Raw genomic sequence first — 549,703 nt, 5'->3', positions numbered from 1 at the left:
CCTTCCCTCCTAGTCCCCAGGAAGACACACATCCGTCTGGGCGTGGGGACCCGATGCCACAGGTGTTTTTCTGGCCAGTCGACTTTCTTGTCACAGGTGAGAGTTGAGCATTCTCTCTTTGAAACTCTATCCCTTGTTTTGTGGCCCTCCACTCTTTCCTGGTTTTCTTCCCATCGCTCTGGCTTAATCTCTTCCCCAAAAGGACTCTACCTCGTTTTTTAAAATGTAAAAAGGTACGTATTATCGGTCTGAAAAACAGCTTCTAAAAGGTAACTTTTCCAGGAGGCCCAGCTGTAACGCAGTCCTTGGCTCCTGTGACGTGAAAACATGCATTAGGCTCAGATACCAACACCCTAAAAAAAACCCCAAGTCCAGCTCGTGAAATGCCCCAGAGCAATATGGACAGACGCTCCGAAGAATGGGCTGCTGGCTTCAAACACTGGACAGAGCAGAGTTACTGAGGGTGAACCGACCCTCCGCGCCAAGAAGCCCAGCGTCTCGCCCGTCGTTTGTTTGGTCAAGTTCAGCATAAGAAGCAGGGACCGCTCCCAGCAGCGCCCTGCAGCAGGCAGTCGCCCCACGTCGGCCTCCTCTCCACCCATCGTCACAAACACTGGCAGGAACTTGGAAATGAGAAGCGCTACATTTTTTTTCCGGTTCAAATAAACAGCAAAGAAGCCGTAGTTCATTTCGCTTATGCACCAGCACTTTGTCAGGCGGGACGAGGATTTCTTGGCGCCCCCGGGCGACGGCCGCGGCGGTCGGGACGCCCCCACAGGTTTCTAACGGCCCGAGGAGCCGCCGCGTCGCCGTGGAGCTCAACTGGGCTTCTCCGCCAGGTGCCCAAGGACGCGGGGCCGGCGGGCAGGTGCGCGCGGCGGGCAGGTGCGCGCGGCGGGCAGGTGCGCGCGGCGGGCAGGTGCGCGCGGCGGGCAGGTGCGCGCGGCGGGCAGGTGCGCGCGGCGGGCAGGTGCGCGCGGCGGGCAGGTGCGCGCGGCGGGCAGGTGCGCGCGGCGGGATGCCCGGGGCCACAGTGGCGCTGCCGGGCACCGCCGCGAGGTCCCACAGCGCACCGCCACTCTCCATCTTCCAGGACACAACGGCTGCTCCTCCCCTAACCCAGTCCGTCAGCAGCAGCCGCGCTGCCGGCTCTTCCACTCCAGCCCTTCGACCTTCGAGGGGGCTGAGGGCTCAGGGGCGGCCGTCCCCGTCCCCCGGGCTTTGTTTCACGGCCCGGCCGACAGCGCGCAAAGACAGGCGCGTCTGCTCCGGAAAGGGCCCGTCACTTCTGTGCGGCGGCCCGGAGCCCCGGGCGGGCCTGGCGCGGCCCCTCCGGGTCCCTCCCTACAGACGGGCGCTCAGACTCGAGGGCCGCGTTCTGGGCCCAGAGATCCTTCCCGCAGCCCGTCCTCCAGCGCCGAGACGCGGGCGGCGCTGCTCTCGCTCCTCTGACGGCGGCCTCACCGTCCGCGCGCCCGGGGCGCACGCACCCCGCGGCCCGGAGCCCCGTCCGCACCACGTCCCGCCGCGCCCGCCGTCTCCGCCCTCTCGGCGCCGGCACCCCGCGCTCCGTGCTCGGCGGGCTCCGCGCTCCAGGCCGACCCGCCGCACCGCCCGCTCGGCTCCGAGCCCGGCCAGCTCGCCCAGGCGGCGCTCCCGTCCCGCCCAGAGCCGCCCGCCGGGGTGTTCTGCCTCAGTGGCAGCCCCGCGCCCCGCCGAGGACGTCCAGCCCGCTCCGCAGCTGGTGCACCGCGCAGGCGCGGCCGTGCGCTCGCGCCGCCTTCGCCGCGAGCCCGCCCGCTGAGCCCGGCCCCGCGCCCTTCCCCGGTCGCCCAGGAGCCCTTCCAGCCCGCGGGCCCCGCGGCGCGAGCACAGGCACGCTTTTAACTCACTGCAGTTGCTCTCCGAGGGCAGGCCCGTCTCCGCTCTCGCCTCGCGGAAGAGGAGCGAAGGCAGCTGCCGGTCCCCTCCGCCCTCCCCGCCGCGTGCGCAGGGCTGGGCCTCGGGCTCGGGCTCGGGCTCCGGCTCCGGGCGTTTCCTCCGCGGCTCCGGGCACAGACGGCGCCCCCCGCCCCGCCGCAGCGCCGTCCGCGCTCCCTCCGCCCGCAGGCTCCGCGGGGCTGCCCCGCCGTCGCGCATCCCTCACTTTCCAGAGACCTGTGCCCCCTACTTCCCGCCAGGACCCCGAGGGAGGGAGGGAGGACAGTCAGTCAACTCTTGAAGCAAATTACTACATGACTCTCGACAGAATAAATCAATACAGTACTGTGCAAAAACACCAGATACCGTTTTGTGATTAAAATATCCGTATTTATCCTTAAAAACAAAAAGAGGCAGGGAGAACAAGAAGAAAGACAAAACTCTAAAAGACATTAGGTAGTTAAGTTTTCCTCATGAATGATGCTGTGATGACATCTTCAGATATGTACATTAAACTGCATTATAGCAATTTACTGGGCTTTACAATAAACTTATCTGGATAATTTTAGATCTACAGAAAGGTTGCAAAGATAATACAGAGAGTTCCCAGATACCCCTCACCCCATCTGCCCTATGTTATCCTACATAACTGCGGGCCGTTTGTCAAACTGAGAAATTAACATTGGCACACTATATTAACTAGACACTGTTCAGACTTAACCAGTTTTTTCAGTAATGTTCCTTTTCTGTTCAGGGTACACTCCACAACACCATATTGCCTTTGGTCGGCGTGTCTCCTTAGTCTCCTGGTCTGTGACAGTGACTCAGCTTTGGCTTGTTTTTAGTGACCTTGACAGTTTCCTTCCTCGTTATGTTCCTTTTCCTTTAAAATTTTTAGCACATTGAACATAGTTATAATAGCTATTTTTAATACTGTTGTCTGCTAATTTTATCATCTTTTTCATTTCTGGGCCTGTTTAATTAAATGATTAATTGATCTTCTTCTGGTAACGGGTCACATTTCCTGCCTTTTCCATGTTTAGTAATTTTTATTGGATTCCAGAATTTGTGCTTTTCTGTTGAGTGCTGGATTGTGTTGTATTCCTTTTAAGTGTGTGAGACTTTATTCTGGCAGCAGTTAAGTTACTGCAAATCAGTTTCCTCTTTCTGAAGTTTGTTCTTTTTGCATTTTTAGGATGAGTCTAATTTAGCTCCACCACTGATGGCCCTTTGCGAGGCACATACCAGATGCCCGGGTTTTCAAGGACTCGTCTTCCTTTGGCTGGTGGTAGCTTGAATGATTCCTAGCCCTGTGTGGTCTCCGGGAGTTGTTCCGTTTACAGCTTCCCAGTGTTACTGAGCTATGGGCTGGCTGTGCTCGCTGCAATCTGACCCAATTAATCACAAGTTTGAGATCAAGAAAAGCACCTTTTAATTGATTAGCCAGCATAATCGGAAGACAGGAGACTAATGTAAAAAAAAAATCAAAGAATTACAGAATCTTGAGGCCATTATAAGGGAAAATACGCAGTGAGGAGGGGGTTAGAAACGGCCTTCAGGCATGAGCGGCTCCAGGGTCCCGCACTGTTCTGTTCTCCTATCAGGGATGATGAGCATCCCACAGGTGCTCCTTCTTCCTGGAGGCCTTCTTGCTCCTTGGGAAAACTGGTTAAGACTGTTAAGAGCAAAGCTATCAGAGTAGCTCGGCAGCGGGATGTGCACAGCATCAGGCCAGAAATCATGCAAGCGTGTAGTAATTTTTAATGATTTACATGCTAGGAAGGTTTTGACTAGGGACGGTCATTTAGTGTAAGATGGCCTCACTTGGGTTCACTCACACCAGTACTTGTTCTCGCCTTGGAACCTGTTCTTGGCCCAGCCTCATGGAGTCACACTTTACCTGTGGACAGATCGATAAACAGCCAGACTCAAGTGGAGACCCCTGTGCACATTTCTGGACCTTTCTATTTGGCTTCCCCCTCGCCTACACTCTGTGCTGCAAATTCTAGCCATGTTTGCCTCCCTGAACTCTGTTCTCCATCTCAACTCAGCAAGACCACCCAGCCTCTTTGTGGGTCTCCCCTCCCTGCAGGGCAGTCTGCACACTGTCTCTGGACAGAAAGCTGGGGTGAGTCTAGGCCGCCCTGTTTCTCAGGGTACCGTCCTGCCATCCCTGTGATCCCATGTCTGAAAAGAGTCGTTCCATGTATTTTGTTCTGCTTTTCTAGTTTACCCCACGATGACAAGCCCAGATCCTGTTACTCTCTTTTGGCCAGAAGCAGAACTGTTCTCATTTCTTTTTGACTTAAAAGTTTTTCCCTCTTGTCTAATTGTATTTCCTTTAAAAGCATTATTTATCATGTTTCTTCGCCACATGTTCCTTTTATCCTTCATTTCTGAATTTTTTTAAATTTCGATTTCTTGCTTGAGTTCTGTCACATTTCTGTTTTGAAATTCTGCTTTATGTTGTCACTTCATGTCACTGTCCTTTGGCTGGTTTTGAACATGTTATGGTTTTGATCAGTTCCGTGAGCATGTCTTTCTGGGGCGCTCCCATTCTTTCTTCCCCTACTTGGACCTGTACAAGGGCTGTAAACAGGGATGCTATTACGGATCCATGTTCGAAGACCAGCGGGTAAACTGATATTGTGATTTATAGTAAGAAATATGCATTTGGTCTCCGTCCCCATTTCTGGCACAGAGCTCCTAAAACTCTTGGAATTCCCTAAGTGAAGAGAGCGATAAAGGTATCTTCTGGGGGCCGGTCCTGTGGCCGAGTGGTTAAGTTCGCATGCTCCACTTTGGCGGCCCAGGGTTTCACCAGTTCAGATCCTGGGGTTTGACATGGCACCACTCATCAAGCCACACTGAGGCAGCGTCCCACATGCCACAACTAGAATATACAACTATGTATTGGGGGGGTTTGGGGAGGAGAAGAAAAAAAGAAGATTGGCAACAGTTGTTAGCTCAGGCGTCAATCTTTAAAGAAAAAATAAGGTATCTTCTGTTACATTAATGAAGTGACTTTTGGACCTCCCCCCAAGGATGGGGGCCGATTGCCAGAGGAGAAGCCAACCTGGTGATTGGAGGGTTGGAACTTTCAGTCCCACCCCTGACCTCTGCAGAATCAACTGCCACCAGCCAATGATTTAATCAATCATACCTACTAATGAGGCCTCCGTAAAAACCCAAAGGGGCTGGGCCCAGGGTGGTGGACACAAGGAGGTGCTGGGAGAGCGTCAGGCCCAGACAGGGCCTGGAAGCTCCCTAACACTTTCCACATACCTTGGCCTATTCACCTCTTCCATCCAGATGTGTGTGTGTGTCCTTTATCGTATCCTTTTATAATAAATCAGCAAACGAAAGGGAACTGTCTGAGCCTGTGAGCCGCTCTAGCAAACTAATCGAACCCAAGGAGGGAGTCGTGGGGACCTCCGATTTACAGCTGGTCAGTCAGCAGCACAGTTGGCAACCTGGACTTGCGACTGGCACCTGATGTGTGTGTGGGGGGCGGGGGGGGGGAAGGGGGCGTCTTATGCGCCTGAGCCCTTCACCTGTGGAATCTGATGCTCTCTCCCAGTAGAACTGAGTTGAACCGTAGGCCAGCCACCCAGTGTCACGGAGAATGGCTTGCTGTGGGGACCCCCCACCTGGTGACCAGAAGGTTGGAGTGTAGTGTTCCGCCTGAGTAGTAACGGACACACGGTAGGGAGGAGCTGGGTTGTTCCTCACACGGGAGACAGACCCAACCGGGTTTTCTAGTACAGCCTTTTCCCCTTACACTCACTGTAGGGATCTGCCCTTGAGCCTCTTCCGTTGCTCTTCTGATGAGACTGGTTTTCCTGGACTGCGAGGCAGCGGGCGAGGCCCGCCTCTCCGACCCCACAGAGCTGCCTCGTCCCCAGGTTCCGCGTGGTGTTGCTGTGGAGACTCCCTGGCTGTGCTGCCCTCCTCCGCTCAGCAAGTCTTAGCCCTCCTTTTTCCTACTATCCCCATCCTACTCAAGTTTTATTCTATTCCCAGAAGTTTCTCCTCAGTGTGGGGCCCTGACTTAGAAAGAAACCCTGGCAGTAAGTCTCAAGAGTTCAGAGGAACTGATGCCTCGGCCCTCGCTCCAGCCACCCCTCCGGGCGGGGAGGTCCGCCAGCTCAGCTGCTGTTCGGAGGCACCCACCCTGCTTCCGGTTAATGCCTGTTGCCAGCGCTGGGTTCTCGTCCTCTTGGATCCAGGAGACGCTCTGTTGTTCTTCTTCTGCTTCCTGCCACACGAGCGGCAGCAGCACACGGGTCTTCTGGCTGTGGGCCCCCCTGCCCACTGCGCCTAGAGATCGTGAGGCTCCCTTGTCACCTAGTTCCTTTGGAAATGTGACCCTTGGGTTTGGCTGTCTAGTTGCTGTCACTGTAATGGATATTAACTGGGGAGATCCAGAAGCGATGCCGCAACCACCTTCTCTGCCGTTTGCTCAGAATCCCTCATGTCCATCTTTTTTATTTTAGCCATTTTAATGGGTATGAAGTGGTATCTGTCACTTTAACTTGCATTTCCCTGATGACTGTGACACTGGACACCTCTATTCATAATGCGGACCCATTTACACATCTCTGGTGAAGGGTCTATTTGAGTATTTTGTCCATCTTGGAAACTGGGTTATCTCTTTCTTATTGAATTTTAAGCAGTGTTTATACACTCTAGATACTAGTCTGTGGCTTCTTCATTTTCTCAATGGTGTCTTGAGCAGAAGCCTTTAATTTTGGTTAAGTCCAATTCATTAATCTTTTATAACTAGTTCTTTTAATGAGTTAAGAAATCTTTGCCTACCCTAAAGTCATGAAGATATTCTCTTTCATTTTCCTCTGAAATCTTTATAGTTTGTGCTTCTGTTTCGATCTATGACCCACCTTGAAAGACACTGTATGGAATAAGGTAGTAGTCAAGTTTCATTTTTGTCCATAGGAATATGAAATTCTCCCAGCACCATTATAAAGACTTCTCTCCCAGTGAATTGTATCGGCTCCTTTGCTGAAAATCAACTGCCCACATATGTGTGGGTCTATTTTTGTTCCACCAATCAATTCATTATCCATAAGCTACTGCCAAAGTCAGTCTTGAATTGGTGCAGTCCTCCAACTTTTTCTTTTCAAAATTATTTTGGCCACTCTTGGTCCAATGCATTCTCATGCAAATTTGAAAATTAGACGGTCAACTTCTACAAAAAGTTACCGGGTTTTTGATGGAGGACAGCATCAAATCTGTAGACCAAATTGTGGAGAATTAACATCCTAACAGTACTGAGTTTTCTAATCCATGAACATAGTACGGTTCTCCACTTAGATTTTGTTTAATTTCTCTCAGCGGTGTTTTGCACTTTTTATTGTACAAGTCTTACACTTAGGTTTTCATATTTTGATGCTGTTGTAAGCTGCACTTACCATTATTTTCCATTTTGAACTGTTTGTTGCTACTATACAGAAGTACAGCTCATTTCTATATTGACCTTTTAACCTCGTGGTCTGGACAAATTCCCTTACTATATTTTGTAGTACTTTCAAAAACTCTGATTTTCTACACACTTGATCACAGTCTGCAAGTAAAGATGGTTTCACTTCTTCCTTCCCAATGTGCACGCCTTTCCTCTCTTTTCCTTGCCTATTGCACTGGCTACGGCCTTCACTACAACTCTTGAATGGAACAGGTAAGCACAGGCATCCTTGCCTTGTTCCTAATCAGTCCTTTTTTATGAGATTTCCTTTTTTCATGAGATTTTTATGAGTTTTTCACAGACGCCCTTCTTCACATTGAAGAATTTTCTTTCCATTCCTACTTTGCTGAGTTTTTGGTGTAAATGGCTGCTGAATTCTGTCAATGTTTTTCTGTAAGATCACATGCCTTTTTTCCTGTACTATTAACATAAGCTATGTTGATTCACTCTCTAATGCTACGGCAACTTTGCACTCCTGGGATAAAACTCCCTTGTTCACAATGTGTCATCCTTTTTATATGGTGCTGGATTTGATTTGCTAATGATTGTATAAGGGAGTTTTGATCCTACATTCACGAAGGATATTGGTCTACAGTTTTCTGGTGATTTACTAATGAATAGTTAAAACTTGCTCATAATACCAAAATTTCTCAGAAGTTTTCCAGAATAGATTGTGTATCTTTGGTAGAACTTTTTCCTCCAGTGTTTGAAAGAATTCATCAGTAAAACCATGTGTGCCTCAAGTTTTCTTTGTGGGAAGGCTTTTAAACTACAAATTCAATGTATTTAATAGGTATAGGGCTATTCAGGTTATCTATTTCTTCTTCTTCAAAGATGGGTAATTAGTTTCTTTTAAGGAATTTGTCCATTTCACTTAAGCTGTCGATTTATTGGCAAAGTTGGCCATAATAATCCCTTACCATTTTTTAAAATAAATTTTTTAAAGGAAGTTTTAGGTTCACAGCAAAATTGAGTGGAAAATATAGAACACACTCAGAGCTCCCCCACCATCAACATCCCACGTCAGACTGGTGCCTGTGTTACAACTGATAAACCTCCACTGACACGTCACCATCACCCAAAGTCCACGGTTTACATTAAGATTCACTCTTGGTTTTGCTCTTCTTTGGGTTTTGACTAACGTATGACATGTATCCACCACTGAAGTATCATACACAATAGTTTCACTCCCTAAGAAGTCTCCGTGCTCTGCCTATCCATCCCTCCCTCTCCCCACCCTGCCAACCACCGACCTTTTACTGTCTTCATGGTTTTGCCTGTTCCAGACTGTCATATAGTTGGAATCATACAGTATGTAGCTTTTTCAGATTGCCTTCTTTCACTGCGTAATTTGCATTTAAGATTCCTCCATGTCTTTTTGTGGCTTGATAGCTCACTTCTTTTCAGTGCTGAATAATATTCCATTATCTGGATGTACCAGTTTGTTTATCCAACCACCTACTGAAGGACATCTTAGTTGCTTCCAAGTTTTGGCAATTGTGAATAAAGCTGCTTATAAGCATCTGTGTGCAGCTGTTTGTGGGCGCATAAATTTAACTCCTTCAGGTAAATATCAAGAAATTTGATTGCTGGATCACATGATAAGACTAAGTTTAGTTTTGTAAGAAACCACCAAACTGCCTTCCAAAGTAGCTGGACCATTTTGCATTCCCCACCAGCAAGGAATGGGTGCTCCTGCTGCTGCTTATCCTTTTTAATACCTGTAGAATCTCTAATGAGGTTGCCAATTCATTCCTGATGTTAGTAATTTGTTTTTTGGGGTTTTTGGACAAGAGGTTTATCTGTTTTACTGATATTCTTATCCAGCTTTTGGTTTCATTAATTTTCTCTATTTTTGTTTTCTATCTTATTTGTTCTCATATTTAATATTTCTTCTGCTTCTTTGCTCTTCTAACTTGTTCTTCTTTTTCTATTAAGGTGGAAGCTTAAGTCATTGATTTTAAACTTTTATTTCTTTCTAATATAGGTGCTTAGCGCTATAAAATTTCCAAGTACTGAGTTAGCTGTATCCTACAATCTTTGATATGTTGTGTTTTCATTTCAGCCAGTTCAAATAGCCTTTTGATTTCTTCTTTGACGCAACCCACATGGTATTGGGAAGTGTGTTAGTGGTAGATTTTCAAATATTTGAATACTTTTCCAGGTATCTTTTTATTATTGATTTCCATTACTGTTATCACTGCTATTGATTTATAATATAATTTGCATGAGTTGAATTTATATAAATGTATTGAGACTTTAATATTCTGGAACATGATCTATCTTGGCAAATGTTTCACGTGTACTTGAGAAGAATGTGTATTCAGTTCTTGTTGGGTGGAGCGTTCCATAAATATTAATTATGTCAAGCTGGTTGATAGTATTGTTCAAGTTTTCCACATCCTACTGATTTTGGCTTTCTGTCTACAGTCATGCACCACATCACATTTCAGTGAATGATGGAGCGCATATACAACAGTGGTCCCATAAGATCAGTGCCACAGAGCCTAGGTGTGTAGGAGGCTGGCTATACCAGCTAGATTTGTGTAAGCGCATGCCATGATATTGGCATAACGACAAAATCACTACTAACAATGCATTTCTCAGAATGTACTCCTGTCATTAAGTGACACATGACTGTACTTGTCTTATCAACTATTGAGAGGTGTGTTGAAATCTCTATAATTGGAGATAATGTCTCTCAGCAGTTCTGATAGAACAGTTTTAGTGGCATGTACTTTGAAGTTCTGTTACGAGGTATATAAATGTTTGGGATTATTTCCTCTTAATGAATTGACCCCTTTATCATTATGAAACAACCCTCTTTCTCCTCAGTAATATTCTTTGCTCTGAAATCTCCTTTGTCAAATATTAATATAGGTACTCCAGATGTCTTTCAGTTAGTGTTCAACATGCATACATTTCCCATTTTTCACTTTTATTTTTGTTTTGCTGAGGAAGACTGGCCTTGAGCTAACATCCATGCCCATCTTCCTCTACTTTATATGTGGGATGCCTACCACAGCATGGTGTGCCAAGCGGTGCCATGTCCGCACCCGGGATCCGAACTGGCGAACCCCGGACCGCCAAAGTGGAACGTGTGAACTCAACTGCTGCACCACAAGGCTGGCCTTGTGTCTTCATATTTAAAGTAAGTTTCTTGTAGGCAGCATATAGTGGGGTCTGCATTTTTATCCAATCTAACAATCTCTGCCTTCTAACTGGGGCATTTAGACCCAGTTACATTTAATCAGATTCCATTTGTTGTGATTACTGATTTCGTTGGGTTTAAATCTCCCATCTTGCTGCTTCTTGTCTTCCGTATGTTCCACCTGGTCGTTGAAGTTGAATGACAGATAAAATGTTTAGGATATACTCTTCTCCAACAAGTTTCCAATATGGTGCTTAAAGTGTTTTGTGGTTCAAGATGAAATAACTGAGAAGGAACCCTATACCATGAGACTATGTCTCCTCTGAAATGTAATTTTGGTGGAAAAAAAACATTATATTTGGGCATTTACATTATATACAGATGATTCCTAAATTTCTCTCTCTGAGATGTATCTTCTGAGATCCTGACCTCTATATCCAAGTGACTAATTGACGACTCTAGCTGGATGTTTCACAGGCAACTTTAATGTAAACCATCCAAATTCACATGCCTTCAGCTTCAAACTCACAGAGTCCAAGCTAAGACACTATGAAATTTCCTTGAGTTCAGGGGCTGCTCCCTGTATTATCGGTTCAGCAGCCAAATCCAAATGTATTTCTTACTATGTATCACATATGTAGGACAACCCAGACCACAGGCCCCAACACAAAAGAGCAGACAAAAAAACCCTAGGTAAATAATCAAAAAGATCTTTTATTTTAAATGTAGATAATACCATAAATCATCAAAATAATTTATAATAGTTAACTGCCTCTTAAATATAATCTCATAAATGATGTCTTCTGAAGTTAAAAGTAATGTGGATTCAACCAGTTTAAAATTATCTATTTAGAACATGAAAATAGAAGTAAAAAAAAAAATTAACTGTCTCCTATGAAGTCTTCTAAGAAAGGAAATCACAAGTTCCTGATCAGATAAACACCATTCCATTATTAAAGGAAATTAAAAAGAAGCATAAATTAATTTGAATAGACACGTCAATTTCCAGGGTTTTGTCCTTTTGTACAAACCTGACTCTTTACAGAGTTAAAATTGCAATCTGGTTTCCTACCACGAGCAAGAAATTCCTTAACAGCAGCTCAGAAATGACCTCAGTGTCTTGGTGAAACACCCTTCTTCACCTGCTAACGGTCACTCGGTGCTCCCACCTTTAGCTATCTGCTGTCTCTCCACAGGATACGCATAACGAATCACCATTCTAGCCGTGGCGTCCACCTTAACCTTCCAAATGCCACTGCTGTGAGGAAGAGCCATCGCAGATTGCCATAGCGACATGGCCTTTGTGACTCAGTGGATCAACCACCCTCAGGCACTGTCCAACTGACACCTGGTACAGCCGATTCTTCTTCTGAAACAAAGAGGCAGCAAGAAAAAAATACCACCAGTTATTTGCTTTAACTTAAAAAACTTACAGCCAGAATATGGTAAAGAAGATACAGAAATCCAGAAGAGATGTGGAATATTTAAGATTACTTACTTAAGGGACACCACAGACTCAGAACTACCTTCTACCATTCGGGGTAGAGTAAGTCCCTCTGCCATGCTCCCTCACTCAGCCTTGCTGGGCTCCTCACATCCTCCCATCGTCACCAAGCTCCTCACCCCAAAGGTCCACTGCTGGGATCCTCCTGACCCATGGCACTTCATGAGTCGCGGCGGGTCTGAGGAGCGAGTTTCGGACATATCCAGGCAGAGGAGATTATTTAAAACCAATTCATGCTCTTCATTATAAATCCAGACCTAAGGAAGAAAACAAAAGATCAAAACCCCAAATTTTGCTTTAGACTTTGAAATTTAGACTGCACAACACTTCATACATTTGTGGGAGACGAATGGATTTATTCTCTATGATCTCATAAAGCGGGAGCAGATCAATGTACCAGAGTGACGTGGAGGCATTATGAGCTTAGTTATCTGAAAATGGAATGAACTAACGCAGGAGAAAGTGAGGTACAATTCCAGGAAGAAACTTAAGCAGTGGTTGAATTTTGTTAACTGAACTTAAATTGAGTGAATTTAATTGAGCACATGACTGCAGATCATTTCCAATGCTAGGATTCCACAATTATATAATGCTCTTAATTCCTAGACTGCATAAGAACTGGAGCGGCCCAATGAGCCTGCTGGTTTGCCTTCTGTGCACAGAGAACACACAAGGCCATCATTTTCATACTTCCCTCATGCACTGGGCAGTGCTGATGTGCACGGGCTGCTGCATCACATTCTCCTGTGGAGCATTATACTCGAATCCCATATCATAATAACATTCAGACACAGATTAGGATTTCGTCTTGATGGCCCAGAAGCAGGATTTTCCTGAGATTTACAAGTGATCTTTCAGGATAGTCTTCTTTATGGTCTCTCAGATTATTTTCAGGAACAAAGAGCTGAAGTTGACCGAAGTGGATGAGTGCAATGAATAACTTATTCTCCAACATGTGCCATCACTAAACCCAAAAGAAATACGTTGTCTTCTAGTCTATGAATTATTTTACTCATTGCTACTTCTACCTTCAGGCCCAAAATGTATGTGTGCTGTCTCCAGTAGCATGAAGAGACTCTCCATCGGTGCTATGATAGAACTGTCTGCGATGCTGCTAATGTTTCATAATCCATGTCCAACATGGGACCCACAGGCCACATGTGGCTACTGGGCATTGGAAATGTGGCAAGTGTGATTGAGGAAACGAATTGTTAATTTCATTTTAATTATTTAAAGATTTTATTTTTCCTTTTTCTCCCCAAAGCCCCCGGTACATAGTTGTGTATTTTCAGTTGTAGGTCCTTCTAGTTGTGGTATGTGGGATGATGCCTCAACGTGACGTGATGAGTGGTGCTACATCCGTGCCCAGGATCCGAACCAGCGAAACCCTGGGCCACTGAAGCAGAGCGCGTGGACTTCACCACTCGGCCACGAGGCTGGCCCCCATTTTAATTATTTAAAATTTAAACAGCCACATGTGGCTAGTGGCCAGAGTATTAGCATAACTCTGCTCAGTCACAACGTAGTACAGATAACAGAGTATAATCCACCTCCTCAAACTTCTCATTTTCTGGAACAAATTTCAGCCATCTCACCCCACTGGGATCTAAACCACCGAAATGTCACTACAATGTAACACTTCAGAGTCTACAACCTCACGCCTCTCATCCCCAGGTATGGCCCCAAAACCTTTTTAAACCATGTTTTTCAGAATGTATAACCTCTTGGATAGTGTGCATGAACTCTCCCAGAAATAAAATGTGTTCTATGAAATTTCAAAGGACACACTCTACGTTAAAAGCCCAAGTGTTCTCTTCGTTCTTGAATGACAGCATCCCACTGCTCAGATGGAAATGAAACTTACGACTTGTCTTGAGCACTGCAGTCCTGAGGCCCCATAGCTGGGAGCTGAGAGCGCTGTTATGCTATTTCATCAGATATAAATCAGTTTGAAACTGCAGTTCCAAACTAAAATAAGTTTTTGCTTATTTTTAAGTCCATTTAATATCATTGAAAAGACACATTCAAACAAATTAAATGAACGAAATGAATTGAAATTTTGTTGTGGTTTCCTCTAATGAACTGCTAAGAATCAGTCAGGAAAACCTGATTTCAGGGAAAACTCTACCAAAGATATTCCGATTCATCTCATGCAGGTTTAATGTTCTTGTCCAGAAAGAGGGTGCACTTTCTTTGCCATTTCTAATAAATTCATATAGCTTTCAATTCATTCTATATAATTCAAATTCATTCTATATAACTGGAATGTACAAATAATGCTCTTAAACAAAATGCTACCAAGACAAACAATAAGCAGAGGTAGGAAAAATATACAAAGGAGACAAAAACAGTTGTATTAGGTGATCTCTAAAATCATTCCCAAATTAAACCATATAATTTAAAAAAAGTCATATTAAAATCGTGATGTTTACTCCTCGCTTCTCAGGAGCAGCTGCTGGCAGCTCGCCTTCACTGAAGGACACCTTCCAAGGACTAGCTGTGAGCTCAGAGGCATCACTCACCTGATTTGGGTCACCGTAGTCACATGCCTTAAGCACTACTAGGCTTCCCTTTTGACTTGGGCGGCTCTGGGCCACTAGACACTTGTTGGTCTGGAGGTGATAGAGCTGCAAAAGAAGAGACTGTTCTTGACAACCCAGCAAGTGAAGAGAGAGACCAATGTGAGAAGATTCATTAGAATGCTAGAAAAGGATGTTTTGGATAAAATATGAAAATAGTATTCCAGAGGAATGAATTCCAAAGGTCATAAAAAGATAAGCATTTTTTAATTCCTAAACTCTAGCCTCAGAACATAGGAGCATCACAATAGAGACTTCAAGGTTATAGGTAATTTTAACAATATATGCAAGCAGTGTCAAATAGAAATTCTATCTAATTCTACCTACAAGTTTACTAATCTACTATAGGAGAGGAAAGAAATTAAAATATCACCTCTGTGCTAAAGGACTTTAAAACGAAATTGAGGAAATAAGAACAAAAGGTATAAACCAGACAGCACATAATTCAATGTAATATACAAGCTAGACTAGAGATAAATACCGATTATAAATGCCACAGGAATTCCGAAGGTGAGATCCATAAAAGAAGCAAAGCATCCAGTCTGGGCAAAAGGATTAGTTAAGTATTAAATGAGATCAGACTTGCAAGGCAAGAAGAATAATGGTAAAGGATTTCAACCGAGTGCACACAGACTGGTACCCATTTTCACTTAAAGAGAAAACAATAATAAACATCTTGATGATTTTTCTATATCTTACAAAGTAGAGAGAACAAGAAGGGGAAAGCTCCAGGCTGAATTCTAACCACTTAAGAATCGGTGGCATTGGGAAAGGACCCTGAGAGGAGTGCCTTCTTTGTAACACAAAAGCAGAGAAGACTGGGTAACAATCATAACATCCACACTGAACTTTCAGAAAGCAAACTCTAAGAAATGATTCATGAAAAAGGTACGATCTTACGGCTAGACCTCTATTACAAAACTGAGGAAATTCTATAAGAAACAAAAGGGAACATCTAAAGAAATGTGGTTGATCAAGGGGTTTTCTGCTAAGCTCAGATGATGGCTTGGAACATCGAGTGTGAAATTTCCCTCACACCACCACTCAGACCCTACCCATCTTCCACTTCCTGTCTGGAGTCAGTTCCCAGAGCTGCAGCCAAACGGTCTACAGCTGCCCCATTTCTCCTTTTGTTTTCCTCTTTGGACTGGCCTCTGCTCAAGGAATTTTATACTCACCTATATTGCCTTTATTTGTATATTCACATTGATATCTATCCTCTCGGAAGCTAGCATATAACTTAGAGAAGTCATGCTCTCTCTAACACTGGCAGGTAAAGGTTCTTAATATTAATAGTGAAGATATTAAAATTTCTAAGGTCTTACACCTGAGTAGGGAAATTCGCATAAAGTGAATATAATGGAAGACAAGCTGGAGTCTATCATTAAATATTTTGTTGTCTACAATGTCATTTATTATATCATACAACTTCTAATGATATCCTTTTGTAAAACCACTTTCTTACCCGTCCACGCTGAAGGACTTTGGGACGTTTTGGCCCTCTATTGATAAAAATGGGTTGCTGGGGTTTGGCATTGGGCCCAGAAATCTGCATCTCTGGGTAAATATTATCCAAATACCATTTAAATGATTTACAACCCAATTTCTTCCTCAATTCAACACGCTCGCTGATATTTCCATAGCTTTTGGTCCTCAGATCAGGTCTTAAGGAAAAATACTGCTCCTGAATGTAAAAAAGAAAAATGAAAAAGAAGAAATGGATTTTTGTTTAAAATAAATATTATCAATTATATCTGTGGTTTAAAAAACAACTGAAAAAATGGATTATGAGCAAAAATTTTCCACGCCAGTGTTTTCTTGATGTTGCCAGAAAATGTCATTGGAAAGTTTTCACACAATTAGGTCCATCATTAACAATACCAATAAGACATCTTAAATTGTAAGATACACCCCAATTTCAGAAATGGCAAAACACGTAAAAATGTGCATCTTAGAATCAATCAAACAGGCTACACATGAGATCAGCAGTTCTCAAACTGGAGTCTATCATTAAATATTTTGTTGTCTACAACGTCATTTATTATATCAAGGAAAAACATCTGTGCAGTTGAGTTGAGAGCTAAAGTAGTCGCTTTTCTTCATGTACAAGAATGATGCACACACCATGGTTGTCGAACCAACCGAGCCCCCACTTCAAGGAAAACAACTGATTGCACTGGGTGCAAATGATCAAATTCAGACGTTCCGGTGACAATTAGAATCTCGGGAAACTGGTATCTACCACCACAAGCTTGACAGCTTCCTAGTACTTGACAACTTTTCTGAAGAGCTCAGTTAGTGATATTTATGAGTCTGATGTTTTGGATATTGTATAGTGAAATTTGTCAGTATTTGGAAGAAGTTCACAACCCAGTGGACTATATTTTCCAAATACTAACGCATGATGTTATAAAAATCTGGCATAGGTGAAAGACCATTCAAAGAGCAAGACAGACCGGAAGATTTTAATACAGCAATTTGAAAAGCTCAGTGATAGGATTTCATATTCCACATTGGAACTGACCTTTAAAAGTTATTGAGTTTTGATGTAGTATCAAAAAAGAAGGGCCATAATTTTCTGGACAGCTATTAGAATATTTCTTCCATTTTAAATTACATATTCTCACGAAGTCGTATTTTTTAAAATATATTTAACCAAACAACTTACGGTAACAGGTTGAATGCAGAGATGAGAATGTGGCTGACTTCTTTTTAGCCAGTGGTGAAAAGATTTGCAAACATGCAAAGCTGTGTCACTAGTCTAAGTTTTTTGTTTTGTTAAAAACATGTTATTTATATTAATAGGTAATAAATTTGTTATTGTCTTTAATGAATTAACAAATGTTCACTTTTAACTTCTAACATAGTAGTTGTCAATAGATATAGCTCACACTAACAAACCGTCTCAGCGGTTAAGTTCACACGCTCTGCTTCATCAGCCCAGGGTTTTGCCGGTTTAGATCCTGGGTGTGGACACGGCACCACTCACCACACCATGCTGAGGCAGTGTCCCACATAGCACAACCAGAGGCACTCACAACTAGAATATACAACTATGTACTGGGGGGCTTTGGGGAGAAGAAGAACAAAATATTGGCAACAGATGTTAGCTTAGGTGCCAATCTTAAAAAATAATAATAAATAAATAAATAAAAATGATGTGTGAATTATACCTCAAAGCTGTTACAAAGAAAACATCATTGGGACAGGCCCTGTGGCGCAGGGGTTAAGCACACACGTTCCGCTTTGGCGGCCCGGGGTTTGCCGGTTCGGATCCCTGGTGCGGACATGGCACCACTTGGCAAAAGCCATGCTGTGGCAGGCATCCCGCATATAAAGTAGAGGAAGATGGGCACGGATGTTAGCTGAGGGCCAGTCTTCCTCAGCAAAAAGAGGAGGACTGGCAGATGTTAGCTCAGAGCTAATCTTCCTCAAAAAAAAAAGAAAGAAAACATCATTGAAAGTTGTGTATAGCAGAAGAGACAGAGGGAAGGAATACCACATGTGCAGAATCTAACAGAGGAAGCAGTGGGATTGGTCACAGTGAAGCCCAGTGAGCAAAGGAAAAGGGGCCAGGTTCTGTGGGAGTCACAGGAGAGGGACCAGAAGGAATAAAGAAACTAAAGAAAACAATTTCTTCTGATAGTCGCTGTATCACCTCTTAGAGAGTGGTCACTTGGAAAATTAAAAGAGAACAAAAAATGAGGGAAGCACTGGGTGAAGAGAGAGAAGCGAAATCTAGGGAGAGATGGCCCTAAAGTGAAGGTCACCCAGAGACGCGCAGACGGAAAAGCAACCAAAGCCACCGCACGGAAGGCCCAGCCCATCATTCCTCCTTCTCAGTCAGAAATTTCGCCTCACCTTGTATTCGTCCAACCAAACATATGCCAGCCTCAAGGAGTTGTGTGTCATGGTGTCCTGGCCTTCAGGAGAACCATATGGCCGCCTTTTCCGGAAAATATGTCCGACTCTAGAGCAAGGGATGATGAAGAGTTTACCTCCACACATCCAAATCTGGTCAGAAGCAAAATCTGTATTAATAGTTGCCTCGCAGTGCTGTGAAATCAACGTATGAATTCTCATGCAACTTATCTTTACTAAACAGGTGTCTGTGAAACTTCACGAGATGATTTATCCTATTAGATATCAACTCAAACAGAAGACAGTCAAAGGGTACGTTTTAAAAATTATGTCTTTATGATTTAAAAAAACCCTAAATTCCCAAACAATGTAATATTCTTTTATTACTATGTGTGTAAAATCACACTTACCATACATTGTTGTTTTAACGGATCAAGGAACTTGATCTTCAGGACTTAGGGACAAGGAAAGCCTACTAACTGGTCCTCTCATTTCAGTTTTACGGGTACTTTCTTATAAAATGTACATATACTTTTTTTTTTAGAAAAAAGTTTTTTATTAAATATATAGAATAACCCCAGATTAAGATTCAAAAGATCTTTGTTCTGGTCTAAATTTTGCCCTTGACTATTTGAGTTACTTTATATAGTTATTTCAATTTTTGTGGGACTCAATTACCTTACCTACTGAACTAACAATATCTATTATTCCTTTCAACTTTAAAGTTCTAAAGATTATGTAGGAAAAACTACCTTTTAAAAACACCATGGTTAATGCATTTGCAAAAATTCAAAGTAACCTATGCACAAGGTAGTGTGGTCTTATCTGAAGGGGAGTTCCGCATCTAGACCAGGAGATGGGAGGTGGGGAATGGGGGCGTCTGCTGGAAGGAGAAGGCTGAGTCCTTTCCCTCACTCTCCTCCTGCCTTTTCCAGACTGTCTCACCACCACCTCAGCTCCTTGAGCCACAGACCCCACCCATACTGTCATCTTTCCAATCTGAGAAACTGGAAAAGAGGAGAGATCTTGAAAGGCAAATTTCTTCCTTAGGGTGGAGGTACCTGTATATATAGAGAATTCAGTAAGCTATACATGGGGTGATGACATAATTTATATAAACTGGGCTACTTCTGAAAGTGAAATGGGGACCTATTAATGATTTCTCCAAGAGAGGACAAGCGAACCAGGATGGTCTTGGGTAATGAGGGAAATCTGATCACCCCAACTACACATATCCAGGGTCATCAAATAAGATCAATAAACTGACAGAGAAAGAATAAAACTCTACATTAAATGCACATCTAAATTTATACCCAACCATTCATTACAACCATCCCTTTTAAATGCTTATAAAACGAAGATAAAGCTTCTTATATGCTTTTGACACTTTGAATGGATAGTATCCATATCATAAATTATGGTAAAGTAGCATTCATTAAGGACAATTTGTTAATAAAGATAATCAAAGAGCATTTGCAGAAAATATGGGATGATGGATGAAAATTATATTCCAACACACACAAAGTTAGTAATTAAGCATACAAAAAGATAAAATTACCCGGAATGATATTTCTAAATTTTCTCCTCCCCAGATATCCATGCCACTGTCATACTGTCCAAGCTCACTGAAATACCGTCTGCTCATGGCGAACAGTCCTCCAGCCATGGTAGGCGACCTAGGGAAGGGAAGGATCACCGCACCGAGTCTGTGAGTCCGTTATCTTACCTGCTGTTTGTTTTAAGACATTCAGTGAAGCTCTGGAACATTACCAATAAAAACTAGTTAACCGTTAGGAAACATATTTTATCTAATATCAGGGAATGAACTGGGCCACAGAACTGAATTTTCTAGATTGCTAATGATATGCTAGATACCTGGCAAATGAAGGCTACTTTGTCTAAGTATCAAAAGTACTTTATTATTATGACCATTGTTGACAGAAAGCCACCTGAAATGAATTATTTAATTCCTTTTGACAGTATCATAGAGCCATTGGGATAAAAACTGGACTCCAGGGCCTGCCAATGGGAGACCAGACAAATCTCACACTTTAAATTGGACTCCAACATATTGGACCAGCGGCTCTCAAACAGGATGATTCTGCCCCCAAGCAAACACGTCTGAAGACATTTCCAGCCGTCACAGCTGGCTGACAGGTGCTACTGGCATCTGATGGGTTGAGGCCAGGTCTGCTGCTCACTATCCTAAAATGCACAAGAGAGCCCCCACAACAAAGGATTATCTGGCCCCAGAGGTCAATGCCGCCCAGGCTGAAGACCCTGTGCTGCTGAGAGGCTCTGAGGTAGACTGGCCCTCAGAGACTCAAGCCCAGCGTCCCGTCATCTCACTTCCTGACAGAGGATTAGGCGATCATGGATTCTAGCGTCCCAAGCTGCCTGCCAGAAATGAAGCAAAGTTTTCTCTGCAGAGAGAAAACATCATGCCAGGTATGAATGTATTTCTATAATTTTTCATATATAATATCTGGCACTAAACAAAAAAACCCAAGCAAACAAATAAATAACCAGGCAATCAGGAAGTAGATCACACGAAAGAAAAACCAGAGAAACAATCTACAACAGAAATAGACGTACCGGGTTTCAAACGATGCGGTGATTAGGCAGAGAGCTTAAATAACTGCTCAACGAGTTCAAGCATAAAAGATAAGACTGACAATTTGGCAGATAATTAGGTACTATCAAAAACGAAACCAAATTCATGCATATCTGAAAAACACTTCTGACAAAAAGAGAAAAAAAATGTAAGCAGCCAACGAACGAGAATCCTTTACAAAAATAAAACTGCTGCTGACTTTTCACCAGAGAAAGTGGAAGCCAGAAGGTTCTTGAATGATACCTTCAAAGTCCTGAAAAATATATCTTCCAATCTAGAACTAAAGATTGAGTAAAATTATTCTTCAAAATAAGGGTGAAATAAAAACATTTTCAGAAAAAGACAGAGAGGAATAATCACCAGAAGAAATACTAGATGTGTTCTTTAGTCAGAATGAAAATAATCACAGATGGAAGTTTGTGGAGGCAGAAAGAACACAGAATAACAGAAAAGGGGAAATAGGTGAGTAACCTAAATGAATAATCGTTACATAAAAAATGTCCTGTGGGGTTAAAAAATACATGCATACACACACACACACGTTCATATTTCAACACTATAACTTATGGGGGGATAACTGGAGTATGAACATTCTGAGATCCTTGCATTCTAGAGAAAGCACCAACTTATATTACACTTGGTAAGTCAAGGACGCATGCTGTGTGCTCTACGGTAACCACTGAAAGAAAAGAATGTTTAACATCTAATGACGGGTGGCAGCTGAGAACAGAATGATGATAAATCAGAACTCAGACTGAAAGAAGGCAAGAGAAAAAAGAACTTAAAACAAAGAGAACAAATAGAAAGCAAATAGTACTACTGTAATCATAAATGCAAAATATAAGTAATATCATTGAATGTAATCAGATAAATGCCCTAATTAAGACAATGGTTTTCACATTAGTTTAAAAACAAAACATAATCAAACAAGAGCGACTCCATGCTGCTTACAAGGGGCACATCTAAAGATAAGACCACGGAAAGACTGACAGCAAACACGAATCAGAACAGAGCCAGAACAGCCACATGAATGCCAGACTATAGAAAAAGTTTCACAATTCTAAAGGTATAGAATAAAACATAATTCATAAAGATAAATGGCTTCATTCACCAGAAGATTTAATAATTCTAACCTTTCATTAACACAGCCTCAAAATAGATGAAGAAAACATAAATTGTAGTGGGAAACTAACATACCATTTTCAAAAACTGATAGAACATGTGAATTAAAAATTAATGAAATATGGAGTATTCGAATAACGCCATAAATTTGACCAAACTCATGCAGATCTCATCTTTAACAAGCGCAGAAAATACAAATTTTCCAGGCACACAAGGAATATTTATAAAAATTAATCATATGCTAGACCATAAAGCAAATTTCACCAATTTCCCCAGAATTAAAATCACACAGAATGTTTTCTGACCAGTGTAGTTAAGCTGGGAATAAACAACAACTATAACATCTCCACATGTCTGGAAAACAATAAATGCACTGCTAAATAACGTACGGGTTATTAGAGAAGACGTCATAATGAAAAGATTTTGAAATAAATGATGATATAAAACGATATATCATACTTTGTGGGATGCAGCTAAAGCCATGATTAGAAGAAAATTTATCATCTTAAATACATGTATTAGAAAAGAAAAAAGGCTGAAAATTTAAAAAACCTAAACATTCAACTCAATGAGTTAGCAGCCATAATATTATAAAAGTGAAACAGCTTACAGAAGAAAGTGGAAAAAGAGTAGGAGGAGAAAGGGGCGTTAATATCCTCACTGTACAAGGAGGGGTGTCAAATGATGCTCTCAGAAGTCAACAGAAGAAGAAACGCACTTTTTAAAGTATCAAAAGGAACCAATACAATAACTAAAACTTACCATAAACACCAGGTGATAAGGAGTACAAGGGAGTGATATAAATGAGCTAAATCTTCATTTTTCCCAAAGAGAGGGTCTAAACTTGGTTTCAAGTTGAAAGGAAGACTATGCATATCATCTACAGTTAAGGAAGTAAGAAACAGAAGACCAAAAATAAAAACGATTAAAATGATTTGCCTTTGGGGAGGACTGAGGATAGGGAGGAAAGGAGTGGAGCCAGCCACTTTTCATCCTAAGTTCTTCTATACTATTTGATTTGTTAACAATGAAACAATGAAAAGCAAATATCCATGAAGATGATGAAATTGGCAACTGCGCTGAAGCTAAGAATGAGAATATATCTAACAGTCTGGGCTGCCTCCTTCTCGCACTGGCAATGGAAACCTTAAGAAATACTTTATTGGACTACACATATTTCATCTTCTAAAAAAAAAACATGCACAGTCATAAAGGAGATAGGGAAAAAACAGAGTCACTGCTAGTGTCTGCCTCCAACCACAGAACGCGAGGTCATAGAGAGCAGAACCACTGAGGGACAGTCCCCAGAGGCAGCCCTGCTCTCCTGAGAGATGCGCTCCAGCACCTAACTCCCATCTGCAGGGCTGGGCAGGGGACGGGGAGACTGACCACACTGAATCCCCTGGGAGGAATGCGAGAAGAGGAGCTGCAAGCATGTGAAGACAGGAAGACAACTGAGAGCCGGGGATGCTTTCTCAATGGACTTCAAAAAGAGCTGCAACAGATTCTCACACGAAGCCTGAGCGAATAGAAGACAAGCCGCCCCGCCAGCAGATCACATCAGGCACCTGGAACCAGCCAAGGTCTCTGTCAGCCTCCCCTCCACATCTGGTTCAGACGAAGGCAAGCTGGAAAGCACCCATAGGCCAACTGAGCAGCCAATGGCACTCTAGACACGTGAAGTGTTGGGAAAACATTATCTACTAAAGGTGAAGAGAGGCATACCCTGTGACCCAGCAATTTCACTCCTGTAAACTAGAACTCAAGCATAAGAATGTTGGTGACAGCATTGTTTGTAATGTAAAAAAAAAAAAAAACACTTAAAACAACCCAAGTGCCCCACCAACAGTAAACTGGATAAATTATGATATATTAACATAACAGAATATTATACAGCAATGAAAATGAGTCAACTACAGCTATACACTGCAAAACACATGAATTTTTAAAGCAATACTGAGTAAAAGAAGCAAAACAAAATAATGAGTCCCACGGCTTCATTTATCTGAAGTGCAAAAGCAGGCAAAACTAAGCTGTACTGTTTAGAGACGCACACTTAGGAGGCAAAACGCTACAGGAAAGCAAGAAAAAGACTACCAGGTCAGCGTTATGATGCCTCGAGGGACAAGGGCAAGGGCTGTGACCAGGAAGGGCTGTACAGGGGGCATCTAGGGGCTGTTTCTGGACCTGGGTGGTAGTTACATAGGTGTTCACATTATAACCATTTATTAAATTCTGTGCATATACACATATATACGTGTACTTTTTATGTATGCTATTTTTTACAGTAAAAAAATTAAAAAAAAGAAAGAGTAGGTCCAAGAACTTTAAAAAGTAGAAATATAGACAAACTTCTCTGAAATCTACGTGAGAAATTTAAAAGAAAACAAAAGAAAGAGAAATAACATATAAGGGATGTATAATACTAGAGAATATGGTTGAGAACTGAAAATAATTCACATACAACTTAGTAATTACACTAGTAGGAATCCATCCTACAAGTCCTAATCATAGAAAAAGCTTATCTATTCAATGTTCTTCACAGCACCATTTATACTAGCAAAGAAATGAAGATAGGCTAATGACCAGTGCCAGAAACCATGGCATTTGACATGAACAACACAGCACACGGGGTACTCCCATGCTATCCTACGCAACAATTATCCCAGGATATTGCTGACTTTGCCCTTCTCGCTAAGCTATAAATCTGAGGGCATGGACAATTTCTTATTCATCTATCCTTCCTTAGGACTGGGCAGAGTGCATAAAATTCAGTGAGCGCTCAAGATTTTTTAATGGACAAATTAAGCTAATGTTTTTCCTTCTTGCAACGAAGGAATTATCTTTAAAATATCTTTTTCTCTTCTGAAGGAGTGCTGGCAGGAATGCTTCACATATTCAGGAGAAACCTTACTTTATTGGTGCGGTAGCTCCTTCTGGTCCTCCGAGCTCGGAAAGGGGCACGAGGTCCCACTTGAAGTGCAGGCCCCAGTTGAATCCTCCCCGCACCACAGGGGAGGAGCTGTAGGCAAGCGTGTCAGCACTGATGATGTCGATCACCGGGCACACCACCATCCGCCGGTCCTCCTGGATGACAGCCAGCAAGGGCTGCAGCCACATCACATTCACTTCACAGTGGCTGTCCAGGAACACCAGGACTTCTCCTAAGGAGGCAGACAACACGGGCCTCAAGATGCCGCAGCACTCCATGTCCGTGCCGCTGCCAGCTCAACGGGATGAGACACAACTACCACCCTTCCAGCCCAAACAATTAAACCATCACTTTATTGCTAATCAGAAAGAGGGAAATCTTTTGGCCAACAATTCTGCCTGAAGTGTACTGCTATGGCTAAGGAAGTAATATGCACAACTCTTGAAAAAATTTACAGACAATTCAGATTCTCCTCAGTAAAAAGATTCAAAATCTCACAGGAACAATTCAGTTCCTTGGAAAGCCAGGTACAGAGCGGGATGCAATGATAGTGGCTAGTTGTGTGTTGATATTTTTATTACAATTATTGTAATCAAAATATTTCTAAATTTAGTATATGGTTCCCTGCCTTAGTAAACAGAGGATAGGGAACATAACTCCACTTTCAATGGCGACTCAGAAACATGACCGCCATTACAGATTATTGCTACAACGCAGCAATTCTCTCAGCAGTGAGAGACACACGTACCCGTCTCGTCATGTCACTGATGCAGCTCCCTCCCGCCTTGATTCACCACCAGACTGAGATGTGCTCACTCTCTTTTCTTCCATTTTCCACCTTTCCTTTCCAATTCCCCCAACCTTGTTGGCTGTAGTGGTTTACACTTTTTGGGATACACTTTTCTTCCAGTTATTAAAATAAAAATCATGAAGATTTTATCTTGCATTTTTAACTCCTCTTGATAAATGGTAGCAGGAATAAGGGTTTCTTTGATAATTCCAAATTTCTTTGATAACTTCATGGTTCTTCTGAGCAACTGAGAAACTTAGAATCTCATCATCAGATAGCATGCTCATTATTCTAAAGGTTTACCCATGAACGTATCAATATAGATTTACATGAATTACTTAAAGCACCAGAGGCACCCTATTTTTCAATTAATGACAGTAAAAATAGCTCAGGCAGGAAAGCTCTTTATGACGACAGTCAGTCAGTTGTGTCATGCAATGTCCGCCAACTATATTATGAGGATGTAAGGAGCAGAGCCCACCAGGTGCCACTTAATGCAGAAAGGCAAGATGCTCAACCTGCAAACTATTCAGTGTGAGGAAAAGGAAATTCAATCAAGGTTCCTGTGAGCAGAAAATGTACGCACAGCTTTTCTTAATTCTAAAAATGTTACTTTTTCCAATTAAAGCCAATTTAACTAAATAAAGAAAGATTATACATGGTCACATTGAACCCAGGACTGATTTCCCAAAAACTAGCTTGTTTCTGACAGATCCTAAACTACCTTTAAACATGGACCAGCAGATTATTAAAAAAAAAAACCTAAATGACTATTGTTATCTGAAAAATTAAACTCTCAGTAATATTATAACAGTACAATATTTCAAATGGCTTAATCTTGCCACTCCCCACAAATACCCCACAATTTTCTCTCTACCTCATTGCCTTCAGCAAGTCAGTCAGTCTTTGAGCAGAATTCTAAAGAAGAAGAGCCCTAAGCCTTGCATCCAACCTGCGTGTGACTGCAGACTGGAAGGAGCGGAGCTACTTCTCACTTTTTTTTAACTGCTTTAGTTCACTGTAGCTTTAAGAGAAAGGAGGAAAGAAGAAAGATTCTCAAAACGAAGTCCCAACTAAACCCAGCAAATGGGACAGTGGGTGCACAGGACAGGTGGAGGCAATGAGCAGTGCCAACCACCTTAAACCCCAGTGACTGGTTAGCTTGAGAAAAGCAGTGTACAGGAAGGTAGGAGATGTTGCCACTAGTAGAGAATGGCCCCCAAAGTTCTGGAATTCTCAATTTACCTTCATGTTTTTGGGGTTTTTTGGCCATATCCATGGACTATCTGCAGTGTTATATACCTAATTATTTTTAAACAAATTCATTTAACTTAAATATTTTTTAAAAGGAAAATTTCTTATCAAGATCTTAAATGAAAATCAGAATCATCAACCTTACATAGAAGGAACCATAAAAAGAAATACAATGGAATTGATAGAATGTAACTGAAAACTGTTAGTGTCATCGAGTCGATTCCGGCTCCTAGCACCCCTGTGCACAGCAGAGCAGAGCCCTCCCTGGTCTCTTTGTGCCACCCTGTCCCCTTCCAGCCTATATCAGACACGCTCCGCTGCTATTCATAGGGTTTTCATCACCAGTTTTCTTGGCAGTGGGTGGCCAGGTCCTTCTTCCTAATCTGTCCTAGTCTGGAAGCTCCGCTGAAACCTGTCCACCACGGGTGACCCTGCTGGTATTTGAAATACCGGTAGCACAGCTTTCAGCATCAGAGCCACCACACGTGGCGACAACCAACAGACAGGTGGTATGGTTCCCTGACCGGGAAAAACTGAAGACTAACCAGATATATTTTTCAGGAGAGGACTGTGAATTTGATACCTGTTCTTTCTTTTTAAAGGGGGAGATTAATGTATGCTGGAAAGATTTTAAAGATATATTAGTACCAACAAGACTTTCTTCTTGATGGAATCAGAAGGTGTGAAAGGAAATTTAAAAGAAAATAACTTTAAAGCTATGTAAGTCAGTTTTTTACATTACATCCATTTACCCAACTAAAATCATGGTACATATCACCACTGGTATGCATTTGCGCTTTAAGAATTACTCGCATAATTCAAATCAGTTCAGGTACATATATTTTAAATTTCCTATTAAAAACATTATGAAAGTTCAGGGGCCAGCCCGGGGATGCAGCAGTTAAGTTCGTGCACTCCACTTCAGCAGCCCAGGGTTCACAGGTTTGGATCCCAGGCACAGACCTAGTACTGCTCATCGAGCCATGCTGTGGTGGCATCCCACATAAAATAGAGGAGGATTGTTATAGATGTTAGCTCAGCAACAATCTTCCTCAAGCAAAAAGAGGAAGATTGGTAACAGATGTTAGCTCAGGGCCAATCTTCCTCACCAAAGAAAAAAAACCCACAAAAGTTCAGTTGTATTTTGGACTTTTCTGCTTATATAAGTGAACAATATATATACTTACTTGAGGGACAGTAAGTAACAATAAGGGCCACAATGAAAATACACCAGTGAGGACTCCAGAGCTTACCTCCCTGGAGTCTGTGCTTTGGGATAGCAAGGATAAAGTTATAAAAAGGCCTTTCCAAACTGAACAAGCCAACTCTCTCCTCCCAGCAATGCCCATTGAAGATGCCACTTTCACAGACATCTGCAGAATCAGGAAGGGCTCCAAGGACACAGCCCTCAGCACTCAACACCCACCAAGAAACGCCAATGGGAAGTCATACCTGTTGCGTGAGCTGCTCCGATCATTCTTCCTCGAATCAATCCCTCACGCTTTGTATTTCTTATTACTTTAATTTTTCCAGGGAGGTATTTTTGGACATATTCATCTAGTTCTCCTTTCAAATCATCTGAAAATAAACCACATGAGACACATATAAAGACATTTTATAGCTACTCTAAAGGTGTATCTGGTACTTGCAACAACAAATTATCAAGTAAATTATATAATCGTCTTCTGCTTTATTTTAAAAGATCATAGCTTCTTATCCTGAAAGGAAAAAAAGGAAAGACATGAAGGATGACAGTTGGACTGCTGGCCAAGAGAAACATTTACCTTAGTTATAGTCACATTTGCATTTCCATAGCGACTAGCACAATGCTTTGCATAATGTTAGAAATGAATGTCTTGAGTGAATAAATGTTCAACTGACTGCATATAAATCAGACTTAAAACAAAGAAAATGAGATGTAAATATCTTTTGTTTCAAAGTAATTTATTAAGTCTTACTCCATTTCAGAATAGTTGAGACAAACTCTATTGCCCCTTCCAAGACTTATATAATAGCAGCACTAAACATGTCCTTGTATTAATTTAGCGCCTGCCAAGGGCACTAATACTTTTTATAAATTCTAGCTCATTTACCTTTAAATTTCATGATAACTGCAAAGATCAGATAAGAAGTAGTAATTCTTTCCATAGTTAGTATATACACCATTGTAAATTTTCATGAACTTCCCCTTTTAGATAAAATACCAAATAAGTGAAAAGCAAAATACAGGTTGACTTAAAAAAAAAAAAATCCAACACCATAAATTCTAGAATTTAGTATTTAGCCAATCGTGTACTTGGTCCAGACTCAGATTCTTGGTTTTCTAATCATTCATTTTTGAAATTAAGTTTTGTTTTATATTAACCTTTCTAAATTTTCTCCTGTGAGGTTTCCATATTTACCAAGGTTTGAGCATTTTACTCCCAATGGTCTCGGCATCCATTTCCTCACTTTGTATATTTAAGTATACTGGTATACCAATTCGGTTGTAAACATAGAAGGCGCTTAATAAAGACTAGAGGTATGAAAAAATATGTGATTGGCATACAATTTATCAGTGTTATCTCTGCAACTTGCCATAAGGAAAAGAGCAGAAGGCTTGGAGCTAAGTGGACCAGGGGTCTAATTTGAACTACACCAATTAACTGCTATGGGATCTTGAGCAAGTTACTTACTATTTCCTCCTCTGTAAAATGGGGATACAACCTATGCCACGAGGTTGAGCTGAGCTGAATGAGGAGCATAAATAAAAAGCCCTCCAGCCTGCCACGTGTACATGAAACCATTCTTAGAAGAGTCTGGGGTGAATTAAAGAAAGGTGTCTAAAATACGTACTGAATCATAAAATACTGGCATTCAGAGATCTAAGAGCCATCAGAATGCAATCCACTTCTATCTGGGGGCAGTCGGCGTAAAAGACTGACTAGATAAACATAAGCCAAGGCATTATGCCAGTGAAAAAAGCCAATCTCAAGGGCACATACTGAACAATTTGGTTTATAACACTCTTGCAATGACAAAATGCACAGAGATTAGGGCTGGCAGGAATTCGGGATGGTTGGGGGAGGGAGGTGGGTGTGAATACAAAGGGGGAGCACAGGGGAGATCCATGCGGTGACGGAGTAGTCTGGATCTTGACTGCAGTGGTGGCTACAGGAGTCTATTCATGGATAAGATGACAGAAAACTGGACACACACATTGCACCAATGTCAAATTCTTGGTTTTGATATTGTGCTATTAATTATGTAAGATGTAACCAATGGAGGAAACTGGGTGAAGGGGTACACAGGACCTCTCTGTAACTTACTGTGAATCCACAGTTATTTAGCAATAAAAAGTTTTTTAAAAAAGCGTAAGCCAAGGGAAAAATTTAAAGGGCTAAATTTGGGTAGCACAGTTTGTAAAGAGGTTACAAAGGTACTGCAGTTCCTTGAAATCATCCTATAATCAACGGACGCGTGTGGGTGGCTCCATGGCAACTGCCCTACGCATTGAATGGTCAGCTCTGCTGATGTTGTCAATACTAGAGTGAATGACGGCCTCGATCCTACATGACCAGTTACACATTCCTTACCAAAGTCACTGTCATCATCCACAAGGATAACTTCATGAAGAAGCCGGGCTGGCGTGCGGTCTAGGACGCTGTGCACGGTCCGGAGCAAGGCAGACAAGGCTTCATTGTAGAAACAAATAACAACGCTAGCAACTGGCAGGTCTGTGGGGTAAGACTTGTCTTTACATCTGTGAAAACAAATATGAGAAAATTCCAACATTTTAACAGGCTCAAGGGTTTTAGGTTACTATTCACCAAACATTAACTGGCCTTGTTGTTCAGCCTCTTCCTTACATTATGGTAACAATAATTTTTTTTAAAAATGATTTAAGAAAACAATGTGGTTTTTTTCCTCAAGGTTTTTACATTTGTTAATTATTTCTCTTCCCAATACTTGCTACTCTGCTTATTTTTAGGTCAACATTTTAAATTTTTTTTTTGAGGAAGCTTAGCCCTGAGCTACAATATCTGCTGCCAATCCTCCTCTTTTTGCTGAGGAAGACTGGCCCTGAGCTAACATCTGTGCCAACCTTCCTCTACTTCATACGTAGGATGCCTGCCACAGCATGCTTGATAAGTGGCACGCTGGCCCGCAGCCGGGATCCGAATCTGTGAACCACGGGCCGTCAAAGCGGAGCTTGTGAACTTAACCACTAGCCACTGGGCTGAGCTCCAGTGCAGGTTTTGTTTTTTTTTAAGATTGGCACCCGAGCTAACATCCACTGCCAATCTTTCTTTTCCCCCTTCTTCGTCTCCCCAAAGCCCCCAGTACACAGCTGTATATTCTAGTTGTGCCCACCGCAAGCTTTTAATGCAGCACTCATAAGCTGATGTTCAGCCTCTCCTCAATGAGGTTTCAAAAGGAAATAACAGAAATATGAAACTCTATTTGAAAATTTGACTTTTTTTGTCCAATAATAGAAAAAGATTTGGGTAAATCATGATTTATATATCAAGATAATGGAAGAGCTTCCACATAAGCAACTATCATGATCAAATGGGTTAGGTGGCTCTAAGGAACGATTAAAAAACCACTAACCTAAAGAATCAAATCCGGAATTCCACGTTCTTTGCATGGCACACAAAGTCTTCCCATGTCTGGGCCCTGCCTACCTCCAGCCTCTTGCCATTCTCCCACTACAGCCAAAGTGAACTGTTTCAGTCCCTTTGACAAACCATAAACAGTCATGAGCCACCTAACAACGTTTTACTCACTGGACCACATGTGCAACAGTGGTCCCAGGAGATTAGTACCATAGAGCCTAGGTGTACAGTAGGCTATGCCATCTAGGTTTGTGTAAGTACATTCTCTGATACTCACACAACAACAAAATCACTTGACAATGCATCTGACACATTTCTCAGAACGTATCCGTTGTTAAGCGACACACGACTGCAGTTCTGTGCCATAATCTGTTCCCTATACAGTAGTCCCCCCTCATTCATGGTTTCACTTTCCACAGTTTCAGTTACCCATGGTCAACTGTGGTAGGGAAACATTAGATGCAAAATTGCAGAAATACACAATCCATAAGTTTTAAATTGAGCAGCATTCTGAGTATCGTGATGAAATCTCTCCCCACCTGGACGTGACTCAGCCCTTTGTCCAGCGTAGCCAGTGTATTCACCACCCGTTAGTCACTTAGCAGCCATCTCTTATCAGATCGATTGTCATGGTATCGTGCTTCTGTTCAGGTAACCCTTATTTTACTTACTAATGGCCCCAAAGTGCAAGAGCAGTGATGCTGGCAATTCAGATATGCCAAGGAGAAGCAGTAAAGTGCTTCCTTTAAGTGAAAAGGTGAAAGTTCTTAACACAAGGAAAGGAAAAAAACTGTATGCTGAGGTTGCTAAAATTTACGATAAGAACAAATATTCTACCCGTGAAACCGGGGAGAAGAAAAAAGAAATTCGTGCCAGTTTTGCTGTCACTCCTCAAATTACGCGTGTATAGGAAAATACACAGAATATATAGGGTTCGGTGCTTTCCGAGGTTTCAGGCATCCACTGGGGGTCTTGGAACATATGCCCCACAGATGGGGGGACTACTGTACATGGAGAAACCTCCCCTTGCATCACAGCTCAGTCATCACCCTCTGTGAAGCCTTTCCTGACCACTCTGGCTCGGAGGCCCCATTCCACTAATTCCTATCACAGCCCTTACTCTCATGCTACTGCAATTACTCGCTTCCTTATCTACCTCCCCTGCTGGACTCTAAGCCCTGCGAACCCAGGGACTATTTATTATTCTGTTTATTTCCAGGGCCTAATACAGTGTCTAGCAAACAGAAGGTGCTCAAAAAGGTCTGTCTGGGAGTGACTGACTGAGCCACCACATGAATGAAAAGCCTTTCAAGAAACAAAAGTAGTGGGGCCAGCCCCGTGGCAGAGTGGTTAAGTTCGTGCGCTCTGCTTCAGCGGCCCAGGGTTTCGCCAGTTCAGATCCTGGGCATGGACATGGCACCGCTCATCAAGCCACACTGAGGCGGCGTCACACATGCCACAACTAGGACCCACAACTAAAAATATACAACTATGTACGAGGGGGCTCTGGGGAGAAAAAGGAAAAATAAAATCTTCCAAAAAAAAAAAAGAAACAAAAATAACGAAAACAGAAAAGTGAGATGATGAGTAAATTCTCCACTGATTTTAATCCCTTTTTGCCCTGAATCCAATAAATAAACATTTAAAAACAAATTTATGCTCAGAAGCTTATTTAATTATATGCAGTTAGCACCTCCCTCCTTTTCCCCATGATTTTAAATTTCAAAAGAGACACAGCAAGCTCTAGAATTTTGTCAGCACAATCTCAGACTACGTGGCTGCAAGCAGTAAGAACGGAAATCTGTCTCAAGTTCTCTGGTGCCCAGAATAACGAAGCCTAACTGCAAAATACCAACACCGTCCTCACGACCTGTTACACCGGCACCAAAAGCACTGCTGTGGAAGGATTAGCAGAGGCTCATGAGGAACATACGCTGCATTCCTCGTATCTGGCACTTCTCGGTGGTAGCCCAAGCGGTTACTGATGAGCATATTGAAGGCATGCTTCTGATAGCCCAAGTCTCTCAACTCCTGATCACGCTCATTAAAAATCATACCTGCAAAAGAGGGAAGTTGCAGTCAGTGCATCCATCTGAAGGGACTACTATAATTATTATTAGGATACTACGATCTCAAGAAAATCTTGACTTTAACCTTTTATAACCAGATAATAGCCATGTTTCTCAAATCTAGATTGTCTTCATTTTCAAAATAGTAAATTAAGCTTAAAGTCAGATTTTTATCAATCTAGCTCAAAAAGCAAGTAAGCAAGTATACCTTAACCGTAAATGACATCTGCTTATTAGCCATAATCTTAAGAATATTTTCAAGAAAAAGCTTACCGATGACCAAGAAAAAAGAGACTTGATGATGATTCTTTTCCATAAAGGCAACAGATTATAGAACCCCTATGGATCTCAAGAGGCCCCAATTACAGGCAAGTTTTGTACGGACCCCTCCCCTAAAAAAAAGACTCTGGATAAATCTTTCTATAAAAAGTCTCTGGCTCTAAACTTTAATCAGTTTCGTAGTCAAGAAAGTCCCACACAGATCTAATCGAGATCACCGTAACTTAACATCCTTGCTCCCAAATTCTGTCAGAAATCTTACCTTTACCTAGAACAATAAAGTCTCCTTTTGCTTTCTCTTTCCTGTACCAAATCTTTAGCCTCTTCTCACAGAATGACTCCCTTGTAACAGCATTTCCCAAAGTCTGGTCATGGAAAACTAATTCCACTGGACATTAATAGATGTTAAAAAGAAAAAGAGGATTCCATGGTCAAATAATTCAGGGAAACGCTGGATGTTAGAAGTCGAGGAGATCTATTTTCTACAGCAGGATGACACCGGTCCTTTGATGTCTTATGGACACCCACGTGTGCGGGGAAGGAACACAGAAGGAGGCGTCTCCTCAATTTATTTGACCAGAGGTGACTAGAGCCCGCAAGTCCACTTTGGGAACTCACTTCTTAATACGCTTTCTCTCTGGAACTTTTAAAGCTGGAGGACATCCTTTTTTAAATACAAAAGAACAAAGCTCTATCAGCATTCTACACAAGAATGGAAACTCCATGAAAGCAGAGACTTTGGTTATGTTCAAAACATAAAAGAAATAAAATAAAAATTGCTAAATACCCAGAATCCAGAACAGTGCCTTGTACAAATTAGATTAGTAATAAATATTCCTTGATTGAACAAATATCAAACGGTGGACTGCCTCATACTGAATAATAAAAGAATTATTTTCTAATACAGACCTCTTGATGAAAAATTATTCCATATTAAAAGATCAGTTTATATCCATCAACAAATGAATAAGAAAATGTGGGGTATATATACAGTGGATTATTACTCAGTCATAAAAAGGAAGGGAATCCTGCCATTTCCAACAACATGGATGGACCTTGAGGGCATTAGGCTAAGTGACATAAGTCAGACAGAGAAAAACAAATACTGTAATACTGAATGATCTCACTTATATGTGGAATCTAAAAAAAGGAAACTCATAGAAACAGAGAACAGATTTGTGGTTGCCAGAGGCTGGCAGAGGTAGTAAGCAGCAGACTGGGTGAAGTTTGTCAAAAGGTATAAACTTCCAGTTAAAAAATAAATTAATTCTGGGAATGTGACGTAGAGCATGGTGACTACAGTTAACAATACTGTACTGTATATCTGGAAGTTGCTAAGAGAGCAGATCTTAAGAGTTCTCATCGCAAGAAAAAAACATCTGTAACTATGTGAGGTGATGGATGTTAACTAAATTTATTGTGGTAATCATTTTACAATATATACATATATGAAATCCTTATGTTGTACACCTTAAACTAATACAATGTTATATATGTCAATTATATATCAGTAAAACTGAGGAAAAAAGATCACGTTAGCTTACTTTTTCTCCCTCCCCTGCTCAAATAAAATTACAGCCAAATTTCAATTAAATGGTATCTCATTGTGGTTTTGCTTCGCATTTCTGTAAAAACTAATTATGTTTAACATCTTTTCATGTGACAGTTGGTCATCTGTATATCTTCTATGGACAAATGTCTATCAAATCCTTTGCTCATTTTTAAATTGGGCTATTTGTCTTTATTGTTGACTTCTAAGAGTTCTTTATATATTCTGGATAATGGACCCATTAAGAGAGATGATTTGCAAACATTTTCTTCCATTCTGTGGGTTGTCTCTTTTCACTTTCTTGATAGTGTTCTTTGATGTACAAAATTTTTAAATTTCAATGAGATCCAATTTATCTATTTTTTCTTTTGTTGCTTGTACTTTTGGTGTCATATCTGAGAAATCATTGCCAAATCCAAGGTCATGAAGATTTATCCCTATGATTTATCCTAAGGGTTTTATGATTTTAGCTCTTATATTTAGGTCTTTGAACCATTTTGAGTTCATTTTTACATATGATATGAGGTAAGGGTCCAACTTCATTTTTTTGCATGTGGGTATCTAGTTGTCCCAGCACCATTTGCTGAAAAGACTATTCTTTCCCCATTAAAGGGTCTTGCACCCTTTTTGAAAATCAATTGACCAGAGATGTCACTTGACAGTGGAGGTCATAGGGTTTATTTGTGAACTGTCAGTCTATCCACTGATCTATATGCCTGTCCTTATGCCAGTAACACACTGTTTTGATTACTGCAGCTTTGTAGGAAGTTCTGAAATTGGGAATCGAGAGTCCTCCAACTTTGCTCTTTTCCAAGATTGTGCTGGCTGTTCAGAGCCTCTCGCAATTACATATTAATTTTAAAATCAGCTTTTCCATCTTTTCAACAAGGGCCATTGGGATTTTGATAAGTTTTGCATTCAACCTGTGGATTGCTCTGCGTAAGTACTGACATCTTAATAGTATTTAGCTTCCAATCCATGAACCTAGGATGTCTCTCCATTTAGTTAAGTCTATTTTTATTTCTTTTAGCAGTGTTTTGTAGTTTTCAGTGTACAAATCTTACACTTCCTTGGTTAAATTGATTCCTAAGTATTTTATTCTTTTTGATGCTACTGTAAATGGAATTATTCTCTTAATCTTATTTTCTGACAGTTCACCACTAGTGTACAGAAATACAACTGACTTTTGAGTGTTGATCTTGTACCCTGCAACTTTGCTGAATTCATTTATTAGCTACAATAGTTTTTTCTGGGTATTCTTTAGGATCTTTTATAAAGAATTTAGTTTTTCAGTTAGGCAATTTGGGTTTGTCACTTCAAATACTTACAATTCTCTCATTACTACTTTAAAGGCAAATGCAAAGTTCATTCAAAATGGTAAACTCAATGTTATTTCCTTATAAAAGTTTTAGCAAAATAACTAGGAATAAATTAAAAAATGAGAAATTTTCCCATTAATGCTTTGTAAATGTCTAAATGGCTGTTTGGAAAAGACTGGAAGATGTGTTTTATAAAAATTGAAGCAAGTATTAGCTTCCATTTTTTCCTCATATAATTTTAAATACTTTTCACTTCATGTATTATAAAATGATTAAGTCCTAGAAATTGATTTTATTTTTTTGAAACTATGATCAAATTTCTTAAATGTTTTAACATTTTCTTTATATTCTGTGGCTCCTTCAATCTCTCAAAATCTTTTACTACACACTTTTACTCCTAAATTACTTACTTATGTTTTTATGACAAGATCAAAGTTCTTTTTTTAAGCTTTAAAGATAACCAAAATGGTTCATTTATCCTTTAAGATAAAATTTGCTAAAACCAGGACTCTAGTATTCAAAGTAATGAAAGACATATACAGTAGATTCTTGTTTCCAAATTGAACAGAATATATTTTTGAAGGAAAAAATTTCTATTTTATGCTAAGTATTTATAAGCTCCTATACTTAGTAAATATATTCCAATACCTTAATAATTCTTATAGGTAGAAATCTTACCAAATATAAGCAATCTCAGCTTACTTCTAAATCTGGTTTATGTTTTGTTTTAATTAACTCTGCCTTTCAAAATATGTTAAATATAGTCAAGTAACCTTTTGATCATTTCTTTCCCTTATTAAATAATGCTAGCAATTAAAAACTTCCCCCATAGGTTCCACCTTCTTTCCAGCCACTTAATTTTTCACTCTTTTCCTCATTCTGGACCTTATTAGTTTCTCCCAAGTCCATAAAATACTGAAGTCAGAATTGGACAAATTAGAATATAACTCCTGAGTGCAAAAATCATTGGACTTCAGCCAATTCACGAACAAAATACACCAGTAGGGGGAAAAATACATTTCTAATCCCCTGAGCAACACCTGATTTAAATAATTAAACTTCCAATGATTACATACTTTGACACGCTACAGCAAAAATCAAATACACTTACCCAATTCAGAAGAGAATTTCACGTTGTCTTTTTCTGAATCTTCAATATGATTATTATCTCTCATATCATCAATTTTGTTTACTTTGAACTGTGATTCTAATACTCGACTTGGACCTCGAGTGAAACGGGGATAGAACTTTTTGGGGAAAGGTCCATGGGGCCCAGACCCCTTGATGGGCACATTCCTAAGTGGCTGAGTCACTTCACTGAAGTTGAAATACACAAAAAGCAAAACCGTCCAGGTCGCAGATGTAAAAAGGCATCCGTAACAGAAATATCGAACTGTGACACTTCCCATTATAGACCTAGCATAGCTGAGGGGACATTTTCAATTTCCTGAAAGAGAAGGATAGATATATTAGACACTTTAGCACACTTGTAAATCATCCACCAAGTTCACATTCACTGTTTTCCAAACCACCAAGCACCACTTCTGAACTAGTTACTTAGGATCCCTATGCATACATACCGTTAATAAAGATTCAAATATAAGAAGACATATGGATAGCACCGAATAAAAAAATACAGGGATTCAACAATTAAAACCACAGACCAATGTGTTAATGCTCAGAAAACCAAGGGCTGCAAAACAGCTGACTTACTCATTTGTTCACGTTAATGAATAATTCTTCACCTTTGTTCTGGACTGCTTTCAGAAAGCTCGGTAATTTTTTTCAGGTTCTAACTTCTCATGAGGAAAACCTAAGTACTACATGTGTCACAATGGTACATCTAAGGTCCCTTCCAACTGCAAAGTTACAACTCTTTTAACTCAAGGATCTTAAAATCTGTTATTAAAAATAAACAACTTGAAAAAATAGTTCTACTTTCCAAAGATTAAACCTGCCCTAATGCCTACTCTTGATTCAACAATTACATTTCAGATTTATAACTGAAAGACTTCAAAATAGAATTCTATTTTCCCTCTCCTTATGATGCCCTGTAAACAAAATGGCCCTGAACAGCAATTCTTTCCGAAGCTTGTCTTCGGAGGCCTCACACAACTTGCTGAGGAATCTTTGTAAAGGGCCCAATGCACAACAAAAAACAGCCTCACTGAACAGTTTTGCAGAGAAACCCTGTATATATACACACAGAAGAAATCTACAAAGCAATACTGCTTCTACATTATTTATTTCCATACTACGAAATAATTAAAAAAATATTATCCCCTCAAAGTCAGGACAAAGCAAGTCAGCATCAGTAAGCCCCACTTCAAAAATTAAGGTGTTTTGTACAATGTTACGTAAGCCTAGAAGACAGTAAACAGCTCAATTTCTTGACTATCTGCCAACCAAGAACTATTATTTCTTTCACTACATGTCAATTCAAAAGCTTTAGAAACAAAAGAAACCACCACCACCACCAGCACCCAAACAGAAACTCCCACCACAGTAATACCAGAAGGGCAGCTGGAAATAACCGCAGCAGAAAAGGAAAGTCAGGCACCAATGAAAGTGCTGTCATGTCAGCTGTTAGCGCTTTTTTAATTAAAGACATGCACAAAAAAGCAACCACTTTATTTAGAAGTGGAAGAAAACGTTCTCTGAGCAAAGTGAATGGAGCCAACAAAGCAAATGAAAAGTCAAAGACAGCTGTAAATTTGCAACTTGCAACAAAAATGTTGCAAAGAATACAGAGTAGAGACATTTAGGTAAAACATTAGATTTCAACTAAAACAGACATTGAAACTTCCTAAAATATGTGCTTTGGGGACAGGCAAGAAACAAGCAAGCAAACATCAAAAATAAAAGTACTTCTTTCTCAAAAGGCCATGAAATCCTGAAGTTCAAGACTAAGTGTACAGGCTGCTCAATTCCATAAGGAGCTGTGCATCTAAGGAGGCGTCCCCTCTTCAACAGATGTACAATGACATTTCTATTTAGATTGTTTTCCTCAAACCACTCCAGGCCTTCCCATTTCCATCTTGGCCTCCTTAACTCGGAACACAGAAAGGAAAGGGACCAAGAGGGAAAGCCAGCCAATCCCTTCTTCAGTCACTGGGAAGTGAGAGGTCACGAATCAGGGGCTATTCCATCAAGCAGCTCGAACAACTGGCGGACACTCAGACATTCGGCTCACATCTTTTTCTTTATTCCAAATCCCACGAGCATGTCGGGCAATGTCCAGAACCCTTCAAAACTCTAGCTTCAACATCTGATGCATGTTCCTCTTATAACCTTCACGCATATTCTACTTAAGCAGCCCTGCCCCCACCCTTGACTTCATCATCACCAAGACCTGATTTAAGGACCTCTCAAACCTTAAAAACCTCCCTCTGACCACTACCCTCACTTTGCCACTCTGACCCACACTGCAACTACTCTTCAACCTCACTGCAGGCAAAGCCTGGACACTCCACTCCCCTTCTCTTACAGCTTACATTTCGTTTCTGTCCCCAGCCACACACCCCTTAAAGGCTTTACAGCCATGCACTGCTTAAGACTGGAATATGTTCTAAGAAATGTGTTAGGTGATTTAGGCCTTGTGCAAACTCATAAGAGTGTACTGAAAGAGAACAAAATTTACCACCCCAAAATATGTCTTATTTAACATGAAGATTATTTTAGGCTGATTATTTTTAAGAAATAAAACACAAAGTTTTTCTACTCCCCCTTTAACTGACTAAAAGAATTCAAATTAAAAAACCTCTCTCAGGAGGAGAGCTATCACCTTAGCATAACACAATCTGGGTGGTAGACAGGGAGGCACCCAGAAAAGCCTGTTTGTTGGCTCCCCCCTGTGCTCCTCTGTTTCTGTGTGGCCAAACACTTGTTTTCCAAATGTTTGCTCCTTTTCACCTTCCAGCGAATTCCTTCATTTCCTTTGAAGTCCCTGCCTCTCCCCAACCCAACATCTTTGGTCTTTAGCTGAAGATGGTATTTAAGGTGAGGGCTTCAGCCATTTTGCCAAGTTACTTGATTTTCGTGGGTTTCTCCCATGTACACATTGTTACACTTTTGTTTTTCTCCTGTTAATCTGCCTCATGTCAATTTAATTCTCAGACCAATGAGAAGAACATGGAAGGGTAGAGGAAAATTTCTTCCTCCCCTATAGCCCTTACACAAACCTAGATGGTATAGCCTACTGCACACCTAGGCCATACAGTACTAATCTCATGGGACACCATCATAAACGTGGTCCACTGTTGACCAAAATGTTATGTGGCACCTGACTATACTTCCTTCCTTATCTAGTTTGGAACTTGATGTTGGATAATACTAGAAAGTGGTAAGTGCTAAAGAGAAAAAATAACGTGCGGAAGAGTGATACGAAGTAGAAGAGGGTATGTGAGGTTTCCGGTAGGTGGCTAAGGAAGGCCTCACTGAGAAGGTGACAGCCAAGTTGAGGCCTAAACAAAATGAAGTTGTGCGCACTGCAAACACCCAGGGAAGACACATCCAGGAGTGGGCAGGGAGGGCCAAAGCAAAGGCCCTCAAGAAGCGGTGTACCTCGTGAGGCCAGAGAGCTTGCATCATATAGAACAAACGCTCTGATCACAAGACAATTAAGTTAAAAAATAATCAAAGGCAAAAAGATAACTAGAAAATCAGAGAACGTCTAAATGGAAATTAGAAATTATTTAGAACTAAATAGTGAAAATACTACTTTTCAAAACCTATGAGATACAGCAAAAGCCAAATTTTATAGCCTGAGATGCTAATGTTAAAAAAGACAGCCCAGAAATTATGAATTTAGAAAAATATAATTGAATAAATCCAACAAAAATGAAGAAAACAATAACTGTGTCAGGAATTAGCAGAAAATAAAGATGAAACGATAACAAAAGCCAAAGGCTGGTTCTTCAAAAAGGTCAATAAGGGCCAGTGCCATGGCCTAGTGGTTAAGTTCAGTGAACTGTTTCAGCAGCCCGGGTTTGGTTCCCAGGCTCAGACCTACACCACTTGTCGGTGGCCATGCTGTGGTGGAGAATCACATACAAAACAGAGGAAGACTGGCACAGATGTTAGCTCAGGGCAAATCTTCCTCAGCAAAAAAAAAAAAAAAAGATAACATTAACAAAGCACTGGCAAGACAAATCAAGAAAACAAAGGGGAAGTAGAAATAAACAACAACAAAAATGAAAAAGAGGGCACAAATAGATGCAGATTAAAAACAAAAGTGGTGTGGGGCCGGCTTGGTGGCGTAGTGGTTAAGTTCCTGTGCTCTGATTCAGCAGCCTGGGGTTTCCAGGTTCCAATCCCCCGCACAAGACCTACATACCACTTGCCAAGCCATGCTGTGGCAGGCGTCTCACATATAAAACAGAAGAAGATGGGCACAGATGTTAGCTCAGGGCCACTCTTCCTCAGCAAAAAGAGAAGGATCGGCGGCAGATGTTAGCTCAGAGTTAATCTTCCTCACCAAAAATAACTAACTAAATAAATAAATAAAAGTACTGTTCATAAGCCAAAAGTTGGTTCTTTAAAAGGATCAGTAAAATTAACTAAGCACTGGCAAGACTAATCAAGAAAAAAGAGAGAGAGCCAGCCCTGATGGTCTAGTGGCTAAAGTTCAGCGCTCTCACAGCTCCAGGGGCCCAGGTTCAGTTCGCAGGTGTGGAACCACACCACCTGTCCGTCAGTTGCCATGCCGTGGAGGTGGCTCACATGGAAGGATTAGAAGCACTTAGAACTAGGATATACAGCCACACACTGGGGTTTTAGGGAGGGGGAGAAAAGAAATGGAATTCCAGAATTTCTAAAGAAAAAACAAAGGAAAAAGAGAGAAAGGAGAAATAAAGCAAAAAATGAAAAAGAGGGCATAAATATAGATGAAGCTTAAAAATAAAAGTGTTGTTCATAAATTTAGGTAAAATGGATAAACTCCTAGAAAAACATAAATGCACAACACTGACTGGAAAATCAGGAAACTTGGATGGCTTTATAGTCCTTTCGAAGATTAAACCATTACAAAAACATTTCTAGACAGTTTTACAAGTGAGTTCTATCAAACATTTGAGGAACAAATGATTCTAGTCTTATATGACTGCCTCCAAAGAACAGAAAAAGAGGAAACATTCCCCATCTCATTTTCTGAGGCTATTATGACCCTGATATCAAAGCAAGGACAGTATAAGGAAGGAATATTAAAGACAATCTCAGAGAGATTATGAAGATCTTAAAGAAAACATTAAAACCGAAACCAACAATGTTTTTAAAAATGAACACATCATGAACAAGTTGTATGTACTTCAGGAATACAAGGCTGGTTCAGTATTTGAAAACCTATTACTATTATCCACTATCTTAAAAAATTTTTAAAAACATATGATTTGATCAGTGGAGATAAAGAGTTTATTAAAATTCAACACTTGGGGCCAGCTGGCTCTGTGGCCGAGTGGTTAAGTTTGCACGCTCGGCTGCGGCGGCCCAGGGTTCGGGTCCTGGGTGCGGACATGACACCACTCGTCAGGCCACGTTGAGGTGGTGTCGCACATCCCACAACTGGAAGGACCTGCAACTAAGATATACAACTATGTATGGGGGCGGGGTTGGGGAGATAAAGCAGAAAGAAAAAAAAAAGATTGGCAACAGTTGTTAGCCCAGGTGCCAATCCTTAAAATTCAACACTCAATTCTTAGCAAACTAGGAATACGGAAATCTTTAACCCAAAAAAGTGAATCTCCGAAAATCTTACAACAAAAATGATACTCAATGGTGAAACGATAAAATTATTTTCTTTAAAAACAGGAATAAGATAAGGATGCCGACATCACTATTTATATTACACTACCGTAAATATAATATTGGAAGCAACAGTTCCAAAACACAGGAATCCCTGGCGAGTTTATATTCCTGGAGCTCTGTGCCAAATATGCTAAAACCAGAATTTGCAGAGGTAGAGTTAAGCAGTCTGTAGCTTTAATAAGCTTCCTAGTTAACTCTGATATACAGCCAGATTTGGGAACCAACGGTATAATGAAAAGCCAAGATTAAGTTCTAATCCCATTCTCTCATATGCTATGTAACTTTGAAAAACTACCAAATTTCCTTGGCATTATTTTCATCAACTATATTATTGGATACTCAGATTTATTTATTTTTTTTTCCCCTGCTTTATCTCCCCAACCCCCCCGTACATAGTTGTATATCTTAGTTGCAGGTCCTTCTAGTTGTGGGATGTCGGACGCCGCCTCAACATGGCCTGACGAGTGGTGCCACGTCCGCGCCCAGGACCCGAACCCTGGGCCGCCACACCGGAGCGTGTGAGCTTAACCACTCGGCCACGGAGCCGGCCCCTGGATACTCAGATTTAAGTGAAATACTTAAAATTATATGAGATAATATATGTAAAGCATCAGGTACAATGATTAACACACAAACACAATGATCTGCACTAGACCAAGATAATCTCCACAAAGACCATGGCTGGCTTTTGTTGTTGTTTGCTTGTTCACTGTATTCCCTTCACTTAGCACAATAAGTGGCACATAGAAGATGCTGAAAAATATTTACAGAATGAAAGAATATAGTAGAAATTCAATGTTAACTTTTTCCTCCTCATTAGGTCTAAATTTAATATATGAATGGTATAGATGACCTTACAATGTAGGTCATTCCTTACAATGACCCATAAGTCCCTGCATAATCTGGCATTTACCTCTCTGACCATATCTCCCACTACTTCCCTCCTTATTCATTTCGTCCTAGACACAGGACTCCTTATGTGTCAATCATATTCCCACTCAGGGATTATAAGTGGGTTCTTCCCTCTGCCTAGAATACTTTTCATCCCAGCTGACTTCACCTCTGTTGACTCTTTGCTCAAATATCACTTTCTCAATAAGGCTCGATCTAAATTACCATAAGTAAAACTGCAACTCAACCACCAAACACTAGGACTTCTGATCTTCCCCACTGCATGCAACTTCCCACCTTCTTACACGCTACATAATTACTTACTCATTACATTTACTATTTATTGTCTATCTCTCCCCTACTAGAATGTAACCTTCATCAGAGCAAAACCTTTTGTCTGTTCTATTTCATGCAGTATCTTCTGAATTTATAACAAAATATGGCAATAGCAAACATTTAATAAATATTTGTTGAAATTAATGAAAAAATTACTGTAACAGAGTTATCAATATGCTTGCAAAATGCTGGGAATTTCTAAAATGTATTACTATTCTGTTTGAGCCAAGTAATACCTTAACGCTATGCATGGAGATCATGACTACCTTATTTCAACAGCAGTATGAAAACGAGGTAAGACAACAGCTGTATTTATTATTAGAAAAGGTACAAAAAACAACAGCCTCTCATTGTCCAATTTCACAAATTAAATATAGGTCTCTGTGACAGAAACAGGAAACTACTCTCCACTTTGTCACTGCATGATCTTAGGTTCTCTCTTGGCTGCCAGCACCTAAGGGCAAAATCAAAGTTTTCTCCTCAAGACTTTACCCATAGGATTTGGCAAACTGTTCAGATTCTTCACAGAGTACCCCTGGCTCAACCTCTCCCCAACAGCTCAACATCAAGAGTCCTTGTCTTCTGAAATGTAAAACGTATTAATTCTCAAGGTGGCAGGGGCAGGAAAGATATATTTTAAAAAGAATCGATGTGTCTCTACTTTAAAATCATAACATTTAGCTCTACAACACTCAGCAAAACTTAAAAATTCCAATTTTCAGATAGACTCTTATTTTATATTCGCAGAAATAGAAAGAACATTTTCATAAGTTCAGGAATTATTTGCAACTCTATCAGGTAAATATTATTTTCCTCAAGCCATACTATGATAATTCTTTAGAGACCATTTTTTATGTCGTGAATCAATATACTAAATTAAGGTACCTATAAAAATGAGAGAAATTTATGAAATCAGTCATTTCTTTTATATAATTAACCAAAATAGTCTTCAGAAGCAACAAAGATACTATCAGTTTTTAGACAAGGTCAAGAAGATAACACCCAAATATGAAGAAAGTGCAAAGAAATAAGATGCTTGTTAGTTAATAAAATAATAGGTTCTTAACTGCTTAAGAAATTAAAACATCCAAACAAAAATCAAGAGCTGAAATTTTCATCTAACCTATGCTAATGATTAATGAATCCAGCATCTATACAATAAAGTCTTTTTGCTTTTACTGTTTGCTATTCCTTCTATGGGCAATTACCACGGCTTCAAGATCCAAGGCTGAAAGCCTTCAAAAGGAGGGTCAAAGCAAACATTTAAAGTTAGTTAATACAAAACAACTAGTGAACAAATTCTTTCAATCATAAACTTGAATAGTTAATAAAACCTAAACTTCAGCACTTAGATATCAACATAACACATTTTTCAAAAGTTAAATGAATAAAAGGCTAACCAGCTGTGTACATGAGTTCTCACTGAGACAAGGCAGTATAGTTTCATGTTTTTCCCTAGTCACAGTCTAGTAATTGCTCAGGGACAGGTGCCCTGTAAGATGAAGAGTCAGGGTTTTGTCAGGGAGGTACAGAAGAATGGGGAGAGGTATATGCAACGTGCATATACCTGAACAAATAGAAAGATGTACCATACTCATGAATAGAAAGACCCCAAATCATAAATATGTCAGTTTTCCCTAAGTTAACTTATAAATGTTACACAATCATGTCAAAAATACAAGCAGATTTTTTTTTCTGGAGCTAGACAAGCTGATTATAGAGTTCACTTGGAAAAGAATGAACAAGCAGGGAATAGCCAAGCAAACCCTGAAGAAAAACAAGGAGAGGGTGAGCGGATGCTTGAAACCACAGACAGTATCAAACTCTATACATACTGTGTTTTTTCCTATACATACAAACCTATGATAAAGTTTAACTTGGAAATTAGGCACAGTAAGAAATTAACAACAATACCTAACGATAAAATAGAACAATTATAACAATATACTGTAAGAAAATTTATGTGAATGTGGTCTTTCTCTCTCTCAAAATATCTTATACTGTACTCACTCTTCTTCTTGTGATGATGTGAGATGATACAACGCCTACGTGATAATATGAAGTGAGGTGAATGATGCAGGCATTGGGAGGTAGCGTTATTTTGGACCACGGTTGACCTAGGGCAACTGAAATGGTGGAAAGTGAAACTGTTAGTAAGGGGGGACTACTATATAAATAAAGATAACATCACAAGCCAGTGAGGAAATGAACAACTTTTTGCTAAATGGTGTTGGGACAACTGTTTAGCCATATGGAAAAGGATACACTAGAGTCCCTTCCTCACACCATTCAACTGGATACATCTGATGTGACTTCGATATTTAAATATAAAAGATGAAACCACAAATACTAGAAGAAAACAAGGGTAAATTCCTGTACTATCTGGAAGTGGGCAAACTTTTCTAGCTATGACTGAAAATTCAGAAACAATATCGGAAAAGATAGATAAACTAGATTACATAAAAACAAAGCAAAAAAAAGAGAGAGCAAAAGATACTAAAAGAAAAGTAAAAAAGAAAAATGAGAAAATAGAAAAAATACTTGCAACCTGGCTCATAGACAAAAAGGCAGTATCTCCCTATTAGTTACCTATTGTGTACAACAGATTACCACAAACTTAGTGGCTTAAAGCAACACAAATGTGCTACCTCACAATTTCTGAGAATCAAGGGTCTGAGCACAGCTTAAACAGATCATCTGCTCAGGGTCTCACAAGGCTTCAAGCTAAGCATGAGTCAAGCTGCACTCTCATCTGGAGGCCTGACTGGGGAAGAACTGGTACCAAACTCAGCAAGGTTGTTGGCAGAATTCATTTCCTTGTGACCGTTTGACAGACAGGCCCTGGCTTTTTAATGGCTGTCTGCTGGAGGCTGCCCTTAGACCCTACAGGTTGCCTGCAGCTCCTTGCCACATGGGCTTCACCAACATGGTCCCTAACTTCATTAAGCTGACAATGAGGAGTCCCCTACTCCAGCCTGCTTAAGACGGATTCTTATATAACATAATATGGTCACAGGAGTGACATCCTATCATCTTTGCCATATAACCTAAACTTACTAAGAAACTGACATTCTATCACCCTCACCATATTCTGCTAGTTAAAAGCAAGTCCTGGGGCTGGCCCCGTGGCCAAGTGGTTAAGTTTGCACACTCAGCTTCAGCAGCCCAAGGTTCACCAGTTTGGACCCTGGGTGCAGACCTAGCACCACTCAAGCCATGGTGTGGCGGGTCCACACAGAGGAACTAGAACAACCTACAACCAGGATATACAATTACGCACTGGGGCTTTGGGGAGAGAAAAAAAAAAGCAAGTCCTAGGTCTCACCCTTACTCACAGGGAAGGAACAACACAAAGTGAGGGAACTAGGTGTCAGGAAATCATTGAGGATCACCTTAGGGTCTCATCAGTCTCGAATAAAAGATTCTAACAATAAAGAAAAGGACCAACCACCCTATAGACCATTCACAGAAAGAGAAACACAAACGGTTCCTAACCGTATGAAAAAATGATCAACCTTGCTCATAATAAGAGAAATGCAAATTAAAACCACACTGAGATACCATTTTGCACTTGTTTGATTTATAAAAATCCAAAAGCGTGACAACACATTCTGACAGCGGGGCTACAGAGAAACTCTTACATGTGGTATAGCTTTTACGCAGGGCAATTTGGCAACATCTAGTAAAACTACATATGCATTTAACCCTTTGACCTAGCCGTATCACTCCTCAGAGTTTATCCCACAAGGGTAAAAAAGGGAAACAATGTATGTACAAGGCTATTCACTACAGGACTATCTGTAATAGCAAGAGGCTGGAATCAATCCAATTGATTAGTCTGAATAGTTTGTTCAATTGGTTGAACAAACTAAGAAATATCCACACCACAGAATAACATGCAGCTGTAAAAAAGGAAAGAGAAATATCTCCAAATATTACTGTGGCTTAAATGCTAAGATACGTTGTCAGGTGAAAAAAGTAAGATAGAGAAGAGTATATATAGAATTCTATATATAAATATATCTACATACACACACTTAACTGCTTATATTATAAAACAAAGGAAGGATAAAGCAAAGGAAGGACAAGGCATAATATTGAGTTGGTTTCTAGCATTCCCCATAAACCATAAAAAAAAAAAGTTGATACCCATTAGGAGGGAGGAAAATAGAATAGAGAGGCAGGATTAAAAGCAAGACTTCATCTTTATAGGTGAAGGGCAGCCCTGCACTACAATGCAATCCAGGAAACCAGTAAAATGTGTATACAAAAATACGCAAATAACAATTTAAGCACATAGCTTTAGTCTGTTCAAAAACCAAACTTATTATCGCTACTGTTAGTATCTACTGTTGTTATATCAAAATGCTTTTCGGCAAACTACATAGGTCAGAGAGGTCTAAAATCTCACAAGATCTCACTCAATATAAATTCCATCATCATTATCAGATTAGAGTTGAGGGGTATTTCTCAATGGCACAACAGTTTGAGCGAGGAAGACCCATTCTGAGAAGCTTTTTTCAGAGTCATTTTCTATTAACAAAGAACAAAGTGCAAAGTACACACTAGCTTCTAAAGTATGCTCCATAAAGTAAATTACATAAAGCTGACTAAAACAATGCCTGTTATGCAATGTCACTCTAAAGATAATTTAAATCATTCCATGCATCTTCCACTCATAGATTATTAAATGTACTAAACAATCTCACATTTTTCTTCTAAAAATCATTAAATAATCCTAAAGATAAGGCTATTACTAGGAACACAGTAGGAGCTACATGCTAGATACCACACAAAGTGCCAGAAATTAATATTTTAAACTCTGTCATTATGCTAAAAAATCAGAAAATACAGATGAATAAAAAGTTAAAAATTAAAAACCACCTGAAATCTCACCACTATTAATGTTTTGCTGCAAATTCTGCTACTTATTTTTAATCTCTCTATACTATCTATATAAAATGTTATACTGCTATTGGAAATTACCAAAAACTAAATTAAATAGACTCAGATTATTGGCATAATGCATAATTTTCTGTTTACTTTTCTTCATTTAAAATATTTTTTACAAAGAATATGTATTTCTTTAATAATCAAGGTAAAAAAATTCTTAGGAAAAAATTTCCTAACTTAAAAATATAGGAAGAAATTTGGAGAGGATTACATATTTAAAGGCTTTGAATGAAGTATGATGGCCTCTTCTTTTAACCTCAGAAGCAAAGAGGATTTTAGCACACTAAAAGGAAGAAATATTTTAATTCTATTAATTTGTTAAAAATTTGAGAATAAAATTTGAACACTGAGCAAATATTCTAAAAGCACAAGTAAAAAACTGTTTTTCCTCTATGAACCATTATCTGGTCTGTAATTCATATGCCTCTTTTAACATCCATCTTATTTTACTAAAAGACTAAGACAATTCTGTTTAACTGAACAGAACAGCTGTCATTTTTCTTCACTACAAAATAATTTTCAAAATACTTAATGAAGTTTAAAACGTCTTTCTTTAAATGTTAAATATTTACCTTTCAGTAATTTCCAGCTATTTTCTCATCAGTATACTCTATATTCCAAACTGTCAGACAGCAAACTTTTTTAGCTTTTTCCATAAAAGAGACATATTCATTTTTTAACTCAGCTACAGCCATGTGAGTACAAATATTGATTTACAACAGTGTCCTTCCTACACACCCCGGTGAAATTACCAGGTGATGACAACACACAAATACAATTATTCCTTCTCATTCCTTATCCACCTTGGAAGACTAGAAGAAAACACTGCCACCAACATCTTTCATAATTACAAATAAGGAGATTATTGAATTAGGAAAGGTTCAGAGCAAATTCCAGACATCATATGCTCCCTGGGAATAATCCTTTGACATCCCTCAGATATTTATGAATCTCCTCTCTATAAGAAAATCAAGAACATAAACACACATAGTGTCTATATATTATATCTCAAACGCAGAGGAAAACCACATGGTAATGTCGATGGGAGAACGAAGCAAATTTAATACTAAAGAAAAGGAAACTGAAAGGACAGACAACATTACAAATGACAAAGCATCTAAAATAACCAAACTTGGGACACCTGGTTGACCAGTGAATAAGGGCTGGTAGAGGCTGGCCTTTATTCTTTAACACCCTCTCTGATCAAATGCCAAAGTAGAAAGTAGCAGCCCTCCCTGGTTAAGACCTGTAGAAAACAACAAGCAGAAAGCGACCACAGCCTCATAAAGGCCTGCACACCAAACATTTATTTCATGGGATCATTACATTCAATATCTTTCTAACTACATATTCTACTATATATATCAAACCTTTTTTATTATGATCTGTCATATTCTAATTCATTCATTTCTGAGCACAGCGTCCATTCAAGATTGCCAGGCATGCTCAGGAAAAGCCCTGACCGCAGCTGTCTTTTTTTCAGTTCCAACAGAAACAGCCCATATCATGTTAACACGGGGGTCATAAAATTAAATGTGGTCAGAAGCCAAGTAGATAAATGAGGAAAGAGAGAGGAAACACAAGAGTGGTGGGAAGTGGCAGGGCATGTCCCTCACCTAAAGAAATTCAAATTTAAAAACTCCAAGGGGCTGGCCTGGTGGCCGAGTGGTTAAGTTCACGCGCTCCACTTCAGTGGCCCGGGTTTCACCGGTTCAGATCCTGGGCGGGGACCTAGCAGTGCTCATCAGGCCACACTGAGGCAGCATCCCACATAGCACAACCAGAAGGACCTACAACTAGAGTATACAACTATGTCCTGGGGGGCTTTGGGGAGAAGAAGGGAAAAAAAAAGAAGACTGGCAACAGATGTTAGCTCACAAGTCAATCTTAAAAAAATAAATAATTAAAAAAATTAAAACTGCAAAAGTTCTGTTGATCAGCCTTCAGATTGCAACTCCTGAGAGAACTGCATGAACTGAACAGTACTAACCACTTATAACCCAAAAAACATGAAAACTATTATCTCTTGTTCCCCTTCTGCCCATAAAAAGGAAGGTTAAACTCTAAGTACATAAGATGAAGATGAAATAAACGAACAAGAAAAAAAGCTGAGATACCCACATAACTGAGCAAGTAAAATAGCTTTAAGCACAGCCAATATAAACAAGCATACGTACTTCCGTGGTCAACAAGGGCTTCTAGAGCCAGCTTGGTCCTAGGGCCCAAAGAAATACTGGTGGAGTTGACTACCCTTAAACAATAGCTGTTAAGCGTCTTGCTCTGCTAACACTTCATGAGTCTCTTGGGGTATACAGTGCTGACAAAGTGGCTTACATCAAATATGCACATAAGACTAACAAAAAAAGGACAAAATACTGGCCCAGGGTGTGAAATAGAAAGAACAGGCTTCTTACCTTCTTATCCTCTTGATCTTAGAGAAATTAAGTAACTTGCTTTAAAGACAGACAGCTAGGAAGTGGAGAAACTGAGATTTGAATCCCGGTCATCTGATGTCAAACCTACGTCCTTAATCACTTTTTGTTATACCACCTAGAAAGGAAGAGTCCAATGATTTCCTGTTTGCCATTCTTTAAAAAACGTAAGTCATCTAGCGATTTTTTTAAGATAAACTTATGTTTCCACATAAAGATATGGGTAACCTCCCCTTGGGGTTACCTAGAACAACCACACGTCCAGGTCCATAATTATCACTCATAATTATTACGTTTCCCCTTGTACTCTAAAAAGGGTCCTCATCTGCAACCTAAGCATACTGTCGTTCCTAAGGATGCCCTTCACCTGTGAGAGGCTCTCTGCCTATCCATCTGGGGCAGATGGAGTGGGGCTACCTGTGACCATGACTGAGGAGTGCTAGTGAGGGGCTCTGTCCCCTAAATATTCTGCCCAAAATTCCTTTAGGTCTGGAAAGCCTATCTTGTCTTTAGTATTTTTCTCTCAATGAATTTCAATTCAAATGGCAATTACATCCTATTTTCCAATCAAAATCTTTGGAACTCCAGTATATAAATTATATAAATGTGATAAAAGACTGTGTAAATCTTCATGTTAGAAAAACACTTATCCTCAGAATACTGAAAAACACTGCTAAAATTAGAAAGAAAGAGAAGGAGGGAGGGAAGAGGAAGGACGGAAAGTAGGCAGACAGGCAGCAAGCAAGGAACCAACCCACTGTAAAGAAAATGAGCCTCGGACTGTTATTTAGAAGTGGAAAACTTTTTCTAAAAAAATACTTTACCCTGCTTGGGATCCATTATTCTGTGGATTCATATCTTTCATCAGTTTTCAAAATCGTCAGCCATTACCTCTTCAAATATTCCTTCTATTGCATTCTCCCTTCTCTCCTTCTAGGATTCCAATTAAATATATGTTACACTTTCTCACTACATCCTCTAGATTTCTTACACACTCTTCAGTGTTTTCTATCCTTTTTCTCTCTCCTACTTCATTCAGGGAGGTACGATCTTTCTATTGATCTTTCAGTTCATTACTTTTCTAATCTGCTATTAATCCACTGAATTCTTAATTTCAGTCACAGTATTTTTTAAATCTAGTACTTAGTTGATTCTTTTTCAAAACTGCTCTGTCCCTTTACATAATTTCCAGTTCCTTGCTGAAATGTTTAAGTTCAGCTTTAATCTCCATGAACATAGTAAACAATGTTTTATGGTCTGTGCTTTTTCCATTGTGTAAAATGCTGTTTCTACCGTCTGTTATCTGTGTTGATTCTTGTTCAGCTCGTCTCCTGGCATGCCTGATTACATTGACTCGCTTGTGTGCTGGACACCGTATTTGAAAAGTCACTGCAGAAATAACTTGAGGCCTAAGATGACGTTATCTTCCTCTAGAGAGAAGTTTCATTTGCCTCTGTTAGGTGCCTGGGGTCACCAGTAATCTGAGATTATGTTAATCCAATTTCAGCAATTTCTCCTAAATGACTTAGTGGGGCTTCAAGGAAAGGCTAGCATACCCCCAGTCCACTTGTATTTCAGGCTGCAGCCTTTCAAGATTTCCACGTTAACCATGGTGGTTCACCAGGATTCTCACCTATAGCAAGTCCTAGACTGCAGCTTCTGTTCTCTCACCCTGTGAGTCAGTCAACTGCATGGCTCAGATCTCAGCTGCTTTTCCAGAACAGCAAATTCCAATGGCAAGAGTGGCCCCAGGCAAGATGTTCACCTCTCTGGATTTCTATCAGCTTTTAAATCTTAGCCCAAGTAATTCTTTACTATCCTGAAAATTCTCATGCTTTTCAGAAGCATCAACTGGTTTGAACCAGGTTACCCAGTCTGCCATTACCAGAAGTGCAAGGCCAGGGCGACATTCAACACTGTTGATTTTGTATTCCAAAGTGAACAGGCTAGTTATTGCCAAAAAGAGACCATCAGCAAATCGTAACGTGACAGAATCTTGGGCCTTTTTTAGAAAACTCCTTTCTGAATGCAATCTACCACCTCAAGAGGTTTAGAAAGCTGACAAATCTAATCTATCTAGCAAATGGCCAATTTCTATCCTAGCTCATTCAGTTGAATCAAGCTGCAGGAAATTAATATGGCAGACACTGTCATTTGCACATCTTCTTGAGCCTTACCTTCTTGCACAGGTCTGGCTTCCAAGTGCCAGTCCCCACATCTCTGGCCTCTGGAGTCCATCTGCCCATGTGCAGGGAAGGCCCACAAGTATGGGAGAACGTGTTCCTCCCTGGGGGCAGCCTCAACAGTGGACTAGTAAAAATACCCAGCTCCCTCACAACCTCTCCCTCAGGATAACTCTGGCACCTGTATTCTACACTGGCTCCCAGAGTACCCCCGAACGATTAAGCTGTATTTGCCCAGAGTGGAAACTGGCGTGACTTGTACCCTTTACTGGCTGACTTTCCTACCTCTCACTTCCTCATTCCCCTACTGGTGTGTCCTGGGACTACCTCACAAATAAACAATGTGGATTTGAATTTCTATCTCAGGATTTGCTTCTGGAGGAACCCAAACTAATAAAATCAGGTTTCAGCAGAAAAAGAGACAACTAGACAAATTCTTACACATCCTAATTTTTATTTCTAAATAGAAAATCTAATAAAGACAGAACTTTTATTGCCTAGAAAACACAAAATAATGCACACAAAAAGCTTTTCTGAAGAGTTACAAGATATTTTTACGCCTGCAAGAAAAGAACATTTCCAAGTGATGAGCTTTTCTAAGGAAAGCAAAAGCTATCATGCAATGTAGCTTGAAATCATTATTAATCAGATGATAAACATAAAATAGCAAATTTAGCCTACATGATCAAACCTAGTTACAACACCGCAGTCCTGGACCTCTGCATCTAGTTCACTCAAGATGATAACAAGTCATAAAATCTAAGTTAAAAAGAATGGGGGTGACTTCTGGTTTCAGCTCTAACATGAAAAGAGCTTAGAAGTTATCATTCCCATCTGTACAACAAGAAAAAGTTGGACAAACGGATGGGACTCATCAGAGAACTGAAGTTACATGGCAAAATGCCACCGAAAATCTGGAGACACACAGCTGAGATCTGCTTACCTGGAGCAGAGGCTGCTGGAGCCATAAACTGGTGCTGGAGGCTGGGCGTGAACTGGTGTGAGAGTGAGAAACTCCCGGGATGCAGTTTGGGGGTGGGGGGCGCACACAGTTCTGTGGTCCTCACCATGAAGGTGAAGATCCCAGAAAGACCCCCTCCTGACCCTAGTAGGGAAGGGGAAGAATAACCATTGTGAAATACACCCACGGCCGTCTCCACAACTAAGGCATATGCTCCAGGGGAAAAGATACTGTCAGAGCGCTCTCCTGGGTGAGAAGAGGCATTCCTCCCACTCCAGCCCCTTCTAGCCTTCCAGCCAGACCCAAGGGGGGAAAGATAATCAACAAAGGTCAAGGCTTCCAGGAAAGAGATTGGAAACACTGCAGCTAGGGAAGGGAGCAGGTTTTAGGGGAAAAAACTACACGTCTGGAGAACAGTTGTGCAGGTCATGGCCCTGAGACACAGGCTGAGATTCAATCAGAAGATGACAGAGCTCTTATCTCCCTGACACTTTACCACCACATCAACAGGGCTCCAAACAGATTAAAGGTGGGTTACAGCTGAAGGAGCTGCAAGACACGGACTCTCAGGAAGAGTACTTGGAAAACCCCAAAGTCAAGAGGGCAGATAAAAACAAGGAGACAAGAAGAATTTGAAGGCTCTGGCATCTGTAGTAGCTACAGCAAACATGAAGCACAGCCAAACCCCTATTAGTTCCTATTACTTGATACAACATGTCAGGCCTTCAAAAACAACACCACAAAAATATAAGGCATACCAAAAGGCAAGGGAAAAGACAGTCTGGGGAAACAAAGCAATCATTAGAGCAGACTCAGATGACACAGACTTTGGGATTATCAAACAGGGAACTTAAAATATCTGTAATTAATATGTTATGAGCTCTAACGGAAAAAAAAAGACAATATGTAAGCACAGATGGATATTGTAAAAACAGAGATGGAAACTCTAAGAATCAAAAGGAAATGCTAAAAATCAAGACCACTGTAACAGCAACGAAGAATGCCTGTCACGGGCTCATCAACAGACTCCACACAGCCGAAGAAAGAAACAGGGAGCTTGAATATAGGTCAATAAATACTTCTCAAACTGAAAACTGAAACACAAAGAGGGGAAAGAAAGAAAAAACCAGAACATCCAAGAACTGTGGATAATAAATTGTGTTGTTTTACATCACCAAATTTGTGTTATTGTTACTAATAGGAATAGGTAACTAATATACACTAAGAGAGGAGATTAAAGTTAAATCAAATAAAATGCCTAATTAAAAAGCAACAAAGGTGGGGCAGGCCCTGTAGCGTAGTGGTTGAGTTCAGTGCACTCTGCTTCGGTGGCCTGGGTTCAAGGGTTCGTATCCCAGGTGAGGACCTACACCACTCGTCAGCCATGCTCTGGCAGCAACCCATATATAAAAGCAGAGGAAGACTGGCACAGATGTTAGCTCAAGGCTAATCTTCCTCAGTGCAAACAAAACAAAGAAAGGGAAAACCAACGAATACAAAACACAAACATGGAAGGTATTAATCCAACTATATGAATAACCACTTCAAATGTGAATAGTCTAAATACACCAATCAAAAGATTGTCACAGTGGACAAAACAAAACATGATCCGCTATATGTTGTCTACAAGCAACTAACTTTAAAAACTTAGATATGTTAAAAGTAAGGTGATGGAAACATATACCAGTCTAATACTAATCAAAAGAAAGCTGAAGTAATTATATTAATTTGAGACAAAGCAAATTTTGTCTGATAATCATGGGTGAGGAGGGTTTATTTATATAAGAATAAAGAGGACAATTCTCCAAAAAGACTTAACAATCTTGAACATGTATGCACCTAACAAGAGGGTATGAAAACCCATGAAGCAGGGGCCAGCACAGTGGCCTAGTGGTTAAGTTTGTGTGCTCTACTTCAGCAGCCCAAGGTTCACAGGTTCGGATCCTGGGTGCAGACCTACAACCACTCATCAAGCCATGTGGTGGTGGTGGCCCACATACAAAATGATGTTAGCTCAAGGACAATGTCCTTCACCAAAAAAGGAAAAAAGAAACAAACAAAAACTGAGCAAAATGAAGAGAAAGAAAGAAATCCACTAGTATAGAGACTCCAACAACACTGTCAGCAATTGATGGATCAAGTCAATAGAAAATCAGTAAGGAAAGAGATGACCTGAATAGCCCTATCAACTTGATCTAATTGACATTTATAGAAAACTCTATCCAACACCCAAATACACACATTCTTTTCTGGCTCACAATGTAGACCAATGTAGACCACATTCTGGGCCATAAAACACCCTTTAACAGATTTAAAAAAATAGAAATCATACAAAGTATGTTCTTAAATACAATGGAATTAAACTAGAAATTAGTAACAGAAAGCTAAAAAATCCTCAGCTATCTGGAAATTAAACAGTCTCAAGAAAAATTAAAAATATTTTTGAACTGAAAATAAAAATACAATTATTAAAATTTGTGAGATGCAGCAAAAGCAGAGCTTAGAGGGAAATTTATAGCATTCAATGCATATATTAGAAAAGAAGAAAGATCTGAAATCAATAACCTAAGCTTCCACCTTAGAAAACCAGAGAAAGAGGAGCAATTTAAGCCTAAGTCTACCAGAAGAAAATAGATAACAAAAATTAGAGCAGAAACCAATGAAACTGAAAACAGAACAGTAAGAGAAAAATTAGTGAAACTGGTTCTTTAAAAAGAAAGCTGGGGGGGCCAGCCCCGTGGCCGAGTGGTTAAGTTCGCAGGCTCGGCTTTGGCAGCCCAGGGTTTCGCTGGTTCAGATCCTGGGCACGGACATGGCACCACTCATCAGGCCATGGTGGTGTCCCACATAGCACAACCAGAGGCGCTCACAACTACAATATAAAACTATGTACCAGGGGGCTTTGGGGAGAAGAAAAAGGAAAAAAAAGATTAGCCACAGATGTTAGCACAGGTGCCGATCTAAAAAATAAAAAAATAAAAAATAAATAAGAAGAAAGCTGGTTCTTTAAAAAGATCAATGAAATCGATAAACTTCTAGGCAGGCTACCAACATCAGAAATGAAGGAGGGAACATCACTACTGATCCCACGGACATTAAAAGGATAATAAAAAAATACTACAAACAACTCTATGCCTGCAAATACGATAAGTTAAAACGAAATAAACCAGGGCCGGACCTGTGGCTGAGTGGTTAGGTTCGTGTGCTCCGCTTTGGCAGCCCAGGGTTTCGCTGGTTCAGATCCTGGGTGTGGACATGGCACCGCTTGCCACAACTAGAAGGACCCACAACTAAAAAAAATATATACAACTATGTACCGGGGGGCTTTGGGGAGAAAAAGGAAAAATAAAATCTTTAAAAAAAAAAAATTCCTTGAAACTATCAAGACTGACACACAAAAAACTGCACACAAACGTTTATAGCAGCTTTATTCATAATTGCAAAAACTTGGAAGCAATCAAGATGTCCCTCAAAAGGTGAATGGAGAAACAAACTGTGGTACATCTGTACAATGGAATATTATTCTACAAAAAAAAAGAAAGAAAGAAAAACTATTAAGTCACACAAAGATATAGAAGAATCTTAAGTACATTTTATTAAGAAGTCAGCTTGGAAAGGCTACATACTGTATGATTCCAATTAGATGACATTCTCGAAAAGGTGAAATTACAGAGATGATAAACAGATTTGGTGGTTGCCAGAGGCTCAAAGGGTGAGGAGGGGAGGGCTGAGGAGGAGAAGCACAGGAGATTTTCTTTTAGGGTAGTTACACTAAGGAAGTTAAACTAAGCAAGGGCAGAAGGCTAGACTAATCCACGTGGTAATGAATTACAGTTCAAGACATCAGTATGAACACGTTTATCTTAACATGTGAGCTTTAGATACAGATGGTTACACATATAAATATTTACAGATATGTATATACAAGGATTAGTACGTACATATATATTTCCTTGCTTGTTAGCTGAGAGGGCCTAGAAGAATGACACCCAGTAACAAGAAGCACACCTAGTGCCCAAATCTTGGTTTCTAATAGCATTCTCCAATAAAAGGAATCAAGGCTCCCTGAAGAAAAGACCGATTCTAGGACTGGGGCAGGAAATATACAATATGAGCCTGGAGCGCCTTGTATTGCCAGAAAGTAAGGAAGTGCCACAAAAGGAAAAAAACCCACACAAACCCACAATGACGGAGGTATGTCAAAGGAACAGATGGAATCACTGAAAGAGTTCACAATGGCCACAGCTAGAGCAATCTGAGCAACAAAATAAAGTGGTATTGCATTATAATCCAAAGTATAAGACAAGTATTGGTAAGTTCATACTAATATACATCACGAATAAATAATAAATAGGGTAGGATAAAACATACCTCCCTGGAGAAGTCCAAGTAATTTATCTAGATAGTCTGTCCTCAAGAAAGTGGAACATAACTTCCATTCCTTAAGTGTGGGCTGTGCAAAGGGACTTCTCTTGAAAGAGTACAGTAGAAAAAGAGGAGAGAAAGGGTAACTTCACAGTGGAGAAACCTGGTAAACACTACCTCAGCCGAGTGAGCACGATGAACCATCTGACCACAGTATGTACCCTTGACACACTGTGATGAGAATGGCATTTTACCTTTGTGGTCTTCCTTCCCAAAATCCATATTCCCAATATAATTGTGAGAAAAACATGAGACAAATCCCAACTAACAGACATTCTACAAAATACCTGACCAAGATTCCTCAAAACTGTCAAGGTCATCAAAAATAAGGGAAGTCTGACAAACTGTCACAGCCAAGAAGAGTGTAAGAAGACATGATGACTAAATACAATGTGGTGTCCTGGACGGGACCCTTAGTTTTTACCTAACATGCTTACAAGAGAAAAAGGACATTAGGTAAAAGCTAAGAAAATCTGAATAAAGTATGGATGTTAGTTACTAACAATGTATCAATATTAGTTCATTAACCGTGCTAAGTGTGCTACACTAACCTAAGCTGGTACTAACGGGAAACAGTATGGGATATGTAAGAGCTCTCAGTACTATCTTCGCAGTTTTCTGTAAATCTAAAACTACTCTAAAATAAAAAGTTTATTAAAAAATAGATTAACAGTCAGAATGGAACTTGTTTTATACTACTAAAATCACCTAAGCCTATGAAACCTGAGATTTGCTTCTAATTAACCAATAGGAGGTAAGATAGGTGGGCTTATAGATGAAAAAAGATTGACTATTAATAGATTTTTAAAATCTATTAATTTTTAAATCTGAAATATTCCATAAAAGAACTTTTAAATATACACACATATATGACATATAGACATATATATATCCTCCATCTCATATATATATCACCCAACAAAGAAATGCTCCTGACTCTTATATTAAGGTATTGAACTCTGTATGTATGTTGGCTTCTAGGGGTTATAATATCCTTATACAATTTAGTCTCAACTAATTCCTTTCCATGGAGTCAAAGGCACAGGTTCTAGCAGTCTGTCCTTGTGGGTTTCGTGTGTATTTGTATATAACTACTTTCTCCTCACTTCTGCTTCCTCCTCATTATTTAATACAAGTTTCATTGGAGATTACAATTCAGTCTTTAGATAACAACGTTGACACGGGAATGCGTGTTGAAGGGTGTCAATAGATGCAGAGTAGCCAGAAGGGTAGATGGTGCCAGGGAAGTTAGAGTGTTGGCGCTCCAAGTTCATTCTCCGTACTCCACTCCAGTGGTTCTCAGCCAGGGGCTGAGATATTTGGCAGTGTCTGGGAAAATCTGGCAACTCCTGTGGTCTTTTGGCAATATTTGGAAATGTTTTTGGTTGTCACAACTGCAGGGATCCTACTAGCATCTGGTGAGTAGGGGCCAGGGATGCTGTTAAACGTAGTACAATGCAGAGGACAGCCCCCAGGAACAACAAATTATCTGACCCAAAATGTCAACAGTGCCAAGTTTGAGAAACCCTGCTCTATTCTGTGATGCCAGGGTTGGGACTCTACCCACGTAGAGTATTTTTCAAATGAAACAACTTGGACCAATTTTGGAAATACATATGGAAAAGTCTTCAGTCTCAAAAATTAGTAAAGACGTGCAAATAAGAAGATAATGTTTCCTAACTCTCAAATTAGCAACATTTTTAATACTCTCTGAAGTACAGGTAGTTAAATGATTTATTTTTCAGTGATGAAATTATAAATTGCAGAGCCTTTTAAAAAAGCAGTCTGACAACGGCAGAGGACCCTTAACCTTTATACCCTTTGGTCAGTAATCCCACTCTCTAAGAACAAAAATCCTAAAGAAATAACAAATCAGGTGAAAAACTCAGGCATATCCTAAAGCAAACTCTTAAAACTGCTATAATAACAACATAAACTATATAGAAACAAGTATTCCCCTTTTGTATGAAAAGCTTGAAGGTTTCTTATAGAAGTTGAGATTTAAGTTTAACTTTAAAGGGTAAGACTTCAATGGCCAAATACTGAAATATTTCAAGCAGAAAGCTCATGCCTTGGGACACTGCAACATGTATTTGTTTTTAGTTTTCCAAATAGAACAGCAAGTAGAATGGTTGGCTATAATGAATACACGTTTGCTGGATAAGGCTAGTGGAAGGTGATTAATTTCTTGAGGACAGGCTGGGGCTCTGACCTAGAGGATGAGGATTAACTTGTTCTGCATACAGAAGGAAGCTAACTAGCGTCTTTAAGCAAATGTGTCTTAGGAAGAAAATTCTAGGAGCAGTGTTTAAAATGGTTTAGGACAGGGAAAAAAAACCACCATCAGGAAGTCCAGTTAGGAAGACTCCAATAAGAGGCAATTGCAGCTTGATCTACAGCTATGGAAGTGAGTGGAAAGAGGATCAGAGGCAGAACTGTCTGTATTGATCAACTTGACTGGACCCGGGACCCTAACGGAGAAAGGGAAAATAAAACACCCAGCTTTCAAGTCTGAGTGACAGGGAGCAGCAGGGAGAGAAGAGGTTTGGGAGGATTAACAGATGGATTTTCTTTTGGACATGTTGCATTCAGAGAATACTGATATGGAGATGCCCACAGCTTGAAATTCAAATCTAAACTTCAGAGTTAAAAATAAACATCAAAATATGGTTTAAGCTACATGGAAATAATAGCAGAGGAGGGTTTAAGTAAAGAAGAGAGCAAAACAGATTAGGGAGCAAGCACTGAACCTCTGGCGGCATGCATCTTTAAAGATCGCATGGAGAAGGAAGAGTCTATAAAGGACCTGAGAAGGATCACAAAGTCGGAGAACCTCAAGACAGTGTACTGACCAGCAACATGAGGTGTCACAGACTTACAGAGAGCTCAAGCCAGCGGGAGTTGAGGTGGGACCATCAGATTTAGCAATCTGTAAGGCATGAGCGTCTTTAAGAAAGCAATTCTTAAAATGCAAAGAAGTATTTGTTAGTTCCTCAAAAAGTTCAATATACGTTTACCGTATGTCTCGGCAATTCCACTCATAGGTATATACCCCAAAGAATCCAAAACAGAGACTCAAACACACATTCACAGCAGCATTATTCACAGCAGCCAGAAGGTGGACACAACCTAGAGTCCATCAACGGATACACGGAAGGCGATGCGGCCATAAAACGGAATATTATTCAACCATGAAAAGGAGTGAAGGCTGATACATGCTACAACGTGGACGGACCTTGAAAACGTTAAGTAAAATAAGCCAGACACATTGTATGACTGCGCTTCCAAGAGGGATCCAGAACAGGCAAACTCACGGAGCGGAAGGGGCTGGACGGAGGGGACACGCGGATTAGTGCTTGACGGCTACAGGGTTTGTTTGGGGTGATGAAAACCTTTGGGAGATAGCGGCGACGGTGGCACAACATTGTGAATGTACTTAACGCCTCTGAATCGTATGCTTTAAAATGGTCAAAATTATAAACTTCGGGTTATCTATATCTTACCAGGATAAAAAAACATTTTTTTTAAGTTTAGAAGATACAACCCAAATTGCAAGGAACAGCCCAGAAATTATCAAGAGAAGACGTGAGAAGCGTGGACTACTACTACTGTTTAACTCGAAAACCTCAATCGATAGATGCTGAGGGTAGAGAGAGGTTTTGTTTTTCGATTTTTCTGAAGGCAGAGTAGATCTCAACACACGGTATTTCTAGGGAAAAAGAAAGAATTGAGTTAAAAGAAAAAAAGTCTGGCCTAAAACCGTGCACTGGGGGAGGAGCAGCTCTGCAAGGTTTTGCTGGTGCGTGGCAGTCGCATGAAAAACATATTCAAAGTTATAATTTCATTTTAAATCTGGAAAACCAAGCAACCACCGTGTTCAGCATACAAAGTAAAAAGGAACGCTGGACCAAACCTTCCCCGACGATAAAAATAAACGAAGCCAGCCTGGGGCTGGCCCCGTGGCCGAGTGGTTGGGTTCGCGCGCTCCGCTGCAGGCGGCCCAGTGTTTCGTCGGTTCGAGTCCTGGGCGCGGACATGGCACTGCTCATCGGACCACGCTGAGGCAGCGTCCCACATGCCACAACTAGAGGAGCCCACAACGGAGAATACACAACTATGTACCGGGGGGCTTTGGGGAGAAAAAGGAAAAAATAAAAAAAAAATCTTTAAAAAAAATAAACGAAGCCAGTCCCTGCCGAGCGCTCTGACGCCCCTCACAGGGCGAGGGCTATCAGAATCCGAGGGTGGGGACCCGGGACCTTTAATTTACCCAGACGGCACGCACTTCAAGAACGTGTGAAGACAACCCAATGTCTTCAACAAGTATATTGCAAAGAAAAGGGAAACCGAAAAGGCTCCACCACCGAATGCCACGTGTGGACCTGGTCAAAATCCTGACGGGCACGAACCAACCGTAAAAAAGCAACTTTTTTTGAGACTTTCACGGGAACGGCCGCCCCGGCCCCGACTCCCACCCCTCCCGCGGCCCCCGCCAGCCTCCGGGCACCCCGAGCCCAGGGCCGTTACTCGGGGCGGGGCCGCGGGCTGCGGCGTCTCGTCGCTCGGCACCGCCGCGCCCCGGGGACGGACGGCGGCCCGCCGGTCAGACCGCCCGGGGGCCGCGGGCGCAGCCTCCGGTCCTCGGGGCCCTCGGCGGGGCCGCGCGCCGGGGGCGCTGAGGGAACGGACGGAGGCCGCGCGGGCTCAGACATCGCCGGGCCGCGCGCTACTCACCGCGACGCCGGCAGCGCAGCAGCCCGGCTCTCCGGGACTCAGGCTGTGGCATCTTCCCTCCCGCCACAGCCCGGGTCCGAGCCGCATTAGCCGCAGGGGGCGGAGTCGCCCGGGGGTATACGCAGCACGGGGGGCGGAGGCGGCCGCGGGCTCGCCCAGGGCCCGCACCGCAGCTTCGACTCGAGCGCGCGTGCCCGCCGCGGCCACGTGACGGGAGGCCCCGCCCCGCGCGCGTGGGTGACGTCACCGCCCGCTGCTGGCTGGGCCGCGGCTCCAGGGTCGTCCGCCTCGTTCTGGGGTGCCCGTGCGTGGCTTTTGACCCTGGGGTTTGTCGCGGTTGGCCTTCGGGTTTTTTCTTAATGTAAAAAGTCTCCTTAAAGATAAATGCGCTTAAACATATTGAAAGATGTTCAGCCCCACTTATGATAGAAGGAATGCAGGTTAAGACGTACAGGTTTGGCGCTGTGCTCTTCAGAGAGGCTGGGAAAGCCCCGCACGTGGTGGCAGGAGCACAGCGCTCCTGGAGAGTGACAGCAGGTGAAGCCGCATCAGCCTCCTGGGGCTTGTTGGAAACGCTGACTCAGGCCCCGTGGCGGATGTGGCCGACGTCCTTAGTAACTGAACCTGCATTTTAGGAAGATCTCTAGGCGATTCGTATTGTCCACAAAATAACCAATAACCATTCTGTAGATAGAAGAAATAAGATTTTGCTTGGGCCTGTGGGGTTCAGGACAGGCCACCCCAAGATGCACCACTCTGGCGTGCAGGTTATTTTGAACTGAAGACAATAAAGACTCAGAAAGCACATGTGAGCTTACCCCAAACTGCCTAAAAGAATTTAACATAGAAGGCCTGTTCTAGGAAGGACTTGGTACCCTAAGATAGCTATAGTACAATGTCAAATAGGTGTCACCAACAAGCCTATTTTTGGCCCAGCAAAACTTAACAATTATTTGCATTTTCATCTCCTTGTAAATTGTCTTCCTCCCCTCTGAAATCCCAAACCACTACCCCCAACGTTCTCCTTTGCCTTTAGTTGAAGATAATATTTAGGCTGGCAGCTCAGCCATTTTGCTGAGTTACCCAGTTTCTCCCCCATGGGTCTCTCCCATGTATACATGTTATAAAGCTTTGTTTGATTTTCTCATGTTATTCTGTCTCATGTCAGTTTAATTCATAATCCAGCCAGAAGGATCTAGAGTGGGAAGGGATTTCTCTTCCTCCTCCACAAACCAGAGTGAGGAGTATAACTCCAGAGGGCCTTAGCCTTCAGAAGAAGCATGGTTTTCAGTGTGGTCTTACTGTCTTTTTAGAACAAAGAGCATGCGTTAAGCACACCCAGGATACATTTTCAAATGTAGCAGCAAATTAACAGGCCAACGCGACCCTGATGTTGGGAAAGGGACTAATCCAGTATGCATTCTTATCTTAAGAGGGTGCATTCTTTACCCTAATGGTTAAAGCAGATGTACAATGTATATTTGACAGGCCGTAAGTCAGGCTTCTTCAGTTCAAGCCTAATCAGTTTTGAACCCGAATAGTTACCCCATATACCTCAATATGTGAAAATCTCCTGTCAGTATAGAAATTAAAGTTTGAAATCAGTGTCCCAGGGTATAGTCAGTGCATGAGAACTTCCATTGCTCCACCTGAAAGTGGTAAACAGTTAGCCATTGATGGTTAGGTAGTGTGGGGGATCAGAATTGGCCACCCCAAAATGTGCCTCTTTGGCATAAGGATTATTCTGGACTGGTTACTTTTAAAAACTGCAGACATGGGAAAAGCTCTGAAAACCAAGTAGAAGTAGAAGTTACTCTTTGTAGGAGACATTCACGTTTGCAAGGGAAGTCTCCATTTGTAAACCTGTCTCCCTCTCCGTACCAGGAAATGTGCGGGGATGATCTTATCCCTAGAAACTCCTATCAACGTGGAAGGCAAGGACTTAAATCTGCATAATAACCTTACTCTTGTTTACTGTGCTTTTCTGGTAATCTCCTATAATCAGCTCCCCCAACACCCAACATCCTCCTTTGTCTTTAGCTTAAGATGGTATTTAAGAAAACAACCTCGGGCATTCTGAGTTACCTAGTTTTCCTGGGTCTCTCCCATGTATACATATTATAAAGCTTTGTTTGATTTTCTCCTGTTCTTCTGTCTTATGTTAATTTAATTTGCAGCCCAGCCAGAAGAACCTAGAGGGTAGAGGATTTGCCTTCCTTCCCTACGCTAGCTAGTAACTAAAGTTTTTTTTCCTTTCTTGCATTTACTGGTTGTAGCTTTTAGTTGTTCACCTGCCCACTGTTAACTGTGCTGCTTAGGCAATATACTCTCTGACTCCCACCAGGTTCCTATGGATAACGTCTCCCTGGCACCTGGGTCACTATGGTAATGGGTGTGTGAGCTATTTTTCAGGAACTAGGATGCCCTTGTTCAGTTCAGGCTGGTTGAATCCACCAGTCCATCAACTGAGCCTGTGCAGATGCCCATAAGTGACTTATGACTGCCAGGCATAATGGGGAAGGTGTACAAGGGACGCAATGCAGAGGGACGCCCCCATCGCCCCCTGCTATAGGAACCCCACAGGCAGAATGGGTAGGACGCTGCCCTAGGTTCAGGAGATTTTCAAGGTAATGGACTCTTTTCTTTCCACTCTCTTAAAGTGACAGTGACCATTTTGGGCTCCTTTTGAGCTTTGCAATTGAGAAACAAAGAAATCTTTAAAGTGTCAAAGACTCCACCTCTGGGAGCCCCCTCTCTGGTTTCCGGGCCTGATCACCCCAGCAACCAAGTGGGGTACCCTCTCTTGGCAATTGACTCATTAAGCATTTTAGGTGGCCTACTGAGTTGGTTATGAAGATAGGAGACCTGTGATTTATTCTGTGAGCTGTCCTGATGGTGTCGTGTGCCCCGGCATGGGAACTGCTGTGTGACCTCTATCTTGATAACCCTTGGGGAAAAGGCCATGAGGGTGAGGCCTGATCTCTTTTCCTTTGTTTGTCACCTTCTCTCTTGTCACCAAGTCAAGGTTAAGTTCAGGCTGGACCTGAGCAGAACCTAGACCTTCTGTAAAATCGAAAAATTGAAAACTTTTTGCCAGGGACTTAACTCTCAATCCTGGTGCTGGGAGCCCCAGCCTCCAGCGGGCTCCAGGCCTTTGCCTCCTGCTTTCCTGCCTGGCTCCCTTGTGCTGGCTCAGGGACTAAGTACCCTGGGCTAAGTGGGACTTGACTAGATCTTATAACTATGTTGATGCCTGCAGTCAGGCACCTTTGCACCCTTTCTCTGGCTGCTGTCAGTTGGACACCAGCTTTACCGCCATGAGGAATGCCTCAACTGAAGAGACTCACCCGCTGGGTGCATTTTAACTAGTTGGAAATGTTTTCAGTTGGATGGGTGATGCCCCAGAAACACCAGCTTGGAGAAAACTTGAGGAGTTTCTCTGTGCCTTTGTGATGTAGTTGGACAGGTAGGTCAATCTAGAATGTCATTAAGTTAAACCCAGTAACTTCCAACTGTCCTTGGAAAATCCTTGCAAGACTGGAAATACAGCTCTAGAGGCAGTTCAGATTCCACCCAGTTCTTTATCTCAAAAAGGATTATCACCTCCCCTCTCCAGGAACTACTACCTAGCCCGTCACTAATTCCTAAGACTAAAGAAAAAAAAAAAGAGGGGAAAGGTCATAAGTGTGCCCTTGCCGAGAAAAAAATCTAGCATCTTGAGTGTCTTCTCCACAAATATTAGTAAAACAGCTCAGAACAAAATTTGGATTCATAACTAGGGAGTTTTGTATTGTACCTGATTCATGGAGTGATTTTTAAAACAATAGCTGTGGAAATTCTGTGTCTGTGTGTCTATATGTGGATAGTTATATATGTGTGACTTTACTTCCGGATGGTATGGTCAAAACTAAGAGCTCTGTTTAATTGGATTAAAGTAAGCGCTTACATAAATTCTAAATGCAATGGAAATTAACCCAATGTCTTTTAAGTTAAGATGATATAGATTAATCTTTGGTTAATGAAAGTTTAAGTTTGTTGGTTTGATTGAAAAGGCATGTCCTAAAGAGTTGTCAGTATTTGGATATGATGCAAATATGCAGCCTGGGTTTACTAGTTTAAAAAGAAGAAAAGTAAAAGCTTATGTTATTCCTGTTACAAATTTGTCAGCATAATAGCTTTAAATGATAGCTAAAATTGTCTAATGGCTCAAAGTTTTTGTGGGTAATCTAAACATCATTATTGGGAACAAATGATTTAGAAATAAATGAAATAAGAGTTTATAGATAAACTTTTAGCAATAATTATAGTTTATGGTATGTGTATTTAAAATAACTTCCAAAATCTTTTTGGTAACTTGAAATTGTGAAGTTTTGCTAGGTTAATTTAAATGACAAAATTCGTTGAATAACTACATCATTTCCAAATAAGTGTGGACGAAAATAATCCATAACCAACTATAAATGAAAATTTGGGTGAGTTTATTCTGAGCTGAAATCTGAGGACCATGGCCCGGGGCCTTTCTTCCCGAAGGAAGAAAGGGCACAGAAGAAGTGGGGTGCACAGAGTGGTTCTGTACCCCCAAACAGGGTGTTTCACATATGATTGAAATGTCCCTCCCACAATAGTCACAAGATTGCCCTGTCTGCACAGCGCTTGATGGACACAGCAGGTAGTGGGTCTGCTATCGTAGCAGGAGGCAAGTCTATTGTCTCGAGCTAGGCGGTCACAGGTGAGTGCAGCAATCAGTTTCTAGCCTAAGGAAAGATGCTTAATCCTTAAGGAGACGCCAACGTTGGGAGGGGGAGGGAAGTTGCACCTTTATCTCAAGGGCCTTTGTTCTTGCCTTAGGGAATCTCTAAAGCAGATAGACAATGCATGCTCAATGGCTTCAGTCAGGCCCTTTTGGAAAGACAAGGTCAGGCCGAATTACGTTTATACCAAATGGCTTCCTCATATTCTCCAATATATCCCATTGCTTGCCATTTTTATTTGTCATAAGATATTAGACATTAATTATTAAATGTAAGTTTATCTACTTTTGGCTTCCTATTGCAAAGAGGCTAAAAGCGTTTGGGTCTATTGGAAAGTATGCCTCGTGTTTTATTGTAAAGTGGCATGTTTCTAGAAATTGTGAAAAGTGTTTAGAATGTTCATATAAAAGACAGTTCATAATTGCTTAGTTTTTAGTTTTTTACTAGAGTCTGTAAGGGTTAAAAGTTCTAATTAACATGTAATTAAAGCTACTGGAAATTAATAAGGAAAACAGCTCTGTATTCAAGGAAAGTAAAATGTATGTTTTCAGTAAAGAGGGTATAAAGAATTGAAGTATTTTTGTTTGATGGGTTAAGAAAGATAAATTTGTCCTAATGTACTGGAAAGGAAAAAAAGAAAGACTTTGGGACAAATTCTGAAGGCAAAAAGAAAGTTGTAGAAGGTTTGTGAAGGAGAAATTCAGAAAGGAGTTTTATACCTGGTCAAGTAGACTAAGATTAAAATAAACCCAATTAAGTGAATGAGTTTTAATGTTAAAAATAAGCTGGTGCAGAAATTAAAATTTGATTTTCTCTCTCAAAAAGATAAATTTCTTGAACTTTTGATCTGCTCTTGATAAAGAGGTTATAAAAGGTGTTTCTTTGAGTAAGTCTACCTAAAAGACAAATCTCTTTTGTTAATATAATGGCTGAGGTCACTCTTAGGATTTTTTGACTGTTTCTATTGGATGGATACCTGAGCATTGTTTCACAGTGAGCATTGTTTGAACAAGTGTTTTAAAGTCTTTTGGTATTTTTGACAAGCTTCTCGTCAAAGATATTCAAATCCTGAATGAAGGAAAATACTAAACTAATTAGGCTTATTTAGTCTATTAAACTACATGGGAAGCACTGTCAAATAAGTGATGATAAACTTTCTTAGGTGGTATTATGTGGGTAAATGTTATTAATATAGGTGTCTTAAAATTATACAACATTCCTAAAATTCTGATCTGTCCTGGCTATCAGCCATAATTCTAAATATTATTTTAAGGTGTCACAGAAATAATAAGTTTCTCTGTCAATTGTCATTTTTAAGTCTTTCGTTGTTTACAGTCAGTTGTTTTACTCTGATGCCTTTTGCTTTTGCAAATATGTGTCATCTTTGGAGGGATTCATGGAAAGGACTCTGACACTTACTCTGGAACACAGTTTTCTGATAAACTTTCAGATCTTAGAACAGAACTCTGGGTAAGAAATTACAGAAATCTAATGGAGAAACTGATGACCCCATAAAACTGCTAACAGATGATTAAGATCAAGAACTGATTATACAGGACTGAATGAACTGAGGATGATAATTTTTATGACTTTTATTTGAAATATTGTTGATTTTTTGATGTTTTGGTTTGTTTTCTCAGATTCAAGAAAATCTTTTTCTCTTTTCTCTTATGCTAACTATGGCTTACAACAATTTGGTGAAATTATACCTTTGTGAGCAAAACTGAAACATTTATCTTCTTCTCCCTACCTGATCCCTCTAGAGTTTGGAAACCTAGTAAGTGAGTGAGTATGGTTATTTCATGGCAATATAGTTATTTGCATAAGTTCAATAAGAATCTGTTCTCCTTATAACAGGACGCATTGCTTATCTTACCAAAGCTTTGACTGGAATGTCATATTTGAGAGAAACATACAGACTCGGATATGACAATACTGCCTTTGAGAAATAAGGTTGACTTTCTGAAATAAGCCACTTGGAAATATGGGCCTGGTACCTTGTTTACAGAGATTCTGGCAATCTTACCTGGTAAGTAAGGAAGCTTGCTTATCTGGCAGGTGCAAGGAACCTCGAAATATTTTGGGGAATCTCAAGAAAGGAGAGAAATCCACCCAAACCTGTAGGTATTGCAGGCAAGGCCTGATGGCACAAATCCTTGGCTTGGCTTTTCTGGCCTCAAGAGGCCTTTACAGTTCAATCTGAGATTCCTCATAAAAAAATTCCAGCAAAGCAGATTTAAGAGCCTATATGATCAGTTGCTATTCTTGCTGCACTTATGTAAATAATTGGGCCAAGTTTCTTGAAACTAAACTTATTTTGCAAACCAATTAGTCTTAATTTGTCTATCTTTGATAAAAATTAGGGTGATTTTAGAGAGAAGAACTATATTTCAGTGAAAAACTGTAATACACATTTGTGGATATTAGATCCTAGTTTTGTTAATTGTCTTTGAGGAGTTTTTTTTTGTACCTGTGAGCTGGACTGGATCCTGAATTCTTCTACTGAAATGCCTGGTTACAAATTTCCAAACTAATGGTTTCAATTTTTTTTTACCTCATTTTCATTTGGAATCATTGAGAATTGAACCTGCTCTTTTTCCTGAAGTCCTGCAAACTAAAGCTGAACAACTTGATAGAAACTTGAGAGATTCCTGTCTGTTGCTGTGTAAGCTGCAAGCCACCTGAATGCCCGATGACATCATCAGAGACGTTTCAAGCTGCTAAAGATGCTTTGACTCTGACATCTAGAAGTCGTCTTGACTGGCTGCCTCCTGGACTCAGGAACTAGTTTATAATTTGCTCCAACCATTAACCTTGTTTTTCTTTTATTTCCATAGAAATACTTATTAAATACCTGATTGCTTGCTTCCAAAATATAGGCCTAACTTTGGGAGCCCACCTGTATCGCTGCCTTCTAAAATGACTTTAACTGGACTGATCTATTACCAGGACTAAGAAATGTGTTCAGTGAGATGAAACAATCTACCACTCAGCTTCTGGACTGTGAAACTTCTTAAAGTTTCAAAGGTGGGACTGTGGGGACCTGGAATTGGCCACCCCAAGATGTGTCTCTGGACACATCAGGATTATTTGAGGCTGATTGCTTTTGATGAACTGGGACAGGGAAGGAGGCTCTGAGGAATGGAACTTGCCCTTTGTTAGGACACATTTACATTTGTAAGGTAAATCTCTATCTGTAAAAAGGTGCCTCCCTCTCTGTACCAGGAAGAAGAAAGGAGATGACCTTCTCTCTAGAAACTCTTGATCAATGCCAAAGGCAAGGACTGAAATCTGCATTTTATTGTGCTAGTCTGGTAACCTCCTGTAACTGACTTCCCTGCCCCTCCCAACATTGGCATTTCTTTAAGGATTAAGCATCTTTCCTTGGGCTGGGAACTGATTGCTGAGCTCACCTGACAATAGACTTGCCTCCTGCTGTGCCCACCGAGATAGTGGACCCACTACCTGCTGTGTCCATCAAGTGCTGTGCAGACAGGACAGTCTTGTGACTATTGTGGGAGGGACATTTCAATCACATGTGCAACACCCTGTTTGGGGGTATATAACCACTTTGTGCACCCCACTTCTTCGGTGCCCTTTCTTTCTTCGGGAAGAAAGTCTCCGGGCCATGGTTCCTCATAAAGCTTTGTTTAATTTTCTCTTGCTATTTTGTCTCATGTGAATTTAATTCGTTCTCCGGCCAGAAGAACCCACATTTGGGAAGAGGAAATGTCTTCCTCCCCTACATATACATGTTATAAAGCTTTGTCTGATTTTATCCTGTTATTCTGCCTCATGTCAATTTAATTCGTAGCCCAGCCAGAAGGACCTAGAGAGAGTAGAGAAAATGTTCTTCCTCCCCTACACAGAACAACCTTGTGGTTAAACCCAGGGTCTTTGAGCTTGGGCTGATCAGGCTAGTGTGGACTATGTTAGTTTGTTCCTAGAAACAGTTGCCAGATGAAATACAGGCCTAAAATTCAAACTTCAGATAAACAAAGAATAGTTGTGTGGTATAAGTATATCCTGTGGAATATACTTATACTAAAATATTATTGTTTATCCAAAATTCAAATTTAACTGGGCATCCTGTATTTTTATTTGCTAAATCTGGCAACCCCAACCCCAGGCAAATTCTAACCTCAGTTTTCTCACCTATGAAATGGGGATAATGAAAGGACCTATGTCGTAAAGTTGTGTGGATGAAATGAGATAATCCATGCAGACTACTTACCACAGGGTATGAAAGATGATGAGAGCTCAATAAGTGTTAGCTCTTAGCATTATTTTATACAGGTATGTCTTAGGATAAATTCCTAGAAGCATGCTTTAGTTACAGAACTTCCAGGCTTAATTTAAGACTTCTCTGAGCATTTGATCATACCCAAAACTGTGTTTTGTTAAAAGCCTTGGGCACGTTAGCAGACATTTCTCAATTAACTCCAGAATACAAATCACATTTTTAAATTTCCGTACAAAAACAAAAAATTGCCACCTAAAGGCAAGTAGGGATTTCTTTTCTATCACACCAAATACTTGGGTGTTGATTCTGACTTGTTTTCTATTCCAGAGTCACTGAAACAATATTCGAGAGGAAATGTTTAATCAATGTGGTACATAATTTCTAAGACTCACCCATGTTATCTAGTACCTGAACTAAATGACATTACAACACTAAGACAATATTGGGCCCATGGCTCTAAGAAAACGAACATTTCTGTCTTTTTCTTTTGACAAAACTGATGTTTACAACTTCCTCCTTATTGCTTATCAAAAAAAATTATTCTCAAATTTCAAAACTAGAAAAAGTTTTTACTTCAAGAAGATACTCCATATTTATGCAATTGTAATTCTCTTTTTTCTTTCTGCTGCAGAATTTCTATTTTACATTTTACTCTAGTTTCAATAGATTCATGGGTTTATTATAATCTTTTTTTATTACTTTCTAATAGTAGGTAAGGTATACATATGGGACAAGAGTATAATCATAATGTGGCGCTTATTTTGTGCTGTCATATTGACCTTTTAAAGGCCCAGTCAAATTATCCTGGCCATTGGCAATAGATGAGCACAGGTTTTCCCCATGTCTTTCTGGCAATAGATTTTAGAATATTTTGTTAGATACACACGTATAAAGAGATTATAAACTGATTCTTTTTTCGTTACATTGTATGTGTTCTCTCAAAGAACCATGAAGGGAGGGACATTTGCCTTCTCCATTGTCTGCTTCGTCCCAGCACCTAGAAGGATACAGGGCCTGGGATGACCACACAGTTGTTGACTGAGTGAGCATAACAGATGAGTCAAGTTGTTCCCTGCTGTAGAACACAGCTTATACTTTCTGCAGCACAGGCGATGTTTAATGATCTTATCCTAAGTGTCCCCACTCCTTTCAATGTGCTCCGTCCCTCATTTTCTAATTCTCTTTGTCTTTGTGAATTAAATATATTTCACTTTCCTAGCTATCTTCACCAGGGTGAACACAACAGCCATCCCTCTAACTTGACAGAAGTACTTTAGACATCTGGGAGTGTGTTTACAGAGGACAGATACAGAAGCTAGCTGCTTCTTGCCCTATCCCAGCTAAACAGTTCTCAAGTCAGAGCACAGAGTATCAACAAGGCGCATAATCCAAGAAGCAACAGGAGAGCTGTAGGCCAGAGTCATAGGAGGGAAAAGGCAAAATCAGAAGCAGGGAAGAAGGAGTGTCTCCAAGTGACAGAAAAGCCAAAAGGAACAAACGAGGAGGCTGGCCTGGAGAGCTGGCCCAGGACATCTAGGCAAGTGGACTGGACATCAGAAACTCAGGAACCCAACCAAGCAAGGTGTCAGTGCCAGGATCTACACTGGCAGCAAGAAAGGAGGTCAATACAGTTGATCCGCAGTTATTATGTATCATGTCCCAAGCAATGCCCTCTGTGGATGTCTTTCTGGGCATGCCACCAGGTCAGGTCATTTGTTCTGGAGTGACAATGGAGTTGGCAAAGACCCCAAGAGTGGAGCAGAGCCTATGGTCTACCAGGACCAACAGAATTTTTCAAATAATTGGAGATATTGCACCGTAGCTCAATTGAGTATATGATAGAGTCTCAACCGCGTGACAGCGCACATTTGTAATGTTCAAGGTCTTGCCACCCCATAAATTTATGGCAGACGAGTAAAACGAAGTATTACCAGCTATCATTAAAGGAGGAAATAAAAGGCACTCCTGTTGTAGACTGCTCTGGTTGTATTTCTTATTGCATTTCACATAATTTCATGAAGTTGCAAACTTGCATTCTTCTTTATGTTGAGGGACTAGGGGCTTTTTAACCCTTCATTAATGAAAATGATTTGTTCTCCTTTTATCGGTGGTCCCTAGATTCCTCCAATTCTGGGAAGATGTTGTCCAAATACCACTGAAATGACTTGCAACCCAGTCGTTTCCTTAATTCTACACGTTCACTAATGTTTCCATAGGCAACAGATTTCAGACTAGGTCTTCGTAAAAAAACCTGCTCCTAAAAGGAAATAAAAAGTCATTTCATTAAGTCAAATGAATTTTAGCAATTAAATCATGATATCTAACATAGCAATATATATTTTCATTATCTGAACTAAAAAACAAAAACCTTTGACATCCTCTGTGTAGAAAGGGCAGAGAAGCACGTAGGACCTGGGATTCACTCACCCCACACACATTCACAGTATGTGCTGTGACTGACCACAACAGAGGTGGCTGTCGTAGCAGGATCCAGGAACCTGCTTCTTGGGAGCTCAAGAATCACAGCCAGCTATTGTAGTATATCCCTTTTCTCCTACTCTCTCAATGATACTCAAGGACAAAAACTCTCACTCCCAAGTCCCAATCAACACTTCCATGGTTTCAGCAATGGGGATGGTGTGGCGGCTGAGGGCAAACTGACTCTGGAGAAAGACAGCCTGGGTTCACATTCTGGCCCTACTTTTATTAACTATGTGACCTTGGCCTCTACCCTCACGAGGTGGTTGTGAGGACTGAATGTTTTAATATGTGCAAAGCCCTTGGGAGACGAAGGCTGGCACCTAGTAAGTGTCGGGTCAATGTCAGTCATTATTGCCACACCTGGTTAGTCTTTTATACACTCTGATTTAAAGAAGCACCAAGTATGAGTGTCTAATGGACTCAATCTGCCCCATATTAGAATGGTATTCTAAGTAGACCGAAGCTTCCTTAAAAGCAGAACCCTTGTATTTTCATCTGTGTACTCCCAGTGCCTGGCATATAGTATAGTAACACTGCTGAATGAGAGAAGGAGCTTGCTTATCTAAATTAGCATATTCTGGGCATGCCATGTTGGATTCTCCCCAAGTATCCCTGACCGCTATAGGTCTTTGCCATCATTTCTTGCACTCCTAGTTCCCCAGGGTAGACTGGTGCAGAGGACGGGCCTGAGGTGGGGGAAGAGTGTCATCATTCTGGACTGAAGGCAAAGAAGACCTTAGACAACATCTCCAGCCCAAAGCCCTCTCTTGTCCAGTGTCACTCACTAGATTTCCCAATGTGCCCTGTCATACAATCCATGATTTAATGCCAAATGCTATTTGCTTTTTAAGTTAGGTAAAATTTTTTATCACTATATCTTCTGTGAAATTCAGTAAACTACTCAGTCTTAGCTGTGTTCAAGTCAACTATTTATTTACTTATTTATTTATTTTTCTTTTGAGGAAGATTAGCCCTGAGCTAACATCTGCCACCAATTCTCCTCTTTTTGCTGAGGAAGGCTGGCCCTGAGCCAACACCTGTGCCCATCTTCCTCCACTTTATATGTGGGATGCCTGCCACAGCATGGCTTGCCAAGTGATGCCATGTCCACACCTGGGATCCGAACCGGCGAACCCCGGACTGCCGAAGTGGAACGTGTGCACTTGACCCCTGCCCCACTGGGCCGGCCCCCTCAAGTCAACTATTTAAACTGTGACCAGAGTTCACAGGGAAAAAAATCAACAAACATAAAAATAAGCTCAATGTCTCCTATAATTAAATAAATGCAATTTTAAACAGTGAGATATCATTTTTAACCTGTTAGATCAGAAGAAATACAAAGTTTAAGACCAGGGTTGGAAAAGTTGTGAGGAGACAGGACCTTTGAAATACATTTGATGGCATTTAAGAACAGTTTGGACATTATTCATCAGGATTTAAGATGCACTAACTCGTGGCCTAGCAGGTCCATGTCTTGAGATTTATTCCAGAGATATATCTGCACACCTGCACCATAAGGTATGTGTAAAAGATGTCCATTTCAGGCGTGTTAACAAATCACTAAAAGCCTAGATGATCAGAATGTTTATCAGTGGGGGATTATGTATTAATAGGATCAATTTTAGTAGATCCATTCAAAGGAAGTGTTTAAAAGAATGATATACTTAAATGTTCTGATTTTGAAAGGCTTTGAAAGTATGGTTTTAGAGTATACTAACAGAAAAAATGCAGAACAAAATATTGTGCAAATCTAGTTATATAAAAGAAAAGGGCGTATACTTGTGTGTATTAACAAGAAACTATAAACAGTAATTTAGTGATTACTTCCGAGGGTGGAACTACGAGCTTAGAAAGTTTACTTTTGACTCCATAGTCTTCGCTATTTTCTGGCTTTTTAAAATGAGTATGTTTTACCTTTTTGAAAATCAAGAAATGTAATGAACATACAAAAAGCACATGAAACTTAAATGTGCAACTTAAGGAATTGTTGAAAAATCCACCCCAGTGACCCTGACTAGGTCAAGAAATAGAGCCTTACCAATGTCCCAGAAGCTGCCCGCCCTTCCCTTCCTGATCAGAACCCTTGCCTTTAGTTTTAAATGCTATCCTGATGATGTATTCATTCCTTTGCTTTTCTTTCTAGCTTTAATGTCTAATTATGCATGCGTAGATTATATAGTTTAATTGTACCCATTTTTAACTTTGTAGAAATGGAATAATACAGTATATACTCTATTGTGTTTGGTTGCTTTTGTTCACCATTATGTCTTTAAGATTTACCCTATTGGGGCCAGCGTGGTGGCTGAGTGCTTAAGTTCGCGCAGTCTGCTGCAGCGGCCCAGGGTTTTGCTGGTTCGAATCCTGGGCGCGGACATGGCACTGCTCATCAAGCTATGCTGAGGTGGCATCCCGCATGCCACAACTAGAAGGACCCACAACTAAAATATACAACTATGTACCAGGGAGCTTTGGGGAGAAAAAGGAAAAAATAAAATCTAAAAAAAAAAAAAAAGATTTACCCTACTGTTGTATGTATATCTATAGTTGGCTAATTTTCGTTGTTGTGTAGAATTATACTGATTAAATATATCATATTTGTCCATTCTACTCTTGATGAGCATTTGGGTTGTATTCAGTTTTGGCTAACACAAACAATGCTGCTCATAAACATTCTTGTTCACATGTTCTGGTGCACAAAAGCACGCACTTCTGTATTGTATATACAAAAATGGAATTGCTGGATCATGGGATATTTGTATGTTTTTCTTTACTTAATGTTGCCAAACTGTTTTCCCAAGTGAGTTTGCAATAATTAAGACTCCTTCCAGCAGTGTCTGAAAATTCCTGTGCTTGCCAACACTTGGTCCTATCAGACTTTACATTTTTTGTGAATCTAGCTGGCTATGTAGAAATACCTCATCAAGTTTTTAATTCACATTGCCCTCATTACTAAAGAAATTGAGTGTTATTATGTTTATAATTCAGAATAATTAAAAAAATATTAAATCAAGACCAGGGCATGTAATGTCGCAGAGAGATTCTTACATATTTCTACTCATGCGTCTGAAATGAGATCTTGCTGGGGTTACTGTCCATATTAGCTTGTGCGTAGATGGACAACTTTCAAGTTAAAATGGAGCTGCAGCTACATGTTCTCTCTATATGTACCCTTTTAAGTCCTGGCATAGGGTTTAATCCTAGGGGAGATGCACAAATGAAGGGGCATGACTTTGGTATAGAAATTTTGACTATTGGTAGAAAAGAGGTAGTGGAGGTTATTGCGTGGTCCCCAGATCAGCAGCAGCTGCATCACTTGGGAACTTGGCAGTGGAGAAAGAATCTAAAGAGTTGCCCGTGAGGACGGGAACAGAGAGAGGTGCTTGCTTCAGGGAGCAATCCTTGCGGGGAAAAATAGATCTAGGCAAAAAATATACAAAAAAAGGACTTCTTGTGTTGGTTGATTTGCTTCTGAGAAACTTGAGTATCCCTAGGAATTAAAGCAAAAATTAAGATGCAAATGTGGCAGCTTAGAATGAACTAATTGAGAAGAAGGTCTGGGGTTGGGGGCGTGAGTGGTTGAAAGGGTCCCGCTAATTTAAGGAAAACAGAGAGAAGAATGAAAATTAATATCTGGAAAGGTAGTAGAAAGCTTCTTTAGAGCAAGCCTGCGCTGTACTCTCACTCAGCTTTCCAAATCAGAGATGCATCCTTCACCTTGTGTTCATCCAGCCAAACATGCACCATTCTGAGATTGTTATATGTCATGGCTTTTAAATATTCCCGTTTATTTTCAATGCGTTGCTTATCAATATGTCCCACTCGAGAGCAGGGGAGTACAAAGAGCTGGCCTCCACACATCCAGATCTAGACGGGAGAAAAACAGAAAACATGTTAATGTACGTTTGCTAGGAACAGGCAACTGCTGAATTTTTTTTTTAAAGATTTTATTTTTTTCCTTTTTTCTCCCCAAAGGGCCCCAGTACATAGTTGTATATTCTTCGTTGTGGGTCCTTCCAGTTGTGGCATGTGGGACGCTGCCTCAGCATGGCTTGATGAGCAGTGCCATGTCCGTGCCCAGGATTTGAACCAACGAAACGCTGGGCCGCCTGCAGCAGAACTCGCGAACTTAACCACTCGGCCACGGGGCCAGCCCCTGAATTTTTTTTTTTTACAAACATAAGAAGAGCTAACATTTATTGCTTCTTATTTCACAACAACCCTATCATGTAGATACTGTGATTATTTCCATTTTACAGATGAAGAAATTAATACATAGATTGGTTAAGAAGCTTGCCCAGTGACAGAGAGCTGGTAAGTGGCTGGGTGCAGGGTTCAAATCTAGGAAATCTGGCACCATAGCCAGCATCTAAAGACAAAGAGATTCCGCCTCTCTCATACATGACCGATGCTGATGCTGATTATCTATGAAGAATGGCAAGATATTTTGTCTTAAAATATTCTCAAACAATATTCTGAGAGTAATGTTTTCTGAAGTAATTAGGTGTCACTGAATGTAAGCAAGTTAACAAGAGAAATGCCGACCGTGGCTGAATTCAATTATTCATCTTTTTGGTACTTAAAATACTTCATAACACTTATTTTTAATAACTTTTTTTATTACACTAAAGTAAAATATGATGATTGAAAAACTGGCAAATGTAGAAAAACACAGAAGAAAATAAAAATCACTTGACACTTTGTTAGTTGATATTAATCCAGGTATGTATGTCTATACACATATATACACAACATTAAGATAATTTGCTTTTTAAAATTTGATGTTATGTGAAGTTTTTTTTTAAAGATTGGCACCTGAGCTAACAACTCTTGCCAATCTTTTTTTTTTCCTGCTTTTTCTCCCCAAATCCCCCCAATGCATAGTTGTATATTCTAGTTGTGGGTCCTGCTAGTTGTGGCATGTGAGATGCCGCCTCAACGTGGCCTGATGAGCGGTGCCATGTCAGCGCCCAGGATCCGAACTGGCAAAACCCTAGGCTGCTGAAGCGGAGCGCACAAACTTAACCACTCGGCCACGGGCCTGGCCCCTGAAATTATTTTAAAAGTCTTATATTGTTTGGACATTTTGACAGTTTCCAATTTTTATCATTATAAATAATACCACGTATAATATATGTACTTATAAATCTTGTGCACACAATTTATACATCTTACAGTGTACTTGCCATGACTCTTTTTGTTCACTCTAATTTGGTGATTATTGCGTTACCCCCAGAGAAGCAGAATCAGAAAATCCTTGGGCTCACCCAGACCAACCGAACCAGGAACTCTGGGGCGAGGGCCAGCAATCTGTATTTTAACCAGCTGTTTAGGTGATTCTGATGCACGCTAAAGTTTGAGAACCACTGTTATAATTGATCAAGATCACATATCCCACTTTTATAGATATTTTATTAAGAAATCCACCTAAGCATTTGGGGAACAGTAATAGGAAATTAAGACTCATTGAAAACAACACTCAGAAGTACTATGGTGAAATACATCACTCAGACAGCCAGAGGGGATTATGTTAAAGAAAATGGAAAAGCAGAACTTCTGATATAGAAAAATGTTCATCTAAGTCCTTCTCTAAAATGGATGGCACAGTAGAAAAACACTGAGACCAGAAATCCAAAGAATTAAGTTCTTTTATCAGCTCTGCCACATGCTTCTGATCAGACATATCCTCTCTGGGTGTAATTTTCATCTGGAATTGAGAACTCAACAGTAGTTCGTCTAAGCTACTGTTCGGGGATGCTTTGTTATGTAGCAAATGCTAAGTGATACTAGCTATGTATAACGTCTTGTTCTCTTTTTTAAAAGTGATAACTTAAGGAAATTTGGAAAATTATTAATATCTGTTTAATAATTAGAACAGATACAGAAGTGTTTATTATTTTTGGTACATTCTTATATGTTTGAAATGTTTCTTAATTAAAAAAGAAACCCAGCTATGACTAAAGAATAGAAAACCAAAGCCAAGTAACCAAAGTGATAAAGGAGGACCAGAAGTAAAAATTTTATCAAAAAACTTTCTTAAAAATCCAACTGAGGGGAACGATGACAATTTAGCGCAGTCTCCACAGGGGCCGCGTGGCTGCTCTCTTCCTCTGAATCATTCTCCAAAGGCACTTGATCCATCCCGGCCTGCCTTTTACTCTGCTCATTGTCCAGGTTGGCGATGGTCAGATGTCTTCCTCAGATATACTACTGGAAGTAGTCTGTCCAGCCCCCAGTTTCTACTAATATTATTATTATTATTATTATTATTAGCAGCAGCAGCAGCAGCAACAGTAGTAGTAGTTTCCCACTGAGAGAGTATAATGCAGTAAAGAGCATGGACTCTGGGGCAGGTCAGCATGATTCAAATCCTCTGTGAACTCTGTGATCTGGGGCAAGTGACTGAAGTTACTCAACCTATTTGTGCCTCAGTTTCCTCCTCTGTAAAGTGAGAATAACCCACCTCATGGGACTGTTACTAGCATTAAATAATTTGATACTTGTAAGTGCTTAGAGGGTGTCTTTGTAACATACACATGCATCTCTGCTGTAGTGAAGTGTGGTAGATTGCAAGAGGGGCCACAAATTCTTTTCATTCCTGTATGCACACTTCTTTGCAATGTAACTTTGCACCCCGTTTCATCAAGAGGTGAAGCTCATTTCTCCATCCCTTGAATCTGGTCTTGGCCTCATGAGTTGCTTTGGCCAATGGGACGTTAACAAATATGATGCAAACAGGTGCTTGAAAAGCATTTGCAGCACGTTGAAACTTGCCTTCTCTTGCTATTCTTGGGAACCTTGTGACCACTTCAATGTGAGTGAGCCTGGGCTAGCCTGCCTGATGATGAGAGACAAATGGCCAAGTCATCCCCATTGCCCCAGCTATCACTGGGCCAGTGTCCATGTAAATGAGGCCAACCTAGGCTAGCCAGCACAGGCTGAGTCTCCAGATGAACATAGATGTATAATCAAGACCAGTGGAAATCAGCCATCCTGGTTATGTCCAGAAGAACCACTTTAGCAACACAATGAATTATGAGGAATAACAATTGTTTGTTGTTTTAAGCCACTGTGTTTTGGGATAGTTCGTTAGAGAGCAAAAGCTAACACAACACACATGAGGGAAAATGTTTCTCTTAACTCCAGGTTTACTCATCAAGTAAATAAGACATCCATCCATTTAGTTGCCCATTCCAGAAACTTGGTGTAATGGATTGAAATATTGTTCAGCAGATATAATCTCACTCCCCATCCCGCACCATGGGGCAGAGTATGCTTCTCTGACACACTGACTTTGGGCTTGTCCATTCAACATGCTCTGGACAATGGAATGTGAGCAGACATGATATGTACAGAGCTTTAAATATGCTGTGTGGGGGGCCGGCCCAGTGGCGCAGCGGTTAAATTCGCATGTTCCGCTTCTCCGCGGCCTGGGGTTTGCCAGTTCGGATCACGGGTGCGGACATGCCACCGCTTGGCAAGCTATGCTGTGGTGGGTGTCCCACATATAAAGCAGAGGAAGATGGGCATGGATGTTAGCTCAGGGCCAGTCTTCCTCAGCAAAAAGAGGAGGATTGGCAGCAGATGTTAGCTCGGGGCTAATCTTCCTCAAAAAAAAACAAAACAAAACTCTGTGTGGTTTGGCCTGAGTTTTGTATTTCTGCCCATCAACCTGAGAAGACTATGCCCTGAGTTGCTACTACTCTTAGAATGATGAGGAGACCCAAACCAAACTCAGAGACTAGAGCCCACCCCAGCCAATCTAAATTCTGAGGCAGAGACATCCTGGACAACCCACAGACATAAGAGAAAAGTAAATGCTTATGATTTTAAGCCACTCAGTTTTGAGCTGCATCATAACATAGCATCATCGTGGCAGTAGCTGACTGATGATTGGGTTGTCCACAACATCCCTTTTGCTCAAAATCCACGCCATCCGTCTCCAAGTTCTGTCCGTTCTATTTGTAAATATGCCTGGAATCTGTCCAGTTCTCTCCATCTCCATTGCCACTGCTCTAGTTGCATCCACTGTCACCCTCTTTTCAGATTTTTGCAAGAAACTACCAGTCCCCCTGCTTTTCCTCCACTATGTCAGTCTCCACAGCCACTGTCACTGCCTTGCTTAAAACATATCTGTGGCATTCCATTGCATGTAAGACACAACCTAAATCCTCGCAAGGTGCTGCAGAGTCCTTCCCCTGCCTCCCTCTCCAGCCCCATCTTGCCGTTGTCTCTTCACTCATTATGGTCCAGCCTCACTAGCCTTCTCCATTGACACATAGGGGTTGGAAGGCTGTCCACTTTCTGAGTCAGTGGGCAGAAATTGGGGCATTACTAAGCACCGTCTTACTCTTTTTCTGTAATCTGTATTTGTGAGGTGAAGTAAGGGTACATCATGTGCCAAAGCCGGGGGAGGATTTTCTCAGTCCTTCCATTGGTCTCACAGTCATGAGGGTGCCACCAGATTCAGGCTGCCCGTTAGTTTTAATTTCTAGTGGGATCTCATCTTTTCCTGTCTCAATAAACATCTTAGCAGAAAGCTAGGAAAGGCTGCTGGCCAGATACCATTTCAGTTAGAACTCTGGGACAGCTGTAGCATATAAAGAAGGGAACAAACACTGACTACGGGTGTGTGAGGTGGCAGACACTATATTAGACACTTTATGCACATTGTCTCAGTGCATACACACAATCACACTGTGAGGTGTGCATTATTCTGTTCATTTACACATGAGGCCCCTTAGACTCTGACTGGTTCAACCATTCAACAAATATGTCTTGACCACTTTTTAACATGATTGATGTACCAGGTGCTGAGGACAGTTTTTAACAAGTCAGACCTTGTTCCTGCCCTCGAGGAGCCGACAGCTGGGTGGAAACACACAGTTGGCAGGGACCAGTGCAAAATAAAAATGGAGTCTCTGGTTCAAAAATCATTAAAAATTTCAAGATGGCAACAGCAAAGCATTAAACCAAGTGTAGGGTCCTTATAAACACGGTACCATGTGCAACCACACGGATCACATGCCCACATAGCCTGCCTTGCTCACACAGTCAACAGACAACTGCAATATAGCACAATCAGTGCTATAATAGGTAGAGCGTGCAGAGGAGAATGGATCCCAGTCTTGGGTGTGTGTGTGTGTGTGTGTGTGTGTGTGTAGGGGGAGGGAGGACAAAGTCAAGAAAGCCTTCCTGAAGAAATTACATCTAAGCTGTAGCTATGGACTATGATGGTGGAGAAAGAAGAAGGTGGACAAAGACAAGCGATGATTTAGAGGAAGAATTGACCAGATATGGTGAGATGACATGGGGCATAAGAGGGAAAGCAGAGTCCAGAAAGGTACTCAGGGGTGTGTGTGTGTGTGTGCGTGTGTGTGTGAGGTGTGTGAGGTGTGTAGGTAAGGGGGTAGCATGTCAGCCACCCATAGAGGGACTATGGGAGGAGGAATGGGTTCGAGAGAGTAGAAAATAATTCGGTTCTTGAAAGGTTTAGGTTTAGCATACCTATGGGATGTCCAAATGAAGGTAACCTGTAGGTGATTGGACACACCAGCTTCTAACGCAGAAGGAACTGAGGAGGAGTTAGAATTGCTCTCATCAGCGTGAAGTTAGTCATCAGAGCATGAAATGGATGAGGTTATTGAGAAGGTTGAGGGAGAAGAGAAAGAGGGACTTGGGGAAACCCCTTAGGGATGGAAATTCTGAGCAGATGGACCACGGAAAGTAGCCCACTGAGGCACGAGCAGGAGCGGGGCTCCTGAGGAACTTGCCTAACCCGTTACGTCAGCGTCGGAGAGTGTGCTTCACCCTCTCTCTATGGCCAACATGGGATTTGTTTTCAAATCACAGCATCCAAAGGAGGTTAGCAAACTTGGATGAATCTAAGCTGGCACTGATATCTAAGAGGCTCAGTCTGAAGGGTGATGCAGAGAAACGGGCTTCTTGAGACAGGTGGCCCCTGAAGTGTGTGGCAGGGCCCCGATCCCTGGAGCAGTGTGCCTTGCCCACATCTGGGGACACCTGGATGGAACACAGGTCCTGAGGCGTTGGGGCTAGCCACGACGCAGGTTGTCAGGGACTGTTCGAGGCTGGCCTCCACTCTGCCAGGGAAGCTGAAGTGCCATAAACTGGGTATGAGAACCGCTCCGAGGTTGGGAGTGCAGCTGCAGGTCCGTGGGTCTGCAGCAGGCCACGACTGTCCGCAAGCAATGGGAGCCACTGAGCTCAGGGCAACTAAAGCAAATTCAGAGCGTTGGAGGCTGCCAATACATTGCCGGCCTCCGAGAGAAGTGACTTAGAAACAGGATAGAACCGAGCCGGTGGGATCTCAAGACTTGAAGTTGAGTAGACAGTACAAGGCAGGAAGTGATCGGTTTGGAGCAAACTACTTACATGTTCTGTGCATTTGGGCAAGTTAATCAACCTCTCTGTGCCTCAGTTTCTCCATTATAAATAGGAGATAACGACGGCACCTACCTCACAGGTTTATTATGAGGATTAAGTGAGTTAATATCTGTAAGATTTCAGAGCAGTGCATGCCACACATAATAAGAACTTGTTATATAAATAAAACACTTTCATATCCTTTATATCTTAAATGCCACTTCTTCGGGGAAGCCATCTAAGACACACCCAAGACAAGGCTAGGTTCCCCTTTTATGTGATTTCATAGTGCTCCGTACTAAGTGCTGGCACACAACAGATTCTCAATAAATATTGTTGAATGAATGAACGAATGAGGATTGCGTCGTCTTCTGAATGCCCAGCATGTGGCGCAGCCCGACACAGGAGGTGCTCCTTATGTGATGGCTACACTGAACTTAACTTGAACTCTAGAGAGAGCCCTAAACCGAAACTATAGATTTGGGTCTTGTCACCACACAGGTGTTCGTTACAGTCATGGGAGCCGATGCAGGTATGCTGTGAAAAATATTAACAAGGGTACGGCACAGACCCAGCTGATCAGAAGGGAGATGCCACAGCAGGTCCTGGTGGCCCCACCCCGCCAAGTGCCATCCCTTTAGTTTCTGGACCATGGGGAGCCTCAGAGATCCTGGAGAAGGGTGAGGCGCTTGGGCTGCAGGTGCGAAGTATTTGGTTGGCTCAGAGTAGAGGTTCTTTCCCACCAGGTGAGGAAATATTGCACTATATTAACAACAGCGTGGCTTCACAGGTGCAAAATGGCTGAGTGTCAGCCCTGGGCCCTGAAGAGAATGTGAGGTAGGAAGAGGTTGACAGGAAGAGCAATCCCGGGAGCACGGTGTTTAAGAGACTCGCACAAGAGGAAATTCCTGCGAAGGAAATTGGGAATGATTGAGCAATGGAAGGGGATTTTCTTGGATTTTGTCCTAAAATTCAAGAAGACTTCTGGAAAAGCTAGTCTATGGTGTCAAATGCTGTAGTAACCACAAGTCTATGGAAGAACAAAGGCTGTCGCTGGGGACATCTGTATTAAACTGGTGGCAGTTCCCAGAACGATGTCCCAGGATGCTGAGGGCCCCCAGGATGCTGATTTACTGGAACGAAGAGTAAGTGAGAAATGAAGACGGATCTGCAGGTATCTTCTCTCTGGAGAGACAAGGTTATTTGTCTTGGTTAGAGACGGCTGCTAGTGTCAAGAGAGTGCCTGGCTGTTTATTAATTTACATGTTTGTTTGTGAAAAGAGAGACCCAAGCATACTTAAAAGATATGAAAGGGCCGTTAGGAACGGAGTATCTGGAAATATTGAAGCAAGGATAATTAAGAGATTTTAATTATAAGATTGCTGTTTTTTGCTGTCTGGGGGAATGTAAAGCCAGGAAAAGGAATACACACATTTTCAAATATGCATGTATCATTCATGAAGTTGATTCTATTCTGAGACCCATGAAGGTGCTTATTAAGTTATTAGGTCCTGGAAGGGGGAAATTTCATATACCGTATTTCAGAGAGCAATGTAACAATGCCTGGTCAGAAGGGAACACGAGTGGGAAAAAATAAGCAATGAAAATAACAGACTTACAGGATACTGCCAAATAGGAGCTTGGAGGAAAAATAAATTGCTCTAGATATTACTGTATTCCTAATAAAGTATCTGAGGCATTATAAAGGACATCTGTACTTAAAATCACTCTTTAAAAATGCAGAAAGTAACCAGCCAATTAAGAAGGAAGAGGGAGATAAAATGGAAAAATGGAAAAAAAATGGAAATGGAAAAAAATGGAAAAAGAAAACACAAAAAGCAAATATGGTAAATGTTTTAACACACGCTAAGACAATATATGCAATTCATAGTACCGTCTCTGCAGATGACATCACAGAGCATAAAGAACAGATGGCAAAATTTAAAATAGGAGAAGAAGGGCTGTCACTTATTAGTCAGCTCCTATAAATTATCTCTTATCTTCATGACAACCTTGTAATAGAGATCATTTTTTTCCTTCATTTTACTTGTAAGGAAACTAAAGCTCAAAGAGAATATGAACTTAGTTATCAATAAAGCTGTTTTCTCTACACCAGGTTGTCCCTGTCGGGAAAAAGAGACAAACAAGGCAGAGAAACGTGAGGGGAAAATGTTAAGGGTGACAATGGTGAGCTCACAGCCCAGATTTTTATGCACCGTTCAAAGCGATCATTATAAAAAATGATTAGAATTTAGTCGAAAATAGAATTACCTATGATAGACATATTATTAACATTTGAATAGTATCTTAGTGTTTTCTTTGGATTTTCTCCAGGAGTGTCTACTGCGTGCTTTGTTTTTACCCCAATTATTTCATTAAATCTTCACAAAATTCTGAGAATGGCATTTGTATTTATTCCTATTTGACAGATGAGGAAAGTGAAGACTAGAAAAATTAATGACTTGCCAAGGATCATAGAGCAAGTCAATGATAGAGCTGGGACTCATTCTAATGTCTAATATCTGGTGTTCTCATACCACAGGATTTTTTTAAAGTTAAATCTATTTTTTTAATTGACCTATAATTCACATACCACAAGAAATTCACTCTTTTAAAACATACAATTCAATGATTTTCAGTATTTTCACAAGGTTGTGCAGCCATCACCACTATCTAATTCTGGAACATTTTCACAACCCCAAAAGAAATCTGGTACCCATTGGCAGTCACTCTCCTTTCCCCAGCCCCTGGCAGCCACTAATCTACTTTCTCTTTCTACGGATTTGCTCAGTCTGGGCATTTCATATGAACGGACTCATATAAATGTATGGCCTTTTGTGTCTGGCTTCTTCCACTCACCATGACGTTTTCAAGTTTCATTCACGTGGTAGCAAGTATCTCAGGATTTAAGAGTTAGGAGACAACTTCTACTGAATCCACTCACTCTACAGATGGAGAACTGAGACCTAGGGCAGCCCATATATTTAGTGGCATTCAAGTCTCCTACCCCCAGTTCTGTATTATCTCCTCCACATCAAGACCACCAAGACAGTCAGTATAATGAAGGGGAGATTCCACAAACAGCTTAACATATGATGTTAATTTGATACACATACATTAGAAATAACATATGGTAAGAAAACCTGATATTTTATTAAATATTTTCAATTTTTGTAAGGAGTCCCATAAATCACGTATTGCATGTGACACCAGAATGGTACCAGATGCTCGTGTAGGAAAACAGGGCATAACTGCCACAGCATGCTACATGAGGTCAAGTTAGATTTCACTCTCTATGTATAAAGGTAACTAATTAAAAACAAAGTGTGAATTACCCTCAGCGAAAGTTCCAAATTTTCTCCTCCCCAGAGATTCATGTCCTTGTCGTACCGTCCAATCTCATTAAAATACTGCCTATCTATAGCAAAAATTCCTCCAGCCATTGCAGGTGACCTAAAGAGGACACATAAATATTAAATTGATTCCACAGATTTAGTCATTCTGGACTTTTGCCAAAATTATATTGAATATTAGCAATAGCAATTAAAAACTAAAAAGCAATGATATTAACTAACATCAAAATTATCTTAATATAGCTTTAAGTATGTAAAATTACTAAATTACAACTATAACTACCTAAAAGTAGGCAATAACTTTTACTTAGCTCTCACCACATTATGTAAGTAATATATTCTACACATCGTCTTGGTGAGAGGGAAAATTATCTTTAGAATGTGAGTTCCCCATGGGAAGATGATTCAGTTGAGGAGTGGAGTTTAGAAATCTTTCTCCCCAAGGAATTAAGTGAATTGTAATATTTACTTCTGGGAAAACCATAATATTACAAAGCATCTTTTTTGGTCCACCAATAGGAGGGCCCAATAATACCAAACTAAGTAGTTTGAAAATAATTACATTTTCATTCCTTCATTTGTTCAAAAAAGCATATATTAAGCATCTATGATGTGTTAAGGATAAGTTAGTGAATCAACAGGCAAAGGTGGAATTAGGGCCCTCAATTTGAGGTTATTGCAGTGGTCTCAGAGAAAAACAATGGAATCTTGGATAAGGGTATAGCAATGAAGGTGGTGAGATGTGGCCGAAATCTTGATAGATTTTGAAGATGGAACCAGCAGATCTGCTTATGCGTGGGGTGTTCGATGTTCCAGGAAGAGGTGAGTCAAGGCTGACTTCAACGCTTTTGGCCTGGGTACCTGGAAGGTGGAGTTGCTGTGCACTGAGATGGGGAATGCTGTGGGCGGAACAGGTTTTTGGGGGAAGGTTGCATTTTGGACATGTTTGAGGTGTCTATTCAGCATGCAAGTGGAGATGCCAGTAGGCAGGTGGATAGATGAGTCTGGCATTCCGAGAGAGGTCAGGGCTGGAGGCATAAATACAGGGGTCATCAATCTAAGATCGATGAGAATCACTCTGTGAGTGAGAGGAGTGGAGAAGAGGACAAAGGACTGAGCCTTGGGCACTTGAACAATAAGAGGTCAGAGAGAAGAGGAGGGATCAGCAAAGGAGATGGGAAGGAGAACCAGAGAGACAGGAGGAAGACCAGGTGGTCTGGAGGCCAGGGGAAGACTGGGTGTGAAAGAGAAGGGAGAGGTCAGCAGCATGGAACACTGCTGACAGACCAAGTGAGACGAGGCCAGAGAACGGAATATTGGACTTAACAGTGTGAAGGCCATTAACAAGTTTCAGCTGGGGGCGAGGGGCAAAGCCTGAGTACAGTGCATTTAAGAGACAAGAGTAAAGAGTTTAAGAGAATTGGAGACAGTGACACAGACAACTCTTTCTGAGGGCTTTCTAGAGAAAAGGAAAAGAGAGGTAGCTGATAAAATAAGGTTATTTTACTTATTTAATTTTATTTTTTTTGAGGAAGATTAGCCCTGAGCTAACATCTGCTGCCAATCCTCCTGTTTTTGCTGAGGAAGACTGGCCCTGAGCTCACATCCGTGCCCATCTTCCTCTACTTTATATGTGGGATGCCTACCACAGCATGGCTCGTCAAGCGGTGCCATGTCCGCACCTGAGATCCGCATCGGCGAACTCCAGGCCTCTGACGCAGAACGTGCGCACTTAACCGCTGCGCCACTGGGCTGGCCCCTATTTTATTTTTTCAGTCGCAAGAAATAAGAGCATGTCTATATTCTGAAAGGAGTGATCCCGTCTGGTACACTGGATGATGTCACCCTGTCTGGTACGCTAGAAGACTGTGATTACACGCAGGCCAGAAAGCCTCGTGGAAAACTCTTGCTCCCCTGTCACAGCACTGTATTGCAATTATATTTTTACCTGCCTTCCTTCCCTTTAGAATACACACCTTTGAAGGCAGGGGTCACGTTTTCTATCATCAGTACGATGCCTCACACACAATAGGTACTCAGCAAATACCTATTAAATTTACACGTTAAGTAATTTCACAAAACAGTTCTTAAAGTTATGCCATTGGTCCCATTGAAAAAAGGGCAAAAATATGTGCCACTCAAAGAATTCAAATTCCGCCTTCCTCTCAAGGGAGAAAGCTTTTGTCCTAAAACTCTTGAAATCGCTGGGCAGTGTGTGTCTCTCAGTGGGAGCAGTGTTGCACGGTGGTGGTAGCTCAGCCGATGGTCTGAGACAGCAGCAGAAAGTGAAACGGGCCACGTTATGTCCTTAGGAAAGGCCCTGGGTGGAGCAGAGGAGCCGTCCCCGGGAATGCTGCTCCAGCACGTCCCTCCCTGGACCACCAGGTGACCGCAAGACCACCACCATCCTTGCCTGTTCTAAGTTTCCCAAAACTCATTGTCATTAGAACTATTGCAAGTGGGAGAAAAAAGTATCTTCAGATTTGAACACTAATTAACACCATGGCTAATATCTAAAATTTATTTTTTTTAACCCTTTAAAACAACCTATTTTTCTTACATATATTGTTATACCTTATAATTGATATATTAAAATTATAACACATATGATGTGTATAATATCTATTCTCTATATAAACATGCATACACATATATAATCACACAATTGGTATCATACTGATATAATTTGTTTATAGCCTGATTTTTTATTTAACATATTGTGAGAATTTTCATTTTTAGTTAATTAGCCTTCAAAAACTTTAACTATGTAGAATTCCACAAAACATGAATATACTTTGTTAACCATTTCAATATTGAACATTTTATGTTGTTTTGATTTTCTTACTGATACAAATATTGATACAATATACAAGTCTGTACTTATTTCTCATTAACTCCTTAAGGATAAATTCCAAGAAGTGGAATTATTGCATTAAAGAATAAGAACACTGGGGAGGCTGGCCCCGTGCCGAGTGGTTAAGTTCGCGCGTTCCGCTGCAGGCGGCCCAGTGTTTTTCGTTGGTTCGAATCCTGGGCGCGGACATGGCACTGCTCATCAAACCACGCTGAGGCAGCGTTCCACGTGCCACAACTAGAAGGACCCACAACGAAGAATATACAACTATGTACCTGGGGGCTTTGGGGAGAAAAAGGAAAAAAAAAAATAAAATCTTTAAAAAAAAAAAAGAATAAGAACACTGGGGCCGGCCCCGTGGTCTAGTGGTTAAGCTCATGCACTCTGCTTCGGCAGCCCAGGGTTTCACTGGTTTGGATCCTGGGTGCCGACATGGCACTACTCATCAGGCCATGCTGAGGCAGTGTCCCACATGCCACAACTAGAAGGACCCACAACTAAAATATACAACTATGTACTGGGGGGATTTGGGGAGAAAATGAAGCAGGAAAAAAAAAGATTGGCAACAGCTGTTAGCTCAGGTGCCAATCTGAAAAAAAAAAAGAATAACATTTATAAGGTTTTTAACTTATATTGCCAAGTGGTTTTCAAAAAGCATGTAAAATGTACATACACTAACAGCATATTAGAATTCCAAAACTGTTGCTTTTCAGTATTTAAATATTAAGAATACTATTTCCCTGTTGAAATTCTTAGAGCCTAAAAAATACTAGATATGAGAGATGTGGAAATATTATAAAAATTATAAGTTAATTTTTTTGTTAAGTGGAACACCACAGATACTTCTTGTTAAAAGTAACTTTATTTTAAATTATTTTGAGATGAACTCAAAAGATTTATGCTTTATTTTTTTTGAGTAAATGAAGATTTTTACATAATACATTTTATTTAAATGAGGTATATCTTCGTTCTTTTTCATTCTGAAGTCTGTAACATTAACAATAGCTACCATTTATACAGATCACTTCCTCTGTGTCAGGCCTTAAACTATGAGCTTTACAAGCATTGGCTCATTTAATCCCCTCAAAAATTCAGAGAGGTAGGAGGTAGGTATTATTATTATCATCACCATTTTACAGGTGAAGATACTGAAGCTGAGAGAGGTAACTGGCCCAGCTAAGGGATGCCTTCATACACAACCCCAGGGAAGCTAGTCACCTATAGCCTCTGTGAACAGTGCCTCCTGGAAATGTGCAGTGCACAGCCTGTGCAGTACATGGCAGCCCTAAACAGCTAACAAGTGATGGCTGAAGCAGAGGAAAGAGCAGTGGAAGATCTTTCACACACAGTGGAAGATGTGTGAAGGAATCTGCACATTATCCTTAAAAGCAATGGAAAGATAATAAGCAAGATTGGTGACGTGCAAAATAGGATTTAGAAAAAATTAATGTAGCAACAGAGAGATTGCAATGAGGGAGGCCAGGCCTGTAGGCCAGACTGTCCGTCATGGTGTAGAGTCTGAGCCTGGGGCAGTGAGGGCCTGGACCGCGGGGACAGGCAGAGGGATGGAGAGATGTGATGTAAAAGTCATCCCAAGGATGGTTCTTCTGGAGCTGGTTAATCCCTGGGCTAGAGCAGGCAGTGGGAGAGTTGAAGACGGCGATACAGCGTTCATATGTGGTCACACTTAACGGCTGCATAACATCCCATTCTGAAAGTGCGACATATCTCCTCCCAATTCTTAGGTGGTCTTTCTTTCATCCTTGAATGAGGAGGCCAGGTTGCTTACTAAGAGGAGGGAGTCGGGGCAGGGGCAGGCATTGGGACTAAGGGGAGCAATACAGGTTTGGCATACCCACTTCGGGGGACGCGTGGATAAAGGGATGGCAGAGCATGCAGGGCGCTAGTGGGGGATGCCGCAGCTGAAGGCACTGGCAAGAAGAGAAGTGAATTAAAGATCAGAAAGACTGGACAACAGAAGAAGAAAGAACACCGTGAGAAGTAAAAGGAGAAATCAAAGATCTGGAGATCTCGATGATGTCCAAAGGGAGGTGTGGGTGGAGCAGAGCAGGAAAAAGCTAGGAGGGTCCTGGGTTATGGCCAAAGAGAGGGATATCTGGTAATTTAGAAGATGGAAGGTGCAGGATACAGCTGGAGGAATAATAATAGCTAACAATTATAAAATAGCCAACATTTATACAGCACTTATTATGGACAGATGCTCTTCTAAGCTTGGATACGTCATTTACCTCTCAGAACAGCTCTGTTATTCTCCAGACTTTATGGACAAGGAAACAAGGCACAGAGAGGTTAAATAACTTGCACAAGATCATCCAGCTCTAGCTGAGTTAAAGTAGAGGTCAGTACGCGGGACTCGCTAGGCTATGGTATTGGAAAATTTACTCATGTGGTTTGCGAAATAAAGAGGTTAACAGCAAAAGAAGAGACATGAGCTTGGCGTCAAAGTTATCAGTTAATGTGAAGAGTGACCTGGAGGAAGTCTCTTCAGAAACAGCCTCACAAATGCAGTTAAGAGTCACAACATTCAAGCTGTTCTCTCATTCAGAAGTACATTACCTAAGACTGATAATCTAGGAAAATCACATTTATCTCAACCACAAAATCACAGGTGGAAGCACTTGGATAAATGTTTTATAAATGAATTTGACAAAGATAGCGATGTTTTCTGGGCTATCCACAGTGCTGATAGTTTGTTCATTGATCGACATACGACTTGCTCCTGAGAAGCAAGTCCACATTCCAAGATGGACATCCAGAATCAGAGGGATACCAGCCATGGTGGTGTTCTGAACCGGGGTGAGATGCTCACTTTCATTGGCAGAAACTCAAAACCTACCAAATTCTATTGTTATAGACTTTTAGAAACAAAATACATAACAAAGTATTTCTCTTTATTAAACTCAAGAAATCAAAGGAATAATCTCTGGAAGCTTCTTTCCCCACACCACCCCCCAACCAGTTCCCAACACATATGCACCCTGTCTCTATCACCAGAAGTCTTACCGGATGGGTGCAATGGGTCCTTCCGGTCCGTCCATCTCATAAGAGAAAACATTATCCCATTTAAATTGTAGATGCCAGTTGAAAGCTCCCCTTACAACAGGAGAGGGCTTGTATTTCAGTGTCATGTAATCAATGACATCTATCAGAGGACATACTACCATTTTGGGGTCTTTGGCAATGGCGAGCAACAAGGGTTCCAGCCACACTTTATTCACCTCGCAGTGGCTATCCAGGAACACCAGAACATCCCCTGGGGAGACAAGAACAGACTAGCGTTAGTGCCTATGGATGAAACATCTGACAACTGGAATCAAAGTTCAACACAGGGCCAGCCCCGTGGCCAAGTGGTTAAGTTCGCACGCTCCGCTTTGGCGGCCCAGGGTTTCACCAGTTCGGATCCTGGGTGCGCACATGGCACCTCTGGTCAGACCATGCTGAGGTGGCGTCCCACGTGCCACAGCTAGAAGGACACACAATTAAAATATATACAACTATGTACTGGGGGGCTTTGGAGAGAAAAAGGAAAAATAAAATCTTTAAAAAAAAAAAGTTCCGCACCGCGAGTCTTTGTGGAGCATTTACTATGTGTTTGGCTCTTTCAGTTTCATTGTGGGAAGACAAGAAACACATATTTTCCTTTGTACCAAAGATGTGGCACACCATGTGCCATAGATATTCAGAAGACGTTGGTGAACTGTGGGTTACAGAGCGGTTTGGGGAAGATTCTAAAGAGGCAGGTGGAACTGAGCAGGTCTTCAATTGAAAAATATCATTTGAACTTGGCCTTGATCAATCAACTCAATTTAGCAATGCTTACTGTCAGGATACCTTCTTAGGTATTTCATTTGGTGCTTGGGCTGCAGAGACGCATAATTATTTTTGCTCTTGAGGTCAAGCTTTAATGAGAGTCTATTCTGCTTAGAGAACACGGGAAAAATTGGCATGGCCAAATAAAGAACATATGTTGTTAAAGTACATTAGATGGGCTCAAATTGGAAGGGACCTCAAAATTCAGGCGCAGAGTTTAGACTTTTTCTCATAGCCAACATAAAATCATACGAAAGCACAAAAAACATCACATGTTTACATCAGAAGACAATATTGTTAAAATGGCAATAATCCCCAAACCGATCTACAGATTCAATGCAATCTTTATCAAAATCCCAGCTGGCTCCTTTTGCAGAAGTTGATCCTAAAATTCATACGGAAAGGCAAGGGACCTGAGTTAGCTAAAACAATCTTAAAAAGAAGAGAAAAGTTAAAGGAAGTTGAAGGACTTCCTGATTTCAACAGTTACTATGAAGCTATAATAATCAAAACAATATGATGCTGGTGTTAGTATAGACATATAGACCAAAGGAGTCGAATTAAGGGTGCAGGAATAAATCAAACATCTATGGTCAACTGATTCTTGACAAGGGTGCCAAGACAATTCAATGAGGAATAAATGGTCCTGAGACAATTGGATACCCACATGAAAAGGAATGAAGCTGGACCCCCTACCTCATGCCAAACACAAAAATTAGGTCAATTGGATCACAGACCTAAAAAGGTAAGAGCTAAAACTATACAACTTTTAGAAGAAAACATGGGCGTATGCTTTGTGACCTTGGGTTAGACAGCTTCTTAGATATGACGCCAAAACCACAAGCAACAAAAGAAAAATATAGATAAATTGGGCTTCATCAAAACAAAAACCTTTTGTGTATAAGTAAACATCACCAAAAAATAAGAGAGATTATTTGCAAATCACATATCTGATAAAGGACTTGTATTCAGAATATATAAACAACTCTTACAACTTAATAATAAAAAGACACCTTTGTTAAAAATGGGCAAAAGATTTGAATAGACATTTCTTCAAAGAAGATATACAAGTGGCCAATAAGGATGTGCTCAACATCGTTACTCAGTAGGGAAATGCTAATCAAAATTACAATGAGATATCACTTCACATTCACTAGGATGGCTGTAATCAAAAAGACAGGCAATAGCAAGACATGGAAGCAACCTAAGTGCCCAGCAACTGATGATTGGATAAAGAAGATATGGTGTATATATATACAATGGAATACTACTCAGCCATAAAAAAGGACAAAATCGTCCCATTCACAACATGGATGGACCTTGAGGGTATTGTGTTAAGTGAAATAAACCAGATAGAGAAAGACAAACTCTGTATGACTCCACTCATGGGTGGAAGTTAACATATAGACAAAGAGAACTGATTGGTGGTTACCAGGGGAAAGGGGGGGTGGGGGGGAGGGCACAAAGGGTGAAGTGGTGCACCTACAACGTGACTAATGATAACGTACAACTGAAATTTCACAAGATTGTAAACTATCATAATCTTAATTACAAAAAAATAAAAAGACAGGCAATAGCAAGTGTTGGTGAGATTGTGGAGAAATTGGACCCCTTGTCCTTGCTGAAGGGAATGTAAAATGTTGCAGCCACTTTCAAAAATTATTTGGCAGTGCCTGAAAAGTTAAACATAGAGTTACCATATAGCCCAACAATTCCACTCCTGGGGAGCATGCATACACCCAAGAGAAATTAAACTTAGTTTCACATGAAATCTTGTACATGAATGGTCAGAATAGCATTATTCCTAATAGTAAAAAAGTGATAACTCCAATGTCCATCAACGGATGGATAAACAAAACTTGGTGTATCCACACTGTGGAATATTATTTGGCCATAAAAAGGAATGGAGTACTGATACAAGCTACAACATGGATGACCCTCGAAAACATTACGCTAAGTGAAAGGAGCCAGTCACAAGAGACCACATATTGTATAATTCCACTAAGTGAAATGTCCAGACTAGGTAAATCTATACATATAGAAAGGAAATTAGGGGCTGGCCCTGTGGTGTAGCGGTTGAACCTGGCCCACTCTGCATCGGTGGCCTGGGTTCGTGGGTTCAGATCCCAGGCGTGGACCTCCACCACGTGTTAAGCCATGCTGTGGCAGTGACCCATGTACGAGGTGGAGGAAGATTGGCACAGATGTTAGTTCAGGGCTAATCTTCCTCAAGCAAAAAAAAAAAAAAAGAGAGAGGAAGATTGGCAACGGATGTGAGCTCAGAACGAAACTTCCTCACCAAAAAAAAAAGACAAATGAAAGTAAATTAATCATTATCTCCAGTTTGGTGAAGGGGAGGGGCAACAGGATGAAAGGGAATGGTGAGTGACTGCCAATGAGTATGAGGTTTCTTTGTAGTGGGACAAAAATGTTCTAAAATGAGGTTATGGTGATGGTTGTACAACCCCATGAACATACTGAAAAACATTGTATTGTATGCTTTAAATGGGTGAATGATATGGTATGTGAATTATATCTCAATAAAACTGTTAAAATCTTTAGGGAAGAAAGAGCCATATTGGAAAGAAAGAGTACATCCTCCAAATCTTACTATAAAATACAACTATTCTTCTATATGATTCGTAACAGAATTTTAAATCATTAAAAATGATAGAAACTTTATCCCTCAGCTCACATCACTGGTTTCTTAACTATCCATCCAAAATAGTGTCTACACAGACAAGCAAATGCTCATGTGTATTTATTCTACCAGCTCCTTGAATAAGCAGGACTCTTGGGAAAAGTGACTTGATTTTGTTCCTTTAAATGCACAGGGAGGAATGGTCCTTTCCTTGCCCTTGGTTACAGACCAGAGCAGGCTCCAAGTCTACTCCACTTGCTCTTGGGTTATGGAAAGTCTTAGACGGCAGTCACGTTCAGTTGAAAACACAGTCTCAGTCCCGCGATTAGAGTCTCCAGGCCCAGGCTACCATGCGACTTCCTTACCACACGTGGACCGCTCATCGTCCTCCCCCCACCACGAGGCAGCCCTGCAGGAAGGCCGCTTGCTTTTGGATTAGTCTTCTCATCTCTTCCTTGCTCTTCTCCTTCCCTAGCTGGCTGCCTGCGGTTTCTGACCTCACTAACAGCCTAAGGAGAGTGAGAGAGGAGAAGAAAATGGGGCAGGACAGTTCTTTCCTGGTAAGACAGCGGGGTGCTCTCGGAGCTGATGCCCTCCCTCTGGGTGTGGCCGGCAGGGTAATCTTGAGGAGCCCCTCCCTTCCCATCCCTGGTTGTCTCTTATCTGCAGTTTCCTTCAGCTGGGCAAATGCATTTTATTCGGGCGGTCCAGACGCCCTCCTCTGCAACTTAGGGTCCCGTGTTCGACCTCTAGCCTCTCCTCTGCTAGACCCTGTCCATCCTTCCAGAGAGTCCCATTGGGCACGCTCTAAGGTGATCTTTACTGCTCTCCCACTCAAACATCCATCGCCTGAGGATATTCTGCCGTTGATACAGACACTAACAGGGAAGCAAATGTCGTTGGTCCTGCAGCCAGCCACAGCTCTTCTTTTGCCCTTTTGACAAAAGGCAAGAAGCCAACGATAGTCTACTTCTCCTCACACGCATATATTTCTAATTTTGTTGTCTTGATGTCTGAGAATGCGCCGAATCCCCAGTACGGGAAATTCACATCGAGTCCCCTCGCCAGGCTTCGGCGAGCAGCTTTCTCCAAAAATCATCTCTAATTCTAACCATCTGACTCACCGTGGCTGAGTTATCTTATTGCTTCTCAAACATCTATTTTAAAATTTCTTCACGGTGGTGTGTCTGACAACTCACTCTGGAATATACGTCTGCTGTCTTCATGCCTCAATCAAAACTGAGCTAGAGTCCTATTTTGAACTTACGTAATTTTTCATACTATTGGCAGCACACACACTGTTCAACACTTTGCACTTTTCACTTAAAAATAGCTTCTATGCTATATAACGTTAACATTTAAAAATTATGTCTGCTAATTTGATAGGTGAAAAACAACATCTGGTTCTCCAAAAAAGATATACAAGTGGCCAACAAGTACATGAAAAGATGCTCAGCATCATCCGTCACTAAGGAAATGCAAATTAAAACCACAGTGAGGTACCACTTCATATCTACCAGGATGGCTAGAATTTAAAGAAAACAAACTCAGAAGACGGAAGATAAGGAGTGTTGGTGAGGATGTGGAAAAATTGGGACGCTCGTACATTGCTGGTGGGAATGTAAATGGTGCAGCTGCTATGAAAAACAATTTGGCAGCTCCCAAAAAGTTAAACAGAATTACCATATGACCCAGTAATTTCACTCCTAGGTACATATTCAAACGAATTCGGACAGACACATGTATGCACACGTTCATAGCAGTACTCTCTACAACAGCCCAAAGGGGAGACAGCCCAAATGGCCGCCAGCAGGTGGATGGAGAAACAAATTGCCGTATATCCATACAATGGAATGTTATTCAGCCATAAAAAGGAATGAAGCGCTGATACACGTACATGTAGATGAATCTCAAAACCATTATGCTCAGTGAAAGGGCCAGACACAAAAGGTATGACTCCATTTACATGAGATGTCCAGAAGAAGTAATCTTGAGACAGAATGCACACTGGCAGTTGCCAGGGGCTGGAGAAGGGCAAATGGGGAGAAACTGCTTAATGGGTGTGGGGTTTCTTTCGAGGTGATGAAAATGTTCTGGAACTCGATGGAAGTGGTGGTTGCACAACATTATAACTATCCAGAAGCAGGTGGACTGCCAGGAAGTCAGATAATTACTGCCCTCCAACTCAAGGTCAACCACCTACAGAGAGGTCTCTTTCTAGGTATTTTAGTGTTCTTTGCCACAAGTGTGGTGGCTTAAAACAACACAAACGGATTATCTTACAGCTCTGTAGGTCAGACGTCCAACACAGGTCTTCCTGGGCTCAAATCAAGGCGTCAGCGGGGGTAAATTCCTTCCTGGAGGCTCCAGGGGAGAATCTGTTTCTGTGCCTTTTCCAGTTTCTAGAAGCTGCCACCTTCCTTGATTCCCTTCCTCCATCTTCAAAGCCAGCCGCAGTGGATGGAGTCCTCGCGCACATCTCTCTGACCCTCTGACCAGAACCTGGGAGGTCCTCCAGTCTTAAGGGCTCGTGTGGTGAGAGTCGGCCACCTGGATAATCCAGGCAAATCTCCCACCTCCAGGCCCTTTTCTTTAATCACAGGTGCCACCTAGGAAACATATTGACAGTCCCAGGGATTGGGGCGACGTCCTTGGGGGAGGGCATTATTCTACCACACTAGACAACAGAACAGTCTCATTCCATGCGAACGTGAAGCAACAATGACGCCCTCAGCGCCAGCTTAGGTTTGGTTAACCTTTTTCTTCTAGGACACCAGTCTCTGCCTTCTTGGCCGCTTGCTGACCATCCGCGCCAGTTCAGTGAACAACCCACTCTTGTGTCTTCACTCCCCCGATTGCACCGCATTTATTCCCCCAAACGTTGTCCTCCGCTGTGGCCCACCCTCTACGCTTTCCACAGGGCCCTCGTTTGAAGTATATTTCCCTACACTGACTTTTTCCACAAAATTCTCCTACAGCCTTCTTGCCTCATGTGAACCCTGACTCTCCCCAGAAGATGCTGCTTCCCCAGCAATGTCACTGGTCAAAAGTTCCTCCTCCTCCTCAAACTCCATGAATCCTTGGGCCCTGGGCAACATCAGCATTTCCCGGCAACCCATGGCTGCCTCCAAACCATAGCGTGTCTGCTCCCATCCAAAAACATCCCCTTTCCTTTAGAGTCATGCCATCTGCTTATAGCTTTCTCTTCCTCACCTTTTCTCCATTTTGCAAAACCCCCGCCTTCTAACTCTCCCTAACGGAGTTATCTACCCAGTCAGTCGTTTTCCTTCCTTCCCTGGGGCACAGCACAGAGTTCGTCACAACACTCTGTCTCAGCTCCTGCAATTTATGGGCAGCTTCCGTAGTCACATGGGCAGCGCCACCGACACAGACAAGTTGACAGGAAGTAATAAATACTATGAGTAAAAGTCAATGAGATAAGGTTGATCGAGAGGGGTAGGCACTTGCTATCTCACATAGGGTGGTTTTGAAAGGCCTCTCGAATAAAGTGACATTTGAATAGAGAACTGAACAAAGTGAGGCAACAGGCTATGCAGACACCTGGAAGAACATTCCAGGGAAAACATCGTGTGCAAGGGCTCTGAGGTAGGGGTATACGTGGTGTGTTTGAGGAGCAGCGAGAAGGTCAGTGCATCTCGAGTAGAGTGAAGGGGAGGCGAATGAGTGAAGAGTGAGAGCAAAGGAACAGATCTGGGAGACTCTGCTAGAGATAAAGAGAGTCACTTCACGATAGTGCAAACGTCAGCTCCTCGGGTAGGTAACACAACTCTAAATGTGCATGCACACATTAATGGCATATGAAAATCCATGTCCGTGTTCAATGGGTACAGTTTATTTTATGTAAATTGTATCTCAATAGAGTTGATAAAAATGAAAAAAAGAATAAGCGGGCATGGACAGCCCCTAGTAGGTGCTACCTAAATCCTTGTTTGGATGAGAGAATACATGAATAAGTTAATGATGGGTCACCAGCTGCTGCCTCACCTGCTCGCACCACAGGGTGGCACAGCTGCTAACCTGGGAGCAGTGCCTGGACCAGGCAGCCCACAGCCCGGGGTGGTGGCAGGCAGCAGGCGAATATAGATTGACAGCTTGCAAGCACTGACAAAATTACAAGAAAAATGAATAGACAAATCCACAATCTTAGTTAAAGATTTTAATATAACCCTATCAGAAATTTATAAATCAAGTCAAATTAGATGAATAAAAATATAGAATATTTGAACAACAAAATTAGATATATACACAGAACCTACAACCAAAAAGAAAATTTACATTTTTAAAAAATACACATGGGAGTTTTGAAAAATTGGCCCAGCTTTAAGACACAAAGGAAATCTCAACAAAACAGACCACAAATTCTAACAATAATATAATTAACCTAGTAGTCAATAATTAAAAGACAATTTAAAAAATTTCTTATGTTTGGAAAGTTTAAAAGTCACTTCTTAAAAACTACCTAGGCTAAAGAGGAAACCAAAAAAGATACCAGTGCCTAGATAGCTTATAGGCCAATTTTATGCAACTTTCCAAACACTGATAATTTATTTTATGTAGATATTCATAAAAAAGGAAAAAGTAAAACCGTACGATTCATTCTATGATTGTAGTAAAGCAAAGTATAAGAAAACAGTACAAAAGAGGAAAATTATAAACCAACCTTACTTTTGAACACAGAGGCAATGTGTGTATATGTGTGTGAGAGAGAGAGAGAGAGAGAAAGGATGGTGGGGAGAGGGAGAGAGAGCATGCGCGTGTCCGAAGCGGGTGTTGTAAGACGTTAATATCTAGTGAATCTAGAGGAGGGTTTATATAACTGTTCCGTGGGTTTGAAAATTTTCAAAATAAAAAATTAATAAGACTCTACTTCTTCTCCCTAAAAAACCCACAAACTTTATGGTAGTATTATGGGTTGATTTTGTCCTTCAAAAAGATGTATTCAAGTCCTACCCCTAGGACCTCAGAATGTGACTTTATTTGGAACTGGGGTCATTGCAGATGTAATTAACTAGGATGAGGCCCTACTGGAGCAGAGTGGGCCCTTAACCCTACATGACTGGTGTCCTTATAAGGAGAGGGAGATCTGGACACAGACAGACACACAGGGAGGAGGCCGTGTGACCAGAGACGGGGACTGGAGTGACGCAGCTGCAGCCAAGGACTGACAGCCACCACCAGAAGCTGGGAAGAAACAAGGAAGCATTCTTTCCTACAGCTTTCAGAGGGGGCACAGCCCTGCCGACACCTTGATTTTGAACCTCCAGCCTCCAGAACTGGGAGACAATAGATTTCTGTCGTTTTAAGTCAGCTGGTTTGTGGTCCTTTGTTACGGCAGACCTAGGAAACTAATATTGGTAAACATAATATTTAAGTGAAAATTTAGAATTGTTCCCATTAAAGTCAGGAACAGGGAAGGGATGCCTACTGTCGCCACTTTTATTCAACGTTAGAGAGGAAGAGGGAAAATTGTCTATTTTCTGTTAGAAGATGCAAGAGATTCTATCAACTAGCCAATAACATTTACGAGAGTTTATGGAGGTTTCTGGTTATAAAATCAAATATGCAAAAGAATCTCATTCCTATATATCAATAATAATTTAAAAATGCAACAGAAAGGGGCCAGCCCCGTGGCTGAGCGGTTAAGTTCGCACGCTCTGCTTTGGTGGCCCAGGGTTTCGTCAGTTCAGATCCTGGGCGCAGACATGGCACCACTCATCAGGCTGTGCTGAGGCGGCATCCCACATGCCACAACTAAAAATATACAACTATGTGCCCAGGGGCTTTGGGGAGAAAAAGGAAAAATAAAATCTTAAAAAACAAAAAAGCAACAGAAAGATCCCAAATCATAATTTTAAAAAAAACACAAAAACTCAAGATAAACAGAAATAAATCTTTGCAAGTGATATCTATGGAGAAAATAATAAAACATTATTGAGAGAACATGAAAGCAGATCTGGATAAATGTCCATGGATGGGAAGACATCATTAAAAAGATGTAAATTCTTCTCTATTTTCATCTATAAACTCAATGCAATTCCAAGGAAGATCTCAATAGATTTTTTCATGGAACTTAATAAGATGATCCTAGTTAAGATGATTTTGCAGAATGAAGTGGAAATATTTGTCCTACCAGATATGAAAACTTCTTATCAAGCTATCCTAATCAAGAGAGGGTATGATTAGCCTAGAAATACGCAAATGCAATAATAGAGCAGAAGAGAGAAGCCAGAAATAAACGCAGGAATATACAGATATAAGTGATGGGAGTAGCATTGCAGTCCATGGAGAAAGAGTGGACTGTTTAATGAACAGTGTGGGGACAACTGGTTATCCATAAAGAAGAAATTAGATTAGATTCTCACCTTACACCGTTCCCAAAACAATGAATTCTAGGCAGATTAAACATGTAATGTAAAAAGCAAAAATTTTCAAAATGCAGAATATCATCATGATCTCAGAGCAAGGAAGGATTTCTTAAAGAGGACATAAAAATCATAAGGAAAAATATTGATAACTGATTATTTTATTATTTAAATTAAAGCTGGTTGCAATTATAATAATAAGTCTCCAAAGTACATAATGGCTCAAATTCAATAGAAACTCATTTCTGCTCTTTAGCAGTCCAAGGCGGGTGTTTCTGATGAGGGGGAGCCCTTCTCCATGGGGCCATTCGGGGACACAAGCTGAGGGAGGCTCTTCCATCTTCAACCATGGCCTCCAAAGTCACCTAGTCATCTCCACCCCCACCAGCTAGAAGGGGAGACAGTGAGGAGTGAGACAAGTCAACCTCTGAAAAGCCTTAGTGGAGAAATGACACGTATCACTTGCACTTAAATCCCGTGGTGAAAACATAGTCACAAGGCCATGCCTACTGCCAGAGAGGCTGGAAAGTTCAGTCTAGCTCTGCGCCCAGCAAGAGGGAATGGGTTTTTTTGTGAACTGAAAGACTTAAAAACTTCTGTTCAACATAAGACACCATCAACGAGGATGGAAAGACAAGCCGTAGACTGGGGAATGATAGTCTCAGTGTATATAACACATGATTTGTATCATAAAGGACACCTTGAGATCAATAACAACAATACAAACAACCCAGTCAAAAAGTTGACAAGGGATACAAACAGACAAAAGTCACAGAAAAATCTATAAACAACCTACAAAAATATTAAAAAATAGTCTACAATGCTAGTAATCAAGGAAATGCCAAGAAAATAAAGGATACCAATTTTTGACCAATTTTGGCAAACATTAGAATAACTGGTAATATCCAGTGCTCGCTAGGCTCCAGGGCAAGGGCCTTCCTGCACCCTGTGATGGGGCTGTTAATTGGTGCAATCCTTTTTAGGACAATTTGGCAGTATCCATCAAAATCTCAAATAAGAATTCCCTTTTGCTCAGCAATTTCACTTTCAGCAATATATCCCATAAGTACAAGCACACATTTGCAGAAGATATATGTACAAGAATTGCCAGTGCAGCATTTTTTTTGAGTAATGATATAAAATAAAAATGATCAATTGAAAAGTGGCTAAACAAATTATCACAATTCATTATGGAATCCATATGGAATGCCATACTATGCAGCAATTAAAAACTGAGGTAAGGGGCCAGCCCGGTGGTGCAGTGGTTAAGTTTGCATGCCCCACTTTGGCAGCTGGGGTTCACAGGTTCGGATCCTGGGCGTAGACCTAGCACCACTCATCAAGGCGTGCTGTGGCGGTGTCCCATATAAAAATAGAGAAAGATTGTAACAGACATTAGCTCAGCGACAATCTTCTTCAAGTAAAAAGAGGAGGATTGGTAAAAGATGTTAGCTCAGGGCCAATCTTCCTCACACACGAAAAACAAAAAAACCCCCAAAAACCTGAAGTAGGTCTTAGGCACCATCATGGAAAAAGTTCCAAAACATTAAAATTAAATTAAAAGAGTAAGTCTCAGGACAATATGTATAGTATGATCCCATATATTTAAAAATCCTTAAAGGTGTGTGTGTGTATACATACATACACACATATGTATATAAACACATGAAAACAAAGGTCTGAAAAAACATAGCCCATGCTGTGTTAGTGGTTTGTATTGTGTTCTGCACAATGAATATGTAGTATCTGTGTAGTTGAATAAGAGAATGTCTCAAATGATCATGCCAACATAGAAAAAGAGAATCAAATTTTGCTTTTATTTGCCCTTCCACTAAGTAAGAAGGTGCCTCTCTAAGGAACAGAGACATTTTGTCAGATTGCAACATGGGCTGATGAAATACCCCTGAATGTTACCCATCTCCTTTGGCTCTAGTTTAATATTCTGCAAACAACCCTCTGACCATTAAGTTTCCAGGACGCTTGACAGTTGGAATGCTCAGATCCCCCTCGGGACGCATCCCCCAGCATGCTGACTGCTCACGGCTCACAGTCGAGTCCCTTCTCAGGAACTGCCCTTGGTGGAGGATGGGGTCTGCCTTGTCCAACGTGATGCGCCTTCCCTGGGGGGCGGGGGTGTCCTCATCCATGCCTGGTCCCCTTACCTGGATGTGGGACCTCTCTGCACCGCTCTTGGTGGCTCAGGGGGCTCAGGTTTCCCTTTAAGAGAACCTGCTGTGAGGAAGGGGTCTGACCGCTTCCAAACCTTTGGGATCTACTGCGGTATTCACACCAAGGCCATGCTCTCCCCAGGGGGCTCCCAGCCAATGACCAAGCACTGCGTGGGTGTGTGAGGAGGGGCACCGGATGGGGGAGGACCAGAGCTGGGCCATTTGGGCCCAATGCAGGACTCCTCTAATGGGCCATCTGGGGCTCCCCACTAGCCCAACTGAACCTTTCTGACAGCCACAGAGCAGACTGAAGCTCTTTCAACCCAAACCTCTCTCCCTTCACAGGGGTCAGGTCAGAAGCTTCCAGCCCACACTTCTCCTTCTCCCCTTACCCTTCACAAATGTTTCTTCCATGAACTCATTCTCCTCTCATCTCACCTTGGTCTCTGCTTCCCAGAGGCCCTGAGCTGACACCCATCCTAGTTGCAGAGTTTCCTGTGGGATCGGCAGCTGCCCCACAGCTCCCCTCTCCACACAAAGTCCTGCTTTCCTCACTCCGTTACAGGCGTGGTTCCCAAGAGCACCCCAGTGGGCTCGCTGCACGGGCAACTTCATCTCAGAGTTTGTATCTGGAGAAACTCATCTCGTAACAGGGGGCTGACACAATGGCCCCTGCAAAAGGATATCTTTTATTTGAGATAACAAATTGACATTTCGAAGTAGAATACTTTCAGAGCCAAAAGCAGATTAAAGATTCACAAGGCTGAGATATATTTCTACTCTTCTGTTTACGTCAGGGGGGACATGGAGGGCCTCCCTGAGGATTATTTCTGCACGGGCAGGAAGACCTCTGTGACATAGATACTGAGTCATTGTCCCAAGTTCATACCTGAAGCAAGAGAGGCTCCAATTAGCCTTGCTCGAATCAGTCCCTCTTTCTTTTTGTTTCTTATTAATTTTATCTTTCCCCGAAAAAATTCCAGGTGATGGTCTAGTTTTTCTTTCAAATCATCTGGAAAAAAAATCCAACATTTGACTATTTATAGACGGTAACTACAGAAATTAAAGCAACTTATCACAATTTTGGTTGATCGCTAAAAACCATGCTATTCTCCAGAAGTTCTAACTTTAAAAGAAAATTTTATCCTATGTAAGGAAGAGAAAGAAAAGTGATTCAGCATCAAAATCAACTGTAAACATTCTTCTTTGCTTCTAGTGAGATATTTCTATCTTAATAAATCACTATTAAAATTTTAAGAGAAAAGGCATGAGCTATGGCGCTTTGGAGCAATCTGACTTTATTACTAACAGCTGGCTTCTAACTTGGTAGTAACTCTTAGGCAAGTTATCAAACCAGTCGAGTCTCAATTTCCTCGTCGGTGAGAAGGAGTAGCCACCATATTCCTTGCAGTACTGTAGTGAGAGGAAGAAACACATCACTCAGTACAGAGCTTGGTGCCTAACAGTCACTCAATATTCGGAGGTTAACATGATGATGATAAAGGCTGGGCTCAGGTGAGATGGATACAGATGCCTCAGAAGTCTAAATTCCTAAGTCCTAGGAATCTGGATCAGGAGGTTAAGGGTCAACAGAAGCAGGTTCATTGTAATCTTGGCAGAAGGAGTGATATCCTTCCTTGTCCTTAAAAAGAATGCCAGGGCCCTGCTCAGAGGCCGACTGCAGGCTGCACAGCTTCTCCTGCAGGGTTGGGGCAGCATCTCTGCTCAGACGTCTGCAAACACCTCTCTAACATGCAGGACACAGAGGAACTCTGAGAGCCAGACCCAGGAGGAAACAAAGGCAGTTCTGGCAGTGGAAATCACTGACATGAAGTGGAGGGCTTGAGTTTTTCAGAAGATGGTCATGTTGTTGGCTTGTAGTCTCGGGAAACCAGGACTATGAGAAAAGTGGATGGCAGCACATCAGCTCTGAGCATGCCTCTCATGTAACTCAATGGCGGCAGATCCCTGGGCCCCCATCCCCTGCTCCCCAGGTTGAGGGAGTCCATCGGCAGTGCCTACTGGTGTCAGCTGGGAAAGACCAGCTGTCGTTCAAAACTCTTCTCCTAGAGCCCACATGAAATCACTGTGAATTAAATGTGGGAACTTGTTGGTCCTGAGTTCCATCAGAACACAGAAAACCTCCCTTCCTGCATTTCCTGTGTTTGAGGTTCTATGTGGGTCTAAGACTAAGTTCCTTGGTGGGGTGGGTGAAATCACCACAAATCAGGTGACCGTGGATCAAGAAGTAGAGGTATCCGGTCTGGAAGCACACCCATATCTTGGTCATCAGCAGCGATTCCCCTGATGCCTAAAGAAAGTATGAGCAGGTCACTGGGTATGTCTCTGAACTCATGGCGTGGTTCTGAGAGGTGAGGGGAGGAGTCCTGTAGTCATCCTGGAACTTCATCTCCACGGCAGGACCCTTGTCCCTCTGGGTGGAAGTTAGAACTCCATAGTCCAGCAGAAGATCCTACCCTGTTCCCTGCTCATGGCTTTACTGGGGACTTCCCGCCCAGCATGTGGCCAATGTGTTGCTCAGTGCTACTGATCAGCTAAGGACTCTGACCATCTCTCCACATCGTCTCCCGTGCACAGGACTAGAAATAAACAGTGCTGTACCCCTCCAATATGGGCGGCTCCTGTAGAAATAACGTCATATATGACAGTGCCTGGCTAATGTGAAATTCCTGAATACAGCTGACATTAGCTTGAATTACATTCCCCCTTTGAACTGATGCACCTAGCGTCACTTCCCGATGGGTGAACCTCCTGGGACGTCTTCTTCTGTTCCCCTGCCTGTTCTTCCTACTGTTTCTCCCCTCTTTCTTTCTCAGCCCATAGTGGGTCAGAGTGACAGCAGATCAGGTAAACTTTTGGGTAGGAACCTATGCCATGCTGACTGCTTCCGTGGGAAATGGACCCCACAGGCACCTGCAGACTCCAAAGATCTTTTCGCTAATCTGGGTCCTATTGGTTTGCCTCAGGTTTGTAAGTGTAAAATAAACAAGTAATTTCAAATGCTGAGTTGTTAATCAGATTTTGTAGTAGTATCACGATTCTTTAAAGCCAGTGAGCACGGAGGAACAAGCACCGAACTATGGTTGGTCTCATTAGAGTTCTATCATGTAGAGTGCCTGGAGCGTGGCATCTCCCTGCATTAAGCCCTGTAATAGTTCCCCGTTTTCTCCAGATAAAATCCAAACAATGCCTTTTATGAGTGGTTGCCTTCTTACATCTCTGGTTTTATGCCCACCCCCTCCCCATCAACGCCATACTCATACATAAACTACATAAATACAGAACTCTTCCAAACTCATCATGTTTTCTCTTCCTCTGAGCCTTTACAATGCTATTTCTTCTGCCTAAAACACTTTTTCCTTCCTTTCTATCTAGATAACTCCAACTCACCCTTCAGACCTCAGTTTAGATGTCGCTTCTTCCTGAATGTCATTGACGATCTTTAAAGACCAGGTTGGTGCCCTACGTTTAGCTCATGGAAGCACTAACCATCCCCATTAGCCCAACACCGTAAGGACAGGAAGCAGCTCTTACATCCCGCCAGTGTACCCAACGGCACCCAGCACACTGTCTGCCTCAACATCCACCAAAAAATGTTCTTTGTATAAAATAACTCCAGCACTATCAGAGATAGCACTGCCCTCACGGTAGATTAGACAGATCACTAGCGTTCTGCCTCACCAAATTCGCTCATGTCGTCTACCAAAATAATTTCTTCAAGGACACGGTATGGAGTGAGTTTCATGACACTGGACACTGTCCGTAACAAGGCATTAAATTCTTCATTGTGGAAGCAAATGACAATGCTGGCAGAAGGTAGCCTGGTTGGGTAATGTTTTTGAAGACACCTGCAGGCATAAATAAGAGGAAGAAAATGATTCATCTAAAAGCCTTAGGTGTTTTGGGATCTCATTCAAACACCTTTCTTCATTTGCACTTTTTTCCTCTTTATTCCTCTAATTGATTATTATGATAATAATGTAGCAGGATATTTAAAAATACAAAAATTAAGATACAAAAATTTCTTTAACTTCTTATGCTGTTCTAATATTTTCTAAATCACTCCTTCCTTCTTAATGTCGGTAACAATTGCTCTTATGACTCTGTTTTGATAATATTAGTTCTATTTGAACATAGGATAAACACAAATTATACATATATTTTGGTTTCTATTATAAAAATGAATTAATAAACTTACACACATTTAAAGATTCAAATTAACTTTATTGCACTATCTTCAAAGAAAATTCGTACTTTTTCCTATATTTGTGTAGTCTGTTGCTACACAAATGTAGTGGATATGGTGCAATTGGATTTCTTCCAAGGATTTGATAAAAGTGTATTTATGTACGTATGCACTGGAGAGAAAAATAGAAGCTGAATTCTACTAACATTAGTTATTAGCTGTTAAAGTGTTGTTTGGATTGCTATATTATTTGGTTGTATTTTGAAATATTTTGGTTGTAAATGACAAATCCACTGGAACTACCTTAAGTGTAAGAAAAAGAGCTATGTTGTAAGGGCACCCAAATGTCTCATAAGACCTAGTGACAGGCGTGTGGCTGGAGCCTCCCAGAACGATTGGAACCGGAGGCTTGAAAGCCACCAGGACACTCTCTCCATTTCTGCTCTGTCTGTATGTCTGGGGATAATAATAATGATAACAACAACACTATCAGCCTGCCTCATGGATTGTGAGAATCAATGAACTGATACTTATAAAGTGCTCAGAGAGGGCCTGGCAGGTAGTAAGTATTATATAAGGCTCATTATATGATTCTTATTCTCTCTCTGCAACCTGGCTTGTTTCCACTTCTTTACTCCAGAGTGGGAAATGTGACTGACATCAGTATATCTTAGAGTCCAGCACCCAAAGAGAAACTGTTAAGACTTTCTCTTTTGCAAAAATTCACAGGAAAGGATTCATTGGTCCAACGTGGCTCAGGTACCCATCCCTGGGCTAATCAACTGTGGCCAGATAGTAGGGTCAAAATAGAAAGTCACTATTCCCACTGCATCCATGTAAAGGGGATGGGGCAGGGAGCACTGGAAGGGAGGTGCTGGGTAGGCAGTCCGATAGGGTCCTAGACAGACCTTCTGTATATTCATGGCTTGAAATCACCATGGAAGAGGAGGGCTTTGTCCTGGTCAACATTTTTATCCAAGATGAGATGAAGATATAGAAGGCATGTCTACCAAGTGGAAGCTGACATTCTGCTCAAAGGAATGAGAATATGAAAGATGACAGAATCAAGAAAAGACCCGAGAGGATGGGAAAGGGGGTGGGTGCCACATCTTGCACATAGGTTGAAAGCAGCAAGTGGAAAAATGGGGCTACATAGAAATATATAGAAAAATGATTACAAGGCTTAAATTCCAATAGGATCATTGAGTTATCAAAGAAGAAGTCAATGAGAAAGACGGAGAGGGAAAATGGAAGGATAATACCAAGAATGAGACCGATGATGGTCCAGGGTGAATTCGTGCTACTCAGATCTCATCTCTAATATTATTTCAATCCTGGGTATATAATTTTAAGAAAACTATAGATAAACTGAGCCTCTTTAGAGGAATGAGACAGTGATAGCAAAGGAGCCTGAAACCATATCACACAAGGACTCTTTAGACCCCTAAGAGAAATCTGGTGTGTACGGGTTTTTCTAAAATTAAATGATAAATGTTGCTGTGGTCTTTCTATATAGAAAAACTTTCCTGACCTAAATAAGTGGTTTTTCAGGGTAAAAGTAATTTGGACAAGGCCTGAGTTTGGTTGTCCTCAGTTCGCTGATCTACTCTTTGCTGATTGTATAGATTACCAACAGTGTAGTATAAAGCAGGACTATTATGGGTTGAGTTGTGTCCCCCTCAAATTCATGTGATGGAGTCCTAACCTCCAGTACCTCAGAACGTGGCCTTGTTTGGAAATGGGCTGTTGCAGATGTAACGAATGAGACGTCATTAGAGTGGCTCTCATCCAGTAAGACTGGTGTCCCTATAAAAAGGAAAATTAGGACCCAGGATGGACAGCCCCAGAGGGAAGACGATATGAAGAGACACAGGGAGAAGACGGCCGTGTACAAGCCAGGGAGAGGGCCTGGAACACATCTTCCCTCACAGCCCTCGGAACCACCGACCCTGCCAGTACCTTGGTCTCCAACCTGTAGCCTCCAGAAGCGGGAGAGAATACATTTCTCTTTGAGCCCCCTAGTGTATGGTGCTTTGTTACAACAGCCCTACCAAACCAATAGAAGGATGTTAAATTTTAATGTGCATAAATACCCCCTGGGCTTCTTGTTAGATGCAGATTCTGATTCAGTATGTCTAGGCTAGAGCCTGGGATTCCGCATGGCTAACCAGCCCCCGGGGGCTGCCGTGCTGCTGGCCCCAGACCACACTTTAAGTTGGAAGGGTCTAGTGGGGAGGGGCATTACTTAAAATGACAAAATGACAATCTTTCAAGCATTTTAGAAAAACATGGTGATAGACGATAAACTAATTTGTAAGCAGTTATTCATTTGTTTAAATCTGATCTTAAAAAATCCACTTTTCTAAATAATTCTTGGATCAAAGAGGAAATTAAAAATTGCAAATTAAAGATTAATCAAGATAAAAACACACTATGTTAAAACTTAAGGTATATGGCTAAAATCCTAATCAGAATAAAATGAATACTTATAAATGTACTGTTATTATGCAAGAAAGAGGAAAAATAAACTATTTAACCTTAAACACTGATAAAAAGACAACAAAAAGAACCAAAAGAAAGAGCTAAGATCCAATAAAGGTAGCTAGAAATTAATGAATTTGAAGACGACAAAAGCAGAAATGATACATATAACCAAAAGTTGATTTTTTGAAGGACGACTAATATAGACCAACCCTCAACAAGCTTAAGACAGAAAGAGGGAAAATGTACAACAATAACAACGAGAAAGAAAGTATCAGACCTGTCGATGAAAATAATCCATAACCAATCTATAAATGAAAACTTGGGTGAGTTTATTCTGAGCTTAAATCTGAGGATTATAACCCGGGAGAGTCTTTCCACAAAGGAACAGAGCACTCCAAAGAGGTGGGGGTATACAGGGTGGTTATATACCCTCAAAGAGTATGTTTCACATATGATTGAAATGTCCCTTTTACAGTAGTCACGAGGCTGCTCTGTCAGTACAGTGATTGATGGAAACAGCAGATAGGTCTGCTGTCTCAGTGAACCCTGCAGGGTGGCAGATCTGTTGCCTCGGGCTGGGCGGTCACAGATGAGCGCTGCAATCAGTTCCCAGCCTAAAGAAAGATGCTTAATCTTTAAGGAGATGCCAACGTTGGGAGGGGGAGGGAAGTTGCACCTTTATCTCAAAATGTCTAAGCAGATATACAATGCATGCTCAATGGCCACAGTCAGGCCCTTTTGGAAAAACAAAGTCAGGCCGAATTAGGTTTATATCAAATGGCTTCCTCATATACTCCAATGTATCCTATTGCTTGTCATTTTTATTTGTCAGACCAGAGAAGATAAAAAGAATTACGAAATTAGGATGAGTAATTTTATGCTAAGACCCTTGAAAAATAGGTGAAATGGATTTTTATTGAAATAGAATATCCTACATAGACCCTAGAAGTAGAAAGCCTGAGCAGCACAATAAATAACCTTGAAGGAAATAAAATTTTTCAATGTCTGCCACTAGAAAATGGACCAGTGACTCAGAAGTTCTATTTCAACGTAGAGAATAGATAATTATATTATTTCAAGAATTTTAGAGCATAGAGATATACGGAAAACATCTGAATTCATTTTATGAAGCTATATAAATTGATGTCAAAATCTGATAAAGTAGCACAAAAAAGAAGAACACGAGCCAGGGTTTCTTAAACTTGAGTCATGCATAGACTTCTTTTGAAGAGAAAATAAGATCTCAACTTCCAGAGTTGTTTTAAATTACTTTCATAGCTCCTAAATATGCATAAACAAAAAATTAGGTAGAATATCTTTGTGTTTATAAGCTCTTACACAGCTATAAATAAAACAGTAAAAATAGTGAAATACAGCTAAAAACAGTTAAATTCAAATTAATAGACTAATTTTAATTTTGGGTTGTGTTTCACTGAAATGAATCACCACTTACACCCTCTGTACTACCTGTTACAGGAAAGTTTCGTTCAATCTGACCGGACCGTACTACTATGTATTATGTGACTGCTCAACTCCCCCAGCACTTTTTTTGTATTGGAAATATCGTAAAAAAGACTTTATCGGTACAACGTGCTATAAAGTAATTTGGCATAACTTACACAATTTGTGTATTAGGTCCACCTCTGTTTGACATCATTTATGTCATTCATCTATTGTCTGCCACTGTTCTTTCTCATTACCTACTGAAACTGAGTGGCTGTAGTAAGGTTGTCATCCTGTATATACATATGTTAACTTTTAAATATTACATAAAAATGGGAACAGAAAATTTTAAAATTCTCATGGAGAATTTGTAGACCTCTGAGAATATGTACATGGATCTCAATTTGAGAAACATTGATACAGACTAATCTCATTTATACAGATCAAAACAATTAAAGCAAGTCAAATACAGCTGCATTTTAAAAGAATAGTATAACTAAGGTCAGTTTATTTCAGGAATGTAAGGATGGCTCAACATAAGATAACAACAATTTGAAGGAGGAAATTCATAGGATGGTTGATTCAGTCCTGAGAAATCATTTGATAAAACTTAGCAGTAATTTCTGATTAAAATAAAATCCCAAATCAAAATTAACCCACTCCCAGTTGATGTAGCTTTGGCCAGTCAGTGCACATGCCAAAAGTGGACTTCCCCTCCAACAGAGCAATCCTGTTGCTCTGCCAGAATCCTCTGGCATTCATGTGACACACCCAAGAATGGAATTATTTTTAAAGAAAGAAAAGGAAAAGGAATGCTAATAAAATAAATAAGGGAGAAAACTTCGAGTGAAAGAACAGAAAGAAATGTCCTCAGTATGATCAGAAGTCAACCACAGACATTAAAAAATTAACGGGGGGCTGCCCGTGGCGGAGTGGTTAGGTGCGCACGCTCTGCTTCGGCAGCCCGCAGTTTCGCTGGTTTGGATCCTGGGCGCTGACATGGCACTGCTCATCAGGCCATGCTGGGGTGGCAGCATCCCACATGCCACAGCTAGAGGGACCCACAGCTAAAATGTACAGCTATGTGCTGGGGGGCTTTGGGGAGGAAGAAAGAAAAAAAGATTGGCAACAGATGTTAGCTCAGGTGTCACTGTTTAAAAAAAAAAATTAAGTATTGAAGGAATAATTCCCAACTCATTCTACAAGGCCAACGTTACTTTGATAACAAAACCAGACAAGGACATTAAACAAAAACGCAGACTGATAGCCCTCATAAACACTAATATAAAATTCAGCAAATCAAATTCAACAATATTAAAAAGGATAATGCAGCGTGACCTAGTGGGGGATATCCAAGACATATAAGATTGGTTTAACATTAGAAAGTGAATCAATGTAATTCACAACCTTTAAACACTAAAGAAGAAAACCCATACTATTATCTAGTATATACAGAAAAAGACGTGACAAAATTGAACATCCATTTCTGATGAAAAACTCTTGGCAAACTAGAAGCAGAAGGGAATTTCCTCAGTCTGAAAAAGAACATTTATGAAAAAATCTATAGATAGCATCATATTTACTGGTGAAAGACTGGGTGTTAGGATCAAAACCACAGTAAGGTTGTCCATTTTTACCACACCTATTCAACGTTGAATTGGAGGTTTTAGTCAGTGCAATAAGCTAAGAAAAAGAAAAACATCCAGATTGGAAAGGAAGAAGTGAAAGTATCTTTATTTGCAGATGACATAGCCGTCTACATAGAAAATCCAATGGAGAAATCTTTTTGATCTTGGGTTAGGCAAAAGCAAAATAAAAAGTTTTTTGGAAAAGTGGGTTTCTTAAAAAGTTAAATATATACCCCAAGATCTAGCCATTCCACTTTTAAATATTTACACAAGAAGAAAAAAGCATTTGTCTGTACAAAACTGGTATAAGAATATTCATACCAGCTTTATTTGTAATAGACAAAAACTGGAAACGATCTATCCACAGGTGAATGGGTAAACCAATCATAGTATATCTATACAAGGGAGTACTACTCAGCCATAAAAAGGAATGAACTCCTTGCAACAACATGACTGAATTTCAAAACAATTATGTTGCGTAGATTTCATTTATATAAAATTCTAGAAGACAAAAACTATCTATGTTAAACCCTATGACTGAAAAATCTCATTCCAGAAATCTTTCCTCCGGAAATATTGACATGAGTGCTTAAAATATGTGTATATTCATCTTTGAAAAGTTGAAAAATTTGAAGCGGGATTTCTCCCCCAGGGAAATGGTATATTTATACAATGGACAACTGCTCTCAGCTGTTAAAATTATGAGGCAAATTTTATATGTAATGCTTTGAAAAAGTTCTCCATGATGCGTTAAGTGAAATAAGTACGTTGTAGAACAGTATTCAAGGTAAAGCCCATTTTCATAAAATGTATATGATTATATTGTATGTTCACTATTTGCTTATAAATACGTGCATGCGTCTACAAATTCTGGAAGGATATACATTAAAATATCGACAATGATGGTCTCTCTGTATTGGGTTGGGGGAAGATAGGTTATTCTTTATGCCTTAACACACAAGAAAAGGCAGTAGGATTGTGGGTATTTTTACTTTCCCCTTTTGTACTTTTAAAATATTTTTCAGGTTTTCTGTAACTAAATTTAAAAGAAATCTGCACACTTATTAATTACAAAAGGACATATAGTAATTTTACAGTGCAGAAATTTGACAGCTGCTGTTTTAATTAAGTGATCAAAAGTAATTTCATGAGGGGGCCAGCCCTGTGGCCGAGTGGTTAAGCCCGTGCGCTCCGCTGCGGCAGACCAGGGTTTCGCCCATTCGGATCCTGGGCGCAGATATGGCACTGCTCATCAAGCCATGCTGAGGCAGCCTCCCACATGCCACAACGGGAAGGACCCACAACTGAAAATATACAACTATGTACCAGGGGGCTTTGGGGAGAAAAAGGAAAAATAAAATCTTTAAAAAAATAAAAACAATTTCACCACCAGTAATGAGACAAATGGACATCATGTGCCTCCTAATATGATGCTCTGAGAAGGACACAACATCACACTTCTATGGTATTCTTACCAAAAAAGCATGACCTGAATTTGGTCATGAGGAAACATTGAACTCAAATTGAGGAACATTTTAGAAAATAACTGGTTAGATTTTTTTTCAAAAGTGCCACAATTGTGAAAGATAAAGACCTAGGAACTGTTTCAGATGAAAGGAAACTAAGGGGACAGGAACACTGCAGGCAACCTGTGGTCCTGTGTTGGATCCTTCCAGAAAAAGGACACTAGTGGGGCAACTATAAACATTTGAATAATGTCTGTAGCTTAGCTATGTATTGTATAAATGCTAATTTCCTGATTTTGTTCATTGTTCTGGTTCTAAGGGTATGGAAGATATTAACTTTTGGGGAATCTAAAAAAAAGCTATATAGCAATTCTTTGAAATATTTGTGCAACAATTTTGTAAGTCGGAAATTATTTAAAAATTGGAAAGTTAAGAAATAAAAAATTAGGGGCTGGCCCCATGGCCGAGTGGTTAAGTTCACACACTCCGCTGCAGGTGGCCCAGTGTTTCGTTGGTTCGAATCCTGGGCGCGGACATGGCACTGCTCATCAAACCACGCTGAGGCAGCATCCCACATGCCACAACTAGAAGGACCCACAACGAAGAATATACAACTATGTACTGGGGGGCTTTGGGGAGAAAAAGGAAAAAATAAAATCTTAAAAAAAAAAAAGAAATAAAAAATTAAATTAGAAGACCAAGCAACATAAAAAAATCTCCTCTTCAAAGATCTGTATTGAATATTTCTATAGCTAGTGAAAAAAGTCATATGAGCAAAGCTGAAATGGAAATTCCATGTGCTGGAATAATACAATTATTAGAATAATGCCTGAAAATCTGCTTGGACTCCAGATAGTAGTAATTATTCCTAGTAGTTAAAATGACAATGGGTTTTTGGATTTGGCACCAAAAACAAAGGCAACAAAAGCAGAAATAAAAAAGTGGGACTACATCAAACTAAAAAGCTTCCGCAGAGCAAAAGAAACCATTAACAAAATGAAAAGGCAACCTACTGAATAGGGGTTAATATCTAAAATATATAAAGAACTCATACAACTCAATAGCAAAACAAACAAGCAAACAAAAAAACCCAAACAGTTAATCAAAAAATGGGCAGAAGATCTGAAGAGATATTTTTCCAAGGAAGACATACAGATGACCAACTGGTACATGAAAAGGTGCTCAACATCACTAATCATCAGGGAAATGCAAATCAAAACCCCAATGAGATAGCACCTCATACCTGTCAGAATGGCTATTAGCAAAAAGACGAGATAACAAGTGTTGGTGAGGATGTGGAGAAAAGGGACCCCTTGTGCACTGTTGGTGGGAATATAAATTGGTGCACCTGTTATGGAAATTCCTATGGAGGTTCCTCAAAAAATTAAAAATAGAGCTACCATATGACCCAGCAATTCCACTCCTAGGTATTTATCGGAAGAAAATAAAAACACTAACCCAAAAAGATATCTGCACCCCTGTGTTCATTGCAGCGTTATCACAATGGCCAAGACATGGAAACAACCTAAGAGTCCATCACTGGATGCGGGGATAGAGAAGATGTAGTACATATATAAATATACACAATGGATTATTCTTTAGTTATAAAAAAGAAGGAAATCTTGTCATTTGCAACAACATGGATGGACTTTGAGGGCATTGTGCTAAGTGAAATAAGTCAAACAGAGAAAGACAAATAGTGTGTGATCTCGCTTACATGTGGAATCTAAAAATAACCAAAAAACCCAGCTCATAGATACAGAGAACAGATTGGTGGTTGCCAGAGGTAGGGGGTGGGTGAAGTGGGTAAGGGGGTCAAAAGGTAAAACTTCCTGTTATAAAATAAATAAATCATGGGGATGTAATGTACAGCATGGTGACTGTAGTTAATAATACCCTATTGCATACTTGAAAGTTGCTAAGAAAGTACATCTTAAAATTTCTCATCACAAGAAAAAACTTATTTTCTAACTATCTATGGTGACAAAAGTTGACAAAAGTTATCTAGACTTATGGTGGTGATCATTTTACAATATATACAAATATCAAATAACTTCATTGTACTCTTGAAACTAATACAATATTATATGTCAATTATATCTCAATATAAAAAAATTAAGAGGAACATACATTTTGTTCCTAGTGTCTGGCACCTCTCTCTCGTTGCCCAACCTTTGACTGATCATGGCATTAAATCCATATCTTGAAAATTTCCGAAGAACTTCTGTGTCTGAATAGTTAACATTCTTATCTGCAAGAAAAGGTAATTAGAGTCAGGTAAGTATAGATTTACTACCATCGCTTTGATGAAGGACACTAAGAACAACTAAATCCTGAATTCACTTCTTTTATAATGAATCCGAGTTACTTTTTTGGAAACGAAACTATCCCCAGATGACAAGCTTAAAATCAAAGTGTTAACATAAATCAAAGAGGTTCCTTAGCACAGCATGAACAACGAGCTAGTCTCCAGTTGCTGAGTCTCTCCGGGGAAGGAAGCACTCAGCCTCCTTGGTCCCGTCATGAGTCACAACCGTCCTGCGAAATCATTGTAATTGAGGGATTTGGGGAAAGTGAGAGAACGAAACCCCTCTCTCAAATTTCCATGGGAGAGAATAGACAAGATGACAGAGGGTGTCTCAAACATATCAGGCAGAACAATAAATGAGGTGGCGGTAGATTTCCTATTAAGAGATAAAAACTCAGATAGCAATAAAAAAACAAAATGTAATCACAAAAGATAAACAGAACGAACTAAAATGGGTAAAAGTGAAAGAATGGTCAAAGAATACAGGAGTCAAAATATCATTTTAAAAAGTATAGAGTTCATCAAAAGGAGCATCCAGAAATTCATTTTATACTCACATTAAGAATAAGTCAAATACAAATACAAATATGATTTCACTCATGTGTGGAAGATAAATAAACACATACATAGATAAGGAGAACAGATTAGTGGCTACCAGAAGAAAAGGGCGTGGGAAGACAATGAAAGGGGTAAAGGGGCACATGTGTATGGTGACAGATAAAAACTAGACTATTGGTGCTGAAGAGAATTAATTAATTAATTTAAAAAGAATGTCACAATACATATTTAACAGTTGTGAGCTTGTAGACGCCAAATAAAGTTGCAATAAAATACTTAAAGAAAAATGGTTAGGAATATCAGTATACGCTGCTACAAATAAAGAGTAACGGACTATTTTAAGAACAATTCTGAATCAAAGAAAAGTTAGAAAGAACTCGAATAATGTGATTAGTTAAGTTTCCTTAGGGGATTTATATTGTGCTTTGTTTTCGAGAGAATAGACTTTCTTTTCCAATGCCAAGGAGTGTTTTCCAAAATTGACACAAAAGGCTGTATTATCTACAAAGGGGATCCCCAGCAAGAAGCAGTAGTCCCATTTCCCCTAGGTCCTCTGTCTTAACACCTAAGAAGTCCTGGACATAACACACAGATAAGCATGGGAGGGCTCTGAAAGGTGGAAGGAAGGAGGCAGACTGCCTCGGAGCCTCAGGACCTGAGGAAGGACATGGTGAGCTCCTGACTTCCCCATTGCCTCCCATAAATCCCGGACAGGCGGCTCTGGAAGCCTCCCAGGGGAACCACCAGTAGGCGCATGCAAAAAAGCTCCAAGACAAGCCTGTTCCCACTAGCCACGGGGCCAGGAAAGGGAGTCCCAACCCAGAAAACCTTCGGCAGCCTACTCTAGTCAAGCACCAATGGGATAACCACAGCGCTCCCTGCAGTGTGGGTGGGGGCAAGGATGGGGTCTTCCTCCACACCCCAAGGGGGCAGCAAGCAGCGCTCCTCTCCCCACCCAGTGGCGCTGGTGGTGCTGAGCAGAACCTACCCTTCGATCCCTCTTCCTGGCAGAAGAAGGCAGTGCTCCGACTACCCGACAGTGTGGGCAAGCTGAGCAGTCCTCCATAAGCCTGCCCTGTGGGCGCAGGTGGTGCCCAGATTCTCCCCAAGGTACTATCATGTCCGTGGCATGCTGAGCCTCCAACCCCACCTGGCAGTAACAAACCCTAACTAGATGGTGATCACTAGTCCGTGTCCCTCCTGCCCCTCATGTCTGGGGGGCCCAGTGGAGAGCTGAACCTCCACCCCCACCTGGTGGCAAGAAGAGAGAAGCCAGTTGTGTGAGGCAGGATGGTTGACACTCTGCTTCCCCTGTCACCTAACCCTGGTGTCAGGGAGGCCCACTGGGAAGTGAACTCAGAGACAACAATGTCATGCCAACCAGTGCTCCATTTCACCAGAGCGGGAGCTGAACTTCCACTCCACCATTACAGTGAGGCGGTGTACACGCCCCGTGGTTGCTGGGGTGGAGTTGACAGGCCCAGCAGGAAGCCAAACATACTTACCTACCCTGCCCTTGTGCTGCCTCTTAACAGCGGACAGCCTCCTAAAGGAGAAGCTTAAGTACGACCCAGAGTTTCATAACATTCAAAGTGCCAGGGATACAATCAAAAATCGCTTGTCATACCAAGAACCAAAGAGATCTCAAATTGAATGAAAAAGACAACAGACACCAACACTAAGATGAATCAGAGCTCAGAATGATCTGACTAGTATGTTGAAGCAGCCATCACAAAATGCTTGGAAACAAATGAAAAAAAAGGGAAAAAATCTCAACAAAGAGAGAGAATTTATTTTTTGTTTTAAAAAAGAGCCAAATGGAAATTATAGAACTAAAAAATATCATAGTCTAAATAAAAAACTCCCCGAATGGGCTTAACAGTGGAGTGGCAATGACAGATCAATAAGATCCACCTAATAGAACAACAGAGAAAACAGACTGAAAAAAAATGAAGAGGGGCTGGCCCCATGGCCGAGTGGTTAAGCTTGCGTGCACTGCTGCGGTGGCCCAGGGTTTACAGGTTCAAATCCTGGGCGTGGACATGGCACCGCTCAGCAGGTCATGCTGAGGCGGCGTCCCATATGCCACAACTAGAAAGACCCACAACTAAAAATACACAACTATGTACCAACGGACTTTGGGAGAAAAAGGAAAAATAAAATCTTTAAAAGAAAAAAACAGACATTAAAAAAGCTGTGTTTTATGATGGTATATAACCACTCTGTACACTCCTCTTCTTTCGTGCCCTTCCTTCTTTGGGGAAGGAAGGCCCTGGGCTATAGTCCTCAGACCAGGCTCCTAATTAACTCACCGGAATTTCAATTTATGAAAAAAAAAAAAAGATGTGTTTAAAAAAAAAAAATGAGGAGAGTCACAGGGACCTGAGCACTAACAACAAAAGAGCTAATTTTCATATTGTTGGAGTCCCAGAGGACAGGAGAGAGAGTGGGACTGAAAAAGTACTCTAAGAAATAATGGCTGAAAACTGCCCGAATTTAGCGAAAGATGGACATCTACAGAGTCAAGAGCCTGAGCAAACCCCCCAAATAAGATAAACCAAAGAAATCCATGTCAAGGCACATTGTAACTAGACTTCTGAAAACTGAAGACAAAGAAGAAATGATGCACTACTCACAAAGGGACAGTTTGGATCACCGTGTATTTCTCATCTGGAACCACACAGAAGAGAAAGAAGCAGCTGAACATTTTCATGTGTGGAAAGAAAAGAGCTTGGCAACAGCAAATTCTATATCCAGCAAAAATATCCTTCAGGAATTATGAGAAAATAAAGATACTCTCAGATGAAGAAAAACTAAGAATTTGTAACTAGCAAACCCACCCTTAAATAATTGGAAAAGAAATTTCTCTAAACAAAAAGAAAATGATGTCAGAAGAAGGCTTGGAATTTCAGAAAAGAAAGAAGAACCTCAAAATGGGTAAAAATAGGGGTAAATAGAATAGACTGTCCTTTTCATGAGTTTCTTAAATCATATTTGGTGGTTGAAGCAAAAATTATAACACCACCTGAAGGTGTGCTCAATGTATGTAGAGGAAACACCTAAGATAATTCTAGTATTTGTGAGAATCGAGGAAGCTGAGCGACTTTACTTTTTACACTTGAAGTGGCAAAACATCGATTCAAGTAGACTGCAGTAAGTTACATATGTATCGTGTAATACCTAGAGCAACCACTAATAAAACTACGCAAAGCAATCTATTAAAAAACATGATAAATAAATCAAGACGGAATTCTGAAAAATGTCCAAGTAACTCACAGGAAAGTAAAAAAGAGAAACAGAAGAATGAGAAATAGGAAACAAAAAATAATAACAAATAATAAAATGGCTGACTTAAACCCTAGCATATCAGTAATTATATTAAATGCAAATGATCTAAATGCACTAATTAAAAACAGAGATTGAGGGCCCACCCAGTGGCACAGTGGTTAAATTCTCTCATTCTGCTTTGGTGGCCCCGGGTTCGCTGGTTTGGATCCCGGGTGCAGATCTACACATTGCTTGTCAAGCCATGCTGTGGCAGGCATCCCACATATAAAGCAGAGGAAGATGACCAGAGATGTTAGCTCAGGGCCAGTCTTCCTCAAATGACCAAAAAGATGGATTGACAGAGTGAAAGAAAAAATGTTCCAAGAATATGCTGTCTATAAGAAACTTACCTCAATGTGACATAGGTAGGTTGAAAGTGAAAAAATAGAAAAACATATATCTTGTAAATGTTAATCAAAAAAGCAAGAGTGGCTATATTAATATCAGATAAAATAGACTTCAGAGCAAAGAAAATTACTAGAGACATTACATAGTGCTAGAAGGATCAATCCACCAGTAAGACTTAACCATCCTAAAGAGGAACACATCAAAAAGAAGTCTCAAGGGGCTGGTCTGGTGGTGTAGTGGTTAAGTTCAGCACACTCTGCTTCAGTGGCCTAGGGTTCGTGGGTCTGGATCCTGGGCACGGACCTATACCACTCATCAAAGCAATGCTGTGGCAGCAACCCACATACAAAAAAATAGAGGAAGATTGGCACAGATGTTAGCTCAGGGCCAATCTTCCTCACCAAAAAAACAAAAAACAAAAACCACCCCAAAACAGTCTCAAAATACATGAGGCAAAAACAGAGAGAGTTGAAAGGAAAAATAGACAAATCCACAATTATAGTTTGTGTCTTGAACACCCATTCTTAGCAACTGACAAAACTCCTAGCCAAAAACTCAGCAAGGATATAGAAGACTTGAACAATACAATCAATCAACAAGCTCTAATTGATATATCTATGTATCTATGTATAGATATATAGATAGATAGATAGATAGATAGATAGATAGACATAAAACACTCCACCTAACAATACAATACAAATTTTTTGCAAGTGCCCTGGGAGCAATCACCAAGACAGACCATATCCTGGATCATAAAACAAACCTCAAAAAAACTACAAGAATGGAAATCATAGAGAGTATATTGTCTGACTATAATGAAATCAAACCTGGTGTCAGTAATAGAAAGACAACAAAAAATTATTCAAATTCTTAGAAATTAAACAATCTATTTCCAAATAATCCAAAGAGAAAGTCTCAAAGCGAATATAAAAATACATAGAGCTAAATGAAAATGAGAACTCAACATATCAAAATCTGTGGGATGCAGCTAAAGCAATATTATTAAGACGTCAATTCTCCCCAAATTGATCTCTGGACTCAATGTACTTGCGCTAGAAATACCAGCAGACATTTTTGTAGAAATTGACAAGCTGTTTCTAAAATATATATGGACAAGCAAAAGACCTAGAACAACCTAAAAAGAACAAGAATAGAGTTTAGAAATAGATCTAACAAAAATGGTCACTTGATTTTTGACAAAGCTGCCAAGCTGGGAGAAGGTCAATTTTCCAACAAACGGTGTTGGGTCGACTGGATCTCCCGATGGGAAAAATGAACATTGATCCTTAACTCACATCATCACAGAAATTAACTCAAAATGGATCATGGCCCTAATGCAAAACCTAACATCTTAACATGTCTAAAAGAAAACACGGAAGGAAATCTTTGTGAGCTTGAGGTAGGCAAAAGTTTCTTAGATAAAACATTAAAAGCACGAATCATACAAGAAAGTGTGATGAATTGAACATCAAAATTTTAAATTTTGTTTCTTGAATGACACCATTCAAAAGAGAATGAAAGATATACAACATGGTGACTGTAGTTAACAATACTGTATTGTATATTTGAACGTGGCTAAGAGAGTAGATCCTAAAAGTTCATATCACACAAAAAAATAATAACTATGTGTAGGGATGGATATTAACTAAACTTAGTGTGGTAATCATTTTACAATATATACTTATGTTAAGTCATCATGTCGTACATCTAAAACTAATACAATGCTATATATCAATTATATCTCAAAAAAAAGAGAGTGAAAAGACAAGGCATAGACTTGTACAAAATATTTGCAACTCACATATCAAAGGACTTGAATCCAGAACATGTACAAAAAAGTCATAAAAATCAGAAGACAAACATCCCAATTTAAAAATGGACAAAAGACTTGAAGAGACACTTTACAAAAGAAGATATATGGGTGGCCATTAAGCACATGAAAAGGTACGCAAAATCATTAGTTATCGGGGAAATGCAAATTAAGGTCACAACAATACCATTACGCACCATTAGAACGGCTAAAATCTAAAAATCTGACCATGTCAAGGGTTTGCAAAGATCTGGAGAAAATGGGATTCTCACACGCTGCTCAGGGAATATAAAATGGCACACCTTTCTTTGGAGAACATTTTGTCATTTCTTTAAAGTTAAGCATACACCTACCATATGACTTGTCCGTCCCGTGCCTAGGTATTCAGCTAAGAGGAATAAAATATGCCCATACAAAGACTCACACGTCAATATTCATAGCAGCATTGCAACTCATTGCAGACTATCTGCAAGTATATTAAAAACACATATATTACGTTTTGTTTAGAAGTAATACATAGAGGAAGTGAGAAAGATACTCATCTTTTAAGGTTAACTGCCATCTCTGAGGGTGGAGGGAGAAGAAATGGGGGGGAGGTTTTTACTGTACATATTAACATTTATTTCTTTAAAAAGCACAAAGCTATCTGAAACAAATATAACAAAGTATATAAAAAATTGTTAAATTCAGGTAGTAAATATATACGTTTATTTTATTATTTTCTACACGCAAGCATACTCATTTGATTGCGCTTTGCTTACTGTGCTTTGCAGACATTGTGCTTTTTACGAATTGAAGATTTCTGGCAACTCTGCATCAAGCAAGTCTGCTGGTGCCATTTTTCCAAAGCATTTGCTCACTTCCTGTCTCAGTGTCACATTTTGGTAATTCTTGCAATACTTCAAACTTTTTCATTATTATTATATTTGATATGGTGATCTGTGAGCAGTGATCTTTGATGTTACTGTTGTCATTGTTTTGGGGTGCCACAAACTATGCCCATATAAGATGGCGAACTTAATCGATAAATGCTGTGTGTGTTCTGACTGCTCCGCTGATCAGCAGTCCCCCATCTCTCCTTCTCCTCAGTCGCCCTATTCCCTGAGACACAACAATATTGAAATTAGGCCAATTAATAACCCTGCAGTGGCCGCTAAGTGTTCAAGTGAAAGAAAGAGTTGCACATCCCTCACTTTAAATCAAAAGCTAGAAATGATTAAGCTTAGTGAGGAAGGCATGTTGAAAGCCAAGATAGGCTGAAAGCTAGGCTTCTTGCGTTAAGCAGCCATGTTGTGAGTGCAAAGGAAAAGTTCTTAAAGGAAATTAAAAGTGCTACTCCTTGGGGCCAGCCCTGTGGCTGAGTGGTTAAGTTTGCGAGCTCTGCTTTGGTGGCCCGGGTTTTGTTGGTTTGGATCCTGGGTGCAGACCTACACACCTCTCATCAAGCCACGCTGTGGTGGCATCCCACATAGAAGAACTAGAATGACCTACAGCTAGGACATAACACTATGTACTTGGTCTTTGGGGAGAAAAAAAAGAGGAAGATTGGCAACAGGTGTTAGCTCAGGGCCAATCTTCTTCTTCCTCTTCTTCAAAAACAGTGCCACTCCAGTGAACTCACAAATGGTAAGTGGTCTGGATAGAAGATCAAACCAGCCACAACATTCCCTTAAGCCCAAACCTAATCCAGAGGAAGGCCCTGGCTCTCTTCAATTCTGTGAAGGCCAAGAGAAGTGAGGAAGCTTCAGAAGAAAAGTCTGAGGCTAACAGAGCTTGGCTCACGAGGTTGAAGGAAAGAAGCGTCTCCATGACATAAAGATACAGGGTGAAGCAGCAGGTGCTGACGTAGAAGCTGCAGCAGGTTACCCCGAAGATCTGGCTGAGAGAATCAGTGAAGGCGGCTGCACCAAACAACAGATCTTCGATGCAGCTGCAACAGCCTTATATTGGAGGAAGATCCAGCTAGGACTTTCACAGCTGGAGAGGAGAAGTCAATGCCTGGCTTCAAAGGACAAGCTGACTCTCTTGTTAGGGGCTAATGCAGCTGGTGACTTAGAGTTGAAGCCAATGTTCATTTACAATTCCGAAAAACCTAGGGCCCTTAAGAATTATACTGAATCTACTCTGCCGGTGCTCTATAAACAGAACAACAAAGCCTGGATGATGGTACATCTCTTTAGAATATGGTTTACTGAATATTTTAAGCCCATTGTTGAGATCTAGTGCTCAGAAAAGGATTCCTTTCAAAATATTACTGCTCATTCACAATGTACCTGGTCTCTCAAGACCTTAACGTGATAAATGTTGTTTCATGCCTGTTAACACAACATCCATTCTGCAGACCATGGATCGAGGAGTAATTTTGACTTTCAAGTCTTATCACTTAAGAAATACATTTTCTAACATTTTCTATAGGAAATTGATATCGCCATTGACAGCGATTCCTCTGATGGATCTTTGCAGCAAATTGAAAAGCTGGAAAGGGTTTGCCATTTTAGATGCCTTTAAGAACATTCATAACTCGTGGAAAGAGGTCAAGATATCAACATTAACAGGAGTTTGGAAGAAATTGATTCCGACCTTCATGGATAACGTTGAGGGATACAAGGCTTCAGTGGGGGAGGTAACTGCAGATGTGGTGGGAACAGCAAGAGAACTAGAATTAGAAGTGGAGCTTGAACTGCTGCAGTCTCATGATAAAACTTTTAACAGATGAGGAGTTGCCTCTCATGGGTGAGCAAAGGAAGCGATTTCTTAAGATGGAATCTCCTCCTGGTGAAGATGCTGTGAAGGTTGTTGAAATAACAACACAGGATTAGAATGGGACATGAACCTAGTTGATAAAGCAGCGGCAGGGTTTGAGAGGACTGACTCCAATTTTGAAAGAAGTTCTACTGTGGGTAAGATGCTATCAAACAGCATCGCACGCCACAGAGAAACTGTTCGTGAAAGGAAGAGTCAATTGATGCAGCAAATTTCCTTGTCTTGTTTTAAGAAATCCCACAGCCACCTCAACCTTCAGCAGCCACCACCCTGATCAGTCAGCAGCCATCAACATGGAGGCAAGACCCTCCACCAGCGAAAAGATTACAACTTGCTGAAGGCTCAGACGATGGTTAGCATTTCTTAGCAATAAAATATCTTTTGATTAAGGTATGCACATTTTTTAATTAACGCTAAAAAATAATGCTATTGCACACTTAATAGACTACAGTATAGTGTAAACATAACTTTTATACGTACTGGGAAACCAAAAAATTCATGTGACTCACTTTATTGCAATATTTGCTTTATTGTGGTAGTCTGGAACTGAACCCACAATATCTCCGAGGTATGCCTGTATCTATATGAAATGTTTCATAATTTAAAAATTGATTTTCTCTAAAAAGAACATTCTCTTACTCTTCCAAATATTAAATTTATGATATATTTTCCCCTTAAAATGGCTAACAGAGAAAATAAAAATACTCACCTAATTTTAAAAATGGCCTCTCTTCTTCAATTTCCTCTCTCTCAGGCAGTTCAACTCTTACAGGTGGTCTTGGCATCTGCTGTGGGCCATGGTTAATTTCCCGGTGCAATTTTTTTTCAAGGGACCAAACTGAAGGCGGCTTTTGGACTTTTCTCTGCTGGTTGCTCACATGGTTACGGTGAAAATATATAGATAACAGAGCTGTCCGGATCCCAAATGTCAAGGATGCGTAGAATAAACATTGAATTATGACATTTCTCATTGTAAATCTAGCATTTTTGAAGGTCCATTTTCAACTTCCTAAATCAGAAGGATTTAAGAGAAGCTGTATTAGATATTTCAATGGTTGATAGATCATCTATTTGGCTTAAATTCAATTTTCAGTGTTTTGAAAACAATAATTTGATATCAGTGCTTACCATATACTTTGAGAAGATAAAGTGTATCTTTTTTCTATTAGCAAAAACAAAACTGATATTCATAAGATTGCTTAATATCAAAACATACAACATGCTTATAAAACATACAATATCGGGGCTGGCCCCGTGGCCGAGTGGTTAAGTTCGCGCGCTCTGCTGCAGGCGGCCCAGTGTTTCGTTGGTTCGAACCCTGGGCGCGGACATGGCACTGCTCATCAGACCACGCTGAGGCAGCATCCCACATGCCACAACTAGAAGAACCCACAACGAAGAATACACAACTATGTACCGGGGGGCTTTGGGGAGAAAAAGGAAAAAATAAAATCTTTAAAAAAACAAAACAAAACAAAACAAACAAACAAAAAAAAACCATACAATATCATTTAAAGTCATTGGCCCCTACTTCTGAGCATACAGCTAAAGGAAATAATGTGAAAGGAGATTTACCCATCCCTTATACATGTTCAGTCCGTCTTGGAGTGATGGTATAGGTCTCTATTTCAAAAATCTGATTTAACACCAATCAGATTGTTAAAAATGTAAAAACATACAATATCACATGCCGGTAAGAAAGAGGGTAATGAGAACCGTGGTCCCACTAATGGGAGTGTGAAATGTACAACCATTTTGTCAATATCCAGTTAATTTAAATTTATAGTATGGTATACAGATCTTCCTTGACTTATGATGGGGGTAAGTCCCGATAAACCCACCCTAAGTTGAGAATATCAAGTCAAAAATGCATTTAATACACCTAACCTGAACATCTTAGCTTAGTCTAGCCTATCTTAAATGTGCTCAGAATGCTTACATTAGCCCACAGTTGGCCAAAATCATCTAACACAAAGCCTGTTTTCTAATAAAGTGTTGAATGACTCATGTAATTTATTGAATACTGTCCTGAAAGTGAAAACAGAGTGGTTGATGGGTCCAGCATGGTTGTAAGTGTAGTGGTTGTTTGCCCTCATGATTGTGGGGCTGACTGGGAGCTGTGGCTGCTGCCCAGCCCAGCATCACGAGAGAGGATTGTATCATATACCACCCACCCAGGGAAAGATCAAAATTCAAAATTCAAAGTACGGTCTCTACTGACTACTTACTGCTTTCAAAGCATCATAAAGTTGAAAAATCTTAAGTTGAACTATCGTAACTCGGGGACTGTGTGTGCTGAAGAAATTCCATCCCTAAGAATACCCTGAAGAGACCTTCATACGCATCAGGAGATATGTGCAAGAATGTTTATTGAAATACTGTTTATAATAGAAACTATGTAACAACCTAAGTTTCCCTCAACAGGAGAATTGATAAAGTGAGGCTACTCACTCAACACTGGAAATGAATCAACTGGAGCTACATGTATTAATTCTGTAAAATCTAAAAAAACATAATGTTGCACAAAAAACAAGTAGGGTATGATGCTACCTATATACATTTGGAAAACAAGAAAAGGAGTGCGATTGTTTACGGATATACCCGTATACAGCAAACGTTGGGGGAAAAGGCATGCATGCGAATAGTCTACACCAATTTTGGATAGTGACGACCTCCATGACGGAGGGCTTTGGGGAGGAGAACAAAGAGCTCCTACTATGTCCTCAATGCTTATTTTTTAAAAAGCTCTGAAGCAAATGTGGCAACATCATGAGGTTTGATAAAGCTTGATCATGTGTACAAAGTGTTCATGATATTTTCCTCTGTATTTCCCTTATGTTTGAAATATTTCATAATTTATCAAAAAAGAAGGAAAAGAAAGTCTTGAGAGGCTTCCTTCAAAGATGATAGAGTGAATACATGTGTCTCTTCCTCTCCTCTTGACGCAAATGTAAATAAAAATAAAGCTGAAAACTCTCCTGGGAAAAGAGTGGTCGAGGGAACATCAATGCACAGGAGATTTCAACACAGATTTGGAAGACAGGCAGCTACGGGACGTGTGATAACGATTTGGAAAGACAGAGGACAGCACACCTCCAAGTGTGCAGAGAGAGGAGTCTGAAGTGGAGATGAGCCTAGCAGACCCCAGAGCAGCTCGGAGCTTGAGACACAGGTGTATCAGGTGACGCATGCGGAGGCTTTGGGAAAGGACAAGTGTATGCATAGAACTGTCAGCTCTCTTCACCCCTCCCTGCACAGAAAAGTCAAGACGGGAGCCTGGCAATTTCCTCACTGGAGAAATGGGACTGTAGAGGCTCAGGTCCTATGGAGGGAATCTTAGGGCTGCAGTCAAGGGGGTCACTTGGATAGGAAAGAATTGGATCACTCAATCCTCTTTCCTGCCTCACGCCCGGGATCCTGGCAGCCAGGTTGCTATACCCGAGGTGGGAGAAGGAAGAATTATTTTATGATGAGAAGATAGGCCCTGGAGGAAAGACCTCCACTGTACTGAAATGTAGGAGTGCCCAAGAGAGCAGCTGATGCCTCACATGTCACCTTGAAAGCAGCGCACCTATGGCCAGTGCCAGACAAACACCAGAGATTCTAGTCAGCGGGTTAGTGTCTCACTTTTCAATTGGAAGGGAATGCTGTTATGGACTGAATTGTGTCCCCCCAAAATCCTATGTTGAAGCACTAACTCCCAGTGACCGTATTTGGAGAGAGCGTCTTTAAAGAGGTAATTAAGTTTAAATGAGATCATATGGGTGGGGCCCTAATCCAATTGACTGGTGTCCTTATAAGAAGAGAAGATCAGGACACAGACACAGAAAGAAGACCGTATGAAGACACAGAGAGAAGACCATCTGCCAGGTCTCCAAAGAAACCGACCCTGCCGACACCTTGATCTTGGACTCCCACGCCTCCAGAAGTGTGAGAAAATAAATTTCTGTTGTTTAAGCCCCCCCAGTCTATGGTATTTTATTGTCGCAGCCCCAGAAAACTAATACAGATGCCAAGGATTGACCAAGGCATTTGAGGAAAGTCTCCAGAAAGGAGGAAAACATAAATCGAACCAGAAAAGGGGAAGAAACAAATGAGAGCTTTCAAAAAATCAAAACACTGATTTTGATTGCTCAGAGACAGCTAAGAAGATATTACATTCATAAAACCAGAGAAGGCTAAGGAAAAGGAACAATTAAAGAACAAAAGAGGCTGTTGAAATTTAAACCATGATAGCTAAAATTGAAAAAATCATTTTAAGATTGGAAAATAGTGGGAAAGGAATATTCTAGAGTGCACAACAAAATGACAGAGAGAGGGAAAACAAGAAAAAAAGGAAAGATAATGATGTGGGGTCGGTGAGCTGAAGAGTTGAAAGAAAGATTTCTTGGACTCTCAAGGTCTGGCAGTAGTGCTCTTTTATTCAGAGAATAGTATGGAATAGCATGGGGACAGGACCCATGGGCAGTAAAGAGCTGCTGCAAACGTGGGTTGAGGGTAGGGCTAAATTTAAGGCATAGGTATGTGAGTTATCGCCTTATAAGACAAAGGAAAGAATATGCAAAAAAAAGTCATTAAAATGGTATCAGTGCACGTGGGGTCTGGTTATTGGGTGGTCCTATAACTTTAGATAAGAATCAGACTGGATTAAGTCAGGATGTTCTATGCTTCCTGGAGGATGTTGGTGGTGGGGGGAGTCAGCTACATGAGGTTACCAGACAAGCACAGTAAACAAGACATAAGTCCTTGCCATCCCCATTAAGAGTTTCTAGAAATAAGGTCATCCCCACTTCCTCCTGGTGCAGAGAGAGAGACACCCCCACAGATGGAGGCTTCCTTCACAAATGCAAATGTCTCTCATCAAAGGGCAAGCAAATTCCACTCCTCAGAACCTCCTTCCTGTCTGCAGTTTTTAAAAGTAACCAGCCCAAAGTAATCCTCATTAGATAAGATATTTCATCTAGGAGGTATAACATCCAACTAGCAAAAAGAGTTCCAAAAAGTAATCAGAGAAAAATGGAGGAGAGGAAATGATCAAATAACTAATACATTTTCCCTAGAACTAAAAGGGCCCACAGAATACCCAATACAATGAATGTAAAAAGATCCTAAAAGCTCCCAGAGGCAGGAAAACAGCTGACGTGTATGAAAAGGATCAGAATGATCTCAAATTTCTCAACAGCAACACTGGATTCTGAGATACTATGGAGAAATGGCTTCAAAATTCTAAGCTAAATGCTTTTCCACCTAGAATTCTTTACCTAGTCAAAATTTAATCAAGCTTGAGATTGGAATAAAGATATTTTCAGATCTGTAAAGGACTCAAAAGTTACACCCCAAGTATGCTTTTTTGGGAAACTGCGAGTGGATTGTAAATACCAATGAAACAAAGAGTAGAGAAAGCAAACATGGAGCCTGAATGGTGGCTCCAACCCAAGAGAGGCAGAGAAGTCTCCAAGGATGTCTGTGCAGTGGCCTAGACAGCAACCAGCTGAGACCCGAACAGAGGCTGGTGCTGAGCTGTGGGGGTTCCACCCCCATCCCAAAAAAGAGATTGGTAAAAAAAAATCAGCTCTGATGGATTATTTGGGATGGAGAAGTGTAGGCAGACAGCACACCTGATGGTAAAAATTAAGGAGCGATATTTGTAGAGTGATAAACATCTAAACACTGATTGCTGTATTAACCAAAAAATCACATAGATTCATTGGGAAAATAAGCTAAAAAAACATGGAAGTCATGTAAGAAAAATGAAGTTTATGTATAAAATAAACCAAGAAATAGAAGTCTAAGAATATGATTTAAAATGTGAAGGTAATTGTCACAAGAAAGAGATTAAGGAGTCGAAAGTCATTGCTTTTGATACCAGCTCAACACACGGTTGACATAAGGGAAGCCATATTGTAGAAAAGAAACCATATTGTCACTTTAAATGACCCCTGATTAACTAGCCCAGCCACGCTCTGTAGATTTTCTGGCCCCTCCCAGCTGCAATAAGATGATAACTTTATTTTTTTGAGTTCTCTAGGAATGTGATGACCCCCCAGGCAGAGAGCCTATGCTGATAGCCATCATCAATGACTACTGAAAGATCACGGTTCCGGTCTGTTCTGGTCTCTGATGCATATCCAATAAAACAAAAGGACTATCAGGAACTAAGACCAGATGTCTGCCTCACCCGGAGACCAGGCGCCTCCCCGACCTGGAAACCAGCCCCGTACATCACTGGCCTGTAGTCTTTGTTCTGTAAGATGGTTCTTTCGGACATGAGTCGGCCTCTTCCCTCCTGCTAGCAAGCTGTAAGAAAGAAACCCTTCCTCTCCTGACCCCCTTGCCTCCTGACTATTGGCAGGTCTTGAAGTGGGCAGATGACACCCCAACCCCCACCCTGGGGGGTAACACTTTTAGAGAGTTGAACTGGGGGTTAAGGCAGGAATTGGGCAGGAGGTTGCTGACTTTCTTTTGAAGATTTTGTTTTTATTTTTTTATACGTATGCATTACTATGACAAACATTTTTAAAACAAAGATTAGAAAGGAACATAAGCTGTGCCTATCCAATAGCATCAGTACCGGTAAACACAGGAACAGAGCGGCTATATGTCTCTCCCGTCCCGGTCCCTCTAAGTCCCATGACAACCCCAGTGTGTGGAAAATGTAATCAATGAAATGTGCCTCAAGCTGTCCAGCTTCACCCTCAGTCTAGGCCCTTCTGCTCTGGGTCTTCCTCCTTCTCAAGCCCCGATTCTTTCTAGTGTCTTCCTGGCGTTTGAACATTGAGGACTGTCTCCCATTTTTATCCTTTCTCTGACTCTGGCTTCTACGATTTTGACCTTAGGCCTTCCCTAGGAACAAGTTTGTATACGCATTCCAGCTCTTACTGTTCTTGTTCATGTAGGAAACCCGTACTGCTGACAAAACCCAGCACCCAGACGAATTCCATGGTATCAAACCACCAAAACAGCCCCTTGCCCCTCGAAGAGACCTGGATACAATGTCTTCAGCATGGTGCTGTGTGATGCCACCAGGTCACCCCTCAGGGCTGGGACCCCTATTCCCCCTACTGCCAGGAGTATTGGCAGCTGAGTCCCTTCCCCAGAATTACCTTTGGTGGAAGCAAGCTGCTTTGCCCAAGGCTCCCCCTCCCTGAGGGAACTCCTACTCTGAGTGGTTGATGGGTCCAACCCCCTTGTCTCAATGTGGGGCGACTCTGAAGATCCATCAGGCCCAGAGCCACCCAGGGGATTGGCAGAGGCCCCTCTTGCAACCACTCACAGTGCCCCTCTCTTCCTTTGCTTGATCCAGTTTCCCTCACTTGCAGGTGTTGTCCCCAAACCGTCGCCACTAAAGTGCCTGCCTGAAAATCTCAGTCTCAGAGTCTGTTTCCTGGAGAACTTGACCCACCACAGTTGGTAGTGGGGGTGGTCCTGGGAAACAGGCTCTAAAATGGGATTTGGGGGCTGCTGGGTCACCCCACGGTGGCTGGCCCCGAGGACCCCATTGCTGGTGGAAAGGCAGCGTTCTGATAGCCCCTGGCATGCTGAGGCAGTGTACTTGTTAAAACTTCACTGGTGGTGAACTGGGATGGAACATTGGTGGTAAGGAATGTTCTGGTTGGCATCTTTGAGAGATGAGGGCAGGGGGTAGTCATTATAAATACCAGGGAATCAGATGGCTCTTGTTGGATGCTAAGAAAGGCAATGAAAGGCTGAGGGTGATTAGTCCCCAATTTAAGGCAAAAAGTCATGGTAAGTGGGCCTCTTTAGCAGCATATAGAGACTCTCATCTCCTACAGCCAAATGGTGGGGCAGGCCGGGAATCACGCACAGGGCTTGGTATAAGGGCAGATGAGCTCCACGGAGGGTTGACTTCTCAACCCTGGCCAGTCTTCCATCCAGCGAAGGAGAGAGACTGAGACTCAGGATGCGGATGTGTGGGTGGAGGCACATCGGAAACCCTAGATCCATGGGGACCCTCTGGGCCCACAGAAATGGCCCACTTCTCCCTGTTAAAGGCTAGCTCTCCTCCTCTGCTTGAGGAGGATCCAGACGCCTCTGCCTGTGCAAGGCAACACACGCCCTCCTTCAGCATCGTCCACAAGACCCCTCCTGGCCGCCAGATCACGCCTAGGGTCAGGTTACAGCACAGCCTGCTCAGGGAGGAAAGAGGGTGCTCCTCAAGGCACTGTAGAAGCAGGCCTCACCACCCAGCTGGAGTCAGGGGCTGTGCACGGGCTGAGTCCTGAGAATTCTGGATCCAAGGAGGGGGTAGGATAGAAAGTTTAATTAGGCAGAGTTTATGAATATAGGGGCACTCTACCGGGACACAGCATTTAATACCCTGACCAAGATCCTGACTGCACGGTAAAGGCTCATTGACTGCATGAATAACACTTTAGAAATAAGACCTTTGATTATGCAAAGAAAAAGCATCAAATGTATAAGGAAGATAACTTCTAACTAGGGGAAACGGGTGAACTAAAAGCTGAAAAGAGAATGAAGCTGTTTAAACTTACATTACCACCGCATCTTCCTATTAAATGTCTACATTTTGAGAAACTTCTGTTTTAACTTTCTCCAAAAACCAGAAGCAATTAGAAACCAGTTAAAGGAGAAAATAGGTGAAGGGAGGCAACCAAATTTAATTTATAAAATATACACAGGACTTTGTATGATAGGATTATTACTGAAAAAGAAAATAAATCCATACTCTCTAGAAGGATTCTACTATATTAAGAAAATTTACGGGAAAATTCCCTTTAGATGTAAATACTTATGAAAATACCCCCTTCCCAATTTTATTATTTCACTAACCCAAGTTCCTTATATTACGTTTTCTTTCCTTTCCTTTTTTTTTTTTTTAAATTGGCACCTGAACTAACATCTGTTGCGAATCTTTTTTTTTTCCTTCTTCTTCTCCCCAAAGCCCCTGGTACATAGTTGTATATTCTGGTTGTAGGTCCTTCTAGTTGTGGCATGTGGGACGCCGCCTCAGCATGGCCTGACCAGCGGTGCCATGTCCACGCCCAGGATCCAAACCAGTGAAACCCCGGGCCTTGGAAGCGGATCTCGTGAACTTAACCACTCAGTCATGGGGCCCGCCCCCATATTACATTTCCTTAAAGAAGAGCTTCCCTTGTTCTCTGGAATATGCACGTCCTCCTCCTCCACGCCCCATACCCACGCCCACACTCCCACAAAACGCAGAAAACCTCTCCTACCAGGGGATAGATCTTGAGGAGACAGATCTAAGGAGGGCTGCGACTTTCAACTCTGGACCCTCAGAAGGAAATCGCGTTCAATTATTTTCTCCACTAAAATATGTTGAATTCACGTGCTAGAAAAATACAGAATTAATCTTTAAATTAATCTTTAAAACGTATTTCAAGGATGATTTACTTGTACTTGCGAAATTGTACTTATAGCAAATAAAAATTTAGAAGCACTAAAAAACCCCAAGAGTTAATTAAAAGAATCCAGGAAAGAAGAAAAGGATGCTGCTAATAATTGCCAACACGCATGCGCACACGCATACATGCACACTCTGAAAACCAAGACCCTGAACTAAATCTGGATGGACAGCCACAAGTTTGTTTCAAAATGAGAGTTTTTAGAGTCAGGAAAACATACCCATGCTTTAGATAATGTCATAACTGATTTTTCTAGAAATAATCAGTATCTCTCATCTCTTGCTTTCCTGGGACAATCTTAATATGGATTTCCATATAAGATCTATGATTTTCACATAAGATCTATGATACCACACAGGGCTTTTTTCTATTTAGTGTTTTTGAATAAGTAATATATTCACTTGATATAAATCTTAAGAAGGGTATATAATGGGTATGTAATATAAAGGGGTATATAATGAAAATTGGTCTTAACTTCAAGAACTAAAGCCACTACAATACCCAGTCTACCCCTAGGGTGGCACCGTCCAGCCTGATAGCTGTAACCCCTTTTAGAAAAGCAGGTCTTCTTAATCTTAATCCCCAGAGCCAGCCTCACATTCAAGATTCAGTGATCTAATGCGCCTCTTCCATTGATCCTCGGTGGAAGGAGCCCCCAACATCTCTGTCCCGCTTTTCAGCCCAACAAGCTCACCCGCCTACCACTGAGACGATTGCGTCCACTGCTTTGTCATCGATGTATTTTGCAGGCTGAGTCCGAGGAGAAAATAGGCAGGAGTCTGTGCGGAATGATCTGAAAAACGGATTTTTTCTGAATGGCTGACTTTACGGTGCCTGGATTTTGAGCAAAGACTTGATTGTACTGGGCTGCCCTGCATGCATGGTCGTGCTCAAAAGGCAGCACTCACGGAGCCGCCTCACAGAGCCCTGTGACATCACACAGGGCGTCCCCAGCCCCCAGAGGCCCCTGCCTGGAAGCTGCAATCAGCAGGTGGCAGCCAGGACTTCCAGGTCTCAAAGGGTCCTTCAAAAAAGTCTTAGAATCCTCGCTCCTCAGCTGAGGAAGGAGGAAAAGCCTTGTATCGGGCAAGTCAAAATCCTAGCCTTCTAGCCAGGCCTCGGTTTTAGCTGGTTTGAAATAAACTTAAGAAAAAGAAGCTTTCAGAATACCTCAAGAGACTTACTGGTGAGCCAAAGGGTTATTTGGCTGCCTTTTAATTTTCTACTCTATGTTACTCAGCATTTAGTATTAGTACATGAGCTGAGCCAAATGCTTGCGAAATTTCTTCTCTCTTAACATGTCTGAGCAGACTTGACCCTCCCCCGGCTGAGGAGGCTGACTCAGTGTTTTGCTTGGGACCAGACATCTGCTTCAAAGCATATGAGAGGCAGGGGGTGAGTTGGGGCCTTTTGATGCCTCTCCTGGGGCAGAAACAACGGGCAACAATGACCTCCAAGCATAAGTTCGAATCTCCTTTGGACAGGCTCAAAGGGAAGAACCTTCTTTGTCCTTTTATAATAATATTACTATTGAGAAGTAAGCTTTATTTGTAACGGCCTCCAACTGCAAACACCCAAATGTCATCAATAGTAGAATGGATAAACTGTGGTTATTCATATAATAGAACGCAAAACAGCAATGAAACGACTGAGCTACAGCCACGTGCAACACCACAGTGAATCTCACAGATGTGGCACGGAGGGCTGGAAGCCAGAGACGGGAGTTTATAATCCTGTTTCTCTGAAGCTCAAGAAGAGGCAAAACTAATCTAGAGTGACAATACGGTAACCACTGTTCAGGGTGGAGGTGCATATGGAGTGCTTGTTACTGAGAGGCCAAGAAAGAGCCTTTCACAGTGCCGGAATGTTCTATATCCTCTTGATCTGGGTGAAGGTTTCCCAGAGCCTACATACACAAACATTCATTGGGCTGTTTACTGAAGGTTTGTGCTCTTCATTGTATGTATGTTATATACTCAAAAAATTTAGGAGGGCCTGGCCCGGTGATGTAGTGAAATTTGCTCACTCTGCTTTGGTGGCCCGGGGTTTGTGGGTTCAGATCCCAGGCACAGACCTATATACAGCTCATCAAGCCATGCTGTGGTGGTTTCCCACATATAAAGTAGAGAAAGATTGGCACAGATGTTAGCTCAGGGATAATCTTCCTGAGGGAAAAAGAGGAAGATTGGCAACAGATGTTAGCTTAGAGCCAATCTTCCTCACCAAAAAAAAAAAAAGAAAAAATTAAGAGAAAGCACAATATTTGGACAGATTATCATGGGAGATTTGCAAGTATTATGTGGTTGGTTTGTTGTAATAAAGTCAAACATTTCTGAGAAAGGTGCACGTAGGACTTTATTCAGACAATAGAATTTTATTCTATTTTTATTTAATTTTAATTAAGAAATAATTCATGTAACATAAAATTCACGCTTTTAACGTATACAGTTCAGTGTTTTTTAGTATATTCACAAAGTTGTGCAACCATCACTACTATCTAATTTCAGAATATTTTCATCAGCTTAAAAGAAACCCCATAACGCCTGGCAGTCACTCTCATTTCCTCTTCTCCTCTGCCTCCATCAACCGCTAATCTACTTTCTATCTCTACGGATTTACCTATTCAGGACATCTCATACAAACAGAATCACACAATATGTGGTCTTTGTGTCTGGCTTCTTTCACTTAGCACAAGGTTTTCAAGGTTCACCCATGGGGTAGCATGTATCAGTGCTTCATTTGTTTTTATGCCCAAATAATAATCTATTGTAGGAAAATATCACACTTTGTTTAGCCATTCATCTGTTAATGAACACTTGGGTTGTTTCCACTCAGAATGAATCAAAGACCTAAATGTTAAGAGGTAAAACTGTAAAAACTCTTAGAAGAGAATGGGGGGAAAGCCTCATGACATTGGATTTGGCAATGATTTCATGAATATGACACCAAAGTACAGGCAACAAAAGAAAAAACAAACAAATTGGATTACATCAAAATTAAAAACTTCTGTTCATCAAAGGACACAACCTATAGAATGAAAAGGCAACCTAGAGAATGGGAGAAAACATATAAACACCCATAAACTATGCATCAGGCTTGTCCGGGGAGGAGAAGGGGAGGTACTTCTCTACAAGCTCTTGTCTCTACTGGGTGAAGGTTTGTAGCTCCCCCGTGTTTCTGAGCTGGGTGTTGGTAGTACTAAGGGGAGTCCCTGGGGCAGGAGACAAGAGGGACGAGAGGTGATCCCAGATGAGCTCTGTCATGTGCATCAGGGTGAACTCAGCCGGACCCCATCAGAGAACCAGTCACATTATGGCAGCAAGGACAAGACTGGGCAAGGCCAAGAGTGTCTGAAGTGAGGCAGAAGAGGGGTTTGGAATTGTGACATCCAAGCCATAAGTAGGCAGAAATTAGGCAGCCAACCTTCACCTGTCTTCTCAAACCTCCAACTTCCCCTCCCTCCCACCCTCATTCTCAGCTTGTGATGCCTGAGAACATAGAAGCACTTAGATGAGAACCACCTCATCTCTTCCTTACCACCTATTCTACCAACCACCAACCTCTGCGCACACTCTCTGACTTCTCTTTTTTAAAAAGAAGCAAGGTCCCTGTTCTTACTGGAGGCAAACTTCCTCTTCAGCTCAGAGTCGCGTCCTCTGGCCTGCTCAAGTGCTGACTTCACATCTACGTTTATCTCGGCTTCCTGCACCACTGAACCTTGTCCATGAGCATCTTTAAAATACTCTCTTTTGACTCTTTGTCCCCTTCCAGCCACTGTCCTCATGGAAAATCTTGGAAGAGCTCTCTCTGGTCACTCTCTCCATCTCTCACATCCGTTACTCCCTGCGGTAAAAGTTACATGAGGTCTCCAGGGCTGGTTCTCCTCCGGGTACCTGGGAAGACTTACAGACCTTTGCAGTTAGATGGGGCCATACCACTAGCTCTGGTCAAAGGACTAGTTCTGGTCCAGGGGATTTAAGAGTAAGTAAAAGATCTCTCTCTCTCTTTTCCTGCAGTGACCTTTGAAATATGTTAGATGGCATAGCTACAAGATAGAGAATGTAGATACTATAAGGCATAATTAGAAGACACCAGACCCGCAGCAGGCTTAATTTAAGCATCAAATAGACATTCGTTGTGTTAAGCCCCTGAGATTTCAAGGGTGAGTTGTTACCCAGCATAATCTAACGGTACTCCGACTACACCCCCCGCGAATCAATCTCATCAGTCCCCATCCCTCGCGCGTCACTAGACTGCTTTCATCAAAGGGACCAAGGAACAGCTGCACGCCAATAGTCACTATTATGGCCTCGTCTGTGGGTCTCTCAGCAGATTTGGCACGGTTGTCACTTCCTCCTTTTTGAAACATTCTCTCTACTTGGCTTGCCTGAAGCAGACTCTCCTTGAGTCTTCCTTGCTGCATCTTCCTCACCTCCTCAACCTCTGGGATCGGAGTGCTGTGGGGTTCAGTCCGAGATCCTCTATTATCCTTTCTCCACGCCTTCTCCTAGACGACCTCAGTGATCCCTAGACAGTAAGACACCATTTGTGCGCCACCGACACCCAAATTCATGTCTCCAAGTCCCACCTCTCCTCTGAGTTCCAAACTAATTTATCCAACTGTCTAAGGAGCGTCTCGAACTGAACAAATCCAATTAAAATGTTACCTCTGAAATATAATAGTTTTTGCTTAGTCCATGGCCACCCAGCTAGAGGCTACATTCCAACCTTCTTTGGGTCCCTTGGGACTTTCCGGGGTGCTTCTGGGTCCTGGGAGCAGGTGTGGATCATAAGGTAGAAAGTGTTCCTCCTTCAACCAGAACATCTCCGCCTTTATCTGATTACATATTCAGCTTCCACTTAAGATTATCTGAGGGAAAAAATTCCTCATCTAAGAAGCCATCTGCAGAGCCAGCGAACAGCGATGTGATTCCGTTCTGTTTGAAAAAGGCTGACGTAACCCCCTCTGAAGCTCGGCTGACTGATCTCTAAGGGTGGAGAGTGGTGTTGACTTCCTAGGGTGGCTGTGCAGGTGAAGTGTTTGGGGAAGTCTTGGGGACATTGTCATTTGTAAAAAAGGGGAACTGGTGCACAATCAGAGAGGGCCACGTCATAACACTGAGAGACAGTCTTTTCAGGTGACACTTGGAAAAGGTCCGACACAACGTTTGTTGAGCCATTAGGATTTGAATGATTGCTGCCAATTTACTGCAAAACCAGCAGTAACTGCTGATCCTTCTTTCCCACCAGCCTTTGGGCTCCAGGAGGGAAGAAACTGTCTCTTGTTCGTCTTTGTATTCTTGGAACTCCGGCACACAGCTAGGAATCCTGACCGAATCCTGAAAATAGCAGAGTGATTGAAGTGTAGGACATCCACTTCTATACCTGCTGGGAAAGGGCACAAAGCAACCCAAGGTACAGGGTGGCCCCTTGCCTTCCCTGGGGGTAGGACCAGCTGCCGCCTCTTCTGAGGAATGGCCTCGGTAAATTAGACTGTGTGTCCTTCTCTCAGCCCTCCCTTCAAAGCCGCTTTAAATGGGCCTTGTGGACAATCATCATAAAGGGAACTTTGAGGAGAATATCGGCAAGGTGGTCAGTAGGAAAAAGGACTAGAGGGAGGAGGGAAAGAGAAGTCAACAGCATTTTTCCTGCTGATCTAGTTGTGTTTCATTCTTCTGGATGTCATCTTGTTAAGGGCTGAATTGTGTCTCCCCAAAATTCATATGTCAGAGTGCTAACCCTCAGTACCTCAGATGTGACTGTATTTGGAGATGGGGTCTTTAAAGAGGTGATTAAATTAAAATGAAGTCTATGGGTGGGTCCTAATCCAATATGACTCGTTTCATTATAAGGAGTGATTAGGACACAAACATCTACGGAGGATGATCATGTTAAGGCACAGTGGGGAGAAGGCCCTCTACAAGCCAAGGAAAGAGGCCTCAGGAGAAACCAATCCTGCTGACACCTTCGTCTCAGACTGCCAGTCTCTAGAAATGCGAGACAATCAACTTCTCTTGTTTAGCCACCTAGTGTGTACCACTTTCTTACGGCAGCTGTAGCAAGCCAATACACATCTCTATTGCACACACGTCTTCTCAGATGCTTCGGCTCAATAGAACTGAGTTCAAGAAGAATACTTTGGTAGAATGCAAGGAGTAAAGTGATGGAATGAAAAGTATGAAGAGTGCGAAAGAGAATGCTAGTTGTCCCTCCTAATCCCTTCTCCCCTTCTCCCGTACTAGCTGGGCATATGGTCCACAGTCTGGTGCAGATGCATGTGGCCATGACTATGGGCTCTTCAATGGAATGTGGGCAGAAATGATATGCACCATTTCCAGGCCTGATCCAGAAGCTTCCCAGGAGCGTCCCTCCATGCTCTGCCTAGGGTGATGGCAATCAACGCAGCCATGGAAGCCACATGTTCAAGATGGCAGAGCCCCATGAGCCAGGATCCTGAATGACCATGCAAGCAACCTGGAATATTTACCCTGGGTAGTTAAGTGAGCAAGAAATAGACTCTTGTTTTGTTGTTCTATTGTATTTTGGATATTCTTGAACAGGGGTTCAGCCTACCCCAAATATAAGAGACATGAAAGAAAACGATAAAGATAGAGAAAATGTGAATAGTGTTAAAATAAACAAGTATAAACTGAGAACATGCTAGATGTTCCATATTTTTCTGCAGATATAAAGGACATAGAAGACATGGATGCTGCCCAGGAGCTGCTTAAGGGTTACCAGGGAGATAAAAGAATCACGTGAGAAATTAGGGGAGGACACACGATAACAAGTGAATTCAGTTGCTACAGCCTGGTAGCAAGGAAAGAACACTGGACCAAGAGTCGAGAGTACAGTTTCCAGGATCGATTCATAAGGGGAAGCGATAACGTACAAAACAGAACAGCAGGCATAGAACGAAGTCATGACGCAGGTAGGGGGATGGCAGGAGCTGGAGGGAGAAAGATAAAACTTCCAGAAGGCGGGGACATGCGGGAGAGAGCAAGGCAGTGGGCAAGAATGGAGGTCAACTCCGTGGGAGTGAGGGGAACGCCTGGAGCTTTCCCTGTGGATAAAAGGAAATTAGGAGGCTGAAACAGTACATGTTTTCTCTCAAATTAGTAGTCATGTTTCATCCTAGTTGATTCTAATTAAATAATTACAAAGAGAAACACAGCAGCCCTGAGCTTTATTCTCAAGTGGAAACAGAAAACGAAAAGACTTGACGGGAAGGCATTGTTTTGTTAAGACAGTAAAACTTCAAACTAAGAGTCAGGAAAACTGTCTTCTTTCTGTTCCTGTGCCTCCTGAGGGAAAAAAAGCAATGCTTAAACCAAAGGGCAGAGAAGCAGAAATAGGGAATGCAGGTTAAAAGAAAACAGGCAAAAACGCTTGAGTATAAACTCTGCCCATTACTGCAAACCATCCCAAGAGTTGTTGGGGATTGTAAGCTCTTGGAGGGCAGAGCCCCAGTCTCGTCCTTCTCTGTGTCAGACGCTGTACCTGACATGTGATAGGTGCTAGCACACATTCACTAAATGAATTCTCAAATAATATAACACTGAAGACAAAGGAATTGGTAAGCGATGCCAAATGTGATTATCTTTTCAGGGGAAAAGGAAACACAAGGATGGAGGAGGGAAAAAAGGAATTAGAAGTTAATGAAGTGACCTTAGTCTCATCCTGCCTTGCTTCCTCCAACCAGCCCAATTGACCTCATTTATCCAAAGATTCCATTCTGTGTGATTCTTTGCTCCAGTGACAAAGGCCTACAGACCTCCCCAACACACTGCTCTGGCCTCTAAGTTCCTCCACATGCTATTGGTCACACTTGCTAACCTACGCTCTTCTTTGTCTTAAAAACCCTTCATAAGAATCCAGTCCCTATCCACTCAGGTTCCGAATCATTGAAACAATCCATTGCCACCGTCATTTCGGATCCCATCATCTCCGGGTACAAGCAGCGTTTCTCCCAGTAACTGTGTAGTAAGCTTTTCCCACGGAAGTGGGCAGTTGTCTCAGGAAACTCACCAGCAGGGTTGTAATACGAGAGGTTCCCATTAGAAATTAAGCTGATAAATAATAACGTACACCTGAAATTTCACAATGTTGTGAACCATTATGACCTCAATCAAATAAAAAATAAAAAATTAAAAAATAAAAGAAATTAATGATTTGCTGCCTTAGGGTTGGGCGGGGGGGATTATTGTGGGCCCAGGGCTGGGGCTGTGGGGTTGGGGAGGAGGAAGAATCTGGTAGTAAATGTCAGGCAGAGGCCTTCCCTTGTCTAATGCCCAAGGAGGACCACCTTATCTGACAGACCATGTGCCGCCTGCTTCTACTCAAAATCAGTGTTTTGTTTATTTGACTCAAGGTTACAATGCTTAGTACAAGACTGAGGAGTTTGTAAGCAATGGCAAAATGTGAATATTTGGGGGTCGGGGGAAGATGTTGTGGTTTTTCATCTTTAGGCACCTTCGGGTTGAAGTAGCTAAAGACACTCTACTGAGACCCGTGCTAAGCTACATCAGAGACACAGAAAAAGACTGTGCCCTCCCTATCCTACAGTGGCTCACATCTTCAACAGGGAATAAGACATTGTGCAAGACATTGATTCAAATTCCATGAACGGATTTGGCCAAATGAGGCCAGCTCCCCTGGAGAAGTAATTCCAAAATTGTTTTTGGTAGATGTTAACAAGTGACCTCTTGAGGGAAAGACGGGTTTTGTCTTTAATTAATAAAAGACCTAAAATCTTGGGTTTTGGGATACCAAGAACATCTGCCAGCTGAAGATGTTTTAAAGATGAGAAATACATAAATTCTAGGGCCCTAGGCTAGTTCTTCAAAATATTAATGATTTAATGAGAAACAGTTTATTTGGAGCTTTTGATGTTGGTAGCTTGGTTCACACGCCAAATAAGAATCTTTTCGGGCAGCAATCCTCATAATAGCTAAAACATGGAAGTAACCCAAGTGTCCATCGATAGTTGAGTGGATAGGCAAAACGTGGGCTATCCACACAAGGGACTCTTATTCAGCCTTAAAAAGGAAGGACATTCTGACACATGCTACAACACGGATGAACCTGAGGACGTTATGCTAAGTGAAAGAAGCCAGTCGCAAAAAGACAGATACTGTATGGTTCCACTCATATGAGATATTTAGAGTAGTGAAAATCATACAGAGAGAAAGTAGAACGGTGGCTGCCGGGGGCTGGGCGGGGTGGAGATGAGGAGTTGTCATTCAGTTTTACGAGATGACAAGAGTTACGGAGATGGATGGTGGTGACGGTTGTACATTATGAAAGTATTTTAGACCCCTAAACTCTACACTTAAAATGGTTAAGATGATAAACTTTTGTGTGTTTTACCACCCAAAAAAATTGGGAGAAAAAGTACATAGGTGATTTATAGTGTTTGACTCACGCTCGGAAAACCTCCTCCCTCAGCCGTTCTGCTCTTGAAGGGCTTTTTCAAAAGTGGTTTCACTTCCATACCCACGCTTGCTGCTTCCTGTTGACTTCCTGCAGCGCGGTTAACTTTCACTTCTGGTTTGCTTGGACTGCTCTATTGTGGATGTCATTTTCTTTCTAAGTAAAGTCAACATGAACAACTCTAATATATATAGAGCCTACATATTTTTGTCTTGGTAAAAACAAAACCCACAAGCACCCTAGCATTTTTCTCCTTTAATTCAAGTAGATGTCAGCATTAGATGACTCGGCAGGCTCTGTTGATATGTGGATTACTTAACTTCTTCTCTTAAAAATAAAAGGGGGAAGTTTCTTTAGAAAGTGCGCAGAGCCACATGCCCCGAAGGGCTTGGTCAGACTCCACAGTGCACAGCAGACGGCTCCGCAGGGACGCAGAAGGCGTTCGTAGCTCCTTTGGGGGCTGAGCAGAGAGCAGCCATAGAACAGGCTTCCTTTTTCCTCTCCGTTCTCCCACCAGACTCCTATATCTGTTTTTCTTCTGTTTCTAGTCAGATACGTGCCCCACCTTCTCTCGTTTCTATGCTCTTCTCTCCCACCACACACTATTTAGGTCAGCTCTTCCGAGCACAGGGTGAAGCAGGTTTAGGTTCCAGCACTGTCATAAAATGACCACTGATTCCTAGGAATTAAAAGGAAAACTAATACGTGATTTAAAAAATAAGGTTTTCCAGTGCTATTTTCTAACAGTGAAGTATTTTTTTCTTAGATGTCTAGATGCCTTTAATTTCTGTTTTTCTCACTCCTTTCTGGTTTTTTTTTTTGAAGAAGAAGATCAGCCCTGAGCTAACATCTGCCTCCAATCCTCTCCTCTTTTTGCTGAGGAAGACTGGCCCTGAGCTAACATCCGTGCCCGTCTTCCTCTACTTTATACGTGGGACGCCAAACACAGCATGGCTTTTGCCAAGTGGTGCCATGTCCGCACCCAGGATCCCAACTGGCTAACCCCAGCTGGAGAAGCAGAACGTGCGAACTTAACCACTGCGCCACCACGCCGGCCCCTCTCACTCCTTTCTTACCACCTGTTCATCTGATTGTTTTTCTTTGTTTGTACATTAACATTAAGTATATATTTTGCATGTATGATGATTTTCATAATTTAAAAAATTAAATGGCTTATCCTTTTTTGTTCTTTTCTCTCTCGGCTCTAGGAACCAGGCTGCGAGTCTTCAGCGGCAAGGGGTCTTCCCCCTAACTCCCTCGGGGGCCCGCGGTGCCAGTCTTTAAGGACCTTTGCAGCTCGGAGTCAGACAGGTGAGGCTGTCAGCTTCAGTGTGGCCCTGCTGCTTGTTACGTTTGTGGCCTCAGGCAGATGCCTGCACCTCGCTGACGCCCCGTAGAACAGGCGTGCTAACACCTGCCTGCCTCATGAGGATGTTGTTGTTACCAAATGAGAAAATCCCCGCCCAGGTTCATCACGCGGTGCTCAGTTAATGGTGTAGACTGCTCCCTCTACCCGGAGGCCCACGGCAGGGCAGATGAGAGAGAGGGAAATAGAGAGCGCTGGATGCTGGCGGGATGTGGAGCAGTACGATCCTTTCACTAGAGCTTTGGTGATATGCAGGAAAGTGGAAGAAACCAGAGAGGAGGGCCCAGCGATCTGCCCTTAGGGAACCCCCCAGGGAAATTCACACTCAAACACAGGGAGGCGAGCGCAAGAATGTTCAGTACAGCGTGGTTTGTTGTGAGGAAAATTCAAAACAACCTAAATATCCCAAAATAAGAGAATTGGTAATTATATTGTGGTATCCATACAATCAACAGGATACAGAAGAGAAAAATGAATGAGTCAGAGCCACAAGGATAAACGTCACCAGCATAATAATGAGGGAGAAAAGCAGATTGTGAAAGAATACGTCCAGTGTGATACCATCTTCATAGAGTTTAAAAAATATAAACCAATAGTTTGTATTATATTGATACGCATATATGTACAGAAGTATACAAATATGTACAGGAGTGATACATACAAACTCAGAATAATGGTTATCTTGGTGGGGGGCATGTGCAGAAAGAGAGAGGACACAGGGGCCCTCAACCGTATCTATTTTATTTTTTAAAAGATCTGAAGTAAATATGGGGCAAAACATTAAGATTTGATAAAGCTGGTGTGTGGGTGCATGGGTATTTTATTACTCTCCGTATCATTTTTATAAGTTCATAATGTTTCGTAATAAAAACAATTAAAGCTTCTATTCCGCTCAGGTATTTCACAGAAATCGATTTCTTATAATCTCTGATTCCTTATCGTATCTGTTAGAAATAACTGGTGTGTTTTATTTCATAGACGGCCCACAAGAGGGCGATCTAGAACCAGTCAGCAACCAGATGTATAAACGTAGAAATGGCTGTAAAGACGAACAGCATCCTGGGAAGCTTGGCCGGATTGAAGGAGGACCAGGGATGGTCGGAGGCTCCCGTCCACCCTCGGGCGAAGGCGGGGTGCTTTCCACACGCTCAGAAATCTCCCAAGACACATCACAGGACGCAGTGATAAACTGAACGGTGTTTAAAAAATGCAATTGGATGAGGTGTTTGCAGAGTAAAGAGCACACGGCAGGCAGAGAAAAAGAGACAACAGAGGGCAGGCAGACATGGGGGGACGGAGGGTACCCTCGGGAACCTTGGCCAGGGGCTCGGGTCTGCTCCCTGGAACAGCACGGAAAACCAGGACTCTCGCCGCTTATCGGTGGAACCCAGAGAAATCCTCAATAGCTATTCCTATCACCGCAGTTGGAAACGATACAACAGAATGGCTGGCTGTCTTACGGCTGTTCTTTAAATTTGCCATTAGGAGCACCCTCTCAAAGATTTAAACTGTGAATGGTCAACTCAACAACAAAAAATCAAACAACCCCATCAAACAATGGGCTGGAGACATGAACAGACATTTCTCCAAAGAAGATATGCGGATGGCCAATAGGCACATGAAAAGATGCTCATCATCGCTGATCATCAGGGAAATGCAAATCAAAACTACACTAAGATATCACCTTACACCCGTTAGAATGACAAAAATATCTAAAACTAATAGTAGCAAATGTTGGAGAGGTTGTGGAGAAAAAGGAACCCTCATACACTGCTGGTAGGAATGCATACTGGTGCAGCCACTATGGAAAACAGTATGGAGATTCCTCAAAAAATTAAAAATAGAAATACCATATGACCCAGCTATTCCACTACTGGGTATCTATCCACAGAGCTTGAAGTCAGCAATTCCAAAAGTCCCATGCACCCCTATTCATTGCAGCATTATTTACAACAGCCAAGACATGGAAGCAACCTAAGTGCCCATCAACAGATGATTGGATAAAGAAGATGTGGTATACATATACAATGCAATACTACTCAGCTGTAAAACAGAACAAAATCATTCCATTTGCAACAACATGGATGAACCTTGAGGGAATTATGTTAAGTGAAATAAGCCAGAGAGAGAAGGACAATCTCTGTATGACTCCACTCATATGAGGAATTTAAAAATGTAGACAAAGAGAACAGATTAGTGACTACCAGGGGAAAGCTGGGGTGGGGGGTGGGCACAAAGGGTGAAGGGGTGCACCTACAACATGACTGACAAACAGTAACATACAACCGAAATTTCACAAGGTTGTAACCTATCATTAACTCAATAAAAATTAAAAAAAAAGATTTAAACTGTGAATGGTGATTTGCAAGCTTTTCCATTAATATTTCTGCTATTTATTCATTTTTCAATGAAGTGCCAATGGTTTTATTAAAAATTGTGGAGGATAGGTAAATTAAGAATAGTCTATTCGTTGGTGCCTTCGTGAACTGGGAAGGAACTGCCCTTACTTTTGGCCGTTACTATTTAGCGCCTCTTCACCTCTGGGAGGGCAGGGCCCCCCTAGACTACCTCAACAGCAATTTTTTTATTTTTATTTTTTTTTAAGATTGGCACCTGAGCTAACATCTATTGCCAATCTTCCTTTTTTTTTTTCTTCTTCTTCTCCTCCCCAAAGCCGCCCAGTACATAGTTGTATATTGTAGGTGTAGGTCCTTCTGGTTGTGCTATGTGGGATGCCGTCTCAGCATGGCCTGACGAACGATGCCATGTCCATACCAAGGATCCGAACTGGCGAAACCCTGGGCCACTGCAGCAGAGCACGTGAACTTAAGTACTTGACCACAGGGCTGACCCCTCAATAGCAACCTTATCTTCAGTAGTTGTGCCTGCTACATCGTCGGCACTCAAGAAATGTTTGTTAAATTAAGTGCCCACTGACAGATGACTGGATAAGCAAAATACAGTCTATATATAAATGGAGAATTATTCAGCCTTCGTAAGGAGGGGAATCCTGACACTTCCTACAACATGGAGGAACCTTGAGGACATGCCATGCAAAATAAACCAGTCACAAAAAAGACACTCATATGAGGTACCTAGAGTCATCAAATTCAGAGAGAGAGAGCAGAATGGTGGGTGCCAGGGGCTGGGGGAGGGGATGGAGAGTCAGTGTTTAATGGGGACAGAGTTGCAGTTTGGGAAGATGAAAAAGTTCTGCAGACGGCTGGTAACGATGGTTCTCACAGTAATGTACTGAACACCACTGAACTGCACAATTAAAATGGTTAAAATGGTAGATTCCATGGTGTACATATTTCACCACAATTTAAAAAGTAGGTGAGGAAAAAAATTAATAGTATAGATAGAGAATATTGGAGAGTCAGCCTCTGTTCAGGGTCGAAAGGCTCTGGATGGTTCTAAACTAGAGAAGTGTGTCATCCTGGCCTGAGCAGTGTGATGTGGGATGTGTCGTGTGGTCTCCTTTTTCTTTTTTTTTCTTTTTTGAGGAAGATTAGCCCTGAGCTAACTGCTTCCAATCCTCCTCTTTTTGCTGAGGAAGACTGGCCCTGAGCTAACATCCATGCCCATCTTCCTCTACTTTATATGTGGGATGCCTACCACAGCATGGCTTTTGCCAAGTGGTGCCATGTCTGCACCCGGGATCCGAACTGGCGAACCCGGGTGGCTGAGAAGCGGAACGTGCGAACTTAATCGCTCTGCCACCGGCTGGCCCCTCGTGGGGTCTCCTTAATGGGCCCTTCTGCAGGGCGTGGAGCCGGTCTGAAGCTTGCACTCCCCCAGTCTCAGACCTGAGTTTGGCTCAGGGTCGGTCACATGGGTCCTGCCTCCCCCAAACACAGCGACTCAGGGATCACTGTCACGCTGAATAGCGAGAGAAGCTGTGACCGACAGAAACCAAGGAAGAAATGTGAGAAACTGCCTGTGAGCTGAAGTGTCACAGGTCAGGGGTCACGGGAACTACCGCGCAGCCTGGGGTAGCGAGGGAAGCACAGAAAGGTCTCTGCGCCAAGGCCACACGTCACAGCTTCCTTCCCGCCAGGAGACAGGCTCCCAGGGGCACACACTCAATGGCGGCGCCTGAGGAAGAATGGGTAAAAGGGAGGAGAGGGAGAAAAAAAAAGGAAAGAAAAAGAGAAAAACCACAGGCCTAGCTTATCTTAATTTTCACAAAGAGAAGAAGGTGCGTCCTGCAACTCATCTGTTGGCGACTTGGATGCAGATCCCAGGATGCACAACAAAGGGCCTCCTCAAAGGAAGGGTTAACACAGGGAAAAGTCAAGGTCCTCCAGAATTCTCAGAAGACAGCTGCCAACTACCCAATTCACTAGTAAAGTGTTTTTATTACATAGTCATATAATTATTATGACCTGAGAGCTGGCTTTTATCCCACATGTCAGGCTGACTCCCTGTGAGATAATATATGTATATATATATGTATATTGGTCTCTGCCTCCATTTCCTGGCACAGAGTTCCTAAAACCCTTGCAATTTCCCAAGCAGTAAGAGAACTAGGAGCATCTTTTATTCCAACATTTGGTCTTTGACCCAGGTTCCTGACACAGGGCTCTTAAATCCCTTGGAATTCCCTGGTCGATAGCAGTGATTAGAAACTTGGATTTTCAGCCACACTCCCCATTCTTCAGAGAGGGTGAGTTAATGATGGATTGTGCCTACACGATGAAGCCTCCATAAAAATCCCAAAAGTATGGTGTTCAGAGAGCTTCTGGGATGGTGGACATGTGGAAGTGCTGAGAGAGTGGCGGGAGGCGAGAGGGCACGGGAGCTCCTCGCCCCTGCCCACACACCTTGCCGTACGAGTCTTTTGCCATCGGGCTGTTCGTTGGTTGTATTCTTTTATAATAAACTGGTAATGTAGTAAGCAAAACCTTTTTCTGGGTTCTGTAAGTCACTCTAGCAAATTTGTCAAACCCAAGGAGGGTTGTGGAAATCTCTGACGTATAGCCCCTTGGTCAGAAGCACAGGTGACAACATGGACTTGCGATTGGCATCTGAAGTGGGCGTGGGGCACTCTTGTGGGACTAAGTCCTTAGCCTGTGGGATCTGATGCTATCCCCAGGTAGGTGTGTCGGAATTGAGTTAACTTGTAGGACACCCAGCTGGTGTCACAGAGAATTGTTTGGTGTGGGACCGGCCCTGCGCCCCTCCCCCTATATCTGGTGTTAGAAGTGTTGTGAGTGTGGTAGTGGTGTGAGATGAAAGAGGAACACAGGAGGAGGACTGAGGGTTTCTAAAACACATTCAGACAGAGATGAGGACACTGTCTGGGTACGTTTGGAGGCTGGGCTTCCTATGGGGGTCAGGGGTCTCTGCACAGGACGCAAGCAATGAGAAGCCAGGAGCCAGCCTTGGAAAACAGCGGGCTCCAGCCCTCTCTACATCATCCTTTGAAAGAATGAAGACAACCTGGCCCTTCATGGCTGGCATCTCTCTCTCTCTCTCCTTGTAGTATATAGTTCACAGTAAAGAAAGCACAGATTTTCAACTAAGACAGGCAACGGGTGTGAATTCTGGTTCCACCGCTTACTAATTACACGGCCTTGGAAAAGTTAATTAACCTCATTAAGTCTCAGTTTCCTTCCTTTGTAAATTTGGGGTAATATTATTTCCATCACGTGCCGGTTGCTCTAAGATTGCAATAAGTACTAGTAGTAATGAACCATTCACTGATGGATTTTTAGGAACTCACAGCATACCAGGTCAAGAGTTTGCTTCATAGATGTTGATTTCTTTTTCTCTTCCCCTAAACAAGGGAGAAAGGAATTAGCTTCCTTATCACTATCCTGTAGGAGGGATGATAAAAGTCTTTTGCATTTATATTGGTGACCACAACATTAAGATTATTTGGAGAAGGATATTTATATGTGTATGTGTGTATATACATTTGTATATAAACAAATATATGTTTACCTACATAGGTATGTAAATTTATATATCATATCATATATCATATTATATTATAATCTGGTCTCCCGATGGATTTGTATCAGTTAAGAAAAAACAAGAGGATAGTTAAAAATTGTGCAGTCGTTTAAATAATCTTATATTCTGCTGGTGGGAGTGCCAATTAGTAAAATGTTTCTGAAATGCATTTTATTATTTCAAGAGTCTTAAAATCTTTTAATATTTTGACCACTTCTAGAAATCTATCCTAAGTAAATATTAAAATGTAAACAAAGATTATGTTTCAAAAGAGTTTATTATGGCCATTATTTACAACAGAACTGTGAGAAATTAATGTCTCTTGCCTATGAGCCACGCAGCCTGTGGTATTCGGTTACAGCAGCCCAAGTGGACTAAGACAAGGTGAGTCTTTTCCTGTCACTGCTCCTTGAGTGGCTCTGGCTGAGCTGGATCAGGAGTCCCCGTTCCACCTCTCCCTTGCCCAGACCTGCAGGACACGGAACAATTTACCTGGCTGATGGAGGCAGAAAGGCTTTGTGAGGCCCAGGGAGAGGTTGAACAGTGCAGACCCTCCACCTCGGTGCCCCGCACAGGCAGGCAGGCCACATCTTCCCAGGGTCCTGCGGAGAAGGACTGCGTGGCTCACGAGAGAGGGTTACCTTCGCAGTGGCTCAGAGCCTACAAGACGCTCCCGGCTGCAGGACACTATACTTACATTAGTTCACTCCCTCCCCCGCCCCTGCATTTAACAATGTTTTGAGGATCTACTGCTGTGTACAAACCATCCCGATTCTCAGTGGCTCAAAACAACAGCCATTCGATTAGCTGTCATGATTCTGTGGGTTGACTAGACTCAGCTGGGTGTTCTGTTCCACCTGGAGGCTGCCTGCACTGGAGCCTCCAGCTACTGGCAGCAACAGCTGGAGGGCCGGGCCAAGCGGGGATTCAGGGGTGACTGGGCCTCTCCCTCTTCTCCATGCCTCTCCACATAGCTTTTGCACATGAGTTCGCCAACGGGCAGCCAGACATCCTCCACGATGGCTCGGAGCTCCCCAAAGCACAAAGGAGGAGGCCACCAGGTCTCCTGATGGCCAAGAGCTGGAATGACACAGCATCACTTCTGCCGCTTTCTGCTCATAAAGCCAGTCACAGGACCAGCCCAGATGTGGAGTGGGAGCGTCTACATAGGGCATGGAAAACAGGAGGCTTGGTACTACCTGAGGAAACTGAGGCACAGAGAGACGGAGTCACTCAAGTTCACAGAGCTAGTAAGAGCTGGTACGTTGCCACGTCTCAAACTCAGGTCAGCCTAACTTCAAACCCACATTCGCAACTATTGCTAGACTCGTCATAGGACAGAATAAGGAGGGCAGAGACTGAACCCTTGTCAAGGAAGCTAATGGCCGCCCTGTGCTCACAAATGATGCTAGGTCAACTTTTTAAAATAGATTTTAGTTATGCTCAGAGAAACGGGAACAAGAAAGAGGCCCCCTGAGCGGGACAGATGGTGAAATTGAACAGATGAAAACACAGAGCTGCTGAACTCTTATTCGGCTTCTATTCTGTCAGGGATCATGGTCTCCAAACCATGAAGGGCGGGACAAACGCCAGCCGGAGGAAGGCCGCGTTCTGCATTGGACTGCGAGCCAGAAGACCTGGGGTTTATACCCTGACCAGCCGCTTTCACAGGAGCACCCTCCCTCTGAGACTGTGTCCTCATCTCTAAGTGGAGATGACAAAAACAAGCACACGGGTTGTTCTCAAGGTCATGCAAGAGGATGCCGTGAGGATTACTGAGATACCAGGGATCTAGTGCAGAGCTCGGCTCAGCCAACGTTAACTTTTCTTGAAGAGACCATGTCACCGTCAGATTTGAACAAATTATATTGCAGAGGACCGGGGAAGTATACAGAAGCCTTTGATGAATGTATGGTGTGCTTCAAAGAAAGTGGGGAACAGCAAAAGTGCGACAGGACTAAGGACAAGCAACTGTAGTCCTGAGTTCCAAAAAGCAGAAGGTGTTGCCACAAAGTATAGACCAGTATGGACCAGTTTGATTTTGATTCTGGACAAGGTTCTAGGAGAAACTTTTAAAAGACGTAAGTTATAATATATCCATACAATGAAAAACCATACAATCATTAAAAATTATATTGTAAAATCATATTTGATGACAAGGAAGAATATCCTCAATACTCAAGCTGTAAAAGTGATGGCAGAGCAGAATGTATATGCTGTCACCTTAATTAAGTTGAAAAAGTTCTAAGTGTGTCTCTCTTCAAACACCGAGGGGGTTTCCCCTTCACCCTGGGGCTCCTTGGCTGGCTCCCAGCTCCCAGCTCCTGGTGTGAGCGCTTGGCTCACTCAGGGCCCATTTGCAACCTTCTTCTCTCTCCTTAGGTGGCCTCGTCTTTCCTTGGATTTTAAACACCATCCGGACACCAAGGGCTCCAACGTGCATGTTGACACCCACGCTCTTCTCTGCTCTCCAGGCTGACGCACCCAACTGCCTGCGCTTGCTCTGCATCTCCCCTTGGCTGTCTCTGTCTTCAAAGACACTAGAGACAAATTAAAAGGCAATTCTAAAAAAGTTCAAGTAACCCACAAGAAGGCCAAAAAAAGGGAAACAGAGGAAAGAGAATCTGGATTTCTCATACATCACTGATGAGAATGCAAAATGGCTGCAACAAATTGCCAATGCAAAATGACCCATCTGGAAAATAGCTTGGCAATTTCTTAGAAAACCAAACATGCCTCTACCATATGACCCAGCCATCACTCTTGGGCATTTATCTCTGAGATATAAAATTCGTGTTCATATAAAACCCTGTACGTGAAGGCTCCTAGTAGCTTAATTTATAATAGCAAAATCCTGGAGACAACCCAGTGTCCTCTTATGGGTGAACGGCTGAACAAACTCTGGAGGATTCACACAGCGGAATATTACTCTGCAACAAGAAGGTACGCACAACAGGTTGGATGCACCTCAAGGGCATTATGCTTAGTAAAAAAGTCAGTCTCCAGAGCGTGTAAGAGTGTTACCGAGCGTATAAGTCCATTACACAACAGTCTCAAAATAGAAGTACAGACACAGAGAAGAGATAAGTGGTTTTGAGGGGATGGCATGGGGGGTGGGTGCAAATACAAGCAGGCAGCTGAAAGGGCTCTTTTTTTGATGATAGGACAGTTCTGTATATTGATTGTGGAAGTGGATACATGGACTTATTCTTGGAATAAAATTGCATAGTACTGTACACACACACACACACACACACACAAATGAAAGCAGGTATAAAAATGGTGAACGAGTGTCTATAGTCTCGTTGGCCATCATTTCCTGCCTTTGCTCTTGTCCTACAGCTACTCAGGATTCACCCTGGGGGGCGCTGCGTGAAGAGTACACGAGACTCTTTGTACTATTTTCGTTACTTCCTGTGAGTCTGTAATTACTTCAAAGTAAAAAGTTATCAAAAATAAACATATATCTTTTGTAGTTATTTTCCAATTGTGAAAGTAATTCATGATTGTAATCTTTAGGAGTTATTCAGCTCCAAGCAACAGAAACTAGTTCAAGCTGACTTATGCTAAAAAGAGGGTGGAAGGGGCGGTATTGCAAGGCTGTAGGGCTGGGTGTCAAGGACCTCAAAGGCAGCTTGATGCCAGCTTGTAGGAAGGGGCGAGAACAAGGTCTGCAAGGACTTTAGGGTCAGGGCCACCTCTTGTCCTTTTTCTGCCTTTAATCCCTCTTTCTTTGTCCCCAGGACGTCTATCCACCATCTTTTTGTCAATGTCCTAACTGGGCATTCTGAGAAAGAGCATCTGGCTGGCCCAGTGGTCTTCACTCTAGCCCAATCAATTATGGTCTACCCTTGTGATTTGTGAGATGGTCCTCAGAGAAAATGAGGAGTGATGAATTGGCCAGATGCCCCAAAAGATGACTATTATAGGAAACTAGCAAAACACATGGGAAAACAATAAAAATGAGCCACGTCTCATCAACCAGTTGGCACAATTCAGGTCATTTGAGGAGAGATTAATCATGGCCCATTTATGAGGTTGTGGGCAGGATGTGGGGAAGCTCTGGAAGATGGTGAGGACCTCTGGAGTTGATAACGGCAAGGCCCCTTTACTCCCTAGGCCTGGAGAGGTGCAGGGCAGCAGTTAGAACTGGCAGGAGCTGAGAGCTGTGTGTGTAGGTGGGGACCCTGCCAGCTGAGGCCACCCTGCAGGGAGAGACACAGTGGAGCACATTCCAGACTGCACTCTCCTCCCTCCATCCAAGCGCCTTCCGCTGGTGGAAGCCAACCAGAAGCCGGAGGTCAAGGGGCCCACACAGGTCAGCCTCCAGGGCACAGAGGAGGCAGAGAAAGGTGGAGAGTGGATATGGAGGCAAACAGAAGATAGTCAGCACATCAGATAACCTATGACAGAACTTGGGTTTATAGACAACACCGTTGGTATCAGACCTTAGATTCAGTGTCTCAGGCTGCCTTTTTCATGGAGCATTGGAGTGTGCACATTTTTCCATGCCTCCAGAAACATTATTTCAAATGATGGATTAACATTCCATCATCTGACTGTGACAAGCACTGCTCTCTTAGTTGGCACTTGGGTTCTTTCTCGGGTTTCATCCCGCGCCCTCCGGTTTGATAACGGGTCTGCTGCAGAACACCACGCTGTACCTTTCTCACGGCGTTCCCACTCGGCAGCATAACTGTTTGCTGCCTCTCCATGCCCCTCCTAGACCGTGACCTCTTTGAGTTCCCTCATCTTTGAAACCCCAGCTCCTAGCACAGAGTAGTCCTCAACAAGGATTTCCTGGAGAAAAAAAATGAATGAGTGACCAGCCAGCAAAGCGAAGCCTGGGTACAAGCACAGTGTTACGAATTCCTCTCATCCCTGATAAACACCGGGGGTGCTGATGAATGTGCCGGCATGTGCCATCCCAGCTTGGTGATGAGGCTGCCAGCTGCACGGGAAAGGGGCCGAGCAAGTCACTTAATATCTCTCTGTCTCAGTTCCCTCTTTGCAAAATGAGAAGACTAGGGTTCTTATGGGGTTTTACTGGGGTTTCTAATCCTTTCAACCCTGTGGGCATTAATTTCTCCCCTTTCTCAGTAGCCATTATTACCTGAGAATTTGGTAGGCAACTGCATAGAGGTAGAAAAAGAGAAAAATGCAAAAAAAAAAAAGTTAAGCTAAGTTCTCAATCAAGGAAAGTCTAAGATTACAATGGAAAGAAATCAAAGGACAGTCACCAGAAGGAGACCAGGGAACGGAATTGTGACTGAAGTCTCCTCTTTGCCAAGATACACACATCTGTCACTTGTACCCCTAATTTCTACAAACACTTTATTGCTCAATATTTAACAAATCCACCTCTTGCAAAAGCCTTGATTCATTTGAGGAAATCTTATCCCAGGAGATGTTTTTATAGGGCAAGCTTAATGATCAAATAAAACAAGTGAAAATTTGCTCCATCTTAAAATTAAGAGTTGGCAGGGCCTCAGAAATTTTAAGCTGGGAGCAAATTCTCATTGGTTTTATTAGGACAATTAGTGGATTATGGGGCCCCCCAGTTCTGTTAACCATTTCCTTCTGTTAACGTCTAACTCCTTCGCTCCTAATCTCACTCCCATCTCAAATTGCACTTCAAGCTTTTGGAGGGATGGTCTCTTTCTGGTTGGTCCTCACTCTGGCCCCTCAAGTCTTGGCAATGAATGTCGGCTTTCTTTCCTTTTCCTTTTATTTCCCACCATTTAGGAGGGAAAAAATTAAATAAGCCATATTTTTTCTTGCACTAACACAATGCCCCATGGATTTCCACATGCTGCCCTGGCCTCCTGGTTCCTTCGCCTCCTCAGCTCCACCCGCTCAGTGGCCCAACACTAGACTTTGTCCCACTTCCGAGACCTCAGACTCGCACACTGAGCACCACCTTTGCTCCTCACAGCTCACTCACTCTGTACTCCCGTGTCAACAACTCTCCCCCTCAAATGGGACATCTGATCCACAGCCCTGCCTCTTTCCACTTCCAGGCATCCCCCATCCTATTTCCTGCCTCGCTAAGCCTTGATTTCACTACAACTGCTCCTTCGGGAGCCCCCTAACCTTCTTTGTTCACTTCTCGCTCTGGCAGGGCCTCATCTATGATCAAACCCAACCACCCCTCACCCCACATCAGTTGCTAGACATCCCTAGACAGACTGCTGAACATACTCCTTGCACATCGATCTCGAACGGTCACTGACATGGCCTGACCTCTTCCTGGCTGTTGTTGCTGCATCTACTTCCCTCTCTCCCATAGTCTACCTCACAACCGCGCTCTCCTAAAACCTGCAACGTCCTTTCCCCCTTCCCAACTCTCACCAAAATCGATAGATGAAATATACATAGTCAAATGAGAACCCCTCATCTTCCCAACGCCGGGCCCACCGATGTCCCTGCACATGTACCCAGGTGCATGACCTCCCTCCAGTTACAATGATTGGCCTGTCCCCACTCCTGTCTGAAGCCATCTCAAGTCTACGGAATTTCGGCCCCTCACGTGCTGAAGGACTTCACTCCTGACGGCATCCCCTTCTGTCCTACATGGTCAACTTCTCCCTCCTGCTAAACTCTGCTGCACGCTATCTTCAGACAAACATCCTGCAATTTCACACATCTTTTCAACGGCCATTGACCCCTTTTCTGTACTCCACTTCCAAGTCTCATAGAAAAAGATGTCTCCATAGAAAAAGATGCTGTTTGTATTTTTTTCACTGCCCCCACTCTGTCTTCAGCCTAATCTAATCATGCTTTTGTCCTACCCTTTCACTGAAAAGTCTTTTTAACGTTGCCCATTATTTCCACGTTTCCAAAGCCAAAAGGTCCCCTGTCCTCCATCTCTAGCAGCGTGTGACATGGTCTACCATTCGTTCATTAGAACAACTCTTCTCCAGATTGTGAGACGCAGCTCTCGCCTGCGTTCTCTCTTCCCTCCACACTCAGCAGCTCCCTCCCCTCTCTGGCCTCTCAACATTGGGACCCCGAGATTCTGGACTCAACAGGTTTCTTCTCTAGCTACACTCTTTCCCTAGGTAACTGTACTGGGTTGCATAGTGTCCCCACAAAATTAACATCCACCTGGAATCCGTGAATGTGGCCTTATTTGGAGAAAGGGTCTTTGCAGATGTAGTCAATTAAGATGAGGTCATACTGGAGTAGGGCGGGCCCTAATCCAATGACTGGTGTCCTCGCAAGGAGAGGGAGATCTGGATGCAGACAGACACAAGGAGAAGGCCATTTGATGACAGAGGCAGAAACTGAGAGCGATGCAGCTGGAAGCCAAGGAACACCAGTGACACAAAAGATTGCCCAGAAGCTGGAGGAGGCCAGGAAGGACCCTCCCATAGAGTTTCTAGAGGGAGCACAGGCGTGATGACACCTGGATTTCAGACTTCTGCCTCCAGAACTGCGAGTGAATACATTTCTGTTGTTCTAAGCTGCCCAGTTTGTGGCACTTTGTTATGGCGGCCACCGGAAACTAACACAGCAATCCCGGCCAGCTCGTGACTTCGTCCACCGTCTCTGGACCGTGATTCTGAAACGTCTAACTTGAAATATTCCAAACCCGGTATCTGAGCCCCGCACAGGACTATCTGACCGTCAGCTTTGAGTCACCACTTGGATGTCAAAAGGTGACTCAAATTTAACATGGCCAAAAGAGAACAGCTGAATGCCCCTAAATCTGCTCCCCTAAGTCTGCCCCCCACTCAGTAAATGAGACCTGTGCAATTTCTGAGCCAAAACTCACCAAGTTCTCTCATATCCTAGCTCTACCATCTGTAATGCTAAAATTTTAATCCAGGCCACCATTATTCCTCAAGTGAAGCAGCATCCTTAATGGGGACCATCACCCCTCTCTTGGACTATCATCCCTCTCCTGAACATCATCCTCCACCCGGACCATCAGCCCTCACCTGGACTGTCACCTCGCACCTCCACCATTTCCTATATTCCCGCTTCTGCCCTTATCCTTCACATATAGGGCACCCATACACAGCTGCTAGTTTTACAGAAAAAATAAGATTTGAGGTGCCAGCCTGGTGGCAGAGTGGTTAAGTTCATGCTCTCTCTTTGGTGGCCCAGGGTTTGTGGATTCAGATTCTGGGCGTGGATCTACACACTGCTCATCAAACCATGCTGTGGCAGCATCCCGTACACAAAATAGAGGAATATTGGCACAGATGTTAACTCAGGGACAATCCTTCTCAAGCAAAAAGAGGAAGATTGGCAACGGATGTTAGCTCAGGGCCAATCTTCCTCACCAAAAAAAGTCGGATTTGGCTGCTCTCAATCCTCTTGTAGTAAAAGGCAAACTCTTTATGAAGGATGTCAGGCCATGTGCTGCCACTTCCTGCCCTCCCCACTACCATAATGGTCTTTTCTCTGTCTCCTGACTAGGCTAAGCTGGTTCCAACCCCAGGGCTTGAGTATTTGGACTTCACTCTGCTTCGAATGCTCCCCTCAGGTCGTTGCTGGCTCCCTCCTCCTCATGGTTCAGGTGTCTTCAGAGAGGCCCTCCCTGACGACCGCAGGTGAAGCAGCCCCTCGGGGCCACACTGCCATGTGGTCTTCTTCATAGCACCTGGCAGTGTCTGAAACGATCTTCTTTAAGTGTTTACTTACTTCAGTCCCTCTCCCTCTACTGGAACAATGCTTCTTGAGTTCAAAGACTCAGCTTTGTTTCTGCAGCATCTCTGCCCTCTAGACCAGGGCCTGGGCTCTGCTAGACGGAAGGGCCTCAACACTCAGTTCACTGATGGACAAAGTCCACTATGAACAGGTACTATGGGACTGGACTTACTCTTTGCATAGACAGTTCTCTTGGAAGAACAAGAAGAAAGAACTCTGCTTGCACAGTGTTTTCCCCGGACCTTGACTTCGAGAAGAAGAGCTACCTCTGGGAGCCTCAAAAACTGACAAGGTAAATGCCGTGACTGTGCATGGCCACGGGCATCACTGCCATGGCTGGCGGCCAGCTCTGTCCAAGCACATCCAGCCCACAGCTTGCCCGGTGCTAGGGATGGGTATAGACCCTGTCAACAAGAGTAACTCTCCTCCTCTGAATAAACTGCCTCTCCTGGGTCGCTACCCAGCATTTACAGGGTGCCTGATGTTTACATAGTACTCTGTTCTGTTTTGTTGAAGGTGGCAAGATCCTGAGCACACACACACGTGGAGATGCAAACGTTGAATCAGGCGACCTTGGATTTCTTCCCAGGCCAGCTTCTGACCTACATGATTTTTATAAAGGGCATTGGATGTCTGGATGCACGTACAGTAAAACCTGCCCTCGCTTTACTACCCAGGGAGGTTGGTTGCAAAACCAAATGCGACTGTTTGTGAAATGTCTCAGCTACTTATAATAAAAGGATGCACTTTTAGTTCCAGTATAGTATCACCGAAGATGTCAGTTTCACTAGAACCACTTTCTAGAACAGAGAACTATGGCAACCGTAATTTGATTTCAGGCTGGAGTGCCCATGGGCGCCTGGTCACCTAGTGAGCGCAGGGCTTTCTTCTGCTGCGATCAAGAAGGCTTGTGGGGGCAAACGGGGCCTCAGGGGTTGCTTCCTCTGGCAACGCATCTTCAGCTCTCCACACTCAAAGACCGGGTATAGTCCTGACTCTTCCCTCTTACCAAACAAGTCTAGCTGTTTACTTTTTCTGTACGAATTTCCCTTTGTCCCTGCCTTTTCATTTCACACCACTATTCTATTTGCTGCATACCTGGACTTCTGACATTGTCTCTTACACAGGGTCCCTGCCTGCAATCTATTCCTTCCATATACCATATGCCCAGTGTGACACACAGTTACCACGAGATTAATATTCCCAAAATACTGCTTGGTGTGTTCCTCCTCTGCTCTAAAACTTTCTATAGCTCCACATGCATAAGGAATAACATCCGAACTCCTTAGGGATGACTGCAATCTGGAAATAAGGTTGCCTTTCCTGCTTTCTCATTTCCCATTTCTCCATCTAGACCTCTCTTTTCTTTGCATGCTTGCTCTCCCTGTGTTAACATTTCTCCTCCCCTCAGTGGCCCTCGTCGACAACACCTAGATGACATTGCTTCCATCCAATGTCTTGGTTCAAGATCCAACCAATAACAACCACTTCCAGTCTCAGCTCTACAACTCTGTTGACAGTCAGTCAGGCACTGCCTCCAGTTGTTAGCGTGAGTGTGTGTGTGCGTGTGTGTATGCATTTTCTCTCCAGTAAGATTATAGCTCTTTAAAAGGAGACACGGTGCCTCATCCAGTATTTCATCAATTCTAAGACACACCTCTTTTGGCATTTTAACAACTCTGAAATCGGGATACATCTTAAAATCGATATATATCACAGTTTAACTGTCAGGGTGTTTCTTGTGTGGCAGTAAATAAAGCAATGGTGTGCGAGCAGCTATGTCTCAGGTTTGATGAAAGGCGATGTTTCTTTGGATTCCCCACGCTCCTAGCACAGGTCTTGCGCCTGCACAGTGATTTTTACAGGTCTTACTCATTGACGAACAGATGCACCTTAGGATGACCAGCACAGGAGCAGACTCGGATATGTGAGAGCCCACGTCATAGCCACTACTAACCGCCGGTGTACAACCGGCCAGTGCTTCAAACTGGAGATGCAAACGAGAGCAAAAGGGAACAGAGATTGGGGCTGTGGTTGTTCTTTCAGCCTCACACGTACATGGCAGCCTGTGGACCAGGCGCCTGCCAAGGAGGGAGTCACAGAAGGATTGGGACAACCCAGTGGAAGAGGGACATGCGTCACACCAGGTAGGACAACAGATAGGATGCAGCTGAGGAGCTGCCCATGGAGTCTCCTGGGATGTGGGCCAAAGTCACCTAGATTCATATCGGTCCAGGGAGGCCGGAGGAATCAATGTGACACGTGCATCAGTGTGACTCCACTTGTGGTTGTGATCAACGTGGAAGCAGGTTGCTTCAGCTCCATACATTCAGGGTTGGTTAACAAAGCTGCAGGCTTGGCCAGTCTAACAAATAAAAGGCCATTAAATGATTTAGCATCTGTGTTGGGGAATGCAGCGAAGGGACAGGGCATCTGACAGAACAACAGGTAGAAGCCGGCAGGCCAATTTGTGGACAGTGGCTGAAACTAGGAGAGGTTTTGCCCATTTCCATAGAGAATGTGAGGCTCCTGCAGTAAAGCCTCAGAGGACTGGATCGTCCAAGCTTATGAGCTCTTGAAACTGGCCCCCCAGGGCTCCCTTCCTGGATAGGGACTCACACAAAGGGGAAATTGCTTGGAGTAAAATCAAGATTGAGGAGAAAAGGCATAACAGAAATGAAGAAAAGAGGGAACATCCAGATAGCTGAGAACCAAGCCAATAAATGTCATCAAGCAAGCTCCTACAAGAAAACAACAGAAGGATCTCTAAGTTAAAAAGCAGTTAGAATAAAACTTCGTATAAAAGTTCAGGAAAACTAACTTCAAATGATAATTAACAGCAGAAAAATATACAGGTCAAATCTCATGCAAAGTTATTATTTAGAAAAGAAACGGAAGGAGTAGAACAGCATCCTTACAAAAAATGGACACACTCCGCAAAGACGTGCTCACTGAACACGGCAATGGACTGGGTGCATTTTCTATTGCTGCATAACAAATTGCCAAAACTTAGCAGCGTAAAACATGTTTATTATCTTGCAGTTTCCGTGGGCTGGGAGTCCAAGCACAGCTTAGCTGGGTCCTCTGCTTGGGGTCTCGTGAGGCTGAAATCAAGGTGTTGGCTGGGGCTGTGATCTTATCTGAGGCTCAGGGGTCTTCTCTGAGCTCACTTGTTGTTGGCAGGACTCAATTCCTTGTGGTTGCAGAACTAAGACGTCAGCTCCTAGAGGCCACTTATTGTTCCCAGCTAGATGGTCCTCTCCACAACATGGCAGTTTGGTTTTTCAAGACCAATGAGAGAGTGTCTTTGCTACTTTGAATCTCTGACTTTTCTGTCTCTGACCTTTAGACTCTCATTTAAATGAGTCTCCTGATTAGGTTGGGCCCACCTAGGATACTCTCCCTCTTGATTAACTTAAAGCCAACTGATTAGGAATCTTAATTATAGCTGAAAAACCCTCTCATCTTTGCCATATAATGTAACCTAATCATGGGAATAATATCCCTTATATTCACAGGTCCTGCCCACACTCAAGGGTAGAGGATTATATTTGTCGTATACCAGCTAGCTGGACTCTTGGAGGCGGTCTTAGAAGATATTCCAAAAAAAGCTAAAAGACGTTAAGAAAATGACACAAAATGAAAAAGAACAACATAAATCAAAACTAGAAAATCTCAGAATCAAGTTGACAGAAATTTAAAAAACTGGAAACATGAAAGAACCATCTTGGAAATGAAGACTAAACAAGAAGAAACACAAAAACAAATAAATGCAACAGATAATGATAAGAAAAATAGAAGGGAAATTTTAAAAAATCCGAAAAGATAAAGAAAAAGGTAAAAGTATTTGAGAGTGTGAAAAATATTGCAGACAGACAAAGAAGATCCAACACACGAATAACAGGAGTCCTTGAACAAAAAAACAAAAGCAAGGGATCGGAACAAATACTAAAAACTGTAATTTAAGAAAATGTTTCTGAAATAACAAAGATTTAAAACAGCATATTGAAAGAGAACACAGTGTACCTGGGAATATTGACCCATAAACATCAATACCAAAGCATATTCTAGTAAAATTGCAAGACTTTAAGGGAAAAGAAAAAATAAACCTTGAGTATATAGATAATAAGGAGAAAGTGACTTATAAAGAATATTGAATTATTGTCAGATTTTCCAACAGCAATGCTTTATGCCACAAGAATAACATAGCTGAGGTATTCAAGGAGAGATAGGAACCATGGACTTTATATTGAGCAAAAAATACTTTTAAGTATGAAGAGCACACATTCTTGTCAGCATGGAAGAACCCCAGAAATACTGTTCCCTTGAGCTCTTCCCAAGGAATCTACTGAAGAACGAGCTTCAGACAACTAAATGTCTGCAATCATCAACTTAAGGACTGGTGGTGGGTATTAAACATATAGTTGCTCACACAACTAAGAAAAGTGAGAGTTAAAAAGGAGAGATTACAGAATGTGATGACTATCTGATCTGACAATATAGTCATAGTATAATCATAACAAATACAGATAGCATATGCAGCCAACTTTGTAAGTGTCTTCAATAACCATAATTAGTGTGATAGTTTTAGTATTGTTGTTCTGAGACTGTAGTACGTGTAATGTGGGATAAAGCAAATGAGAAGTTACAGGACATTTTAATTCTATTATTCTCCATATCATGGAGAACCAAGATTCTCGGTGTGGAAGAAGGAAGTTACAGATGGAATACAGAAGCAGTTAAGTAAAAATCTTGTTGTTCTCAATTTGAATTGAAAAATTCTGTATGAACTCAAGATAGACAGATGGATAGATGATGGATAAATAGACAGATATCTCCATAAATACATATATAGAGACCAAACTCTGGAAACAATGACCAACCAGAATGCAATGATCGTCCATAGCCTCTAGATTGTAGTCTTAAATACCATTCTCCATTAAAAGAAACCAGAGAGTCTAGAAGAAATGGCTGATTCTGGATTGGAGATAGGATATGTACTAGAAGAGTCTGGGACATCTTGAGATATCAAATAGCAAAGAACTACCAATGACTATTAAGGTCATGTCAAAATGACTCAGGAGTTCCTACTGGGGGAAGATGGGACAATTTTAGACTCAATAAAGATGAGAATTGTACTGGATTGAAACACATCAAATTTGTTTAAGTCCATAAATTCATAATGATACTTAAATAAGAACTGATTACCTTCTGAGGATGACAGGCAATCAATTCATTATCTTGAAAATTGAGTAAACAAAAGCAAAGAATTGAGCATTTATCCTGTGTTTCCTACGGGAACAATATCCCTGGACAACCAAATAGTAGATGAAGGATGGATCCCCTGTAAATTATCACTGCTAACAAAATGTTGTTAACTGTAGGAAGTATACCACCAGTTTGCAACTACAAATGCATGAATGGATCTGAGCACTGGGCATCAACAGCTGCTAAATCAAAATAGAGCAAAAACCAATACCTCCTGAACAAAAGTACATCACTTACCGTTTTTGCCAAAGGAATGAAATCTGAGTCTGATCAAGCTGCTGGACTCAGCTGCCAATTTGCAGGACGTACAGAAGATGGAGGAAAATGGAGAGCGGCACCATAAGTACGTAGTCAGCAAAATCCTCACTTAGGAAACATCACAGGTCAAATGGCCAAAGTTCTTCAACAGGTAAATCATCTAAGTAAAAGACATGGATGGAGAGTGTGTCAGTTTCCTATTGCTGCTGTAATAAATTATGACAAAGGTGGTGGCTTCAAACAACACAAACCATATTATCTAGCTGTTCTGGAGGTCAGAACTCTAAAATGAGTTTTATGGAGCTAAAATCAAGATGCTGGCAGGGCGGCATTCCCTCTGGAAGCTCAAGGGGAGAATTTGTTTCTTTCTCTTTCCTGCCTTCTAGAGGCCACCTGCATCCATTGGCTCAGGGTCCCTTCTCCCACCTTTTGTATGCCCAAGAGATGACTGGTGGGTGGGGGCCCTACATAGCTTCGGGATGGGGGCTGGTCATCAGAAAGACTACACGACATGATTAAACGGTTGGAACTTTCAGCCCTACCTTCCTACCTCCAGGCTGGAGATTGAATCAATCACCAATGACCAATGAGTTAATCAATCACGCCTACACAATGAAACTTCCATAAAAAACCTTTAAACAGCGAGATTCAGGGAGCTCGTGGGTTGGTGAGTACATCGAAGCACTGAGAGGATGGCCTGTCTGGAGAAGGTGTGGAAACTCCGTGCTACGCCCCCCCAAACACATTATTCTCATCCTATGCATCTCTTCCATTTGCATTTGACTACTCCTAAGTTGTATCCTTTATAATAAACTGGTGAGTGTAAGTAAAGTGTTTTGTTGAGTTCTGTGAGCCATTTTAGCAAATTATTAAACCCAAGGAGGGGCTTGTGGGAACCCCTTGACTTTATAGCCAGTCAGTCAGAAGTAAGGGGCAGCTTGGGACTTACCGCTGGTGTCTGAAGTGGGGGCAGTCTCGTTAACTGCGTTAACTCTGAGCCGTTAGTGTCAGAATTGAATTGGACTGTAGGACACCAGCTGGTATCTGGAGAGTTGGAGAATTGGTTGGTGCGGAGAGAACTCACACATTTGGTGTCAGAAATGTTCTGTGGGTAGAAACAGATCACAGGATATACCTGTCTGGAAGGCCTGGCTTTTGGTCTGTAGGCCCAGCGTTGCTAATACCAAGCCCCAGGATTAGGAAGAGTTGGCCACGTCCTCACAGACAGTGCTGGACAGCCAAGGTCTCTCTTGCAGGGCGCCTGCCCAGCAGAACTTCTGGCACGGAGGAGCAGAGCAGGAAGAATGTTCCGTCTTGTCAGCTGGCTCCCACAGGGAAAGGGAGGCAGAAGGAGCAGAAGGAGTCAGGTAACCTGCTTCCTTCGAAAGGAGGAAGGGGGATAAGGCCCAAGGCCCTGGCGCTTAAGGAGGATCCGTCCTCAGTAGCCCAGAGGACTGGGGAAGAAGTGAGCCTCACTAACAGACAACACCTGCATCCCGGGGCTGACGTGACGATCAAATACGATAATATTTAAAAAATGCCTCTGACCACCTGGAACAAGTTCACTGTCAATACACATTTTACAGTGTTACATACAAAAATAGTCTCATGGCTCTATGCAGAATGGGCTTCTCTCTGTCCTGCTTCCCACGCTCTGTCTTACAAGTGTGGGAGGAAGTGTCGCGACCCGGGCCAGGTCTAGCCCAGGCAGCACCCATCCTTGATTTCCCAGCAGGTGGGAGGGGCCGTGGGGGAGCCCTGAGCCTGACTACTCGTCATTCCTTGAGAACAACTTTAATGTAGACAGTTTATAATTACACTGAGAACAAATATTTTCCCCTATTGGCCCAGTTTAACACCCTGGAACATCATAGAATAAGCCTGTTCCCTTCTCCATGGCGTAGGCGCCCAGGTAAGAGGTAGTTCTCAGATTTTCTCCTATCCACCATCTTGCTTTTCCCAAGGAGGTAAAACAATAATCAGACTTCTCAAAATGTGGAATGTGACCACTCTTGGTGGTGGGTGGTATTGCTAGGCAGCAAAAGCAACGCCTGATGTAGTCTCGCCTGCCTTCCTCCCCCCCTCCTCCCCATCTCCCTCCTCCCCTTCTCCCTCCTCCCTTTCCTTTTCCTCCCCCTCCTCCTCCCCTTTTCCCTCTCCTCTTTCCCCTTCCTCCCCCCCCTTTTCCTTTCATCCTGCTGCAGAGTAGTACTAATAATCATAACTAACATTTTTGCATGCTTACTACACTGAATGCTGTCGTAAGTGCTTTATGTGAACTAACTCATTTATTCCTCCCCACAGCCCTGTGCGGTAGGTACTGTTATCATCTCTGCTTAACGAATGAGACACTGAGAAACTTGCCGCGGTCATACAATTAGTTCGACGGTCGAGCTAAGGTTCCAGCCCAGGCCGTGAAGTCTGGCTCTGAGCCTGTGCGTTTCCTGACCACCTCCTGCTGCCTCTGGTCCCGGTACAATCAGGGTTTAGGGTTGGGCTCGGAGAGGTGAAAAGGAGCAGGCTTCATGGCCTACTTTAGTTAGAAACCCAAATAACTAGGAAGAAGGAATGTCTGCTGAGGTCCAGGCCAGCTGACAAATGCTCTGCACAGGGAATTCAGAAGCAGGTGAAGGCAACCATCACAGAGTGTGCTCTTTCCCTTTATCTTGTTGCTGGTCTGGTGCTGGTCTGGTGAGTAAATATTTCGTGGGAACCTCCCAGGGAGGGCTGGACCAAGGCCTGGTGCAGAATCTGCTACTCCTGGCTCCCCAACCCTCCTTCCACCATTGTCTCTAACGAGGACTGCCCTTCGGGTACGTGAAGCCATTTGTCACATGCCCAGTCCTTTCTCCTCGAGCCTAAACAGCCTCTGTTCCTTCAAACATTTCTCCGTGGAGCAGACGAGGCCTCAGCACCCGGAATGCAGCCCACCAGCCCGACCCCGAGCTCCTCGTAGCTTGAAGGCTGCATGTAGGTGTAGGGCCTCTGGTCTGCGTGGCTCATGCCCCCAGGTCCCTGTTGGATGCCACAGCTGCCCCCGCCCAGGCTCAGATTGCACTGGCCCCTATGCGGCCTTCAACCAACAGTGGCTGCAGCTGACCACACAGGCTCCAGCCTCATCTCCTTCAGGTGAACAGTTCTGGGAGGTTTTCTGCCTTTCAGAAGTTCCAGCAGAATCAGGTGCCCTTTGCAGTGACCTTGATAACATACCCTTTGTTGGTTTTTCTTCTTTTTCTGTGTCTCCTTCTTGTTATCTCAATCCTGCTTTTACAGCTCACTCCCCAACGCCTTACGTGGATGCAAGTTCTTGCCTCAAGCTCTGCTTCTGAAGGAAGCCAAAAGGAGGCCACTAGTGTCCCAACGGGCCTTCACCCCAAGCCCCTCTTGGAGTGCTTCCTTATATGTGCTGCCTGTCTCTGCCTCGGGTTGGGGCGCAGAGTTGCGATATGTACCAGGGGAAGGGAAGTGGTCTGGCCAGTTGGAACACAGCTCCCTGGAGGGTGGGAGTGCCTCTCAGCCAGCATGTGGGGCTGGAAACAAATGCCAGAAGCACACAGAGGGAGGATGCCAGTGGCTCTGCAGATCAGACCTAGGACAGCTGACAAATGGACAGGGCCTACGCCATGTGTTGGGGACATTGTATGGGACACAAGAGGGGCGTGGCAATCAGACAGAGCCCCAGCTTCTGCCTGAGTTCCAGCCCGTCAGCCTGCCCTGCGGGGTTTCAGGCTTGCAGTCCCCACCATCACACGAGCCAATTCCTTAAAATAAATCTCTGTCCATATGTATCAATCTGGAGAAGCCTGATGGACATAGGCGTGCTGATTTGTATTAAACTAATTTCACCTTATTGTACTAATTTCGAGGAGTGGGTAAAGGGATCCATAAGTGTGATCAATCCTGGGCCTCGCTGTATCTTGGATGACTTTCTAAAGGTTATTGGAAATTAGTTGGCCGATTCCCAATATGTTGAACTTGAATTTCTCTGCCTCAGAGCTTAGGCATTGACATAGATTTGCTGATGTCAGGCATCATGCCCATTTGGCTCTTCCTGGCTAAATCTGACACAGGAGACTAAGAGGGTGCAGGCTTCCAGGGGCCTGATTCTTGCAGACGGTCTCCAGGTTGGGAAACGGGGCCGTCACTGCGATGTGATGAACTTTCAGGAGCTGGGAGAAGGCTCAGCTTCAAAAAAGAAGGCAACATCCTCCCTACCGGCACGGCTAACGCCGAACCCCAGCGTTAGAATTCTTTGAAGGTTTGATTTCCGTTCCCATTTTTACTCATCATTTTAATGATGAAGTGTAGTTTTATCACTGAGCCCATTGGCAGAATAGGGAAGAACCAACATCCAGTCTTCCATCCTTGGCCGCACAATCCGGGGCGCTCCTTCAGCTTTTAGTGCCTGTGTCACTGTGGTCAGAGGGAATCCAGGACAGCAAAGCAAAGAGCCAGGCACTGCTGTCTGCTGGTGACAGTGACCCTAGGTAGCCGAAAACTGGGAGGTGGGAGGCCAGAAGTGGGAAAATGAGGCACTGTGCGGGTCTCATTTAGTTTTTATTTTTCCCATAATTATACACAAATATAGTTTCAAGAGTCAAGTTGGTTAAAAAGTCAAGTAGTGTAAAGACTTAAAAATTGGACAAAGACAGTAAAAAAATTAAAAAGCTGTCTGCTCCCAACTTTCTCTAGAGAACAACTACTCAAAATTGTTTTTTAACTGATTCTTAGGTATTTACTTCCATATCACATATCTCCGTGGGCTTTTCAAGGTGAAGAGCCCTACATTTTATACCTGACCCAATTCGCGAGCTTTGATATGCAGAGGTGGTTGAAAGAGAGAAGGTCGCGGTGCCACAGTTTTTAAAGCGCTAAATGTGGAGACCAGTGATCTCATGTGGAGACCAGTGATCTCATGTTAGAAGGTCCTCGACGGTCACCTAAATGATGGCCGTTCGCTACTCAAAGCTTCATAGCAGTTTTCCCCGAAGCAGATCTGAAATATTAGAGTCAATTTCTGGGAAACGTGTATTTAAAATTCTTTCTTAAAATGTTGCTTTTTTGCAGACTTATACTACTGTCTGCTGAGGTGTTTGTAGTGTTGGCCTGAGAGGACCTCTGTGAGCCCATCTTTGGAATACTGCAGTTAAGCAAAGAGGCCGGCATGGAGCATAGGGGCAAAGACCCTACCCCCCGAAAGTGTTCTGTCTCCTTTAACACGGATTTTTCACATTACAGGTTCAGCCTTATTAAAATAATGCAAACCCTTCCAGGAGGCGGTAATGCTGTTCACACAGAGCTGATAATGACTTTCCAGCGGGCTTTCTGCAGGCTAATTTTAATGGAAGAAAAGAGCACGAGTTCCCGCCAGGATGTCGATTTCATCTTCCTGGGACAGAGGTTTCATATTCTTTCCTTCCTTCCCATTCCCATAATCCACTTTGGAAGGAATTGGAGAAGCAGTGTTAGCCTGAGAAAGCAGTTTAATGATAGCAGCCAGTGTGACCGTGGCAACCACATGATTATATAAATTATATAAATAACCGTCCATGGTTTAAAACGTCACAATCATCATCGGTTACATGATCATTTGGGGTTTCATTGTCCTGCATGTTTCCTGTTGTCCCACTGCCACATCTTTTTTTGCTATTACTCTGTGTGATACATATAGGCTGCTAAAGAAAGCCCCCCTCATTATGCATTTTCCCCCCAAAACCATTCATGGCTTTTTGCCTCTGTTTATTGTCCTGGAGACACTTCAAAAGTACACATTCCAGTTCTTAAGAACCCTGTGGGGGTGACAGGATTTGATTCTGTTCACCTTCTGTTGTCCTTTGGGAAGTAATGGCAGCTTTACCACACTGTCTCCTTCTGCAAGAAGGCCACTGCCTCTCCATTCATTCCAGTGTTCTTCGTCTCACACAGAAGTTTTGCCATTTTCTCTATATAGGAGCTGCATGTTGATTTTTGTGAATCTCACCCTTCTTCCTTTAATTTCCCCCTGGCTATTATGATTATATAAGAAAAGCATTAAGTTTTAAGTATTTTCCAGTTAGTCATTTTATGGAACTACCTTACTAGTTCTAAGCATTTTTCAGTTGATTTTAATTTGTTTTCTAGGTAGGTGATGATATCATCAAACAAATTCTTGTCTCCTTTCCAATATTTATAATTTCCGGTCCATTGAAATTTAATGAGAATACCTCTTTTGTTTTAATGACTTTGTTAGGTATTTTTTATTACGTTAAGGAAATAACATTTGACTTCTGTTTTGCTATGGATTTTTTTTATTCAGGGGAGAAGGCTGGGTTGTGTTCAGATGAATACTCTGTAGACAGACTTCAGGGTCAGTCCCACTGAGTGGGGGAAGCACGAAAGCTGTGCGTCAGGAAGGCACATCTGATTTTGGTGCACAATGGGGACCAATATTTAAGCTCTCAGGAGCTTAAGTATGGGGACAACAGGGCAGTATATTTGAAATTAGATTATTCCAGATAACCCAGGGCCATTCCAGGTGGATTGAGGGCGTGTCCCTCGACCACCTTTTGCTCTCGGACCCATCCTTGCCCTCCCCGCGCTGCCCTCGTTGTAGGGACTACATTTCCCAGGCTCCCTTGAGGCGCAGCTATGCGCTGGCTAGCCAATGGAGGCACTGGAAGGGGAGCAGAGGCCGGAGGTACGCGAGGGGGGAGGGGGGAAGGGGAGGCGGAGGGCGCCAGAGGCTAACCCTCCTCTTTCTTTCTGTGCTTCCTGGGGTGTCCCTGGGAGAAGCTGCGTCACCTCCTTGGCTCCACTCCCACTGAATGGCCCTCCTTTGATGGCCGAGTGACAGGTGGCCCTGGCTTGGGGGCTTTTGGCAGAACCACCTCAAATCCCCTCCCCTCCCATCGGACCCCCAGCCCTGGGAGCGGAAGCAGCCAGGCGGGCTTCGTGGGCTTGCCAGCCGCGCAGCTGTGCGGGGGCCGTGCTGGCTCTGATGCTCTAAGTAAATACCCTCTGGTTGAAATACGCGCAGTGGACCCTGACTCAGAGGGTCGCCACAGTCACGGGTGGCTGCTGAGGACACGCTCACCTTCCAGCCTGGTGCGTGACCCAGGCGTTGGGCTTTCTCGGGCACGCTCCTCTGTTGTACGCGTGCGAGCGGGCAATCTGGAGTCCTCGCGCCGGGACATCTCCTTTGCGCTCGAGGATTGCAAGCGGCTGCTGGAAACCAGTTCTTCCTCTTCCCGGCTCCACAGGCCCCAGGCTGGCCCGGTGCGCGGGCGGGCTTTACACAGGCCTTTTCACGAGCATTGGGCATTGGGAGTCGGCTCCACAGGCCCCAGGCTGGCCCGGTGCGCGGGCGGGCTTTACACAGGCCTTTTCACGAGCATTGGGCATTGGGAGTCGCGTCGCCGGCTCTAGAGAGAGCCGCGGGTCTATCCTTGTTAAGGAAGACGTGTGGACGAATGCCTCTTCACTGACGTTCCTTTCTCAGCAGCTTAACTGCTATGTTGGAAGCAAAGCCGAGTGCAGTTTTTTTTTCTGGGTAGCAATCAGTTCTTCCACGTCCCTGACATCCCTCGGCCCTTCCGGCCTCTCCTCTCCCTCTCTGTTCAGTGGAGGAAGAATGATCGCTAAGTGCTGAAGAGCTTAGATTTAAACCCAGCTCTGCCACCCACTAACTCTGTGGCCTGGGCAAGTTACCAACCCTTTCTGTGCCTTAGTTTTGTCATCTGTAAAATGGAATTAATAGCAGCACCAACTCTTCCTCAGCTTTAAATCTCTCCCTGGCTCCTGCCACCCACCGGACAAAACCCAGCTCCTGAGCATGGAGCATAAGGACGTCCCCCATCATCCCACCTCCCTCATGTCTGGGGCACCTGCTGTCTGCTTCTGTGCTAGGCGCTGCCACACACTCGACCTCACTCGGTTCTGGGCACGGATCTGCAAGGCAGTGTTGCTGTCTCCGTTTACAGATGAGGAAGGCAAAGTTTAGGTGGTTACAGAAATTGCCCAAAACATCACCTGGTGAGTGAGCCAGCTGGGTCAGCCCAGTGTCTGCAGGACCCCAAAGTCCTTCCTCCCCATCCTGCCCCCTGAAGTCTCCATGTGCTCCAGTCCAAATGGAACTTGCTGCAGTTTCCAGAACATTCCATGCTGTTTCATCCCTTGTTTCTTTGCCTATATACTGTTCTCTTCCCCAGCGCATTTAGAGAATTGTAAGTCAGTGAATTTGGCAGAAGCAAGTGGGCCAGATGTGAGGGGTTAGGGAGAGTAGACAGGAGGGTGGAAGCGATGAGGGACACAGTCTAAGCTGAGTTTTAGAGGTTGTTCAGCAGGAGTGTGAAAACGCCCACATGCACCCGCTTTCCTGAAGGGGGAGCTGTGGCTTTCTGCTTGGGATCCTGACAGCAAAACCCGTGATTTCAATATATCAGGCAGAGGCTGAAAGGTGCATGCAGCGTGTCTGCATCTGACAGACTTAAACTCCCCTTAGTGTGGAACGGAGCAGTTGTCATGGCGATGCGAAATTATCATGTCGTGACTGGGAAGGGGAATGGCCCAGTCACTAACCGTTGATCTGCACGTCTTTTGTTTCTTCCCCTACAGAAGGTTTTCCTTCAACACAGTACATCCATGAGAAGCACTTCAGTCTGACACTAGTCATAACCCTCACTGTAGTCACTCTGTATCTTCTTGATTGGGGCCAAGGGAAGAAATGGAGGGAGGGGCCAGCTCCGTGGCCGGGTGGTTAAGTTTGCGCGCTCCGCTGTGGCGGCCCAGGGTTCGGATCCTGGGTGCGGACATGGCACCGCTCGTCAGGCCACATTGAGGCAGCGTCCCACATCCCACAACTAGAAGGACCTGCAACTAAGATATACAACTATGTACTGGGGGGATTTGAGAAATAAAGCAGAAAAAAAAAAAAAGTTGGCAACAGTTGTTAGCCCAGGTGCCAATCCTAAAAAAAAAAAAAAAGAAATGGAGGGAATTTGCTACCGAAGTTGGCTTATGACAGGGGCCTAACAATTGGCTGCAGTGCCCAGATGTCCCGGGAGCCCGTGTCCCTCCCCCATGGACTCGACTTCAACTCCCATCACTGATACTTCTATTTCACAGCCCGACTTCCTGACCCTCCCTACCTTGGGTTTGGCTTCTCCAGGGTTTGTCCCTAACTCTACCTGAGTACAGCTCTGAAGAAGTAGTTTTTAAGATTTCACGTCTTATAGTTTATCCCAACGATTATTATTATTATTATTATTATTATTTAATTTTATCCTTCCTTCAAGGCTCAGCTCTAGTCTTCTTCATGAGGCACTCCCAGCACCAAATATTAGTAATAAGAGTTGTGGAACTTAACCCAAGGTTCTTCCTCCTTCTGAGTCCCTCATAGCTCTTAGTCTGCACCACATTCATTCATTCAACAAACACTTGTTGAGCATCTACTAAGCACCAGGCACTATATTGGATTTTGGACGCTGAACAAAATAGACAAACATCTCTGTCCTCATGGGCTTAACATCTCACGTGGGAGCAGACAACAAACACCGTATGTAAGTAAATAGTGTAGTGTATTGGGAGGTGACTTGTGCCAAGGAGAAAAATGAGCAAAGAAGGGAGATAGTGAGTGCCAGGAACGGGGCTTTCAACTTTAGAAAGGGTGGTCTGGGAAGGACTCACTAAGTGGCATTTGAATGTGGAGAGTTGGAGGAAAGAAGAAAGTAGAACATTGAGATATCTAGAAAAAGAAAATTCCAGGCAGGCAGGGAGAGTAGCCAGTGTAAAGGCCCTGAGGTAGGAAGGACTCTGGCATGATGTAGCGACAGCCAGGAGAACAGCGGGCTGGAGTGGAGGCAAGGAGGGGATGAGTGTGGAAGACGAGTCCAGAGAGGAATGGAAGGCACATCATAAAGGCCTCGTGGATGATTACAGGGACATAGGCCTTCACAACAGGGAGATGCAGAGCCTTTGGAGGCTTTCTGGCAGAGGATCACTGACCGTTGCCTTGAGACTAGACGACAGGGGTGGAGGTGGACGTAGAAACCAGTTACCAGGGGACAGATGATGAAATTTGGACCAGACCGGCACTGAGGAGGTGGTGAGAAGCCTGGGTTCTGGATACGCTTTGACAGTAGGACCACCTGGATTTGCTCATGGGCCTGGAAGTATGTAGGAAGAAAGCAAGCAATCAACTCGGTTTTGGGCTTGAGTGACAGGAAGGCTGGCAAGGCCATGGTGAGAGGGGCAGATGTGAGGAGGAACAGCTTTGGGGTGGGGGTGGAAGAGCAGGACTTGAGTCTGGGATGTGTTCAGTTTGAGACGTCTCTGAGACACCCAAGAGGAGATGTCAAGTAGACATGTGGATATACCAGTCTGGAGTTCATGGAAAGAGGTCCAGACCAGAGACATAATAATGGAGACAGAAAAACAGCCAGCCAGGCAGAAGGAAAGCACAGCGTGATGTCAGCAAGCGAAGGAAGTGCTTTGAGAAAGAGGGAGAGATCAACTGGTCCGTGGCGCTAGGAGACGGGTAAGATGAGGACTGAGGACCGACCAGTGGTTCAGCAATGAGGCAGGCACAGCATTTCAGTGGAGCTTGGCTCCAACGACAGTTGGAGGAGGATCTAGAGAGAAAAATCAGGGGAAAAGGAGAGGCAGGAAAGCCGGCCAGCTCTTTGCAGGAGTTTGGTTGTAAAGGGGAGCAGAGAGGTGGGCAGCGGTGGGAGAGGGAGCTGGACAGAGCAGCATGTCTGGTGGTGTGGGCCCGGAAAGCCCGCTCTTGGCCGAGGCTGCACATTGGAATCAGCGGGGCAGCCTTAGGTCTCCAGAGGCCTGGGTAGAACTCCAGGCCAACTAAGTCAGAATCTTGGCGACAGGACTCCGTTCTGTTTTTTTTTAAAAATAGCTCACCAGGTGATTCCAATGTGTGGGCAAGATTAGGAATCACTGCACGAGAGAGAGAAACGCTGTTGAGCGGGAAAGAGAGGGAATAACTGCCTTGAGTAGAGGAGGGGGTGGAATCTGATGAGGAGGGGAGAGTGTCTTTCAAGGGGAGCCTTAACGGGCGTTAATGCCTCTGTTAGTGGGTGAGAGAGTAGTTTCTGGGTGTCGTGGCTGGTAGGGGGCGGGAGGGGGTGGGACCTGGTGTGGGTTCCCCTCTGATTGTCCTGTGTCCGAGAAATGGGATAAAAGGTTATTAGCTGGGAGTGAGGGTAGGGGGGAGTGTGGGAGGAGGGAGCTGGAAGGATCCTCTAGGGGTGTGGGAGGAACAAGGTACCGGGGGCTCCTTAAGCTTGTGGTCGTAATTTAAAGTGAGACCCCCTCAGCCTGGCTGCTCTCCCCTGCAGCTCCACGGTTCTGGGCATCTGCTCTGGGGCCAGCAGACCCAGCTGAAGTTCTGGCTCAGCCACTCGTTGCTGTGTGATCGTGACCATGTTATTTAATCTCTGAGTCTCCATTTCTTTATCTGTGAAATAGTGAGATACCTGCCACCAAAGAATGTGTTAAAGGTCAGAGGTGGATTGGAAGCACCTCATGCAACAGCTGTCCCACGGCAGGCACGTAACAGTGCTGTAACTGCCGATGAGTTAGGGACTGGCTGCATTCTATCGGAAGGGCCCGCCTTATCTCCTCCGTGTGCCGTGGGGCTGCACTTTCTTCTTCGTGTCCTCTAGAGAACATGGGACATGCTGGCCACATGGAAATTACCTGGTCAATAAATGCCTCTGGCTGAATCATTAACTAGTCCATGAGCTTTTGTCTCCCTTTGAGCTACAAGATCATTGAAACCAAGAAGAGGGCAAAGCATGGTGCAAATATCAGCCTGTTTCACCGGTATTTTTCCCTTTACAATCCTCCCAATTTCAAACACTCTGATTTTGACCTTCACTGCAGAGCTGTAAATAAAATGCATGATTTGTACCTCTTCTCCTTAGAAGAAAAACATCTGAGATCTCATACAATAAAAGGTTCAAATATAACAGAGCCATTAAAATGAGGATGAGAAACGGGATTAGGGGTCAGTCCATCGCGCCCGGCACCACAGGAAGCCGTGCGCTCTCGTCTGAACTCGCTGAGGTTGCACGGGTCTGTCTCGCTGACTGAAGGCAGCACCCCTAATTCTGCAGGCGGATCTTCGTTGGGATGAATGGTGATTTTTTTTCTCTGTTTCAGAAAATGGCTTCTGGGGCTTTTCAAGACACAGCTTCCCCTGGGCTGGGAGGCAGTTGCTGGGACCGGCCTGAGGGCCTGGCTGCTTTCGCTCTCCCTCGAAAGGCCACTGATGGTGAAATGGGCGGGGGCCTGCGTGCCCCCTGCCTCATGGGAAAGGGGCACCCATCTGTTACTGACAGGCAGGAAGGAGACAGAGGTCAGGTCTGGGGGTCCTGCCAGCAAACCTTCAAGTTGCTTGAAGTGGAGGAGCCCCAAAGACCCCTTCCAGCATGAGAGGCAACGAAACTGGACAGGGAGGCCGACCTGGCAGCGTTCGATTGGGGCAGTGACGTCTGCTGCAGGCTCTGTACTACAGGGTCACACGGGACCCAGATGCCCCAGGACAGAGCCCCCTGTCCTGCTCCACACCGTCAGCCCCTCTGCTCCAGCTGACATTACTCCCACCCATGGGCCTCTGACACGCCCATCCCAGCAGGCAGGACAAAGCAAAGCGTGCCGTCCTCATGAAGGAACTTGCGTCCTTCATTCCACAGGCTTCTCTGCTTTGTGGGATGTAACAATGACAATAAAAACACTTGCATTTAAAGAGGGCTTCCCATTTTAGAAACTGCTGTGACGTATTCTCCCTCCTTCAAGTCTCAGAATAAAGGGCAGGTGAGGCGGATGCCCACGGTCCGATGAGGAAACTGAGGCAGGTGTAGTGGTCAGTGCTGGGGGGGCTGGAGGTAGGGGCTGCAATCCAGACCCGACCTGCTGGGAGGAGAGGCCAGAGGCAGTGTGTCAACTTAGAGCTGCCAGCGAGGGCCGGGGCTCGGAGTGGCTCACAGGCTTCCTCACTGAGAAGGGGTGACCCTCTAAAGGTCCCCCAGGTCTGATGCTCTGGGATCCTGTGATGAAGATCATGATTACTACCCAACTGTCACATCACAGGTCAGAATGAGGCCTCCGGGAGGCAGCGCAGAGCCCAGGAGCACAGCTGGGCTCCCGGCAGCCGTCACGTGTGAAGCCGTTCTGCTAGATTAGGTGGTGTGTCATGAGAAGGCGCTAATTCTCTGGCTGTGATTGGGGATGAGCCACTCTCTGCCTTAATTAAAATTGAAGATAAAACGGGTACTAAATGTGGCTGTTGAAATGCTGAATGCAAATTGCCTGTGATTTACATTTGGAATGGGTCCTCCTGTCCCCTTTCCGTGCATTAACTATCATGTGGCAAGCTCTAGAATTTAATTTTTTTTTCTACTGAGAGCTATTAAAGAACTTGGCGGGGGCCGGCCCGGTCGCGCAGTGGTTAAGTTTGCACGTTTTGCTTCCCAGTGGCCCAGGGTTCGCCAGTTCGGATCCCGGGTGCGGACATGGCACCGCTTGGCAAAAGCCATGCTGTGGTAGGCGTCCCACATATAAAGTAGAGGAAGATGGGCATGGATGTTAGCTCAGAGCCAGTCATCCTCAGCAAAAAGAGGAGGATTGGCAGTAGTTAGCTCAGGGCTAATCTTCCTCAAAAAAAAAAAAAAAAGGAACTTGGGGAGTTTGGGCTTGGGTGGGCTTAAATTTGGGGCTCGGCCCAAATCCCCAACAGACTGTCATTCTCATAGCCTTTGCTGTAGTCGTGTGACACTGTGGCACGTCAAATCACAAAGAGCCAAGGCCTTTGAGACCCAGTGTCTCCTGGGAGTCAAGACTATATAACGGAGTTGGACGTGGTTGGGTCCCGGATCGCTGGGTGTTCATGAGGCCTCGCCCAGAAGTCTGCTTGCCTCTCCCTGCAAGCCCTAAAGATGGTGTGTTGAGGCCTGCCACGTGCTGGCTCTGCCATCTGAGACCATCAAGTCAGTCTTGAAAAAATAGAAAGAAATCTTTCAGCAAACAGTAGGGAGCAGTAGCTGCCTAAAATCCTTTTATGGAGCAAAGTGAGATATAAAAATAAATGAAGCAGGCAGTTTTGATTAAGTGCTAAGTGGCGCAAATGAGTGAGGGCCTGAGCAGGATTCAGGTGAGGCCCTGAAGGAGTGGGAGGGAAGCTGTGGGTAAGTAGGGGAGAGCGGAGGAACAAAAGGCCACAAGCCGGGCGGCTGGGGACAGCAAGGTCTTCTTTCACAGTGCAGGAGGCCGGAGTCTGAGATCTAGGGGTCAGCCGGGCCACCCCTAGGAAGGCTCTGTTCTCTCCTGTCTCCAAGCCTGTGGTGTTGCCAGCCATCCTTGGTGTTCTTTGGCTTGTAGACACATCACTCCAATTTCTGCCTCCGTCCTCTCGGGGCCTTCTCCTTGTATCTGTGTCTTCACGTGGTGTTCTCCTCTCCATGTGTGTCTGTCCCTATGTCTCTTCTATTCTCGTAAGGACACCAGTCATATCAGATTAGGGCCTGCACCAACGACCTCATCTTACCTTGATTACATCTGCAAAGACCCTATTTCCAGATAAGGTCACAGCCACAGGTGCTGGGGGTAAGTCTTCAGCATGTCTCTTTGGTGGACACAATTCAACCCACACGGAGTGCTTCTGGGCCACGGAGTGCAGCCTGCCTGACTCTTGGGGGAGATACTACCGAGAAGAACCGGGGAATGAGGCATGAGGGGAGCCGAGGCAGGTGGGGTGGGAGGTCTGGGAGGGGGTTGATGTTGCGACAGCTATGGAGGCAGCCCCTAGGGTCTCCTCCCCGAGGACCTGCTGCAGTGTTGGTGGTGTCAACAGTGGGAGGACATGTGGCATGGAGGTCACAGCCAGCTAGGAGAGAATCCCAAGGCAGGCCCTGGGAGTCTGGAGCAAGGCCATGCCAACTGCAGCAGAGAACTGTGTTCCTTTTGAGAAACAGATTCTGGTGTGTTACTGGGCCCCAGTGGAGAGAACCCTTGACCTTGGAGCGTCCGGGGGTACATCTAGAACTGCCCGCTATGATCTATGGGCCTAGCAGCAGTCCACCGTAAGATGGAAATGGTACCTCAGGGATTGAGCCTGAACAAAATCAGAAGGCATGAGGAAGCTGCACAAGCAGGCATTCCCGACCCCACATCACCCACCATGGTTCCTCCAGCACTCCATCCCCAGCTCACACCCACGGCCATCAGCGGGAGGCAGGTGTCCCATATGACGAGTGTAAGGAGGAGAGAAAAAGTCCAAGCTTGATTGATAGACGGCCACTGAGGGAGTAATCTGAAAATGTCTGGCAGCTGCATTACAGTCATCAACAGGGATGGCCCTGAATAACAGTGGAGACAGCTCTTCCCAAGGGGCAGGCAGTGAGCAGGGCAGCTGTTCACTCATGTTGTGTGGAAGGAGAGGTAGACTAAGGTGACAATATGCACAGATACCTGGACAATGGCCAGTGGTCCAGCAAGCTGGTCAGGGGTCTGGAAGAAAAAGGACTAGAAGGTCAGAGACAAGGAAGTCTGGGGTAGAGGCATATGGATAGACATATGGGAATGGGCACAAGGTGTGAAGATGTGTGCATCGCACATTAGTGTCCACCAGACAGCACCCACCATGGAAGAGGCACCGAACAGCCCACTATACAAAATGACTGACTGGTTGATGGCAGCTGGCCTCTGTCACCAGCCACCCTGGGACTGACAGATGGGCACATGAATGAAGCAGCCAGAGTGGCAGAGAAGTAGGCACATGGGCCCAACAGCATGTACTCCCACTTACCAAGGACTTACCTAGCAACTGCCACTTCTGAATTTCCAACCAGTCAGCAACTGGGATCAACACTGACTCTAATATGGTGCTATTCCTTCAGGAGACCAACCCTCTGCTTGGTGGCTACGTTAAGCCCTTTACAACTTGGAAGGGTCAGTGGTTCATCAGATTCCTGGTATGGATCTGCCTTTCCTGCCCACAGAGCCTCAGCTGGTACCACCGTCTGAGGGCTGATGGGAAGCCTATCCCACAGGCATGGAACCCACACAACACAGCATCCAGCAGAGGACCCACTTTACAGCTAAGAAGGTGCAGGGGTGGGACCACGACTGTAGGATCCATTGGTCTTATCACCCATCACACCATCCAGAAGTAGCCAGCCACACAGAGAGCTGAGGTGGTGAACTGAAGAGCATCCACTGAAGCTCTGAAGCAATTCTGTGCAGGGCAGGGAAGGAACATCCCTCAGATGTATTAAATCAGAGACCTCTCCATAACACCGCATCTCCCATAGGAAGAACACGCGGACAGCTGGACCATGGAATGGAAGCACGAGTGGCCCAGTTACCATGGCTCCAGTGACCCACTGGCAGGCTCTCTGCTTCCTGTCCCTGCAACTCTGCACTCTGCAGAGCTAAAAGTCCAGGTGCTAAAAGGGGGCACACTCTTGCCAAGGGACACAGCCAAGATCCCAGTGAACTACAAGCTACAGCTGCCACTGGACACTTCTGACTCCTCGTGTCCAGGACCCAGTGGGTGAGAAGGGGAGTCACCATCTTGGCAGCGTTAGTTGACGTTGATCATCAGCAGGAGGTAGGGTGTTTTGGTGCAACGGGTGGAGGAGGAGGAGGGGAATGAGTGGAACCCAGGGATCCACGTGGCTCCTCCCTCACAGCTGGCCCAGAGTGACTGTGAACCCTGTAACCCTGGCCTTAGAAGAGTGTGATTATCAAGGGCTCAGAGCCCTCAGGACGAGATTTGGGTCACACCATCAGGTAAGCCATTTAGAACGGATCCCGTGGGGAAGGAAGGGGAATGAGCACCCACGTGGCCCCAAGACCAGCTGCAACAATAGGGCTTATAGCTAAACCCATCCTCCCTCCTCCAAGTCTCCCCTCGGGATGAGAGGCCCAAGGAACCACGGGGGAGCTGCTCCCCAAACACGCACAGAAACACGGATCTGTGTGGTGCAAGGGGGGATGCAGTGGCCATGGAGGTGACACCCAGATCTCCTTCCAAAGTCCCCGCTGCAGAGGCATCCTGGACTGACAGCCCCAGAGCTTCCCATTTGGGTTCTCTGGGGCATGTGCACTGAGGCCACACTTTCCCTGGGCTGTCCCCATGCAATGACAGAACATGTGGGGTCCTGGACCTGCCATTCCTGCCTTTCACAGTATTCCTCTGACCAACGACTTTCGCTTGGTGACTCCTGGTTAGTCTGGACGAGACCTTCTCAGAGCTATGCTGGTCAGAGGCTTTTCCCACCCTCCTTCCTTCCTGCTGTCTTTCCTCCAGTGTCTGACCTGGAGCGTGGTCTGAGGCTCTCCCTGCCTGCTCCTGTTCGGCACCCTATCCTTCACAGATGTTTCCCCATTGTATCTCTTGCATGTCTAATGCCATGTTGGCATCGACCTCCCCAAGGGCCCAACTGACACAGAAATGGGAGGAAATGGGAGCCTCTGAAGTTGTCCATTTCTTCATATAATGAGAGAGAGAGATGAACTGAGTAATCCCTGGATGCTAGTATTTCAGCCTAAAATAGATCCAATTTTTCACTAAAAGGGTCACATAGAGCAAAATTCACAGGCTGGTGAAATGTGGGCAGAGACTGATGAAGGAATTTCACCTTGACCTGCAGCAGAAATTTCCAGTGGATCCTTTATGTGCCTCTTCTATACCACGGCTTTTGCTGGGTACTTTCATAAATATTCCATCATAAGTTTATTGACATTGATATTTTTGCCTTTTGTACCTCAGGAACTGGCCCTAAATTTTTTAAAAAAAAGAGTTCCAAAATATTTTGAGCCACGGGAAAACGATTAGAATAAATGTAGATCTTCCCAGTGGATACTGTAACATCGCTGTCTGTGCCCTGTTACCTTGCTCTACCTGGTAGAATGCAAGGCAGGTATTTTGCGATCTCATGTGGCCCTAGGACCAGCCATGTTGTGAATCTGAATTTAAAAACAGAAAGAGATACTAGGGTCAAAAAAAAAGAAAAATGAGGACATGGTAAGAATAAACCAGAAAGAAAGCGGGCTCTTTTACATGAGATCTTAGCAATTCTTTGAACTAGAAATATGACCAGTTGTATCAATCCAACAACTTTGTTTTCTCCTCACTACTCAGCCCATCCTCCCCGCCTGGAGCGATCTGGTTACGGTGCCGTGGGAGTTTAACCAAAAATAAAAAGGACTGAATTATGCCTGTCAAAGTAAATGACCAGCGTACACTTGATGATGCTGGCTCTTGGCTTCTGAAATCACTGTTTTTTTCTTGCTCAGGTAACTTGAAAAATTCCTAATGGACATCGATAATCCCAGTCGTCAGCAAGCTTTACTCAGGCTTTCTTCAGTTACAAAGAGAAAAATTCTCTTCCTAGAGGAGAAGATTGATGCAGTCCAGTTCCGTGAACACCCATTGGAGATACTCATCTGAATCCCCAGAGTAACAACAACATCCAACACCTCTGCTTGTGCTGAGCCTCAGAAAACAGCCCTGGCATGCCACACACACTGCGTGGAGTCAGGGAGCTGCCCATCCACACGGGAGGGCAGGTCTCCCGACTGGCCGAGGCTTAAATTCCCACAGATACTCAGAATGGGCTTTGAGATACACACCCTGGTGCTGCAGGCCCTCAGGGAGATCACGAGGGCCAGGGCTACCTGACCACAGCAAGGAACGTGATGGGGGTGGCAAGGGGCACAGGGGTCAGGCTGTCACAGTGAAATACAGGCACTCATATTAATTAACAAACTCTGCTTACACAGCCTTCCTTTCCTTCTTGGCTTCTCTCCTCCTTTTCGTCTTTTCCTCCCCACCTTGTTCTAGAAAGAATAACCTACAGGGGAGCCAAAAATACAACAAGATTAAATTAATTAAAAACAAGTTTATCAGTGAGAACTCTTGCCTTGCAAGAGACAGAAATCCAACCCCATCTTAAGAAAAGGTGGGAATGTTATTGGCTCACAGGAAGAGGAAGAGGAAGAACTGGTCTTAGGGACAAGGGGGACTAAGGCTTCCATGTTCTCTCCATCCCTCAAACTCTCAGGCTACTGTCCCTCTGGGGGAGGCAGTTCCAGGAGGAAGTCTTCCAGCCTGGAGCTCAGGATGGAAAGGGCTCAGGCAGCTCCAGTTAGAATCCCAGGGAAGGGCTCTGATTGGCTGCCTAGGACCCAGCCCCCAAGTGAGGGTGGTTATGATTGGCTGAGCCGACATGAGTGTTCTGTGGCAACAGAACACTGACTGAGAGGGGCAGCCACTACCAGTGGGGGAGGCAAGTTCCTCAAAGTGGAAGATAAAGCAATTAATGGACACCATGTGTGTGGGTGGGTTACAGCTTTGATGCTCTGTGTTCTGGCCACTGGTGAAAAAGACATGAGGGTCAGTTCCAGGGCCCACAAAGAATGAAACATCCAAGAGTGCAAGAGAAAGACAACTCTTCTTGATTTTATGATCAAACAGGAATTTCTTTCTGGGGATATTAACACACGTCTTTTCTATGTTTCAAATGATCAAATCTCCAAGTTGGTTAGCCACACTCAGCTCTGGCCCTAATAAAATTGGGTTCTCTTTGTCGGGGTTTCAGAGAGCAGTTCTAGGTAGAAACAGCATTCTCTACTGGGGTCTGGCGCCCTCCTTCTTGCAACTCTACCACAAGTAACACTCTCCCTGCCTCCCCCTCTGGAGTCCCTAGTCCAAAGCCCATCATACCTTCCAAAATCCTGCATGACCCCTCTTCTGCCTTAATAAAAATCCCTCCTTCCACTGGGCCCTTAGGGACTACCCCATTTCTAGGTCTCGAACTCATTTCCTGTCATTCAACAATCTAAAAGTCACTCTAGAAAGACTCTCATAAAATCAACCACCCTTAAACCCACATTTGCATCTCATCTGTCTTCAGTGAAGGTCTGGCGCAGCTATTATGTACATCCGATGGAAAGGGGAAGTGTGTTCACATCCCCTCCCCACATTCTCCCCGCTGGGGGAATGAACTCAGACAGGCTTGGGGCCCACACAGCTGGGAGGTCAGCTCAGTTGCCAGCTGTGTGGGAAGCAGCCGTGCTCTCCTGTCTGGCCATCCTTGGGACAGGGCCCCTTCTCCAAGGTCATCCTCCACAGCCACGCACCTTCTGGTGCGGGACAGGCAGGCACAGTGCCTGCAGTTCTCTCGGCAGGAAAGGCAAAGTGTGCAGCCGTTTTGTCTCTGGTTTCCAAAATACTTTCCTGGGGGAGGAGCCCAGGAAACTCCCAGGTCATTCTGAAGCAAATACCTGAGGACCACTCTGTGAGAAATACCACTCCATCTCTGAGGTGTCAGCCCTCGGATGCCCCTGGACCCATGGCAGCTTCACGACAGCACTTCTAGGAAATGCCGTCTCCTCTGGGGTGAACGTTACCTCTGGGTGCAGACTGGATGGACTCCAGAAGGCCACAGGGCATGTGCCCAGGAAATTATGGACTGTTTGCAATTTTCCAGAGGAATTTTGGAAAGCAAACAGCACGGACCATGCTACTGCTGCGTGCTCTGCTGTTGGGACTGGTATCAAGAAAGGAACTAACGTTTACTGAGCCTCTCCCACGCGCAGGTGCTTACACTCCCGGGTTTTCCCGTCCCCGTGTTTACGACATGGTTACACAACATGCCTGCAGAGACACCACCAGAGAGTGGTGGAGGCAGGTCTGACTCCAGAGCCCACGCTCCTCCCGCCGCATTTCTCTAAATATAACAGAAAACCCTAGTAGCCACAAAAACAAATTAATAAGATAAACTATATTAGATGGGAAAAATCCTGCATGAAAAAAGGCAGGATAAACAAAGTCAAAAGACAAACTGAAACGAAATATTTGCAACCCACAGCACTGATGAGGTGCTGATTTTTTCAATATATAAAGAGCTCCTATAAATAGATAAGAAAAAGACCTACCACCCAACAGGAGAATGGGCAAAAGCACAATAGATAATTCACAGAAGGAATAAAGGAAATTACAAATGTGCAAAAGGTGTTCGTCGTTATTCATAGGACGAAAAATGCACAGTGAGACACCATTTTCACCTAACAGACTGGAAAAGAGTTAGAAAACACATTGCTTTGGTGAGGGTTTAGAGAGATAAGTGTGTGCACGCACTGTTGAGGGGAGTGCAAACCAATGGGCCTCTAAGAACAAATGACCATCTGGTGAAATGGATTTGCTCCAGCACTTTGCTCTTTTTTTTTTTTTTTTAAAGATTTTAGTTTTCCTTTTTCTCCCAACGCCCCCGGGTACATAGTTGTGTATTTTTAATTGTGGGTTCTTCTAGTTGTGGCATGTGGGATGCCGCCTCAGCGTGGCTTGATGAGCAGTGCCACGTCCACACTCAGGATTCGAACAGGCAAAACCCTGGGCTGCCGAAGTGGAGCACGTGAACTTAACCACTCAGGCGGGGCAGGCCCCAGCACCTTGCTCTTAAGCACGCGCCCTTCGGAACACTCCAAAATGCGTGACATGATGTAGACCCGAGCATTTCAGTACCAGAAACAGCCTATACTTTCATCGGTCGAGGACAGCTTTAATAAATATAATGTAATAAATAATAAATCATAATCATAATAAATTGAGTAATGTTCCCAAGAACACAGGGTAAGCTGATTTGCACAGTCTCCAAGACGTGTTGCTGAGTTAAGAGAAGGGCAGAACATCGCCTGCCACGAGCTTCCATCTGTGTGGGGAAGCGTCCGCATGTGTGCCACCCTCCCACTCCCCTACAGGATGCTTTCACACCTTTCTCTCTCCTCAAACCTCCCACACCTCTTCCTCTATCAGCTGGTGGCATTGCTTTCTTTTCACAAGGAAACCAGAACCGCTCAGGAAAGAACCCCCACGCTCCCTGCCTGCAGTTTCCCTTCTCTTTTCTGTATCATCGATTCCCTCCCCTGACAGTGACAGGGTCATGTCATTAGCACAAATGCGCTGTAACATCCCCTCCTTAAAACATAAAGCAGCCCTCTCCTGACCCCTTCTGCTTTCTCCCCACCCTGTGTCTCTGCTCCCCTGCACAGCGGAGCTCCTGGAAATAGCTGTCCACCCTGTGCCACTTCCACTGCTCCATCTCTCTCGAGCCCACTGCCCCGGGCTGCAGCTCCCACCATCCTCAGCCCCTATCAAGGCTGCCGGTGGGCTCCGTGTCGCCAGACCCCATGGCCATCTCCGAGTCCTCTTGTCATCCACAGCACACCGCTCCTCCCCTCCTGAGGCCCTTCTGTCTGGTGGTCCCTGGATCCACTGTCTCTTGGTTCTCTCCCTAACTCCCCTCTATCCTTTAGAACCTTTCACATAGCAGCCAGGCTGGTCCTTCCAAACTTAAATTGGACCTTGTCATTCTTCTAGTTGGCGTTCTCCAGCACCATCCCATCTCACCCAGATAAGGAAGTCCCCAGACACTGAGCCCACCTGTCCTCTTGCCACTCCGGCCAAGCTGCCCCCCTGACCTCTCCTAGAATCCTCCTCCCCCACCTGCCCACCGGGTCACTCCCTCACATCCTCCAGATTTCTGCCCAAGTGTCCAGAGGACTCTAGAGCCGTAGTCAGGCGGCCCGGAGAAGCTGGTCCTGCGGAGGGAGGGTCTGGTCAGAGGAAAGAAGCGCTGCCCTAGATGCTGCCCACGGCAAAACCGGGGAGGAAGAATCTCCTGGCCTGCCTCCTCCCCCGACACTCCCGTCTCCCCCACTGCCTCCGACTGGCCAGACCTGGCCTGACAGGAGACGGGATCAGTCAGCTAAAGATCCCAGGACTGCATTTCCAGGCAACACAGCAGGGAGGGACAGAGAGTGGATCCAAGAGCGGAGGCAGCCGACCAGACAAAACACCCCTGCGCAAAAGAGCAAACCAACAGAGGGGCTGAAAAATCAGTCTCTTACGAGGGAGTGGTTATAAGGACAATTCTCCAGCTGTATCAGCTCTTGGCGAACAAATTACGTCAGCTTCTTCAACCTACAGAGATAAAGAAAAGACTTGGAACCAAAGATCCTATCAAGATGTAGACTCTCCCAGAAGCTCGGCTCGAAACAGCTGTTCCCCTTGCATCCTAACCACAGGGGTTATGGACCATTTGCGGGCCTCGGTGTTGACCAGTGTGAGCCCTGGGGTCTTGGCGAGTGCTCTGTATCAGCAGCGAGCCCCACACTCACCCGTGCTGCACACAAGTCCCTTTGGGTTGCCCCGAGAGACTTGTGCATCCCTCTCCATATGATGCTGGGAGCCCCTGCATCATGGGTGAATAAGCCACAACCACAGGAAAATGTCCTCTGGGGCTGGGCGAGGAACAATGAACTTTGTAATTATGCTTTATTTTTTGACCTAGAGGGTAAAAAGCCACAATGAGTGGGGATAGGAAAAGAACACGGCAAGACCTTTTGCACAATGGTGCTGTCAGAGTGTGTGTTGCAATGGTCTAAAATGACCTTACGCAAGCCCTGGGCACAGAGCTGTACTTGGAAAGTTTCTCTCTCCCCACCCTCTCCCAAGACCTCAGGCAACTCTTAGCAGTTATACTTAGGAACATTTTACAAAATACCTTTTGACCCACAACCCTGTCGCATAAGGAGCGTTGTCAAAAACCACTATGCCCTTGAGAGGCTCCCTGCACGTCCAGAGTCCTTGAACAGAGCATCTCTGGGCTCTGTCAGTGCACCAAATGGGCATTTATTGATTACGGTATAAAGTGCTAAGGTCCAAGGACACAACTAGACGCCAGCAAGGTCGTGCCTGGGTTTAACTCTGGGTGTGGCTGGGCCCTTCCGGGAGGGACACAGCCTTTTCTGAGAGTCAGGGTGATAACCGCGTGTCTCCAATGGGGCTCAGAGGTCAACAGGTCTAAGCCCTCATGCACCTGAAAATCCAGGTCATGACCTGGCCCTCTGCTCTCCAAACACTGCCAATCCCAAGGGATTGCGAATATATTTTGTCTGGAGTCTTGGTGAAAAGCTGTGATTGGCATTCTAGAGGCTGGTCTGGATAGCAGCAGCAAGTCACACGAATGGATGGTGACAACGGTGCCGGTGAGCCAGGGCTTCAGATGCAGCCTCCCAGACCAGTCCCCTTCAGATTTGTGCTGCAATATGTGAACTTTGGGGCCAGCATGATTACCAAAGTAATTTTATTTGCTCAGGAAATTATTACAGTTAACTTGCATTATTTAATCATGTCCCAAATAAATGGGTGAGTGAGAGGTCAGAAATCAGTCTGAGCAGACCTTCCAAGTTGTACTGAACATGAGCCACATTCCGACAAGAGTGGAATTCCAAATTTCCCAGGGTTAATCTGCATGCTTATAGTGTGTTCATAGCTCAGAACTCAGTCGAGAAGCAAGACACACACACACCTTTAGTCAAATTCTGCAGCCGAAGGAGCCCACACCCTCTACCCCAACGAGAGGTAATGCCGGATCACCGGGACGAGAGTCACAGGAGACACTGTGTGAAATAATTATGAAGGCAGCCGTTGGCAGAACCAAAGACTTTATTCCCAACTAATGCTGTTTACGTGACTACTAACCTTAGTCAAGGAAGCGAGCATAATTGCTGGGATTACCTATTTTTTATTTAGCAAACAGACAGCTCCCCACTGCATAGTGCTGTGTAGTCACACATATCCTGATTGCTGAAGCTGTCATTCTTCAGAACTGCCGAGTGCGTTTAGGCACAGAGCTGGTCAAGACACCGGGCTATCAAACAGAGAAAAGATGTGAACGGCGAATCTGTCCCTTGGGAGAATACTGCCAGCAAGTTTACCTTTACCTTAATCCAAAGTACTTCTCGGACTTCACAATCAGGACGGCCTTATGGTTAAGTAGCTTTGGGGATGAAGAGCAATCTGAAACACAGATAAGGGAGGTGGCTTGCACAGGTCCCCCAGCTCACCAAAAGGGACCCAGGAAAGAGCCATCAGGAGAGGGGCTGTCTCGACAGCCCTCCCCGCTGGTCCTGAGCATCTGCCTCCACTTCTATGCTCGGATCAATATTAACGGCTCCATTTGCACCAGGGAGCAAAAGCTATCACAAGGTTACGCAATCATAAGGAAAACAAAAACCGGAATGTGACTCTTAGCTCTGGCTTTCACGATTAGATAACACCCCCTTAGCTTGGTATCCAATGAGTTACCAAAGCATTTACAGAGTCCTCAGGCCCAGACTTTGTTGTTTCATTTTTCAAGAGTAGCTTTTTGCACAGAATTGAGTCCCTGGTCTCCTGACTATACAAACCACTGCTGTCACCCCAGTTTCACGTCACAGGTAGAGACACCGAGGCAGCCAGGATGTTGAACAGCCTGTCCAAGGTCACCCTGAAGGGGTTTCCTAAATAGTATTGTTAGCCTTGTGCAAAGCCTTCAAAAGGGGAGGGGGCCACATTTTTAAATGTGTTTTCAGAGGGCACGGCAAATTAGGATCAACGGATAGAGGTTAAATGGATATGAAAGCTCTAACGGCTAGCTGTTTCCCTAGGCTGTAAAATGTCTATGAGAGTTCTCTTAGGGGATTTTAATAGAAATAAAATAATTACTATGAACTACCTAATATACCTGGCATCTAATGGGTGACAAAAAGTTAATTCCTTTCTTCTTTCTGACAGTGGAACACATTACCACTTAGTATAGGAATTCATCAGACACAGACATCTGTCTACAGACCCTTGAACTAAATGGTCACCAGGATTCCTTCTGATTGTGGCATTCCAAGTGTACGGGGCAAGGCTGGACTTTAAGACTACATCACCAGCATGAAGACTGTCTAAGTTGTCAATGTTCTACAAAGATGACTCATGGTTTCCAAAGTCATTTTCATTTATATGAGATATTAATAGACAAAATGGAAAAAACAAAAAACGCAGAGTTGGGGCAGGGACGAGTAAGCAGGAAAACTAGGTTAAGTGAAATTGAACATGGGGTAGCCCCTTCAGAAGCTCTCCAGCAGCGGTTTCTCTCTGTTAACACTTGTACTCTGTGTTTCACTTCTCAACTAGGTTGCAGGTCCTCCGTGCAGCATTTTAAATTATCTTCTCTGAATGGAACATTGCCCTGGCTGGGGGAGAGGTGACACTGTCGTGGCAGGCCAGTGTGATGACCTGCAGCCCTGGGGTGGCAGCACTCAGAAATGGGGACATCAAATGTGCAGGTGATGTTAGGCCGGGGTGTTAGGGGTGGTACAGCAGTTACGCCAGCACACGTGTGGTGTAATGTGGGGTTAGTAACACCTTCCCCCATAGATAGGCTAAAATCTGGACGTGACGACATGCCAGCACTGGGATGTACTAGGCGCTGTGTATCGGCAACTTTCACTACGATCAGCCTAGAGAAAGGATGCCCCAAATGGAAACGTCTTCAGTACGCCTCCCTCCCATGAGAAGCACTGTCCTAAACCATCTGTGCTCAAGGACCAGGGGCCTTCTGTTTGTTTGTTTTTAATTTCCAATTCATTGTGCAATGATACTTTTGTAGAGTTCAATAAAAAAGGGATTCCTAAAGCAATAAAATTAACAAAGACATACAGAATACAATCAGGACAAAATACATGTCCCCATTACAGAGGCCGTAGAAATCTTCTAAGGACCATCCCACTCCTCTTAAGACAGGGGGAACGAAGTGACTTGCTCACGGTAACACAGCACCTCAGGGGCAATGCTGGGACTCAAGCAGTGTTCCTGGAGCATGCGAGGTGGTTCCCAGGACAGCCTGAAGTCCCGGCCAACCTTTCCTCCTCATCTTTCCATCCATCAGAAGGACAGGGTGGCACCAGGGTGAGGCAAATGAGCCACTTGCTCTAAGTGTAAAAGTTAAGGGGGTGCCCAAAAATTAGTCATCAAGATAAATAATATTTCAAGCAATATTTTCTTACAGGCAAGGCTATGCCGTGGTAACAAATAATTATCAAAATCTCAGTAGCTTAACCCAACTCAACCAATTCCAACACGGGTTGAGTTGCCCGCCCCATCTCACTGTCAGCCATCTGGAGCACGTGGTCTCCAGGATCCTGGCAGCATGAGAAAAGGAAAGCTGGGGAGACACACCAACTCTTCACTGCTTGGCCTGGAGGTAATACACACTGCTTCTACTCACATGTCATTGGCCAGAATCAATGACATATTCCTACTCTAACTGCCAGGCTGCTGGAAAAGGTAGGAGAGTGCATAGATATTTGGTGACCACTAAGAACCTCTGCTTTATCTTGAAAAACAAAAAATATATATAAGCTTTATTTTATACCAAAAAAATCAGAATTTTACATAAAGACAGGATCAGTAACAGTGCTGAGTTGACCAACATTGGAGCCTGAGCCAAAAGGCAAATCAGAATGCTGCCTTTATCTAGAATTTTGGTATTTTGTTCAGTATAGACTTTATGGCATTCTTTTTAGAGGGAGGTCATAGGTCAGGGCATTGAGAAGGAGTCAATGGCAGGGCATGTCACATTTAGATACTGGCTAAAATAACTACATGCAGCAAGGAGGAAGTGAAGATGGGATTTCAGACAGCACCCCAAAACAAAATAATCACTGGGCTCCCTTCAGTCTAAGACTCCATGATTGGAAGATATATAATTAACTTACTAATATCAGAAGGAAAAAATGGCTGGTAAGCCTCTTCGGATACCATCTATAAGAAACACCCAGGTTTCAGAAAAATTAACATGTGGAACGAAAAAAAAAAGCTCATAAAATGCAGGCAATATGGTAAAATGTATTAATTTAGGATTTCCAGGCACTAAAGTCTGCACTCCAACAAAATAAACTCAGAGAACAAATTAATTTTATTAATGAATGATTGGGCATATTTTACACAAATCAACTGACAAAAGTACATGTTATAATACTTTCTAAATAGGGCCCATCAACCAGCACCGGCCAAGGCCAAGCGCTTGGGAGGAGAAATAACACAGGGCTCCTCACACGGAATCCCCTCCTCGAATCCCCTCCTCGTGGCACTTCCTGACTTTCCCTTTGTCACCTTGCTCCCTTCTCATCTCTCCCTCTTCCCTTTCCAAAACCAGTTCTCATCAAATGGAGTGATCTGCATCCCTGGGAAATTATCATTGTAAAAGGGGTTAACATTTTAAGATAAAGAGATGAAACTGAAATGACAGCTGGGGAGTAATTTTGAGTGGGTAACGGTGGGCTCCCCGGGGCCTCCAAACTCCATCACATTAGGCTAAAGGCACACTCTTTTCTACTTCCAACCAATGTTTCCAGCAGTTACTGGAATAATGCAGTCTCCTGTCTCTTGCATGCAGCTGGTCAGAAGAAGGTCAAAGCGAGAAATTCCACACGGGCGGGGCTGGGATGGCCACTTGGTGTTTGAACTCCGACGGTGGTCCCCTCTAGAGCCTCGGGACCTTTCTGTCAAGCCAGCACTGTTCCAGGACGGGGACGATTTTCCAGTCTGGCTTCATTCTGGACTGGCGACCAGGGGAGAAGGAGAAGGAAGACAAAGGCACCCGAACTCACCCCTACGAACCAAGCAACCATCCAGCCTGCAGGGGATTTTACACCCGATGATGAAACTTGGGTGGGAAAGGGAAACGGGAACGGTAGCTGAAATAGGCTTGCTTCTCGCTGAGGGGAGGCACCACGTAAGCGGTGTCCCTTCAGCGGGCGAACCCCTCCTGTGAGGAGAGACCTCTGTCCATCTCCTCGCCGGCCCCCTTGGCGTGCCCAAAGCGACTTGTGTCGCGTTCTTTCTCTGGGCGGCCTCCCGTAATACAGATTACGGGGAACAGCGGGGCTGACGTCAGCATTCAGGGCACTGGAGCGACTTTTGGGGCCACCACGTCCTCAGAACCTAGAGCAGAAGAGGAAGCGACTCCCGACCCAACACTCATCCTACTTCCAATCCGCGGCCAAGGCAGCGCCACCCTGGGGCGCACCTGGGGGGGTCCCCGCCACCCCTGAAACCCCCCCCAATGAGCCCGCGGCTACGGGCGGTGCCAGGTTGGCAACGCGGTGGCTCTCTAAGACCGTGGCTGCACGTGGGGGCCTCGCCTGGCGTCTCGAGCCCTCTCTCTGACCCATTTCTTTCCGCAGTCTTGGGAACCCCGCGTTTTCCGGGGCGGTGGGGCTGTGCTGATACTGCGCCCAGACACTTACCGCGGATGCATTGCGCAACTGTTGTCGAACGTGAAAACAGCCAGGTGGGGCGGGGCTGGGGGGTGAAAACCCGCACTGCCCCAGCGACACAGACAGCCCTCTGTGCTCATTCAGGTCCGCAAGCCGGCGGGGAGCGACCTGGCGCCGCGGTTTTCCGGGAAGCACGTGCGGGTCAATGCGCATCCCTCCGAACCCGATGCTTCCGCCGCGCCAGGTCTGCGGGGACCACGGCGCGTGTGCGTGTTTCAGGGAGCCAGGCATAAACAGAGACACTGGGGGACCAACGGGATCAGAAATCAGCTCCGAGCGAACCCGGCGCCGCCGCGGCCACAGGGGAGGGGGGGCACCCCCGCCCGCCAGGCAGGCGACAGTGCGCGGCGACCCGGGGGCGGCGTTAGGCGGCGGGGGGAGCGGGAGAGCGGCGCTGCACGCCGTGCACTTCCTGTTCGATGCACGCCGCCTTCCACCGCCCGCGCTCCCCAGCCTGCGTCGGTGCCAGGCCCGGCCCCTCGCTGTCCCCTGGCTGTCCCCGGGACCGCGGCGCGGTGGGACGGAGCGGGCGCCCTGCCCTCCTCTCCCGCGGGGCTCCAGCTGGCAGAGCCGCGCGAGCCGCCGCCAGAACTTCTGCTGGCAGCCGAGCTCTAGCCCAGTTGCGAAGAGTATTGGCGTTTGTACCTCCTCTTCCCCTCTTCCCTCCCTCTCGCCCAGAGAGGAGGACGGACTTAGTTCCAGGCTCAGGGCTGGTTTATTCTGCAGCCGAGAATTATCTTTATATGCAAACTGTCTCACTCTCGCCAGATTTTCTTCTTAGGAACAGGCATAGGTTGTTTTCCAAATTACTGTTTTTAATTGCACCTGCCTTTCAGATTGCCTCTGGGAGTCTGTGGGAGGAGCCGAGACAGTGGAAAATGTTGCTTCGCCTTGCAAAAGGAAGAAAACTTTGTCACCCAGCAGGAGACCTCTGCCACGCGTAACCCGGCAAGAGACGAGAACCAGGACAGCCTTTGGCTTTGATTTTGCCTCCGATGAGCCCGGAGGAGGAAGAGGACACCTGAATTTGGCGCCCACGGTGACCGCCATCCCTCCCGGGTGGCGGCGACTCGAGGTACCTGCTTCACCCTCCCCGCGGAAATCCCCACGCGGCGTCTTCAGGGTGGAAAGACAGTAATAAAGAGCGCGCGGCTCGAGGCCAGAAGCAGTGGCCGGGCAAGGAAAGAGAGGACCGAATTCCAGGAACGAGTCACCCGGAATTAACTTCTGGTTAAAGTTATGGGAAGCGCGGCCATGGACACCAAAAAGAAGAAAGATGTTTCCAGCCCCGGCGGGGGCAGCGGCAAGAAAACTCCCAGCCAGAGGCGGCGTTCGCTGCGAGTGCACATTCCGGTGAGTCCCCGCTCGCCGGCCCTGCCCCCACCCTCGCGCCGCCGCCCACCCGGCGCGGAAGCGGTTAACGCGGGACGCCTCGCGCGCCGTGCGTGCCCCTCCTGTCACTTCGGGCCGCTCGGGGGAACGGTGGAGGGGCTGGGCCGCGGAGCCCGGGCTTCGTCTCTCCCCACCCGCGTGCCGCCGGGGCCCAGCGACCGTCTGCGGTGGGGGCTGGGGCGCGAGGCCGAGGGGCGCGCTCCTGGGCCGGGCGCGGCTGCTGGCCGCCTGGGCGTAGCCCCGGATCCCGCCTGGTGCGGGTGCTGGGGGCGGCGCGTCGCGTTGTTTTGTTGAAAAAGGACCGTGTGGACTGCGCTCTGGGGAGGTGGAGCCGCGCGCGGCTGCGGGGGATGGCTGGGAGGGGAGGGGCAGTGGGTGGGGACAGCAGGCGGTGTGGCTGGGGTTGGCTCTGTAGCTTCGTTGTCAAACGAACCTACCTCTTCCCCAATTTCCCCCGGGATGACTTTGGGCCTGGGGCGGGGGGCTCCTTTGCAGCCGTTCCGTTTGCCTGCCCCCCGGGAGCACATTTCGGGCATTTGGGGGCTCGGGGCTCCCTAGCGCATTTGGGGCGGCTGGGAATGTCAGCCCCGGCCAAACCAGCACCTGGCCCGGACTTTGGCGACACCGATTGGTCTGCGCTTGACTTTGTCCAGCTGGAGAAAGCGGCGGGCGAGGTGGAGCGCCCACCCTACGGTTTGCCTGCCCAGCTAGCCGGCAGCCTCTTGTCGTCGCCCACCACAGCCTCCCTTAGCCTCCCCTTGGGGTGGGGGCCGGTGGTGGAATGTGTGTTCTGCCCTTACCTGTACCCGAAGAAAACTCAACGGGGTCAGACCCCCGACCTCCACCAACATAGTAAATGTTTGTCCAAACACAGCGCTCACAGACACACACACACACAGACCACACACACGCACACACAGAGTAGAGGGCTCCATGGAAAATGTGATTTTCTTCTCCTGCATGACTGGTTTTGGGCGTAGGGTGGGAGTGCACAGTGTGTCCCACCCTCCAGGGCCGTCACCTCATTAAAGCTAATCCTCCCTGACAGCAGCGGGGGGACTGGGGTGGGGCAGCTGGCTACTCGCTTTCCACAGCAAACCCGGTTAGGGACTTTCGTCCTGTGTTTGTGCCCGTGTGTAACACTTGGATGAGGAAGAGTAGAGCCCCAGACGTCTGAGGGGTACTTCAGGGAGGAGGTTGAAGTTGGGACCCGGTGGCCAGCCCTCCCTGGCAGGGGGACGCTCAGGGAGCAGGTAACTGGACCCCTGGCTGCTGTGTGGTCCCAGAGTGGTGACCCACATATGCAGGAATAAGCATTCTATTTGAAAATGAGATGTTCCTGTTTATATTGCTAACGTGAGACATTTTTGACCATGTTTGTAAATTTTTATTTGCTACCTCAAACCTCCCTTTAGCACTGATCACTTGAGTGAGCCATTGAACTGCTCAGTTTCTCCCGTTTGTCAGAGATAATAATTCCACTTTGCCTACCTTACAGGGACGTTGAAAGAAAACAGATCACGGAAAGCTCTTACAAATTTAAAGTGTTATATAAATGTCTGGCTATTACATCTACATCAGAACACCTAATTTTAAGAAGAGAGAGAGAGAAAAGAAAATGACACTGTCCGGTGTGCAGGCCACATTGTATCGAGGCCGGTTGGTGAGGCTGGTCCCAAATGGGGAGGGGGGAGTGGCGCTCCAGGGTGATGCTAGTGGTAGTGTAGGACCCAATCCAGGACCCAGAAAAGGACTGAGAGGCCAGGCTGTGAAAGTGGAACAGCCACTATATAGTTGGGGTCCTCTGACCACCCTTCCTGCTGCTGGTGTGACCTTGGCTGCTTTAGACAATGTTCTTGGCATGATCCAGCCATTACCGAAAGTAGTGTTCACTCACTTTTTCCACCACATGTGTGTGGCGCTGTCGTTGATGGTGAGATCCAGGGTGAATGAGGGGGCTCTGGCTCCATCCTCACAGGGGTTGCATTTGCTGCAGACGACCCAAGGGCATAAGATGACCGGTGCAGACAGTACCTGCTTTTGGGAGGAGAGAAGGGAGAGAAGACAGATGTGTTCAGAGCAACCTTATGCCCAGAGATGGTAGGCAGGACAGAGACCCGTGTGAGAAGTTGGGAGTGAGGTGTTTGGATGACTGCTTCCAGGTACAGAGAAGAGCCCTTCTCATGGAGGAAAGGGTTTGAGAATCAGGGTCATCAGAACTGGATTGAGGCCAGATCAAGGAGGGCCTTGAAATAGGGTTGCCAGATTTAGCAAATAAAAATACCAAATGCCCAGTTAGGTTAGAATTTTTAGAATGAACAACTTTTTAGTATATGAATGTCCCATGAGCTATTTGGGATCAATTTATACTAAAAAATTATCCTCTGTTTGTCTGAAATCCAAGTTTACCTGGGCATCCCGTATCTTATCTGGCAGCCCTACCTGGCAGGCAGGCCCAGGGAGAAGCTGCCCGAGTTGCTGCTGGTGCTCTGCCCCACGTGCCCAGGGCCCACCCAGAGTTCACTGCAGTCCTGCCAGACAGCCCGGCTCCACCCCACAGCTTCTCACTGTGTCTTTATCATTCCTGAAGGAGTCCTCCAGCACCCTGGCAGTTTGCTCAGCCCGAGTGTGCAGGGCTGGAAGTGCTGGGATTGGTTTTATGCCCTGAGGGGCAACCCCCAGCCTTTCCCATCCTGCAGTGGGGCAGTTATGATGTGTGTTCTGCAGGATGCCTCAGAGGGTCCCAGCAGGGTCCAGCCCCACTTGCCCGCAGTGGTGCTCTGTTCGTCAGTGTACCCCTGCTGGCTTGTCTGCCTCACTCCCCCACTCCCTGGGATAAAGTACTGAACCTAAGTCATTGTCTCACCGACCATTTGGGGGAGATTCTAAACTAAGGAGCAGTTAAAGGTGATAAGAACAATGCTTCGTGAGAATTAGCCCCGTAGCAGTGTGCAAAGTGGAGTCATGGAAAGAGGGACTAGTGTCAAGGAAACCGATTCAAATGCTCTGGTAAAAATCCAAAGTAAGGGTTGAGGGCTGAACAGCAATAATGATAAGAGAAAGCAAATGAAGGGGAGAGGTGAGAGGTCAGAAGGCAGACCGGCGAGCTTCAGCATCTGATGAATGGTGAGGGACACGGGAGCTGAGTAGACCTGCGGTTTGGAGATATTTGGGGTAAGGAGCCAGTACTTGGGAGAAAATGATGAGCTCAGTCACAGCAAATCGCAGGGGGTGGCATCCGCTTCCTCATCCCCCAGTGCCAGGTGATCACGGGTGTCCAGAGAATGCCATTTCCAAGGACGTCTGGGATTCTAAGGAGTGGCTCCTGAAAGACCCTGTAGCCCTAGCAGTCCTGTGGGTGGGTCATTTGGTGGTGTCCAGTGGCACTTGCAGTGACGAGGCCTCCTGTGTCCAAGTAGCTTGTCTCGTCACTGAAATGAGTTCCTTTCGGATACGGCTGGCCTCAGTGTCCACCCCTGTCTGTGATGCATGAACAGAGCTGTGACCTAGGATGTTGGGGACATCATTGCAAACCTCCTTCTCAGGCTCATGTCTTTAACCATGTTCACCTGGCCATCCTACCAATAGCACCTGCTGTGCCCTGAGACACCAAGAAGGAGGAATCCATTTAGGGGACACCCTAGGACCTGTGGGTTATAGCAGGTAATGGAGACTTAGAATTACTAACTAAAGTGACGACCAGGTGGGATGGGAGAATGGCCCTGGGGCCTGACAGAGGACACAGCCTTGCTTGATCTGGGCCTCTCCTTAGGCCGTTTGGATCACCTTCATGGGGAAACTCCCCCGGATCTTGTCAGGGGAAAGAGAAGGTGTGAGAGTGAGAAGAGGAGGAAGAAAGACTGAGCGCACATTCCTTGTGGAGTTGCACTGGGCCTTTAGAAGCCGCAAGGTGGGCGTTGTGTCTAGAGTCGTGGTGAGCTGATGCCTGCCTTAGTTCTCTTCTCTGAGCCCTCACGGCTTATGCAAAGCAGGAACAGCAAGGAGAGGGGTGGGAATGGCTCTGGAAATGACTCATTGGAAGCCCAGCTCTGCCGGGGGCGTGCTGCCAGAACTCTGCCGGGGAAGCTGTTGCTGGGAGCAAGCGTGCTCTTTTCTCCTTTTTTTGTTTGAGAAAAAGCAGCTTCTCTATTAAATCTGAAATCTGTCTATCTCAGACGCATTTTAATTGATGACTGTTGGCCGGTCTTTGGAACTGTTTACAAGCCAATGACAGCAGGAGGCCAAAGGGGAAGGGAGGGCTTCAGAGAGAGGAATCCAAGCAGGAGCCTGTGGGGACACTGAGGCAGGCCTCGAGGTGTTCAGACTTGAGGCAGTGGCCCCATATTTACTGCTGACAGGATGCACGTGTCCCTGGCCGTCTTGGGAGAGGCACTTCAGAAATCCTTCATAGTCACTGGAGACAAACTAAAAATAGAGCCAAGAGCAGCTGGCCAGGCACAGAAGGTTGGCTTGGGCGGGCCTGTTGCTAGTGATGTTTTTGCCTGTGGTGTCTCCAGAGGGAACCCTCACGCTGCTTGAGGCCATGGCTCCCTCCACGTTGGTGACAGGCCTGCTACTAGTGGCCCCTTTCCAAACAAATCCACCCTGCTCGGCACTCTGACGCCTCGACACGGGTGGTAATGGGAGCTGCCCTTCTGCCCCCGGGGGCTGGACCACCAAGTGACGACGGAGCTCAGCCTGTCACACCACTAAAACTCCGTGGACTGAAGCCTCAGCAAGGGGAAAGGGGGTGCCATGCCGCTCAGTGGGGATGTCAGTTTTGACCTTGGCCTTGACCTTGGTCACTTTGTACCACCCAGAACAAGATTTTTTGGGTTAGGGTTTAGGGGAGTGTCGTTCAGCGTGTGGCTCCTGGACCAGCTTAAGTAGAATCACCCAGTGTTTGCTTAAAATATGAAACCCCAGGTCTTAGCCTAGACCTACTGAATCAGAAGCTCTGAGGAGTGGGACCCATAGCTCTGCGTTTCCGATAAGCTCTCCAGGTAGTTCTTATGTCCATAGGAGTTTAGAAGCAATTGATTTTCAACTTCTGCAGTGTAATGCTGATCCATTTCTTCTGCCTCCTTGAGTTATTCTTTTTATCAATCTACCCATCCAGCCAGCTATCTGTGTATCTATGCATCTATCCATCTATCTATCGGCTGCACTTTTTCAGCTGTGATTGAGAAGAGATATCCTTGGCTACTGAGTGTTGAACAAAGGCAGGATATTTCTGGCTTCCAGTGAAGATGAATGCCCACATCTCCTGGCCAGGGTAACCCAGTGTGGGCCAGCCTGTTGGACCACACTGGAATGCTTCTTGACTCAGCCCTTCACAGCTTGGTGCATCTTGGGTGCCGTAAGCATAGGCTCTTATAGGACCCTGAGTATGATGTTCAGCCCTTCAGGTTTCAAGCTACTTGGTGATGGGGCCCCCAGAACTGTCCTGTGGCTCTAGGGCTTATCAACGAGGCCTGGATGCCCCTCGACAGCTCGCAGGGTCTGCGTGTGGCTGCCCGGAGACTGGGCTTCCTAAAGTGTGGGCCTAGTGTGTTGGCTGAATGCCGGATAAGCAGAGTCCTGTGGAGAGAACGGGCAGGTCAGGGACAGATACAGGAGTCCCCTTCCTTGAAGACTCTACCCTGCAGAGAGCAGAGACCTCCGTGGACCAGCTGATGTGGTGACATAAGCAGCGTGTGCACAAAACGCATGGATTTGCAGAATCACACGTTCAGTGACTTGGGGTGTAGGCCAGGGCTGGATCCTCTCGCTCGTCCTCTTATCCCCACTTTACAGATGGTCCAGCTGAGAACAAGCACTTCCTCCATTCCGTGGCGGGACAACACAGTGGAAGTGAACTGTGCACTTTATTCCCGTCTAGCCTGGGCTGCCTTACTCCTGCTCTGTCCTCGTACCTGTCTGTAGAGGGTTCAAGATCCTTGTGTAAACCCAGCTCTGAATACTGGATAGCAGCCTAATGGTAAATGCAGCTGTCTACATCCTGGATCATTATTTCACCAAAAGGACATCTCTAGGACTGAGGGACCGGACAGAAGCAGCAGCCCAGTATAGTTTGTGTGTTCAATGTTGTGTCTTTCCACAATCACAAACTTGTTATGGACTCAGCGCTTTACAAGTCTCCCTCCTCGCCTGTTTTCTTTCAACTGCCCTCCTCCAGTGCAGCCTAGCAGAGCTGTGTTCTGTTGCTAATCTCCGCTCGGGGGTTGCACTTTGTGCCGAATGCTCCATTGACTGAAGACAGACCTTGGAAGCACTTCTGACTTGCCAGGGCCTTCTCTCCTGCTCAGACTTCATTCACATAACTTCTAAATCAGTTTTTATCCTCTACAACCATTCAGACAAATAAATGTGCTCTGCAATGATGCTGTTGCTTGACTGGCTATTCTTTTTTACATTCCCTGTTTTCCCGTTTTGATTTTTTCAGCTCACGGCCAGCGACGTTCCTGTTTCTGGGCACCGTTTCACTTGTGTTGGGGCTACTCAGGTTACTGCACAGGGCAGCAGACACCCCAAAGATCTGGGTTAGAATCCAGCCCTCTTTCCCCCGTTCTCCTTCAGCCACTCTCCCTTTGACCCAGAACAGCGAGTCTGAGCCGCTCATATGAAGTACCATGTGTCTCCCACTTCTGTCAGGATGGGGGACCAACCCATCCTCATAACCCCATGACACTGAACCAGGTGTCAAAATGTTGCCAAGGTCTCTTAAAATGTAGAGCAAAGGCTGATGAAGGGCTGAGCAGCGAGTTGAAACCGAGTCCTTAATTTGCTTGGTTAATTGACCATGGCCTTGCTGTAGGACGGGCAGAGCAGCCACATGGGACTTAAGCTGTGTCCCTGAGGCTTAACCACAGGGAATTCTTAGAGAGACCCCACTGTGCCCATTGCACGGTGTGTGACCTGGACCAGGGGAAATGGTTGAATGCCGTCAGGTGTGCTTCCCCTCCAGGGGAGGAGGGCATCTCATAAGCCAGTGGTTAGCCCTGCATCCGAATGGTTAATTGGAATCTCACTCACCTCTTCCACCGCCTACTTTGAAAATAATTTGATCTCCATCCTTTCCTTCCTGTTGACGGGAAGCCCTTCTCTGCCAGCTCATGGCTTGTCACAGACCAATCAGATATCATCCGGGCTTCAGGGCCTCTGCCAGGCCTCTGTGTTTTGATATACTCTGACCTGGCAGCGAAGTTGCTGATGAATGTACAACGAAGACCAATTTGCTCCTGGTGACCCCAGGAGTTTGGCCTTTTTTCCGTGAGGCAGAGGCCAGGTCCCAGCTGTGGGAAGCCCTGCAGCTCTGCCAGCCTCCTGCTGGGAGCACAGCGGGGATTCAGCCCTTTGTGCAGAGCCAGTTCAGGGTAGCACTGGAGTGACCTCCATTTGTCCAGGGGAGGGCAGGAGGAAGGATGCTGTGGGGCCAGGGGAGAATTTTAGGAAGTGAGGCGTCCTGGTCTCAGTTTGCAGATAACAAGTGGAGAGGTGGGGAATTGCTGAGCACCACTTTTACGGGTAGGGAGGGTTGGAGCCGGGACTAGGAATCCGGCCAATTCGTTTATGTCTGTTTCTGAGGCACTGTGTTGGGGATATAAAGGTGAACAGGGTTATGAGTTGTATTGTGTCTCCAAAAAGATACGTTGAAGTCCTAACCTCTGGTACCTGTGAATGTGACCTTGTTTGGAAATAGGGTCTTTGCAGATGTAATTAGCCAAACTGAGATGAGGTCAGGCTGGGCTCCTCATCCAGTAGGACTGGGGCCCTCGTAAGAAGAGGGAAGGTTGGATAGAGAGACAGAGATCACGCAGAGGGAGGCTGAGATCGGAGCGACTCTGCCACAAACCAAGGAATGCCTGGGCCACCAGAGGCCGGAAGAGACAAGGAAGCAGCCTCCCCTGGGGGTTTCGGAGTGAGCGTGGCTCTGCCAACACCTTGACTTCAGACTTCTGGTCTCCAGAACTGTGAGAATACATTGCTGTTGTTCGAAGCCATGCCGTTTGTGGTGCTGTGTTGTGGCGGCCCCCGGACCTAATGCACCAGGGCCCCTGCCTTCAAAGCCGGGTTCGGGCAGCGGTGAAAAGACTGCTGCTGCTTTCTGTAGGGCCATGGGAGCAGGGGCTTCAGAATGAGGCAGCCGGACTCCCAGCACTGCCCCACGATGGTGGGCCAAGGCCCACGGAGCCGTCATGCTTTCCACCGTCCTCATCTCGTTGTCTGCGTTTCCCCAAGATCTGGGTTTTTCCTCGCATCCCCCTCTTCTCCCTGCGGGAAATCTAGCTGGTGGGGCCGAGGCAGGGTCTGTGAGAAAACTGAGCGCAAGGAGGCTGGTGCGGCAGCTCCAGGACCCAGGCTGCTGTGCCTGTCGGAGGACCTCCTCTTGGCCCTGCTCTGTCCCTTCTGCATAACCACCTGCCCAGACTCGGTCCTGCGGGCAGGGGTGGAGATGGGGGCCGAGAGAGCGGGCAGCCCGGCCCAGTCCCCCGCTCAGCTTCCATAAGACTGGCAAGCAGCTTCCAGGCAGCCATCTGTCTGTGGGCTAACTGGAAACCCTTGCCTTGTTCCACCTGGCCTGGCAGCATCGTCCGTGAAATAGCCATTGAATCATGGGCTTGAAGCTGTCCTCACAGGCCCCATTCTTGTCTGCGGCATACTGTGTAATAAGCACCAAGAGAGCTTTTTTCCTCTTCGCAATTTGGACGCTGCTTGACAGGTAGTTTCATTCATGGTGGCTCTGGCTGATCACTATTATTGATGACCAGATGCCATCTGGAATGGCATGGTTGTCATCAGATTCAGCTCATACTGATGCAGCACTTGCTATGTGCCAGGCGCGTACTTTTATATGAGCCATCTCTCTTTATCTTTAATATAACGCTGAGAAATACCATTACTCTTGTTGTCACTGTTACTATCCTTACCATAGAAAAAGAAGTTTAGGCCATCTGTGGCTCACAACCGTTCTAGTCCAACCTGCCAGAACTTTCTGTTGTGTTTAATTGGGTTTTCGATGGCTCTCCTCTGCCCTGCTCCAGCCCTGGGCCTTTGATGCCCCGCGGACGGTCCAGGCAGCCCAGGCGTGGGAGGCAGGACTACTGGGCAGGACAGACGCCACCCACGTGATGGGCACATGGAAGACGAATTGCCGGGTCTGTGAGCTGCTTTCCAGTGGTTTGCCCTTGGGGTTACCCTTCTCATCTTGAAAATAAATAATCCACCTTCTATAATTTCACAGGTTTTATTCTCTAGTTCTTTCTCATTTTTTCTTTTTTAAATAACTGAATGTTAGAATAAAGACTAAACCGGGAATTGGGAAATTCTGTGCTGGCTCTTCTGTCAGATACCTGTGGGCTTCTTCTGACTGAGTTAGCAGACATTTACCGAAAGCTTTCGTGTGTCAGGCACCATGGGAGGCTCAGAGTAGACTCAACCAAGACGGGTGTGGCCCTGCACTCACAGGCTTGGAGGCTCCCACCACCATCTCAGCTCACCTTTGCTGCTGTCAAAACACTCGCAAACGTAGTGACTTAGAACAAGAAACATCTATCCTTTCTCAAGTATATATCTAATATGTCACATATAGCATAATTATTACATAATATAATTGATATTTAATTATGTTATATACATTATATTATATATTTATATATAAACACATATAATTATATAGTGATGTAATTAACACCAACTATAATATATTAATTAAATATTAATTGTAATATAATTAATATATTAAGATCTTAAGCAGATTGATATATAATTAACATTATTTAGTAATATATTGTTATTAATTGTATGAGTAGCCATATATATAATACACATATTATATGTACACATATTATATGTATTATATAACCACATATTATATGTAATATATATTATGTATATGAAAAAGTGGATTGCAATCTGAGGTCCCTATTGGCTCAAGCACCACAGTTGTGTGAAGACGGGGCCTTCTCCCAGGGACAGGTGGTTTTGTGGGGCCATGAGGGCGGGTGAGAGGAGAAGCGTGCAGTGGAGGTGGAGCCCGGTCCTTCCAAAGCTGGGTGTTCGGCAGTGTCGCCCCCACCTCCCGTTTCATCACTAGGATGCGTTCAGTTCCGAGGAGCTGTTTGCCTGTGGGGAGGAGCCAGGGTCAGGAGGACAGAGAAGTGACTCTTCATCACTCTTCTTTGCTTGTTCAGTATATTTTGAAATTTCTAAAATGACTTTAGGGCACAGGTAATAGAATATTCTTGGCTCAAAGACAGAGGGAAATCTGGGCAGTGGTACCAAACTGGTCTAAGGGAGGACCTCAGCCAGGTGACTTCCCCACCAGGTGCAGAAGTGGCCCAGAACGCGAGTGGTGGCCCCTGGCAGCCAGAGAGGGTGGAAGCTCGCCATGGACCACTTCATATGAGGAGGCAGCCTCCAGAGGATGAGTGACTCGCCAGAGGTCATGGGATTGGCCATTGGCAAAGCAGGGAGGAAAACTTGGGTTTTCTCCTCGAGGAATGTGGGAAGAGAGGAAACCCTTTCCGGTAGGCGGGCATCCGTGGCTGCAGCTGAGGCGAGGCTTCTGGGGAGCCGCAGTCCCACTGCCTGGCCTGCTGTGACTCCCTGCCAGAGATGTCTACAACTTGGGTTAGATCAGAAAATGATTTCCAAGCAGTTCTGTTTTTCGGTGGCTCTAAGACAAGAACTGTGGGCAGCAGTGAGCGAGCATCGAGTCCTCTCAGTGCAGACCCAGGCGCCAGGCTTGCATGTCTGTCCATTGTCCATCCATCTCCCTCTGTCTTTAGATGTGACAGCATCAGTTTTCAGGGAAGGCCCAATGCAAAGTTATGTGGGCTTGGCCTGTAGGCATAGAATTTACTACCATAATGTACTACAACTTAAAGTCAAATGGACATACTGGGTATATTCTTTGTTTAATGATGATCTATACTTCAAATGATCTTTGTTAACTTCACTTAAAAATTATTGTTAGCTAATGATGCTATGCCTCCAGTTTTGGTCTTTTAGTGGCAGAGGAAGGAAAGAAAGCTGGATGGGGCAGAGAAAGAAGTTGGACTGTGAAACAGTCACAACAAAGCCCTCAGCTGACCCCCTGGAACATTCTGGAACTGGGGTGGCCTTTCAGAGTTGTCCCAGATTGAGGCAAAGGAGACCAGAGTTGTCTCCTTAATTAGACCATACACTCTTTTGAGGATGGCATGCATCTCCACCTTTCGTGTCCCAGCCGCAGGGAACTCACCTCCCACACGGCCAACCCTGACATTGATGTTGACGATGATGGTGAGGAAATGCGGAGACTCAGCTAACACAGTGGGAAAGAAAAAATGCAGACTGTCTTTGAGGATCCAAATGCTGACTTAGCTCAGTGAACTAATTCCAAAAAATCTGAGTGAATCGATTATTTACAAGTCTTCTGGGAACCAGATATTGCAAGAAAATTTTCAGACAAACCGTGTCTTGTTGGTTCAATAAAAGGGCAATTTTTAGGGACATTTTTGTATCAGTTGTTTTTTTCCTTCATCTCCTACCTGAGAAAGTTTTTTGGGCTTTTTGCTCAGGCTAATTGACTGGTAAGGGCATCATGAATATGCCAGGAGGTATTTTCGATGGCATAATAATCCTTTGATTGGAAACTGGTCTGGCACCTAGAGTGACATGGGATGCCGAGCCTCAGCAAGAAGGAGGGGGCAATTGGGCCAAGGCTAGGCGCCAGCCTCTCAGCCTCACCACCTTAAGGAACCGTAGGAGGTGGGGAGCTCCACCCATCCAGTGGATGGGTGTGGACCTAGTGGCCATTCATACTACATTCTCCAGAACAGAATCCTTTGTGTAGCAGGAAAACGTGATGGTTTTCATCCGCTCTGTAGAAGGGCAGTGTGGTGGAGGGGCATGAGTTTGGGCGTTAATGACCAAGCTTGCAATTCTAGTGCCGCCATTTGCTCCCCTGTCTCTTGGGCAGTTTACTGATGTTTTCTGAGCCTCAGTTTTCTCACCTGTAAAATGTGGATAAGAGTCTCCACCTCGAGGGCTTGGGGGAGAATGAAATGAGATACGTGGAAAAAAAGCAAGAAGGTGGTACTCTAGGAATGTTGGTTTCCTCTCCCTGGAAAGGGGCCCGTGGGGAAGACCACTCAGCCACCATTGTGCTCTAGGTTTTCTGGGATGGCCCCACCAGGAAGATCGTTTTATTCTTTTCAGTGGAGGTGACTCTTCAATTGTAAATTCAAATGTGACTTCATTTTTCTCCCTTGTAATGCTTTGGCTAAGTACATGTACAAATTTATTTCACAAATCTTCTTGTTTACAGTGAGATAGTCCAAAAGGCCAAGGCCCTGAGCCCAGAGTGAAAGCCAGCGGGAGCCTCGGGCCTGGGAAGTTGAGCCCTTAACTGAAGGTGGTTAGAAATGGCCTTTGCCAGGAACTTGAAGGTCAAGTCTGGGGTGAGGCTGCTGAGGGCCGGGGTGGTGGGTGTGGAAGTCAGACCTGGCAGGCTGCACCTGGAAGCGGACACTGGCCCTGCAGGGCCCCTGGAGTCTCGCCTGCCTCCACCTCCCTCTGCCCCGTGGCTGGCGGGGCCCCAGTAGAGTCGCTGGCACAGGAGACAGGCTGGGCTCTGGGGGGCTGTGTGCTCCATTGGGTGGGAGTCTTCCAGTCTAGGAGAAGGTAATAAGCCGCTGGCATTTTGGGGAATCAGTTTATCAGGTTACCATGTTTTGTCCTCGTCCCCTTGGGGCATTTGCCATTTAATAGGGCTGTCCTGGGATTTTGCACCCTGACTCCAGAAAGTGAGTGTTCTGGGGCTCTTGGGGGGTACTTGGGGACCCCAAGTCATATTCCTTCCAGCCCTCAGGTGGGCCTGGGGTGGGGCGGGTTGTTCTCCCTCTGTGACTTCTGGTTCCTTCCCATGTGAGGTGAGACCAACAGCACCGACCACACTCAGGCCTTGGGCACTGTGAGCAGAGTCTGTGCTTCTCTTTTTAACCCCACTAGTATGGGAATGGACTAGAACACACCACAAGGAGTAAGTGGAGGAGAGGCGGTGACAGAGCCGGGCAGGGGCGTGTAAGGAGGAGCCGAGTGGAGGCGCCGCAGGGAGTGGAGGAATCATGGGAGGAATAAAGTGTGTTTCAGCAAGTTCCAGTGGTCTCTGTCACGAAGAATGAAGGCGAGATACTTTCTGGCCTGTATCTTTGCCCGCCTCGCTCGGGGAGCCTTTCTTGAGAGCTTGTGCCCCCTTTCTGCCGTGCCTGCCTCTCCAGGCTAGGGGTGCCTCACCGGCTGCTAATGAATCGTTCTTAGTTAAGGGAGGGATAAAGGCGTCTGCTGGGATGATAGAGCCGCATGGGGGCTGGCAGGGCGCTTCCAGGTCTGCCATTCCATGGTTTTGTGAGACCTGCCGAAAGGGCAGGTGCCCAGCTACCTCCTGTCCCCCAGCCCACAGTCCCAGCAGGCAGGGGCAGTGGGCCACAGTGGAAAGAATCTTGGACTGTGTAGCAGAAGATGGGCTCCAATCCTGCATCTCCAGCTTTGCTGACCTGGGCAAGTCCTGTACCTCAGATTTCCTTCTGATATCACGAGGCAACTTCTGTCTAAGTGGGCACAGGGGTCGGTTATTTGTCACATTCCACACACTGACCCCTGGACAGAGCTGTGGGCGCATCCCTGGTGGGTTAGCTTACCATTCTCCCCCAAACAAAAGAAGGTTGGACGGCGTCAGTTTGGAAGGCCCAGAGGGTTCAATACAGATCCTGAAGAAACAGGAGGATTCCTTCACCAAACAGCATCTTCCACTCACGGTTCTGAGAAGGCCATTGGAATCAAAAAGCAGGAGGCTGGGAGGTTTTCACATCTGTGCATCACACCTGCCGAGTGGGATCTGGCTGAACAGGTGGGATGTTGGGTTGGGGGAGGTAAGACCACTAAGCTGGTTAGCGGCTGAGCAGGTACAGAAGAGAAGTGCTCCTCAGCTCTGACAGTGCTGGGTGCTGCTGGCGGACTGCGCATCTGCTCGGCCGGCCGGGTTCTGGGTGCGAAGCCTCCGGCGGGTGTGGACAGGAAGGGCAACCCACCTCCACCTCATGGGCCTCGCTGCTGGAAGCCCTCCCAGCTGCCTCCCGGTCAGGTGAAGCGTGCCTCCTCCAGCTGGGTCTGCGTGAAGGTTTTTGAGAAGGGCTGAGCGCTGTCTTGAAGCCGGAGACCAGGATCCGTGCTGCCACCTCTGTCTTCTTTTCTTTAGAGAATCACACATTTCAAAGGGTAGGCTCCCTTTCTCTCCCGTTTCCGCCCTCAGCTCTTCCTGTCGCGGCGGTCGGGAAGGACGAGATGACTGCCGGGCTTGGTCCTGCTGCAGTGTTCTGCATCCCCCACCGAGTGCCGCCCAGGAGCGGCCCGTTGGTCACTGTTGCCTAAGTGAGTGTATGTTGGTACCAGAGCTGCTGGCACCTTCCCCATAAACGCAGTACCTGCTCCCTGCTGGAGGCCTCGGGGGCCTGCTTTTCCCCACATCTGTTATGTGACAGACGCGAGAGACACTGGCCAGCATCTAGCCCCCGTCAGAGGCCCCTGGCTCTCCGAGCTTCCTATGATCTGAGAACTTGACTGATGGGGGCCAGGGATGGCTGGGGAAACAGTCCTGCCGTTTGTGCCCCAGTCTTGCAGGAAGAGGGGCCCTCAGCATCCAGCACCCTGGACCCTTTAGAGAACAGCCAAACTTACTAGTGTTTGTCTCCTCTATCCCATTCCTTCCTAGCAACAGGAACCAAAGGTCAGAGTTGTATTGAAGGTGGAAGAAATGGTAGTGCCCGCCCCCCACTGCCCCACCAAGGTGGCACTTGGCTCAAATGATTCTCAAGGTCAGCCTTGAAGGGAAAGGAAGAGAAACAGTCGCTAATAAAAATAGCTACTATGCTGAGCCAGCATGCCCCGAGTGTGCGCATTAGCTTCTTGAGCTGTGTGGGTCGATGCTGTTACTGTCCCCACTGTACAGATGGGAAATCTGCACAACAGAGGCCAGGCTCCAAGCTTGAGCCCCTGTGCTGAACTGCCGTGCCCGTCAGCCCGATGGTGCCGGGAGGCAAAGGTCACCCGGAGGATGTGTGTGGAAGGGCCGAGGGTGTTTACCTCCAGCCATTGTTATGGGCTGATTATAGACGCACAAGCCTGAAGTCTTTATGTTGGACCTCCAGCTGCTGATGGGTCCACTGTGGGCACAGCTGCCCTGCGGCAGGTGGACCCCCAGCACTGAGCTCTCTGAGGTCTCTGTGAGCTCTGTGTGCCTCAGTGGTCTGCAGGGAGCCAGCCAGCAAAAGAAGGGTCCTGAATGTCACCTGGCCAAAAGAAATGACCTTTCCCTCCTCTGAGCCCTCGGGTCATCTTGCGTATGAAGCGGTAACTTCCCTGCCCCTTGGCCAGGCCAGGCCCTGACTTACTCACCTGTGCAGCCCTCCAATGACTCTTCATCCTCAGCAAACGTTCTTTTACAGCAATGATCTGTTCTTGGCTGATTGAGAGTTGATGGGTTATAGGCTTTTTTCTAATGTTGCTTTCCAAAAATTATACTGGTTAGTGTCTTTGGATCCCTAAAAGAGTACCACCTTTTATGTAAAGCTGAGAGAAATATACACATACTTAAGACTGTTGGCTGCAAACCAGTAGTTTCTCTTGTCATCCATTTTCACTTTTTTTCCCCTGTGGCTCCATTTTCTCTCCTCCTTTGTGTTTCTTTTTTCTTGTTTCTTTTTCCTCTGTCTCCTTGCCTTGTATCTCTTCTCTTTTGTTTTGTTTCTTTAAAGCTGGATTTTACCAGGCTTGAAAAACCTGCCTTCTGACCCAATTCTCTTCCCTGTGGTTGTCACACCAGGCAGGAGGCACCAGCCAGCTGAGTTCCTGTGGGGTCACTGTCCCTGGTGCTTTGAGGCTGATCTGATTGTTTCTCAGACCATTAGGTCACCTTTGGATGAAGTAGACATTTACTGTGTTGGGAGCTCGGCACCGTGACAGCCTCTTTCATGTAGTTTGTCATTTAACTCCTCGTCAGTTCTGCCTGGTTCATATTATTGCCCCTATTTTTATACTTGGGGAAACTGAGGCTCAGATAGACTGAATGACTTGCCCAAGGGGTACAACTGGTGATAGGCAAGGCCAACATTTGAAGGAGGTGTGGTTGTCTCCAAACTCAGTGCTCTTTCCCCTGCGAGATTTCTTCCGGTTCCCCCTCCGAGTCCTAATGGGGTGAAGGGGCACTTAGAAGTGCCTGCCCAGAAGCCATGGACATTGTAGGAGAGATGTTGCCTGTCACCCGTGGGTGCTCCCTGAGTCCCTTCCTCAGACGATGGCCTTGTGAAGACAGTGATGACGAGACGGGGCTCTGGGGACCTGGGATTCCCACCTGCTGCGTCTTGAACTAGACGAGCTCCTCAGCATCACTGAACCTAAGTTGCATCATTTGTAAAATAGCAATGAGGATGCCTACCTGAGGGCTGGTCTGAGAATTAAATGGCATCACGTAAAGCCCCTGGCATGGCGCAAACTTGAATGACTTATAGTTATTAACATATCATCTTCTTTCATTTGCTGGCTCCAGTTTTGGAGAAGCCTGAAGAGCAAAATGTGTGGCCTGTATCTGCAAGGGCACAGGCCTCACAGCGGTGGGTGCAGCCTCACTCCAGACCTGCTCTGCTTGGTTTTTCTGTGGCTGCCGATTTTCCTTCCTGTATCATATTTGATCTTACCGCATTGCAGCATCCTTTTGGTAATGAAGACAGGGCGTAAATAAGTATCACTGGGACTCGATCAATTCTATTTAAGCAAGCAAACAAGCACATCTCCGCGGGGCCGTGTGTTGGGTGGGGGCGTGGAGCTGGGCCCATTCCCAGCCCTTTTTACTTCTGCCTCGCTTTCTCTCTCCCCCCCGCCCCCCTTCCCTGATGGCGCATCCCACACACACCTGATCTTCCTGCTGGCTCCTTGGTGGGCACCTCCCACTGCCCACAGTGGGATTTGTAGGTGTAGACAGACAGATATAGACTAGGAAACAGAGCAAGTACCAGTTTCGATTTTCTGGAATTTGCAGCTTGAATCAAGTTCCTTCGAGGTTCGTTTTTAATCTGATCTTTGGAGAAATAAATGACAGTGGCTGGGGGGTGGGGGGACAGGAGGCCTCTTCTTTATCATCCAAGCTGGGCACAGCATGGGGATGTCGTGGAACAAAAAGTGAACTGGGGCAAAAAGAAGTGGATTTTGGCTTTGGGTTTGTGGCTAATTATCCAAGCGTCCTCAGGCAGGTTGCCAGGCCCAGCCTCAAGGCCCCGGTTTCCATGTCTGTGACACGAGGGGAGGGCCTGGATTCTGTCGTCTTTTGGGGGCAGGAAGCCACACAGTCGAGTAGGAAGAGCCTGGACTGGGAGTGAGAAGGTCTTGGTTTGGGTCACATTCTCATCTTTGTGTCCTGTTGCCTCAGCCATGACAGGCAGTTGATGATATTAGATTGAACCATATGAAATATCCAGTATTGCACCATTTTTTTCACCTAAAAATGATAATCTCATAGAGTTCAACCTAATATCTGACCCGTCCACAATATAAAATTCTTGAAATTATCATATGGAAAAAAAGTATCTAAGAACCATTTTTAAATAGCCAGGTTTCAAAAATGCAAATTATTTTGTTGCCAACCCTGTGATTGTGATTTTTCCCCTTTGCCGAAACCAGGTGTTTCTCTTCCCGTTTCTGGACTCGGCTGCAAGGCGCCAGCTGCAGCTCTTGCTTCCCCTCTGCTGAGATGCAGGGCCCGGGGGCCGTGCGCTGCGCGCATCCAGCCCTGGTCGGCCTCCTCACAGTCATGCCCTATTTTTACCAAGTTGAAGAGAAAAAGTTGTCATATCAGCACACCCTGGGCGTGAGCTCTGGGAGGGACACACAAGAAAGTGACCCAGGACTGATTCTGGAGATGCCCCTCCTGGACTCAAATTTAGTTCAGAGCTGGAACTAACGGCCCAGATGGTCCCTGCCTTCCTGGGCTGCTGAGAGGAGCAGCGTCCCTTGTCCCCACGTCACCTCCCTCCTCCCTGCTGACTGATGCTGAGCCGGGCACGTGTGGGGTCTGAGATGGAAAAAAGGAAGGGCCCCGGGGCCCTGGCTTCCTGGGAAGGGGGCTCAGGATATGGACCGTTTCCCTCCGATTGTCGTGTGTAGCATTCTCCCCACCTGCTCCCCCATTTCTGTGGGACGGGAGCACTTCTGAGGCAATGGCATTCCTGTGGGAGCCTCAGGTCTCCAGGGTTGGAGTCTGCACTCCTGGGGCAAAGCTCTTCACCCCTTGATGTTCTCGGGATTCCAAGCCTCAGCCATACCTAGTGCATCCCATAACTGAGGATGGCGTGCTGCCCACGAGCCCAGGGCTGGCCCTGGGCACGCGGCAGTGAAGGACGCCAGGCTCCTACTCTCATGAGGTTTGTATTCTTGAGAGCTGGAGCCACTCCCACCCCCCAGGGCCTCCATCTTTTAGGAGCTTCAGTTCAGTCTGACCTGACCCCTCACGGTCTGCAGGCTTCGTGCAGATGCTTGGGTTCCGAGGCGTCCATCTGTCTACTCATCGTTCAGCAGTTTTACTGGCAGTGTCCTTTGAGGCAGGTATTCTTCTAGACACGGGAGGGGGAGGCACGGGAGACAGACAGGGCCTGGCCCCTCCTTCTGTCTTGCCCCGTGTGGGGCTCACGGGCAGGCTCCTCAGAGCTGCCCTGCTGCCTGCAGCTGCTGCCCGCCCTCGTGCTGCGGGCCGGGCTGTGGAGGTGAGCCCCTGGCCTGGGGAGGTGGCCCTGGCTCCCTGCCTGTCTCCACCCCTGGGAAAGCCGAGTGGTCGGACCAGTGAGTGGGTTTTAGAGATAATGAGATTGAAGAGGCACTCTGTTCACAGAAGATAATAATACAGAGTGTTATTGGACATGAGATGTGGAGGGGGATCTGGAAAAGTAAGGCTTTCAACCCTTTTTTCAGAAGCGTTCACTTCTTGTACTCTTGGCACCTGAGGCCTCCTAGTGTCCGCAGCCCTGAGCCCCAGGAACATGCTCCAGGCTGCTCCTTTAGGTTCCACGGGGTTTCAAGGGTTAATGGTTTGACAGCGAGGATGAAACCAAAAGCTTGTAATTTTTGCTGAACAGGGGAATACGGAAATTTCCATTTGTAGCCAACTGTGGAGAGAAACATAACATCAACATCAGAAAAAACAGCTCGCCCACAACTGCACTGTTGTGATGCACATCTCAGAGCCTGGCCCCGGGACAGGGGGCGCGGCGAGCAGCTGCCATTGGCAGAGGCTGCTGACACAGGGGGGACCAGCAGTTTCCAGAAAAGGGGAAGCTGCTTGGCAAAAGCAGAAGCAACTTGTTTGCCAGAAGCCCCAAACTTGCCGGCCTCAAACGGGGAAAACTTGTTTTTAGCAAAATGCCCAAGTGCGTGATGACAGCAGGAAAACTCACTCCAGCTCCGGAAAGTAGTGGGTTGACCTTTCACAGGAAGAGGTACCGGTTTATTGTCATAACCAAGCAGAACTCTGGCATTCGCTGAGTTTCTTTTTCTTTGCTTTGTGTGTGTTTGTTTTGTGTTATTTCCCTGCTAGGCCATTAAAAATCCATTAGACGACAGTTGTCTTAGGAGAAAGAATGTAAGTCACTTGTTTCTCAGAATAAGACGCTCAGGCACAGAGAAGAGAAAGCATTTAACAGCATTTCCGGCCGTCATTGCTGGAGGGATGTGGAGTTGGTCTGGTGCCCCCTCGTTTCTTGGGGGGAAGCAGGTGAAGGTCACGGCCTTGGAGGCTGAGAAACTGGCCTGAGGTCAGATGGCAGCAGCTCCTGGAGGACTTCTGATTCATTGTTGTCAAACTTGGCCTCCAGGAAGATTGTCAGCGACCGAGAATGCAGGGGTCCGATCTTATGTGTCTTCCCTTTCCTCCTTGGCATCAAAGTAGACATTGAGTTAAATTCACGGACTCAAATTGATCGCCTCTCTGTGCTTCGCTGGAGACAACCGGGCAAGGTGGACAGACAGTTGTGGGGGAAGGGGCACTTTTTGTGGACGCAGGACGGTGGAGGTAGGGTGGGTGTGAAGGAGCTTGTGAAAACTTAAGGGTTTTGGAATCTGAACCATCTGAGTTCAAATCCAGCTCAGGATGCTTCTGCTGGCTGTGAGCTTGGGCTAGCTTACCCGATTGCTTCTCTGAGCCTCAGTTTCCCTGCTAACATGGAGGGAATGTCCACCACATCGGGTTGTTCCAAGGCAGAGCTCAGGACAAGCAACATTTTGCCTGATGGGCATTTCATTCCTTTCTAAGATGGAATAATATCGTGTTTGCTGATCACTTACTTTGCAATTTAAATAAACAAGCAAATTTGATCCCTTCTTCCAGGAGAAACCTTGCAGAGGGGTGTCTTTCAATTAAACGCTCAAGACACTCCCTAGGTAAGGGGAGCACATCTGGTTTGTCCTGGACGTGCCTAGTTTACACACTCTGTTCCAGGGTGATTATTCAGAGTGCCCAGAAGGGACAATCAAATCCTGCCTCATTCTCCATACACCCAGCTGCCTGTGTCCAGGGCCCCCTTGGTCTGCAAGTGGCATGAGGTCTCAGCTTCACTGGTACTGCCCAGGGCCTGCCTACTCCCCTCCAGCGCCCATGGTCCCCGTGCTGGGCACCCTGCAGCCCGGGGGTGCCCCTCGCTGTGACAGGCACAGTATCCTCTGGAAAATGGCAGAGTGCTGGGGGAAGAGTGTGGGGGAATTCCCTGGACTGGCCACACCCAGCAAAGCAGGTGTTACGGGGGAATTGTCCCTCAAAAAGCCATGTTGAAGTCCTAACCCCTAATACCTCAGAATGTGGCCTTATTTGGAAACAGGGTCTTTGCGGGTGGAACTGGTTACGATGAGCAGGGTGGGCCCCCTTCCATGACTGGTGTCCTTGTGAGACAAGGAGAGACAGACACACAGGGAGGAGAGGCCATGTGGGGACGGAGGCAGAGGCTGGAGGGATGCAGCCATAAGCCAGGGATTGCTGGGGACTGCCAGAAGCTGGAGGAGGCAAGGGAGGATTCTCTCCACCCTGGTGTCGGAGGGAGCTCTGCTGACACCTTGATTTTGGACTTTTGGCCTTCAGAACTGGGAGGGAATCAATTTCTATTGTTTGAAGCTGCCCAGTTTGTGGTCCGCTGTTATGGCAGCCCCGAGAAACGAATACAAAGAGGTTTCGTGTTTCTTTTCACCCTCCAGCTTTTGCTCGCCTGTCCCTCCAGACAGAAACAAATATACTCATGGAGAAACTGGGGCATGCAGTGCCTTGACCCTGAGCTTCCTCATCATCTTCTCATATCCTGAGATCACTTGGACCCTTGCAGACAGGTTCATTCAGGGAATACGGTGCGTTGCCAGCACTGCCTGGGTTCCGAGCGAGTATGGGAGAGAGTGCGGAGAGCTCGGACCTGCCAGAACTGCCTCCAGAGACGCGTCGGGAAATCCTTTAGCAGCAGTTGGCCTCTGCAGGCTGACAGCAAGCATGCCCGGGCGGCTGCGGTGTGCCCATGCTTGCTCCTACCCCCAGCGCGCTCATTGCTCTCCTTGCTTCCAGCAGGGGTCACAGACAACTTCCTAGGCAGTCGTCAGTTTTGATTCAGAGACAGATCCAGATCCGTTGGGAGGAGGCCCCGTGGGAGCAGGAAACCTGGGCCCTGGACCTGCTAGGCAGCTCTGTGGGGCTCCGCCAGCCCCACCCCCTCCTCACCTGTGACAGATGCTCATGGGGCGTGAAGAACAAACGAGATGACACGTGCAGGCTGAATTTGAACTTCGTCTTTACAGTTGTTTATTATCCTTAGTCTTGTTTTCTCATTTTGAGATACATCAAAAAATGTCAAGTGTTTGTCCAGAGTTTCATCTGGTCAGCACACAGACTGTGCTTTCCTCAGCCCCAGTGTTGCAGTTTGGCTTTGTAGCCTGGGACGGGAGGGGAGGTGAACCCCACGCAGCACGCCCTGAGGGCCGCTGGGCTGAGTAGGCTGCTGGTAAACTGACTCTAGAAAAGTGGTGCAGGCTGATTGCTGTGGTGTAAATTCTCCTCCAGGGCAGATGTCACAGTGATGTCACTCTATGGAGATGCTCCCAGTAGTCTCCAGTGAGCCTGTGCGAGCTGTGCCAAGTGCCTAAACTGCTCTCTTCCAGGTGCCAACATCAGAGGCGTGTATCTCCTTTTATCTTGACCTGGAACCCCAGAGGAAGGGAACATTGTGTCTAGAAGGAAGAGCTGTTTAAAAGGACTCCTGTGCCCAGGCAGGAGGAAGGGGCCTGGGCGGGTGAGAGGAGGGTTGGGCCAGCCCCCACAGAGCACTCAGTACTTTCCCACTTGGTTTACCAGATTAGCTCACTGTCACTTTGGAAGAAAAAGGGGTCTGACTCTTCAGAGGATGAGCAAAGCCCCAGGACAGGGGGCTGAGATGAGAAGGTACCCATCTAGGGGGCATAGCCTGAGCAGAGGGCTCCTGCGAGGTCCTTAGGCTTCAAAGGCCTCAGAAGGATCAGCTCCTAGACTGAGAGGCTGGGCAGAAGCACCAGGAGGCCATCATCCTGTAAGCGTGTGACTCGAAAAAAGGAACCCAGCTGGTAATGGAGGGAAAGTCACCTAAGACCGACTTGCCTAGTTCACGTCTTCACCTTGGTGGGCCGCTCACCCGGCCAGTGAACCACACTTGACCCTCGTCCAGAGGGAAGTTACCAGCAGCTGAGGGGCTCCCTTTGGAGCTTTGCCAAGGAGGCATGTTTCTGCCAGTCCCAGCTCGTCTGCACAGTGGAGCTGGTGTCTGCTGTGCGGGATGCTGCTGTGAGCCCAGCACGACACTAGATACCAGGGGCCCAGTTTAGGGCCACAGTCTCCCTGCAGGGTCCCTGTGTTTTCACTGGGAGACTCCAGAACCATTCCACCCTACTCTCTTCGCTCACAGGCATCTCCTCTCCAACCTTTTACCCCCACGCCCACTTTTATTATGGAGAACCTTGGTGATTTTGCTGAGAACAATTTAATACGCAGATGGGGACTCACGTGTGTGTTACTAAAACACAAATTCCCCTGCAAAACAACTGGATCCCATTCCCAAGTGTGGGCTCCAGGGGGCTCTCCTCACCTCTGACCACGCTTCACAGACAGCTGTGGAAATACCCTCGGATCAAACTGTGGGAAAATGCAAATATGCAATGCAGTAGAACATGCTTTTTATTGAATCCTGTGGTGATTATGAGAGTAGAAGTTGTTTTACAAAGATAACTGGAAGAATACTCACTTAGCTACACAAATGCACAACATATACACACACACACATCCATACACACATACGGATAGACATGCATGCGTCCATGCCTGGGCTGAAATGCCCTCTCCCCCTAGTGTCCTAAATTACTTGCCTCCCAGGGAGAGAGAGGAGCATTGTGGGATAGGGTGGTCCCAATTGCAGTCATTCACACCAGCACAACTTTTATCCTATCTAAGTACCATTTTTTAACTTAAATCTATTCTTAATAGAAACATCCTAAGACTAGCAGAAATGGAAAACCAATGTGGCTCCCTCTAAACTGCAGAAACAAATACTTAAGCATTCGGGGGAATTGTGTCCCTCAGGAGCCCCGCGAGATCAGCTCAGGGGGCTTCACTGCTCTGTGACCTGAGCTGGCTGGCCTCTCTAAGGGACCCTGCGAGCCCTCTGATGGGATGACAACTCTCTTCTTTGCACTGGTGCACATGGTTCGTGGGAGAGCGCAGCCCCAGGATGAAGGGAGCGGGGCCCTGAGCAGCAGACTCTGGGGGTGCTGTGGTTCCGAGGAGCAGATGAGCTCGAGGGTCCTGCCTTGGGGGTTTTGGAAGGACTCCAACCTCTGAGGTGGTCCTTTCCCCCACCACAGTGTTCTGGCAAGTGCCTCCCCGCTCAGTGTCTGGTAACTTGGTATGTTGTGTGAGGAAGGGCGGGGAGGGGGCAGAAGTCTAAAAATGTCCCTCCCCACCCTTCCATTTTTGCTTCCCTCTCACCTCCAGTGAACCCTGGTGACTGAACTTTCCTTTTCATGAAACGCTGCCGATTCATTTGTGCAACAGGTCCTTGCTGGCATTTACCTGGGTCCAGGCACTGATTCAGATGCTGGGGCTGCCAGCTGACTAAACCGTCAAAATCCCTACCTCCCGGAGCTTGCCTTCTAGTGCGGAAATAGAGACAATCCACAGTAAAAGTAAGTGTATTTCCAGCTTTGGGCCATGACCCACAGGAGAAATAATAATAATGGCTTACACCTATAGAGTGCTTGCTTTGTGCCAGGCACTGTGATATTTTCTACTCTGTTTTATTTCATTTTTAAAAAACCAGTGGGGTATGGCCCACTGAAAATATTTCGTGATCTAGTTGGGGGCCAGCGTTTGAGAAGCACTGCTCCGGTAGGCAGCCTCACCTCGGTGGGAGGGTCTTCTGACTCTTGTTCTCCTGCCTCTGCCCAGTCAGATCCTCCCCTCCTTCCAATCGTAGGTCCCCTTCATCGCCTGGGGAAGCCCACGTGACCTCCAACCCACTGACTTCACAGAATGACAGGCGCTGAGAGCCAGAGTGAGGTCAGAGATGAGGTAACCTTGTATAATATTCCCATTTTACAGAACACTGAGCCGAAGCCCAGAGGCCACCAGTAGACCAGCAGACCAGAGTGCTGGTCTCTGAGGTGCTGCCTTACCTCCCGGACCCGCTCTTTCCCCACGGCCCCGCCACCCTTTGCTTCTCCATCCCACAGAGTGTGAGACCAGTGCTCTCCAGCCCTTCGAAGAGACCCGGGACATGGAAGGATTGCTTTCTGCGCTTGCTTCTTCCCTGGCCTCCCTCTACCTCAGCCCCACCCTCCAAACCCCGACCAAGAGTCAGGATGTCCAGGTCGAGGCCTTGGAATCTGAATTGTTGAACAGCTTCCCAGCTGCTCTGTCCATGGCCAGACGTCGGGCCACGGCTACAGACTGGTGTGCTCGTGTGGCTCCCTTCACTGTCTGCTCTCGATGCCGCCATGAGCCTCCCAAGGCCGGAGACTCGGGTCTCCTCCTCAGGCTCTGTGGCCCCGTTCTGAGGGCGTCGGCACCTTGGGTCATGACTCGTCACGGGTGGGAGATGTGCAGAGGGTGAATTTCCATCTGCTTTTCACCGAAGAGGGCGTCAGCTTTGGTCCAGATGTTTGAATTGGGGCCAAGTCTCTCTGACCTTGAGTCTGCTGATTCCCAATGAATTTATTTTGTTAATTGGTTTGGTGATTAGTGGTCTCAAGTTCCAGTCTAAACTTCCTTGGGAGGCCCCACCCCAGTGTGGACAGAGATAGGCTGCGTGAGCCCCGACCCTGGGAGGAGGAGAAATCGACTCATTCTCTTTGGAAGCACACCAGCAAGATATCACTTCAGCTTTGCTCCAGCAATTATTATGTTTTTGGTGACATAATTTATTAAATTTTTGGGAAAGCAACAACAGGGCAACACATTTGAAAAACATAGCAACAGCTCCAGCCACGTGATAGCTCAGCCTTCCTCTGACGACCTTTCAATGCCATGGTCCTTAGGAATGGCAGGCCCACCGATTCCTTTCAGAAACCACAGAACTGGCATGAGCTGTCTGATGTCTATGAGTTTCACAGCTTACGAAGCGAAACGTAGCCCTGCGGCGGGGTCCCCTTCGCTTTCATATGCCAACTTTATGATTTATTCTAGGTTCTAGACACACGGCCCATCAATTCTGTCTGTGTGCCCCGCATGTGTCTGCATGGGCTTGATTCAAAATTTGTAGGTACGCCTTGGCTTCGCATACATGCGTTCATGCACGTGTCTGTGCACACATGTGGGGATAGACACCTGTGTGTTTGCATGCATGTGAAAGCGTTTGCACACATGTGTGTAGATATTTTAAATGCCTGGTGTAGTGGCTTGTAAACCTGCACAGATGCACCCAGGCTTGTAAACTGAGATGGGGCCTGTTCGGCAGCACTCTCAAGAACTGGACCTCCAGGGAAATCCCACAGTTTACCTGTTCTCTCTCCTAGAGGTGTGCCTCCATCTGAATTCTGAAGATCAAGCACTTGCTTAAAAAGGAAATTTGGGGGCTGGCCCGGTGGCGCAGCAGTTAAGTGCATATGTTCTGCTTTGGCGGCCCAGGGTTTGCTGGTTCGGATCCCAGGTGTGGAAATGGCACCGCTCGGCAAGTCATGCTGTGGTAGGCAGCCCACTTATAAAGTAGAGGAAGATAGGCATGGATGTTAGCTCAGGGCTAATCTTCCTCAAAAAAAAAAAAAGGAAATTTGCATGTAAAGTGCTTATAAGTGAGCTTTAAGCATTTTTTTTAATAGCTCATGTAAGCTGGACTTCATCCTCTCCCTCCCTGCCCCCCATCATTGCACCCAGCCTCGTGGCTCACCCCACACTGCCCATGCACTCACTCTCTCCTCTGGGTTTAGGGGCCCTACTCATAGCTCTGACCTGAAATCTGTCAATCATACATTCGTTTGCATTTCTTTAACTAACTTAATATTCACATTTGACAGAAGAGGAACCTGAAGCTCAGAGAGGGTAGGCACCTCACCCCTCGTGCCTTATTAGGGGGAGGTCAAGTCTCCCTCTTGAACCCCCCCCCCCCAATTATCCAAGAATCCTCAGCCCATGTGCAGACTCCCAGAGGTCCAGAGAGCGCCCTGCACAGCCGCCTCTGCCACATGGTGTCACGCGAAAGGCCCATTCCCGGCACAGGCTCCGTGCAGGGCTCTCCCTGGAAGACAGCTGCTCCCGGTGCTCAGTGACATTGCAGATGTGACAGCCTGGGGCTCAGCACCTCGGGTCCTGGACAGAGCTCCAGCCAGGAGTGCCGATCACTTCAGACTAAGTCTTCCATCGCCTTCCTTCCCTAGTGTTACCAAGGCAGGAGGCTGCGTTTCTTTTACACCCTTGTTCCCTTGTTGAAGGGCGAAATCATGTAGGTGAAGCATTTGGTGAACCACAAAGCAGGGTTAGAATGTAAGACATGAGTAGAGTGTGCCTAAAGCTTTTGGAATTGTAAACATTATTTATTCTTATGAATCGTAGACACAGAGTACAAGTTTGCTGAATGAGAAATAGAAGTAACAGACTCATGGACAACCATCATTTTCTAGGTGGGGAAACTGAGGCCGGAAGAGCTCTGGGCAGGCTCTCTGTGTGCAGGGCTGCAGACAGCTCCTTAGCTGCAAACCAGGGTGAGGATTCCAGTCCCGTGGCTTTGCTGTGCTGCGCTCTCTCTGTCAAGTAGTGTTTGATTTTTCCTTTATATTTTCTTCCTTTCTTCTGGTCAGTCTCTGTAATCGGCTCATGACTGAGAAAATTACTACTTTTTTGATTCTTAAAAAAAAAAAAATTTTTCTAGGTAGATTTTGGTCCAGGAGCACTGGGCGGGGGGCATTTAAGCACAGCATGTTCCGCTCCTAGAAGATTAGGAAATGGCCTGATTAGTGTCTCTGGCGGCTGCAAGTCTGCAGGCTTGGCACCGGAGGAACCTGCTCTTTTTCTTGGTGACCTTGCCTCGGGTGAAGTCAGGTGGACGTGTCCGGGAAACATGCTTGCCTGAGACCAGCTGGACAGCCTGGGGCTGCTCGCACCAAATGCACAGAGGGGACAGACGGAGGACAGATGGAGGATAGCCCAGCCAAGCCTGGCAGAGCCTCTGTGTCACCCAAGTCCAGGGGACACCAGGCCCTTTGCCACCTAGAAAACGATGCCCGCGGGTTGTGCAATGCTGTGGCCCCACTGACCCCAGCCCAGCACGCCGTCGAGACGAGAGTCAGCCTCCAGGCTTCCTGCTCTGGTCTGGGTCTACTGTGTCCCCATCGCTGCTTCTAGAAGTAGAGGAACTGCCTGAAGGGAAAGGGAACAGAAAGATGAAATTCAGGTTATGGTATTTGCTCTCCTTGTGCCCGCAGGCCTTGGTCTGTCCGCATTCCCAGAGCCCTGAGCCTTCAGAGACTCCAGCCCTAAATTCTGTACTAGCCCTGACCTCACGAACGTCTCTTCTCCCATCTCCACTTTGCCAGGGGAAGCTCACCAGTAGCCCCCATTAAGTGCCCTGTTGGTTTTGTTGCAGGGGGTGGGGAACAAGGGCTCGGGGTTCACAGGCGAGTATCCTCTGGATTCGCTTAGCCCCCGCCTGGCTCCTCTAGCCCAGAAAACAGTCCCTCCCTGGTCGGGCACACTCAGTGGGGATAAAGGCAGGAGGATAAAGGGAAGTTAGCCAGAAGTAGTGATTAATTGATCATTAGCATCTTAAGGGGAGAAGATAAAGGTGTTAATGATTAAAAGCTCACTGCCCCTGAGGTGAAGAAAGAGCCGCATTTAGCCCTCAGAACCTTCTCAACTCTCCGCTTCTCTTTTCCTCCCTCTCAACTTTAGGATGCCCCCTTTCCCAGCGCGGCATCTAGTCTTTAAAAAAATATTTAGCTATTTCTATATATGCTAATTTGATATGACTATTTCTGTAATATTATTAACTATTTCTCTGCTTCTATTGTGAGGCCCTATAAATACTTTGGGAAAACCGTTCAGGTGTAGATGGCACATGGCTGTCAGGAGCCACGTCCTTGCCACTCGTGATCAGCCGCCATCGTTTTCCCTCCATGATTGTTTCCTCCTGTCCACTGTTCCCTTTCCCTCCCCATCAGCCCTGAATTGGCCCCGACGTGGAACTGAAGACTATTTCAAAATATTTGTGATATTATTTGAAGAAATTTAACTTTCGTCTTAGATAAAAAACAGTTTAGTATCTCAACCCCAGGCTAAGGGGTTTGCTCTCTCTTGGGACCGGGGAGGGGAGGAGAGCTGCTGGCCCCCCACGAGGCTTTCACACACAGCCCTCGCTTGGGAGTCGCGGGTGTCACACTTATGTCACAGAATGTGTCTTTCTTAGGGGAAAGACGGCTGTGGAGGGGCGCCCAGGGCAGCACTGGGCGCAGAGCACAGGAGGTTCAAGAGGAATTTAAACCAAGAGCTGCCACAAATAAGCGCTGGCTGTTGGGTCAGGTGGCCCTTGTTGCGGGGTGACCTTGTTTCGGGGTGACCCTTGTTTGGGGACACCTTAGCAAATGGGCTGAGCTGGGCCCTTTCACATCCAAGAATCTGCTCCGCTCATTTCCCGTGCAGTTTCCACGGCTGTGAGTGATCCAAGACCTGAGCATCCCCAGTCTCCCCTGGTCCTAAGGGAACTGGTCACGGGACCTACAGCTGGAAGCCAGCAAGCCTGACCAGAGAATGGGGAGCCCACCACCAGGACACAGCGCCCTGCCTGCCTAGGGGAGCGCCAGGCTGGGTAGGGGCCCCGGGGCTGGACGACACAGCCCATGTGTCTGTTCTCCAGCCCTGGAGACCCTGGCACATGCCCTCTGTGCCCCACCTGGGGCTGCAGGGACGGGGGCAGCCTGGGGCTTCCTCCAGCCTCCTCACCACACACGCAGCACCAAAGGGCTCCCTCCCAGCAAAGGGGAGCAAGAGGCCTGGGTTCCCCCAGAGGGGGAGGAGCCAGCACTGGGCCCAGCTTTCCTGGGGACGGGGAGAAGGGACTGGCATGGAGGGACTTGACCCCTGGTTGGTTCCCAGGTGAGGTCTTGAGCATCATTGGGAAGGGTCAGAGAAGATGCCTCGGGCAAGGTCCCCACTGCCACCTTCTCTTGCTTCTGAACCAAAGTGCCTGGGAGTCCTCACTGTCCCTGGCCTGTGGGTTCAGCCCAGTGTGTCAGCCTGCGGTGACACCGTGGTATCATGCTGGTGCTGTGGGTAGGCACTGAAGGGGTCCCCTCAGACTCATGGGAGAGGACACATACACACAAAGTGAAGGGGAAATCAGGGTTAAGGAAAGGAATGACCAAAAGACAGGACTTGTGCTACAGGAAGCTGTCTGTGATGTCCATTTTCACCACATCTCACTGGACGAAAACCAAAAGCATAGGGTCTGGGGTGTTAGCCTGATCACCTTGGGTCCTGCTTGTCTCCAAAAGTAGATGAAGTCCTAACCCCAGGACCTCAGAATGGGGCCTTATTTGGAAATAGGGTTGTTGCAGATGTAATTAGTTAAGATGAGGTCACACTGGAGCAGGATGGTCCCTAATCCAAGGGGATAAGACACACATGATGGGGAAAGGGCTGCCCTGGGGTCAGGACTGCTCCAGTGCTGCCCCTAAGGTACACCTCCAGCGTCTGGGTCTCCCAAGATGTCTTCTAGGCCCCCACCCCAGCATGTCTGAGTCCCGGAAAGTAGAAGAAAAGCTTGGTGTTCCACTGGTGTTCTCCATCCATGCTGTTTAGACATGAGGTTTCAGCCTGAAAACCTCCTGCCTGCCAGCACCGCACGATGCGAGCGGAAGCCCGTGTGACTTTGTCGTCTCCACTCACAGGAAAAGGGAGACGGAAATCCAGTCTGCTGCAGGTCCCGGAGCAGAAGGAATGCGTTGGAGGACCTGACTCACACCAGCCTCGTGGGGCTGTGGCGATGACCTAGGTGGGGTTCTGGCAGGTGAGATGGGCAGGTGCCCCTGAGCTGGGGAAAGAGAGAGGTTTTCTGCTCAGTTCACCACCGTTGGAGACCAGCAAGAGGCTCCAGAGACTGTCCCACCATCAGCAGATGGTGTCCAAAGGTCATGTGGGAATTAAAATTTGTGTAGGGAATAGAGGGGAGCACCCAGAAAACTCCTAACTTTTATGCAGAAGAGTTTGATGGCCATTGAACTAGGGAGCTGAGTTGTAAAGGGAGTTCTGGCGATATCTGTTATGCTTAGCAGGCCCATGATGCTCTCCTCCTGGTCCCCGTCTTAAGGGGGAGTATTGGGCTCGAATGATGCAGCATTTCTTACCGTCTCCACTGCCTCCACCTGCCCCAGCCTCCACCAGCTGTCACCTGGACTGTAACAGTAGCCTCCTCACCAGTCTCCCAGCTTCCATCTTTGCTCCCAGCAGTCTGCTCTCAACAGAACAGCCAGAGAGATCATGTTAAAACATATCGGATCCTGTCATCCCCCACTGGAGCCTTCCAGTGGCTCCCTGTCATTTTCAGAGTAGAAGACCTAGTCCTTACATTGGCCTAAAAGATCCAGAAGAGTATGGTTTCACTGCTTTTCTGACTTCATCAGTTACTTCAGCCACACTGGCCACTGTGCTCTGCCATGGACAGGCCTGGCCTTCTCCTGCCTCAGGGCCTTTGCACATGCAGCTCTCGTTGCTGGAAGACTTGTTCCTGAAAGAATCTGCATGATGAAGTAAGGAAAAGACACAGTCTCTGACCTTAAGGGAAGGAAAATCCTCTCACTGCCTCTCCCACAGTCACAGCCCATCTCCCCAAACATCCTCCCAACCCTTCCTCTTTAGGCACGTTTTGCTTTCCTGATTTTCCTTTGCTCTCTGCATGACCAGGGCTATGTTGATCTGTTCATTCAGTGTGTCCTTGAGTGGTATCAGTGACCTTGGCTGAGTTGGTGATGTGCTGATTGGTCTTCTCTTGAGCACGACTGAACCGAGCCCCGTGGGTGGTCTGTTGGCCAGTACAGGTAGACAGCGCGACGTCCACAGTAAGGAGGGTGCCTAAGCACGTGCAGCCTGGGCCTGATGCAGACGTGTGTGCCGTCTGCAGGGAACGCATGTGCTCACAGGCACGCATATGTGCTTTTGGTGAGTACCCCCAGAGACCCCTCCAGGAGGGTCGTACCAATATGTCTTCCAGCAGCCGTGCGTGAGAGCGGTTGCTCCTTTCCCACAGGCTCGCTGACAGACTGCGTAGACGTACTTCTTCATTTTTCCAGTCTGACAGGTGAGAAGTGGGTCTCAGTGTGGTTGCTGATGTTTTTTCCTGGCCTTGGTACACCTTCTATTTTTTTAAACAGCTTTTTTGAGGTATAATTCACCTAGCAACAGTTTACCATTTAAAGTGAGCAATTCACTGGTTTTTAGAATATTCACAGATAGGTGCAACCATTACTACAGTCAATTCTAGAATATTTTCATCACCTCCAAAAGAAATCCCTTCCCCTGTAGCTGTCACCAGTCTGTCCCCATCCCTGAGCACTAAGCAACCACGAAACGGGCTCTCTGTCTCTGTAGATTTCCCTGTTCTGGACGCTCATGTAAATGGAATCGTGCCATATGTGGTCTTTTGTGACTGGCTTCTTTCATTTATCGTAATGTTTCAGTTCACCCATGTTGTAGCACATATGAGTACTTCATTCCTTTTTATGCCTGAACAGTATTCCGTTGTATGAATATGCCTTATTTTGTTCATCTGTTCATCAAAGGACCTTTGGGTTGTTTCCACCCTTTGGCTGTTAGGAATAACGCTGCTATAAACATTCACGTACAAGTTTCTGTGTGGATGTATGTTTTCATTTCTCTTGGGTTTATACCCAGAAATAGAATTGCTGCTCAGATAGTAACTCTGTGTTTAACTTTTGAGGAGCTGCCAGACAGTTTTCCAAATGGGCTTACCATGTTACATTCCCACCAGCAGTGTATGAGGGGGCCAACTTCTCCTGGTCCTCATCAACACTTGCTATTGTCTCTCTGTTCATTTGAGCCCCCTAGTGGGTGTGAAGTGGTAGCTCACTGTGGTTTTGATTTGCATTTCCCTAACGGCTAGCGTTGTCGAGCATCTTTTCATGGTTTTTTTGGCCATTTGTAAATCTTCCCTGGAGAAATGTCCATTTATATCCTCTGCCTGTTTTTACATCGGGTTGTCTTTTTTATTATTGAGTTTAAAAGTTCTGTATATATTTTGGATACAAGTCCCTTATCAGATATATGATTTGCAAATATTTTTCTTCCATTCTGTGGGTTGTCTTTTCACTTTTTTGTGGCATATTTTGAAGCATGCAAGTTTTTAATTTAGATGAGGGGCTGGCCTGGTGGCTCAGTGGTTAAATTCACATGTTCCGCTTTGGCGGCCTGAGGTTCACTGGTTCAGATCCCAGGTGCGGACCTATGCACTGCTTGGCAAGCCATGCTGTGGCAGGCATCCCACATATAAAGTAGAGGAAGATGGGCACAGATGTTACCTCAGGGCCAGTCTTCCTCAGCAAAAAGAGGAGGATTGGCAGCAGATGTTAGCTCAGGGCTAATCTTCCTCCAAAAAAAGTAAATTTAGGTGAAGTCCAATTTATCTATTTTTCCTTTTGTTGCCTGTGATTTTGGTGTCATATCCAAGAATCCTCAGAACACATCAGAACACGCCAAGTGAACTCATGTATTGGCAGTTTCATATCAATGTCTTCTTGAGGCCAAACCTTAAAGGAGGAAGAAAGAGAGGTGACAAGGCCACTGTCAGTTTGTAAGTTTCCTAAATCTGCAGAATTCCCTTCTTTCTCTCATCTGTGCTTTATCAGACTTTCTAGCATTGTCACCTCCACGAGATGGGCTTTGTATGTCGTTCTTTTTTTTCACGTGTTATTCATCCTCTCTTTCAACCAATATTTGCTGAGCATCTGCTGTTCCTCGGGACCTGTGCTCCGTCGTGAATGTACCAAGATGAATCGAATGTCGGCCCTGCTTTCAAGGAGGGCCCCAGCCTACTTGTTGGGCCAGGATTTGATATTCAGCCCCATCCCCTCTCGAGACCCCCAGCCTGCCGCTCTGTCCCTGGGGGCCTGTCTCGAGGCTCCAGGGGAAGGAGATGCACATGAGCATGGAGACCCACAGACAAGGAGCTGCACTCATCCCAGGGCTGGCCTGCGGCCAGAGCGCCTCCTAGGTGGCAGGGGCTCATTACTGCTTGTTGAATGAACAGGTGGTGCCCGGAGGCCCTGAGCCATTGGAGATGCCTCCTGCATCCCAGTGTGAGCTCAAACTCCAGGCTTGTGTGGACCCAGATCACTACTCTGGCATTTTTTAGACAGGATGAGAAGGGAGAGTGAAGCAGTGTGAGGCAGAGTTCACCACATCTGCTCCGGAGCTGGAACCCAGCACAGGCCCCGAGTGACACCTGGGGAAATGCTGCACCAGGATAGGTGCCCTGTGGTCCTTGCAGAGTGCCCCCAGGGATGTGCAGGGTCTGGCATCAGAAGCCAGGCCAGAAGAGGCTGCGGTAATCCAGGTTGTACGTCCATCTCAAGAAATTTCCATCGGCACGTGTGTTTAGAAGAGCTGTGCTTCTACCCAGGAACTGTTTTCTCTTTATGGGAGACAAGTGTCCTGTAACCCATTGTGACTTCATTGTTTGGTCAGCTGCGGTGGTTCTCAACCTTGGCTGCACATTAGACTCGCCTGAGGGCCATTAAAACTCCCGGTACCCGGCTGCACCCCAGATCAGTTAAGGTGGAAACTCCAAGACCAGGTATTAGGGTTTCTGTTGGAGCCAAATGTGCGACGTGACTGTAGTGTTGTCCGCTGTGCCCCTGCTCTCTCTGTTTCTCTGGTTTCAGCTCTCCACCTTCACTTGTCTCTGATTCTGATTTCTGTTGGCCGACGGGAAATTGGGGTGGCTTTGACTTGACCACGGCCTTCCATGGCTGCGATCTCTGTTGTAATGTACATTTGCAACGTTAGGAAAACATTCTGCTGAATGAATGGGTGAGCGAATACAGTAATGAAAGAGCAGGAGACAAAATGGAATTGCAGCGCTGTTTTGTTTGTCTCCAAAGTGGTATTTTACCAAGAGCACGTTTGGTTAGAGGAGGAAAAAGAGATAAATGAAGAATGTTATAGAAATTCTAAAGGGGCCTGCTACACATTCTCAATATATTTGGGGACGTGGGGACCCTGGTAGTTATTTTTAATTTTGCTTCAAACCTTTTGTTTTCACTTATGTAATAACTTTTTCATGATAAACACACATCCATGGCTCTCTTCTTATTCAATGATTAGGGTAGATTTTTACCAAATAAATAAAACAGAGAGAGGAAGGGAAAAGTGGGAGGGAATTTCCTCAGTTACCAAAGAGCTGGAAAATGGAAAGAGGAAATGGATGAAATTCGTGGAGTTTGAAGTCAGAGGAGTCAGAGAGGAGGCGAGGCTGGGTGTGGGAGGCTCAGGCGGGGCAGCCGGGGACAGACACACGCATGAGCACATGACCGCCCGGGAGCGGGGAGATCCTCTCTCTGTTAGGGTGCCCAGCTGTCTGGGTTCTCCTGGGACTGAGGGGTTTCTTGGAACGTGGGACTTTCTGTTTTAAAACCAGGATGGTCCTGGGCAAACCAAGACTAATTGGTCACCCTAGCTGCTGGCTGAGCCCCTTCTGGCTGCTTGGTTACTCATTTTTGTTTGGAGGCAGTTGGGGGCAGGAAAGGGAGTGAAGGAGGCCCTGGGGGGTGGGGGACAGGACGTCTGGCCTGGCAACCAGTGACGTAGATTTGAAGCTCCAGTGTCTGTAATTCTGGGTATGCCCTTACCGGACCCGTTTGTTCTAGGAAAGGATACACGAACAAGTCCCCAGGCGAGAGTGTGGGAGGAGCAGGGAGGGGTGGGCCTGAGGAGGACCTCAGAGAGACTGGCCAGAAGCTTCCTGCGGAGACAGCAGGCTTGCGCCTTTCTGACAAAAATCACTGTCTCGAATGTGTCCTTCCCCCCAGACTGGGACTTGCCTGAGGGCCGAGGCTTTGCCCTGCATCCCTGTGCCCTTGTCACCTGTGTGCCTGGTACACAACAGATGTCCAGCGTGTGTTTGCTGAATTAGATCCAGCCAAGAGGAAGCACGTGTTGGGTGTCTGGCTCTATGTTAAAGGTTATGAGTGTTTACAGAAAGACTGTCATGACGTTTTTTTTAAGATACCGTTGAGGATACAAAACATACACTCAAAGCATTAATAAGTAGAGAATAATATGAAACAAACTGTTGATTTGCTGATTTGTTGCGTTGTGTTGTATTTGGGTTCAGGGCTCACTCTCCAAGGCCCCTTCAATCTAAACTTGACTCAAATAGCCTGGTGGGCGAGGAGGCCAAGTAGCCACCTTTTTAACCACAGTAAGCCAGACTGAGCTTATATAGGGCTAGAGAATGACACAGAAGAAAGAGGGAAAGGGGGGCAGAAAAATAGTGAGTATCAGCCAGGTTATGCTAGGTGAGAAATGGCCCCCGATCGCAGCGGTGAGCAGTGACAGGTTTCTTCTCTCCCAGTCTGTGTATCCACTCGGGCAGCTGTGTCTCTGCTCCACGCCCAGTTTGGGGAGCCCAGGCTGAAGGAGCAGCCCCTTCCTGAGTCTGCGCTGTCAGAGGGATAAGAGGGGGTGTCAGATCTCAGTACAGCTCCTGACTGGTCCCCTGGGAAGTGGCGCACATCACCTCTGGGAAAAGCCAGCCACGTGGCCAGGTCTGATGTCAGTGGTGGGGCGTGTAATCCTCCGAGAGGGAGGGGCCCCACAGGGAGGCCGCTCTGATCTCCTTACAGTCTCTTTGCGATGTAGAGACCACTGGCTCCATTGGTGAGTTCTCACTGTCTCTACCGTCAGCTGCGTCTTAGGGCTTCACGCGGTTCTCTGGTTCTCTGGTTCTCTGGTTCTCTGCGACGTATTTCACACACCTTGATGCTGACACAGCAGCACAGACCAGGCACGTATCATCTTAGGATCTGGACGCCAGGCGACAGGCAGGAGGACACATAGAGGGGCGAGCAAATGGAACAAAATGCAGCCTGCACTGGGACCTTTGGCCTCAGCCGGTTGTGAAGCTTCCAGCAAAGAGGCTTTCTCAGTTGTAGAATATTATAAATATCCTGGACAGAGGGCACGTGACTGCACCGCCCTTGAATCGCCGAAGTCTGAGGAATTGTTTCTTATTTTGCTTTAAATGAAAATGTGATTCCTTCTTAAAGGGAGAGCTCAGATTCCCGATTTCCCATTTCCCTTCTCAAAGGCACCTTCTGTTTTGATTCCACACTTCAAGCTGTGAACAACCCGGGGACCCTGAGCGTGTCATTTTCTCACTGTGTTTGTCTCCCCGTCTTTACAGTGAGGTGCAGGACTATGCCAGTGGTTCTGAATTAGGGTGCATTTCAGTCTTCCTGAGCCCCAGAAACTTTGATTCAGTAGTTCTCGAGGGGATTCTGGGCGTCTGTGTTTTGTAAGAGTGCTCCCAGGGATTCTGATGGTCCCTCCAGGTTAAGAGCCATCAGACGAATGACGTAGCCAGGAGTGGACTTGACCTCCCTTCTGGCTCCCCTCTATCTGGAGTGGCTCTGGGCTCAGCCCTGGTGGAGGAACAGAGGATCAGCCTGAGGGTGTCATTTCTTCCCTCCTCCCTCCCCAGCCCCAGATGTTGCTGAGTTTCCGGGAAGTGGGGCACCTGACAGTCTGATAGTCCAAGATTCCATCTCCTCACGTTCTGCTTTCCCGTCCCTGAACGTACATGGAAGAGGGGTCTGTGCCCACCCAGCGCCTCTCTCACATGGTGAGTGCTCATAAACGGAGGCCAAATCCACCCTCATGATTCGTATTATAGAGCTTCCCAGCAGCCCACCTCTTCCCCTGGCTCTCCGACCTGCTGCTGCAGTCTTCGCAGCCTTCTGGTGTCCCTGTCTTGGTCACTAAGCCCAGTCATGATGCTGGGCCCTCCCTAAGTCACTGTCCTCTGCCTTGTCAGCCGGGCCAACCAGGTGGTGGGGAGGCAGCGATGAGTTCCCTTGCCACGGCAGTTGTGGTAGGTTCCCCCACATTAATTGGCGATTGGATGATGAGCTGGCTGGTCACAGGCTTGTGGATGGTGGTCAGACTCCCTGACGGCTCCCCGTGGCTCCTTCCTAGACAGGGCAGCCATGAGAAGTCTCTGAAAACGAGAAGGTGTTTAGCAGCTGACTCAGAGTAAAGGGGCAGCTGATAGCGAGGAAGGGGCCGAAAGAATCCAATGGAGACAGTAATTATTTGTGTGCTGGCTGTTTAATTTACAGAACCCAGCCCTGGGCTACCTGATATAAAACTGCTTTTCATCAACTGCCTGGAGAGCTCAGCAGTTTGGGGAATTCAGTGGAAGGACCACTGGGCCCCACCTGCCTCAGCATCCCCGACACCATCTCTGTGTTAAATGACAGCTTTCCTGAGTGGCAGCTAGTCTTCAAGGCATGAGAAGAGGACTAACAGTTAATCAAATCAGCGATGCCCGGCCCGCACACATGTTGTCACTGAATCACTGCACGGCCCTGTGAGGCGGCCGTTAGTCCCTTTACAGATGGAGGAGCTCCGGGTCAGGCAGGTTAAGTAATTCTCTTAAGGTCACAGAGCTAGAGGGTGGGGAACAGATTCAAACTCTGATCCTAAAGCCAGTGGGTTTCCCCCCATATAACACTAACTCATGTTTAAATAACTAGGTTATATTCTGGTTAAGAAGGTAAGGAAGCCATTCACGAAAGACCCCACATGGTGATTCCATTTATAGGAAACATCCAGAACAGGCAAATCCACAGACACAGAAAGTAGATCAGCGGTTGCCAGGGGCTGGAGAGAGGCCAGGGGGGTGGGAAGTGACCGCTAATAAGGATGGGCTCTCTTTGGAGGGTGATGAAAATGTTCTAAAATTGGCTGTGGTGACGGTTGCATAGCTCTGAGAATGTACTAAAAACAATTTAAAAGTGTACTTTCAATGGGTGAATCATATGGTATGTGAATTCTATCTTAATAAAGCTATTATAAAACGAAAGGGGGAAAAGCATGTATATTTGTTTCCTGGGGCTGCTGTAACAAAGTAGCCCAAACTGGGGGGCTTGGAACCACAGAGGTGTCTTGTGGCAGGGCTCTGGGGTCAAAGGTCTGTGGGTGTCCCCCCACCCCGGCTCCAGGGAGGATCTGTTGCAGCCTGTCTGCCCCGCTGGATGGCTGTCTTCCCCGTCTCTACACGTCTGTGTCTGCGTCCAGATTTCCCGTTGTATAGGGACACCAGTCCTTCTGGATTAGGGCCCACCCTAATGGCCCCGTTTTTAGCTTGATTACTTCTGTAAAGACTGTATTTCCAAATAAGGTCACATCCTGAGGTGCTGGGGTTAGGACTCCAACATGTCTTTTCTTGAGGGGGACACAGTTCAACCCGTAACAGCAAGGAACCGTGTAATATATTCTGAGAGACTTCTTTTAAAATTGTTAAAATGCTTCAAAAGTTTCAGCTTAACAACCTAAGTGCCCAGCAACAGACGAATGGATAAAGAAGATGTGGTACATATATACAATGGAATACTACTCAGCTGTAAAACAGAACAAAATCATTCCATTTGCAATAACATGGATGGACCTTGAGGGAATTATGTTAAGTGAAATAAGCCAGCGAGAGAAGGATAATCTGTGTATGACGCCACTCATATGAGGAATTTAAAATTATGGACTAAGAGCAGTTTAGTGGATACCAGGGGAAAGCTGGGGTGGGGGGTGGGCACAAAGGGTGAAGTGGTGCACCTACAACACGACTGACAAACATTAATGTACAACTGAAATTTCACAAGATTGTAACCTATCATTAACTCAATAAAAAAAAAAGTTTCGGCTTAAGTTTTAGTGTTTATTCAGTTTTCAGAGAAAGTCAATGATGTGAATCCAAGTAGGCATTAAGCCTGGGTACTCGAACCTTCCTGTTCTTCTGGAGCTTCATGGGGAGGTCCACAGGCAGGTGCGTGTGGGGGGCCACGCCTGGCCGTGTGGGGGCTGACCTGCACCCCCACCCCGTGCAGCCAGCTCAGGCTCGGGCTCCTGCCCGGCTGCCGTGACCAAGGCCAGGGGGCAGGTTCTGCAGTGGAGGAGGCCGTGTACCTCCTGCCGTGGCCGTGGGGAGGGCAAGGGGGCCGTGGGAGCCCAAAATCAGATTGCTGTGTGGTATCCTAAGGACACTTCGATGTTCACAGTGATGCCCCATGCTGGGCACCATTTTTCTGTTGTGGATTCATCATTCCCCCCACCCCAACGGCCATTTGTGAGACAGAAGGGAGCTTGACTGTGGGGTGCGGCTCCCCCTGCCCCACGGGTACCCCACACTGACCGGAGCGCCAGTAGTATCTTACTGGGCTCGCTCTCTGGCCCCCACTCAGAGCCTACAGGGTGTGCCTGCCCGCCAACGCCACAGAGCCTGGTGGCCTCGGCGTCCGCATCCCTCACGGGGCTGCAGACAACCTGTCTTGCCCCCATAGCCTCACGACTCCGCCTCCCCCTCTGGCCCGCTGCCTTTCAAAGTCCCACCGAGCGCCAGCTCTGAGCCCCGGCCGCACTGTCCGGCCCATGTGGGCACGTGCTGCGCCCGGCGCCTGGTTTGCTTGGCAGCCCTGAAGCTTCCCCTGGCCGGCCTGCCTCCAGCTCCTTTTCCGCTGCGGGGGACCTTTACCAAGAAGGCTCGCTAAAGGGTGGTGGGTGGACTAAAGGAGGTGACAGTGTTACCCAGGCCCTCCCCGGGCCCGCTGCCCCTTCTCATGCCAGGGGCTTCCGGTTCTGCCCCAGCCCTGCCCCAGGGCTGACTGCAGGTGTGTATTTCCAGAACTTTCTGTTGTTTACATTCTGCTTTGTCCTACTTTGCCTTAAGGTTCAGAGTCTCTGTGGCCCTCTTCGATGGCAGTTGTCATAGCGTGAGCTGCCCACATGGGGCTTCTTTATGCCAGGGTCACACGTCATTCAGATGGACTGTGCTGCCTCCCAGGTTGCTGGTTCCCATCAGCTCCTGGGCCCTGTTCACCTCCAGAAGAGTCAGCACTGACACTTAGCCGGTGCACGCTGTGTGCCGGGCAGTGTTCTCTCTGTATATTTAGAACACATGTGTGTACGTGTGCACGTGTGTGTGTGTGTGTGTGCCTCTCTCAATAGATACACATCCATACTCATTTAATCCTCACAGCAGCCTTGTGGCGTGGGTACAGTTATTATTAATCTCCTCTTACGGATGCGGAAACTGAGGCACAGAGGGGTTCAATGACTTATCCAAGGTCACGGGGCTGGTTAATGGCAAGGCTGGAATTGGAACCCTGGGGAAAGTGGCGTCAGTTTGAAGGATGAGCGAGGACTTTGATGCCTCGCGGCAGGCACAGGGAGATGGATGCAGTTTGTCTGAGAGAGGACATGCTGAGGGGCACTGTTACAGAGGGCAGTCTGGAGAAAAAAAACCTTTTTGTGCCCCAGTGTGATTTGGGTTGGTTTCAATTAAATTGGGAAGACTGGTGTGTGTTGAGCAACAACAGCTTGGCCGTCCACCGCCTGGGTGGCCCAGAACCTTCTGTTCAGCTGTGCCTTTGAGGCAGTTTTAGGTCACAGACATTCAGAACTGAAGCACCTGCCCCACTAACCAAGCTCAGCCAAGCTGGCTTCCTGCTTAAATGGAAGATCTAGTAGCTGTGAGCCTTGCAGAGCCTTCTAGAGCCTTCCAGAGCCTTGGCAGTGTGCCAGGGACCAATGGCAAGCATGTACTCGGGAGCCGTACAGAATGCGAGGACCCTCCAGTGCCTCTTTTTCTTTTTCATCTGGTCCTGCTTCTCTCTCAAACTCTCAGCCTCAATCTTGCTCCTTTCATAAAGCTCTTTTTTACAAGTTTCTTCCAAAGCAGTCACTTCCTTCTAGAAACTTCCATGGTGGCTGCTGTCTGTACTACACTGACCCTCAGCCTGCTTGTTTCTTGTCTCCACAACTTTTCTCCCAGCCAGAACCAAAGTCTATGAGGTTGGGGGTCTCCATGTTCTGTTTCTCTTGTGTTCCATACTTGGTGGTTTCATGAACATCTGTTGCTAGGAGAGGGACCACCGGGAGAGAAAGCGAGAGCTGTGGTGGACCACGGAGGGCGGGAGTGTCGTGTTAAGGGAGAAGCTGTCTTGTTTTGTTGAACTACAAGATGCATAAGCAGAATGGGGGCTTCCCGAGTGCCAGGCTGTTCTCGTTGAAGGTGAATGCACTGTCAGGTGCCGGGCTCCGGCTTCTCGGGTCTGGGGAGGCTGCCCCTGGATTGGCCAATGAACCCAGATGACGTGTTCAGTTAGGGACTGTGCAACTGTGAGGTGGGACCTAAACGTTAGCAGGATAGAAATCAAAGGAACCTGTGGCTGTGGGGGCAGGAGAGTCCTTGTGATGGCGGGGCTGGGGGCAGGGTCAGAGAGGACCCCAAGAGGAGGAGAGGCCCACTTGGCTTTGACAGGCAAATACCTAAGCGAGAATGTGTCTTATTCACGCCAAATCCACCAGTGCTCCTTTATGCGTGTCTTCTTGGCTGCCGGCATGAATGGCGAATGCTTCCCCTTCTCTCCTCTGTTCTCTGCACCGTGCACACCCTGGGCTTGTGGGAGTGAAGTTAGGGGAGAGGTCGCTTTAGGGCCACCTGCACAGCCCAGCTGGCTCTCCAGCAGGCAGGGCGAAGCCCTTCCTTGTCAGGTGCAGGGGTCAAAATCAAGAGCTCCTGGGTCCTGGGCCTGGCCCTCTAATCGCCCGGCTGTGTGGCCTCTGGGGAGTCACTGCCCAATGGTGGCATGTGATTTAGAGCTGATTTACGTGTTAGCTTATTTGATGGCAGTAACTCTGTGATTGGCAGGTGACATGCCCCAAACAAAAATGCTGCCACGTGTACGTATACAGTCAGTGCACACGGCACTTCTTTGGATGGGGGGCTGGACCCTGTTCCACACTCACGACGGAGGAGTTGGTGACCCAGGAGCGGTCTCCCCATGCGGGCTCCAGGCAGTAGCCTACGTCTCTTAAGACCTTCGAGGGTCCAGAACGTGGCTGTGAAAGATGAGAAACTGTTACCCTTTGGGGGAGTTTGCTGCGCTTGTGGTTCCTCTCCATTGAAATCAGGGCATGAGATCTTAATGATTCCAAATGTCTTTGCAATCCAGGACATCTAGAACAACTAGTTCTACCAGGATGGAGGTTTCCCGTGAGTGCCGAGCAGCAAATGAATCTAAGCCAATTTGGCTGTTCAGCACACATCTGGGTACTTTGGTAAATATCAGTGGCCTCCAGGACCGGAGGTGGATGAGGCTCTGTGTCCCCCTCGCTCCCCCCACCCCAACAGCCTCAGTACCGTGTGGTATGTTACAATGAAAGGAAATCTTGGACCAGAGCTTGCCAAACCCCTACAGATGATTTGAGGCGGCAGGTAAACCCACTTTTGTAGCTCGGAGGAGGTCTCGCTGCTGCCCTTTGGCAGATTCCCTCTGAGCAGAACCCAAGGGTATTCTTAGGATGGGACTGGCCAACCCGGAAGCCGAGTTCAGCAGCAGGTCCTCTGAGACGGAGGATGTGGGCCCAGAGGGTATCCTGGCCTCGAGGGCTGCAGGGTGGATGGGCTGCCGAGCTGGCCGGATCCCCTAGCTGGTTTATTCAAGGGTTCTGCCGCCTGTGCCATCCTCCTGAACTGGCACTTACTTGGACACCACTCATTTTGCCAATGAAAGGGAGTTCTCACATTTCCTGAGCTGATTAATGAGCCCTCTGGTATAGATTTCAATAACAATGTTCGAGGTGCCGAGTAGCCCTCTTTGACGTGTTGATTCCCAATTAGGGTATTTTAGAAGCTACTCAATTGCCCCAATGTATTGCACAGAGTTGATGGATGCAGGAGCACTGGCCTCGAGCTGTTTGTAGAAATGAGGTTCCAAAGTAAAGTGCCACACCATCAGCGCTCATGCTCAGCCCGGTAATCTCAGATGCTGTTCCCAATGGACGCCCAAGCCAACGCTGTGCCATCACCATCCGTGCCTGCTCTTCCAGGCTGCTTGGCTTCCAAGTGAAATGGAAGTGCAGCCAGTGCAACCAGGAGCCAAGCGCTGGGCCCAGGGCACCTGTCTTGTTTTGGTGTCTCACCAGCTCTCTGCCTCGGCCTCTGGCTTTCCTGTGCACAGATCTGGCAGTCCCAGGATTGCTGACCATGAGCACAGGGTCAGCAGGGACCACCTATAAAAGGAAGGAGGATAATGCTTTACTGAGCAGCTACTGTCAGTCTGCAAGTTTCCACGAGTGATGTGACACATGGGCCTGGCACCATGGCTGATGGGGCCGTGGGGCCGTGGGGCCCTGTGCTGTCAGGGCTGTGGCTGCATTCACAGGGACAAGCTTGGCACGCAGCATTTGACTTTTCACTCATGGCTGAAGATGGCATGGGATTTGGTAAAGGGTTGTGCTAGATAAGAAATCTAACCCAGGTCTGTTACAAGGGGGCTGGGGTGAGGGGCATTCTTTCAATCACGTGTGCTGGGTGTTTCTAGTCTTCTGTCACTTATGCAGCCAAGATAATACCGTGTATAGTTTGAGATTTCCTGCCACATTTCCCTCATCATTTGCATTCCTTGAAGTCACTGTTCTGGTTTGCTGTGACTCCCTAACTCCACGATGCACGGCTCTGTCCGAGCTCCCTGGACAGTAATCCCGCTCTGGCCCACTTGGGTGGCACCTGAGCCTTGCCCATTGCTGCAGAGACTATCTCTGTGCATAAACCTTTGTTTGCATCTTGGATTTTCTTCGGCATGGACCCCTAAAAGGGGAATTACCAACTCTGAGAGCCTGAGCATCTCCTCTTATTTTTAATACACAAATAATAAACAAGCCTGTGCCACAGAAAAACCAGAAGATACAAATTAGCAAAATTAAATAAATAAGAGGGGGTGGGGGGGTGAACCTGTTGGAACAGTCAGGCTTTGGAGGGAACACACCTGTGTTTGAAGCCCAGCGTGGCCACTGATGTGTCCGTAACCTTGGCGACTCAGCCTCTCTGAGCAGCAATTTCCTTATCGATGAAACAGGTAGTATTTTACCCATTTACCTGGTGTGTGGGTTGAGATAGCATATGCAAATGCCAACACTAAAAATACACCCAAGAAGTCAATTCCAGGAGAGAGGCCAAGTAGTAACCTACAGATGCCAGAGAAGCCTTACTAGGGGTGGAGGGGAACCCATGTGGACTTGCGATGCAAAACTGCAGTCAGTCGTATGCAGGCATGGGGTGCTGAGGGACCCTGAGGACTCTGGGTGACAGCTTTTTGCAAGCCCAAGAGGTGGAAGGTGGGATGGCTGGGGCCAGGCTCCTACGGGCCTGGAATGCCTCGCTGAAGATTTTGCATTTGTTCTGTAGGTAGTATGGAGCTAGTGTTTTGGGTTTTGTTTTATTTTGGTTTCGCTTTGTCTTTTGTGGTCTAGTGAGGGTGCTAAGAGTAATGCTCAGAAAGCAGTGTTTAGGAAGGTAAACTGGGGAGCTGTGAATCAGAAAGGAGGTGGCACAGGCAGGAATATCCCGGAGATGGCAGGTTGGGCCAACAATGGTCTTCCGGCTTTACTAATATCTTTGATCTACTGGGGCTTCTCCTTCAAGAGAGCTGAGCTGCACCCTCTAAGGAGAGTGGATGGAAGAGCTCAGAGCCTGAAGAGGCAGCGTGAACCCAGGAGTGCGTGGAGATTTTGGAAGCGAGCGTAAATGCAGGTGGAAACAATGACCCTAATTGTGGTTGGTAGCTTGTGAGCTGGAGCAGAGTGGTGTACGCTCCTAAGTCTCTAGTGGATAGTGCCAGGTACCCGAGACGTGGAGCTGCTGGCAGTCAGAGCTGCAGAAAGTCACCCGCACCCCGTAAGTCACACCCAGGCGCTTGTCTCCAAGTGTAGGAAACCTTTGAACACTTTGGATGGTGCAGCCCTTTTCCCTGGCATTTCCAGCTATTCCAAGCAAAACTAATTAGGCTTTTTTCCTCAGGCTTGTTTGTATACTTTGGAATAAAGCACACAGAAAATAAAACAAGCCCAGCTAACCCAGCAAGGCTAGTTCCAGAACCAGCAGGAGAAAATATTGTGATTGGCTGGTTCCCTGGAGGACCACTGGTACCAGTGCCTGGGGGTTGGCTGTAGGATGGTGGCCCTTCGCTCATCCCTAAATGGTACCAGCTTTTTGCTAAGCCTCAAGTTTACGCCAGCAGTGCCCTCTGGTTCTAGAATAATCTTGCACATCCCAAGCTGATGCTTATTTTTGTCCAAATGCTTGCTCGTCCATTATCCCAACAGCAGCCCTGGGAGATGCACAGAGCAAATATTTTCACTCAGCTTCTTTTCTCTGAGGAATAACTGAGGTTCAGAGAAATGACTGAGCCAGGACTTGGACCCGGCTGTTGTCACAGAATGTTCGCAGTTAGGTTGGAGAGGACCTGGAGGTGTTTCAGGTAACATACTGCACATTCTACAGCCAAGACAACAGAGTTCCAGCTTAAGGTGACTTTCTCGGGGAATCAGCTGCTTGGGGCCAGAACCAAGGCCAGGCCTCAGGCTTCCTAGTGTCCAGAGAGATCTTGCTACCAGGCCCATGCCTCTGATCTCTCAGGTCTCAGAGTGGATCATAGGGTGGATGAGGACTGCCTCTTACCTACCTGGGCTGAAAGTGACCTTAAGGAAGGTACAGACTTCCAACCCCCGTAGAGGTCCTCAGAGCCCCAGACCCTTACTGTGTTGCCTTTTTGTTTGTGACTTTGGTGGATAGCCGTGCAACGTTCTGTTGTCTCCTCTCCGTGAAGCCCTCCTGCTTACCTCATCCACATCCATCTTTCCCTACCTTTCACATCTCTCACCCTCACCTGAACCACAAATTTGCCATCTAAATTGTATCAAAGAATAGAGTCTTCAAAGAGGAATCCTCTTCTGCTTGAATACCTTCAGGGGTGGGTCGCTCACTGTCTGTCAAAGCAACCCCTCTGCTGGCGAAAAGTTGGAATCATTGGTAAGTTTTATTTAAGGGTTAACATCGCAGGGTCTGAAATGGGGACTCTCATTTTCTCCTCACGATTCAAATCCGTTTTCTTCCCAACCAGCTTGCACACCCCCGAGGGCAAGGTGTTAAGGGCACCCAGGATTTGTTTTAGTCAGGTATGGTAAGACATGCAGACGCCGAGATGACTGTCACGAGGAAGAAGTTTATTAGACACATGGATCCTTGGAAACAGGCGGCTCAGCACACCACACCAGACCACACGGGGCAGCCCCAGGATGGGTCAGGAGGCTGAAGGAGCCAGGGGAAGATGTGGGCAAGAGCCTTGGTTGTGGTTTCTACGGGAAGGAACAGGCGAGGCAGGGAAAGCAGGCTTAGGATTGCCTGGTTTGAATCATTTCAGTGGGCTCTGGGTGCAGGGGCTGTCCCAGTTGTCTGGCACCTGCGCTGAGGTGATTAGGGCAGGGGGACAGTGGCCCAGAGTGTGTGACCCGGCTGGAGGAGGTGTGGGGCTATGGGCTCTGATCGACTGGTTTGCATATGAAAGGCATGCTTCCAGGTGAGCAGTTTACCATATGTAGGGATTGGCTGACCCTGAGAGGGGCAGTCCCCCGGGTTCAGTGAGGCCACAGATATGAAAGCATCAGAATCACAGAAAATGAGACGGGGTTAATACAGGCAGGAACCATGCTGCCTTCTGCAAGTGCGCAGGTTGTCTGGTCATAGTTGGGGGCCCAGGGATTCAAATGGGAATGTCACCAGCAGAACCTTTTGGAAGGCCTTAGCCATCATTCTTGCCAGGGAGAAGACTGCATCGTCCAGATTCCCAGGGCAGGGATCCCCAGGGAGTTGAGGTTTCTGACGCCACCGTGCTGTTTTCCTCTGAAGATAAGCAGCCTCTCCTTGAAGGGAAATGGGGACAGTGCAGGGGGCTGTGCTGGTCAGAGGACCCCCAGTGAGCCCAGATGCCATTATCTGCTGCATCATGGGCCTCTCCTGCCTTCATTCGTCCTGCTGCCTGTCTTTTTAAAAGACCTCGCTGGGCCCTCCCTCCTGCTCCCTTGCCTGTGTAGTAAGGAGTTGCCTCCCCAGCAGCCCCTGACACAGGTGGTAATGACGGTTTGCTGCAGTCCCGTCAATGAGGGAATCTGCCCGTGCTCTGCCTGTGTTTTAAGCAGCACACCAGCTCTAGCCAACAAGACTGTTGCCTGCGCTGTCTCAGGCCAGCTCATGCTGTCTGCTGTCCTCTTGTTGCGCTGCTTTGGGGCCTGGGAACACACCCAGCCCCGGTCCCCATCTGTTGCAGACGTGCAGTGGCAGCAGCTCAGAGAGCAGCCGAGCCCTAGAAATTGCCTGTGCTGAAGGGGCTGGGAAACCCCTTCTCTCATGGACCTTTGGAGCCAGCGAGGCAGCAGGATTTTTCAGAGCTGGGAGCGCTGTGTGTCTCCCATCACTTGCATCTTGTCAGCCAGCATTTCACAGCCCTGCGCCTCTGATTAGCACCCGGGAAGAGGAGACCTCCAGCACCGCTTGGGCTGAGTAAGCAGACCTTCTGAGCAGGATTTCTGGATGCGTGGTGATTGCACGTCCCCGTGTGTACGGCTTTTCCCCTTATGATGCTTTGTCTCCTCTGTACGCAAGACTGATGCTGAATTGTCGCTTTGTTCTCCAGGAGCCTCTTAGTAAATTAAACACCCCCAGGCAGAACCGAATGTTCCTTCCCGACCTCGGCGCTGTATGTTTTCTTCTTACATAACTTTTTCTTGGTGATTTAAAGAGAATAACTAGTGAAGGTGGTGTGTGTGTGTGTGTGTGGGCGTGTTCATCTCTGTTCCTTCTCTGAGTTCAGTCCCTCCTCCCCCGCCCAGCTCTCGGGGAGCGGGAGCTGCCGGCTGCTGAGTGTGGGGTGTCCTCCCCACCTTCAACCCTGCCTTCAAGTTCCCTCGCTGAAATCTTAGCAGTGTCGACCTTCTCTCCCTTTCCCTGAGTCATCATTTATTAAATTTGTCCCAAACAGAGAAGGTTGGGGATGATGTGGGGGCCTCTGGGCATGGCCTGTGTCGTCCCTGGGAAGGCTCTTGACCACATACACGAGTCGGCTGCTCTCCTGCCGGAAGAGGGTGAGCTCTATCTAGCAAGAGTACTTGTTGCTTTTCACTTATGGGGATACATTGAAGAAACAGAAAATAGGAAGAGAAGGGGAGAGGAGGAAGGGAGAGAAGGGAAGGTGGGAGACGTCCTCCCCCGTGACAGAGTGGAGGCTTGTCTGCTCTCAGGTGGGGAGGAGGAGGGTGGCAGCCGAGAACCAGAAGCCCTCACTGTGGAAGGAGCCTGCGGGGCAACAAGTAGAGCTGCGGGCTGGAAGGGGCTGGAGTCGGAGACCCCGTGGGCCCCTGCCTCCACCACTGCTGACACTATGCAGGGGGCTAGGAGCAAGCCGCTTCAGTTTTTTAGTTTTTGTTTTTGTTTTGTTTGCCCTTCAATCCCCTCCCATAAGCCAGGGGCTGCACTAGTTGTGTGTGAAGAGAACTCAGCTTAGAGTCCATGATTGCTGGTATTTGAGTCCTGGTATTTGGGACGGACCTGGGGAAGAATGAGGCTTGACTCTGTGCTTCTGAATGTACAATCTAGGTGGGGAGAAAAGAATATTAGACAATTCAAGGCTCGGGGGCTAGAAGAGACTTGAGCACTGGCTTCTGGCCAATTCTAAGTGCTGAAGACAGCACCGGGGGTTGGGAGCAGCTGGGAGAGGACTGTGTGGAGGGGCTGGGGCTCAGCGGGCAGCCCTCTGTGCCGGGGGGACAACAGGAACGACACAGACAGAGTGGTGCCACTGGGAGCTTACGCCTGAGAGCAGGGCAGAGCCCAGCACCTGGCGAGGGGAGCCTTCCAGAGGCTGTGAGGTGCGGCTGGTAAGAGGACTGTGGGAGCAGAGGGCGCGGGACGGAGGGCTCAGCCGGTGAGGCTTCCTGGGTATACGGTGAACAGATGCAGCGAGGTTGAACCAGGGCCCCGTGGGCTCCATGGACCCTCAGCAGGCTGACTTCTGACTCTGAGAACAGCCCAGTTGGCTGACTGACCCGGAGAGGCGTGGAAACTTGGCCTGTTGGGTCTAGGACTTCTCATCTTGCCAGCTGCTGCCCCATTTTGCAGGGAAACTTCCAAGGGCTGGATAAATCTAAGGTGGGGCTTTTCATTTGTTTTTTCAGCCCAACATTAGACCTATGAGACAGGTGTAAACTCCTTTTTATAGAAGAGTTAAATTCATTCATCAAAGATAATTGAAAATCTAGGATATTTAAGGCACTTAATCGTGTCATCTTGCCTGAAGTCACAAGGGTTGAGCTGGGAAGTAAAGCCAGGTAGCCTGAAGCTCAACCTGGTCTTTATTGAGGTGTGGGGTGGGGTGGAGGGAGGCGGTAGACTGAGAATGGTGGGCCAGTCAGCATCCCAGGCCATGGGCTTCTCTCAGGTCTGGTCCCCAGGCCCGTGTTAAAATCAGCTCTTTACTGAAATAAGCTCTTGAGTCCCATGTGCCAGGCACTGGCCGTTCCAAGATGAATAACACGCTTGTCTTGACCTCATCAATTAATGGTCCTAGATAGCCGGGTATCGACCCCTGAAAATGGAGGTACAAATTTTGGGTTCTCATTCAGCTCGGTTGTTAACTAATGGAATCCTTCTTGGATTTTTCCAGCCTCCTCAACTACTCTTTCAATCTATAGACCTTTTTCTTCCTTTAGAAGTATTCCAGTATCTCCTCCCACAAGATGCCCGCATGGACTGGTCTTGCCCCATCCCCTTCTAGCAAACCCCTTTAGCATTTCCTCATACTCAGCCTGTGGGCTAGTACAGGTTAATGCCAATACTTTTGTCTTATGCATTATTCTGTATGAAGTTGCATTCAGTTAGTTCTTGTAGATTGATCTAATTGATAACTCCCCATGGTCGGCTCAGGTTTTCGTTTCTTAGAAGGGTCTGTCTCCATATCACCTTTTAAACTGCTATTAGCTGTTTATATTTTGGTTATATTTATTGACTGTGTATTAGGCACCAGACACTATGCTTGACATGCTCATGGCTGTTAATTATTTTAATTCTCATGACAATCCTGGGAGGTTTGCCTCATTTTACACATGAGGAAATTGAGGCCCTGTGAACTTGAATCATTTACCAAGATTGTGTAGCTGGTCAGTGGCTAACTAGGGTTCAAACGCAGGCTCCTGACTCCGAAGTTGTCCCTCCCACTGCCCTGTACGGGCGTGTGGCAAACGCCTGGCAGTGAGAAACTTGTATCCTAGCTGTCATCATGGCACGGTGACTTAGCAAGAAACCTAAGCAGGACCCACAGGTAAGTGGCTCCTGGAAAGCTCAGCGCTTCCCCAGGGTCTCACGTTCTCACACGGGGGGTGAACTCTCTGTGCTCCAGAAACCTTTTGTCTGCCTGGACCAAATTTCTTTCCCATGAGCCTGACTTAAGGCCCTAGAGCCCTAAAGGGGTTTAATGACAGACTGCAGAGCTCTCACCTCAATTACTAAAGTCTAAGTTACCAGAAGGGTATAATCGAATCTCAAGCACCTGACGCCCAAGAACCCAGCGATGTTCCCCGCTTGACCCCAGAGCTTCTCAGCACTGGGCTCGGGAGGCAGACTGGAGTTGGAGTCTGTCTCCTACCCTTTACTAGCTTGGGACCACGGGCGAATTATTTCATCTTTCTGAGCTTGATTTTTCTTCTAAAAATGGAGATAACAATAAGGCCTCACAGGGTTGGTGTGACCAGTTCTGGGCACATAATAGATGCTCAGTAAACAGCAGGCCCCTCCCTTTAGGTGAGTGTTCAGTGTGGAGGGCCCCAGCTGAGCCCAGCAGAATACCTCTCAAAGCAGTGCCTGGAAGGGACTGAGTTTTCTGATATGATTCTGTAGGTCTTATCCTTCTGATTAATCATCAGGAAGTCCAGGCGGGAGGGCTTTGGGTTCTGGTGGGTCCATCTAGTTCCCCTGCTGCTCCAGCCTGGCCAGTTCCCCACCTGTCCCTGGTGGTGGTCATGTCTGGCTGCTCCCTCCTGCCCCGCCTGGCCCGTGTGGGCAGTTTGCTGTCTCGGGCCGGTTGTCTGCTTTCTGCATGTGGTTCCCCTGCTATAGCCGGCTCCTGAAGGTCACGGTGGCATGTTTGCATTATCTTCCCCGGATCATAAATTCCTTTCCTGATTGCCTTTGGCATCTTTCATGCTAAGATACAGCATGGGGGGGCGGGGGCGGGGGCGGGGGTGGGGGGAAGAAAGGAGAAGAGAAACAAAACCAGACTTGGATTTTTGTTTTGATTTTACTTTGCAGGCGAGGTATGTGGTGGCATTTTATTGTTTGATGTCTGCTTTTAGGGGAGTCTGCCATCTGCCTAGTAATAATGACTTCAGCTCGTTAGTCACCCGTGAGTTAGGGCTGCGCTGTGCAGATTCCAGTAAATAAGAGAACAGACACCCGGCGAGGCAGTCAGAGCACAGCCAGCCCCATCGTCTGCAGGCAGCGCCCGCAATTACCCCACCGCAGTGTCGGGGGGGCCAACTTGGTGGGGGTCCTGGCAGCCCAGGTTGGGTAGAGCAGCGGGCTGCAGAGTTGGGGGTCCGCGCTCTCTCCCAGTGCGTTCCTCCTTTTCTTTTGGGTCTAGGGCGCCTGTGGTTTGGGAGCTCCTAGGACAGGGTTTCACTGCTTTTGGAGAGAGAACCAGACACAGAATCATGAGCTAAGGAGAGAGATGAAGCACCAAGCCTCAGAAAGCTCTGTGGGGCTGGTTCTTTTCCCATAATCCAAACAGCTCATGTTTTTTGACCTTAAATACAGACATTCTCCTTGATGTGCAAGCTGCATTGACTGAGTCACATTCGGAGTCATACTTTCACGACCGGAAGTAAAACTGGGGCTGACCCTTGTGGGCATTTGGGGTGTTCTGGGACTTCCAAGGTGGAAGGGAGACCTGTGTTGGGGAAAAGATCCTAAGGAAACAATCAGAATGCTCCCCTGGAGTCACTGAGTGTGGGGACAGTGCACAACACTCCAATTAACCAGGGCCAGCACCAGAATCTTCCATGAGCCATGTTGGGTGCAGGACTCTCTTGGGAAGAAAAAGAGATGACAAAACATGAGGTCTCATGCCTTAAGGCAAAAAGGCTCCCTCCAGATGAGACCCTGGGACACTTCCCGCCACTCTGCCCTGCCTGCAGCTCTGGGGCTGGTGGAGGTGGAAGATCTTCCTTACACAGACCAGAGCCGTCCTACAGGTGGTACCTGCCCACCCAGTGCCTCTTAGCAGAGCCGGGAGACCTGTGAAGACATTTCGAGGAATATTTTCACCAATAAGGATCAGAAGGGTGATGTCTACTCATTGAAAAACTAAGTTAACTATAATCCTTTAACTGCCATTAGTACTACCTAATACTTCCCCACCCAGCTTTGGCAGGAAACAAGGTGGGTTTCCTGGGTAACGGAACCTCTCCCCTGAGAAGAGTACTTGACATCTCAGAAGCCAGGTGAGCTTTCCTATTTCAGACTCAGGACTGACCTGATAGGGAGTCTGCTTGTGTCCTTGGAGGGGTGTCCTTGGAGGGGTGTCTGCATTTTAGAAGAGAGCAGGAATTCGTGCTTTTGAGACCCAAAAGACAGAGAAGAAAGGGAAGCTTCCAGTACCCAGACGCTGGCCAGAGAGCATGGCACGGCCCCTGCACAGACCCCCAAACACACGGGCAGGGTGGCAACCACTCCTTTGGAGTGAGGCCAGTCTGGCTCCTGCCACGAGTGCCACGGGCGTCCCGATGCCCCTGCTGCTGACCCTGTACCCACTTGGGGCTGGGTGGCGGTGGAAGAGGCTGGACTGGGCTGGGGATTCGTCCTTTCTGAACGGGTTGTCCACTCGGATTCCCAGAGCTTTCTGGCCCCTGGTGGGATTCGCCCTTCATGTTAGGCCAAGACCCAAGCCAGGCATTCACCCAGAACCGGCCAGGCCTGGCTCAGAGCTTGCTGCAGGCATCTGTCACCACCCACTCGCTCTGAGTCATCCACACTTATCTGCTCAAATCACAGAGCCTTGAAATGCGCTTACCAGTTGGTCTTCCAACACAAATCCGGGGGAAACACTGGAAAGAAGGATGGGTCCTGGAGATGGAGAGGAGGTGCATGCTCCCGTCAGTCCTGGGGGTCAGGTAAGGGGGCTTTGAGGCCCTGCTCAGGGGACTGGGAACCCCTCTTTTCCAAGTCCCTCGGGAGAGTCTCAGGACACTCCTCCAGGCTATGCCTGACCCCTTGGTGGTCTTACTGGCAGCTGTTTGACAGCTCGTCCCAGAAGGACATGCTCTTCCTCCCGGCTGCCCGGAGAGAGGGCACCGGGCCTTGGCTGCTGCACTTGCAAGCTTCATCCCTGAGGAGAGACCGCGCCGCCAAGCCTGGGAGAGGAGGGAGGGTCACTCTTGCCTGTTTGGTTTTCCTCTTCACCTCTCCCTCCTTCCCCAGTCCCTGCTTGGGAGAGGAGCACCTCTTCCCTCCACTGTCTCGTAAGTGGGGAGGAAAGACTTCAGCCAGTGAACCAGAGCCCCAAGTGTTTCTCCAAGTGTGGCCTATTTCACCTGCACCGGCGTCTCCCAGGGGCTTCTTAAAATGGACCTTCCTGGGTCCCATCCCAACGCACTGAATGGGAATCTTCTGGGTTCTCAGCAGTGTCTCATATGCACTGAGGACTGGCTTTGCAGGAGAGAAGAATTTGTCCTTAGAGTGCATTGAACTGGAGTCAGCCTTTTCCCCTCTGCTCATTTACCTAAAAAGAAGACTCTATACCTTCTTGCCCAAGGTCAAACTAGGCATCAAGTCCAGCAGTTTCCCCTCAAATCATCTTTCTCTAATTTCACTGATGGAAAAAGATAAGGAAATGATTGTGCTGTTGAGAAAAAAATAAAAATTCAGAGAGTATTTTTCAGTAATCTCAAATGCCTAGGTACTCTGGTTAATCCAGGGTCTCGACTGGGAGCTGCCAGCCCTACCTTGTCTGGAATGCTGCCGGAAAACTGCAGTGCTGTTGCATGCACTTAACAGTGAAATAAACCTGACGTTGCCTAGCCTCTGACAGTGGAGGCTCCTTAGGGTCTCAGGACCACCCCTTTGACAGAATCTGGAGTGCCAACGAGGGAGGATGTAGGGTTGAGATAAGCTAGCTGTGGTCGACGTTCTTCATCACATTCATATCCACCATGTTCTTGGTGCTCGGTGATCCCTGCACTTGCTAGGTGGCTGGAGGGAAAGGGGCGGTTTATGGAGAGGTGGTGGGGGATCACGGCCTCAGCCCCTGAGTGCCGCTAGGCTTCCCCTTCCCCACCCCTAGGGCCTTCCTTTATGTCTAGGGCCCCCACTCCAGTCCTCCCCGGACTGGCCTCACCCAAGCACTTTTTCTGTCTGACCATCTCCACCCCATCCGCATTTCTCTCTTCTCTCTCCTAGGCCTTCAGGGCCTCTTCTGAGATCAGCTAATCCAATAACCTACCGATTCAGAGAAGGGGTGTGTTTAATGAGTTCTCTCTCCCAGTAATCTTTTAAATATTGCCTTGACCCAAGTAAGGGGCCTTTGGATCGGTAATTTAAGCACCTCTGTAGGTTTGTGACATCTCACACTGTTGGGGATTTATCTTTGGGAGAAATTGGGCTTTTGGTATCCAACATATCTTTCCTCCTAGATCTGTAGCAACTGTGCATCTAACCTGGGTTCTGGAAGGTGAAACACTGGCCTTTCGGATCCCGGGTGGGGAAGAAGGGGCAGACGTGCCCTCTCTGACAGGTGTAACAGGGTGATCCGGCACCGAGAAGGCAACTGAAGCCAGAGACTTTTGCTAGAGAATAAAGGATAGTTATCATGCACAGCACAGCTGCTTCTTGAAGGTTCCACTCCCACTGAGTGAAAAAGCACATTCCGTATTCCAGGGCTGATGACATGGACATCTGCTCCGTGTTCTGTAGATTGCTGGTTTTTCTTTCTTCTCCCCTATGGGTACAGGGATGGGTGGTGGTTGACCAGTCACTTTTTGGTCGGCTTCACTGACATAATTTACAGACAATAAAATTCACCAATTTTAAGTATACACTTAGACAGGTTGTGATAAATGGACGGTCATGTGACCACCACCACAATCTTGATATGGGACATTTCCATCACCCCAAAAGGTCCCTGTGTCCCTTTGCAATCTGTCCCCTCCTCCAGCCCTGTCTTGAGACTGAGGGCGGGTCTGTGTCTTTCCTGTGAATGCCCTGTATCCAGCACCATTCCAGACACACGGTGGCTACTTAACAGAGTTTGAGTGAATAAATTCATCAGTGGCTCTAACATATTTTTTAAATCCCCCCAAGATTCCTGGTTCCTTCTATTCATCCTGAGTTTTGAAAGATTGTCTAACAAGCATTTGTTAATAAATAATTTTTGCATTTAGTCCTTCCTGATGCCAGCCTTCTGATCAGCGCTAGATAGTCAGTGTTACAGAGTTGAAATTCCAGCTAAAAGCGGAGACTGGCTGTCCTCATTGCTTATGCAGTCACGAGCAAGTGTGCAGTTTCCTTTCCACTTTTCCAAAGACTGGCAACACTGCAAGAGCATTCACTGCTATTTTTGTTATCTCCCACCCTACACCAGAAGTCCCCAACCTGCATCACCCCCCGCCTTATTTTGTTTTTCATTTTTTTTGGAATAAATGAGGAAGTCAGCCCTTGAGCAGTTTAGGAGCTCACCTGGAGAACACCCCAAAGGCTTTCTCAGTTTTAGGGACTTTTCCTTGTCCCTAACTTTGTCACTAAGGGTTCAGAGTCCCTCCATCCTCCTCTTTACCTGTAAGTTTGGGATGGATCTTGGCAGGTTTGAAGGTTTAGTGGAATCTGCTTCTTTCTAATGGAAGCTCTGAGAGATGATTCTATGGCTCAACTCTGGGCTTGCCCCTAAATGGTGGCATCTCGCCCATAAAGTCAGTCAAGTATCTTGAAGTAACAGTTAGCGTTTTCCCAGTGATCGTCATGCCTCACTGTAATCTCTTGATGTGTTAGCTCAGATGTTTTAGGTGTTCATCTGTATATGTTCGCTCATAATCTGATAGGCACTCCTATGATTCCCATTTTAGAGATTAGAAAACTGAGACACAGAGAAATTAAGTAACTGTCACAAGATTACATCCCTTTCTGCTACATCACATCTCTTGCTACAGCACAGACTAACCCAAAACTTAGAAACATGAGTTGGGATCATTACGGGTCTCAGGGTTGCCTGGCTCAGCCCAGCACTTCTCACCTGGGTTCCTCCTATGCTGTCAGTCAGATGGTGGCTGAGGCCGGAGTTCTCAGGCTTCTTTACCCTGCGTCCGGCGCCTGGGCTGGTGGCACAGCTCCGTCTCTGTGCTGCCTCTCTGTGTCGCTAGCTTGAGCTTCCCCGTGGCATGGTGGTCTCAGGGCCGTGGGATTCTTAACACGTGGCTGGTTTCTCCCAGGAAAGATTTCAAGAGATCCAGGAGGAAGTCTCACCACCTAACTCGGAAGTCACACGGTGTCACTTCTGCTATGTTTCTGTTGACCTCAACAGCCCAAACTTGAGGGATGGAAGAAAGACTCAACTTCTCAATGGGAGACATGAAGACATGAATGGTGGCCTTCTTGGCAGCAAACTACCACACAGCCAACGTGCACACTGTACTTTAGGCCACCTCACCAGTGGCCTGCGGACTGTGACCGTGAGCCGTGCCGAGGAGCTACACATCATGGGCGGGTTGGATGGACACACTGTAAAACAGATTTCCTCAAGTTCTATTCTATTTTATTAAGAACGACAACAAAGCCTGTTTGGACTGAATTGATTTCAGGACCTGGGTCCTACCTGCAGTTGCAGAAACACTGTCCCACGCAGTCCTTACTCTGTGCTGTGATGGCACACCGAAGATTAGATAAACAGGTGCAGATGTAGGTTACACAGATACCATTTCTCACTGATCCAGCAAAATCCAGAAGTTTGGCAGCGTCATGTATTGGTGAGGTTGTGGGGGAAACAGATCCGGTCCTGCCCCACAGTTAGGAGAGCAAAACGGTCCCGTTCCGAGGAGGACATGTTCCAGCATCTGTCAGAAATTGTAAATGCGTTGCCTTCTGAGCGGCGGTCATACTTCTGGGAACGTGTCCTGGAAATATGAAGATGGACAAAATTCTCATCGCAGGAACTGGTTAAACTAGAATGTTCCATACAAGGGAATAGGCCGCAGATATTCAAAGAATCCCAATGTGCTGATATTGCAAGATCTCCCAGATAGGTAAAGCAATAAGCAAGGTGTGGAGCAGAATATATAATATGACAGGATCCCTTTGTAGGAGAAAGAGGGAAAATACTCGATGTATGCATTTGCAAAAAGTAACTCTAACTGGATTTGCAACTACAAGTTCTTACTTTGGGGGCACAGCGTGGATGGGGATGAGGGTGGAAGAAGCCAACGTCCAATTATATGTTGTTTTGTTTTGGCTTTTGAATCCTATGAATTTACTTCTTATCCACGTACTCAAAAAAATTAGTTGGATGACATAGCTGTTGCCCTCAGAGTGCGCACAATCTCCAGTCACGTGTTGCTTAACGATGGGGACACGTTCTGAGAAACGCATCGTTAAGCGATTTCATCATCGTGTGAACGTCCTAGTGTGTCCTTACACAAACTAGGTGGCACAGTCTACCACACATCTAGGCCATATGGTACTAATTTACGGGACCCCTGTCATAGATGCAGGCCGTCGTCGGTGTCGTTATGTGGCGCATGACTGTATATGGAGATAAAATTTATATATAAATGGTGAATGGACAAGTCTTGAGTGAGTTTATTTTAAACTCCCAAGTATTAAAAGGCACTGGAGTGAGGGATCATTTCCAACTGGACTCGTTAGAAAAGGCTTCGTAAACTTGTGGGACTGTAGCTAGTTCTTGAAGGGTGAGTAGGCGATACGGGGATAAGAAAAAGGGGAGGTCAGTCCCAATAGGAGAACGTGGCGTCAGCCAGCGCTCCTTCTCAAACTGTGTGACGCAGGAGGTGAAAGAACTTTCTGGCCCTGACAGCGGATCCTTAAACTCCAATGTGAGAACCCCTGATGTAAAATTCCACTCAATCAAAAGATTTTCAATTGTCAATTGTCACGGTAGAGGAATTCTGCCTTCCTAAGTGCTACCTTTAAAATCGTTTGTACATAATAACCTTGAACTTGTGGGGGTCGGGAGCCCCCAATCTGAAGATGGGGAGGGATGGAGGGTGTGCTGTGTGACAGCTCACAGGCAGAAGAGTGTGGCAGGAGAAAGCAGAGGGTGAGATCAGGCTGTGTCCTAGGAGGAGTCAAATGCCAGGCAAGGGGTGTGGCCACTTCTCGCACAGGCGGAGGGACCTCGGAGGGTTTCAGTCAGCGGTAATTCTTTCCTCCAAGCGAGGCACACAGACGGTCAAGGGAGAAGCGGCCTACGCGATCCTTTCATTCTGTCCTTCAACCATGAAAATGGGGTAGTGTGCACACCAAGAGGGGACCACGTGGGCAGCTGGGAGTGTCCCTGGCAGCTCCGGTTCCTCCCCCACCGCCTGTGGGGTTTCCCTTTCTTCTCCATGGACCTCCCCAAGGATGTGCTCCTCTCCCAGATCAGTGTAGGACAGACCTTTGGGAAATGTCCGGCACCTGGATGGTCAGAGTCTGCTCACTTCGGGCACAAGGACCTAGGACGTAAAGCTCTATGTTTCCAAGTAGGGGGAGGTGTCCCCAGGACCTCGTAGGCTCAAAGGGCAAAGATACATGGTCCAGAGGCTTCCAGGACACGCTGATGGTGACCAGGAGTGAGAACGAGAGGGCTGTCGTTGCCAAGGGACAGACAGTCCCAAGGGGTCCTCTGGCTCTAGGAATATCCCCACAGGACCTGACCCAGAATCTTCTGTGCTTTTTCAGTGAGAAAGAAAGGTCCCAAACCACTGTAGCAGGGAGTAGATGAGAAATGCCGAGGACACCCTCAGGGAGCTGTTTCTTCCTAGCCCCATCCTAGCCCAAATGGAGGCCCAGGGACACATCCTGCACACAAGGACATCTCGGTGACAGGTCCTCCTAGGAGATGATGACTTTTAACCCAATCCCTAGGATATGAGAAGCAGCCTTTTTTTTCCCCTTCCCTGAAAAAACAAAACCACAAACAACCTCTGTGTTTTGTACCAGACTCCCTGCTGGAGCAGCAGCTGATCCAGAAGTTTCTGCTCTTCTGGTGACTTTGGCCTCGTGTCCAGCATTTTTCTCCCTTCCCCTCCTTATATAATGAGCCCGTCTGGAATGGAATGGGTTTGTTGGCCACAAAAAAAGAAACATAAAAAATTTAAAAACATAGCAAATTCCCTGTTTGGATTCATTAGTGCTGTGGTTTGTAGCCATGGGTCCCCGACCAGGAACCCCAAGCTACTCTGTGCCCACTCTCTCTCCAGCTGGGCCCTGAGACTTGTACCCTCTTCTGAGGCTGCCTCGTGACTCTGGCCAGCACCCGCTTCCATCTGGAGTGGGAAGGCCAGAGCCCTCAATACGTGGTCCACACTGGCCAGCTTGGCTGAGAGATTGGGTCCGGGTTCTCAGACTTTCCTCCCGGCCCTCTTGCTGCCCGACCCCGGCTGGTTCTTTCACCTCTGGACTTTTTTATCTTCTCTGCCTGAAGGCCAAGCCCTGGACAAAATGCCCTCAGCCTCAAGACCCTGAATCTGGGTGTGGGTGTTGCACCTGCTTCCCTGTGTTCTGGAAGGATGGGGAGCCGTGGACACGCAATAAAGTGACCGCTCCAGCCTCTGTCCCCAGGTGGACTGATGACCACAGGCCTTTTGGGGGAGCTTCAGTCAGGCCCCTCAGGTAGACTGTAGGCTCCCTTCTGTCTCCTGTAGTAACGACAAAGGGTAGATGGGTGAACACAGTATGAGGGGTAATTGGGTGGCCGTCTCTAGCTGTTTGTGGTTATTACTGGTTTTTCTTTTAGTTAATTGACTTTTTGGGGGGCAGTTTTAGATTTATAAACAATTGAGCAGAAAGTGCAGAGAGTCCCAATATATGGCCTTCCCCTACCCACCAGTATCCTCTGTTGTTAATGTCTTGTGTTAGTTGGTACATTTGTTACAATTGATGAGCCTGTATGAACACATTATTGTGAACTGAAGTCCACAGTTTATGTGTTGTACATTCTATGGGCTTTGACAAATGTGTAGTGACGTGTACCCACCATGACAGTATCAGAGTAGTCTCACTGCCCTAAAACCCCCGGCCCCTGCCTAGGAGCCTCTCTCCCCTCAACCCCTGGCAGCTGTGACTTACTGCCGCCTCTGGGGCCTGACTCCAGGGTGCACCTACCAGGGGCAGTGTGACCATCCTGGCTGTGGGGCCTAACCTGGGCACATGGAAAGGAGTCCTGTCATCTTGGTGCTGGGAGGAGGGATGGCCTAGAACATAATGGAGATGGGAAGTGAGTTTCTAACTGACACAGTGAGTGGGGGCAGGAATCTGTTCCCAGGCCTACCACAGAGAGGGCATAGGCTCAGTTCGGCTTCCTTTTCAACAACAGGAGCTAAATTAGTAAAAAGGACCAAAGAATAAATTTTTAAAAAGAGCTAGCCACTTGACCATTTTGAGTGTCAATAACCTGCCCTGTGGGGACTCTGGCCAAGCATGGGGTCCCCGGAAGCTTCAGTGGCCACCGGGCTCTGTAGGAGGGCATGAGGTGCTCCCGGTGCATCCCTCTTCTACCTGAGAACTCCGATTTCCCACACGGAGTGCCCAACCTGGCCCTCGGCAGGTCCTGCCCTGGAAGGAAGGGGAAGTGGGCAGACACCGTCTCTTGGACCCGCTGGTCTCTAGTACCTGCTGCACTAGACCTTAGTAGGAAGCACCTGGAGCCCCACTATGCAGAGCGCCCATCATCCTTCAATTGGCAGTAGGACACTAAGGTTTCTGTGGTTCTGGAAGGTTCTCAGAGCAGCTGCTTACCCTCATGGCCATGATCACAAGCGTGGAGGGTTCCTGGGAAGTAACAAATTCACATAAAGCTGACGAATGTCAAAGAAAGGCCATTTGGAACAAGAGCTTTGTCACTGGATGCCAAGAAGCCAACAGAACATACATTAGAGGATGGCCTTGTATACTAATTTCCATTGACATGTACTGTGCAACCAGCCCTGTACTGGGGGCCTCCATCAGCACTGTGCCTCTGTAAGATAGTTGTTGTTACCATCTTACATGATGGAGACATAAGCTAGAAAGAGCATGGTGTGATAGAAAGAGAACTTGGCTAGAAGTTGCAACAGCAGGATTTGGTTCTGGCTGGGTCACAGCTCTGCTACGTGGCTTTGAGCAACTCGCTCGAATCTCTCTGGACATCTGTTACCACACCTGGAATAGAAAGGGATTGATTTTGAAGATTTTTTCCAACTGTAACATCCTATGATTGTGTGATTCCATGGGTTTAGGCATCAGGAGACCAGGAGGTCTGCACCTGGGCCCGGTGGGCACAGGTACTGACAGGTAGCACTCTGGCTAGGTGGTTACCCCCAAGGGTATAACTACTGTTGTGGGTCTAGGGGTGACCTGGGGCTGCTGGGCTTGGCAGGAGCCAACTGCCCACAGTGGGTCAGAGCAGCGGTGCCCACTGCTCAGAGGGCAAGGGGAGGGAGAGATGGGGTCGGAGGAGCAGCTAAGGAATTGCCCACCTCCCCATGACAGCGAAGAGACGTGATTCTCTCTCTCTTACTCCATGCATATTTCTGGGTACAAAGGACAAAGAGAGGTCAGAGGGCTTCAGCCAGGACGGAGGAGAACAGGTGGTGCTCATCATTCTCCACGCTCGTGACATCTTGAGGGACAGAGGGTCAGCTCCTCTCTGCTCCCTGAAATCTCCGTGTACTGCTTCGTCGTTCATCCAGTGCAGAATCGTTCGGACTGTTTTGTCCACAACGCAGTGAGATGTGCACTTGTGTATGCTTGTGTGAAAAATTGAAACAAAAATTTTGTGAAACAGTGAGATGCGTCCTTATTTTATTCTAATTCACATTTTAGTGGTTGTGTAATCCTCTAAATCGACTTCATGATCCACCGGTAGGTTAGGACTTTTGGTTTGAAAAGTGTGGCCAAATGCTGGTGGAGCAGCCAGCTCCCCCAGGGTGACGTGAGGGTGAGCGAGCCGAGGAAGGCAGCTCTCCTCCCTGTGCTCGGTGCAGGAGACACCTGCTTCTCAAGACCCCAGTGTTTGCTGCTTCAGTCCATAACGTGCTGGCACAGAGAGCAGATGGAAGACACAGGTGGGGATGGAAGAAGCCTTGGGCACCTGTGGAAAGGGTTTGGGAACACTCCTTTGGTATATGGGTTTATAAATATGGACATTTGATATTCTGAAAATTCTGAGCGGAAACCATTGCAGACTTCAGCTCTTGGGCCGAGTCCCAGAGCCACAGTGGGTGGGTGGCTGGGAGCAGAAATGAGGTCTCCAAGCCCTGGCTCTGGGACAAGATCCTCCTGCGTAGGGGAGGGTGTGTCTTGGAGCCAGCCCACAGCGCTGTGACCTTATAAAAATGTTCCCTGGGTGCCCAATTTTATTCTAATTTGTGGTGTTCCCTCCTGCAGTTTGTCTTCAAGCATAGACCCAAACCGCCTGTTTTTTCCCTGCGGTGCCAGCACTGCCTGTGGGACATTGGGCAGGGCAGGTGGGGAGGCCAGCTGTCTAAGGCCACGAGTCTGACCATGGCCATTGGGTCTGTGGGGAACACCCAGCAGCACCTCCATTCTCCCTCGTGGTTGGTTTTTTCCTTCATGAAGAGGACATTCAAGTGTGGGAGCCCCAATGACCAGAGTCGTCCAGCTGGCCAGGCAGTGTGGGGCACCCTCAGAGGGTTCAACACCAAGACTACCAGTCTTGGTTGGTGGTTTGGCATTTTATTTGTGGGTAAATTAACCCTCTCCAGAAACCCAGACTTGGTCTTTTCAGACCCTATCTTAAGGTTTGTCTTAGTAAAATTGTAGAATGTCAGAGTTGAAAACAACCCTAGAAATTAAGGGCCATCTGTCCTCTCACAGATGGCTCACTCAGTCTGTCCTTGCCTTCAGAAGGCCTAAGTGACCCAAGATGTCCCACTAGGACGTCATGCCCTTGTCATAAGGTCCTTGTGTTTACTGCCCTCTGAGCTGCCCTCTGTCATTTATACTTTACTGTGAATGAGCACATTAGCACCTTTGCCAGTATTCATTTTGTTTGGGAAAGACAAACTTTCATTTGAGTCCGGCCGAGTGCCTGGTGCTGAGGAGGAGTGAGTCACTCAGGTGAATAAGACGTGGTCCTTGCTGTCAACTGACTGCGGGTGGTCAGAGGGAGAAAGGCCTTAGTTATCACACGGATGCCGGGCAGAAACTCATGTGACACTTACCAACAAGTGACGTAAGAGTGACTGCCCCCGTTCACAAGCGAGGCTCCAAGAAATGTGGCCATACTGTGACTGTGGGACTTTTCTAAGCCTGCTGTTCTCCTTTATGTACTGGAAACGTTCTTCCATGACAGTGAAAATGGGCCTGTTGAGGCTGGTTCCTGTTTTTCACTGAGCAAGCCCATATGGACGACCTTTCACATCCATCTGTATCCTCTCATCCAGTCATTTCCTTTGGGGATTTTGCGTGGCCCTTGGCAAAGTCGAGGCTCTGCTGTCTGTGCAGAGGCCCCTGCCAACCGAGTGGGCCCCACTCACCTTCCCGGGGCAGCTGAGAGCCCGTAAACTGCCATCTTCCTGCCCCTAGACTCTCGTCCAAGGTCAGCGCAGGGGGAGGAGGTCCAGGACTCCATGTCAGTTGGGGTTCTCCTAAGAAACTGAACCAAGAGGCGAGAGAGAGAGAGATCCTATATGAATCTGTAATATACATATATGAATATTAATATGTAATATTAGTATACAGGGCTGGCCTGGTGGCGCACCAGTTAAGTTCACACTCTCTGCTTCAGCAACCAGGGGTTCGCTGGTTCAGATCCCAGGCGCGGACCTATGCACTGCTTACAGAGCCATGCTGTGGTAGGCATCCTACATATAAAATGGAGGAAGATGGGCACAGATGTTAGCTCAGGGCCAATCTTCCTCAGCGAAAACAGGAGGATTGGCAGCAGATGATAGCTCAGGGCTAATCTCCTCAAAAAATAAATAAATAAAGGGAAAAAATTTTTAAATTAATATCCATATATGTTATATATCCTTAATGTATATTATTACGTTGCTAATATGTTAAGTATACATAATGTATAATTAGCATATAAATACATTATTATATAATATATACGTATTAAGGGATTTGTTTTAAGGAATTGGCTCATGCATTTGTGGGGCTAGCAAGTCCTACATCCATGGGCAGGCCAGCAAGTAGAAACTCAGGCAGGAGTTGATGCTGAGGTCTGGAGGCAGAAGCTCCCTCTTCTGTAACATCTCCCTCCTTCCGCCACCTGGCTTGGGTCTAAAGTCCCGCCTGTGGAGATTTGGATTGTTCTGGATTGAGGCAGCGACACGCAACAAGGCTGTGCCTGTTGAAGGGAGCTGGAAGACGCCTGTTGGTGGTCTGTGCGGAGAGGGCTGCAGTAGACCGTGGGCTTGGCTCCTCCCTGTGTCTCCTGGGCCCTCCCTAGGCACTTGCCGCCCTCCTCACTGACCGTCAGCTGACCCAGACCCCCTGTAGCCTCCACCACCCTGGCCCTCCCACTCCCTTCTGGGGGGAACTCGGGCTGGAAGAAGACGAGAAGCTGGGTTGATTAAAGTTCCTAACCCTGAGGGGTTAACAGAGGCTGGACTCAACCTGGCCTGGGGACATCTGCCTTCTTTTTTTTAAGGAACATTAGCCCTGAGCTAACTGCTGCCAATCCTCCTCTTTTTGCTGAGGAAGACTGGCCATGAGCTAACGTCCATGCCCATCTTCCTCTACTTTATGCATGGGACGCCTGCCACAGCATGGCTTGCCAAGTGGTGCCATGTCCATACCCGGGATCCAAACTGGTAAACCCCGGGCCGCCAAGAAGCAGAACGTGCACACTTAACTGCTGCACCACCGGGCCTGCCCCGGGACATTTGCCTTTGAGAGGTCACTTGGGGGGCCTGAGCTAGGATGGGCTTGAGAGAGGGCCCTGGGAATTGGATCAGGGGCCCTCAGGCCCCCCAGAGTGCAGGTCCCTGGAGGCCAGGGCCGAGGCCCCTTCGCTCTGCACCACATTCTCCACTGCAAAGCCAGGAGACCGCGGGCACCTTCCAAGCTTCCCTGTAGCTCTGGTCAAGCAGAGGCTGCCTAAGGCGGGCAGGGCCCAGCTGCCTTTTAGCAAGACGAGAGCAGAGTCTCGAGGGGGAGCCCACACCTCGTAATCCCTCTTCAGAGCTGCATCCACCGGTTACTCCTCCTCCCGTCTTTCTGCTTGGGAGACGGATGGGGACCGCTCTCTAATGGTGAGAGTCTCTGCAGAACCTTCTCAACCTGATTCCAGGCCTACGTGAAGCGTGAGAGACGGTCATCAGGCACCCTTGGCCGTGGGCCATCTGAGCCACCTGTGGGAATCAGTGGGACCACCAGGTGGACAGGAGGCGGGGAAGGTGGCCGCAGGAGGGAAAAACAATGGTTTTCTTTTCTTTTTTACGTCAAGAAGTCTCTCAGATGGCAGTCAGAAACCATGATGCCATCATGGTTTCTGCGGAATTCATGAGACGTCCGGAGCTTCTCCGAGAGTTAAGCTTAGGCTTTCTGTGACGTGGCCGCGTCCCTCCCCCGGTGCCCAGCTCCAGTGGTCCAGGTTAGCTCTTGTTTGTTGGAGGCGGTTATAGAACGTGGATGGTCATCAGAGGCTCCGTTTGACTGGGCTCTGGTCCCCCCTGCCCCCTGGTACCAAGAACCATCCGTTTGGCGGTTTTGAGAGATTGAGTCACGCCAGGCAGTCGGGGGACACCTCATTTGTGCCCCCACCTGAGGGGCTCGCAAGGCCCACACCTCAGGAGGCGACCTTCCAGCCACGAGGTGCAGACGAGGTGAATCGTGCGAGCAGTTCACCTGAGTTCGTGACAGGGCGGAGAGGAGGCGGGTGGGGACCTGAGTGACCCGGTACCTGTGGTTCTGAGGACCTGGCTTTTCCAGAATCGCCCGGTGCCTGCCTCTGCGGGGACGTACCTGCAGTTGTCCTGACGACCCAGGTGCTGAAGCTTGAGAGACCTTAGAGATTGAGGAGCCAGAGGCTAGCCCTTAAGAAGCGGGTGGAGACGCGCGTTAAGGCAGCCAGATGCGCCGGCGTCCCCGCCTCACCGGTGAGGGGTCCCTGAGGAAACGGGCCGCCCTCGCCCGCTGCTGTGGCCCCTGCTCACGGAGACCCTGCCCAAAGCCCTGAGCTTCGAGAGCAGTGGGGATTATCTGGTAGTTTGAGAAAAGGAGAAAATTACTTTTGTGACTAATCACAGAAGATGAGAAGATGCAGTTTATTCTCAACAGCAGTCCTCTGTCAAAATGCTCCTGGTCCACCTGCTGTCGAGTTCCACAGGTGAAAACAGAATGTGTGGGCTAAACGGCATCTTCCAAATTATCGAGTCAAACCCTCTCATCTGACAGACGGGAACCTGCGTTCAGACGAGCCCGGGATCCCCCAGATGGTAACCCATGGAGCCGGGCTGGAGCTCGGCCTCCCAGCTCTGTCTTGTGAACGGCCGTGTTCCTGCCTGCAGGGGATGCTGGACAGTGTGTGCCTAGACAGGACACTCGGGCAGCTGTTCCGCAGCCCAGAGTAGCTCCAGGTGTGGCTGGCGCTGTGTGTCCTCGGGTCTGCTCAGCGAGAGCAGAGAATGAAAACCATCCTAGATGTGTTCCTTCCTCGGTAGGAATCAAACCCCTGTTAACTTCACAGGAATGTTCTGTCGTGACCCTGACATTTAAGACCCCTCGTTGGCCCTCAGGTGCAGCCGGGGCCCTAACGCTGGCAGCCGTTCTGTTTGTCCCGTATGTGACTTTCCTCAGCCCTCTTTCTGGGGTGTCCCAGCTGCGTCAACAAAGGAGTTCTGTGAGACAAAGCATCAGAGATGCAGAAAGGGCAGAACTCTAGCTCATCCATACACGCTCACTTAGCACCTCCCGTCGAGGGTAAAGCAAGAGTAAAATAGCCCCCGTCCTTCAAGAACTCACAAGTCAGTTGGCTGTAGACAGTATAAAGTTCATTCTCTTATGGAGAAATGTTGGGATAAGTGGTGGGGGTGGGGCCTAGGGGAGCTGTAAATAAGACCCCGAACTATACAGAGCGTAGACATGCCAGAAGGTGCAGTGATTGCATTTGGTACTGGATACTTGATACTTTTCTGTTCTTTGCAGCATCAGCGTGAATGCCTTTCAGTTAAGAAGTAAACCTTAGGATTAAGTTCGGTGTACTCTGCTTTGGCAGCCCAGGTTTGGTTCCCAAGCACTCGGACCTACACCACTCATCTGTCAGTGGCCATGCCCTGGCGGCAACCCTCAAACGAAAAAAAAAGAGCAAGAGGCCGGCCCAGTAGTGTAGTGTTTGAGTTCACATGATCCACTTCTGAGGCCAAGGGTTTGCCAATTTGGATCCCAGGTGTGGACCTATACACTGCTTGTTAATCCATGCTGTGGCAGGTGTTCCACATATAAAATAGAGGAAGATGGGCACAGATGTTCGCTCAGGGCCAATCTTCCTCAGCAAAAAGAGGAGGATTGGCGGTGGATGTTAGCACAGGGCTAATCTTCCTCAAAAAAAAAAAAAAAGGTAGACCTTAAAGAGAAAGTTAGTATGGTAAGCTGCCTTGGGAATGAATCATTGAGCTGTACAAATCCTCATCCATTCTTCCTCTTCCCCTGAGGTCTCACTGTGCCAACGATACTCGTTTTGTGTGGAAGAGCTCTATATTTTCACAGCCTCTGACACCAAGTTGGTTTTTGTTGCTGGCGCTGAGCCACCCCAAGGAGGTGGTGGAATTTAATAGAAAGAGGCTGAGCTGGGAGTGGGTGGACCTTGGTTATAGGCCCTGCTTGCTAGTGTCTGGTTGTCTGGCCTTGGGCAAGTGGCTTAACCTCTCTGACCCTCAGTATCTTCATCTATAGCCTGGGATGATACCACTTGCCTTTCCTGCTTGTATGGGCTGCTCTAAGGACCAAATGAGGCAACGTTTGGAAGATTTAAGAAGGACATACCAATGGCAGATTAATGACAGTGCTGTTGCTGATACTTTACTTTTTTGTGGTAGACTTTTGGCTTTTGCCTGAATTTCTGAATAAGAATAGGGACGGGGACTAAAGGAACTACTTTTTAGGTCAGCTCACATCTCGGGAATTTTCTCAAACCTGGGGCTTTTCTCTTTTGTCCTGATGCTTTCTTGGCAGGTGACTTTATCAGCCCAAATCCTGAAAATTCCCTTTCCCCAAAGACCCTGCTACTCATCTCCAGAGTGTGTGGTCAAGGTGCAACACAGAGTGTGTGCAGCTGATGGCAACCCCAGACCATGAAGCTATCTCTGGGCAGAAACCAGGTCTGAAACTTTTCTTGGCGCTTCAATATTCCCAGTGAAACGCCCGCCGAGCACCCAGGAAGGGCCTGACTGGCTGGTGGCGGAATGAGGAAGTCCAGGGATGGGGCGAGGAGTGGACAAGGTGGTGAGGAACGCATGAAGCTCTGGTGGGAGTTTAAAATTTAGAAATTGCATAACAGGGTGAGTTCCGGGAGCCTGGGCCTTCTGGAACATCAGCTGGGCTCAGAGACGGGTCCCAGTGGCTCTGCCAGCTGAGTCTCGTGGCCACAGCTGCAGTTAGCTTGCCCACCCCTGGCCTCCAAGGTGCGCGCTATTTCTTGGTAAGCTCTGGGAGCCGAGAGGTGAGATTAGAATCATGGACTGTGGAATGTGGGCTGGAGGAGCCTTCCAGCAAGGCCACTGCTCTGGCCAAGGAACTTCCCTGTAGGGATGCTTGACTGAGCACGCGCCAGTGCCGAGCCCCGGGCCTGGCAGGGTTCGGTAGGTTTGCTACCTTCCTGAGCTCTCTCTGGTGGGAAACAGCTGCACGGGACCTGCTGCAGCTCCGTCCTGGTGGCCGGGGGGCGGCAGGCGGCCTGTGACAGGAGCCAGCCCGCTTCCCACTCTCGGCTCTTCGGGGCAGTCTGGGCCTGAGTCATTCACCATGTGGGCCTCGGTTGCTGGAGCGTGATGGTTCCATGAGGAACAAATGAGTGTTTGTGAAAAGACCTTCGTGCGTGGAGACCGCCGTGCTGAGCAAATGTTAGAGGGTGATGATTATTTGAAACCAGAGAGGAATGTTCTCATTAAACTGGGAGATCAGCGCCCACACCCAGTTCCTCCTCACTCCTCAGTGACCTGCAGCAGGGGGGGCCTGCCGTCTGCCAGTCCATCGGCACAGTCGCCGCATCCCCCCACGCTTGCTGCTGGGGGAAGGGGTGCTTTGTCCAGGAGCTGATCCAAGCCCTTTTGCACACCTGCTGCACCCCGGGCAGATGCAGGCACAGAACAGCAAGATGAATAGCTTTCCCCTTGCCCTGGATGGATTCAAAGTCTACTTAGAGCAATAGACTGATAAATGATCCCGATAGAGTGTGTAAGTCTGTAATGAAGGTACTGTGGGAACACAGATCAGAGAAGAATTAATTCCGCCTGAGGGTGGTCCGGGCCAGAGAGAATATTTGAATTGGGCTTTTCATGACAATAGGAGTTCCCCCTGTGAACCGGGGTTGGGGGGCTGGGGGTGGAGGGCAGGAAGAGCTGCAAAGCCCAGAGGGAGGGAAGGGCTTGGAGCAGTTGGAGAACAGTCTCAGAGATGTTGGTATGCTTGTGTTACTTTGCTGGGGCCGTAACAAAGGACCACAGACTAGGGACCTTAAACCACGGGAATTTATTTTCTCACAGTTCTGGAGGCTGGAAGTCCAGGATCAAGGTGTTGGCAGGGTTGGTTTCTTCAGAGACTTCGTAGATGGTCTCTTCTCTCTGTGCCTTCATATTGTCTTCCTTCCGTGTCTGTGTCCTAATCTTCTCTTGTTATAAGGACACCAGCCTTATTGGATTAGGGCCTCACCCATATGACCTCTTCTCTTTTCTTTTCTTTTTTTGCTGAGGAAGATTAGCCCTAAGCTAACACCTATTGCCAATCTTCCTCCTTTTTGTTTGAGGAAGATTAGCCCTGAGCTAACATCTCTGCCAGTCTTCCTCCAGTTTATATGTGTGTTGCCATCACAGCAAGGCTGACAAGTGGTGTAGGTCCGCACCTGAGATCCAAACCCGGGCTGCCAAAGCAGAACATGCTGAACTTAACCACTACGCCATGGGGCTGGCCCACCATGGGACCTCATTTTACCTTAATTACCTCTTCAAAGACCTTTTTACCAAATGCAGTCACATTCTGCGGTACGGGGGTCTTAGAACTTCAACTTATGAATTTTGAGGGGGACACAATTCAACTCATAACACTATGTTTATAGCAGCATTAGTCACAATATTCAAACAGTGGAAGCCACCCAGTTGTCTCCTGATGGATGAATGGATAAAGACAATGTGGGCTATCCATACACTGGAACATTATTCAGCCTTGAAGAGGAAGGAGGTTCTGACCCACGCTACAACATGGATGAAGCTTGAGGACATTATGCTAAGTGAAATAAGTCAGTCACCAAAGGACAAATACCGTGTGATTGCACTCATATGAGGTCCCTAGAGTCGACAGATTCATAGACAGAAAGTAGAATGGAGGTGCCGGGGCTGGGGGTGGGGGAGTGGGGCATAGTTGAATGGGGACAGAGTTTCTGTTTGGGAAGATGAAAAGAGATCTGGAGGTTGGTTGCACAACCATGTGAATGTGCGTGACACTACTGAACTGTGCACTTAAAATAGTTAAGACGGTAAATTTTATGTTATGTGTATTTTACCACGATAAAAAAGGGAAAAAGAAAAAAAAAAAAAAGGTTGAGGATGTCGGTTCTCCTGTGCTCCGGGTTGAGGACTGCCCAGGTGGGGTTTCTGCCTGGGCTGTGGAGGGGTTTAGGCAGATACAGGAGAAAGGGGGAGCAGGGCTGGGGGTAAAATGATGCCTCCATTTTAGACGTGACGAGTCTGTGGCCAGCTACCCCGCCCCCAGACATTCCCCTCGGCCGCTGTGTCATCTGTCTTTACTGACTGTTTTGCCACAGCCACCAGCACCCCCCCCCCATGCGGCCCCTGTCATCTTTCTCAGGAAGGCGCACATCCTTGGACCACTTCCGCAAGGTCCCCCGTTTGTCATGAGATGAAGTCCTGCCCACTGGCCACTCCCGAAAGCACCGAGATGGGGCTCCCCCTCCGCTCCGGCTTTCCCCTGGGCTTTTTCCCTCCCTGCCCTTAGTCACGGGCTCCTCTCCCTTGCTGCTTTCCTGGGTGACAGGAGGGAGTGGTTTCACATTCTGGAAGGGAATGTAGGGGGTGGTCAGGATCTCTGAGGGGGGCTAGCGCGTCTCCACCCCATCCTTCTACCCTGTCATCTATGTCCCCCCTAGTGGTTGGTGTTTATAAGGAGGACTCAGGAAGGGGGTGATGATAACACAGGTGGAGCCATGTGCAGCCCCTGGACGAGGCCAGATGGGCACCTGAGGGCCACTGTCATTGACCACATGCTCTCTTCCTTCCTAGGACCTGAGTTCCTTTGCCATGCCGCTCCTGGATGGAGACCTGGAGAGTTCAGAAAAGCACTCTTCTCGTAAGGTAAGGCCACCTTTCTCCCAGCTTCTCATGGCTCACCCGAGGTGCCAAGGGGGCAGGACACCCTCAGCAAGACCCCAGACACACATCCACCTGTGCTCCCACCTGCACGTCCACCCGCACCCCCACCTGCACATCCATCCTCGCGCCTGGCTGTTGCTGAGCCCACGTGGGATGGCTCACCTCCTGTGGCCATGTCCCTCACACCTGCCCAGCTGTCCAATTTGACAGCCTCCTGGGCTTCACTCCTTTCTCTTCTCCCTCTGGGCCCCACTGTGGCCCGCCTGACTCCGCAAAGTGGGCAGGGGTAACGGAAAATCAACAATGAGTCAAGTGCCCGAGGCGCTAATTAGCACAGAGTGGAGGCTGAAAGCGTCAGTAACATCGAGGCTTGGAGGCCATTGGTGGCTTTCAGCTTGTCCTGTGGCACACGGGGCCTCCTTCTCCCGCCACGCCTCTCCTCTGCTTCACCTCGTTCTGCCCCCACCCTCGCCCCTTCCTGAGCCCCTCGTTCCCTTTCATCCTCCTTCTCACTTTTCCTTTCCTGTCTTTAGCCCACATCCTGCCCTCTCCCAGGCAGTCTGTCCTCCTTAGGAAGCGGTGTCTCACCAAGGCTGGTGGCTGTGTAGGGTCAGGCAGCCGAGAAGGAGTGCGCATCCCGTGAGGGCTGGGGTGGCCATGGCGAGGAAGGGGAGGTCAGGGCAGCCTGCTGTCGAGAGGGAGGGTGGGGCAGAGAGCTTGGTGGCAAGTCCCCTGTTACCCATGGCCCTGGTGGGAGGTGGCTTCAGGAAGGGGCCTAGCTATAGGGGTGCCGGGGAGCAGTGACCCGGAGCAGAGATGCAGAGCCACGCTGAAGTCTGGGGCCTGGAGCTGCGAGCTAGGGTGGGGGCAGGAGTTCCAAAGCTGGAAAAAGCTGGTCTAGTCACGAAGCATTTTGAATTGTACACAACTGAATCAACAAGTTGGCTCAGGCCTGTGGGGCTCGGTTGGCCTCAGCTCCCTGCCCTGAACGGGCAGCCTGATGAGCAGTTCCTGTGGCCCAGCCTGCAAATGTCTTCAGGCCCCATGTCCAGGGGGACTTGAGGGAGCCGGTGGGCGCAGGGCTGGGTCACCCTCCTGACAGGCTCAGGGTTCCCCAAGTGGTGGACTCTGTGCAGGCCTTTCTTTAAGCGAACACCTAAGAGGAATTGCAAATGCAGTAAACATACCTGACGAGGGCTGGGGCTTCACCTGGCCACCTCCCTCCAGCCCCCGATGGTGGCCCCCAGGGGATTCCAGAGTGAAGTCTTCCTCACAAATGAGTCGAGTCCTTTCTGGGGAGAAAAGGACCGCGAGGGTTCCTGCGCCCCCAGCGTGTCCTCAGGACGTTGCAGGACATCGTAATGATGCTGTTGGGAATGTGGACTCGCCCGCCTGTTGGTCTGGCTGGGAGAGGAGACCAGACTCCGCAGATGGCAGCGAATGTTCTGGACAGGCTGACAGCCCAGCGTGTGGCACAGACTGCAGGAGACAGAGGGCCAGAGCGCCTGGTTACCTGGGAGGGCAGTGGTCCCTCATCTTGTGGCCTCTGGAGACAGGGCCTCGATGGAGGCTGTTTGCGTGGTGAACAGTGGAGGCGGGGGGTGCTTGGGACCTCGTTGCCCGTGACCTTTCCTTGGCCTCCCCACTCCCGCCCCTGCCCTCCCGCAGAGCGCAGGCGTTAGTTACCTCCTCCTGACCTGGAACCTCGGCAGTTCTACTTTCCGTTAGATGCGATCTTGAATTATAGCGACATAGCCGGCCTTTTGATAGCAGTCAGGCGACTGTCCACCGAGAATAATTCCCAAACTGCCTTGGAAGGGCTTCCCTCCTCACCTGCCAAATTCCACTCAAAATGTAAGCACGCCCACGAAGGAGAGCGTGGTTTAGGTTGTCCCGACGTCTAGCCCTTTCTGAGGACGTGATGATGGGAGGCGAGAGAGAGGCAGTGAGAACAGGAAATAGGAGGGGGCGCTGCAGGAGCTGCTGCTGGACCCGAGGAGGGACAGCTGGGAACGGCAGAACAGAGGCAGTGCAGGGCGTGACACTCTGCCCCCAGGAGCCTTGGTGGATTTATGACATACCCCATGTGAGGGCGTCTGGATCACTTCCACTTCCACAAGCGTGGATGGGTGTGAACTTGCAACTGTGAAGTTGGATGTTAAAGATGTGATCACATTTCTTACTTTGGTGTAAACTAACTTAAATCTAACTCCACATCTCCCATCCCACCAGGTTGATGGGAAACGTTAATCTCCATCATTACTGAGACTTCCTTCCTAGACTTGTGTAAAGGTCCTGGGGTCTCATGCAGCACATACATTTATTTTTAAAATGAAGAAACTGGACTTCACAATGGTGAAAAGACTTTCCCGTGGTCACATCATGGCTTCATACTTGAGCCGGGTCCGAGTCCTGGTGGCTTGATGCTTAGCCCAGTATGTTGCCCTGCGTCTGGACACTTGGAACTGTGGCCAGTGGGACAGGCCATGCAGGGAAGCATCCTCAGCTGGACAGGTACCACATCAGTGTTTCCTGCCTGTCCTGGCGTGTCTCTGCATCTTTGCACCCTGTGACCAAGATCTCCGTCTCCTTAGGGAACTCTGTGTTCTTGGGTAGTGGTGACTGAAAATCTTGGCTGGCTGCCAAGCTAAGTATGAATTGGACACTTGGCATTCTAGGTGCCCACACAGCGTTAAGTGCATGGGCTACATCTGAACTTCCCATGATAGGTTTTCTTTACTTGAGGACACCAACCCAGCAGTCCCGAACATCATTTGATCCAGGGTTTCCCAGGTCTCCACCTCACCCCGCTGTCTGATGTCCCTCTCCCAGAGCTGGCAGCTCTTTGTCACGTAACACGTCTTCGTGCAGGAGCTTCTGGTCACTTTGACTGCACAGCTCTGGTGTGTGGCCCCCAGGCCAACATCTGGAGCAAGGTCAGTGCCAGTCAATATCTTCGGGATCGTTCAACACCATTGCAATCCCCGGGTCAGCCAGCATGGCCTGGCAGCTGGGGCAGTCTACGGAGTGCCCGGGCACCCCACCCCCCATAAATGACCAGGGGTTTTCCTGTCTGCATCCCGTGATCCTGGGACTGGGAGCTCATCATCTCTGTTCGTCTTTCCCGATGATTTACCTTCCATGTAACCCGGAATAAGACATTCTCTCTGAACCCTCTCCCCACTGGCAAACCTGGGGTGAAGCCAGTGCTCACCTCTCCATAGAAGCATTCAGTGAGCTTGTTTCTGTGGCAGACATAGGATGGGGCCTGGCACAGGGCACGTGCTCAAGGGAGGTCTGGGAATGCAGGTGTGACCTCAGGACAGCACAGCCACTTTAGGGCACCGTGAAGAGGTGCACGTGCATCCATGTACCTGAACCCTGGGATGTTGCACTTGGCTGGGCTTTAGACATGACGTGGGCTTTTCTGTCCAGGCTGGCTCTGTAGAAGAACTCTGCTCTCCGTGTTCCTCCTGGCTCCTCTCCCGAGAATACCAGTCCTTTCTGTCTGGACCACACACGGCCTCAGGCTGGAGCTGCCCTGCCATCAGCTCACTGGGCCCCTGAATGAGACTCCCTCGGCTCCGCATCCCAGCGCTCCCCCCACCTCCCCAGCGGGGGTCGGGCTCCAAGGGAAGGGCTCCCTGACCCAACGACCCTCATCTCGAGATTTCTTCTTACTCGGGCTCCTCTTCCTGGTGCCCTTCATCTGTGACCTTCGTCCATGTCCACATCCCTCAAGCTCCGAGGAGAGGCCCAATGTCCAGTTCTGTCAGTCACTTCTGAAGCTGGCCCTACTGGACTCTTCACTCATTGTCACATACCTGCAACCTTCTTCTTCTCTTTTCTGCATCCTTAAGACACAGCTAAGATCCGAGCACCACCAGCCTGGCCCTCACCTGAGCTGTCCTCTAGCAGCAGCGTGACAAATGGCCCTGTCTGCGGAGCTCTGCTGGGAGCAGACAGCTGGAGTATCCGCTCCCCGTTAGCTCCCGCAGAGCCGGGCACATGCTTGGGGGCCTCCGGGCCCCTTTTGTTCATCCAAACCCAGGGAATCATCCAATTACATTGATCAAAGTATTGTGTTATTGCGGCTTGCTAAAAGGCATTAAGGCATGAGTGAGGCCCTGTCCCTGGCAGCTCTGATTGGTGCCCGTCATCTGTGTCACCCACCCGCCCAGACTGGGGGAGGGAGAGGGCGTCCTCCACCCGCCGGCTCATTTTCTCATTGTCTGGGAGCAAGATTAGCTGGCGCGGTTCCCCGTGGCGAAGGCTGAGCCAGCCACAGCCACCGTTGTTGGGCCATTTTCGGGGAAGTTCTGCTTTCTGGGGCTCCCTCCTCAGGCTTGACGGCTGAGTGCCTGACTCGGTTGGCCTGTGATTCTGAGTACAGAAAGGAATCCCAGTCAGGAGACTCTTAGGGCTCCCCCCTTGCCCATCAAATAAGGTTCCAACTGGCCCCAAGGCCCTTTCTGGTGGCATTTGGCTCAGCGTTCCCTGTGACCTGAGTGATGGGCTCTCTGTTTGGGCTTCCCTGCTCCATTGCCTCTTTCCCGGCTCTGGGCCGCCTCTGCCAACCGGCCTGTCCACAGGCCATCAGCTTTCAGGGGCGTCTTTGATTCAGCTTCACCCCCTGGAAACTTTCTCCATCTGCTTCATTCTCAAGGCAGCTGTCTTGCCTGCCATTCTCCCTGACCTCGTGGGGACCCTAACCTTCCCTCCGTCCTCGTTCCCGCCACAGAACCGAACGTCAGCATTTGCTCAGCTCTCTTCCCTCCTCCCCCAGCACAGCTCAAGTGCAGCACGACGAGCAAGTAAGCAAGGAGGCCGTCTGTAGGTTAGCCTCTCAAGCGGTTCCCAGCTTGACTCTCTGCCTCTGCCCTCGAACCTGACCCTGCCTCCTCTTCCATTTCACGTCTTCCAGGCTGCCTCCCCTCCCAGCTGTTTCTGCTGCTCTCAGGAGGGATGTGGTGTGAGGGTTGAGGCCATGGGCCCTGAGGTCCCACTCCATCACTTACCAGCTTTGTGGCCTTCACTCTGCCGGCAGCCAGCACCTTCTCGCTTTGGGCTCAGTGGCCCTCAGTGAGTGACGGTGAGAGGCTACCAGAATGGTCTACCCCAAATAGATCTGACAGTGCCATTCCCTTGTTGAAGAGCCTTCGTGCTTTCCCCTGAAAGAAGGATGAGGTTGTTGCACCACACGTGGCATCTGTATTCAGCCCTGCCTCTCTGATGTTCCATAAATACCAAGGATCTATCTATTCGTACCAAGTTCATGATGAGAGCTGACTAAATATGTGTGAGGTACTTATCGTGTGCCAGGAACTGTGCCAGGTGCTTCACTGTGGTTTCTCCTGTCACCTTCACAATGCTGTGAATCGGCCTGGTATCCCCACTGGATAGATGAGGACACTGAAGCTTAAGTCACTCGTCCACACTGCTGGAAACTGAGCCAGGATTCAAACTCTGGTCTCTGTGTCCAGAATCCCTGATTGTGCCAGCCCGCTGTAGGTCATCTCTATTGCTTGTATGTGTTGTTCCTGCCACCTCCCACCCTGTGTGCACAGGCACACGTAGCCCACCACTTGAAGAGCTTCTCCGTGTTAATTAGCTCAGGATTCGGAAAAGCTTCGGAAAGCTCAAGTCCCACAGGTTGGTGGGATGGTGATAAAACTGAATAGTCTAGAGACAGACAGGCTAAATGCTTTCCTATTAAATTGTTAGAAAAAGAAAACCTTGAACTTCTCTTTAAGGAGGTGAGCTGGAGTCATATGGCTGTTGTAGTGCACGCCCCCCCAGTGCAGAGGCCCACTCAGAGAAGGGCTGTGCACCTCCCTACAGCCCCACTGGCCCGTCAGCATCCTGGGGAGAGTCTCAGGGAGAAGTGGACTTGTGGTTGAGGGCACTGAAGGTGGCACCCGGAGAGAGCATCGCGTCCTTTAAGGAATTGCAAGCCCGGTTTGGGGGCGCCCCCTGGTGGTGGAAGAACTCACAGGGGTCCTGGGTCCTGCAGGCACCCCAAGCGGACAGAGGCCACTGTGGACCCAGGCGCCGACTCTGAGGGGGTGCTCTCGCCCATGTTCTCAGCACGCCTGTGGTTACCAGCCCTGCGGCATCCTAGAGTCTCAGTGTGCTGGACGATTCCCCAGGCCTCATCCTTGCCCCAGAGCCCTGTGGACAAGTCGCTTGTTTCCTGCTGCAGAACTGGGTCAGCCCTGAGGTCCTTCCAGCTCCTAGGTTGCAGGTTAACCAGTTAGACGGCAGCAGTGTAAAGTACAGAGGAAAATTTCTACCCATCGGGTTCTGTGCTCATGTCCTTTCAGATGGCCCTGAGTGGCCGGCTGACTCCTCATTTTACTCAAGAGGAGACCGAGGCTTAGCAAGACTGAGTAACACCTGGGATGGCCCAGGGAAGGGTGAGCTGGGGTCACACCCAGGCCCTCAGGCTCCTACACCAGCAAGGTACGTTCAATATTCCTCGAAGTCTATGAGTTGGGGCCTTGGCTTAAAGTTACCAAGTCCAATCACTTTTCAAACCGTAACTACAATTTCAAGTCGTCAATAAATAAGCCTCAGAGGTTTTCAGCTTGTTAACTTTCTTCCAGACCTCTGTCAGCAGCCCTGGTCATTCCAGTGCCCAAGCAGCTTGGAGGTGAAAAATTCATCACCTCCTAGCACCAGGGTCCCCTCAGGATGGAGCCCCAGGCCCACCGTGTTTCAGATCCTGGTGATTTGTGTTTCTTCCTCCAAAGAAGGGCAAGAGAACATTATTCTAGCATAGTCAGACCTTAAGAAGGACAAATGTGAGGTCTCAAGACGTGAGGGCCTGGAGACAGACTCACAGACGTGATAAAGGGGAAGGTGTGTCGTTTGGAACCATCGCCACTGCCTTTCCTGTCCTCCTCCCCACCTCCAGGAGGCCCCTTCCAGAGAGCTGGACGGGGGTCCATGGGCCTCTGGGCGGTGCTGACCAGCCTGCGGACTGTGGATGGCCATCCTTGGGTCAGGTGCTTCCCCCAGACCACTGGTGGCCACCTCTGTTTGTAGAAGAGCTTAGGACTGTTTCTCAGACAGGGTGCCGTGGAGGAGCAGCTCGGTGACAGAGAACAGGTAGGATAGTGACAGGTCTGAGGTCTGAGTGCCTGGACTCAGAGTGACCTCATCATTTATCTGTCTCTCTGCAGGCGGACAGCCCCTTCAGCTCGGGCAGCCCCTCCAAAGGGTTCTTCTCCAGGGGCCCCCAGCACCGGCCCTCCAGCCCTGTGTCTGCTCCCGTGAGGCCCAAGACCAGCCCCGGCTCTCCCAAAACTGTGTTCCCGTTCTCCTACCAGGAGTCCCCGCCGCGCTCCCCTCGCCGCATGAGCTTCAGCGGGATCTTTCGCTCCTCGTCCAAAGAGTCTTCCCCCAACTCCAACCCGTCTACCTCGCCCGGGGGCATCAGGTTCTTCTCCCGCTCCAGAAAAAGTAAGACATTGATGCTATTGTTTCAGGTGGGTGCCGGCCTGCTGGGGACCTTCCTACGGCCACTTGGCCGCACTGCCACCTGCAGGGCACTGGAGCAGGCCGGGGGGCTGTTAGGGACTTGATGCTGAGTCCACATATCTGTGTCTATCCTCCGAGAACAAATCTCCGTCCAGAACAGCGTCGGTTTCCACCTGTCACTTTTTCCTACACTAATGCGTCTGGTATGGCATGGCCTGGGGGTTACCTGTAAACGTCTGGATGCTCACAGTATGACTTGTAAGGACAACCACATGAAACATTGGCCTCCAGCCCTCTCTAAAAAACAGTAGCAGCGTGAAGCTAAGGCCCAGACCTCACTCTAGTCCAACCAACATGGCCCCAGGGCCCGTGGCTTGAGATTTGGGGAATTTGAGGGCACCTGTTTCTGGCAAATCCTGACTTTCTGTTTTGGGCCCTGGGAAACTGGGGGTGATTTGCTAGAGAAACAGGGGAAGGAAATGTGTGTTCGTAAGGCTCATGAGTATTTGTGGCCTAAGGATAAAATATTCTCCACTCAGCGCCATTGATCATAGCTGGAAATATACAAGGTAAACCCAAACCGTAAAGTTTATTTTCTCCTTTCCTATGTCTTTTTTTGTTTTTTTAAGCTTCAGTGCACGGTTGTGTATCCTAGTTGTTAGTTTAATTCTCTGTGTGAGCTGCCACCACAGGCCAACAACCGACAGATGGGTGGTGTGGTTCCTCAACTGGGAAATGAACCCAGGCCATGGTGGTAAAAGCCCTGATTCTTAACCACTAAACCACCAGGGCTGGCTCGGCCTTTCCTGTGTCTTAGTGCATCTCTCTACTCTTTCCACTTCTTGCTGATGACCTGCAGAGTTCCCATTCGGGAAGACTATGGTTTGGAAAACAGACTTGCCTGGGTAACAGAGGTTGGGGTTGTCTCCCTGTCTTTCTAGGCTGTGTTTGCACTCAACACCTGTGGGTTAGAGCTATACGTGATCTGTAAGGCTAGGCCCCAGGGTGCAATTTCAGTCTCTAGGACTTAAAATGAAAGGGGCGGCTCTCTTCTTCCTTTAAATTTTTTTGGTGGTATGGGCCACTGTTTATAATACTCCTAAAGCCATCCGCTACGATGAGCGAACCTAAATGCACAAATGTCATATGACAAAGTGGTCCTCACACAGACATTGGGTGACATACAGTTGGGAACTATATATGAAGCCCGATACGGAGTATGTCCTGGCACTGACTTCCTAATGCCCTCGAGAGCTTCTCCAGTTTCTCTGACAGAAATCCTGAAATTCTCCAATACTCCATCATGCACTGGCTCTAAGAGGAGGAACATGGGACCAGACCTGCATCAGGGTGTCCTGTTTCTACAAAGGTGGTGTCATGCTTGTGCTGGAGACAACAGAACCAAGTTGTTGTATCAGTCTCCTGGGGCCGCCGTAACAAAGTACCCCACACTGCATGGCTTAAACAGCAGAAATTTATCCTCTCACAGTTTGGGAGGCCAGAAACCCAAAATCAAGATGTCAGTAGGGCCGTGCTCCCCATGAAGAGTCTAGAGCAGAGTGTGTTCCAGGCCTTTCTCTCAGCTTCTGGTGTTGCTGGCAGTCCTTGGTGTCCCTTGGCTTGTAAAAGCGTCACTCCAATCTCTGCCTCCACCTCCATCGTCACGTGGTGTTCACCCTTCTGTGTCTGTGTCTGTGTGTTTCTCTCCTCTTCTTATAAGGACAACTGTCGTATTGGATTAAGGGCCCACCCTACTCCAGGATGACCTCATCTTAACTCAGTTAATTACATCTGCAATGACCCTCTTTCCAAATAAGGTCACATCCTGAGGTTCTTGGAAAGGCATGAATTTTGGGGGGGCTCTCTCCAACCCAGTACACAGGTTATACAGGCAAAGCCAAGATCTGCAGTTCACAATACTGGCGGGGATGTCGAGGACTTGCGGGCAAAGGGTGGTCAGCCTGTTAAGACCAGGGTGGTTTCTGAAGGCAGGAAGGAGCAGCCAAGATACGGGGGCTGCGAGGTCTGGGAGAGCCTGCAGGTGGGATGTTGGGTAGTGAACTTGGGCCACACTTTCAGCTCTCTGGGCGGCAGGAGTCCCTGTTGCTTTTTTTCCGTTCAGTATTTTAAAAGGGCTTTCAATATCCTTGGCCAGAAAATACCCAGTTTGAAAGGTCTGTCTTGGAAGATGCTGGAGTAGGCAGAGCTTGTTAAGGCCCTTCTCCACCATCTGGCTAGGCAGATGCAGACTGGGCTCAGGAAGGCTGTGGAATGGCTGTGGCAGCTCATAAAGACAAGGATTGATTAGGTTGAGGGGGCAGCTTGGCTTCTTCAGAGAAGCTCTCTGGGAGGGGCTGCTCAGACCAGGGTAGGCCTGGTCCCAGGACAACTGCCCGTGCTCCTGCCCTTGAACCACCAAGCCCAGGTCCTTGGCTTTCTCCAAATGGGAGCCAGCCCTGCGGTTGACGAGGGGGGAAGGTCCAGGTCTGCATCCAGTTGTTGCATGCACTGCTGCGCTGGGAGGGTCGTCCAGGCTCCTCACCGCTGGAATTCTCACCTGTGCTTGGCATGAGGCTTGTTTGGAGGGTATACAACCTATCTGCTTTTCCTCATACTTGACTCTATTCCTGGATCAAGGTGCCCAGACTGTATATTGCTCCCTGCCACCCCAGAACTGATTTCACAAAATTGAGCTTGAGAGTAATGCCATGAGCCTATGTGGAGGGGTTTATAAGACTCAGCCCGTGAAACTCGCTGTGTCCATTGGAAGGATGGTCATGAAGACATTGTTTGTTACACAAGGCCCCTGAGAGAATTTCCTGTCCGCTCTTGGTACCCAGAATAGCTGTAGTTCTGAGCAACTGGATCGTTTTTCTCTGCAATGGACACTAATCATGTAATGGGCCACTTTTCCCTGCCCGCACTGCCTGCTAGACATCTTAGAACCAAATTCTTATGAGGGGCATTGAGGGCTGCATTTTGAGCCTTATTTCTGAATCCATTTTTGGTCCCCATCCTTTTACTGTCATACCACTTTGTTTAAAACAAGGAAGACAGTTTATTGGAAGGATTTGGGGGTGTTTATGGAATTCAGAGAAGAGCTCAGGACCCAGAAAGGGAAGGATCCAGGCTGGCTCTGGGGGCCTTGGCAGCAAGAATTCGCAGATCTTTCCGAGAGACCCAGAGAATTCCTAGTCTTTGTGTCTCTCCACTTACCATTTTAAATTCCTCATTATAGGATATCTGATTAGCCCAGTTATTGGGCTAATCGAACCATCAGTTATTGGGGGGTGGGGTGCAGGGCCATGCAGCCAAAGCAGAATAACTGAGAACTCACCCAGGATGTGGGCAGGAAGTTCCCAGAGAAGAGGCCCAGTTGGCAACCAACAGACACCTATAACACTCTCCTCCCGCCCCCCCACTGCCCAGCGTGCATGCACACACACAACATCCCATTTTTACAAAGATGCCCTCATCAAGCTGAGTCCCTACATACAGTTGTAAGTGTACTCGCTGCTTCCCCAGTGGGAGGCCACCCAGCATCGTGTCCAACCATCACAACTAAAGATGTCGCTGCAATGGACTGTTTTCCGAGTCCTCAGTCTCAAGACAATGCCCATTTCTCCTCCAGTTCTGTCTGCATCCTGTCTTTCTATCCATGACTTATGGCCTACATGATGGCTGTGGAATCTAAAGGTGCAACAAGCTCCCCAGGTGACATGGATCTATACCAAGCTTGACCAACACACTGTCGTGTGTTATTAGAGGGAAAGAAAGAGGAAAGATAGAAATTGTCATCACGATCTTTTTCAAAGGGGAAATAAAAAAGAAAAAGGAGATAGTTTGACCTTCAGATGCTCTAAGATTGAGAAAGAGATACAGATGGAGCCCGCAGTTCCAGATGCTACATCTGGTCTTGGGACCAGCAAGCACCTAGTCTGGCTGGTGCTCTTTGCCCAGGGAAGTGAACCAGACCCTTGTTCTGGAAGGATCTTATCTCTTGGAGGGCCTGCCTGTATGGAGGGTACCAGTCTTTCACTAATATTTACCTCTGGTCAACTGGTCCAGTGGCACGTTGATTCAATGTCTTAGGGACTCTGGGGTTTTCATCAGCCTCCTTCCAGCCTCTCTGTGTGGTAGCAAACCTACTTCCCTTTGATGATCAGGGTCAATCACCCCAACCAAAACACAAACCCTCTTTTCTGCCTCTTCCTTTCGTATGGTGGTTGGCAAACTATAGCCCAGGGGAAAAAATCCAGTCTACCACCCATTTTTGTAAATTAAGCTGTATCAGAATTTAGTCCGGCCCATTTGTTTCTCTCATCTACAGCTGTTTTCACACTGCAGCAGCAGGATCAAGCACTTGCATCAGAGACCATATGGCCCACAGAGACTAAAATGTTTAGACCTTGTCTAGTATCTCAAGAAGTCATAAGTGGCCATGTGGCATAGAAGCTTCCAGAAAATGGTTCATCTTTATCTCCAAAAGATTTTTTACAACTTGATAGGGGATGATCTTGCCTTTGGAGGTGAGGAAAGGAAAGTGCATGGCAGGATGTGCGTGAACTGCAAATAATCAGATTGAAATCTTTTAAAAAGCAAAATCAATCTTGCATAGTCAACAAGGCAGGACCTCAAGAAGGATTTAATTTCACGTTACTAAACTTTGCTCCCTAATCATTGATCATAATTATAAATGCCTACTATGTACATTCTAAATGCATTGTATGTGGTCATTGTTCTAATCTTCATAAAAACTCCATGAAGTAGTATTTTTACCGTTTTCATCAAAGCAAAAACTGAGGCACAGAGTGGGTACGTCATTGTGCAAAGCCCACACAGCTGGTAAGTGGTAGAACCAAGACTTGAACTCAGGTGGTCTAACTCCTGAATCCACTTTTAACCCAGATGCTAAGACTTTGCTTTAAAGGAGTGGAGTTTAGCAACATATAAGCTAGTGATAGGACAACTAGCTAGCCGTTTAGGAAAAAGAAACATAGAGGTGGTTCCTTGCTCATTCCTTACACCAAAATAATTTCCACATGGAACAAGGCTTTCAATGTTTTTAAAAATGTCCCCCAAAATGGGTGAATATCTTAAACTCGGGGTGTCAGGCCTTTGTAAAGAGTGCAGAAACTATGTTTATAAATGTGATGCCGATCTTCATGGCCCTTCCCGCCGGCCCTGGAAGTTTGCAGGCGTGGTCCTCACAGCTTCTGTGCGTTGAGCTGGGTGGAGAAGAGCTGGATGGGTTTCTGTGCGACAGGCAGAGGACTGTGTAGGGAGAGGCGCACAGAGGCATGATGGGATCAGGGTCAGCTGAGCGAAGGTCCAGAAAGAGGATTTGGGAGAGTTTTGGAGCGTGAAACCAAAGCCTGAAGCCCCATGACTGTGCTGAGTAGGACAGTGGGAAAGGGATAGAGGACACATTTAAAGGAGCATCACTGTGTTTGGGGGCTACAACCCCACCCCCAGCTCCCACCCTCCCCTCTCAACCTCAGGACCTCCTGAGAGGACCCCCCTCGTTCAAGGGGTCCTTCAGCGCCTGTGTGAAGGAGAAGCAATCTCCCGCATTACCTTGCGTTTTCTCCACAGGAAATATTATCTGTTTACTCGTCCGTCTTTCCCACCAGAATGTCAGCTCTCTGCGAGGGGACTTTTGTTCCGGGCTCTTTTCTCTGTGTCTAGAACGGTGCCTGTCACCTCGAAGGCATCCCACACGTCTTTTACATTCATCAGTGACTTCCAGGCTTTCTCAAACTCAGGCCACTGCTGCTTCTGAGTACAAGGCATCACCTGTGCTCACCAGGAAGTGTCAATGGGTCGGATAAGCATGACAAAAATCAGAGAAAGTAAAGGAAGGACGAACCAAAGTGGACCCCATACAGATCATCACTTCCAAAACGTGAGCGTGAAGACAGATGCTCCCTCTCCAGCCACAGGCAGGGAGTTCTGCCAGCGGAGAGCTTTCCCCTGGCCTCCACACGAAAGAGAGCCTGCCACCAAAACCAGATCCTTGGCTGCTCGCAGCCTCCAGCTGCTCCCGGTGTTGGCGGATGTCCGTCCATCATCAGGGCCCGCCCTCCACCTCCTGGGGAGCTTGATATCGCATCCACCCTGCCTGGGTGAGGGAAGAGCCTACCAACCCTCCAGACCGCGGTTGCTCTCTGGGCTGCCAGCCCCGCCTGTGGTTTCTTAGTTGCCTTCTGACAAGCCCTTTTCATTCTTCATCTCAGGCTCCTACAGGACCCATACCTGCGCGGACCAGCGCAGATCCTACTCCGTCCCATCCGCATAGCTCATTCTTTCCCACCACCTTCTGGCAGCTGTGGCCACAGGTGGGAGGGTTTCTCTGGAGCGCGGGGTCTCCGTGATCTTTCTCCAGGATTCCTGTCTTCTGCTGGCAAAGGGGCACGCTTTCTCCTGGAAGTAAATTCAGCATAGGAATCGCTGGGGAGGCCTTAGATCCAGTCTCTCTGCCGCAGCCAGAGCGAGGCACTCAACTGGCCCCAGGGGCATGGACTCTGCCGTTAGCTCCCAGCCTCCAGCCCAGGTAGATGGTTTCCACCATCTGCAGACAGGAGAGCATCCTGGTCCGGGTCACATGCCCCACGGTGGGGGCGGGGCGGGGGGGTCTCACCACTTCGGCCGGCCTGCTTTTATGGTATCCAGGTGTATTCTCTATCTCCTGGTAAAGTGCCTTAAATCCTTTGTGGAACAAGGCAGACTCTGAATTATGAGGACATAAACTTTAACTCTCTCAAATATGCTTTTGAACCCGGGTGAGATTCGTTTATGCAGGGTCTATAAACCGCTTCCCTTGACAGGGAATTGTAGCATTAGGTCGATTCTCTCACCCGGTGAGAACTTTGATGTTAGTCATTTTAACTTAGAAAGCCCAGATCTCACCTCCCTGACATTTCTAGAAGAATTCCTCTTTCTTCTTTGGATTCAAGATTTTATCTCCCAGGCTCCTATCCAAACCTTCTGGGAGGAAAAAAAAGAAAAAAAAAAAGTGTGCGTTTTGTTCCTGAGATGTTTCTCTCAGGATTATTTACATTTCCATCGGAAACAAAGACCTTACTTTGGCTTGATCCCAAGAATGATTTTCGGATTATGAAATTGGATATCTGAAGCCCTAGCCACTGAGCCTCAAATAAACACCAGCCTCCAGGTAAATCGGGTCCTGGTCACTTCCTTGTGGAGTTGTCCCGGGAAGTTGACAAGGTGGTCAGGCAGTTCACGTTCGCACTGTGTTGGCACGATTTGTACCTGGTGGTGATGGGAGATTCGAAAGAGAGTGAGGCCTGCTTCCCCTCCGCCTGGACTCCTCGGGCCTGGCAGGACCTAGGAAAGCTGGTCGTCTTGACACAAGGAAGTCTGAATGCCAACTCTGGACACTTTGTTCTTCCTTCAACAATAAGGAACAGGAATTCTTCACATTTTTGTTCGTCTTTGAGAACTGCCTCCAGAGCCATCATCCAGTCTTTAGACTATTCTTGGTGATTTGTCTTTTGAGGATGGTTTTCTTTCTGTAAAGAGATCTCTTTGGGTCAATAATGTTTTGGGTTAAAAGCCAAGATGTAATAGTAGAAATGCTAAATCACCGTAAAGAAGCTGCTTTTCTCATTAATTGTAAATCAGCTTTGGAAGTTTGGGGCAGGCTCTGAGCGCAGACCCACCTCTGCACGGGACGCCCCTGGCTTCTCCAGGGTGCAGGGCGCGTCGGCGTCTGGGTGCTCAGCACCTGGTTTCGGCTCCTCCCGCTTCCCTCTGCCGTGTGCTGTTTCAGGAGGGTCCTGATGCGATCTCGCCATCACATGGTGAGGGTTGTGGGGAGTTGGTGCTTCTCCTGCTTCAACTCCTAATGTAGAGCGAAGCATTAAAAACTTAACAGAATACTTTTTCAACCTGGATCTTCTTTTCCTTTCTCTTTGCGTCCCAGTGAGCAAAGTGGGGCCAGCGAGGAGCTGGAGCACACGCTGCTTGTCCTGAAGCAGCTCTGAGGTGTTGACACGGAGAAGTCGCAAACCAGCACCCAGGCGTTGGCACTAATGTCGCTTCTGTCCCTTTTCCTCACACCCCTCAATGGCTATCTAACTTGGGATGATATTCAAAAGACTTACCAGCCAGTAAGGCCCAGCAGCTGACCTCTGGGGTTCTGGCCTTAGTACCAGAGGCACCCTTGTCCCAGGGGTTCCCTTCTGGGGTAACCTTTTTTGCTGTAAGGTGGGGTTGGTGGACATCCCAGGAGGGGCAGGGTGGTCTCTGGGCTGTGGCTGTTCACTGACTGATGCAAAAGTATCGCGACCTTGTTAACTGGCCCGGCCACCCTGGCGCACTGCCCGCTGAACACCGGCTTCTCCAACACCTTTCACAAACGGTAGTGGAAGGTTCTTAGGGGATCGTGGGCCCTTTCTCTCCCCTCTGAACGGTTTAAGCTCAGAGGCTTAGTCTGAGGCCGGCAGAGTCCCAGTGCAGACACGGAAGGGACCTGGCTCTGCTCCCTCCTCTGGGACGCCTGCAGACAGGCCTTCACGGGCTGCCGCCCTGACTCAGTGGATCGGCAGAGGCCTGGTTTGGAAGAGAATCAAATGCAGACACCTGAGGGGGAGCAGTCCTGCGACTGGGAGGAGGAGGAGGCAGGCGTCTGGGAACTGAATATCCTGTGGCCTCCCCTGCCACCCGACACCGCCCCCCAGCTTCCCACTCACCATCGTTTGCTCCAGGATTTCTCCTTTTGACAAGTCTTGCAAGCCCCCGGCAACCCCCTTCCCCCCCATTAAAAGGAGACGAAGTTTGCCAGAAGCGATGCTGGAGGAACAAAGACTCTGCCCCACCGAGCGGCTTCCCCACCTTCACCCTGAGGCTCCCTGGGTTCTTTCTGGAGACTGGTGTGGGCCGACTATTCTGTTTGGTGCTCCCGTGTCCTGCTCTTCACATGCTGTCGCAGGAAAGGAGGTGAAGTTGAGCCTGAAACTGCTGTTCATTCCAGCTCCTGGAGGCGCGTTGATACCCTGTAACTCTGCACACACACACACGTTCAAAAGAACCAGCGGCTGGACCGGCCGGCCTGGTTAGGAAGGCACTTGTGGGGTCGCGCTGCACTGCAGTCAGCGTCAGGGCCGGGTCAGGAATGCAGGGGGCCCAGAGCAAGGAGTTACACTCAAGTTATCAGGCCAGGGATAGTTGGGGAATTAGGCGAGATAGGTAATTCATTTCAGGCACTGTTAGGTAGGTTATAAAAATATACAGTTTTATTTAATCCTTATAACTGTTATGGGTTTAAATGTGTTGCCTCAAAAAAAGATATGTTGAAGTCCTACCCTTTAGTATTTCTGAATATGACCGTATTTGGAAATAAAGCCATTGCAGATGTGTTTAGTTAAGATAAAGTCATGCTAGAATAGGGTGGACCCTAATCCAGTATGGCTGGTTGATAAGAAGGTGCGGTGTGAAGACAGACACACACAGGGAGAAGGCCATGTGACAACAAAGGCAGAGACCAGAGTGATGCGTCCACGAGCTGAGGAGCGCCGACGGTTGCCAGCAACCATCAGAAGCCGGAAGAGCAAGGAAGGATTCAGAGGGAGCGCAGCCCTGCTGGCCCCTCGGTTTCAGACTTCTGGCCTCCAGACTGAGAAGGAGTACGTTTCTGATGTACCCAGTTTGTGGTACTTTCTCACGAGTAGCTGCAGAAAACCGATATAGTGACCTTGCACAGGAAAGTGACACCAATTAATAGATAGGAAACCGAGATTCATAAGCCAGTTTGGCCCATGATCTTTGCATCCCAAGAGTACTTCCAGCGAGGGAAGCTTCCACATGACTCAGATGCCCCCGGCTCTTTCCAGTCGGGAAGGAAAACGTGAAGCCATCTTGGCTGCTTCCAGTTCCTCGTGGCCCCACCGTGGAAGCATTGGTAATTTTCGAGAAAGCAGTTTCAGGAGCTGGGAAGGCAAAGAAAGTGCATTAGTGGCCTGAGGATTGGGTGGGAGCAAGGAACTGGGGACACCGGCCTTCTTTCAGGTGTTTGGGTCAGAAGGGAAGGTGAAGGAGGGTATGGTGGAATCCTGGTGCTCATCAATAGCCACCTGCTCCTCTGCCCCTCCCAGCCCTTCCCTGCAGCTGGGTTGGGACCAGGTGATGAGGCTTCAACCAAAGTGGTGGTGGTGGGGGGGGGGGGGCGCCGCAGGGCGCAGAGCACAGGACGTCACTTCCTGCCCGAGATAGTTAAGAGCTGATGTGAGTTCTTTACTCTGCATCTACCTGGCTGGAGGGAAGAGAGCCGAGGTGATGAGGATGCAGGATGCAAGCAGCCCAGGTCTGTCGCCCTGGTGGGGAGCAGCCAGGGCCGGGTGCCTTCCTTGTGCGGGACTGTGAGTTGAGCAAGAGAAAAACCCTTTTTCAGTCAAACTATTGAGAATTGGGGGCTCATTTCTTACTGTGGCATAACTGAGTCTATCCTGACAAAGGAAAGGAAAGTGGGAGCGAGTGGATGGGTTGAAGTTAATGGGAGTTTTGGACTGGCTTGTTTGCTTCAAGATAGGGGAGACCTGAGTGCATTTGTAGGCTGAGAGGCAAGGAGCCGGTGAGGGGACTGACAGGTGCACGGGCGGGTCGTGATGGGCCAGGGGCACGCGCTGGAGTCCGGCTCTGGCTCTTGTTCTCCATTGGACTGCTGGGTTTTTGCTTTGAGAGACACCTTCCATTTGTCCTCATGACCCTGATGAGGCTGTCTGTCCTCCCAGAACTGCCATCACCCCGAGTCAGCCATCTGGCCCCCTCTGGATTATTCGGTGAGTTGTACTGCTCAGTATGTACGTGACCATCCTGTTTGTGCCATAAAGCAAATCTCTTAAGGTAGCACGAGGGTCCTGCCTTCCTGCAGCCCCTCAGCGTTTAGCTCTTTGTGGGAGCTCAAGTTCAACTTTGCAAGCTCAGAGCATGCATTCGCCTCACGGCAACCCTGCAAGGCAGCTGTTTATCCCTGACACGAGGCAGGTGACTTGTTCCAGGTCACATTGCTTGAGAGTGACAGTCAGTGTGCATGAGCTAGTCTGCTTTGAATGCAGTGGGTGCTAAGCAAAGTTTGTCATTGTTCCTTTCCCAAGGAAGTGGCACCCTGGATTTTGCTCCTGAGCAGACTCGATCTGCCCCTCTGACCTCACTGAATTAGCACTCCTGTCTCACAGCGGTGGCTCCTCTGGGGCCCTGAAGAGCTACCTGCACCATCTTTCCAGTGCCTGCCTGTTTGCTCCTTACACATCCATACATATCTTACAGTGTGGGTCTTCCTCTGTGTAAATACCGTCCGATAGCTACGCCTTCTTCATCCGCTAGGCACAGTCTTAGAAATGCCTCCTGCCTGTTGCAGAGGCATCTCCAGCTCAGGAGACACGGGCAGGGCCCACCGCCCTCGCCACCGTGCACAGCACCTTCCTCTTTCTCTCTGCCACCCCTGCCCCTTGGCCCTTCCTCCCCCAGGTCAGTTACGTTTATTCGGGCTCACAGTTTGCTCCTTACTGAGTGCATGGCGGACTCTGATAACCCATCCGAGAGCCGCTCCCCCTCTTTCTTCCTAAGAGAACCCGGTTTTACCCAGGGCCAGCTCCAGGGCCCGTGCTGTAGTTGGTCTGATTCAGCTGGAATTACCCTGTCGCATGTGGACAAGTGCTGGCTTCAGGGCCGCTGGCCTCAGGGTGAACCAGGCACCTGTACCTCACCAAGAAAATGCAAGGAGTCCGCCAGGTGCAGACTAAAAAGAAAAAATTTTAAAGACCGCCCCCACCGACCCCCCATCGTGCTATGAAGGGAATACAAGGTGGGTCAAAGCCCAGACAGGGCAGGCACTGCTTCGTGTAGGACTAGGACGGTGAGGGACGTCTCCTTTGATGAGGTGACCGTGACTGAGCCAGCGAAGGAGCCGTCGGAGGCCTCCAGGCAGATTAGCAGAGGCCGCCTCACGGGGGTCAGCCCAGCTTTTCTCTGTGCAGCAAAGAGGCGAGCTTCTTGGGCTGGCTTTCCGTGGGGTCTGAGTGGGGTCTGAGTGGGGTCTGAGCGGGGTCTGAGCTCTGCCTTCGGTAAACTCACTTTTTCTGTGTTCTCTCTGTGCCACTGCTTCCGCTTAGCTTCCTTTTTTCAAAAATGTTATTTTGAGACATTCCCCCTAGTCCTTGACTCCAGAGTCTCTGAAGGGGTGGCTGGGGGTCCCCACTAGAGCCCAAGGCCTGGGGCAGTTGTGGACCTGGAACCCCAGAGCAGGAGGAAGGATCCGTGTTAACGTTCTCAGGCAAGACAAGATGGGCTTAGTGTGTATCCACTTTTCACCTCCTATGCTGAACGTTCGTTTGAATCTGATTCTCACAGAAAGATGGGGGATGGAGAGTAGCCCTGGGGCCCCTGAACAGGGCTGCCAGACTCCCCAAACTCCTGGGGCTTCTCTGGCTTTGTGGCCGAGTGGCCACTAGGGGGCGATACAGCCTCACGTGCTGAGCCTCATGCCAGCGGCAGGCTGGCCCTGCCCAGGGGAAGGATGCAGGACCCTGTCCATGCTTGGTTTCTCCAGCCTGGGATGTCACCTTCAAATGCACCTCCCAAACAGAAGAGCTGCTGTTGCAAAGTAGACGGGTCCATCTCCCGCCTGACCAGCCCCACCAGGCCTCTTAGAGACTCTCTCGCACATCGTATACGTTTGTTCCGTCAGTATTTAAGGAGACCCTGCTGTGTGCCAGGCGCTGGGGTACAGCCGTGGACAAGTGAGGCCCGGCCCTCGTGGGGATCGCGTTCTAGGGAGGGGAGAAGAGAAGACAAATGTATCACGTGCACAAAAATGTTGCATGGTACAAATAAAAATGAGAGATAAGGGTCTGGTGCTGCTTTATGTGGGACCATCAGGAAAGCTGATGAGGAGGCATGGAGCAGGGATAGGATGGAGCCAGGAAGCTGCCAGGTGGATGTGTGGGGCAGCGCATGCCTGGCAGAGGGAAGAGCAGTGCCAATGTCCTGAGGCAGGGGCAGGCTCTGAGGCTTCAGGGAGCAGGTCAGTGTGGCTAGAACTGAGGGGGAGGGGAAGGGTGGTGACATCAGAGAGGTGGAGTAGGGCCGTGCAGGCCAGGATTCCAGGTTTTCATGGAGTGATCCAGAAGCCATTGGAAGGTGTTGCTGAGGGAATGGCTTACACTCTGGAGGGATCAGCCTGGCTACTGTGCAGAGAGAGATGGTAAACATGGAAGTGGTGGGACCAGCTGGGGCCACTGGAAGGGACCTGGAGTTCAATTCTGATGGTCTCCCGCCTCCTTTGAGACCTCCTCAAGCCCTGCCTTCTCCAGAAAGCTTACCTGCCTGGGGCAGCCTGCCAGAGCCCTGACACAGGACTGTCACTTTGAGCACCTGCACAGCCTGTGTTCGCTGGTGAGACACGTCTCTTCCCTTCTGTCCTGGGGAAATCGAGTGTTCAGTGTTTCATGTGCTTGCGTGTTACATCCCCACACTCTCCCAGGGTCCCCCAGAGCCAGTCAGAGCCTTGAGCAACACAAGCCCCCAGGCCTCTGACGGTGCCCACCTGGGAAGGGCAGCCAGTCCGGAAGCCCTCCCTGGGCTCTGGGCTGAGAATGCACCTGGACATGCACGTGTGTTTGGATGGAGGATGGGAGGCTCTTGTCACCTGCAAGCAAAGGGCTGGCCCTTGTCGCACTGTGAAGGGGCTCCTTCTGTCGTCTTCCTCTCGTTGGCTCCTGGCCCTGAGAGCTGGCGGGCTCTTATGCTTTTCCTGCCACCCTCAGACCAAAACCACCTTTCAGGGAAGGTTCTGGCAAAGGTTCAGGGGTAGTTGACACATTCGGTGTACAACTGAGAAGGGGTTTCTAGCATCAAAACCAGGTGCGACAGATACTTTTTGGAAGCGGTTGTCTTCCCAGAAGCCCGCGACCACGTGGTGATGGCTCTCAGCGGTGAGAGAGGGTGGCGTTTCCAGCTGGCCTCCCTGAGCAAGAAATGGCATCTTGTCCTACTTGGGCAGCTGTCCACACCGAGTGACCGCTGCTGATAGAGGTCAGCCCCGCTGGGCACTGGGACATTATCTTTGTCCTGCTAGAAAACAGGTGTTGAAAATCGCTGACCTGGCCAGCCACCGACCCTGATTCCACTAAGGGCTGCCCTAGGTGGTGACCTGGTGTCTGAAGGACAAGCAGGAAGAAAAAGGTGGAGGCATACCCTGGGGCCCAGGGAGTTTGTATCAGCCCTGGGGCAGTAAGATGAGGCCTCATCAAGTGTAGCTTCATCTCAGCAGGGGTTTAAAACTTTTTTGACTGCAGCCTGTGGTAAGAAATACATTTTGTGTCGTGATCCAGCACATACACACATACCCATTTCTCGTGAAACATTATGTACTCTGGCGTATATATTCTGTTTCTATTCGGCTCTCGTTTGTTTTGAAAGCACGTTGTATCTGACCCACACCATTGGTTTGGTGGTGGGGCAGGGGTAGGGGGCGTGACTGCACTGGGAAAAACACCGCCCTAGATGGTCACAAACAGCAGGATGGGTTTGGAACGCCTGCGAAGCGCGTCTGGCTGGGAACTTTTAGGGCACAGAGAATCAGTGGGGTGGAAGGAAGATCTGGGTCTTTGCCAGAGATGTGGAATGGTTGATGTTGGAACTGTTTCTAAGACCGGCTCACAACTGTGGCCGAGGTCATGGGTTCTCTGAACACCCAGTTACATTTAACTTTCTGTTTGTAGTTAAATACTAAGATTCCACCACGGATGACTGTGAGCCGAGAGTAGGTTAGTTTTGTAAACATCTCAGTTCTGTAAACCCAGCTCCTTCGTCTGTGGCTCTGGATCAGAGGATGTTCTGAGAGCCATTTGAAATTCAAATGAGCTTTCCAGAGAAGTTTATTTAACTTGTAAAACTCCTGGTCCTTTCACACCATCTCTGTATTGGGTCATAGACAGCTCTTCTTTTCTCTCCTGGCAACTTGAGTTTATTTTTCAAATAAAAGTCTGTTTTCTCATAAAATGCCAAAGGTTTTGTACTGTGCGTGGAGGAATGAACTCAGGCTTCTAAAGACTTTAATTCAGCGCCTCCAAGTCTTCCATTCATAGGCCAACGGCTTGCCTGCCTCGGCTGGCCTGCAGACCACCCCATGCCAGGAGCCCACCAGCCTGAGAGTGTCTACAGGGCTGACTGCACCTAAAGAAAGATGCAGTGGGGTCAGACTCAGGGATTTGCGTCCCCAGCATTCGAGGCCGGTTACTCTGCAGCCCCTCTGTGCTGACACCGCCCCAGTCTTCTCTTAAAGAGGTACTCACGTCACCTGTCAGTCAGGATCCTACCAGCGGGACGGAACCACTCTAAGAATTTAAAACAGATGGAACGTAATGACTATATGGTTATAAAGGTGAGAGAGGGGCTGAAAAGACAAGTAAGAGTCAGGGAGGTCAACCAGAGACTGGTGGCAAGCCCTCTCCCTCCCTGGGTGGGAGGGGCAAAGGGAGGAGGGCAGCACAGAGGATGGGGGCACCCAGGGGTGACTGTGGAAGCTGGAACCAGGAGCCATGGTTGGTCTGTCTGGCAGGATCAGGAGCCAGAGGGGCTGCAGCCACAGCCAAAGATGCTGCCCGTGGCCTCTCCCTCCCCCCCAGCCAGAAGCCAGCTGAGAAGAGAGCCTGGGATTCACAGCTGCAGGCTCAGCCCCCTGTGTGCCCAGCAGAGCAGGAGACCCATGAGGAGTGGGAGTGAGAACCAACAGCAGGGTACCAGCCCCCTGGTGAACACTGCTGAGTGATGCATGCACCGGGGGCCGTGCTTGGTACCTGGGATGCGGTGACAGGTCCATCCAGGTGCACCCCCAGCACTGGTGACAGGATGCAGAGAGGTTCCTAGTGAAACTTTGGTGGCGCTTCCATTGGAAGGAACTGGCTCTAGGACATCCCTGACATCTGGTCCAGCCTTCTGCTTCCTCATTTGTGGATTCCTGTGTTTAATGAATGCTTGTTGAGCATCATTTGCATGCCCTGCACATGGGTGGGTTTGGTCTTCCCTCTCAGAGGAGGCCCGGGGCCCTGCGTAGCTGGTGCTGATGAACGAGAGGCAGAGAGGGCGGTGGGGGTGTGGGGATCACGAGCCTTCCTGGGGCGTGATGGGAGGAAGAGATCGTGAGAGGAGGAGAGCAGACGGGTGATGGGAGACAGGCAGGGGGAGGACAAGGACACAGCCGGAATAGAGTGGAGCCTGTTTCCTCTCCTAGAAGCTTCCCCTCAAAGAAACTCCTGAAGCCTTTCCAAGAAGCTGAGGGTCAGTGGCCAGCAGGGGAATTTCATCCTACAAAACACCTCAAAACCTTCCCTTCCCAGCCCCTCTGCAGGACAGACAGCCGCTTGCTTCTCCCGTCCAGACATCACACTTTTCACTCTCTCCAAAACTCCAGCCTGCCCCTCTCACCCCTCCCTCTGGCCTCCTGTTCCTGATTTTCTTTTCTCTCACACGTTTTCTTCTCGTATACATCCACTCGTCTTCTGGACTCATCTGTGTGGCTCTCCTCCCCTGATGAACACAGTGAAGTGCTGAGATGCTGAGCAGCAGACGCAGGATCCTCATCACGAGGTTAGGCAGGGCCAACCTTAGGATGGGGGCTGGCCATGCTGTTCCGACACTGGCAGAGATACCGAGCACTATCAGTCCAGTCCTCGAGGTAGCCCACTCCTGCCCGGGAGGCCCCGACAGCCACCTGGAGTGGCCACTTGGCATAGACAGATTAAATATTTACATATATTACTAATGCAAAAGAATGTATACACAACCATTAAACTGAATGGTGTGAACATGGGGGTGAGAACTGTCGGGGGAGGGGTGTCTCGAGGGGCCTCAGACCCCGTGGGAACCATCTGACTGTCTGGGAGACAATGCAAGGAGAGAGCCTTTTAAAATAAGGGTCTGTAAGTTTTTTCTGTAAAAGGCCGGATGGTAAATATTTTAGGCTTTGTGGGCCACCTGGTCTCTGTTGCAACTACTCAGCCACAGACAAAATGTAAACTGTGTTCCAATAAATCTTTATTTATAAAAGCAGGTGGCTGACAAGATCAAGCGCCCCAGATTTAAAACATAAATCCAATCATCTCATCCCGTTTTCAACCCTCATTGCCTCCCCAATACGCTTAAGTTAAACTCTGAAGTCTTGCCACTTCTTCCACGGTCTGGCCCTTGGCTGTCCCTGACCTCATCTCATCACGTCCCAGCCTGGCTTCCTCCACTCCTGGTCCTTGAAGATGCCAAACTTGTCCCATCGCTAGGCGCTCTGTTTGAAACACCCTAGTGATGGACACTGTGCTGTGCCTCCTGAATTCTCCTTCAGGGATGAGGGACTCGGTCCCTGGGCCTCTGGCTATGCCACCGACAGAGCCACCTGGCACAGGCTCATGCCCCTTCCTGAGCCGGCCTGTACCCGGCAACCAGTCAGTGCATGATACAAAGGATCGGCCCCCTCACCCCACTCAGGACAGCTCTGAGGGGTCATCCCAGCTCGGGAAGTCTCTATGGCGGCCTCACCGGGTCTGCATTGCCCCTCAGCTTCGTTCGTGTGGGGCCCTGTCCTGTCTCCTTCCTTTCCTCGCCTCTGATGTAGACCCCACGAGCGTTCCCTAGGAGGCGTCCTGCACCCACTTTCCATCTTAACTCTGCCTCTGGGGGCACCTGCAAGAGCTCCCCTCCCAGAGAGCCGCAGGTGTCGCCCCTCACTTCCGGCCTGTGCTCCCCTCTCCTATATGGGAGGGGCCGTTGGAAGGAAGGAAGAAACGAAGGAGACAGGCTTGGGTGGGCCCGGGGGACAGGTGGGCACTAGGTAGTGCTGGGGAGGGACACTGAGGGGGAGGGGAGGCGGCGTGGAGACGGGAACGTAGGGGACGAGAGCAGGTGCCCCGCCCTCCCTAGGCTGCTCACCGCAAGTTACCCTAACGGCCCTGGGTCTGTCCCCAGATGCTGCCAGAACCCAGAGTTCCGTGAATTTTACCCTGTGCCGGGCTAAATAGGATTCCGCCTGGCCTGCGGGTGCTCCAGGGCGGGGCTCCGGGGCTGAGAGCGCTGCGCCCTCCCGGGACCTCCCCTGTGCCGCCTGGCTCGGCACTTGCCCGCCGCCATTGGAGCCTTCTGGATCGGGGCAGCTGGTGAGGTCTGAATCTCGGGGCTGAGCAGACTTCAGAAAAACGTGAGTCATCTTGTCTGCCCACAAAGAAAGGAAAAGTATGTGTGGCATCCAAGTTTCCTGAAAAGTTCAGCCAACGCTTTGCAGAGTTATGTGGCCTGGCACCCCGTGTGGTCCCCTGGGAGAGCGCCCTCTGGTGGCTGTCACGCAGATGTCCCTACAGGGAGCCCGCGTGGGCGCCAGCCTGGGCTGGGCTGCAGGCTGAGGCAGTTATCCTTCGGGAGAAGCCGAGGACACATCTCCAGAAGAATCCCCTTCCCTGCGGATCGTAGAGCTCTCCAGCCCTCTAAGGGCCTGCTGGGGTGGTGAGTCTAGCACGGGACACAGTAAAAGGAGATTCTAATAAGTGCTGCATTCTTGCCCTGACCGCTTTATTTCTTAATTCCTTTTTAAAAATAACATTTTATTTTGACAAGTTCAAACTCACGGAAAAGAATTCTCATAAACCTGCCATCCAGATTCCCCAGTGTTAACATTTTGCCACATTTGTTTATACCCTCTCTCTCTCAATACGTATTTGTGTGTGTTTATATGAAATCTGAACCATCAAGAATAAGTTGCAGACGTAATGTCCCTTTACCCCTAAATACTTCAGTGTGTATTCCATAAAAACAAGGACGTTCTCCTAACAGTTTAATTTTAAGAATCAGGAAATGAACATTCATACAATAGTATCAGCTGAGCTTCAGACTTCATTCACGTCTCACCGATGATCTCAGTAAGATCATTTTTTGGAAGAGGAAATCCCTGATCACACATTTATATGTTGCGTTTGGCTGTCCTTTCTCCTCGGTCTCCATCTGCAGTAGCCCTCAGTCTTGTCTTCGTGACCTCGTTGTTTTTCAAGACTACACAGGCCACTTATTGTGTAGACTGCCTCCACTGTGGGGCTGCCTGACGTTTCCTCTTGATTGGATTCAGGTTTGCCCCACTGGCAGGAGTCCCACACAGTCTGACAGCCTGTCTTGGCGTCACAGCAGGAGGACAGGATGTCACTCTGACCCATTCCAGGAAATACTGACCGAAGCCTGGTTAAGGGAGGTGTCAGCCACGGTGAAGTTCTCCACTCTAATCAAGTTACTACTTCCCGTTGTAAGCAGTGAATAGTTCATGGGAGCTGCTTTGGAACTATGTAAATCTCTTCTCCTCAAACTTTCGCTTGCTAGTTTTAGCGTCAGTCAGTTGTTCTTGCCTGAATTACTACCATGGTGGTTGCCAAAGGGTGATTTTCTGATTTTATCACTAATTCTACATTGGTCAGTTGGAATTCTACTAAGAAAGAAATTTTCCTTTTCTCCCTATATGTGTACGTGTGGATGGATGGATGGATGGACTCAGGGGTTCATATTTTATTCAATGGGTTTGGTTTGTCCTTTTCATATTTTGATGCTCAAATTGTCCTAGGCTTGGCCAGCAGGAGCCCCTCCAGGCTGGTCCCTGTGTCCTGTGACTGCACCCATCATGTTGTGGGCACTTCCTTATGATCTGATACAACAAAGTGTTCCAGCCTCATCTCGTCCTTTCCCTGCCCCGGCCCTGGGATCAGCCGTGTCTCCAAAGAGCCCTTGTTACTTTTAGTGTCGAACAGTTTTTAGAAATAAGATCTAGGTGCTGCTTGTGTTCATTGCTCCTGCAGTGTCATGGCTTCCTGGTCCTTTCAGCAGACGTATTGGAAATATTCTTATATATAGGAGAGTAAGTGGATAAAATAAAGAAGGTTCATCCACACAGTGGAGAACTGTGTAGCTATAAGAAAATACAGAGATGGTATCTTTGAGCCAAGATGGCAGAAGATATGAGTAGACAATTCTCAGGAGTCATGAAAATGGCCCTTCCACAGTGGCCGTGAGCATTTAGGCATCAGAAGAAAGACTTCCCCTAAATCCAGATTGTAGAATTCACCTATTTTTTCCTCTAGTATCTGTATGGTTTAATTTAACTCTTTTTTTTGTGGTAAAATACACATAACATATAATTTACCATGTTAACCATTTTAAAGTGTACAGTTCGGTGGCATTAAGTACACTCCCATTGTTGTGCAACCTTCACCATCTAGTTCCAGAACTTTTTCGTCGCCCCCAAACGGAAACCTCGTACCCATTAGCCATCACTCCCCATTCCCCCTCCCCCCAGCCCTAATCTGTTTTCTGTCTCTATGGATTTGCCTATTCTGGATATTTCATATAAATGGAATCATACAAAATGTGACCTTCTATGTCTGTCTTCTTTCACTCAGCATACTGTTTTGAAGGTTTATCCCTGTTGTAGTTGTGTCACTGCTTCATTCCTTTTTATGGCTGAATAATATTCCATTGTGTGGATACACCACATTTTGTTTATCCATTGTTTATCCATCTGTTGCTGGACATTTGGGTTGTTTCCACCTTTTGGCTATTGTGACTTGTGCTGCCATGGACATTCATGTACAAGTTTTTGTTCGAATACTTGTTTTCAGTTCTTTAGGGTATGTGTCTAGAAGCAGGACTTCTGGGTCATTTGTTAACTCTATGTTTAACTTGTTGAGAAATGACCAAATTGTTTTCCACCGTGGCTGCACCATTTTACAATCCCACCAGCAAGGTATGAGGATTCTAGTTTCTCTACATCCTCACCAACACTTATAATCTCCCATTTTATTATTACTATTATTGTTATCGCCATCCCAGTTGCTGTGAAGTGGTATCTCACTGTGGTTTGATGTGCTCTCCATAATGACATGAGCATCTTTTCATGCTCTTGTTGGTCATTTGTATATCTTCTTTGGAGAAATGTCTATTCAAGCCCAGTTCTTAATTGGGTCGTCTTTTTGTTGTTGAATTGCAGGAATTCCTTATATATTCTGGATACTAGACACTTTTTGGATATCTAATTTGCAAATATTTTCTCCCTTTCTGTGGGTTGTCTTTTCACTCTCTTTGTAGTGACTTTGATGTACAAAAATTGTTAATTTTGATGACAGCAGGGTTTTAATGACCAAAAATACCTTAATGTGTTGCTCCTTACTACTTGGGTCATGTAGACACTTAGACTTGTTGGAATGAAGGATGGGGCATAGGGAGGTGGGCACGAGTGACCATGTATCGTTGATTCTGAGGAATGATTGTCTCCTGGAGAATGAGACAGCAGGACAGGCTGGTGGACAAGGGGTCTGCCTCATTGTCACTCCCCAAATCATGAAAGCCCCTAGTGAAGGGAGAGGAGAGCCAGCAAATTCTCTGGAACATCTGTTGCTGAGTTTCATCTTCTGACCATCGAGAAGTTCTCTTGCCTGGCTGTGGTGAACCTGGTTTCTCCTCAGCATTTCCTCTGTGGCTCCTCTTCCGGCTCGTAGACCTCTGAGAGGAGAACCTCCCACCTCCTTCCTTACCCTCTGATCCTCCAAAGACCCTAGACCAGCCCCAAGCCGCGTAAGGGCCAGAAAGCTGGGTTCTAGAATGTTGGTGAATTAGTGAATTCTCTTATGGTCCTCACTGAGGGAAGGCTGGGGTGAGTACTCCCGCTGACCTTCTGCATCCAGAGCAGAGAAAGGAGATGACGGCCAGGTGGCCGGCCAGGAGGAGCTCTTTCTTCATGCTGCTCACTATGAGAGTGTTTCTCTACATTTTTAATTTTCTTTTTCTTGGCTTTTGCTAAAGCAATTTATTGAGAATGTACTTTGCTGATTTTTTTCTGTTATTGACACTCATCACTATTTACTTGGTTTTTTGGTGTGTTTTGTTTTCTCCTCTTTACGTTTTAGTTTTCAGTGAAGTAGTTCAGTCACACAGTTAAAAAAAAATCAAACAATACAAAATGATACATATTGAAAGGCAGTAGTCCCCTGGCCCACTCCACCAAAACCCAAAAGGGACCTTTTTAAATTATATACATATTCAACTGTCTTATGGCTCATCACTGTTAAGCCTTGTACATTGACTTCCTGTTATCATGGATGATGAATTCTCACTTCCCCACATTTTCCCCAATTTCCTGGGAAATGTTTTTTTAATTAATCATCCTTTTTATCACCCTCTAAGGAGCCTTCTTAGACATTATTTTCTAATCACCACCTTGCTATTTTAATAAAGCAGATATACTGCATGTTATTTATCTACTGTGTGTCTATATCTGTACTCTTTATGTACAAAGAGTGTCTCCCCCTCCCCAAGAGCCCATTTTCACCCTGCTTAGGGGCAGTAGTGCCCCCGAGAGAGTGATGCCTACACAGAAAAGAATTTGAAGTGAGTGATGTCACTGAGTATAGTAACATCCGATTAATTTGGGATAAAGCCAGTCCAAATTAGTAAACACCCTGAATTATCGATTACCATTCTTATATTTTATCACTGTCAGGAAATGAACCAGCCACATAAGTTTCTAGATATCTGAAACTGAAGGCATTAAGCACCAAAACATGCATCTTTTTAAGGGCTAGATGCATTATACAGTTTGCGGTTTTCTCATTCAAAAGACACTAAATATAATTTCGCTCTGTAGAGATGATTTCAGGTCCTTGCTAGATTGCCCTGCGATGCGCATCGACGTGTCCAGCACCACTGAGATGTGAAGGCTGAGCTCTGTCATAAAGGACTTCCACCCACCTGACCACATGCTGAGTCTTTTCACACTTCCTGCCTCCCTCCTGGTACGGGCTATGTGCTCTGTGGCAGTCAGGGTTCTTAATGTGAACAGCACCCACCTCTCCTCCCATCACAACTGGCTGCTAAGAAGCCAGTGGTCTCTGTGTGTATGGTGAAAAACAGTAAATTATTCATAGGAAAGTCCGTTGGCTCCTCATTCAAGAAATAAAATGCTCGGGCTTTGAGTGTTTTGGCTAACAAGCAGGGTTTTATCCGATTACTTCTGACTTCTGAGATCCAGAGCAAGAGCTGCACATACATGATGCTCCAGGGCATCTGAGTCCCTGCCCGGCAGGCCAGGGGGGTGCATCCAGCGCAGTCCTCGATGTGGAGCCCAGGGCACCAGCTCTGGGTCAGCATGGAGGAGAGGAGGCGCCTCCCAGTAACTGAGGCTTTGCTGCGGTTTTCCCCACGATGTCCTCGAGGCACATGAGGCCTGACCCAGGGGAGGTCTTGCGTGGCTGCTTTAAGATTCAGACGATGCGTCCGCTTGTAAAATGCTCTGCAGCTTACAGGATCTTTTTGCTGTTTTATCTCATTTGATTTCCTTAAACGCCCCCATGAAATGGGCTCAGCCTGTATTAGGATCTGTTTTATGGGAGAAATGTGAAGAATAAACTAAATGGCTCGAAATTGCATGCCCATAAGTGAACCCACGTTGCTTCCAGGTGCTGTGTTTGACCTAAGTATTTGAGACCTTCCTGTGAATCATCTTGTTTGATAATGTATTTCATTCTTCAGGAGAAACAGGTCAAAGGCAGACTTCAGCTCAAGCCTCATATTCTCAACTAGTGGTCCCCAAATGAAGGAAGTGCAAAAGCAGTTGGGGTCCCCCTGGAGGAGCCCCGGGATCCAGGAACTGGAAACCGTGCTTGGCTGCCTGGGAGGTGAGGGCCCAGCTGGACCACACTCTGGCTTTCCGCCGAGCCTGTGAGTTATGGGGGTCTTAACCTTTGCCAAGGGTTTTGCACATTCCTATATCACTTCCGCCTTTCTAAGACATAAGTTAGAGAACTAAACAGAAAATCCAGTTGCGTGCCTTCCAGAACCTTGGGAATCTAGTTTTTGAAAGCCGTTGCTTTGTGGCCCCTGTGCCCAGGGTCCACCCCCGGGGCCACTCTGAAAGCTGGAGAGAGGAGCAGGTCTTGTCAACTCTTGTTTTTGGTGCCTTCAGAGCCCTTGGCCTGGCATGGAGGCCCCAGGGACCGCAGGGACCACGAGAAGGGGTTAAGTAAGGCCCCCACTAGGGGCCCCCAGGGGCATAGGATGGCCTTTTAAGATTTAAAGAATATGCAGGGATTTCATACCTTGGCATGCTAAAAATAATTATTGCCATTGGTTTCACTTTTTCTGTCCTCCTCTGCGTTTTTAAAATTAAGATACCCCTCTGCTCACTGGGTTTAAACGTCACTGGTATGAGTTGAACTGTTCAAGCTGAGGTGGTTTGTCTTTGCCAAAAAAATCACCCTCTTGTCACTCAGAGTCTCTAAACTCCAGTTCCTGGGGAGCCACGAGGCTGTGCGTGACTGTGAGTGTGCCGGAACGTGGAGGGGTGGGTGTGGGTGCCCGAGGCAGGGGGAGGTGTCACTCATCGGAGCCGCAGCCTCATAAACAGCTCTGGGGAAGGAACACGGCTCGATGAGGTGACCTGGCAATCTCACTCAGAGTCAAGTGCCACGGTGACCTTTAGAACTTTCCATGAAATATGACACAGGATTTTGCAAGCCGCAGGAGAGTGCTCGCAGATGTGTGCTAAGGCGCTGTGCTCCTGCCGCGAGGGGCCCGCTGCCCCTTACATAATGGATGGAGTTCGGCTCACAGCCTTTCAGGGATCTGGGTGCCTTTCAGGTGCTGTCCTGTGACCCTCAAAGGTTTTGGGGTGAATTTTCAGTTGAGGTGTCTTCATCTACTTTTCCAACATCCCGACAGAGAAGAGGCCACCTGAGGTCCTAAATGCCACTGGACTAGGGCCCTGCGTCTAACCCCAGCCCTACCGCTGGCCTCTCATGGATCTTGGGCAGGTCATGTCGCAGGTCATGTCGCTTCTCTGCACCTCTGTTTCTTTTTATTTCCTAGATGGAATAGTGAGGGCTGGCCTCCCTCCCTCACAGCAGGGCTGAGAAGAATTGAGGGATGTGCTCTGGGGGGAGCCTATAAGCTCGGTACAGGTGGAAGTCTGGTTAGCTCGGATGGAGGCCTCTCATGGCAGCCAGGCCCTGCCCTGCTGACTGCTTCTATCCGCGTGGAGCCCACAGGCCTCCTCAGCCCTGCAAGCCCCAGATGCAAGGGCGTGTGTGAGGGTCTGTCTGGACGGGGGGTGGGGGGAGTGGTGAGAAGTACCCACCTTATGGGTGGATGAAGTGCCTGTGGTGAGGACGGTCTGCACTGAGTCTGAACTGCTGCTCCCTCGTTCAGGCCCCTCGTGACCTTGTTAGTGAATTGTCTGCAGCTGCACCTAACACAGTGCCCACAGTGGCTTCAATGATAAGGTTTTTGGCCTTTCTGAAATTATTTGGAAATTCAGAGGTGGGCTGGGCTTCAAGGAGCATTGCCCCCATGGGTCTTCCATGCCTGGGCTTCTGCCTAGCCTGGGCTTCTGATGGAGGAGGGCGGGACTGTCTCCATGACCTGCTTGGCCCCACAAGGACCCCCTCAGCTCTCAGGGCCTCCTATTGCTGTGCAGTTACATGTACAGGGTAGGGTGGGTGACAAATGGAGGTTGGGCATCAACTGTGGTATCTACCACAGAGAGATGACAAGTCCTGGTTGGGGCTACAACCGGAAGCCTGGAATAGGACCAGGTTATGGGGACAACAGACGCCTATGTCTCAGCACTTTCCCCAGACGGTGGGAACAAGGCCACCCGGATCTCCGGCTGAGAACTTCCAACGTTTGAACTGGTTTACCCACATTTTGGGGTCAACCGGGGCTCCAGAGAGGTCTTACACCTCAGAAGTATGAGAACTCATTACTGCTCATGGCATGGAAACGCAGAGCTTGCCGCACGGAGGGAGTGAGTGCTTTCCATCCTGGGCGTCCTGAAGCAGAGGTGAGCAAGCGCCTGCTCTGCTTGCCATCTGCAGTCCCCTTGACTTCCCCACCTCTCCTGCCCCCAGCAGTGCCAGTGATGTTGATAGACACTCTGGCTTTTGAGTGGTTGGCAGCATCCAGATGTGCAGAGACCAACGCACCCTGTAAAATCCAAACATTTGGGTACCTGGACCCATTCCCCATTGTGCTGCTGAGTGGACGCCACCTCAGGGTAAGTACCAAGCTTTTGCTGACCCAGGCTAGAGCCTGCGCGGTGCAGGGGAGCCATCAGCACTGTCTCCCTTGGCTCCGGGGGCAGGCTAACACACCCCCAGGACAGGATATGCTACCCCCAAGGTGACCAGAGAGCACAGAGCACCGAGCTTCCTGCTCAAGAGCCGCCTCTATGAACTGGATCACTAAGTACTGGTGCTCTCTCTCCCATTGCATGAGACCCCCCTCCCCAGCTCTCAGGGAGCTGTCCATCTGGCTGGAAAAAGAAGAAACACACAAAACCAAACACTGAAGCAAGTTCACAGCACAAAACGTCTCCAGGAAGTGCTCTTCAATGCCACTGTGTTTTTCTAGTTGTCAAGTGTAGGTTTATAGTTGAAAAACTAGAACTGCAACAACCACAAGAACATAAAGAACACGATTAGAATTACCCATAATTCCACCCTCCCCAAACCTTGTAGAACTCGCATCAAAGTGGTGACCTGGACAGCCTTGTCCCCTCAGCCTGGGGAAAAGCACCGACACAGAAGGCATCTGCTGCCCTGCCACCTGGTCCTCTTCCAGACTTCCCGGCTGTAGCCCCAACCAAGAGAGTGCTCTGTAAAGTCTGATCCAGAGAGGCCCTGGCCCTTTTAAAATACATTTAAAATACAGTTCCATCTCGGGAGCCATTAGTTCCCTTTTTTTTCAGCCCTCCCCTTGAAAAGCATTCCTGGGTGTGGAAGGCATTCCATCAGAGCGTGTTCCGGCAGCTGAGTCACAGTTGTGTGAGGGAGTTCCGCCTCTCGTTTGTTTGGGACCGTCAAATGGTGGAAACTGAGGAAGGTTAGTGGTCCTGTGAGTGGTCATCGCCCCCCAGCCCCATCAGTCAGACGTGCTGAAGAAAGAGTCCTCGGTCTTTAACCTGCAGTGTGCACGTGTCACCTCTCCCTGCATCAGCATCCGTCTCTAATTGCGGAATAAAAAGTGTTGTCCCAGTTTAAGGAATTTCAGGCATGTGTGAGTCAAACAGGAAGATCCCAGTGGTAAGAGAGCCAATTGTTAAATTTTCAGGAAATTTGCAAGCCTGTCTGTGCCACGTTGTTACCTTGAAATGGGCCAAGGTTGGAGTATTTACGCCACAGTAAGTGGCAGACCCTACAAGCCAGTGCTGCCTCTCCCCGCCTCCAGAGAGCTGCCCGTAAACATTACTCAGCCGTCAGTGCTTCTACACTTCTGAAGTCCAGTGTCACCAGCAGCCTTTTTCTCCGCTCTTGGGTAAAGCTGGCCCTGGGAGGAGCATTTTGAGTGAGGTCAAAAGTAGCTGTTGGTGTAATTGGAGTCTCTTTGGAGATTTGTGTCTACCATCAAGGTTGTCCTGTAGCTTTTCTTAAAGCTGCACTTAACCCTGCTCCCCTACTCCTTCCATCAAAAGCTTTCCAGAACCCATCCTGTGGGACCGATAACTGTGTTGAGCCAAAACCAACTTTTTGCTGAATCAGGCCAACTCCACCATCTCTTTTCAGAATATTCTGTTACCTTCTCAGTAATAGAACAGGGCCCCCGAACGATCTGGGTAATTCTTTTCTTCATTCCGCCTAAGTTGCCATATCCTTATGTCCCTCTGCAAAAGCACCAAGTGTTCCTATAGAGTGAATTCAGAGTCTGGAGCCCAGAGCTGGGCAGCAACAGTCAGTTCCGGCCCTGCAGGGCAGAGGAAACAAGAATGTTCTCCCTGCTTCTGTGCTCAGCAGCCTGGACGTGTCCTCAGGGCAGGCAGGCAGGTCTGCCTGGTGTCTACAGCACGGTGCGCCCATTTGTCAAGTTGGCTCGTCATAGACTCCCTGCTCCACTGATCTGTGTCACAAGGTGGACGGAGACAGAAATCAGGCTCTTCTCTCTTTTTGCCTTTAAATTCCCAGCCTGAAGATCAAAAATGACAAGTGAGAATGGAGAGAGAAACTTTCCTTCCCAAATCATTCCAGTCCCCACTGGTCCTCAAACATCCTGTAGGGTTCAACCTAGAGCACTGCCCAGACTCTGGCCTTACTGTTGAGCTCTTCTGTGCGTGTGGTGATAACGTGGGGTACGGTGGGAAGATGGGAGTTTTGGAATCAGACAATCAGATTCAAGTCCCTGTTCTACCAATTTGTTAGCTGTGTGATCCTGGTCAAGCTACTTCTCTCAGTTATTCATCTTTAAATAAAATCATGTTAATAATACCTGTCCTACAGGTGTGTGGGAGGGAGGAAATAAAATAATACTTGTGAGGTGACCAGTATGCTCAGTGGCCTATGATAGGCACTCAACAAATGGCATTTATTATTTTACTAATTAAAATCTAGTTCTTAGAGGACAAGAATGTCTTTGAATTATTCAGAGCCCCGATCCCCTCCATCAACACGTCCTGTGCATCTGGTGGAGGCTGAATAAATACTTGATGAGTGAAGACCGTATAAACTAAGCACAGAACCATCAGGCGTGCCTAAGTCGCTGTTTATTTTCCACATGAATTTAAACTCATCCACTTGTAGTCGCTAACTTGGAAATGTTATCTCTTTCTACATAGTTTATCATATAGTACAAGAATATTACATTGGCTTAGACAAAGACTTTCCATTTTCCTTTTAACCACATATGCTCCTTTCTTACTGGGACACTTGTCTGGCTGTCCTTTCCTCAAGAAGTTTTGCTTTGTTTTATTTTATTTTTAAATCAGGAGAACCTTTCAACTTCTCTTAAAAGCTAAATTGAAAAAAAAAAAAAAAGAAATCTAAATGTGAAATTCCAAAACCTACCTCTTTAGTCTTTTTCAGGGTTTCATCACAGTAAGTTTGGGCCACCATACTTAACAACAGAGATAATCCACTAGTATATTGGGGGCCCAGCTGGAGCGGGGGTTTGCTCCTTATTTTGGAAGGCTTGGTTCCTCCACAGGTGCTGTGTTGGCCTCTCTCCTTTTCTTAGACCCCCCAATCCTCAAGGCCAATGTAAACGCTCCTTTCCAAGTGGGGCCATGCGGTCACCCCTCCATCCATTTGTGCTGATGACACTCGTTGTCCACTCTGGCCTCTTGCCATTGATCACATACAGTTTTTTTATCCAGTTAGTATCATTGAACAGTTTATCTTTCTCTCTCCAAGTCGTTTGCAAATTCCTTGAGGGCAAGACCTATTTTGTTTTTTCATCCATGCGTCCTGGCATAATGTTGGATCACTGCATCTATCCATGAGTCCAAGCAGGAGAGGAAGGGCACACTGAATGGCCGTTAGAGTTCAGACTTCTGGAAGTAGACTTGAGTGCCAGTATGGTCAAGTCTCATCTCAGTTCACAGAGGGGGAAACTGAGGCCCAGAGACAAAAGTTAACTTTCTCAAGGTCACAAAGCTAGTTAGTAGCCAATCCTGTAACTTCCTTTTAGTCTAGTGAAGATACCAGCAAAGAAAATTTGAAAATTTTTTCCCTACTTAGTGTTTTTAAATTTTTTTTTGTTAGTTGCAAAACACATAGAAACTATAAAAAGTTTCTGGTTTTTGGTTTGTTTGTTTGTTTGTTTGTTTTAATTAGACCAGGGGTTTGGCTTAGGAATCAAGGAGATTAGAATTCAAGTCCTGGTTCTACCATTAGCTACAGAACCTTGGGCAAGTCACATCCCCTTCCTGAGCCTCAGTTTCCCCATCTGAAATAAAATGGACTAGATCCTCTAAGATCTCTTGGAACTCTGTCATTCTGCAATTCCCAGCAAGTCCAGGGCTCAAACTGTGCATTTGCTGAAGACCCTTCCATGGGACTCTGGGGGACCCTATATCCCCTCCTTACAGGTGGTCTTGCTTCTTTCATTGCGAGGCACCCTGAGCTGAAACAGATTCAGCAGTTTCCAGCCCAGGGAGTTGTGGTTTCTCCACCCAGAGGCAGCGGGAGCCTTCTGACCCCGTGGAGGCCTGGAACACATGAATCAAAATAGTTGTGTGATGTCATGTCATAATGGGAATGTGCTCTGGCCAATTGGTGCCAAGAATTGTCTGTACAGGGTGGTTTCCTTTTACAGTCTTTTTAAAGAGACATCTGCAGATCCGCACATGACTGGCGGGCCGGCGCTCCCCTTGCCTATTTCGTCTTCCCTCCTTTTTTAATTTCAAGGAGGAAAAAGCCCTGGAGTGTCTGAGTGTGAGGCTGACCTTAACTATATAAACAAACCCACGGTGAGGTTCTGCCGGCGCTTCCGGCAGCTTCTTGTCTGCATAAGGACAGTGGACTGCTCCAGCGCTGTGGCTGGAGCTGCAGACCGTGAGGACTGCTGGGCTCTCAATCAGAGGCGGGACTGCTGTGGGATTGCCCTGCGTGTCCCGTGGCTGCTGGCTCCGAGAGGGACCCACCCTGCGTTAGCACCAGGGCCCCCTACGAGGACGCCTGGCTCGCAGGCTGTCGCTTGAGCACGCGCTCTATCTCTAAGCTCTTGGTGGCCGAGGCTGCTGGGCGCCCCGCACCTGCCGGCTGATGCTGCACCTCTCCCGGCTCCCTGCCACCTGGGACTGACACTGGTTCTGCAGGTTCTGGTATGTCCACCTGTCACTGCTCCTGTGGCCACAGCTACTCATGAAGCGCTTCGGCAGTCTCAGGGGGAACAAGAAACACAAGGACCCAAACCGAAGCACCGAGAGGCGCCAGTCGGAGCCCCATGGCCTTTTTGGTAGGACACTGCCCTTTGCCAGTTCTCTGCGGGTTCATGCCATAGGAGGGAAACCCCATGGGGTGTGTGTGTGTGTGTGTGTGTGTGTGTGCGCGTGTGTGCATGTGCATGCAGCCTCCTAAGCAATAGCTGTGTGCAGCCTCTCCATTTTAACTGTGGATGTAATTGTTAGGCAGTAAATAGATTGGCGAGCATCTCCTTATTGGTGGTAATGCTGCTATCATGAACTGTCCAGCATTACTTTTTCTGAGGCTCTTTTCTCTCCCTTGCCCTACCTGGCCTAATTAGGTTAGTGATCAATTGGATTGTCATTCATTTAGGCAAAACTAGCGGCTTGGGAAATAGGAAGAATGGATTGGAATTGTTCTTCTCAGGTGTTAAAAATGAAATGTGCATGTGTGGAGAGAAAACCAGTGTTGGGAGAAGGACTTGTTCAGCCCCCTTCACCTGTGGCTGAGTAATCGGACAGATCGAGGGTTAAGCAGAGAGGGAAAGACACCTGCCTGGTTTGTGTCCCCTGGGGGAAAAGCTTGCTTTGTGGTCTCCCTGGCTTCCAGGACCTTCAACAGCTTCTCCACTTGCAGGGGTTGGGACCAGTGTGGCTGTCACATGTGGTAAAGCATCTGCGATTCAGTATTTCTGGTGACTTGTGGATTTGGGGTGGGTGTTGCCCCTGTCTGGCTGGAGTCAGACAGGTAGATTCCAAAGCATTCTGAGCTTCCTGGGGGGCCTGGCTGAGTCCTACCCACTTAAAATTCAATCGTGGCTTCATTTTATTAAGAATTGGAGTTCACTTTCTGGTCGCGACTGCCTGTCTGACCTGGGCTGTCCCTGAACACCCCATTGTAAGATGGGACAACAGGCCCCACTCACATAGCCCAGTGGTGGTAAAGATGGGGAAGCTGATGGGTACATTAAATTGTGTCCCTTGAGTGCAATGTGACATGGTAAGTGGCAAAAAGTAGTCATTATGTGTAGTGGGGAATGACTTTGGCAAAACATCTGGGAAGGATGTGAAAACTGGAATAGTGAGAAGAGAAAAAGGTATATATAAGACTTGCCTGCATCTCTTGCCACATCCAACTTAACCAGTTACTTTAGGACAGCCGCTCGTGGACCCCACGTGCCACTGATGCCTGGGGACTGCAAGTGACGGGGACAGCAGCTCTGGGATTCAGGGGTTTCAATCTCGTGAAGGAACCAGAAGGTGGTGTCTAATGGGATGCAAAGGTGAATTTCCATGGGAACACAGTGCCTTGCCCCAACCAGGGCAGGAATGACAAACATCCTGGGCTTGATTCATAGATGTGGTTTAAACAGAAGGCTTATATTTTAAATAACAAAGTAATAAACACTCATTTACTGTAGAATTAAATCTGAACCTATGATTTAACTAAAAGTCTGGTTTTGCTAATGGGGCAGGGTGGGCCCAGTATTAAAGCCTGTTATTTGCCAGACAGTGGTTTTTCCCCTTGTGTTTAAAATCTGGCTGTCATCCCGTCTCCTGTGCTTCTGAGATTGGAAATAATATTTGCATGTCGACCAAGTTTTGTATATGCTCACGTGCAAATGCCAGCTCTGACCACAGGGTCCTTGCTGTCTCCACAAGCTTCCTGTATGATCTGGGAAGCAGGCTAAGGCCCCTCGAGGTGGCCAGAGCCCAGGTAGTCATGTTGATGGTGTGTCCTGATTTTCCTCTGTCAGAGTCTCACTGGGAGAGGAGCCAAGAGCAAGGCCAGATGGCCGGTGCTGGCCCCTCAGACATGCTGGGTGGATACACCAAAAGAAGAAAAACAGGGCGTGTTGACTGAGCATCCCCTCCTGCTCCCTACCTATCTGAACCATACCCACCTTTCAAGACCCAGTTTAACCATCCCTCTCTCTAAAGCCATCCCGTGTGCCTCTTCTGTGATCTCCTGGCTTCTCAGGGACAGCGACCTTGTCCCTGAAGGAGCATTCGGTCTGCTGTTCTAACCCTAACGTCTGCTGCATCACAGCTTCTCACTCAGCATGGCTGATTATGGGGTGGGTGGAAAAGGTAGCGTTCCAGGGTGGTTCCTGGTTCCCTAGTGAGCCAGGGTGAGTCAGGGTTCTGTTTTTTAAATTCCCTTTCAGATACTTCCTGCCCTTCATATAGTTATTCCTGTAGCCAAAAGAATCTTAGAGGGGGCCTCTTCTTCCTCCGAAGAGAGTTTCCAGGAGGGGTGGTGAAACTGTCTTTTACTTCTCCTGTTTTCCCCCCCGAGTAAAGCTTTCTGAGGCTCTTCTGCTTCCTCTGGGGCTGTCCATCTTTTCAGGAACCACTCGCTGCGCCCTCTGCTCCACTCAAGGTGGAGCCATTCCTCACGGGACAAGAGGCACTTGATGCTGTTGGTTGGTTTCCCTGCCGTTCCTCAGGTCAAGAGATACATCTTTGTTACACACCCATGCACGTGCACACACACACACACACACACACACACACACACACACACACACACAGCTGTCCCTACAGCCTCCTGATCAGCCAGAATAATCAAAAGAGAGAATCGAGGCATAGCAAACAGATCAGCAGTTACTAAGTCCGTTTGTATTTGCCTGTGGATGGCACTTCTGTATGGAATACGTGGCTGTCAGTGGAATTCTGAACACTTCGAGCCTTGTGATAAAATCCCGCGGGAGTTCTAATTCATCGGGAGCTTGTCCCTTTCGGCCTCAGTTCAGCGCCTGCCCGTCCCGCTGCAAAACTGAGGGTGCACATCCCACGCAGGTTCTCATGCTCCATGTGATAGACGAGCGATAATTTTGACTTAAGCCGTTTCTTTCCATTTCTTTGGCCAACAGAGATCCAGATTATGTCGACCAAGAGCGTGTGGCAATGATAATAAAAATGTGAAAGGAAGATTAGAAAAGGATTATGCTAATCAGATAAAAGAGAATTGACTGTGGCAACTTTTCTACCCTCTGCAGTTGGAGGGGAGAAATTAAATAAAAACTGTCTGAAGTCTCAAGAGATCCCTCTGAGGGCGGCACTGGAGACAGGAAGCTGGCACTCTGTCCCCGTGCTGCCCGAGTCTTAAGTGACACTGGAGACCAGAACCAATGACAAATCTTGGCTTTACGCTGAGCCTGCTCTTCCTGTTAGCCCTTCTTGGGGTGAGCGGACAACCTCTTCTGGAACAAAACTCCAGAGTTCCTTGTGCCCAGGTCCACACGTCACCCCAACACTGCCTGCCCCAGCTCTCTGGTCCCCTGTTAATGCAAGCGGAGCCCTCGGCTGGGAGTGACACTGCGGGAGGCATCGGTCGCTCTTGGCCTCAAGCAGCGGGCAAGGCTGGAGAGTGATGTCTGTTGTCCGTGCAGCCTCCCCCGTCCTGTCCCCGCCATTGCCCTCATGGTCTTCTTGCTGCTTCTGGCTGCCCACCTGGCTCTTGGCATCCTGATAGGGGTTGCCTCAAAAGATCTCAATGTTCATTCAGTCGCTCGTTCAAATATATGTATTTAGCTTTTTATAATGAGAATTTTAGAGCATATAGAGAAGTAGGGAGAACGGTGTAACGTACCCATCTTTAGGTTCAACAGAGCCCAACCCCACCAGCGTCTGGCCTTCCACTCTGTGCCAGCACTGGGGGCACAGGGTAGAGCAAGACGCCAGTCCACCCTCAGGGGCGTGGGGCCTGGTGAGGCAGACACCTGAGGTGGTTTTTTAAATTGTGGTAAAATATACAGAACGTAAGGCTTACCGTCTTATCCAATTTTAATTGTACAGTTCAGTGGCATTACTTTCATTTACATTGTTGTACAACCATCACCACCATCCATCTCCAGAACTTTCCATCACCCTCAGCGGAAACTCTGCACCCATTAAACAGCAGGTCTCCGTTCTGTCGTCCTCGCTGGCCCCTGGCAGCCCTCTTCTGCTTCTGTCTGTGAAGTGGCTGCTCTAGGTACCTCAGACGGGTGGAATCACATGGCATTTGTCTTTTGTGCCTGGCTTTTCCACAGAGAGGCGAGTTTTCCTCTGCGATGCTGGGCAGTGGAGAGCGCGGTGGGGGAGGAGGCAGGACGAGGGCAGCTAGCTGGGCAGGACGGCTCCTCTGCCAGGGCTTGAGTGACAGGAGAGAGTGGGCCACACAGGTGCCTGTGCTCAGGTCCTTGCAGACGGGTGGGAGGCCCAGGCCCTGAGGTGGAGACCCTTGGTGTGTTTCCGGGACACCGAGAGGCCAGTGTAGCTGGACAGCAGGACACAGAGCGAAATGCGTGGTTGGAGACGCAGTGGGGAGGGCGGGCACAGCAGTTTATTCATCGTCCTGTGTGCATGGGGAGGACTTGGGAATGTACCTGCATGAGATGAAGCCCCTGGGGGTCTTGAGAAGAGCATGGACAGGCTCCAGGGTGGGGGTCTTAGCCATGGCCCCAGCACAGTGAGGGCAGCCCTGGGACTCAAGCCCATGCCCCTGCCCTGCCTCTCCCAGTCGTGGTGCCCACTGACCTCCCAGCCCTGGCCCCCATTCTCCCTGCTGAGTTTGTGCTCACAGGAGACTCCTAGAGGTGCAGGAGGGGCTGTATGGGGGCCTTTCAGACTCTGTAACCATCAGTGGGGGAGGCGTTGGGGATTAGAGAAGAGCGTTTATGGTGCTCCTTGAGAATCACGAACTTTAGGAATGCTCCTCCCAGCTGGAAACCGATTGCGGCTGCGCCGCCTCCAGCCTGGCCCACACGAGGCTGTGCAGGGAGGGCTCGTCATTCCTCTGCTCTGCTTTCCTCCACGTAGCCGTCACCAGACACTGCTTGGCGGCCCCTGGACCAGGGCCCCTGGTAGACAACAGGTGGAAGGAATGGCCCCAGACGAGGGCTTCCTGGGAAAACCTTAGTTAAGCGCTCCCGGATTCATGCTCTCACTGAGGGCTCCCTGGATCGCTCAGCAGGTCACCCCGGAGTCAGAGCGGCTCAGGGTGTGCATTTCCTCGGACAGCTCACTCACCCGCTCCGGACCTCGGTTTCACATCTGTGCACTGGCGCCTCCAGGGTTGAGGTGGCGATTGAAGGAGACACTGCTAGCTGGGGCTGTCGCTATGGATGCTCCTTCCCTTCCTGCTCCCAGCAGAAGAGATAAGGAACGTTCTAGCAATAGGCCTGAGGGATGAGACAGTCGGTGAAGTGGTGCTCGTTCCCGGAGCACTCTTGGGCTGTGAGAGATGAGGCCGCGTGTGAGAAGGGTGGTTTGGGGCCTGCTTTCCTCTGGGGAGCCCCGGTTCTGAGCAGAGACCCTTGACACTGGACAAATGATTCTGGCACAGCAGGTGTCTGAAAGTGTGGAAAGACAATAGGACAAGATTGCAGAGCAGAATGAGTAGAGAAATAAAGGAGAAAGAAGATTTGAGAAAGGGGTAGATTTAAACGTGGGGACTCTGGACAATCATGGAGAAGCCACCATGGCTCGGTGGCCCAGGCTCAGGGCTGGAAGCCTGGCTGGGTCTGACGACCCCTGTGGCTCTGACCTCCAGACCTGCCCAGACAGGCCCTGGCCCAGGACATGAGCATCGGTACCTAGGAAAGCATCCTGCGGGCTTCCCACCGCTGTACAAGAACCTGGTACAGTTAAAGATCAAGGTGAATTCTGTCCTCGGGGAATAACTTGTCTTTAATAATTTCAAAGAGAAAATATGTGAGGTCCAAATACTCTCGAGAACAAATCAACGGGGATGTTCCCTGAGGGCCAGGAAGCTTCTTGTCCCTCTGCGCCCCTTGGCCCAGGCCCTGGCCCTTCTGACCTCCATGCATATGTCATGACAGTGGTGGTGCAGGTGTAAGCCCCCACGAGGGAGTGTTTCACCTCCCAGCTGATCAGACCCGTGTGGGCCTGTGGAGTCCAGCGTGAATGGGGCTGGAGCCATGCAGTGCAATGTGCTCACAGATAACCCACGCCATGAGGGCAGGTGCCCGGGCTCCAGGTCCTGGGCTCCAGGGCCAAGAGCACCACCTAGAAGGAAGAGGTGGAGCATTCAAGGCAGACTCAGAAGGGAGTTTTATCAAGAACTAAAATGCTTTGCGAGCCCCACTTGGGGCTGAAAGAGGCAGCACAAATCAGCTAACACTGGTGATTTCATAAATGAACAGCAGATAAGTGACGAAACTACTCGGGCTCGGCTTAGCCCCCGTCAGCCTTCCTGTGGCCTCGTAGCTGTAATCTGAATCCCTGATAGTCCCCTCCTTCTGGAGACCTTCAGCTCTGCTGGAGAGACAAGGCTGAAACAACCAGAGAACAATACCCCTGACTCTGAATTCTGGGCTTCAGGCTCCGGGCCGCATTGACTGTCTCGGTCCTCAGCGCCCCCGAGGGGGACGCCCTTGGGAGATCGTCTCAGCGAGGATATGCTTCGCCAAGGGCTTATGAGAAATTGTTAGTGAGAATGAAATGCGTATCTTCCTTAAAGCATTTCTGTTGGCAGATAACTTATTGTATATACGTATTGGGAAACCTTTTAATGTCTGCCAGTACAGAGTGAAGAAAGAGAAGGGGAAGTGCCCCGAAGAGGATAGGGAGATGTATTTTAAAGTGTGGGTTTTGTTCTTATTCAGGTGCAGCAAGGCCAGCGGATCTGGAGACAACCGCCATTGAGCAGAGAGTGTCCCTTACAGTTCCCGGGAAAAGGGAGCCCACACGGGGAAGCACAGGGTGGGTGAGGAGGAGGAGCGAAGGGAGGCGCCCTCCCTGTGGTTCCCATGGGAGAGGCCGGGCCAGGCGGAGACAGCGGGCTGACAGCTAGTGCAGATCATTTCAGCAGGCTCTGGGGCGTAGGGCCGTCTCTAGATGTCGCGTACCTGGCCTGATTAGGACAGAGGAGTAGTGCTCCTGGAGTGGAACAGCCAGATAGAGGAGGTGGTTCCGTCTGGGCTCTGGATTGGCTTGTTTGCATGAAAGGCGCGCTCTCTCTAAGGACTGGCTGCCCCTCGGAGGGGCGGCCTCTCCCAGTCAGCGAGGCCCCGGGTGCCAGAACATCCAGAACAGAGAACCTAAGAAAATAGAGTTAATAGAAGATGTTACTCCTTAGTCCTCACTTGTCCTCCTTAGCTCTAACTTCTAAGTCTTTCAACTCCGCTGAGGGTCAGTCTGCCTTCCTTGAGAGCTGAGCCTCCAGCAAGACAGTCTGGGAGGAGGGCTGGTGTCCCCACGTCCAGACGCCCTGGACTCTGGGGCCTCACACGCCCAGTGGCTCAAGCTCCTGTGAGGGTTCCTTCCCTTCAGGGATGCGTTCCTCAGCCAAGATGAGACCAACCTCCTTCCATTTAAAGGACACCATCTGTCCAGGCCTGAGGAGCAAGGTGAAGGGCCATCTGTACTGACAGGTTTCCTTCAGGTCCTCCATCCCACCTCCAGGGTGCAGAAAATGCCATGTGAGTGTCCGCAGACGAGCGCAGAGGCGCCCTTCCCTCCCATCGTCATTAACGCTATTCCAGGAAACAGCCACATGCTGGCTCGTAGTGTGGCTAGTGGGGGGGTGACAAGAGGGTTCTGAAAACACACACCTGCCAGGGATGCATTATGGCCACTTTTGCGTGGAGTCTGAGACCCACCTCATCGTGGCCTTATTTCTGGATGAAAGTGACAGGAAGGTATGGCCAGGCCAACACAAGGGCCCATTGAGGACCTGGCATCGCCCTGTGGGCCCTCGGGAGGTGCAGGAGAGATGTTCTGACGCGAAAGGTGCTTCCTTCGAGCCAGAGCTCCACTCGCGGACCCCTCAGCCCTGCCTGTGCGCTCTGCCCTGCCTCGACCTCAGACTTGAGCATCACAGACTCTTTCAGTTCCTGCTTCCTGCTCAGTCCCCAGCGTCCTCTGCGATAACGCATTCACTGAACACATCTATTAGCTTCGTACTGTGGGGTATGGGTCTGGGTGCTGGGGATACAGTGATGCACCATTTAGACATTGAGCAAATGTGCATAATAGGTAATTAAAATGTATGATAAACTATGATTGAAATATGATAAAAGTTAAAGGGTAAAATGAGATTTTGTCAGAAGACTGTGATTTCAATGTGGAGGGTGGGAGTTGGGGAAGCAGAAGCTGCTCTGGGCAAGACTGGGCCATATCAAGGGAGATCACCAACCAGTGGGGAGGGGAGATGGGTGGAGGAGAGCAGAAGGGGGCCCAGGCAGGAGAAGCAGTGGGGCGAAGGTCTGGGGCAGGCCTGGGCCTGGCACATCAGAGGAGTTGCCCAGAGCTCAGGGTAACCACACAGGTGTCTCAGGCGATGGTCCTCGGTGGGCACCACTCAGTGCAGTGTCCCTCATGGACATTCAGGGAAATGCTATGGCCATTACTCCCGGACTGACCGCCTCTGCTCCCCACTTCCCTGCTGGAACCTGTGTGGCCTTCACCTGAGGTGGGTCCACATGCTGTTGGATCTGCCTGACCGGTGGCTGGTTTATCAGCAGCAGATGGAAAAGAGCAGTTCCATCCAGAAAAGCAGGTTTTTCTCCCAAACAACGAACAATGGAACCCTTGCAGCCTACCCTTCTGGAAGTTTCCACTGTGCAGCTTTTGGCAGGCCCTGATCCACCTCTGCATTGTTTGGGTTTGTTGACAGTACTGAGCACCCAGATAACAGCAGCCCCTGGTGGGTTTGCTCTTCTTCCAGGCTGATACAAGAGAAGCCGGGCAGGAGGCTCCGAGAGGGACTTCTCGGGGTCACGTGGCCAGGAGGGTCCCTTCTGGCTCCACGGTTGTCTTCAGAAGATGAGCTAGATAGAATGGAGCTGGGTGTGCTTTTCTCCTTGCTTGACACCCCCACTGCCGCCCTCCTCCTCTAGGTCCTCCACCCTCTGAGATGTTTTCCGCAGAATCTTTCCTGAGCTCTCCAGGACCTGCCCTGGGCTCCCTCATTTTCACAGTAAAACAATAACTCAGCACAGAGTCTGGTTAGTCTGGTTGGACTGTCTCGTTAGATTCAAGTGTGGACACTGTGCCTCATTCTCTCTGCCTGTGACAGGTCTCTGGTCATTACCCAGATTCATGTTCCCCATTTTCCTCAATAACAGGACCCTGGTTTTCATTGTGTGGCAGTGTATATGGCTCGATAGGGCTTGTGACAATGTTATTCAGTGGGCTATAAATGGGGATGTTGTTTAGACTTATGGTAAAGCCTCTTAAAAGAGGGTAAAGTTGAATCCCCCTTGGTCCCTTTTTCCTTTCCCCTGCCTTGAATGTAGAAATGTAGATGTGATGGCTGGAGCTTAGCAGCCATCTTGGACCCTAAGGTGACTGCTGCAGATGGAAGGCACACACTGAATTTAGTAAAGAATACAGATAGGGGCCTGAATTCACATTGCGAAGCTGCCATAGGAGCTCTGGACTGCCTACCTATCAGGCATATTTTGTGTGAAGGAGAATGAACCTCTATCTTGCTTAAGCCACTGTTTTTGTTAAATGAGGACACACTTAATCCTAACTGATACAGCCTAACATGGAACTTGATCCATACGAAGCACTTAAGAATTACTTGAGGACTGAGCAAGTGATCTGTGAGTCTCTCCTCGTTTGTAGATGTGGCCCCATCAGACTGAGGATACTGAGGCACGGGTGGGTGAGGGCTACTGAGGCTGGGATGAGGGACCTGTCTCTGAGGTCATCCTGTTCACCTTTGTCCACCTCCGTGTTCCCTAGAGCTGTGTGTCCGCTTCACTACAAGCAGACTCACTTTAAGAAAACTGATATTCTAAGTTCTAAAAAAAAAAAAAGACCTATGGATGCTTTATACTAATAGGTCATTTGTTTGAAATTGCTGTATCCCTTTCTGTGGGTTTTAAAACATGGCTTTAGTTTGAGAAGATTCTACCACAGAGTGAGAGGGATGGTATTTCAGCTAAGGGCGCGCAGGCAAACTTCACGCTGGCCTCTGGGCCACTGAGTCGCGCTTGGAAGCAGACGGTGCAGTCTGGACTCTGTACCAACCAGGTGTTGACACATTCCTTTCTGTGATGCGTATCTGGCTGCACGTCATTGGGTAAGCCAGAAACCAGCAATGAATCTGTCTGATAAGTGCATTTCTTTGCAGGTGTGTTATGCTGGTGCTGAAAATGGTGTGAAGATGTAAGATATGGCTCCTAGCAGCCTGTGGTTTGGTTGGAGGGTGAGGAAGTCCTGCCCAAAGAGAAGGCCCTGGTGACAGGCGCGGTGGGATGGTGTCTGCGCTGGCCCCCGGGGGCGAGGCTGGATTGGTGGAGACATGGGGGGCACTCAAAGAAAAGTCCAGAAAGAGAGGATGGGACGAGTTTTAGAAAACCTAGAATGCCAGGCTGAAGAGTGAGCCAAAGGAACTGGGACTCCCAGAAGGGGTGTGAGCAGGGAGGGTGTTGGGAGAGGGGCTCCGGGAAGGAGAGCTAGAGGCTTCGCCAGAGGGGAGCTGGTCCTACGCGGGCGCGGGCAGAGCCCTGCCGGGGCCTCCGCTGCAGCCTCCCTTATCGTCCCCAAGAGAGGGCCTCTGGGGTTTCTAGCCTCTCCTCCCCCTGCCCCTTGTCTGTGGGCAGCCTCATCGCTCTGAGCCAGGGTGTCTCCTAAGCTGATGTCTCCCAGCACCTGCCATGTGTGGGCCCATGTCGCTGGCCTTGAGAGACAGATGTCAGAGGCCAGAGGCTGTGCAGCAGCCGACCAGGAGCAGGAGCGAGTCATCTGAGGAGCAGAAGAAGGCCAGTGTGGGAAGGGACTGGGAGCTGGAACGCGGTGGGGACCTTGAGTGCTGGCCTGGGTGGTTGGGACATCACTGTGAGCTGTCAACGATGATGTCCCATGGCATGGCTTCTGAGATATTAAAGCAGGTAGAGTAGATGGTGAGGGTGGTGTTCCCTCTTTACAGACAGGGGAACTGAAGCCCAGAGAGGCCAAGAGATGTGTCAGTCACACGTGTCTAGCCCCTTTCCAGGCAGCGCTGGGCCCTTGGGGAGCCTGGACACTCTTTCCATGGCTTCCCTCTAATGAATATGCATGACTGTGCGCTGCTTCCCCCGCCCGTCTCCTGCAGTAACACGAAAGGCATTCCCTTTACCGCATTCTTCATCCCACTCCAGCCGCTACCCTAGGCTGCTTGTGAGTCACAGAGGATATTGAGTCCCAAGTCCCCTCTGTCCTCCCTGCTTCTCATTCCTGGGTGACTCAGCCTGGCCACAGAGTAGCCAAAACTGATCGAAAGGGACAACGGAAGTGGCTGAGCCTAGAGGTGACCTCTGAGCAGCTGTGGCTAGTCACCCGGAGGAGATGCCCAGATGGTACCACAGGAAGACAAATCACCATGTCCTGAGACTGGCACCTGTGGGCCGGGCCCCCCAAGGTGCACTAAGCCTGGGGGGTGATTACCCTCGCCTTCCAGAGCCCTTCCAGGGTCTCCCTGCTCAGGGATATTCTGCTACACCCACCTCCCATCTCCACGATCGCCCCCCACAGTGGGGCTCCCCAGGCTGGTGGTGGTCACTTGGAGTCCACCCTGTGCTGATGGCCAGGTCCAGGCGCTCCTGCCTCTGGACTTGTTGCCGCCATATGGGGCTCAGGTCCGCTCCTCCTGGGAGGTCCCAGCACACCCTGAATGGATCTGCTTCAAACTCCTCCTGGACAAACACCTTTCGGCTCCACCTTGTCGACACTTGACTAACAATGCAGTACTAACTTTTAAAACCTTGTCAATGTAAATTTTACTAAAGCAGAAGCATCCAGAAACGTGTGCAGATCATAGGCGGTGAATTTGCGCAGTTTGAACACGCTCATAGAACCGACACGCGGATCAAGGAACAGCATCCGCAGCCCCCCAGAAGCCTCCCCCACACCCCCGCAGTTCCCTCCCCCCAGGATTAGCATTGTCTGGCTTTGAACTTTATATGACAGGTCTATACAAGGTTTATTTTTTGTCCGGCTTCTTTCACTGGAACATCAGGAGATGCAGCCATGCCAGTGTTGTTACTAACGTTCATTCACTTTCATTGGTGGATCATTGCTCCACCACCCGCGTGGACCACAACTCCTCCATCCACCCACCAGCGGGTGGGCACTGGGCGGTCTCCAGGTGGGGGCTCTGACAGGGCGCTGCTGTGGTGATCTTGTCCATTCATGTGTGTTTCCATTGGATACAGCCCAGGGCTGCTGGTGCTAGGGGAGCAGATGTGCAGCCTGGGTAGATATTGCGGCATCGGCTGTGCGCACCCTGCCTCCCCGGCGAGTCTGTAAGCGAGTGTCTTCATTTCCACGTGCTCCCTAACCTGGAGCCTTCACTGCACAACCAGCTTCCTCCTGCCCATCGTCCAGCTCTGCACAAATGCAGATGTTTTTCCTCACCTGGTAATTGAGGTGACGAGGCCCCCCCCAAGGTTCCTCTGGGGCAGTGCCCAGCATGCCACATCCTGATCCACTTCCCCACCAGCAAGGACTCAGGCGCAGCCTGGAATAGCACACAGGACAGCAGGCGGGGACCCCCGAGGGGTGGGGAGGAGCTGTGCTCTCTAAGGCAGCCTTCTTCCTGGGGCTCAGCGTTTGGGGTTTGTTTCTGACTGGGAACTGTAGCAGGACCTAGTGTGTAACCACCAGCTGTCGCTATAGCAACTCCTCACTTCCAGCCGCCTCACACTAAAAATAGATCACCTTCATCCCAGGGTAGAAAAATCAAAGAACATCGAACGGGGGCGGGGGCGGGCCGGTCTGCTCAGCCGCAGGTCCCCAGAAGGGTTTCGAGGGGCACCAGTGTGGCTGCTAGGGGCCTTTTTAGCCACCTACCTGAAGTGGGGCGGACCAAAGTGGATGGCAAGTCTGCCTGCGAGCGTTCTCAGGCCCACAGGGACGGGCCCATCTCCCCTGCTTTTGACCTCGTGTTGTCATCTCCTTTATAGTCTGAGCCACAGAATTTAATACTGAATTATAAACAGTCATTTCATTTGGGCTTATTCAGTTTCTTAATCTTAAATCTTAATTCTTCTATGGGATCGTAAATATTTTTCAAGGTCAAATACTTAATTAGCAGGGTGGTACGTGAATTCAAAATCCTGTCATATGAAAAGGAGTTGAAAGACTTGGAAATGTTGGCGTGGACAGGGGTGAACCCGGGGAGGGGTGGGGACGTCTCCCGCGGTGTGAAGGCCTGTCGCACTGATGCAGGATTCCCTCGTTCTCTGGCATCCCCTAGGAAGACAGAACTTGGCTCCAGGGGAAGAGAAATACTCCCCCATGAAAATATATGTATTTTTAATGCCTTTTATTCCATTTAAAAAATCTTAAAAGTAAGATAGCGTTTTGAAATGTTTGAAAGCTGGGCAAAATCTGACATGGCCAGCATCCACAAGGCCCTCTCGCGGGTCTCTAAGGAGGACAGCGTGTAGAGATGGTGGCTTCGGGCAGGGGGTGCCCCGTGTGGACAGGGCCCAGCCGAAGCGGGCTCAGGGTAGGTGGCAGTCCTCCAAAGGTGGCTGTGAAGACTCACTGTGCCGCCCTGAGCACCCTGCCCCGCACACAGTAGGCCTTCAGCTGTGTTAGTGGTTATCGCCCAGGATGTTCCAGCCGAGGACGGGTTTATTTTTTTTTTTTAAGTTTTGGGTTTTTTTTTTTAAGATTTTATTTTTTTCCTTTTTCTCTGCAAAGCCCCCTGGTACATAGTTGTATATTCTGCGTTGTGGGTGCTTCTAGTTGCGTGCCTCAGCTTGGTTTGATGAGCAGTGCCATGACCGCGCCCAGGATTCAAACCAACGAAACACTGGGCCGCCTGCAGCGGAGCGTGTGAACTTAACCACTCAGCCACGGGGCCAGCCCCCGAGGACGGGTTTTTACAGGTTGGATGGGAGACTTGCTGAGGTGCTCTCTGAGGTCCTGGCAGAAACAGAACGGAGATGTAGGCAAGAATAGGAAGCGAGCTGAAACGTCGGGTGGTCGGAGCCAGCCGTGCAGGATGCAGCCTTCTGTGCATGGGCAAGGGGCAGGCAGGGGCACCATGGGTCCTTGGGCTGGGACCTCCCTAAGGAGCCCCCTCTCGGCTCCACGGGACCCCTCACTGCCTGTGAGCCACACATGGCGACTTGTAGTGTGATATGCCCACTCCTTCTTTTGCATTTTTAATATTTTGGTAAAATATACACAACATAAAATTTACCATTCTAACCATTTTTAAGTGTACAGTTCAGTGGCATAAACTATTCACATGGCTGGGCACTCATCACCACTATCCATCTCCAGAACTCTCTTCATCTTGCAAAACTAAAACTCTGTCCCCATTAAACAACTACTCCCCATTCCTCCCCTCCCCCAGCCCCTGGCAGGCCCTATTCTACTTTCTGTCTCTGACTCTGACTAGCTCGTACCTCACCTAACTGGAACCATACAGTGTTTGTCTTTTTGTGTCTAGCTTACTTCCCTTAGCATAATGTCCTCAGGGTTCATCCCTGCTGTGGCATGCATCAGAATTTCCTTCCTTTTTAAGACAGAATTCTGTTATGTGTAGATACCACATTTTGCTTATCTGTTCATTTGTCAGTGGACATGGTCATCTCTCCCTGCCTGGATTGTGAGCCCTTTGAGGCAGTAATGGGCCTCGTTCCTCTCAGCCTAGGCCTGGTTGTGGCACCCACTCCGCGTACGGTGAAATGAATGGCCCCACGGCTGCCATGCCCCTCCAGGGCTGCACCGCACGCCTGTTGGCCGAGAGGCATCATGACGCCATGGCTGTGTGTAATGGGGAGGTGCTGGGAGCCTGGAGGCCTCGTCTGAGTTATTGCTGGGGTGTCAGGCCTGTGGGGCTCTGAAGGAGCAGCCACCTGCCACATGACGAGGACACAGTGCGCACCCCCTACCCACAGTCTGATTTCCTAAAGGTACAACCTTCCGCTCAGTCGCATGCCAGAGCTTTTAGGTCCTGGCATCACCCTCTGTCACAGCATCCCTCGCAGAGGCCTCTGTGCCTCTTCAAGCCTGTACCAATCGGCTCTTAACAGCTAAGCACAATTAGCTTATCACAGAGGGAGGCACCGGAAGTGGGTGAGGAGGAGTGACTGGGTTAGGAAATGTGCAGGGGGCTGCAACACTGGGCGTGGCCTGGGGGCACAGGGTCCTTAGAGAGGGTCCAAGAAGCCCGGGAGGCTTTCGGGGAGGGAGGCAGTGGGACTTGGAGACATGCCTGGCATTTGCTGCAGGTGAGTGAGGACCAGCCCTGCCTTTTGAGTGGTCTTTTGAGTCTTCCAGGCCCAGGGGGCTATGAACAGCACAGCCCGCGGGAGTCCCCTCCTTCCCTGGGTCCAGTGTCTCCAGGATCAGGACAGGGCTGACTCACTGTGGAGACACTCACTCCTGGGCTTGCCAAGAGGAGGGAGAAGGGCTCTGGGGGCTAGAAAGAGCACAATGGTGTGTTTGGTTTATTTGGCTGAAACATGGACCCAAAGGTGCCCACACTAAATGGAGACGAAAAGCCAGACGTGCCCTGGGGTGTGAGAGAGGCAGGTTCCCAAAGGCTTACAAGATTGGAACGCTAGTGTAGGTTATCAGGGATGACCTTCTCACCCCTCCGTCAGGAGCATCCAGAGGACACACCTTTCACCATGACAGATAATTTGTGAGGGGAGCCCAGAATCCTTGAAGAGCTCTGTGGTCACTCTTCTCAGTAGGTCAGAAGTTAGAGCGGGAACCTCAGCCACCGAACTGGAAATCCTAAGGGTGATGGGGATAACTGGACCCCCGGATGGCAGGGCCAAGAAGCAGCACTTCGTCACCAAAGACAAGCTGGGCGTGGTGATGGCAGGGACGGCAGTCAAAGCCACAGTGAGAATGGTCTGACCGCACAGACTTACAGTGTCGGCTAGCTGATCGGTGTTCCTAGAAGTGAGAGAGATGGGAAGCCTACTGAGTTCTTACTTGATCTGCATAAGCAGAAGAGTTCTTGGTCAAGTGAACAGAAGTCTAACTCGGATCATAAAAGCAGAGTCAGTTCCCAGCCTGGGGCCAGTTTACAGACCTAGGGCCCCTCGAATGAAGGGGAGGCCGGGTCCCCATGAGGAAGGACCCGTTACAATAGTGAAAGTGTGTGTTGTTACTCTTTACCCCAGCCCTCTCCAAAGGGACCTTTCCCCACGGCCTTTACCATGGTGACTGCGTTGGGAAAAGGTAATAATTAGCCTCTTCAGAGATGACTGGACCCTGAATCTGAACTGACACTAACCCCAGAGACGCAAGGCATCGCCGTGGCCCACCCATCCCAGCAGGAACTTATGGAGGAGAAAGAGCTGACGGCTCCAGGCTCCAGCGTAGATCGCTAGCTCCCGCTCAGTGGAGGGCAAAGCCTTTCCTGTCTGGAGTCCTCGGTTTCCCGTTTCTGGAGGGGAGACCTCAGGGAGCGGCAGGGAGGGGCTGGGGTGGGGCTGACGGAGCTCAGAAGTGGGGAGCCAGTTAGAGGACTCAGAGGCATTTGGGGAAGTGGGGAAGGTCATTCAATCAGGACCTGCGGGCCTGCATCTATCTAATCAGCTTTGGGGTGTGTGAGCAGCACATCCATAATAAGAAAGTGCCGGCTGATGTGACAGCCCAGGAGCCGGATGGGTGCCGAGCTGTCGGCTGACGGGGAGGCAGAAGCGCCCGCTCTTGAGTCCCCTGCCCACACAGACCCCCTCCAGCGTCACAGCTGCTGCCTCACTTTGTCCCCCCAGAACCCGCTGGTTTCAGAATAGGGGGAGTTCTGCCTTCCCTTCTCTGCCCTCAGTGACTCTCCTTCCTTTATCAGAGCAAAGCCCTTCTTTCCACAGTGAGAGATAAGCCCCCAACAGGAGCCCTGGGGAGAGTGACTGAGAATAGATCCTTTTGCAGGAGCAGGTCTGGATGCCGAGGGGAGGAAAGGAACCCAAGGGCGCTGTGTCCTTGCATCAGGGAGGAGAAGATTGGTGGGGTGGGCGGGGCGGGGCAGGTGGAAGAGGAAGGAGGAATTTTCAGACAGTCCTACAAGCACAGCTGTGCCCAGCGCCCAGCGTTGGTCTCGTAGGCCCCCAGCCACAGGTAGGGAGGAGCGCTTAGAGTTGCTCAGAGGATTCATGCCAAGGACAGTCCCAGGCCCCTTGGCTAGGATACTCAATCTTTGTGCTACGTCCACAGGGGATGTACAGTGGGAAGGAATCTAGAAGGCCCTCGGCCCAGCCTCCTGCTTCCAAGAAAGTGAAATATCGTTGCACCTGTTTTACAGATGAGGCATCTGGGGCTCAGGTTATGTGATGTGCACAATGCCAAGGAGCTGAAAATGTTGGAAGTTCACAGATCAGCTTCAGTCCCTAACATAGTATTGTTTTGTTTAAATACATATGCAACTGAATAGGTAATACACGTGCATGTTAGAACATTCAAAATGTATGAAAAGGTATGTGGTAAAAAGTCAGACCTTCTTCCACCCGGGACCCCGGTCTCTCAGAGGCTACAGTTACTGCGTTTCCTTTCCGAGATAACCTACGCATGTACAAGCTTTTTAGTTTTGTGTACAGATGGAATCATATCATACATACTGTTCTACAACTTGCTTTTTAACCGCTTAGCAGTTTCTGCTGGCAGTCATTTCCTGGTAGTGTGGGAGAAGATGCCTTGCTCTTCTTCGTGGTTGTATAGTACTCCGTTGTAGAGCCAGTCTATGAATCACTGAACCCGTCCTCTATTAATGGAGCTGTTCTCAGTCCTTTGCTAACAAAAAAAAAGTTGCAACAAATATCGTTTTACACACTTTTTGTGCGTATGTGTCAATATATCTGTGATATAAACTCCTAGGAGTAAAATTGTTGGCTCAAAGAATGTCTTTCTGGTTTTTATTTTTAAGATTGGCACCTGAGCTAACATCTGTTGCCAATCTTCTTGTTTTTTTCTTCTTCTTCTCCCCAAAGCCCCCCACTACATAGTTGTATACTCTAGTTGGAGGTCCTTCTGGTTGTGCTAGGTGGGACGCTGCCTCAGCATGGCCTGACAAGCAGTGCCGTGTCCACGCCCAGGATCTGAACCAGTAAAACCCTGGGCCGCTGAAGCAGAGCACACAAACTTAACCCCTCAGTCACAGGGCCAGCCCCTGTCTTTCTGTTTTGATAGCTGTGGCCAAATTGCCCTCCGAGGAGGCTGTCCCATGTCTACTCTCACCTAAATGAGAGCTCGGGTCCCCCACATCCTGGTTTCAGAACTGCACTGTGATGCATGGCTGTGGCGCTAGCCCAGGGGCAAGGATGTGTGCCTGAGGGCGCCACTGCCTGATCAGAACCCACCCTCACCTGGATCTGTGAGCGTCCTAGGGCCTGACAGTGGAGACGCCCCTCCCTGTCCTGGCTCAGCCCATGGCTCCTGCCTCCCGCCTCCCTGTAGCCTGTGCTCCAGGCTGCCTCCACTACTCCGCCCAGCTCTAAACCTGCTGTGTGAGCTCGGGGATCCTGGGTCATCCTAGGGGGTCCTGCCTGAGTCACCCCCTCCTTTGGAAGTCCCTCCCCCAGGGGGGTTTTCTGGGCCCTCTCCCTGCAGCCACCGTGCCCCCCCACCCTTTCCATTCCTTCAAGCCACCTGTAGTGCTCCTGCACAAGGGCTTACTGTCAGGAGTCCTTGTCACCAGTGTCCTTGTCTGTCTCCGCCACTAGCCTGCAAGACCCTTTGGTCTCCATGTCTTCAGCCCTGAGATCCTTGCTTGAATGAATAAATGAAAGAACCCAGGGCTCCTTCCGTTCCAGGAAATGCGTCCTGCTGTGGATTCCAAGTCATTTGTCCGCCAGCTTGGGTTCAAGAAGCTTCAGTAACTCTGGAGATTTGAATATTTGTAATCTGTTCTATGGAATGTGGCCCTGAGCCAACAAGATCCTATCTTCCCTCTGGTTAGATCTTTCATCTCAGTGCACCCTGTGAGACCTGGAGCCACCTGGCCTCGCCCTGGCCTCCCCTCCACATGTCCACACCAGCCTGATGCTCCCAATCTCCTCTTTTGCACTCCTTTCAAGAAATACATGTAACTTGAGATATAACTCACATCCCGTACAGTTCACTCAGTTAAAGTGTACAATTCCGTGGTTTTTAGTATCCGCACAGTTATGAATCCATCATCACCATCAATTTCAGAATATTTTCATCCCCACCGAAGAAACCCTGTACCCTTTAGCCATCACCCCCCGTTTCCTCCCACCATCCCCCACTCTCGCAGCCTCTGGCAACCAGTGCTCACTTCTGTCTCCGTGGATTTGCCTATTCTGGACATTTCATGTAAATGGAACCCTTGGATATGTGGCCTCTGTGATGGGCTTCTTTCACTCAGTGTCATGTTTTTAAACTTTTCAGTCTTTCCCCAAGCAGCCAAGAAATCGGGACCCCTCAAAGTTTGGGGATAACCCACTAGTGTCCCTGAACTTGGCTCCACAGGAGGAGGGTACCAGGGGAAGCCAGACTTCTATAAGATAGCCGAGTGACAAGGGAGACCTCTCTGCTCTCTTGGCCCTGTCAGATCTGAAGATAGGTGTTAAAATAGGTATTAAATACAAAATAGTATTAGGCATTACACCTACCTGTAGGAGCTGTTCCAGCAGGATTTTGCAACATAGGTAATATTAACATGCAGGAAACAGCAGCCAGCTCTCTCACCAAGGGCTGCAGCCAGTGCTTGAGGAATTCTGCGAGGGTGACAGGTGGGAAGGAGTAGTCAAGGAAGGTTGCAAGGAGGAGGTGGCCCTTGAGCTGGGCCTTGAAAGGGCAGCAGAGCTTGGATCGGCAGATGAGGGGGAAGAATTCTAGGTCTGGGCTAGAGCGTGGTGTTTGCACAGGGTCGCCATGGGGACCAGGGGTACATGAGTCACAGTGGAATGGTCAGGACAGACAACATCCACGAAAGCAATTTGAAAACAAACTCAGTAGTCTGTAAATGCATGACGGGGCACTGGCCTGTGGTTGTGAATACGCAAAGGCAAAACATACGTCCCTTTCAGACAAACTGAATTTATGCTCAGATCTTAGAGAGGCCCACCTTGCTGCTCCCCAGCCCCTAGGGCAGAACATTCTTGATGTCCCCATATGGTTCCAAGTGCGTGCCCCTGCTGTCACAGGTCCAGCAGCCAAGGGGACCTGGAGCATGCAGCACAGTGGTGGCACCACTCCTGCGAGAGCTGGCAGTTACTCTGGGTCCTGGACGAGAGGGAGTGCTCACGGGAGCCAGGTCTGAGGTCACTCAGCCATAGGGCCAGCCGGCTACTGCATCATTCTGCTGGCCTCTGGTCCCGGTCCTGTCGTGGGTTTTGAGCCTCAGTCCTAAATGGAAAGCAGTTCCAGAAAGATGGATGAGACAGTGGCGGAAATAGGAAGGGGGCATTTCCGAGCATGGAGAGGGGAGAGGGCCCCATCAGACAGATGCGGGCTCTGCAGGACGCGGGACTGATGGGATGTGAGCAGCACAGGGCTCTGGCGCCTATGTCCACGGTGGGCGATGCTGAGGAAGGAGAGAAAGGGGGAAGCGCAGGCTCGGGAAGGGCACTGGGACTGGGCTGAGCTGAGGAGTCAAGGGACTGGCAAGGGCCCGTCCTGTGGGCACACAGGGACATGCACCTCCCTCGGCTGCTGCCCCGGGCCTGAACAGTTGCAAGGACCTGGGAGTCATCCTGGTGCTCGTGGAGCTGTCTGTTCTCCACACAATTCACGTGTCCACTGTGGTATGTTTCCAGTTGTGTCTCCTGAATGAATGGATCCTGTGCTTGGACAGTAAAAACCAGATACCACTTCTCTTACTCTGGGAAACAGAGCCAGAAACCGAGACTCAGGGCTGAGGGGCGGGGGTGCTTTTAATTATTTGGAAGGTGACCCTGGCTAGCAGGGAGGGTGTGGGAAGAGGGAGGGGCCCCATGGGTGCATTACTGTGGTTATGGGGTAGGTCCAGGCTGGTAGAGGATCACCCCAGGGTGTTAATGCCGCTGTGCTTCAGGGCCAGGCTGAGCTGGGGGCTGAATGGACACCTGTGGCTTCAGGGAAGGCCCTGTCCGCATGGGGGAGTGTCCACCACAGCTGCCTGGGAATCAGAGGTGGCCCGGGGGATGAGCCCTGGGTCCACAAGCCCCTGCCTCACCACGTCAGGTTGCCTCAGGAAAGACAGGGTTGGAGACTAGCTCTGTCCCCTTCTGCCTATCTCTATCCCCTTTTATCCCCCTCTTTCCCCCTCTGTCCCCCTCTGCCCAACTCTATCCCCTTGTCCCCCTCTGCCCTCCTGTGCCCGTCTCTGTCCCCCTCTGTCTCCCTCTGCCCATGTCTGTTCCCCCTCTGTCCCCCTCTGGACTTGGACTCCCGGCCCCTTCTTACCAGTGTGCATCTTCTAGAGCTTGACGGTGCCTTGTTTTCAAAACAGACGACTCTGAGTGCTAGTCTTCAGAGTGTCAAGGTCTGTTCTATCTATTTTAAGAAAATTGTTTTCCACAAATAGCAGTAAGAACACAGTTTGTGTCACACACACAAAGCTTCAGTTGCCTGCAGACCAGACTCCTCAGCTAGTGGCCTCGGCTCACCCTGACAGGCCACGATGTTGTTATATTAGATAGCATCTCCTCTGTAGGGTGCTTGGGATCTGCGAGCAACAGAAAGTCTAACTCGAACTGGCTTGAACAATAATAATATTTGTCTCGGGACAGGAAGTCCAGGGCGGGGCTGTGTTCTTTCTCTGAATGTCCGTTTCGTCTTCTGCTACCTTTCCTGGTGGTCACAGGTGGCTGCCAGCAGCTAGAGCAGTTTCTGTGTCCATGTCCTGGGAGAAGAGGAAGAAGAAAGAACACCCCCCACCCTGGAATGGAGGCGCCCCGCCTCAGCAGCGCTCACCCAGGGCCAGGGTCAGTGGCCAGGCCTGCCTCAACTCCCAGGTTGTCAGCAAAGCCGGCTGACCTAGGGCCAGAGCTTGGGCGGAGCGGGGCTGGGCTGGGACTATCCCCTAAGTGCCCCAGGCAGAGCCAGTCCAGACAGCAGGGAGGAGTCCAGGGTAAGGCACAGACTGAAGGTATGACCTCTCCAGTAGTTCCCCCCAGGACGTGCCAGCTGTCTCACAGGCAAGGTGGGCAAGGGAGCCAGTGAAGTGCAGAGACTGAGGCAGGCCTCTGTCCAGTTCCTTGGTGAGGACAAACAGGGCCCCAGGCCCAAGTGGGTTCTGCTCAGCAAGACAGGAGTGATAGTGTTGGGAATGAGCCTGCGTCCTGTTGGCAGAGGGAGCAGGAGCAGGCGGGGGTGGGGGCGCCTCCGGGCTGGATGCAGGCCTGACACCTGGGGGCAGAGTGGCCGGGGAGAGCCTCAGATGGCAGCATGGTTCTGAGAATGTTCCCACCGGGTAAATGGGGCCTTGCTCCTTCAGGTGCCATGTCCTGCAGGAATAGGCCTCCACACGCGCCCACGCACTCAGTTGTGGGCGGGAGCAACCCGGGGCTGGAGGGGCATGGCCTCTGTGTGAAGAGGGAGCGAGTGGGGGCGGCTGTGGTGCAGGCCGGTGCACGCTCGCCGCTGCAGGAGGTCTGAGCAGTGCATTTTCGTGAGCCCCATAGTCCTTACATCCCTCCTGCCCAAGGCGGTAACTTGTTCAAGCAATTGCGCCAGGAGTGAGCACAGCAGGTGAATGCAGCGACCCCCCGCCATGGGCCAGGGGGCTGCGGAGGTCTCCTCATGCTGTGGGACTTTGCTGTCTGGCACTTAACACGACATCTGTTGCTTAGTTTTCATAAGGTATGTCTTGTCTCTGAGCAACCTGTGGGAGGGAGAGACATTTCATGTTTCTCCTTCAATGCTTCCATTTCCCTGAGCTCGCTTAATAGGGCCTTAATGAATATTGGTCAAGGGATCGATAAGTGAGCACAGAGAGAGTAGAAATCCGCTGTGGATGAGAAACCACGCAGTCACACGGCAGGCTCGGAGCTCCGGAAGACAGTGAGACGGGCAGCCCTTTCCGACCCAAAAGGCCGCTGCTGAAAAGAGAGAGGATGCGAGCTCTCAAATAGCACGGCGAGGCGGGCCAGGCCTGCTTTCAGATGTGGCCAGCGAGACCTAGAGAATCCATCAGGAAATTCAGAGGAGTCAGCTTTGGACTCCGTGGAAAGGGGAGGCATCCACGGCCTGGCATCAGTTAGAGTCTTAGCCACAGGCCCAGAAATTAGTTTTAGCTAGTTTGAATAGAAAGAAAAAAAATGTATCAAGTAGCTCACAGAATCCCCAGGGTGCAAAGAACCAGGCTGGGTATTCCCGAGAAGTGCCCAAAGTCACTTCCAGAGCAGGGACAGTGGACTCCCACACAGCGCTGGACACAGAGGCTGCCACCCACTGCCAGGCTATGGGCACACCAAGGGACCTCTGCTGCTGCTGTGGACCGAACTGTGTCCCTCCACTCGCCCCAAATTCTTACGTTAAAGCCCCAACCCTCCATGGGACTGTGTTTGGAGATAGAGCTTTTAGGAGGTAATTAAGGTTAAATGAGGTCATAAGGGTGGGGACCTAATCCAGTAGGATTGGTGGCCTTATAAAAAGAGGAGGAGACGAGATTTCTCTCTCCACCATATGAAGACAGAGGGAGAAGGCAGCCATCTGTAAGCCAGGAGGAGAGAGCTCACCAGAACTTGACCACACTGGGAACTTGATCTTGGACTTCCACCCTCGAGAACTGTGGGAAGATAAATTTCTGTAGTTTAAGCGCCCCCGTCCGTGGTATTTTGTTGGTAGCCCGAGCACCTTCAGACAGGCCCGGTGTCTGGAAACAGGGGTTCTGCTGTGCACCTGCTTCTCTGCAGCAGGTGTGGGGTCTGCTCAGGACCTCTGTGGTCAGTCCAGGTCTCCTAGCGACCTGCAGCCTCCTTCCTTCTGCTGTTTCCCCACATTCTTGTGGGCCAAGTCGCTGCTGCTCTTGCTTACTGTCAACACCCATTTCCCTAAATGGTTCTAGAAGCTAAAGGTGGCCAACTGCCCCATCCCCCAGGTCAGTGTGTCCTCCTCTGCCCCGGAGATGTTCCGATCTCTTAGTCAGCTGCTTGCCTCAGGCCTACATGTTTTCTGCTCTGGGTTTTAGAAACTTTTCCTTAGAGAAATTCAGACCACTAACTGGTAGAATTTCATTAATCCCTCTGCTTTGCGAAATGAATTTCTGCCGAGGCCCATTATAAGCTTGATTATGTCTAAGCCCCAGTTTCCACATCGACGTGATGGGGAAACATGTCCCCCATCTGCCTTTGTAAGCAGTTATTATGCAGCAATTCTGTGCAAGGCTGGGTTGAGCTCCGTGCTGAGGAACAAGGTTTGTGACTGCTGGGCTCTGGCGTTCGCGCCCTGAGCTGGTGAGACCAGGACTAGGGGATTCAGTTCCCATCTGGACAGGTGGGCTTGCTCTGCCCAGCCCTGCCCCTTTAATGACTGCCCAGGGTGACACGCACCAGAGGAAAGTCTCTATCCATTCCCTTGGCAAGCTCCCTTCATGTCTGCCAGTGAGAGCTTCCACACTCATCCTCCTCTGGTCTCTGCGTGTTCTTAAAAAGGGATGAGGGAACCTCACGTTTAGAGCCGTATCTGACCCCTGAGGGCTAATAGCAAGATGTGAACTCCCTGGCTTGTATGTTGTTTGTTTTTCTGCTGGTCACTGGCCCTAAGTGGAAATGCACACAGCTCTACCTAACACCACAAAATGGCAGGGCTCCCTCTGGAAGCCCTTATAACATGTCCATCTTGAGGTACATTTTCCTTAGGCCTTGGAAACCAAACCTAAGTGAAGCAGGTCAATGAGAACATTGGGTGTTTCATGAGCATTTGCTGTGTGTTGGGCACTTCTCTTATGCTGTCTTGTCTGTCCCTCAGTAGCCTTGTAATATCTGTATCCGGATGGAGACATGGGCTGAGAAAGTACAAGAAATGTGTTCAAGTTGCCCAGCTGGTAAATGGCAGAGTGGGGACCCACTCCCAGGGCTCTCCCCTAGCAGTCGATCCCACACTTCACTGTCCATGATAATCCTTTGGGGGAATTTTGGGAAAAGTGCAGATTCTTGGACTTTACCCCCCAAATTGTAATATACTTGGTCTGAGATGGGGTCCATGAATTTGCATTTTTAACAAGACTTTTAAGTGACACAGACATTAGTGTGACAACACTTACACACTGTCTTCATGAGTTGATGGTCGCTGAAGCTGGGTGATGGCAAAATGGAGGTTTATGATTCTGTTCTACTTTTATATGTGTTTAAAATTTTCCATACTAAAAAGTAAAATCACAGTACTGCGTTACACACGTGCAAGAGACCTGGCACTGTGTACTTGAAAAAGCTACAGATTCATAGCCGGGCTTGCAGTCAGGGGTGTGTCCTATAAGACCAGAATTAAAGAACAGAGTCTGCCTGCTGGGTGTGGGGCGATCAGAGCAAAAGATGACAAAGTCTGCAGTTCCCCCGCTCCCAGAAGACAGTTTAGGGCATTTAGGTTTGCAAACTAGCATATCTGATTTCTAAGATGTCAGGCTCAGAATTCTGTCTTCACTGATCCCCTTACCTTCTGGGGTTTTTGCCCTTGTGTCTTCCTTCTCCATGTTCTACACATTCTGTTATCCTGCCTCGACTTGATTATCGAGCCCAAGAAAGGAGAAATTGGAAACTGCTTCGCCTCTAAAGGAAGATCCATCCACCAGGCTGAAGAGTGTTTGCAGAGGGAATCAAGACAACACCCACACAACCAGAGGCACTCACAACTAGAACATACAACTATATACTAGGGGGGCTTTGGGGAGAAGAAGAAGAAAAGAAGATTAGCAACAGATGTTAGCTCAGGTGCCAATCTTTAAAAAAAAAAATGCTCTTAAAATGATGACACCCAAACCAGCTTGCACCCCTCCGCTCCGTGGCATGGCCCCTTTCTCTGAGTGCACAAGGATGCCCCATAAATATAATTTGCTTTGGGTGCTGGGAGTCTGCTGAAAATATCCTGTACCCAAATGAGTGATGGAAAATGCAAATACAAATGGAATGAATTTGCATGAGTAGAGCATTTTTCTCCTTGGAGTTATCAAGCTGTGCATACGTCTCCATAAAAGAAAAGATCGAGGTAGGAGAGATTGTCACGTCTTCCCTCAGCAAACATGCCGGCACCTCAGTGTGTGGTTGACACTAGTGTCTGTTACCCAGCGTTCACCCCCTTTTGTGGTGATAGGAGCCTAGTTTTGCCCAGGCTCCCCTTGTGCAGCTGGCAGCCCTGGGAACTGTCCCCTTAGTTAAGCCAGTGGACACCTCCTACCCCCAGCCCTAGGGTTGGTTTTGGGGGTGTCAGCTCGTTAGATCCAAGGGCAGTTTGTTTGTTTCATTAATAGGGGTTGGGGACTTTCTCTCTCTCAGTGGACCAGATCGAGGGACCTTGCAGGGCCGTCCCCATGGCAGCCATTTGCAGCCTTGTGAGGCCTGAGAATAGGATCAGTTCCAGGGAGAGAGGGGAGATCCCTCTGTGGCTGCCTCCTTTGACTCCCAGAGCCAGCGGCACGGGGGGCCCAGGCTCAGGCACGCAGGCCCCTTCTTGTTCATTCACCGCAGGGCTGGCAGAACAGTGGGGACACACGGGGCAGGGCAGGGACACGTGAGGGTGGGGGATGCGCTGAGCAGCCTGGTGACATTGCACCACGTGACAGGCAGGCTGCGGGAAGAAGGCCGAGTCCCGGGTGGCCAGTCACACCCTGACACTGGATCTTCTCAGCTGCTCGTCACCTGAGAGGCAGCCCAGCTGCTGGGTGGGGGTGAGCGTCACACCAGGAGGCAGCACCAGGAAGTCTCAAGGCTGCTGCCAGCTCTGGGTCCCCTCAGGGAAGGTGGGCTCCTGGGGCGACTGCACCAAACACAGCCAGTGGCGCTCCTCCAGCGCTCAGCCTGTGTCACATATTCCCTGGGCCACCACTGGGCTGTGGCGAGGAAGAATCCTCGGGTCTGAGGGTTTCTAGATTGTGGGAGAGACCCCACAGGCCGGCCAGGGCTCTCGTGAAAACTGCATCTGATGTTATAATCTCTCAGTCACCCTGATAAGTAGTCTTCTGTTTCCGTTCGAACATTTCTAGTGCTGGGTAGCTTGTTCACTTACTCTTTCCTTCAACAAAGATTTGTTAACTCTCTGCAGGTTGCCCTTGCTGTGCTCAGTTTCATCATATATAAAATCTACCTCATCGGTTTTGAGGATTAAGTGAATAGACTTAAGAGTGTTTAAATACGTTAACCCGTTGAATATCAACTAAAATGTTTTCTGAAGTGAATATACCATAGTGCTCAGTAATTATTCCTTTTACTATTACTCCTGTCACTAGTACTGTCACTGTCACTTGTACTCCTGTCACTTTTACTCCTGTCACTGTCACTTCTGTCACTGTCACTTGTACTCCTCTTGCTATCACTAGTACTCCTGTCACTTTTACTCCTGTCACTGTCACTAGTACTCCTGTCACTTTTACTCCTGTCACTGTCACTTGTACTCCTGTCACTTTTACTCCTGTCACTGTCACTAGTACTCCTGTCACTGTCACTCCTGTCACTGTCACTTGTACTCCTATCACTTTTACTCCTGTCACTGTCACTTGTACTCCTGTCACTGTCACTCCTGTCACTGTCACTTGTACTCCTGTCACTTTTACTCCTGTCACTGTCACTAGTACTCCTGTCACTTTTACTCCTGTCACTGTCACTTGTACTCCTATCACTTTTACTCCTGTCACTGTCACTAGTACTCCTGTCACTTTTACTCCTGTCACTGTCACTTGTACTCCTGTCACTTTTACTCCTGTCACTGTCACTAGTACTCCTGTCACTGTCGCTCCTGTCACTGTCACTTGTACTCCTATCACTTTTACTCCTGTCACTGTCACTAGTACTCCTGTCACTTTTACTCCTGTCACTGTCACTTGTACTCCTGTCACTTTTACTCCTGTCACTGTCACTAGTACTCCTGTCACTGTCACTCCTGTCACTGTCACTTGTACTCCTGTCACTGTCACTCCTGTCACTGTCACTTGTACCCCTGTTGCTATCACTAGTACCCCTGTCACTGTTACTCCTCCTTCTGTCACTGTTACCCCCACGCCTGTTACCTCACTGCTGTGCGTCTCACTGTCAGTGCTCTCCACCCAGCACCGGTCGGGCTCTGCTGGCACAGAGCTATGGAAAACAAAGCTCCTGGCCTCGTGGAGCTCATGCTGGTGGGAGGAGGCCCAGTGGATTCACTGTTGTTATGTATCCACTTGTGTATTAAGTCGGGCAGCAGCCAGTGGAATGAGGAGAACAAAGCAGGAGTGTGGGAGAGGGTGGTGGGTCTGGGAGAGTCTGGCCAGAGCCGGGGAGGGTGAGGAGAGCTGGGGAAGAGAGGGCAGCAGGTGCAGAGGCCCAGGTGGAAGCCCGGCTGTCACAGTCAGGGCCCGCTGGGCCTGGTGAGGGTGACGGCGGTGGGAAGGGAGTGTCGACAGGCACCAGGGCGGGATCAGTGGGGCCTGGGGGCCCTGGTACCTTGAGATTTCTTCTAATTGTGATGGGGTTGCCTGTTTCAGGGCTTCAAGAGAGAGAGGGGCCGGGAACCAGCTCTTCTTTCATTGGCGGGTGCAGCCTCTGTGTGCAGGGAATAGAGGGTAGCTGAGCTGTGTGTAGGGGGTCACGGGAGGCTATTGTGTGAGGGGGACAGTGGGGACAGGCCTAGCAGTGGAGGGGATGGAGTGCGGATATGAGCCTGGGGTGTGAGGGCAAGGCGCAGGCAGCTAGAAGGGGCTGAGACGGAATCAATCTGGGCAGAGCTGGGGTGGGAAAGTCTAGGACCCAGAGGTGGATTTAGAGTCTGCGTTTGAGACACCTCCTGAAAGTCCGCCTGCCTTTGTCGTATCTCCACGTGCACAGCTGAGCCTGGGCTCCGCGGAGAGGCACAGAAGTGGTCCCTTCCACTTTAGTGGCTGCTGTAACTGGGAAATTGATGCGAAAACGTCTTTATCATCTCTACTCTCTGCTCTTGGTTCATCCTTCTAGACTCTTGACTGCTCTTTAGGGCTCCAATGTTAATGCTTTTCCTCCTGAAAGCCCTTCTGAAAAGTGAAGTGGTCATCAAGTCCCCCGCACTCCATGTCACGTGTCCTGGTCCCCCGCGCCCAGAATTGAGTGTAGCTTGCCTGCTGGGCTCCAGTCAGAGCGGTCAAGTGCTGTTGGCAGCTCTCCTGTTGGGTGCTGGGTTTAATGGGCACAGCCCAAGGCTCCACTGGCCATCCGGCCACCAGCCCGCTGTAGCTTGTTTGGAACTTGAATTATCTGCATCGCTCAGGACTTTCCGTGGATGTAGTTCTGAGCTGTCACTGTCCTGTACTTGGCCAGTTGCATTTTTATACTCAGTTTCTCTATCAAATTTGCCGTGCTGTCCAGACATTTCACTATTCTTCTAGTCATTGCCAGCATTACCTGGGTGACACTGGTATGAAAAGAGGACAACGTATTCAGCGTGAACAGGGTTTTCTCACGGACGCAGCATCGGCCAAAGCTAACGCTGTGCTGAGGTGGTGCTAGCTGCTGCTTGAGGTGACACCAGGGGCACCATGAACCCCTGGCCCAGGCTGTTCACCTCGCTGACTCAGGACCTTAAAATCCAGCATTACGAATTCACTCCTTTGTTAAAGGAGAGGGTCACAGAATTAAAACAACTTTTATGCCCCTTAGAAGATATTTATATTCTCCATTTTCTATTTCCTCCACTTTTCTCCATGGCAAAAAGGCCTCAGGTTGGCATAGGAGGACAGAGAAGCAATGGGATGCCTCATTGAACAGTTTTTGCTGAGGCAAAACCTGACGCCAGTGGTTACTACCACTCTGAGTTCATTAATTAGGCCTCTCTGAGCCTGGTAAAAAAAAAAAAAAAAAGTCAGGATAGTATTCATTATACTTTTTCTTTACAATACTTAACAGTAACTGGCTACATGGAAAGTATGAGGGGGAAAACTATGTGAGCCTTGGAGCCAGACAATCCTGGGTTCAAGTGCGGCTCAGCCAAGTGACCTTGGGCAGTATCAGGTAACTCCATCTCTCCCTACTTTGGTTTTCCCACCTTACAACAAAGGCATCACCATGCCCTGTGACAAGTGGTGGCTAGAGTCACATATGAGGGTGCGTTTACGGTGCCTTGCCGCTGCCAATGCTCTGGACATTGTCCCTACGTGTCCTTACCCCACCATCTTGGGGTTGGGTAAGAGTTTTCTGGCTAAATATCGACCGTGTTCAATGTCAGCCTTCTGGACCAGTGCCGCCTTTACTTCCTGCTTCGTGTTGGCCCCTGGCGGCCCCCTGGGAGGCGCTGGATCTGCAGGCTCAGCTGAGCCCAGCTCAATCCTTTGTGTGTCCTGTATTTGCCACCGTAGGGGAGCAGGATCTCTCCAAGGGCCCCACCTGGCTCCCCATAGGCTCCTTTCACGGGGCTGAATGGCCGGGATTGGGGGTTGGGGGTGACCAGATGGCTGAGGTGGTTAGAGAACAGATCACCTGCTCACCATCGCCCCCCAGCGAGCAGGTGATTGCAGCCGGAAGAGAGCTTTTGCCATCTGTGTTTCCATTTTTCTCCCCTCGAGGCCACAAGCTGATCCCTCTGAGCTTCAGAGACTCTTGGGAAGCTGACCGAGGCTAGGGGGCATGAATGAGTTTCTCAGAAGGTCACTATTGGTTCTGTAAAGCAGCAGAGGCTGCTCTGGCTGCTGGTCAGGATGAGGGAAACACAGCAGCCACACCTCAACAATGCTGCCCTGTGGCCTGGCAGCCACCAAGGCCCTGCCTCATCACAGTCTACAGCGCATTTGTTGAGTGAGAAGCCAGTGCCTTCCGTTCTCCTGCCAGCAAACTGCTGTCTAGCCCAGACAACAGCACCTCAAGTTCGGGAAGCTTCTGAGAGAGGGGGACGGGGTTTTAGTGACAAGACCCAGTTGTCACCCAGGTGCATGAGGTTGTCCTCTGACCAGGTGCTAAATGGCTTGGGGTGAGTGAGTGAACAACTTTTGGCCCCTCTCTGAGTTTTTCCTTCTGAATGGGAGAGCAGGCAGGGCTCAGTGAGGCTGGACCCCCGCAGATCAGGACGGAGCTCCTCCCCAGACCCGAGACTGATGCCAGCTTGGCCAGACAGGAGCCAGCTTCCCCTGAGGTAGGCACCTTTGAGGTGTGTATTCCAGTGCCTGGTTCTTTCCACTCCCTGGCCAGGTCGGCGGGCTCCCCCCAGGCTGAGGTGGCCTCAGGGTCAGGTCTGAGAAGTAGAAACCAATGTCAGAACATATTCTGGAGGCAGCGTGTATGGAGCATTTTTTAAGCTGCTGTCACTACCACATCTAACTCTCAGGCCTGGAGACAGTCAAACAGGTTTGCATGTTTCTTTTGAATCATTCCTTGGAAGCAAGTCAGGAAGACTTTGGCTAATTACATTACGGAACCAGTTTGCGTTCCAAGGATGCGTCTCATTGAAGCAGGTCAGTGGCCGTTGCGTGCACTCTGGCCTGCCTCGATCCCCTGGGTTGGAGAGCCTGGTGTCTTCCCAGGACTCACCTTCACGGTATATCACTGTCCCTCATGGACAGGACCCCCGTTTCATGGCCTGGGGAGACTAGTGGAGGTGGACTCTTTGAGAATCTGACTTAGTTAAAGGCAGGGCGAGGCTGCAGCCTGACTTGCTGGTCCAGGGCCGTGAGCAGGTTTTCCACAGCCTCACTTCTAACTAGTCATTACCACCTACACGTAAAGCTCAGTTTCTCCTCTGGTGCTCCAGGGCCAAGAGGGAGGAGAGGCCGGTGCCCAGGAACTGGACTCGGGAGCCAGACTGCATGGGTTGACCACAGCTCTGACACCCACCACCTCTGTGGCCTTGGACAAGTCACATATCTCCCTGTGCCTCAATTTCCTCATCTGTAAGGGGCCACAAATCCCAGCCCCCGAAGGGGTGTTGTGAGAGTAAATGAGCTACTATTTGTAAATCAGCCAAACAATGTCTGAAGCAGAATCATCACTTTATAAGAGGGCTGGGGAATATGCTCTTTCTCATCAACGAGTTTGTAAAAGAGCTGAAACTTATCCTTCAACTGTGCCGTTCCAGTGGCATCTTCCTAGAGGATACCCTGTGCATCCCTGACTTCCCAGGCAGCAAAATACTGCACTCACTATAATTAGCCTTCTTTTCATGACTCGGCAGCATCACTGTAATTGGCCATGACCGAGCCTGCAGCTTGCCTGGGTCTCCTGCAGGCTGTGTCCCCTGGGCCTCTCTGGCTTTCTCCGTAGTTCTCATACACCTTGGGTGGGAAACCAGCTATCACAGGCCAGGTGGGATTCGGTGGCAAGGGCAAGTTTGCCACCAGGCCCCAAGGTCTCCTATGGAGTCAGGCGCCCTGTGCCATCATAACCCTGCCGTTATAGCTGTGGTTGCAGAAAGGTGAGGTGGCCCAAGGTGTGACTGCTGGGGAGATGGCTGAGTCACGCCCTGTCCCTGGTCACCCCTGCTGAGGGCACAGGTAGTCCTCAGTCGTTTGTAGTTGTGCTCTGTTGGTCGTGTCCCCTGGGGTGGCCGAAGAAAGGCTCAGCGTTGGGGTGGACCTTACTTGGCATGGAGAGATGCAGCCTTGCGCAAGGCTTGGTGAACTTGAAGCCGTCCATTAGCGGCGGCTCCCCTTGCCCAACCCAAGCCATGTGGGCTGGCTTTCCCTCTGAGGAGGACCTGCTGCGCCAGGTCACATGGAGGCTGCGTGAATAGCTGGTGTCTAACCTTCCACTCTGATGAAGGAGGCTACCTATTTCTGACCTGTCTCACGGGGTACCAGGTGGCTCCACGTTGTTGTCGTTTCCTCTGGACTCTGAGAAGCAGCCCCAGAAAACTCAGGCTCCAGGCTCGAAATCCCACCTCCAACAACTCTGATCCCGGGAGTTAGAAGGGCGAGGTCGTGGTGTGTAGGGATGTCAAGTAAAAGGCCACTGTAAGGTGGTGTTGGCCAAGAAGGGCCACTTGGAGGCCAGCCCTGTCCTTGAGACCCCTAAGGTCGTGATGCCAACTTGCAGCGCGCCAGGAGAGAAGCAGACCTGTGGCTCTTGCTGGCCCGTAGGGTGGAGCCCGGGCACTCAGGTGGAGAGACTGAAACACACCCTAATCTTAGATGGGAGCTCTGGGACCTGATCTTTTGGACAAATAGAATTGTTTCCTCTCTGGGCCCTAGTGATAATTGACCACGCCTGACTCTCACATCCCCTTCTCTCGGAAAAGTCCTGGTTTCCCTTACTGCTGCTGCCCATAGCTGCTCAGTTCGCCAGGCATGGCCAGGTCCCACGTCCCCTTACATAAGAAAGCAAATCAGGAGCCGGCCTGACAGGGACATGTGGCTCCTAAGTCAGGCTTCCAGACCAGCTGAGGGTAGCAGTTATGGACAACTTCCTCCCAGTCCCTCCTGAACAGAGAGACACTGCCTAACCCAATGATAGCACAGCACAAACAAGCCAAAAAGCAATCCCACAGGCATTCCTAACGTCTTATTACGTACGCGTGCATACAGCCCCTCCACCGTGCCTCCCCGAGGAGCGTCTGTCACAGACAGTCCTACTACAGCAGGAACTGCACCCGATGGTCCCCAAGGCCGGCTTTATGTGATGGATGGATGTTGGCAGACGGATGCTGGCTCTGTGTTCAGCCTGCTGGGGTAATCCTGTTTGGGGCTTAGTGCTCTCCCACCAACTTTCCCGGCAGGATTAACCTCCGATTCTTGTGTGTGTGTGTGTGTGTGTGTTTTGTGACCAGATTAAGAAAAGGGAACAAACAAACAATCCTTTGTTTTCTTGGTGTGGCTCAAAAGGAAATGGGTTTTTCCTCTTATCAGCAGGGATGAAACAGGAGCCTGACATCCTCAGCTGACTCTGACATCAGAGGGGTTTCCAAAGCAGCTTGATAAGGAACATTGCATCGGGTATTTCAGACACCAGCCAGGGCCTCTGTTCAGGGCAGCTCCAAGTACAGCCTGGTTGCATTTACATTTTATCAGAAGATTGAGAAATTCTCATTGAACTGCTAGTCATCAAAAATATGTTCAGCATTTGGCTGATAAATTCAGCCATGGTGTACCTTACAGTAGATAGTATCTGATACTGCAAAGACACCTCATTGAGTTCAGGGTTTTTGTTTCCTGTGGCTGAGCTGCCGGGGTTGGACTGTTGGGCACTAACTTCTGGGACATGCTCTGTCTGCTAAATACAGATTTGGGGTTGGTCAGACTTGGGTTCGAAATCTGGTCCACCGCCTCCCAGCCTTACTCCTCCTGTGTTTCCCTAAGCAGCAACTGCTGGCTCTCTCCACCCCTTGGCATCCCAGGACAGAGAGAGAGGGATGAATACATCCCTCCTAGGTGGTGTGTAGATTCCATCAGATGAGATGTGCAGGCCCAGCACATTGCAGATGTTCCACAAATGCTCCGACATTAGGCTCCTCCCCTCCCCTCCTCTCCCGTGAGATTTTTGTGCTGAATAAACACGTCAAATTAAAGCAAGCAGCAACCCAAAGGAAGCCTATGTGCTTCTTGGTGAACCGTGTCTAGGATGTTCAGACAGCATCGTGCATCATCGCCCCAACGTGGAAACTACCAGCTGCCCGTCAGCAGCAGAAATGATAAATACCCTGCAGTAAGTTTACATGATGGAATATTCTGCGGCAATGTGAAGAAGCAGTCTGCAGCTGCATGAGGCAAATATGGAGGAACCTCACAAACGATATGAGCAAGAGAAGCCTGATGCAAAAGATACAAACTGTCTGGCTCCATTCGTATAAAATACAAAAGCAGGCAAAACTCATCTGTGATGTTAGAATCCTGACGGTGATCATCTTAGGAGGTGGATGGTGCCCGGAGGGGGCTCCTGGGGTCGGGCGTGGTGAAGTCCTGTTCCTTATCTGAGAACTGCTCACATGATGCACTCGCTTTATGTGGTTCACTGAGTCACAACTTTTGTGTGATTTGTGCACTTTTCTGTATTATGCTCTGATAAAACATATTTAAAAACACGAGCAGCAAGAAGATATGGGAGGAGGGGAGCTGTCCGTGTTCATTTCCTCAGTAACACCAACTGAAGAGAGTGGGGGAGCCGTCAAGACCTCAGGCCAGAGCTGAGAGCAGAATTGCTGCTATCCACAAATTTATTTGCCCATTGGTAAAATAAGTTGGAGACACGTTGGAAAAACAGCCAGAGGAGTTCTGCAAACAGTTTTTCTTGCTGGGAGCAATCTCTTTGCAGAGCATTATTCTCTGTAGTGGAGAAGGGCGGCTTTTTCTTTTTCCCTTCTTCACTTCTGGCACCACTGATGAGTAAGTCAGAGAACTCGAATGGCATTAAAGAGAACCGGCAATGTGAGATGCTTGAAGGGAGGACGGGTGGGGGTGCCTTTCTTCCAGGCCTTCCCTTTTCTCTTCGGGCAGGCTGGTGTGTGCTGCACTAGGAAGCTTGGCTAAAGAGAGTAAACCGGTCCAGGGAGATCTGAGCAGTGACGAGGGCGTGTAAGACAGTTCCGCCTCAACCTTCCTTTGTTCTCCTCTGGCTGTAACACCAAGCTTCTGGCCATAAGAGCTGGCCTGCAGTCCTGACCTTGGGCCCCTCCCAGGAGACCTCTGGGCTCTGACCCTCCCCTCCTTATCATCACCCTGCTCCCCAAGTCAACTTCACTGCTCTGGGGGCTGTGCACACCAGGCCTTCACCCAATCATCAATTCATGCTACAGTCTTATTAGCTTATTAATAATTTGGATACTTTAACTTGGGATTCTTGGGACTATGAATGCCTCCATCCCAAGGAATAAATTAACAGGTGACTGTTAAAGTTCAAAGTTACATTTGTCTAGTCACACACTAGATAGGGTGTGCCCCTGACGGGCTCAGGAGCAGATGAGAGGGAAGACAAACATGCGTAAGAGACAAGTTAGACCAGCAGGTGGAACCACACCTGGCAAGGCTGCTGGAATGGGCCCGTTCTGTGAATCTGAGTCTCAGGTTCCGTGTGGACCTGCATCCTAGCCATCTGCTGTCAGCGTTTATGAAGACTCCAGCCTAAATGTCAAGGTCTACTTTCTCGTCTCAGAGAGCAAGAGCCAATACCGTCATGCACCGCTTAACACGGGACAAGTTCTGGGAAATGCGTCGTTGGGCAATTTCATCATTGTGCAAACATCATGCCTACTACACATCTAGGCTATGTGGTGCGGATCTTATGGCAGCACCGTTGTATATGCAGCCTGTCGTTTAGTGAAACATCGTTCTGTGCTGCGTGCCCATAAGTGCCCTTTGATTTCCCCTTGACAGTGAGGATCCCTGTCCCTTTGGAAGGACTGGGACTAGGAATGTGCAGAATACGGAAGATTGGGCCAACCCACAAAAGTTGTTGACGTTTTCTGAAAATCAAACTGTGAATCTTTGCTTCTTGCTTATGAAGGCAAACTATAGAACGGCACTGTCCAGTGAACTTTGTGCAAAGACGCAAGTGTTCTGTATCTATGCCAGCCAGCGTGGTAGCCACTAGCCACGTGCGGCTATCAAGCACCAGAAATACGGACAGTGCAGCTGTATTATTTCCTTGGGCTGCTGTAACACAGCACTACAAACTGGGGCGTGAAAACGACAGACATTTCTCTCTTGGGGTTCTGGAGCCTGGAAGTCTGAAATCAAGGTGTCAGAAGTTGGCTCCTACTGTAGGCTCTGAGGGAGAATCTGTTCCTGGCCTGTCTCCCAGCTTCTGGCGGCCATCAGCCATTCTCGGCTTGCTGCTGCATCCTGCGCTCCCCGCCTCCGTCCTCCCGTGGCCCCTCCGCTGTGTGTCTGTGTCCAGATTTCCCTCTTCTTATAAGGACATTTTGGATTAGGGCCACTCTAATGACCTCATTTTAACTTGATTACCTCTGTAAAGACCCTGTCTCCAAATAAGGTCACATTCATAGGTCTTGGCAGGGGAGGGAGGGGGGAGTTGGGGCTTCAACATATCCTTTTGGGGGACACAATTCAACCCATAAAAGCAATGAGGAACTGAAGTTTTAATTTCATTTAATTTTAAATATAAACAGCTACATGTGCCTGGTGACTGGCTCCTGGACAGCACAGCTGCAGACTGTGGAGGGGAGTTTGGATAATTCAGCATTTCTGTTCAGAGCCACTCTTGGCCTGGTGACTGCCCCGAGCCCATGCTGCCTGCTTGCTCCCATGAGGCTGCCTCCCTGGGCAGCAGCCCCTGAGGGCTGGGGGGCGGGAGGAGGCACGACTAAGCCCTGACAGATAAGGGAGAAAAGGACTGGCGCTCTGATGGGTGCTTTTAAGCGCATTTGTGACTTGGTTGGCACACCAAGGCTGCCTCTTAATTCTTTGTGGCCTCACCTGCGTGAAACACCGGGGCGTCCTGTGTGATCCCTTTTCCCATTCCCAGGCAGACTGCGTGGCTTCTGCGGAGATGTTTGGTCTCTAAATGGGCAGGACAAGCACTGAGGGACAGCCGGGGCTGGGCACAAAGCCAGAGTCTTCCTGAATGGAGGGAATGGGTGTGGTGAGTTAGGGACTGTGGCCTGGCCCCACGGGGAAGCCGCCATCAGGCCTCTCCTCGGGCATGGGGCCAGGTGAGTCCCCAGCTCCCCCTGATACCCAGGGTTGCCCTTAGAACACGTGGCTCTCAGAGCGGGTCCCAGACCAGCTTGTCACTTGGGAACGTGTTAGAAATGCAGCATCCTAGGCCTCCATCCCAACAGCTAATCCCCATCTCTTGGGGGTGGGGCCCAGAAACCTGCAGCTTGGCAAGCCTTCCAGGTGATTTTGGTCCTCGCCCAAGTTCTGAGCCACCAGCCCGGAGCCGAGTTCTCGCTCTAACGTGCATGTGAGTCACTGAAGGATCTCCTTAAAGGGCAGATTCAGATTCTGTGGTCCTGGGGTGGAGCCTGGGAGTCTGCATGTCTGACAAGCTCCTGGCAATGCCAGGCTGCAGGTCCTCAGACCACACTCCAAGTAGCCAGGATCATAAACCCGGCTCCACAAGGGCTGACCTCTTCTCTGCCCACTGTCTCCAGCACCCAGAACAGAGCCTGGCAGATAACGTGCTTCTTCCCGATTTATTCAACATCAAATATTGGGGTGTCAGAGCGGGGGCTGCTAAAAGTCCCTTCATATTCCCCTTGTGGAGGAAGAGAACATTTTGCGATGACTTGTTCAATGACCTCTTTCCTACTAAATATTAAGACCAAGGCCACATTGCTCGGAACTGCACTGCAAGATTTCCGTGAGACTATTTCACTAATCTTGGATGCAGCAAATATTGGCAGGCCTCCCCTCTGTGAGGCTTTCTGGTCTGTTGAGGCTTACCGTAGTACAATTGGGGGCTACTGATTTGTGACCATCTACAGCAGCAGGCCGCTGTCTCCTGCCACCACCCTCTTGCTTCCCTAACTTCCCCCAGTTTATCGCATTCTGATCTTTCTCAAAGATCAGCCCCTTCCAAGAGCCACTCCCACCTGGAAGGCCTGCAGCTCCTTGCTGCACGCCAGGCTCCGTGCCTTATCTCACTTTTGTTTATTTGTGAACTTCTCTTCTTTTTCCAGAAGGGATTTCTGCATACTTAACCATATGCCTCCTTGCACTGCCGCTTCATGGGCGCCTGCATTTCATTCTGTCTCCTGGGCCCAGTTCCATTTTCCCAGCACAGGATGCATGGCTCATCCCCTCCAAACACTTCCCTGTGCAGAAGGTGCCCCGTAAATTCTTATCATCTTATTGATTGACTGATTATTTCAAAGCAGAAATACTCTGAAAGGCCCCTGTGCCATTTCTTAATCAAAAGATAAGCATCTGCAGCAGGAAAGGGGAAGTTCTTTATGCCAGGCTCCCCCTGATAAAGGTTGAGGAGGAATGCCTTCTGAGTGGATCTCAGGCGCCACCTGCCCCCACCATACTCCCCTCCCCATGGTAACCCTACGGCCTCTTTCTCAGCAGGGGGCTGAGACCATAACCTTGACCGTAACCCCACAGGCGTCGGGCCGGCAGGGTGGCATCTCCCTCAGGTCTGTTGGGACTCGGCCAGCAGTGGCCTCACCCAGGGGAGGAAGGCAACAACCTGCATGTGGGATTTTCACTAGTCACCAGGCTGCCCCCCTGCCCAGAAATACTAACGGCAGCCGTGCCCTCACTGGGTTGGTTTCTCAAGATCTCCTACTAAAACGGGGGTTACTTTCACCGCTAACATCCCAGCTGTCGAGGGAAGACAACTCAGGGCGTGGGGGGGGTGCCATCGAGGTCAGAGAAGGGGTGGCCTCAAATGTCATCAGGGCATTTAGGCTACTACCCAGAGTTTCCGGAAAGGCTGCTGACTTATAGGTTATTTCCTTCACTCACTGAAATTCTACCAGTGACCATTTACGCTTGGCAGTCCTTTACACTGTAGGCTGACTGAATTACAGGGCTCTGGCAGAGGTGGGTTTTCACAGGGGTGCTCACTGCGTCTCTGAAGAAGCCTGAGTTTTTGAAAGGGGATGATGGTGGGTGGGAGTTTGAGGGGGAACCTCTTGTAACCTTTTGTAATTGGTGGTGATGGTTTCTTCTTGGCCATACGATATTTAGGCAAGGAAAAGAGATCCTTGTTCTGAGTCAAAGGAGAGATGACAACATTCAGGGCTGTGTGACACCCGGCAGGAAGCCCAGACCTGCAGAGCAGATGACCAGAGCAGCCAAGAAAGCCTAGCTTTGTCCCCAAAAAGCCCCCCACTTTACACCTGCCCCAGGTCACCAGAGCAGCCACCTTGCCACATCCACAATAAGGTCCCATGGTGTCACACTGTCCAGAGCCTGGCTGTGGGACCCTGCATCCTCCCCAACACTGCAGGTGGCCACACGTGGCAATGAAAAGGCCCCAGGAAGGCTTTAGTTTTCTCTGAAAGCAGCATTAGCTGCATCTGAGGCTTGTCAGAGCCACACTCTGAATGGTAATGAACAGAGGAAGTGGGAGGAGGAGGAGGAAGAGGAGGAGGAGGTATTTCCTGCTGAAATAGAATGAAGGCCTGCGGAGCCCTGGCAGGGGCTGGGGAAGAGACCCCAATATACGGCCAGACCCCAGGGCTTTCAGAGGTGTGCTGGGAAACTGCAGGCCACACTGGGCCCTTGTGCCGACATCAAACTCACGTCCTCAGGGCCCTGAAGGGCTAGGGTGGTGTGTGCACAGGGTGGGCCTTCCTCCTCCACTGGGTGAATGCCTGACTGCTATTGCTGTGCTGAGAGTCTGGCAGATGCAGTGTCTACAGTTTCCACCTGTCTACAGGGGACCAAAGCCCCCGAGTGGGGCCGGTTTGAAGGTTTCCATGCCAGGGGTACCCTGCACGCTGGGCTAAGGGCTGGGCCTGTGCCAGCCTTTACAGCTTCTGCTCAGACCACCATGAAGAGATCCAGCTTTCAGCACACTTTGGGAGCTAGCCGGTGGAGGTGTCGCATGCAAGAGTTCACATTTGATCTGTCCATTTCACTGACTCCAGACTGAGGCTCAGATTCTAAGTGCGCAGCCCTAGTTGGCCACAGAGCTAGACTTTGCTACTGGAGTCCTTGCAGAATAAGTTGAATGGGCGGGGGCCGTGTCTCCTACCTATGCCCTTGCAGCCCCCAGCACAGTGTCCAGCTCCACGCTGGCTCTCGGGGAACCCACAGGGCACATAGGCCTGAGCGAATCCACAGGATGGCCCATCACAGGTGCCTGCTGGGAACGGAATGTCCTCTCTGGGAGTCTCTCAAGATAATTCACATTATGGCGCTTGCCTTGTCTTCCCCAGGAAGTTGATAGGTATTTTCTCAAACAGCTTCTTGTGGGAGGAGTGCAGGAAAGGAAGGCTGAAAAGCCCCGAAGGCAGAGGTGACCGGCTCTGTAATTCTGTGACATGGAAGAACAGGTGACCGCTGCCTTAATTTACACAACCTGAGTCATCGGACTGTGCCCAGTGCAGGCTCTGTGCCCAAGGGACACACCCCCCACCCTCCCTCCTCCGTTTATGTCACTGCCAGCAGCCTCGCCAGGTGTCATGTAAATGTCACATTACCCTTGGCAGGGCTTCTCAGATAGCACGTCGGAAACTTGGCTGCAGGGAGGCAAGGAATGTGTGACGCCTCCCTGGACTCCCTCCGACCGCAGGCCTGGCAACTCGTTTAGGGTCCTGTGACCGTGGCCTAGCATCCCACAGACACCCAGAGCCCAGAAGAAGGGACGGGCATCGGTGTAGGCTAAGAGGGATGGATTCTGACCAAGAGGGCCAGTGAGGCCGTCCCCAGGGAAACTTTAGGAGCAGTGGGTGCATCAAGCACCCCAACGCCTTGTTCAGACCCTTGAGTCCCGCGTGAGGGGGAATTTGGAAGCTGGGCTGTGGGGCTGCAAGGAGGCCGCTGCTGCCACAGGAAAGGGCAGCTGGAGACCTAGGAGGAGAAACAAAGCAATAGCAGAGCAGGGAGGGAATTTTAAAAGAAAGCACCCTGCAGTCTAGCCATCCAATGGAGTATTACTCAGCCTTCAAAAGGAATAGGTTCTACACGGGCTACAACCTGGGTGAACCTTGAGGATATTATGCTAAGTGAAATAAGCCAGCCACAAAAGGACAGATACTGTGTGATTCCGCTGACATGAGTTCCTAGAGTAGCCAGATTCAGAGAGACGGAAAGTAGAAGGGCGGAGGGAAAGGAGAATGGAGAGTTAGTACTTAATGGGGCAGTTTCAGCGTGGGGAGGTAAGAAGGTTCTGGAGTGGGAGGTGGTGATGGCTGCATGAGAATGTGAATGTACTAAGGCCACTGAACTAAACACTTAAAAATGGTTAAGGTGGTGAATTTTATGTTCTGTGTGTTTTACCACGATTAACAATAACTTTTTAAGAAAGAGTTCTGATCATCAAATTAGCTTATTTAGAACGTATTTACTAACATGTATAAGTATTCATGTACTCAGCGTATGAGTTTCTAAAAAACAAAATAGCACACTGTATTTTACCACAATGTTTTAAAACCAAGAAAGCCCTGACGGTGATGCAGTTGCCCAGAACCCTCTGCAAGGCCTGGAGTGGCTGCTGTGGAGAGAGCGGGCAAAGATGAGGACCAGCTCCCCAGGAGAGGGGTGAGCCTGGGAGGAGGGACAGGGCATTTCCACTTCTGCAGAAGCCGCTCTGGGACAACAGCCACTTGGGGAGGGCCTCGCCTTTGCTCCTTTGCTCTGGAACCCCCGTGCGCCCCTGGGAGGGCCCCTGGTCTCCTCGTGGCCTGGGCTCAGGCCTCCTGCACTGCTCCTGGACAGCTGGGTGTCATAGGGCTTTTCTGGGTGCTCGGACCTACGCTAAGAGCCCGTGGAAAAGACCATGACTCACTGATTTGTCAGAGGCCATGGGTGCTGCTCTGGGCTCCACTCAGCTGTGTCTGCCCAGACGAGTGGAATGTGAGGTTGGGTAGCCTGCGTGTCAGGGCCTCACGGGGCCTGCTTCTGCCTGCCCTCTCTGCAGGGACCTTCTTCCCTGTCCCCAGCCTGACCTTTGAACTCTCTCCAACAGCTCTCCCTTCCCAACTGCCTGGAGGGCACAGGCTGGCAAGCGTGGCTGACTGTCCTCAGGAGGGGAGGAAGGTGCCTGAGCCTTGAGTGCTCCCAGAGCCAGGCTCTCACTCCTTTTCCCCTGCTCAGTAGCGGTGGCTCCATGCTGTCTCCTCAGATGACTGGGAGATTACAGCTGCTATTTGTAGTTGAGTGGGTCTTGGGCCCCAGGGCCAAGGCAGCGCTTCTCTTGTAATGCTTAGGAGTCTCCATCAGAGCCCTACCCGTGTCTCCATCCGAGCCCTACCTATCCATCTTTCAAGACCCAGGGAAATGGCACGTCAAGGACCAGGGAATGCATACCCCCATCAGCCCAGGCCGTACAGACAGTCCCCCTCAAACACATGTTAAAGAATTTTTTTTAACAGGTTTATTGGCATATAGATTACATACAGCAAAATTCACCCTTTTTAATGTACAGTTCTATGAATTTTTGACAAACAAACAAATAGTTGTATAATCACCACCACCATCAAGATATGGAATAGTTCATCACCCCAAAAAATTCCCTCATGCCCCTTTATAATCAGCTTCTTCCCCCACCCTCAGCCTCTGGCAACCTATAAACTTTCTGTCCTCTATACTTTTGCTTTTTCCAGAATGTCATATAAATGGAAAAGTATATAGCCTTTTGGATCCAGCTTCTTTCACTTAGCAAAATGCATTTGAGATTCATCCACATTGCTGCATATGTCCACGGCCCTTTCCTTTTTATTACTGATGATGGTCCATTGTGTGGATGCACCAGTTTGTTTATTGATTCAGCAGTTGAAGGAAAGTTGAGTTGTTCCCAGTTTTGAGCAACTATGAATAAAGCCACTATAAACATTTGCATCAAGTTTTTTATGAATATAAGTTTTCACTTCTCCTACAAATGGCTTTGTGGGGTTATATGGTAAATGTATATTTACCTTAGGAAGAAACTGTCAAACTATTTTCCAAACTGGCTGCACCATTTTGCATCCCCACCAGCAATAAATGAGAGTTCCTGTTGCTCCACATCCTCACCAGCATTTGGTGTTGTCAGTTTAAAAAAACTCTTAGCTACCTTAATAGGTGCATAGTGGTTTCTCATTCTAGTTTTAATGTGTGCATATCCCTAATGATTAATGATGTTGAGCATCTTTTAATGTGCTTGTCATCAGTATATCTTCTTTGGTGAAGTATGTGTTTAAATCTTCTGTCTACTTTTTTTTATTGAATTATTCTCTTATTTTTGAGTTTTGAGAGTTGTTTATCTTCTGGTTATTGCGTCCTTTATCACATATGTGTTTTGCAAATATTTTCTCCCTGTCACTTGCCTTTTTTCGTTTTCTTCACAGTATCTTTTAAACAGCTTCAGTTTTAAATTTTGATGAAATCCGATTGATCCATTTGTTCTTTTATGGACCATGCTTGTTGGGCATTGGTTGGACAAAGGTGTGCCGTGTCACCAAGGTGATGTTTATTGAGCGAGGAGTGTGTGCCGGGCACATGCATGCGGGGGGCACGGCGACAAATAGGATTCACTGCGGCTCGTGCTTAGTGGAGGAGACAGGATGTGTAAAGAAGTAACTTCAGCGTACTCTAATTTAATAATGTTGGATGGTGCATGAAAAAGAGGAATAATTAACTCTAGAAACCAGCACTTTACAACAGATGAACTTAAGCAACAGTAGATGCTGAAGGCGTGGAGAGCGTCCGAAGCTTGATGAGAGGAAGCCCGCTCCCCTGAGCACAGCGTCCTGCTCTCATTTCTCAAACGATTCTAGAAGCCCAGTGAGGGGACACCAGGGAGGAAATGCCATAGAGGCGGAGTCTGCTAACTGGGTACCCCTGAATCCGGGGGTCCCGCCCCTGTGCTTCCGTCCCCTCTCTGCACCTCCCAGTGGCTGCTCCTCCTTGGTGTCATACATCGAGCAGCTGTCATCAGGGCCAGCCTTCAGCAGGTTGGCCACGATTAACAGGGATGGAACCTTGCAGGTGAAAACAGCATGAGAAGGGGAGACAGTCAGCAGAGAGATTGATGGAGAAGGTGAGGTATGTGGAAGGGGGCAGGGGGCCTTCCAAACCCTAAAAGCATGCAAACACGGGAGCCTTCCCCCTACCCCCAAAACATGCTCTGACAGAGGTGGTAGTTGTAAGTCAGAGGCTGGGAGGGAGGGAAGTCTAGGCTCTCCTGAAGGAAGGTCCCTTTCCCAGATCCCCCGGTACGGTTGTTCCCTCTCCTAAAAGCACGAGGGAAAATTCAAGCGTGATGCTGTAATCTTTTATTATGGCCCTGAACTCCCGGAACTGTTGTTGTGTTGTTGTTGAGGGCAGAGGCGCATCCCGGGTTTGAGGTTCTGGGGTGTCTCTAAAAGGACGCAGCCAGTCCACGTGTTTCCACTGTGAGGTGCTCAGTTCCCTTCCCTCGGTGGCTCTCCTTCCTCCCCTCTCCCTCCTCCATAGAGAGTCTACCCATGAATCCCTGGGACCTGTAAGTAATGGAACTCACAGTTCGTGAGGTGAATGAGGAGAGCTGAGAGCTCAGAGCAGCACCATGGAAACCAGCGCTGGTGGCAGAGGCACGGCCTGGATGCCTTCCCGGCCTGAGGCCTCCCTGGCCTCGCGCACACCCCGTCCCGTCTCACCGGCACCTCACACCCAGAGGGCCTGGCGGGTGGTGTCAGGTGATGTGTTGAGTCAACAGACCCACAGGAGAGCCCTGGTCGGAGTCCCGTGGCAGCCGGCTGCAGCCAGCACCCCGGGAAGGGAATGCCCGAGTCTGGCTGCCAGCCACCACTAGGCCTGCTGGGAGACCCAGCAGGAGGGCGGAGCTGGGCAGGAATCACACCCACCCACAGCCTGTCTCCCCAGCTCCTGCCTCCGCTGCCTGCTCCTGCTTTGATGAATGTAGCTTTCCAAAGTGAAGGTTTGGAATCTGTGCTCCCAGGGCCCACGTGCCACCGTGCCGGGTAGAATAGTGTGTTCCTGACATGTCGGAGAGCTGCACATCTGGAAGTGACCCAGGACACACCTTGGGGAGGGGACAGTAGCTCAGAGCCCTTCCTAGATCGCCCACAGCCCCTCCTCACCCATAGTAAGTCCAGAGCAGGGAGGTGGGGGGATCTGGCAGCCCCTCCAGGGTGAGGCAGAACAGCCCAGAAACCGTTCCGGGGTGGGGGCATCGAGCACAGCCGGAGGGGCCACGTTTCACGAGCAGCGGGCCCCTGCAGTCTGTGCAAGCGGAGGAGCCATTCTCAGGGATTCTGAGCAGATTGAAATAGCCCAAATTGCAGAAAGTATAGAAAAAGCTCAAGGCACAGTTTCAGATTTTAAAAAGCATGCTCCGGGAACTTCGGTGTGACAGGTCCTAGCTACGCGTGCTTTCTGCCTCCTCTTGATTTGGTTATCACGCTGGTTTTCCACCTCATCTTCAGGCCCTGTTTTCTCCTACTGAGGGTCCCCCAGAGATTTCTGAGTTTGGGGTTCAGACTGTAGAGCGGACATGGCTACTATTAGAAGCTGAAACAGCGAGAGTCTGACTACTCTGTAAGAATAAGGAACTGTGAAAATGTGAGACCCTTGGAACTCTAGTTTGTAAAACCTGGCTTTTGGGGAATTAGAACTGCCCTGAGGTTATTTCAGAAAAGAGAGTAATTTGTGTGTTCGTGCTTCATTTATTGATTTCATCAGATTATCAAAGGGTCCTGGGATCCAAAAATGTTTAAGAATCATGTCTGGGGGCCAGCCCAGTTGCATAGTATTTAAGTTCTCACGCTCTGCTTCAGCAGCCCAGGCTTCATGGGTTCGGATCCCGGGCACGGACCTACACACTGTTCATCAAGCCATGCTTGGTGGCATCCCACATACAAAATAGAGGAAGATTGGCACAGATGTTAGCTCAGAGCCAATCTTCCTCACAAAAATAAAAAGTCCTGTCCTTCCCAGTTTCTGGGCGAGTTCCCCAGTAGCTAGAATAATACACAGGTGGTGGACGACCAGGAATGCTAAGAGGGGCTGGAGACAGAGCAAGGAGAGCCACAGCACGTCCGTGTCCCGGGCACAGAGATGGGAGGCCCGGCACGGAGTTCCTCGGTCTTGACCCCCCTGTAGTCCCATCTCAGCAGGGTTCATTCCAAGTGTACCCTCACACCGGCTCTCCTGATTTACGTCATAGCCAGTCTGCATGCGCTGGACAGGCTGGCTTTGCCGGAGCAATTTGCCTGAACAATGCTGTGTTATAAACAGCCATCTCCGAGAGATCAAGGTTAGAAGACTTGTCTGAACTTGAGTGGAAATCGAGTCCTGACCTAAGGACACATCTGAGCAGGGTAGGGCACAGGGAGGGGCTCCTGCCCAGAAATATTCAGGCCCCACCTGTGGCCGGTGACAGAAAGCCTTTCCCCTGCCCACCCGGCACCTCGGCATCGGCTAGCGAGTATGAAGCTCTGTGGTCTCCTACTGAATTAGTGTCCTTCCCTGTGTCTTCTCAGGAAATGACAGTCACCACACTGACCCAGGAAGGAACCTAGAGTCGCCTCGGCGTCTCCTCTCCCCAATCCAGCACGTCCGAGTCATGGCCTTCCACTACGTCTCCATCCTGTGCAGCCTACAGGGGTTATTGGGGGGCTGGTGGGTGTGGGGAGAGGAGCCTAGGACAGACCAGCAAGAGCCTGGGTGCAGTGGTGTGGGGTGCACAGGGTACTCCAAGGGTCCCACCCTCCCACCTCTGACTCTGGGCACCTGGTGTCCTCCCCTCTGAACACGTGCTCGCTCTTCTCACCTACACAGCTGGTCTCCTCCCCTGATACTCCATGGCTGGGAGGTCAGCATCTGAAACCTCTCGTGGTACAGGGACAGCACACGACTGGGGATCTGAAGACCCAAGTCATTGCAGTGCGTGGCCGGCTTCTGACCTAGACGTTGCCCTTGAGCCTGACACTTCACCCCTCAGGGCTTGCGTTTCCTCCACTGTAACATGAGGTCATGGATATTTGTCTGCTAAGGTCACTCACCGTGATTCCACCCACGGTGAGGGCTGTCCTGATTCAGTCATGTTCAGCTGAATTAATCATTACAGCACCAGATGAGACCATTGCTTTTGCGATTCCACAAAGGCCATCATCAGAGTGCACTGGCGTAGCGATTTCCCCTTCGTTGGCAAATCATTAGCAAATCATTTTTCAGAAACCATTTTATATGGGAAATGGATTGTTCTGGAACCTCTCCCTCTTAGAAAGCAGCTGAGGGTTTTCTCTCTCCTCCCTTTCCCGAGGATTGCCTTTTAACTTCAACATTAAAAGGCACACATGCTCTTATCTTCTGCTCTATTGAGGTATCGAGGGTTGTATTTGGGTCCGTGAAGCAGAACTCAGACTCCAGAGGAGCACGAAGAGGACAACTGCTCTGCTAAAGGCTGAGGCAGATGCAGCTGCAGGGGCCACACTGATCTCAAGTTGGCCTGAGAAATGCCCATTGCCTTCCCCCACCACCGTTTTGTTTTCTTTTGCCAGTGTACCCATGCGAGTATCGATATGCTAGAGCCAACTACTTAACGGCTGGATACAGAATGCTGTTGGGTGTACAAAGCCCTCTAAATCTGCTTTTATTCCTGGATTCCTTCTAGAAGAATAAGAACCTTAAAAAATGTCCTAGAAGAAGTTTGTTTTTTGAATAGAATTTTTCACCCCTCACATCACCATAATGCTTTGACTCCCAAGATGACTTCCAACATGCTGCAACGTATTTTGAATTGTTTCAGTTATAAAAAATTGTAAAACAGCTTCTGAGAGTCCATAAGCAAAACTTGCAGCCCAAAACCTCACTGCAGATTAACACACGAATGAAGAGGAAACTCAAGTACGGCCAGAGCCAGAGCCCTTGGATTATAAAGATATCCCAGCCAATCGTGAGATGAAAGTCAAGAAACTCTACACCTGAGAGATGGGGCCCTGGCGGGGCGGGTGGGGTGGGGAGGACACCAGGAGAGTGTTTTTTAGGAGATGGATGATTCTGGAGCATTTGCAGCAGGGTCTCAAAGCAGCCAGCTGAATAGGAGCAGGGACCCTGGGGAGAGCTGGCTGGCAGCTGTATGAACACCTGGTGTCCAGGGATGAGGCATAATTCAGGGAGCATCTGCGTGACACTATCATTGGCTACAGGAAGAGTCATTTCCATCAGAGACCAGTCAGGGGACTTGGGACTCAGAAAGAAGGGAATTTGCTCTCAAAGAAGGGAGCTGTGAGGAGGAGTGCTGAGGCCCTGGGGCTGCGTGGCCGCAAAGAATAGGCCCTAGAATTACTTTAGAAGTTTCTCATCTGTAAAATGAGGAGGTTGCATTCAATCAATGATTTAAAACTTGTCTGGCCCCTGGATCACCTAGGGAATGTTAGAAAACCCAGATTCCCAGGCTTCTCCTGAGACCCCCCCAATAGACTCTTTAGAACCTGGGGATATGTATCCTCAGAGCTCCCGGGCGATCCTATGCCTGGCTGAGTTTGAGAACTGTGAGCTGACAGCAGCTCAACTGACCCTTGGGGCCAGACGCTCTCGGCCCAGACTCCTCAGGGGTATTCTACCCAGAGCCTCAGAGCAGATCATGGCTGCATTGGGACAAACCTGGACCACACACATAGCAGGAATGGATTGGCCAAACTGTCCCCATGAGCAAAGGAGAATGGCTGCCTGTGTTTGCACCTCATGAGGCCAGAGAAGTCTAGTTTCCCCCCAAGTAGAGTTCAAGCCCCAGAAAGTCCAGCTGCCACTGGACATGATTGGTTCTTAAAATCAAGAAAGATCTAGAAACCTACCATCAAGGCTCAGAGCTCAGGTCAAGCCTGCCCCTAGGATTCACCAGGGTCTCAGGTTTTGACCCCAGTGTCCTGATGATGCGGCTTCCTCTTCCTTTGACATAAGCTGACACTGCCTTTGGTGTTCCCCAAGCTCCCTTAGACTCCTCTACCAGGAAACACGGGGAGAGGAGAGGCAAAGGGGTTTCCTCCTGGAGTCCCACCTCAAGTTATTACCGGTACCCTTCCTTCTGTCCTGCCCTTTGAGTCAGTGGACAGCTCCAGGCTAACTTTCATTCCAGCCAGCATGGACTAGGCAATTCAGCGCACTGGGTGGACAAGGTGGTGAGCCTGTGGTCTTCTTGGAATTCACAAACAAGGTGCAGGTGCAGGTCAGCTGGCCGGGTGTGCCTGCAGGCTAGCCTCCCAGAACATGGCCTGGCGCAGGTCCAGGCACCTCCTTGCCAAAGTGGACTGAGCCACACCCTCAGTTCTTGTCCCATCCTCCCCCCATGCCTGAGTGAATGAATGCTTGGACCGAGGCTGGTGAGGCCTAAGGGTGTGCTTTGTGACCCTAGAACAAGATCTGCTGAGCACCCCCTGGGGAACTGGATCTGCACCTTCAGTCGCATAGACGTCAGCCCTGGGTGGGACACACTGGTGTGTGCTGGGTTGTCAAAGTACACCTTTACACAAGGATCGGACCCCACAGAGGAGAATGGAGCCTGCCATCCCCATCTGGCTAGAACCGATGAACAAACTCAAGAGCCCAGTATCCCAGGAGTCTCTGACAGGAACTTTGTGGGGGAGGGGGCCATCAATAATTATTTAATTTTATTATTAAAGTGCACTGTCCCATCAATATACAGTCAACGGAACAAACTGGTTTAGTATGCTAGGTCCTTGCGTCCCTCCTGCTTTCTCGAGTAACCTCTCTTCTACGGGGACGCTCTTTATCTGCAGCACAGTTGGTGACCCATTAAAAGAAAGTTCCAGAAGATGTGACACAAAGTTGACCCACTTTAAGACAACATGTATTCAACAAACACAGAGTTGGTGTCAGCCAGATGCTAAGCACCGTGTGAGCCAGCTGTGTCACCTTACCTGCCCCCAGTCGCTGATTCTTAGGAGATCAGAAGAGGATAGCAAACATTTAATGCAAACAAAGTATATTTTGAGATTTAATGAACAAATAAACCCCACTTGTGTAATAAAACACTAAGTGCTATTCATATATTTGAAGAAAGAAAACAAAGTTATAGAAAAAGGACCCAAGGGGAAAAAAATTAACTTTTCGGGATAATGACCACCCGAATTCGCTTGGTCCTCTTCTGATTCTTGCTGCCATTGTCCATGTCTGTTAGATTTGCTCTCCATGGTTTCTGCATCAGGGCTCTTGAAACTGACACTGGTTTTACACTCTTGATAAAAGGAGGTTGTAAAGTTGCATTGCAGTAGCTCTCGGCTCAGGATTCGTCACTGGACACTTTTTAACTAAATTGGTGAAATCATCAGACCAAAGTTCTGGCTTCTGGATGTTGGTGGTGGATTTGTGACAATCATAAAAAGAACCCTGATTGGATATATTTCATGTAAGGAAGTTTCCCTTCAGCCAGGGCTGCAGAAGTGATGCTGAGCAACCAGATGTCGGCCACAGGGTTCTAGCCTGCTTCTTGAATTACCGCAGGCCGCCCCTCAGGGATTCTGTGTACTTGAGAAACCCCTCAGGATTCTTTTGTCCGGGCCAGTTTAGGACACAGACATCACAATTGGTTGCGAGTCAGCTGTGCCAGAATTTCTTAAGAGTGGCCTCCAAAACACCACAGAGTTTCTGAGAAATTAAGAAACGGTGCACATCAAAATGCATCCAAAGCGCCAATAAGTTCAGGCAAAACACAGAGGCTCGTTTGATGCTGGTCTTCTCAGACCCAGAATATACCAACAATCTGGTGAATCTTTAAAGGAAGGAGAAGGTGAGAGCGCTTCTGAGCAGAGCTTCCTAAACCTGTGTGATCGTGGGACTCCACTTTTTTGGGGGAAACACTGCACTGAAAGTATTCCGTCGAAACCTGCTCACCAAAGTCAGTCAAATTTAAGTCCTTAATTTTCATGCAGTGATAGTGTGATTTGAGAGAGCTTGAAGGGCCCTGAATAGAAATGCCGCTTTCTCTGAACTATGCCTAAAATTCTATCATGTATCATCTTTGGTTGTGCCTCTGTCCCCTATTAAAAGGCAAACACCTCTAGGGCAAGTAATCAAACAACGAGTAGTAAATATGTTTAGAATTGTCCTTGGTGCTGCTGGTCACTGAGACGTGGTCCTTATCCTTGAGGGTATCAGGATGCAATTGTGTGAAGGGAAGCAAACATCGCATGAAGTGACCGCTAAGAGGTGGCCTGTGATTAGTCGTGTGTCCTCAGCTGAGGGTGCTGACACCTCCTAGGGGGAAGGGGGCCCTGGGAGGCCGCTGAGGAAGGCGCTATGTTCTCAGAGTGAGATCCTAGTTCCCCCGAGGCCCCAACACTCTTTCAGATGTCTTGAAGTCTTCCCTTTTCCAAATTATGTTTGCACCCAGTGACATCCCAGACCACTGAGGAAGGCTGGATTTCTTTTCATATACTTCAACTAAAACCAGCATGTTGAACAGATTAAACGCAGAAACAGATACAAGAATCTAGCATCTTCTATTAAGCCAGACGTTAAAGACACTTGCAAAAAAAGTATTAAATAAATACCACCCCGCCCTTTTATGTTTTAAAAAAATATACTGGTGAGAAATTACTTCAAAAAAATGAGGACCCCAAAGAGCTTTTGTTTATGTGAGGGATATGTATCGATAGCCACCATATTGAAAATTAAAACTGAGAAAATGGTAAAATATTAATTTATTTATAAATAACAATAATAAACTTATTACATGTTAACACAAATAACATTTTTTAAGAGTGCAAAGGGATCCTGAGCCCAAATACCTACCGCAGTGGTTCTCAGAGGTGCTGAGCGTGGTCCCGGTGGGGCACCCCAGAGCATAGCCTTCTTCCAGTCTGTATTCTGTGGGTTGTAAAATGGGCAGGCTGAATGAGCCATGGTCATTCTCGAATGCATCTCACCAAAGCAGGTGATGGAGAAATGGTCTTGAAGAATGACTTAGCAACTCTAATTGAGCTGAAGGGAAAGAGAATTAAATGATTGAAGGCAGAGGCGGGAGCATGTCACTGTCACACGGGCAAGGCCTCCGTGCAGGGCGTTCTTGCTTCCTGGCAAACCCCACAGCTGACCAGTGGGTTGCAGGGCAGTGTGTGTCTCCTTGGCTTAAATATTGATGGGATGTGATGCCCACCTTCAGGGGAAACACCATTTAATTAATAATGAGCCGCCCTTGGAACTTCCCTTTGTTGCCTGAGGCTCTGTTAAGTTTCTTAAATCATCGATCTCGATGGAAAACCGGTGACTGGCCTTGACCTGGCCTGCACCCCTCCCCCCAAGAATGGCTTCCAGACTGCAGCTTGGGCTGACCATGACTTGGATGAAATGTGCAATGGCAGTGGCCGGGCCTGCCCAGTCAGACCTCCAGCTTGCCAAAGAGGAGTAGGCTGGCATTTCTCACCTCCTCACTGAGCCATAGTGGAGGGACCACCGGTTTAGAGTTGCAAGAAGTGACCTCTGCTCCCCTAAGTAAGGTGGCAGCTGGAGACAGCTGAGTGTGCTCAGGTTTCTGGCCAGCAGAGTCTTTCTCCCTAAGATCTCCTCTACTATTTATAGTAGCTACCATTTATCGAGTGCAGGCTAAGTAAGCTATTTAGGGTTCTAGGGCACTTTCCTTTTTACTTCTCAATCACTACAAAAAGCCCGGGGCAGCTCAGTTTTCAAATACCAAACCGAGGTTCTGAGCTGCTGCCGCCTCGTCTGAGGGGTGGACCCAGGGTCAACGCCAGGTGTGCTGGCCAGGAGCCCAGGCCCTTCCAGCTCCAGTTTGGGGGCAGAGGCTGTATCAGTCCAAGTGGGGAAGGGAAGGCATGCTGGGCTGGGATTCCCAAGGGGCTACTTCCAGAGTGTGGGTGGGGTTTCAGGAGCCAGAGGGTGGAGACATTAAGGCCTAAACCCAGGGACAAGCATGAGCAGGAGGCCATTACTGCCCAGGCCTGAAGGGGCAGGGAAAGAGGTGATGTCACTGTGGAGGCATGGCAGGAGGGCAGCAGGTGAGGGGAGGGTGGAGAATTTAGTTCCTTACCTGCCCTTTCTTCTCTGGCTCCCAAGCTCCTGCAGGTGCCTTCCACTGCCCCACCCATTCTGAAGCCGGAGGCCAGGGAGCCGGCTACTGAGCATGTGAGGGTCAGTCCCTGGGACACTGAGCTGGCAGAGGGGGCAAAAAGTGGAGAGCAGGAGGCGGCAGTGCAGGAAGGAGCAGAGATAACCAGGCCAGAGGGAAAGCTGAGAAATGAACGGTTAAAAGCAGCTAACTTACTCCTTGAAAAGGCACCCCAAGCAGAACACCACATGCTGGACGGTTCTGCCTCGCACCCTACAGGGACCCATTGTGTGCACACTCCACTGTGTTTCTTGTACTGCCCAGGGCTTTCTGTCTCTTTTTATTTAATTAATTAATTTATTTTTGAGGAAGATTAACCCTGAGCTAACATCCACTGCCAATCCTCCCCTTTTCTTTTGCTGAAGAAGACTAGCCCTGAGCTAACATCCATGCCCATCTTCCTCTACTTTATATGTGGGACGCTTGCCACAGCATGGCCTGATAAACGGTGTGTAGGTCTGTGCCCAGTATTTGCACCAATGAACCCCAGGCCACCGAAGTGGAGCGTGCGAACTTAGCTGCTGCACCACTGGGCCAGCCCCTTTCTGTCCCTTTTAACATCCCTCTTCGTGGCATGGTTCCTTAGCAGCGAGGACGCTGCCTCTCCCTGGCTGTGTGCTTTTGTTTAAGCCACCCTTTCTGAGCCGCTATCCACCAAGACCCTCGTCACCATCCCTCCAAAGTTAGGAACAGCACCAAGGCCCTCAGCGCCATGATGAGTAGTTAGTTGTTTTTAAAATTGCATATAAGCAAACCCCATCCAGTGTAAAGCGAATATTTGCTCTTCTCACCCCATCCTCTTGGAACAGCAGTCAGCAAGGACGTTTTGAGATCAGAAACAAAACAGATTTTTTTCTTCTTTCTTGTTGTTCCAGACCATCTGCATGAAAAAGGCTGCTCCTGCCCAAGGGGTGGTGGGGAGGAAAGGAGCGTGTGTGCGCACCATGGCATCTGTCTACCGGCTTTATTTTTACCAAGGCAAGGGATCGATTTGCTCAAGGCCTGTGGCTAGTTAGGGGTAGACCAGGCCTTGAACTTGAGCCTCCTACTTCCCACCCCGCGTTGCTGTCACCCCGCGTTGCTGTCCTTCTGCAGGGCTCTGCTCACTTCTTTTCCAGTGACACCGTGTTCTCCTTTCTCCTCTCCCATCTCTCCAGATGTAGCTCACGCCAATACGGCCGGCCCTGTGAAGTCACCGGCTCATGGCTGCCTGGTGTCTTGTGTGGCTGCCAGGAGCTGTTTCTGTTCACTCACTGGGCCTATTCACTTGTCCTGGCCGCTGCCCCAGAGAATCAAAGGCATTGTTGGCTCTCGGAGGCCGACACCAGTCCTAAACAGAGCCGCTAAGAAGCAGAAGGAGGAGGAAAAGCCTTCTCAGAAGAAACAAAACAGGGGAAACCTGTCTGTCCTTCTGGGTTACTGTTGCCACAGTCCGGTCCTGTCTGGGCCCATCAGGAAGTGGCCTGAATTGGGGGCAGATCCGTTTCATTTTCTGAAGCCGAGGCCCAGCTCTTTCCTGGTGTGTCTGCGGAGCTTTCCCACCCTCCAGCCCAGGGCTCTCCTCTTCCCAGACTCCCCCTGCTTTGGGGTTACAGGCATTCGACTGTCAGGGCTTATACTGCATGGTATTGTTGGTTTGGGTTTTTCGTTTTGTTTTGTCCCATTGTCCCCAAACAGGCTGAAAAGCGGGATTCGTCTGATCCTTCTTAACATGCTCCCTCCTCCACAGCTGCACATGCTTGGCCAATAGCAGCTGGTTGATCAGACACATGGTTTTCTTGAAGGATCAGAGTTTGGCAATTTGAAAAATAAATTGGTCTATGTAAAAGTAATGGGGGATCGTGTCACCATTGCCCCATCTTCCTCCTGACTTATGATTTGTGACACCATTATTCAGAAAAAGAAAAAAGTTTAGGAATATCATTCTTACCTGCCCCACTTTCTGTTCATAGGACAGTTTCCCCCCGCTGGTAAAATGGCATAAATGTGAGAAAGAGTCTCCTCTCTGTTGATCATCGTCTCCTCTCTTTCTGGCGGGCACAGACGAGACAGCCCCTTTGCAGGCAGCCCATCCTTGCCTACCCAAGGCCACCCCGTGTCAGCAGCGCCCCCTCTCTGCCCTGCACCCCTTTCCCTCCCACGGCACCTCTTACTTCCCTGCAGGCACTCAGTGCTTTCCAAGCTCTCCTTCCTGTCGGCCTGGGGAACCCCACTTTCTGGAAGAGTAATTCTCACACCCAGAATGTGTGTTGAGTCTGTGTGTTCTTTCTCTTGGCAACATCCCAGTGTAATCATGGCAGACAGAGTTTGGGATTTGGAGTCAGGACGCTGGATTCAGGTGCGATCTCTGCTGTTTACTCTCTAAAGGATCATTGATAAGGAACTTCTCTAATCACCAATTTCCTCGTCTGTGTAGTGGGGTGATAAACGTACCCCCCCACACACACACAGGGGTGGCCTTGAGGAGCACAAGGAGCAGGAGCGTACAAGAGCTCTTTGTAAACAGTGAGGCATTATGCAAACAGGATGTTGTTGTCGCAAGACTCCGCCCCTCTGAAAGGTATTGCAGGGGTCAGTGGAAAGAGGGGCATGGTTTGGGTTCTTGGATGGTTCTTTCTGTGTGTCCCTAAGCTACATACATATTCCTAATCCGCATGCCACTTTACCTGTCCCCTCCCTCCACAACTTTCCCGTCTCCCCCTACAGTCCAGAGGGTCACTCTGTTTTCCCCACAAGAATCACCCGCTCTGGGAAGGGAGCAGGGAGGAGGCAGGAAAGCCAGGTGGAAAGATGGAAGCATCTTTTGAACTTGGAAGGTTTCCGTGAGAGGAGCTTTCTCGAGGGGTGTGGAGAATCACTCCATCCCACCAGAAATGAACTGTTCCCACTGCAGGTGAAAAGCCCGCTTTCCCTTCTCCTCATCCGAGCACGTCCGCGAGGTTCTGTCTAGTGCTGCGCGTCTTCTGCGTCCAGCTTCTCTCCTGCCCTCAGTGGGGATTGGGTCAGGACTACTGCAATGTTCCCGCGGGGACAGCCTGCAGAGGACAAGCCACAGGAGGAGCAGAAGCTGCCATCTGTGCCTTGAAGGGCCCTCTTGGGTGGCAGGCTGCTGAGTCACATTCTCTTTATTATTTACACTTGAGAAACAAACGTTCTGTACCCAAAGAACTAGCAAGCGGTTCCACCAGCTACGAATGTTCCTTACGCAATGCCGGCTGGCTTTGTCCCTGAAAAATGTTGTCCGTGGAGCAGCCTCTGGCAGAGAGAGACCGTGACATAGAAATGGGGGAGGGAGCGTGCACTCTGCGGACAACAGCGAGCCCAGGAGCGCCAGGCCTGCCCTCCAGGGCTTCTTGTCTAGTTGTGTAGTCCAGGAGACAGACCTCCACAGAGCTGGTGGGGGCGGCCCGGAGCGGGGCAGGAGGCGGGAGACGCTTAAATACAGTGGTAGCCAGGCTCTTGGCTCAAAAGCGGAACAGTGGCTGAAACAGCAATTTTCTGCATAGATAATACATTCACGTGATATAAAAATGGAAAAATAGAAGGTATACAGTCAAAGTCTTCCCTGCCATTGTTCCCCTCACCAAACACAGCCACTGTTTCCAGATCCTTCCAGAGATGCTCTAGGTGTATGCGCACAGGCAGAATATATGTGCGTATATTTTTTTTTTTTTCTTTTCCCTGTTTGAAACTATACGTCATATTGTTCTATACAGATGGCTGTGCAGTTTGCCTTATCACCTACCCCTCTATCTCAGAGATGACTGGAACAATGAACTGTCATGTTCCTGTAGGAGTCATGGCTGTCTGTGCGGACATGCCGTAATTTGTGTGACCTCTTCCTGTGATGACCATCTGTGTCTCCAGTCTCTGTTTTTACAAGCACCGTGGTAACAAATGACCCCACACCCCTCCATTTAGCAATTATAGAAATATGTCTGTGGCAGGAATTCCCAGAAGCGGGATTGTTGGGTCAAGGAATGAGTGCGTTTGTAGTTTTGAGAGATAATGCTCAAATGCCTCACAGAGGGGCGCGTTTGCTCTGGGCCTCTGAAAATGCCTGCATGGGCGTGGTCTGAGCCAGGAGGCCTGAGCTAGGTCTGAGAGTCAAGTCACAGGCAAGGTGGAGGGGCTGGTTGGGTTGTACCTGGCGTTAGGATAGATGTGGCTGCTTTTCACTGCCGACTGAGGGGTGCTGAGATCTCTGGGCCGCCCCCCCCCCCACCCACCCAGGGGCTCTGCCTGACGGGCTCTCAGGTGGCTAGGATGTGGTTGGTGGCACAGGCTTTTGAGCCTGAACTGCCCCCACCCCATCCTGCTCTGTCCTGCCCCTCCGTCGGGTCTCCAGCACTCGCCCTGAAAGCAGGGCAGGCCCCAGGGAGGCACACAGGACTGGCCTCCGTGTCCCATGGCCGGGGTGGGAGTTGGGGGCACAGACCACAAAACGTCCTGCTGACTGTGACTCTGGGAACTAGCCTGTTCTGGGCCGCACCATGAGGAGCCAGGCTGGTGTGCCTGCTGAGGACTCTGTCACTGGAAGAACGGCCAAAGGACATGCCACTGCCCCTGGGGGCCTGAGGCCCGAGAGGTGCCTGGGATCCACAAACAAAACAGCACAGGAGCTTCCTTCTCCCGTCCCAGTGAAGCCCGCTGAGAGGCCTGGGCGGCCCCTCTGGGCCTTGGCTGGCCTGCTCATTCCTCGCCGCCCTGTGGGCCTCACTGTGGAGCACTGGTGCCGCGATGCTGGAGCCCAGCCTGGAGGAGGCCCGGGCCTGTGTCACGTCACCCTGCCTGCCGGAACGCCCCCGTCTCCCGTGAAGAGCTCCTAAACCATGGGACCTCCTCCTGCCCTGGGTCCTCACTCTCGTTCCTCCTCTCACTCCCAGCCCCACTGCAAAGCGGGCCCTGCTTCTCAAGACCTTTGGGGGAGAACTTTTGTTTTCAAGAGTTTGGGACTTTGCCGTTGGATGCCTTTCACATCTTAAGTTTTGAGACCTACAAAAACCCCAGTGATGGAACGTTCCATCTCCTTCTGCTTTTAGCTCTAGCTGCCTCCCAGAGGGCAGTCTGGGGCCTGGCTGCCAGGATTCCCACTTGGTGTGGCTTCAGGGGATAAGGGGTTCCCTGGAAAATGGTGCTCCTCCTTTCATGGTTACTTGCAGAGCTCTCGCCCAGGAGATGTGTACCCCTACACGTACTCTCTGGCCGCGGGGAGGGAGAGAATTCAGACTAAGTTTGAGCCTCAGCCCTTCCCTGCTCCCTTCCCTCTCCTGCCTGGTGGGTGGCGGGCGTTTACCAACCACCTTCCCCTCGCTTAGGTCAGTGCTGGTGCTGTAGGGACCAGAAGAGTGTGGGCAGGGTCCCTGCCCCCAAAAAGGTTGGTGGGTTTTGTTGAGGACAGAAGACTTACATCCTGTGTGTTTGGTTTTAGTGTTAAACAGCTTGTCGTTAACTGGCAACACACAGTGCAGACGGAATGTGCCTTATGAGTCCAGGGGAGGGGGCTCACAGGGCCGTGGATCAGGAGAAGGGAGACTGGATGAGCTGACCCCTGAGGAATGGGAGGCCACTCTGGGGAGAGGATGGAAGCAGAAGAGAGAACACACACGTGTGCAGGGCTGTGTGGAGAGGAGCCTGGAAGGTGGCACAGGAGCCTGGAGAAGGAGATCCGGGCTTACGGCTCTGTAGGCTGACCCATCTAGTCCGGGTCAGCGGTAGCGGAAGGCGCCCCAGGGCTGTGGCTGCTGACATCTTTGCTTTGACGTGCATAATTTGAAATTTTTAAGTAACAAATTTAAAAACAAAAATTTCATTTAGTTACTAATTTTTATTTAGTATTTAGTTTAATTTTATTTTTATAATTTATAAGTGTAAGAGACTAGACCCAAATCCTGATTCTGCTTCCCTTGGAAAATGAATCGATATCAGGCAACATTATAGTATTTTCCTAGAGCTGCTGTAACAAAGTACCACAAACTGAGCGAGGTTTGTTCTCTCACCGTTACAAAGGCTGCGAGTCTGAAACCAAGGTGTCAGCAGGGCCGCACTCCCTCTGAGACTCTGGGTAGGGTCCTTCCTGGCCTCTTCTGGCCTCTGATGGTTGCTGGCAACGCTGGGCGTTCCTTGGCTCTTCTGCATCCCTCTAGTCCCTGCCTCCCTCATCACATGCCTTCTCCTCTGGGTGTCTGTCTGTTTCTGCGTCTCCTCTTACAAGGACACTAGTCACGTTGGGTTAAGAGCCCAGCCTACTCCAGTATGACCTCATCTCGATGACATCCACAAAGACCCTGTTACCAAAAAGGTCACATTCACAGGAGCTGAGGGTTAGGGCTTCAGCATGCCTCTTTGGGGGCCACAGTCTGACGCATAACGATGATCCTATGGCATCATCAGCTAGACGTGAGTGATGACCGCCTGCCTGAGGCCGGCCCCTGAATTGCACAGACCCTGTTGACGTGGACAGCCTCTTACTCCTGGCAGATTCATGTGCCCGCTGTCCCTGCACTTCTTTGGCCACCACTCCCTATCCACTTCCTCTTGGTTCCTGTCCATCTAAATCCTCACTTCGAAAGGCCCCTCCCCAGTCCCGCTCCTTCCCTGTGGTTTCCTCTGGCATTCATCTTCATGGTGATTTCTCACTATTGTGAACTCACAGTGGCAGTATGTATGTTGCACGTTTTGACAGTAATAGCATTTTGACAGTAATGTCTCCTCTGGTTCTTAGTGTACGTTGTCATGTGACTTCTGCCACATCAGCCTTGTCTCTGTTGAATACGTTATGAACTTTCTCATGTCTTATCTCAAGTAATATGGTTCCACTCATGTGCTCTTGGTACCGTGCTTTGCAGGGGAGGAGGGCAGATCAATCGGTATTCGACTCAGTGGAGGAAAACGGCCTCTGGGGGGTGTGTGTGTGTGAAGTCTTTCACCCAGACACCTTCTGAACTGTGTGAGCATCTCCCCCCTCACAGCAAGGGGACGCTGCCCACCACTGAAGTTGGATGACGAGGGGATTTCTGGACACAGCTGATTCTAAGGGATTAGAAATAGGCTTATAAAAGTTTGTCCCCAGCATCCAGAGTTTAACAATTTAGATTCTTGCCATTTGAGATTTTTTCACAGTTGGCAATGGAAGAGCCGTTCTCTGCCTTCCTCCGTCTCAGCCCGACTCTTAAGAGTGCTCTGTGGTTCCCTCCGCAGCCTCAGGCCTCTCCTCCTCTCCGTCGACACCCACCCAAGTGGCCAAGCAGCACACTTTTCCTCTTGAATCCTATCAGCATGAACCTGAGCGACTGGAAAATCGCATCTATGCCTCCTCTTCCCCTCCTGACACAGGCCAGAGGTTCTGTCCGTCCTCCTTCCAGAGCTCAGCCAGGCCTCCGTCAGCATCGCCGACACACTACGCTCCCTCCAGAACCGTAAGTCTGGGCCTGCTCCCGGGCCGGGCCGCTGGGCGCCGGGGGGAGGGCTGAGTCTGATCTTTCACAGCTGAAGCCAAGGCTGTGTACTCCTGACATTTCTGGTATATTTTATCATAAATCATAGGCTGGGGGAAAAATGCTGAGGGCACAGGGGGCAAATGGAAACCAAATAAAGAGTACTAACATCTGGAACACGACCAGAAAACATTTTTTGTTCCTTTGGTTTCTTTTTAAAAATAAGTCATTAAAAGCTTTACTTGCATTTCCCTTGATTAGGATACTAAAGTAAAAAGTCATAGGCAAAGCAAAAAAGTCTTAAAAACTCGAAATTTTATTCTAGAGTTTTAAGACTTAAAGTTTGACACCATTTGACTTGGGAAGCATTCCTGGAAAGGCGAGCCTTTCAAAGTGGAGTGGTTTGGTGAAACAGATGTCTTTGCATCCTTCCAAGGATTAGGATTAGTGGATATTAGTGGAGGAAGCTGGCTTAGCTACCACGCTTAAGCGCTCTACATTTCAACACAGTGGGAGACCAAGTGTGGAGACTCTATGCGTCATTGCCTGCCTGGTTCACGTTAGCTACCGCAGACACTCAGCGCTACTCCTGTGCCCAGCAAGGATCTAAGAACATGTCACTCAAGTCTGTCTATATGGATGTAACTGTTTTATTCAGTTGTTGTATTAGTTTCCTGGGGCTGCTGTGACAAAGTGGCACAAACTGAGTGGCTTAAAACAACAAGAAGCTATTGTCTCACCGTTCTGGAGGCTGGAAGTCTGAAATCAAGGTTTTGGCAGGGTCGTGCTCCCTCTGAAGTCTCTAAGGAGGAGCATCCTTCCTGTCTCCTCCAGCTCCTGGGAGCCCCAGGCTTTTCTTCATTTGTAGCATCATCATTCCAGTCTCTGCCTACTTCTTCTCATGGCTGTCTTCCCTCTGTATCTGTTTGTGTCCAGATTTTCCTCTTCTTATAAGGACACGAGTCATACTGGGTTAGGGCCCAACCTAATTCAATATGACTTCATCTTAGCTTGATTACATCTGTGAAGACCTTATTTCCAAATAAGGTCACATCCACGGGGATCAGAGGTTAGGACTTCAACATGGCTTTTTGGGGAACACAGTCCAACATAACAGTTGTTGTCTTTGAGGAGAAAGATGTGTTTGTCATGCAGAGAACATACTATTACTCTTCTTGTTCATTCAATGATTATTTTATTAGATGTATGCTTAGCAGAGTTTTCCTTCAAGTGCTGAGGGATAAAATGCAAGGTACTATTTCTGCCTTCTAGGGCTTACAGTCTTTCTGGGAACAGAGTTACACTCAGACGAAACCGTTAAGTAAAAGCAGAGAGTACGTTGGGTGGTGGTAAGGAGGGGAACAAATAATCAACCCTATAGGAGGTGAGAAAGGGGAAGTGCTGTTATCTGATGAGGGCAGTGAAGGCTTCGATGCAGTGGCACCGACTGAGCTGAGCCTTGAGTAATTGGTAGGGTTTAAATAAGGAGAGAGGTGAAGAGAGAGCTTTCTAGAAAAGAAAATGAGCCGTGACGTGGGGTGGGAATGAGTGTGAGATGTAACATGAGAAGGGAGAGGTAGATGGCATAGGAGCAGTGGTGTGGGGCCTGCCCCTGAGGCTGCTGGGATCTGGAGCAGACTGTGAGATGGACTGCAGGCAGGAAGGCCGCTAAGAAGCGGGTGAGGGGTCCAGACATGGAATGGTGCAGGGCTTGGCCCCACAGAGCTGTGGGCCTAGGAAAAAGGTCATCTGTATTCTTGGGTGTGAAAGAGTAAAGATCTAGAGAGGTTTCTGTTCTCCTTGGCTTTTAACAAAGAGAGTCAGTTATAGAGATAATGGAATTTTAAAAAATCCAAAAATAGTATGATGAGGCGACCCAAAGATTATCAAAAGCAGGAGGCCACTACTCCCCTAGGGTCAGAGGGACAGTGAGAGAAGGTGTGATGATACCAGCGCCCATCAGATGGGAGATGGAACCACACATGTCTGCCTGGCAGGAGCTGGAGCTGTGGAGGAGAAGCAGCCACTGGCCAGAGATGCCATTTGAGGCAGAGGGATAGAAATCCTGGCATCTCCTCCTCCTGCCCTCCAGCCTGGTGGCAAACCTTGCCAGAGGCCAGTGGGCTGGGAGATCTGGGACAGACAGACCCTGTGTGCGCATGGAGCAGAGGGAGGACCAGAGAAGAGAGCAAAGAGGAAAATGACCAGCAGACGCTTAAATGGATATGGGAGATGTCAAAGTCTCAAAGTATTGGCTTCTTCTCATTGACTAGTGATAGTTAACAGAGGTACCCCATTTCAGAAGAGACACTGATTTGAAGAGAAAACGGTTATTTCGACTTCAGATCATTTGAAGTGATGGTGACAAACACAGACACGAAGTTTTTCCACAGTTGCAGAAGTTTTGTGCTCAAGACAAGCCCACAGGCTTTCCCAGTTTAAATAAAGGAGAATCTGGAGAGCGCACACGGGCTGTGTTTCCCCATGCTTGGGGCTGGAAAGTGATGTTCTTAACCATTTATACTTCATGCATGTGTGAAGCTCTTGGTCAGGGCCAACAAGTGTGGGTCCTTCCAGGCTTTCTAAGGTGGTTATGGGGCCAGATAGAAAGTGTTCTCACTATATCCCACACTCAGCCATGGGCATGTATCATAGGCCCTGGTCAAGGCCTGTGATTCCACATACATGATGGACACTGCGTGTGACAGGAGAGTGAGATTTCAACATGGATCCAAATGTCATGGGCGGATAAACAAGATGTGATCATTCCATGCAATGGAATATTATTCAGCCTTAAAAAGGAAGGAAATTCTGACATATGCTACAATTCTGACATATGCTACATATGCTACATTGTAGCATATGTCAGAATAAATGAATAAATGTCACATAAATGAACCCTGAGGACATTTATGCCAAATGAAATAAGCTGTTAATAAAAAAGACAAATACTTTATGTTTCCACTTATTTGAGGTCCCTAGAGTAGTCAGATTCATAGAGACAGAAAGTAGAATGCTGGGTTCCAGGGGGTGGGTGGGGAGGAATGGAGAATCATTGTTTAATGAGCACAGAGTTTCAGTTCGGGAAAATGATAAAAGTTCTGGAGATAATGGTGGTGATGGTTGCGCAATGATATGAATGTACTTAATACCACTGAATTGTACTCTTTTTTTTTTGTTTAAAGATTGGCACCTGAGGTAACAACTGTTGCCAATCTTCTTCTTTTTTTTTTTTTTTTTTTTTGGCTTTTTCTCCCCAAAGCCCCCTGGTACATAGTTGTATATTTTAGTTGTGGGTCCTTCTAGTTGTGGCATGTAGGATGCTGCCTCAGCGTGGCCTGATGAGTAGTGCCATGTCTGCACCCAGGATCTGAACCGGCGAAACCCTGAGCCACCAAAGCGGAGCACACAAACTTAACCTCTTGGCCACCAGGCCAGCCCCAAGAATTGTACTCTTAAAAATGGTTACAATGTTAAATTTTATGTTGTGTATATTGCAATTTAAAAAAGAAATGATCCAGTCAAGACTACAATATTTATATAGTTTGAGCTTCAGAAAACCAGGGTGATCACCCAAGGCTCCCACTTCTGTTTTGATATAATGTTTCAAAATTGAAAGATAACATCCCCATTGGCTACCTGACATTAAACAGGGCCTTCATCCTACTTGTGAGTTTTACCCCCCAAACCCCCCAGGGGCTGCCTCCCACCAGATGCTGCTCATAGCTCTACAGCCATCCTTTGACCCAGGTCTCTTCTGCTTTCAGCAGCCCTTCGCTGCGGGGCCGGTGGTAATTTCAATTCATATAAAGTATGTTTCTTTATAATTGGATGTGTTGAATATCTTTAATTTATGTGCTAAGTTCCTTAAGAGCTTGGCTGATTCATTAATTTGGCTACCAGCATAATCTTCATGGAGGAATGTGAGCTGCTTGAGGACTTCTGTCACCCTGAAAATATTTAGATATAATTTATCCCTGCCTTTTGGAGTAAAAAGACCCTTTCTGTAAACATTGACCATGAAGACCACCTTTATAAAATTTGTTCCCATGAATGTTATTCTAAAATTGGAAAGGGGGTGAGGGTAATTAATGAGTCTTTAGTAGACAGCATTCATTTTATCATTTATTTACTCAGCCAATGCTTATTAAGTAACCACTATGTGCCAGAAACTCTGCTCAGCAGGGGTGACAGGATGACAAATATGTGAGTCACTCTCATGAGGCAGGGACAATGTTTGTTCTACTCACTGCTCGATTAGCAGCACATTATGCATGGGAGGGTTTCAATAAATAGCTAATAACTAATTGAGCAAAGGAAGGAGCTGTTGTCTGTTTTGGTGGTATAGACAGGTAGATAATTGCCATAGAGTTTGATAGAACCTGTGTAGTTATTATGAGTGAAACACCCAGTCCAGTCTTAGTGAATGGAAGAGCAAATCCCAGAGGAAGGAAGTGGAAATTTTCTTCAGCAGCAGAAAGCAATAGTCAGCTTTGCATTTTAGGATGATCCCTCTGGCTGGGTGTGGAATTAGGTTGGATTTGGGTGGAATAGGAACTCAGATGAGATGTGGTGTGAAATGATCTGGGCCTGGTTGCAGCCAAAGGTGGAAAGAAGTGGATTAGTGTTAAAAAGTAAAGAGCTATTTAAGAGGTCGAATTGAAAGGAATTTGGAATGTAGTGATTGATTAGCTGAAGGGGAAAGAGGGAAGAATCAAGGGTGATTCCAAAGGTTTTGCCTTGGGAGACTGGATGGATGGTAGTTGCATTTGCTGGGGTAGGGAACAGACAAGGAAGAGGAGCAGGCTTGTAGGTGAGCATGCGTGTGTGTGAGTGCGTGTGGGGTGTGTACATGTGTGTGTTCAGGTGTGGTGGTATAATAAGATGCCCATGGACATTCAAGTCGAGGGGTCCAAAGGGCAATTGAGTATGTGAGTCTGAAGCTAGAAATTCAGATTTGAAAGTCATCAGACTATAAATGGTAATTTATGCCATGATAGTAGATGAAATAATCCAGAGAAATGTATGGTAGGTGAGAAGAGAACCAGAAAAACGTGGACCTTTAAGGGACAAACAGAGGAAAAGGAGTCTAAATTGCCTAGAAAGCAGGCAGAAAACCAGGCAAACACAGTACCACAGAAGCAAAAGGAATGGGTTTCATTGTGTTTTATGCATTTGGTCAGCGATGTCAAATGCAGCAGACTGGCCGGGAAATGTAAGAACTGAGGTCACTGATAATCTTGGCAGGAAGACTTTCAATGGCATGGTCAAGAGCAGAAACCATGTAATGCGGTTTGAATGATTAGGAGGTAAGGAAGTGGAGATCTCTAGTGTAGATAACTATTTCAAGAATCCTGACTTTGAAGGGGAGGAGATGGGGCCATAGCTGGTAGAATGGAGGTGATGGTTTCTTCCTTTAAATGGGAATAGATTTAAACACTAATGGGAAAAAAAGTTAGTAGGAAGGGAGCAGTTAAGATAGAAGGGGGAAAAAGTAACCGAAACAGCATAGTACTGGTACAAAAACAGACACACAGACCAATGGAGCAGAATCGAGAGCCCAGAAATAAACCCACACATGGACAGCTAATATTCTACAAGGGAGCCAAGAGCATACAATGGAGAAAGGAGAGTCTCTTCAATAAATGGTGTTGGGAAAACTGGACAGCCACATGCAAAAGAATGAAAGCTGACCATTGTCTTACACCATGCACAAAAATCAACTCAAAATAGGTTAGAGACTTGAATGTAAGACCTGAAACCATGAAACTTCTAGAAGAGAACATAGGCGGTACACTCTTTGACATCGGTCTTAGCAGCATTTTTTCAAATACTGTGTCTGACCGGGCAAGGGAAACAATAGAAAAAATAAACAAATGGGACTATATCAAACTAAAGAGCTTCTGCACAGGAAACCATCAACAAAACGAAAAGACAACCTAACACTTGAGAGAAGATATTTGCAAACCGTATATCAGATAAGGAATTAATATCCAAAATATACAAAGAACTAATACATCTCAACAACAAAAAAAACAACAACCCAATTAAAAAATGGGTAAAATATCCAAACAGAGATTTCTCCAAAGAAAATATATGAATGGCCAAAGGCACATGAAAAGATGCTCAACATCATTAGCTATCAGGGAAATGCAAATCAAAACTACAATGAGACATCACCTCACTTCCGTCAGAAAGGCTATAATTAACAAGACAGAAAACAGTAAGTGTTGGAGAGGATGTGGAGAGAAGGGAACCCTCCTACACTGCTGGTGGGAGTGCAAACTGGTGCAGCCACCATGGAAAGCAGTATGGAGATTCCTCAGAAGATAAAGAATAGATCTAGCATATGATCCAGCTATTCCACTGCTGGGTATTTAGCCAAAGAACTTGAAAACACTAATGCATAAATATACATGCACTCCTATGTTCATCGCAGCATTGTTCACAATAGCCAAGACTTGGAAGCAACCTAGGTGCCCATCGAGGGACAAATGGATAAAGAAGATGTGGCATATTTACACAATGAAATACCACTGAACCATGAGAAATGATGAAATCCGGCCATTTGTGACAACATGGTTGGACCTTGAGGGTATTATGCTGAGTGAAATAAGTCAGAGGGAGAAAGTCAAATACTGTATGATCTCACTCATAAGTAGAAGATAAAAACAATGACAAACAAACATATAGCAACAGGAATTAGATTAATGGTTACCAGAGGGGAAAGGGGTAGGGCGGAGGGTGAAAGGGGTGATTAGGCACATGTGTGTGGTGATGGATTATAATTAGTCGTTGGGTGGTAAACATGATGTAAACTACACAGAATTCAAAATATACTATGATGTACACCTGAAAGTTATATAATGTTATAATCCAATGTTACTGCAATAAAAATAAATAAATAAATAAAAAGATAGAAGGGAAAAAAGCATTACATTCTGGTCTTGTAAAGGAAGTGGGTGCATTCCTTAGGAGGTCGAAGCATGTGATACAGGCATTTGTCTTGGACCAATGGAATAATCGTCTTCCATTGGGTTGAAAACTTGAAGCGAAGGTATTAGAATGATCAATACTTTTCCAATTTCCTTTCCATAACAGTCCCTCCATGCTCTCCCTCTTTTTCTTCTGCGAATTTCACTTTTGACCTCTGTCTTGGGTCAGAGTCCCTAGCATCAGAGCCTGAGACGAGATTTCAGGTGCAGGTTTGTTTACTTATTGCAGAGTCCTCTCAGAAAGCTGTAAGATATTAGGGAAGGGAAGAAGCAAAGTGAGGATGTGGTTTTGGATGACATCTAGCCTCAGCCTGATGACAGGGGAGCTCTGAAGTGTAAACTACGCCAGAATTTGCCCCCTCGAAGGCAAAGAAGCTGAGCTTTCATCCCACTACTGGGTATCTATCCTAACAACCTGAAATCAGCAATTCCAAAAGTCCCCTGCACCCCTATGTTCATCGCAGCATTATTCGCAATAGCCAAGTCATGGAACCAACCTAAGTGCCCAGCAACTGATGATTGGATAAAGAAGATATGGTGTATATATATACAATGGAATACTACTCAGCCATAAAAAAGGACAAAGTCATCCCATTCACAACAACATGGATAGACCTTGAGGGTACTATGTTGAGTGAAATAAGCCAGACAGAGAAAGACGAACTCAGTATGACTCCACTCATAGGTGGTAGTTAACATATGGACAAAGAGAACTGATCGGTGGTTACCAGGGGAAAAGGGGAGTGGGGGGAGGGCACTAGGGGTGAAGTGATGTACCTACAACATGACTAATAAACTAATAATGACGTACAACTGTAATTTCACAAGGTTGTTAACTATCATAATCTTAATTAAAAAAATTTAAAAAAAAAAAAAAAAAGCTGGGCTTTTGTGCCCCAGTACTTAGTTATGGGCCCCAGGATAAGGGAAATGCACTCCAGCTGTCACTCAAGGACAATCCTGTAAGAACGTTGCAGGTTGAGCTATTAGCAGCAGCTCCTGCAGCAGCTTGCTGTCCCAGAGCCAGTGACAGGGAACCCAGGGCATCAGCTGCAGCCTGGAGTCTCCACTCTCTTCTTCTCTTGCCTGGTTGATTCCTGTATCCGACAGGATTGGGTACTGGATCAGTTTTTCTGTTGCCGTGTAACAAACCTCCCCAAGACTTAAGACAACTGTTTATTTAGCTCACAATTTTGTGGGTCAGCAGTTTGGGTTGGGCATTCTACTGGTCTTGGCTGTGCTTACACATCTATGATCACCTACTAGGTCATTTGGAGACTGGCTGGACCAGAGTGACCTCAGCTGGAACAACTTGTCTCTGTTCCACGTAGTCTCTCCTTCTCCAGCAGGGAGCCCAGGCTTGTTCACATGGCAGCGACGGGGTTCCAAGAGAGACGGAAGTACATGGAAGGCCTCTTGAGGTGTGGGTTCAGAACTGGCCACTCTAGCCCCTCCTATCCAAGGTAGAATCTATCGTCTCTCTCTTGAATCTTGGTTGGGCTTATAACTTGCTTTGGCCAGCAGAATGAAGCGAAGGTGACAAAGTCATATTGCATAGGGCATGGGCCTCTGCAATATGACAGGCAGAGGTGGAGGGTGTGGTCCAGTTTTGCAACCTACCGTAATGTGTCGTATCACTTGGTTTCAATGGCTGGGTCTGCAGTTGAACACATGAGGTCCTAGAGTCTAGGGGTTTATTCTTCTGTACTTAAGGAGTCTAATTCAGATAGTTAACCTCTCTGAGAGCAATTTCCTGTAAAGTAGACTGTTGCAGTTCATGTTGCCTGGGAAATAGGCTCTAAGAAAGAGATCAGTGTGCAGGATGTTTATTAGAAAGTGCTCTTAGGATCCATACCTGTGGGAGAAAGGCAGGAGGCAGAAGGGGCAGAGGGAGAAGTCATGATGCAGTGCAGTCTCAACGATGGTCTGGCAGACCCACAGGGAGCACTAAAGCTTAGGTGGCTCCTCAGAGTTGTCCCAAATTTGGGTAAAGCAGCCAGGCTTTTATACCCTCGCATCAGCCAGCCATTACATGACAGCTATCCTGGAAAGGGGCTTGACCTTGGGCAAGACCACTCTCTCCAACCAATGGCAATCCTAGCTAATAGTTGAGGGTTGTTGGTTCGCAATGTTCCCAATAGCTGGGGGGACATCTTCATTCCTGAAAGGGGATCTGAGTAGTACATCACAACCTCTAATACATGGACTTATTCTCTATTTTTTTATTTATAATACCAAAATTCTGATAGGTGAAAATAAGGGCTATCATATTTCTTCCTATAATATATTTAATATATACATAAAGAATAGGGTTCAGGCTGGTTGTTTGGGGCTGAATGAAAAAGGTTTCACTTGGCCCAGGGGGAGAGGAACTAAGGCCTCCAGCCAACAACCATCAGCCACTTCCCAGCCGTGGAGAGCCACCATGGAAGGGGATTGTCCAGCTCTAGTCAAGCCTTCAGATGAGACTGCAGCCCCAGTCACTTCCTGACTGAGATATCTGATGAGAGCTCCTATGCCAAGACCACCCAGCTGAACTGCTTGTGAATCCCTAACCTCCAGAAACCACGAGATACACTGTATTCGTCTGCTACGGCTGCCATAACAAAATACCGAAGACTGGGTGGTTTAAACAACGGACATTTATTTCTTGCAGTTCTGGAGTCTAGAAGTCCAAAATGTTGGCAGGTTTGGTCTCTCCTGAGGCCTCTCTCCTTACTTGCAGACGGCTGCTTTCTCGTGGTGTCATTGCCTGGTCTTTGCTCCATGCACACATACCCCTGCTGCCTCTTCCTCTTCTTATAAGGACACCAGTCCTGTTGGGTTAGGTCTCACCTGAACAGCCTCATTTAGCCTCAGTTCCCTCTTTAAAGGCCCCATCTCCAGATACAGTCACACTGGGGAGTTAGGGCTTCAACAGACAACTTTGGGGGTAGGGGCACGATTCAGTCCATAACAGATAGTAAATTATTATTGTTTTAAGCCGCTGAGTTTTGGGGTGATTCATTGCGTATCAATAGATAACTAATACTTATTTCATGATGTATGTGGGGAGGTAACATAACTCAATTGAGCAATAGATAATAAACACAGGAGCTTTGTGTTCTTCTAAAAAACTGACCATCTTGCCACTGAATCAACCTCTAGGACTCTTAGTTTTCGTAGTGTGAATATTTAGAAGAAAATCACTAACTAGTCTTTCAAGACTGTTATTTGGAATAATTAGTCTTTTTAAAATTTAAGATAGAGAAGCACTGTAAAAATCTGAAAATATTTCAGATCACTTGACATTAAGGAGTAGTTAAATATTTTATATGCACTACTTTGTTTTTATATTCCTGTCTATCACTTTATCAAGTTACAACCTAATAAGGTCTTGATGTTGAAACTATCTGCCCAGAAATGGCAAACTAACAGTTCCATAGTCTGTTACTCACAACAGATTAGATATTTTAAAAATAGTTTGGGAAAAAATTCACATTGGGTCAAGGAGTAGGAACTTACAGAGAGAACTGATTCATAATGGGATTGGTTATCATGAGAGCTGGAGCTTAGGCAAGTGTTGCCTGCGTGTTGAAGAGACAAGCAGAGGATATCTATTCCTCTGGCTGTCGAAAAAAGGTATTATAATTGGCATTCTTCCTGTGTTCCTGCACTGTTGGAATCATGGCTCAATGAGCAGAAAGAAGGCAGAGCCCAAAGAAGAGAGATATACTTGGCTAAGAGCTTGGCCCATTTTTCTGAGTAGTGGCCTGGGTCTTTGGGATTCTTCTTTATTCTCTTCCCCAGGATAGCTGAGCTCCCAGGAAAGAATGTTGGATCTAATTATCTCAAGATTTTTTTTTTTAAAGATTTTATTTTTTCCTTTTTCTCCCCAAAGCCCCCCCCCGTACATAGTTGTATATTCTTCGTTGTGTGTCCTTCTAGTTGTGGCATGTGGGACACTGCCTCAGCGTGGCTTGATGAGGAGTGCCATGTCCGCGCCCAGGATTCGAACCAACAAAACACTGTGCCGCCAACACTGTGCCGCCTGCAGCGGAGTGCACGAACTTAACCACTCTGCCACGGGGTCAGCCCCTCAAGGTTTTTTTTTAACTTGATAAATGCCCTGCCACTGTCATCTCCCCAGGGACTCAGGAGGGAACTCATTTGTTCAATGTTTTTTTCTTAAGACCTTGTCATTTGCCATCACTATGCTAAGCACTGTGTCCTCAAAGACGGTTGAGATAATTCCTGCCCCCAGGAGTCTCCCAGCAAGAGGTAAGTCCTGCAGAATCAGAACCTTGGAGCTAACTCGTTGAGAAGCACCCTTCACCTCTTCACTCATGGGTCACAACCTAACAGCTGAGGGGTCTGCTTCTGAAGATTCACAGGTCCCATGGCCATGCACTTGTCATTGTTGTGATCACAGGATACAAATGTGGGGTCAAAAATGTAAATTTCCAATAGTGGGTTATTTTGCTGTCTCGGTTGATAGAGCCAACCCTTCCTGTGGTTAAAGCTGCCTCCCTTAATCATGACAGTGGCCGCTTTAGGATCCCTCTTGAACTTTCCCACCCTAGAAGAGCAACCCTGCCTTCACCTGAGAGAGGTGATGGTTAAAATATGGAGTCACATGGAGTGGGGATGTCCGCGGGAGTTTATTGCAATAATCTAGAAACAGTACCTCTACCAGGCGGTGGGCTGCATTGTGATTGTCTTTTTCCTGCACTGGGGCAGGCATTGTGAAGGACGCCACTTAAATATGTAACAGGGCTTGATTAAACGTATCTCTTGTTGAAGAAACCGTCCTGATCCCCGATTTCTGTAAGCAAGGGGCAGCAGCCAGCTTACAGAGGCTCACTGAGTGAGTGTGAGGTGACAAAGTGTGGATGGAGAATGTGGACAGCTTTATCAAGAAGCTTGGTGTGAAGAGGAGATGGCAGTGAGGGCCGTAGCTCGAGGGGGATCCAGAGGGCATTTCTTTTCAAAGATGGGCGTGACTTGAGCATGTGAACATGCTGACGAAAGGAGCTGGAAAGTCCTGAACCTGCGACCCCTCTTTCCCCACACACCTCTGTTCTGGGAAGATAGTGTTTCCCTCACAGGATTGTGGTGAGGATCAAGTGAGGTAATGTGTGTAAAGGCTCCAGAGCTAGCCATCACTAAGTGAAGATTTAAAGTAAGGCAATTGCGCTCCAAGATCCATGTTCCTGGCGTGGTTTTATACTGCCTCCGGAGAAGTACAGGCTCCTCAGCCTATCCACTGCACACGACTCAGCATCCGAGCTCGTGTGTGTCATTCAGGGGTTGGCACACTATGGCCCATGGGCCAGATCTGGCCCCTTGCCTCTTTTTGTAAGTAAAGTAAATCCACCCTCATTCATTTATGCATCGTCTGTGGCCGCTTTCATGCTACAACAGCAGAGGGGAGTAGTTGCAACAGAGACTCGGTGGCCTGAAAAGCCTAAAATATTTACTATCTGGCCTTTTTGAGAAAAAAATGTCCCAGCCCCTGACTGATCTGTGCCAGAGCTTCCCTTTACTGCCATCCAGTTAACTGTTAGGACATCCCATGCCAAGCGACAGAGTGAGACTCGTCCCCAGAAAGGCAGGAGACAGGTGGTAGAGCTTTCTCCCACTGAAGACACAGAGCAGGTTCCACAGGAGAGCGCAAGTGGCATTAGTCATCACTCCTGCCCCCAAGGAGGTCCAGGAATCAGACTGGCTGTAAAGTTGGCAAACCGGTAGATAGTCTTGTAGAGTTGGGCCTGGAGGACCAGTGTTCTCCTCACCTTCAGGGCGTTACAAAATTATACAGTCTGCTTTTGGACTGGATCGAGGAAATTTGGAGCAATATGACTTTAAGATGGAAGGGCCCTGATTCTTCCCCTTAATCTCCTTTAGTAAAGAAAGATGCAGATTTGCTGTAATCGGCACAGGTGAGCATCATAAACTTTTCATTGCCTACCCTGATAGTGGTTTAGAGAGTGAGTTGGTCGGACATACATTTTAATAGAAGGATTACTCCAGTGATGGGCTAGAGGCCGGACTTCATGGGACAGACTAAGTGAGCAGACCAGTGAAGAAAGTACTATGACAGTCCAGGGAGAGATGGCGGAGGGCTGAATTAAGGCCACAGAAGTGGAGACTTAGAGGAAGGAATTAATTATAAAAGTACGTAAGAGACAAAATAGGCCGGGCTTGGTGATGCCCAGATACGCGGCATGTGGAAGGAGGACTCCAGGGTGACTCTCCACTTTCTAGCATGACAGGATGGATGGCACTGGCACTGTCATTAAATTAGAAAGGGAAAAGTAGATCTGAAAGAAGTAGATAGGAAAGATAAGTTCCATTTTGGGCACACTTTCTTTGATTCTTTGGGGACATCATAGAGAGCCATCAGGGGCCTGGATATATAAGTCTAGGGTAGAGAAACAGAAGTTAGAAAAATTATTCTCTTTGTCCACTTTATTTACCATATATTAAGTCAAAGAAATCAAGACTCTGAACACCTTTACCTGTATAACTGCTGGTGTGGTGAAGACAGCATAGTTTCGTCCTAATAAGGGACATTTCCTTACCAATCCAGTTGTATGAAAGTGCATTTTGGGGTCTGAACAGTAAATGGTGGAAAAATTACTGTACCTGCTCATGCATTCTAGATGGGCTTGTCTTGATTTGCATTTAGATGGGAATTCCTCCAGCTCAGAACCAGGATTGTCCCCTAACTCATAACACTTAGAAAAGCATTAACTTTAGCTAGTGAAGTACCATTGGTACAACAGTGACACAAACCGTAACACCAGTATTAACAGTGTTCCCTTAATGACTCAGTAGAAATTAGCAGTTGGAATGGTGGAAAAGTTTAGAACAAGCCTCCTTCGGCATCTCTTTGAGAATGGAGCGCATAGCCTGTTAATGAGTGACCGCCCAAACTCTCCAGCAGTGCTTGAGCAGACCTGTGTCAGGGAGTTGTGTATTGTAACACATTTTTCCACTATTTTTGAGGCTCGGCTCAGAACCCTGAATCATCTTTGTTTTGAGTCCTAAGGATGACATCAGCTCATTTGAGCATGATTAAAGAAGAGATATTTTATTCGGAAAAAGGGAAATTGAGGCAGGTGGTTCAATAAAAAGCTCTCACACAGAGGAAATTGTAATATGATTTCTACATCTCTGCCAGTGATTTCCTATCCACACACTGTATCCAAAACAAATTAAAAGCCCATTGCTTGTAATGTGTTTATTCACAAATTGGTAAGGCTATTCAATTATCTTGGTTTAGTCTGGTTAAGCCATTCCATTTACTTTGCATGTAATTTTAAAAATTAGATACATCTGGAGCAGTATTTGATTATCTCTTTTAAAAATAGCTTTCCTCGGGGGCCTGCCCCATGGCGTAGTGATTAAGTTTGGTGTGCTGCACTTCAGCAGCCCAGGTTCACGGGTTTGGATCCCAGGCATGGACCTACACCACTCGTCAGCCATGCTGTGGCAGTGACCCACATATAAAGTGGAGGACAATTGGCACAGATGTTAGCTCAGGGCTAATTTCCTCAAGAAAAAAAAGAGGGGAAGATTGGCAACAAATGTCAGCTCAGGGCTAAATCTTCCTCAGGAAAAAAAAAATAGCTTTCCTCCAAGATGGAAAAGTTATGGAGATTGATGCACAACAATGTAAATGTACTTAACACTACTGAACTGTGCACTTAAAAATGATTAAGAAGGTAAATTTTATGTTATGTGTATTTTACCACAATTAGAATTTTTTTAAAAATAACATTCCTCTGGGGGCCAGCCCCGTGGCCGGGTGGTTAAGTTCACACACTCCACTTCTGCAGCCCAGGGCTTCACCAGTTTGGATCCTGGGTGCAGACACAGCACCGCTCATCAGGCCGTGCTGAGGTGGCATTCCACACAGCACAACCAGAGGGACCTGCAACTAGAATATACAACTATGTGCTGGGGGGCTTTGGGGAGAAGAAGGGAAAAGAAGAAGATTGGCAACAGATGTTAGCTCAGGTGCCAATCTTTAAAAAAAAAATTCCTCTGATTATAAAAAGAAAAGCATAAAGAAGAAAATAAAAGCTTCCTGCAATTCTGCCACTTCAAGACAATTCAATTGTGCTGGGGCGTTTTTGCTGGGCCTTTGTTGTTCCTTTACACACAGAGATGGAAATGGACATATAGCAAGTCCAGACTATGGAATAGACTGTTTAGCAACTTAGCTTTTCACTTAATATTGTAATCAGGTCCTTGTCTTCAATTTACGTCGTTTTGTTGTCAGGAGAATGTCATTTTTAAAAGTCTCGTTTTCATAAAATTTGGTGTTCATACAGTAATAACTATTACTTTATACTATTCAAGTTATGTAGCACACCGCCAGGACCAACGCAGTAAACGACAAATATTATATAAAGCCTGGAGAGCACTATAACATACCAACCATCAGATAGAGATCAGATTGATATTTGCGTGAAAAATAGGGCAATTTCAATAGATTTACTCAGTAGCGATCGGATTCTTTTAAGAAACTGAGTATATAATACTGCAGTACCTGGAGGCCATAAGGGTTTTGAACTGTTGCCTGCCTGAGACTCAGCTGTCAGTTTGAGGGGTCAGATGAGCAGGAGAAGGGAAGGAACGAGATCTCCCTTCCTAAGATCTGTCCTCGTTCCTGGACTTGAATCTGGCCTCCCACTTTTATTCTGTGTGGCAATGAAAGCTTGGTTGGGGGAATCCCCAAATACCAACTTATGTTTGCCACCCATATCCAATGGTACTAGAACTGGGATGTAATGTCAACATGGTTTATTCTTTTCCAGAATTTAAGAATGAACTGCAGACATAATTTTCCGTTAGCTGCTTTTGATGTGTTAGAACATAGCTAGTAGAGAATACGTACTTAACTCATTCAGGATTTTTCCTAGGATGCCCCCCAAGAGGCTGTTTATAGCACTACATGCTGAAGTAATCAAAGAAATTATCTTCAGAATAGAGGCTTGGTCTCAGCGGCTCAGGAATCTGTGATCCTTCCTGCTCTCAGGACACGGTTCCGTAGATGGGGCTGTGTTTTCACTCTGCCTGCCCACTTATTCAATCTTACAAATGGATGATTAAAGAACAAGTCTATTTCCCACTAGGCATAAACTGTGGACTGCATTTAACTCATGCATTAGGTCTGCATGCGTCTACTCAGTGACCGTGCAAGGACCCCTGATGTTAAGGTATCTGTGTGATGTGAGAGGGAAAGCCTGAGAGTCAACATAAATACTTGTCCATTGCCCTTTTTATACTGTGGGAAAAGCAAATATAAAAGGCTTTTAGAACCAATAGCTCCAGGAACTTAGCGTGTAGTCAGCATTTAGCTTGTTGGCCTGACTTAAATGGAAGGGGGTGTGCACACCACAGACCCCCCCAACAAAGCAAAGTCACTTTTTTTTTTCTGAGAAATAGAGGGAGGAGGCAGAAACAGCAGTAGAGCAGGGAATATATTGCCTGGATAAAACAAACACACATAATAAAATGTCTATTCAAAACAAAATTATAGGTAAAGAGATTGCTTTTCAAATAAACCACCAAGACCAAATGTGAGAAGGTCAAGTTGTATTTACAAGTATATTTTGTTGAATAGTTGCATGCAGAGAATAAGGTTAAATTTTATTTCCATTCAAACAGCACTGTAACAGATTAGTTTGGACCAGGGTTGATTGCTCAGTCACCAAATCTTCTCACTACTTAGAGAGTCAAGCAGGACCTTCATGCAGCTCAACACGGCACCAGAAATTCTGTAACTGTCAATTATATCTCTTTCTCTTCTCCTCCAGTCTTATTGAATTAAATTCTGAATTGACCCAGAAGATCATCAGCAGTCACTAATTTGGAGATTCTATGCCTTGTTTCCATCTTGGTCCTTTAATACAAATGGGCAGCAGTCAAAATACTATAAACCAGAGCCAGCCCCATTGGCCCAGTGGTTGAAGGTTAGTGCTGTCACTGCTGCAGCAGCCCAGGTTCACCTCCTGGTTGTGGAACCACATCACCCATCTGTCACTTGCCATGTTGTGGCAGCGGCTCATGTAGAAGAACTAGGAAGACTTACGACTAAGATATACAACCAGGCACCTGGGCTTTGGGGAGAAAAAAGAAAAATATATATATAAACCAGCTCCTTATTTTCATCTACACCAGAAATAACTTTGGTGGAATGATTATAACACGCACTGTTCTAGATGTTTAGTGGTACTAGCTATAGGTTAATTAAAATCATCTTATAACGTGTTCCTCATTAATGTGTTTGGGATAATCCTGTTTTATGGGGTTTCTACATGTATTCTCAGCCTGATACTGAATCAGATCAGGCACACTTGGTGGCAAATAATTTATGAAAATGTCATTTCCAGTCTTAAAGTGATCTTCAATGGATTTGGAGAATGCACAGAACGATAGGCACTGGGGATGTGTGGAACAAAGTTGTGCACCATTCTTTGCGTAACGTAGCTTATGCGTCTTTCTTTACAAGCATTCAACACGTTTGATTTCTTATGGTAAGGTAGGTTCTTTGACTTCCCACCCTCACAACACGAGACAGTTAGTCTCTCCTGCCTGGTTTGTAGATTATGAAATTAGGGACTCTGTTAAAACCCACTTGTTGATGCCTTTTATGGGCCAGGCATACACTATTTCAATTAATTCTCATGCCAGCCCTGCACAGGAGGCAGATATTATTATCTCCATTTTGCAGGTTAAGAATCAAGGTTTATGTACAAAGAGGGTTCAACATCCACAGATCAATCAACATGATACACCACATTAACGCAATGAGGGATAAGAATCATATGATTATCTCAATAGATGCAGAAAAAGCATTTGACAAAATTCAACATCCGTTTATGATAAAAGCTCTCAATGAAATGGGTATAGAGGGAAGGTATGTCAGCATAATAAAGGCCATATATAACAAACCCACAGCTAACATCATCCTCAATGGTGAAAAGCTAAAAGCTTTTCCTCTAAGATTGGGAACAAGACAAGGATTCCTCACTCTTGCCATTTTTATTCAACATAGTATTGAAAGTCCTAGCCACAGCAATTAGGCAAGAAAAAGAAATGAAAGGCATCCAAATTAGGAAGGAAGAAGTAAAACTGTCACTATTTGCAGATGACGTGATGCTATATATAGAAAATCCTAAAGACTCCTTCAAAAAACTGTTATAACTAATAAATGAATTCAGTAAAGTTGCAGGATACAACATCAATATACAGAAATCTGTTGTGTTTCTGTACACTAATAACTATCAGAAATTAAGAAAACAATGCCATGTACAATTGCATCAAAAAGAATAAAATACCTAGGAATACATTTAAGCAAGGAGATGAAAGACCTGTATACTGAAAACTATGTGATATTTATGAACGAAGTTGAAGACACAGGTAAATGGAAAGAGGAAGAATTAATATTGTTAAATGTCCATACTACCAAAACCAATCTACAGAGTCAGTGCAATTCTATCAAAATTCCAATGGCATTTTTCACAGAACTAGAACAAATAATTCTAAAATTTGTGTGGAACCACAAAAGACCCCAACATTCAAATCAATCTTGAGAAAGAACAAAGCTGGAGGTATCACACTCCCTGATTTCAAACTATGCTACAAAACTATAGTAATCAAAACAGTATGGTATTGTCATAAAACAGACACACGGATCAATAGAACAGAATAGAGAGCCCAGATAGAAACCCACATATATATGGCTGATTAATTTATGACAAAGGATCCAAGAATATACAATGGGGAAAGGACAGTCTCTTCAGTTAGTGTTGGGAAAACTGGACAGCCACATGCAAAAAAATGAAACTAGATCACTGTCTTATAACACACACTAAAATTAATTCAAAATGGATTAAAGACTTGAATGTAAGACCTGAAACCATAAAACTCCTAGAAGAAAACATAGGCAATACGCTCTTAACCTTGGTCTTGGCATTGAATTTTTGGATCTCACTCCAAAAGCAAAAGTGGCAAAAGCAAAAATAAACAAGCGGGACTACATGAAACTAAAAAGCTTCCGCACAGTGAAGGAAACCATCAACAAAAGAAAAAGGAGACCAACTGAATGGGAGAAAATATTTGCAAATCATGTATCCAAAAAGAGGTTGATATCTGAAATATGTAAAGAACTCAAAAAAATTTTAAAGTCGGCAGAGGATCTAAATAGACATTTTTCCACGGAAGACGTACAGACGGGCAACAGGCACATGAAAAGATCTTCATCATCACTAATCATCAGGGAAGCACAAATCAAAACCACAATGAGAGATCACCTCACACCAGTTAGAATGCTGTTCTCAAAAAGACAAGAAATAACAAGCGTTGGTGAGGATGTGGAGAACAAGGAACCTTTGTGCACTGTTGGTGGGAATGTAAATTAGTGCAGCCACCATGGAAAACAGTATGGAGGTTCCTCAAAAAATTGAAAATAGAACTGCCATTTGATCCAGCTATTTCACTTCGGGTATTAATCTGAAGAATACCGAAACGCGAATTTGAAAAGATGTATGTCCCTATATGTTCTTTGCAGCATTATTTACAATAGCCAGGATACGGAAACACCTTAGTATCCATCGGTGGCTGCATGGATAAAGAAGATATGGGGCCGGCCCCGTGGCTGAGTGGTTAAGTTCATGCACTCCGCTTCGGCGGCCCAGTTTCACCAGTTCGGATCCTGGGCACGGACATGGCACCACTCATCAGGCCCCCCTGAGCTGGCATCCCACATAGCACAACCAGAAGGACCTACAACTAGAATATACAACTGTGCACTGGGGGGCTTTGGGGAGATGAAGAAAAAGAAGAAAAAAGAAGATTGGCAATAGATATTAGCTCAGATGCCAATCTTTAAAAAACAAAAGGGGGCCAGCCCCGTGGTCAAGTGGTTAAGTGCATGTGCTCCACTTCGGTGGCCTGGGGTTTCGGCGGTTCAGATCCTAGGCAGGGACATGGCACCACTCGTGAGGCAACGCTGAGGCAGTCTCCCACATAGCACAACCAGAGGCACTCACAACTAAAATATACAACTATGTACCGCAGGGCTTTGGGGAGAGGGGAAAAAAAAAAAGATTGGCAACAGTTGTTAGTTCAGGTGCCAATCTTTAAAAAAAAAACAGATGTGAGAGAGAGGTATATACATATATGATGGAATACCACTCAGGCATAAAAAATAAGGAAATCTTGCCTTTGCAACAACATGGATGGACCTTGAGAGTCTTCTGCTAAGTGAAATATGTTAGATAGAAAAAGTCAAATGTGTGATTTCACTTATATGTGGAATCTGAAAAACAAAACAAACGAACAAACAAAACTCGTAGATACAGAGTACAGATCGGTGGTTACCAGAGGGGAAGGGATTGCAAGGGGTGGGCAGCACGGGTGAGGGCAGGCAATTGCATGGTGAGGGATGGTAACTAGACTTCTTGTGGCGATCACTTGGTAGAGTCTACAAACACTGAATTATAGTGTTGTATACCTGAAACTTATATAATGCTATATACCAATTTTACCTCAATAAAAAAATTTTAGAAAAAAACATCAGGTTTAGAAAAATTATGACTAGTAAATGGTAGAGACATGATTTGAATGGAGACCTACCTTTGAAACGCATGTTCTTTTCACTTTACCAGATGGCACCCCTGAATTAAGAACAGCTACCGCTTATTGGCACCCAGCCTGAGCAGAGAGCTCTGCCAGGCTCACAGCACACACGGGCATGAGGCTCAGAGACCAATGTGCTGAACACACAGCCAGCACGTGGCAGAGCCAGGAGTCAGAACCAGGACTGTGGAGGGCAGAAGGCTGTGAGCTTGGAGGCCAAAATCCACCCTATTCTCAGCGACACTATTTCTTTCTTCATTTTGTCTGTGCTCTGGGCACATGTTTTGACTTTGAGAATAGTCTTTAAAATCTTAATTAAAGGAAGGAATTAAATTAAAGGATGAACACCCTTTTGAGATTTTTACCCCTGCTTGGCTTTTGAATTCTATGATGTTACTTGAATCAGAGTACTGATCCTGTCCAATGGAGTTATCTCCCATTCCAAAATCAGGAAACAACAAAAGAGAAGACAGATGTTGACTTTATTCAGACATGCTCTCCAAGACATTAGCATCCCTTTACTCAGATCCTAATAAAAGGATCCAGTCCTTCAGAGATGTACGCTTAGCTAAATATATTGTGGGGTTAAGATACTTGCGTATGAAGAATAAACTGTGGTTCTTCTCATTGTCAAGAAGCATATTTTGTATTGTCATCCTTTTTAAACTTTTACTTTTTTCCAATTTTTCTTGACTCATCAGGCAAGCACATTTATATTTCTCTGTGGCCATGATAAACAATGATGTACTTGTAATTTTTTAAACTTAACCACAAAAATGAAGCATAATACAGCAGTACTAAGATTTTAGGTTTAGACTGAGTTTTCAGTCATCATAGTTAATTCACTGATAAAAATCCCAGGGTTCAAAAAAGTACGTCATCATTGACCGTGTTGCTGTTAATCACATTTATAAAGTTAGTTTTATCTGTTTGACTATTACCATATCACAGAGAACTAACTGGATGGATTTTCGCGAAATTTGGATAGTATGTTTGAGATGGTCTGACTTGAGGTATAGGCTCTGCGGGGGTGTGATGATAATTTCTTGAGCCCTTGCTAGATGCTGGTATGAGTGCTTTATGAGTAATTAACTCACATGTTCCTTACAGCCCTCTGAGATGGGCAGTATGTTGATCCCCATTTCAGAGATGAGCAAAGTGAGGCACGGACAGCGTCATGGATATGTGACCTATGCAGTTGCACTGGCCCTGTCCTTGGAAGGGCCCGCTCTTGGTTTAATGCTCTGTTGTTGTCATCATTTTGAAATTCTTAATTTTTGAACAAGGGGCCCCTCGTTTTCATTTTCTCCGGGCCTGGCAAATTGTGTGGCGGGTGCTGGAGTTTAAGACCTTGCTCATTGAGCCCAGGTGGTCTGCTCCAGAATCCACGCGCCTCGCCCCTGCCGCCTGCCCCTCAGAGTCAGTTCGAGGGCAAGGGCGAGAGAGGCTGCCTTGCTGTAGCAGCTGTGCGTTTTTTCCCCACAGAGCAGCTCTGCACACACAGTTCCAGGAGGCACGCCTTAGCATGCAGCGTGAGGAGTGATCACTAACGACAGCTAATCACCCTGGGGAGGAGTCGGCTATTGTCTAATGGGTTATTTTAAAGAGGAAACTGGAGAGAGCAGTGCCCGGCAAGGACTCACAGGCCTGATAACTCCCAGGTGGCTGTGCCAGAATGGGGCCCTCTCACTTCTCTTCTCTGGGGTCCTTTACAAGTATAAGACCATTGCTGTTCTTTTCTGAAGAATGCCCAAGGAAACCACACATAAGTGGAAAAATAAAAAATATAATTACCCATTCACGTATTTCCTGAGTGACACCTGTAATTTGGGCAACTCTTCTCAGGTTAAATTTGGAAATAATTTCCTTCTCAAGAGTGAATTCAAACAACAGCAGTAACGTGTCCTGAGTCTCTCTGAGCCTTCTCCTCCCACCTTATCTGCCGCAGTTCGCTGTCTCTGTCACTCTCTGATATCCCCCCGAGGGCAGGAAGGGTTTGGGAGAAAAAACGATGAGGCACAGCTGCCTGCCCCTCACACTGCAGACACCTGAAGGGAATTCCGTTTCGTCCAACTCTAGATAATTGTTCTGCTTCTAAAACCTAAAATGCTGAGTTTCCTCCATCTCAGCAATGTCTGTGCCGCCCCTGTTCCCCTGCCGCCGAGCCTGTGTCACCTCATTTGTGAGGCGCCTTCACCAGCCACCGTAACACTGTGACAAGGAGCTGATACAGGTGAGGGGAGGGAGAGAGGAGAGGTCCTGAGTTGTTGGAGATAATGAAACTTTTTAAAAAAATCTTGTAATTGATTGTTTAAAAAAAACCCACAAACTTGAAACACGATTTAGGACCACCACAGGAGAACAATCCTAATCAAAATTGAATTTTCAAGTTGCATTCTTTTTAGGAAAGTTATAAAACAGAACAGAATACTAAGACTAAGCCACAGGTTTTGAAACCAAGGCAGTAAAAAGGCGTTGACAGTGGCCTTAGGTAAATAAGCAGGTAACTTCAAGCCACTTTTGAAGGGTTTTTACAGCCACACTGTGCAGCCTCTGTGATTCTGTCAAGTTCCCTTTGTTGGCTTTCTTTTCCTTCCATAAAGACTTCATTGCTATATTTAAAGGCTTCTTTTGATGGCCGCTTCTGTTTTCAGTTATTACTCTTGAAAATCTCACTTTCAGCTGAGATGGGGCATAGGAGCTGTGGCTTGAAGGCCCCGGGGCCCTCTGAAGTTCAGAGATCCCTGCCCCTCCCCTCGGCAAGGAGATAAGTTTGCTTTCTGAATGCTTGCCCAGGGGGATGGGTTCTGAAAACAGAGAGAGTAAAAGCCTGTGTTCAGACAGTGGGCTCCCCAGCTCCTGTAGCCCTGCCGGGTTCTCAAAATGTTGGCAGCTGGGCTGTCCCCATTACCCGCCACCCAGGCAGGAGAACGGAGAGTTTCTCTTTAGAGAAAAGACCTGCAGACCCTGAAACTTTGGGCTTGCCGTTTTGATTTCACTACAGTGAAGCCTACCCGTCAATAATTCCCATCCACGCATATAGACCCGCCAGCCTGGCTATGGAGGGCACCTCTATTAAGTATGCACCTGGACAGCCAGGCATTGGAGGAAACCCTCTGTGATGAAATACAGAACAAAAGCCAACAGAAAAAAGAGACTCCGAGGAAGCAAGAAAGGGAGCAAAAGGTGATGCAGCCAGGAAATAAGAGGAGGAGCCTATAAAAAAGGAGCATTCCAAGATCAAGAGTTCCAGGAATGTAAAAATATGCGAACAGATACACATGTGTATTCACACATTCATGCACCGGAAGATAAAGTTGAACACCTCTTCCAGAAAGTGGACAAAAGTCAAAGATGAAAATTGATTTTAAAAAGAAAGAAAATGAGAGCATTGGTCTAGGAGGTTCAACCTCTACATACTGGGAGTCCAGAGAGGAAGAACGAGGAAGACAGGAAGAGAATCAGAGGCAGACAAGGTCATCGCCCATCAGTGAAGGGCATGAGTTCCAGGCTGATGCCCAGCACAAAATGAACCAAAAGAAAAAGAAAGGAAGAGAAGAAAGACACACACCAAGACACAGCATCATGAAATTCCCAAACAGCACGGATAAAGACACGGTCCTAAAAGCTTCCAGAGCAGAGGTAGAAACAAAGTTTACTTTGTTAAAAAAAGGATTGTGAATCAAAATGGCGTCAGACTTCAGAACAGCAAAAGTTAGAAGGCAATGAGGCAATGCTTTGAAAATGGAGGGGAAATGATTTCAAAATTGGTAATTTGGCAGGGCTTAAAATTGAAAGCCATTCTCAGATGTGCAAGTTCTCAAAAAAATTGCCTCCCCACGTACCTTTCCTCAGGAAGTTACTGAAGCATCTGGTCCCTCATGATAAGGGTGGGAACTAAGACCCAGGTGTCAGGAGGGCTGCAGAGGGACGTGCCCAGGCTGATGGGGAAGGGAAGCAGCTGTGGGACCACCTTGCAGAGGGTCCAGATTTCGACTGGAACCTGGAGAGCCTGGGACAATGTCTCCAAGGAAAGAACAAAGCCCGCAGGTCACCTGATGTGTCTGATGATACTGAGGGGGAATTTCTAGCTTTGGCAGAGTTTGGGGATGATTTTGTGAAGGGCACTTAGAAAATTAAACTCTCCAAAAACATCAAAATGCGTAAAAAGCAAAAGTAATTGTAGTACATTATACAGTCTGGCTCAGGTGTGAATAATATTTGCATAGTCATAATAATGTTAAACCTTGAATATTGACATAAGAAAGGTCATAACTATATGTGGATAATGGGAGCAAGAGTGATGGGGAAGGTGCCACTGAGGGTGGCCATCTTGATCTTCTACAAAGGAAGAAAGCAGAAATGACTAAAACTGATAACACAGAAGCTTGTTGTTTAGCGATATGAGTTAGAGAGGGAAAACGCTAAATGATAAGTGATTGCATCTGGGGGCCAGGCCACAGTTTTGATGTAAGTCTTGTCCTTGCTCATCACCATTTAACATCATGTAGACATATTTCTTTGAAGATAAAGTTAAATAGGGGCAAAGTCATTCCCTTGAGTTGTCATATCTGTTGTCTGCTAACGGACATCGTGTGACTATTTCAAAATGATTGGTTTGTCCAAAAATAGATCAAGAAGAACCCAGTGCTTATAAAACATAGAAATTCTTCTCATTTTGAAAACATCATGGTTTAAAATATCTAATAATAATTATTTTTTAGACAGGTAAACTTATATCATATATGAGGGCATTTATCAACTTAAATAGGGTTCAATCTCTTTTTAGGAATAGAAATTTGACAGATTTCCATCATTATAAATATATATTTATATCTATGATAAGTTATATAAATACATACTATGTAGTATATTATGTATTACATATGTAATATATTTTATTATATATGTTATATATGTAATATACATTTATACAAATATATGAAAAGATCACACTGATTTGGCTCATCCCACAGTAGGAAGTATACTAAAAGAAGCGTGTAAGATTAAAAAAGAATTTCCAAATTGCTGTCAGTTCATCTGTTGGGTCTTCCTAATTGTGATTAGGATCCTGAGGTTATGTAGCGTTGTCATATTGGAGGGTGGGAGTGACTAAGTTCTGCATGCTCTGTTAACTCTCGAGAACGCACTTTGTAAGGACCATTTTTATCCTGTTTTCAAACTGAAGGTCATTCAACCTATATTAGTCAACACTGAAATAGCTTAAAATGCCTTGCGCTTTAAAATATATGTGTTGAAAAGCATTTAGGCAAAGAGCTAGTATCTTTTTTTTTCGAAAAAGCAAATTCCATAGTAATTTTTCTAACACTGAAAAAACAGTGAGTGATGGGCCAGGCTAGTGGCGCAGTGGTTAAGTTCGCGTGCTCCACTTCAGTGGCCCGGGGTTCGCAGGTTCGGATCTGGGCACAAACCTAGCACCCTCACCAAGTCATGCTGTGTCGGCGTCCCACATAAAATAGAGTAAGATTGACGCAGATGTTAGCTCAGTGACAGTCTTCATCGAACAAAAAGAGGAAGATTGGCAACAGATGTTAGCTCAGGGCCAACCTTCCTCACACACACACACACAAAAAACAGTGACTGACATGACAGGACTTCTTGGTTTACAAAAGGTAATATAAATTTGAATTGTAGGGGTACTTGTCTCTACTATGATGATGAAGATTTTCTCTTTTAATAATCAAAGGGAGTTTCTCAATAAAAATGGAAAGAAATGCCTACCTAACATATCTAAGGGCATTTAATCCAGAGAAAAAGGATTTTAAAAAGAATTTTTTCTACCTGAAGAAAATCCAGCCTTTCACAGACATGTAGTTGGAAATGGGAGGAGTATTTTAATAGCCTCTTCAGAAAATTGTGGATGTCTTCTTGACAAGTAGTACTTTCTTAAAGATTAGTTGCAATGTGGAATCTGAAACCATTATAGTGAACTTCCGTAGTCTGTTTAATAGTCTATCCTGTTACATTAAACTTCATCCATCTTGTACTTTGAGTGGACCTTTAACCCATGCATGCTTTCGTCATAGCATGCATTGGTAGCTTGGAAAATGTTGGGTCACTGACTTATGCAGATTTTCTAAGTGCTGACACCTTTCATTCCACAATATCCAAAAAGCACAATCACATTTATTAATAATGCCGCCAATGTCCCCCAGAGAAGTCTAAGTATTGGGAAGCTGTCAAGCTCATTGTGGCAGATGGAGCTTTTCCAAAATTGTAATTTTTGCTTGAAACCTCAAATTTTATCATTGGCAACCGTATTTGGTCAGTGGTTTTCCTTGAAGTGACAAGCTCACTTTGTTCATTTTGGAAACAAATGTCTGTAAAATACCCAAGTCTGAATAACCACAGTTTTTCAATGTCCCATTAGAAAAGCAGCTCCACCACGTGAGTGGCCTTCTTCAAGAATGCATGAAGCAGAAGGGTTTTATGTGAACTTACTGTTTCATCACTCAGAATATTAAGAAGACAGGTACTCAAGGGCTGAGACTTAATAAAATCAATAAATTTTACTGCACTGTCAAGGGCACTCTTAAGTGAAACTGGCTTTTTTCCCCCAGAATGGAAGGTTAGTCTTATTTGTCACTGCCTTGACTTGAGCAAAGGTGCTGGAGTTTTCCGGTGTGTTGACTTTGATGGGGCACATACAGCCAGTGGTGGGGAAAAAAGCAAATAACGCCTTCATGTTATCGTGGACTGTTTCAACCTTGTGGACCCCCTGAAGGCCCGTCAGGAGTCCTCTGACCACACTTTGAGAACTGCTGGACCGCCCGTAGGCGTGCACTGCTGTTGTAAAGCATCACTGTATGTAATCCACCGATCTTCAGGAACACAGGAGACAGGGACCACTGAGTTTCATAGGATGTGTGACGATAACCTCATCCCCTCGTCTGGTCCCAATCTTAACACACACACCGTTCCCTGGGGGGAAAGGTTTCTTAACCACCCACTTCTCAGCAGGAAAATAACAAACCGTGGCTATTTTTCTTCTACATTTTTGATATTTGAAAAAAAAAAGTAGGAATACTACGTAATCATTATTCTTTGCCACTCCCGTGTGTGTGTGTGTGTGTGTGTGTGTGCACGCTTGCAATTCCTCCAAGATGTGTAGACCTATATATCTGAATATACCTTTAAAAAGCACCAACCAAAATGTCAAGGAAGTTTGGTATAGACTAATTTTTCACTATATTACTTGTGACTTAAAAATGAGTGAGTTGAGGGGCTGGCCCCGTGGCCGAGTGGTTAAGTTCGCACACTCTGCTGCAGGCGGCCCAGTGTTTCGTTGGTTCGAATCCTGGGCGCGGACATGGCACTGCTCATCAAACCACGCTGAGGCAGCATCCCACATGCCACAACTAGAAGGACCCACAATGAAGAATATACAACTATGTACCGGGGGGCTTTGGGGAGAAAAAGGGAAAAAAAAAAAATGAGTGAATTGAAATCTTTCTTCCCTCAGGTTAACTCAGTCCTTGCAGACACTGGCTACTTTCTCTCTGGTGAAGGGAAACTTGATCATGCTTAGTGACAAGCAACACTTCTGTAACTAATGTCCCGTTTGGACGACCAAATCTTTCAACCAAGAGTCATCAGAAATTATACGCTCTTTCTTTACTATCTAGTCTATAAGTATGATACAAAAAAAATATTGACCCTCTACTTACATACATGTATATATAAGTAAGACAGCTTTCTTGAAACAAGAATTACCCTCAACAACCTGCAGTGCAAATTGATATTTCTATGATATTTTATTTTAAACTAAACTACTCTTGACCCATTAAACTGCTTTCATGACCCATGAGTGGGTCACCGTTTACAGTTTTCAGAACACTGGTGTAGACTTGCGTTTCTGGCAGCCCGGTTTCTCACATTCCAGTCATAGTAGACATGCTGTGCTGGTTCCTGGGCCACCCCTTGTTAAATGCGCTGTCTCCTCTCTCATCCTGTTGGCCTGTCTGTTGCTGCAATGAGAGGCCCCGGCTCCTTGCCAGAAGTCTCTTCCCTTTGCCCAGGTGACGCCAGCCCTCGGCTTCTGGCTCTTGGCGCCAACTCCTTTTGTCTCCTAGACCAGTTTTCCCAAAGTGTAGAGTGAGTACCACTATGGGATGCGAGATGATTTTAGGTGGCATAAGGATGAACATTTTAATAGCTACATATTTGTGTATCAGGAAAAAATATATCTAGAACATCCAAATCTATGATTTCATGGAATTGTTGCCTAAAGACTAGTTTCTTTTAAAAGTTAATTTCAATAATTATACAAGTCCTAAGGGGATATGACAAAAATCATAAAAATGGCGCCTGGCTGAAGTTTGGGAATCGTTGCTGATGAGTCAAGGACCTCTGTCATTCTTCCCCAACACGGTGCACACCGCCCACTCCTCCCTTCCTGCAGATGCTCACACACTCGCAGCCACTCTAGGTACATACCAAAAGGTACATCTGACGTTTAACAGATTTATCACAGCATTTCTCCTTTCTTCTCACCTCACATAGGCTTATCCTGTCAATTTTCCCTGATATTCTAGTCTCTTTTCTATTTATTTCCTAATCCACTGAAATACCAAGTCCAAACTATTTTCATCCCTGCGATACTTCTCAGACATGCTCACATAATTTTTACACTCATTGTAAAGACATTTTAACTATCCTCGCTGATTCCAGGCTCTCCCATAACCATCCCTTTCCACTCTACGCGGATGTTAAAATCTTTTCACATTGCCAAAAACAGCTGGAGGAAATTTGCATTCCCTTCTTCTATCCTACCCTCTGAAATCGAATTCCATTGCTGTAGCTCCCCGTGGTCTCTATCAGTCTTTCTGTAACTTCTCTCCAAGAACATTCAGCTCTCAGATGAAGGCCATTTGCCTGCAAGTGTCTTTACCTTCAGAGCGTTTCCTCTGCCAGGCCGTCATCTGAAATGCCCTTCTTTCCTTGGCTTCCTTGAAGATCGGCCTCAATACATCTGTTAAAGGAAGCCTTCCTCTCAAAGTATTCCTTAGCATTTGTGTACACTAAGCAGTTGCTACAGTTTTCTTTTTACTTAAACTACTTTGTAATTTTTTACAGTGTTACATATGCAGAAATATAGTTCCCACAATTAGAATATAACCGTTGCCTAATTAGAATATCACCTTCTGAGGGCAGGGCCTGTATCTGACATAATACCCAAATATCGCTTAGGATGTTTTTGGCTTCAAAGTAACAGAAAACTCCAAATCAAACTGGCTTGAAGGGTAAAGACACTTATTGTCTAGTGTTGCAGGTCCAGAGGTGGGTCAGGCCCCAGGCAAGGTGAGATACAGGCCTGCTCAATGATGTCACCAAGGACCCAAGGTCTTTCTCTCTCTCTCAGCACTGGCTTCGTCTGAAAGCTGGTCCTCAGTAACAATCAGGGCTACATGATGTCTGTGGCGAGAATAAAGGATGGGGCAGGGACATGCATGTGGGCGCTGGCTCTCCCCAACCGTAAGTCCTTCCCTTTAGTCCAGGATAGCTTGAGAAAGACTGTCACCATCCTAATGGTGTAAGGAAAGGGCATATACTGTGACAAAATCAGGGGGTTATTCTAGGTAAGAAGGTGGCGGAAGAGTAATGGATGCCAAGTAGTCAGCCTACAGTATCCACTACAACTTAGTACAATGTGCCACACACTGAGGGGCACACATTGCTGATAAGGGGCCTGCAACTGAGTCTAAAGTGGGGAATATATGTGTGCGTGTGTGTGTAAATGTATATGCGTATATCTATATACACACACACATATATTCATGCATGTTAGTACTTCTGTAATACATAATATTACATATATATTTATATATATTACATATATAATATCATCTAGACTATCAGAAATACCATCTTTTCTGAATCAAGGGATAAAGTAATTATTTAGATAAGAATCAGAGCATACATACAATACACTAAACACATAAGTATAGGTAAAATTATACAGTATCAGGGAACTAGAAAGTAAAGAACTAAAGGTAAGAGGCACTAGATGACGTGATTACTTATGTAGAAAATCCTAAGCAATCAACAAAACAGCCACTAGAACTTACAAGTCAATTTATCAAGGTCACAGGATACAAAGCTAATGTACAAAAATCAATTGTATCTTTATATGCTAGCAGCAAACAATTGGAAAATGAAATTTTAAAAGCAATTTCATTTACAAGAGCATCAAAAAACATAAGATGCTTAGGAATAAACTTAACAAGAAGATATGTAAGACCTCTACACTGAAAACTACAAAAGATTGCTGAGAGAAATCGAAGACGCAAATAAACAGAAAGATATCACACAGTCATGAATTAGAAGACTCAGTATTGTTCAGATGTGACTTCTTCCCAAACTGATCTGCAGATCAAATGCAATCCCAACCAAAATGCCAGTAGGCTTTTTTTTTTATTATTGTAAAGTGTAAATGGAGATACAAAGGACTTAGAAGAGGCAAAGCAATTTTTAAAAGGAAGGACAAAGTTGGACAATGTTTGCTACCTGATTTCAAGACTTACTAAACAGCTGCGATCATCAAGACAGGATGGTCATGCTGAAAGTATGTGTTGTTAATGCTGTCCAGTCGATTCTGACTCTAGTGCCCCTGTGTACAGGAGAGCAGAACCCTGCCCGGTCTCTTCGTGCCATCCTCTCCCCTTCCAGCACTATATCAGACATGCTCCACTGCTATTCATAGGGTTTTCATGGCCATTTTTTTTGGAAGTGGGTGGCCAGGTCCTTCTTCCTAGTCTGTCTTAGTCTGGAAGCGCCACTGAAACATGTCCGCCATGGGAGATCCTGCTCGCATTTGAAATCCCAGTGGCATAGCTTTCAGCATCACAGCAACATGCAGCCACCACAGTCTGACAACCAACAGATGGGTGGTGTGGTTCCCTGACTGGGAAACAAACCTGGGCCATGGCAGTGAGAACGCCAAATCTTAACCATTAGACCACTAGGGCTAGTGGATGGAAGTATAGATATAGATCAATAAACAGAATGGAGAGTCCAGAGATGGAGCCCACATATATGGTCAATTGATTTTAGATGAAGGTGCCAAGGCAGTTCGATGGGGGAAGATAAAATCTTTTTTTCTTTTCTTTTTTTTTTTTTTTTTTTTTTTGCTGTGGAAGATTCTCCCTGAGCTAACATGTGTGCCAGTTTTCCTCTACTTTGCATTTGGATCACTGCCACAGCATGGCTGACGAGTGATGTAGGTCCGCACCCAGGATCTGAACCCGTGAACCCAGACCACAGAAGCAGAGTGTGCCGAAGTTAACCACTAAACCGTAGAGCCAGCCCCTAAAAATAAAGTCTTTTTAACAAGTGATGTGGAACAACTGGAGTCAGTATGGAAAAAATAAACCTAAATCCTTACCATATATCATAATGAAAAATTAAACCAAAATGGATCATAGACCTAAATGTAAAAGTCAAAATATAAAACATATAGAAGGAAACATTGGAGAAAATCTTCAGTCTTGGGGGAGGCAAAGATTTCTTAGATAGGACACAAAATGCATGAAACCATGAAAGGATAAATCGGATCTTATCAAAATTTTGCTCTTTGAAACACATGGTTAGGAATATGAAAAGACAAACCACAGAATGGGATAAAATGTTTACGTGTGTATGACCAAGGGTCAGATCTAAAGGCTTGACTGGGGAATGACTGTTTCCAGGCTCACGTGGTCCAGCAGCGGGGAGAGTCTGCTAGTAAGACAGAGCGACAATCTTATGTAGCTTAATCCTGGAAGTGATGTCCCAACACCTCTGCTGTATTCTGCTGGTTAGAAGCACGTCCCTCGGTCCAGCTCACACTCAGGGAGAGGGAATTACACAAGAACATGGGGATCATCAGGGCCCATCTCAGAGTCTGCCTGCTACATTCATACACCTCAGTAAGAACAAAAGAAATCCAATCAAATGAGCAAAAGATTTGTACGGTCACTCTGTAAGAGAAGATATATGAATGGCCAATAAACACATAAAAAGATATCATTAGTCCTCAGGAAATGTGAATTAAAACCACAATGAGAAAGCATCACACATCCACTAGAATAACTGAAAAAAAAAGACCATGCCAAGATTTAAGGAGGGTGTCAAGTGACTGGAGCTCTCATACGTTGCTGGTTGAAATGTAGAATGGTACAGCCAGTTTGCAAAACTGGCTGTTTGTCATGTTCAACATACACCTACCATATGACCCAGTCATTCTGTTCTTTCATATTTATCCAAGAGAAGTGGAAACGTGTTCACACAAAGAAGTGATTGTGTATGTTTATAGGAGCTTTATTCGCAATGGTCAAAAATGGAAACATCCCAAATGTCCCTCAACAGGTGAATGGTTAGACAAAATGTGGCATACCCATACAATGGAATACTACTCAGCAATAAAAATGAAGTGAACGAATCTCAAAATCATTATGCTAAGTGAAATAATCCAGGTGCAAAAGACTGTATACCGTGTGCTTCCATGTATGTAAAATTCTGGAAAACATCTGTAGTAACAAAAAGTAGATCACTGGTTGCCTGAGACCGCGGATGGAAAGAGGAATGAAACACCAAGGGGCAGGAGGAAACTTTTTGGAGTCATAAAAATGCTTTGTATCTTGATTGTAGTGGCAGTTTCATGTTGACTCATCAAATCGTACACTTAAAATGGACACAGTTTGTTGTAGGTAAATTATATCACAATAAAAAAGAGACAATAAAAATCTTTCTTAAAAGATTTACATTTTGACGTATGCAAGCCTTCCATCTGCATTGAATTGCCTGCGTCCCCAGTTCACCCGAATCCATCCTGATGAGCTACGTAGCACGGCAGAGAGTGAATAAAGATCACAGAAGTCCCCGGAGCCAAGCGCAGAAGACGCAAGGGAAGCATTAACAGGTCCCTTTATTTCAGCTTGACTGTTACACTTCCTCTTGATCACTTTATGTAGATCAGAGCAGAACAAAAGTGGAAGTCATCTGTCTCAATCATTTCTGTAACTTTTCGCCAATTCATGGCCAGAGTTTCCAGAAATGACAAGATAAAAAGGGCTGAAAAGCTATTAACAGTGGTCTGTCTGGAAAGGGTCAATGAGTAGGCCAATTGTAGGGGAGGGGAGTAGAGAACAGTGAAGAAAGACTTCCTTGTCACTTTACGTCATTTTTTGTGTTGCTTTATAATAGAAATACAGCACATTTCAAAGTTTGTGGCTTGAAGCATTAAGAATTGAAAGGTTAATTGAACTTGTTGAACAATACATATTTTTTTGTTTGCAGAGTATTATGGTACTATGAGTTGTCAACAAAATAGAAATGTGTTTAGCTCCCAGTAAGTCACGCTAAACACAAACCTAGTAATAAAATATTTTGATTAGCAAAAAATAAAAGCAAATATGGATGTACTTGTGAAAGGCTAGTGAAATACATATTTCAGACCCTGACAGATGAGCTCCAGAGAACCGGAATTTGAGGAGTAACAAACTAACCTATGTCTGTGTAGGGTTCCTACTTCACATGTTTGTGCATTTCTAGTCCTACCAGGTTTTATTGATTCACCTACCATGGTTCCTGGCTCATAGCAGATATTAAATATTTGCTGAGTGACTGTCTTCAAAATCTTAACATTGTCTACTTTTTAGGGGAACTTATAATTTAACAGAAAGAATCCAGATAAAAAGGACTTTTTTCATTTAGTCCATTTTCTTCATCTCTTATTTAATAACACTGCCTTTGAAACAGATTTTCAGCTGACTTGTTGAACTGTAGAAATTGTTTGCCACTCTGAAAAGATACTGTGAAATAAACGTTCTTTAAAGGAAATCATAAATAAATGTTAGGAAAGGAACTAAATTTATTTTCAGCACCCAAACTTGTTATTTGAAAAAGTATCAAAACGGACAAAACCTTTTCCCCAAATATACTGATGAAAATCCATCAGAAGAATTAATAGGTAAGGTGTTAAATATCTTATATTTCTTAGTTTTTATCAAATTTCTACACCATGTTAAAAAATCAATTGTTTTCACTTAACAGAAACAAAAATTGTAGGGTGGCAGCAGGAGCTGGCAAAGCCCTCTGCCAATATCCAAACCAAGATGTGAAGTCTGTCAACAGCTTCTAGTCCTCGGAGAGAGTCTATTCAAATAAAAATGTTTGCTGCTGTTACTTCTTAGCACACTTTCTTTTCTCTTCAAAATGTCAGTTCCAACGCCCAAGGGAAAGTGGGTATAATCGTTTCTAAATAGGAATGAGGTCCAGGAGAGGCCTGAGTAAATGGAGTGAAATCATCTCTGAACCCATCTCTGCTATTAAAATCAATGTTTACCGACCACATTCTTAATTGATTTGCTAATAACGAGCAATTCATTTCACTGAAATATTTTTAGACTGCCTACTATGTGTCAGGCACAGGCAGTACAAAGATGATCAAACAGAGTCATTCTTCCCCTTCAAAGAGTTTGTGGGACTTAGAGGAGACAGAAAAGTAAATCACAACCCTGCGCTAAGTGCCTCATAGAAGTCTGCGGGTGAAGAGAAGCAATTACCCAGGGAAGTTGCGAGAAGAGGTCAGGAATCAGGAAAGGCTTTCTGGTGAAGACTGAGCCTTTTTCTTAAGACTCATTCTTAAAGAAATGAGTGGGAACTAGCCAAGTGGCAGAGGAAGCAGGAGGAGAGGCCAGAATGTTCAAACCCTTAGCCCAGTGAGCAGAGTATATTCCGGGAACTATGCATCAAGGCTCGGGGAGGGACGCAGAGGGAACTGGCAAGCAAGGGTGAAGCAGTAAGATGATCAAGCCCCTGCTGTGCGCTGAGGAGTCTGCACGACATTCCTAAAGCTTCCCAAGAGTCACCGAACGGTTCTAAACGGCGAGTAACAAGAACAAGTCTGTGTTTTTAAAAGGTCACTCTGGCTCCAGGGTAGAGAATGGACTAGAAAAGGGCACAACAGGAGGAACTGGAGCGGGTCCAACAACCAAGCGTGAGATGGGGCAGCCTGACTAAGGAGTTGTAGCAGAGATGGAGACAAGTGAGGCCGCCTCAAAGGACACTAAGACAAAGCCAGAGGACTCAGGCACTGCTCTAGGTGGATGAGTTTGAATTGTCTGTAGAAAATTCAAATAGGGATGAGCAGGAGGCGGTCTGGAGCTTAGGAGAGCCGTGAGCTTGCGATGAGGCTTGGAAGTCAGCACAGGGGTAGGGTGAAGGCTGATTAGAGAGTGCAGAGAAAGAAGGAGACGGTGCCCGCAGCTCCTGTCCCGGCCCTGGCACGGGTGGGAGGTCCCCATCCTGCCTCTTCTTCCGCACAGAGGCCTTTGCAGAGCAAAGCCAGAGCTCAGAGAAGACAGCAGGGAGAAACATCAAAGCTTTGGGTTTCAATATGCTAAATTATTCAGGAGCTACTTATCCAGTATTTAAGGTTGATTTATTTCTTGCAGTAGCTATTTAGGATTACCAAAAAAAAAAAGCAAAGTGAACTCATATCCGACCTCAGTGCATAAAGGAGAGTTTTTTTGGCAGTTGTTTTCTGATTAAGTTTTCAGTCTTAAGTTTTCCCTTCTGATAGGGAATTCAAATTACATTCAAAATACTGTATTTTGCTGCACCTGGGTGTAATTATGTAAGACAAACCTTAATAATTTAGCATTTTTCACCAACCAAAAAAGTCACACTTGTAACGGCTCCATATTTTTCAGGCAGTCTCTCAATAAAGTTCAACTCAGAGCTTTCCGCTCCCTCCTGCCCCATTGAAGTCCAGTAGCCCAGAGTGGCTGCAGAAGCCGACGGTATACAGGTAGAGCTATTGTGGATCTGCATGAGGCCCAGCGAGGACAACCCAGTGCCTTTCTATCGTGCTTTGTCAGTTTTGTCCTCCAGAGGGATGAGCTAGCATCATAAATGCAAGCCCTTCTCTGTGCACAAAGAGCATTGCCCGAGCCCTTCCCCCTGCTCCCCTCCTCTCCGGGCTTCCCCGCCCGCCTGAAATAGCTAAAATTAAGTCTGGCATAGAAGTCTGTTGAGACTTTAAGAAAACATCACCATGAAAGGGCAACCAACGACCACCAACTTTAAGTTATTTCTAATAACTAATCCATCACCCATCTGACCCTGTCAACATTTATGTGCATGCCTAAAAAGCTTTGCAGGCCTTCAAATTCCTGAAATCAACCTAGGGTGTGACAGAGAACAATTTCATCCACCTTTTTCTAGTGTCCTGTGACTGTGCTCCTTTCTAAGAAAGAAAACGAGATGTCTCACTAAGTGAAAACAACCTATGGAATAAATTCAGCCTCACTCTCATATTATATGGAAACATTTCTATTTTCATCTACTCCAGCACACCCTTTATCAAGGGAAGTAAAACCTAAGAGACTCACATTAGTTTGTTTCCATTTCTATTTTCTCTGCCAACTTCTACAGTAGTGGGTACAGGACTTTTTAGTCTGAGGACTACTTTTGCAGAGTTCACAGCCTCCAGAAATACATACTCCCACTTGCTGCTCATTTTTGCCTCCCAAAAAAATATTACAGGTGAAATTGACAGTGATCCTAGTAAACATCCATTAGAGATTTCTTCTTAAAATTATGTGAAAATTACTGCAATAAAGTGTAAACTTTTCAAAAATTAGGATGATTGACACTTCCACTATGTACCACCATACTTTTTTTAAAATTAAACTTTTCATTTCAAGATCATTGTAGATTCACATACAGTTGTAAAAGAGATAATACAGAGAGATCCTGCATGCCGTTTATCTAGTTTCCCCCGTGGTAACATCTTGCAAACTATAGTACAGGAGAAATTGGGATCCTCATGTGGTGCTGGTGAAAAGGTGCAGCCACTGTGGTAAACAGTTTCGCATTTTCTCAAAATGTTAAATATAGAGTTACCATATGACTCAGAAATTCCATTCCTGGGTCTATACCCAAGAGAAATGAAAAAATATGTCCACACAAACACTTGTACATGAATGTTTATAGCAGCAATATTCACAGTAGCCAAAAGGTGGAAAGCATCTAACTATCCATTAACTGATGAACAGAAATACAAAATGTGGTGTATCCATACAATGGAATATTAGTCAGCAATGAAAAGAAATGAAGTGCTGATACATGTTACATGGATGAACCTTGAAAACATTATGCTGAGTGAAAGAAGCCAAAGACAAAAGACCACATATTATATGATTCCATTTATATGAAATGTCCAGAATAGGCAGATCTATGGTGACAGAAAGTAGATTAGTGGTTGCCTCGGGCTAGAAGTGAGGATTAAGGGAGTAATAGGCAGTGACTGTTAACAAGTACGAGGTTTCTCTTTGGGATGATGAAAATGTTGTAAACACAGATGGTTGCACAACTTTGTAAATATACTGAAAATCATATTTTATGGTATGTGACTTATATCTCAATAAAATTTTTTTTTTATTTAACCCAAATTGTCATTTCCTCCACACAGTTAAATCAGCTTGACTTGACTCATGGGGGAAAAATATAGAGTGACATCACAAAAGCAGGATATTAACATTGACACAGCCAAGATACAGAACATTTCCATCACCACAAGGATTCCTTATGTTGCCCTTTTATAGCCACAGGTACCTCTGTTCCCCCACCCCCACCCCTGGCATCCACGAATCTGTTCTCCATTTCTCTAATTCTGTCATTTCAAAAATGTTATGTAACTAGAATCATACAGTATGTAAGCTTTTGAGATTGGCTTTTTTCACTCAGCATAATTCCCTGCACATTCATGTAAGTGGTTATATATTTTAACAGTTCATCTCTTTTTATTGCTGAGTAGTATTCCATGGTATAGATGTAACATAGTTTGTTTAACCATTCACCTGTTGAATGACATCTGCTATTTCCAGTTTGGGCTATTGCAAAGGAAGCTGCTATGAACGTTCGTAGACAGGTTTTTGTGTAAACATAAGTTTTCATTTCCCTGGGAGAAATGCCCAAGAGTGCAATTGATGTGTTATGTGGCAGTTGCATGTTTAGTTTCCTAAGAAACTGCCAAATTGTTTTCCAGAGTGGTGTAAGGACTTTGCATCCCCACAGCAATGCAGAAGTGATACTGTTTCTCTGCATCCTCCCCAGCATTTGGTGTCGTCACTATTTTTATTTTGGCCATTTTAATAGGTATGTAATAATAGCTTATTGTGGTTTTAATTTGCATTTCTTTAATGACTAATAATGCTGAATGTCTTTTCACGTCCTTGTTTGCATTCTGTATATCTTTTTCAGTGTACTGTCTCTTCATGTCTTTTGCCCACGTTGTAACTGGATTGTTTTCTTTTTCTACTGTGGATTTTTGAGAGTTCAGATGTAGTCCAGATACTAGTCATTTGTTGGCTGTGTGGTTTGCGAGTATCTTCTCCCACTCTGTAGTTTGTCTTGTCATGCTTTTAACAAGGTCTGTCACAGAGCAAGTGCTTTTAATTTTAATGAGGTCCAATTTGTTAATTTTTTCTTTTATGGATCATGCTTTTGATGCTCTTTGCCTAGGAATAGGTCCTGAAGATTTTCTCCTATTTTTTCTAGAAGTTTCTTAGTTTTACATTTTATTTTTAAGTCCATGATTCAATGTAAGCTCATTTTTGTATAAGGTGTGAGGCTAAGGTTGAGGTTTATTTTTTTCCTTTCGATGTCCAATTGCTATAGCACCATTGCTTTTGCACCTTTATCAAACACTGATTTGACACATTTGTGTGGGTCTATTTCTAGATTCTCTGTTTCTGTTGAACACTGTGTCTATTCCTCTGCCAATACGAGTCTTGATTACTGTAGCTCTACAGTGAGATTTAATGTGGAGTAGGGTGATCCCTCACACTTCATTCTTCTTTTTCAAGACTGTTTTAGCTCTTCTAGAGCTTGTGCCTTTCCATATAAATTTTAGAATAAGCTTATCTTGTCTACAAAAAACCTTATCAGGATCTTTATGGGAATTGCATTAAACCTAGACATCAATTTGAGGGAGAACTGACATCTTTACTGTGTTGGCTCTTCCAATCCATGAACATGGGATGCCTCTCCATTTATTTCGGTCTTCTTTCATTTCATCCACATTTTGTAATTTTCAGCATACAGATCTTGTACATGTTTTCTAAGTGTATACCTAATTACTTAATTTTCTTTGCAGTGATTGCAAATAGTATTGTTTTTAATACCAGTTTCCACATGTTCATTGTCAGTATATAGAAATGTGATTGATTTTTGTGTGTTGATCTTGTATCCTATGACCTTCCTGAACTCACTAGTTCTAGTTTTAGGGTTTTTGTTTTGTTTGGGGGGTTCCTTTTGGTAGATTCCTTGGGACTTTCTATGCAGACAACCATGTCATCTGCAAATAGGGATAGTTTTATTTCTTCCTTTGCAATTTGCATGCCTTTTATTTCTTTTTCTTGCCTTATTGCATGGTTGGAATTTCCAGGACTATGTTGAATAAAAATGGAGTGGAAGCAGACATTCTTGCTTTGTTCCTGGATTTAGAGGGAAAGCATTCAGTCTTTTGCTGTTAAGCATGACATAGCTGTAGGTTTTTACCATGAAACATCTTACAAAATTAGTTTATTCTTCTTCCCCCCGCTCCCGCCCCCTTTAAGGAAAAGTTTAAGATTTAGGATTGGCCCACCTGAGATGCCAGAGCAAATAGAAAGCTCAAAAGAGATTTCAGCACTTGTTCTTCCAGGCTAGGCTTGCAAGAGTGATGGAACCAAGTTCCTTTCAAGAGGTTGGGGTCCCTTTATAGCCCTGATCAGCGCTAGAAAGCTAATCTCGTTATCAGGGTGTGTGCGTTCTGCAGTGAGCCAAAGACCCCTGTAGGTGGGGCAGAAATTGGCTGTCACACAGGAGCGCCTCACCGAATGGGGTGCCCGTCCCCTCTCCGGCTGCCCTGCTCTTCCAGGCAGCCCTCGGCCGCCAGCCTCGCAGCCTGCCAACCTGGGTTGGCGACAAGAGAGTCTCAGATACCCAGATCCAGAGTGTCAAGAGTGGCCAGGGCCAGATTTAGATTTATGTGAGCTTTTGGCAGCGGCTCACCCAAAGAAGAGAACGGGCTGCGAAGAGAGGAAGCAAATTAAGAAATCCGGGGCTGGGTAACACTGATAGCAACATCTACAATACGTGTAACCCACAGAACAATTTATTTTTAACAGGGGAAGGGGATGAGCAGTTTAATCTGAAATATAAAAAAGAAGAGCCAGCAATCACCCCGGTGGTCTGCGGGGCCATCTCCCTCTGGGGTCCGGCAGCCCCCAGCCCCTCTCCCTGGCGCCCCGCCCCCACCCCGCGGCGCCCCCCTCGGGCCCCACCCTGGGCTGGCCCCAGACCACACCTGCGCAGGTTAGACCTGCAGGGACGCGCTGGCCGGGGCTGGCGGGGAAGGTGAGTGGATGTGTGCGGTGGGGGCGGAGGACGAGTCGAGGATGAGAAAACGGGCCTCCACTAATGGCCGCTCGGCGGCCCTGGCGGGAAGGAGGGCTGTAGCCAGAGGGGGGCGCCCCAGCCGCCCTCTCGCGAGCCAGCCCCTGGTTCCTCGGGGGCCTCTTCCCACGCTTCCTCCTCGCCGGTCCATACCAAGCCGCCCACGGAGGGGGGGTGGCCCGGTCCACTCGGGGAGGGGCGGAGGGCCCGGACCGCCGCCCGCACCACCTGCGGCCCGGGACGGCGGTGGGCCGGGTCGCGCCGCCCGGGCTGTTCCGTGCCCGCGGGCTGGGCCGCGCCGCCCCCGCCCCGCCATCCGCCCTCCGCAGTCCCGCAAGGCCCCTCCTCCCGGCGGCCGGGCGCCGAGAGAGGCCGGGGCGCGCGCTGGCCGGGCGGCGGGCCCGCCCCCACACCCGCCCGCGCTCCGAGTCCCCTCCCGGCCGCCCCCGCCTCCGCGCGCCCGCCGCGCCCGCACCCCGCCCCGCCCCGCCCCGCCCCGGCCGGCTGCGCCGCCGAGCGCATGCTGATCCCTGTCCTCCTCCTCCTCAGGCGGCGCTGGCGGCGGCCCCGGGACCTGCGGAAGCCGGCATGCTGGAGAAATTCGAGTTGGAGGAAGAAGGTGAGTGCCCCCCGCCGGAACGCGCCTTCGTCGCTGCGCCGAGGGGCCGGGGCGCGGGGACAGCCGGGTTCCACGCCCCGGAGGCCGCGGGACCCCGCCGCCCGGCTTCGGGCAGCGCGCCCGGCCGGGGCCGGGGATGGAGACGCCGAGCCGGCGGCGCATGTCTGCAGGGGCCCGCCGGTGCCTTCCGGAGGGTGAGATCTAGCCGGCTTCAGAGGGGAGCCCCGCAACCCGGCCGTCGGCACGGATGGTCGGCCCTTTTGTCCTTACTAGCCGAACTCGAATGACAGCAAGGTGTCATGCAGTGGTGATTGTGATCCCACCACCCGCGTAGAGGTAACCCCCAAATTGTGTTCACAGTCCATACTTTTAGATAACACAAGCCGGTTCCCTTACCAGTATTTGTGAAAATAGGACCGGCAGGGTGTGTCTCCTTGTTTTAATAGGGAAAGTTAAAGAGGAGAACCAGAAGTGGCTTGGTGGATTGGTTCTGAGTTCAGGTGACCCTGTCACTCCATCATTTCTACGCCTCTTCTCCCACTCGGTTTTCCTTTCTCCTGCCCTGCTTTCTTCTTACTTACCTGGATCTTATTTGGAAGATGTTAAAATGTGAAGGGGATGAGTTTGTTCTTTGGCTAAATTAATGTTTAAGGTGGAATACAGTGAGCTTTTGCCTGGATCTTATTTTGAAACTATTAAAATTTGAAGGAGATGAGCTTGTTCTTTGACAAAATTTGTGTTTTAAATGGAATATGGTGAGCTCAGAGTCGAAAAAGAACTGTATTTAAGATACTTGACAATTTGAGGAATTTAAAAGACCTCCACACTATCTTACGTACTTCCATTATTTATTTAGTGATTCTCTTTTTTCCAAGAGTGTTGATAGAATAAAGCTCCTGGGACAAAGAATGTGCCATGTGGATGCTGTGCCTTGTGCCAACTTTCCTGTAATACTTCTGTTCGTTTACAGTCAGGCAGTTGCTTAAATAAGCATGCACAGCCAGTGTGAGAACGTTAACCCGATGGTGTCAGGCCAGTGCCTATGTTTATTTTACAAACATGTTAGCTAGAAGATAATGCCTTCATAGTAATTATTAAAAGTCTGCATCCATATTTATTATTAACAAGCAGTTACATGATACATTTCAGAATTTTACTGGGGCTTAATTTGAATTTTATCCTACTGAAAAATAATCCAGTATCTTAAATTGAATCCACCTTATTATTCCTCGGTTTAATTATCTTACAGGTCAAATTTTGGCCACTGTCCACAGGGCAATGTGGTGTGCCCCCCCCTTTCCATTAAGACTTTGAATGTCTAAATCATAGGGTTTTTCTTTGTCCCTGACATTAGTAACAATGAGAGTCTATTGCATTTAAACTTTTTTCAGATTCACGTGGGGGCAAGAGGAAAGTATAGAGCAGATGCTGTTAGAGAGGTACCTTATGGTTAAGAGCATAGACCCAGCTTCAAATCTTAGCTTCACTTCTTAATTAGCTGTGTGATCTTGGACAAGTTATTTAACCTCTCTGTGCCTTAGTTTCCCCATTTGTAAAATGGAGCTAATATGGGTGTTTTGAGCATTAAATGAGATATTCCGTGTATGGTATTTAGTACAGTGTAAAGCGGTAGAAAGTACTCTGTAAATGATAGGTAATATTTTTTAAGTGCCATTAACGTTGTACTGAATTCATGCACTTTTTAAGGCTTTTATTAATGAATTTTAACATAGAGATTATTCTCAACATAAATTTGGTGGGTTTTTTTCTTACTTGAGATTTATTAATTTAGTTATGCTGCATTTCTCAAAGCAAATATACAGGCCTTATTTCTTTTGCATTGTTTCTGCCAATGGAATGAATGTGAAGTATTAAAGCTAAGCCTCTAAGAAAGGGAATTTCCCATTGTCACCCATCTATTTTTATCTGTGTCGCTGTCATTCCTGTAAAGTGCACTGAATCCCGCAAATAACCCTGTCAAACTTTTCTAGAATTTTAAGGAGGCAGAGTGCTAAGCAATTGCTTGGAAGCTGCTAGCCGAGCTGGAAGAAGGAATAGTGTTGACGTGGTTGTCTAAAATGCTGCTTTTGTTTCTTTTGAACTTTAGATTGCTTATTCATCCAAAATGCAGAAAAGCTGAATATCAAGCAGAATCTTTCATTTATCTGGGGAGAAAAAAAAGTCCTGGCAGTGAGACATTGCACCTTTAAATATCCTGTGAACTGATGCGTCCGCAGCCCGCATAATAGATAGCTAGCTGCTGCATAGATTCTCGTTTAATCTTTGAACTTGCTTCTCACCCAGTTGACGTCCTAATGTATGCATTGCGGTCTGGAGGCATCACCTAGAAGCAGATGCTTTGGGAATACAGGGAAACACATGATTACTAATATTTTTGTTATCAAGTGTTTTCTTTTTCCTAGTAATAACTGATACTGTATTTCTTAGAAAAATTTGGAGGCACTGGTGAAGTTGGAGTAATCTCTTAAAATGTCGTTTGCTTCTGGGGAGAAAGGAAATGCTGTACCACCATCTGCCCTGCATGGTTCAGGTCCTCTTTTGCCTGGGTTCTGACACCCGCTGCCCACCCGCTTTCTGCCATCAGCTCTTCTTACCGTCACACTCAGACAGAGAGACCTTTCTAGAGCGTGGAGTGACAGCATGCTCCGTTACGGGCAGATCTTCCCCACTGTCCTGTCTATATATAGGATTAAGTGCAGGTTTCTCTTCATCTGCAGCCCCACCGCCTCCTCCCGCCATGCGCGCTAGTGATTGGAGGGCTCTCTATGCATGAGAATCGCCAGAGAGCTCTTTAAAAGGCAGATTCTCGTTCTCTGGAGCTGGGATGAGACCTGAGGGGCTGCGTTTCTGCCGGGCTCCCAGGTGCTGCTGCAGCTTCACAGCCCCCTCTGAATAACAAGGCTCTGGAACAGCTGTCGGCACACTTTTCTGTAAAGGGCCAGAGGGTCGAGGTCTCGGTGTCTGTCGGGACTGCTCACCTTGCCGGCGCCACAGCAGGGCCAGAAAGCAGCTGAGACCAAATCGACAGGCAAGGCTGTGTTCCAGTACTAGGTGATTTAAACAGGTCGAATTTGGCCCACCGGCATAGTTTCCAGACCCCTACTGGTGGGTCCCTCGTGGTCCCTCCCAGTCTCTGGGCCTTAGGGTATGAGGCGTTTTGATGGTAAGACGTCTTGCTCCCTTTCTCCACCCTACCAATCTTGCTGATATTTCACAGCTCAACCCACCTCTCACCCTGTCTTTGAGGTTGTCGCCTAAATCCCCTTCTGTGCTTCTCCCACAGTTCATAGTTCTCTTCCCAGTGCCTGGTGTGGCTGGCACCTCGTAGGTGCTGGGCAGTGATTCGGTGTCTCAGTGGGCACGCTGACTGTTGAAGTTACTCTGTGGGAACGTTGGAAGGAGGAAAGGAGTCAGGATATGCAAAGCGGTGAGAGCAGTGTCTAGCCCAGAGCAATCACTTGATGTGTTTGCTTTTCAGATTTCTTATTATATCAGTCATGGCTATGTTTGTTTTCAATCAGGATTAACTGTCTTGAACTGATTTAATGGCATGACCAAGCACAAGTACTTTGTAAGCACCTAAACACAACCTGTGACTGCTTTTTGAAGTAGATAACTATTCAGCGATTTAGTCGTGATTAATATCTATAATTCTGGCGCTACTTCGAGGGTTCTGCAGCCCCTGACACTCCGTGTCATCTCCTAGCTTCCCTCCTGTCTTTGCAGCTGGCTGGGCTCTTCAGGTATTTCAGGTTTTCAGTGACCTCCTGTGGTTGGTTCATCCCACTTCTTAGCGGCCTGTCGAGTCGGCTTCTCCGCTCTCTTCCCTCGCCATCTGCCTCCTTTTTCACAGGCCAGCTTTTCTGTCCTGGCTCTTCCTCTTCCCCTGCAAGGCTTTCTCCAAAGTATTATCTTTTCAGAACTCACCTCCAGACTTATTTTTATAGAAAGACTGGTCAGCCTAGTCCACACTGATCAAAAATACTTAAGAAATAGGGGCCACTTTTTGTAGGAGGGAAAGCATTATTTGTCAGTCGAGAATCTCCGAACTTTAGGCCCCGCTCTGTAACGAAGTAGCTGTATGCTTGGATAATCCATAGTCTCTTGGGCCTTCACTTGCCTGTCTTGTTGTTGTTGCGATTGTGGGTTTTCTCTGTAAAATAAGGCCAGCACGTGGTTAACTTGTACTTTTCCTTCTAGCTCAAAAATAAGATCTAAAGCAACCAGCAACCACTCTGTAAAAACCAACAAAAAAACCCAAAAATTTGTGTTTACTCCAACTCCATTCATTCTCAGCTGGGGGATATTGCCTGAAGTGAGCAAAGATTGGTTCTTGTCGGGGGGGGCAAAAATCATAGGTAGCGGTCTGTGGCTCTCCAGAGGGCCGGAGCACATGGATGGACACCGTATGTCTGCGGCATTCAAGTTTCACCGGGGTAGGACGTTTGGGCGGAGAATGTATGAAAAGGCTCGGAGGGGGTTGGGTAATGAAGAAGAGAAACTGCTCTGATTTCCTTAAGGGAGAATGGTCCTTGTGTGTATCTGTGGTAACCTAGTAAAGTATTCCCTCCTCACTCAGCTTTTAGAGCAGCTTCTCAGTGCGGCTCAGCTGAGTCCACTTTTATTGACGTTTATTGACAGTAATGTGAGGGGTACTGACCCCTGGTGGTGACAGATTGGTGCTCACAGCCCGGTTGCCCGTCGTCCGGTCTTGTGGTATTGGCAGGCTCGGAGCACCTGTCATCCAGACTGGACTCCGCCCTCTCTGCTGGGTTGGCATACTCCTCTTAGGCAGGAGATTTATTGTTTCTTGATTATAAAACTGGTCATAATTTTATAAAATACTTACAATTAAAAATTTTCTTCTCTACATGGCCTCATGTTTAAAACCTTGCCATAGTTAATAGATTTTAGGTACACGTTTTAATGTCTCTGAAGTCAGCCTGTAGCTTCCCATTTTACGGTGTCTTAGATTTGGTGAGTAGAGCAGTGGTCTTAGAGACTGAGGAGGTTTGTTAGCTGCAGTGGAAAGATCCTGACTACTTTCAACCAAGAAGAGAGTGCAGAAGAGAACTCGGGGACGTCCAAACGTGGGGCTTGTCCTCAGGCTTCGCAAGTCACTAGAAGGTCATCAGGAGCCAAGGCTGCCCCCTGGCCATCTCCGCCATGGGGGGATCTCTGGGACCTTCTCCCTCAGGACCAGCTTTGTCTGCCTCTTGGTGGGCACTCAGCTCTGAGTGCACCAGTCGACTGACCGGAGTCCAGACTGGTGCTTGAGATGACCATGTAGTGGCCGGAGTGGTTCCCTCCTGCAGCTCTGCCTGGGGTGGGAACAACCCCTGACAGGTTGCTATACCAGAATACCTGTGAACTTTAAAGTAGGAAAGCTGTGGATACTACAAAGCATTTGGAGTTTACTTGAAAAAGATGGAAGAGTGTTTATATCCCCTTTCCTCGATTATAGTCACTGGCATATCAAGTCTGTTGAGGTGCTGTTCTAAGTCCTTTTACATTTATCTCATCTAATCCTCAAAACAACCTGAAGAGGTAGATATTGGTATCATCCCTCTTTTACAGAGGAGGAAGTCAAGAGAGTAAGAGGCTAAGTAACTTAGCTCGGGGGACGTGTCTGGGAAGGCGAGGGAACCGGGGTGTGGACAGTCCCTGGGCGCTCAGAGCCCGCTCTGAGCAGTGTGCCATCATCCTTTATTCGGAGCCCTCGGCGTTTCTCATCTCATCTTCATTCTTCCGCCTGCCTCCACCGCTACCCCCGGCTCCTCAGGGGGGCCCAGTGGCGCCATTTTGCAGACCCCGGGGGACCCTCAGCAGCCCTCTTCTGCTTTGAACCCTCGGTAGCAGTGAACAGAGATGACCTCTGATCCCTCTGCTGCACACCACTCCTGCATTCCTCTTGCACCACTCCTGCTGTGCATTTCCTTGATGGTTCTTTCTCTTTCCTTTTCCTTTTTTTTTTTTTTAGTAGCAGGTTGCGTGAGATCTCATTCACATACTACGCTGCCTCTTCCTTCTTGCACGTTAGCTGGTGGACTGCCTCCTGGCTCTGTCCCAGGCCCACTTCTCTTCTTGTTCTCTGTTCTCATCCTCAGCAGTCTTGCTCCCTTCCATGGCTTTCCTTACCGCGATACCCGTTGCCCAGTGTTTCAATCCTGTGTATCTAATTACCAGGATGCTTTAAGAACTGCTGAGGCCCAAACGGATGCCTCCAGCCAGATCTCTCCTGAAGTATTTTGTTGCCTGCTCTGTGTCTCTGCTGATTCATTTCACGGTCACTCTGTTCAACTCTCCTGCCACCCTCCCCCCTTTTTTTTAGCCAGCCTCATTCAGTAAGTGACACCACGTTCACCTACTTTTTTTCTTTTTTTGACAAGAATGATGTTCAGCTGTAGCTCTCTCTGCCGTGTCCGAGTAATCAAATCCTCTCGATTTCACTTCCTGCATATTACCTCTATTTGTCACCTGTGCCATCAGGCGAGGCCATCGTCATCTTTCTATTGAACTATTCAAGTAGCCGGATGTCTCCCAGCATCTGCTCCGGCCCCCTCCAGTCAACTGTCCGTGCTGTAATTACTGACATTTTATAAAAACATCTCTCTAATCATGTCACTAACATGCTTAAAAGCCTCCCATGATTTTCCTGTGCCTTTAGGCTGGAGTCCAAATACCTCAACCTGTTCTCTGATGTGCCCTACCTGCTCTTCCCTCCGCCTGCCTCATCTTGCGTTTCCCTCCAGCTGTACTGGCCTCCTTTAAGTTCCTCAAACTGCCCCTTGTTCCTCTGCGCCTTCTAGCCTTCACACTGGCTGTTCCCTCTCCCTGGAGTGCTCTTCCCTCTCCTCATGACCACCTGCCGGTTTTCTTAAGATCTCAGCCTAAATGTCACTCCCTTGGGGAAGCCTTTCTGGAAGCCTCAGACAGGCCTCCACATGTTATCTCACGGTCCCTCGCAGTTGATAGGGGCTGGTGGGGAGAAATGCGTTTGCTCATGTTTCTCTGCCATTGAACTGTAAGCTCTCTGAGGATAGGGACTGAGAACTTAATATTTACCAGGTCTCAGAGATATTATGTGAATGAGACTTAGTTTTCAGTAAACATTTCTTACATAAATGAGCTCTTTTTTTGGAGCTTTAACCTTGGCACACAGACTTAGTGTACTTTCAGTGGTTGATGTTATTTCTTGTGAAGCAATAAGGCATTTCCGTTTAAGGCGATGAGAGGAAATCCATTTGCCAATTTAACGTGTACTGATCCACGCGCGATGACAAGCTAGAGGAATGGGCGGAAGGAAGACGACTCGACTGTGGCCCCCAGAGGTACAAGGGCGTGTCCACCTAAATAGGAAGTCCGAATGTGGTACATCTAGTAGTTGACCAGCTCGAAGGCGGTAACGGTGGTCAGAAATGTGACGGCTCGCTGGCATAATCTGGTATCGGAGGAGAAGTCTTATGTCTTTCTTTTGTGACTCTGATTGCATTTGTGCTGATGTTAGGGGACGAGAAGCCTAGCTTGTCTCTGATAATACAAGGGGAGAGTCATTTTGGGGGAGGAAATTAATTTGGGAACCTTTTGGTTAAATTTTAGTCACTTTTTAATGTTTCGTTTGCTGCTCCTGTCCCACTTTGAGCTGTTTCCTGTGTGTCTGAGTTTATGTAACGTCCCCAAGGTTTCTGGTCGTTACCCGATTCATTTTGTCTTCAGTTGTACTTTGGTCATTGGTGACTAGCAGTAAGTTGCTAACAATAAATTATTTTATAGATCATGTACGGCATTTTCTTTGAAATGAATGTTTAATTGTTCCATGAAGATCTCAAGAGTGCACACGTCCGCATTCTCATATGTTTATTTATGCCCTTGTCAGGCGCTCCCTTTTTGCATTGATTTCTCTAGCTTTGAAGCATTTATATATGTGGGCCCCCCTTTAAGTGCATGTGTAATTAGTGTCCTAGTAGTTAAGAGCATGAGTCAGACCCAGATTGGAGTCCCGTTTCTTCTCCTTAATGTCTGTGAGACCTTAAACAAGTTATTTCAAGCTTCAGTTTGTTCATGTGTAACTAGGAAATAATAATAGTACCTAGCTAATAGGATTCTGTGTGGATTAGACAACATGGGCACAGCATTGACTTCAGAGTCTGCTGTGTAGTGCAGGCTCCATAAACAGAACTGTGATGGTGACCCTAGAAAGGACAGAAAAGGCACCGAGCGAAATTTAAAAATCGGGGTCGCCGTGAGCACGTCACCCAGCAGCCACTGTTATCTGGCGATGGCTTCAGTGTCTGTGCAGTCAGACTTTCCCCGTGTGTGTATTGTCTGTACTATCCAGGTGGCAGCATTTGCGATTGGCTATTTGAGTTGATTTATCCCCATTCCTCAGAATCACCCTGCAGGGGAGATTAGATTGTCTCCATTTTATAAATGAAGAAATTCAGGCTACGGAGATTAAGTGATTTGGTCGAGGTCACCCAGAAGGTGATGGCAGTCCTGATCTAGGTTTGGTCCAGATCAGCCCTGTTCTTTCTTCTGCGCTTGCTCCGTGTGAGCTCGGAGCACCTGGAGTGCCCGCTCGAGAAGCCTGGGCTGCTGCCGGACAGAGCCGAGGGAGGAATGAGGCCCGTGAGCTTATGGAGACATCTTCTGTTGTTAGTGCTTCACTCTGTAAATCATTGTCTCATATTTTGATTTGGAATTGGCATGCCTGACAGTGCGTACACATATTGGAAGAACAACGATGTGTCGTGTTAGAGATAGCCAGAGGGCCCGCAGCAGGGGGATCCGTTGTATTGCTAAACCCCAAAGGTGTCCTCGTATTTGCGGACATACATTTAAGCTCTGGCAGACCATCACGTGTCGGTATGAGCCAGAACAGCATTCCGTGCAGGTCTCGAACTGCAGTGCGCTTATGGGGACCTGGGGAGGCACGGTCTCAATTCACCTGAGTGAACTGATGGAACTGGGCTGCCCCGCTTGGGATTCAAGATGGTTTGCTGTATATATTCATTTCTCTCTCTTCCCTCTTAAAACCCTACTGAAATGACGGCACTCATTGAAACCGAATACAAAAAGTAGTCTTGTTCAGTTGAAAGAAAAGCGTACTTCTTGGAAAAGACCAATAAAGTGGATAAACTTTTGTCAAGTCTGTTCAAGAAAAAAATGAGTGAAAATACAAAACATTAGAAATAGGAAGGGTTTCTTTTTTTTTAAGATTAGCACCTGTGCTAACAACTATTGCCAATCTTTTTTTTTTCTGCTTTTTCTCCTAAAATCCCCCAAGTACATAGTTGTATATTCAAGTTGTGGGTCCTTCTAGTTGTGGCATGTGGGACGCCGCCTCAACATGGCCTGACGAGCGGTGCCATGTCTGCACCCAGGATCCGAACTGGTGAAACCCTGGGCCGCGGAAGTAACCTGGGCCGGCCCCAGGGCTTCTTAATTATAAGTGCAGAAATTTAGAAAATAACATTACAGGAAACCTGAATATATAAAACTGTATTGATAAATTTAAAAATCTTTTCAATCACTTTTGGATAAATTTTATCAATTTGTATTTCCCTGGTTAATTATCCCTTTCATCAATCACCATAAAAGAAATTAAAAAGTAGTTAATTGAATTGTACACTTTAAATGGATGAACTATACGGATGTGAATTATATCTCAAAAAAGCTGTTTTTTTTAAAAAGTAGTTAAAAGTTCACCCTTCCTCTGCTCCTGCAGAAGAGGCCTGTTGATGGGTGAATCCTGTAAAACCTTCAAGGAACAGTAATGCCTGGGTTCTTTGAATTATTTTAGGGCACAGAAAGGATGGCAGCTTTCCAGCTCATTCTGTGAAGCTAGCTTGGTCCTGACATCAAAGCCAGAGGATCGCACACAAAGAAGAAAACAAATGGTTCACCTGGCGTTTCAAACATGGGCAGAACTCCTACATAAACATCAGCAAAGTGATCCATGCGCTGTTGTGACCCAGCAAGGCTTTGTCCTAGAAATGCAAGAAGACTGCAGTTGATTAAGAAGTCTGTTAAGGAAATAGTGTCAGCAGAGCAAAGGAGAAAAACCTCCAGTCACAAGAGATATTGAAATAGCAATTTGTAGAATTCAAAATATGCTCCATTAACAAAATCCCTGATAAACTAGAGGAAGAAGGAAATTTCTTGAAGTTGCTGACAGCCTATCTGACATAAGCTGGCTGGGGCGGCAGCCGTGTGGTTCCTGGCATTCTCATCATCAAGGTGGTTCTTGCTCTGCTGACCTGTCTGGTGCTTGGGCCCTGGTCCCTGTCGGCTGACCCTGGTCCTCGCTGTTGCTTCAGCTTAGTTATTGGGTTCTGTTTCCTGAAAAACAGATTGGCTGTGGTAGATGCTTCAGTCGTGTGGTTCCTGGAATTAAACCTGCAGCCATTTGAAAACTCTGGTGGGAATCACATATAATTTCAAGGTCACTGCTCTGTGACATTCCTTAGGGGGTTATTGCAACTAATTTTGAACTGTCTACTTGGGGAAACTATGTGCCTTTCCTTACGCACACTTTTCCTTCTTTACTAATAACTCTTTGCCTGCCTCCCCCCTTAGCAGAGCGTGTGCCGTTTCCTCTTCAGCGGAGACTTTCGCCCCCAGCACACATGAAACAGAATGCAAAAAGCTTGGAAAGGAGAAAATTCTAATGCACTTCATTTATTCTGCTCCCTTACAAGTCCTGTAAAATTATTTAAACTTTGACTTTGTTAACTTTGTGTTTCTAAGCACTTTAGAAAAACTTGAGTTTAATCTTTTCCTTATGCTTATAACTTCACGTTCCCCTTTTTTGCTTATTTCTTGCTCAGCTGTTTTAAATGGTTTTCTAAACAGAAACAATACTATATGAAAAACGTAAAATAATAAAAGATAAATTTTAAAATAACGTGTTGATAATCTTTTTCTTTATGGAATTACAATGAAATATCTGTATATTAAGTTAAAATTGTGAGGATTGGGAATAAGGAATCAGGGTTTTTTTTGTTTTGGGGGGGGTTTTCTAGTGAAGTTTGGGGCAATGTATAAATTTTGTTTTAAACCGCCTTTAATGCTTACACACTCAGCTCTTTAAGACATGGTCTGAAGCTATTACTGTGACCTGTGAGATGACTTAAAATACCGTGTTCAGTCCTGGTCAGTAAAAAAGGTGGGCGTCCGGCTCCGTGGCGGGCATGTTTCTTCCCGCTCTCGGTGCCTGCTTTGGCCCAGCAGAGCCCCTGGAAGTGGTGGCCGGACAGTACTTGAAAAACCATCCCCTGAGGAGAAGCCACTGGTCCCTATGAGGCTTGCACCCAGTCCATCAGTCCTGTAAGCCCCCTGGGCCCCACACCTCTGTTAGATTAAACTCGGTGACTAGCTGGCGGTTTGCGTTTGCCACGGGAGATGTCGATAGTTGACTTAGTTGTGACAGCACACGGATGGGAGCGATCAGAGTGAGCAGTTACTCTCCTCTCAACACACAGGCTTTGATTATGTTCTCTGATGTGACATGTCTCTGGTTAGAGTGGTTCACTGGGGTGTTTGGCCCAGAGCAAGCGAGATTCTGTGTGGTGCTGCCGGTGTAGCGGCCTTGTTAGAGACTCCGGGAAGGGAAGGTCGTTGAAACCAGCCTCTGCTTCCTTCGCTTCACGTGAGTGAGTGAGCCGCGTCCCTCGGCCCCTGTGAGACCCTCGCAGCCGGCCTGCCAGGACCTGCCCTGCCACCCTGTCTTGCTGTGTTCTGTTTGTCTCCCTGCTTTAGTCTTTCTTAGACTAGCAAATTATCAGTGACAGGCTGTCCTCTTCATGTTCATACATTTAAGTAGAAATACCAGAGAATCACGCCATATTCTGGCACACTTTTTACAGATTCTTTCTAAGTTAAATTCTATGTAAATAGGTTTTAGAAAAAGTAATTTATGACTATAGTGATTATCTGTGAAGTGTGAATTTGTCAGGTTGTTTTGCTCTATATAATAATGTGAACATTTTAAGGTCTTCTGCAATTTTATCCAATTTCAATTACATTTTTTTGTCCAATAAAGAAAATAGCTTCAATATAAAAATATCTTGGAAATATTTTTAAAACTTTAGATCAATGCTGTTTCTCTTTTAAGAAAAAAAACTACAAGGGGCACTTCCATGGGTAACTTATTTCTCTAACTAAAAATATCCCTTTCCAGCCCTTCAAGCTTGTAAAGGTATATAAAGTTTCTGTACTGCTTGTTAAATCTAGCTTCACCAGTATTCTTTTAAACTTGTGTGCTTTGTTATCATTCTTCTCTCTGAGGACAGCAATGGAAGGGAGTTATCTCAGATTTGTACTTGGTCCTGTGCATTGTACTTACGTGTCTTATGTGACTGTGATTTAGTGGGCGTGAGCTCGTCCTCCGATCGGGTGCCTGTCCACTGCCTCAGAAAGCCACAGTCTAAAGGAAGGGCAGACCTATAACTTTAGTACAAGGCATACAATGACTCGGAAAGAGAATTACTCACAAAGCCCTGATGGGAATGCCAAAACTGGAGCAATTACTTCTGACTCAAAGGCCCTAACGAGGTGTTACGGGAGGAAGTGGCCTTTGAACTGAACTGGGAAGGTGTGTTAGTGTCCTGAGGCCGCTGTAACAAATTACCACAACCCCCGTGGCTTAGAACAACAGGACTTGATTCTCTCACAGTCTGGGGGCCGGAAGTCTGAAATCAGGGTGTCAGCAGGTCTGATCTTTCTGGAGGCTCTGAGGGGAATCTGTTCCTCCCTCTCTCGTAGCTTCCAGTGTTGTCTGCAGTCCTTGGTGTTCCTTGGCTTGTGGCCGGGTCACTCTAGTCTCTGTCTTCACACGCCTCTGTCTGTGCCTGTGTCTTCTCCGCATCTCTCTTTTATAAGGACACTGACGTTGGATTTAGCGCCCGCCTTAATCCAGGATGATCTCGTCTCAGAATCCTCACTTTAATTAGGTCGGCAAAGACCCTTGTTCCAGCTAAGGTCTCCTTCTGACATTCTAGGTAGACATATCTTTTAGGGGCCACTAGTCAACCCATTGCCAAAGAGGAGGTAGGATTTCAGTAGGCCCGAGTGGGACGGGGAGGTGCTATTCTCAAAGAGAGACTAGCTCGCACAAAGCAAAGGCGGAAACAGGGAGCACGTTCCCAAAGTTCAAAACCTCCTTTGGAAAGGAAGTATCAATGCTGTCCTGAGTGTCGGATTCCTGGGGGGGTGGTGGGTTGGGGTGAGATAGCTGCAGGCCCTGAGGGATGGGGCTGTGTTGTGCAGTGGTGAGGACTCGTCGAGGGTGGCATGTGGTCAGCCTACTTTCAGAAAGAGAAACGCGTACTTCCACGCTTTTCTGGTCACTGGGCTTAATTGTATGCATTTAAACATAGACGTCGTGTTTTTCGGATTGTTTTGTTAGCCTTCGCAGATTAAACCCTCTGACACACTTTTTCCTGGTAGTGCTCTTCAGCAGCTCCCTCCGACAGTGATGTCAGGTCAGCGGAAGATGGGAAGGCTAGTGAGGTTTAACATCATCCCGCAGACACATTCCTTTCGTGGACCGCTACCCCAAGTGCCAGGGAGTACTCTGTAATTATGCTGCTGCCAGTGACATAGAAAATAACAGAAGCAAGGATGGAACATTGTGATAATATCTTAACTCCAATTACCTTTTGAATAATGAGAGTTTGAACTTTTTGCCTTTGCAGGAATTTTAATAATGCATTCCAAACAACCTGATATTGTTGAATATGTTTGTTTTTTTTTTCATTTAACGCCAAATTACTCTTATTTTCTATTTCAATACATTTCCTCCTTCAAGTGCCGTTCGAGTCTTCATCATGATGTAAATAATGCGAATAGTGCCATCGGTAATCAGGAAGTTTATACTAAATGTGGAAAAGCAGTGGCATTCTATAATATTTTACTTTATTTTCCTAACTTAAAATGGTAACTTTTAATAATAACTTTCGCTATTAATGTTGTTTTATTACAGCAATAATAATCTATCCTTATAACAAATCAAAATACATTTTATTATAACTTGTTTTACATATTTAACATTTTGCTTTGTTTGGTCAAGTTTTTATGTTATGGATCCTCCTCAAAACCCATAACCCCTGTCTAATCGTGAGGAAAACATCAGACAGACATACAAGGAAACGAGACATTTACCAGCGTGGCAGACATCATCCTTGGCCACGTGGGAGCAGTGATGCAGAAATGGATCCGAACTTTCTAGGCAGCTATTATAAGATCTTTCTGTGTTCAGTTCTTTTCTCTGTAAGACTCGTATTTTCCGATAAATGTTTCGAGAAAAATGGAATCACACTAACTTAAATTTCAGCCATCCGTTCAGTGCCTGACACTGACATTCATTCGTAGGCTGGTTCTTGTCCTGTGGCGGCGCTCACGGTGGTGTGATGACAGTGACGTCTCTCTCCACTGGTCCTAGTATCTGTGAGGCAGCGGCACATTCATTGCCCCTGCAGAAACTCCCAGCCTCTGGCACAGGGAAGCTGTTGGTAGCTGATGCTGTCTTTGCCTCGCCTGCATCCAGGTTCTCTGATGTCAGCATCTCTGTGCTGTGAGTGCAGGGCAGAAACACCAGAAGTCATGCCCCAGGGTCACCCCTAACCAGAGAGGGCAGGAGTGGTCCTTACAATGAGTTTTATGTCCTTGGCAGCCTCAGCTCTCATTACACAAAGCTGTAACCTCCCTTTTGACGATCTTTTTTGACTTTTTCTTTCCCCGTCTCACTTCTGCAGGCCTCAGGGTCAGCTTTGGGAGAACCCACACTAAGACCATATGCAATGAATAGTTATTGACTGAATTATTAATATAGTAGATGGGTAAGATCCTGATCCTTGAAAGAAATTATCATCCAAGAAGGGAAAGAATATTAGAGCTACACAAATCACGATGAACGAGATATGAAGTGATGGCTGATGAGAACGAGAGGCAGGATGCTGTCTGTAATCAGAGGAAGAAGTCATTTTAAACTTCCTTCCTTCCCTTTCTCCGGGCTGTCGCCCACATCTGTGATCGTATGTGATCCACTACTCCTGTCGAGTTGCGCACGTCCAGGTGCCCTCATTCTCCGCCATGTGTGAGCCTGGGGGGCAGAGACCGGGTCTCTCATGTTCACCTGTGTGTCTCACACCGGGGACAGTGCCTGGCAGACAGTAGCACTCCACAGGTGTCTGTGGGACCCGTGTGTTCATGAGCAAATGAAGCGGCAGAGTTTCCTGAGGAGAAGTGTGGGGGTCTTGGCCTCTGATTTAAATCCCGCCTTGGGCACCTCCTAACTATCTGACTTTGGGCCATTACTTGGCTTCTCCTAGCTTCCGTTTGCTCATATGTAAAGTGAAGAAATTAAGGCATACCCCTCAAGGCTGTTACATAAATTAAATGAGGTAATTTATTGTAATACCTCGTATTACAATACAAAAATGTCTGCTCCACAGCGAGCACTCAAATGTTCACTTTTTTTGTGGGTAAGATGGCATCTGAGGTTGGGTTGAAATTGGACAAGAAAAAATAGAGAAGGATGTTTAAATTAAAGCAGAATGAACTGCTGCAAGGCTGTGAGATTAGAGGCAGTCAGGGACTCAGCAGGGAGCTGCCTGGACATGAGAACGGGCTGTGAGAACCTAGGGTCACAGAGAGGCCAGGCCGCGGGGCTCACGAATGCCAGACGACGGGGTCCGACTTTATTCCACAAGCAGGACAGGAGATATTTGAGAAGGGAACTGTCCAGAAGTTGACAGGAATGATGGAATTATGAATTATAGTACCCTGAAGAGAGGTCAGAATTGAAAACAGATTTGGGAGTGGCTCGCATGGTTTATCAAGAAATCAGCAAACTGATCAGCGTATACTGAGTGTTTGCCACAGAGGAAACAGAGACTGACAAGGGCTCCTCTCCACAGTCGAGGAACTTGGTATTATGCTGTTTAACGCTTACTTTGCTAATGAGTATATACAATAAAGTAATTATTTCTTCTCAGACGTTTGCCAGGTAGTCTAAATCTTCTCCAAGTGTACAGATGAGTGTGGGCTGAGTGGAGCTGTCAGAGAAGTCTCTTGGAGGTGTATGCCTTGAGCTGAGCCATGAAGACAGGAGTTAGTCACTGCAGGCACGGACAGAAGGGCCATTTGTCCCAGCTAAAAGCACAGCTTTGCAATCAAGAGGCATCTGGGTTCAAAGTTTGGTTCCACAACTTCTCATGTCCTTGAGCTGAGGTCTAGTGGAGGAGTTAAGTGGGCCAAGAAGAGATGGAAAAAGTACTCCAGGCAGAGGAAACAATAGTTGAAGGCCCCGTGGAAGGGAGCGTAGCATTCAGGAGGATTAAGATTTGGTGGCTGGAGGAAATACTGGGGTGGGGGCACATAATTGGGGAGGTGGGAGGGGGCCAGACCTTTCAGGATAGGCTCTTGTAGGCTACGTCCAGGATTTTGTCCTTTTTCTAAAGGAATTAGAAGCGATTGAAGTGTGTTCAAACCGGGGGTGTCATGATTAGATCTGCATCTGGCAAAACCATTCTGGGTGCAGTGTGGACCTCGGCTGAAGACAGGGAGATTGGAAGCAGAGAGACCTGTCAGGAAGTTAGGGCGTTTATCGGATCTGGGGTGGTGGCCATGGAGGTGGAGAGAAGTGGATGGATTGGGGTATGAACTCTACAGTGCATCGAGATAAATTGGTAGGGTGAAGGAGACCATATGACAAGGTTGACACCTAGGTTTCTGCGTCATTAGTTGGATGGTGGTGTCGTGCAGTTTACATATAAATATGCTAGAAGCTCCACAATGCATTGTCATTCCTTTTCTCAGTTGTCAATTAACTTTTACAGAGATTTAAATTATAAAACACGCGTTTTGTTTGTGTGTCCGTGTAGTGACATTTTTCAGTGCTGTCTCCTTGTGTAGATCCATATCTTCGTTTCAGATGTATGTGAATGGTACCTTTAAAAATTTCTTTAATTTCCACTTGTTCATTGCTAGTATATAGAAATTCAGTGGCATGTTTTTCATTTTTTATTAACTCTGCATTCTATGACCTTGCTAATAACCTCATTTTCTTTTCTTAGATCTGGAAACATTTTTGTAGATTCTTTTCAATTTTCTAGGTAGAAAATTATATAGTCTTCAAATAAAGACATTTTTGCTTTTTCCTTTTCGATCTGTGTGCTGCCTTTTTTTCTTGCCTCATTGCATCATCAGGGACTTCCAGTACAGCGTTGAATAGGATTAGCGCGAGTAAACAGCCTTACCTTCTTGTTCCCACAGGGAAAACATTTCTTGTATTCCATTGAGTCTCTTAGCAGTAGGTTTTTCATACATACTCTTCATCTAATTAAGGAAGTTCTTTATTATTACTGATACTTGCCTTTTTTCTTTCCTTTTTAGCAGAAGACTCAGAAAGTGGCGTTTACATGCGATTCATGAGGTCGCACAAGTGTTACGACATCGTTCCAACCAGTTCAAAGCTCGTTGTCTTTGATACTACGTTACAAGTAAGTGTGCCCAGTTTTCATGAGTCTTTGGTGTACTGTTTGGATGGCTGCTTTTATAAGGTAGTGTGAATCCAGCAACACCAGCAGACATTGTTGAGTCCTTTGTGCCTGTCGGGCACTGTGCTGAGGTTTCATCTGAATTTTCAGTCTTTGTGGCAGCCTTGTAAGGAATGTACTGTTACTGTCCTTTTTCTATAAATAAGGAAACTCAAATTCTAGAGTGAAAGAACTTAAATCGCAAAGCCTAATCCACACGTTGTCGAATTTAAGAGCTGAATCCACATAACTGGTGAGCGACGGGGTCAGGAACTTGAGCACAGGTCTATGCCATGTGTGATGGAGCCTAAGTCGTTAACCGTTAGACTGTAGCGGCTCCTTTGGGAGATCCTGATCTTTTTTCTTAGTTATTTAGTAGAATATATATAAAGAAATTTGAAATAATACTGGTTAAAAAGAAAAAATTACTAGCGTGGGTAAGCTCTTGAGAGAGAACTTAATTGGTCTCTTTTTAGCAGAAAATTTGAACCTGATCATTTTGGTATTAAGATTGAGCTTACTGCAGCTCATTTTATACCAATGTGACTTATAATCATAAATGAAAAGTCCTAAATAATACCTCAATGTAATGATCAAATTACATCCAACTTAGATAATAAAATGTGTGTATACACGTATCTACACGTATGCATTTAGCGTCTGTATTTATATATACATCTTTGCCAAGTGGGATGGTGTTAAGGTGTGGTCCCAGCGGTAGCCGTGGAGCCTGGGATTCCTGGGCAGTCGGGCTTCATTCAAGTGCAGTCCTGGGAGAGCCCGCCGGGCCTGGGGGACCTGGATGGGGATAGGGGGGTCTCGGGCAGAGATCCGTGGAGGGCACCCCCGCTGGCTCCTCAGTGGAACTCGGGGGGTCAGGTGCCCTTTCGAGTCCGTCCCAGTCCCTTTCAGACTTGCCCAGGCTGGGCCAGCTCTGCCGGTGCTCTGGGACCCGCCCCGCCCCGCCCCAGCCCACTCTGGGGCTCCCAGCACTGCCCCTGCGGCTCTCCTTCAGAGGCGCCTGGGCTCTTGGGGCCACTTTGCTGCATTCAGTGCCTGCTGCACAGGGTTCTCAGAAATGTAAAAATGGTTTTGTTCTTAATTTCATTTTCCACTTGTTTTTTGTTAGCATATAGAAGTACAACTGATTTTAGCGAACTGACCAGATATCCTGTGACTTTGCTAAGTTCACTTCGGACCAGGTAGCCTTCAAGATCCCTTCTAAAAACTTAAGATTCTCTTGTTCTCTGACACTGAGGACAGGGAGGCATCCCGTAGTCTTACAGAAGGGAAAGCGGCAGACAGTCACTTCTAGGAAATACATTCTGCCACTGTAACTGCAGATTTCAGTAGCAAAACAAATAGAAGTTCTCAATTCCCCCAATAAAGAACTACCAGAGCAGCCCGTGCTCCCACCCCGCCGGAGGCTTCCTTTTCCAAGCACCAGACCTCCTGGCCATTCGTTTTCCACCAACAGCAAAGCGACAGGAGGTACAACCTGTGTCGGCTCTCACTTCCTCAGCATTTCCCTTGCTGTGAAATAGACTGTCTTCTGAATTTAGAGTCCAGCCAAAGTGAGTAATACATGGAAAATGTGACGCTTTATGGGTTGTCAGAGGTCCCTAATCCTGTAAATGTCATTTCCCTAATTGATGGGAGCTGCGCATGCATCCTCTCCTGGAAGCCACAAATCCCGTGAGGCTCTCGGCTTTGAGGGAGCTAAGCGGGAGCGGGGGATCTTTTGGCGCTGGTTACAGCAAAGCTGAAGATACGGGTGAAAGGGGTGAAGGGAGTGTCTTCTAGACACAGACAGCAGTAGTCGTTGATACGTCTCCAGAGCAAAGAAGGCGAGCAGGAAAGGCAGTACAGGGGTGGCAGCGTACCGGAAACAACCCGAGTGTCCCCACTAAGAGACTACTTAGAGCGCTTCTGTAGAGGCGTGCAGTAGAATACCATGGAGCATTTAAGAAGAATGAAAAAAATGTTTGTCAAGAATATATTTATTTTTTAAGTTAAAAAAGCAAGTTGCAGAACAATACGTATTAAGACCTAGTTATTCTGAGGGTACAAAGTATCAGAGTCATAACTGGTCTGGGGACCAAAGTCAACCATTTGCAGGTAATTAAGGCGTTAAGTCAGAGAGCAAGAGGGCAAGGTAGCCTTGAGGCACATTGGTGCTGTGCCGGTCCAAGCACACGGCTGCTCACGGTCCTTGTAAAGTGGTGGGGAGAGAAGGGATGTGTCCGGGCAGCAGCAGCAGGTCCCCCAAGATCCACATCTGGAACAACCGCTGCACTGAGAGTCACCGCGTGATAGTGTTTACAGTAATTCCAGGACACGCAGTCACATGCCAGACAGGCGGCTTACCTGGGACGTGGTGTAAACCTCCTCTGCCTCTCCTCATCTCTGCACTTCCCCCAGGATGATCGCCTGCATCTGATTGGCTAGCCTGGCAGCAAGAGGAAGTTCCAGAGGCTTCCTTCTTGGTCCTTCTTACCACAGTGCCCCTCCCCCATGGGTCTGAGAGCCAGCGTAGGGGTCCTGCCAGTCGTCGGGATGTCATTTTCAGTTACACATTCAGGAACTGAGGAAGTAACCACAGCGTGGTCTGCAGAGCTCCTGAGCCCCTGCTGGTTCACCTTAGGCCAGGACTCCACCTGTCACCTGAAGACCATAAGTCCCCCATTTCACTAGTGACCACATGGCATTTTGAGTTCTAGTATTGGCATCCTTTCAGAGCAAAGGTCTAGTAACCCTGAAGAGCCTGCATTTGCTCTTCCCCAGTGCATGGTCATTCTGGTAAGTGGGGGAGTAACAGTATGTGCAGGGGTAGAGCTGGAGACCGCTTCCTCAGGGACCTGGCCTCCCTCTGAGTGGGGGCCTGGGTCTGTGAGCCAGCAGGGGTCTGGACACTGGCTGAGAGGACTCAACTCCATTTGATGACTTGAGTCAGGGTTTTGGCCCCTAGATTTAGAGTTTTTCTTATTATATAGGTCAAATGTAAGCCTTTCAGAAGGCATTGCATCTGTGTCATTCCTAGGGACCCTGTAATCAGCTAGCCACCGCCACACCACCCGTGGGTCACAGCATGCTCATCACCGCACACGTGCTCACCCTAACTCAGGCAGGTCAGCACCAGCACCTGCCTGGCCACCACAGGGCCCAACGTCCACTGGACTCAGTGAGCCGTCCTGGGCGCCATCTCTTGCCCTGGTGTCTGGCCTGCAGTGCACAGCCAGCATGGAGCTTTTCAAGGGTGGAGGGGTTCCCCCTCCTCGTACAGTTCTCAAAGGCTGGGTGGGGGCGTGACCTCTGGGCCCTTTCGGGGAGTATCTCTGGGGCCCCACGTGATGAATCTGCCCTGAGCCTGTGGATTCACTCTTCGTTATGCCACAGAAGTTCTGGCATCTCAACCTCGTTAAACACGGACTCAGCAATGCCCTGTATTTCAGGCAGTCAACCCAGAGAGCTTTATAGCCTCTTCCAGCTACATACACTAAACATTAAATCCACTTTTCTGGTAAGCCCCCCTATATCAATAAATTCTGCCAAATCTGCTGTTAAAGTCCACCTTCTTGGTCCAACATTATTAGAAGCTGTTCTCACGCTTACTTCCCAGATTTCTGCAGGTGTGAAACAGCAAAACCTTACCATTCTTCCCATGCGTAAGCCGTTCCCCTCTGGAGCATACTGGAGTCCGCAGTCACAGGTCCAGTGGCAGCAGAGCAGCTGTGGTTGTCTGGAGAATGATGCTGGTGTAGAGCATCTGCCCAGGAAAGCTTGTTACTCGGCTTCCAGGGGAAGAAAGGTGATTCTGACACTGCAGAGCCAGCTGTTTGCACTGCCGAGGGAGGCTCAAGTAACTCCAGGACTCAGGAATCGCAGCTTTGTCTAGTCCAACTGATGTCCCTGTGCTGGGTCCTACGGTCACACTCCTTCCTAATTAAGGTCCCAGTTTTGATGTCAGAGACGTTGTGAGGCTGTGAATTCAGTGATGGTGAAGTTCTGCATCCGTCAGAATTACATTTTGTGTCTGATTTTGGAAATATCAGCCCTGTAGCTACAAGATAAAGGGCTTTTTAGGGCTGCCGTAGAGCCTCTCAGGTTCTCCAGCTGTGACCAGAGACCGTGACCTGAGCTTGTTGTTTCTGCCCTGTACAAGCCCAGCGCGCTTGCAGGACGACGCCCGCACCAAGTCCTGTGGTCCTCTTGCTGCCATAATGGCCAGAGCAGCAGCCGCCTAGATCCCGGCACCCCTGGGGGCAGGGGTGGTGGTGACACCACAGTCACAGTGACTCGTTCCCTCTTGATGCTACTGCCTGCCCAGGGCCACCGGGATCTGCTTTCCCACTGACCAAGAGCTCAGCACTGTGTTCAGGACAAGGACGTGAACCCAGTCCCAAATGCTCTATTCCCAGAACCCCGTCTGGTACCACTTTCTGATTCGGTCAGGGGCCAGTCAGGACACAGAAGCCACACTAGCCATGGAACAGAAAATTAACATAAGTGATGTTAGTTGGATATCAGTTAACTAGATAACGGAAAGGGTAAATACGACCTCTAAGGTGGTATTCTCAAAGTGTGGCTCCCAGACCAGCAGCATTCCACATCATCTACATTATGGGAAATGCAGATTCTCAGGCCATCTCGGACCCACTGAATCAGAAAGTAGGGCTGAGGCTCGCTGCTCCATGTCTTACCAAGTTAAGTCCTTCTAGAGATTCTGGTGTGAAAACCCCTGCTGGGAGGTATCATGGAGGCCACAGGGGCCTCTGGTGCCTTCTGAAGAGGATGCCTTCGAGCTGGGGCTGTCTCTGGGTGAGAGCGAGGGCGTGGGTGAGGCTCATTCTGCACGTATCAGGAAAATGACGGACTGGAAGGAAACGGGTGCCCAGTGGAGCATCAGTGCTAGGGTGAAGCCCACAGGGACTGCTGTGGACTGAACTGTGTCCCCTCCCCCTCCCCCCACCAAAGTTCCTGTGTTGAGTTCCTAACCCTCAGTACCAGAGAATGTGACCTTCTTTGGAAATAGTCGTTGCACATATAATTAATTAAGAAGTGTGGGTCCTCGTGAGCTCACAAGGAGCTCAGCCCATGGGGTGATGAAGCCCACCACAAGAAACCAGGACATCAGTCAGCACTGTGAGCAGTAGAGACTAGGGCTCGAGGGGGGGTTGAGTGGGGAAGGGCACTGCAGGCCAGGGGCACGGGGTGGGTTAGGCACAGGAAGACCACACGGCGTAGGTGAACTCCAGCCCGGGTCTAAGCTGCATAGGCAGAGCTGGGGAGTTAGCTGGGGGTGGAAGAGAAAGAAGTACTGGTCTGCTCAGGTGGGAAGAGCAGGTGGGCGTGTGAAGGCACCAGGGTGCTGGTGCAGTAGCCCCTTCTTGCTCCTGGGCTACTGCACAAAGTCTTCCAGAACGGGCCCTGCTGCACCAGCAGCCAGCTAGACGTGGAGTTCTTAAAGCACTTGCTCACTTCAGCCTCAAGCCTGGGATCCATGGGAGCAGCTTCTCTTTGGGAAAAGGGAGATTAAAGCCTTCCCCCAGGGCCGTACCAAGCCCACCAGAGGCCCCCAACTCCCAGCTGCTTGGTGAAGGCTGAGGTGGAGGCAGGCGAGGCTGGCGGTCAAACTGGGGTCTTCAGCCCACACCCCCCAACCATGAGTTGGGAGAATCTTCCTTTCTTCCCTTCATTCTAGAAAGGAAAACAAGGCTGGCAACTTGGTATAATGAGACCTTTTACACCCCGCCTGTGCCGCTTGTCCAAGTCTGGTCTGAAAGGTAGTAAAGAGAAGCTACAGTGACGAAGAGTTGCTTGGCAACAAAATAAATAAAGTAGTGCTGGATTACAACCCAAAGTATAAAATACCCATGAGTCCATGCTGATACAAAGGAATGACTGAATAAAAAGTGAGGGAGAACAGACTAATGTCCCATGCAGAAGAATTCCAAATGATCCATGCAGATCCTCTGCCCTTAGGAGGTGGAGCCTGACTCCTCACGCCTGCGTGTGGGCTGCACAGTGACTGCCTTCCATAGAGCACCACATAGAAAGGGGGAAGAGAGAAGAGCAGCTCACAGCAGAGAAACCTGACAAACCTGACAAACCCTGCCTCAGCGAGGTGAGCAAGGTCAGCGTCAACCCTTGATATGGCGTGACGAGAACAGCTGCTTACCTCTGTGGGCTTCCTCCCCAAAACACACAGCCCCAGTTTAGTCATGAAAAAACATGAGACAAATCCCAACAGAGGGACAACCTACAGTATGCCTCACCCATCCTCCTCACAGCTGTCAGGGTCATTAAAAAACAAGGAAAGTCTGAGAAACTGTACAACCTAGAGGACCCTAAAGAGACATCATGGCTAAATGTAACATGGGCTCCTGGAACAGAAAAAGGACATCAGGGGAAAACTGAGCAAATCTGAATAAAGTATGGTGTTCAGTTAATAATAATGAAAAAAAAAGATGTGTGGGTCCTAATCCAGTATGACTGGTGTCCTAGAAAGGGGAAATAGGGGCACAGAATCCTGCACAGAGGGAGAAAACCAAGTGAGGATGAAGGCAGAGAGCAATTTGATGCTTCTGCAAGCTGAGGAATTGCACAGATTGCCAGAAACCACCAGCAGCCAGGTGAGAGGCTGGACGGATTTTAACACACAGGAGAGGAAACAACCCTGCCAACACCTCCAGCTCAGACTTCAGGCTTCTGATAAATTTCTGGTGTTTATGCTCCCTGTTTGTGGTACTTTGTTATGGCCACCCTTGAGAGCTAATCCAGGTAGCAAACAGGTAGAAGCAACTCCTTCTTCGCAGGCTAGCTTTGCAGGCCCCTGCCAGCCTGCTTTCTGCCAGAGGCTGCCGTAGAGCCAGTGGCAGAGCCGGAATGTGGTCCACAGGTCCCGGCATCACAAAGCAGAGTTAGAAGGGAGAATTTGGAGCTGAGAGACAGTGACTTAGCAACTGGCACAGCAGAGGAGGGGGGCACACCCCGTCCCCTCCAGAGGAGCCCAGTAGTTCAGAGAAAGGCAGGTGTGATTTAATGCCTTCAGACTCTAAGTGGTGACACCTCAGGAGTTGAGAGAGGCTCAGAAATAAATAAAGTTTCACAATGGAATCATCACTTCCCAGGAGTGGGTTTGGGGGAAAGCATTAAGAATCATGTAGGTCTTCCCACCATGGCAGTATGATTCTTTTAGCAACACCCTACAAATGATAACTATTTTCAATAAACTCTTTATCTTAGAGTAGTTTCAGATTTATAGAAAAGTTGTGAAGGTAGTACAGAGAGTTCCCACATAGCCCACACCCGGTTTCATCCATCTTTGCCAACTTACATCAGTAGGGTGTACATTTGTCACAGTGAACAAACCAGCATTGATACAGAATTATTACCTGAAGTTCCGTGCTTTTTACCTAATGTCCTTTTTCTGTTTGAGGACCCCAGCTGGGTTACTCTGTTACATATAGTCGTCACATCTCCTTAGGCTCCTCTTGGCTGTCACGTTTCTCACTCTCCTTGCTTTTGGTGACCTTGACCATTTTGAGGAATACTGGGCAGGGATTTTGTAGGATGCCCCCTATTGGAATTTGTCTCATGTTCTTCTCACAGTCAGGCTCGGATTCTGGAAGGCTTTGGAAGGAAGAGCACAGAGGTAAAGTGCTGTTCTCATCACACCATGTCATGGGTGCGTACTGTCACATACTCATCGCTGTTGGCCTTAATCTCGATCACCTGGCTGAGGTCGTGTCTGTCCGTTTCTCCACTGGAGAATTACTCTTTTTCCCTTGTTCTGTACTGTCCTCTTTAGAAGGAGGTCACTTGCACAGCCCACACTTAGGGGGTGGCAGTTAGGCTCCACCGCCTCGAGGGCTCTATAAGTAACTAGGATTCCTCTGCAAGGGACATTCGTCTCTTCCCCCCAGTTAGTTATTTATTTAATCATCTGTATCAGTATAGATTTGTCAATATATTTATTCCAGTGGCTTATAATCCATTACTACTTTATTTTGTTGCTCAAATTATTCCAGTCAATGTGATTTTTAATAATGCCAAGAAGAGGAAACAGGCAAGTATCCAAATAAGTGGCTGTTCGCCAAGCACGAGTTTTTGGAAGAACAGGAAGAAAATATAGAATGAAGAGCATAGAACTGAAAATAAGCTCGAAGAAGGGCGTGAGTAGGAAGGCTGCCCAGGGTCGTCTCAGCTGGGGGTTGGATGGAGATCCGCAGGTAGAGGCAGCGCGGTGCTTGCCTGTCTTAGAAGGAAAAGAGAAGGGCCAGGCCTTTTGCTCAAGACCCGAGCTTCGGTCCGATCATGAGCAGGTGGGTCTCTGTGGCTCCGTTTGTACTTATTCATTATCACGGAAAGTGATTTCAAAATGTTGAAAAGGTACAATAAATGGTGATTAGAGGACATTACAGCCCAAGATAGCTATCAAGATTATGGGAGGGTGCCTGTGGGCTGAGCCACTGCGCCTTCTGATCCAGGTGAATCCCACTCGAGGGTAATGAGGGGATGCAGAAAGCAGACTGCCAAACTGTTAGTGATGTTGGAGGAATTGTGGATATTAGTCTGATGACCCAGGCTAGAGAGGAAAGGAAAGATGTAAATTCCTCAAAAAACTGGGTGTGGAATGTGGTGTCACTCCCAGGTAAGATGTTTGAATGAATTATTAATGTAAATAAAAGAAGCAGTAATCTCTAGGAGCCTATCATAAATTGGCCCAAAAAAAGTCACAGAAGATGAAGCTGATTTCCTTTTTGGACTTTCCATAGATGTGGTAATTCCATGACAGGCGTATCTGGGTTTCAGCCAGACCCTTGACAGAGCCTTGTGTGATATCCTGATGGATAAGATACAGAAGTAGAGTTTGGCAGCTCAGCGAGTGAATTAATGGCTCGTTATGGACCTTAAAAGGATGTTGATTAAATCTCAGTCTGGAGCAAGGTTTCTAGTTGTATTGGATACCTCTTGTGGCTGTTGTAAAATCTTCTCCTGCCACCTGTTACTCCAGCCACACTCACCTCTTGCAGTTGCAGTCAGGCGGCAGCTCGCCTCGGACCACCGTGGCATACTTCAGCCTCCTTAACCAACAGAGGACGGAAGCCGGTGGATAAACACCTCCGCCTTGCACCCTCAGGGTGGATGGTCCTCAGAAGATCCTGGTGGAGTTAAGTGTCAGTCTTCCCCTACTTGTGGCCATCTCAGTCACTCATCCACATGCTGGCTCACCTGCTCACCTGTTTCACTCCTGTCCTCCACTCCTCCAGGGGTCACATTCCCACAGAAACAATGCGCAAGCCAGGCTCTGCTTTCTAGGGAACCTAAGCCAAGAAGCTGGTGGGATGCCATAGGATTCTTTTACTCTAAGCTCACCAACAATTGGAACAATGACTCTAATATTGATTTTGTTGCTGGCATCATCTAATTTACAGATGACTTGAAACCAGGAGGGGTGGCCAATAATAATCAATATCCAGAAAGATTACTCAACAAGCTAAATTATTCTTAGGACCAATTAATAAGTAGATGGTATCCAGAACAAAGGAACTGATAGCATATCAGTATTCCAGAAAAGAATAAAACTGGAGGCGAAACGCTGTGCTAAGAAGTGACGGATGTGCAGATGAGCAGACATGGCCCTGCCCTCCACAGGCTTACGCTGGGGAGGGGACACACCAGCTCCACGGACTATTGACCAAAGACGTACACATGAGTAGTTTTGAATGTCAAGTGGTACAGAAAAGCTTACAATAAAAACCTCTTGTCCCTGTTCCTTATGCGCTTGTCATACTCCTCAGAAACAACCAGGTCAGCTGTTAAATCTAGATATACTGCCGTCTTACCTCAGTTCATTAATTTTATGCATTTTTTACCTCCTAGTTCGGTCGATGGCTGTTTTTGCTCCTTGTATTGCTTCCGCCCTCCCCTCGTCTTCCCAGTGTAACTGTTTCTCAGTTTACAGTTAAGACCTTCCTGGCCTGCCTTCGTTGTTTTGACTGTGTCATTGTCAGTCATTGGTGAGCCCAGTGGACACTGCGGTTATGTTTCCTTGTTTCTACAGTTCACTGTTATTCCTGGAGTTTAGAATTCTTCTGTTTTATTTTCTTTGACCATCTAAGTCTTTTCACACCTTCTAACTTCTCGATAGAATTTTCAGTCAGCCTTGTTGGATAGGTTTTTAGCTACCCTTGGAGCCACTGCCGCTGGGTTCTCCGTCTTCCTGCTCAACCCTGACACGTCACTCTAACCTGCTCGTCACTGTCACCTGAGTCTTCATTTGGTTATCCCAGGAACTACCTCACCCTCTCCTTCATTGGAGCTTCTGTTTTTCTACACCTTTTCTGCTTTGATTTGTTCCCTCCTTTTTGGTGGGGCACATTCCCCGCCAGCTTCCTGACCTAGTCCACTCGGCTGCTATAACAAAACACTACAGACTGGGTGCATAAATAACAGGAATTTATTTCTCACAGTTCTGGAGGCTGGAAGTCCAAGATCAACGTGCCCACCAATTCAGTTCCCCAGTGAGGGCCCGCTTCCTGGCTTGCAGACGGGTGCCCTCCTCCCACCGTGTCCTCACAGCATGGAGCCAGTGAGCTCCGGTGTTTTCCTCTTCTTAGAAGAACACTAATCCTACCGTGGGGGTCCCACTCTCATGATCTCATCTAAACCTAATCACCTCCCAAAGGCCCCACCTCCAAATACCATCATATTTGGGGTTAGGGATCCAACACATGAATTTTAGGGGACCACAAACATTCAGTCCATAACACTTCCCCAGAAAAGATGCATGGGAAGTGATTACTTGAAATTTTAAATATCTGTATCCTTTCTACTCAATTTGTAGACTACTATGTATAGAATTCCGTAATGAAAATACTTTTTATTTAGAATTTTGAAGGCATTGTTCCATTGCTTCCGGCTTCCAGTGTAGCTGAAGAGAAATCTGTTGCGATTTGTTATTTTATTAATCTCCATCTTTTATATGTGATTTTTTTTCCCCTCTGAAACCTTTGGGGTTTTCTCTAAATCTGGTACTTCAGGATTTCATGCTAATGTGCCTCCTTGTGGTCTTCTCTCACTCTTTGTGCTGGGCACGTGACGTGCCTTTGAACCTGATGCACACGTTGCTTGGGTCTGTGTTCTCCATGTTATTTCTTCAGTAATTTACTGTTTTCTTTCTTCTGGAACTTCACTCAGCAGATCTTGGGCCCCCTGGTTGATCCTTTAATATTCTTCTCCTGTGTCTCTCTCTCTTTGCCTTTTTGTTCTACTTTTGGGGAGGTTTTCTGTTTTCTTAACCCTTCTAATAAGATACATCTAAAACTAGAACTTGGGTAAATTCAACATTCAAGATTTTGTCGAGTGGCTGGTGAGTCTTGGCTTCGTGCTCATAATTAAGAGTGAGCACCAGCGCTTTGAGCAGACGCACTGTGTTTACAGATGGGCTTCTTGCTTCGTGGTTTCACTGAAGAGGGGTGGGACCGCCATCTTTTTCACGGGAAGCCCCCACACATTCCTGTCTGTCTGTTGTATTTCTTGTGCAGTTTCTCCAGAAAATAATCTGTTGATGCTGTTGGTGGGTGGCTCTGGTTATGACCTGATTTGAAACAGTCTTCCTGTTTGTTTTTGTACCCTGTTCCCACCCCTCCCAGAGTGTCCAGAGCCTCCAGCCTTGGGTCTTCTGTGTCCAGGGAGAGATCAGTCTGCTTCTCAACACCTGACCCCCCAACCCCTCCCCACACGAGGCTCTTCTTTGTTACTCAGTACCCTCTCTCCATCTGCTTTGGTCTCGGGTCTCTCATAGGTCATTCTGTTTCCAGTTTATACTCCCTGTAGTTTGGGGGTAACTTTTCAAGAGGAAAAGTTGTCAGAAATGTTTTTCCTCTGCCGTTTTTAAACCTAAGGAATCACAAAGGGGACTCCAGAAGTAACAGAAAGGGGATAACTTAGGTACTGTGGGAGCAGAGGAGGGAATCTCAACGTGATTGGAGTGACATGGGTAGGTTTGTTGTGGGGTTAAAAGTTAAAGCTGAATTGGGTTTTAATAGGTAGAGTTGAAGGTAAGTTCATTTGAAGTAGAAGGAACATTGTGACACAGAGGCAGAAAAATGGAAGATGAGTTCAGCGTGTCTGCCTGAGCTGCAGAGGGCAGGCTAGGGCTGGATTATGGAGGGGCTGGGACAAGGTGCCCAGACGGTGGACCCTTCTTCACACAGTGGAGAGCCATCAAAAACGGGAGAGATGCCGTCAGGAGTTGAGCCCATTTGACAAGCTCTGATGTAAAAATTGAGTAAGAAACCAAATTGCATAGTTATAAAGAGCTTTAGCTGTTCATCAGCACTAATTTTAAAAGTCCTGCAATCAACTTAATTACTGAAAATCAGGGTAAAACTGTGTAGAGAACAGCGAAGCGTCAGAGGAACCAGATCTCCATTTTTTGGAGCCCAGATGTGCCGCTTGCCGTCAGATTGCCAGAGTCTCTCAGAGCAACTGAGGCCTGCTTACTATTTTGAAAACCATTTCTGTATTAAAATTTTGTTTTCCATCTTCACTTATCTAATTATAACATTTGGTTGTTTGAAAATTCTATTAAAAAGTCAATTTTAAAATTGATAACAGAGCAAATTGCATCTCAGTTGAAAAGACAAGTTTTTAAAGGTACTCAAGACCCCTGAGAGCTTTTTCCTGCAGCTTAGAACTACATGCCAGTCCTGTTTTTATCCTAATTATGGGTTAATTGGTAACACCCTGTGCCTTCTGTAGTTGTGAAGAATTTTCTAGAGTTTTAAGTTGCTCCGCAAACAACCCCAGACACGTGTTGTTAAGAAAGCCAGGTTTTGGAAGGCATCATTCTTGGGAGGGAGGTGCAGCCGAACCACCAGAGCAGTGGGCACGGTTCCTGAGCTGGGGACATTCTGGAACGTTCTTAAGGCGCTGTGAGTGCATCTCGTCCGCTTTAGAGTATGATATTGCATCTTTGGAGGGTGGAGTTGTGACTCCCTCCATGATGTGTGGGCGTGCCAGTGGTTCATGTGGTTGTGAAATTAAAGCAGTAAATCTTCCTCTGTCTGCTTCTGGTGGCGTCAGTACAGGATGCAAGATTAAAGCAGTTATTCTTTTTGGCTCTTAGTGTTGATGCCAGGCTGCATATCTTCACATACAGGCCGTTTAATCACGCAGTACCCTCTGGGGAAAGCATTACCTGCCGGTCTCATTTTATAACCGAGAATGTCGAGGCTGAGAGAGGGCTCAGTAGCAGAACCAACAAAAAGTTGGAGTTTAGTCGGTCTCGAAACTTCACCTGTTGAAAGGAAGAGGAGATGAACTCCAAGTATTTTCCGTCATGTTCGATGGTTTTCTCTTCTCTTGCAGAAGTGATGGCACTTTTCACAGTAAATTCATCCCATTCTTGGCCGTTGGGCTGCTTCGTTGGGAGTTTTCTCACCAGCTCCCTGGTGCTGACCCGCTGGCACATGTGGGCCATCTGAACGCCCCGAGCCGGCCTCGCCCCTGCCGCCTCCAGGGTCAGCGTCAGCGTCAGCGTCAGCGTCAACGCAGGCCGGCCTCCCCTTGTGTTAGGTTTACAGCGGTCTGCGGACTCGGTGAGCAGCTTTGCAGCATTCAGGGCTGTTTGAGAGCTTTTAGGTAGCAGATTGGTGGGAGAGGTTATCGTGGGACGGCAGGGGCTCTTTCTGTTTCTGAAAGAACAGTCATTGTATTTGAGTGTTAGAATTAACCCGTGCTGACGTTCCTGTCACCCTTGGTCTGATTCTTGCTCCTAGAAAGTTAACATGTCTTTTCTTCTCTGGCTGATTTTCTCTTTGATTCCATTTTCAGCGTCTTGTCTATGATGTGCTTAGACGTGGTTTTATTTGTATTCATCCTGCCTGGGTTTTATTTGAGTCTTTTTGGTAGATTACAGTTTTCTGTTGAAGTTTCCCTATTTGAAGATGATTTGGGAAATGCCCTCAGAAAAGCTGCAGGTGCCCCTGGAGCTCAGTCCCTGGGCTGCTTCTCTCTCGGGGGCTGCGGCTGTTTGAATCCTTCCTGTGCGCTGCACTCGGTGCTTTCAAGTACTGAGCTGTGTGTTTTGTCCAGCTTGTATAGTTGTTCTCAGCTCTTTCATTGTGGCCAAACTCGGAGCTTTCTGGAATGGCTTTTCAACAGCTGTGATCACTTACAGTTTTATGAATGATCCTGATGAATGATTTTAACACTGGTTTTCTCTCTTAAATCTGTTATTTTGGAGAAAACAATACGCAATTTGTGGTTTTAAAAAATGCCCCCACTCCCTTCCTATTCCAGCAAGTTTAGAAAAACAAGTTAAGCAGGTATTTGTTTTAAAATCTGTGTATCTGTGACTTCTCCTCCATAATTTTTTATAGTACTTCTAGGTCCACAGTCAAGGATTCCCGGAGCATCATCCAGGTAGAAAGAGCAGACCATTCACACTGGCACATCGTCCCTGGATGCCGTTTAGTTACACAAACAGCATGAATATTTTTATGATTCTTGACGCAAGCTGTGGTTCAAAAAATATTTTATCGATTTATAGGTGCTGATTAGGGAGTGTTTCTCTCCCGTGTCAGCAGACTGGCTCTAGTCACCTCCTCTTCCCAGTTCTCTACTAATCCGTTCAGCCCGTAGATAGGATCCCTGCTATATTCAGGACACAGTGCTGGACTCCGCTGAGTGTAAAAGATAATTGATGAGATCTGCCTTACCCTCCAGCCGTCCCTGTACTCCTTTGTGGGTGAACCAGGCACCTACTTGAGTCATCCTAAATAAAGGCAAAATGTGTCACTGTAAGGGCATAAACAGGTGCTGATTTCTTATTCCTAGTCTGCTTTGAAGCTCTAGGTTCCTGTAATGCTCTCATTTCTTTTCATTATTCATTAAGTTAACATTTAAGTTCATTAATAGTTTCATAATTTCATTAAGTTAACAAGGGGTTTTAGAATATAGTGGCTGAGAAGATAACCTTTTTCTTTCTTTTTTTTCCTTAAAGATTGGCACCTGAGCTAACAACTGTTGCCAATCTTTTTTTTTCCTGCTTTATCTCCCAAACCGCCCCCCCCCCCCCCCCCCCCGCCCCGTACATAGTTGTATATCTTAGTTGCAGGTCCTTCTAGTTGTGGGATGTGGGATGCTGCTTCAACGTGGCCTGATGAGCGGGGCCATGTCCGCACCGAGGATCCAAACCCTGGGCTGCCACAGCGGAGCGCACAAACTTAACCACTCGGCCACGGAGCCGGCCCCATCTTTCTTAGTTAAAAGGAAAACTGTGCCACGGCATTAAAAAAAAAATTTAAAGAAATAACTTTCACTGTCCCGGCTCATTAATATACAGTTTAATTTTTTGCTTATTTGTCTTTGATCTTTTCCATTCAAACACATAGTTTATAGTTATAATGTATAATTGTATAATCTGCATTTTTCACTGCCATAAGCCTTTTTTTTCTTTTTTACTTCAACATAGTCTTCATAATTATACTATCTGATAATTGTTTCTCATTGGTATGCCAAGATTTAACAAGTTTTCTTTTGTTGGTGGTGGATATTTTTCCAATTTCAATATTAGAAATGGGGCTACTTTGAATATTAGAAATTGAGCACCGTTGATTCAAGCATCCTGCTCCTGAAATTTTAGTGTAAGTAATTCAACAGGGAAAAAGCTAGTGCACACACGGTATGAATATTTTTGTGGTTGTTGTTACAAGCCTGTGACTCAAAAAATATCCTAACGATTTATGGTGCCACCAGTCGTTTTACCATAGCACTTGCATTAGGTGCTATAATTTTAAAATATTGGCTTATTTAGCAGCTATACATGATACTTTAAATTTGCTTTAATTTTAAGTTCTTCGGTTGTTAATAAAGTGGAACCATTGTCCCTGTGTTTATTTGCTTTCTGTGTTTAGAGGATCGTTTTCAGCCCTGAGCTTCTGGCTTTTAATAAATCATCACCTCTGATGCCTTCTTTACCAGTCATGGTAGAGGCGTGTTCGTCATGAGGGTTCAGTGAGACACCATATGTAAACGTACTCTGAACAGGGCCTGACCCATAACAGGCCCACAGTGCAGGTCCACAGCCGGAAACCAAACCCAGGCTGCCAAAGCGCAGCACGCTGAACTTAACCACTAGGCCACCGGGGCTGGCCCAATATATATGGTTTTAATTATATAAAGTCTCTGTACAAGAGTCTTTAGATACATTAAGAAAAAAGTTTTTGAAGTTAATTGCATTATTTCAGTTTCAAAAAATAATCTCCAATTCCCATATGCCTTTAAATATAATACAAAAACACTTTTGCTTATGTTAACAAATTAATGTATTTTTAATTTATCAAACTTAGAAAATTTAACATTGAAGATAACTGGTAAGATTTGGTTGAATATTTTAGTTGAAGGAATTTTTCTCCCTGATATAAGGACTTTAAAAGTATGTTCTGTTTCTCTTATTTGCCTTCAGGTTAAAAAGGCCTTCTTTGCCTTAGTAGCCAATGGTGTTCGTGCAGCGCCGCTGTGGGAGAGTAAAAAGCAGAGTTTTGTAGGTAAGCATTGTGGGCCCGGGGAAAAATCTGGAAGGAGAAAGCTTACAAGCAGAAAGCCAAGGTATTTTAATAGGTGCTGGTTTGGAATTCAGCCTAGTAAACATGTTACCAAAATAAAGAACATTCTTTTCATCCTGGCAGAGGTGGGGCCGCTAGTAAATTCAAAACACGTATGAGCCTTTATTGAGTTTCCTTTTTATATTTATTTACTGTTTCTTTCGATTTATCCCCTCTGGCTCTCTGAAGGATCTTCTGTGCCTCTGCCGTTCCTGCGAGCCCAGGACGGTTCTGCTGCGGAGGCTGAGCCAGACAGCGCTCTGTCGGTGCCCTCTGCTCACACGTACATGCCTGTGCTCTGTCCCTGCCTCCTCTCTGCTGAACACCTGTTTGACAGGGCAGATGAGATGATGTCAGTGTGATTGACGGCTTTGCTAAATCCTTGTTACACTATTAAAGATGTCGTGTAACTCACAATACCTAAACTCCATAATTTTTCATCTTGTAACTTCTAGTAGACAATGCATATCGTCTCCCTCAGTATGGCTCACGTTATTTTGAAGTTACCAGTTGACGTTTGCCTCCCCCTCTAGTTTACAACTTCCTCGGGGCGCAGGGTCACATCTTCTTCATCTTTGTAGCCCTGGTGTCTGGTTCATAGTAGACACGTAATGAATAGTGACTACTGAAACCGCTGTTTTTAGAATGCTTCTCAGGAAACAATCCAGGTGCCCCAGAAGTATCATATTTCTAAAGCTTATGGAATACTTTATTATTTTAAAGTATTTCAAGTTATTTACATTTAGCTGCAAGTTTTGTGTGATGTTTTATAACAATCAGTAAGTTTTCTCGCATTGAATTGCCAAATACTCTGACTAATTCCATTGTACTTGCTGTCAGGTTCAATTTCAGCTAAATTTGCCTATCTTAGTTTGGTGTAGTTAATTAACAGATTAGTAGTTTTAAATAATATATTAAACTGCTTGATATTTTAAAAGTATATTTTCGAGCTTTTCTAGTGAATATTTCTGGTTTGCTCGTCATTTGAAATTTTTCTTATAAGTTTTCATAGTTGCATATTTAACATATAATTCTTTGTTCCAGGAATGCTAACAATTACAGATTTCATAAATATACTACATAGATACTATAAATCACCCATGGTAAGTGACAGAAACCCTTATGTCAGTAATTGGAGCTGCGTATTTCTATGTATGTGTGTAGGGCTGTGTGTATTTTAAGATTTTTGTGGTTTTTTCTTTTTTGGTAGGAGGGATTAGCAGTGCTGATGGTTGATTTTGCCAAATATCTGTAATGTGCAGAGAACCCCGGTGTAAATTAGTATATTTGAAGCTTGAAGAAGGCAGTCTCGGGAAAAATAAAAGGCAATACCTTACTTACTGAGCTCTCAGAAACCCTCGAGTGTGTGGAATTCTGTGTGCTAATTTATTGCCTAGATGTTCTATAAGCTTCGCTCAATTTGTCATCTGTATGGCACTGTGGGCCTGCTGCGGTGCTGAGACTCTGCCTGGACCCGTGAGCGGAGGAGGCCCCTTGCACCACTCTCGTCCAGGCGCCATCACCAGAGAGGCCTCCCTCTGCAGATGAGGATGCCCTGGGCCTTGTCTTCACTGGCCCGTTGATGTGGGTGCAGCTTCATGCAGTTATTACCCCAATATTTTATAGCAAGGACTGAATGGACTCTGTGGTTTTCAAGAAGTAAAACTTAAAATTGAAGAAATTCAGTTTTGACATTTTTCTGCTGGTTAGGAGAAGACTGCTGCTGGCTAACTGAAGTGGCAGAGCTCCTGGTCCCTGGTCTGTTTTTCAGAGCAGAGTTTGGAAGCTGCACACGGCCTTTCCCATCACTGATTTTTTTTATTCTGCCAGCTTGTTTGGCTTTTATTTTGGCTTTTGTGGTTTTTTGGGTTATTTTGTTTTTGTTCTTTTGGCAAGGGTGGGGAAGGACAGAATTGTATACTCTGTTTCTTTAACTAGTACTATTTGGGGTATCTAAAAGGTAAAAGACAATCCAATTCATAACTGTTTTTACATATAATGGTCAGTATTGCCCAATAATTAAATTCCTACCTAAAATGGAAAAATAAGTTTCTTCATAAGACATATTCTTAGAAGGACATTTTAGCAAAGATTTTGTAAGTATTCCATATTTATTTCACATGATCTATCTGATTTCTTAAATACTACCAATGCAGGTGAATATTGGTTTTCCTTATGATAGTCGCATCTCTGCTTTTGGACCAGCAAAATCAGCCCAAGTATCATTATTAAGTGGATATATTTCGATAAAATGCACTAACCTCTTATGACAAATCTCAGCAGTAGTTAGTTAAATCAAAATTTAGAAAACAGTTATGTCTAAATATACAGCCCAAAGTGTTTCTTACTACTTGAGGGCACATTTTTTCCTCCACATTTCACCTCATTTTCTAGTTATGAACAGAAAAATGCTGTTGTGAAAGCTATGGTTCATTTTATTTTCTAAGAATTTATCATTAGTATGTAAAAACACAATTGATTTTTATATATTGACCATTTATGCTGTAAAATTCACTTATTCCAGTAGCCTTTTTTGTACGTTTGTTAGGACTTTTTCTCTGTATGTAACATTGCCTGTGAATAAAGACAGTTATACCCACACCATTTATTGAAAGGACTTTCTTTTTAGTTACAGAATTGTTTCAATACCTTAAGTGTGGGTCTGTGCTGGATCTCTTCTGCTCCACTGTTTTGCTTATCTCTCTCTGTGCCAATACCATGGTCTCTTAATGACTAAAAGAAAAAATACCTGCTGGTATTATTGGGAGTTTGTAGATCAATTTGGGGAGAATTGGCAGAGCCTTGCAATCTGAGAACGTGGTATTTCTTTTTCTTGCTTTATTTCCTTGGCTAGTTTTTAAGTACAGTGTTTAAGTCAGGAGAGCAGACCTCCTTGCCTTGTTTCCCATCTTAGAGGGAAAGCATTCAGTATTTCACGGTTAAGTATGAGGTTAGCTATAGTTTTCTCATAGATGCCCCTTATTGTGTTGAGGATGTTCCTTCTTTTCTAGGTTTGCCAGAAGTTTTTATCATGAATGGTTGTTGAATTGTGTGAAGTGGTTTCTCTTTATCTATTGAGATTATCGTATTCTTTTTCTCCGTTCTCTTAAATATTATTTCTTCCAATATTTTTCTGTCCCCTGCTCCCCTTCTGGGGACTCCAGTTACTCAACTGAGACTTCTGTGGGGTTTTTGCCTGTATTTTTTCTCTCTGCTTCATTTTGGATATATTTTATTTCTGTGTCTTCAACTTCACTGTTCTTTTCCTCCACAGTATCTAATCTACTATTAATATTTTTTCCTTTCAGATGTTGTATTTTCTGCTCTAGAAGTTCCATTTGCTTCTTTTTTATATTTTCCATTTCTCTCCTTATGTTCGTGTTTTCTTTTAAATCCTTGAATATATTATATTAGTTGTTTTACAGTTCTCTGCTGATCCCATCATCTCTGTCAGTAGGCCCAGAATCCTGGGTCTGATTCTATTGACTGACTTTTTTCCTGCTTCACATTTTCCTGCTTCTTACAAATCTAATAATTTCTAATGGATGCTAGACATTGTTAATGTTATGTAGTTGAATATCTGTATTGTCTTCCTTTAAAGAGTATTGGAGTTTGTTTTGGCAGGCTGGTAATGGACTTGCAGATCAGCTGGATCCTTTTGAGGCTTTTTAAAACGCATATATTGAGATATAATTCGCATACTATGTTGGATACAATTCAGTGGCTTTTAGTATGTTCACAGACTTGTGCAGCCATTGCCACAACCAATTTTAGAACATTTTGATTACCTCAAAAAGAAACTCCACCCCCCCTTAGCTGGGACCCTCGTCCCAACCCCCCATCACCTCCAACCCTGGGAACCACTAATCTGCTTTCTGTCTCTCTAGATTTGCCTATTCTGGACATCTCATAGAAATAGAATCCTACAACGTGTGGTCCTCAGTGACTGGCTTCTTTAGTGTAATGTTTTCCAGGTCCCTCCATGTGGTGGCATGTATCAGTACTTCATTTCTTTTCATTGCCAAATGACATTTCCTTTTATGGATATACCACATTTTACTTATCCATTCATCAGTTGATGAACATCTGAATGGTTTTCACTTTTGGGCTGTTGTAAATAATGCTGCTATGAACATTTGTGTACAAGTTTCCTGTGGAGATAAGTCTTCGTGTCTCTTGGGTATAGACCTGCGAGTGGAATTTGAGTCATATGGTAACTTATGTTAACTGTTTGAGTAACTGCCAGACTTTTCCACAGCAGCTGCACCATTTTACATTCCCACCAGCAGTGTATGAGGGTTCCAGTGTCTTCCCATCCTCATCAACACTTGTTACTGTCCATCTTTTTGATTATAGCCATTCTAGTGGGTGTAAGGTGGTATATCTTGTGATTTTGATTCACATTTCCCCGATGGCTAATGATGTTGAGTGTCTTTTTTCATGTGCTTCTTGGGGGGCTGGTTTTTAAGCTTTGTTAGGATGTTACTCTTTACTCTGACTGGTTTAGTTGCTTGACTTCTGGAATCTCCATGGAATTCCCTGGTTGTTCAGCAAGTACTTTCCACTCTGACTGCTCAGAACGCAGATGTCTTTCCGTGTAAGTCTTTGCCTGGCCCCATGTGGTTGCACTCCGTGCATGCCCAGCTTCGTATTCAGTTAAAAACTAAAGGAGATCTCTGTGCAGCCTTCTCTTCTTTTTCTGAACACCTCCCTCTTGTCTGGTGCTCTGCCCTGCAAATTCCATTTGGCTCAGTCGCCCAGACTTTGACTTCTGTCTCCACAACTCAGTGAGACTGTTGTGCTCTGCTCAGGGCCGGCTGACTGCGCCACGGTCCAGAAAGTGCCTCCAGAGAGAGGAGGCGATTGTGGGGCTCCGTTTGTTGGCTTCCCTTCTCTTAGGATAACAGTCCTGTCCTGCCTGTTGTCTGTCTGAAAACAGTTGTCTCACATGTTTTTTCCCACTGTCTAGTTTTTTCAGCAGGAGACTAAGTGTGGTCTTATCTACTCCATCATGGCTGATAGAGCTCTTTTGATATTTTAGGCATGCCTCTTTGCAGTGTTTTCTTGTGGTTGCTGTATGGATTTCAGTATCAGTTTCCACTTAGCGCTATCTATTTAGAGTTAATATTGAATTTTTTGCATAAAATATTGTTTCATTTAATCTGCCCCTATCATTGTTGTTTTAAACAAAATGAAGAGTAAGAGGAAAAGATGTTTACAGTTTTTTATGTTAACCTTCATAGGTTCATTCTTCATTTCTCATTCTTTTGTGGATCTGAGTTGCCATCTGGTGTTATGTCCCTTAGTCTGAAGAACTCCTGTCAGCATTGTGTAGTCCAGTTCTCTTGGTAATGAATCATCTCAGTTTTTTGTTCCCCTGCCAGTGTCATTATTTCATCTTCATTTTTCAAGGGCAGTTTTGCTGTTTTACAGAAATTGAGTTAAGGTGTTTTTTTTCTTTAGCACTTTAAGGATGTACTTTGGTTGTCTTTTGGCTTCCCAATGCTTCTGATAAGAAGTCAATATAAGTTTCTATCCTGTCTCCTCTACGTAATGCGCCATTTCTTTCTGGTTCACGATTTTCTCTTGACATTGGATTTCAGTGGTAACTGGGATATGCCTAGGTGTTGTTTTCTTTGTATTTCTCCTACTCCAAGAATGTTGAGTTTCCATGATCTTCTAAGTTGTCTTTTCACCTAATTTGGGAAGTTTCTGGCTGCTGTTTCTTCAAGTACTTTTTCTGTCTGATTCCTTCTCTCCCCCCAGCGGGGACTTCAGTGACGTGTGTGTAGACCACTTGATGGTGTGCCACGTGTCTCTGAGACTTTGTTCATTTTTCAGTCTTTAGTATAATTGTTCTTCAGATTGGATAGTTTCTGTTATCTGTCTTAAATTTGCTAATTCTTCCTTCAGTGAGTGCCAGTCTTATTTTCTTTTCTTTCTTTTTTTTTTCCTGATTTTTCTCCCTGAATCGCCCCAGTACATAGTTGTATATTTTAGTTGTGAGTCATTCTAGTTGTGGCATGTGGGACGCTGCCTCAGTGTGGCCTGATGAGCGGTGCCATGTCCACGCCCAGAATCCGAACCAGCGAAACCCTGGGCCACCGAAGCGGAGTGCACGAACTTAACCACTCGGGCACAGGGCCGGCCCCTGCCAGTCTTATTTTCAAACCCCATTCCTATTGAATTTTCAGTGATAATGGGAGCTTAAACTTCTTTCTAAAATTTTCTATGGTTGATTTTCTACAAAATGGAAATGAAACTTTTAAACAATAATTTTCATGTGTGTTTTGGAAAGAACTGCTCTTTATAATGAGAACCAAGGCTGCTACTTTTCTTATCAACCACTGTATTTACACAAATACAGACACTAGATACCTTTTTTCCTAACCATTAAATTTTGTACTCAAGAGCCAGTGGTTGCTTCCTCTCCACCTTTCGACAGAGCCTGGTAGAATATTGTTCACGCTCGGTATTGGTGATACTTGTTGTTTCTCCTCTCCTTCTAACCTGATCCGTTAAGTTTCTCTTTCTTCCTCCTCCTCATTGTAGGTATTTTCAAAGGCTTGGCCTAGGGCTCTCTGCTCTTCTGTGTGACATCTCTTCTTTGGAAATCTTAATCCACTTCTTTAACTTCACTTTCACATTCTCCTTCCCGTCCTTAGTCCCTGCCCATTGAAATTCTAGTCTTTCAGAGTCCCACTCAAGTATCACCGTAGAGATGGAGAGTTCCCTATATTAGTCTCCCTCAGGCAGAATTAGTCACTATTTCAGTGCTCCCCCATTAATAACCTTATGACACTTTTCATATTGTATTCTGATTAGTTGTAAGGCGGTGTTTCTCAACTGGGAGTGATTTTTGCCCCCCAGGAGACATTTGACAGTGTCTGGAGACATTTTTGGTCATAGTTGGAGGAAGGGTGGGGTGGTTCTACTGGTGTCTAGTGGGTGGAGGCCAGGGATGCTGCTAAACATCTTACAGTGCACAGAATGGTCCCTACAACAAAGAAACATCCAGCCTAAAATGCCAGTAGTGCCATGGCTGAGAAATGGTGTTGTAGGAGTATCTCAGTTTCTTGCTAGATTTTGAGTTCTTTGAGGTGGAGACTGGATCTTACTCATCTTTGTACCTTACGCACACACATACACACCATTCCCATCGTGCCAGGGCCAAACACTCCTGGTTCATAATAGACCCTTGTGTTAGTTGAATCATGTCCATGATGGTGACTATAGTTAAAGAGCTGAGGGGTTGTACAGACAGAGAGCAGAGAACCCTCCACTCGGCTAAGCACTGGCTTCATCTCAGAACTTCCTAGGGACACTTAGACCAGTGTGTTCTACTTTAGACTTTGTTAAAACCATATCCTCATCTTCCCTTACCCTCAGTCAGGCTTTATTCTCTGTTGTGGAGATTATCATTCAGTCACCTAGCATCAAAATTGGGGGGCTTTTTATTTCTTCATTCATCTCCATTTCCTTTATTTGATTAATGTCTAAACCTTTGGTTCTTCCTTCCGGTTGCTCTTGTATTCCCACAGTCGTTGCGTTAGACCTAACTTACCACCTGAGACTTGGTTTGGCATCTGGCCCCAGTGCCATGAAAGTCAGCTTCTCCGAGCTTTCTCTCCCATCGTCCACAGCTCACACCTGTCAGTGCTGGCCCAACCTTCTCTCCCAGACTTGGAGCCCGCCGTCGCATCGGGTGCTTAAGTCAGCATCAGGCCATGTCATTGACCCATCCATCACTCCTGTCCTCCAGCACGCTGGTCTCCTGTCTGTGTTCCATGAACACGAGGAAGTCTGTTTCCTCTCCGGGCCTTCACCGTTTCCCTAAAGCCCTCCCGTGGTGCAGGGCCAGGCTGGAATCTGCCTCCACCCCATTTTCCTTGCCTGACCCCTGTTCATCTCTTCTTTCTCTGCATCCCTGCAGAGATAACCTTTTAGATATGAGCTGATATATATTCTTTCTGGAGTTGTCAGTGACGTTTTTACATAGACTGTCATAATATTCCTGCCAGCTGGATTTTAAGCTTCAAGAGGAGGCCAGGTTTTCTTATTGCTGATGTCCCCCACAAGTCCCAGGAGAATGCGACCTAAGGTGTAATTTTTTTGTTTTGTTTTGGTTTTTTGGTGAGGAAGATTGACCCTGAGCTAACATCTGTGCCAGTCTTCCTCCATTTTGTATGTAGGACGTTGCCACAGCATGGCTTGATGAGTGGTGTGTAGGTCTGTGCCCGGGATCTGAACCCATGAACTCTCATGTCTCTCATGTTCTCCTCACAGAAGCTGAATTTGGAGGGCCTTTTGATGCAGTTGTTGAGGAAGGGAGAGATGGTTAGAGAGGTTAGGTAATTTGGACAAGAATAGCAGCTGAGAAGAGGCAAGGCTGGTGTTGAGATTTGAAACAAAGCTGAGCGGCTCCCAAATGGCTTTGTGTTACCGCACACTGTTGGCCCTTCCAGGCGGTTGACCCTTTCTGCTCTGTGACTGTTGGCCCTTCCAGGCGCTTGACCCTTTCTGCTCTGAGAGGACTGCTTGCTATGGTCCAGCACAAACTGACCTAACGACTGAATTTTAGCACATGATTTAACCAGTGGCCCTTTTTTAAATTCAAGATGCTAAGAATCTTCTGTATCCTCAAAACCAAGGAAAGAGTATATATGTCTGTGTGTATGTTTTAAAATTTAAGTGTATCAGAAATTTTCAAATTAAATTAATGAAAATATAGTATTATACTGGTTTATTATATTTCAAGTTTATAAAAACATTTATCTTCAAAGAAATGTAGAGCATTTTATATTTCTCACATATATTTCCAATATTCTGAATTATCTTGACTGTTTCCATCTGCTGAATTATGGGACTCAGCAGCAGTTATGAAAGAATTTCTTTTTTTCTTATTGTATGTGTTAATATTTGTAAAAAAGAATTTTTCTTATTTTCAGGTACAGATTTATGAATTAGAGGAACATAAGATTGAAACATGGAGGGGTAAGCACTATTGGGTGTTAAAAATCTTTTAATATCAGGGGGAAAAGTTCTACTTAGTTTATAAAATATGTTTTAATTTCACAGATCCTTTTCTTTCTGGTTAATAATAAATACGTTCATTAAAGCATTTCTTTCTTTCTCTCTTACTTTTGATAGTATGCCATACCACTATAAACATTATCCATTCTGTCTAACAGACATTTATAGACAGCCTAGAACAGTTCTGTCTGCAAAGCCTGGGGAGATAAAGATGAGTAGGCTGACCAGTGCCCCAGTCTCCACCCCGCAGTGAAGCCACGTTCACTACTAAGGATTCCCCCCAAACTCGCCTTTGGATGAGAAATGCACCAGAGGAGTGCCTAAGATTAGCAAAAGCAAGGATCTGTTCTTATTGAAATTTAATAATTATTTCTTTACAAATTATGGAGAAACATAAAACAAGTGAACCTTAAAGTAGATGATTTGGATCAAATAACATGAAAATGACTTCAAGATTGCTTTCTTTTGTTTGTAACATTTAAGTTCATCCTTTATCATCACAATACCCTTTTCTGAAATGGAGCCATTTTTTAAATTCTAATTTTACGATTGTGAAATTGTTCTGTCCTAGTGAGACCTGTCACGCTGGCGTGGTGGAGAGGGGGCAGAGGGCATGCCAGTAGGGATATCAGGGGTCCAAGCCTGGACGGGATCCCTGAGGAGCTCAGTCTGAGACTGAGGGGAGCTCAGGGAAGAGCCTGGATAGAAATGGAGGGACCATTTGAAGGAAAATTTTACTTTAAAATTGAAGGTTAGCTTTGTACTTCCCGTAATCTGCTTGGTATGATAAGCAGCCTTTGTGACTGGCTGCACCATCTGGACATCTGCTGGAATTCTCTAAGGGGGTGGGGGCTCTTTTCCTTCCGTGTGATTTGGAAGTTTTATTGAGTGATGTGTTTGATTTATGACGGCTTTATCAAGTCAAACAAAGTCAGTCAACATGGGGTCCATATTTTAGCACTGCCTATTGTGAAGTGAATATATAACTTAACACCAAGACAGGTACTTCTTATCACATTCTGCTGTATGAGTAATGTTAGACCAAAATTTAAGTATATTTACATTTTGAGGTTACATGGTATTCAGTAGTAATAATAACAATGTCAAGATATTCTTGAATTCCTTCTGTATAGAAACTTCAGCAAAGCCAAGTAATTACAGATAATCTTTAATAAGATAATTTCCACGTAGTAGAAAGATGCCCAAGATGCAGACTTTGAGCATTAGTTTGGTAAAATAGAACTTAAGAACATTTAAAGAACAAAGTTTATTATAACTTTTATTTTATCTTTTAACTTAGGAAAACTAGTTTTGAAGGATTTCATAAATGCTTCATCTCTTGAGGGCGATAGTAACTTGGCAGCATTCTAGTGACCTCTGCTGCTATTGCTCTTTTATCAGACTTTTTGACTTCTCTTCTGATTTTTACAACATCTGTTGTAGTACTGTTTTTAAATATCTAATTTTTCCACAAAGGCAACATCCTGAAAACAGTTTGGAAGTTGTTTAAAATAGCCATAACTATAATTGACACAACAGTTTTCAGTAAATTAAATATATTTGATTTGGGTTTTTAATCCTTCTAATTATTATCTGTAAATTGAAGTGTATTTTAATTTATGTAATAATTGTGAACAGCAAATGCGTTACTAATTGCATATTTTCTTTCTATAAATACAGAGCTTTATTTACAAGAAACATTTAAGCCTTTAGTGAATATATCTCCAGATGCAAGGTAAACTTGTAAGATTTTTCTCCTTTGAAAACATTCATTCATTCAGATTCATCTGTTTTGTTACCATGATTGATTGATAGATATTTTTTATCTAGATAGGGGCCAGCCTCCTTAATTCCAAATACTAGATTCAGTCAATTTAAGACAATAGAAATCACAGCCATTGCTGGTCCAAAGGATTGGTGGTGGACTAGGAAGATGGTCATACTAAGCAGTTTTAAAGTCCAGATTACCTGCCACAGAAACCACCTGGGGAGCTTGTTAAAGTTGCAGGTTCCTGGGCTCCACCCCCAACCTATTAAATCAGTCCTTGGAGGGTAGAGCCCAGGACTGTGCGTTGAAACAACTCCCCAGTGGTTCTGACATACCCTGAAGTTGAAAAGTCAGTCTTTATTGGACATGTGTCCAGAGGTGGTCAGAAGAGTGGGCTCTCCTCTCAGTAGTCTTCTAGCGCGTCTGTTTTGATCCAGGCCTTCTGGGATGGTTCTGATACATTTCCACATTAATGAGAAAGCATTCTTAGAACTCTAGAGCACTAGCAAGAAAAAGTGGAGTATCGATTTACATTATTTCATTTCCAAGTCCTAACAAACAGATACCCCCACCATGCCTCCTTGCTGGTGGTCACAGCAGAGGCCAGAGGTGGGCTAGCCAAGCAAGGAAGCAGCCAGCAGGCTGCATCAAGTCAGAGTGGCCCATCCAGGGGGCTACGCCACCGCTCCCCTCTTCTGCTCATGTTGTCATCTGTTAGCTTTCCTAGGGGTTAGCTTCTGTCATTCCTCAAATAAAAGCATTAAACTATTAAAGCACTATTAAAAAAACTCTCCTAGAGATTTGTAGCTCACACTTATATTTGAGATTTATTAACAAAGATTGTGAAAAGTTAAAAAATTTGCTGAGATCTCCAATTTAAAACTTTTCCAAAACGCTGTTTCAAGTCAATCAACCTTTGTTATTGTGATATAAAACACTGAAAATTCTTTTAAAGCAGGGGTGGTCCAAAGTTTTCTAATTTTTCCTTAAAGCCTCCTAACAACTTTAATGGCTTTTCCCACAGCCTCTTCGATGCTGTATACTCGTTGATCAAAAATAAAATCCACAGATTGCCAGTTATTGACCCTATCAGTGGGAATGCACTTTATATACTTACCCACAAAAGAATCCTCAAGTTCCTCCAGCTTTTTGTAAGTAGTTTTTAGTGTTTCTAAAGACATAGTTGCATCTACTTTAACTAATTTACTTCAAGTAAATTGGCTCCTCTTACCTCAGTAGAAGAAACTGTTAATTTTGAGGTCTCCATTTCTAAACTTCAGTTTCTCAACCTGCTGCTGTTTGAATTGTACTTTCTCAAAGTTGATTCCAACTGAAAAGCAGTCACCTTTCAGTGCAAGTATCAAAATAGTAAAAACACTTGGAATTCTCTATGTAAATTAGAATATTTTATCACCTAAAATATGTGCAGAAATAAAGCAATTTGCAAGTCAGATTAAGAAACTACTACAGAAGATGAATTGAGCCAATATAGATAGCAAATTACCCTATGATGCTTTACTGATATCATGCTTTTAGAAACATAGATTCGAAAAATACTGTCCCCAGGATTATCTTCTTATTAACTGCAGCAGTGATAGAAAACCCAAAGCAAATAAAATTTTGGCTAGAGACTATACCATGTTGGTCCAAATTAGGCTATATTTATCTGTAGGTTTTCTCAGCTGCATTTGGAATGAGATGGCTTCATAATCATCCAAAACGTGGAACCTCTTGGTCAGCAGTAGTGAGGCTCAGAAGGACCAGAGTGTTTACAGAGATCTTTAATTGTTTCCTTTTAATTACATGCACTGAATTTGAGGTTATAAGTAATTGGCCAACTAGAACCAGTAGGAGGCCTCATTCATGGTTCAGAAGCGATCATTTTAAGTTTTTTTTTTAAGAATATAATAGACATTAAAAACCTACATCAAATTAGCTTTCCGCTTTCCTTCTCCACAGCTTCAAATAAGGAGGTAAACTAGCGTGCAGCGTGATGCCGAGGAGCCAGGGCGGCTGCTCCCGGGACGCGGCCTCACTCTGCTGGACAGAAGCACAGAGGGTTTAGTGATGGGGAAGAATACCTTGTCCATCAGACCAGTCCTATATTTTAATAGTTTACATGTGAAAATAACACTCTTCATGTTTAAATAAATGCTAAGCAAAAGGTAGGAAGGAGAAGTACAATTTTCAAAAAAGCATGAAGTTTGGTAAAGAGACAATCCAGGGAAGGAGAATTAGCGATGGACGGGTATTGTTGTTCGGACTTCGTGTCTCTCGTGCACAAGCTCTGGGTCGGCTTTTGCTGCGCATGCAGTTGCCTCAGTACGAGGCCTAGTAGGACCCAGGGCGGGGCTGTGTATTCAGGGCGCCCGTGTGCCAGGCTCTAAGCCCATTTACCCCTTAGAGTAATAATTTTGAAATCACGTTAATCATGAGAGCGAAATACCGTTTAGCGTTTACGCTGTGTCCAGCACTGTCCTAAGCACTTCACACGATAAGCTAACCCTCGCCACCACCCTCTCAGGTAGGTACTTTGATGGATCCCGTTTATCAGTGAAGAGACTAGGCGAGGTTGAGTAACTTTGTCACTGCTGGTAGTGGTGGAGCAGCATCTGACCCAGCCAGCCGCCCCCTCAGCCTCCGCGGGGTCCCCCTGCCCGGCCCTCTCGGGCAGTGTTTAGCTCCTCTGTGCAGAGGCACCTGGCTCGGAGGGCGAAGCGTGCACAGTCCCCCAGGTGGTACGCGGTGGAGTTCCAGCCCATTTCCACGGCCACTGCCGCAGGAGGAGTGACAGTTTGTCGGGCCTTTGGCATCTTTCTCTTCTATAGAAAGTAGGGGAGGTTGCTTCTGCCAGTACTGCCTTCTATTTGGGCCAATATGGTAATTAGAGTCATGCTATTGGAATAGTCAGCCAGAGGTTTTCAGATAAAAAACACAGAATTTTAAATAAATTTCAGAACCTGATTTTTACTGAATTGAGATCGTTTTCTGAGAACAGTGGCGTTGCCCTGGAGACAGGGGACAGTTAGCCTGAGCGTGCAGTGTGGAACGGGTTGTCCTGCATCGACATGGGCTAGGTGACCTAATAGGTCTTTCTTTTTTTTCTCTAAATTTCTAGGATTCTCATGATTTGAATATTGATGAACTCTTTGACTTGAACATTTTGTTTCTTCTAATTGTTCATCTTTTCCTGATAATTATAAGGTACACCAGGAGGATGGAATCAACTATACCCTTTATAAAAGGTGGATTTTTGAAACCATAGACCTTATTGTGTTTTAGTCAAACGTGATCCTAGACTTCTCTCTTCTGACTTCTCCCTCCTCCTCTAAAACAGCCCGTGAAAAGAAAAGTTCACTTGTAAAGTTTCTTTTAATTCTATTCAGTTGGCTTATTCTTTGTTCCTAGTAGACAAAAATTGGAGTCCTCCAGTGGAGAATTCAGGGTGTGGAGGTGGGATGGGTGGGGACTAGCTTAGCCGCTCAGAGGCTTTGGGTTTGGAAATATGTGGGTTCTTAATAAATATTACTTAATGATGACAGCAGGCCCAGGAATTTAACGTGAATAATTAAGAATAAAGGATTCTTGGTGGCTTGTGGGTCTTAATTTCCAAACAGACCTGTTGTTCCCTTCTTCTGTCCACTTTTTCAGTAGGTGGAGAGAAGGGGAAATGTTAGCAATGTTAGTGCTTTGCAGTATTTTACTAAGTGGTTAAATATAAGCGTTGACATATAAACTGATCTGAACAAGAGACACAATTCTTCTGTGTAACATTTCCATCTTAGTTCAGACGTCCAGGTAGATCGTTAGAAAAGACTAGTTTGTTGCACATAGTTTTTCATTCAAGTGTGGACATGTGAACATTGAAAAGGTCCCTTCTGGCTCTAGAGCATCTGTGTTTATCTTGCGGTTTAGATGTCTGATATGCCAAAGCCCGCCTTCATGAAGCAGAACCTGGATGTACTTGGAATCGGGACCTACCACAACATCGCCTTCATACACCCGGACACGCCCATCATTAAGGCCCTGAATGTCTTTGTGGAAAGACGGGTGTCGGCCTTGCCTGTAGTGGACGAGTCAGGTCTGTGTGTTTGGCCATCCCAGTTGAACAGAAACGACTGTTTGTCTCATTAGAGTAAAATTATTGTTAAATGACTCAGCCTATCAGATAATGGAGGAAATGAAAATTTAGATATGGTGAATAAATTCAGCACCAGGGAGCACTCAGGATAATAAGAATTTTAAACTGGCTTATTTTCACATTTTCCTTTAAGATACTGTTTCGTTTCCATTTAAAAATAGACAAGTTAATTTTATTTAGCAATATTCAATTCCTAGTAATTATCTAGTTAAGATTGATTTTATTGTTGTTTTTTGTTTCTAAGACATTTTTCTAACATATATTTTCATTTTTAGGAAAAGTTGTAGATATTTATTCCAAATTTGATGTAATTGTAAGTATTTTTAATTTTGTTAAACCTTATCATCTAGAATGTGCTTAAAAACATTAATTTTTTTTGTTTTTTCCTAATGTAATAGTTCCTAGCTTTTTTGAGGATGAGGATCTCATCAGAGAATTCCATAGACTCCTCATAGATTTAATATTCATCAGTTTGGCAATGAATAATATTTGGTAGCGTTTTATAATTCTTTGTCCTTTCAGTACATGTGTAGTTTATCATCACTACAGCATGTATTCTATTGTAAATGATCATATTTCTATGTGGGAGGCATTATTCCTTCCGCCAACATTCATGTACTTAGTGGACACATGAGTTTCTGGACCCTTGTCGTCCACATGCCGTTGTTTGCAAATGGGAACAGCTGTTCTAAAGAAGACGGCAAATGTGTTCAATAGAGTTATGTGAAGTCCTCTGTTTTAGGCCCTGGTTTAAATCTACTTGGTAGATTTTGGTGCTACAGCTTTCCACTTGATGCCCTTTTTTCTCATTCATTTTAAAGGCACTTCCTTAGAGTTTTACATTATTTTTAAGAAAAGGAACTGCAACTTTAATAGCCCCAAATGTGCACACCATTTTCTGCCATATTATTGACCCCAGCATTAAATATTCTTTTGCGGCTGTCTCAGACCCTTTTGTTTCATCTTATTCTGTTTAACATAATAGACACCAAAAAATCTGCCTATTGGAATTTGATTGAGTGGGACCCTCTCAGGTTAATCAGCGCCCTGAGAAGCCGTTTGGATCTTTGGGGCTTATATGGCCTGTTCTTCGTCCATAATTGGTTGATTCTGATGGGTCCCCCAGAAACGTGGGGAGAGACCATTCATTCAGGTTCCCTAGCTCTGTGGCACTTCTCACCCTTTACAAATGTTAGGCCACCTCTTCCACGATTGTTCACTCAGGGTATAGAGCCTCAGAGGGTGAGAGTGGGGGAATCTTCAGTGGGACGCACAGTCAAAATTTAACAAGGGTGCTTCATAATTAAGGTACGCTTTGCGAGCTTTAATTATTATTATTAAGATGATGAAATAACAGTACTAATGGCATGTTGCAAGCTGGTATGGTGTTACTAAGTTAAGATAAACATGAACGTTTTTAAAAATCAAGTTGCTTTAAACTTACTAATTTTGGTCATTAATGTGAATTGACATGAAAGCATATAATTCGTTCTGTTACCTTATTACAGAACCTTGCTGCTGAAAAAACGTACAATAACTTAGATATCACAGTGACCCAGGCCCTTCAGCACCGCTCACAGTATTTCGAAGGTGTTGTGAAGTGCAGTAAGCTGGAAGTGCTGGAGACCATTGTGGATAGAATAGTAAGAGCTGAGGTGAGATGGCTGTCCCCTCCTCCTGCCCTCCTTCCCTTTCCCGCCGAAGCCGCACTGCAACAGGCACTAACCAGTCAGTAGTGCCTCGGGAATTCTGAATCACGGGAATGGCCCATGAAGCAGCCTTCAACTTCAGTCAGATGGCACGGTTCCCTTATTCCAGAACCTAGCACGTGACTTGGCGCCTAGTAGGTCATCTGTAATAAATGTTCACTGAACTGAATTGATTAAGTCCTGATACATAGTTGAATCAAATAAACTGGTAAGATACTTCCATGGTTTAAAAAACCTATACTTGAGAAAACGGAAGTCCCAGGAGCTTTAAGGCCATTAGGGTATTTACAAATTTAAAGTTAAAAATGTACAATTATCTGGTTTTAACAAAGTGAATGATAAATCAATAAAATGTGTTCTGATCTCTTTTTTAAATTAATTTTCTCTCTTCCCACCAGTCTCTCTCCCTCTTTCCTGATTTGGATAAATAGAGGATGGTCGAGTAATTTTGTCCCTTGACCCTCAGCACTCATGTGCCTTGCACTTTACTGCCCGTAGCGTTTTCAAGTCTACTCTGCATAACACTCTAAATAAAAGATAAGCAGCATCGGGGCCGGCCCCGTGGCCGAGCGGTTAAGTTCGCGCGCTCCGCTGCAGGCGGCCCAGTGTTTCGTTGGTTCGAATCCTGGGTGCGGACATGGCACTGCTCATCAAACCACGCTGAGGCAGCGTCCCACATGCCACAACTAGAAGGACTGACAGCGAAGAATATACAACTATGTACCAGGGGGCTTTGGGGAGAAAAAGGAAAAAATAAAATCTTTAAAAAAGAAAAAAAAAAAGATAAGCAGCATCATTTTATAGTGTATCCAATTCGGTATGTCCATCCCCCAAATTGTTTCTCCCCTTTCCTGTTAGAGGGGATAGGAATGTTACCCTGTTTCATTCTGGGACTGAAGGATGCAACCGTGTTCATTCTGGAGCAACACCTAATTAGGCAAAATTAATTCATAATGATAAGTCATTTTGATGTTTTTTATTATAAATGCAAGAATCCAGTCCCAGAAGAAAAGTACTTGATAATTTTTTAGGCTAATAACGGGCAACCGTGACTGTCTGAAAGTGACACACGAAGGTGGTGTGTTGCATCAGAGCGAGTGCTCCCTTTCAGGAGCGGTCGCTAGAAGTCACCTAGCCCTGCTTTCCTCGCTGTGTGTTCCCCCTGCTGCAGCCTCGCTGAGGACACTCCCCCGGCTTCAGCTGTCATGGCTCTTAACATGTCTCTTAGAATCTCAATATGAACTCTTTTCTTTTTCTACTTAAATTTAACATCTCATCGCTGCTTGTTTTCCAAACAGTTTTTAATTGCCTTAGGAATATGTCTTAACTTTTTATTAATGTCCTTAGAATTGTGTGCTTTGTGAAGATCATAAGCAGACATAGGTAAGGCATCCCTCCCTAGTTATTAATAAGAACAGTGGACATCTGTATGATGGAATCCTTTATTTTTTTATTTTATTGAGGTCATAATAGTTTATAACATTGTGAAATTTCAGTTGTACATTATTATTTGTTAGTCATCATATAAATGTGCTCCTTTACCCCTTATGCCCACCCCGAAAGCCCCTTCTCCTCTGGTAACCACTAATCTGTTCTCTTTATCCATGTGTTAGTTTATCTTCCACATGAGTGAAATCATACGGTGTTTGTCTTTCTCTGACTTATTTCACGTAACATAATTCCCTCAAGGTCCATCCATGTTGTTGTGAATGGGATGGTTTTGCCATTTTTTATGGCTGAGTAGTATTCCATTGTATATATACAACACATCTTCTTTATCCATTCATCAGTCAGTGGGCACTTGGGTTGCTCCCGTGTGTTGGCTATCGTGAATAGTGCTGCAGTGAACAGAAGGATGCATAAGTCTCTTTGAATTGTTGATTTCAAGTTCTTTGGATAAATACCCACTGGTGGGATAGCTGAGTCGTATGGTGTTTCTGTTTTTAATTTTTTGAGAAATCTCCATACTGTTTTCCATAGTAGCTGTACAGTTTGCATTCCCACCAGCAGTGTATGAGGGTTCCCTTTTCTCCACATCCTCTCCAACATTTGTTATTTTTTGTCTTGGTGATTACAGCTGTTCTAATGGGGGTAAGAGGATAACTCATTATAGTTTTGATTTGCTTTTCCCTGATGATCAATGATGTTGATCAGTGATGTTGATCAGTGATCTTTTCATGTGCCTGTTGGCCATCTGTATATCTTCTTTGGAAAAATGTCTATTCATATTCTCTGCCCATTTTTTAGTTGGATTGTTTGTTTTTTTGTTGTTGAGTTCTTCATATATTTTAGAGATTAACCCCTTGTCAGAGATAGGATTTGCAAATGTTTTCTCGCACTTGTTTGGCTGTCTGTTCGTTTTGTCCCAGGTTTCCTTTGCCTTGCTGAAGCTCTTTAGTCTGATGAGGTCCCATTTGTTTATTTTTTCTTCTGTTTCGCTTGCCCGAGTAGACATGGTATTTGAAAAGATCCTTCTAAGACCAATGTCAAAGAATATATTGGCTATATTTTCTTCTAGGAGTTTTATGGTTTCACATCTTACCTTAAAGTCTTTAATCCATTTTGAGGTAATTTTTGTGTATGGCAAAAGATAATGGTCTATTTTCGTTCTTTTGCATGTGGTTGTCCAGCTTTTCCAACACCACTTATTGAAGAGACTTTCCTTTCTCCACTGTATGTTCTTAGTTCCTTTGTTGAAGATTAGCTGTCTGTAGATGTGTGGTTTTACTTCTGGGCTTTCAGTTCTGTTCCATTGATCTGTGTGTCGTTTTGTACCAGTACCATGCTGTTTTGATTACGATAGCTTTATAGTATATTTTGAAGTCAGGGATTGTGATGCCTCCAGCTTTGTTCTCTTTTCTCAGGATTGCTTTAGCTATTCGGGGTCTTTTGTTGCCCCATATGAATTTTAGGATTCTTTGTCCTATTTCTGTGAAGAATGTCATTGGGATTCTGCTTGGGATTGCATTGAATCTGTAAATTGCCTTAGGTAGTATGGACAATTTAACTATATTTATTCTTGCAGTCCATGTGCTTGGAATATCTTTCCATTTCTTTATGTCATTGATTTCTTTCAATAATGTCTTATAGTTTTCATTGTATAGCTCTTTCACCTCCTTGGTTAATTTTTTTTTTCTTTTTTTTTGTTGAGGAATGTCCTAAGCTAACATCCTGTTACCAATCTTCCTCTTCTTGCTTGAGGAAGATTGTTGCTAATCTACGACAGTCTTCTCTATTTTGTATATGGACACTGCCACAGCATGGTTTGATGAGCAGTGCATAGGTCCACGCCTGGGATCTGAACCTGCGAACCCTGGGCAGCCAAAGTGGAGCACACGAACTTAACCACTATGCCACCAAGGCCTGCCCCTCACCTTTGTTAAATTTATTCCTAGACATTTTATTCTTTTTGTTGCAATTTTAAATGGGATTGTACTCTTGAGTTCTCTTTCTGTTAGTTATTAAAGTATAGAAATGCAACTCATTTTTGTAAGTTGATTTTGTACCCTGCAACTTTGCTGTAGTTGTTAATTGTTTCTAATAGTTTTCTGACAGATTCTTTAGGGTTTTCTGTATATAAAATCATGTTGTCTGCAAACAGCAAGAGTTTCACTTCTTCGCTGCCAGTTTGGATACCCTTTATTTCTTTTTCTTGCCTAGTTGCTCTGGCGAAAACTTCTAGTACTGTGTTGAATAAGAATGGCAAGATCAGGCACCTTTGTCTTGTTCCTGTTCTCAGAGGGATGGCTATCAGTTTTTCCCCATTGAGTATGATGTTGGCTGTTTGTATAATAAAGGCCATCATCATATATGGCCTTTATTATATTGAGGTACTTTCCTTCTATACCCATTTTATTGAGCGTTTTTGTCATAAGTGGATGTTGGATCTTGTCAGACGCTTTCTCTGAGTCTATTGAGATGATCATGTGGTTTTTATTCCTCATTTTGTTAATGTGGTGTATCACATTGATTAGTTTGTGGATGTTGAACCATGCTTATGTCCCTGGTATAAACCCTACTTATCATGCTGTATGATCTTTTTTTTTTTTTTTTAAAGATTGACACCTGAGCTAACAACTGTTGTCAGTCGTCTTTTTTTTTTTTTTGGCTTTTTCTCCCAAATCCCCCCAGTACATAGTTGTTTGTTTTAGTGGTGGGTCCTCCTAGTCGTGGCATGTGGGACGCCACCTCAGCATGGCCTGATGAGCAGTGCCATGTCCGCACCCAGGATCCGAACCAGCAAAACCCTGTGCCACCAAAGTGGAGCATGCAAACTTAACCCCTTGCCACAGGGCCGGCCCCTGTGTGATCTTTTTAATGTATTGCTGTATTCAGTTTGTCAATATTTGATTGAGGATTTTTGCATCTATGTTCATCAGCGATGTTGGCTTGTAATTTTTCTTCTTTCAGTTGTCCTTGTCTGGCTTTGGGATCAGGGTGATGTTGGCCCCGTGAAATGTGTTAGGAAGCACTCGTCTTCAGTCTTTTGGAATAGTTTGAGAAGGATGGGTATTAAATCTTCTTTGGATGTTTGGTAGAATTCTCCAGAGAATCCTGGACTTTTATTTTTTTGGAGGTTTTTGATTACTGTTTCAATGTCTTTACTTGTGATTGGTCTATTCAGATTCTCTGTTTTGTCTTGATTCAGTTTTGGGAGGTTGTATGAGTCTCAGAGTTTATCCATTTCTTCTAGATTGTCCAGTTTGTTGCCATATAGTTTTTCATACTATTCTCTTATAATCCCTTGTATTTCTGTGGTATCTGTTGTAATTTCTCCTCTTTTATTTATTTCTTTTATTTGAGCCCACTCTCTTTTTTTCTTAGTGAGTCTGACTAAGAGTTTATCAATTTTGTTTATCTTCTCAAAGAACCTGTTAGTTTCATTGATCCTTTCTACTGGTATTTTTTGTTTCAATTTAAATTATTTCTGCTCTAATTTTTATAATTTCCCTCCATCTGGTGACTTTGGGCTTTGTTCTCTTTCTAGTTCTGTTAGGTGTAGTTTAAGATTGCTTATTTGAGCTTTTTCTTTGTTTGTTCAGGTGGGCCCATATTGCTATAAATTTGCCTCTTAGGACTGCTTTTGCTGCATCCCATATGAGTTGGTATGGTATGTTTTCATTTTCATTTGTCTCCAGGTGTTTTTTGATTTCTCCTTTAACTTCTTCAGTGATCCATTGGTTGGTCAGTAGCATGTTGTTTAGTCTCCACATATTGGTCACTTTCTGAGCTTTTTTCCTGTAGTTTATTTCTAGTTTCATAGCTTAATGGTTGGGAAAGATGCTCAATATGATTTCAATCTTCTTAACTTTATTGAGGCTTGCCTCGTTTCCTAACTTATGGTCTATCTTTGAGAATGTTCCATGTGCACTTGAGAAGAATGTATATTCTGCTTTTTTTTGGATGGAGTGTTCTGTATATATCTATTAAGTCTATCTGGTCTAGTTTTTCATTTAGTTCCACTATTTTCTTGTTGGCTGTCTTCTGTCTGCATGATCTATCCATTGATGTAAGTGGGGTGTTGAGGTCCCCTACTGTTATTGTGTTGTTGTTAATATCTCCTTTTAGGTTTGTTAATAGTTCCTTTATGTACTTTGGTGCTCCTGTGTTGGGTGCACAGATATTTATATTCCACTTCTTGGTGGAGTGTCCCTTTTATCATTATATACTACCCCCTTTGTCTCTCATGGCCTTTTTTATCTTGAAGTCTACTTTGTCTGGTATAAGTATGACAACACCTGCTTTCTTTTGTTTGCCTTTAGCTTGGAGTATTGTCTTCCATCCCTGCACTCTGAGCCTATGTTTGTCTTTAGAGCTGAGATGTGTTTCCTGGAGGCAGCATGTTATTGGGTCTTGTTTTTAATCCAGCCACTCTGTGTCTTTTGATTGGAGAATTCAGTCCATTTACATTTAGAGTTATTATTGATAGATAAGGGCTTAATGCTGCCGTTTTATTACTTGTTTTCTGGTCGTTCTGTATTTCCCTTGTTTCTCCTCCTATATGTTTCAGAATGCCACTTCACTTTGGTAGTTTTCTATGATGGTTTTCTCAGTTTTCTCTTTACTTTACCATTTGTGTCTCTGTTGTGATTTTCTTTTAGTGGTAACCTTGAGGTTTGTATAAAAGATCTCGTAGATGAGATAGTCCATTTTCTGATAGCCTCTCATCTCCTTTAGTGTAAGCAGGTTCCCTTCGTTTCCTCTTCCCCTTCGGAGTTACTGTTGTCACAACTTACTCCATTTTGTGTTGTGTGAGTTTGTGATTAAAATGACGAGATTATAACTAATTTTGATATTTTCCTTAATTTTTTTAAATAATTTTTATTTATTTAATTAACTTTTGTGAGGAACATTGGCCCTAAGCTGACATCTGGGCCAGTCTCTCTCTGTTTTTTTATGTGGGATGCTACCACAGCATGGCTTGACAAGTGGTGCTAGGTCCACACCCAGGATCTGAATCTGTGATCCCCAGGCCACCAAAGCAGAGCACGCCAAACTTAACCACTGTGCTACCAGGCTGGCCCCCCCACCTTTTATCTTTAATGTTATAATTGTTTGATAACGTTGCGATAGAGAGCTGAAATTTTTTTCTTTTGTCTCCTTATTTATCTCCTTGCACAAGGCTTTGTAAACCTTTTTTTTTTTTTTTTTCAGGTATAAGGGCCTTGTTGATTATTTCTTGTAGGGTGTGTCTTGTGGTGATGAATTCCCTCAGCTTTTGTTTATCTGGGAAAGTTTTTATTTCTCTATCATATCTGAGGGATATTTTTGCTGGATGGAGTAATCTTGACTGAAAGTTTTTGTCTTCCAGAATTTTGAATATGTCATTCCACTCTCTCCTAGCCTGTAAGGTTTTTGCTGAGAAATCTGCTGAAAGCCTGATAGGGGTTCCTTTCTAGGTTATTTTCTTCTGCCTTGCTGTCCTTAATATTTTTTCTTTGTCATTGGCTTTGCCAGTTTAACTAATATATGCTCCAGAGAAGGTCTTTTTACATTGATGTAATTAGGAGTTCTGTTAGCTTATTTTACTTGTGATTCCAGCTCCTTCCCCAGGTTTGGGAAATTCTCAGCTATTATTTTTTTGAACAAGCTCTCTGCTCCTTTCTCCCTCTAGTCTCCCTGTAGAATACCTATAATCCTTATGCTGCCTTTCCTAATTGAGTCAGATATTTCTTGGAGAATTTCTTCATTTCGTCTTAGTTTTAGTTCTCTCTCCTTCTCCATCTGAAACAGTTCTATATTTCTCTGCTCTAAATTGCTAATTCTGTCCTCCATAATATCAGCTCTGTTATTCAAGGAACTCCAGATTTTTCTTTATCTCATTCATTATGATTTTAACCTCCAACTTTTTTGATTGGTTTTTTTTTAAAGTTTCAATGTCTTTTGTGAAGAATTCCCTCTGTTCATTAATTTTATTCCTGATTTCATTGAACTAGCTTTCTGAATTTTCTTTTAATTCGTTGAGTTTTTTTTATGATAGCTATTTCAATTCTTTGTCATTTAGATAGTAAATTTCTGTGCCTTCAGGATTTGATTTCTGGGTGCTTGTCGTTTTCCTTCTGGTGTTTGTATATTCCTTCATACTCTTTGATGGGGTAGATTTGTGCCTTCGCATAGTGGTAATATCTGGTCATGGATTCCACCTGCTGCCACTGGGAGGGGTCAGGAGCAGTGTATTCTGAGCGTGCTGTGAACCCTGGCATCTGTGCCTGTCCTTTGGCATCTCTGCTGACAGAGGCCTGACTGCCATTGCCCGCTGGCAGCTGCTGCTTTACTAACACATGTGCTTGTGCCCTGGCAGGGCTCCCTTGCTCTGGCCAACTGGCCAAGCTGTTGCACTAGGTGGAGGGAGAGGCGCTTTCTTTCACGTGTGTGATCCCGGGGACGTTCTGGCTCTGCCTTCGTTATCTGCCCTCCTAGGGTGCTGGCTTGATGCAGACACCCCCACAGTAACTTAGCCTCATCTATGTGGAGCTTATCCACCTCTAGGAGGCAATTCGGGGAGCGAAGGCATTCCCACAGAGAGCTTCCACCTCCCCCTTCTCTTCTCAGAGCTGTGTGCAGTCCCACACCCTAGGTTGCTGCTGGGGAGGGAGAGGAGATCCCCTTACCTCCTTCCACTTCCTCCCGGGGGGTCCTGCACCTCCACCTTCATACGTGTGGCTGCCTGGGTCTCTCAGACGTTTGTTGTGTTGTGTGAATGTTCTCTGTTGATTTATGAGTGTCCTTTCTGTTGTGTCTTAGAGGGGAGAGTCTAAGGGAAGAGCTCACTCCACCATGATGCTGACATCACTCTCCTCTGGAATCTTTTTTAACAATTAAAAATCATGTTGATATGGAAAACCATTAACAATATATTGCTCAGGGAAAAGGTCAGTTACTACATATAGTATGATTCATATGCATATAAAAGAGGCTAGACAGACTCGCACCACAGTATAAGAGCGGCTGTCTCTGGGGGATGGAGTCCTGGCTGACGTGAGGAACATGCAGAGTGCCAGTGGCTCTCTGTGGTCCCAGGCGCTCTCGTAGAAGAAGGAAGTGATTGGTTTGTTGTTTAAGTTCATCTGGTGAGCAACAGAAATTTCATTGAAATATGAAATAAGTCATTGAGGAAAATAAAGATGTAATTAAACAATTTCTTAAGTTATAGATCTTGACCTTTTTCCTCATTAAAATAATTCCTTTTGGGGCCAGCCTGGTGGCGCAGCAGTTAAATTTGCACCCTCTGCTTCAGTGGCCTGGAATTTGCCGGTTTGGATTCTGGGTATAGCGCTCATGAAGCCATGCTGTGGCAGGCATCCCACATATAAAACAGAGGAAGATGGGCATGGATGTTAGTTCAGGGCCAATCTGGCTCAGCAAAAAGAGGAAGATTGGCAGCAGGTGCTAGCTTAGGGCCAATCTTCCTCAGAAAAATAAAAAATTTAAAAAATAGTTTCTTTCACCAGATGACTCCTCACTGGGGGGCGAAGACCAGCTTTAGCTTCAACATAATGTTAGGAGAAGGGTATATGGTATCAGCGTTGGTTTATTTATATGACATAAATATCACAGCAGCCTTTAGATACCTCAGACAAGGAACATTCATAAGTTCAGGCTCAGCGAGAGATGACGAGAAAATATTTGGTGGTCCTTTCTGTCTCATGGTTCTCTAGGGAAGACGGTTTCCCGTCGACCTTCAGTAGTTCAAAAGATAGTTATTTAATTATTGTTGTTGAGTGTTAACAATAAAGTGTGTCTAGTTTAGAATATAAAGCATTCTGTGATCCTGGATGTAAACCATCATTTTAACTTATAATTTTAATAAATAACTGTGTCATTATGTCAGGATTATTGAAGAACCTAAGTTTTTTTAGAGAAACTTTTAAAAGAAATTTGTTGATTGGCATGAGAAAGATGACAAAGTGATTTTTTTAAACCTAAAGCAAGCTGTGATGTCAAAAGCATCACCAATACAGTATCATTAGGGACAAAAATAAAAACAATTCACCCCTCTTTCCATCTCCTCCTGCGCCCCGTTTTGTACCTGCAGTGGGGTTGACTGTTCAGTATGAAGAAGATGGTCTCCAAGGTAGCCGAGCGTGTGGGGGCCTCAGGCCTCAGTCCTGCAGCTTTTATCAAAGAAGCTGACACTTTCTTAGTCCTTTCGCGTGTAAGGATGCCTCGTTAGAGTGATGCCTCAGAACGTTATCCATTCATTTATAAAAGACTTTCAAGTAGAAAATGAGACATGAATGTAATCTATTTCACCTTATTATAATATTTCATTTATCTTCTGAATATTAACATATGCACTTTGTAGAGAAAAGACAATAAGAAATAAACAGTCTAAGACCAGTGAGCTGTTTAGTTTCAGTGCTCATTTGGACTTCTTTCCCGTGTAAAATAGATCTGATAGTTATTAGACAGTAAGATACAACTTTAAAAAACTGAAAACTATTTAAGAGACTATTCTAGCTACATTGTACTTCACGTTTTGAATTATATCTTTCTTATATTAATATTTTGAAATTTGAAAACTCAGGGCATAGCTGGCTGGTTTTTCTTAAAAGTAGGCAAGCAAATCAGTGTTGCATTTCAACATGAGAGCCAAAGACCTTTATTTGGTTCTGCTCTGTTACTTCCTCTCATTTGTGGGATATGTGCATTGTATAGTATATGACAGATGTTTTTTCTAACATCCGTTTTAAAACTTTTTTATTTAGACTTTGACATGTGGCCCCCTTTTCTCTTGTTTGCAGGTCCATCGGCTGGTGGTAGTAAACGAATCAGATAGTATCGTGGGTATCATTTCCCTGTCAGATATTCTACAAGCCCTGATACTCACACCGGCAGGTAGGAATGCCCGTTTCTGACCTTTGCCCTGAAGTGAAGGAGGAGCGGGAGGTGGAGGAGTGGGCACAGCAGGTGGTGGCTTCTCCACCCCCGCCCCCCGCAGATGGCGGCTTTCTGTGTGTTCCCTTGTAAACCATTTTCACTTTCATTGTGGTTTTGAAGTTTTACTGTTCTACTTGGGTGACAGAGAAGAGTTTATAGCAAGTATTCTGACTCAGGAACATCCTTTCAACACCCCGCGGTGCCTGCATGATCGGGGCTTCACTGCCGTGCTCATCAGAACCTTTTCCATTGAAAGGCTACACTCTCTTCCGTTTTGCTTTATTTTCAGTATTACTCAATGGAAAACATAGGAGGGAAGTTCTTTGGGTTCTATCCATTGACGTCTTCATCGACCCTTTTTTTTAAAAAAAAAAAGCTTACTAGTGTTTTGAGTATATAAAACAAAAGACCTAAACACAAACTTTTTTCCATTAATAGTGTATGGAAATTACATTAACTACCAAACAGTGTTGGTGACTAAACTCATTTTCTGCCAGATTCCGTCTGAGCAAGCCCTCAGGTCACAGTCAGGGAGCGTGCAGCGAGGGCAGGAGTGGAAAAGAGGAGCTGGTGTTTCTCCTGTATCACACATTTAATAGTAGGGTGGGCTGAAGGGGCCCCACAACCACCAGCCGTCCCTCTTTCCCCTTCCCGCTCTGCCCTCCGCCCCATTAAGTACACACAGCCCAGCCTCGGGCCTCAGACGGAGGCCAAGAGGGGAGACTAAGTGACGTGCACTTTGAACTCTTAGAAGTTAAACATTAAAGTGCACGTGTACTACGGTATTGATTTTTCTCTGGTTCAAAAATCAGTCAGACTAGCTAAGAGTAGTTTTTGCAGTTGGCCTATAACTTAGATACCCAGCCTGAAAGAATCCCCACCACCAGCGAGAAGCATATCACGTCCCCGAAGTGAGGACACCACCGGCGTGATCCCAGAGCACTGCCTCACAGGGGCCGCAGGGCAGCGGCAGCTCCCGGGAGTGCTTGGAATGCACACTGGGGAGCCCCACCCCATGTCTGCAGAAGCCGAAACCGTAGAGACAGGACCTGGGGCAGTCATTGCCAAATGTAGTAGAGAACCTGAAACTCACGGCAAGCTTTATAATCACGAAATATTGATAAAATGACTAAAAGGATGTGAGATTGTTCAGAGCATTATTTGTAATAACCAAAACCTGGAAATAACCCAAATATCTTTGAGCAGAAGAATGGGCAGATTGCATTGTATTCATCCAGTGGAATGCTACACAGCATTGACAGCGAGCACACATAGCTATATTTGATGGTGGACAAACCTCACACGTCAGGAAAGGAGCAGGACCAATCCAGAGAGTGGGTTATGTTTCATATACGACTCTCCAGTCCCTTTGTCCACGTTAGGAAAAGGCCTCATCTCTGGGCAGACGCATCCCCACAGGCACATATTTGGCACCCTCAAAAAAAGACCCCCCTTTTCCTGGCGGCTGGCATGGGCCAAGGCACACAGTTTGCCCGGCAGAGTCAGGCGGAATCTCAGCTCTCTTCTGTCTCTACAGCCAAGATTCTTTGTGCATCGCCAACGCAGAGTAAAGTTCTTATCCTCTCTGTGCCTTGGTGTCGCAAACCATGAGAATGAGAATGTTGGGCTGGATGGGTTTAAATTTCCATCTAAATTTGCTATTTCAAAAGTTCTAAGCCGTTAATGCTCCTCTGCAGGGAGGAAACGTGTCCCAGAGCTGGATTTGAAATGCGCGTTACCGTAGAAGGAACATTAGAAAGACAGCAACAGTTGAATTAGAATTCTCTATAGTAGAATGTGTGTAACACTACTTGGGACAATGTTGTGTGTTCCTAATAACTGGATTACAAGTGGACATTTGGAGCAGAACTCTGCTGGAATGCAGGACTGCCTCCGTCTGGCAGCAGCAGTGCAGATGCCCCTGCGCGTGGGAGACAGCACGGTATAAGCATCAAACCAGGGGGCCAGTCTGGTTATCCCCAGCAGCTGAGTGTGAGCAAGCCGCTCACCTCATCGAGCCTCCATCCCTTCAGCTGTAGAATGAGCGGCTGAGACAGGCCGTGTCCCTCCAGATACTTTGAGTTGAAACCAAAAGTGTGAGTGAAAGCTGTTTGTGTGCACTAAGGCACCGGACCCAGGACGAGCCCTGTTGAGTGGGTGTTTATCGAATAATCAGTAAGAGGCACTTTTAGAAAGCATCCACTATGAATGTGAATAAAAGGCACCAGTGGTTATTCTTTTTACCAGATAGTGGGCATAATTCCTCATTACAGACACTGATTCAATATAACATTTTTTCACAAAGTTTTTAGCAGTAGTTCATTGTCCGACTGTCCAAACGAACCTCGGTATCTACACATGAAACCAGGGAGTAAGCAGTGTGATGGCAGTAGTTACAGGTTTTTAGCCCTTTATTTCTGTAGATTGGTAATCTCTTTCAAAAGTCTAGTGTCTTCTAGAGTCGGATGAGAAAATAGGAGGGAAGCTGCTGTGATGAGAACAATAGTAGCTCTCCCTACCAACCCATTTTGAAATATCCTGGCCAGATATGGGTAGGTGCTGTGCACAGTTATCCTTAAACATGTTATAATGCTCTTTTTTACATTTTTGTAAGTATGTACAACAGAAATACTTTGCACCTTCACTAAAGCATAAGTACATATTTCTTTTATAAAAATTTTATCAGAACCCTTTTCCAAAGTCAGTCTTGCATATTTGGAACTACAGTGTGTCATATGGACTAAAAGCGAGCTGCAGTAACGGTAGGTGAGGGGGGGGAACTCAAGCCCACCTGCTCACCCCACTTCTCCAGCTCCTGCAGCCTCCAGAACGGCCTCATAAGGCCCTGCAGGGCGCGGGTGGAGCCGCTGCAGGGCAGAACCACTGCTGCTGTGATGGAGGACGTGCACAGCTGCGACATATTTTTATGTTGCTTTGAAACTTTCATTTTCCATCTACTGACAGGTGCCAAACAAAAGGAGACAGAAACCGAATGACCGCTGTGAATGGAGAAGCCCTGGTGGGAAAACTTGAACAAAGATTCTGGGTCACGCTTTGCCTCATGAACACTGACCGCGAGAGAAGAGACTGAAATGGCTATGAATGTATATCAACGTTTAGTGATGGGTATTTTTTCCAGTAATGTTGAAACTAAGCATAAAAAAAGAAAGATTTTATGTGTTTGAAGATTCAGGCTTGCATCAAAAGGCTATTTTCAGACCTTTGTCTGAAATATTTCAAATGCTGTATGTCATTAAAGTGCGCTGTGTCCTGAAATTTTATTAGTTTTCATTTCAAAGAACTCACTGGTAATGTGACAGGTATATGACATAAGGCGAGTGTATGGCATATTCAGATCTAGTGCCTTATGTCGGAACACAGCGATATGTCATCACTACTGCCCTTCGCCACAGAGCGTCCTGGTGTGAGTGACACTGCTGGAGCGAAAAGTCTTTGACCCTTTACCAAATCAGTTTGTTTTCATTAGATTTGTCGAACAGTCGTAATTTGAATATAAATAATTACTTTATAAAATTTTAATGACAGTTTTATGTTTGTGTTCTGAACTAGAGTGTAAGCAAGACTGCTTTACAACAGCTTTATTTATTTTTACTTTCATGCAGTTTTTTACACATCTTTTGGTGAGTAGACGTCACCATACCCATTCATAAACCATCAGTTGTTATTTTAAAATGGCAGATTTCTCATTATTTAAGTTTGGATCTGTGAAGGATATGACTTCTCAAGGAGCCACTGTGCGGCTTTAAAAGATGAGGTTTCTGGAAGCCTGTGTAGAAACTGCTCTGCGGACTGGGGACAGCCGCGGTTACGAGGAAGCAAAGTGCCGGGAAGATGTCTATTTTTTTCTTGTGTATTGAAATGTAAAATCACAATGTTTGTGTGACTGCTGATGCGATTGTTTCTGTACATTTCGTTGTGGCATATGCAGTATTGTCATAGTTGGAGAGAAACAATGTTTCCTGATGTAAGTGCTCTGAAAATGTTGACACTGTATATATATAAGTATAGTTTGGTTTTTTTGTTTTTGGGGTTTTTTTTTTTGCAGATTGAAAAATTAAAATAAATCCTACTATCTACCATTTTGTTAAAGAAGTTCTTTAAAATGTCGTGTATTTCAGCACATAATTAAAATTCTGCATGCAGTTTCCCACTTAGATATTTCTCCCTGAATAAAGGAGAACATGAATTCTCATATCCTTTTTTCTAATCAGAAAAAAACCTTAATGATTTTATTCATAAACTGTTTTACTCTCCGTTCTTTTTCTTTTTTTTTTTTTGAGGAAGATTAGTCCTGAGCTAACATCCACTGCCAAGCCTCCTCTTTTCGCTAAGGAAGACTGACCCTGAGATAACATCTGTGCCCATCTTCCTCTACTTTATATGTGGGACACCTGCCACAGCATGGCTTGACAAGCAGTGGTCCACACCCAGCATCCAAACTGGTGAACCCTGGGCCACCAGAGCAAGGTGCCCAAATTTAGCCACTACGCCACCAGGCCAGCCCCTATATCTCTCCACTATTAAATAGAACATATTTAATTAAAAGTTGCCATGCAGATTTTCTTGTGCTTAGGTGTCAATTTTTTTGTTTGCTAGGAGGCCGGATATGAGCGGAAGAGCCTTAAGTATATGTTTTCCCCATAGAAACAAGAGCGGTTGTGACTTAGGCTAATGGTAACGCTTGGGAGAAAGGAAGAAAGTCACAAAGCTACTGAAACAACGCAGTTCTGAAGCTCAAAGCATCTATACTCAGACTGCCCCTTGTCTGTGAAGAACACACAAGTGGGCAGAGACTACGGATGTGCAGGTGACATGCTGTCTATCTTCTGCTTCAGCAGTTTGGGGCCACTTAGAAATTTATTAGCATTTCCTCTTCCCACGAGGCATGCGCACATCCTGCAGGCCTCCGACCCTCCCTAAGTACTTTTTAAGGGTTTAGAGTCGTGCGGAAGTGTGTTAACGCACGTTGGTTTGAGTGGAGCAGCCTCGTCTAGTCATCAGACAACCAACAACGGTTCATTATCCTTTTGTTCCCATCTAAGAGTTAGCATTTGTTCTCAGCAAATGCTAAACGCTGGGTTATAGTGAATGTGCTTCTCAGTGCCCTTCTAGGAATCAGGAGAAGTGGCGCTTAAAGGAGGCCAGGTGCAGGAAGGATTCTAAGGGAAAAAGTGTTATCAAGAGAGAAACCCGCGTTGAAACCCTTGCTGGGCGAGCCACGGGTGTCTGCAGCGCGCTCATCACCGAAAGGCTCGCCAGGACCCCGGGCGGAGGGCTCACGCGGTGCTGTTGCGCCCCCAGCAGGTACTCTGGCCCTCGCACCAAGAGGAACTGGCAGCCCCTCAAAGGGTTGTTGTGAACTAATGATGGATATGAGAGCAAGAGCATGTCAGAAACACCATGTCTGTTGCAGGAATGTAGTGTCCATTGTTTTGTATTCTAATCTCTAAGAAAAATGTAAACATTTATTGATGTTTCTTATAACATTTTCTTAGAGAGCCACCTGCCTGAGCAGATACAGCCTTCTCAAACCCGTGGTTCTCAACCAGGGGAGACTTTGACCTTAGGGGACACTTGGCAAAGTCGAGACATTTTTGGTTGTCACCACTGGGGGTGGGAAGGAGGGCTGTGTGCTGCTGGCATCTGGTGGGTAGAGGCCCCTACGACTAAGAGGATCCAGCTCACGATGTCAGCGTTGAGGTTAGAAACCCTGTCCTATGCAATTAGAATGTTCTGGGTCTTTTGGTTACATTTGTTACTTCCTAACTGAATCCACCTGTCTTTAAAAGAAAAATTCAGCAGACAGCCTTTCTGGGCAAGGGGGGGGATGGAAATAACCCACAGGTGAATTCTGTAGGTCCATGTGACCCTTGACAATTTCTTCCAAAGCATTTTCGCCAAAAAGGGAATTTTGCTTTGCAGAATAGCACTCAGGAGAAAATTCCTCCCCATAGGGATATACCTGGAAAGTAAATTTTACTCAGTTATTTTATTTTCAAAAAGAAATCTAAAACAGGCTCCAAAATTGTTTTTCACATAAAATTACCTGCAAAGCTGGCATAGCTGTCAGTCTCCATATAGAGCATGCGTAAAACACCTTCACGTGAAACCCCTAAAATTCCCTCTCACTGTGGACAGCCCCATCTTATTTCTTGGACTAAACGCACTGCATTAAAATTTACTTTTAGGGGGCTGGCCCCGTGGCCGAGTGGTTAGGTTCGCGTGCTCCGCTTCGGCAGACCAGGGTTTCACTGGTTCAGATCCTGGGCGCGGACATGGCACCCCTCATCAGGCCATGCTGAGGCGGGGTCCCACATGCCACAACTAGAAAAACCCACAACTAAAAAATACAACTGTACCAGAGGGCTTTGGGGAGAAAAAGGAAAAAATCTTTAAAAAAGAAAAAATGTAGCAAGGACATAGTAAAACTATCATTCAGCTCAAAGCATATCAAGGTTCCTTCTGGCAGGGTGGTTGGGAAAAAAGTCAGGTACCCAGTTCTCTCTAGACATCTCTGCACGTGACGTGCTGCTGACCTCTCCCCACCAGAGCTCACATGTCAGCATCCAAACACCCGCAGGAACCACTCTGACTTCAGTGTGCGTTGCCTCCCTGGATGGCCTGCGTGGCAAATTCCGTTTGAGACCAGAGCCCTAAGGGGCACCGGCTTCTGGTGTGTTGGAGATGGAGAATTGGCCTCATGGCTGCTCCTACTCGATGTCAGCAACTCAACATCTCGTCCTCTCTTGCGGCTCCCGGGCCCTCAGTGGACAGGAGAGTGGTCAGCACCACGGTGAATCTGAGAGACTGAGGTAAACACGGCCACAGGGCACCGTGCTCCCTCCAGCACGCCCCTGGTCCTGGTGGGCCCTTAAGGGAGAATGCTTCCTAGCCGCCCCCAGGGGCGCAACTCCACCCCCGCTGTGCTCCTCGCAGGTCTTAGGAACAGGCGCCTTCCCTGCCGTTGTTCCTCCTGTAGAGTGTGCCTCCACGGCCTGTGAGGGAGAAAAGGCCCAAAGCCGAGCCCTGTGCTGCTCAGGACATGGCCTCAGCTACAAAGACCAAGTAGGAACCTCAAATTACTGCCCATGAGGCCGAGGCCTTCCCGGCCCGCGAAGATCTGAGGAGGGCGAGCATCTCTCCCACCTTTCAGCATGTGCGCCCGAGGCCGTCCTTGCTTTGGCAACCCTTCCAATATGCTTCCTGGGAGACAAGGCCGCCCTGGCTGTGGGGCCAGCTGCCTGCTGGCTGCAGGGCCTTCCCCTGCCCGACCTGGGGAGGGGAGAGGTTGCACTCAGCTGAACCTTGACCTCTCTCAGCAGCCCCAGCCCCTGAGTTCCAGGGCCAGGGCTTTCCCGCCCACCAGGCACCTCCACCAATGTGGGACCCACTGTCTTCATACACAGAGCAGAGACACTGGAAACGTCTGAAGCTTCCGTGAGCTTTTTAATCCTTTCTCTGCTCCCCGCTCCTTGAAAAGACATCATAAAATGGCAGCATTTCTGACAAAGCTTTCCAATGGATTCAGACTGATAAGCCCCAAAAGGTGACCCTTCCAACTTACATTCATCAGAGTCGTTAAATTGCATGTTTAAACCAAAAATCTAGTCATCTTTCGCTGCTCAGAAACCATCAATGGCCCCCCTGCCTACAGGGCCAAGCCTGACATCCATGGTGGGGGATGAGGCCCTTCACAGCTGCCCCAAGGGGCGTCCCAGGCCGTGTCCTCAGCCCCTGAGCCCCTCCCACCTTCCTGAAAGCACCGCCCCTCCACACCTGCCCAGCAACCTGAGCTGGTCCCCGCCTCCTCTCTCAAGGCCCAAGTCAGATATGAGTGCCGCCGTGAGGCCCCCGTGACTCCCCCACCCCACAGACAGATGCCTGCCTCCTCTGTGCTTCACGTCCTTGGTCCCTCCTGCCTCCTTCCTGCACAGCAGAGCGCGGCCCGGGCAACCACCCAGCATCTCCAGGCAGAAGATCAGCTTCTCGGCACTGCCCTGTGCTACCAGGAAACAGCTGTAAAGCCACTCACCTTTCTTAGCCTGGGTTTTCCCCTCTGTAAGGCTCTTGAGAGGGATAAGCATATGTGTATACACACACCGTTAGATGGAAGGGCACTCCATACCTCTAAAGGACTATACAAATGTCAGCATCAGGCCTTGTCATCGTTGACACGGTGGCCACCTGGGTCCCTGGAGGAAGGTAACAACATCCTACTCATCTCCATACTCTCACCCTGGCAGGTCTCTGGCACCTGGTAGGTGCCTCATGAATGTCTCCGATGTTTGATGAGTGGTTGGTAAAGGTCAGTACACCTCCTAGGACCGTGGGGCTGGTGAAATGCTCCAGTCGCACGAAGCGTTTCCCTCTAACTTGCCGGTTTGCTGGATAAAGTTCAACGGACGCCACAGAATATGGAGCATCATCTACAAATTCAGAGGCAGCCGTCTTCTCCGCCTTCAGCCTTGACATTCAAGGACAGACACAGGGCTCCTGGAAGGAGACGCAGAGGCAAGGCTTCTGGGGGTGAGGGCGTTGCTCCCTCGCTCTCACAAAGGGCACTTCCTTATCAGAGAAAGGATGTGGATGCCCGTGGACCCCCAGAGCGCGCCCGAGGTCAGAGGAGAGAGGGGCCTTCATGTTATGATCGAGAGCACAGAACAATACAACAGACCCTGTGTGAAGGGAGCTCCCTTCCCTCGTGAGGAGAATGCAGAAAAGGACACCAACACCTGCTCAGAGAGAAAAATGAGACTGGCGTCAGGAATAGGAAAGACCAGAAAGGTGTGAGGGTAGAGACAGCGCCTGACAACTCCATGGAAGGAGCAGAGGACTCGAGGAGCTCATTCCTGACCCTCCTATAATCCAGAAGCAGCCATCCCATGATATTTTGAGAATTCCTGGGTACCTTCTTTCTTTGCCCCTTTTCTCTTTTTGCTAGCTGGAACAATTTTCAGAAACTCCCAAAAAACAGTTTGATTAGCATGAAAAAGCTAGGTACTGAGTACATGTTTGAAATGTTCCATAACAAAAAGTTTTTAAAGCTTTACAAAAAAATTTTTACAAAAGTAAATAGTCTATTTCCTTTTAAGTAACTTTATCTTAACTTAGACATATTAAAATTAAAATAAGTGATAGGAAAGACATACTAAGATTAAAAAAAACACTTGAGATTGTTTTCAAATGGCGACAGAGATTTATTTTCTGGTACCTTGAAATGCATTCATCAGAAATAGGGCAGGCTACTATTATTAGCAATTGACAGGAAAGTTGTCACTCAGAAGTAACCATATTAAAGATTTCAGACATCTTAACACAACAGTTGGTGATGAATAATGTCAGTTTGTTCATTATACCTATGCACCTGAAAGTTCTATTTTTTATGCTATAAATTAGTTGACCCAAATGTTTTTTTTTAATAGGTTTGTTTAAGAAGTATAAACAGTTTTTAAAAGAGAACAGTGTATACTTCTTCTATTATTTGCAAATTGCCTTGGAGAAAGACCGCTGCCCACCTCTGTTTGTGAAACTGAAAGGATAGCGTAAGCTAGAGGAGGAGCCAGCGTGCAGGGAAGAGAAGTGACGCAAACGGCCTCCCCTCCAGGAGCTCCATCAGCAGCCAGTCCTCCCTCATTTTCAAGTGGGGGTCACTGAGTGAAAGAACACAGTGATCCGGGCCACGGGGGCCCTCCTCCTCCTCCTCCATCACTTCTCCCAGCCCCTTGCTCGGGTCCCTGTGAGCCCACAGGAGGCGGCCAGCCCACAGCGCCACAGTCCCTCCTGGTCTGCCCTCCCACTTCCCTGCGCTCCTCGTCCAGCCTGGATACCAATGTCCATGCCCAGACACCACAGACCCTGTGCCCCTCTCCTCCTGAAACAGTCCCATCCCTGGATGACCCCACACACGTCCTTGGCTGGCCCCAGCCGTCACTTCATTTGCCTAGTTTTTCGTCATCTACCATTAATTCATCTTCAAACTCTCCACAAGAAATGCTCATCTCCTCACGCCAAGTTCAAAAACACGAGGTAACCCATCTGTTTCCTTCTTGGAGACATCCGTCCTGGGCCTTGCTATCCTCCTGCTTCAATCTGGACCAATGACTTTTCTAGACCTACTGCCCAGCTAGACACTTGTCAATTTTATTGGTCCTTTCCAAAACCAACATTTTACTTTGTTGATAATATTGAATTTTTTGTTTTCTGTCTCTTTAATTTCAGCTCTTTACTTTTCCTTCCTTCTGCTTTCCTTGAATTTATCCTGTTGTTATCCTAAGCTCATTAATGTTCAGCCTTTTACTGTTGTTCTAATATAAGCATTTAAGGTTAAAAATATCCTTTTGATGGTATCCTATAAGCTTCGATTTGCAGTGTTTATTTGTAGGATTTTTATTATCATTCAGTTTAAATTTTTTCTAATTTGTTTTCTGATTTCTTTTTGACTCATGAATTATGTAGAAGTATATTTCCTGTTTCCCAAATGCACGGGGGTTCTCTCTGTTTTTGTTATTGATTTCAACTTAATTGCATTATGGTCAGAGAATGTGGTCGATATGAGAATTCTTAGAAATTTGTTCAGACTTGCTTTATGACCCACTACATGGTCACTTTTCATAAATGGCTTATACATGCTTGAAAAGAATATGTATTTCTTTTCATTTGTTGAGAGCAATGTCCCATAGGTTGGCATTAAAGAAGTTTGTTAATTCTGCTGTTCAAATCTTTCCTGTCCTTACTTTTAAAAACTATTTCACCTATCAGTTATTGAAAGGTATTAAAGTGTCCTGCATGATTTCTATTTCTGCTTTGTAGTTCTATCAAGTTTTGCTGAATATATTTTGCATGAATAGAATGTTGTTGGTTGCATAAAAGTTTAGAATTGTGATATGTTCCTGGTGAATTAAACCTTTCATAATTTTTTAAAGACTGTCTATCCATAGTAATGGTTTTGCTTTAAAACCTATTTTGTGGGGCCAGCCCGGTGGTGTAGTGGTTAAGTTCATGTGCTCTCCTTCAGTGGCCCAGGGTTCACAGGTGGGGATCCTGGGCATGGACCTACACACTGCTCATTAAGCCAAGCTATGGCAGCATCCCACATATAAAACAGAGGAAGATTGGCACAAATGTTAGCTCAGGAACAATCTTCCTCAAGCAAAAAATAAAAATTAAAAATAAATAAATAAGTAAAACCTATTTTGTTTTATATCAATACAGCTTCACAAATTTTCTTTTGGTCAGTATTTGGTATATTCTTTTCCAATTTTTACTTGCAATTTTTCTGTATGTTTTAGATGTGTCTCTTGTAATCATCCTATGGATGATGATTAAATCCATAATCATGGATAAAAAATCCATCTGATTTTTTTAAAAATCCATTCTCTCCATTTTTGTCTTTAGAATATTTAGGTCCATTTGTTATAGCTACTACTATATTTGTATTTTGTGTTTATTTTGTGTTTTCTATTTGCACGACTTTTCCTCTCCTTTTTTTTTTTCTCCTTCTACTCCATTTCTTATTCCATTTGTCCCCTTCTACTGTTTGGAATTTTTGCATATTTCATCACTATCTCAAAGAGATAGGGGCTCTTTAAAAAATTTAACTATCATGCCATTATCCCAACTGAACAAAATTAACAAAAATCTCTTAATATCACGTAATACTGTCCATTTTCAGACATCCCTGGTGTAACACATTTGCTGTGTTCAGATCAGAACCTACACAAGATCTACATGTTGGATTTGGTTGATTTCTCTCTCAGGTCTCTTTTAATCCATAAGAGTTCTCTACCTCCCCCCTCCCTTTTCCATGTCACTTATTTGCTGAAGAAATCGCGACACGTGTCCTATAGATCTTCCCACGTTCTGGATTGCTGATGTTTCCGCAGGGCGTCATTGAGCGTGTTCCTCTATCCCTGTGGTCACACCTGGGGCTTGATCAGACTCAGCTTTAACTTTTTGGCAAGAACATCTTATTGACGGGGTTTCTACTGCCTGTTACAAGACAACCAGACGTTGTGTGCTTCCTGACATGATGCCATAAAAGACAAAAAGCAAACAAACACTTAAAAACAAGAAATACAGTGTCAAAAAGCTTCTGAAATTTCCACTGATGCTCCAGTCTGGCATAAACACAAAAATTTAGCATTCCAGAATCTTGAGTCTTATTTTAAACCATCTATTTCCATCTTTCGTTTATTTGAAAATAATAAGAATCATATATTAAAAAATAAATAACTTTATTTTGTTAGATATCATGATCCAAATTTTCCTATATATTCAGTGAAAGAGAAAAAAGTATGACTACATAATGCCAACACTAACTGGTCCAGCAGCTGGCATATACTTCTCTTTTTTGGTCTTTGGAGGTAGGAAATTTTAAACATTTTAAAAGATGAAATAAAAATGACTGATTAAAATAGATATAAATATTTCATGACGATTTGATAAAATTGGTTTTAACTATCATTTTTGAACAATGCACACAAGCTGTGAAAAAAATATGAAAGTTTTATCCTTGGGTTTTATCCAGTGTATGTTAAAAATTTTGGTGGTTTAAGAAATTTTTTCAGCTATATTTAATAGAATCAGCTTAACTATCATGCTGCTTTGGCCACTTAAAGTTCCTTTCCTTCTCGTTACTGATATAGCTGAGAGATGAGTATTGAGAGCAGTTGAAAAGAATTGTGTTCTGATAAGTTTGGTTTTTTTCAAAGCTGTTTTTTATACACATTGTTTCTTATCAATGCTTCTTTGCTTTGCTCTTATGAAACTCTCCCTCAAAAATTATATATATTGACAACAGCCCAGGGATGGAAGAGGGAAATAAATGAAAACTGTCATTCTCATCAGCCCTCTCTATCCTATTTCTGAATATCTCAGCTCGGGATAAAATACTTCACTTCTAACACCAGGCTTCAACCTTGATATAAACATGTATAAAAAGGAAGAATATAGGAAGCACGAAGGGTTTGTGATGTTTCCATTAATCACTAAAGGAGTTTCCCCCTTTATTTGGTGCCTCAGGGTTTTGTGCACCTGGAACAAAGCAACCTGGTGAGATCCAGCACTGGTGAAGGGTCTACATTTCTTTTGTAAAGTGGGCAAGGAGCCACCATGAACTCAGGTATATTCCCAGGGAGATCCATCTAGGAAATAGTACATATTTAAGTTGAAAATCTGGAAGTTGATTCTCTTTAAATATCTGTTCTTGTGTCTCTTCGAAAGCATTTACATCTTCCTAGGGTTCCTTGTGCTCCTATTTAAAGACCTCGAACTTTTATGTTTTTCTCCCTGAGAAAGATTCGCCCTGAGCTAACACCTGTTGCCAATCTTCCTCTTTTTACATGAAGATTTTCCCTGAGCTAACATCTATGCCAATCTTCCTCTATTCCGTATGTGGGTCACCACCACAGCATGGCCACCTATGAGTGGTTTAGGTCTGTGCCCAGGAACCGGACCCCAGGCTGTGGAAGTGGAGCACACCAAACTTAACCACCAGGCTACAGTGCTGGCTCTGACCTCAAACTTTTTAAGTGTATACTGATCCTGCAGAAGACTAGAATCAATTTGTCCCCCTTCTAAGTACATTTCCTAGGTTTCTACCAACTGACATCACACATTTAGAAGCCTAAATGAGAACGCCATCAGAGCATCATCCTAGGAAATCTGGATTAAATTGAGCATTTCTCAGAGATAATCTTAACCAAATTGGAAAATAGCTGCCAACCTCATTTATCATCACAATCTATTAATGTTGGTAGTCAGCCCTTTACCCATTTATGAACTCACTCTGCTTCCAGAAGAAGTATTGTATTGGGTTCAAGTTACACCCAGCTAGCAGTTGCTAGAAACAGCCTTTTGAGGAAGGTGCTGTGCTCTTCCACACGTGGGAAATGACTGCTCTCCTAGTAGGGAGAATAGGGGCAGAGCAGATCTTACACAATGTATGTAGGCATGTTCTTTAATTTCTGACTTTCTGGCATGGGGAAAAGTATGTAGGGGCTGGGGTGGGGTGGGTCAGAGGTCCTAAAGTGGGCAGGAGAGGAGAGGCACTGTGTCCTTCTTGTCTCCTAGGCAGCTCTTCCTCTCTTGGCTAAGCCTGGGAGGGAAGAGACCCTGTCAGCAGCTGAGGAACTCAGCCAAAGGCATCTGTGAAACAGAGCAGCCTTGGGACCACATAGTGTCCTGAGTCTGGGGAGGTTTGACCACAGAGGGGAAGTGGAGGGAATTAACACAGCAATATCACCAAGAATGGAATTAGCATAAATTGTAATTTGAGTTTATTAAATATCAATGGGAAAGGCATAAAATTTTGTGGCCTTTACTTTAAAAACTTGTTCTGTGAAATACATGTTCATCTGGTTAAATAAAAAATTACATTTATACCAAACTAGGATTGGCGTGTGGATCTCTGGAGGCCACCAGAGCGCCCAACAATAGGAAGCACACGAGCACAGTTGCTGAAAGTGGGGGTGCTGGGGTCGGACACCCCGCATTCCCGTCTCCACTGGACGGACGTGCAACCTAGAGCAGGTCGACAGCCGTAAACCTCAGTTTTCTGTTTATTAAATGGGGATACCAAATCATACTTATCCTCGTAGAGTTGGCATGAGGATTCGTTGAGATAGTGCATATAAGGCAGTCGGAAGCAAGCAAAAGCTCCACCAATTGCTATTATCACACATCATGATACAGTGATACAGTGGCACACTAGGTAGACAGTCAAAACTATGCTGTAGACAGATGCATATTTGCCAAAGAAAAATGGCATAAAATGGTATGAATAGTATGACTTCATGTTTGTAGTCTATAAATATATAGATATATGATTAGAAAAAAGTCTAGAGCCAGCCCTAATGGCATAATGGTTAAAATTCAGCACACTCTGTTCGGCAGCTGGGCTTAGGTTCCCAGGTGTGGAACCACACCACTCATCTGTCAGTAGCCATGCTGTGGCAGCAGCTCACATAGAAGAAGCAGAAGAACTCACAACAAAAAATATACAACTATGTACTGGGGCTTTGTGGAAAAAAAAAAAAATAGGAAGACTGGCAACACATCTTAACTCACAGTGAATCTTCCCCAGCAAAAAAAGAAAAAAGTCCAGAGCACATTATACCAAAGTACTAATAGCAGTTACCTCTGAATAATGCAATTCCAAGAGATTTTTTATTTCTTCCACCATGTGAGAATACAATAAGAAATCTGCAACCTGGAAGAAGCCCTCACCCAACCCTGCTGGCACCCTGATCTCAGACTTCCAGCCTCCAGGACCGTGAGACATAAGTTTCAGGTGTTTATAAGCACCCAGTCTATGGCACTTTGTTACAGCAGCCCCAGCAGACTAAGACAGGTGCCTTCAGATGAAACCCGATCTGCAGTGAGCCTGTGCTTGTTTGGACCCAGCCGGGAGCAGCGAGTAATCTGGACTGCCTCTGCTAGCTCTTCACCCTGTATGCAGCACCGTTACTTAAATGGGGAAGGGGGCTCATGAGTGAAAAAAACTGCAAAACTAAAATTACAAAATGTTGATAATTGTCATAATCGACAATTCTCGTTTAATGGAAATCTACCTATACAATCCAAAATTTGAAAAGTAACGAATTATCATAAATTCTAAGACATATCCTCCAAATTCACAGAATTTAGTTATCCTACCCTTTAATATTTTTTTTGGCTGTATTACTGGTTGGCCTATCTGCCTCTCCCTTTGTATGTGTTCTGGCTAAATACCGACAACGGCCAAGGCCAACACTGCACCAAGCTCCTTCAACGACACCGGGAGCCACTGCTGAGAACCAGTCGGTTACATAAGCAAAGGCCTTGCCTGGTGTCCTGGCTCCTGAGAAAAAGCTATGGGCCAGTTACCTTCATGACAGGTTACACTGAGAGGTGAGGGAAAGAGAGATGGCAAGCCTGCACGGCTGGCCCCGCGGGAACCTGGTGGAGTGCTGTTTCTCCACTTGGGTTCTCGGTCACCCCAAGAGGAGCAGCAGCACCCACTATTTCTATCCTGTTGCGCCCCTCTCTGCTTTGTATCTTCTGCCGCTCATGGGTCCTGTCTCCCTGTGCGTCTTTCAGCTTCTACCCTGCCTCCAACTGCTGACTTTCCGCATCTCACATTCAAACTCCAAGAGGATAGGATTGACGGAGCCAATCTCCACACCATCTAGATCACCCTTTGGAGCAGAGGTTTGAGCAGGCCACAGTCAACTCATCCTGGTCCAGCCAGCGGTGGGCCAGACTTGCAGTCATGTGGCACAGAACATGCCAACCTATGAGGAAGAAATCTCTAGAAGGGTCCTATCAGCGTGAAAAGTCTTCCAAGAGCACCCCGGAAAACAGCTATATAGTTAACCAGCGAGCACCTTGCCTGATCTGCTCAGTAGAGTTGGAAATAAAACCATCCACACAGACAGTTCTAATGTAATGACCTTTATCTAATATTAGCTGGCAGGTTGCTAACGAGCTTCTGCATCTCAGCAAACACTGAGATAAAGCTATATTCCAAACCAGGACGGGATATTTCCGTTTAGAATTTATATATTGCTAACTAAATTCTATAAGGCAGTCCATTGTTCAACCAGGGTGTAAAGTTTATTCCCAAAATTTTCCTGTTAGAATATTTTCACTATTTAGTATATGGCATACTGAATGACAAATTTTCTTCAACTATTGATGGTTGGCTAATTTTATGCTTGCATTAATCTTAAAAACTGTAATCCTTGTGGAAAGAAATTAATAGCCAAATTTTCTTATACACAATAAACTCAAGCTGGCTTCTTTCTTAGAGTTTATCAGGGCACGTCACTATATTTTTTAACATCCAACCTGTTTTGTAAGTTTTCTGTTTGACCCTGACCTTGGTCATGCTGGCATCCAACTGACAAAGGAGACTTACAAACCAAGCCTGGCTCTGCCCAGCCCAGGGAGACCTCTGTAGGGCATGCTCAGGTCAGACCACTTTCTTCCTCCAGCCAAGAGCTGCCTCGAACACTCCTCACTGGTTCCTCCCCAGCTGGCTGCTCTGCCCTCGCCTCTCAACTACTGCAGTTGGTTTTCTTTTCTTCTGGGCTACCTCCTTCGAGGTCAAGCAGTAAGAGCCCTCCCCACTTTAGAGGTTCTGGGCTGGGAACCCTTTTAGTTCAGAGAAGCATTGATACTCCTTTGATGTTTCTGTTTTGGTTGACTTGCTTTAATTTCAAAAGATTTATGTAGCTAATCTTTCTTCCATCAAAATCAAAGGAAAGTTGCCCTTTCCTTGGAAATAAAATCTTTAACAAAAACCACATTAAAGAACAAGTAACAGGGGCTGGCCCCGTGGCCGAGTGGTTAAGTTCGCGCGCTCCGCTGCAGGCGGCCCAGTGTTTCGTCAGTTCGAATCCTGGGCGCGGACATGGCACTGCTCATCAGACCACGTTGAGGCAGCGTCCCACATGCCACAACTAGAAGAACCCACAACGAAGAATACACAACTATGTACCGGGGGGCCTTGGGGAGAAAAAGGAAAAAATAAAATCTTTAAAAAAAAAAAAAAAAAAAAAAAAAAAAAGAACAAGTAACAGGAAATGAACTACTATTATGAAAGAATTCAGGGAAAAGTAAATATCACAGAATAATTCGAAAACAAGGTTAAGAGGAAACTTCATATTCAGTGTCCTACAGAGTGGACAGAATCGAGCATTTAATCCAAGCCCAGAAGAGAAAAGAGGGGAGGCAAGCGGACGCGACAACGGGCTGAGGCTCCGCGCTGTGTTAGCTCAGCCGGCCCTCGGCCCTCGCAGCAGGCGTGGGGGACATAGGCTGAGTACCCGCCGTGCCAGCTCACCTGGCCCGCTTGGTGGGCTTGTGAGACACAGGAAGGTGGGGTAGCTTGTCCAAGGCTGTGCAGATTTTAGGAAGCAGAGCAGGAATTCAAACCTAGGGGTACTCATTTGAAACTGAAGTCCTTGCCTTGGTGATAGGCCATTTCTAGAATGAAACTGGCATACTGGTCAATGTTTCTCTTTTCCGAATGATTTAAGATACACATATCCCTTGCAAAAATCTCAGAGTCTGAACCAACTGTATCTTGTCATCAGTCAAATAAACACCACATTTAATGGTGAAATTTGGACTGCTTAACCGCCGAAGATCAAGGACAAGACAAGGATGTCTGTTCTCGCCACTTCTATGCAGCATCATAGTGCAATAAGGCAAGAAAATAATATGAAAAGTATCCAAAATGAAAAGTAAGAAGTAAAAACTACATAAATATCTATGTAGAAAAACCAATGGACTCTATAAAAAATCTACTAAAACTAATAAGAGAATTTAGCAAAGTTTTAGGATAGGAGATCAATAATCAAAAATCAATTGTATTTCTATATACTAGCAACAAGCAAACAAAAATTGAAAAATTTTTAATCCCATGTATAATAGCATCAAAATATAAAATACTTAGAGTAAACTGATAAAAGATATGCATAGCCTGTACACTGAAAAGTACTAAAATATTGCTGAGAAATTAATGAAGACTTGAATAAATGGAGTAATATGCCTTGCTCATGGGTCAGAAGACTCAACATTGCTAAAATATAATTCCTCCTAAAATTGCTTTATAGATTCAAAACGACGTCCATCAAAAATCCCAGCAGGGGGCTGCTGGCCCTGTGGCGCAGCGGTTAAGTGCACACGTTCTGCTTCAGTGGTCCAGGGTTCACCAGTTTGGATCCCAGGTGTGGACATGACACCGCTTGGCAAAGCCATGCTGTGGTAGGCATCCCACATATAAAGTAGAGGAAGATGGGCACGGATGTTAGCTCAGGGCCAGTCTTCCTTAGAAAAAAGAGGAGCATTGGCAGATGTTAGCCCAGGGCTAATCTTCCTTGGGAAAAAAAAAAATCCCAGCGGGCATTTTTGTAGATAGTGACAAATGGATTCTAAAATTCATATGAAAATGCAAAGGACTTAGATTAGCCACAACCACTTTGGGAAAGAAGAACAAAGTTGGAGAGATAAAACCACCTGATTTCAAGATTTATTATAAAGCCACAGAAGTCAAGACTGTATAGAGTTGACATAAGAACAGACAAACACACCAACAGAACAGAAGAGTGTCCAGAAACAGACCCACACATACATGAGCAACTGAATTTTGACAACGATGCAAAGGCGATGTGGTGGAGAAAGGAGAGTCTTTTCAACAAATGGTGGATATTCATGTGCGAAAAAAAGAGAACTTCGATCCAGACCTTTCAGCACAAACAAATATTAACTCAAAACAAAGCTCAGCAGTTTTCAGAAGAACATACAGAATCCAGAATTTTTACAACATATCATCCATAATGTCCACTATAAATTACTAGACGTGAAAAAAACAAAGACTATGCCCTGTAATCAAGAGAAAAGTCATTCAATAAAAGCAGACCTGTAAATCACCCAGACGCTACAATTAGCAAAGACTTTTAAATAACTATGATAAGTATATTTAAAAACCTACAGAAAATATGAGCATGTGGGGTAGAGATGGGAGAATTTCAGGAGACAGAAACGATAAAAGAGAACCAGATGGAAATTCTAGAACTGAAAAATGTTATCCAAATTTTTTAAAACCCCACTAAACTAGAAAGGGGAAAAATAAGGAAAAGAATAAGCAGAGGTTCAGAGACTGGGAGAAAGCTATCAAACTGCCTAAAACGTGTGAAATTGGAGTTCCAGAATGAGAGGAAAGAGAGCATGGGGCAGAAAAAATACATGAAGAAATATTGGCTGGGAAGTTCTCCAAATTGGATCAAAAACAGTAACTCACAAATCTAAGAAGCTCAGTAAACTTTTTTTTTTTTGAGGAAGATTAGTCCTGAGCTAACCACTGCCAATCCTCCTGTTTTTGCTGAGGAAGACTGGCCCTGAGCTAACATTGTGCCCATCTTCCTCTACTTTATACGTGGGATGCCTACCACAGCATGGTGTGCCAAGCGGTGCCATGTCAGCACCCAGGATCCGAACCGGCGAACCCCAGGCCACCGAAGCAGAACGTGGGCACTTAACCACTGCACCACCAGGCCAGCCCCAAAGCTCAGTAAACTTTAAACTGCATAAAAGCAAAGAAAACTACACATGAACACATAGTCAAACTCTGAACACCCAAAATAAAGAGAAAATCTTAAAAGCATACAGATGGGGAGAAAACACATTACATAAAGGAAATCGCAAGATAATAGCTGATTTCTCATCAGAAAAAAATAGCGGCCAAAAGGAAATGGAACATCTTTAAAGAATTAACACACACACACACACACACACACACACCCCGCTGTCTACCTAAAATTCTCTATCCAGCACAAAAAATAGAAATAAAAGGATAGTATGAGGAATATCTTTGTGGTGATGGGATAGCTCTGTATTTTGATTGTGGTTTTGGTTACACAAATCTACACATGCAATAAAATTGAATAGAACTACACACACACACACACACACACACAAACAAGTGCATGTAAAACTGGTGAAATGTCAATGAGTTCTGTGGATTGTACGAATGTCAACTTCTCGGTTTTGATATTGCAGTATATTTACGTAAGATGTTATCCTCTGGAGAATGGTACACAAGCCCTCTCTGTGCTGCTTTTGAAACTGCCCCTTAATCTATAATTATTTCAAAATACAAAGTTAAGGAAATGAAATAAAGGCGACTTTCAGATAAATAAAGCTGAATTTGTTGCCAGGAGACTACAAGAAAGGAAATTCTTCAGGCTAAAGGAAACCAGAATCCAGCCTGACTCCCAGTCTGTGAGGGCTGCACACAGGGACTTCCTTCCAAAGAGGACAGGGTGGAAAGGAGAGAAAAAGAGTCACTTTCCAGTGGAGAAGCCTGAGAAACATACCCTCAGCCGGGTGGTCAAGGTCAACATCAACAGTGATGTCATGCTGACAGTGTGCACCCTTATGTGACGTGATGAGAATGGCGCTTTACCTCTGTGTTCTTCCTCCCCAAAACCCATAATCCCAGTCTAATCCTGAGAAAAACATCAGACAAATCCCAGTTGAGGAACAGTCTACCAAACACCTGACCAGCACTCCTCAAAACTGTCAAGGTCACCAAAAACGAGAAATATCTAAGAAAAGGTCTCACCAAGGAGACATGGCAACTAAATGTAACGTGGGATCGTGGATGGGTCCTGAAATGCAAAAAGGACATTAGGGGAAAACTGAGGAAATCTGAATAACGCATGGACTTTAGTTAACAATAATGCGTCAGTGTTGGTTAATTAATTCTAACAAACGTACCGCACTAATGTAGATGTTACAATGAGGACAACTGGGCGCAGGGCACATGGGAACTCTCTACGCTATCTCCACCATTTTTCTGTACATCTAAAACTGTTCTAAAAAATAAACTTTATTTTTAAAAAAGACAAGACATAATAGCAACCAACTGCATTATATGGATTTTATTTGGATTCAGATTTGAAAAAACAAATTGTTAAGGAAAATTAGGAAGCATTAAGAGATATTTGAATTGTCCAGATATTTGGTGGTACTAAGGATTCCTCAATGGGTTGTGTTTGTTTTCAGTGTAAAAATGGCATGTTATATTTTTGAAAAGTCATCTTTCCGAGAAAATATTGAAATACTTACGTATGAAATGGTATGATGTCCAGGATTTGCTTCAAAATAATCCATGGGTGGGTGGGGAAGTGGGTAGTTCACAGACGAAACAGGATTGTCCCTGTCTTGAGAAATATACTGAAGCAGGTGATGGGCCTGGGGCTCATTGTTCTAATCTCTCTACTTTTATACATGCTTGAAATTTTCCAAACCAAAAAATGTTGCAGAAAAATTTGAAAGTCTGCCTTCGTATTTGGGATGCTTAGTTTTTAAACATCTCACTATTTGTTAAGGGATGCTGCCCATGTCATCAGCAGATCTCAAGGGGTAATTATACTTAGTCATCATTAATGAGAGTGGATGTGAATCCGTATTTTAAATGCTCCTCTTGGCAATTTTTGCTTTTTTGTAAAACTTTCTGGTCATTTTCTTGTCAGGTATGATTAGATTACCATGTTTCCCTTTAATGTGGCTGGGAGAGAACTCATACAAGGAAGAGGCAGAGACTCTGCCATTTGTCTTAGCGTATACTGTGTTTTATTCTCATTGTTAATTCATGGTTTCTTTGATGGAAATCTTTTGACACTCGCAACCATTTTGTGCGATTTAATTTAGTTTAGCAGGACTTGAATAATATATTCTGTAATTCCTCAGAACAACTCATGTGAAAAGCAACATATTATAATATCTGAATGCTAACCATTGAGGGCAACACAGCCAACTCCTCCCTGTTGAGGAAGTCCCACCAGGACACCTCTTGTACCAGTCAGGACATACCACCATCCGTCACACAGGCCATGAGGGTGCCATGGTCAATCCATGTATTACATACTTGCAAAGCTCAATTATTTTATTTTTAAAATAAAAATGATAAAACAGAAGTTCTATTTTCTTTCCTGCACACCAATGGAAGACACTCCCTGGATGCCAACATGCTAGATAAAATCCGACGCTGAGAACTCTTCACACAGGAGGAGGAACCAATAGGGAATTGTCCCTCTAAGGGTAATTAGAACTTCCCTTGGTTTATGAACACCGTGCCTAAATTGCACATCTAAGGCCCATTTGAAGAGCACATGTAATGCAAGCCTTACTGGCAGAAGCCATCACCTGTTTTATTGCAAGGAAATGGCCTGCTGGCTCTCCCTGAGCACCTCCCAGGCACTGTGCACAGGCTCCGGAGAAGGTAGGAACGGGTGTTCTGCTCTAGCCCTCTTGCCAGGCGACCACCAAGGACCCTCAGGAGACTTTCTTTGCTGGGCACTGCAGCCCTCTGCTGGGGAAAGCTCCTACTAGGGGTACTCTGTCTTGGAGAATTGGGGAGAAGGCCAATTTCATCCATAGCCCAGCAGAAACTAGATTCAAACCTTTTTTTGTAATTTAATTTTTTGTTTTTCAAAGATTGGCACCTGAGCTACCACCCGTTACCAATCTTTTTTCCTTCTTCTGCTTCTCCCCAAAGACCCCCAGGACATAGTTACGTATTTTAGTTGTGGGACCTTCTGGGTGTGCTGTGTGGGACACCGCCTCAGCATGGCCCCATGAGCAGTGCCATGTCCGCACCCAGGATCCAAACTGGTGAAACCCTGGGCCGCCGAAGCGGAGCACGCAAACTTAACCACTTGGCCACGGGGCCGGCCCCCTAGATTCAAACTTTTAATGAAACTCTATTGATGATTTGAGGATAGCTGATGGATTGGTTTTCCAGGACTGCTATAACAAAGTACCACACAGTAGATGGCTTAAAACAACATAAACGTACTGTCTCACAGTTCTGGAGGCCAGAAGTCCAAAATTAAGGTGTCAGCAGGGCCATGCTCCCTCTGAAGTCTCTAGGGGAGGATCCTTCCTTGCCTAATTCAGCTTCTGGGAGCCCCAGGGGCTCCTTGGCTTGTGGCAGCATCACTCCAATCTCTGCCTCTATCTTCACATGGCTGTCTTCCCTCTGTGTGCGTGCATCTGTGTCTCTTCTCTTCTTACGAGGACACCAGTCATACTGGATTAAGGGCCCACCTTACTCCAGCATGACCTTAACTAATTATATCCGCAACAGCCTTACTTGCAAATAAGATTTCTGAGAGGGTTAGGACTTCAACATATCTTTTTGGGGGACATATTCAACCCCTAACAGTTAAGAACAATTTACAACCACTGCGTAGGCCTAGACATAGCCTCAGAGCTCTTTGCTGAGCCAACTTCCCCCCTGACATGTGGCCTACCTCCGTGGACTCCGGGCTGGCTTACTGCACTTCCCTCTTCTGGGAGCACTCCATGCAACTCTCTGTCTCAGGGTTTGGGCCGGGCGGGTCCCTGGCTTCAGAGAGAAGAGGATCTTTTTTCACCCCAGTGTAAGCTGGGGACTTGCCTTCCCCAGGATGGCCTCCTGCTAGGATGCTGAGTTCAGGCCTATCAAGGCCCTGTCAAGGAAGCTGCTCTGCCATCCACAAGACCAGCCAATGAAATGACCTTGACATGTTTCCCCAAATCTGCATTGTTTGGTTTTGTATAATACCCTATGTGAGAGAGAACAGCTGAGTCTAATTCGGCTTATGCCAAGATTAAGATGAATCCAGTTCTTTTCCAGTCTTCCTTCACCAAATATTTAAGAAGCAAAACAACTACAACAACAACTACACGCCTTCATGGCTACTTTCATTTAGGGTTACCATTTCACATGTAAGAAGGGAAAAGAATTTCACAAATGTCCTTTTAGTAAAAACAAGCATAGCAGTGGCTTTCATGCTTCTCTTTTAGTCTAATGCAATGGTATAAAAAAAAAGAAATTTTGTATATTACCTTCAGGAATTAAAAAAATGTTAGGACTAGAAATCAGATGTCATTGGACTTGGAAATGCTCTCAGAAAGTTAACAATAATCCCGCAATAGCGAACAGTTCAAGCTGCAAGTAACTGCCATTAACTGCCACACCTAGCAACACAGGAGGGTCAGGCCATTCGAGGCTTACTGGCCAATCTACAGGTTCAGCATGCTCCTCACTCAGGGATGACGGTAATTAGCTGAACCAATCACGTTTTGTCTCTGGAATTTAAACAGAAGAGACGGAATTCTTAGTTCCCAAGGAAACAGAACATAGTGGAAGGACCCACCAAGAGAAGGGAGCATGCAGGAGCCACAAGACAGAGCAGTCCTGAACAAGCAGAACCTGCAGAGAGAAACTGACTGGTGGCAGAAGCTCCAGCTGCTTAAAAGGGTAAGAACTGAACCCAATCAGTGGACTTACTTGACTTCAGAAGCGAGCCAGTTTCTCCCAACCACGTTCCCGTATCGATTGCAGTCGTTTCTGTGTGAATTCACAGCCTTAATCCCAAGTATTTTAGGTAATTGGAGTCATTTCTTAAGCCAAACAAATTCTCCCCATTCTGGAATAAAGGAATCTTCAAAACCCCTGTGTCTGAGCTTAAAGGGTTTTAAGACAATTGGAACATTTCTTGAATGAATTTGTCCTTTACAACTGTGCTCCTTAATCTGGATTCCTAATATTCCCAGGTTAAGGCAGTGCTTTCAAACTTTTTTTTTTTTTGAGGAAGATTAGCCCTGAGCTAACCACTGCCAATCCTCCTCTTTTTGCTGAGGAAGACTGGCCCTGAGCTAACATCCATGCCCATCTTCCTCTACTTTATATGTGGGACGCCTACCACAGCATGGCTTGCCAAGCAGTGCCATGTCCGCACCCGGGATCCAAACTGGCGAACCCCGGGCCCCGGAAGCAGAATGTGTGCACTTAACTGCTGCACCACCGGGCGGCCCCTGGTTTCAAGCTTTTTGAGGCAACCCACATTAATAAATACATTTTACAATGGAACTCAGTATGATGCCAGCCCTGATATCAGTTCCCCTACATTAAACCCAGCATATATGAGTTAAAACCAAAGCACTCATTCCCTGCTTACTCCCTGGCTTCCTGGCTCCAGAATCCACTATCCACCATGGAGACAAACAGCCAACGTTGCCCACCTGCAAATTCCCTTATCCTCCCTGTAAGCAGCCTCCCAAGGCCACACACAGGCTGGTGCGGAAGCACCCAAGGCCACAGCAGCTCCCTCCCAACCCATCCCTACAAAGAGAAACATTCCTTGCAACCTTTAAAACCCCACGCCTCCCCTCTTTCAGGGAGACGAGACAAAATGAGATGAGTTTGAGGGCTCGCTCTTATCTTCCCACTGATATCATCCAAAATAAAAACGCTTTCCTTGCCATAAGCCTGGTGTTCCTGATATCTGGCCCATCTTGTGTGGCAGGTAGGGAACCTATGTTTGTAGGCGGTAACAAGTACACAATACATACATAGCACATCTATAGGTATAGACTATACACCCAACAAAAGTGTCATGAAACCATACTTCCCCTTACTATGCACAGGGTACTATTTTCTATTCTGTTCTTCTATTAAAAAAAAAAAAAAAAGTAACACTCGCTAAGCTGATTTCACAACCCACCAGGGAGTCGAGTGCCATCAGTTCAAAATACTGTGGTAGGCGGCATCCAGATCCACAGGACAAAAATGATACATTTTTCTTGAGGGTCCATTTTAAGACCTGAAGTTTTAAAATACTTCAACTAATTATAGAGTAGAATGCAAAAATCCATTAAGATAAAACACAGAGCTTCACAGATATTTCTCACTTCCAGCTGATCGTCTGGCGCTTCAATCTGTAGACCCCCGGGATATGAACGCGCACGCATCCCCCTCTTCTAGGTGCACTTCAGCCTCATGGTGGCATGATTCTGCCTTAGCGCCACTGTTCTAACTCAACAAGGCATATTCATGGGACAGTCACCTCCGCATCTTCACACCCAGGAACCGAACCCTGCCCCTCAGCTTCCCAGGGGCTCCTTCTCTGTGCTCATTGGGAAAGGCGAAGGGCCGTGCAGCTGTCCCAATCAACCACGCAGGTGACTGTCAAACCGCCTGAGGACAACAGAGGACGCTCATAGGGGTAGCGAGGTATCTGCTTCTTTAGCAACCACCAAGGGTAAGGATATCCACCACGATGGAAAAGTCTCCCTGGCTGGAAATCTCCCAGTCACGTCCTCATTGCTCAGGCGGGGGCTTTTACCTTCCTTTTGCACAACCGGGGCCTCCCGGGCTGCCGTCCCTTGCTGCACTCTAACATGGGTGCCGCCGCAATATCTCTCCCCCAGCACCACTGGGAAAAAGGGTTGTCAGTGCGCCTTTTGTGGGAAATGCACCCTTGTCCCCTTCCTGGAGAGGTCGGCCCACATCCGAGGGCGAGCCCAGCAGACTTAAATACCCCTGCCCCAAGGACGGTTCGGAGTGTTCCAGCCCACGACGACTGGTGCTTGTCTACCGAATTAGCCACGCAACTGCTGACACTAAAGACGTGTTGACTTGCCCTATTTCCTGTGGGGTGTGCTGGGTCCCCAAGCTGCAGAGTTGAGACGAGAACTGGGAAGGAGCACATTTTTTAATGAAATGTGTAACATTTTTAATTAATGCATATTCCATTCTTCCCACTGTCTGATACTCATGGATGACGCTTAGTTACCACCTACATCCTCAAACCCAGACTCCCCAACGCCAATATAGCAAAGGGGTTTAAAAATAAATAAATAAACTAAAAAAGAACCAGCCAACCCACAGCCCAGCCGGCAACAGCCACGCGCCTCGCGCCTTTTAAGGGCTCAGCGGGCGCCAGACTACCAACCGCTCAGCGTTCCGCCAATCACCGCGCCTTCCACAGCTCGCCCCGCCCCTCACAATCACTGCTATAACCAATCACTGGGGAGCCAGCCTCTCTCCGCCCCGCCCATCCGCCCGCCCCCGAACCCTGAGACTTTCCAAGCCTTCAAACCTCACTGGCGCCCAACCGCGCGGTCGCAGCCGCATTTTATTTTTAGCTCCCGGGCGAGCAGCCCCGCCCCCGGCTCCGCCTCCTCACCGCCCCCAATGAGAGACGGAGTTTCCGTCGCGTCATCGCGCGGGCGGGCGGGAGCTGTCCAATCAGCGCTCGGGGAGGATTGGCGTAATTAAAAAGCGGCGGAAGACGGTGGGTGGGTCATGACGCAGCGAGTTTCAGTCGTGACTTTTCCTGGGGCATCTCGGCGTCCCCTCTTTTTTCCTTTGAAGTAAAACGCCGCCCGTCGCGCCTCCGTGCGTTTCGGAGGTGGGGGCGGCAGTCGCGGCTGGGGGGGCGGTGCTGACGCGGTCCGCCGGTCTTCGGTGGCGGCGGGCGGTCACGTGGGCGTGTTTGGGGGCGGGGCCGCACGGCGGTTCCGGGCGGTTGGGCGCGCGAGCGAAGAGCCCAGGCAGCCGCGCCCGCCCGCCCCGCCCCTGGATGCCGCTCTGCCCCGGCGCGGCAGCCGCCGATCGCAGCACAGGAGCCGCCGCCGCCGCCGCGGTTGATGTGGTTGGCCCGGGGCTGAGGAGGCCGCCAAGATGCCGCAGTCCAAGTCCCGGAAGATCGCGATCCTGGGCTACCGGTCTGTGGGTGAGTGGCAGGCGCCGCGCGGCCTCCTCGTGCCGGGCCCGGCCTCTCCTGGGCGCCGGGACGCCGCGGGCCCGGCCAAGTTTGGGGCCGGCGCGGCCATGTGGCGGCCGCGCGTTTCGTAACCGGCCGCCCGCCGCCGCCACCTCCATTTTGAGCGGAGGCGGCGGCGCGGCCGGGCCCGCGTTCGGCGGGCAGGGCGGCCGGGGAGCGGGGAGGCCGGGCCGGGAGGCCGCGGGCGCGCGGGGAGCCCCGGGTCCGGCCGGGCTGGGCGGCAGTGGAGGCGCTGCGCTCTGCGGGCGCCGCGGAGGGAACCGCACCTGTCTCTGCGCCTCTTCGCGGCTGGCTGGCGTGGTCTTTGCCAGCAGCCTTTCCGCCGCAGATTCAGTCAAGTCCGTGGGGTTTTAACAAAGGGAACAGCGCCTTGGCTGTTCTCTCTCCGTGGCAAAGTTCAGCATTTTAGAGAAAACCAGGGACCTACAGGACGTTTGGCTGCTGAGGGCAAGTTTCCCACCGAAGAAACCCCAAAGAGCCCTCTTCGGAAGCCGCTGGATGCTGCCAGCGGCCGAAATAGGAAGGCAGAGAGAAAGGAATTTCTCATATCTCGGTGTCCTATTTTTCTTCGGGAAAAAAATAAGGTCAGGTACTTGTAACCAGGCTGTTGGAGTAATTCAAAAGTTGTGTGTTTTTTTTTTTCCCTCCCCCAAAGGTTGACATATATTTGAAACCGTTCCCGGCAGTCGCCGTTTTGCTCGGCTGGGGCGGTCTGGGGTGGGGTGGGGTGGACAGGATCCCAGAAAACGAGTGGGAAAGCTGACCCGTTGAACTTAACCAGCTTCCGGGTGAGGCTTTGTCGCCTCTGACACCTGGAAGCCCGGGGGAATTACGCTTCTGTTTCCCTGGTGTCTGTAAGAAGTAACTGTCTAAGGAACATGTGCGCTTGGCCACCCGAGCGCGGGGAGGAGGCGAGCGCGAGGGCTCGGAGTCCGTGGTGGTCGCGGGAGGAGGGAACAGCACTTGCCGGAGGAAAGCTCGGAGCTGCGTGCCGCGCAGCCGGTGAACTCCCCCTCGCTTTCTGTGCTGCTTCCTCACCCCGGTTTTCCGCCGCGTGTGCCAGGGTCTCTGTGCTCTTTGACCAAGATCAGCGGCAGCATGCTTACTCATCCTTTTATCATCTCTGTCAAAGTGCTCAGGCGGGGGTGTGGGGGTGGAAATCCTAAGAATGGGGAGCAAATCAGACTGAGAGACGCTTGTGCAGAGATGGTGCCGAGAGTCATAGGGGTAACTCTTGTATGGTACAGTGCCAGATCGTAGGTACATGTTGGGGAAGGACAGGTGACAGCCTGAGCAACTGCAGCCATAAAGTAACCATGCATCAGATTGAGGCTTTTGAAGTCACTAACAGTCCACTCCCCAGATGCCCGTATGGAACCCGGCATCCAGCCTTTATTGGCAGCCTGAATCACCAAGCCCTTGCTTCTCGGTTCTTTAGTTCCTCCTTTGCATTTTGAACCGTGGGACTATGACGTGTCGTGCTCTCGAGTGAGCTCTGTCAGGTACAGAGTGCCCACTAATTGAAGATAGTCTCTGAATAATCCAGTTACAGGTGACATGTACCTCGGTGACCCGATTTCAACTCAAAAGAATGTCCCACAGATCCTCGTTTATTTACCCCTTGAAATTCTTGAGATAGTGATTCTAGTTTTCAGTAAGCAAATCTAGTGTTTTATCACTGTTTTGCTAAAGAAGGTCCTTATGTCCAGTTGAAATCTATTCTGTTTTATTTTTCTTCTAATCATCCTTCTCCTAAAGCCCTGATGTGACAGGTCACTTTTAACCTTGTCTTCACAAACGTTTAAACTTTAAACTCCTGTTAAAATACTGTGCTAAATTAGCCTCCAGTGGAATACAGAGTAAGTTCTAGTCCCTATTTGCTATACCCTCCGTATGTCATATTACTGTAGCTTCCATTTTCTCCATATATGTGTTCAAGTGTAGGGATGATTAAAGTAAAAGGTATTTTGGAGCAGTTGCATTACTCTCAATATTTGCATTTGATTTTAAAGTTGTCTATCTTTGTTATGAACCAGACACTTTTTAATTTGTGGAGTCTTTTGTTTTGCCAGCATCAAAAAAGCGAGTAATTTCCTGATTGCGTGTATTAGCCACCCTTCAGAGTATTATTCGGGATTGAGACTTCTAGGAGTTTACTGACACGTTTGCTTGCACATGGTGCTGTACTAGAGAAATTTGAGCGTATGCGTTTCTGGGTTGTGTTAAGCTGTGATGCTAAGCTGTTGTGGCATGTTAGGCTCAGCTAGAAACCACACCTTTCTTAGAATGTTCTCTGGATTAAATATCTTCTGCCAGTTTGACTAGGAGAGTACTTGTCAGTGACACTGTCAAATCACAAACTTTATTGTAAAAGTTTGCCTTCAGATAAAACTATTAAATGCTATGATTGTTTTACTGCTTGGCTTTCAAGTTTTGTATTTTTTTAAAACATTGATAAAACTACCAGTGAGGAAAATGTAATTCTCAGGTAATTTATACAGCTTTTCTCCTGAAGTACTTTCCTCTTATTTACAATGTTAAGCTTTTAAGGACACGTCACCTGTAGGGCAGGCTGGCTTTCAGGGAGTGCCTGGTATTCATTGTTTCAGTGATGGCCACTGTACCAGCTCCCTTCCATCCGTTGTTTCTAGTACAAAGGTAACTAAACTTAACCAAGTTAAAATTGTGGTGCCAGCTAACTATGTTCAAATAAAATCTGGCACGTCTCTTACTGGAATCCTCTACAGAGAGCTTTGATAATCTAGTTTACCATTAGACCATAATCAAAAGGTTATTTGTTGTGTGTAAGTCTCTGAGGTTAACAGGAGGGACAGGATCACAGGGATGTGAAAGATCGTAAGCGAGAAAATGAAGCCGCTCTGTGGCTTGGTAAAAGGCCGTCCAGCAGAAGTAACTCAACTTAGTACCTTGTGAGAATGTTTTAGGTAGTAAGGAAGATGCATCCTTTGACTTGGATACTTAATAGGTAAAGATGTCATTAAATTTGTTCCCAATACAATACAGTCTCGTTGTATTCTGATTTAGTGTCTATTTTTAAATTATCCTGTCCCTTTCTGAGGCATTTCATTGAAAATTTAAAGGTAAAACATTGTTTGCCATATATAAAATTTATTAGTATGTGAAACTGTGTTCAGGTGCTTAGTAACATTTTGAGGTTGTGTACTTGTGGGTGGGGGTAGTCCTGTAATGGTCACCTTGTGTTGAAGCTTGAAATTAACTTGTTTTTCAGCGTCATTTATTGTTCTGTACAAGAGAATAATCAGAGCCCGCATTTGTGATTATGACTTTCTAGTGCCAAATGTTATTTTGACGTTTTTGTGGCTTATATCTATCCATACTTACCTTCATCACTCTAAAAAGGAACTCTGTACCCACTGGCTGGGACTCCCCATCCTTCCCTCACCTCAGGCCCTGGCACCCACTTAACTGCTTTCTGTTTCTATGGATTTCCCTATTCTGGACATTTCATATAAATGGAATCAGACACACTTGATCCTATGTCACTGGCATCTTTCAGTTAACATAAATATTTTCAAGATTCATCCATGTTGTAGGATGTATCAGTAATTCATTCCTTTTTGTTACCAAATAATATTTTGTTATTTGAATATGCCACATTTTATGTACACATTTGTCAATTGATGGACATGTGGGTTGTTTCTACGTTTTGACTTATGGATAAAGCTGTTATGAACATTCTTGGTCAAGTTTTTGTGTAGACATGTTTTCATTTTTCTTGGGTATATTCCTAGGAGTGGAATTGCTGGGTCATATGGTAACTTTATGTTTAACATTTTGAGGAACTGTCAATCTGTTTTCCAAAGCAGCTGCACCATTTTGTATCCCTATCAACAGTTGAAATTGGCTTCAGTTTCTCCACATCCTCACCAATATTTGTTATTGTGTCTGATTTTAGCTATCTTTATGGGTGTGAAGTGCTATCTTACATGATTTGCAAGTACTTTCTTCCATTCTGTGGGTTGTCTTTTCATTTCTTCATGGTATCCTTTGAAACAAAAAGTTTTAAATTTTGACAAAGTCCATTTTATCTGTTTTCTCTTTTGTCACTTGCGTTTTTTAGTGTCATACCTAGGAAACCATTGTGTAATCCAAGGACATGTAGATTTACTACTATATTTTCTTCTGAACATTTTATACTTTTACATTTGTATCTATGATCTATTCAGAGTTACTTTTTGTATATGGTGGGAGATAGGGGTGCAACTTCATTCTTTTTTTGTGTGTGAGGAAGATTGGCTCTGAGCTAATTCTGTTGCCAATCGTCTGTTTGCTTGAGGAAGATTGTCACTGAGCTAACATCTGTGCCAGTCTTCCTCTATTTTATGTGGGACGCTGCCACAGCATGGCTTGACAGGCGGTGCTAGGTCCATGGCTGAGATCCAAACCTGTGAACCCCAGGCCCCCAAAGCAGAGAGTATGAACTTAACCACTACACCACTGGGCCAGCCCCACACCTTCGTTCTTTTGCATGTAGATAGCAAGTTATCCCAGCATGTTTTGTTGAAAGACTGTTCTTTCCTCAGTGAGTTGTCAAAAACCAAGTAACTATAAATATAAGGGTTTATTTCTGGACTTGCTTCCTTTGATCTCTCTGTCTGTCTTTATGCCAGTATCACAGTGTCTTGATTACTGTAGCTTTGTAGAAAGTTTCAAAATAGGGAAGTGTGAGTCCTCTAACTTTTCAAGATTGTTTTGGCTATTCTGCATCCCTTGCATTTCCTTGTGAATTTTAGGACTAGCTTATCAATTTCTGCAAAAAAAAAAAAAAAAAGCAACTGGGTTTTCATAGGATCTTTTGCAGTTTTGCAAGTATCTTTAAATGTCTGGTCTAAAAAACAACTGAATACTGATATCTGCTTCTGAATTCATTCCGTTGCAGTACGTTACTCTAATGAAGTACGAATATGAAGGAAATCTGGCCTTGCACAGATACATAGTTGGGAAAGGGAGGAGTATTTGAATAACTTTTTCAGATAATTGTGGATATTCTTTGATACTCGCCAAAACTCCATAGGTGGTTGTTTCTTAGAGGTTATTGTGATGTGCAGTCTGAAATCATGGATGAATTTTGTCTGCTGTTACGTGTAACTCCATTGATTTGCTTTGCACTTTGAATGGATCTTCTACGCGTGCCTCATTTTATAACTTCATACATCGGTCATTTGGAAAATACGTATTAGTTCACTCTTACACAGATTCTTCCACATTTTGACATATTTCAATATACAGATACTTTTTTAAAATCACATTTTTTAATATCACCACCAGTTTCAACAATTTAAATATTGGGAAGCTGTTAAGCTCTCCATGAGTAATGCAGGTTTTCCGAAGTATTAATTTCCTCTTCAGAGTTTGAATTTGATCATTGGGAAGGTCCTGCCAGTTTTTCTTGAAGTGACAATCTCATTTCCAAGAAAATGTATGTCAGATATCCACATTTGAAATAATGATAGTTTGTTGGTCATTCTTGCAAGTAAAAGTGGTGTTCTGTGATGACAGTGCTGCTTCAGAGCGCTTCCCAAACAGCTGCGCACATGCTGCTCCTCGAGCCAGCCGTTGTCCTTCAGTGTGCAGCAGGAGCGCTGTGCGTGTCCAGCCCATTGTGTCATGCCGAATACCAAGAAGACAAGTACTTAAGGGTCAGATTTAATACAATTAATCATTCTTACTGCTTCAAGGACACTGTTAAATGAAAATGGCTTTTTTTTTTTTTTTTTACTGTGGGTTCCTCGTGATGAAGAATACAATGACTTTTCACCACAGTTTGTAACCACTGTCTTGATCCATGCTAAGGGATACCAAGCTAGTAGTTTACCTACTGTTGCTTTTGCAAATTAGTGCTGATGTGAACATGATGAATAAAGCAAATATCTTAGCATTGTTTTGAAAATAGTTTTGACCTGATGAACCCCCTGAAAAGCTCTCAGGGGACCCCTGGATTTTCACAGTCTGCCCTTTGATAACTACTGATCTATGGTATGCAGAATCTTGCTAGACTGCTGCTCGCTGTTATGCAGAATTGCAACCAGAGTGGCTGCATCCTAGATACTGTTCAAGGGGATGTGGTTACTGCAGTCTTAGAGCAGCCTTCCAGGGGAGGCCCTGTAGTGTTGTAAGAGACAGGGATGGCGAGGCAGGAAAGAACTTGGCAAGCGTGCGAACGGAAGGAAGCGGGGGTGGCTGGAACATCCTGAGCGGGGAGTAGGAAAGGAAGTTGGAAAGGTAGTCAGGAGCCGCATTATGCAGGGCCCTGCAGGAACAGTAGGGAGTCCTTCCTTCTGAGTAATAAGCAGTGAGTTCCTAAAGCAGGGGATCGAAATGCCAGTTGACTTGGCCTGATTTTGGTGCCATTTGGGGTGAGTTGTTTTTTGACCTAGTGAAATAGTGAGTGAGGCTCCCAAAGATTAATAAAAATTGGCAAGGGTGGCAGCATGCCAGGACCTATATACAAATAATGTGGTTTTCACCTACAGGTATCATGATGAAGGGGGGGTTTACATAAATAAAAGCCTACTTTATCACAAAATGAGAAACAGCCACCTCTACCTGTGATTATGAAGTCAAAAATCTGCAACACTCTCCTTAGTTTAGAATCTAGAATAGCTTTACGACATTGTCTGTGAGTGGATTGTGCTTAGTTATTTGAATAAATCAGAACTGACCTTGGGCAGGATTGTGCAAGTTAAAGCATTACGAAATATTTAGTGATCACACTTGAGAGAACCCTTTATTCTTCATTCTAGTTGATTACGAAGTACCACATTAAGTCTTAACAGTTGATAGAGTACTCAGTCTGGCTTAAACTGCTAACTGTCAGAATGCAAACTTCTGGGTACCTTGAACGTGAATTGCTTGATTGATTTAGAAATATAATTTAACGTCTCAAACACTGAGGTTCTGGATACTATTTTAGTATTTTACTATTCTTAAATGTATATATTAGGCTTCTGATAAAAGAGTTCCACGTAGGATGTCAGAATTTGAAGTCTGAGTTGGTATTACTGTAGAACGAAAGTGCTAGAAACCTCGTCTTTCACTTCGTGGGCAGGTGAAAGAAAGCAGGGCGGGTTAAGAACCTGATACAATTAACGCCTCCACATCCTTGGTTGGTTGTTATGTGGTGTCAGAAGGGGAAAGTGATTGAGTTCCCCACTACCTCCCTGCTCCCCTTTCCCCATTTCTCTTTTTGTTGTGCTTGCTTGCTTGCAGAAAGAATTCTTAGGAACTTTTGAAACAGAAATTGGTATTTTAACAAGATACCTGATCCTGATATTTGCAACATTAAAGGTAGAATGTTAACTCCATGATAGCATGGTAAATAGTTTGTGAACATAGAGATGAAAATCCTGACTTTCACAGTTATAATATAGTTTTATGAAAAGAAAATGCTTTTCTAAGATTTGTATGTCTTAGATATAAATGCATCTGGCTGATATTTTGCTTGTTTTCAAATCTAAATCACGTTTGGAATTTCTTTTAAAGAGAATATTTTAAAATACGTGTTCTCTTTATTCTTGATAATGACTTGTATGAGTGACTGAATAAAAACCTAAATAGCAAAATTCAACCATGGCAGCTAACATCAAAATGGAGGAGGGTTCAAAATGACCTTGGCAGACTGTACACACCAAGGTAAGTATGACACTCCATTGGCTGGAGTGGAAGTGGGAAAACACTATGGAATTTCCAGTCCGTCTGCTAGGAAATAACTAGATGTAGCATGGTGAGGTTCTGACCTGGCCTGTATGGCCTGGACTACAGCAGGGGCAGGGGTTCCTGATACTGAGATAAGAGAGCTGTGCAAAGAATTCAGACCAGAACATCACTGAGGTGGCTCCTGGAGGAAAGAAGGACCACAAAAATGCAGGCCACAAATGTAAAGTCTTGTGTTTACGTTTCAGAAAAAAGTCTGTGTGCATACAGCTTGAGAGACTGGGTTAATTTTCTAGGCATTTCAGTTGACCGTGTTCTTATCGTGAGCCAGCGGAGCTCTGAACCACAGGTAGAGCGTTCTCTTCGGTTCTGGGTGTCACGTGTTGAGGAGCATTGCCAGCTCAGCATAGTGGTTCTTAACGTAGAGTTCATGAGCTTTCTCCGAGATTGTGTGCATATTTTTCTCGGGAAAGGGTTCAGAGGTTTTATTAGCTGTCCAGAGGATTTCTGTCCCCCAAAAGATTGAATTGCTAAGATGACTGATTGAAGAGGACAGTGTTTGTGGGTAAGTGTCACATGTTATTCAAACAGGTATTCATTAAATGTTTGAATAAACTAAGTCCCTACTATGCCCGTCGTCGTTGTGTGCTTAGTCACAAAGGCTAGGGCAGCCTGATCCTTGCCCTCAGGGAACTTCAGTCTAGCGAGGGAACCACAGAAAACAGTTACTGCTACTATAATAGTTGGTGTTTTTAAAGCATTTATTGGTGTGTGTATGCCCTCTTGAAAGTTTTAGACTTTCTCTCGAAACAGTGGAAAGTCAGTGCAGAGTTTTAAGCAATAAATGAGATCATCTTCTAGACGAGGATTAGCAAACTTTTTCTGTGAAAGCCCAGATAGTAAATAGCTGAGGCTTTGTAGGCCACGTGCCCTCTGTTGCAACTACTCACTTCTGCCTTTTGTAGCACACAAGTAGCTATAGACAATACATAAACAAGTATATGTGGCTGTATGCCGATAAAACTTTATTTATGGACACTGACATTAAGATTTCATCTAAGCCACATGTCATGAAATACTGATTTTTTTTTTTCAACCATTTAAAGATGTGAAAACCATTCTTAGCTCATAGGCTGAACAAAAACAGACTGTGGGCCAAATTTGTTCCCTGGTCTGTAGTGTGCCAATCCTGTTTTATGTCCTCAAGAAGATCCGTCTCACTGCTCTGTGAAGTGGATGAGGGCAGGCAGGGAATTGCACTGGGAAAACCAGCCATGCATTGAAGTTCACCAGCCAAAGTATCACGGACTAGGGTAGCGCAGGCGGGATGAAGAGGAGAAAGGTTTGAGACATAATCAGAGGAAGAATTGACAAGACTGTGATGTGGGAGATGTTAAGGATAAACCTTCAGGTTGTTAGCATGAGTGCCTGAGTGGGTAATGGTGCCACTGGTTAAAATGAGAAATGGTAGAACGGGACCAGGATTTGGGGATGGACAAGATTCATTTGCACACCTACCAGATCCACATGCTTGCTTGCTGACTGCAAGGCCCTACCAGGGACCCGCACCATTCCCATGGTTCAAGAGACGGGTGGCTGCGCCTGCAACTGGGATTCTGAGGGTTCTGCTGCTCCTGGGTCCTCATGTCACCTGAGCGTATGCCCCAGCATACCCTCATACTGCTCGGTGGTTTCCCTGTTGCCTTGGAAACAGAGGAAATTGCAAGATCCACTTGGCCTCACACACTCATGCTGCTCGCTCCACCAGGCACTGAGGATTGGAGTCCAACTACAAGGATTTCTGTCTTTCCTGCTTTTGGGGGTGGGGGTGGGCTCCATCTCTAGACCTTTTCATTCTGTATAACTGTGCTACCAAAATGTGTGAATAGGTTTTAAATAGTGTTCTTAATCTGACCGCGTTTCTGGGTAAGCATTATCCTAAAAAAAATGGGACTGTATACAGAATGAACAAACCTTCCGTTGCTTAGACCTCCATGGCAGTCTCTGATAAGCAGCTAAGTTTATACAAGAAGGTGTTCCTCTTCCCTTAACCTGTGGTATAGGGCAGCATTGTCCGATAGAAATATGATGTAAGCCACATCTGGAATTTTAAATTGCCCAGTAGCCACATTAAACAAGTAAAAAGAAACAGGTGAAATTAATTTAATAATATATTTAATTTAGCCCAGTATGTCCAAAATGTTATTATTTCAATATGTATTGGATATTGTTGATGTTCTTACTTTTTTTCATGCTAAGTTTTCACAATCTTGTGTCTGTTTTACACTATATATGACACATCTCGGTTAGGACTAACCACGTTTCGAATGTTCAGTATCCACCATGGCTACTGGCTGTGCGCTATTGGACAGCACAGGTATAGTGAGAAATGAATTGGTGTTCGTAAATTCAGTCAATGCAGGTTTTTTAAGAACTTTTGAAGAATAATCATTATTAATAACCGTTCATGCAGACCAATGAATGTGCTTTATTTTATGTCTCATTTCATTTTCCTAGTTTTTGTTATTACTTGTTTTGATCAGTCTTAAACTTCACGCTCTTTAATATGTTAAAGATCGTGTTATAATTTGAGAATTTATCTCATTTGCTTTTCTCTAACTCTTTCCCACCCTGACACCCAGCCTTCTTCCAAATTTGGGCCACAAATCTAGCAAAATTCATTCTTCATTGTTGCCACACATTAATTTCCTGCACATATTCGGGTCTGTCCCTCTGCCATCCAACTCGGTGTTCCCTCTAAATCATCCTATAGAGATGAATATTCTATTTTTAAAATATTTAGGCTAACAGTTCCATGGCCTTTCTTGGCAGTACTTAGTTTTTCTCCTTTTAGTTTAATAACCTGACAGTTAATAAAATTATTTATGTAACTCGAATCTTCATACTGTAATATAAACTTATTTCTCTTATTCTTCTCAGTGGAGTATATCTGGTAGCATACTTAGCAATAATAAGCACCCAGTAAGTATTTGAATGAGTAATAATTTTGTGAACTAGTTTTACTTGGTTATTCTCTGTCTTGTCTTTGTCATAATGATAATTACACCTTAATTTTTTTCTCTCCTAGCATCTATTTTTAAAAAGTTGGGAAGGGGGTGTGAGAAAGAATAAGATGATGTCAACCCTGCTTAACTCATAGGACAAGTGAGATAATTCGTGTGAAAATGTTTTGTAAACCCTTAAAACAGTATCTCACTTGTAGGTTCTGGTGAATAATTAAAATCTGGATTCTCTGCATCACATGCCCTCATCTGACTCTGTATGTGAGGGAGACGTGGGGATGGGTACTCGTAGCAGAACCGCCACGAGCACTTCTGCAGAACACACAGGAACTCCTTATGCACCCCTTTTGAAGTGAGAATGGTGAGCTAAGTGTATTTTTTCAAGAGGCTTCCTTGGTGACCCTGATATATGTATGTATGACCCCGCCCGTCAAAAAAGCGACAGTGACTACTGCTACTCTTGATGGAACTATGCATTTTTTTTACTGAAGTGGGTGCAGTACTTTAATCCTGTGATTAGCATCATGTCTCGTGTAAGGAACACACTGAGAGCTTCCTCCAGTTCCTCCTAGCCCTTCTAACAATGGTGTCTTCAGGTTGCAGTCCTCTTACCACCCCAGGTGATTGTGCATTTTGCAAACCTGGTCTGTTTTATTGATGTCAGCTCTGTTGGTGGATCCCAGAGAAGCACCTTCCTGGGAGTCCTGCCCTGGCCCTGTGGCACTCTCGAACCAGCAGAATGCTGCGGAGATGGTGGCGTGCCTGTGCCAGGCTTTACGCCTTAAAGAGTCGGCAGCCTCTGCTTTTGTGTTCTCTGGAGCCCCGGGTAGCATGCAGGAGAGGCCTTAGGAGAGGACACGTGGGAAGAGAGAAGGTCCAGCTGTCCCAGCTGAGCCTAGCCCGCCCGCCCCCCCCCCCCCCCCAGCTAGGGCAGCCGAGGAGTGACTACAAGGCCAGCAGAGGACCCAGCTGAGCCCAGCCTCGATGGAAGAGTTGTGAACAGAGGAGATGGCTGCTGGTTTCAGCCCCTGAGTTTTGAGGTGATTTGTTATCCGCAGTGGGTAACTGAACAGTCACTAATTTTCTGCTTTAGCTGGGCATATGTGCACTTTTCTGTTTATTGGTTTTCTTATGGTGTTATTTAGAGGCTTTAGCTGAAGTAGTTGTTACTCTGTCATTTTCTTAGATTTCAGATTTATTAGATATAATTATTAGAATGTGTTTTTCTTCTAAGCTGATTATTTTTGTTTGAAGAGCAGTTGCTAATAGTAGTACTAATAATAATGACATTTGTTGAGGACTTAGTGCATGCTGGATATGCTACATGTATTTTCATCTAACCCTCACTGCCACCTGTATCTGATACTGTTATCGTCTCCATTTTACAAAGGAAGAAACAGGTTCGGGAAAACTGCCTGCAGTCACGGAGCTAATAATCACCATCCCACTCTACTTAGTAAGAAATAGTGTCTTGTCTTCCCCTTTTTTGTACCTTTTTTTAAGTCAACTTTTGTTGTGGTATAGTTTACCTATAATGAAGTATTCATTTTAAGTGTGAAGTTAGATGAGTTTTGATAGATTTGTTCACCTGTGTAACCACCACTCCAATCAAAATAGAAGACATTTTCATCATCCCAAAAAGTTCCCTCACACCTCACCTGCTCTGCCAGTAAGCACCCATCTGGTTTCCATCACTGTGGATTAGTTTTTCTTGTAAAATTTCACATAAATAGAATCATACAGTAAATACTGTTTTTTGTCTGGCTTCTTTCAGGAAACATGGTGTTTTTGAGAGTCATTTGGTTGTCATATGTGTAAGTAGTTTCTTTATTTTTTTTTGAGGAAGATTAGCCCTGAGCTAACATCTGCCACCAATCCTCCTCTTTTTGCTGAGGAAGACTGGCCCTGAGCTAACATCTGTGCCCATCTTCCTCTACTTTATATGTGGGATGCCTGCCACAGCATGGCTTGACAAGCGGTGCCCTGTCCACACCCGGGATCCGAACCAGTGAACCCTGGGCTGCCGAAGCAGAACGTGTGAACTTAACTGCTGCACCACAAAGCTGACCCAGTAGATTCTTTCTTTTTATTGCTGAATAGTGTTCTCTTGTATGGATGGACCATAATTTCTGTCTCCAATCACCTGTTGGTTGTTTTCAGTATTTCACTACTTAGAATAAAGCTCCAGTGAGCATTTGTTATGTCTCTGTGGACATGCAGTCATTTCTCTTTGATAAACACCTAGGAATGGGGTTGTTGAGTCACATATGTGTTAAGTATATAATTTTGTGAGAAACTACAAAACTGTTTCCCAGAGCGTTTGTACTGTTTTACAATTTCACCAGCAATGGACGAGTTCCATCCTCACTGGTACTTGGTATTGTCAATCTTTTTAACTCTTGCCGTACTGTTGTGGTAGGCCATGGTTTTATTTGAATTTTTCCAGTGACTAGTGATGTTGAGCATCTTTCTGTATACCTATTGGTCGTTCGTATATCTTTCGTGGAGTGTCTGTTCATGTTTTTTGTCTATGTTATTGGGTTCTTTTTGAGTTATATATTCAGAATAACAGTTCTTTATCAGTTTTTTTGTTTATCATTTATTCACTCTGTCACGTAAGGAATCTTTGCCTACCCAAAGATTATGAAGATTTTCTCATGTTCTCTTCTCAAAGTTTTATAGTTTTAGCTCTTAAATTTAGATCTATGATCCATTTCTAATTAATTTTTGTGTATGAGGTAAAGGTCAAGATTCTTTTTTTCTTAACTAGAGGTGTAATTTACATCCAGTAAAATACATCCTTTTGCTGTACGGCTGAGTGAGTTTTGACAAACACATACAGTCGTGTAACCACAACCACAGTCAGGACGTAGAACAGCTCCATCAATCCCAAAAATGCCTGTGTGCCCTTCTGTAGTCACCCATTAGCCCCGTTCTGTTTTCTGTCCCTATAGTTTTGTCTTTTCTAGAATGCTATATAAATGGAATGAGACGTCATGCCGTTTTTTGCATCCGGCCACCTCACTTAGCGTAACGCATTTGAGACTTAGCCATACCGTTGTGTGTATCAGTAGTTCATTCCTTTTTATTGCTAAGTGGTATTCCTTTGTGTGAATTTAACATAGTTTGTTTATCCGATCACTTGTTGAAGGACATTTGGTCTGTCTCCACTTTGGGGCAATTATGAATAAAGCCACTATAAATATGTGCATACGAGTTTTTGTGTGACCATATTTTCATTTCTCTTGTGTGAATACCTGGGAATGAGATTGCTGGGTCAGATGGTAAGTGTATGTTTAATTTTTAAGAAACTGTTCTTCCAAAGCAGCTGTTCCATTTGCATCCTCACCAAAAATGGGTGAATATCACTTGTTCCACATCCTCTCCAGGACTAGTGTTGTCAGTATTTTTTATTTTAATCAGGTATGTTTATCTCGTAATTTTATTTGCATTTCCCTAATGAATAATGATGTTAAGCATCGTTTCCTGTGCTTATTTGCCTCTGAATATTTTGTTAGAATGTTTAAATCTTTTGCTTATTTTCTTAATTGGGTTATTTGGTTTTTGTTACATTTTGAGTTTGTTATATATCATGGATACATGTCCTTTGTCAGACAATGTGTTTTGCACCTATTTTCTCCAGGTCTGTCACTTGCCTTTTCATTCCCTTAAGAATCTTCTGCAGAGCAGCTTTTAATTTTGATCAAGTCCAGTATATCATTTTTTTCTTTATGGTTTGCGCAGTTGGTCTTATACCTAAGAAATCTTCCCTAACTCAGGGTCACAAAGATTTTTCTCCTGTGTTTTCTTCCAGAAGTTTCATAGTTTAAAATGATTTTACATTTTGATCTGTGATCCATTTTGATCCTATGCTTTTTTTCGGGGTGCACATAAGATGTGGTCAGATTCTCTTCTCTTTTTTTTTAGTATTGCTATCCAGTTGTTTCAGCACCATTTGTTGAAAAAGAGTATCCTTTCTCCCTTAAACTGCCTTTGCACTTTTATTGGAAATCAGTTGACCATATGTATGTGTAGGTCTGTTTCTGGAGTCTGTATTTTATTCCTTTAATCTTTGTATCTGCCCTTATGCCGGTACCACACACTGCAGTGATTACTGCAGACTCCTGCTAAATCTTGAAATCTAGTACATACATGTTCTTAAAATAGTCTGAATTTTTTTTCCTTACAGATTAGTTTTTCCAATTTTTTCTTTTCCAGGTTTGTAGTAAACACCTTTTTTTTTTTATTGAGGTCGTAATAGTTTATAACATTGTGAAATTTCAGTTGTACATTATTGTCAGTCACCATACGTATGTGCCCCTTTACCCCTTATGCTCACCCCCCCACACCCTCCTTCCCCTCTTGTAACCACTAATCTGCTTTCCTTGTCCATGTATTTATAAACATCTATTTTGAAGCAGGTTAAAATGCCCCATTTTAATTTCTAGTCCATTTTTCAGAATTTCGTCCTGATCTTCCTAATGTTTCATCTTCTCATGTCCCTCTCCTGATTGGAGAACCTCCAGTGGCTTTTATTGCAGGATAAAGTGGAAAATCTTTGGCTTTTTTTTTTTTTTTTTTAACTTTCAAATTCTTGGTTGGGAGGTGCTTAACTTTTCACGTGAGTGTCTTTCTCCTTGTGAAGATGATAGGGTCCTTGTAGACGGCAGTCAGATCGTTTGTACTGACATCTTTTTCAGAGTGACTCGTGGACTAGAGTCTCAGTCTGTGTGTGCGGACTCAGAGCGTACTGCGTCGATCGTAATCTGGGAGCAGCGTTATTGGAGTGCTGTACTAGAACTCATAACCGTTTGTGGAACACGTGATTGGTGCTAGGGGCTGTGCTTTATATTTATGATTTCACGTAGTCACCGCACGCAGGAGGATTCCGAGGCACAGAGGGGTTAACTTCTCCAAAGACACAGCTGGGATTCACACCATAATCTGAGTTCAGATCCTGAACCTTTACCCACTATCCTGTTCCTACTAATTACTACATTTCCTTCATTCTATGATGCTTGTGTTGTTTTCATGTTTTAATATTTCTGAAGCCAGGGTGTATTGTAGTTTCAATCAGCTTGTGCACTGTCACCAAACTCTGTCCCCCAAGCCGCCAGTAACAGATGGTATGTCTTGGAATCAGTGGAATCCTAGAAATGGGAAAAGACGGTTACTGTGCGGGGGATACTTTTTCTTTTTGACCTGTAGAGATTACCACAGTTATCCCATCGCTTGTTTGAAATGAATGCTGATCTATGTTTTATGTCACATAGTAGGAACTTATTTCAAAAGATGTTACTTAGGTTTTTTAAAACATTCTATTAGAATGTTAATGAAACAGTTTTTTCATATTCACTTGGTTGCGTTTCACCTGTTTTTTTCTTAAGTTTTTAAAAGTAGAAGTGATGCCTTCAATAATGTTTGGAAACTTAACATTTTGTTATTTTGTTAAAAGTCTTTGGCACGTCTTTATAAAATTAATTTCACCTATTCCAGTTATTTCAATGTCTTTTTTTCCCTTAGTAATAGAGTTCTTTTTGTGGTTGGGAATTTGGGATTGCAGGTTCATACCTGAGTTGTTTTCGTCTTACTTCCTCTGCCCTCCTCCCACCTTTACTCTCTCTTTTCTTTTGGATCTTTTTGGGTTTTTTTGTGAGGAAGATTGGCCCTGAGCCAACATCCATTGCCAGTCTTCCTCTGATTTGAATATGGGACGCCACCACAGTATGGTTTGACAAGCAGTGTGTAGGTCCACACCCGGGATCTGAACCCGCAAACCCCGGGCTGCCAAAGCAGAGCACACAAACCCAACCACTATGCCACTGGTCTCCCCCTCTTTTGGGTTTTTTTTTTTTACCAGCCTTCATCTGGCCCCTGTCAAGGATCCCCTGTGGGCTTGCTTGGTTCCTGGTAGGGAATCAGTGACTGTGTCCTGTCTCATTTGTCCCCATTCCCCAAACACAAAAAAAACATGGCACCAGTGCTTGTCAGTGGCTTTCTTTAACTTTCTGCCTTGGCATCTTATGAGCGTCACTCAAGTCGTTTACTAGAAGGCATCACTGATGCCTGTTTCCTCAAGACCTAAGTGTCTTGAGGAATTTTACTTCTAGCTTCTGTAAAGTAAGAGTGTGTATAGAGTCAAGTGATGTGTAAAGTTCCTTAGAGCAGAGAAGGCTCCTGTCACTGTAAAATACAAATTTACTGGATAGAAGAGGAGTGATTTGAGTGATCCTGATGAGAAGATAGAAATTTTTCAGTTCTGTTATGATAATACAATTAATATTGTAATCAGTTAGGTTGCTCTTGACCGCAAATTAATTTAACTCATACAATCTTAAACAGTAAGGAAAGGTATTGACTCACATAAATGGAAGACTGGAGGTTGAGTAGTCAGTTAACTCAAGAGTAGAGGTTCTTTCATCTCTTTAGTCTGCCATCCTTGACCTTGGCTTTAAGGCAGTGGTTCTCAAACATGTAGCACGTTAGAATCACCTGGGAAGCTTTTTAAAAAATCCCCGTGCCCGGGCTGTACTAATTAAATCAGAATTACTGGAGTGAGACTCAGGCAGGAGTTTTTGGAATTTCCTGGGTGATTCCAGAGTGCAGCTAAGTTTAAGAACCAGTGTTCTAGACTTTAGGACTTGGTTTGGAGATGAGCATCACCAGGGACCTTGGTAGAAATGGAAAATCCCACACCCTCCTCCAGATCGGATGGATTCACGAGAGCCCCAGCTGAACTGTGTATTCTCTAGCGTTGGGGAAGCACTGCTTTAGAACACTGGTTTTCAAACTTGCTGTGCTTTGGAATCACTGGAGGAATTCTGAAAATATTGAAGCGTGAGTCCTACCCCTGGAAATTCTGATTTATAGGGGCCTGAAGTGTTACTCAGATTCTGGGTTTTGCCTTTGCACCCCCATAGTGTTTAACATGTCCCTTTATTCCATGTATTTCTTGTAAATTGGTAGTTAGATCTAGCAGTTTGATCGGATTTAGGTAGTTGCTTTCTCTTCTCCCCTGCCTCTCCCCTTACAATTGTATGGTGGCCTGTGTTTGCATCAGGAAGACCCATAATGTCTGGTTATTTCTCTTTTTGTGGGCTTAATAGCTGCTCATCATCGTTGGTTACATCCATTGGTTCATTAGTTTAAAAAATCATTGTTAAATTCTTGTGGTTACAGGGGATAGATACACACGCAGATTTTCTCCAAATTACCACGTTTGTTATGCTTTTTTTTTAAATGTGTTTCTCTCCATTAGAATTTACATGCCAAAGAAGGAGTTTCTGTTTGTTCACTGGTAGATCCCACTGCCTAGAAATGTGCCTGGCACAGAATAGCTGCTTAATAGGTATTTGAATAAAGAAATGAGCTAATCCACAGTCAGTGCTCCAAAAACTTGGGATTTGGAGCAGAATGACCTGTTACCGAGCTTGGCACTGTAAAAATACAGCTGTTAGAAGGTAGAACTGGGAGGAAGAAAGGCGGTTGGACACTTTGGGAGCTGATCTCCTTCGTTTACAAAGTGAATAGTCAAGCAGTTCTGCTGTAACTGATGAAAGTAGAAGTAGGGGTGAAGTGCGCGTAGAACGTGAGCTCTGGGGGAACTGGGGGGAGGACAAAGCTCATCACTGCTTTGTGGCAGTGTCAGCGTTTAGACCCTGTGGACATGGTCATCCGGGGTCACAGCGTGTTTCTCGCAGTGGTTCTACCCTGCAGACTTCTCTTGTAAAGTGAAAAGCTGCGTTTTTTCCTCAGTTGCCTCCATAGCTTTACCCTCAGTTTACCCGACCTTTTCCTTGAAGGCTCCTCAAACCAGAGTCTGCACACTTTTTGTGAGGTATTATGGTCAGATTCCTGTGGAACACATCCAGCTCACATGCATCCTCGTGAATGCGTTTGACTTGGGTTAGTGGAGTTGAGCTCTGAGTGGCTGAGACCATTTTCTATAGAGTATGCTCATCATCGTGGTCAAGCAGGTAGCACCCAACATCTTTGTATAGCGCTGAGAGCAAACGGGGAACATAAGTCAGTATGATTGGTATTGCATTTTTAAATATATTTAAATGTTTTGGAGGCACTGTTAGTAAACCACATGGAATGGAGTAAACTGGTAGAGAAGACTAAGAATGTGTTCCTGACTATTTCAGGAGCAGGAGGGCCTAGAGCAGACCAGGAGGGAATGGGATCTAGAGCTCAAGGGGCTGCTAGAAGAGCTTTTAAGAGAAGGGTGTGTGACCTCTTCCTTTGATGCGTGGTGATAATGTAAAGAGGGCCAGGCAGATGGGGCTGCATTGCACAACCCAGGGGCTCTGTTCACATTGTCTGATATGCATGGAGGCCGAGCCAAGGCTGAGTGGAAGGTAGAGGTGGTCACAGCAGGTGACCTCTGAGGTTAGACACCACCTCATAATCATGGCTGTATCCCAGTGCCTGGCCCATCTTAGATGTTCTTTAAATGCTTATGCTCTCAGCTTTCGGAAAGCACTAGAAAATTTGGGAACATCCTGGATACTGGAGGAGATAGGTAATTTAGGGTGATCAGTTAAATCTGAACTTGTTGTCTGAGCGCAGTGGTTCTTAAACTTCAGTGTGTAGCAGAATTGGGGGGAGGGGCTTGTTAATACTCCCATCCAGTAGGTTTAGATGGGGCTCAAGAATTTGCATTTGTAATAAACTACCCAGTGATGCTGCTGGGACCACACTTTCACTACTGCTTATGGAGGAAAGGGAGCCTCAGAGAGGATTCCTAAAGAGATAGGACAACCGGGAAAAAGACCAAAGCTTGAGAGCGGTCGCCAGCCCAAGTTGTGGAGTTTTTCTGCAGCTCAGCTCAACAGCCTCACGAAAGGTAGATGAGTAGATTAAGATGATAGGATTTTTCAGACGGCCCAGAGAAAGAAAATTGGAGGGTTCTGACAAAAGATTAGTGGACAGTGATTTATCTTGGGGCTTACACTGATAGGGAAGGAAGTGCAGCGTCGTGGAGATTTGGAGAGTCAAAGTTTCGTAACTTTATTATTTGCAATCCAGTCTGGTGTTCCTGTTTCTTTAAAAACAGTGCTGGTCATAGCGCAGTGTATTGATTTCATGACCTGGTGGGTTACAACCCCTGGTTTGAAAATATTCCAGAGATGGGCTGGGTAGGAGTCCCCAGTGAGGGCACTGGGAGGATGTGGGAGGTGCTGTCAGCCAGCGTTTCATGGTGTGCTCATGGTGCTCATGGTGAGGTGGGTCACTGAAGTGGCGTGGAGATGATTATTGGTGGCAAGATCAGTGAGCTTTGAGGCTTGTGTACACGGACATTGAAGTCCCATGAGGTGATGTGAAGAGTTTGAGGTGAAAGTGAAAGCAGTGCTGGGAGTGGCTTGTGTCCCCGATGCATGACGCTGGTCCTGACGGCCCTCGTGCTGAGGAACTTGAGACACCGGTTGATAGACTGAAGCCTGCTCCTCCCCCCCTGTCGCAGCGAGCACATCGTGCCTCGCCTGTCCCAGAGAGGGCTGCTGCGAGCGGGTGCGGCTCTGCTACACGGAGGTATCTTTTCAGAAGAATAAGCATGAAAACTAGTTCAAGATTAATTTGAAAACTATTAAAATATTTTGTGTAAACAGTACCTGTTTTTCAGTAATCACAAAGTGTGAGAGATTCAGTCAACAGCTTTGAAAGGATATATTCTATAGTGAAAATACCGGGTGGAAAACTTACTGTGTCATATTATCATGGCAAGAAAATATGTCAATGCTATTTTACCTGGTAAAAGTTTAGAAGAAACTTCTAAAAAATAGTTTGTATGATTTTTAAAGTTAAGGTGGTTTTTAGTTTGGAGGAAGAGTTTTTGGAAGTTGATTGTGGGATATTGGGATATGTTCTTTTCAAACCTTTTATAGTACTATGTTATGTCATAAAATGATTGGGTTGTGTCTCTTTGTAAGTTGATAAACACACATCTGGTTATGTGCTGCTTTTCAGTTCCGTTCAGATCACTCCTGTGTTGTTTTCATATAACATTTCTCCAAAGAGTTGATCTGGAGCTGGAGAGTCTGCTCAAGTTGGACAAGGTTATGAGCCTTCTGAGATCATGATTGTTGGTGAGATATCCTCAGAAAATAGTGTTTGAGAATCTGAATTTGATTGGAACAGAGGACGAGGTGGTAAATGCATGATTCATAATGAGGGAATCGTTTCAAAGGTGGTAAGTAAACAGTTGACTGTAGATAAACAGTCCTTTTTGTAGCTGCAAGCAACTTGCATGCAGAACCTGACCCAAAGAGCCCACTTGCTGCTTTTAGAGGACCAGGACGTCCTTTAAAGCCAGAAGTGACTAGAACCAGAACTGAGGACGTTATGAGCAGTGGGATTTATTTACCAAGATTAATTATCGTTTAATGCTGACTAGTAAAGATTTCAACACTAGTTGTCTAATAATTCTACTTTTTAGTGGAAACAACAGAAAACCTCTGTGTCATGTCAGCAGCTGTAGCCTTCCTGTCCCTTCTTAAGAATTAATTTAATTCTTAAAAATTAATTTAAATAATTAATGATCTTCCCTTAGAGGAGAGACCCAAAGGACACCTAGCTTTTCTTCAGTCCCGCTTCTGCTAATGAATAATCCCTTTCTCCCGGGACCAGTGTGATTGAGAAATCCAGCTTGCTCCCTAAGGACTGGGGTTTTAAATTCCTGTGTCCCAGTTCACCGGTGAAGACAATAGTTTGCTGTCAACCTGCACTGTGATTTGCGTTGAACTATATTGTCTGCTTTTGCCAGAATGATTACTTGTGTTTTCAAATTAAATGTTACTTTAACCCGTCAGATAATTCATGCCCTTTATGATACGAATGAGGAACTCTTCTTCAGATATGTGCCAATAATTGTATTTTTAAAATGTGGTCCACTTGTTATCCATAACTCCGTTTTTGTACTTTATCTCACGCTGTCTTGTGAACGTGTCTGATGTTCTTTTCAGTTTGGTGCGGCTTCCTGAATGTCGTGTGGTCACTGCTGAGTCTTCTCTGCCTTCCCTCCTGCAGGGAAGGCTACTGAGACTTACCTGGGGCCAGTGCAGACCCCTGTCTGATCCCGTGTTTCTGCCACTTTCCTCCCTCTTGGGGGAGCTTATCACGTATATCATATTTAACCCTCTTCTTTCCTTTTTTCTTTCTAACTCCTTCCTTTTGCTTTGTAACTTTATAAAAAATTATCTTCTGCTTTCTTCCTTCCCTTCCTTCCATTTGCAAGCCAAAAAATCCCCCCTTATCCTACATAAGGGTATCAAAAGCCCACCAGTGTACCTGAAAGTACTCTTCAGAAGCCCTAAAGAAGTTTCTTTTCTTTCTTCCCAGTTAAACTTCTTTTGGGTCAAGCAATAGCATTCAATGTAAATAAGAGTTTTACTATTCATTTAAGTTTCTCAGTTTTGCTAACTTATAAAAGAGAAGTTTTTTTCTTGCTATTTTCATGACATACAATAGTTTTGCTATGTTTTGAGCTAAATGCTTCTTTATGAGCTAGCCTATACAATGTGGTTTCTTTTGAACACAGTCCGTTTGAAATACATGGAGTTCCTGGCCTGCCGCTGCACCCCTGTATCACAGGCAGGCCTGTGATTAGGTACCACTGAATGCTAGATCATTGTTTCCTAATGCCTGTTGAACTTGGATTGTGTTTCCTACTCACGTGTATGAAAGTGAGAGCTTCGGTAGTGTCTGGATGGATGAGAGTGTTCTTTGGAAGGCTGAGCTTTAATTTCTTTCGTTTGTTCAGAAACCCAAGTGCTACAGTATGTCAGACACTGTACTGATCTCGGTAGACTAGTTAATGAATGAAGGTAATTTCAGATAACTTCAAGGACTAAAAGAAAATAAAACAGGCTGGCTGTGATAGAGTGACTGTTAGGGAGCAGGCGCCACCTTCGATGGGGAGGTCTTAGCGAAGACTTCTCTGAAGAAGGGACCTTTGAGCTCAGACCAGAATAATGACAAAAGTGAGTCATGCATTCAAAGGTCTAGGGGGATGGCTAGAACAAAGGCACTAAGCCTGCCAGGAACTTGGCAGGTCCTTAGGGATGTGACTGGAGCCCTGGGTGTGGTAGCAGATGGGGTTAGGGAGATGGGCAGAGCACGGCCTGAGCAGGGCAGGCCTGGGATTCAGGGCCATGGTTACGAGTTGGGAATCTGTTCTAATTGCAATGAGGATTGTAAACAGGGAAGTAATATTTAATTTTTAAAAGCTCTTGTAGGCTGCTTTATAGAGAGTGATTTCAGTTTTTAATAATTCTAGAGACACTAAACTGTGTGTTGTGTTGAGTAAATAGGCCTGCTAACCTGGAGGTTTTCTAGTTGTCTCTCAGCAGCACCCTCTTTTAAGCCTGTTTGTTATTTTCTAAGTATATGGGGCCTGCCTCTGGTGCAACATTGTGTCGCCTCTGAACTGTGCCTCTTCATGGTTTGGAGGAAGGCAAGCACAGCTGAGACCCCAGGAGCAGAGACTTGTGCCTCCAAACCTCTCTCCTGGGCTCCCCCTGCAGCTCTCTGAGATGGAAGCTCAGCGAGACGCGGCAAGCATATGGAGCATGTGTTTCATAATGCTCTGAGCACGTGCGAGAGAAGGAAGGGTTTGGGGAGCAATTAGGGAGGCACCACTTCCTGTTTCCTGGTGATAAAATAATCTGGACTGTATCTTGCACTGTCTTCACAGGCTACCCTGTTCAAAATCCTCTAGTAGAAATTTTAGGTAACAAAGAAGGGTGAGAACTTAGGGCTTTAGTTCTTGATTTGTTAACATACAAGTCCAATTATTACTGGTGATTTTGTGAAATTCACACATTTCTTAATTGTCTTCTGTGCACCAGACAGTGCTAGGCCTTTGATGCTGAATGATTGAGACAGGATTTCTACCTTCAAGGGGTTTTTTAAAGAAAGGTTTTTGTTACATATTTTCAGATTACCCTTTTTAAAAGCTGTACTTGGTGACACTTCTAACAGCTATATGTGAAAGAGCCCAAAGAAACTAATCATGTTTTATTAATTTCCATATTAACGTTATTAGCCAGATTTCAAGGACACCAGAGGAAATTAGGTTAGCTTAGATCTTATTTAAGAGTTTGTTTACCTCATGGAATATGTGATGTGCTTGTCGGTTAGGAATATTTGTTAATGTCACAAGTGTCTAATCGTAATAGCTTGATTGCTTAAATTCCTCTCATATAAAGCAAATTAATGAAATTTATTTCCTTTTTTTGAAATTACCCAAATGCTAGTTAAAGGAATGTTTTCTGGTCCCAGTACCTTCAGTTTCTTCATCTGTTTGAGTGGGTTTTTTTGGTAAAATGGTAGAATTAAAATCTTTTACCTTAATATGCCAGTACATACTGAGCTCTTGCTCTCTTTTATAGGGAAATCCTCGTTGACGATTCAGTTTGTTGAAGGCCAATTTGTTGACTCCTACGATCCAACCATAGAAAACAGTAAGTATTGTTTTCAAGGATTTATAAACTGAGAAGCCTGCCTCTGCATACAAACAGCCATTGTGTATTCCTGGAGCTGTGATTGCAGGAAGTATTCGGTGAACCTATAGGTCTGCAACCAGGGTCCAAGAAAAGCTTCCAAATGCTTTACCCACTGTATACTGAGTGATTTTTTTATTCAGTGTCTGGATCCCGCCATCTAGAAGCTGTTATTCAGTTCCATAGGAATCAGTCCTACGAGGGAACCGCATATTCCAGACTCTGCTTTAGGAAAACAGAACAGAGAATACAGTCTTTTTTCTTCCTTCCTCTCAACAGTAGCCCTTTTTAGAGATTCCAAGCTTGAAAAGAAGGAGGATGAGAACACTTCACATCCTTTGTACCTTACTCTTGTAGAAGCACCAGCCCCCCCCAACCCCTTCCAGTCCTAAAGACTTGAAAGAAGGCTGTGGGAAATGAGCTATTCTGGGATTGGAGAGAGCAGGTGCAGCATTAAAACAAAGTTGGCTCCAAAGCCTGTTGGCATTTCAGGCTGTGTGCAGAAAGAAGCACCGAAGAGCAAACCAGCCACAACCTTAACCTTGTCCAATTTTGATCCACAGTTTTGTCATCTTCCTGAAGGTTCCCAGGACCATAAGACAAGTCTTGATTCTAGGGATCACAGAAGAGAATCTGAAACACTTCCATCCAGGGAACGTGGTTTGTTGGAAGCTGGTCATGTTTCATACCATCTTAGAATCCTAGGTAGCCCTGGAGCCAGTCTCACATTCTTGACACCAGGACTTGCCTAGGATTTGTCACCAGGAACATACAGATTTAAACATGGCACTCATCAAAACCTGATTGGCATATTAGATATAAAGCTGACTTAACAGCCCGGTTAACAACTAGATTGATAAACTTCATCTGCCCAAAGTTTGCAAGAGAATCTTAAAGAGAGACTTGTAACAGGGGGGTTAACAGACTACTGCCCACAGGCAAAAAGACCCACTTCCTTTTTTACAGCCCACAAGCTAAGGATGGTTTTCTTTTTTTTAAGGAAGATTAGCCCTGAGCTAACATCTGCTGCCAATTCTCCTCTTTTTGCTGAGGAAGACTGGCCCTGAGCTAACATCCGTGCCCGTCTTCCTCTGCTTTATACGTGAGACGCCTGCCACAGCATGGCTTGACAGACAGTTGCATAGGTCCGCACCCAAGATCCAAACCGGCAAACCCCAGGCCACCGAAGTGGAACATGTGAACTTAACTGCTGCACCACTGGGCTGGCCCCCTAACAATGATTTTTAATTAATATTTGGAAAAAATATTAATTAAAAGGAAGATGACATGTGAAAGTTATATGAAATTCACATTTCAACATCCATAAATAAAGTTTAATCAGAACAAAAGCCATGTTCATTCATTTACATATTGTCTATGGCAGCTTTTTCTCTGCACTAGCAGAGTTATGGAATAGTTGCAACAGAGACCATAAGGCCCACACAGCCTAAAATATTTACTGTCTGGCCCTTTACAGGAAAAGTTTGTCTACCTCTGGCTTAAAATATTCATCTGTCCTTTGTGTCCCACTATGCTGGTGGCAGGGAAGGAAACTGGTTGGTTGCTAAACCAACTCTCGGAGAACCCATGTTTGAAATTAACCTCTGCTGGTATCTGGAAGGAAGAGTCCTGACGACATCCTGAGTTGACTTGTGAAGCTGTCACTTACAGAATAGTATGCCCATGTGAGGAGCAGATTAATTTGAATGCTAGGTGAACAAGTTTGGTTGTCTCACCAGTGGAATAAGAACATAAGGAAAGTGTGATCTTGGCCTTAATCTTTGGTATACATAGCAATTTCGAATTTTGTATCCTAAGAGATAAGGCTTGTTTGGGAATTTTATTAATGATAGAAGATAGTTTTCATTGTAAACCCTGCTCATAAAAGCAGTTTTTGTAAGTGTGTATCTTTGTGCCATTTAAAATTGAGTCATTGGGGCCAGCCCTATGGCCGAGTGGTTAAGTTTGCATGCTCCACATCGGCGGCCCAGGGTTTCCCTGGTTCGGATCCTGGGCACAGACATGGCACCGCTCCTCAGGCCACGTTGAGGCAGCGTCCCACATGCCACAACTAGAAGGACCCACAATTAAAATATATACAGCTATGTGCTGGGGGGATTTGGGGAGAAAAAGCAGGGGAAAAAAAAAAAAGATTGGCAACAGTTGTTAGCTCAGGTGCCAATCTTTAAAAAAAAAAATTTGAGTTGTAAGGAAAGCCATAGTGTTGTATATAAATACGTTTTCTCTATATATGAATATTGGATCAGGTGAAAGCCCAACTTTCTTAACTTGATGTTATCTGAGAAACAGAATGATATGACCCTACCTTAAAGGCTGTCAGCATCATCTTTAATCGTGCTTTTAATATTTTCCTATCTAATAGTGTTTAATAATAAAGATTTCTTTTTCATCTCAAAAATAATTTCAAAGTATTAAAGTCTCTAGGCAATAGCGGAAATGAATGTCAGATTATGTGAATCCTTTCATGAGGAGTATTTAGACACCAATTCTTTTTACCATGCTCTGACGGTCTACCACAAGGCCGAAACCCTTGCTCTACCCTTTCCCGCTTTTTAGTAGGAAAACATTGTTGAGTGATAGCAGGGAATTAGAGAGAAATGGAACCGATCATGAACTTGTGGCTAGCAACATAAATGATGGATGATTTGATGGCTTTGAAAAACACAGTACTCTGTAAATCAGGAAATAACCCAGTAGTTCTTTTTTAAGATTTTATTTTTTCCTTTTTCTCCCCAAAGCCCCCCGGTACATAGTTGTATATTCTTAGTTGTGGGTCCTTCTAGTTGTAGCATGTGGGATGCCGCCTCAGCGTGGTCTGATGAGCAGTGCCATGTCCACGCCCAGGATTCGAACCGAGGAAACACTGGGCCGCCTGCAGCGGAGTGCGCGAACTTAACCACTCGGCCACGGGGCCAGCCCCAGGAAATAACCCAGTAGTTCTTTTACACATTATAATATAGAACAGGTTGTTTATATGTAGCAGACATTCACTGGTGACACATCTCTGTGAAGTATCACTGCAAAAGCAAAAATTCTGCGACTGTGTCATGTTTTAAAATAGGGCTATATTGGGGCCGGCCCAGTGGCGCCGCTGTTAAGTGTGCGTGTTCCGCTTTGGCGGCCTGAGGTTTGCCGGTTCGGATCCCGGGTGCAGACGTGGCACCCCTTGGCAAGCCATGCTGTGGTAGGCATCCCACATATAAAGTAGAGGAAGACGGGCACAGATGTTAGCTCAGGGCCAGTCTTCCTCAGCAAAAAGAGGAGAATTGGCAGCAGATGTTAGCTCAGGGCTAATCTTCCCCCCAAAAAATAAAATGAAATAAAAAATATGAAAAATAGGGTTATGGAAGAATAAAACTATGTGTTTTCTAGTTTGGGGAAATTTTTAGACCAAAAGTACTGCTTGTACGGATGTGCTTTCTTATCTGCTGTAGTGTTGATCTAGCTACTCAATACAAACTTGATCTGATGAAGTTTAACCAGTGGTAGTTTATAATTGAAAAGAAGAATAGCGGCAGTTTACACCTTCTGCCATCTCAGGTAGTACTGTGGACAAATTAGTAAAGCTCCTCGCAGAAAACTGGGACACTCTGATAGGAATTTTGCAGCATTATCCAGCGTGGCCTGGTGGGTGGACTTCTCCGTAGGGTATGGATTAGATGTTCTCAGTAACAGTTTAGTAACACAAATCTGACTTTGTGAATGCCAGATTTTGGAAATCTGTATTACTTTGCTTGTTAGTAGGTTGCACTAGTAACTAGTAGTCTGCTCAGAGTAATTTCAGGATTTTAGGTTGGAAATTAGGTTGATTTCTCCAGTGATTGTGAAAGAGAAGAAGAGGCTTCAAGGAAAGCGGTAGGAGAAGGCCAGGGTTCCGTCTCTACGTGAGCTTGTGAGCGCAGGGGAGCCACATTTGTTCCTTGTCTCTGGGACTCACAGACATAGCTCTTATTACACTTCTTTTTTCTAGTAACAAGAAGAGGCACTTTTCCCATGACAGGTGGAAGGTCTTCAGTTTGATATTACTGCTGTGTGTAGGAGGAGTTAGATCCATTTTATGGGCAAGGATATACGAAAACGTGTATTCCTATTTTCTTTCTTTTATATCTTATGTACAATTACATCTCCTGCCTTTTTACTCTAACATCACTGGCCAGCGCCTCGCCGGTCTCCTTGCCTTCATCGTCTTCATTTTCTGACCTGGCAGTGTAGGTGCCCTGGGCTTCGACCGCAGGCTCAGGCTTTCTCTGCACTTGCTCTCTAGTGATGTTCTCTCTTCAGGAATTTGCTTGTCTCCTGGTACCCCAGCCCCTGCTTCTCCCCTGAACTCTGGGCTTTTTTATTCAGCTGACTTTATTTCCCTTTTAGTATTTAATAGGCTCCCAGACGGCATACATCTAAACCCAGCTCTCAGTTCCCTTCCTCTCCGTCCCCAGTGCTCCTTTCATGTGGTGGTAAATGGCAACTCATGCATCTAGTTGCGCAAGTCAGAAATGATGGAGTCGTCCAGTTCTCCGTTCTTCACACCCTACTTCCAGTCAATCAGAAAATCTTTTTGGGTCTACCTTTGAAATACATCCAGAATTCCACCGTGTCTCACACCTCCATCTCTGCCCCTCTAGTCCAGGTCACCGTCATCTTCTTCAGGTCATGATAGTCCAAATAGCCACTATATCGTGGGCTCCCACGAATGTCCCTTATCCGTTTTGGTCCATTTCTATTATTTATGGCCTAGCCAGAGTGATCTTTTTAGAATATGAATCAGATCAGGTTACTCCCCTGGTCAAAACCCTTTGTTTCCCATCACATGCAGAATAAAAATCTGAGTAATTTACCATGTCCTGTAAGACGTGTCTCCTCCCCAACCTGATTACCTACCCCCGTTCTCTCTCAGCCGCAGCTGCATTGACTTTCTTGCTTTTTCTCACTGAGCTTTTTCACTTAATGTTTACCCTCTGCCTCGATGCTTCTCCCAGAGAAGATACCTGACAGTGTGTGTGTGTCTGTCTGAATGCGTCTTCTTTCCGTTACCGGGCTGTAAGTTCACTGACGTCAGGGACTGCAGCAGTATCTTGAGCACCTGGAACAGTGCTAGGTGGTGATATTAGGCTCTCAAGAAATAGTTCTTGGATGAATGAATGACATTTTATCTCAATAATCTTTTTGTAATAATTACATTATACTTCATAACCACAATTACTTAGTTCTAATTGAACCTTACTGGCATTATTGCTCACCAATGTTTCTTACATAATTTTCATCAAATCTAAAATGCACTTTTTGATCTTTCCTAAGGTGTCAGTGGCAGGTTTTCCCACAGGAACGTCCTGACTGCCCCCTGGCTGACGGTGATCAAAAAGCACAGTTGGTGCAAGATGCATCCCAAGTTCAGAGAGGTTACAATGTGAAAAAAAATACGATAGAATTTTTTCTTAGAATTGATAAAATAGGTTTTATTGGGTACTTGCTATCTTGAAATATTCTGATTCAGTTTTCATCTGGTTTAACTTTTCCTTAAAGTGATAATTTCCAGAAAGAGCACAAGAATGATAGAAAGTGTGGCAGATGGCCTGAGTGGTCTGGTCTAATTTGTATTCGCCTGACTCCAGCACCCCTGCTGGCATTAGGAGAGTGTGGTGCTGGTGTGATTCTCTTTGATGACTGCTTCTCTTTCACCCATCCTTTCTCTCCCTGTGGGGCTCAACATTCAGATAAGATCCCCTCTCTGTCCTCCTTGTCACTTAGAGTTTTCCCTCATCATTTCCTCTGTCTGTTTTTGCCTTCTCTTTGGGCAGTGGGACCAAGTGGGCACAAGTGGGTCTTCTCTCCACTGTGCAAGGGATGGGTTCTGCTGCCTGGCTGTCATCAAGTCGAATGGCTGGCCAGGTCTGAGGACTCATCGTGAATCGAGATGGCTGGGACCGAGTATGCAGAAGAAATCTGTTCTGTGTAGTTGTCAGGGTTCCAGGTGGTTACTTTTTAATATTCCATTACTATTAATAGTTCTTTCCTCTTTTGTCTATGTCTGTTTGAAGTCTTTTTCTTTAGAATTCTGAATTGACTTTTCCGGAAGTTATTTGAGTCTGGTTTTTTTGTTTCTTTTTTTCACAAATTTCTTGGATCCTTAAGCTAAGTGGGAATGATGGCTTCACACAGAACATCTGTTCCATTGCTGTTTTAGCCATCAATAAAATTGTTAATTTTTTTACATACTGAAAGTTCTTAGCACTTGAATTAATACTAGCTTTTTGTGCTCTGAAACTAGAATTCCTATAAATTAATGAGAATTTTTGTGCATTTTGGTTCATTCTAGACCTCAAGCTTTCTGTATTATATTTCACTTTGCACAAGAGAAAGAACTATCAGCAGATGAAACATTCAGATTACTTTTATAGGATATGAATTGGTGCCTAATTTCACTTTCTTTGAAAAAGATTCAGGGTTTACCCAACCTTGATTTTAGTCAGCCAGCCAGTGTTTCTTAGTTAAATTGTGGAAGTAGGGAAGAATCTGTAAACTAGAGATTTCTTCTTTTTTGTTTGGTGGGACCTTTTTATGAGATTATTAGGGACTCTGCTTAATTGGTTGTCATCGTTCAAGCTTTAAGTGATCTAAGGTAAATTTTTTTAGCTAACTGGTATTTAATTCCCTTTTTCTCTGTAGCTTTCACAAAATTGATCACAGTGAATGGACAAGAATATCATCTTCAACTTGTAGACACAGCTGGGCAAGTAAGTATCTCCTGTATCAGAATCTTGTACAGCGTCTCTGACAGTCCTGGCCCTGGCGTTGATGCTTTTACACACAACAGCAACGCCAGGAAAACCCCTTGTGATTTGTGTAGGATGGAATATTAATAGGCTGTTTGCTTTGTCCTTGTAAGACTTTCATGGCAGTTTTTCAAATAATTAACTTGTTTTCTGCTTTAGAGTTGTTTTAAGTATATTCATAATGTTGTGTTGGGGCCAGCCCCATGGCCGAGTGGTTAAGTTCACGTGCTCGGCTTCGGTGACCCAGGGTTTCGCCGGTTCAAATCCTGGGTGCAAACATGGCACCACTCATCAGGCCATGCTGAGGGGGCGTCCCTCATGCCACAACTAGAAGCACCTACAGCTAAAATACACAACTGTGTACCGCCGGGCTTTGGGGAGAAAAAGGAAAAATTAAAAATCTTTAAAAAAAAAATTGTGAAAGTTTATGTTTATGACAGGGATAGTGGTTTCCTATTTTCTAAACTTAATTCTGTACAGGGAATCATATTAGTGCTCTTCCTCTATTTGTAATATGTATTCTCCTACATTAAGAGCAAAAGTAAATCTTTTCTAGGGAAAAGGCAGGAGAAAGATTTAGGGCAGAAATGACCTTGTTTATACATGGTTATATGATTGCTAGAGTAAGAAGTGTCAATTTGATTTGCTAGACAGTCAGTAATTGCCAGAGCTTAAGTAACCCCCAAAAAAGATATTCACAGGTTATTGTAGCAGCGATGTGGGTAATGGGTCGCTAGGGGAATTGACTGTAATCAAAGGATGAAAGAAATTGAGAGAACTTGAAGGGAACAAAGAAAATCCTTTGACAGCTTAACTTCCCTGTCACCATGGCAGCCAGCCCAGCTTTTACTAGGAACCATTCTGTTAGGCTGCATCTATTGCAGTTTATTGGAGGATGGGGAGTGCAAAGAAGCTGGAACGTCTAACTCCTCACCTTGCGTCTTATGCTCAACAAAGGATCAGACTAAGAGGAGGGCGAATGTAGTATAATCTGGTCTGCCACGTTAAATGGAGGCTTTTTTCCTGGAACCTGGGGAGATTGGGATAGACCGGAATGATGTGGCCTGTCTCATGGGTTTGGAATGAGCTCCCTCTGCTTTATGTTTTGAAGTGAGCGTGGAGGGAAAGTGTAACCCTATAGTGAAGCAAGAATGTAGCTGTGTTAAGTTGTTTCAGCACTGGAGAAACCCTGGAGTTTCTATTCGGGAAGCTTCAAATAAAATAAATCAAATGTGTATGTCACAGAGATGGAACATAACTCTCACTGACCATATACACTCCCACCTGGTGGTGGATATAATAAGCCTTCGTCATCAGGCCTCATGATGGTTTTCTTAGAGCAGAGTCCTCCTAGGCTGTTATTCTACAGGGAACCTGTCCATTGTGTAATGGGAGTTTGCAGCTTATTGGAACAAGGAGAGCAGTAGAAGTCTCCGTGAGAGAGTGATGGCATAGAGGACCTAGCTTCTCTGAGAAATTAGTGTAGAGGAGCCTCTGGGATGGGACCTTGCGTTGGATTCTTAGGGTTTGTATTCTTCTTTTATAGTTATGGCGACTATGTAATTTATTACCTAAAATAAGACATTTTTAAGAGTGGAGGGGGCACTCAGTATATTGATTCACTGAGACAGCAGGTATAAACTGAGAGTGTTCTAGGCAGAGAAATATGACCACACACCATTTATGGTGGGACTGTGACGTTACAGATATTTCAGTTTGCCCTTATATCTCTGTTTTGAATTTTCATGAAGCTCATGGAAAGTGCGGGTAAGGATGTAAATTGGTAAATCACTTCCATGTAATGTTACTCTAGAAATACATTTAAAGTGGACCAGAAGGAGAACCAAGATGTCATAGTTGGAGTATGGCCTCTGCAGTCCTGCTGCCTGTGTTTGAATCCTGGCTCTTCTTACTAACCAAGTGACCTTGAGAAAGTCGTGAACCATTCTGTGCCTCAGATCTTCATCTGTAAACTGGCGATAATTGTGGTACCTACCTTCACAGGATTGTTGTATGCTTTAGAGTCGATTTATGAGCTTACAGAAGATTTGATCCTTATTTGTAGCTCTTTGATGCTGCTGAGGCTAGAGCGGTGCCTAGAGGCCACACTCACTCGATGTTGACAGTGTGAGTGGGTGTCGTGCAGGTGTCTTAATACTTGGAGGAGAGCTGTCCTTGAAAACGTTTCTCTGGAGAGAAAATTTCTTTATGTTGACTCTCCTTATCAAAATAAAAGATATATTCCTCTGAGGTTATGTTTTACTCTAAAACATAAAGGCACACTTGGGCATCTCACGTCTTTAAATGTTTTAATGATAGAGTGATACAAAGAATGACCCCAAAAGGATCAGAGATCTCAGGGAGTGAGCTTACGGTGTGAGGGATGGCAGGAGCAAGGTCAGTTACCAGCTCTGCTTGTCTTGCTCCTTTGGGTTCTGTTACTGCCAAATAAGAATATTTAGAGAATTTTTGCACAAAGTATATCCAAATTTAGCTACTTTGAATAAGTTGTTTTCATTGCAGCTAATAGTTGTTAAAAGCTACATCCAGAGCTGAGAGATCATAAAATAAAAAGTTATGCTAGTATTTGCCATCCATGATGGTGTGACAACAGGCCTTTCCTCCTGCTGTGGTCCTACCCTCACTCTGTAGAAACTGGATGAGACGGCACTTAGCATTTACTGCTCCAAGAGCGGTTTTTAAATTGAATTCATGTGGGCTGGGTGTGGGACTGCTAGTACTAGGGGAAGGTGATTAAAGGACAGATTCTTTGAAAGCTGTATATAGTAAATTTGTTCACTAACTTACACATTTTGGGAGTAAAATTGCACATAAGAACTTGCTGTATAGCAATATATGATAGCAAGTACTGTTTGCTTAGGAGCTTATATTATAGCTGATTTAAGTGCCCAGCTAGAGATGATGGTGAGCATAGTTAAATACAAGTTGATTATTTTTAGTTTGAATGAAATATTATATTTGGGCCTAATTTAAGTAGAGTCAGTGATGGTCAATTTTATAATGTCAAATTTCCCTTTAAAAAAAACAAGTATTACTTAAGCTTATTTTTAGAAAACAGTACTAAGTGCACTTGTTACAGAAGTAAACTAGCACAAAAGGTAAGTAGTGAACTGTAAGTCTTCTCCACGCTGGCTGCCCCAGGTCCCCCCCGACAGCAGCCCTTGTTGCCGAGCTTTAGGATGCGGTTCCAAGATACTTTTTACATGAACATGCAATGTAGTTTTATTCTTTTCTTTTTAACACAAAAAGTAATGTATCTGTATATTTCCATCTTGGAGATTATTCCACATCAGTACCTGCAGCCTCTTTTTTCTCCCTGTGGCTGCATACCATCCCATTGTTTGGATGTATCATAATTTAACCATCGATCAACTAGTAGGGGGTTTCCAGTCTTGCTACCACCAATAGCGCTGCATCAGTATCTTAGTCATTTTAGACAGATGGCATGTATGTAAGAAAATCTGCATGGTGGATGCTGGAGCCAGGGTCACAGTTCACACTCTCACCAGCTGGGAATGGGAGTGCCTGTTTCCCTACACACTCGCCAACATAATGTGTAACCAGCTTTTTTGTGTGTTTGAAAACCTTTTTTTTTTTGAAGTCACAATGGTTTATAACATAGGAAGTTCAGGTGTGCATCATTATATTTCAGCTGCTGTTTAGACTACATTGTGTTCATCACCAACAGTCTAACTGCCGTCCGTCCACATTTCTTGGTATTTGCCAATCTGCTGGGTGAAAAATAGTCCCAGTATCATTTTAATAAGTGTATTTCTTCTTATGAAGGAGTTTGATCATATTTTCCTATGTTTGAGGACATTCGTAATTCTTTTTCTGTGATTTATCCTGTCTATTCATGTACTTTTCCCTTTTTCTATTGAGTTGTTGGTCTTTGCTTATTGATTTGAGAGATCTTTTACTATGTGAAGAAAATTAGTATTTTGTATATGATCTGAGCTGCAAGGTATTGTTTGCTTTCAATTTGTCATTGGTTTATTGTTTTTGAAAGGTTTTCAGCCGTAAAGAACTTTTTCATTTGGTTGAATTTACTTAATCTCTTTTTAACTGATACTATTTTTAAAAAATTCTCCCATCTACTATGCACATAGTTTCAATTTTCATCTTTAAATCTTTGATTCCTCTGGAATACATTTTTGCTGAGGTGTGAGTTAGAGATCCAACTTAGCCCCAGATGGCTCTGCATTTGTTCCCTATACATTTTGTTGAGGGTTACTTTTTATACTTACTGATTTGAAGTGTCAGTATTATCATGTACCTAATTCCCATATTTATTTGGGTCTTTATAGATTTTCTGGTTTGCTCCATTCATGAGCCGGTGCTGTACTATTTTGATTGCCATAGCTTTATGGGTTCCACCCAGTTGCCTCTGAAATTGCTGTTCTTTCTCAGAAAGTATACTTTTTATCAGGATCATGTTACAATTATATATTAATTTAGGATCGATCAATGGATAGCCTTATGATTCTGCATATTCTTGCTGAAGACCGTGGCACACTCTTCCATGTATTTAAGTCTTTTATTTCTTGGGAGTATTTTAAGGTTTTCTTCAGATGGATCGTGCACTTTTATTTTCTTAAGTTTATTTATAGGAATTTTGTCGTTTTTGGTTGCTGTTATAGCGGGCGGTCTTTTTCCTTCATTCTGCTTTCTAACTAGGTTTTTTGCACCATGCTTCTAGAATATGCTTATTCTGTTCTTTATTTCCACATCTTCCTTTCAGGGAAAAAGTAATTTGAACTTTGGATCTGCTGGTGACTTAAAATCATTTGGATTTTTTTTGGAGGAAGGCTAGCCCTGAGCTAACATCTGCTGCCAGTCTCCTCTTTTTGCTGAGGAAGACTGGCCCTGAGCTAACATCTGTGCCCATCTTGCCCTATTTTATATGTGGGGTGCCTGCCACAGCACAGCTTGACAAGCGGTGCATAGGTCGGCACCAGGGATCCAAACTGGTGAACCCCGGGCTGCCGAAGCAGAACGTGTGAACATAACTGCTGCACCACCGGGCCGGCCCCAGGAATTTTTTTTTTTAATCTGGGTGAAAAAATCTGTCATTCTGTTAACAATTTGTTTTCATAAATCAACACCAAAATGAATTTGACGTAATGAAAGTTGTACTAATAATGAAAACAGTTTTATTTAGCGTGTGTAGTAAGCTCTGTGATGCAGAAGCGCTGCTTTCTGATTAGTGACTACTGTTTATGATATCAGAGAGTTTACAGTAAAAGTTAATTTTTCTTTGATTTTTTTTTTTTTTAAGGTTTTTTGCCATAGGGTAGTAATTCAGGGCCTTGTGAACATTAGTTGTTACCATACCATGGAATTACAAAGTTAACAGAGACAGTTACTTGATATAATGGTGATTGCCATTATTTTTCTCTAGTGCTTGGGATATGTAGTATATTGACAATTGTATTTCAACTGAGAATGAAATGTTTGTTCCGGACAGTGGCATGTGCTAATGAAAACTACATTGACCTTAGAACCTTTCCTATGCTTTAATAATTCTGTATCTAAAGCAGAGTTTTGTAAAGCTTTATAAAACTGAGTACTAGCTATACGCTGTTGCATAATGTGTACCTTTGTTTTTAATCCCTAAAGTTGCTCATTAAATAACTCATTTGATCCTCAAAAGTCTGAGTACACTGATCAAGCCTAGTGTTTTGATTCTCTTCTCTCCCCTTCCTCTCTCTCAAGTGCCGGTGGCAGCCTACTGACGACCAGTAGACTGGTGCTCAGGCCGTTGTGACTCATGTGCAGAAAATAGGTCAAGTGATAATATGACATTTCGAATATGAAAATGCAGATTAATGGAATAAACCAGTAGCACTTGTGAATTTCCTGTGAAGTCTTAAGACATTGTGGACTTTGCATCCATAAAAGAAACGTAGTAGTGCTTTCCCCTTGATACAGGATCACAGAGCCGGTCACCTTTCCATTCATTCCATTCTCTTCTCCCAGGAATGTCTCCCAAAAGTCTTAAAATAGCCAGTCATTTTTTAATATTGGCTTTATAGCACATTATCACCCCTCAGCCAGTCTTACATAAATCTTAAGTTTGTAGGCTATGTTTCTAGAATGATATTGTAACCCACTTTTTGTTTACTTTGATTTCTTTGACCAGGTGCTATGTGAAAAACCTTGGGTAAAGATTGCTTGTTATGACATATGAAGAGTTTACTCAACTGTTATTATTTTTTCTTCCACAGGATGAATATTCCATCTTTCCTCAGACATACTCCATAGATATTAATGGTTATATTCTTGTGTATTCTGTTACATCAATCAAAAGGTGAGCCTCACTCCTGCCACGTGCTCCTTTTAAAGGGTTAGGCTGGAATTAGTGTTAGTAACAGTTAGACTTGGTTATTAGGCTAAATGTTTTTTAGTGGTGGTCTTGTGGAGCAAACAGGTAGTTATGGGGAAAAATTACCCTGATAGATGTTCTCTTACACTCGTGGAATAAAAACTCCGTATTTCTTACTTGAAGCTGCCTAGATAGATAATGATTGAACACGATCTGAGCTTTCTACTAATCGGGATGAGAAATACATAAATTGATTTGCTTTTTGTGTGTTTTCACCATATTAATGTGGAACACGGGCTGACTGCTGGGGCCCTCTAGCTAAGGAATGTTCTACACATGTTTATTCAGAGGTTAGAATTTGTGTTTATATGGTTTGTCAGCCCAGTGTTAGGCTTTCCTATTTAAATGTCTTACCTATTTCATTTTGAATACTCTCAGTAAGGATTACTGAGTGTCAAATAATGCTCATGTGAAAAAGATTGGTGGGAAAAAATAGAGCAATTCCTTGTGTTCAGTTTATTTTATGTTAAAATGGTGACTCTGTGACATTTTATATTTTTCCCACTATAAACATCTAAAAACATCAACACTAAAATGGATATCTGATTTCATGCTTTTGTTTTGTAGTTTTGAAGTGATTAAAGTTATCCATGGCAAATTGTTGGATATGGTGGGGAAAGTGCAGTAAGTAGCCGTACTTTATCTCGGTAGATACGTCTGTTGTAATAGTAGCTCCTGGACAGTAAACTCCACACTGACTACTTTACTTCCTTTTTTCTCCTCATATTAATAGAATACCTATTATGTTGGTTGGGAATAAGAAAGACCTACATATGGAAAGGTATGTAGCTTCTAAATAATGACTGATTTATAAAATCAAGGCTAAGATGATTTAGTCACTGAAGTTCCATTTTTAATTACTGTTCTTACAGCAAGAATATTTTTAGCTGTAGCATATCTGTGTTTCTGTGTTCAGGAATGTGGCAGTGATTGTACATAGGAGAAATAAAACTGCAGTATAAATCCCACATATGTTGATAAATGTTTCCTGTAGAAAAGAGCGCGCAAATACTGTAGAAAATTATCTTTAGATTCTTCTACCATTTTGCGTAAAGCAGACTGTAAAAAGACAACAGTAACACTCATTTACTGAACAAATCGTTTTTTTGAGGACTGAGGTTAGGGTTAGAGTGATGAACCAGGTGGGCAAGGCCTATCCCCATGATGTCTAGAGAGGAAGGCACTTGCTGGCTGAATGCCTGCAGCCTGTGCACAACAGAATTGGACTGTGGCCCCTCCAGAATTGCCCCTGTCCTCGGGTGCTTACAACCTAGGTGTAAAATAGTCTATTGTTACAGATACTGGAGTACTAGGAAATACAGTTATGTTCTCTGAACTGTAAGAGCTTGCTGGAGCATGGGTAACCCCATAGGCGGTGTGTGTCCTATTCCCCAAGTCGGGCGTAGTTAAGATGCTCCTCTGTGTTGCATAGTGGATGGTAATACTGAGCAGAGCTTGCTTCTGCTTCGTAAGGGAAAAATTGATAAAAGTGGAGCCTGTTTCATAAATCAATTATAGATGTTTTATGTAATACAGAGAAAAGTACTTTATTTAGAATTTTATTTTTCCTTTAGGGTGATCAGTTATGAAGAAGGGAAAGCATTAGCGGAATCTTGGAATGCAGCTTTTTTGGAATCTTCTGCTAAAGAAAATCAGGTACTTATTCTTTAAAACTCTTCAGCCTGCCTTCCATCAGTCATAGGCATGTGTTCCTCTTAATCAGTGTTTCACCTCCTATCACTCCTGGTTAATCTTTATCCTTCCACCATTTCTAATGTTAGTCTTTGCATTGCTTTAGGAAGATTGTATTTATGTTTTAATTCAGTCAGTGTTCTACTTATGATGGGACCTAGAATATTTGTGAGATAAACAGAAGTTAATAGTAAAGGAAATACTACCTTTATGAACATATATTGTTATTTTTGTTTTATATTAAAGACGGATACAGAAATAAGTCCAGACACAGGAAAGAAGCAAGAATGATCTTAAATTACTCTGGCAATAATTTTCTGTCTGCACCTCCCCGCCTTTTTCTGTAAGAGAAACTGAGTTAGATATATGTGTTGTTTTTAACATAAAAACTATTAAGAACGATTTTACAGGCATTTATTACCAATTTCAGTCCTGCAAATATTCCTTTCAAGGCCTGTCCCAGGAAGGATGTCACATCCACTTCAGAAGGCTTCCGTAGCTCCTCTTTCCTTTTCCTTCCATGGCTTGAGTTTAGACCCGTAGCATCCAAGCTCGTCTCCAGCCTCCGTTTCCTCCCCAGTACACTTCTCTTGGCTGCCATTAACTTTCTAAAGCTACGGCTCGGATGATGTCACCCTCTACTCAGACTGTCAGTGAGTTGCCCATTGTCTGCAGAACAAGGCTCGAAGCCTTTAGCATGATATTGAGTGCAGTGATGACTTGCGCTTTTCTCGTTTCTTCTCTCACTACATCCTGTACTTCACAATCGCGCCAAACTACTGCCACTTCCTTAAACACAGTGGGCACTTTGAAAATGCCTCGCCTTTACTCATGTTCTTCTCTGGCTTAAAATAGCCTTTCTCTAATTAAGTACTTAAATTCATATGGTGTTTTCTAGTTTTTAACGTATTTTCAACATGTTATGTTGTTTGATCCTCAAATCAATCAAAAGATTGATCGGTTTTCATTACTGTGAGGCAACAGCTCAGTGAGGGTGAACGGCTGGCTTGTTCGGGGTGAGGAGAGCTAGCGCACAGTCAGCCTGGTGCTCCTTGTTCCCCGTTCTGCCACTCCTTCCCATTACTAAGACCCCTAGCCCTCAAGGTTCCCTTAAATTTCCCCTTCTCAGTGACCCCCGCTGCTTGATTCACCCAGCCAAAATTAACAATAGTTTCTTTTCTCTCGTCTCCCTTCATTCACTCTGAGATCCAGGACAGCGTGGTTGGCCTTTGTGGCCTCCATGGTGTCCCGCACAGAGTTCTTGTAGCTGGTGGTGCTCAGTCAGCCCAGCCGTCCCTTCAGAGTCAACCCTCTTCGTCTCTGTTCAGACAACGAGGGATATTAAATCTGTGTGATTGGTTCCCGAGTTCCAAACAGCAAGGGATTTATCTGAATCTGTTCAGTTCCTGAGTGCAGGTGGTGAGAATTCAGATCATAAGAATTAAGAGGGGCTGGCCCTGTGGCCGAGTGGTTGAGTTCGCGTGCTCCGCTTTCGCAGCCTGGGGTTTCACCGGTTCAAATCCTGGGCATGGACATGGCGCCACTCATCAAGCCGTGCTGAGGCGGCGTCCCACATGCCACAACTAGAAGGACCCACAACTAAGAACACACAACTATGTACCGGGGGGCTTTGAGGAGAAAAAGGAAAAATAAAATCTTTGGGAAAAAAAAAAAAAAGAAGAGAGTAAGAGACTTGTGGTTTTAATTGAATGAAATCAAACCCTGATTGGGTATCTAACCTATCCTTAAGATCATCTAGTTGAACGTCTCATTTTAGAGTTGAGGAGTTAAGAGGTAAAATGACTTTTCTAAGATCACTCTATATATAGTATAGGAAAGAGAATTAAGTTTTAAATTTAACCCACATTGGGTCCTCTCTCCTGTGCCTCAGGCTGTCTAGTGGATGCAAACACGGGCCTTGTGCGTGACCCAAGTGCAGTAGAGATTAAAGTGCTCTTGGGGAGAGACTGTTCTGGATTAAGAGTCTGTGTGTGAACCTTAATTGGAATCTGGTTCTAAAAACCCTCGTGTAAAAGCCATTTTTGATCAGTTGGGGAGATTTTATTATACTCTGGATATATTAGGGAAAGTGTTAATTTTTTTAGGTGCAGTGATCGTACTGGGATTATGAAGAGAATATCCTTACTCTTAGGAAATGCAAACCAAAGTATTTAGGGGCCAAGTTTCATAATGTCTGCAGCTTACTTTCTTTTTTTTGAGGAAGATTAGCCCTGAGCTAACTACTGCCAGTCCTCCTCTTTTTGTTGAGGAAGACTGGCCCTGAGCTAACATCCATGCCCATCTTCCTCTACTTTATATGTGGGACGCCTGCCACAGCATGGCCTTCCCAAGAGGTGCCATGTCCGCACCCAGGATCCGAACCAGCAAACCCTGGGCCGCCGAAGTGGAACGTGCGCACTTAACCACTGCGCCACCAGGCTGGCCCCATGCAGCTTACTTTCTCATGGGGTGTGTGGGTGGATGGACGGAGAGAGTGAGCCAGCTGATACAGCAACGAGGTTAACACTTGCTGAATCCAGATAGCGGGGCAGGTTGATTATTGTTCAGTTCTTTCCATTTGTCTGTATGCTTGAAAATTTGCATAATAAAAATTGGAGGTGGAGAAATGCAGTTGAATGGCCCCAAGCTCTCTTTGGGTCTGTTTGCTAGCTTCTCTCTGCTTCTCCTGGGTGAAGGTCTGAGGGTCCTAAAGCGCTCATTCTATTTGGCGTTGTAAGTCAGCCTCAGCAGTGTTGCTCACTCTTCGTGGCGGGGGCGGGGGCGTGTTACTGTGCTATGTGTGTCTGGCAGTTACTGTGTTATCCTTGCTGCCACCTCGAAGGCATGGATGGCTTTGGACCCCACCTCCACTCTCGTTAAGAGGACTTGCTTAGGAAGGCGAGGTTGCCTCAGGTTACTTTCTCTGGTGAGAGTGACCTGTACGGTTTGCTTAAGGTATGTTACTAAACTCCTGTTTGAACTGGCACGCAGGCCTTTTCTCTATCTAGTTTGTGTGATACTTCCCTTAGCTTAAGGTTTTCATATGCTTCTACGTAGGTTTATTCTTTAATCTTTTAGTTTCCCTTAGCAGGTAGTAAAGGGCTTTTTGAATACCCAGATAAAAGATGAATTCCACCGAAGGCTTAAAGTTAAAATGAAAAAATTTCAATTAGTGTAATTCTTTTAGGTTTTGATAAATTTAGCAAATTTGTCTGATATTAGCCAAAAGCCTAAAAGAAGGCAGGAGTCTTGTATGGTAGCCTCAAACATCTTAAGCCAGACAAGCCCAAAGACCAGATGAGCCAACTGATGGTTGTCTCGGTCTGCTCTGGCATCATTATCAGATCGACAGATACCTGAACAGACGTAATATGAATCCTTTACGGCAAAAAGATTCTTGTACCAAACTAGGTAAGTCCAGCGGTGATGAAGATGTCCTTGGAAAGCAGCAGTCCTGATCAGTACCTTAAAGGCATGTCTAGGTACTTCTCAGCTCCCTGTCGCGGCTCTTGTCATACTCCTGCCCATTTGGTCTTTGCGTGTGCTGGAAGTGAGGGGCGTCCTGAGCCTAGGGAGTTTCTCCCTGTCAGGTGGGAAGAAACGAGTAATTCTAGTCCCTTAGAAGAGGCCCTTCTGGAAGAGCCATGAGCGATTCTAATCCGCACACATACTAGAAGGCTACTACTATGTGTCCGTTTTAGTGGGGGAGAGAGAATTTGTGCATGTAGTGGACACACACACACACACACACAGCATCAGTAGTCATGTGATCAGAGACCAATCTGTGTGAACTGCTCAAATTTTTTATTGAAAAGTTTTCAAGTATAATTTGTTTGTAATTTGTATTACTTACTAAAAATCCACTATTTTAAAGTAAACTGTCCTAAGTAAAGTTTAGTCAATTTTGTTGGTAACAAAGTGCTCAGGAGTAAAAATTGTCAAGTCATTGAAACTGCCGCAATAGGAGGGAGACTCGCTGAAGCCAGTGGCCTTGATTAGCTGCACAAGAGGCTAGGACCTGGGGCTGGTGTTGGCTTGCTTAGGAGCGCTTCGTTCACGCCAGCGGGAGAGAAGGAGCCAGGGTAGAGGGCCCAGAGTCAGGGGACGCTCGGTCTGGTGCGCAGAGGATGTGGCGTTCCCTTGTGAGCACTGCTTCTGCTCTCCCGGTGAACTGTAACCCAGCTGTCAGCTGGTGTGAGAGCAGGGGAGAGGTTTTAGAAATTTGAAGCGAAAGGAGAAGGTGTAAAATTTCATCTGGAGGAGTCTCTGGACCAGGGACATGGAGTTGGGCTGCTGGCGGCACCGAGGCTCCCCTTTGGACTCAGGGTCCTGGAGGTCAGGTGAGCCCCGGCGCAGTATGGGTTTCCCTGGGCTGCGTTGGCTGTGAGGTTGCCGACCCCAGCAGGCGGACAGTCAGCAGAGAAGAGAGTCCGAGTCCACGGACTGTGATGGTGGGCTGTGCAGTCTGTGCTGGTCAGGGAGGAAAGTGAGGACAAGACATGGCTGAGGGACAGGGAAAATGTAGTCGAATCAAGGAAGCAGGTCCCTGTGGGGTTAGGAGTTGTCGCATTCGGGATATCCAGAGACAGAAGGAAGATGGGTCTGGTGGGTGCTTGACCTTGGGGTGAGGGAGGAGGGCGGTTATTGGTAATGACAGGGTCTAGGCACTGGCCTCCAAGGCTTTGGGGAACAACAGCATTTTTTGACTACCACAATGACTGCATTTAAAGTATAGGAACCGACATTTGGCCTAAGAGACGATTTCTTGCCCCAAATGACAGTGACTCCTCCTTGTGAAGGGCTAGTAGGGTTGCCCATGGGCCGAGAGGCTGACTGGTCTTCTCCTTGTTTTTCAGACTGCTGTTGATGTTTTTAGAAGGATAATTTTGGAGGCAGAGAAAATTGATGGGGCTGCTTCCCAAGGGAAGTCTTCCTGCTCAGTGATGTAGCTCTGCAGAGCCTGTCCACTGAAGGAGCAGGCTGCCCGGCGTCCTTCCCGGTAGACTCGGCTGCATTTCTCTTCTGTTAACCTGAAAGATTTCATTTGGGTCAGAGCGCTTTCCCGCCGTCCCCTCCAACCCCTTCAGATTATGTTAAACTCTGACTCTGTCCAAATGAGTTCACTTCCATTTTCAAATTTTAAGCAATCATATTTTCAATTTATATATTGTATTTCTTAATAATATTATGACCAAGAATTTTATTGGCATTAATTTTTCAGTGTAGTTTGTTGTTTAAAATAATGTAATCATCAAAATGATACATATTGTTACACTACTATTAACTAGGCTTGGATATATCAGTGTTTATTTCATTGTGTTCAATGTATACTTGTAAATAAAATAGCTGCAAACCTTACTCCCTGGTGCTGCTCAGTGTGGCTTTGAAAGAAGGAAAGCTTGTCCTCCTGAGGGTTTCTTTCTCGGCCTCTAGGAAGGCTCAGCATTGGGTTCCTGGAACTGGTGGAGGCTGTGGCTGCAGGCAGAGGCGAGCAGAGCCCGCAGGGACTGCTGACCGCAGGGGCTCCAGGCCGCGAGGGGGCCGCCGGACAGCAGTGGGCGGGCAGTTGGGGAGAGTAGAGTGCCAGAATTGGGATGGCTCTCTGTCGACTGAAGCTCTGCCTCCACCCCCGGAGGCCCGGCCTCCACTGGATGTTTCATGCGGGCCAGGTGGCGGGGTTCCTTAGAGCTGCCTTGTTCCCTGCTTGCCAATTAGGCTACTCGAAGAAAAGGAAACCTTAAGAAGTGCTTCCGTGGGGCCGGCCCTGTGGCTGTGAGTGGCTAAGTTCACGCGCTCTGCTTTGGTAGCCCAGGGTTTTGCCGGTTCGAATCCTGGTCACAGACATGGCACTGCTCATCAAGCCACGGTGAGGCAGCATCCCACATGCTGCAACTAGAAGGAGCCACAACTAAAAGATACACAACTATGTATCAGGGGACTTTGGGGAGAAAAAGGAAAAATAAAATCTTTAAAAAAAAAGGAAACCCTTCGTGTCCCTCCTCGTGCCTAGCTTGATGTCCATGTCAGACAGGATCTGATTTAGAAAACAGATCTGCCTGTCACCATCCCCAAAGCTCCAGCGTGAAGCGTTCTGTGTAGAGCTCCGTGCACCTCCTTCCGGCACAGGCTGTGTCCCTGCTCTGCAGGCAGCAGCGGTGAGGAGGGAGGCGGTTGGACTGCGTGGTGGCCGCCACCTCAACTGGAGGTCAGAGTTCAAGGTGAGTGATGTTTTTAAATGATGCCCCTTCCAAGTTAACATTTCGCAGGGCTGTTTCCAACATTTTAAGGGAATGTTATCGACTCTGTTAATAAAATACAATTTTGCCTTATAACTGATTTTTTTAATGAAAAATTGTGTTTTTAGAATATGCCATTATTTTAGATCTTTTAACTGTTTTTGTCTTGACATTCCAAGATGAAATTTGAATCTTAGAAGACCTCCACCAACTGCTCACTTCTTAAAAATAAATTTTGACAACGTAGTATTGTTACTTATTAACAGGGTTTATTCTTAGGCTTAATATCGTGCATTAGAATTCAGCATATGGGACCACATTAAATCTGGATCCAGTCAGCCTTTTCCATCTGAAGTTCTTTCTGCGTACATGGAAACTTTCAGCAGCATATTCGTGCTGGACACTTACGTTCAGCTCTCACAGAGTGGGCCTCTAAGCACTGGATCTCCTGTTGGAGGCAGCATCATGTTCCTTCACTCAGTGCAGTTCACCTATTCATTCAGATGTTTTCTGAGCACCTACTGTGTGCTCAGCACTGTTCTAAGTGCCAAGAACAGAACAGAAATCTGCTAGAAATCTTGTAGAGCTT

At 45.8% G+C, this 549,703-nt stretch overlaps 4 protein-coding genes and 5 long non-coding RNA genes across 56 annotated transcripts; 3 read left to right on the top strand and 6 right to left on the bottom strand.

Moving 5' to 3' along the window:
- Positions 1 to 11,244: 11,244 nt before the first annotated feature.
- GALNT11 (polypeptide N-acetylgalactosaminyltransferase 11) lies at positions 11,245 to 64,971 on the bottom strand. 19 transcript variants are annotated; one of them, XR_011539350.1, is made up of 13 exons: positions 64,737 to 64,918; positions 52,416 to 52,551; positions 38,132 to 38,467; positions 33,738 to 33,861; positions 30,782 to 30,948; positions 28,659 to 28,784; positions 21,090 to 25,394; positions 20,053 to 20,170; positions 18,495 to 18,647; positions 16,099 to 16,317; positions 14,577 to 14,681; positions 12,174 to 12,311; positions 11,245 to 11,919 (listed from the first exon to the last, which is right to left on the bottom strand). XR_011539350.1 is itself a non-coding variant. In XM_070616917.1 (13 exons), exons 3-13 carry the CDS (start codon positions 38,427 to 38,429, stop codon positions 11,788 to 11,790), a joined length of 1,830 nt encoding a protein of 609 aa, XP_070473018.1. In that variant the 5' UTR covers positions 38,430 to 38,467; positions 52,416 to 52,551; positions 64,737 to 64,971; the 3' UTR covers positions 11,245 to 11,787. The 19 variants fall into 19 exon arrangements, 12 of the variants coding, with proteins under 12 accessions (XP_070473018.1, XP_008521807.1, XP_070473020.1 ...); XR_011539346.1 differs by having other exon boundaries at positions 18,495 to 18,603; positions 25,145 to 25,394; XR_011539347.1 differs by lacking the exon at positions 64,737 to 64,918 and adding an exon at positions 55,560 to 59,462 and having other exon boundaries at positions 18,495 to 18,603; positions 25,145 to 25,394.
- A 10,727-nt stretch (positions 64,972 to 75,698) lies between these two features.
- GALNTL5 (polypeptide N-acetylgalactosaminyltransferase like 5) lies at positions 75,699 to 140,799 on the bottom strand. The gene is made up of 10 exons (XM_008523590.2): positions 140,271 to 140,799; positions 139,388 to 139,503; positions 130,879 to 131,178; positions 121,183 to 121,303; positions 111,527 to 111,693; positions 108,714 to 108,836; positions 95,826 to 96,075; positions 89,930 to 90,047; positions 79,926 to 80,075; positions 75,699 to 75,987 (listed from the first exon to the last, which is right to left on the bottom strand). The coding sequence occupies exons 3-10, from the start codon at positions 131,138 to 131,140 to the stop codon at positions 75,832 to 75,834; spliced, it is 1,347 nt and encodes a 448-aa protein (XP_008521812.2). The 5' UTR covers positions 131,141 to 131,178; positions 139,388 to 139,503; positions 140,271 to 140,799; the 3' UTR covers positions 75,699 to 75,831.
- Positions 140,800 to 198,292: 57,493 nt separating this feature from the next.
- LOC103553147 (uncharacterized) lies at positions 198,293 to 200,048 on the bottom strand. The gene is made up of 2 exons (XR_011539335.1): positions 199,644 to 200,048; positions 198,293 to 198,955 (listed from the first exon to the last, which is right to left on the bottom strand). It is a non-coding gene; the product is annotated as an uncharacterized lncRNA (long non-coding RNA).
- PRKAG2 (protein kinase AMP-activated non-catalytic subunit gamma 2) lies at positions 200,028 to 479,742 on the top strand. Of its 26 annotated transcripts, none has more exons than XM_070616882.1 (17): positions 200,351 to 201,026; positions 273,400 to 273,471; positions 280,674 to 280,953; positions 372,505 to 372,722; positions 411,423 to 411,532; positions 414,365 to 414,434; positions 431,856 to 431,959; positions 448,473 to 448,554; positions 449,656 to 449,714; positions 457,560 to 457,605; positions 459,325 to 459,379; positions 460,437 to 460,563; positions 463,328 to 463,493; positions 463,829 to 463,866; positions 465,062 to 465,208; positions 475,507 to 475,600; positions 478,607 to 479,742. In XM_070616882.1, exons 6-17 carry the CDS (start codon positions 414,404 to 414,406, stop codon positions 478,636 to 478,638), a joined length of 981 nt encoding a protein of 326 aa, XP_070472983.1. In that variant the 5' UTR covers positions 200,351 to 201,026; positions 273,400 to 273,471; positions 280,674 to 280,953; positions 372,505 to 372,722; positions 411,423 to 411,532; positions 414,365 to 414,403; the 3' UTR covers positions 478,639 to 479,742. The 26 variants fall into 26 exon arrangements, with proteins under 26 accessions (XP_070472966.1, XP_070472965.1, XP_070472978.1 ...); XM_070616876.1 differs by having other exon boundaries at positions 200,391 to 201,026; positions 431,853 to 431,959; XM_070616883.1 differs by lacking the exon at positions 200,351 to 201,026 and adding an exon at positions 254,824 to 254,907.
- On the top strand, positions 235,350 to 240,558 carry LOC103553143 (uncharacterized). The gene is made up of 3 exons (XR_545404.2): positions 235,350 to 235,432; positions 238,340 to 238,480; positions 238,977 to 240,558. It is a non-coding gene; the product is annotated as an uncharacterized lncRNA (long non-coding RNA).
- Positions 307,402 to 310,961, bottom strand: LOC139082951 (uncharacterized). The gene is made up of 2 exons (XR_011539340.1): positions 309,834 to 310,961; positions 307,402 to 308,958 (listed from the first exon to the last, which is right to left on the bottom strand). It is a non-coding gene; the product is annotated as an uncharacterized lncRNA (long non-coding RNA).
- LOC103553145 (uncharacterized) lies at positions 327,061 to 333,859 on the bottom strand. 2 transcript variants are annotated; one of them, XR_011539337.1, is made up of 5 exons: positions 332,993 to 333,859; positions 331,674 to 331,954; positions 331,219 to 331,323; positions 329,206 to 329,377; positions 327,061 to 327,538 (listed from the first exon to the last, which is right to left on the bottom strand). It is a non-coding gene; the product is annotated as an uncharacterized lncRNA (long non-coding RNA). The 2 variants fall into 2 exon arrangements; XR_011539336.1 differs by lacking the exon at positions 327,061 to 327,538 and adding an exon at positions 330,260 to 330,464 and having other exon boundaries at positions 328,968 to 329,377.
- LOC139082950 (uncharacterized) lies at positions 362,147 to 366,541 on the bottom strand. 2 transcript variants are annotated; one of them, XR_011539339.1, is made up of 3 exons: positions 366,412 to 366,541; positions 363,972 to 364,160; positions 362,147 to 362,825 (listed from the first exon to the last, which is right to left on the bottom strand). It is a non-coding gene; the product is annotated as an uncharacterized lncRNA (long non-coding RNA). The 2 variants fall into 2 exon arrangements; XR_011539338.1 differs by having other exon boundaries at positions 362,147 to 363,620; positions 366,412 to 366,528.
- Positions 479,743 to 503,085: 23,343 nt separating the features above from the next.
- RHEB (Ras homolog, mTORC1 binding) lies at positions 503,086 to 548,236 on the top strand. Of its 3 annotated transcripts, XM_070616898.1 has the most exons (11): positions 515,418 to 515,527; positions 515,878 to 515,943; positions 516,041 to 516,156; positions 516,262 to 516,301; positions 527,879 to 527,950; positions 534,674 to 534,741; positions 541,029 to 541,111; positions 541,754 to 541,810; positions 541,920 to 541,967; positions 542,761 to 542,842; positions 547,735 to 548,236. In XM_070616898.1, the coding sequence occupies exons 4-11, from the start codon at positions 516,298 to 516,300 to the stop codon at positions 547,825 to 547,827; spliced, it is 507 nt and encodes a 168-aa protein (XP_070472999.1). In that variant the 5' UTR covers positions 515,418 to 515,527; positions 515,878 to 515,943; positions 516,041 to 516,156; positions 516,262 to 516,297; the 3' UTR covers positions 547,828 to 548,236. The 3 variants fall into 3 exon arrangements, with proteins under 3 accessions (XP_070472998.1, XP_070472999.1, XP_070473001.1); XM_070616900.1 differs by lacking the exon at positions 516,041 to 516,156; XM_070616897.1 differs by lacking the exons at positions 515,418 to 515,527; positions 515,878 to 515,943; positions 516,041 to 516,156; positions 516,262 to 516,301 and adding an exon at positions 503,086 to 503,718.
- The last annotated feature ends 1,467 nt before the right edge of the window (positions 548,237 to 549,703 follow it).

The sequence above is a fragment of the Equus przewalskii genome, chromosome 4, assembly GCF_037783145.1.
Source record: "Equus przewalskii isolate Varuska chromosome 4, EquPr2, whole genome shotgun sequence".
NCBI lineage: Eukaryota > Metazoa > Chordata > Mammalia > Perissodactyla > Equidae > Equus > Equus przewalskii.
This window is presented reverse-complemented; position numbering and strand designations above follow the sequence as displayed.

Excerpts from the sequence above, each read along its gene's own strand:
- PRKAG2 (XM_070616864.1), top strand. The coding sequence starts at position 200,913 with ATGGGAAGCGCGGCCATGGACACCAAAAAGAAGAAAGATGTTTCCAGC. Across the intron at positions 280,954-372,504 it reads CTTCTCCCGCTCCAGAAAAA|CCTCAGGCCTCTCCTCCTCT; the intron begins GTAAGACATTGA and ends TTCCCTCCGCAG. Across the intron at positions 475,601-478,606 it reads CCTGATACTCACACCGGCAG|GTGCCAAACAAAAGGAGACA; the intron begins GTAGGAATGCCC and ends ATCTACTGACAG.
- GALNT11 (XM_008523584.2), bottom strand. The coding sequence starts at position 38,429 with ATGGGAAGTGTCACAGTTCGATATTTCTGTTACGGATGCCTTTTTACA. Across the intron at positions 16,318-18,494 it reads TTTGGTTGGACGAATACAAG|GAGCAGTATTTTTCCTTAAG; the intron begins GTGAGGCGAAAT and ends TTTTACATTCAG. Across the intron at positions 14,682-16,098 it reads AAGTCCTTCAGCGTGGACGG|CTCTATCACCTCCAGACCAA; the intron begins GTAAGAAAGTGG and ends CTTCTTTTGCAG.
- GALNTL5 (XM_008523590.2), bottom strand. The coding sequence starts at position 131,140 with ATGAGAAATGTCATAATTCAATGTTTATTCTACGCATCCTTGACATTT. Across the intron at positions 121,304-130,878 it reads GAGGCCATTTTTAAAATTAG|ATAAGAATGTTAACTATTCA; the intron begins GTGAGTATTTTT and ends CTTTTCTTGCAG. Across the intron at positions 111,694-121,182 it reads CCAGACACTAGGAACAAAAT|GTGTCTTCAAAAACATTACC; the intron begins GTATGTTCCTCT and ends TTATGCCTGCAG.
- RHEB (XM_070616897.1), top strand. The coding sequence starts at position 503,667 with ATGCCGCAGTCCAAGTCCCGGAAGATCGCGATCCTGGGCTACCGGTCT. Across the intron at positions 541,112-541,753 it reads TCTGTTACATCAATCAAAAG|TTTTGAAGTGATTAAAGTTA; the intron begins GTGAGCCTCACT and ends TTTGTTTTGTAG. Across the intron at positions 541,811-541,919 it reads GATATGGTGGGGAAAGTGCA|AATACCTATTATGTTGGTTG; the intron begins GTAAGTAGCCGT and ends TCATATTAATAG.